We start from the raw sequence: 576,716 nt of genomic DNA on the forward strand, positions 1-576,716 counted from the left end.
AGGATCACCCTTCTTGGAGGAGTTGCTGAATAGGTGTTGCTGCTGCAGAGAAGATTGTAGCAAGAGCTGCCAAGAAGCCAGACCAACCAGCGATGTACCGTGGGTTGATCAACATACAGGTAGGTTCCGGTCTCCTCTCGGTTCTCAGAGCACTTTTTAGCAAAAAACATTTTCTAGCTCCCAAGTTTTCGAGTTATTTATCTGGGCACCTCTAGCAGCACTTCTAAGGGTTCAGGATTGGACGGGCACCATTTTAATGGTCTGGGATCACTCAGACTGGGTCTGGGTGCAGTTTCAGCATGTTGGAGCCTTTTATGTCCCTGAAGCTCTAATCAGAAGGCCAGCCAACTAGCCCATGGAGTTACTCTGGTAATCCTGGGTTCAAGAAGTGACAAGCAGCAGTGCAAGCCTCCGAGAGTTCAAGGCAGGCTTCAGGTAATAGAGCAGTCCTTCCAGGTGCAGCAAATCAGTCTTCTGATTTGCTGAAGTACACAGCAGGCCACAGCAGCAGGCAGTCCTCTGAAAGTCCTTCAGGAGGTTCAGACAGTGAACTGGAGAGTGGGTCTGAGAATCATATAGGAGACTGTGACGGGGTCTTTTATCCCGAGTCGAGGGGATATTGGAAGAAGGTGACAGACGCGGCACTTAAGAGTGTAGTACGTTTATTTTCTTGTTCGTTGGGATTGTAGCACTAGCTTTTCCGCCAAACTGTTATATTCCAAGTCCAAAACTAATATAAATCCCTTTTCTTTTCAGGGTTCCTTGGTGTTCCCGGGACGGCCTGGTCCGGTTCGGAGGGAGAGGTCTTGTTCACCCGGCTCTCATGGTCCCAGGATTTCCCAAAACAAAGAAGGAGAAAGGAACAGGTAAGTGGGGAAAACTATTTATATACGGTTAATTGGGGTTAGTAAGGAGTGAAAGGGGGGGGGGATTCTGTGGAGGTGGAGGAATGCGGGGTTACTTTTCTCTTGTGACTTCCTTTCGTTGTGCCCTTTCTGTGACCCCCTAACAGTTTTATTCACTGGTCTGGGTACGGTCCTGGTGTGATTATTCTTCAGTTAACTGTGGTCCTGTTCAAATTGGCTCCCCTTCCCTACACGACCTCAGCCCTCCCTTCTTAGCCCCCTTAAACCCAGCCAACCACCCAGAACCCCAGTCCCAGCCCCGGTACGCTCGTACCTGACTTGGCCACGCCCCTCCAGGGACGCGGCCGGCTTGTAGGAGATCTCCCGACTTCGTCTCGGCAGGGGCGGGAGGCACCCAAGGGTTTCCGCTCTCCGTCCGTTGTTCCTCGTCCACGGCGGGGTTTCCCTTCTCTCTTGGCGGTCCGTGGCGTTCGTCTCTCCGGCTCTCCCTGACGTCGGCGTCTCTCTCTGGGTCGCGCGGCGCTTCTCCTCCGTCGGTCGTCCTTCCTGTTTTTGTCTGACAGATGACGTTGGACGTCATCACGTCAGAAATCCCTCGGGTGCCCCCGGGGTATCCCCCGGCGGTCGTTCGCTCCGACAAAGAACCGGCGTCCGGAGGCGCCCGGTTACACATCCCCTCACATGAATGGGGCTGATCGAGCCCCACCAGATCCGGAAACCGGGACAAATAGTCAGCCTGACCCATAAGGTCACCAGGGAGGTGGCAAACCTGAAAGGAGAAAGGTTGGAGTTCTATGAACCATCTCAATATACGATTGTTGGTATTCTTGTATCTTGAGAGCCACGTAAGGGGTGCATGGTCCGTATACAGTAGGAAAGGTCTGCCCAAAAGATAGTATTGGAGGCTTTCGATAGCCCACTTAATGGCAAGACATTCCCGCTCTATAATGGGGTATCTTTGCTCCCTGGGAAATAGTTTACGGCTAATAAAGACGACGGGATGGCTCACTCCGTCTTCATCCTTTTGAAAAAGAACGGCCCCTACCCCCACATCGGAGGCATCCGTTTGGAGATGAAAGGGTTTGTCAAACTCAGGACATTTCAATATCGGTTGAGTGGTGAGACACCTTTGCAAGGTATGATAACTATGAAGTTGAGTCGGGTCTAGTTGTGGGATGTTGTTGGGCTGTCCTTTTCTTAAAAGATTGGTTAGGGGGGCAGCCAAACTGGAATAGTGGGGAATGAACCTTCGATAGTACCCCACTAGACCTAAAAAGGAACGAACTCCCTTCTTCGTGGTGGGAGCATTGGTGTGTAGGATGGCTTCGATTTTATTCTTTTGGGGTCGAAGTATACCGTTGCCAATGTGATAACCGAGGTAGGAGATCTCACTAAAAGCCAGTCGGCTCTTGGCGGGGTTGGCTGTCAGTCCAGCCTTCCCTAAAGCCGAGAAGATGTGGTCTATGTGGACCACATGGTCTTCCCAGGTCTCACTGAAAATAACGATGTCATCCAGATAGGCCGCCGCGTATCTGGTATGAGGTCGTAATATGGTGTCAATGAGACGTTGGAAGGTGGCGGGGGCGCCATGTAACCCGAAAGGGAGAACCTTAAAGTGATACAATCCGGAGGGAGTAGCGAAAGCGGTCTTTTCCTTGTCTTCGGGACCCAACTGGATCTGCCAATATCCCTTGGTCAAGTCAAGGGTAGACATGTATTTCGCTTTCCCCAATCTTTCTAAGAGCTCGTCTATCCTTGGAAGGGGATATGTGTCAAACTGTGATATGGAATTGACCTGTCTAAAGTCAATACAAAAACGTATAGACCCATCAGGTTTGGGCACCAATACCACGGGCGAACACCAGGGGCTGTGGGAAGGTTCTATGATGTCTAGATCTAACATCTTTTCGATTTCGTTTTCTACGAGGGTTTTACTAGCTTCAGGGATACGATAAGGTTTTAGTCGTACGGTCTTCCCAGGTGGTGTGAGGATTTGATGATGTACCACTCGTGTCCTACCGGGTATCGAGGAGAACACCCGAACGTGTTTATCAAAGAGATTCTTCAATTGTCTATTTTGTTGAATCGAGATCTCTGTATTAATGATAGGAACCTCCCTCTCGCCAGGGGGATCAGTGGGGCACCACCCTATCTCTAGTTCCTTAACGGTATTAACTAGGCAGCCATGCCTTGGGTCGTTCGGAGGTTCTTCCAATCTTTTTAATAAGTTAACATGGAAGATCTGTGACCTAGGGGGAGTATCGTTAAGCTGAATTTTATAAGTCACGGGGGTTACTAGTCCTGTTACGGTGTAGGGTCCCTGCCACTTGGCCAACAATTTGTTGTCTGAACTGGGAAGGAGAACTAGCACTTTATCTCCTAGGGAAAAGGACCTCAATTGGGTATTCCGATCATAATTCCTTTTCTGCTTGTCTTGGGCCCTCTCCATGTGTTCCCTTACGCTTTCCCATACTGTATGCAGGTGGGTTTTTAACTCACGGGCGTATTTTAGAATGGTTTTTTCCCCGTCTTCTTCTTCCCACATCTCAGCGGCCATATCTAGTAGGGTCCGTGGTTGTCACCCAAACAACAGCTCAAACGGACTATGGCCCGTAGAGGCTTGTTCGTGTGTCCTGATTGCGTATAATACTAAGGGGAGTTTCCTATCCCAGTCCTTACCTGTCTCCGAGATAGCTTTCTTTAGTAGTGTTTTGAGGGTACGGTTGTATCTCTCCACCAAACCATCGGTTTGTGGATGATAGACCGACGTCCTTAACTGTTTAATCCCCAATAGCTGACATATTTGTGTCATCAGGTTGGACATAAATTGGGTACCTTGGTCCGTTAGGATTTCTCGAGGAAACCCAATTCGGGAAAAGAACCCTATCATGGCGTTTTTCAACACTCTTGGTGTTAATACTAGAGAGGGGAATGGCCTCAGGGTATCTCGTGGCGTAATCCACTAATACCAATATATAACGATAGCCTCTCGACGAGGGCAGAAGAGGGCCAACGAGGTCCATCCCTATTCTGGAGAAGGGGACATCAATGATGGGGAGGGGTTGTAAAGGGGCCTTTCTCCGTGAGCCTGGGTCAATCAATTGGCATTTTGGACATTGTTGACAGAACTTCCTAATCTGGGAAAATACCCCCGGCCAGTAAAATTTCCTCAACAAATACTCCTCTGTTTTCTCCCTCCCATAGCTGGCTGTGTGCTAAGTGTAGAACTTGTTGTCTATAAGGTTCTGGAACTATCAACTGTTTCTTTTCGTCTTGGTCTTTGTAAGTGACTCGGTATAATAGGTCCTTAACTATGGTGAACGAGGGACCCTTATCCTGGGGGTTCCGTGGCCGTGCACTTTTCCATGCATGAATTAAACTGGGGTCTTCTCTTTGAGAAGTCCGGAAGCTGGGAAGAGCAGTGAGGGCGAGGACCTTTGTAATTACCCGGGGCCTGCTGGAGTGGTCTTGGGTATAGGCTTTCTTAATTATTCTTTTCTCCTTCCGGGAGAGTTTAGGTCGTACCCTCGGAGGTGATAGAGGCATATTGGAGAAAGGAGCGTCCTTCCACCAGTTGTTAGTTTCTTCGAGCTGTCTAAGGCTGTCTAGGAGTTGCGGGAATTCCGAAAAGTCAGTTCCTATAATAGCTTCTTCAACCAGTTGCTCTACTAAACCCACTCTTATGGGTATTTCTTTTCCTCCCCAGGTGAGGGTTGTCCAGATTAGGGGATATTCTCTGGTTTCTCCATGGATACAACAGATTGATACCGTGAGTCCCGAAGTGTAGTAATGTGCCTCGAACAACCCGGCCCTGACCACAGATTGGCTGCACCCTGAATCGATGAGGGCCACTGTGCTTTTCCCATTGATAATCAGTCTCTTTTTATAAGGGGTGTCTCTTCTCCCTGTATAAAAGACTCTTCCCCTAGTGACCCCTATTTCCATGGGTTCCGGTTTTTCTGTTTTCAGGGGGCAACCTCGAGCTATGTGGCCCCATTCCCCGCAACTGAAACACTGAGGTTGTTGTATAAAGGGCCTATCCAGTCCCCGGGTTTTCCCTATGTCCTCATTGATTCTTCGTCCCACTGTCGAGGATGTTCCCGAACCCAGACGCAGGGGACTAGGTGTTGATCGGGGGGGGTTACTTTGAACTCAAGGGAGCGATGAAAGGCGCAGGCCAACTCGATGGTAGTATTGGTATCCGGGTTTGGATGTTGTTTGATCCAGTTGCGTGTAGACGGAGGCAGAGCGTCTAGGTATTGCTCTAAGAGCACGATCTCAATAATGTCTTCCCGATTTGTCCCTATGGGACCCAACCATTTGAGACCCAGATCTTTGATCCTAAAATATAGGGCCCGGGGATTTTCGTTGGGTCCCCACTTAGCTTTTCTAAACCGGACGCGATAATGTTCAGAATCAAAACCCACCCGTTCTAAGATGCTCTTTTTAATATCCTTATAGGGGGTTATTCCACCGGGGTTTACCGCTTGATAGGCGGCTTGGAGAGTCCCCGTCAATAAGGGGGCGATATATTGGCCCCATCGCTCCTGAGGCCAAGTAGCGGAAGTAGCAACTCGTTCAAAATTGGTGAAAAAGGCATCGGGGTCTTCACCTTCTTGATATCGTTGTAAGACCGAACTGGGCACATTGGGGTGTACGCGGGTAGCAGCGATGGTATCTGTGAGATTCTTAATGGCGGTTTCATGAACCAACTGGTTGTTGGCCATTATGGTGGCCTGACTCTTAAGGGCATTTTGTAGTGCCTCTCTTTCCAATTTGGCCTCTTTTTGTTGCTCTTCCCACACTAATTGTAGGTGTCTTTGTCCGGAGGCCAACTGTTGCATCATATCGGATATGGTACACTTCTCCTCCATGGTTGAGAAGTCTCTGTCGCCTATTCCAATATCCCACTTCTGACACCACTGTGACGGGGTCTTTTATCCTGAGTCGAGGGGATATTGGAAGAAGGTGACAGACGCGGCACTTAAGGGTGTAGTACGTTTATTTTCTTGTTCGTTGGGATTGTAGCACTAGCTTTTCCGCCAAACTGTTATATTCCAAGTCCAAAACTAATATAAATCCCTTTTCTTTTCAGGGTTCCTTGGTGTTCCCGGGACGGCCTGGTCCGGTTCGGAGGGAGAGGTCTTGTTCACCCGGCTCTCATGGTCCCAGGATTTCCCAAAACAAAGAAGGAGAAAGGAACAGGTAAGTGGGGAAAACTATTTATATACGGTTAATTGGTGTTAGTAAGGAGTGAAAGGGGGGGGGGGATTCTGTGGAGGTGGAGGAATGCGGGGTTACTTTTCTCTTGTGACTTCCTTTCGTTTTGCCCTTTCTGTGACCCCCTTACAGTTTTATTCACTGGTCTGGGTACGGTCCTGGTGTGATTATTCTTCAGTTAACTGTGGTCCTGTTCAAATTGGCTCCCCTTCCCTACACGACCTCAGCCCTCCCTTCTTAGTCCCCTTAAACCCAGCCAACCACCCAGAACCCCAGTCCCAGCCCCGGTACGCTCGTACCTGACTTGGCCACGCCCCTCCAGGGACGCGGCCGGCTTGTAGGGGATCTCCCGACTTCGTCTCGGCAGGGGCGGGAGGCGCCCAAGGGTTTCCGCTCTCCGTCCGTTGTTCCTCGTCCACGGCGGGGTTTCCCTTCTCTCTTGGCGGTCCGTGGCGTTCGTCTCTCCGGCTCTCCCTGACGTCGGCGTCTCTCTCTGGGTCGCGCGGCGCTTCTCCTCCGTCGGTCGTCCTTCCTGTTTTTGTCTGACGGATAACGTTGGACGTCATCACGTCAGAAATCCCTCGGGTGCCCCCGGGGTATCCCCCGGCGGTCGTTCGCTCCGACAAAGAACCGGCGTCCGGAGGCGCCCGGTTACAGAGACCTTTTTAGAGATTCCCTTTGAAGTGCTTGGAATTTCCTTCCTTCCTGTCCTGGCTCCAGTCTGGCTGTAAGTACAGTGGTCTAATGTGAAGACCTTTGTGTAAAGACAGGGCACAGTCTATTGGCTTGTAAGTAGGCCTGTGCACAGCACCGCCCTACCACCCTACAAGTGATAGTCCATGCAGGCCCACCCAATTACTCTATTGTGTGGCTATCTGTGAGAAATATACAAAGTGTTAAGGGAAAAATCAAACCCACAGGTCGTTGGCAGTGGGAAATAGGTTTACTTAAAATACGGCCAGAGGACAGTCAGCCCTGTAGGACCGAAGACTGTGTCTATCTGGTACACACAGGCAGCAGTTTATATAGGCACACAAACTGCTGACTTCATACATATTATCTTAGAAGCAATAGCAAGTCACAGAATAGTATGAGTTAATAATATTTTTTCACCACCTGCATCCTTGAACTTCAGTCTTCTCCTCTTGGCTCCCCTTATAGTAATCCTAACATATGTTTGATGAAACATTAACCTTTAACCTCTGAGTGTGTGTTTGTTATGCTTTTCTCAGGTTTTCTTATCTGACTCTGTATATACTCTGACTAAAGTTACCTTTGAGTATATAGAAATAAGTAACTGTTTCAACTAGCAATGGAGATGGAATACATGCTTGTGGGCTGTGATCGTAAACTCTTCAAGTCTTGTTAAACATGTTTTCCAATTTAACTGAAACTTGCTGAGCTTGTGTTCTGCTTTCTGGTGAACTCTCACCTATTTTGTGTCCTTGTGAAAAGCCCAACTGTCAACTACACTCAGCCATGTGATCCAGGCTGTGGGTACCAAATAGGTCAGGAAAATGGCAGCTTTCTTAAAGTGGCATTTTCAAAATTGTGATTTAAAATCCAACTTTCTATCTATCTATCTTTGCAAAATATCCACTCTACTTTATTTATCTCTGCAACTCTGTCAGTCTATCTATCTAGACACTACTCTCCATCTATGCTGTCTCAAAGTATATGCAATTCTGTCTATCTTTGAATTGCAACACTGCCTCTCTCTCTCTCTTTACAACAGTGTCTCTCTCTCACCGCAACCCTATCCTTGTAACGCTATGTAGCTTTGCAATGCTATTGTTGCAACACTAGCTATCTCTGCAAGACTATCTATCTATATAACTCTCACTATTTATCGATCTTTGCAAACCTCTGTAGCTGTTTTTGGAGGCCTCTCTATTTGTAAGAAAGTTTTATAAAAATATTACATAAAACATTATCAAAGGCAAGATGCTGGCAGTCTGTCAGACCAATTGTTTTTTTTGACGTCTGGTGTTATTCAAGACCTTTTGACTTTACTACAGTTACGTGTATAACATAGTTGCTTATAAAGTTTTTCTGCCAGACTTCACCGATTAGTCTATTGTAGTGTCATTGACATTCTAATTCCAGCCCCTACAGCATGCGTCATGGGGCACTGGGTTACCACACTTCAGCCACTGGCTGACGTCACTTTGAGTTACAATATGCTGACCTTTTACAAGGAGGAAATCCACACACAGCGGTCCCCTTCAGCATCGGGGCTACTGTAGTGATGTGTGTTTTTTTTTTAAAAACCAAAGTAATATTTATGCGTTTGACCAATTCTTTTTTTTAGATTGTAAATGGCTGGGCTGCTTCCTCAACTATAAGGTTTCTCACAAATATGGCAGAACAAAGTAGGAACTGCCAGTGCCTGTGTGTCTTTGTAAAAGGTCTGATTCGCTGAATCAGGACTTTTTGTTATGTATGAAACACAAATTATGATTGGGTTTATGACCAAATGCCGAATCAGTGTTTAGAAGAGGCTTGTTAAGAATGTCTCTTCCAAATACTGATTTGGAACGTGAAGTATTAATGTTTTGCGACCAAAATCCGGACAAAAGGGTGTGTGGCTTAACCGCCAGACATGGCAGCCACACATTAGAGATGCTCCTGGAGGTTACAAATCATCCTGCTGCATCCTCCTGCACGAGCCTGAGAAACATCTTGGGTCAACTCCGGGCCGAGTAGCACTCATTAAGGCCCGTATGCAAGGCCGATTGCTGGAGACCAGGAGGTTAGGGGGGGAGGGGAACGCAACTATGATGTGCCCAGCTGGCATCAGCAAGATGGCAGCAGCGGAGTGGTAATGCGACCGGGGGCTGAAGACGCCGCCGCAGCTGTAGGATTAACTTCCTGGTGCAGCACGGAGGACGCCAGTGCCCTGTTCTGGCGAAGTCTTTCCCCCGTTTTTGGTGGCATTGGGACGTGCTGTGGAGCACTCGGATGGCATGTGGGGCCTAGCAGAGCTGCCGGCTTGTGTCTTGTGTGCTGACATATGTTTGCCAATGGAGCTTGGGAGGCCTGAGGCCCCGGTGGGCCCAGCACCCTGCGCTACACCTGGGCAGTGACGGTGCAGGACTTAAGTTGTAGTGAGTGGCGCTGCTGGAGTCCTTGAAGTTGGTGTGTGTGCTGTGGTCTGCTGGCTGGTGTCGGGGTGCCTATGGGATGCCTGATGGTTAGTGAAGGCCTCTAAAGGAAGGGGTCCCCCAAGGTACCCACCCCTATTGTATCCTTCTGCTCTGTTTCCTCTTACATCCTACATCTTACATCTGGGGTAGAGAGCTGTGCTGTTGGCCTCTGTGCTGGTCTGAGGAGTGAGCCCGGCGCGCGCTTCGGTTTTGGCCCAGCAGCCATCGAGGACGTGATGATGGCGACTGCCACGTGGTGACGAAGGTGCCACTCACAGAAACACTGGGCAATTGTTAGTGAGTGGGTTGCTACTTGAATCTACCTACTGAAGATTTGTGTGCTTGGTAACCTCCTCCACAGCAGGATTTTCCACTATAAACATCAACATCTGTGGTGGGGCAGCGCCTGTCGATACCTGAGGGAATCCCATGATTGTGACTTGTCAATTAGATCCCCCCCCCGACCCCACGTGGGATTGGACATTGCACTGCAGCCAACAGACTGCTTGTGCCCCCCCAAGGTTCTCATTGGGGGTCTTGCGGGCTGCACCTGGATGTGGTGGAGCTCATTGTGAATAGAGTTATTGCCCATGGTCCTGTCGTGCAGGTGAGACGGGGCCTTCCGGGCGCAGTGACGGCTGTGGTGGTAGAGGCACTTGGTGGACGCTGGTGACCTGACGCGTGTGCTGCCTGCCTCCCACCAGCTCCTCCAGAATAACTGTTATACCAGGTGGGCTACCCCCACAGAGCATATGCTTAGTACCCAATTGCCTGGCAGACATATTTACGTCCAGGGTGGCTGACCTTTGCGAGTGTGCAGCCAACTGGGCCCACCTCGTCCATTGTGGAACCTGACCCTGCATTACAGACAGATTGCTCATGCCTCCCGGTGTTCCTGCGAGGGTTTGGTGCGTCTTGCACGGGAATGGCAGGATGTGTTACAGACAAATCTCTACCATGACCAAGGATTAACCATCGACCGGCCCAAAACAAAGCACAATGGCTAAATATGCATAGCCCAACAGCATGGCACAAACCACTGGCCCCAGCGATCCATCAATAACTAGTCCTGATAATGCAACACTGCTGGCCACCATCATGCAATCCTGTGATAGGCGGGACCCCAAGATCGGGATGGTTGGTTCGGATGTCACTGTGCTTCATCAGGACCTCCGCAAAGCTGTCGAAGGGATCACCGAGACAAGGGTCTTGGGAGTAGAGGACTCGGTTGGTATCCTTCAAAGCAAAATATAGAAACCTGAACCATTGACTAAAGAGCTGTCCCTGCAAGTCGAAGACGCAAAAGGAAGAGCCCGGTGTAATGAGTTGAGATTTTTCGGCTTCCCCGAAGGATGTGAGGGACGGTCTCTGGACGCATTTTTTATCAAATGGCTCCGCTCTGTAGTACCTGATGGAACCTTACCCTCGTAGCACCCAGGGCACTAACTATGAAACTGCCTCCAGAACCTCACCCACGACCAATCATTACCCGGACCTCGTATGGAAAGGGACCCAATACTTGGATTTAGAAGATTGAAAACCCAAGATCACACACCAGGCACCTACTATCATGATTTTCCCCGATTACATGAAAATGGTTTAGCAGCAGCGTCAGTCGTTCAGTGCAGCCAAACAATGGCTCGGGGAACTTAAACTGCCTTAGTTGCTGCTTTATCAGAGTCGGTTAAGGGTGGTCTTTGAGTCAGGAACACACTTGTTTGACACTCCAGAGGAGGTTTTGCATTGGACTGATGAGAGAGTATCTATAAAACCTCATACCCCACCCGCATGGACTCGGACTCCTCGCAGAGCTCAGAGAGGGCCCAATTCGGAGACCTTTGAAGAAACGATGCAACAGGTCTCGCTCCTCCTGGCGCAGTGGCAAGTGAGATCAGATGACTTGATAAAGTGTATAGGGAGACTTGCGTGGCACACTGTTTCTCTTCCCCCTACTGTGTAGTGATGTCCAAGGGGGCAGTCATAGCTCTGTGTGTTAATAAAGTGTCTTACATGGTGCAGTGAGGATTTGTTACTATGGAATTTAGGGATCCACTGGACACAGGCATTGGATGCCCCCATTGGGGCTTCACTTCTTTGTGTTCCCCGTCAGATACTTCTTGCTAGACAAAGTATATGGGGGGGGGGGATTTGGAGGATTTTTTTTGTTCTTTGTATTTTGTTCACAAGCACGGTCCCGCCTCACACAGCTGATTCCGCCTACATCCTGTCCCCCTCTACATTATTCAACACCCTGGTTGTGGAAAGAACTGAGGCCTCCTTGGGGCAAATTCAAGTCATGTCATGGAATCTGCAGGGAGTACTTGACAGGATAAAAGGTGGGGCTGTCTTGAAATACTCCAGAAGGTGGGACTCACATTCTGATGTTGCAGGAAACTCATCTTAGGGGTACTAAAGCTCCTTGTCTAGCTCGGTAGGAGTACGACTGGGTATATCATTCAGGAGTCACATGGTGGTCCAGGGGCACCAATATTTTAATACAGCGAACAGTACCATTTCAATTAGTGCAGTCTTGGACGGATCATTTATGCAGATATGCAGTTGTGATAGGCACACTCTACGGTGAAACCCTCACTTTAGGCTGCTTACAGACACCCCCTCCGTTAGGACAGACCCTAGTAGACTGTGCCATGCGCATGTGGGGAAACCTCCTGAATTAGCTCACAGTGAATGGAAGGACGTGATGGACCCCCAGATCGAATAATAGATAGATACTGCACATGCAATGAGGCGCCTGGCTCTAGTAAATCTAAATTATCCGTAATGGGAACATACGTGGGATTGACTAACATGAGCAGAGCCCATCACCCAGCAGGACCCGGTTTCACATACCTTTCAGCGGTACACAGCACCCTCTCCTGTATCAACATTTTTTTTGTTCCCCACTACACAGATACATTGAGTCATAAATGTAGTGGTTCTGGCACTAGGACTATCAGACCGCTATTCATTGATTATGGGACTCAAGAGACCCCCTTTCCAATAGCAGTATTTGCCATGGACTCTACAAAATCCTACTTACCAAAAAACTCTTGCGCTGGGCATTGAGGAGTACTTCACAGTTCTCACGGGCACTATATCAAGCGGCACAGGGCTCTGGGAAGCCTTTAAACCTGTCCTGCATGAGATAGACATTCGCTTCTGCGTGGGTGAGAGGAGACGCAAAGTCCAGGACTTGATGGAGCTTAATATGCAAATTAATAATTTTGAGGCTCGTAGTAGCTTGGTGGGCGGGGAGATCTCTCAATGGCAGTTGGGTCTCACACAGTAACAGTATGGGCAGCTCCTCTTAGGCGAGACCAGGCTTGCATGGCAGGAGATGCAGAATTTATCAGTGGGGCGATAAATAAAGTCAACTACTTCTTAGGTAATGTCAGGCAGCAGATCAATCAATAGTCCTCCCATTACTCAAAGATGGATAGGGCGCCCTGGTTACTGATCCTTTGGAAGCTAGCCCTCAGGTTTGCAAAAAATTTTTGTGTGACTTATATAAGGCAGGACACACTGCCACATGATTGCAGATTTTGTATATGTGTTGCCGATGCAAACAATGTGAAATGATGCCCATGCAGGGCTAGATGAGGAATTAACCAAGGCTCACCTTTCGTCAGCTTTGGCATTCTCTGGGCTGGTCGAGCCCAGGCTCAAATGGGCTTCCTAGAGAATTTCTTAAAGTATTTATGTCCAAATTGGGGAAGCACATCTTGCAGGCTGTCCATGCCTCCATAGATGTGGTGGCACTCCCGCCGGATTGGAGTCTTGCAGAGATTGTGTTTTTTCCCACGCCAAGCCCTCTTCCCCCCCCGCGCCCGGAAGATCCCATAGCATATCATCCAATTTCTCTACTAAACATGGAGGCTAAGCTTCTGGCCAAGGTTGTAGCTAATACATTACTCCCGTATATCACAGAACTCACACACCCTGATCAGGCAGGCTTTATGCTGGGGCTTGCGCTACACAACATAATATTATGCATAATATGAGCCTTGAAAGCAATTGCACTCATGGGTCGCCTTGGATGGCCCACCGCTATCCTCTCAGACGATTTAGATAAGCCATTCAACTCAATGAGTTGGGAGTACATGGGTGTGGAATTTAATTAAAATATCTAATGTCTATGGGACAAGTTGCTTCATAAATTTACTTGTCCTGTAAAAAATTCTACTTGTCCTTTTGGTGCCATGTAGTGTGGCAACAAATTATGGCAGCAATCTCATTATGTAAGAGCTCTGATAATAGCCTCTCTGATTATTCAACGGCTAATAATATAATAGTGGTTGAATTCTAGCAATTTCAAGACCTACTATTGCAATTTCCTTGTTTTGCCACCTTTCCACAGATCTACATACTGGGGCAGGAGGGAACAAAGCAGTAGTTCAAGGTCTGGAATGCCTTTGAGTCTTTGCAAACCTACTAAAATGCATGTTTTAAGAATTTTCCCCAGCTCTTCTCTAATCTTTTCCCATACTAAGAAAGGTTGGAAATTTAGCAGAAGTAGAAGTCCTTCCAGGTTTGGGGAAAAAAGTAGTTGGTGGCAGAGTGAACTTGTAAACAATCAATAGATTTTCACATGAGCAAATCAACACATATTTGCTTGTGCTAAAATACAGTTCACAAATATTTTCTAGGAGTACAATTTCCTGATCTACTTCAGTAAATTCTTGTGACTTCACTAAAGCCACTAATGCAAAGACATGTACCATGGGTGCACTTTTGTGACTTTCTTTAAGAATTCTGCAAGATTAAGGGGGTCATTCTGACTCCCGCCGGCCGCGGTAACCGCGGTGTCTGGCGGGAGCCGCCAGAATACCGCTGCGCGGTCAGAAGACCGCTGCGGTTATTCTGTGTTTACCGCTGGGCGGGGGGGCGACCGCCAGAAGGCCGCCCGCCCGCCCAGCGGGAAACCCCTTTCCACGAGGATGCCGGCTCCGAATGGAGCCGGCGGAGTGGAAAGGGTGCGACAGGTGCAGTTGCACCCGTCGCGAATTTCAGTGTCTGCTATGCAGACACTGAAATTCTCAGTGGGGCCCTGTTACGGGGGCCCCTGCAGTGCCCATGCCATTGGCATGGGCACTGCAGGGGCCCCCAGGGGCCCCACGACACCCCATACCGCCATCCTGTTCCTGGCGGCCAAAACCGTGGAGGATTCCCTGGGCAGCGGAAAACCGGCGGTACACCGCCGGTTTTCCGTTTCTGACCGCGGCTGTACCCCCGCGGTCAGAATGCCCAAGGGAGCATCGCCAGCCTGTTGGCGGTGCTCCCGCGGTCCCCGGCGGGTCGGAATCACCGCCTAAGTCTGGCGTTAGCAAATAAAGTTTTTTAAATTAAAATTCTACCTCTCTCTCTATCCATCTATTGGCTTGCTGTGAATGATAGCATTCTGTTCTTTCACAAGGAGCATAAAGGCACACAAAGTAGTTTAGTTTAGTGCCAGGAGCAATTGTGGCAATACGTGTGTAACAGGGTCACAGTAATGGAGGCTCACAGTCGATATTATAATATATGTGGTTTATTGAGTTTTTAGAGGAAAGTACAGTTCTGTAATTCTTTTCCTTGCTCGGTGGTCTTTCTATTTGTTATTCTTTTCTTCTCTGCATTCCCACGCGGTCTTCACTCTCTTTATTCTTCTTTTCCCAGATGGTGACTCAGGAGGCGCATGGAGAGAAAGAAGAATACAAGAACGTTGGTTGGTAGGTAAGTAGTATGACTACTATTTTTCCTCTTTCTCTCCCTTTTTTCCTGTTCTGTCTGGCTCTCCCCTCTTTTTTTTTATTTCCTTTTCCTTTCTTTGTTGACTTTCCTTTTCCCTTTTCTGTGCTATTTTCTCCTTTTGGGTTTTCTTCCTTTTTCTGTCTTGTTATCTTCTTATTTCTTTTGCTAGGTTTTTTCCTCTCTTGTACCCTCTCTTCTCTTTTAATATTTGTTTGCATTTCTCTCTCTCTCTCTCTCTCGTATCTCTGCTCCCACACAAGTAATCTACTCGTTCTTTGTGTGCCCACCCGTGGTAGCCCTGGTCCAATGTGTATCAGAACAAACCCCGCTCGTAACCTGAATTACCAACCAAAATAAACAATAATGGCCTACATGGAACCTAGGGCTCCCTCTATTCTTTTTGTAACAAAACCACAAATAATCAAAAAGGAAAATATCAAATGGAAAACAGAAATATTCCCTCACTCAGCTAACCCCCTCCCCTTCCCACCGATCCCGATCTTAAGACTCCCCCCCCCCCCCCTTTTTGTTGTCGGATCGGGCCTGACTAGGCCACGCTCTTCCCAGAGCGTGGCCGATCTGTGCGCCTTGCCGCCTCCTGCTCGTCCCACCGGGCGTCGTAAAAGTCCTCTCGCTGTTGCCTCCTGTTGCTTCCTGGTTCCGGCGTTGTCTCCTCTGTTCTGCTCCGTTAAGGTCTTTGGCGCGTCGCTCTCAGCAATACCGGAGCATCCGTCCATTCCCGGTCGAGGTCGCAGTGGGTTTAAAAAACCCTCCTTCGGCTGAATGCGCTTCCTCATTGATTGCCAGGGTGTTGTCTTCCGGATCACCTGCTCCCGATCTGGAAATGCCCCCGGGGTATTGCTGGGCCGTATCTCAGATGATCAGTCCGGGGCATTCACTCCCCCTGGACAGTGGCTGTTGGAGCCACGTTCTAGAAGGATATCTAGAAAGGTAATCTGCATTGGATAGAAGGGAGCCTGGCGAATGTTGCACCTGGAAGGAGAAAGATTGGAGGGATGAAAACCAACGGAGTACCCATGCGTTGGTATCCTTATGGTGTGCCAACCAGGCTAAGGGACCATGATCGGTGAGTAATGTGAAGGGACGGCCCGTTAAGTAATATCGTAATGATCCAATAGCCCATTTGATCGCGAGACACTCCTTCTCAAGGGTGGGATACTGTTTCTCACGGGGTAGAAGTTTCCTATTCAGGTATACTATAGGATGATAGAGTCCGTGCTCATCTCTCTGCAACAGAACAGCTCCTATCCCTTGATCAGAGGCATCTTTTTGGACCTGAAAGGGTTTCTGAAAGTCAGGGCAATGCAGTACAGGCTTGGTTGTCAGGAGACGTTTTAATTGCTAGAATCCTGTCTTTTCACAATTTGTGAGATGGGTGATCTGATTGGGTTTGTTCTTTTCCAGTAGGGCAGTGAGGGTGGCTGCGATTTCTGAAAAATGAGGGATAAGTTGTCTGTAATATCCTACCATCCCTAAGAGGGCCCTGACATATTTTTTCCATCCAGGAAGAGGAATTTGCCTGATGGCGTGTACTTTTTCTATCTGGGGTTTCAACATTCCGTGTCCTATCACATACCCTAGGTAATTGATATTATCATGACCTATCTTAAATTATTCAGGGTTCGCCGTGAGGCTTGCTTCTCTAAGGGCTTGTAAAACACTGGTTAAATGTGAGGTATGGTCATCCCAAGTCATACTATAGATAATTATGTCATCTAAGTAAGCAGCTGCATAGTCCTGAAAGGGATGTAGCACCATATCTATCAGTCGTTGAAAGGTAGCAGGTGCCCCATGCAAACCAAATGGAAGGACCGTAAACTGGTATAGTTCCAAGGGGGTGAAAAACACTGTTTTCTCGTTGTCCTCCTCTTTCAGAGGAATTTGCCAATAACCTTTGGTTAAGTCTAGTGTGGTCATATATTTGGCTTTCCCCAACTGCTCAAGTTCATCATCAGTTCTAGGCATAGGATAGGTGTCAAAATGGGAGAGGGCGTTAACTTGTCTAAAGTCAACACAAAACCTGATGGTCCCACCTGGTTTTGGGATTAAAACTATGGGTGGGCACCAAGGACTAGAGAAGGGCTCAATCCCTGCATGTAACATGTCTCTCACCTCCTGTTCTACCATTTTCCGTCTGGCTTCTGGTATCCAGTACAGTCTTTGTCGGGCTACTCGGTCTCCTATTGTTCAGATATGATGTTGTATTAAGTGAGTTCTTCCTGGGGTTTTTGAAAAAACATCAAGGTTAGCACTTACTATATCGGATAACTGGGAATGCTGACTAGGAGAGAGAAAAACACCTAGCTGGGCCATAAGTATCTCTTTGTTTCCCTTGTCTCTGTGGGATATAGAGATCTGTCGTCTACCGCTCCAGTAGAAATATACATATTACTGAGAGGGTCATCTGTATCATGCCACAGCTTTAAAAGGTTGATGTGATATATTTGCTCTCTACCTGACCCGGTAGGTATTTCAATTTTGAATGTTACTGGAGTAACTTGATCAAGGACAGTAAAGGGGCCTTGCCAATGGGCCAGTAGTTTGTTCTTTGTTGTGGGTAACCGCACTAACACTTTTTGACCTACTGCTAAGGTTCTGGGTCTACTGTGTGTATCATAATAGGCTTTTTGTTTTTCCTGGGCTTCTTTTAAACACTTATGATCTTCTTCTCACACGGTGTGTAAGTTTTGTTTTAGGTCCTTAGTGTAGGTTAAAACATCTTTGATTTCTTCCTCTGTCTCTTCCCATTGCTCTGCTAGCATGTCTAATAATGTTCGGGGTTGCCTGCCAAAGAGAAGCTCAAAGGGACTGTGTCCCATGGATGACTGTACATGGGCTAGGAGTAGGTTTTTTTCCCCATTCTTCCCTGATTCATTAATTATTTTTACACAGGAGGTTCTTGATAGTTTTATTATAGCGCTCAACAAGGCCATCAGTTTGTGGATGGTAGACTGATGTCCAAATCTGTTGTACTCCCAGTACCTGACATACTTCAGACATCAATCGGGACATAAAAGGAGTCCCTTGGTCCGTAAGAATCTCTCTGGGGAATCCCACTCTAGAAAAAAACTCTATCATAGCCTGTGCTATAGTCTTTGTGGTCATACTGGCTAAGGGAATAGCCTCAGGATACCGGTTTGCGCAATCTACTAAGACTAAAAGGTATGGATGCCCCTTTACTGATGGGATTAAGGGACCTATCAAATCCATACCTACTGTTGTGAAGGGGACTTCTATTATGGGAAGAGGATGGAGGGGAACATTTCGATTGGTGGAGGGGTTTATCAGTTGGCATTTGGGGCAGGCCTGACAATGCTTCCTAATATCACTGTATACCCCTAACTAATAGAACCTTTTTGTTATAGACTCTTCTGTTTTCTCCCGACCAAGATGTCCTTCACCATTATCACCATGAGCTAAGTGGAGCACTTGTTCCCGATAGCCCTGAGGAATCACCAATGGGGGTTCCCGGTTAGTGGAACTGGGACAGACTCTATACAATTAATCATTAGAGAGCTGGAAAGTCGGACCTACCAAATGGGTTTCAGATGATAATGCTATCTGCCAAGCATTCTTCAGGGTTGGGTCTTCTCTTTGTGACTGTTGGAATTGTCCGGCAATGGACATTATGGTATCCGGAAGCTCCTGCAAAGTTTTTCTGGTTTTAGTAGGGTCATTCGGATACAGTCGCTTGTGTTCTCATTTTTGAGACTTCTTGAGTTTCCTTTTTGGGTTGGTTTCCTCTATGCTGGAGGATACAAAGGGAGCTTCCTTCCACCAAGCCTCTGTAAGGTTATTCTGATTTAGTGTGTCTAGCAGTTCAGGAAATGCTTCATAGTCAGTCCCTACAGTAAGATCTTCCCCTAAATTAGGAATCACACCTACTGAGAGGCACTCCTCTTGTCCCCTCCAATTGATCTCTATGGTGGCGGTTGGGTAGGTTTTCCAGTCTCCATGTACACAATGGACTAATACTTGGTTATTCGGGTCCCATTGATCTGGTCGCACATATGCTTGATTCACTACACTTTTAGTACAACCAGAATCAATGAGTATGAGCCTATTTTCTTTATTCACCAACATAGTGGTGGTATATCTTGCCATGGTTTGTCCCAACCATAAAACCAGTCCTTTCGCCATTCCTATCGCCATTGGTTCCTCCTACTCTCTTTTGAGAGGACAAAGTCTGGCTATGTGCCCCCAGTCGGCACAATGAAAGCATTGGGGCCCCATTGTGAAGTCTTTGGCTGGAGCACAAGGGATACTGGGTTTTTCCATGCTAGGACCTGGTACAGATTTGGTAAGAAGTGGTTTTGGGTTAGGACCCCGAGTGGATATGGGCATAGTTTTAGCATGGGAACTTCTGAACTCCGAAGCTCGGTGGAATGCGCATGCTAGGTCAATAGCGGAGGTATTATTGAGGCTTGGATGTTGCCGGATCCAGTTTCTTGTGGAAGGGGGTAGAGCGTCTCAATACTGTTCTAGTACCACAGTGTCAAACATATCATCTTTGGAGGTTTCCGTGGGATTTAACCATTTTCCCGCCGCATGATGTACTCTATAATAGAGAGTGCGGGGATTCTCCTGGGGGCCCCACTTTGTTTGTCTGAACCTAACCCGATAGCTCTCTTGGTCCAGACCGACTCGTTCAAGAATGGCTTTCTTGATCTCGGTATATGGTGTTACATCCCCGTGGTTTACTGCCTGATAAGCAGCCTGCAGATTAGCAGTTAGTAAAGGCGCAATGTATTGGCCCCATCTATCTGTCTGTAAATTGGCAGAACTAGCAACCCGCTCGAAATTTGTAAAGAAAGAGTCTGGGTCTTCCTTTTCCTGGTATTTTTGCAGGAAACTACTGGGGACATTGGGGTGTACCCTACTGCTTGCCATGGTCTCTGTCAGTTTCCCAAGAGCTGTCTCATGAACCAGCTGATTATTGGCGATGATCGTCGCCTGACTTTAACGCAGTCTGTAGCGCTTCCCGCACCTCCTTGGCCTCTTTTAGTTGTTCCTCTCAAACTAGATGTAGATGTCTCTGTCCTTCCGCTAGTTTGGCAATTGTCAGAGAGTCCAGATCCTCAGGGTCTGTGCACGTTCCCAACATGTCCACCACTAGACAGCTCCTAGACTCTGATAGAATAATCACAGAGACTGAGAGAGTCCAAGCGGGGGAAAAGGGGATTAGGATGGGAACAGCTGGGAAGGAGACCTGTAGGAAACAAAAGGTTAGACACACACAATATCAAGATTATATCACATTAATCTTTACTAGACTATGATTCTAATCATTGTCATGCTGTAACCATGGACAACTTAAGCATAGACAAAATAACTAGGCCTTAAAACGTCTGGGTACCTGGGAAGGAATCAAGAATGAATAATACAACTTCTCAAATGAATCTCTTAATGAAAAATTACACTGGGAACACAAGAACCCTCTAGAATTATGTTTTCAAAATCAAGCATAGTCTTTTTGCATGAGGACAAGGAAATAATCTGAATGTTTTCTGGAACACATTAGGAGTTGTATTAAGGGACTTATTATGCACATATAATGTAACATCTAGAATTCTAACACTTAGTTTTAAATGCAGAAACATGAATTGCGCACATTGCTGATTTCAACAAGAATACGCAAATGCCATTAAATGATCCTGCACACTGCAAGCGATCTGAAACATCAAGTTTTAATTGCGGGATGGAATTGTGTGTCTTGACGATTCGAATGCCACCTTGTAAGTGGCAAGAAATGGTTGCGCACAATGAGCATCCAGAGTTACACACAAGGAATGAATTGCGCGTCTTGCCGATTCGAATGCCTCCATGTAAATGCCATGAGATGGTTGCGCACAATGAGTATCGAGAGTTAAACACAAGGAATGAATCGCGCATCTTGCCGATTCGAATGCCACCATGTAAATGCCAAGAAATGGTTGCGCACAATGAGTATCAAGAGTTAAACCCGAGAAATGAATCGTGCGTCTTGCCGATTCGAATGCCACCATGTAACTGCCAAGAAATGGTAGCGCACAATGAATATCAAGAGTTAAACACGAGAAATGAATCGCACGTCTTGCCGATTCGAATGCCACCATGTAACTGCCAAGAAATGGTAGCGCACAATGAATATCAAGAATTAAACACAAGAAATGAATTGCTCTTCTTGCCGATTCGAATGCCACCTTGTAAATGCCATGAAATGGTAGCGCACAATGAATATCAAGAGTTAAACACAAGAAATGAATCACGCGTTTTGCCAATTTGAATGCCACCATGTAAATGCCATGAAATGGTAGCGCACAATGAATATCAAGAGTTAAACACGAGGAATGAATCGCACGTCTTGCCGATTTGAATATCAACATGTAAATGCCAGAAAAACCAAGCGCACATTCACACACACAAGGTAAAATCTCTCAACATGAAAATTAGGCCCAAGAACTCAAATGCCTTCGAAAACGAGATCGGGGCCCAGCCCGACCTCCGTCTTACCGCCCTGATCAAGGATCACCAATACAATGAAGGGCAAGGCCTGGAAGATCAAAGTAGGCCTCCGGAACAGGAGCTCAGGAAGTTGCTGCTGCTCTGCACCGGGACCTCTGAATAGTGAGCACGTGGAGCTGGGCTGGCTCCCTTACATAGTCTGGCCCAGCCCACAAACCTCACCCAGTCATGGTGCAGGGAAAGCTTCTAGAAGGCCCTGGAAAGGGACCACACCCTGACACACTCTGAAAGCCTGCAGCACTACATTGCAAATGAACAGTATTTATAAGCACCTCTAATATAAGTCTTCAGGATTAAACTCTGCAATGCAAAAGGTTAAACAACAGCATATCAGCATAATGCATGAATTACGTTATCTCATAAGTGCTGGGTTTTTGCATTCCAGTTGCCCGTAGAGCGCGCACTGCCCTGATGTTGACAGCAATCATGTCTGCTAATGTAGGGTTTTCCTCCATTACCTATCCCTGTTTGATACCGGGATTGCCTAAATACCACTTCTGACACCACTGTAACAGGGTCACAGTAATGGAGGCTTACAGTCGATATTATAATATATGTGGTTTATTGAGTTTTTAGAGGAAAGTACAGTTCTGTAATTCTTTTCCTTGCTCTGTGGGCTTTCTATTTGTTATTCTTTTCTTCTCTGCATTCCCACGCGGTCTTCACTCTCATTATTCTTCTTTTCCCAGATGGTGACTCAAGAGGCACATGGAGAGAAAGAATAATACAGGAACGTTGGTTTGTAGGTAAGTTTCTCTACCTTCTTTCCTGTTCTATCGGGCTCCTCCCTCTTTTCTATCATTTCCTTTTCCTTTCTACACTGCCTTTCCTTTTCCCTTTTCTGTGCTATTTTCTCCTTTCGGATTTTCTTCCTTTTTCTGTCTCGTTATCTTCCTATTTCTTTTGCTAGGCTTTTTCCTCTCTTGTGCTCTCCTTTCTCTTTTATTATTTGTTTGTCTCTCTCTCTCTCTCTCTCTCTCTTATTGTTTCTCTGCTCCCACACAAGTAATCTACTCGTTCTTTGTGAGTCCACCGGTGGTAGCCCTGGTCCAATGTGTATCAGAACAAACCCGCTCATAACCTGAATTACCAACCAAGGACAAAAAAAAACAACAAAACAACAAATAATCAAAAAGGAAACTATCAAATGGAAAACAGAAATATTCCCTCACTCAGCCTAACCCCCCCTTCCCACCGATCCCTATCTTAAGACTTCCCCCCACCCCCTTTTTGTTGTCGGATCGTACCTGACTAGGCCACGCTCTTCCCAGAGCGTGGCTGGTCTGTGCGCCTCGCCGCCTCCTGCTCGTCCCACCGGGCGTCGGAAAAGTCCTCTTGCTGTTGCCTCCTGTGGCTTTCTGGTTCCTGCGTCGTCTCCTCTGTTCTGCTCCGTTGCGGTCTTCGGCACGTCGCTGTCAGCAATACCGGGAGAATCTGTCCATTCCGGCTCGAGGTCGCAGTGGGTTTAAAAACCCCTCTATCGGCTGAATGCGCTTCCTCATTGGTTGCCGGGGTGTTGTCTTCCAGATCACCTGCCCCCTATCCGGAAATGCCCCCGGGGTATTGTTAGGCCGTATCTCCGATGATCGGCCCGGCACAATGTGCTTTTGGAGACCAACTTTCTTTTTTTGATTTTTGTCAATGCTTGTTACAATGACGAGGGCCTCGCAGCTCCCACACCAATAACGTTTTACAAAAGCCATGTCAAGAACCACACTGAAAAAAACCTAAACAATCACCAATGTTGGATCAGTTGGCCTTGCCAGTGCTTATTTATATTCATGTTTCCCATAATCTTGTTGAAAGTGGTTACACTAATTTCCCATTATGAATATGTTTTGGGAATACTATTATGCATGAACACAGTTTACTAAATGATGCTTCAAGGAAATACCTAAAATTGTACAGTAATGAAGCAAAATGTTTTTTCCTACTTGCATCGTTTTTCTGAACATTTTATCATGAAAGCAAAGAATCATCAATATTGCTTACAAATTTCTGCAAACATTTGCATCTAATCAGAGAGCATTCTGTGAGCATTATTTGTAGCCTCATATTGTTGAACTTTTCAAACGTGTGCACACATTTTTTACTGGAGGCACTGTCAGTAGTGCAGTGTGACCTTACAACGTTTATTTAAAGTGCTTGCCCTAATATTAAAAGCTTTGATTTAACTAACTATAAATACAACTTTGAAGAGCATTAACATTTGGACACAAATATTACCTCAACTGCAGACAGTTCCCTTCCATGTAAACCGGCAGTCAAAGGGTTTGTGCTGCAGGGGATTGGGCCTATTTGTCCCAAGGACAAAATAAACAAGAAAACGTGATGTCCTTGACCCCAAACAATAAGTCCTGGGTGTCGGGCTATAGGAATTCCACACGCTTGAAAGTATTTGGTGGCCCTCCTATGGAGACTTCACTTCAGACCCAGGTTTACCTCCTATGTACGCCTGCAATACAGTAGTCTGAGAGCAGCAGTCTGCATTGCAGGTCACTTATCGGGGATCTTCCCAATTCAGCGGGGGACATAGAAAGAATGTCCTCCGCTATTATTTGCGCAGGTGATTGAGCCTTTAGCTTTATGGGTCTGAATAGATGCTCAAGTTCAGGGCTTTGAGTGAATTCAAAATGTTCAGGCTGGATAGCATTATATGCAGAAGACATAGGGGCTGATTCTAACCCCGGCGGTCTTTGACCGCCGGGGCGAGGGTCGGCGGGAGCACCGCCGACAGGCCGGCGGTGCCCCGCAGGGCATTCTGACCGCGGCGCTTTGGCCGCGGTCAGAAAGGGTAAACCGGCGGTCTCCCGCCGGTTTACCGCTGCCCTCAGAATCCCCCATGGCGGCGCAGCTTGCTGCGCCGCCATGGGGGATTCTGACCCCCCCTACCGCCATCCTGTTCATGGCGGGAAAGCCGCCATGAACAGGATGGCGGTAGGGGGGGTCGCGGGGCCCCCGTAAGAGGGCCCCGCAAGGTATTTCAGTGTCTGCCTTGCAGACACTGAAATACGCAACGGGTGCTACTGCACCCGTCGCACCTTCCCACTCCGCCGGCTCGATTACGAGCCGGCATCCTCGTGGGAAGGTAGTTTTTCCCTCGGCTGGCGGGCGGTCTTTTGGAGACCGCCCGCCAGCCCAGGGAAAACTCATAATACCCTCCGCGGTCTTCTGACCGCGGAGCGGTATTATGGGGGCGGAATTCTGGCGGGCGGCCTCCGCCGCCCGCCAGAATTAGAATCACCCCCATACTGTTCTTCATAACAGACGCTGAATCTACAGGCCCACACATTCTCCTTATTATGCAGCTTTTCAGCGGAATGTCGGGCCTCTACATAAGTGTCCAAATCCGCCTTATTGCCCTTAAATGGGTACACGGGTCAATTTGAATGGGCACTGGACACCGGTCGCAGGAGAGGGCCTTAAATACTTGGGTGTGTATTTATCCCCTAACAGGGAGTGTTCATGGGCTAGAAACCTTGAACGGTCTATGACCAGAGCACACGACGAAACTAAGACATGGTCGCTCTTTTCTTCATTGTTGATGGGCCGATCCACTATCTTCAAGATAGTCTCTCTTCCTCGATTGTTATTTGAGTTGCAAAACTATCCATATGCCATTCCCCGCAGCCAGTTCCATCACATTAACTCCATCATATTGAGGGTTCCTTTGGAAAGGAGGGGAGGGGGGCACTTGTATTGCTCTTGCCACTTGTTTTCAATCCACCTATAGTGGAGAAACAACCTCCGCTGAAGTATACTGTTAGGGCCCGATTACCAGTTTGGTGGATGGGAAGACCGGTCTGCCAAACTTCAGATGGGGAGGTTGCAGCCTTACTGGCCACCGCCCCGCCGGACCTATGACTATCTTCCTGCTGGGCTTACTGGTGGAAACCAAGGTTTCCGCCGGTCAGCCCAGCCGGAAAGTGGCGGCGGCAATGTCGAGCCAGCGGCAATGCTCCTGCCAGCAGGGGGCACCAGCACCCTCATAATAAGCACTCTGCACAAGAGACTGTGCACATTACGATGGTGCTGGGCAGGGGGACCCCTGCACTGCTCATGCCATGAGCATGGGCAGTACTCCCCACTATAGCCCCCTGCACATGTTGGCTGGTGGGGAATCAGGTTGTAATCAGCAGGGCAGCTCTGACTTCAGTGCCGTCCTGGCTGATTACAACCTTCACCACTGTCAGCCCGTCGGGAACATTGTTCCTGGCAGAGACGACAGTCATTTGGCGGTCCGACTGCCAAACCTGCGCAGACATGACCGCTAGTCTCGCGGTCACTCATAGTGAGGCCCTTATTATGCAGCCTTGCAACTATTGATCATCAATGACTGTTGGTGTTGCCATTATGGCAACTCATCGTACGCGACTGAGAAGTGGGCTATGGGCAACACTCTATCACTCATATGGAGTAAAAACCGATCAGCCCCCCTGTGCAACAAAAGTTGTTATCCACATATGGGTAGGTACACTACAGCGCATGGGCTGGTGGGTTAAGCCCCCCGAGATGAGGCACTTGTGGCATGACACAGTCATGCAACAAGTGACCTAACTGGATGGGTTTGATAAGTGGGAACTGTAGGCATCTCAACCCTGGGTGATGTGATGGACGGCACAGTCCTGAAATTATTCCAGGGACTCCAACAGGACTATCAACTTCATCGCAATCAATTCCATTAGTACCTGTTGCTAACACATGCCATCATTCCATACATCAGAGATCTTGACACACAACCTGAGTTCAGTCCCCTGGAGTGCAAATTCCTGCTCAGTGACTTGTGAGACCACAATATTTCCAAAATATCTCTCTCCCTCATGATCAGTATCACACTCACTCTGGCGATCCTTGGAAACTGACGTTGACAGCTTGGATGACGACGACTGGACTGAGGCAATACGGGCATCACAGGAGGTGGCCATTTCGGCACGCCTTCTGATATCAGCATTCATAGTGGGTTGCATTTTGCAGTCTAGCTCGTTAATATTGATTGGGTACCTCAAATTGCGACCCACTGTGAATCAGGTTTTTGGAAACCGGCCTATCAATTGATAGGTCGCTTCGCCAAAAAGGATGGATTTGGTAAAATTCAGTGTTCAATTTGTGGCCGCTTTTTCAAATCCATTCTTAGTACATGTAGGTTAAAGCTCAGTCAACATTTTATGTGCAACCGTTATCTATCCAATAAGATGGGGTGTGGTGGGACAAGGAAAAGGAAAGTAAGAGGAAAAGGGGAAGAATAGATCTTTAAAAAAATTGGAGAATAAAACAGAATACTGTAGTGCACAAAATACATGAATATAACAATATCACATGTACTTCTATTTTTTTGTATGTTTTAAAAGCCTAATTTTTTAGTGTCTCCCAAAATGTTTGTATTCTCTTGAATGATGCCAAATCCTTTTTACGTTCGCCACACTTAACCCCTTCGCTGCCAGACCTTTTCCCCCCTCAGGTGCCAAGCCTGTTTTTTGGCTATTTGGGGCGGTTTGCTCTTAGGACCTCATAACATTTTGTCCACTTAGGCTGCCCACAACAAATTTGCGTCCTTCTTTTCCAACATCCTAGGAATTCTAGAGGTCTAGAGGACTTTGTGTGTTCCCCTGGAGGAGACCAAGAAATTATCCAACATACAGCTAAAATTTCATTTAAAAAAAAAATGGGAAAAAGGGCTGCAGAAGAAGGCTTGTTTTTTCCCTGAAAATGACATCAACAAAGGGTTTGCGTTGCTAAAATCACCATTTTCCCCCCTTTCAGGAACAGGCTGGCTGGAATCAGAAAATCAAAATTTTCAACACAATTTTGGCGTTTTACTGGGATATACCCCATTTTTACTATTTTTTGTGCTTTTAACCTCCTTCCAGTTAGTGACAGAAATGGGAGTGAAACCAGTAGTGGATCTCGGACAGTAAACATTTCTAAAAAGTAGACAAAATTCTGAATTCAGCAAAGGGTAATTTGTGTAGATCCTACAAGGTTTTCCTACAGAAAATATCAGCTGAAATAAAAACAATATTGAAATAGAGGTGAAAAAAAACAGCCATTTTTCTCCACGTTTTACTCTGTAACGTTTTCCTGCGATGTCAATTTTTTTAAAGCAACATACCGTTACGTCTGCTGGACTCTTCTCGGTGCAGGTATATATAGGGCTTGTAGGTTCATCAATAAATGAGCTGCACCTTGCAATGGGTTTTCATTGTATATCGGGAATTCAGCAATTCATTTGGTGAAATATAAAGAGTGAAAAAATGCATCAAGGAAACCTTTGTATTTCCAAAATGGGAACAAGATAAGGTGTTGAGAAGCAGTGGTTATTTGACCATCTCTGAATTCCGGGGTCCCCATACTAGCATGGGAATTACAGGGCATTTCTGAAATAGATGTATTTTTTACCCACTGTCTTACATTTGGAAGGAAAAAATGTAGAGAAAGACAAGGGGCAAAAACACTGGTTCTTCTATTCTGTGTTTCCCCAAGTCTCCTGATAAACATGGTACCTCACTTGCCAGGGTAGGCCTACTGCCCGTGACAGGAAATGCAACATGGACACATACATTTTTACTTTGAAATCTGAAACTGCCTAGCTATGGATTTTGGCCTCTAGCTCAGCCGATTCCTGGGGATACCTACCAAAGCTGTGCATTTTTCAAAACTAGACACCTAGGGGAATCCAGGATGACTTGTTGGGCTCTCACCAGGTTCTGTTGCCGAGAATCTTTTGCAAACCTCAAAATTAGGTTAAAAAAACACCTTTTCCTCACATTTCAGTGGTAGAAATGTCTGGAATCTGAGAGGAGCCACCAATTTCCTTCCACCCAGCGTTCCCCCAAGTCTCCCGGTAAAAAATGGTACTTCACTTGTGTGGGTAGGCCTAGTGCCCGCGACAGGAAATGCCCAAAACACAACATAGACACATCACATTTTCCCAAAGAAAACAGACCTGTTTTTTGCAAAGTTCCTAGCTGTGGATTTTGGCCTCTAGCTCAGCCGGCACCTAGGGAAACTTACCAAACTGGTGCATTTTTTTAAAACTAGACACCTCAGGGCTTCCAAGATGGGGTGACTTGTGTGGCTCTCACCAGGTTCTGTTACCTAGAATCTTTTGCAGAGCTCAAAATTTGGCAAAAAAATGTTTTCCTCATATTTTGGTGATAGAAAGTTCTGGAATTTGAGAGGAGCCACAAATGTCCTTCCACCCAGCATTCCTCCAAGTCTCCCGATAAAAATGGTACTTCACATTTGTGCGTAGCCCAGGTGCCTGCAACAGGAAAAGGCCAAAAGCGTGTTAGAGATTGCGGGGAGAGCACAGCGAATTGATAAGCACAATTTTTTTTTAATACATTTTTAGGCTGACTCCGCTTTGGGAACCCACACAAATGAAGTATCATTTTACTTGGGAGACTTAGGGGAACGCTGGGTGGTAGGAAATGTGTGGCGGCCCGGTGATCGTCAAAGAGAAGTGTGGAAAATATGCTTTTTTAAGCAAATTTTGAGGTTTGCAGAGGATTCTGGGTAAGAAACTGTTGGGGGATCCACACAAGCCACACCCCTGTGGACTCTTCCCGGTGTCTAGTTTTGAAAAATGTCTGGGTTTGGTAGGTTTCCCTAGATGAAGGCCACACCTGGGACCGAAAACGCAGGTGTACCTCTCCCCCTCTTCCCCCTAGGAAACACAGGTAGTTTTGTAATAGATCCTTTTGATTTGTCCACGTCCTTCTGTGATGTTCCAAACACTAAAATTGCAAAAAGAAACGCACTTAGGTTATGTTAAAAAGACCCCTCACCCACCAACCAAGTTGGTGGCATGCTTCATCATCGGGGTCCACCCGAGAGATCTAGCATGTCACGTGTGTACTGCAACGCCTGATTACAGCAGAACAGTTTTTTTCATTTTTACCACACATACTGGTTGAATTTGGCACGAGGGTGAGTGATGGTTCAGTAGATCAAATAGTATTAACAAGAGATTTCACAAAAATGAAACGCACTGTTAATAACTGAAAGGCCAACAAACTGAACCAATGGCTCACAGCTCGTGAGCTGTGAAGCTGCGACAAGGCGCCAACCGCATTACAGTCCATTCACTCACCTTTCATACATGACACGCACAAGACCATTCATGCCGCCAGCCGCGGGCCCAGCACATTACAACATTTGCATCAAAAGACCGCGCCATTCAATGGCCCATCACTTTTATGCGCCCACATGTCTGACACAGCAAACACACCAGCTGATTGGAGTGTGTGAACTGGCGTTTGGTTAGCAGTGTGCTGCAGTGGACAACAGCAAGTCACTATTTACACTGCCAGCCAAGCGCCACTCCACGCACACCGCCAGCCAAGTACCACTCCACGCACACCGCCAGCGAACCGCCACTCCATGCACACCGCCATCACTTTTTTTTTTAAGCAATAAAGAAACCACTAATTAGAAATAAGTACAAAACTACAAACACAAACACCTAACTAGGTACATGACAGTAATGCCAATCATGAAACTGAAGATATGAAAATATAAAACAGGCAGTTTACGCTCACGGTAGTTCCCAAAAATGTTTGTGAGTGTGGTAACTCCTGAAACAGCCACCCACACACAGCCCAGGCTTTGAAGGACAATCAGGGTAGTACATCCTAGTCTCCTTCCGGATACCACTTCGAGCACAGACTCTACATCTCATAGCAGGAAAGTCGTTTTTGGCCGTGGGAGGAATGTGCTCAGCAATCTTTCATTCTAGCCACATCCTTCACTACTGCTTCTCTAGGAACTCTTGCCTGTTCCAGCTCAACAAGGCTCGCTATGACAGACTCCTGAAATTTCACAAATGTCATCCTTGACTCTGGAGAACTATTCTTGAACACTACAAAAGCATTAAAAGTTGCCAAGTGGAACAGGTGACCCACTAATTTCTTATACCAAACATAAGCCTTACGAGCAGCAGTGGAAGGTTCCAACCTCTGATCTACTCTATCAACACCACCAATGTCCTTATTGTAGTCTAAAATGCACACAGGTTTGCGCACTTCAGCAACTTGACCCCAAACAGCCACAGTTGAAGTACCCTCATCATGGATGGTAGTTAACATGTAGCCATCCCTCCTGTCTACAAATTTCAGAGCTAGCAGCTTATCATTCCACAAGGCACTGCCCTATCCCTTCTCAAGTTTTTTTACAGTCAAGATCTCTTGGATAGCCTTTCCGGTTAGAGCGGATTGTGCCACAAGCAAGTGTCCACTCTGAACAATTCCTTGAACAACTGAACTCCAGTGTAGAAATTATCTACGTACAAATGTTGACCTTTGTTAAACAGTCCAATAGTGGGTAGACAACCAGCGGGATCAATACTGGAATCCCTACCAGTGTAGACCCGGAAATTATAAACATATCTTGTACTACTTTCAGAGAACTTATACAATTAAATTCCATACCTTGCCCTCTTGCTAGGAATGTACTGCTTAAAAACCAAAGGGCCCTTGAACAGGACCAAAGACTCATCTACAGATATTTCTTTGCCTCTGAAAACCAAAATACAAAATGATCAAGGACCGGACAAATCTTAAAAAGACAGTCAGAATCAGGGTGATCTCGTGGCAAGGCTAAAACATTATCAGCAAAATGCAGCATCCAAAGAAGAAGCTCATACCGGTTACAACTCATGGTTGCAGGAAATATAGCAGTTGCCATCAAGGGACTAGTAGACCAATATGAAGACAGTGATGGCTTCCTTATCAGCCCCATCACCAAAGTTAAACCCTAGAACTTTTTTAACTCATCCAGATATGTGGGAATCCACCCGCTAGCTCTAGAGTGTGGCCTAAGTCTGACAGCGTTGTCCCTCAAATACTGCTCTGCATACAAATTAGTCTGCTCAACAATCTCTTCGAAAAATACATCGTCCTTAAACAACTGAAAGAAATTGACAGGCAAAAAGTTTTCCGTATTCACTCTACAACCTGGGAGACCAGTAAAGGCAGGCAACTGTGGCTGTTCCATGTTTGGGGCAACCCAGAGTTCAGGTCTTCCAATGGGAAGCCTTTCGGCCCCTGGCTGCTGCACCATTGACACATCACTGTCCCCTAAAACAGGCACTTCATCAGCACTAAGAGTGGCTTCATCAGACAATTCCTCCCTGACAGAGAAAATTTACTTCCAGAATCTTGCACTTCCTCCTTTGTCTCAGATGCAGAGTCAGTTTTATAATCATGGTCAGAAGACGACTCAAAAAGCACACCAACAACCTGCTGAGCGGTAATCCTATGGCTAGCCGTGATCCTTCCTACGAAAAGTAACTGGACAAATGCACCACGAACAACCAGCACTGTGTAAGATAAATAATAAACAAAGTGTGACTTTAAGTTATAAACCCAAAAACTATAGCACTCACTTGCCTGAAAAAGCAAGAATCACGAGCAACTACTCTGCACAGCCAGAGCAATCACCAATGATATCCCACTAAAAAGAAAAGAAAATTACACATAAGACAACACAAATATCATTGTGCACTAATATAATGACAATTTCACACACAATCCTGCATTTTTTTACACCACTTACAAAATGTCATTCATGCCTGGCAACAATAGTAATTTGGAGTAAATTGTTTTTACTTACCCAAAACATGCAACTACGCAAACCGCCGTTCAACTACTGCCAAAACCGCAGCGAGCCACAGCAAAGGAAGCAAAAACTTTGAACTAGAACACAAAGGAGAAATAAACTGTTATAATCACAAATGCAAACACTTTGCCAGTTGACAAACACCCCGCCACCAAAAATTTAGAAATTTTCCCAGGTGTCTAGTGGTCTCTGCCCCCTCGGTGGCAGATGGGCCTAAAAAATCTAGGCCGATCTGCCCCCTAGGGGGGGCAGAAATAGCCATCAATACTGTGCTGAATCCCTTACCCAAGGGGCTGCCTCCCCTACAAAAAAACAAAACTAAAAAAAAATCCCTTGCACCTTAGTGGCTTCTGCCCCCCTTGGGGGCAGATGGGCCTACAAATAATAGGCTGATCTGTCCTCAAGGAGGGCAGAAATGGTGTAAATAATATTGCCCCCCCACCCCCATTGGGGAGTGACCGTTGCCCAAGGGGCCCCCCACACTCAAAGCACACACACGCACACACACAAGGTCCCTGGCGGTAAGTGGATTCTGCCCCCCTTGGGGGCAGATGGGCCTAAATAAAATAGGCCAATCTGCTTTGTCCCCTTTGAGGGGCGCCCTTGCCAAAGGGGGCGTCCCCTCAACACAAAACAAACCAAAGGGGAAAAAAGAAAAAAAAACTCTGGAGTCTTGGTGGCACAAAAAACACAAAAATTATCCCTGGCTTCCAGTGGCTTCAAACAAATAGGCCGATCTGTCCCCAAGGGGGGCTGAAATGACTTAGAATATATTGTCCCCTTGGGGGGGCAACTCTTGCCCAAGGGCCGCCCCCCCACACAAAACACACACAATATCACTGATGCTAAGTGGCTTCTGCCCACCTTCCCCCACCACCCCTCCCCCCCAGAGGAGAAACACATTTCTTCTTCTGTTGACGCGCAGGAAGCAAATGGCACCCTCTGATGTCAGCGTGCAACGTCACGCTGACGTCATTGGGTGGGGGGTTCGGTGTGGAAGGGGAAGCGATTCCCCTTCCAGCCCTGTCCTGCGGCGGTGTGGGAGAGGCCCTCAAGGGGAGCGCTATCGCTTCCCCCGAGGGTCGTCTCAGGACGTGGCACCTCAGCTCTGCACCAACCGGACGTAACCATTATGTCCATGGCGGCCAAGGGGTTAAAAAGGCCACTCTATCTTTTGGTGGAAAATATTTATTTATTTTTTCCTATGACAAAAAAAGCAAAGTAAATACAAGAGTATTTTAAATAGTGATTACATTTGGCTAATAGTTGTCTGCTAATATAATGGTAGAATCTGGAATAATGTTTATGTGGATTTATATTCATCTCTATAATACTCAGGGCCTCATTACGAATAGACTCGCAGATGGCGGGCGGACCACCGCTAATGCAGCGGTCCGAGTGTCTCATCACAACCGTGGTGGTCCGGCCACCAGAGAACTTCCAGCTCTGCCAGGATTGGAGATCTCAACGGTCTGGAGGTGGCAGCGGTCCTAATGAGACCTACCCTGAGGATTACGACCCCTTTCTTCGCCAGTCGTTACATGGCAGTACCACCGCCATAACAAGGCTTGTAGAGAACGGGTCCGGGGGGCCCTGCACTTGGCATGGGCAGTGCAGGAGCCCCCCTGGCCAGCACCATCTTACTGCTTTGCAGACAGTGAACATTGCGAGGGTGCTGGTGCACCCTGCGCTCTACAACATTGCCACCGGCTAGATTACGAGCCAGAGACAATGCTGTAGGCTGCTTCCCGATAGGCCAGCAGGGAGAAACTCAGGTTTCCGCTCGCTGACCTAGCGGGAAACTCCTAATGGGGCTGGCAAGGAGGTAGCCTGTGTGGCAACAACCTCTGCGACGGATGTTTGGCGGACAGTGTAAACCATCCGCCAAACTCATAATGAGCCCCTCAGTGTGAACAGGCTTCCATTACCCAAAAAGCATTGCACACCTCTGTTTTGCTTTACTGCTGACCGAGCTTAAACACACACACCGAAAAGAATCTCCGGAATGCATCTCTTAGTCTAGAGAAGACATTTATAAAATCACTTTGCAAGGCTCGTAAAGGAAGGTCAGTACAACTGAAAGTGCACGTTTAAAATGTGCGCAATAATGAAATCAAAACATGTACAAAGAATCTTCAATCTATAAGCAGTAATTTTTTTATATATGTGTATAGATGAATATATATTCATACACAATGCAAAGCAAATAATTAGTAAAAAATCTATCACCATGGGGCACAGTTGCTCCTTCATCTCTCAGTAGCATCAAGTCATAGACCCCCAAGAGTGACTGTCAGGAGAATGAGAAACTCCTGCATGTTATGCCTTAGCTCTTGATGAGAAAGAACATGCAGACACTTAGAATAAAAACATGAGCGAAACGTATTGTGCACGGAAAAATACTTGCAGTTTTAACGTGGCGGTGAAGCTAAGGCCAAAATGGAGTCTGTAATTGGTGGCCGCCAATGTGACGGTGGACAAGCTAAGCTAAGTGCAACGTAGTGCAACATGGAGTCAGTGGTCAGAACACAAATATTATTACAACCTCTAATTTAATTTTCTTGGCCAAAACATGTAACATTTCTGACTGCCAAGGATGCTTGCACAGTACAGGCACCGCCTGCTCCTGAATCCCCAGTGTTCAGCAAGCATAGGCAAAGCTAGTAGGCCCCAATTACAGAACAGGCACACTGTCTCATGTCCCCGCAGTACCATGCATTATACGGTCCTATGTACCGATCTATTGGCGTTTACAGTGTTCTTTATTTGCCCTTGATGGCGTTAGTGGTTTTGGCTTTGCCAGTGTTTTTTTTTTTTTAATCGAGAGGCAAGACATGGCCTGAGCTGCAGACCTTGAAACATGGGAAGCAATGTTAAAATTCTGGTTTTGGCTCAACCTTCTGTGATTGTGCACAATCACTTTATCTCCTTGTGTTTAGAAAGGGACAACAATGTGGAATTTGTTTCTGTTGTAAAAGGCTCCAGTGCCCCATAGTTCATGTTTGCCTCATTAAAAAATGGCATCAGAAAATTACTTAACAGTTCCAAAATGGTTGCTTTACATTTGCTGCATCTATGGTAGCCACCATAGAGTTCCTTATGTTTACTTGAAACTCAGTTGCTAGATTTCTAGCAGATACACTGTAAAAAGGGCCGGGCTGGCTGTGAAGTAGACATGGACACTATTAGTCACAGTCCAGCTCTTGGAGACTGCAATTTACATAATGGGCCCGTTTATAGCTTTGTCTGACATAACCAGGCCCAAATCATTTGCTCGTATTCACAGGGATTCAGCATCCTTAACCGTAGAGCTCAACCCTTGCCTCACTGGACACACCACTCGTTTCAAAATATGGAGCAAAATGAAAACACCAGCGCAGTAACGGACAGTGACTACTGAGTCACAGATAAACTTGAATGTTCATAATGTAATATTAAACTATGAAGTCTTGATATTGTTAAGACAGCTTTGGGCTAGGTCTCAAATCTTAATGGTGTCTTTGTCGTCTTCCAGAGAGTGTGGATAGCTACAAGTGATTTGCAGGGTTGCCATCAGTCCGGCTGAGTGGTGTGATGGTCTGACTGCCATTGCCACTGGTCTCAGTGTCCGTACCACTCATTAGTAGGCATCTGATGTCACCAGTAAGGTAAATTCTTGTTTATCAGAACCTTTTTGAAGAGTGGGATGTTCCATTTGTGACTGAGCCAGCTCGTTGGGCTGGACCCTTTCACAGCTGTTCATAGCTGAGATTTAAATGTTTGTTGAACTTGCACACTGGGTTATGCTTTTGAAGCAGTGCAAAACCCGCAATTTCAAACTTTCTATCTTCATTTGGTCTTTTTCTACTTGCTCTGGTATTTGCTTTCTTACATCAATGGCATTGTGGAATACTGTTGCCTCTAAGCTTCCAAACAACACACTTACGGCAACATTTTGGGTGGCAGCATGAGTGTTGCAATATTCTCAAAGCAACTGATAGATGACACATTCTGCTTTTCCATCTCAGATATCCTCATTAATTTGATTATGGTACCCATAAATAATTCAGCCTCCCCATTAATCATTGGGCCCATTGAGGCATTATTTTGAGTGACCACAAATAAGTGTGAAATTCCTGCCCATGAAAAGAAGACCTATTATCAGTTCTTTCTTTCTTGGGCAATTTATGCGTGTCCAGTATCTTTTTGATTTTCAGTATTACGTCTTCGGCAGATGTAGAATTTACCAACTCTGTTTCCGGGTGTTTGCTGAAGTTATCTACCACCACAAAAAATGTCCTCCATCAGGCAGACTTGCAAAGTCTGCAAGGAGGTATTAGAGCCAGCGGCTCTTCGAACATTTTCGAAGGAAGAGGATTAGGAAATCTTGTCAACTGGAATTAAAGGCAACTGGCCATCTTTCAGATCTCAAAATAAGACACCACATAAAAGGGTCACAATGCGTGGCACATGGAGAAAATAGGTAACAGGGCAGTGAAGACTACAGTCATCGAGGACAACAGCTTCCAGGGTCAGGTTCAATACATGCTTCCCTAGCCACCTGAGGACCAGAAACTGTAATGCAGGTCAGAGAGGGCAGAGAACTATAGCTAGATAGAGGATGCAGAAGACAGTGTCTGGCCACGTCAGTTGTTTCAACTCTTTCTTTTGACACTGTAGTTCACGCCTGTATCTCTGATGCCTCACCTTTATTCTTTTTCCTCTCTATTCATTGCCTACTCACTCTACTTACCCTTGTTTTGTGTCTGGGGCTGATCACTGTTTTTCGACTTAGCTACAGATTCCCAGACTCCTGACTTTCCCTATGATTAGGCTGGACTATCCGGAACCTGCTTTTGTACCTTGCTACAGAACTCTCCTTTTTGGTGACCAGAATTTTACCTTCCAGTAGAGCAATGTACATTTAATTTTCAGTTCTCAGGCAAGTTTCTGAGTTTGCATAGAGGATAGTTGTAGCGACGTTACCTCACACAAAGCGTAAGCTTTTCATGCTTCAGACAATATACTTACCTCCTATAACGTTGTGTACCATAACTCAAATACTTACTCTCTTGTTTTTCTTCTACATTGTTGCAACATATATTTATCTGTAACCCGCAGAGTCCAATTCAGGTATTCTAGCAACCATCCTGCTGTAAACCAGGGTCTCTCTCTCTTTCTCTCTCTCCTTTTCTCTCTCTCCCCTCTCTCTCTCTTTTTTTTCCTCGGTCCCATCCCTTAACTCTTGTCATCCCCTTAAGTGAGGATAGGTGCTTCCTACTCTGCTGGATTCTGATGAAGGGAGTGGGACCATCTCTAAGAGGAGATGGTGTAAGGTGCTAGTAACTCATAGATCTTGTGTACAGATATGTCCTTAGGGCTTCTAATCCTTTCTCTAATGCTTTCTCATGGTTAATGATTGTGCTTAGAATATGGACACAATTGTGCATATAATATGGACATCCATCGTGACCGAAATATAATACACTTGCTTTGGAATATCATAAATTTACCTTAGTAGATGTTTGGTATGTTTAATGAAGGAAGGTAATGTTTCTATAGTGGGCACTAAATAGATTGCAATCTAGTCTGCTATACTTTCAGTTCATGATCTGATTCCAGAGATCGTCAGACAGTAAGGTGGGAATTTGCCACTTTGATGAATTTTAGGAAGACAAAAAATGACTGGATTGCATGGAAATTTTACACAGCAATAGTTATACTCATCATCTTCATCTAACATTGTATCATCTACGTAGTTCTTTCATTTGGTCAATAGTTTTTTTTATTAACTTCAGTTTCATTACTGTTTATCCTTTTATAGCCATTAAACATTACCAGTTTTCTTAGCACCTTCTTCTCGTTAATTATTGTAGTTCATTACCCTACACTACCTAATTTGTTCTGGTGTTTTAATGATAATGTTAAACTCATTCTTCAACTCATTTAATCCTTCAATTCCACTCTATGTAAATTGTTGGTATCTCTTGACAATTTTCTCTTCTAACTGTGTTGAACAGCCATTGGGAAAACAAACTTTGTAGTGAATCCTAGTTTGTTTTAATAGGGATACAGGAGTTAGCTTAGCCTGTGGCTTGCAGACTCGTGTCCCCGTCACCCAGTGACCTTTACCCTACTTAGCCTGCGCTGTTTTAGAGCATTTATTTAATTAATTCTTTTAAGATGGCTGCCTTGTTTTGACTTAGGCCCGTGTTCTGATTTACATTATCAGTGCCACCGCGCTAAGGCGTCAATATCAGGCGACAAATACAAACTGTAGGTGTTCACTTTAGGTACTTTCCCTCTTCATGCTGTCTAGGGAATTGTTTATATTAATTACCGTCCGAAGCACGCCTTGTTATCTATTGTTTGGGAACAAACCTACGTCAGGGGTCCAAGTAGATCTGTATAAATACTCACTTTATCAGATAGTCAGAGGGATTCTGACCAGATGCCATCGCTGCTATCGATGCAGCACGTCGCCTTGACACTGACCCAGTCTTCGTGTTCCTGCTCAATCTGAGCTAGAGACCTCATTCCAAGCGAACAAGGGTTGGGGCTCTTCTCATGGACACAGCATTGGCAGATTGAGGTTTAACATACCTAGCTCCCTTCTAGGTTAGGAGTTGGGCCTACATGCTAGGGTATTAGGACATATCACACACCTCAGGTTTTTTCATTATATTGCAAGATGGTCAGGGTCTTTGTATTAATGACTCGTCTTTACCCTATTGAAACTTTACTGCATCTTCTTCTTTGCTTGTGTATGATTGAGACATGTTGTCAATATGAAAAAGGGGTAATCTCCGTTTAACCCTGACGCTCCCTGAGATGTCACACTTTTGAGTCCATGCATAAAGGCTGCCACAAATCTTTGACTGTTTTAGGTTTTTGGTCAGGTACTGCTTGTGAGCCAGGAGGGTTGGGACGACAGTTGCATTTTGTTGTAGGATTGGCATAATCGCTACAAACATAAGTACTGTCATCCTTAAACCAGCAGTCTTGCCTAGAGCAAGAGTCCAACTACGACAACTTCAATCCCATTTTCTGAAGTCAGTGACTGGGTAACGTTTAAATTGTTTTGCATTGCTTTTCAAGTGTGATTCTAATAGTATCTTACTTACAATATTTAACTATTTAACCAGATCTTCAATGTCTTTTACACCATTTTCAGTAAGATTCTAAAGTTAATGGATATCACATAGATCCCCAATCTTAAAAGTAGATATTTTGGATCACACTTGAAACTCCCGTGTGGGAGGGTGGGTGGCTAACCCATGTGGAGACACTGGAGGGCTTCTGGGGCTGAGACAACAAAGAGATCTCACATCTGGGGGACGTGTGGGATGGAGATCACATTAAGACCTTCCAGGACTCCCATGCAGATTTCCAGATGCCCTGCTCCCAATTTTTCTTTAGCTATTGGTGGCAATATTATGGACTAAGCAGATAAGGCTGAAACATCATATGGCTCAACCTCAGGCCGACAATGGCTGCTGTGGAGGGAGGGGGCAAGTATTGAACTATGTTTGTGTTATTTATCCCAATAGAGCACTTTGTTGTAATGCTGGAATAAAAGTAGGTTTTTTTCTCCGGATCTTTGTTTCAAGTTGGTCATTGAGCTTTTTAATTGATTTCCTTGACACTTCATTAAGGCTATGGTCCCATTTTTCAACCTCAAATTCCTCTAATATCTTCCACGCAAGGGAAGATGTTTATTCTCAACCCAGGAGGGACATGATCAACACCTAAATAATTTGTAACTTGGTTGCATCGCATCATTTAGGCAATTCTATTTTTTAATAAATTCTCTAATTTAATAAAAACTAGTCACATAAACTTAAAGGCTGGTTGTGCTTTTTACTACTAGTGTCTGGGTCTTATTTGTACATTGTTGAAAGAGACTTTTAGTTAGATCCTCTCTCTTTTGTAAAATAGACACGTTCTTTATTTTGCAGCAGCTGTATTACTCCCCCTCCCCTCACCCCCAAAATATATTATGGGTCAAAAAATTGGAGTAGTATGTGAGATAATATATGCAGCTCCTGGTGCACTCTCAAATAAAAGTATCCCTCTCCTAGTACAGTTAGAACAAAGAGAGGAATGGGAGGCACTCAGATCCTCATTTCGAGTTTGGCAAACTTGTCGGGTTGGAAGACCGCCAGTTCGTTCTTGCGCCCGCTGGCTGTATTATGAGTTTCCTGTTGGTGCAGCATTGACAGCTGGCGGCAATGTTGCGGTTCTTTCTGGTGCGACAGCAATTCAGGCAGTGAAAAGCGCAATTGGGCTGCCCATGGGGGCCCCTGCACTGCCCATGCCAAGCGCGTGGGCAGTGCAGGGGCCCCCATGGGCCCCGGCATCCCATCGCTACCAACCTTTGCTAGTCTGTGGAACCGCCATGCAAAAGCTGACAGACACAGGAGTTTGAATCCCTCTGTCCTGGCAGATTAAGACCGCCGGCACAGCCATACCATCAGCTGGCATTTGCGGCGGTCTCACCGCCACTACGAGTGTGATGGTCCTAGGACTGCTGAAATAATTGATCTAGCTTTCAGGCAGACTAATGCATCCCAGCCCTCCGGATGTTTCCGTTACAAAGTTTCTTTTATTTAGAGTACTCCAGAATATCCCCATATTTCTAGTATGGCAGGCTTGAACAAGGTTTTCCTACATCTTTTGTTTCATCTCATGTTTCCTGTTTTTAATTGCTAGCTTTCTTCCCCTATCTCTGGGGAGAAGGTTCAGCTCTTTAATCAGGCATTTCTGATGGATACAACTACCTGTGGATTCTTCACCTAATGAATTCTCCCAATGCGCCAACATTTGACGGAAATTTTATTCCCAGCTTTGCATGTCGACGAGGATGTCACTATTGCCCGACTCCCACACGACTCCGTCTGACTTCATTGTGTCAGTAAGAGGACCTCGCCGGTGTGCTGACGTCAGTTCCCTTTTTTCCGTGCCTTCAAAGCATAACGTTTTTTCTCCTGGCTCTTGGGAAGCTACTGTTTCTCAAAGGTGTTACTTTGTTAAAATGTCTCCACCTCCTAAGTCAGCGTTCAAGCCTTCTTGTAGAGAGTGCGGGGGTCGTATGTCGGTGACGGACCCGCATAATGACTGCTTGTGGTGTTTGAGCTCCGAGCACAACGTGGAGGAGTGTGGTTCATGTCAAAAAATGAACCCGAAGGTGCTTAAGGAGCGAGAGAGGCCAAGCTGTTTTTGGCCAAGGCTAAAAAGAAAGAAAAGCATGGACATCGGAGGTCATCTTCTAGGAAGTGTTCGAGGTCACATAAGAGGCGTCGTCGTCATGATTCCCGGCGTCAACATGATTCCCAGCGCCGTTCGGAGAGGGACCGATCCCGGTCGAGGTCACCATCTATTCGGCATTGTCCAAAGTGGGATGTCAGTCCGACGGTGACTCCTCAGCCTCAGAGTCCTCAGGCTTTTCCGGCGCCGCCGGTGTTTGAGGTGCTTCTCCAGAGTCCTGGCTTCTCGTCTGCAGTGCAGTCATTGGTGCCTGATCCAGCGCCGACGCTGCAGGAGTATCCAGCATTCCCGGCACCAGGAGCAGATCCGGCTGCATTCTTGAATGCTGTATTTAGTATCTTTAACACCGTGTCCCCTGGTGGTGCACCTGCTGGTACCTCAGTTCCCTTGGCTTTTGGATTGGGCGTTCTGGCTTCATGCAAGTCAACGCCATTTATGCCCTTCTGTCCAGCAGAGGGTGCTGGTCAGGTGCCGTTGCCGTTGGCGTCGCCGAGGAGACCTTCGACCCTGGTGGCTTCTGTGGATGTGGTGGCACCGATGACTTCGCCACGAATCCAGTTAACGCCGGGGAAGAGAGCTAGTTTATCCATGAAGCCGATGGATTCGGCGTCAGATGAATCTGGAGACCGGGGTTTATCTCCTGGGCCGTGTCAGCCGAGGTCGTCGGCATCGGCCAACTCTATGTCGACGCCGAGGATAGAGGCCAGGCTGCGCTCAAGAAGAAGGGCTCTGAGGCTTTTGGAGGAGCAAGAGTATAGAAGGCAGCTCCTGGAGGAAGGAGAGATCGCTGAGCCCCTGGGAGACTTTCAAGGTTTGGACTCCACGAGTGATCTTGATACTTCCCCTGAGTGGGATTTAGCCTCTCTTGGGGAATTTACTGAGGAGGCTGCCTTGTTCCATACAGTGATAAGGAAGGCGGTGGACTTTCTGGACCTTCCGCTACTAGCAGCTGAGGTAAAGACAAACATTCTAACAGAAGTCTTGCATCCTGCTTCGGCTGCTGCAGAACCACTCCTTCCGTTCAATGAGGCTCCTACAGAACAAATCCTGGAAGTATGGAGGAAGCCTGTATCTTCGACTGCTGTAAGCAGATTGGTGGTGAGAAGATATAGAGTGGCTCCTGGGGACCCAGAATTTCTCTCTCGACATCCGACTCCGGAGAGTCTGGTGGTTCAGGCCTCGTGCTCCTCACGTTCGGCTCCTGGTTCCTTCCCTGGGGCTCCATCGGACAGGGAGTCGAAAAGGATGGAGCAATCTGCCAAGAAGATTTGTTCTTCATGCAGTATGGCCCTTAAGTCTGCAAATGCCACTTGTGTTTTGGGCAGGTATATTCATGCCCTGATGGATGCGGCCAAGGCTGTGCTACCTGATTTGCCTCAGGATATGCGGGGTCTCCTGTCTGATGTGCAAGCGGCAGCGACTCAGGTTATTCTGTCGGTCTGGATACGTCGGACTCGGTGGCCGGGGCAATGGGCACATCTGTGGTCACCAGGAGACATGCATGGTTGAGGTCTTTCAACAGATGTACAGACGACCCTTTTGGACTTGTCGTTTGATGGGGACAAGTTGTTTGGTTTCAAAGCTGATTTTGCCTTAGAGCACTTTAAGGAGAGCAGGGCTACTGCCAAGTCCCTAGGCCTGTAGGCTTCTACGACCACCCCGTTCAGGTCTTTTAGAAGAATCAGGGGGTTAGGAAGAAGAGGAACTTTTGGGGGAGACCCCTATCAGAAGGCCAACAACGGTCTAGTGTTCCCTATAGGTCCTATAGAGGGCGGGGTAGGGTTAGAACTAGAGGAGCCACTCAACAGCACCCTGCCTCTTCCTCCAGGGGTGTGCAACAGGGAAAGCAGCCTTAGTTCTCCATCCATTGCATCCCATGCTTCTCCTGTAGGGGGAAGGTTGTTTCATTTTCTCCGCATGTGGGAGTTGATCACATCGGACTCCTGGGTCCTTAATATTGTGGGGAAAGGTTATGCCCTTCCTTTTCGGGAGTTTCCCCGTCCCATCCCTCCCCACCCATCCTTTTGCGCAGAAGACCATCTCCTGTTGTTGCAGCAGGAAGTTCTATTCCTTTTATCGAAAGGTGCAGTGGAGTTGGTTCCAGAGCAGGAAATGAGTCAGGGTTTCCTGATCCCCAAGAAGGATGGTCGTTTGAGGCCAGTCCTGGAACTGAGGGTTTTGAATTGGTTCCACAAACAGGAGAAATTCAAAATGATGACTCTTGTGCAGGTGCTTCTGGCATTGAACAAAAAAGATTGGATGGTGTCTGTCGATTTGCAGGATGCTTACTTTCATATCCCTATTCTGAAGTCGCTCAGGAAGTATCTCCAGTTTGTGGTAGGGTCGCAACACTACCAGTTTGCAGTCCTTCCTTTTGGTCTTACTTCAGCACCTCGAGTCTTCACAAAGGTGATGGCGGTGGTTGCAGCAGATCTCAGGAGGAAGGGAATATCGGTATCCCCTTACCTGGACAATTGGTTGATCAAAGCCAAGTCTCCGGAGCTCATGCTGCATCACCTGCAAATGACAACCCAGTTGTTGTTCGATCTGGGGTTTTCCGTAAACGTGCCCAAATCTCACCTAGAGCCCTCTCAACCACTCCTGTTCATAGGGGCGGTACTGGGCACAACATTGGATCAGGCCTATCCTATGCCTCAGCGGATTCAGGACATTCAGGCGTTGATTCCAATGTTTCAAAGTGGAGCAGTTGTTCCAGTCCTCAAGGTCCTTCTTCTGCGCAGTCTGTTCGCTTTCTGCATTATGTTGGTCACTCGTGCATGCTGGCATATGAGGACTCTTCAGTGGTGCCTCCGCAGGCAGTGGTTTCAGCACGGAGGGGATCTCGAGGAGTCGATAAAGATCTCCAGAGACACTGCAGCAGATATTCAATGGTGGGCTACGGACGGCAACCTTTTCCAAGGAAGGCCGTTTTCGCTACCACCAGCAGTGGTCAGGGTTATGACGGATGCCTCCACTCTAGGGTGGGGAGCTCAACTGGGGGACCTGGAGGTCAAGGATCATTGGTCTCCAGTGGAACAGATGTTTCATATCAGTCTGTTGGAATTGCGGGCGATGCGCTTGGCTCTCAAGGCTTTCATCCCTTCCCTTTGAGGTCAGTCGGTTCAAGTCCTGACCGACAACACTACCGCGATATGGTACATCAACAAGCAGGGAGGAGTAGGGGCGTACCTTCTTTGCAGAGAGGCTCTGCGGCTCTGGTCCTGGGCACAGGACCATCAGATTTGCATAGTAGCAAACCATCTGGCCGGAGTTCTGAACGTACTTGCGGACAGTCTCAGTCGATACTTTTCGGTCGACCACGAGTTGCGTCTCCATCCAGACCTAGTCCTTCACATCTTCCGGATGTGTGGATTCCCTCAGGTAGACCTCTTTGCCACTCGGGAGAACGCACACTGCCTGTTGTACTGCAGCCTCCAGTATCCGGTGCAAGGAGCGTTAGGGGACGCGTTTCCCCCCATACCCTTGATTCCTAAGGTTCTGAGGAAGATTCGCCAAGACCGGGCCCAAGTCATCTTAATAGCTCCGGATTGGCCAAGAAGGGTGTGGTACTCGGACCTTCTCCAACTCTCACTGTGCCCTACGCTCTGTCTCCCTCACAGGGCAGATCTCCTCTCGCAGTCGCAGGGGCAGCAGGTTCCACAGACCCACCTCCAGAGCTTGCACCTTCATGCCTAGAGATTGAACGGGGCAATCTGAGTTCCTTTTCTCTCCCGCCAGAAGTGGTGGACGTTATTTTATCGGCCAGGCGACACTCCACCAAATCTATCTATGCTGGCAAATTTGTTGCTTGATGTGGAGAGAAGCAAATTGATCCTTTATGGGCCCATTTGTCGGACCTTTTATTATTTGCGTTGTCCTTGGCGCAGAGGGGTTGTGCAGTTGCGACTGTTAAGGACTATCTGTCGGCACTGTTGGCCTTTCTGTGCCTTCCTGATCAACCCTCTTTATTTAAGTGCCCTATAGTTATGAGGTTCTTAAAGGGTCTTACCAATAGGTTTCCTCCCACTCCGTTTATTATGCCTCAGTGGGATTTGAATTTAGTTCTTACATTCCTGATGGGTTTGCCGTTTGAACCTTTACATTCATGTCTGTTAAGGTTGTTGGTATTAAAGACTGTTTTTCTCATAGCCATCACGTCAGCTAGGCGAGTGAGTGAACTTCAAGCGCTTAGCGTTAAACCCCCTTTTACTTCTTTTCATGCAGACAAGGTGGTGCTGAGGACCAGGGTGGCGTTCCTACCAAAGGTTGTTGCACCCTTCCATTTGGGACCATTGATAACGCTCTTGTCTTTCTACCCTCTTCCCCATCCATCAAAAGAGGACGAGAGACCGCATCGGCTTGACCCGAGGAGAGCTTTATGTTTCTACATCGAGAGAACAAGAGAGTTCCAGGTGGACGATCAGCTCTTCATTGGCTACGTGGGGAAGAGGAAAGGCAAGGCTGTCCACAAAAGAACACTGTGCAGGTGGGTGATTCTTTACATAAAAGTATGTTATTCCTTAGCAAAGAAGGTTCCTCCTGTTGGAATTAGACCCCATTCCACCAGGGCTAAGTCGGCCTCTTCAGCCTTGGCTAGAGGTGTTCTGTGGATGAAATTTGTAAGGCTGCGACTTGGGCTTCCCTCCATACTTTTGAAAAGCATTATTGCTTGGTCTTGGAGGTTAGGAGGGATGGCCATTTTGCACGGTCCGTGCTGCAGGATTTCTTGGTGTGACCATTCAGGCACCCGCGACCGAGTGCGGTACTGCTTTGGGACTCTATTCATTAGGTGAGGAATCACAGGTAGTTGTATCCATCAGAAGAACAAGTTACTTACCTTCGGTAACGCCTTTTCTGGTGGATACACTAGCTATCTGTGGATTCCTCACAGTCCCACCCGCCTCCTCGTTGCCTGGTTGGTCATACCAATTTTTCCTAGGGTGAATGTATATTTGATTGTATATGTATATATATGTACATATATGTGGTATATATATATATATATATATATATATATATATATATATATATATATATATATATAGTTTATATTAGCATATTTTGCTGTTTTATTTGATTAAATATTACGTATTATATTTGATGTAGTCATGTCAAGTATGTGATGTCAGGTGATCACCTGTTCGCCTCAACGGCACGTAAAACAAAAATGGTGAAAACTGACGTGGACACGCCAGTGAGGTCCTCTTATTGCCACGATGACGTCAGACAGAGTCGCATGGGAGTCGGGCAATAGTGACGTCCTCGACGACGTGCAGAGCTGGGAAGAAAATTTCCGTCGAATGCAGGCACATTGGGAGAATTCATTAGGTGAGGAATCCCCTGGTAGCTAGTGTATCCACCAGAAAAGGCGTTACCGAAGGTAAGTAACTTGTTCTTTTTAGCACCTTGACATGATTTATCATTACATCTGCCCTGACGCATATTAGATGTTACAGGCACCTTTGATAATATCTCTAATAGAATTATTAATCTTATCCATGGTGTCCATGACCTCAACAGGAGGTGGATTCTCCAGGAAAAATACTCCCAGGAACAAATTGAGGTTACTTTTCACCAGGGTCACAAAAACAGATGTAATCTTGACACAACGCCAACTCACCCTAAGGCCTTAATCCTTGATTGTCATATCCCTAGGACTATGGCAACAGGGGAGCACCTACCCATGGGCAGTTAAAAAGTTAAAAGGAGAGGGTTATGATCACTACACTTCTTCTCCTTCACCCCACCTTGCCGAACAAATTTGACTCATAATCTGTGACACGAAGATATAATCAATAATGGTAGCCGATCCCCTACCCACAAAGGTTGGGGCCTGCCCAGCAGAACTGTTCACCAGTTCAGTGGTATTTATCATCCCTAAATTTAAAAGGGCATTGAGTAATCTACTACCTCTGTGAGCCCCTTGTGAGGCCACAACAGGGACTGATTTCTTAGATTTCCCTGTTAACAGCATTCCAGAATTAGTTGATTAAGATGGGGGAGGTCTAACTGTATCCACATGTGTCAGCGGCAGCCACAAGGTTCTCAGTTGCTGAAGAATTGCCAGAGGTAAGGTTGGTGCATGGGGGGGGTCAGGCCTATAACCTTGACAATCTCCCAGTCTGGATGCCAACAAGGTAACTAATGCTTCTGATGGATACAACTACCTGTGGATTCCTCACCTATTGAATACTCCCATTGCGCCAGCATTCAATGGAAATCTTCTTCCTAGCTTCTGCACGTCGACGAGGACGTCACAATTGCCCACGCGACACCGTCTGACGTCATACAGGCAATAAGAGGTCCTCGCCGACGTCAGTTCCCTTTTTTCTGTGCCATTCGAAACGGTTATCTTCGAGGGAGCTACTGTTGCTGCTCGACATAGTTACAGTGTTTTTTGGCTATTTTTACTTTGAGACATTACAATGTGGCAAAGGAAGTCAGGATTCAAGCCCTGCCGAGAGTGCGGAGGCAAAATGTTGGTAACGGACCCACATTCTGACTGCTTGTGGTGTCTTAGTTCCGACCATGACGTTGACAAGTGCAATTCTTGTCAACGTATGAATCCTAAGGCCTTGAAAGAACGTGAGGCCAAACTTTTTCTTGAGAAGTCAAAGAAGAAGGAGAAAAGACATCACCGAAAGTCGTCTTCACCGAAGTCGCATCGGCGTCATCGCGACTCCCGGCGTCATTGAGAATCTCGACGCCGGTCGAGTAAGGAGAGGTCTCGTTCGAGGTCACCTTCGACTCGACGTCGGAAGACTTAGGAAGTTAGTCCCACTGTCTCTCCCCAGCCGCCGACGCCGTTACCATCTCCGACTTCACCGACTTCACCAATGTCACCGGTTAATCCTCCTTCGGTGTTCGAGGTTCTACAGCCTCAGGTGTTTTCTCCGTCCATGCAGACTTTGGGACCGGCGTCGATGTCGCCTTCGAACCAGGCACCTCAGTACCCGGCTTTCCCGGCCCCTGGAGCCTATAGTACCGCATTCTTGAATGCGATGTTCTCCATCTTCCAACAGATGGCTCCAGTTGGTGGACCGGCTGGTCCGTCAGGCCCGTTGGCCTTCAACATGGGTGCTCCGGCTCCACTACGACCGGCACCCTTTATGCCCTTTCTTCCCTTGGGAAATGTGGGCTCGACGCCGGTATTGGCGGCTGTGGCTTCGGCTCCTGTGGCGTCGGTGTCTCAGCCAGTGACGCCGACTAGACCTCCACCGACTCCAGATCAGTCTTCAATCCGTCTTGCTCCACGTTCGGCACCGAAGAAATCCGTGGCGCCGTTGGATCCGGCGTCTGACGGATCCGAGGATCGGCGTCGAACTTCGACATCTGCTGACGCCATGTCGACACCGAGGATAGAGGAGAGACTGCATTCGAGGAGGCTTGCTCTTCGTCTCCTTGAAGAGCAAGAATACCGCAGACAGGCGTTGGAGGAAGGGGAGATTGATGACTCTCGTGAAAGTCTCCATGGCTTGGACACTGCTAGTGGTCTGGACACCTCTCCTGAATGGGACTTGTCATCACCTGGGGAGTACACAGAGGAGGCAGCGACTTTTCATTCAGTCATTAGAAAGGCGGGTGACTTTTTGGACCTCCCTTTGCCGGTGTCTGAGACCAAGCCGAACATCTTGACAGAAGTGTTGCACCCTGCCTCAAGAACTGCAGAGCCACTTTTGCCTTTTAATGAGGCGCTACTGGACCCCATTATGGAAGTCTGGAAGAAGCCGGTGTCATCTTCGGTGGTGAATAGATCTGTGGCTCTGAGATATCGGGTTGCACCGGCTGACCCAGGCTTTCTTTCCAGGCATCCAACACCTGAAAGCCTAGTGGTTCAGGCTTCTTGCTCAGCCCGATCTGCTCCTGGATCCTTTCCAGCTGTGCCCTCGGATAGAGACTCCAAAAAGATGGACATGGCGTCAAAGAAGGTTTTCTCGTCATGTAGCATGGCTTTGAAGTCCACCAATGCTACGTGCATCTTAGGGAGATACATTTACGCCCTGATGGACGAGATTAAGTCGACGCACACTGAGGTTCCTCAAGAATTATTGAGCCTGGTTTCTGATGCTCAAGCAGCGGCAACCCAGGTTATTCAATCTGGGTTGGATACATCCGACTCTGTTGCTAGAGCTATGGGTACTGCTGTGGCTACGAGGAGGCAGGCCTGGCTTCGTAGCTCTGGTTTTTCCTCTGATGTGCAATCGACCCTTTTGGACCTTTCTTTTGATGGCGACAAGCTTTTCGGCGCCAAGGCGGATTCCGCTTTAGAAAGGTTCAAGGAGAGTAGGGCCACTGCCAAGTCGTTGGGCTTGCAAGCCTCTTCTTCTGCTTCCTCCAAATTTTTTAGGAGGTTTCGGGGATTTGGTCGTGGTTCCTCCTCCTCTTTTCGAGGAAAATTCTAGCAACCCACCTCTGCTCTCTCCTATAGATCTTTCAGAGGGAGGGGTAGGGTTCGCACCGGGGAGCCACTCAGAAGCACTCTGCCTCTTCCTCTTCCTCTGGAGGGGTGCAGCATGGGAAGCAGCCTTAGGCTTCCACCAATTCCTTCTCACTCCACTCTTGTAGGGGGGAGGTTACTGAATTTTCTCCACAAGTGGGAGGTCATAACATCAGACTCCTGGGTTACCAGCATTGTGGGGAAAGGCTATGCCCTACCCTTTCGGGAATTTCCACCCCCCCCCCCCCATCCCGCCCCGTTCCTCCTACTGTTCAGAAGAACACCTCCTGTTACTAGAACAGGAGGTTCAAGTCCTCCTTTCAAAGGGTGCGGTGGAGTTGGCTCCAGAGCAGGAGAGGGGTCAGGGTTGTTACTCCTGATTCCCAAGAAGGATGGTCGGTTGAGGCCAATCTTGGACCTGAGGATCTTGAATTGGTTCCTCAAACAGGAGAAGTTCAAGATGCTGACCCTAGCTCAGGTGCTTTTGGCGCTGAACGATGGAGATTGGATGGTGTCTGTCGACTTGCAGGATGCTTACTTTCATATCCTGATACTCAAGTCGCACAGGAGGTATCTCCGGTTTGTGGTGGGGTCGCAGCACTATCAGTTTGCGGTCCTTCCGTTTGGTCTTACTTCAGCACCTCGAGTCTTCACAAGGGTGATGTCGGTGGTTGCGGCAGAGCTCAGAAGGAAGGGGATAGCAGTATTTCCTGCTGCTGTCTGGACGACTGGTTGATCAAAGCCAAGTCTCCGGAGCTCGTGTTGCATCACCTTCAGTCGACAACCCAGTTGTTGTTCGACCTGGGTTTTTCAGTGAATGTGCCCAAATCTCACCTAGAGCCCTCTCAGCGCCTCCTGTTCATAGGGGCAGTACTGGATACAACATTGAATCGTGCCTTTCCTCCGCCTCAGCGGATTCAGGACATTCAGGCATTGGTTCCAATGTTTCAAAGTGGAGCGGTCGTTCCAGTCCTCAAGGTCCTACGCCTGCTCGGTCTATTTGCTTCTTGCATTCTGCTGGTCACACATGCACGCTGGCACATGAGGGCTCTTCAGTGGTGCCTCCGGAGGCAGTGGTCTCAACACAAAGGGGATCTCGAAGGATCAGTGAGGATCTCTGGTGACGCTGCTGCGGACTTAAAATGGTATATTGCGGACGGCAATCTTTCCCAAGGAAGGCCGTTCTTGCAACCTCCACCGGTGATCACAGTAATAACGGATGCTTCCACTCTAGGGTGGGGAGCTCATCTGGGGGACCTGGAGATCAAAGGTCTTTGGTCTCCAGTAGAACAGATGTTTCATATAAATCTGTTGGAGTTGCGGGCTGTACGTCTTGCACTCAAGGCCTTCCTCCCATCCCTTCGCGGTCAGTCGGTTCAATACTACTGCGATGTGGAACAAGCAAGGAGGGGTAGGGTCGTATCTTCTCTGCAGGGAAGCTCTACGGCTTTGGTCTCGGGCAAAGGACCATCAGATTTGTTTGGTAGCAAATCATCTGGTCGGAGTCTTGAACGTGCGTGCGGATTCTCTCAGTCGCCGTTTCTCGACCGATCACGAGTGGCGTCTCCATCCGGATCAAGTCCGTCTCATCTTCCAGATGTGGGGGTTTCCTCGGATAGATCTGTTTGTCACCCGGGAGAATTTGCACTGCCCGTTATTCTGCAGCCTCCAGTATCCGGTACAAGGAGCGTTGGGGGACGCGTTTCAGATGACCTGGTGCGACCAGTTGCTTTACGCGTTTCCCCCCTATACCCTTAATTCCTCGAGTTCTGAGGAAAATTCGTCAAGACCGGGCCCAAGTCATCTTAATTGCTCCGGATTGGCCAAGGAGGGTGTGGTACTCGGACCTTCTCCAACTCTCACTGTGCCCTCTGCTCCGTCTCCCTCTCAGGGCAGACCTCCTCTCGCAATCTCAGGGGCAGGTTTTACACCCCCACCTCCAGAGCCTGCACCTTCATGCCTGGAGATTGAACGGGGCAACCTGAGTTCCTTTTCTCTCCCGCCTGATGTAGTGGATGTTATCTTATCGGCCAGGCGACACTCCACTAAATCTATCTACGCTAATAGGTGGGCTAAATTTGTGATTTGGTGGGGAGAGAGGCAAATTGATCCCTTACGTGCTCACTCATCAGATATCTTGTCTTTTGCATTGTCTCTGGCACAGAGGAGTTGTGCAGTGGCTACGGTTAAGGGATACTTATCTGCCCTGTCAGCCTTTCTATGTCTTCCAGACCAACCTTCTTTATTCAAATATCCTATAGTACTTAGATTTTTGAAAGGTCTTATTAACAAATTTCCTCCCACTCCTTTCATTATGCCTCAGTGGGATTTAAACTTGGTTCTGACTTTTCTTATGGGTTCCCCGTTGAGCCTATGCATTCTTGCCCCTTGAGGTTATTGGTCCTAAAGACGGTTTTCCTGGTTGCAATTACTTCTGCAAGGAGAGTGAGTGAGCTGCAGGCTCTATCTGTAAAAACCCCTTACACATCTTTTTATGGGGCTAAGGTGGTGTTGAGGACCAAGGCTGCTTTCCTACCGAAGGTTGTTTCTCCCTTTCATATGGCCCAAACGATTACTCTTTCCCCTTTTTATCCTCCGCCTCATCCTTCAAAAGAAGAAGAGAGACTACACTGCTTAGATCCAAGGAGAGCGCTAAGCTTTTATGTGGACAGAACGAAGGATTTCAGGCTGGAGGATCAGCTTTTCATCGGGTACGTGGGAAGGAGGAGAGGAAAGGCAGTCCACAAGAGAACACTCTCTAGGAGGGTCATTCTTTGCATTAAAATGTGTTACTCTTTAGCAAAGAAAGTACCCCCTGATGGTATAAGAGCTCATTCCACCAGGGCTAAGTCGGCCTCTTCGGCCTCGGCTAGGGGTGTTCCTGTGGTCGACATCTGCAAGGCCACAACTTGGTCATCCCTCCACACTTTTGCGAAGCATTACTGCTTGGATTCTGAGGTTAGGAGGGATGGCCATTTTGCATGGTCAGTGGTGCAGGATTTCTTGGTTTGACCACTCAGGCACCCACCACTAAAGTGCGGTACTGCTTTGGGACTCTATTCAATAGGTGAGGAATCCACAGGTAGTTGTATCCATCAGAAGAACGAGTTACTTACCTTCGGTAGCGACTTTTCTGGTGGATACATTAGCTACCTGTGGATTCCTCACGGTCCCACCCGCCTCCCCGTTGCCTATCTGGTCTAACCAAGTTGTTCTTGGGTGTGCTCCTCTTGGTTTTTGAGGACTGGTACATATACTGTATATGTGTGTGTGTGTGTATATATATATATATATATATATATATATATATATATATATATATATATAAATTATTCGTGTATTCATTTAGTTATTTTATTCTAAAAAAAAAAACAAATCTTGAAATTATGTAATTATCTTGGATGTCATTAAATATTGCTATTTGTTCATTTATCTCAATGGCCTACTATTCTCAGGCACGTAAAAAATGTTGGTACGGACGTCGGCACGTCGGCGAGGTCCTCTTATTGCCTGTATGACGTCAGACGGCGTTGCGTGGGAAATTGTGACGTCCTTGTCGACGTGCAGAAGCTAGGAAGAAGATTTCCGTCGAATGCTGGCGCAATGGGAGTATTCAATAGGTGAGGAATCCACAGGTAGCTAATGTATCCACCAGAAAAGTCGCTACCGAAGGTAAGTAACTCGTTCATCCAGGGAACAAAGTTTTCTTTCAGAGGGGCCAAGCATAGCTCCACCAGAGCCATTATCTGCTCTAGAAGATTGTCCACACAAGGTGAGCATTCCCGGATGTTATGTGCCAACGGTCTCATTGAGAGACTCCGAGATAGCACCTTTCCTGCCTGTAACTGGCTTTTTGCAAGTTCTTTTCATTTGTTGATTTCTTTTTAATGGAGGGCTTCCTATCCTGGGAGGCAGATTAGGCAACCTGATAGCACCGTCTGCGGAGCAGTGAGCCACCACACCTAACTGGGAGTCGTCATTCACAGTCGGGGGGCACAATATCCCACCAAAATCTGCAGAAGCATCGGATCGCCCAGAGTCTTCAGTGCAGGAAATGTCTATGTCAGTTAAGAGGGTGAAAGCTCTTTGACACTCATTTAGTTTGAGGGAAAAGCCACCTTTAGGCCAAAACAATCTTCTTGAATACCACTCCTACACCTCTGGCCAGAAAGCAGTCAAGAGTTGTGCTAAGATGCTCCTGACTTGGCCCTTTCGGGTCCTTAATGCCTTTCTGTGTCTCTTCCCCACTCAAGAATCCTATGAACTCCGGGCTCAACAATAAGACTGCCCTATAGGCACAGATAATTACAAACCTAGGACATCATTACAACCCTGGAGGATATCAGACCACCAGGGTGGCGGTCCACATTATGACCGTGGGGGTTGCGCCACGGTCGCACCGCCAGTTTCCCTCCACTGGCGAGACCGGCGATGCTGGTGGTCCTAATCCGCCAGGGCACCGCTGCATGCAACGCTGCCCTAGGGATTACGAGCCCCCTCTCCGCCAGCTCTTACATGGCGGTTGGACCGCTATGTAAAAGCTGGCAGAGATGTGGTGCAGGGGGCACCATGGGGGCCCCTGCAATGTCCATGCACTTGGCACGGGCAGTGCAGGGGCCCCCTTGGACAGCCCCATCACGCTTTTCACTGTCTGAATTGTAAAGCGTGACAGGTTCTGTTGCACCCTATGCACCACAATCTTGCCGCCGGCTCAATGATGAGTTAGCATCAATGTTGCAGGCTGTTCCCCATTGGGCCTGTTTCCATCCGCTGACCCACCGGGGAACTCGTAATGGAGAAGATGGACGCTCTGGGGGCAACCCGACTGCAGCCTTTTTCACCCACCAAACTCACAATGACCCTCCTAATCTAGTTAAGTAAAAGAAAACTCACTCACCAACAGATAGGTGAAAATATGCAGGGACCACAGGAGGTGGCCAAGCTCAGCCTTCAACGGCCGCAGACAGGGGCAGACGGCCCATGATTGTCCCGGTCTTCACTTGGGCATGTCCTGCGCTGCGGCTGACCATGTTTGCTGAAATAGGCATATGCCTCCATGTGTCTGCTCAGAGAGGCGGTCCGGCTGTAGGCTGCTGGGCAATGGAGTCCACACCAGGCAAGTCAGGGTCCTGCACTGTGGGTGAGCGCATTTGCTGAAATAGGCTGGTGCATCCAGGCATCTGCTGAGGGAGATGGTCTGGCTGTAGGCTGCTAGGCAGTGGAGTCCACACCAGGCAAGTCAGGGTCCTGCGCTGTGGGTGAGCTTGTTTGTTGAAATAGGCAGGCGCCTCCAGACGTCCGCTCAGGGAAGTGGTACAGCTGTTTCTGCTGGGCAGTGGAGACCACACCAAGCAAGTCAGGTTACCTGACTTACTAGGTACATTCTGAAAAGAATTCCAGTTGAATAAATGTTCAGGAAGGAATACTTGTTGCATCTGTGGAACAGTAGGTAATCTTGGCAATGGGTTATAATACTCCATCTTAGTGTATGTGTCCACAGCTAATTACTATGCACCCATCAAATACAGGTAATTCTTCAATAAAGTCTGTTGATATACAAGACCCCACATACAAGCAGGAGGCCACAAAATATCCAACATTTCTTTTAAGGGAAGACCAACAAAAGTGCCACATAACCCACTCAATAGCGTTCTTTACTCCTTATTCACCTGAAATAGGTAAATCATGATAACATTTCATAATCTGAATTTATAATTCAGTAGTCGCTACCAAAACCCTCTAGTTAACAAAAGGAAGTCCATTCCTTCCAGTGGATCGGGCAACGATGAAAGTTCTCTTTTTTGCAAAACAACTGCTTCTGTTGTCTGATCAAGAAATGATTCGCTGCCAACCATAAATCAGTGAATTGGTAAAATAGGACATTCATTCTCTTTAGAATGATAAATGTCTTGGTAACACCTAAAGAAAGCATTAGCAATTAAATTATGCTAACCAGAAATATATTTGTGATGTGCAGGTGAAATTATGAGAAGAAAATAAACAGGGTACTCTTTCTGCTATTAATTCAACAGGGTATGTAGAACCTGTGACAATACTTTTGTGCAAGTCTCTTCCATGATTAATGAATACATTTCTAACATAGAATAATTAGTTTCACAAGCAGGTAAACAACGAGAAAAGGAGATTAGGTGGACTCTAAAGTCATCTTGCTGTGTTTGTAATAGCACACACAAGTTACCTTATCTGAAGCATCAGTTTCAAGAATGAATGGATGAAGAGGATTGTGATGTCTTCAAACTTTGGCTGACACAAAGAGCTATTTTAATAGTTTAAAGGCAGTATCTGCAACCTCGTCCTTTGAAAACTTATTACCTTTTTCAGTTTTTTCAGATGTTTTGTAAAAAGAAGAATGAGTTTAGAAATATTCTTAATACATTTCTTACAAACATTTACAAAGCCAAGAAAGCATTGAAACTCCTTGATGTTAGTAGGTGCTGGCCATGCAGTGACTGCTTCTACCCTAAGGCCCATAGAACGGAATCACAACAATCTTAAGATGCAGGGTTTATAAGCAAATGTATAAACATTACAAGGTTCAGTGTCTTCCCTCATTATATACGCACAAGTTCTGAAGGGTTTATTCTTCTGTACTTCCACAGTCCTCTTGGCCATCAGGAGGATAGACGTCCCTCAAAGCAGAAACGTAAACAAACACTTAATAAATTACTTGGTATTCTCTTTTTCTCTGTTGTCACCCAGTGCTCCTGTCACCTTTCAGATCACTGCTTCCCACACCTTCACTCGTTACTCGATCTGATTGTGCTCTTCTTTCTGTAGGGGTGATTTCCACCTGTTCTCCACCAACCCAGCAAACCAAAGACGTTTGTAAATGGCACTTGCCTGTAGCCATGTCCTCCTCCCGGGCCATGGTATCACGGACCTTTAGTGCCTTCTTCGTTATGGCCACCGGGTCTATTAGCATTAAACCTCCCTTCATCCAGTTCTCCTTGCTCGGCTGTCCTCCTCCCTCCACTCTGGTCTGCGATGTACACCCGCCTTGTTTCCTCTGGTTTTGAGGTCAGGGATTCTGTCTGCTCCGGGTGGTTCTCACTATCCACACCTGTTGCATAGTCCCTCGTCTCACTCCGTTCTTCAGCAACTTTGTTATTGAACACACACACACCTCCTTGCCCCTTCTGTCCTGCACTGTTTGACCAGAAGACTAGAATGCTCACTTTCTTTTCCCTGAGTTCCAATACAGCAGCAATGTGGGAATGGTTATCCACTTTGGAAACTTTAAAAATACATTCACAGGTTTGATTACTACTCAGTGGGACCATGTTTCAATAACGCCCTGACTTACAAAATGTAGTGTTTAGGAACAACAACAAAAAAACAGTATATCTTCTTAATTGACAGTGAACGGTTCAGTAGATCGAGGAAAACATCTTCTGTAAACATTTGAAAAACAGCATGGGCATTAGAAAGTCCAAATGGCATCACTGTGTGCTTGTAGGGGAATATGAAATGCTGTCTCTGTCTCTTTCTCCTCTATACTTCTTGGCAAATTATATGACCCCCCCCCCTCCTTAAATCTAACTTGTTAAACATTTTGCACCTTGAACAGCTTGTGCAATATCTCAGATTAGAAGCAGTGGATTCAATTGCAGGGCCTTAACTTGGAGGAGTCCTTCTGTAATGAACAGATCAAGCACAAAATCCTGAAGACAAAATTATTACCCTGGTGGTCCAATTAATAAAATAATTATGGTATCTGAGTCATGGAATTCCTAAAATAATCGGATGATGAGAAGAAGCTTTCAAATAAAAACATTTCTTCATGTTTGCTTATGAACACTTGTAATGGTATAGCTTTCAGTGTCAAAGGACCAGAACGGACCACCTACATTTGGAACTATACCTGAGCTTTCCTTTAGATGTACTCAAATTTGTTGTCTCCACAGACTATCAAGAAGGGAGTGTCAGTCCTGAAAGTTGTAAACCAGTGCAGGGTAGCACATAGCAATAATAAGCAAGAATTGACAGTGAAAGCATTACCAGTGCTTTTAACTATCGAAAGGAGTTATGAATATGAAGTAGCCACACTCATCCCCCTTCCTACAGACGGGTGTTGGAGTTTCCTTGTCTCTTAGGACAAACTGGACAAAAACATACAACATGAACATGGGAGGTGGGAATTAAACAGAACAGCTTTGCCTATGATTTGTCTGAAAGAAATTAAAGTGTTTAATCCTTTGTCAATATTATTAGTCAAAGAGTGTGTCTCAAAGTCAACAGAAAGTTCTCACAATTCTCTTTCTTGATTCCTTTTTTTTTTTTTTTTTTTTTTGCTTCTTCAGGTGTAGAGCTTTGGTACCAGTTCTTCTAACCAGTAGACGCCCCTCAGAAAAAGAACCAACTATGTATTAAAGCAGTGAAACAAATACTCCTTATTTTTCTTCTTTGGTATGTCTGTATTATTAACCTCAGAAACCTCCTGTCTCTTTCCACTTTATTCTTTCTACACTTGTCTCCCTTCTATAACTTTTCTTTAGGCCATTTAAAAAAAAACCTGTCCCTTCAGATTCTAGCCCCAAAATTGTCCTTATACTATTCCTTTGCCTCTCTTCGGCCGACCATTTCTGTTTCCTAATAGATATCATAAAAAACTTAGAAACAAAACAAAACTATAGAACTAAAGGTTTTTTTCATTTCTTTAGCCTAGTAAAGAATGTTCTCCCCAGACAACACCAACTCAAATAAAAGAAGGAAAAAAAATCTGCTGCGGTATTTCGCTTTTTAATCTTAGGGTTTCCTGGCCATCCTTTTCCCCAAATTAAAACCTAGTTGCTTGCCAGCAATATCCACATGGTTTTGCCACAGCACTTCTGGGCTGTGGCAGGAAACACCAGCTTCACAATGGACCGGTTGACCTCTACTCAGTTCATGTCTCGTCCACATTGTCTTATTCCTTCCCCAGGATTTACGGTCCCTGTCAACAGATTCTTCTTGGAGCATATTGGTGTCTGTGGTCCTGCCCTAATTGGGTCCCACCCCACAGTGGTCCTTACTTTTCTTTTGTTCTTCCTCAGGTAGAGGCCCTGTCCTGAAACTTAGTTGCATAGGCTACTCTGTACTCTGAGTTTACTTCTGCAGTCCTAATAATTGAAGTTCACAATAAAGTAAGGCATGCACCTTGTCCACACCTCTTTTGAGACTTTTCTCTGTGATGTGTAAACACATTTCCATTAACTGTTGCAGAGTCTCAAGTCAGGCCACTCTGGTTAACTCATCCCTAATGCTGTCACATTTACCTCAATGGAACAAAGAATAATGTGTCTTTTCTGGGTGTTGGACTTCGCCCTTTCTGCAAGGTCATCCCCAAACGTTTTACCTTCACTCCTCCTATTTTTACTGAATTTTATTTTGTTGGGCTTAAGGCTCTGTGCAGTTTACCACTGCTAACCAGTGCTAAATTATTCACTTCTCTAAACATGGTAACACCGGCTTATAACCAGTTGGCATATTTAATTTACTTAAATCCCTAGTAAAGTGGTACTACATGTATCACGCTGGGACTGTAAACTATTGGCACTGCAGCACTGATTGTGCAACCACTTAAGTAGCACTTTCAACATGTCTCAGGTCTGCCATTGCAGCTTGTGTACGTATGTTGTAGAACTGTCATTTCGACCTGACAAAGTAAACCTTATGCCAGGTTCAAACCTTACTTTTTGATACTCATAAGTCACCCTATGGTAGCCCCTGGACAGCCCAGAGGGTATAATGCAATATGTTTAAAAAGTAGGACATCTACTTTTAAGTTTTACATGTTCTAGTAGTGAAAAACTCTTAAATTTGTTTTCACTACTGAAAGATATACCTCTCCCATACAATAACGTTGTAGTCACCTTATTACATTTTATAAGTGTTATTGCCAAGTGGGAACAGATAATAAGTTCATGTTTGGTGTCTCTGGAATTTGAATTTAAAATCCTATCTTGTGATGAAATTGAATTGAATTTTAAACTTTGAAAATGCCGCTTTGAGAAAGTTTCTTACCTTAGCCATTTGGTGCCGCAGTCTGTCTGTGGATCACATGATGGGGGTAGTTGACATTTGGGCTTTGTATATTCCACCTAGACAGCCACACACAATGGGGAGCTTAGGTGTGACTGGAGGGGGCATTACTGGCAAGATGGGAGAGAGGAGGTAGACCCAGCCCGCTTACTCTTGAATAGGTTGTGTTCTTCCTCCACACAAAGGGTTGCATACCTTGTGTAGTTAGTCTGGAGCTGGGGCAAGGAGGAAAGGGGATCTGTGCACTTCAAAGGGATGCCTCTACAATCTTCTTCCCGCTTCAAAGCATAACTAGGTATAAATGCTGGACATCAGACCCCATCTGTTCAGTACACTTCTAATTATGGATAATCTGCCAGGAAGAATACTGCTGTGCTGCTGAAAAGGCTGCCAATCTGCTTGACTGCTGCTCTGAAGGAACTGTTGACCTGCTGTCCTCTTGCCTAATTTAGAATAGAACTGGACCTGCAACTTCACCCTTGAACATAGGGCACCAAAGTGACTCCAAGGGCTAGCCTGCTGGCCTCCTGATCTGAGCCTCTGGGAAATAAATGGCTCCACAACATCCTGTACAAGCCCCTGGATCTAGCTGCAGTGAGTTCCCGACCACCAACCGGTGCCCCTCAGGTCCTGGACCCTTGGTGTGGCTCAGGGAACTGTATTTAAGCTTTTGAGCTCTTTATGACCCCAAATAGGCCAGTTCGCACTAACGCCTCTATGCTTCCACCACAATTCAATGCAAAGCTCCAGTAGCTGCCTCTTCGTGCAACTGCATTGATGACTAGCGGAGGGCAGCCAACGCAAAGCCCCAGCAATGCCCGCCCACAATGCCTGGCCTTCACTTTTCTGGCAGCCTCCCCCGACTCTGTCCCTGCTTCTCGCAGGCGCCTCCATCACAAACGGATTCTTGGAATGGATTAGAGAGGGTAAACTTCAGCTGGTCCAACCTGGTGACTGTAGCTAAACTGTGCTCCATCATGTCCAGTCTGAAAGTGTGACTTTGACCCAGGCCAGCATGACCAGATAGCTGCAGCTGGTGCTCTGTCCTTTTTGGCGCTTTACATCTTTAGAAAAAATCCAAAGTCCAGTTCTACTGATTGGATCTTTGTTGTTTTGGTCTTGTTTTATTGAATAAATTATTATTTTTTCTAAACTCGTTTGAGATCCTTTTTGTGTAGGGTTTTTACTTTATTACTGTTTGACCAGGGATCACATCCCATTCACCCAAAGACCGAATTTCTCATATTGGGCAACCTACTTCTAAGGCCATCTGTTTAACTTTTAACTGGGTTACACGTGTGAGCATATCTTCAGAACACTGATGAAAATACAAGAGCCTTTCTTCTGTGGAATAAAATGTTTAAGAGCAACCAAACGTCTTTTTGAACAAATAAATAAATGGTGGATTCTTATCCAGAACAGCATCATTGATAGTGTCCAAATTTGTTGCTCAGGTCAAAGCGTTTCTGTAGACATTACTAATCAAAAGTTGAACCTTTGACCTATTGGTACTAAACTGATGGGGTTGAAACATGAATTGAATGGTAGAGGCCTGTAAGACTTGCTGTAGCTGAGGGGACTTCAGCAGGTAGCTCATAGGCTACTGGTAGTTCACCAGTACCCCGGACGTAGCTCATAGAGGTTTAGTCCAGCACTGTATGTAATTGTGAGGGTCTGGGCAGACTGAATTAAGTAGCACTACACATCTATGGAACCTTATAATGGCAAGGGCCACATATTTACACACAAACACACGCTAACAGCCTGCTGGACTTGCAAAATGACCACTTGTCTCCACTCTCAACTTTGGAAAGTTACATGGAGATTTGTCACTTTGCATGATGCACTCTATCAGTAATATAGCCTGTGTGAAAAAGATGAGGTGTTTTTTATTGCTTTTACCCAAAATCAAAAGATCATATTTGATAGACAAATATGCAGTTTGAGAATGAAGTATGCTTATGTTTGAAAACAAAATGATTGAAACTACACAATCTATTCAAAGCTGCTCTTTTCATCGTGTGTTTGGGAGATCAGTAGTGTTAGTATTTCCTTTGTGCGAGTGGCCACTTTTTGCTGTGGCTGTTATTTCATTAGTCATGTGGAGGTATTTTATATTGATAAAGCTTTTCCTGACATTGCTGTTAGCATCCTCGTTGTATGTTTGGGTAGTCAGTGTTCTATCACAATGTTTTTTAATAAGACATGTTATTGATACTCATTAAAAAAACAGATAACCAAACAAAATCAAATACAAGAACATCTTGTCAGGTCCCACCATAATCACAAAGCAAAAGCGGTTCCTCCTCAGTACAGTCATGATCTTGGCTGCATTTGTGACTAATGGTTTGCAGATCTGTAAGTCATTAGATCCGTGTCCACAGACCTGCCACCCATCCCAGTAAGCTGCTTCTGAATTCCCTGATATTAACACTAGTCTTTCCAAATTTTATAGTGTTTCTGCAGACATCTTCGTGCCAGGTAAACGGGCTGTTCAAAGTTCGTACAATTATCTAATCCCCTTCTCTAGCACTTCAGTGAAGGGGGTCCTACTCCCTCCAAACTTTATGTCTCTTTTTGGAAATGAGGAGACTGTGATAAGGGCAGGGGAAGGAAACAACACTTTCCTGGTTGTCTAAGCGGGGATCCTGAGAAGACAGCTGTCGGCCTTCACAGGTACCTCGTTAGGGAAAGTGGCAGGGATAATTTGTAAACAAAACAAATTATCAACCTTGAGAAATGATTACTACACACAGGAAAGACGGAGAATAGCTACTCAGAGAAAAGGTACTATGGAAACCCAGAAGGAGGAAACAGAGAGCAAGAGCCACAAGGAAGACGAGGAGGAACCGGAAAGAACAACAGAAAGGTAAGCAGGTGGTGAAGACGCGTCCTCTGGACTACAAAGCTGGACGGAACGGGAAGAGAGTCGGGCGGACATTGTGAGTGAGGAGATAGAGGAAACAGAAAGCTAATCAGAAGAGTGGTGGTTGGTGCTGGCATCTGTGGACACGCCTGCCACAACTCAGGAGAATTGTGGCTACATGGGTGAGTAAACTGGGCTTAACCGCACACGTAAAGTTGAAAGGAAAGCATATATCTTCATGGGGTTTATAAATAAAGGAATCCTTGCCTGAAAATTAAGAGGACGTTTTTGGGGGGAGGGAGGGAGGGAGGATCAGGTAGAGAGGCACTAGTGGTGATAGTCATAACGTGTGGGAGAGGTGTTCCACTGTTCATCATGCAATTGTAGCCCAGTGGTGTTGGATCAAGTGGAATGATTTGACTTACCAAATTTTTGTGATTCAATTCAGCAAATAGTAGCAGTGCCAAAACCCCATGCCAGACAGACATACAGTAGAGCAGCACTGGGCTGCATGTGGGCCACATTCTGTATGGGGGTATTGGGTGGACTAGGGACCAGAGGAACAATAATGGAGGTATGATGGGTGTAGAGGCACAACAACCACGGAGGGAGGGAAGAGACAATAAAAGACTTCACACAAAAGGCATGATTTGGATCTCAGCGGAGCGGTTACTCCATCGCAACGGTGATGGATATCCCGCCTGCCGAAATCTAAATACCATAGTTTTCTATGGTATCTAGGTTTTGGCAGACAGGATATTCGCCAAGGTTGTGACAGAGTAAACCCTGTTTTGTTTGTGTGTGTTTGTTTTACTTGTAATTCAATAAAACATTAAAATAAAATATGCAAAGTGAGATTTCCAATCCCAAACGCCTAACGCTCAAAGCAAAACTACAAGTTCCAGAATGCAGACTGCAGGTGGCTAAAACCCAACCCAAGATGAAGGCATCACAAATGAAATGGGACCCCTTGACTGTTAGGGCTCATTGAGTATTGGCTTTGATTTTCAGGACTGGCTATGCCCAGCCAACTGGTTCTAATTCACTTATATGCTTGGCTGGATATGTATTTCCAGTTTATTAAAGTTGGAGTGTAGCAAAAAAAAGGTAATGGTTTGCAAATCATTCTCCCACCCATTCTACAACCTATATGGCTCATCCCTGGTTAGCTGTCAGCTGTGGCTCTAGGGCAGGAGTAATCCAACAGGGTCACTTCTGTCTGGTTACTCCCTGGTTACCCTTCTACCTGTGCAAAAAAGCTCTCTAGGCTGCCTATTGAGACCACGGGAAAGTCATGAGTTCAAATCCCTCTAAAGCAGACTCAGCCTTCTATCATTCATTACAACAGCATTGTAAAAAACAAGAAAATATTATAATGTGCAAAGTAAATAACATCCATCCGTGTTCACAAGAACATGCTTGTCATCATATACTGAGTATACCGCAAACATTAAATTATGGCATTTAACAGATTTACAAATTACTACTTTTGCAGCATACATGTGCACCATGTTGTGTTGAGGATCTGTCCGATTTTGCATGTTTATGCATTACCTTAAGTCAAAAAACATGCTTGAGTACTGCTCAGACATCACTGCCTGCCTTAAGGTGTGGATTGTCCTTACATCTGTGGAGGAGTGTTAACCTTTTCTGATACTCAGACAAAATTATGAAGAACTACTTAGAAGACAAAGACTAGATTTGCGCCAACCTGTCATTAGGAAACATTAAGAAACAAGTTGGTGTGTCGTTAGTCTGGGCTCCGAGCCAAAAGCTTCCCTGGAAAAAAATTGAAACCCAATGCAGTAGTGCCGGTTGCAGTAAACCACAACCAGCGGGAGAGGCTTTTTGAAGATGCAGCAATGACCCTGAGCCTTCAAAAAGTGACCTCCAACTGCTCCCGCTTGCAGCGAAAATGCCTTATGGGTTAAATGGCTAGTCTGGCCCTGAGTATCATGTTTTTAACCACCTGACTAAAAGGGCTAAGCCTGTTTTTGAAAGATTGGGGTAGCTCACGCTTAAACCTTCATGATTTTATTTTTCACAAAAGGTATCCTGGCTAAATTTGCATCCCTTTTTTACAACATCTTGAGGCTTCTAAAGGTATCTATGGTTTGTAGATTGTCCTGGAAGGAACCGAGAGCATAGCCAAAATATAGGTAGATTGTTGGGGGGGGTTTGGACGAATAATGGGAAAACAAGAGCTCTACAAGAATGTCTGTTTTTTTTCTAATAAAGACAACAGTGAAAGGATTGCTGTACTAGGATCACAATTTTACTAGCTTTCAGGAACAAGCAGTTGTATCAAAACATTTTTATGATAGTATTTTTGCATTTTTTGAAGAGGTAGTCCATTTGTTTCTCATTTTTGTGGTTTTATCTGACAATGCAGTTTGTGCTGGAAAAGCATGTGAAATCCATGTGAAATCTATAAATTCCTTAAAAATAGACTAGCGGGCTCATTATGAGTTTGGCAGTCATACAACTGTATATGATATAGAGCGTATCCTGGGAAAGGGTGGAAACGACTCCTGTGAAACCTCTTTAAGCACTATTAAGTCTAAAAACCCTTCTTCCCTTTCCCTCGCAACCTTCAGATGACACACTGAGTGGTGAGTATGGGTTCCGGGAACATTACAATTTAAAAAGAGAAGAAAGGAAGGACAAAACACATGAAGTATTTCCTCTGAGGCTACTGACTGGAAGATTAAAATGTCTTTCCCTAACAACTTTTGTTACTATATTATAAGAAACAAGCCTTATAAATAAACATCTCACTAAAGTAAACTCCTCTGTTTCTGGACTTATGTGAAGATCTGATAAATACGTAGATCCATTCGAGACAGTGAGTAAGATATCAGATTCAGAGTCAGTTGCATTGACAAAAACTGCGTGAACTGGAGACAGGTGAATATGGAGACACCATGGACCTGACATATGTTTGATGCACATATGGCAGCAGTAACAGTGATAGGGCCCCAGATGTGATGATGAGGAGTCACAGAGCCTCACAAAGTGACCTATGCAACATCATTAGCTGAAACAATTCACAGCGATCCACTGGATACAGAACGTGTTGTTTTAACAAGATATTTAGAATGATAGCAAATATGGCACTGAAAGAAAGATCTTGAGGTAGATGGTAGAAGATTTTGAACATTTAGATTGCTGTTCCCACTCAAGCTGGAAAGCAAGTCTACCCCCTGGTAGAAAGCCATAGCATGACAACAGTGTTACACAGACATATTCATTAATTAATACTCACAGAACAACACCTGCAATAAATAAAGCAGTTTAAAAAACATTGAATATTGTAGTTAAGTAGGAATCCAAAAATGCAGGTAAACTTCCAAATACACTTAAAGCACATTAAACATTTTGAGTTAATCGCCTTGCAAACATTAACAAAACCAATTGTACTAAAAGCATGAAATCATAAAACGCAATACCCATCAGATCAGTGAAATTATTTTAAAACCGAGTGCTCAGAAGATACTGTATCAGCCATAAAAGGAAGATGTGGTGATAGGCAGAGAACTATTCACATCGTCATCCAGATTAAATAGTTTACCGTCTATCTGCTGAATCGAGAGAAGATCAAAGCATGGTTGTTGTTTGAGAACAACTTCTAATGTGGAATGAGATTACAAAATGCAAAAAAAGCAGTTTAATAAGGAGATGCCACAGCAGTCTGTGAGATTTAGGTATTTGAGTGTGCCCTTTCTCTAATTAAATGTAAGGTAGAAGACATGATTGAGGAGATAATATATATATATGTGATTAGATAGAGTTTGATATATACTTCCTTACCCATTGATCTTCCTTAGTAGATTATTTTGCAAAGCAGACTGCATTTTATTGTATTACACCATAAATAACACAAATAAAGCTCTTTTTCTTTGTACAGGAGCTAGATATAGAAGAAAGTAAGCTAAATTAATGTCTTTATGTATTTGAACAAATGCATTTTCACAGAATTAAGGGTTGATCGTGATATACACATTTGACAAAGTTTTTTAATACCGTACATAGTAACTGTAAGAGGTAAATATGTAGGATCTGGTTCTGGTTACAGTTAAGAACCTAAGTGTATTTTGGTCTGTATCTACCAGCTGTATAGCTAATCCATTCGAAGCATAAGATGACAAATATAAATGTACCATTTTGAAATAATTAATTTCAACATCAGACAAAACCCTTCCCCATTTCAAAACTGGATTTTGTGTGTAATTATTGTAGGAGATATAGGGTTGTATCTGCTAGAGGCTTCTAGTTGTAGATTTCTTGCCTTTAGAGTTTCCAGACGTCAGCGCGCGCGCCATCAGGTGGCGTTGTTCGGATCCATGTGGCGTTGGTGGCGTCGCTGGAGCCATCTGTGACGTCACAGTGTCCTATAAAGGCACCACCCTGGCACGTGTACGTCAGTTCTTTTCCTTCCACGCCGGTTAAGAGCAGATCCTGAACAAAGCTATCCCACTGTCTTTTTTTATCTGATAGAGACTTCTAGCTGCAGATTCCTTATCTGTAGACTTTCCAGGCATCCGCCTGAAATCTATAACTTTGCTGAGCAATACCCTTGTGCGCGTCTTCGGGCTGCATCGTTCAGATCCGCGTGGCGTCGTAGGAGCCATTTGCAAGGCACCATCGCCTATAAAGGCCCCACCCAAGCATACTGTGATCGGGTGATCCCGAACCCTTCCTCGGCGCTGGACATTACCGACGTGTCGGATAGTTCCGACACGTCATTTCCGCGTTGCCGTGGGAACGCTCGATGACGGAGGACGGCGTCCCCTGGTTACCGCGGAAACCCAGGAGGGCTTCCGGGCCGCGGCTGTGAAGAGGCGGGTAGCCACAGTGTCGGGGTCGAGGAGAGAGAAGGAGAAGGCGCAAGGAGAGAGACGGAGAACGGAGGGACCACAACAGAGGAACGAGAAAGGACCGACACGACTACAACTCCGGACGAGGCCCTGGAGAAGGAGAACGTTACCGAGGAACCGCTGCTGACGGGACACCCCAGCGCCAGCCACGACCCAGGAGGGTTGTGGCTTGCTAAGGTACGGTCTCTGTGGGACACCAGAGGGAATATACCGGTTAGGAGGGCACTGGGGAAGGGACCTGAGAAGGAGTGAAGGGAGGGCTGGGAGGGATCTTAAAGAGCACATATTTAGACACGAGTGAACCACATGAACGTGCACTTTAAGTCTATTAATCATTTTGCCCTAACTCACTACCAGCACCAAACCCCCTCACCCTTTTAACCCTTCCCCTTTAGTTGTACAAACCATAAAACCAGATTTAGCGCGCCACTTACAGTGGCGTTTTCTTTTTCCGGTACATCCTCGCTGGAGCCAACCGAGAGACAGAGGGGAAGCCAACTAAGAGACAAAGGAGAAAGAAGAAGGAAAAACCCCAATCAGAAGATTAGAAGACGACGTCTAGAGACCTTAACCAACCCGCCCCCGTAACCCTAAGAAAAAACTATAGACAAGCAAAACTCTTAAATAAACCACTTACCTGATCACCGCAATTTCTCTCTGTTGTATTTATACCGTTCCGCCTGCCACAGTGGGGTCAGAAGTGGGATCTGGAAAGGAAACAGCCCAGGGCAACCGAACGGTATAAACAATGAGTGAAAGTCCGTCTCTAGAGGATATAATAAAACAACTGGCGGAAGGCCAACGCCATTTGCAGTTGGTATGGGAAGCCCACCAACGAGAGCCGAAAGAGGAAAGGGAGTCCTTGCAGTCGGCATTGAAAAGCCAAGCTACAATATTAGCAAACAACCAACTTGTACACGAATCAGCCATGAAAAAGTTAACAGAGACAATAGCCGCCAGTAAAGTCCACCCCAATGTCCCCAGTTCGGTGTTACAAAAATATCAGGAGGGAGAAGACCCAGAATCATTCTTTACTAACTTTGAAAGAGTTGCTTCTTCTGCCCAATGGCCGAAGAAAGGTGGGGACAATACATCGCGCCCTTGCTTACTGGACTCTTGCAAGCCGCGTATCAAGCAGCGAATCCCGGGGGAACAACACCCTACAAAGACATAAAGAACAGTATCTTAGAACGGGTAGGACACGATACAGAGTACTATTGAGTTAAATTCCGGAAAGTAAAGTGGGGACCCAATGAAGACCCCCGAACCTTTTATTTCCGCGTTAAAGATTTGGCCCTGAAATGGTTGGGTCCTATCGGGAACAGCCGGGAGGAGGTCATACAAACAGTTGTCCTCAAACAATATTTGGACTCTTTACCTACTCCTACCAAAAACTGGATAAGACAACATCCAAAGGTAGATACAGAGATGGCCATTGACTTAGCCTGTGCGTACCATCGATCCACCGATGTGAGAGGCATACAGGCCAGACCCAACCTGAAACCTGTTTTACCCACTCCCAAACCTTTACCGACATTTCCTCTAGAAGACCCGGCCCCCCGTAGGCTGGTAGAAGGCCCTCCCGTGCAGGGACCACAATGTTTCCACTGTGGAGAGTGGGGTCATATAGCTCGTATGTGTCCGCGGAAAGTAGAGGGAAGTTAACTTATGGAGATAGGAGTGACCAGGCGGCGCGTACTCTGTACAGGAGGGGGAGACATTAAATTTAAGCAAACCCTACAAATTACCGGGCGGTCCTTATGTGCTCTCATCGATTCGGGTTGCAGCCAATCCGTGGTTCGCCAAGACTTAATAGGCCCGATAGATAGGGAAACCAGTCAGTGGGTCAATATTTGCTGTATTCACGGCGATAAGGAGCAATACCCCCTGAAAGTAGTCGACATAGAGTGGGGAAACTACAGGGACTTCCTTCCTATGGGGGTTATGTCTCAACTTATCGAGGAATGTATCATTGGTACTGACTATGACCATTTCCAAGAGCTCTTGGATCATGTTCGAAGTCCACCAACTCCCCAGGAGTGGTGGGTTGAGGCTCCTTTTTCAGGAAGCACCATTGAATGTCCTCTAACCCGCAGAAAACTTTCACGTCGAGAAAAACGAGATGGGAGAGTACATTTCCGGACTCATAAAAAGCAGGAGCATCCCCAAGGACTCATAGCAGAAACACATGAAGCACCCCTAAGTTTCCATCACCAACAGCGAGAAGATCCTTCCCTCGCTCAGGCCTGGAGTTCCGCAAAAACGGAAGAAACTGATGAGGTGGGTCCCTACTTCCTGATTAAAAGAAATCTCCTATATAGGGTTACCACTACCCGAGCCGGCGATCGCAAACATCAGCTAATAGTACCTGAAACCTATAGGAATCAAGTTCTGACGCTAGCCCAGAGTCAACCGGGGGGGGCATTTTGGGAGGGAACAAACTGAGGAGTATCTCCTCAGACGGTTCTATTGGCCAGGGGTTTTTGCACACATTAGGCAATATTGCTCCCAATGCCCCAGGTGTCAGCTTACAGAACCAGGTAGGCTTAGGAAAGCACCCCTTATACCCCTTCCCATCATAGATATTCCATTGAGCAGGGTGGGGATGGATTTAATTGGTCCCTTAGTGCCTTCCTCTAAAGGTCATACATATATATTGGTTATCGTCGACTATGCTACCCGATACCCCGAAGCCATCCCACTGACAAGTATGACAACAAAAACAGTCGCACAAGCAATGATAACGGTGTTCGCCCTAATAGGGTTTCCCCGAGAGATACTCACTGACCAAGGGACCCCGTTCATGTCGAATCTCATGAAACAAGTATGTAAGACATTAGGCATTTCCCAACTAAAAACCTCAGCTTATCATCCACAGACAGATGGATTGGTGGAACGCTACAATCGGACCATCAAATCTCTATTAAAGAAAATAGTCCAGGAATCAGGCAGAGATTGGGATCAAAAATTACCATTAGTTCTGTACGCTATCAGAACTCATGAACAGGCCTCAACAGGACATAGTCCATTCGAACTCGTGTTCGGACGGCAACCCCGTTCCCTTCTGGATATGGCCGTAGAAACATGGGAGGAGGAAGCCGAGGGAGAGGGAAGGCCGTTGCTGGAATATGTCCACAACTTGAAGTCCCAGTTACAAGGGTTATGGGAAGAGGTACAGCAAAATATGGAACAGGCCCAAACGATACAAAAGCATTATTATGACAGAGGGAGCAAGTTGAGGATCTTTCAGCCAGAAGACCAGGTATTAATAATGCGTCCCACGTCAGAGCAAAAACTTCTCGCAAGATGGCAGGGTCCTTATCGGGTGGTCCGAGCAGTCTCCCCGGTCACTTATCTCATTGAAATAAATGCCAATCCTAAAAAGACCCAAATTTATCATGTGAACCTCTTAAAGAAATGGGAAGTTGCAGAGAATGCAGGTAATTCAGTAGAAATGGCCCGGTTTTTATGTCCGAGTAAGGAAGCAAACATTGAGTTCTACCCTAAGGAACAGTGTGATAACAAAAAGTTACCCTCTGTCAATAGTTTGTTGACAAGATCAGAAAAGGAGCAGTTATATCTCTTACTGAGCCAATTTCAACAGTTCTTTTCAGAGACCCCCGGAAGAACTTCCTTAATCTGTCATAATATACGAACAACCCCAGGTAAAACAGTCAGATTGAGACCTTACCGTATTCCTGAGGCAAGGAAACAGATCATAGAAGACGAGATACAGAAAATGTTAGCCCTCGGAGTCGTAGAACCTTCCAGTAGCCCCTGGTGCTCCCCAGTACTACTGGTACCGAAACCTGATGGGACCGTCAGATTTTGTATCGACTTCCGAAAACTTAATGAAATATCTATGTTTGACACTTATCCAATTCCTCGAGTAGACGACGTCCTTGAGAAATTAGGAAAAGCAAAATATATGTCCACAATAGACCTAACTAAGGGGTATTGGCAGATTCCCCTGGCACCCGATGATAAAGAAAAAACAGCCTTCTCGAGACAATCCGGTCTTTATCACTTTACAGTGTTACCCTTTGGTCTACATGGGGCTCCGGCTACATTCCAGAGATTGATGGACAGGTTACTAAAGCCCTTTCACACATTTTCGGCAGCCTATTTGGATGATGTCGTTATTTTTAGCGAGACGAGGGGGGATCATTTATACCATCTTCAACAAATATTCCATACCCTGGCAACGGCTGTCAGGTGCTAGCCGGCGCCTACAGGACCGATCGGGAGATTGTAGTCATTAAGGACTACACTTCCCATGAAGCCCAGCGCGGTAGAGATCGCGTAAAAGTCGGCGCACCCTGGAAAGGGTGTGCGTTATTTGTGCTAATGAGGCAGGTCGGAGCCTCAACGAAGTAGGAGCGGACGGCGTTCCCCAAGGGGGAATTCATCGGCGGCCCGAAAGGAGGAATGAGATTCAGCATGGCCCCCTCCTGGAAACTGACCTTTTACCCGCAGAAAGAGTTCCGAGCTGCTCCTCTTTTCGAATTCCGAGTACTAAGAAGGTGGTAGGAGGCAAGCTTGCTACTTGTCGGAGGCTATCGCCTTTCTTTATTTCTGCATTCCTTACGGCCAGGTTGGGGGTGACTGTCATAAATTGGAGCACTTTACTTTTGAGGTACCATAATAAAGGAACGGCGATCTTATGAGACATATTCTTTTGGCTTTTTGTTGGCGGCGATTCAGAATAAGATTTACTGTTTGCAGGATTCCAAACAGCCGGGACAAATAATTCTTGTCAACATTCACTGAGATATGAACGAAGTACTTCTTCAAATATACGTGACATTAACGAAAGGCTTAGTGAGTTAACTGAATCATAGGAAGAAGTACAAAATAGATTTTCTTCGCCTTATTCTTTCTCCTCATGTTCGTTTCGTTATACGTTCTGTAGTATTGTTTAGGAGGAAGGGCGGTGAGACCCTTAGGTGATTATTAGTGGCCGTAGGAGGCTTGGGGCATCCATTGGTGATGCTGATGGAACATAGTCAGGCTTTGGACTAGTTCTGCCCTTATGAGTTATGGGCAGTCCAGGTCGTTTTGGTTTTAGTGAGACCTTATGAGAATAGACAGACAATGTGATAATTAACACTGTGTATTTTTCTTTACAGTTATCCCGTCCCTGCTGATCCTTCCCCTTCCTTCCCTCGCTTGATTACTCCAATGCACTGTGGTTTTTTATCAGTGACTTGGTGGTGTCAGGAGGTGGACCTTGTTTGCATCACACCGAGTCTGAGGAGTACCTACACCGTGACAGAATAACGCACCCACGAATAATACTCCTCCTGCTCGGTGTAATGCAAAGATGGCATCCATGGATGATGTCTTACAGGCGTTAGTGTTAGTGCAGCAAGAGTTGGCAGATTCGAGGGTGGAGGCAGCGGCACTAAGGGACAAGGTAGAAAGGCTTACTAGGAATCCCTTCGATGCCTCAGCATCTACACCGCAGATAACCGTGAACGTCTCCCCTCCAATTCCTTTGGCCAGTCCGGAACGGTTTTCAGGGGACCCCAGGAAAGTTCAGGCTTTTTTAACGCAGTTGTCTCTCCAATTCTCATGTAGACCGGCGTCTTTTCCCTCTAACCTTTCCAGGGTAATGTTCGCTATTTCTTATCTCTCGGGAGATGCAGCCAATTGGGCAGTGCCGTTAGTTAGAAACGATGACCCATTATTATCGGATTGGAATGCCTTTCGGTCGGCCTTTGAGAAGGTGTTTGATCACAGAACAACCACCTTTAGTGCTGATAGAGAACTGCTGGAACTGAGACAGGGGAGGTCTGACCTGGTTACTTATCTTACCACCTTCAATAGACTGGTAGCGGAATCAGAGTGGCCAGAGGAGAAGAGAATGTCTCTCTATTATCAAGGATTAAGAGACGACATGAAGGATATCCTAGCCCAAATAGATCCACAGCCTTCCACGTGTACTGAACTTGTGAATCTTACCTTGAGATTGAATCATCGGCTAGCAGAGAGAAGGGGAGAGCGTAGAGCGGGTGATAGGCGGCCGGTCATTCCAGAAAGAGAGGGGCGACCAGTTCCTAATTCCCCTGATTTATGCGGGGAACCTATGGAAGTGGGAGCCGTTAGGGCACCTCTGTCAAAGGCCGAAAAAGAGAGTAGGAGGGTACAGGGGTTGTGCATGTATTGCGGCAGGAAGGGTCATTATGTGAGAGAATGTCCCCAAAAACCAAGAAAAAGGTTCTCCTACTCCCCCACTCAAAAGGCCGCGGTGACGTCAGGGAAGATATCAGAGAAAGAGGATTTGCCCTTTATAGAACCCCTATCAGGGTTCCGGTTGACTTCTTTAACCCTCTTGCCACCAGAAGAAAAGGCGTCACACCTGTTGTTATCCGTAGAGCTGGTGTCCCAAGATCGAAACCATCCTGTATGGGCAATGATAGACTCAGGAGCCACGGGAAATTTCATAGATGAAGGGGTGGTTAAGAGACTGGGACTTCTGAGAATTCCAAGAAAGAACCCCGAAATTGTGTTGGCAGTTGACGGTACACCACTGAAGTCTGGACCCCTTACTGAACAAACTGAGGATGTGGGGTTGGTTTTCAGTGGAGTATCTCCGGCACGCAGAGAAATAATCAGGCTAGATATAATAGAGGCTCCTCAGTATGAAATAATTTTGGGAATGCCCTGGCTAAGAAAGAGCAATCCTGTTATCGATTGGCAAGCCAAGACGGTTAGTTTTCAGTCCGTGAGGAGTGAGAAAGTCGGTTCCTTATATGATAACCCCCCCGCGTTAGCGTTGGCTCAAGGGTTACAGTTGGCCACAGTGGTGGAGAAAGCGGTGATATTGCCCTCTGTTTACGCCAAGTTCAAGGATTTGTTCGACGAAGGTCAGGCGGAGACATTGCCACCCCATCGTATATACGATTGCAAGATAGATTTGATTCCGGGAGCACTCCTTCCTTCTTGTAGGGTATATGCTCTATCAGACCCAGAAACCAAACATTTGCGAAGATATCTGGACCGTTTCCTGGAAATCGGGTTCATTAGACCATCTTGTTCTCCGGCAGCTTCTCCACTCTTTTTCATAGCTAAAGCGAATAAAGAGTTGAGAACCTGCATCGATTATAGAATGCTGAACAAGAACACGATAAGGAATAGATACCCTCTTCCCCTCATTCCTGTGTTATTGGAACAGGTGAAAGAGGCAACTATCTATACAAGGTTAGATCTGAAGGGGGCTTACCATCTGGTCAGAATCCGTGAAGGGGATGAATGGAAGACGGCGTTTAAGACCCGTTATGGCCTGTTTGAATACTTGGTAATGCCGTTCGGGTTGTGTAACGCCCCGGCGGCTTTCCAATACTTTCTGAACGATGTTCTCAAAGAATACGTAGACCACTTTGTGATCGTTTATATAGATGACATATTGGTGTATTCTACCTCCTTAGAGCGGCACATGGAACATGTTTCCCTAGTACTCCAAGCATTGCAACAGCACCATCTTTATTGCAAACTGAGCAAATGCGAGTTCCATGTACAGAAGGTTGAGTTCTTGGGGGTGGATTTAAGCCCGGAAGGGTTCTGCATGTCGACAAGAAAAATACAGGCGGTTCAAGAGTGGCCAGTGCCCACTAGTGTGAGAGACGTGCAATGCTTCCTGGGGTTTTCTAATTACTATAGAAGATTCATCTGTCATTTTTCCCACATTGTGTCACCTATAACAAGGTTGCTAAGAAAGGGAGTGTCTTTTGTTTGGTCAGAGGAGGCAGAGGAGGCCTTCTGCTTCTTAAAACAGGCCTTCTGCTCAGCGCCTATACTCCAGCATCCACAGCCAGAAGTACCTTTTATAGTAGAAGCAGATGCCTCGGATATAGCCATTGGGGCTGTGTTATCCCAAAGAAACAAGACCTCAGGACAGCTTCATCCGGTGGCGTTTTTATCTAAGAAGCTATCTGCTGCGGAACTCAATTATACGGTGGCAGAAAAAGAATTACTAGCCATCAAGAAGGCATTTCAGGAATGGAGACACTATCTCTGGGGGGCCCAACACCCGGTTACGGTATATACTGATCACCGAAACCTGCAGTATATGAAGGAGGCTAGACAGCTTACCCAGCGGCAAATGAGGTGGATGCTGTTCTTTTCAGAATATGAGTTTGTAGTAACCTTCCGTCCTGGGGTCGACAATCGCAAGGCAGATTCACTGTCTAGACAAAGGGACGCGAGGAACGTCACTTCAAGACCTGATGAAGCAATCATCCAACCGGAAAAGGTGCTTTGTGCCCTTCATATATCTCACTTCCTAGAAAAGGTCTCTAAGCATAAGTCTGCTGCTCAGTGGAAGGAGTGGGCCGAAGTAAGTCAGGACCGTACCCTTAAGCACGGAATACCGTTGCAAGGTAATCGTTTGTATTTACCAACACCTGAACTTCGAATGCAAGCCTTCAATTGGTGTCATGATGCGGTAACAGCTGGTCATCCGGGGTACACAAAAACTGCGCAAATAGTGCAACGACATTTCAGGTGGAAAGGTTGGGCTAAGGACGTTGCGACATGGGTAGCTCGGTGTGAGATATGTGCTCGATCCAAGGGAGAAAATGCGAAGAGCCAGGGCAAGCTGATGCCTTTGCCCACTCCGGAAAAACCATGGCAAATCATCAGCGTGGATTTTGTGGTAGGATTGCCAATGGATCAGGGGTACAATGCTATCATGGTGGTAATTGATAGTCTTACCAAGATGGGTCACTTTCTCCCTTGTAGAAATCTACCTACAGCAAGTCAGACCGCCCATTTAATTCTGTCTCAAGTGGTGCGGTTACATGGTTTACCAAGAACCATTATTTCGGACAGAGGCCCCCAGTTCGTTGCTAGGTTTTGGCGCATGTGGTGCAAGGTTCTGCGCATTGAATCCGCCCTATCCACCAGTTTTCACCCACAAACCGATGGCCAGACGGAGCGTCTCAACCAAACCCTGAAGAAATATCTGAGGTGCTATGCAAAAGACGCGCAGGAATCGTGGGTGTCATTGCTATGGCTGGCCGAACTATCGTACAACAATGCTTGGCATAGCTCGATAAGGGAGTCTCCTTTTCGTGCTAACACAGGGTACCACGCGGAGATGTTGCCCATAATCATACCTCGGGAAGTCACGGATCAACCTACTGTCCATGCTATGGTTAAGAACCTACAATCCATGCAAAAGAAAATACGATTTAATTTGGATAAAGCCAAGGAACAGTATAAGAAATGGGGTGATGTACATCGGCGTGAGGGGCCGGTGTACCAGCCAGGGGACCGAGTGTGGCTTTCCACCAAGTATATACGTTTTAAGATGCGTAGCATCTTTCATCCTCGTTACATTGGTCCTTATGAGGTGGTACGCAAGATAAACCCTGTGGCTTACCGTCTCAACTTACCTGCTTCCTTAAGAATCCATCCGGTGTTTCATTGCAGCCTTTTAAAGCCAGCTCTGTCCGCGACCCGGCGGGCGGTGCCTCCGGTGGTTAGAGACGGACAGCTGGAGTATGAGGTGTGCAAAGTGTTGGATTCCAAACTACGGGGGGGTAAGTTATGGTACTTGGTGTCGTGGAAAGGGTATGAGGCCGAGGAGGATTCATGGGAGCCGGAAGGCAATGTTCATGCCCCTAGGGCGGTGCAACGGTTTCATGCTTGTCATCCCACTAAACCTGGCCCTAGGAGGCGCTTTGGAGGTGGGCGTACTGTCAGGTGCTAGCCGGCGCCTACAGGACCGATCGGGAGATTGTAGTCATTAAGGACTACACTTCCCATGAAGCCCAGCGCGGTAGAGATCGCGTAAAAGTCGGCGCACCCTGGAAAGGGTGTGCGTTATTTGTGCTAATGAGGCAGGTCGGAGCCTCAACGAAGTAGGAGCGGACGGCGTTCCCCAAGGGGGAATTCATCGGCGGCCCGAAAGGAGGAATGAGATTCAGCATGGCCCCCTCCTGGAAACTGACCTTTTACCCGCAGAAAGAGTTCCGAGCTGCTCCTCTTTTCGAATTCCGAGTACTAAGAAGGTGGTAGGAGGCAAGCTTGCTACTTGTCGGAGGCTATCGCCTTTCTTTATTTCTGCATTCCTTACGGCCAGGTTGGGGGTGACTGTCATAAATTGGAGCACTTTACTTTTGAGGTACCATAATAAAGGAACGGCGATCTTATGAGACATATTCTTTTGGCTTTTTGTTGGCGGCGATTCAGAATAAGATTTACTGTTTGCAGGATTCCAAACAGCCGGGACAAATAATTCTTGTCAACATTCACTGAGATATGAACGAAGTACTTCTTCAAATATACGTGACATTAACGAAAGGCTTAGTGAGTTAACTGAATCATAGGAAGAAGTACAAAATAGATTTTCTTCGCCTTATTCTTTCTCCTCATGTTCGTTTCGTTATACGTTCTGTAGTATTGTTTAGGAGGAAGGGCGGTGAGACCCTTAGGTGATTATTAGTGGCCGTAGGAGGCTTGGGGCATCCATTGGTGATGCTGATGGAACATAGTCAGGCTTTGGACTAGTTCTGCCCTTATGAGTTATGGGCAGTCCAGGTCGTTTTGGTTTTAGTGAGACCTTATGAGAATAGACAGACAATGTGATAATTAACACTGTGTATTTTTCTTTACAGTTATCCCGTCCCTGCTGATCCTTCCCCTTCCTTCCCTCGCTTGATTACTCCAATGCACTGTGGTTTTTTATCAGTGACTTGGTGGTGTCAGGAGGTGGACCTTGTTTGCATCACACCGAGTCTGAGGAGTACCTACACCGTGACAACGGCAGGATTAACAGCTAATCCCAAAAATGCATTTTAGGGAAAAAGGACATATCCTACCTCGGATACAATATTAGCCAGGGTACCCTACATCCACAAACCACAAAAGTGGAAGCCATAAAAAATGCCCCTACCCCTAAAACAAAGAAAGACTTCCGCTCTTTCCTGGGATTAGTAGGTTATTACCGAAGGTTCATACCAGGATATTCCACCCTTGCAGCTCCCTTCACAGACCTCCTGTCCAAATCCCACCCTAACCAGTTATTACCATTTTCAGACCTTCAAATGAATAGTTTTGAGAGATTAAAATCCTATCTGACTAAGGAACCGGTATTAAAATGTCCAGACTTCTCTAAACCGTTTCATCTGTATACAGATGCCTCTGATGTGGGACTAGGAGCGGTTCTATCTCAGCCTGACGAGGGCGGCAGGGATCATCCTATAGTGTTTATCAGTAGGAAGCTCTTCCCCCGGGAACGCCATTATCCCATCATCGAAAGAGAGTGTTTAGCTATTAAATGGGCGGTGGACAATTTGCAGTATTATCTCTTGGGACGGCCGTTTGTTCTATATACAGATCACGCTCCCCTTACCTGGATGGCCACTCATAAGGATACTAACTCCCGGATTTTACGATGGTTCCTTGAACTACAGCCTTTTTCCTTTCAGGTCTGCCACATCCCTGGGTCTCAACAGGGTCCTACAGATTATTTATCTCGTTTTCCTTGCTCTTCTTCGGTCCTAGACCAGGACCGTTCTTGGGATGGGGTGTGTGATCGGGTGATCCCGAACCCTTCCTCGGCGCTGGACATTACCGACGTGTCTGATAGTTCCGACACGTCATTTCCGCGTTGCCACGTTGCCGTGGGAACGCTCGATGACGGAGGACGGCGTCCCCTGGTTACCGCGGAAACCCAGGAGGGCTTCCGGGCCGCGGCTGTGAAGAGGCGGGGTAGCCACAGTGTCGGGGTCGAGGAGAGAGAAGGAGAAGGCGCAAGGAGAGAGACGGAGAACGGAGGGACCACAACAGAGGAACGAGAAAGGACCTCGTAGATTTCTTGCCTTTAGAGTTTCCAGACGTCAGCGCGCGCGCCATCAGGTGGCGTTGTTCGGATCCATGTGGCGTTGGTTGCGTCGCTGGAGCCATCTGTGACGTCACAGTCTCCTATAAAGGCACCACCCTGGCACGTGTACGTCAGTTCTTTTCCTTCCACGCCGGTTAAGAGCAGATCCGGAACAAAGCTATCCCACTGTCTTTTTTTATCTGATAGAGACTTCTAGCTGCAGATTCCTTATCTGTAGACTTTCCAGGCATCTGCCTGAAATCTATAACTTCGCTGAGCAATACCCTTGTGCGCGACTTCGGGCTGCATCGTTCAGATCCGCGTGGCGTCGTAGGAGCCATTTGCAAGGCACCATCGCCTATAAAGGCCCCACCCAAGCATACTGTGATCGGGTGATCCCGAACCCTTCCTCGGCGCTGGACATTACCGACGTGTCGGATAGTTCCGACACGTCATTTCCGCGTTGCCATGTTGCCGTGGGAACGCTCGATGACGGAGGACGGCGTCCCCTGGTTACCGCGGAAACCCAGGAGGGCTTCCGGGCCGCGGCTGTGAAGAGGCGGGGTAGCCACCGTGTCGGGGTCGAGGAGAGAGAAGGAGAAGGCGCAAGGAGAGAGACGGAGAACGGAGGGACCACAACAGAGGAACGAGAAAGGACCGACACGACTACAACTCCGGACGAGGCCCTGGAGAAGGAGAACGTTACCGAGGAACCGCTGCTGACGGGACACCCCAGCGCCAGCCACGACCCAGGAGGGTCGTGGCTTGCTAAGGTACGGTCTCTGTGGGACACCAGAGGGAATATACCGGTTAGGAGGGCACTGGGGAAGGGACCTGAGAAGGAGTGAAGGGAGGGCTGGGAGGGATCTTAAAGAGCACATATTTAGACACGAGTGAACCACATGAACGTGCACTTTAAGTCTATTAATCACTTTGCCCTAACTCACTACCAGCACCAAACCCCCACACCCTTTTAACCCTTCCCCTTTAGTTGTACAAACCATAAAACCAGATTTAGCGCCCCACTTACCGTGGTGTTTTCTTTTTCCGGTACATCCTCTCTGGAGCCAACTGAGAGACAGAGGGGAAGCCAACTAAGAGACAAAGGAGAAAGAAGAAGGAAAAACCCCAATCAGAAGATTAGAAGACGACGTCTAGAGACCTTAACTAACCCGCCCCCGTAACCCTAAGAAAAAACTATAGACAAGCAAAACTCTTAAATAAACCACTTACCTGATCACCGCAATTTCTCTCTGTTGTATTTATACCGTTCCGCCTGCCACACATACGTACGTCAGTTCTTTTCCTTCTGCGCCAGTTAAGCACAGATCTGTAATAAAGCTACCCCATTGTCTTTTTTGACAGGCCTTTTTTCAACCTTTTTGTCGAGTGTTTTTCATCTGTACGAAAGGTGACTTCGAGGAAGACTGGATTTAAACTGTGTGGCGCCTGCCATTGCACCGTGTCAGTGACGGATCCTCATCAGGTATGCCTTTGGTGTCTTGAGCGCGACCACGACTCGAAGACATGCTCGGACTGCCGGCCCATGGCTCCGAAAGCATTGAGGGAGCGATTCATAAAGCTAGTGGTGGCCTGGCAGTCGACATTGGCGTGGTCACATTCCAGGTCATGGAGAAGGTCGCAGCCCGCTTCAGGAACGCCAAATCCTCTTCATCCCACTCTGTTCCCTGAGTGCCTGGAGGACCTAGACACAAGAAGAAGAAGTCCAGGCAGACTTCGACTTTGCCTTGCCCGCCGGCTGATGAGGCAGCTCAGGAACGTCAATGTTCCAGGCATGGTTCTGCAAGATCGTTGATAAGATTGACTCAGCACCTTCCTCCCCTTCTGGAAGCCAGAGCGATCCCCGCTCAATTAAAATAATCTTACGAGGCCCTGCGCCTTGTATTTGAGCGGGCTGGCCCCGCCAGAGTGCCTTCTGGCCCCGTGGCATTGGTGGAGGCCCCATCATGTTCAACGCCTGCGGCTTCTGCTTCGATGGGGTCTCGAGTATCTGATACTGGATTCAGAATAGCATCGGCTTCACACAGTCAACCTTCTCTGGCGCTGCTCCAGACATTGACACTCCCGGCGTCACTGGTAGCTTCGCACGACAATATATACCTTGCGCTGACATGTTACCTGAGAACCCAACCAGATTTCAGTGTTTCTAGTGTCACTTTGTACAATATCTATTGCAGTTGAGACAATGTTGTTTAAAGTGTATATGCGGTTGGACAAGGTGTTAATCCCATTATCTACAATGGCCAAAGCCTTCTGCACATTTTTCCGATCTATTTGCCTTAACCGGGCAGCAGCTTCTGGTTCAGAAAGTTTCCAAATTTATTGTAGACTGCATGTAAAAAGCACTTTTTACGTTGTCATCTGGGGCCTAACAGGAAATCCTGCAAGTCTGTGCTATTAGGCAGGAGATTGAGGTGTTCTTTAACAGCATCTAATGAGGAACTTTTTAACCATTGCTGGCATAACTTCCCTAGACTGTATGTTGTTACTATACCAGAATGTTCTGATGAAACATATCGAGGGTCTGGTCCATTTGTTCTAAAACCCCCCCAGTGGTGTTTACAAAACGTGTATTTCAACCATTTGTTTCCACTGTCCACAGTAACCACCCGTAAAAAGTGATGTGTTAAATGTTCCATGTTCCATTTTGGATCCACCCATCAAGCTGATCTTCAGTTGCATTAAAGTATCTTTAACATTTATAAAATTTAGCCGGGGCAGGGTTACCAGGCACATTCAAATCATTCATTTTTGCCAAGCCTAAACAACTTGTCCGTTGTCCTGTTTCATTTAAAAATATCATTTGAACAGATGTCGGGCATGCTCTAAATAAAGGTTCCTTATCCCTTGCCAATTCTTAGTTCCCCATTCACTTTTTAAATCAACCGACTTCAGCCAATATACATAGCCTTCTATAGCCAACCAGGTACCAAAGGAATCAGAATAAATCAATTTTTTATCAGTTAATAAGATATGTTGTATTTCCATGAATAACAATTTAAAATAAGATGACTCAGTAGGCATTATTGGTTGATCCCTTATTCCCAAGGAGACGGCTCTGGCAGATGCGTTGTCGTCATGGAACTGTTGCAAGTCCTGCAAGACAGTGAGACGTTCATTTATGTCAAAAGGTTTATCTGCTGCCTCTGCACCAGAACCATCCAGCTCTGGAACATATATTTGTGTTCCAAACAGACGTTCACATGGGGTACGCCCTCCCAGGGTCCTTCTGAGCAGATTATTAAGGGCTGTCAGGACTGCATACAGGTGATCAAGCCAACTACGAAACATGCCTAATACTCTAGCTGTTAAGGATTGCTTTAAATTACGGTTTCTTCGCTCCACAACAATGTTTCCCTTGGGATGATATGGAGACGAAAAATACAGTTGGACACTTAACAAAGCCATGGTGTCCCCGAATGCCCTTGAAGCGAAAGTTGGGCCCTGGTTCGAATGGAAAGCTGCGACTGCATATGTGCCATCAACCGAGCATTGTAGCCCTACCCATAGAAATCTGGAGCATGAGTCAGCAGCGACTAAGATGTATTTGTATGCTCCATCAGGTGCTAGGGGACCACAGTGGTCCAGATACACACATTGTGAAGGTTTGTTGAAAATTAGGAATGGTGTCTGCTGTGGGTGTTTAACAGTGGACCCTTTTATATGGTGACAGATTTCATAGCAAAGGAAATACTGCTTGGTCTCTTTGTATAGACCTGGCCATCAATAAGGTTCTTGTATCAGTGAAATCGTAACCACCACACCAACATGGGCAGAAACAACTCCCTCATGGGCTGCTTTAATCAACTCAGGTCTTTGATCTTGGTTGGAGACCACACGATCACCCACCCCTGGTATTGTTACTAGGGTAGTATTTAGGCTAGATATGCAGTGGGCCTATTTGGCAGGGTATGCCTTTGGCATGGGCTTGGCTTCAGCTGAAGCTTTCACAGCAGCAACAATCTCGTTTGTGAACTAGTTATTGCAGCAACAGAAGCCATAGACTCTGCTGACTTGGCTGCTTTATCAGCCAAGGTATTCTTGGTAACGTGTATTTCAACATGTTGACGTCCCAATGTATCAACTACATGGACATTGGATAGTGTTTCTTTCAGACTCGCTAGTTTCCCCCACAGTAATTTGTGTTTAATGCTGTTTCCTTTTGACTCCCTAAACCCATTCTGGTGCCAGTAGTGCAGATATTCATTGAAGGACTGGACACAGTAATACGAATCGCAGACGATTAATGTTAACTATCCTGGATCTGTCTGTTCCAGTGCCATCAACAGAACCTTGAGCTCTGCTAGTTCTGCAGGGCAGTCCCCTAAGGTCTGCGTGTAAGTGTGTTGTGAATGTAATTCACCAACCACTCACAACGGCACTAGCGGCAGAGTATTGATGTTTAGTGCCTACCGCAGGTTGGGCAGAGCCATAAGTGTACATAATTATTTGATATTATTCAATAGGCAGTGTGATTGCTGGAACTGAGTACTGAAGTTCATATTGGAGACATTCATGTTTGTAATTTTGGGTCAAAAACATAGTCAACATCAGTTACCGTCAGAGACGTTGCCCAGTGAATCCAACATGGATGTAGTGCTTTAGCATTAGGAACGCTGGCTTTAGTGACAGCCTTGAGGGCCGGGATCGGAGATACAACAATGATGCATTTCCCCTAGGCCAGAGATCACTCTTTATTGACAGCCATCTAAACAGCGGTCAGGATTTTTTCTGTGGGAGCAAAGCATTGTTCAACAGCGGAATACAAATGTGATTTGTATGCAATAGGGACTGCGTCACCCTCATTGAACGTTACTTAGGTGAAACCAATGGCACCAGCAATTACTCAGATGACTAGATGTGTTTGTTGTTTATTGTTTGAAACTGTTTAGCTGAAAGTATGTCTTGTTGCAATGCTCTGAGAATGTGTGTGTGTTCGACTGTCCAATATTTGCTTGAAAAGTCAGGAGATAATAAGTCATATAATTGTTTAATGCATTGTGCAGAATCTGGAATTGAAGTTCTGCCAATGTTTAAAAAGTCCAACAATGACTAGAGCTTTTTGATAGTGTTTGGTGGTTGCAATTGTGTGCATTTTTCTAAAAACTGGGATGCTAGGCTCTTGCCTTCATCTGATTGTTCGTATTCCAAAATTAGGTCACTAAGGCAGGCTATTTTTGTTTAATTTCATTTAATTTATAGCCTAATTCAGCAAATCCCACAACAATGCGACCCACGTATCTTACATGTTGAACAAGATCATCATCCGTAAAATAGATATCATCTAAGAAGGACAATGCCTCAGGGTCAATGTTGTGTAAAATTGAAGTAACAGCAACTGAAAACAATCTTGGACTGTTTTTATACCCTTGTTTTTCTTTGAGCTTAAGTTGCTAAAACTTGTTAAATCCCTACTTTCAGGTGCTAGATTTTGGTAGGAAAAAACTTTGGAAATATCCAAGGTTGTTTTGTATTTTTGTGTACTTTATTGTTAATAAGTGCTGTGCTGTGTGCATTTTGGCGAATGTTCGTGTGTGACTATTTAAATGTCTGTAGTCTAAGACCATTCTGTATGAATGATCTGGTTTAGCTACGGGGAACAACGGGTTGTTCATCGGTGAGACTGAGGGGGTTATTACAACTTTGGAGGAGGTGTTAATCCGTCCCAAAAGTGACGGTAAAGTGACGGATATACCACCAGCCGTATTACGAGTTCCATAGGATATAATGGACTTGTAATACGGCTGGTGGTATATCCGTCACTTTACCGTCACTTTTGGGACGGATTAACACCTCCTCCAAAGTTGTAATAACCCCCTTAGTGTTCAATTACACCCTGGTACTCTAGCTGTGTGAGGATTTCCCTCACGGGTACTCTAGCTTCATGCTTTATTGGATATTGGGGTTGTGGTTGTGGTTGGGATCTAATTGGTATTTTATGATAGGGGGAATCTTTATCCCACCCTTCATGGTTGTGATATAATTCGGGTGCTTGCACCTTCGCCCAATCAATGGCGGAGCCCTGTATTCATCTTGATTTTTTTTTTTTACAATTCTGGAAGATTGACTTGTGGAATCACATTTTACAGTTCTTAGGTATGCTATGCCTGGTGGCCCCTGTGATACACAATGACAATCTCTGCACAGGCCTATCATTAAGTAAAGAGGCCTACAAATGTAATTCGCTACTGCTAGGAACGCATTATGTTGCAAGGCTTGCTCTCTGAACAGCCATCATGAAATATCATCGTCATTGCATGCTAGCTGAAGCAATCTCCCTTCTGGAAAGTACCAGTCTGAGTACGTGATGTTCTCAAGTTCTGTCACAAGATGGACTATGTGATATTAGGCACGTAGGCCACCTTGTGTAAAATCCTTTTCTATGCTTTTTGTTACTATATATGGTGTGATAGGAAAAACTACCTTCAGCCATAATGGAGAAATAGTCATACGTCAATGCCAAAGAACCAATAAAACTTTGAATTATGTTTGTGGTTTAATACTATAAAAGATCGTGTATTACTTCCTTGTATTGGGCTGTTCGTGTACAACTAGTACCGAGCATCCTCCATGTACAGGTCTTTCTATCTCTAATAAATTCTTTATGTTTACCTAGAAGAGCTGGCTAACGGTCGTTTGTATCCTGGATGGGTGCTGAATAATTAGGCTTCTACATGTGGTGAAGAATGCGGTGTCATTCAGCGGATGACTCCCTTCAGCCCAGCTCCTGCTTTGGTCGGGCCTACTACTGAACAATCAATTGGACAAGGCCCCTCCTGTGAAGCAGGCTTGGGCTGTCGTGAGTATCTATTGCTGCCTCGTGATCCTGCTCTCACTGTTTGCTTTCTTGTATATTAAGTGTAAATATCACGAGACGGGAAGGTAACTGAGTTGTTTCGTTAATGTGTTTCCTGCATAGTGTTGGTGATGGATTTATGGTTAATATATACTGTATATATATATATATATATATATATATACACCATACCCCTTAGCCTGCTCTTCTTCCTCATTGCATTTGTTCTCTGTCTCCAGTGGCATGCCAAGGGCATTTCTTCCTCTATTGCGGGGTCCTTTAAAACACCTTGTGAAAACATTCAGATGGTTAACTATAGCCGTCCGCTGGCTGCTAGCATTCTGTGTTAATTCAGTCCTTCCATTGTATTACACCATTTCCTTCCTCCCTGCGCTGCAGCTGTATAATTAGATTGGCTTCCTGTATTTCATGTAGCTTGTTATTGTTAAAAACGAAGTCCGAGGAATAGAGGCAACTAGCGGTGTTGCTTCAGAACACAGCGCGAGTCGCTGTTTGCAGTCCCCAGCCGGAGGGGCTGGGGCGGATAACTCTGGCCAGAGAGGGTGTTGTAGGCGCCAAGCCAACCCCAGGTTAAAAGGGCGTTGCCCAGATGTGGAATGGTAGTGGTCCATTCTAGAACAACTGGCAGGTGGTGCCAGGGTCTATGTGTCTATGTGTATGAGAATGGTAGTAGTCCATTTAAGAGGAACTGGCAGGTGTTGTCAGCGTCCGTGTATATCGGGATGATAGTGGTTCATTCCAGTGGAGCAGGCAGGTGGTGCCAGGCTCTGTTTGTCGTGTTAGCCAATTGTTATGTTATCTTTTTCCTGTGATATTGCAACTCTTTGAACTATGCAAGTACACCAGATATATACACAACAAATGGCAAAAGACCTGCCCGCAGAACACCATTGGGACACCTCGCGAATGAGCTTTACTAATGAGGAACTTCAAGGGTGGGAGAATGAAAAATTGTACGAAATATTACAAAATGCTATACTAAAGTTACAAAATTGGGACACACTGCTACAAGGGCTAAATACAGCGCAGATACTACAAGAATTAGAGGAACAGAAAAAGATAGTGCATCAGATGCCTCTGAGAGAGGTGCCCACAGCTACAATAGGGGAGGAAGGCCACGTAAAAACATACGTCTACGTACCATGGCTTTGCAGTGACATGTATGCCTTCACCAAGGACTACCCAAAACTACGTGAAGATCCACAGAAATGGTACACAGAGTTGAACAGGATAGTGGCAATGGGGGAATTTCTGTGGAAGGATTTAAACATGCTGTTCAGCATAATAATACCACGGGATCTCTGGGAGGATTTTAAGAAAGTGGTACAATGGCCAACAGAGGAACCAGAAAGGGGTAAAGGAGGGGCACCAGTAAAAGCAGTGGAGAAAGCAAGAGAGAGGGTAAATAAATACATCAAAGAAAAGGTACCAGAAGAAAAGACAGACTGGTCAAAAATAATACATACAAAACAAGAAAAGAATGAAAGTGTAACAAGTTAATATGACCGGTTACTCCAGGTGTACCAACAGAGCAGTGGGATGAAGAACCCACTAGGAGAGGCGATGCCAGCATTTGTAACTAACTTTGTGTATGGATTACAGCAACCCATACAGAGTCACTTACAAACTTTACTTGTGTGCTGGCAACAAGAACCAATTGACAAAGCAGCTAGGTACTGCGCTGATTACCAGGAAAACATGCAAAAAACAGAGGAAGAAAAGGTAAAAAAGGATAAGGTGAAACTTATGGTGTCATAGGAGAGGTTTTACAACAACAGCCAGGGAAGGGGTAGAGGAAGAGGAAGGGGCAGGGGATGAGGGGAAAGGGTACCTTTCACGCCCCCGCCAGGCACTACCTGTTTCCACTGCAACCAACAAGGACACTGGAAAGCAGATTGCCCACGGCTAGCTGGAGGACAAGGGGGCAGAGGGCAACAGAGGCAGCAGCAGGAAATAGCACTACCACCCCCACCCTACACCAACAACGTATACGATGCCTACCCCTATGAACAGGCATGCGCTGGGTGGGGCACGCATCAAGACACACCACAAGTACCACAAAGAGGACACGGGTTTCCTCCTCCTCCCCCAGAGGCAAACTTCATGGGACCGGTATTATCAGTAGATCAAGCCGGCCCCTACGTGGAGGGGATGGTGATGAGCAAAACAGTGCCATTCCTAGTAGATACGGGGGCCACTAGATCAATGCTGAGAGCCTCCGATATACCAAATGCACCACTTTCAGAAGAACAAATTACAGCAGTGGGGATGACAGGGCAACCCATGGACGAATTCCTTACACAGCCATTAACACTCACGGTAGGTCCTATCACCGTTAACCACCAATTCATCTTCACTAGATACTGCCCTGTAAATTTGCTAGGTAGGGACCTCCTATGCAAGCTACAGTGTACCATTAGATGCTCACCGGAAGGCATCTTCCTGGAAAGTAAGGAGAATGGGATAACATTACAGGCATTCACCCATTGCACCACAGTCAAGCAGGAGCAGTCACACACTCTTCCCCCTGAACTACAAGAAGTGGTCCCCAATGAGGTATGGGCGAAGGTGCCAAATGATGTAGGAAGAATTCTGGACTACCCACCAGTAAAAGTGTTGCTGCGCACTGGTGCAAAGTTACCACAGGTACTACAATACAAATTGGCAAAGGAAGGAGAGGAGGGTATAGCTCCAGTAATAGAAGATCTCTTGAGACAAGGAATATTGTGGGAAACTAGAAGTAACCCATGCAACACTCCGATACTCCCTGTGAAAAAGGCAGCAACAGGGCCCAATGGAGCCCCGATATACAGGTTTACTCAGGACCTTAGAGAACTTAACAAGGGAGTAGTACCATCAATCCCAGTAGTTCCAAACCCAGCAACCATATTGTCAAATATTCCAAGTACAGCCACCCACTTCACCGTCCTGGATCTCAGCAATGCGTTCTTCTCAGTGCCTCCACACGAGGATTCCCAAGATCTTTTTGCGTTCTCATTCAGATCGAGTAGACTCAAGTGCCGCACCAGCACTAGGTCTCTCTGACTACCCCAAGGACTTTCACTTGTTCTGTCATGAAAAGGGGGGCTGCTCACTAGGGGTCCTAGAACAGAAACACAGTACCTACTACCGCCCGGTGGCTTATTATTCAGCCACCCTAGATCCAGTGGCAGCAGGCCTTCCCCCATGTTTAAGAGCGGTAGCAGCAGCGGCCCTTGCAGTAGAACAATCAGAGAACATTAACTTAGCACACACATTAATATTACACGTTCCCCATGCAGTGGACACGTTACTTACCACCACCAAGACGCAGCACCTGACAAACGCCCGCCTCTCATGCTTTGAGCTAACACTGCTTGCGCCACATATTAAAATAAAGAGGTGCACTACTCTGAACCCCTCCTGCCTGCTACCAACTGAAAGAGATCCCGATGACACAACAATAGACAATTCCTTCCATGATTGTGTTGCAGCAACAGAGAGACATACCAAAGTTAGGCCAGATTTGAGAGACACCCCATCTATTTGTCGATGGTTCATGCATCAGAGACCACACTGGAACAGTACAGGCCGCCTATGCTGTAGGAACGGCTAGGAGGTTACTAAAAGGAGGGAGGTTACCATCAGTAACAAGCGCTCAAGCGGCAGAACTGATAGCACTGACTAGAGCATGCAGATTGGCAGCGGGACGGACAACAAACATCTACACAGACAGTCAATATGCGTTTGGTGTCACACATGACTTTGGTCAGCTGTGGGCAATGAGGGGGTTCCTCACCTCAGCAGGCCAACGGATACAACATGCATCACTGATAGTTGACTTGCTACAAGCTTTACTGATGCCCAAGAAAGTGGCGATTGTAAAATGCGCAGTACACACCTCATCAAAGGATTACATTTCAATGGGAAACGCATTTATTGACAAGGAAGTACGAAAAATTGCACTTAGTGGGTGTGAATAAGAAATGGTTCAGGTAGTGTTGGTGTACCATGTGCGGTAGTATAGAGCATGGCATGTACCGCGCCCCAAGTATTGCAGTTATCAACTGTGAGAACCATCCCAAATGGCAAGCACGTAGTGAGAATTCTATGTTTATTCTGAGGTCCTGTATGGGGAAAAACTGCTTTCAGTGCATTTATTTTTTGAGCTAACCAAAACTGAATTTCTTCTCGTTTGGCAAGTACCTTACCCATGATTGAATGTGCAGTCGCAGGCTTAATGACTGTTGTGACTGCATGTGGTTGTGCTGGGGCAGCTCGTGCTGGGTTAGAATTTAATGTTTGCATTACAAACTGTACTAATAGTCTATATATCGCTGTAAGCTCAAAATACAAGCGCTGAACCTCCGCTACCGCCAAGGTGGCCGCATCAGGACGTGGTGTATATGTGGTCAATAAAGACCAGGTAGGGCCATCACTGCTCAGAGGACCTAATGTGTAGTACTGTGTGGGATGGGGCGCCATCAAGCCAGTTATTATGGTCTTGAAAGGATACAGGTATCTCTAAGTATGTATAAGCTCTATATTGTGCAGGCATGTTAGCAGGGGTATAGTAATGAAATGTATTAGTGTTCCCATCGACTGCTGGAAAAGTGACCCAAGAGTAGAATATTTCTGTTCTGTAGGCTGGATGAGCTTCAACTACAAATGTTACAGGACCCCCCTGGGCTGTGAGGCCATTTGATAGCAAATGTGCGGTGAGGGGAGGTTGCATGTTTACTGCAGTTGCTACCCGCTGCGAGGTCGCCATGGTAAATATACCTGTTCAGAGATAGGGACACCAACTGGTGATTGATCCTTTTAAGGTTCAAGCTTGAACAACCTACCACATTGGATAGGTACTACCTACCTAGCTGAGGAGATCCCCAATACTACGGACGTCTCCGTATATAGTATTGAGGTGCCTTTAGCACATAGTGATACAGAGATATTCAGGAGGATCCAAAAATCCGTGCCCGACCGAACGTAAGCAGCGCCATGTCACATAGACTCTCATCCTGATGAGGCTGCTGGATTCGGGCGGCAGAATCACATAAATTGTGGGGAACTGAGTCCATTCCCACACCATGTGACAACTGTCAGCCTAATCTGTTTCCGGACAGCTAGAAGCACCTCATCTCTGCCCAAGAGCATGGATGATTTGTGGCAACCGGGCATATGACATAATGACTTCTCAGGAAAATCGTGGTGGATCAGATCTCATCCTTTTCGATTAGTTACATTAGTCTTACACATGCAAAGACAAACAGAGGCAGAAAATGGTTCAATAAGATTTATTGAATCCGCTGCATCTTGAATGAAATGCAATAATGAGATTGATAAAACATACTTGAAGTAAAAAGGTGACAAAGAAAGTGAAACACAGGAAAAGTCCCACCATACTGTCACTATACTATATGCGATTCCTACCTAAGCTATGTTAGAGCACAGCAGGTTAAGCTTTAATCTGCTATTTAGGATTCCATCCAGGTAGGCCAGGGAATTGATATTGTCAGCAAGCAGCTGTAACAAAGTCAATCAGCATGCGTTGTGGTCATCTGGTTGGAACCTCCCTCCAATGTGTATGGGACAGGGAAAATGTTTTATAATAAAACAGCTGATGTTCCTATAAATGCCCCTATGTAAGGATACGTGTGTTTCTGTTAATGTTAGAGACTCAGTATACCACTTGTGCCAACAATCCAGTATTGCTGCAACTTTGAGGAAAGCACAGAGTGAAAAGAATATTGTGGTAAGAAATGTAATGCTGTCCTAGGCGAGAGGACAACTAGATAAAGAAAATAAAACACCACCACAAATGTGGCCGATTCTGAAATAATAAAATCAAGCAAAATAAAATTTTACTAGGCTAAAGGGCACAAGCAGCAGGCCCAGTTGCTAAAATAACCTGCCCAGAGAGATCACTAAAATGACAATATAATAGGTTCAGAACTCGGAGGAAACTGCAAAAAACCTGCAGTGGTGGTTGAAGAACGGCGATTGGGTCAGAGGCAGACTACTCTCCCTCCCCCTTCCAGATTTCACAGTAGTGACAGATGCATCACTTCTGGGATGGGGCGGCCATCTGGGAGAGGACGGGATCTCTGGTCTCCGGCGGATTCCGGACTCCATATCAACTTACTGGAGCTCCGGGTGATCCGGCTTGCATTGAAGGCATTTCTTCCAATTGTCAAAGGAAGGACAGTCCAGGTGTTCACAGACAATACCACAGCAGTGTGGCACTGCAAAAAGCAGGACGATGTGGGGTGGCTGGAGCTACATAACCCTGGTGATTCAACACCTGGCAGGGTCTCTGAACGCCAGGGCGGATTAAACCAGCCGTCGATGCCTAGCAGATTACGAATGGTGTCTCCAGCCGGAGGTGGCACTAGGACTCTTTCAGCAGTGGGAAGAGCCTTGGTTAGATCTGTTTACCTCTGAAGAGAACAAGTAATGTCAGCAGTATTGCACATTGGAGTTTCCAATGCGGCACTCGCTCAGCGAGGCTTTTCTTCGCGAGTGGAGCTCAGGCCTACTGTATGCTTTTCCACCCATACCACTTCTGGCCAGAGTTCTCAAGACGATCAGGAATGACCGGGTCCAAGTATTCCTGGTCGCCCCAGACTTGGCGCAGAGAATCTGGTATCCCGAGCTTCTAAAAATGAGCATCGATCCTCCAATCAGACTGCCCCTTCGGGAAGATCTTCTGTCACAGGAGCAGGGGAAGGTTCGCCATCCAAACCTGTCTACTCTGCATCTTCATGCATGGAGATTGAGCGGCAGCAGTTGACAGCATTCTACAGTCCACCCAAAGTCTGTAAAGTTATTTTGGCAGCCAGGCATCTCTCCACCAAGACGGTATAGGCCTGCTGTTGGAAACACTTTCTATATTATTGGACAGAAAGATCTATTGATCCTCTTTCTGCTTCTCTCTCTCTGATATCCTTTTCTTAGTTTTGTCCCTTGCCCAGCAGGGCTTTGCACTGGGCACAATCAAGGGGTATCTTTCTGCCTTATTGGCTTTTCTCCGGCTGCACGACCAGCCTTCTTTATTCAAATCTCATATTGTAAATAGATTCCTTAAAGGGCTTGTACATATGTTTCCTCCTACGCCCTTTATCATGCCTCAGTAGGATTTACATTTGGTTCTCACTTTTCTCATGTGTGCTCCCTTTGAGCCTTTGCACAATTGTCCCCTCCAGCTGCTCACCAATAATACAGCCTTCTCAGTGGCAATACCATCTGCTAGGAGGGTGAGTCAGATGCAGGCTCTCTCTCATTCAAACATCCGTATCTCACCATGTTTTCGGACAAAGTAGTGCTTTGCACTATTGCCTCTTTTCTCCCTAAGGTTGTGACCCAATTTCACCTGGGTCAGAAAATCACACTGCCCACTTGATTTGCTCCCCCACATCCGTCCCAGGAAGAGGAGCGACTCCATCAACTGGACCAAAAAAGAGAATTGTCGTTTTACCTTGACCGCACAAAAGAGTTCTGGGTGGATGACCAACTCTTTGTTGGGTATGTGGGAGCAAAGAAATGTCGCGCAGTGCAGAAACGAACCATTTTGCGCTTCAGCATAAAAATTTGCTACACTCTAGCCAAAAAGGAGCCTCCTGAGGGCTTCAGAGCTCATTCCACCAGGGACAAAGCTGCTTCCACTGCGCTAGCAAGAGGTGGTACAAGTCCTAAACATCTGTCAGGCTGCAACATGGGTGTCTCTGCATACACTACTGCTTGGACAATCAGGACTGCAGAGACAGGCATTTTGTCCGTTCAGTCCTGCACGACTTTTTAGTTTGAGGTATGGCTTGGGTATCTATTCTAAAGGTAAGGAATCTGTAGCTAGAAGTCCCTATCAGATGAACAAGTTACTTACCTTCTGTAACCCATTATCTGGTAGAGAGACTATCTAGCTGCAGATTCCTTACACTCACCCAGGTCTCCCCTCTCTTTCTGATTTATTTACTAGGGTGAAGGATTGACCCTTTCAAGGCCCTAATTTTTGGCATAGACAAAACTGTCCGTTGTTTCCATGGCTCTGTGCTTCTGGCATGGAAGTTTGTAGAAAAGTACTGATGTACACATACCTGGGTGGTGCCTTTATAGGTGACCGTGACATCACAGATGGCTCCACCAACACCGACGATGCCACGCGGATCTGAACTACGCCACCTTACGGCGTGCTCATGGGTATTGCTCAGCACAAATTCCGGATTCCAAGCTGATGCCTGGAAATTTTAAAGGTAAGGAATCTACAGCTAGATAGTCTCTACCAGATCTGTGTACCGAAGGTACGTAACTTGTTTGTTATACCTTTCGTTCAAGCAAAACCCAGAGAAGTAGTTTATTGAAAACTTTCATTGGGAAAAAAACTCTCTTGGATACAGACATACTGGAATAGTGCATTGCATCAAATCCTTTCATTTGCTATGACTGTGCACCCCAAATGTGTTTTTTTTTTTAATAGTAGTTTGCAAATAAGTATAACTGCTCTAAAAAGAACTGAATGAATTCAAGAGAACATATGGCTTTATGTCTTGTGAGTAAAGCTTTTGACAACAAGGCAAGATCGTTTTAATAAAACTGAGCAGACAAATCAGATCTTCTCTAGATGTCAAAGTAGACAGAACATTCATGAAATCTCGAAGACTGTGAGCCAAAGCTATATTTTACATTGGCTTCCTGATTTGTAAATGTAATGGTGCCCATAATGATGAAAACAAAACTATTTTTTATAATTTGCTGCATTCAAATATGGAGCAACATTGTCTAATGAAGCATAGGAATTAAGATAATTTAGAAGTTGCTTGACTACTATACTGTCCCAAGGACTTGCAAATGGACCTGGCATAACAATGTCTTCCAGTAATATACGTAGAATTATTATGAGGTTCCTACTTTGGTAATAGGACTGCATGTTTAGGACAACAGAATGCAAAATATGTGAGACTGAGTGTATCCACGCAGGCAGTAACTGCCAACCTAACTCCTGGCTAGCTAACAGCACCTCACCAACCTCCTAACCCACCGGAGTAAAGGTGATTATAGCAACCTGAACATGACACTCCGACTCCTTGGGGAAGTAGTTGAAACAGATCTTACCCCTCTTGTGATGTTAGTCAGATATACCAAGGTGAGATAAAAATATGCAAGATAAGCTTTCAAAACATTTATTGAAACAAATGCAATCTAGCATATAAAGAGTGAGCTGTGATAGGAAGATGAAACAGAGCAAGGTAATCAGCATTATGACATGGTAAAGAAGATTAACAATCATAATATAACATGATGTATGTGGTTCTAGGAGGTTCCTAACTAACCCTATGTCTACACTAAGAGCATAGTAGTTGCAACCCTTTGCCTGGCCCGATCTAAGCGATTAGCCCCATCCCCATACCTGGAAATATTTTCAGGAATCAGCCTGTGGTGTAGATGAAAACCTCTCAGGAAACTGGCAGATCATTGCCAGCCGAGCTGCATGTCACACAGCATACATCTCAATATAGTTGTTGCAGGAATGCCATCTGCCCTCCTTGGGTCAGTACACTGTTTACATAATAACATACACCACATTGGAAGTACAGTTCCAACACATTGCAGATTCTAGGTGAAAGAAGCTGTCTTCTGAACAGGCAACACAAGCTAGCATATCGTGTATCCCGTTCCAAAGCCTTGAACAGAAAGTACTAATTATATGTTATGCAAAGGCTAACTAAACGAGCAGCATGTTCCTCGCTTTCTTAGAACAAAAACAAACTAATAAAATGTGTAAAAGCCATCGCTAAAAACAGCATTACTAAAATAAATTAAAATGTGGATATAAAATGAACTGTAAAACTAAGCTAAAACAGGGGTGACCAGCTCTGGTCCTAGAGTCTCTCATGACAGAATGTGTGGTATTTGTACCATTTCTGTAGGGCCCAATATTTGATATGGCCCCTTCTGCCATAGAAACAAGTTACAAATACACAGCAGTTGGGGATGGTAGAGGATATTCAGGAAGAGAGTGATCATTTACAATAGTAGTCAACATTGTAATGCAAAAAAAGAAATGAATGATGAATGTGGCAAAAATCCAAATGTAAAACAATGCTGGGCTGATATACCTGTCACAGCCCAGCAACAGGTACGCATCCATCAGTGCTGCGGCTGATTTCAGATTTTTGTGTTTCCCAGGGAAATGGAAGAAAGACAACCCTTATTTCTTCATGACTAGGCTTGTCTCCTGACAGTGCAACTTCATGCAAAGGAATGTACATTTGTTTAGTAGTGCAAATGTAGTCAGTGTTGCGTTAAATTATTTTGTTGCTTCACCACATTAATATTCAATGGGATTAAAGCTGGAGGTTCAACAGTACCTTGAATAGGAGCAGTGATTTCAGTTTGGCTTACCTCTTCTTGGGTCAACATCTGAATAAAGGGAGAACAAATGAACTAATCTAGAGCCCCTTTGTTAATGGTGGTGAGTTGGTGAACAGAAACATACACATGATGCTTCTTGATGATTGATTGACACTAGTAGTTTGTATTGGCACCAGGCAATGGTGGCAGGATTATGTTGTGAGTACCTTCTACTCTGAAAAACTGGAGAGGTGGTCTGTATGACAGTTCAGTGAGTTCTTTCTCAGGATTCGGTTCCTGGGCTAATTCTGCCAGTTTTTGGAGTCACCCGTTAGCAACTTTACCTTCAGAGGTGGCGTTAGGAGACTCTTCTTTGTGAGTTTCTCTCTCAAGCCTTGGAGATTCTGCAACAGATAAACACTTGAATCTGGTGAATCAAATTGTTATGCCACATTTCCAGAGAGTCTTGAATTTAAACAATACGTGTGTATCCTGAATAACATTTCATACAGCGTGTACCCATATAGTGTCTTCCAGAAAAAAAATTGGAGTACTTGCTGAGCCCGATACAGCTCATGGTACCACGAAAATCCCATTTGTGTATTCTTGCAGTCAAGGGCTATCTAATCGAACCGTTGGCTTGTCCGACAACTATGTTTGATTCAAATGGAATGAATGTGAGAATAACAAAACATAGAGCAGATACTGCAGCACTGTTGTGACAAATGTCAGGTCGTTGTCTGAATGAAACGTATACACAAGACTCATCCCTATAAGGCACTCCAGATCTTTTATGTCCAGCAAGCAGTAGCAGTCTTTTATGGCTGTGCCCACAGAAATCGAGAGCACAAATTGACTAAACCAATATGGCCTTGGAACAATATAGTACATTTCTGTACACCTATATTTCTATTGTTCATTGTTATGCAGATATGACCACCAATACTGAAGCTGTAGCATCGCTATGGTAGCGCTGATACAATCCCACATGACCTGCTTTTATGAGGTCTAACCTACCTGCTCCATTATGGAGGTGTCTGCCCCCAGTCCCGGTATAAAAATGATCGGAACATTACCTTTTGTGAGACAATTGGAATAATTAGAAGGAAAACATTAAGGGACTTTACCCCTTTTTATTGTTGCTTATATAACAACTACAATATCTATAAAGATCTTGGTTTCAGGTTGAGTCATAGCCTCAGCCTTACAGGTTTGCCTTGCCTTCACTTTCATGGACAATTGCATATCTGACCCGTTTTAATTTTACATCCAGGTTTTTAGGTTTCTTATCTGTGACATTTAGGGCGCTTTGTTTGACACTTTTGTGGCAATTTGAGATAAATGTACGAAATGCCTCCTTTTGGGCGTTATAATGTCTGTGAATGACGTTAATCTTGTAACAGTGCTCCTAAAGTGACTACTTCATTACCCTACTTCCTTGAATGCAAAGTGCTCATGTATAAAAAGCCACTCTGGCTGAAGGTGTCAGCCACTACTTAATTTGTAAGAGAAGTGCCGGCCCAATGGTTTCTTTTTCATTTTATCATGAAGCTGAAAACTTCTCGATAATACACAGATGTGAACGTGATAAATAACAGCCACGGACATAGCTGAAAACGAATAAAAAGCTTTCCTCTTACCTTTGAAATATGTGCTCTAAATGCACAACCCCGAAGGAACTATATTTGTCACTCCAATACCCTAAAAGCTCAGCACCGCGACCTGCACAAAGAAATGAGGAACTCTAAGCTCCCTCAAGACCAGCCTGCCTCCTCATGAAGGATCAATGTTTTATGAAAAGCCTAAAAAAAAATATGGAAAGGAAAATGGGCTCAGAAAGATCAAGACTGAATCGAGTAAATACAGGTATGCAAAAATCAAAGGGCTTTTTGGTATTTCATTAACTGGAATGAGGTAATGGCGCTGCAATAGGCAACAATGTCACCCAAAAGGATGGGTGGAAAGCATAGGAGCTGAGGTGTGCATCCCATGTCTTCGTCTCTGTTTTCATCCCCTGAAGTACCATTGCTAAGAAGTAGAGGAGGAAATTCAGAAAACCAGAGGAGACGGCGCTCAGGGGAGAAATGAGCTGCCAGCGTCCATTTTGGTAATAGGAGTTGAAGTTTTGGAAAGAAGGACTTTTCATCGGATTTAACTATTGTCTAGCCACAGAAAACAGCGGGGCTCTTTGTGGGTTGAGGGGAGTGGTGTTAAAAACTCCATATCTAGTTTATAAAGAAGCCCTGTATTCAAATCCGTACATTTTCCACGGACTCAAAATATTTTGCCAGCCTACTGCTAAAGAACTTGAGAGAATGGGCTGAAAGAACATTAAAACTCTTAATAAAATCAGATTCAGGATCATCTAGGGGCACTTTCTATAGAAATTGGAAAAACCCTAAATAAAAAACACAACTGTTATTCACCTGCTTTATTGATTTTACAAAAACATTTTCAACCACTCTCACAGGAACAGTCTTTTAACAAAACTAGCGCCTGGAATATTCCTCCAAACTGGTTAACCTAATTCAACTTTTATATATGGATACATGGGCGCATAAAAAATTAGGAGCAAACCGGTCGCTGTCGCCGAAGGTGCTGTCGCCGAAGGTGCTGGCACTGAGGGACCTTAGGCGAGGGTCCGCGCTCACTCTAACACTTTTCTTACTCTCCAAAACCGCCGCTCGATATAACCTGTTTACAATATGCCAACAAGGTTATTCTTCTAAGCTTAAGTGGAATAGGTCTGCAGAGGCTCTTAACTATTCTGAATAAACACTGCACAGAGAAAAACAACTTATTTACTTACTTACTGCACTTTGATAAAACAGAAGTAGTTATTTTGGGGAAAAATTACCCAGAAGAGACAACTGGCATTTAAGGGGAACACCAATCATGTTAACCAACAACTACAAGTACGTGGGGCATGGCTGCAAGATTGTGGAGTCCACCTTTCACACTTGCACGCTTTAAAACCGAAGGTGGCATCCTGAATAGCTGCCTTTCAGGCACTTTAATTCAAGACGTCATTTAGTTGCAATATTTATTTTTTAATCATGTCCAATGGTACAGCTTCATGTAGAGGGTTTTCATCATACATTTGTTCTAAGTATATGGAAGTGTTAATGATTTTAATTAACTGAAATAAAGGAATCTAGTATCTTAGTTTCGGTGCCCCAAAATGAATGCCACTGGGCCCCACCTGCCACAACTGGCTGAAATTAAGCACTTGTGTCAGTAATATCAGACATGTCCACTTGGCAGCTAAATCGTGTACTTAGCACTTTCAAATAATGATTGATTGTATATGTGCAATGGAGTATAAACACAGACTGAATAATGTTTCCTATGTTTGGAGATAAAAATATCAAATATTGCAAATTGTTTTGCCTGGTCAGTCAGAATTTAAAGCCATGAGTGAAGACATTCTCTATCAGTTTAAAGTTAAATTATTTAAACATAGACTCAGAGAACCAGTCAGCTTCCCTCTTGATGTCTTTCAGAGGAGTTCCAATTAAAATGTCGTTGAGGCCATAACAATCTGGTGGAGTGAGCATCAAATAGCAACACATCAATACTAGCCTCCTGGATAACCCATCCCAACTATCTTGCAACAGTTTGTAGATGACAACGGTTTGCCAGGTTTCCTAATTGTGATTAAGAGTTGTTGTTGCACCCTCGTGGCTTTAAATGCTGCTGCCACAGCCCCATAATCTTTGACATGCTGAACAACGCACAGTTTTGAGGAATCCTTGAATTCTGGCTAGGAGACAATCTTAGTATTACCTTTAGCCCACCTCCTAATGGTGAAAGTAACTTCATGAAGTGTAAACATCCTTCCTGTGATGTCTAAGGCTCTCACATCAAACACCCATTTGCAGGATATCAAGCACAGGAGCATGCCAAGCCCACCTGCTAGTTCCTTCCCAGAAAGAAGCTTGTTATGTTGCCTTAAAGGAAAGAAATTCAAGACCTGGTTCAAATCCCAGAGCCCTAAGTACCTAGGGGAAGGGGGAATCAACATTCTAACAGCGTTAAGCAGACTGCAAACCTTTGAATGTTCTACCTCAGCTATCCTGTCTATCGGGTTGTGCCCTGCTGATATAGCTAATCTCAAAGAGATTACGGCCTGTACACTCTTCCTTGGTATGTCAGTTCCAAAAAGAAATTTAGGATATGGAGAATTTCTGTCCCCACCGGATTTAAATCCCGTTCCAGACAGCAAGTTGACCATCTCATCCAAGCTGTTATGTACTGTTTGACCATGCTGTCTGCCAAGGCGTGCCTAATAAGTGATTCAGCCTGTCTGGAAAGGCTTGGGATAGACTGTTGTCCCCTGTAATCCTCCAGAGCATTAGCTTCAGTGAACCCTCTTTCACAAGGTGGTGATATTGACCTAACAGATCTAGTAGAGTATTTAGAAGGAGGTGGGGTTGGATTGAGAAATCGCCAAAAAGTTCCATCAGAACTGGGAATCATACCTGAGATCTGGAAAACAAATTCATGAGATTCATGGTTGCTTTCTGTCTACTTAGTGGACCACTACTCAAGTGATCATTGCAAATGGAAGGAAAACGTAATACATCTCTCTGCTCCACTCCTAAAAGCAGGCGCCTGTCCCCGCTGCTTCCGCATCTGGTCTCCAACTGAAGTAACCAGGAAGTTGGTGGTCCAATTGGGATACAAATAGGTCTGTGTGGCATGGACCCTACTGCCTCATGAGTGCCTGAAAGATCATCAGTAAAAGCCTCCATATGCTAGAATCCTTGAACTGTCTGGGCTGCCAACCCATTCTCATGGTCTGCTTGCCCAACAGAAACTCTGCTGTCACTGCAGACTTTGACTTTGTTCCCTCTAAGTGGTCTATGTAGCGTACTGCTGACAGTGTCAATTTGAGGAGTAAACAACACTGTACTTTGTCCTTCGTCCAACATTTCATTGCGAAGGATCCTGCCAGGAGTTCGAAGCAGTTGATGTGCAGTGTTAACTCTTCAATGACCCATTGTCCTTCTGTAGAGAGTGGTCCACATCTGGATCCCCAGACAGATAGCTGGCATTTCACTCTGTGACGATGTCCGGGGTTGAATGATTTGAATATCTCTCTCCTGTTCTATGCCTCCATGTGGTTAAGCCACCACAGGATTTGTCCTTGACTTCCTGAGATAGGTCAGTGAGTTGTGAATAGGTAAGTTCTTTCTTCAAGTGATGCTTTTTGAATCTCTCTAGAGTCTGATAGGGCAACGAGCATGGGAAAATTGCCTGTAATGATGAGGAATGAAGCCGCACCAGGCGGGCCAGATGTCGCAAAGAGATCTTGGATTTGCTGAGTCTCTTCCTCAGCTCCTTCATGATACTGTTCATCTTCTTATTCTGAGGTTTCCGACCCGCTTGGACCAAATCGATAATAATAAAGTCCAGGAAGGGCATTGGTTGTGTTGATTGAAGTTGTGACTTCTCCCCATTGATTATGAAACCCTGATCCTGTAGGAGATCTACAGTTGTCTGCCAATGTAGGTTTAACCTCTGTGCTGACTGTTCCATGATGGGGATGTCATTGAGGTAGATGAGTCTCATTCATCGAGGCATGAGGGATTTTGCTACCGGTCTTAATATCTTTATAAAAACAAAATGGTGCCGAAGATAAGCCAAAGGGAAGTGATGTGAACTTGTACGCCTGGCCAAACCAATTGTCAATTCAAAAATTGTCAAAAAATAATAAAGGAGCATTGATTGCTTAGCCTCAAGTGACAAGTTCATATGTGACGTGAGGAGGAGACTGTTTGCAGAGATTGTGGCGTGGCGGAAGCAAGCCACTTAGAGCTGCAAGGATAGGACTTCTGCCCTCCGCGTCCCTTAGCCTGCTTGATCTCTGCTCCTTGCCCTTTGCTTTTGTTTGGCTCACAGCTTGGGGCCAGTGGTTCTGCAATGGGACAGGGTCATGCGGCTGGAATCAGCAGCAGGCTGGTAGCCGACGGCAGCACTGGCTTAGTGCCTCAGGGCGGTTGGAGCACGCTAGCTGTAGCCTGGGCAGAACCAGACGGAACCAGGCAGATCAGGGGAGCCATTGAGTGGCAAGGAGCTGCAAGGAGGGATAGATTGTGAGGTGAGGCTCAGAGCCATGGGTCCTCTTGGTGTGGGGGGAAGCAGCTGGCAGTAGGCCAAGGCAGCTTGCCCCCAAGAGGGGGGCCCGCTTCCAACTGCTTCCATTTGCCCCTATCCACCATCATAGTGGGTGCTCACGAAGTGAAGATCCATTGAACTTAGAGCACATTTAATGCATGCACCTTCACTTTCTCTCTTCACTTGCTTTAGTAGTTGTCTCTAATGTAGGCACAGAGGGAACTATAACAATTTATTTGTCCCTTGCCTCAGGCCATTCCTTCAAAATAGCTGTATGTATAGAAGTGAAAATGATTTCAAATTAAGTGAATTGTTAGTCTGCGGCTCATTGTATGTGACATAAGTGTTTCATGAAGTGCTGGGAACAACCTTGATATCTATTTTTTTCCTATTATTCTGTGCTTGGAGATACTTACTTTCTAACATGATGCTTGCAGTCTGTGTCAGACAACTGCACATATATCCATCCATTTATATTCAGGAAAAGATGGGCATCATTAAATTGTGTAGTGGCTTCACTCACTCAGCATAGTGTAGCAAGTTAACTCTTCCAAAATTCAAGAATCCCATAAGGGTTTGAAGGGTTTGTTTTTTCCTCAATGTGTATGGGGGCTCTAAGGTGGCACATATCTTTAAGAGAGGCATAAGTGTTTGCCTTTACTAGATAATTAATTTCTCAAAAAGATTACATTAAGAAACACATTTTTAGATTTATGTACGTTTATTTTAGAGAAACATTTTTTTTTATTTAACCCCTTAGCTGCTGGGCATTCTTCCCCTCCCACCTCTCCTCCCCCCCCCCCCCCCCCCCCAATTTCTAAGAACCTTTTTTTGGCTGTTCGGGGTAGTTCACGCTTAGGCCTTCATAACTTTTGTCCACATAAGCTATCCACACCAAATTTGCATCCTTCTTTTGCCACATCCTAGGGATTCCAAAGGTACCTCTGAGTTGGTGGGTTCCCCTTGAGGAGACCAAGAAATTAGTCAAAATACAGCAAAAAGTTTGTTTTTTTCAGGAAAATTGGAAAAAGAGATGCAGAAGAAAGCAAGTGTTTTGTTCCCTGAAAAAAAGGCATTAACAAAGGGATTGTGGTTCTAAAATCACCATCTTCCCAGCTTTCAGGAACAAGCCGACTTGGATCATAAAACCACATTTTTCAACATAATTTTGACATTTTACTGGGACAAACCCCATTTTTACTATTTTTTGTGCTTTCAGCCTCCTTCCAGTTAGTGACAGAAATGGGTGTGAAACCAATGCTGGATCCCGGACAGCTAAACATTTCTGAAAAGTAGACAACATTCTGAATTCAGCAAGGGTTCATTTGTGTAGATCCTTCAAAGTTTTCCTACAGAAAATAACAGCTGAAATAAAAAAATATTGAAATTGAGGTGAAAAAAGAGCCTTTCTGTCCACGTTTCCTTCTATAACCTTTTCCAGCTTTGGCAGATTTTTGAAAGCAATATACCATTACGCCTGCTGGACTCTTCTGGTTGCGGGGATATATAGGGCTTGTAGGCTCATCAAGAACCCTAGCTATCCAGAGCCAATAAATGAGCTGCACCTAGCAGTGGGTTTTCATTCTATTCCGGGTATACAGCAATTAATTTGGTGAAATATAAAGAGTGAAAAATAGGTACCAAGGAAACCTTTGCATTTCCAAAATGGGCACAAGATAAGGTGTTGAGAAGCAGTGGTTATTTGCCCATCTCTGAATTCCGGGGTCCGCATACCAGCATGTGAATTACAGGGCATTTCTCAAATAGATATATTTTTTTACACAGTGTCTTACATGTGGAAGGAAAAAATGTACAGAAAGACATGGGGCAATAACACGTGTTCTTCTATTCTGGGTTCCCCCAAGTCTCCCAATAAAAATGGTACCTCATTTTGGTGGGTAGGCCTAGTGCCCGCGACAGGAAACGGAACATGGACACATCACATTTTTACATTGAAATCTGATGTGTTTTTTGGGAAAATGCCTAGCTATGGATTTTGGCCTTTAGCTCAGTCAGCACCTAGGAAAACTTAGCAAACCTGGACACTTCTGAAAACTAAACACCTAGGGGAACCCAGGATCCGGTCACTTGTAGCGCTCTCACCAGGTTCTGTTGCCCAAAATCCTTTCCAAACCTCAAAAGTTGGCCACAAAACACTTTTTTCCTCACATTTCGGTGATAGAAAGTTCTGGAATCTGAGAGGAGCCACAAATTTCTTCCACACAGCTTTCCCCTAAGTCTCTTGATAAAAATAGTACCTCTCTTGTGTGGGTAGGCCTAGCGCCCGCAACAGGAAATGCCCCAAAACACAACATGGACACATCACCTTTTCCCAAAGAAAACTGACCTGATTTTCGCAAAGTGCCTAGCTGTGGATTTTCGCCTCTAGCTCAGCCAGCACCTAGGAAAACCTAGCAAACCTGGACATTTCTGAAAACTAGATTCCTAGGGAAACCCTGAAGGGGGTAGCTTGTGGCACTCTCACCAGGTTCTGTTACCCAGAATCCTTGGCACACCTCAAAATTTGGCAAAAAAACACCTTTTCCTTACATTTCGGTGTTAGAAAGTTCTGGAATGTGAGAGGAGCCACAAATTTCCTTCCACCCAGCACTCCCCCAAGTCTCCTGATAAAAATGGGACCTCACTTGTGTAGGTAGGCCTAATGCCTGTGTCAGGAATAGATCAACGGTCAATGTTAGCCTTTCTATGAGGGCAACTGTTACTGTGGGGTGATCCGTTCCTGATGCAGGCACTAGGTACTGGCACTCAGGTGGGGTTGCGTTTTTATCAGGACAGGTGGGGAAACACTGGGTGGTAGGAATTAGGTGGATCCAAGCATATTCCTGTAGTTTGTGTAACAGAAATGCAAGAAGAAATTGAGTTTTTATTCAACATTTCACCTTTGCAGGTATTCTGGGTAAGAAAACTTTGGGGAATCCACACAAACTACACCTCTGTGGACTCCCTTGGGTGTCTAGTTTCCAGAAATGTCTGGGTTTGGTAGGTTTCCCCTATATGGCCGCTGAGCCCAGGACCAAAAATGCAGGTGCCTGCTTTACAAAACCAGGTTGTTTTGTGATAGATAATTTTGATCTCTCCACAATACGATTTGGGCGGTGGAATTTGGGGCTGAACTAAATTGGGGAGCTCCCAAGAGATCACTCTCTCTGTGCTTGGGCCAAAATAGTCACTCTTCATCGATATTCTACAACACATCAGGATCATGCTACAGGATTTCAATTATTATTGCTGTAAATATCCCTGGATATTTTCTAGCCTTCTGATAATCTTGTGTTCGATGGCATGTGTAGCTGCAGATACACATGTTGTGCATAGCCCGCCATCTGGTGTTGGGTCAGAGTGTTACAAGTTGTTTTTCTTCGAAGAAGTCTTTCGAGTCACGAGACCGAGGGACTCCTCCTCTTTGCTTCCATTGCGCATGGGCGTCGACTCCATCTTCGATTGTTTTCTTTCCGCCATCGGGTTCGGACGTGTTCCTTTTTGCTCCGGGTTTCGGGACGGAAAGATAGTTAAAACTTCGGAAAATTACGTCGGTATTGTTGCGTTCGGGATCAGGTTAGATAGAATCGACACCGAATCGAATCGTGAAGAGCTCCGGTAGCCCTTCGGGGTAATCTCGATCCCCCGTCGGGGCCTGGTCGGCCCGACCGCGTGTACATCGAGGCTGATGGAACGGACCCGTTCCAATTCTGTCCTAAATGCCACAACAAATACCCATATACAGACCAACATTTGGTCTGTAACCTGTGCCTGTCGCCGGAGCACAAGGAAGAAACTTGTGAGGCCTGTCGTGCGTTTCGATCCCGAAAAACGCTCCGTGACCGGCGAGCCAGAAGATTACAGATGGCGTCCACGCCGACAGGACACCGAGAGTTCGAGGAACAAGGAGAAGAAGAGGAAGCCTTCTCTATCCATGAATCGGACTCGGAGGAATTCGACGTCAAACAAACCGTGAGTAAGACGTCGAAACCAGCACATAAGAAAACAGACAAGGCCCAGGGGACGAGACTGCCAACAGGCCATGGCTCAACCCATAAAGTCGGTGACCGCCCATCGGCACTGAAAAAGGCCGAACTAGTGCCTAGGTCGTCCGACTCGGGTCGAGACACAGGCACGCAGCAATCTCGGGACCGAGAAAGTGCTGCCGAAAAAGATCGACGCTGAGACAGCGGAGCCGAAGCTGCTCGACGCAGAGACAGCGGCACCGAGGAAGATCGACGCCGAGAAATTTCGACTCCAAAAAAGAGGAAAGTCGCCTCGGAGCCGAAAACGAGTAAGGACATAGTTTCGGTGCCGAAACGACCGGCAACCGAGCCAACTACCAGCTCATATTCAGAGGAGCAATCACTGTCCTCTCAAATGCGCAAACATAGATTCGAGGAAGAGTTACAGACCACTGAAGTAGACCACACTCAAAAGCGGATCTTCATACAGAGTGGAACAGGGAAGATCAGCACCCTTCCCCCTATTAGGAGAAAAAGGAGACTTGAGTTCCAAACACAGGAACAAGCACCACAAACAAAAGTGGTGAAGAAGGTAACTCCGCCACCCTCTCCTCCACCTGTAACTCACATATCACCGGCACAGACTCCGTCACACTCACCGGCTCACACCACCATGAGCCAAGATGACCAGGACGCTTGGTACCTATACGACGCCCCAGTGTCAGACAACAGTCCGGAGGCGTATCCTACCAAGCCCTCACCACCAGAGGACAGCACAGCATATGCACAGGTGGTAGCTAGGGCAGCAGAGTTCCATAACGTGTCGCTACACTCGGAACCTGTCGAGGATGACTTCCTTTTCAACACCCTCTCCTCCACCCATAGCACCTACCAGAGCCTGCCTATGCTCCCAGGAATGCTAAGGCACGCAAAGCAAATCTTCAAAGAGCCTGTCAAGAGTAGAGCAATAACACCAAGGGTAGAAAAAAAATATAAAGCACCGCCCACGGACCCTGCTTTCATCATCTCACAACTGCCACCAGATTCAGTTGTAGTAGGGGCAGCTCGCAAGAGAGCCAACTCTCACACATCAGGTGATGCACCACCTCCGGATAAAGAAAGCCGCAAGTTCGACGCAGCCGGAAAAAGGGTCGCAGTACAAGCTGCAAACCAGTGGCGCATCGCTAACTCTCAAGCGCTCCTAGCACGATATGACAGAGCCCATTGGGACGAGATGCAGCACCTCATCGAGCATCTACCCAAAGATTTACAAAAAAGGGCGAAACAAGTGGTTGAGGAGGGACAAAACATCTCCAATAACCAAATACGCTCCTCTATGGATGCAGCGGACACAGCTGCAAGAACAATTAACACAGCAGTAACCATAAGAAGGCACGCGTGGTTACGAACATCTGGCTTTAAACCGGAGATACAGCAAGCGGTGCTCAATATGCCATTCAATGAGCAACAATTGTTCGGACCTGAAGTGGACATGGCAATTGAGAAGCTAAAAAAGGACACTGACACAGCCAAGGCCATGGGCGCACTCTATTCCCCGCAGGGCAGAGGCACTTTCGGAACCTTCTGCAAAACAACCTTCAGAGGGGGGTTTCGGGGCCAGGCCACACAAGCCAGTACCTCACATTCAACACCGTCTACCTACCAGGGACAGTACCAAAGGGGAGGCTTTCGGGGCCAGTACAGAGGAGGACAATTCCCTAGAAACAGGGGAAAATTTCAAAGCCCAAAAACACCAGCAACCAAACAGTGACTCACAGGTCACTCATCCCCTCCACACAACACCAGTGGGGGGAAGAATAAGTCAGTATTACCAATCTTGGGAGGAAATAACAACAGACACTTGGGTCTTAGCAATTATCCAACATGGTTATTGCATAGAATTTCTCCAAATCCCTCCAAATATACCACCAAAAACACAGAATATATCAAAACAGCATTCAGACCTCCTGGAAATAGAAGTTCAAGCATTACTGCAAAAGAACGCAATAGAACTGGTACCATGTACACAAATAAACACAGGAGTTTACTCACTGTACTTTCTAATACCAAAAAAGGACAAAACACTGAGACCAATCCTAGATCTCAGAACACTAAACACCTACATCAAATCAGAACACTTTCACATGGTCACGCTACAAGAAGTGTTACCATTGCTAAAGCAACAAGACTACATGACAACATTAGATCTCAAAGACGCGTATTTCCACATACCGATACATCCCTCGCACAGGAAATACCTAAGGTTCGTATTCAAAGGAATACATTACCAATTCAAAGTATTGCCGTTCGGTATAACAACCGCACCAAGAGTCTTTACAAAATGCCTAGCAGTGGTAGCTGCACACATCAGAAGGCAGCAAATACACGTATTCCCGTATCTAGACGATTGGCTAATCAAGACCAACTCACTGACAAAGTGTTCACACCACACAGATCATGTCATACAAACCCTCTACAAACTCGGTTTCTCCGTCAACTATGCAAAATCACACATTCTGCCGTGCAAAGTACAGCAATACCTAGGAGCGACAATAGACACAACAAGGGGAATAGCCACTCCAAGTCCACAAAGGGTTCAAAATTTCCTAAAAGTTATACAAACCATGTATCCAACACAAAAAATACAGGCAAAGATGGTATTACAACTCCTAGGCATGATGTCCTCATGCATAGCCATTGTCCCGAACGCAAGACTGCACATGAGGCCCTTACAACAGTGCCTAGCATCACAATGGTCACAAGCACAGGGTCATCTTCTAGATCTGGTGTTGATAGACCGCCAAACATACATCTCGCTTCTATGGTGGAACAGTATAAATTTAAACAAGGGGCGGCCTTTCCAAGACCCAGTGCCACAATACGTAATAACAACAGATGCTTCCATGACAGGGTGGGGAGCACACCTCAATCAACACAGCATCCAAGGACAATGGGATGTACATCAAACAAAGCTGCATATAAATCACCTCGAACTGCTAGCAGTTTTCCTAGCGTTAAAAGCATTCCAACCCATCATAACCCACAAGTACATTCTTGTCAAAACAGACAACATGACAACAATGTATTATCTAAACAAACAGGGGGGGACACGCTCGACACAGCTGTGCCTCCTGGCACAAAGAATATGGCAATGGGCAATTCACAACCACATTCGCCTAATAGCACAGTTTATTCCAGGGATCCAGAATCAACTTGCAGACAATCTCTCTCGAGATCACCAACAAGTCCACGAATGGGAAATTCACCCCCAAATTCTAAACACTTACTTCAAAATTTCTGGAACACCTCAAATAGACTTATTTGCAACAAAGGAGAACGCAAAATGCCAAAACTTCGCATCCAGGTACCCACACAGGCAGTCTCAAGGCAATGCCCTATGGATGAACTGGTCAGGGATATTTGCGTACGCTTTTCCCCCTCTGCCTCTCCTTCCATATCTAGTAAACAAATTGAGTCAAAACAAACTCAAACTCATTCTGATAGCACCAACATGGGCAAGGCAACCTTGGTACACAACACTGCTAGACCTATCAGTAGTACCCCACGTCAAGTTACCCAACAGGCCAGATCTGTTAACACAACACAAACAACAGATCAGGCATCCAAACCCAGCATCGCTGAATCTAGCAATCTGGCTCCTGAAATCCTAGAATTCGGACACTTAAACCTCACCCAAGAATGTATGGAAGTCATAAAGCAAGCTAGAAGACCATCCACTAGACACTGCTATGCAAGCAAATGGAAAAGGTTTGTTTGCTACTGCCATAATAATCAAATTCAACCATTACACGCATCTCCGAAGGATGTAGTGGGTTACTTACTACACTTACAAAAATCGAATCTGGCCTTCTCTTCCATTAAAATACACCTCGCAGCAATTTCTGCATACCTGCAGATTACCCATTCAACTTCACTATTTAGGATACCTGTCATTAAAGCGTTTATGGAAGGCCTCAAAAGAATTATACCACCAAGGACACCACCCGTTCCTTCATGGAACCTCAACATCGTCTTAACAAGACTCATGGGTCCACCTTTTGAACCCATGCATTCTTGCGAAATACAATTCCTAACCTGGAAAGTTGCATTTCTCATCGCCATCACATCTCTAAGAAGAGTAAGTGAAATTCAGGCGTTTACAATACAAGAACCTTTTATCCAAATACACAAAAATAAGGTAGTCCTAAGAACCAATCCTAAATTTCTACCAAAGGTTATTTCACCGTTCCACTTAAATCAAACGGTAGAACTACCAGTGTTCTTCCCACAGCCAGACTCCGTAGCTGAAAGGGCACTACATACATTAGACATCAGAAGAGCACTAATGTACTACATTGACAGAACAAAAGAAATCAGAAAAACAAAACAACTGTTTATTGCATTTCAAAAACCTCATACAGGAAACCCAATATCAAAACAGGGTAAATGTAAATTAAAATGTAAATGTAAAATGTATCCATCTGGGTATAGCCAGATGGATAGTTAAATGCATCCAAATCTGCTACCTTAAAGCAAAAAGGGAGCTGCCCATTACACCAAGGGCACACTCAACCAGAAAGAAAGGCGCTAGCATGGCCTTCCTAGGGAATATTCCAATGCACGAGATATGTAAGGCAGCCACATGGTCTACGCCTCACACATTTACTAAGCACTACTGTGTAGACGTGCTATCCGCACAACAAGCCACAGTAGGTCAAGCCGTACTAAGAACTTTATTTCAGACTACTTCCACTCCTACAGGCTGATCCACCGCTTTTGGGGAGATAACTGCTTATTAATCTATGCACAACATGTGTATCTGCAGCTACACATGCCATCGAACTGAAAATGTCACTTACCCAGTGTACATCTGTTCGTGGCATTAGTCGCTGCAGATTCACATGTGCCCACCCGCCTCCCCGGGAGCCTGTAGCCGTTTGGAAGTTATCTTCAACTTTGTACATTTGTAAATATATTACTTAAACCTTAATTGGTACATACTTATTCACTCCATTGCATGGGCACTATTACTAACACACACAACTCCTACCTCACCCTCTGCGGGGAAAACAATAGAAGATGGAGTCGACGCCCATGCGCAATGGAAGCAAAGAGGAGGAGTCCCTCGGCCTCGTGACTCGGAAGACTTCTTCGAAGAAAAACAACTTGTAACACTCCGACCCAACACCAGATGGCGGGCTATGCACAACATGTGAATCTGCAGCGACTAATGCAACGAACAGATGTACACTGGGTAAGTGACATTTTCAATATGCTTACTGGGTACCACCAAATGTAAACGTTGTTAGATATTCTGATTCAGGTGCTATATTTAGATTAAAGAAACCATTAGTGATGTCTAAATTTGTTTTCTATTTTTTCCAAAGTAAATTTGTCTTCAGTCTTTCACTCTGAGCATTTTATACCGATGTGTGTTTGGAGTTTATATTTCTATAGCTCAGTAGAATTCTGCGTGAATTTTCTGTTTTAATTAATAGAAAAAGGGGAGTGTTTATAGTTGAGTGACAAAGCACTATAGATCTTGGATTCTATAACTGTGTTAGAATTGTTCTTATATTCTACATTGCTTCTGGCTTCAGTGGATGTTGAGCCTTCACTTGTCGCTCACCCTGCATAGGAACTGCACGTGGAACAGTTTTGTTTTATCCTATCCCTTTTTAATTTTTTATACAATTCTGGAGTGAGTCTGTTTCAAACCCACATATGTGCATATTTGTCCCTTAAGTACTTAGACACTAAGGAGGAAAATGCTCCTAGTATTACATCTTCCTCACGAGGTGTGCGTCCCACATAAAAGACAGAAGTCAATGATCCTCAGCTAGACTGATTTCATAGGCATCCTACACATGCCTCCAGACAAGAACTTTTATAGAGTGCAGTTTATCACTCTCTCTCTGAGGTTCTACGGTATAAACTCTGTGATGGGCATTTACATAACTATCTGATATTTCTTAGTGAATATGTAATTCTTAGTATTAGTTTTACCCAGACACCTCTTGAGATTCTGGCAAATATGTGTTAGTTCCACTATACTGTCTAGAATTGCTACTGCCTATGTACCGTTCCAAGGAAGTACTTGCATTTTCTTAGGCATGTTTCTTCTTTTTTGAAAAAACAGCACCTTTTTTTCTTTTTATAATTAGCTTTTCAGTCCAAAGCTTTCTCTTGCTTCTTTACGGTATGCTGAGTAAACCAGGATTGCCCTTCTTCAGCTTTCTGGTTTGTGTATTTGTGTCTTTTGCTCCTTTCATCTTTTTCCGAGTGTCTACTATTTCCAGAGTGCTGCGAAGAACTGGAAGAGCGGCTATCACTGTACTGATCGCAATTATTTTATTTTTTCATGGTCCCTCAAATTATAACCACCACCTCTGCACTTGCTGTGTTGTGTAAATCCAAACCTGGATTTCTTTTTAACTTTTTGCTACCTTTTTATGTCAGCAACTTTATTTCTTGACATTCAGTCTACCTCGGACTTGGGCTTGAGTTGCGGCTTTGCAGGACAAGAACCCGAGTATCTCAACATATATATGTTTACAAAATAATTTTAGGCTGTTCACTCCTATTTAAAGGCTCAGTAGTGAGACACTGGACATTACCAAAAAAACAGTCTGTCTCTGAACGTTACTAAGAAGTATCGAAGAGACAGCATCAAAGTTATCCATTAGATTCATGCCACCGGAGTAGCCCCATGTTTGTTGTGAATTAATCTTAAACCATCTGGTGATACTTCCATAGACGATGTACCCTGGTAGTGATATTTATACTAGCAAAAATTCTTCCATACATGGTACATTCCTCTACAGGTGGTAGCATTTCCGGGGGTAAGGCAGTGAGTATTCTACACTTATCTTTTGGGTGTTGTAGAAAAAAAGATTGCTTCCAAATGGATTAGTTTTGCAAGCAATCCAGAAGAGAATTTCATCTCGCTTCGTGGATACTTTGCCCATTTATCCATTAATATTCTGAGAGCACATTATTTGTGTAGGAATGACTTTTGATTCTGGAGTCCCAATATTAGTCCCTATTGTCTTTAATATGTATTTTTCTGAGTCATCTAGATACAGTCAATAATTCTAATAGTAGTTGTTGTACTTAATCTGTTAATTTTGTGTATTTGGGTACAGTGTATAACCAGCTAATATGGTTTAGGTAGCTCATGGAAGACTCAAGGCACTGATTATGATTTGCTCCACTACATGTGCTAATTCCCCATTGAACCATAACATATTCTCGATAGGCAAGGTGTATCATAAGCTGTATATCGTGCCGGAGGCAGTGCTTGCTTATATTTGGCAATATGTCTAGTGGCAGCCTTAATTGGCTGAAATAGTACCTACATGAGTAAAAAAATATTTCAAACATACAAGTCGGGCTATATATGCCAACCAAAATGAGTTCACCCCTTCTGACAGGAAACACTAGTGAGGTGAAATCATTAGTCAGTGGACCTCTGACATTTGTCCTTATCTGTGCAGTCCCATCCATAATTCACATTGTAACTCAAAACCCAATAAAACAATAGGAAAATCCTTTTAACAGTTCAGCTTAACAAATCCTTCAACATTATAGGGGATTCATCTCTGAAATGTGGGCGGAAATATCAAAATGACACAGATGTCTCTGTATTAGTAATCAGTGATAATGTGTTGCTCCCCCCCCCCGCCAAGAGTATTCAAAATCCCATCTTTGCGCTGGGTGCCATAATACATTTTCACAGATTCTTTTGTGAACGTGGCCTGGCAGATCCTTCCTAGCACTTAGGCAAGCACAGTTATTCACCAACTTACTAGCTCGAGCACAAGGAACAGGCTGTGACTCACACATCCCCCTGACCTTAATTGGAGGTGATGCGTATTGGGTAAGCAATCAAATCCTGCCAGAGTCAGGAATGTAATTAATATTTCTTAAAATGTTGTTAGTAGTCTTTGCCCCAAGAGCTGCACACAGACATGCTTCAAATTGTTACTTTGAAAAGGATTTATTAATATATTTAAGACCAGTTTTTTTTGCAGAGTATATGTAAAAGCGTGATTGCAGATATAGTCATTGTAGTGATTAATATAAAGTCGCAACGTGTAAATATTTTGAAAATAGCATACAAATTAGCAGTATTTTATGGAACCTCTCCTTTTAGTCTTGAATGTCTAAGTTAGCAACACAATATTTCCATAAACAAGAGTTTTCTAGATGGCACTTTGTACCAGAACATCTTTCATGATATTCTAATCGGCAGCCTGCTGCCCTTGTAGTCAAGGTTGGTATTTACCACTGTTATGGCGCGCTCATAAAGAAATATGAAGAAATAAGATATGGAAGGGCTTTCCCGCAGACTATGGCCCTCATTACAACCCTGGCGGTAAATCCCGCTTTCCTCCGTGCAGAAGACCGCCAACATACTGTTGCGGCAGTAGAATTCCGCTACAGGTATTACGATTCACAGCTCGGAATCCGCCACAATACAGACACCCACACAAGTCCGCCACACCAAAGGTCATTGATAAACTGGCAATACCAAAACCTACACCGTCACGCCAACAGGAATACGCCCACAGTATCACGACCCACGAATCAACACGGCGTTCTTTCGACCGCGGTATTCCATTGGCGGTACACACCGCCGCGCTCAAAATACACACACATTTACAAAATACAACCACATTGGACAATTCAAAATACACACACCTGACACACATACACACACCACACCCACACACCCAATCCAATATAAAGCACACACCCACATCACCCACAAACCCTTACAACCAAAATTCTGAAAGAAGGCCAGAGAGAAAGAGACTACCTAACACAACACCAGCATCCACAGACACACAACACCATCACTCATACAACATCCACGCACCTCAAAGAACACACACCAACACATCCCCTCACAAATCACAACAGACACCACCTCACACATCAACCACATCACATCATGGCACCTCAAAGACACCCCAGGCTCTCTGAGGAGGAGCTCAGGGTCATGGTGGAGGAAATCGTCCGGGTATAGCCACAGCTATTCGGATCACAGGTGCAGCAGACCTCCATTGCAAGGAAGATGGAGCTATGGCAGAGAATTGTCGACAGGGTCAACGCAGTGGGACAGCATCCAAGAACACGGGATGACATCAGAAAGAGGTGGAACGACCTACGGGGGAAGGTACGTTCCGTGGTATCCAGACAGCAGATTGCTGTACAGAGGACTGGCAGTGGACCCCCACCTCCTCCCCCACAACTAACAACATGGGAAGAGCAAGTCTTGGCGATCATGCATCCTGAGGGCCTCGCAGGAGTAGCAGGAGGACTGGACTCTGGTAAGGCAAATCTTTACTACTTCATTCCCCCCACCCCACCTGCATGCCATCACATACTCCCACCCTCACCCTCACACCCATCACCCCAACAACCCACAGATACCCCACTAACACAACCCACACATCCCAAAATCAAGCCCTGCATGTAACATAAATGCATGGGCATCCATCACCAAAGCATGTCCAGTAGAGAGACTCACTCATGCCCCAAAATCACCAATCACCCAAGGGCCATGGAAGTAATGCGAGCACAGGAGTAGAGGGTAACTCACCCATTGCACAAGATGGCACACACAGATACAATAACTATGCATTTACACCCCAACAGGACCCATACCCAACGTCACCGGACAGGAGGTGCCAGACATATCCAGTCCCCCTACAGAAGAGGCCCATAGTGACAACAGCATCTCTGCACGCCTGGATCAAGATGACCAGCCCGGCTCATCAGGGACCTCGGCACAGTCGGTTCCCCTGATACAGCCACAAACCACCACTGAACCTCCCCTCTCAGGATAAACCACCACAGCACCCACCCAGCGGGCCCATCCCTCTGTCCCCAGGACACGTCAATCAGCAGTGTGTCCACCACTACAGGGAACCTATGCAACCCCACTAACACAGGACGATCAGGGACCTGGGGGCAGTGGCAATGGGCACACGGTTCAGGGGACAGAGGCACAGGATAACAGGGAAGCTGGGAGGACTGCTGTGCGACTGGGGAAGGACAGGCCCAGGGAACCCACTCTCCACAAGGCACTCTCCAACATCATGGGAGCTTACCACCATTCCCAGGAGACCATGGGCACGGTACTGGCCGAGTTTCAGGAGACCCAGCGGCTGCAGGAGGAACACTACCTGGGGATCAAGGAGGACTTGAAGCCCATCAACACCACCCTGGTCACAATTACAGGGGGGCTGGCAGACCTTCTCAACACCAGGAGGGACACAGTGGCACACCAACGGGCCCCTGACACTAACCTGGACGATGAACAGCCCTACACCTCCACTGGCGCTAGTGGACAGGAGGCACCGCCACAGGAACAACAGGCCACCAGCACCCCACCCCCTGCAGATGGAGAACCACCCCGCAAACGGTCCCTGAGATCCAGGAACAAGACAGAGAACATTGCCAAGAGCCCCGCCAGGAAATAAAGCCCCCCTGAATGTCACCCTTCTGTCCCACTTTGTCATCCTGTCCACCTTAAACTGCCATTGGTTTACTTCCTATGCCCCATTGGACAATGCAACTGTGAAACAAATAGACTGGACTCTCCCATGGACATTCCTCCACCATCACCCCAGCCCATTTCACACACCCCTCCACTTGTTTGCACAGAAATAAACACACTTGAATCACAAAACAATCTGGAGTCTGTGCTTTCACTAAAGTGTAATTGCAAAACCACTGGAAGATAGCAATGTCAATGTACTTGTTCATATACCAATATAATACTGCTGTAGGCCAGCAGTAAACATAGCAGAGGGCACAAAGTGGGACCCAGATCTGTGAAATGGAAAGGCAAAGTAACAAGTCAGGGTCCATACACTGAGTGAAAATGACAGACTTATGCTAGCTCCAACAATAGTATGAGATGTGGGAAGCAGTTACATCTTCTTACCTGTGTCTCACTGGAAATATTGCATGATGATGTTGTTTCGGTTGTCGACATCTTCTTTTTCTGCCTCCTCTTCTTCACTGTCCACAGGCTCCACAGCTAACACAAGACCACCATCTGGCCCATCCTCCTGCAGAAAAGGCACCTGGCGTCGCAAAGCCAGGTTGTGCAGCATACAGCAGGCCACGATGATCTGGCACACCTTCTTTGGTGAGTAGTATAGGGAGCCACCTATCAGATTGAGTCACCGGAATCTGGCCTTCAGGAGGCCAAAAGTGCGAAGTTCCCCCATATGCCTCATTGTAGCATTCCTCTGCCCTTGTCCTGGGATTCCTCACTGGGGTCAGTAGCCATGACCGGTTGGGGTAACCAGAGTCACCTGCAAATGTCGAGGGACCACTGTTAGACACACACTAACCCTTAAGGACAACCCCATACCCAGACACCTATGTCAACTGTGTTGGGACCTTGTCCTCACCTATTAGCCACACCCAGTGCCTCAGGAGTTGCCCCATCACATAAGGGATGCTGCTATTCCTCAAAATGTAAGTGTCATGCACAGAGCCAGGATACTTGGCATTCACATGGGAGATGTACTGGTCTGCCAAGCACACAATCTGCACATTCATCGAATGGTAGCTTTTCTGGTTTCTGTACACCTGTACATTCCTGCGGGCGGACAAATGCCACATGTGTACCATCAATGGCACCAATGATGTTGGGGATATGTCCCAGGGCATAGAAGTCACATTTCACTGTGGGCAAATCCTCCACTTGAGGGAAAACGATGTAGCTGCGCATGTGTTTCCACAGGGCAGATAACACTCTGGACAACACGTTAGAGAACATTGGCTGGGACATTCCTGATGCCATGGCCACTGTTGTTTGAAATGACCCACTGGCCAGGAAATGGAGTACAGACAGAACCTGCACTAGAGGGGGGATTCCTGTGGGATGGCAGATAGCTGAAATCAGGTCTGGCTCCAACTGGGCACACAGTTCCATGATTGTTGCACGATAAAGTCTGTATGTGATAATGATGTGTCTCTCCTCCATTGTCGACAGGTCCACCGGGGTCTGTACACCGGAGGATGCCGCCATCTCATCACCTGCCCCAGTAGACGTGCCCTATGGAGGAGAACAGCGAGCAGAGGGTCATCCAACACTTGGGTATCACAATGGGGGTCATTACGACGTAATGTGGCGTCCGTACCGCCAACAGGCTGGCGGTACGGAGAACCGTATTACGCCGCGGTCGCACCGCCGGGGCCGGCGGTTTCCCGCCGTTTTAGCCCCGGCAGTGATAATCTGCCAGGGCAGCACTGCAAGCAGCGCTGCCCTGGGGATTATGACCCCCCTACCGCCAGCCTGTTTCTGGCGGTTTGCACCGCCAGGAAGAGGCTGGCGGTAAGGGGAGTCCTGGGGCCCCCTAACAGGGCCCTGTGCAGCTTTTCACTGTCTGCAGAGCAGACAGTGAAAAGCGCGACGGGTGCAACTGCACCCGTCGCACGGCCGCAACACCGCCGGCTTCATTAGGAGCCGGCTCCTATGTTGCGGCCTTATCCCCGCTGGGCCGGCGGGCGTAAACTAGGTTTGCGCCCACCGGCCCAGCGGGGATGTTGTAATGGGCACAGCGGGAATGCAGCCGCATTGGCGGCCGCATGGCGGTTCCAATGTTGTAATGACCCCCAATGTATTATTTCATAAACGTTGGCAGATCGCAATGTGCCGGTATCTGTCTGTATTCCAGGCCTAGATAGGTGTGACGCAGTTTTTTTCCATCCCATGTGGCCCCCTGAAATGGCAGCTGCCTGACCTATAAGGTGGGACAAGGGGAAATGAGGTAACTGCGCTGGCGAAGACCGCTGCGCAATTCAGCATTGGTTAACATTTGGCCCTATGGGTCCCAGGAGCCAATGACGATGTACATTGGCGGTGACGGTACGCACCGCCGCGGACGTGACCGCCATTTTCTTACTGTTCACTCACTTGATACCTGACTTTCAACAGGAGAGGACCTACACTGCAAGTGCTGCTGTGACCTGTGTCTGGAAGCGACAATGGCTACAGTGTCTGGGGAGAGGGCCCCTGCCTTCACTTCGGAGGAGTTGGAGAAACTGGTGGATGGGGTCCTCCCCCAGTACACGCAATTGTACGGTCCACCAGACAAACAGGTGATTACACTGTGAGCATGGTGGAAGGCACCTGAGTGTATGGAGTGTCGTGGATGGAAGCGGGTGGGGAGGGGGTCAGGCCAGCATGTCAGGATTGTGTGTGTATGTATGGCAGCGCCAGTGTGGGAGGTGTTTGGCAATGCGTGTGATGAAATGTACGGGCTAGAAACATCCATTTTTACTTCACTTTTCCTCTAGGTCAGCGCCCACCAGAAGAAGGCTATTTGGCGTGCCATCGCCAAGGACGTCCGGACCCTGGGGGTCTACCATAGACGGAGCACCCACTGCTGTAAAAGATGGGAGGACCTGTGCCGCTGGAGCAAGAAGACGGCGGAGGCCCAGCTGGGGAAGGCCTCCCAGTGTGGAAGGGGTACCCGTCGCACCATGACCCCCCTGATGTACCGGATCCTGGTGGTGGCCTATCTGGAGTTGGATGGGCGCTTGAGGGCATCACAGCAGCCACAAGGGGGTGAGTACACTCTAATTCAGCTGACTCTGTGCGCATTACGAGGTGTCTGGGTGGGGTAGGTGGGCTGTTGGTTCCGCTAGGCCAGGCGAACTTGGTAGGCAAGGTCCCTTGTTAGGCAGGCTCTGTGGCACCCCAACCACACTACTGGTAATAGCCATCTACACCTAGTCAGGCTCCTGTGACTTCCAGGTGTGCAGCAATTGGGCTTAGGCCTCATCCCCCATGGGCATGTGAATTTGCTAGGAACTGTTAGTGCATGGCTTAGTGTAGAGGGCTGCTCCCTGTGTGTTGTGTCCGCCAGCGGTAGTGGTGTTGTATGCACTGAACATGTGTTTCTTCTGTCTCCCCCCCCCTTTTTTGTTTTGTCTCCCTGTGGTGATGGGCGTGCTGGTGATGGTGGTAGTGGCTGAGGATGTAGTGCATGCAGGTGTGAGTGCTTGAGGGATGTGTGGTGCTTGTTTGCCATGTCCACTTGTGTGTTGATGAGTGTGCATGCTGGTCTGATGGTGTGCTTGGGATAGGCTGAGGTACAGGGGATTGGGTCTGGGTGGAGGAAAGTGGAGGGGGGAGGCTGGACACAGGGACAATGGGTGCCATTAGTGCTGAGGCCAGAGCCTGAAACGCTCTCAGTTGGGCCGCCTGCGGAGAATGAATTCCCTCCAGGTATGCATTTGTTTGTTGCTCAACACCCTGGATGGCATTCAAAATGGTAGATTGCTCAACAGTGAGTGATCTCAGGAGGTCAATAGCCTCCTCACTGAGGGCAGCAGGGCTGACTGGGGCAGGGCCTAAGGTGCCTGGGGTGAAGGAGATGCCCACCCTACTGGGTGAGCGGGCACGGGACACACACTGAGGCGCTGCTGGGAGGGCAGTGCTGGTAGGGGGGGTGGCGGCTGTACCTGTAGATGCGGGGGCACAGATGTTGCCGCCACCACAAGGGAGCTCCCATCAGAGGATGAGTCTGTGTCGCTGGTCTCAGCTCCTGTCCCCGCCGTGGAGCTTCCCTCGTCCTCCATCACACTAGTGAATTCAGACTCCGTAGTGTCGCCCTCCAGGGCCATGTGGGATGCAGCTCCCTCGTGCTCCGGTGCCACTGCTCCTCCGCCTGATGATGCTAATGCACACAAAAACAGGGAGACCACAAAAAGGGGGGGACGACAGAAGAAAGACATGTTGAGTGCATGGATTACCGCTACCGTTGGCGGACACGACAGACACAGAAGCCCCGTTCACTACGCCGCGCTCTTGGCCTTCACTGTTCAATTCCTGGGAAATGGCCTACAAGGCTATGGCCGACATCTGCACACTTAGATGACACAGGGGCATGAATAGCTGTACTTTGCACTCTACAGAGGTGGGGTGGGGTGCCACATGGCCTGCCTTACGGAGGGGCCTTGCCTACGGAATTCGCCCTGGCCTAGGGAAACCCACAGCCCTCCTCCCCCACCCACACACCTCCACTGCACGAAAAGTCAGCAGAATGAGAGTGTACTCACCCCCTTGTGTCTGCTGTGATGCCCTCAAGCGCCCATCCAACTCCGGGTAGGCCACCGCCAGGATCCTGATCATCAGTGGGGTCATGGTGCGATGGGCACCCCTCCCACGTTGGGAGGCCATCCCCAGCTGAGCCTCCTCTGTCTTCTTGCTCCAGTGGCGAATGTCCTCCCATCTTTTCCGGCAGTGGGTGCTCCGTCTGTGGTAGACCCCCAGGGTCCGGACGTCCTTGGCGATGGCACGCCAAATATCTTTCTTCTGGTGGGCGCTGACCTACATGAAATGTACAGGAGAAAAAGAGAAGTCATTACCAACTGCACAGTCAAAGTGATTGGCCCCCATCCCTACCCTTGCCATGTGGCACACGCATTCACCGTCTTTCATGCACGCAGCACTCTGCCCCCTTCCTTCTTACATCCAGCCCTCTCCACACAGGCATAGCCCATACAACATGCTCCCTTTGTTCTTACCTGTTTGTCTGGAGGACTGTAGAGTAGGTTCTACTGGGGTAGGACCCCGTCCACGAGTTTCTCCAACTCCGACGATGTGAAGACAGGGGCCCTTTCCCTAGACGCACGAGCCATTGTCTCTTCCAGACCGAGGTCACAGCAGCACTTGCAGTGTAGGTCCTCTCCTGTCGAAGATCAGGTATCAAGTGATTGAACAGATAGAAAATGGCAGTCACGTCCGCGGCGGTGCGTACCGTCACCGCCGGCGTACATCGTCATTGGTTCCTGGGACCCATAGGGTCCAATGTTAACCAATGCAGCATTGCGCTGCGGTCTTCGACCGCCTACCGCGACGGTGTACAACGCCAGGGCAGTTACCTCACATCCCATTGTCCCACTTAAGAGGTCAGACAGCCGCCATTTCAGGGGCCCACATGGCTTCATTTTCAACTGCGTCTCATATACCTAATCTAGGCCCAGACTCAACACACATACAGGCCACCTTTTGTGTATGGATGGTGTTCTGTGTAAACTGTGGGTACGTACCTCTGAGTTGGTTGACGCTGTGCTCACTGTTGTCCTTCATAGGCACCGTCCGCTGGGACATATGAGGAGATGGCAGCATCCTCCGGTGTACCGACTGTTGGTGGAGCTGTCGACAATGGAAGAGCGACATTTGATTATCACCTACAGACTTGACTGTGCCACAATCCAGGAACTGTGTACCCAGTTGTAGCCAGACCTGATGTCAGCAATCCGCCATCCCACAGGAATCCCCACTCAAGTGCAGGTGCTGTCAGTGCTCCATTTCCTCGCAAGTGGCTCTTTTCAAACAACTGTGGCCATGGCATCAGGGATGTCCAAGCCTATGTTTTCCAACGTATTGTCCAGAGTGTTGTCTGCCCTTCTGAAACACATGCGGAGCTACATAGTTTTCCCTCAGGTGGAGGATTTGCCTACAGTGAAAGGTGATTTATATGCCCAGGGACGTATCCCCAACATTATAGGTGCCATTGATGGGACCCATGTGGCTTTGGTCCCCCCCCACAGGAGTGAACAGGTGTACAGACACCGGAAGAGTTATAATTCTATGAATGTACAGATGGAATGTTTGGCAGACCAGTACATCTCCCATGTGAATGCCATGTTCCCTGGCTCAGTGCATGACGCCTATATCCTGCGGAATAGCAGCATCCCTTATTTGATGGGTCAACTCCAGAGGCACTGTGTGTGGCTATTAGGTGAGCACCTGGAAGCAAGTCATTGGGAATGGTTGTCTGGGTCTGGGGTTATCCCTACAGGTTAGTGTGTGTCTAACAGTTGTCCCTCGCCATTTGCAGGTGACTCTGGTTACCCCAACCTGTCATGGCTACTGACCCCAGTGAGGAATCCCAGGACAAGCTAATACACTATTTTGAAATCACAGACAGACTCCAGATCGTTTTGTGCTTTAGGTGTGTTTATTTAAATGCTCAATATTGGAGGGAGTAGTGAAATGGTGAGGGGGGATTGCGGAGGAGTGTCCATGGCAGAGTCCAGTCTATTAGTCTCACAGGTGCATTGCCCATATGGGCATAGGAAGTTGAGCTGGGGCAGTTTCAATATGGACAGGGTGACAAAGTGGGACAGTAGGATGACAATCAGGGTGGTCTCATTTCTTGGCGGGGGACTTGGCATCGTGCTCTGTCTTTGTCCTGGATCTCAGGGACCGTTTGCGGGGTGGTTCTCCCTCTGCAGGGGGTGGGGTGCTGGTGTGGTGGTCCTGTGGCGGGCGTCCTGACCACTAGCGCCGGCGGAGGTGGTGGGCAGTTCATCGTCCATGCTAGTGTCAGGGCCCCTTGTAGTGCCACAGTGTCCCTCCTGGTGTTGAGTACTTCCTTCAGCACCCCTACGATGGTGCCCAGGGTGGAGCTGATGGTTCTGAGTTCCTCCCTGAAGCCCATATACTATTCCTCCTGCATGTGCTGGGTCTCCTGAAACTTGGCCAGTACCGTTGCCATCGTCTCCTGGGAGTGGTGGTAGGCTCCCATGATGGAGGAGAGGGCCTCGTGGAGAGTGGGTTCCCTTGGCCTGTCCCCCCCCTGTCGCACAGCAGCCCTCCCAGTTCCCCTGTGTTCCTGGGCCTCTGTCCCCTGGACCGTGTGCCCACTACCACTGCCCCCAGGTCCCTGTTGTTGGGGTGGTGGGTTATCCTGGGATCCCTGTAGTGGTGGACACACTGCTGATTGACGTGTCCTGGGACGGAGGTATGGGCCCGCTGGGTGGGTGCTGTGCTGGTGTTTCCAGAGGGGGGAAGGTATGTGGTGGCCTGTGCCTGTGTGAGGGGAACCAACTGTCCAGAGGTCCCTGATGGTCCGGGCTGGTCATCTAGATCCAGTTGGACAGAGCTGCTGTCATCACTGTGGGCCTCTTCTGTTGGTGGTGTGGACATGTGTGGACCCTCCTGTCCGGTGACGTTGGGTAGGGGTCCTGCAGGGGTATAAAAGGATGTTTATTAAATCTGTGTGTAATGGTGTGCAAAGGGTGGGTGACTGTGTACCCCAGTGCTAGCATTCCTGTGTGGGAGCTTGTGTGAGGATGGTTTAGGGGGGTGTATGGGTATGTGCAGTGGGCATGCTTTGGTGATGGGCGTCCATGCTTTGTTGTTGCATGCAGGGCTTGGTGTTGGGATGTGTGGTTTGTGATGTTTTGGACATATGTGAGGAGTTGGGGTTTTGGGGGTGAGGGTGAGGGTGGGGGTTTGTGATAGCATGCAGGTAGGGTGGGGGATGTAATAGTAAAGCTTTGACTTACCAGAGTCCATTCCTCCACCTACTTCTGCGAGGCCCTCAGGATGCAGAATCGCCAAGACCCGCTCCTCCCATGTTGTTAGTTGTGGGTGAGGAGGTGGGGGTCTGCCGCCAGTCCGCTGAACGGCCAGGTGGTGTCTTGAGACCACGGAACGCACCTTCCCCCGTAGGTCGTTCCACCTCTTCCTGATGGCCTCCCGATTTCTTGGGTGCTGTCCCACTGCGTTGACCCTGTCCACTATTCTTCGCCATAGCTCCATCTTCCTAGCTTTGGAGGTGTGCTGCACCTGCGATCCGAATAGCTGTGGCTCTACCCGGACGATTTCCTCCAACATGACCCTGAGCTCCTCCTCCGAGAACCTGGGGTGTCTTTGCAGTGCCATGGGGTGTCTTTGCCGTGCCATGGGGTGGTGTAGGTGATGTGTGGGGTGGAGTGTGTGGTGAGAAGTGTGGTGATATGTAGTGGTGTGTTGTGTGAGGTGCGTGGAAGTTGTGTGGGTGATGGTGTTGTGTGTCTGTGGATGCTGTTGTTCTTGCTGGTGATGTCTCTCTCTGGCCTTCTTTCGGAATTTTTTGTCGTGGGGGTTTGTGGGTGATGTGGGTGTGTGTTTTATATTGTATTGGGTGTGTGGGAGTGGTGTGTGTGTATGTGTATCAGGTGTGTGTATTTGGAATTGTCCAATGTGGCTGTGTTTTGTAAGAGTGTGTGTATTTTGAGAGCGGCGGTGTGTACCGCCAATGAAAGACCGCCGCGTGGATTCATGTGTCGTGATAGTGTGGGCGTATTTCTGTTGGCGTGATGGTGGAGGTTTTGTTTTCACCAGTTTATCACTGACCTTTGGTGTGGCGGACTTGTGTGGGTGTCTGACTTTTGGCAGATTCCGAGATGTGGGTCATAATAGCTGTGGCCGATTTCTGCAGCCGCGGCAGTGTGTTGGCGGTCTTCTGCACGGCGGTAAGCGGCTTTTATCGGCAATGTTGTAATGACCGCCTTAATCTCTTTAAGAAGGACTCCTTGTGTGGTGAAATTCGACGCACAGCCTGTCAGAAACAACACACAGTCTGCACTGCAGTGAAAATTTCACTGCACTCCGAACTGGACCAACACAGCCTGACTTTGCAACAAGAAGATTGACGCAGCACCAGTGTAGTGACCGGAAATTTGACGCTCTGCCCACTGGATCAACGCATAGCCGGGTTGGAACGACGCAGCCCGACTTCCAGAGAGGAATCGACGCATCGCCTGCCGTGCGGTACAGAAATCGACACAGCTCCTGTGACTTCGTCCTGCCAGTGCAGGAAATCGACGCACCATCCCCGGGGCATCTGAAAACCCCGCAACCCGAAGAGGATCCACAACTGAGCACCAGAAATCGACGCACAGCCGTCCCTGCGTGGAAACTAAACGACTCATCGCCGTGTGCGGCCAGAAAAATTGACATACACCTTTGTTTCCATGCTTCTCCTCCTCTATGGCCCTTTGCGGAGATTATTCATGCTAACCAGGTACTTTGTACCTAAAAGAGACTATGGGGGTCATTCTGACCCTGGCGGCCGGTGACCGCCAGGGTCATCGACCACGGGAGCACCGCCAACAGGCTGGCGGTGCTCCCTCGAGCATTCTGACCGCGGCGGTTCAGCCGCGGTCAGAAGCGGAAAGTCGGCGGTCTTCCGCCGACTTTCCGCAGCTCGGGGGAATCCTCCATGGCGGCGGAGCGCGCTCCGCCGCCATGGGGATTCTGACACCCCCTACCGCCATCCAGACCCGCCAGGAACAGGATGGCGGTAGGGGGTGCCGCGGGGCCCCTGGGGGCCCCTGCAGTGCCCATGCCAGTGGCATGGGCACTGCAGGGGCCCCCGTAAGAGGGCCCCGCATAGTATTTCAGTGTCTGCAAAGCAGACACTGAAATACGCGACGGGTGCAGCTGCACCCGTCGCACCCCTGCAACTCCGCCGGCTCCATTCGGAGCCGGCATCCTCGTTGCAGGGGCATTTCCGCTGGGCCGGCGGGCGCTCTTTTGGAGAGCGCCCGCCGGCCCAGCGGAAATGTGAGAATGGCCGCCGCGGTCTTTTGACCGCGGTGCGGTCATTTGTCGGCGGGACTGTGGCGGGCGGCCTCCGCCACCCGCCACAGTCCGAATCAGCCCCTTTGTTTGCTTTTAAAAGACTTAAGACACTTTATATCACTTTTCAGTGATATCTCTACATTTACTTATTGCATCTTTGATCGTTTTGACCTGCATTTAACCAGATAAATATTATATATTTTTCTAAACACTATGTGGTGTATTTGTTGTGGTGCTATATTGTGTTATTGTATGATTTCTTGCACAAATACTTTACACATTGCCTTCTAAGTTAAGCCTGACAGCTCAGTGCCAAGCTACCAGAGGATGGGCACAGAATACTTTGGATTGTGTGTGACTTACCCTGACTAGAGTGAGGGTCCTTGCTTGGACAGGAGGTAACCTGACTGCCAACCAAAGATCCCATTTCTAACAGGGAAGAAAAGACAGTAAGAGAACAAAGGCGAAGAGGATGATAGATAAAATAAGCAGCGGAAAGAGTGGGCGAAAGTATAAGATTCCAACCATAGCAAAGAGGCATGAGAGCTATTAAATGTAGCAATACTAGGGTGGCACCCAGAGAGAGATGGAAGAGGAAACACAACAAGGACAAAGAACAACTTCAGAAATAGAGACAAGGCTTACGAGGAAACAGAGAAGAGATGTCAGGGGAAAAAGCTTTGGATACAAGAAGGAGGGCCTGGAGGGACCAGATTCTTCTGTCTATAAAGAAGGCTGTATGCACAGCAGGCAAATAGTTTATAAATTAAAAGGGAGAAGTGGCAGAGAAAGAAGAATGGGCGAGGGCAGGGCAGCAGTTTACAATGAACGCAGGACACCTGCAAGTAGTCACATGCTGGGCAGAGCAAACTTTAATTATTTTCAAAGTTAGACTGCAGCAGAATCTTCAATAAAACATGACTGATGCATATTGTCTGGTCTTCAGCAGTCACTCCTTACTACGAGGAACTCAGCTTCTGCTAGATCCAATTCATCAGTGTCCAAGAAGGGTTAATCAGCCACTATTCATTGGTACCCGCCAGTTGAAGCCTTAGTTGGGTACAATCCAATAACCAGCTTGAGAGCAGAGCTCTTGGAGTGACTTTAGAAACCATGCTCGAATAGTAACAAAGGCTTCCATTAACAAACTTTGAGATTGATCTGTAGCTTCCTACTCTGCTTGCTACCTATCTGGCGTCTCTAATTTCTGTCCTCCCCTGAGCTAATGTACATGCTGGCTAATGGCTCTATATTACAAGCATTGACAAAGCTAACCGGTACATTATTGTAGGACACATTGCAGGTAGCCAGCAGGAGCTAGCAGAGAGGGCTATAAATGTAATATAGCCCCCACAGGTAGTTCATTCAAGCACTTGCGCGGGCCGAAGGAAACATTTAAACAGCAAATAGCATTTGGTGAGAGATAAGTGCTCCACTAGGTCGGGCCAAAACATGACTCACAAAGTTCCAAGCCTCTTCCTGAAAGATGCTGGCTCAAGTAAGCCAATGGTTAAAAGCAGGAGACTCAGAGCCATCTCTGTGTATATAATTAGTAATAATTGGTCACTTTGCTAGTTGTGGTGTCAAAACCTAGACCTAAAACGGAGGGTAAAGTGTGACAGTCAACCACTGTACTAACCCTGATGCAAACAAGGACACACAGGGAACATTACAGGTCCTGCTTCTGAAATGAAGCCAGAGCAGCTTGTCACACTCACACTTACCCAGGAGGAATAGAGGTCATGCAACTGAGTAGTATGTGTGTTCAAGATTATAGGTGTAGCATTTATGTTGTGATTTAATGCTTACTGTTTCGCTGTATTTCTTCAAACTTACCTTTTGTACTGTTTTTATAGGTCTCATGTTCTAGACAATGGAATTCTCTTACCGATGGCTTGATTCAAATATACCATCAGAGCAGTCAATCCTGAGTTCTGACGTTGGATGATCCCATGTGGTTTTGGGCTGTGTTAACGCTGAATAATTCTTGGTAAACCATCACTGTTTCAATAGCATTCCTTCAACTCAACATTTGCCGATGAATGTTTTTTGCAGCCCACCAACATTTTTGCACAAAATTATCATTTTAAGGCTTGTCAAAAATTTCAGAGCAACGTGAAGAGCTTGTGAAGTACTTCAACAGCTGGGACTTTTCATTTGCCTTTAAGATTGTTTATAATTATTTGCTGCTCTTCCTTATCCAGCATTGCTGCCATTGATTTCATTTACTATTTATCAGCGTGCTCACTTATCCTCTGGCATACCAAAGCATTCAGCGTTGCATCACATTGCGCTGTAGACCTATCAACAAAGCCTTCATCAATTTGAATGTAGATGCACCAAGGGAAGCATAGTTACTGCATGTAAATGTTAGGCCTTACTCAACTGTAACACACATGCTCAAAGCTAAGGGTGTCACTGTATGCAGATGCAAAAGGACATGCATTATAAATCTGGCAGCCATCTTGTGGCATTCGATATTTCCATGACAACATCGACCCGTACGAGCTAGTTGCACCCATAGAGCTACCCCTCTCTTCTATCACGCTGCATTCAATACAATAAAAACTATTCACCTTCCAGTTTCCCGGCACATCTCAGCACATGAAGGTACTTACATTAATTAAAACTGAAGGACAATAATTTTCCCTTCATTACTTTTATGTTTGACTTTACTATATATTTATTTTGAAATTCTTGACGAGTTGAGAGTAGCGTAATAAGTGGCATAGGTACTGTGTTAGGATACACATTTCTTCAGTAATCACTACAAACTCATTTCTAGTATTCAGCTATCAGTCAAGCCTACACCTTTCTACACCTGTTAGGGAAACCACCTATTAAATGGATGTTCTGGTTGCGCTTGTTTGAAAATTATTTGGTGGCTACTGATTCCACTAAAATACATCTATTTTATTTTCTCCCTTGGGGCATGCTGGGCAGCAAGCCTTTGATAATCTTCAGGAAATTGACCCCCACCCATTAACGCAGTTAGGGGAATACAATAATTATGTTGAAGCCCATGCAAGGCAATATGCAGAGGGACCTACCGTTTTATTGGAAAGCTATTGTTTCAAAATACAACAAAATCAGAAGAGAATATAGAAGCGTTATGTAGCACCCGTGATGATTCTTGCATCCACATGTGACTTTGAGAACTGTATTGACATTCATATCAGGAACAAGTTTGTTGTGATGCATACAAATACCTGTGGATTCCTCACCTTATGAATTCTTCCAGTGTGCCAGCATTAGACTGAAACTTTCTTCCGAGCTCTTCACGTCGACGAGGATGTCACAATTGCATGGCTCCGCACGCGACTCCACCTGACGTCATCATGGCAACAATCGGTCCTCGCTTGACGTCAGTTCCCTTTTTTCTGTGCCTTCAACGCTAAAGTTTTTTTCCTGGCTCTCGAACAGCTATTGTTTTAAAGGTGTCTTGTTGTACTTGTTACAATGTCTCCACCAAATAAATCAGGTTTTAAGCCTTGTCATGAGTGCGGGGTCGTATGTCAGTCACAGACCCTCATGAAGACTGTTTGTGGTGTGTAAGTTCGGACCACGACGTGGAAGGGTGTGTGTCTTGCTAGAGGATGAACCCAAAGTCTTTAAAAGAAAGAGAGGGTAAACTCTTTTTAGCAGAAGCTAAGAGAGGACACAAGGGTCATCGGAGATCTAAGACAAGGGACTCTTCTTCTCATAAGTCATTGAGATCTCATAAGAAGCAGCACCGGCACGATTCTCAATGCCGTTCTTCCAGAGATCGGTCTCAGTCCCCTTCGAGACGACGTCGTACGGCGTGGGAGGTCAGTCCGACTGTTACTCCCTAGCCTCAGAGTCCTCAGGCTTCTCTGACGCCATCACTGATCGAGGTCGTCAAGTACCCGGCGAGTCCTCCGACTCACTTTTCTGTGTTGGTTCAGGAGCCGGTCCACAAGTTTCGGATCTGACCCTAGCGCCAGAAGATGAACAGAGGTTTCCTGCCTTCCCAACTCCTGGAGCGGATCCGGCGGCTTTCCTAAATGCTATGTTTAACATTTTAACAAAGCTATGGCCCCTGCTGGTGCTCCGGCTGGTCCCACGGGTCCATTAGCGTTCTCCTTGGGTTCGCTGGCGCCGTACAAGTCGGCTCCGTTTGTGCCCTTCTATCAGACTAAGGGTGTTGGTTCAGCACCGATGACGTTGTCGCCTCAAATAATGCAGATGAAGTCAATACCGGTGCCAGATGGGTCCCAGTTGGGATGCAGTGTATCTCCACCATCTCCTCTGCCACGTCAATCTGCTTTGAAGCAGGCATCGTCGACGTCGGCTAAATCTCTGTTGATGCCGAGATTGGAGGCCGGATTGAGATCGAGGAGGAGAGCATTGAGGCTTTTGGAGAAGCAGGAATACCAGCAACAGTTGGTAAAGTAAGGAGAGATTTCTGAGCGTATGGTAGAGTTTCAGGGTCTGGACTCCGCTAGTGGACTGGCTACCTCCCATGAGTGGGATCTTTCATCCCCAGGTGAATTTACAGTGGAGGCAGCATCCTATCACACTGTCATAAAGAAGGCTGCAGAATTTTTGGCACTTCCGTTACCAGCTTTGGAAGTAAAGACAAACATTTTGACCGAGGTGTTGCATCGTTCCTCTACTTCTGCGGAGCCCCTACTCCCTTTCAATGATGCTCTTACTGAGCCTATTTTGGACATTTGGAGAACTCCTGTTAGGTCTCCAACGGTGTCCAGGACTGTAGCAAGGAGGTACAGGGTTGCTCCTGGGGATCCTGGATTTTTATCCCAACATCTGACTCATGAGAGCTTAGTGGTCCAAGCTTCTTGTTCTGCTCGATCTGCACCTGGCTCGTTTCCTGCTACTCCATCAGACAGGGAGTCCAAGAGAATGGAGCAAGCACCCAAGAAGAGTTTCTCCTCTTGTAGTTTGGCCCCAAAATCGGTCAATGCTACCTGTGTGCTGGTGAGGTATGTTCATGCCCTGATGGACATGGCAAGAGTTGTGGTGCCTAACTTGCCTCAAAATATGCATGGGCAGTTTGATGAGCTCCTTTTGGACACTCAGTTGGTGGCCAAGCGGATTGTCTGGTCTGGATACAGCAGACTCAGTAGCCAGGGCAGTGGGTACTTCGGGGGCCACCAGGAGGCATGCGTGGCTTAGGTTTTCTGGACTTTGTTGGACCTTCCGTTTGATGGCGAAAAGGTGTTTGGGTCCAAGGCTGACTCTGCTTTCGAACATTAAAGACAGCAGGGCTACTGCAAGATCCTTGGGGCTACATGCATGTGCATCTACTCCTTTTAGGTCCTTTCGGAGGTTGAAGGGGTTTGGCCGTGGATCCTCTTATCATGGAAGGCCGCAGTCCAGCACTCAACAGCCTGCCAAACCTCTCTATAGATCTTTTAGAGGGTGGGGGAGGGTTAGGACTCGAGGAACCACCCAGCAGCACCCTGCCTCATCCTCTTCCTCTGGGGGAACACAACAAGGAAAGCAGCCCTAGTTTGTTATCCATCTTAGGTCATGCTTCTCCCATAGGGGGCAGGATATTTCATTTTCTCCATGAATGGGAGTTAGTCACATCGGACCCTTAGGTACTAAGTACTGTGAGGAAAGGTTATGCTCTTCCTTTTCGGGAGTTTCCTCCTCCCTTCCCTCCCCGTCATTCGTTTTGTTCAGAAAATCATCTCCTGTTACTGCAGCAGGAGGTTCAAGTCCTTTTATCAAAGATGCATTGGAGTTGGTTCCAGAGCAGGAAAGGGGTCAGGGATGCTATTTGAGATATTTCCTCAAACAGGAGAAATTGAAAATGCTGACTCTAGCACAGGTGCTTCTGGCGTTAAACAAGGAAAATTGGATGGTGTCTGTCTACTTGCAGGATGCTTATTTTCATATCCCCATTCTGAAGTCGCACAGGAACTATCTCCAGTTCGTAGTAGGGTCGCAACACTACCAGTTTGCGGCCCTTCCTTTTGGCTTTACTTCTGCACCTCGGGTCTTCATGAAGGTGATGGCGGTGGTTGCAGCAGACCTCAGAAGGAAGGAACTATCTGTATTTCCTCACCTGGACGATTGACTGATAAAAGCCAAGTCCCTAGAGCTTGTGCTGCATAACTTGCAAGTGACAACCAGGTGGTTGTTCAAACTGGGCTTTTCGGTGAACGTGCCCAAGTCTCACCTGGAGCCCTCTTAGCGCCTCCTGTTCATGGGACACTACTGGATACTACATTGAATCAGGCCTACCCTCCGCCTCAGCGGATTCAGGACATTCAGGCGTTGATTCCAATGTTTCAAAATGGAGCAGTTCTTCCAGTCCTCAAGGTCCTACGTCTGCTCAATCTGTTCACTTCTTGCATGCCGTTGGTCACTCACGCACGTTGACACATGAGGGCTCTCCAGTGGTGCCTCCGCAAGCAGTGGTTTCAACACAAAGGGGATCTCAAAGAGTCGAAAACGATCTCCAGAGACGCTACATTGGATCTACGATGGTAGGCTGTGGACGGCAAACTTTCCCAAGAAAGGCCGTTTTGTCTACCACCTCCAGTGGCCACGGTCATAACGGATACTTCCGCTTTTGGATGGGGAGCTCTTCTGGGGGACCAGGAGGTCAAAGGTCATTGGTCTCCAGCAGAACAGATGTTTCACATCAATCTGTTAGAATTGCGGGCGATACATCTGGCTCTCAAGGCCTTCCTCCCGTCCCTTCGCGGTCAGTCAGTTCAAGTCTTGATGGACAACACTACCGCAATGTGGTACATCAACAACCAGGGAGGAGTAGGGTCGTACCTTCTCTGCAGAGAGACTCTGCGGCTCTGGTCCTGGGCACAGGACCATCAGATGTGCATAGTAGCAAACCATCTGGCCGGGGTTCTGAACATACTTGTGGACAGTCTCAGTCGGCATTTCTGGGTCGAGCACGAGTGGCATCTTCATCCAGACCTGGTTCTTCACATCTTCCAGAAATTGGGTTTTCCACAGATAGACCTGTTTGCCGCTCGGGAGAACGTGCATTGCCGGCCGTTCTGCAGCCTACAGTATACGGTACTAGGAGCATTGAGGGAAGCTTTTCAGATGTCGGTGTGGCAGGTTACTTTAAGTGTTTCCCCCCCATACCCTTGATTCCTCATGTTCTGAGGAAGATTCGCCAAGACCGGGCTCAAGTCATTTTAATAGCTCCAGATTGGCCAAGAAGGGTGTGGTACTCAGACCTTCTGCAACTCTCACTGTGCCCTCCGCACCTTCTTCCTCACAGGGCAGGCCTCCTCTTGCAGCCGCAGGGGCAAGTTCTACACACACCCCCAAGAGCCTGCACCTACATGACTGGATTGAACGGGGCAATCTGAGTTCTTTTTCTCTCCCTCCAGAAGTGGTGGATGTTACTTTATCGGCCAGGCGACACGCCACCAAACTGTCTATGCCAACAGATGGGCAAAATGTGTTACTTTGTGTGGAGAGGGGCAAAGTGATCCCTTAAAGGCCCATGTGTCTGATGTTTTGCTTTTTGCCCTTTCCTTAGCACAGAAGGGTTGTGCAGTTGCGACTGTGAAGAGTTATTTATTGGCGCTGTCAGCTTTCCTGTGCCTTCCTGATTAGCCTTCCTTGTTTAAGTCTCCTATAGTTATTAGGTTCTTCAGAGGCCTGTCTAACAAGTTTCCTCCCACTCCGTTTCTCATGCCTCGGTGGGATTTGAATTTGTCTCTTACTTTTTTAATGGGTTCACTGTTTGATCCTATGCATTCTTGTTTGTTGAGGCTTTTAGTTTTGAAAACAGTCTTTCTCACAGCTATCATGTCTGCTAGGCGTGTGAGTGAGCTCCAGGCTCTTAGTGTGAAACCTCCCTTTATATCCTTTCATGCTGACAAGGTGGTGCTGACACCAGGGCGGCTTTCCTTCCTACGGTTGTCATTTCCTTCCATATGGGGCAATCTATAACACTCTCATCCTTTTACCCTCCTCCCCATCCTTCAAAGGAGGAAAAAAGACTTCATCGCCTAGATCCGAGAAGGGCTCCGAGTTTTTATATTGAAAGGACAAAAGACTTTTGTATTGATGATCAACTCTTCGTTGGATATGTGGGCAAGATGAAGGGCAAGGCCTCCCACAAGCGAACCCTTTCCAGGTGGGTCATTCTTTGCATAAAGATTTGTTATTCACTGGCAAAGAAGGTTCCTCCTGGTAATAGGGCCCATTCCACAAGGGCTAAGTCTGCCACTTCGGCCTTGGCTAGAGGTGTCATAGTTGCTGAAATTTGTAAAGCCGCAACTTGGGCTTCCCTCTATACTTTTGTGAAGCATTATTGTTTGGACTCGGAAGTTAGGAGGGACGGCCATTTTGCACGTCCTGTGGTGCAGGATTTCTTGGTGTGACCGGTCAGGCACCTACCTCTGAGAGCTGGACTGTTTTCGGATTCTACAGTAAGAGAAAAACCATGGCACATCACAGGTTCATAATTGTATCTTTTAATCCTCCATGATAAGTCTGATAAACGATCAACCAAACGTGTCCCCAGCAAGTAGGTAGCTGAGAAAGATGTCATTAAGCCAATACAGTTCTTGTGTTCACAAACATCAACAGCCGACACGTGTTTGGTCAGTAATGACTTTTTCAAGGCTATGATACGTACATTGAGTGAATGGTATGTTGAAGTTAAGCGAAAAAATTTCAATTTCGACGTCGATCAATATCCTTCTTTATTTTATATTTGCAAAACTCCATAAGACTCTAGGAGTGTGGTGAAGTAATGGCCGAAAATATATCTATATATATATTTTTTTTTTCCCTTTTCAAAGGACCATGATAAGTCCAGGGGTTGGTAACATACAGGTCCTAACGGAGCAGCATCTGTGCAGCTAACACACAGACACAAAAAAGAGATCTTAGAACGATGCTCCAGCTACCTACTATACAAGGACATTACAGAAGTTGTAGATGTCTGGCATGCCAGTACACAAGTATTCTAAAGAGGTGACAATAAATGGAAATGTGCATCTTCAAAGAGATTTTTCAAATTGTAACACTAAGAATGGTATTTATTGCATTATGTGTCCATGTGAAAAAATATATATCGGCCAAACTTCCCAGCTGGTCAAGACCCGCATACTGCGACACAGATCAAGGATAAAGTGCTCAACAAGAGGAGCACCACTGGTGGAACATTTCACAGAACTGAAACATACAGCAGAGGACATCCGTTGGACAGTGTTGGTGGTTGTACAAACCAAGACAGATGGACAATCTACAAGTGATAAATTACTGAGATTGGAAGCATGGCTAATTGTAAAATATCAAACTGCCCGTCAAGGACTAAATTACATTGATGAAATCTGGGCACTAATCTAAAAGACTGTACTTGGTTGTTCTCTCTTTCCTCTTTGTTTTTTCCCTATAATTGTGCGTTTGGACATTTAGGTGACACTGTATTTTTGCAGGTGCCCCCACTTTTGTAGGCAGCAATGTGTGGACACAGCCGGTTCCACACCTGGTTTTGCCCCTATATTGACTTTGCCTCATTCTGCTGTAGGGGCTGGTCCACAATAGATTCCAGAGCTTGGGCACTGGAATCAATTTGTTTTGTGATGAGTCAATTACCATTGTGTTCTCGCCAGTACATTACCAGGTCTGTCAGCTGTTTTCTTCAGCAAATAGTAAGTTGCATTGTCAGGCAATAGACGCACTGAAGGAGTAGTCTTTTTTACATTTCCGCATGTCCCGCTGCTCCTTCCCTCTTCCCTTTTTTAGTAGTGCACAATCTTTTTTAGTATTGCACAATCTTTAGAAATATAGGATTACGTTACCTGATTAAATTTGGTCTTCCGCCCGCCCTCCCTAGCCACCTAGTGTCACTCTAAGATGGCCAATCCTTTGGGGATAATCTGCCCCTTCTTGCCTACATGGTGAAGAGCCGACGTATCGGCTCCTTAAGTACAGAGCCTCACAGTTCCGCCGAGCAATGTATTTTCCGAGGACCGCCGGCCGTGTAATGACTCCCCGATTCCCCAAAAAGGAATGAGATGATACTCGAGTACTGGGTAGAGGCTCCCCACATTATTGAGGCGCGAGACGGCCACATGACCTTGCATATTTAATGTGCACAGTAAGTGTAACAGCCCTTTCAGCTTTTCTCCGTTACCACTCAACCTTGCCCTTTTAGTGGGTTAGTGCGACGCTAGTTATAACTTGGCTTATTCCTGTATATAGGTTCTCTTTGAACGAGGAACCCCCTGACTGCTACAAGTCTGATGAATAGTCAAGGTAATTACTCCCTATTTTAGTATCACACTTAACATAAATTGTACTTTCTGCCACAATGGGAATCTTCACAAGGGTGTTACACGAGTCGTTTCAGCCAGAGCTTTGTTTTTTATAAGTACTACGAAATCAGTATGATGTCACAGACTGCCACGTTGGGATATTAAGACTCGTTTTGGCCACATAGCCTGCACCGGGTGTTTAATTGTTTAGCACTTTTTTTCGTTTTAAAGTGTTTTTAGCTTATATTGTCTTTTTCGGTTTCATTATTAGGCAATGTTGTCCCTCTATAGTCCTGATGAGGCCCAGAATTGAAGGGGCCGAAACGCGTCAACACCTTTGTTGGTTGTGGCGAGGTTGGGATAAAAGTGGACTTGTTTCTTTAAAATTACATCACACAGTGCCAGGAACCCTAAGAAGAAATTGTTAAGGGTCTAGCACTTGTGGGTACAGTTACCCACAACCATCGCTCTCTAGTGGATTACGACTTTAAGCGATTCTCGTACCACCACCTCTTCTGGAGGAGATTTATTTGGGACAATTGTCAAATGATGTATTCTTTGCACTTTCGTGACTATTCTTTATATGTTCCATATTTGTGGATTTTGTGTAAATGTTGTTTGAGGTACTATATTTCGGTTTAAATGGGATATTTTGGCTTCGTGTATGGTTTCTTCGTCCTGTTAAATCACATATTAATAAATTTCGAAAATAAATTATTTTTCAAAGAGAATATTGATCACTTCTTTTTAGAGAAAAGAGGGCAATTTATCCCGACCTTATGACCAATTTTGTGTTATAACATTTTTGCTGAATCAGCAGCGAAACATAACAAGATTTTATTGCAAGTGTTGACCTTATTTAGCCCCTTCCCGCCGTGGGCGTAACCATTAAGTCCAGGTACCGGCCCTCTGCGGAAGCGCTAGCGCTCCCCGATGGCCGCCTAAACCCCCACCAGGTCAGGGTTGAAAGGAGAATCACTTCCCCTTCCACCCCTCCCCACCCTCCCCACCACCCCAATGATGTAACCGCGTGATCGCTCGCTGACATCATCAAAGGGAGTAAGATGCGCTGGAAGCCATTTGCTTCCAGTGCATCTACAGAGGAGGAGGTGAGTTTTTCCTCTGGAAGGGGAGGGATTGCACAAAAAGAGGGCAGATTGGCCTTATATTTTTAAGCCACTAGAAACAAGGGATTGTTTTTGTGGCTGTTTTTTGTGTGTTTGGTGGCGGCCCCTTGGGCAAAGGTCACCCCCTAGGGGCAAAAAGCACTATTGGGCAGTTATCGGACTATTTTGTTTAGGCCCATCTGCCCCAAGGGGGGCGGAGTCCACTTAGCTCCAGGGAGAGAGAGATAGAGAGAGATAGAGAGAGTGAGTGAGTGAGTGAGTGAGTGAGTGAGTGAGTGAGTGAGTGAGTGAGTGAGTGTGTGTGTGTGTGTGTGTGTGCGCGCGCTTTGTCGTATATTTTCTTTTAGGCCCATCTGCCCCCAAGCAGAGTACACTAGACACCAGGGAAAATTTATAAACGGTTGGTCGCAGGGTTTTTGTTAAATGGCGAAGTATTTGTATTTGTGATTATTTCTCCTTTATGTTCTAGTTCAAAGCTTTTGCTCCATTTGCTGTGGCTTGTTGCGGTTTTGGCAGTGGTTGTCCTGCGGTTTGCATAGTTGCATGTCTTAGGTAAGTAACTAAATTTACTCCAAAGGAGTATTGTTGCCAGGGATGAATGACGTGTTTGTAAGTGGTTGTAAGGAAATGCCTCCTTAGCATGGTTACCCCCTAACATTTTGCCTTTGCTGATGCTAAGTTATGATTTGAAAGTGTGCTGGGACCCTACTAACCAGGCCCCAGCACCAGTGTCCTTTCCCTAAAATGTACCTTTGTCTCCACAATTGGCACAACCCTGGCACTCAGGTAAGTCCCTTGTAACTGGTACCTCTGGTACCAAGGGCCCTGATTCCAGGGAAGGTCTCTAAGGGCTGCAGCATGTCTTATGCCACCCTGGGGACCCCTCACTCAGCACTTGCACACTGCCTCACAGCTTGTGTGTGCTGGTGGGGAGAAAATGACTAACTGGACATGGCACTCCCCTCAGAGTGCCATGCCAACCTCACACTGCCTGTGGCATAGGTAAGTCACCTCTCTAGCAGGCCTTACAGCCCTAAGGCAGGGTGCGCTATACCACAGGTGAGGGCATATGTGCATGAGCACTATGCCCCTACAGTGTCTAAGCAAAACCTTAGACATTGTAAGTGCAGGGTAGCCATAAGAGTATATGGACTGGGAGCTTGACAGACACGAACTCCACAGTTCCATAATGGCTACAATGAAAACTGGGAAGTTTGGTATCAAACATCTCAGCACAATAAGTGCACACTGATGCCAGTGTGCAATTTATTGTAACATACACCCAGAGGGCATCTTAGAGATGCCCCCTGAATACCTACCCGACTTCTAGTGTAGGCTGACCAGTTTCTGCCAGCCTGCCACACACCAGACATGTTGCTGGCCACATTGGGAGAGTGCCTTTGTCACTCTGTGGCCAGGAACAAAACCTGTACTGGGTGAAGGTGCTTCTCACCTCTTCCTGCAGGAACTGTAACACCTGGCGGTGAGCCTCAAAGGCTCACCCCTTTTGTTACAGCACCCCAGGGCATTCCAGCTAGTGGAAATGCCCGGCCACTGCCCCCACTTTTGGCGGCAAGGCTGGAGGAGATAATGAGAAAAACAAGGAGGAGTCACCCACCAGTCAGGACAGCCCCTAAGGTGTCCTGAGCTGAGGTGACCCCTGCCTTCAGAAATCCTCCATCTTGAGTTTGGAGGATTCCCCCAATAGAATTAGGGATGCGCCCCCCTTCCCACAGGGAGGAGGCACAAGGAGGGTGTAGCTACCCTCAAGGACAGTAGCCAGTGGCTACTGCCCCCCCAGACCTAAATACCCCCCCTAAATTGAGTATTTAGGGGTGACCCTAAACCCACGAAAGGAGATTCCTGCAACCAGAAGAAACAAGAAGGACTGCTGACCTACAAGCCTGCAGAGAAGGAGGAAGACGACAACTGCTTTGGCCCCAGCCCTACCCGCCTGTCTCCAACTTCGAAAGCCTGCAACCAGTGACGCATCTGACAGGGACCAGCCACCTCTGAAGCCTCAGAGGACTGCCCTGGACTAAAGGACCAAGAAACTCCAGTGAACAGCGGCCCTGTTCAAAACCAGCTACTTCTTTGAAACAAAGAAGCAACTTCCAAAGACTGCACGTTTCCCGCCAGAAGCGTGAGACTTCTCACTCTGCACCCGACGCCCCCGGCTCGAGATTCAGAGAACCAACACCTCAGGGAGGACTCCCCGGCAACTGCGAGCCCGTGAGTAACCAGAGACGACCCCCCTGAGCCCCCACAGCAACGCCTGCAGAGAGAATCCAGAGGCTCCCCCTGACCGCGACTGCCTGTGACAAGGGACCTGACGCCTGGAACCAGCACTGCACCAACAGCCCCCAGGACCTGAAGGAACTGAACCTCATCGCAGGAGTGACACCCAGGCGACTCTCTGCCTAGCCCAGGTGGTGGCTGTCCCAAGAAGCCCCCTCCTGTGCCTGCCGCACCCCTGCATTGTTTCCTATCTAAAACCCGACGCCTGCTTTGCACACTGCACCCGGCCGTCCCTGTGCCGCTGAGGGTGTGTTTTGTGTGCCTACTTGTGTCCCCCCCCAGTGCTCTACAAAACCCCCCTGGTCTGCCCCCTTAGGACGCAGGTACTTACCAGCTGTCAGACTGGAACCGGAGCACCCCTGTTCCTCATAGGTGCCTATGTGTTTTGGGCACCTCTTTGACCTCTGCACCTGACCGGCCCTGAGCTGCTGGGGTGGTATATTTGGAGTTGCCTTGAACCCCCAACGGTGGGCTGCCTATGCCCCAAAACTGAGACTTGTAAGTGTTTTACTTATCTCCTAATCTAACCTTTACTTACCTCCCCCAGTAACTGTTGATTTTTGCACTGTTCCCACTTTGAAAATAGCTTATTGCCATTTTTACAAAGACTGTATATGGTATTGCTTTTATTCAAAGTGAAGAACCTTACATTTAAAGTGTTTAATGTAAACCTTGAACCTGTGGTTCTTAAAATAAACTAAGAAAATATATTTTTCAATATAAAAACCTATTGGCCTGGAGTAAGTCTTTGAGTGTGTGTTCCTCATTTATTGCCTGTGTGTGTACAAAAAATGCTTAACACTACCCTCTGATAAGCCTACTGCTCGACCACACTACCACAAAATAGAGTATTAGAATTATCTACTTTTGTATGGGCACCAGAAGGATTTCCTTTTTTCCCAAAACAGGCTTGGGATCTGGGAAATGACGATCGGCGTGCTGACACCCTTTCACTGAAAACATAAGTGAAAGCTGATGGGCCCATTTCACTTTCACTGACTCAGTACTCCGGGAGCTATCTCAGCCCCACCGCGCACTAAGGCAGATGGAGAGGTATCATTGGAAAGGGGAGAATCTCCCCTTTCCAGTGGTACTCCTCCCTATTGGATGCTTGCTCGGGTTTTGGTCAGGGACAGCGATCCCTGAGCAGTGATTCACCCACTAGACATCAGGGAGGCAGGAGCAGCCCTTTGGGCAAGAGCTTTAGCTCCCTCTTAATTTTGTAGCATAATCAGTCCTCTACACCCAGGGAATAATTTTTGTTTTATATATAGGGGTGGGGGCTGCCCAAAATGGGCATGCCAGTGCCCCTACCCACCCCCAAAATAAAAATAGAAACAGTATTACCCCTGATATGCCCACTTGGGGGAGGGGCAGAAAGCCTGCTAGGCACCAGGGATTTTTTTTTTAAATAAAGGAAGTTTGGGGGCTGTCCACTATGGGCATTGCTATGTCCCCACATATATGGGGCCCAAAGTCTGTTTGCCCCCCCGGGGGATAGCTAGGGTAATTACCACTGATTTGCCCCTTGGGCGGTAGAAAGCCCACTAGATTTCAGGGAATATATATATATATACATACACATATACACATACATATATATATATTGTTCTTTTTTTTTTTAAGTGGTGGGGGCTGCCTGCCATGGGTATGGTCATGCCCATGCTCCAAATAAATGGTGATGCAGTCTTTCTGCCCCTTGGAGGAGGGCAGATGCAGGTAATTACCTCTGATAAACCCCCCTGGGGGTAAGCAGACAGCCCACCAGATGGCAGGAAATTTTAAAAAAAAATAGAGAGGTGGTGGCTTCCCACCACCATGGGCACAGTTATCTCCCCACCTCAACTGAAGGAGGCAACCGTCTTTCTGCCCTCCCCTGCGGACTAAAGCATCTCATCCCAATGGAAAGCAAAAGGACATTTGGCTCTTCTGGATTTTGATTTTACCTATGGGTCAAGAGAGCTTGGCTAATACCCAGTACCTTCCAACTTGCAGTCGTGAGCTGCTGCACTTTTTGGACTTGGGTACGCTGTCACCTGGGAAAACCTACCAGACCCAGACCATAAACATCTGGGGGAATCCATGGTGCTATGCTTCACATGCACCTCACACCATTTTCTTACTCACGATGCCCTGCAAACCTCTAACTTTGCCTGAAATCACACATTTTCCTATATTTCTGTGATGGAAACTTCCAGAATGCACAGGAATCCAGAAAATTCCTACCACCCAGCCTAGCCCCATCTGTACTGCTAAAAAGTCTGTCTCACTTGTGTGGGTGCCCAAAGCAGAGTCAGACTAAAAGCATATGAAAAAAACTGCCCTTATGGCCCATGTTGGTTCCCCCTCAGTTTCTAAACATTTTTGGCCCTTTCCTGTCACAGGCACTTGGCCCTCCTACACAAGTGAGATATCATTTTTATTGAGAGACCATGAGGAACGCTGGGTGGTAGGAAATTTGTCCCGGCACTGTAATCCGACACAGAAATGTGAGGAAAATGTAATTTTTTTAGCTAAATTTGAGGTTTGCAGTGGATTCTGGATGAGAAACCTTTAGAGGATCTATGCAAGCCACACCTCCTTAGACTTCCCTGGGTGTTTAGCTTTCAGAAATGTCTGGGTTTGATAGGTTTCCCTAGATGCCCGCCGAGTCCAGAACCAAAAATGCAGGTGACCCATTTGTAGAAACAGGTCATTTTGTCATAGATAACTTTGATGTGTCCACAATATGTTTTGGGCTCTTCCTTGTTGCAGGCATTTGGCCCACCCACACAAGTGGGGTAGCATTATCATCGGGAGACCTGGGGGGAACGCTGGGTGAAGGAAATTTGTGGCTACCCTCAGAACTTTCCACCACAGAAATGTCAGGAATATGTGTTTTCTAGACACATTTTAAGGTTTGCAAAAGATTCTGTGTAACAGAACCTGGTGAGAGCCACAGCTGTCACCCCGCCTGCCTCGGGATTCCCCAGGGTGTCTAGTTTTCAAAAATGTACAAGTTTGCTAAGTTTCCCTAGATTCCAGCAGATCTAGGGCCCACAATCCACAGCAAGGCACATAGCAAAAAAAATGGGTCAGTTTTAGATGGAAATATTTGATGTGTCCATGTTTGCATTTTGGGTCATTTGCTGTTGTGGGCAATAGACCTAACCACACAAGTAAGGTACCATTGTTATCAGGATAATTGGGGCAATGGTGGGTGGAAGGAAGCATTGTGGCTCCCCTCAGCTTCCAGAACTTTCCATCACAGAAACATGAGGCAAATGTGTTTTTTAGACAAATTATGGGGTTTGCAAGGGATGCTGGTTAACAGAACCTGGTAGAACCCACACAAGTCATCCGATCCAGGATTTCCCTGGGTGTGTAGTTTTCAGAAATGTTTTGGTTTGCTAGGTTTCCCTAGGTGCTGGTTGAGCTAGAGCCCAAAATCCACATCTAAGCACATTACAAAAAATTGGTCCTTTTTCAGTGGAAAAATGTGATGCATCCATGTTGCGTTTTAGGCAGTTTACTGTTGCAGGCACTAGACCTTCTCACATAAGTGAGGTACCATTTTTATCAGGAGACATAGGGGAACACAGAATAGTGTTATTACCAATTGTCTTTCTCTGCATTTGCGCCTTCCAAATGTAAGACAGTGTGTAAGAAAGAAGTCGTTTTGAGAAATGCTTTTAAATTCACATGCTAGCATGGGTACCCACAAATTCAGAGATGTGCAGTGCAAACAACCACTGCTTCTAAACTCCATATCTTGTGCCCATTTCATAAATACATAGGTTTCCTTGATACCTATTTATCATTCTTTATATTTTACCAAATTAATTTCTGTATATAAGGTGCAGCTCCTTGATTGGCTCCAGGTACCCAGGGTTCTGGGTGAACCTATAAGCCCTGTACATCCCCACAACCAGAACAGTCCAGCAGATGTAACAGTATATTGCTTTTGAAAATCTGCCATAGTTAGAAGAAGGTACAGGTAAAAACGTGGACACAAATTTCAATATTGTTTTAGTTCAACTGTTACTTCCTATAGAAAAACCTTAAACAATCTACATAAATGATCCCTTGCTGAATTCAGAAATGTGTCTACTTTTTAGAAATGTATAGCTTTCCAGGATCCACCATCAGTTTCACTCCCATTGTTACCTCTAACTGGACAGAGGTTTAAGGCACACAACATAGGAAAAATGGGCTATCTCACAGTAAAATGGCAAAACTGTGTTGAAAATGTTGATTTTGTGTATCAAGTCTGCCTGTTCCTGAAAGCTAGGGCAATGGTAATTGTAGCACTGAAACCCTTTGTTGATGCCATTTGCAGGACAAAAAACAGACGCTTTATTCTGCAGCACTTTTTTCCCATTTTTCCCCCCAAAAAATACCCAAATATAGCTAGATTTTGGCAAATTTCTCGGTCTTCTCCAAGGGAATCCACAAAACCTGGATAGCTTTGGAATCCCCAGTATGTTGGAAAAAAAGGACACAAATTTGGCATGGATACCTTACATGTACAAAATGTTATAGGGCTTAAGTGCAAACTACCCCAAATAGCCGAAAAAGGGCTCTGGGAGGGAGGGGGAATCCACGGAGGCATTTGGCTTAGCATCGAAAGGGTTAAGATTATACTTGTATAATGGGTGTTGTGTTTTAATGCTTACTGTGTCACTGCATTTCTTCAAACATAACTTGTTTAATGTGGTTATGTGTTCTGTGTTTTGAACCATGGAATCCTTCTGCTAAAGGCTTGGTTCAGCTTTAACATCAAAGCAGATGATCCTGAGTTCTGAAGCTGGGGATCCTGTGTCTTCATGGGATCTGTTAAGGTGGAATAAAACTTGGAAAAGAATCACTGTTTCAGGAGCAGCCCTTCAACTCAGCAAGCTGCGGAGGTTCAAGAGTAAGTCCTAAAAAGTTTCTGTGCTAAAAGAGCGATTGCACCACTGAACTCCACTCCACCTCCTCCATAAAGCTGTCCTGTAGCTCCAGGTCCACCACTGTTCTGTTCTGTGATGTTAATAATTCACTGCAACACATTAAAAACTATCCAAAATTGAGCTACAGGCTCTCTGCAAAGGCAATGGGGGACTTGTTTACCTGGCAGGAGCAGCACACAAAGGTCACATGTTTTTCTCTGCTGAAGGAGAAGGGCTTCCAAGTGGTAAGATACAGCAACAGCTGCCATCTTACAGAGTAACGTCTACACTTCCAAGTTTGAATGTGGAAAAGAGCGACTACTCAAAAGGAGCTTAAAGTGACAAGAAGGAGTTTTTGCTGGCTCTCTCTATGGTGCAGTAAAAAGAATTACACCCTGCAGAAAGTCCACTGGATCCCCAATTGATTTGCAGAGGCAACAATAGATAGGACTAATGCTCTATTTTGTTGTAGTGTGGGCGAGCAGTTAGGCTTCTTAGAGGGTAGTGCTAAGAATTAGCTGTACTCACAGAGGCAATAAATGAGACACACGCCAAAAGAATAAATCCGAGACCAATTTAGAAAAATAACACTTTTTTTATATATACTTTAAACCCAGCAACTTAGTTATAAGCTAAGTACGTTTTCAAGCATAAATACTTTTAGTTTAAAAAAATCGGCAGTGCAATTTCAGAGTTCTTCAATGTTAACTTATGGGAGGAAAACACAGTCAGTAAATAAGCATTTATTGACGACTCGCGGGATTAGTCTTGTAGACTTAAGGTACAGACTGGGCAAGAATTAGGACCACACCAACAGGTCACTCCGGGCAGCAATGGGGCAGCAGTGTGCAGAGGAGCAGTATGCGCTGAGTGCTGAGTGTATATCAATGGGGATTGGTCTCTGTGGATTTAGGTTGCAGGCTCTGGCTGGGGGGCCAGTCGGGGGCTACTTATAGGTAGATCACAAACGTGGGGTGCTTGAGATGTAGATGCACCTTTGGTCCTCTTCTTCACGGTCCAGGAGCGACAGATGCACTAGTGTCCTTTGGGATCCGGTTTCCTTGTCCGGGAGCACTCACGGTTGGGGGGATCCTGTGGTCTGAGGCTGCAGGCTTCATCATGAAGTCCAGGTGGGATGAAACCAAATTGGACTTGAGATCATGGCAGCCGGGGGTGTCGTTGACCCCGGGGGTCCAGTTCAACTCAGGCTGGTGATGTGCAGTGGTTGCTTTAGGTGTCGGGTTCTCTCACTGAAATCGCTGGAGGAGAAGCAGGCCTGTGTGCAGAAGCTGCAGGCGACTTCAGGGAGTCCCAGAGGGGTGAAACAACAATGGACACGGACTATGGACAGCTGGGGGACCTTGCTGGCATGGGAGGCCCTCTCCTACTTGGGTCGGTGACAGTGGGTGCAGTGGTGACTTTCAGGCATCGTGTCTTTGTAGTTTCAGAGGCTGCAGAGTCTTTTATTAGAGTTAGTTGGAGAGCAGGTCCGCTGCTCACCGGAGACTTGAGTCTTTTTTTAAGGTGGACAGTCCTTCCGGCCATTGGGCTAACCACCTTTAGGGTGACCACACCTTTTCTATGACCACTTCTGCTGGGAAGTGGGCACATCCCTAACCCTAGCGGCCTAATTCCTTCCAAACAAAGATTGAGGAATTTAGAAAGTGGTGTCCACGTCAGCATATCCACGTTAGGGGTGAGACTGGTGTGAAGTGGGTACACCTCCTAATCTGCCTAATTTCCCCACCTGTTCTGCCACATGTGCCAAAAGTGGGGCAGGACAGGGGGGTCTGTCATCTCCACCATCTAGAGAGACCTGGGTTGTATTACAAAGGCGGCTATGCCTTTGAAGCTTCTCACCCTGGAATGCCCATCCTGCCAGGGTGAAGTGCTAACATTCCCTTCCAGTGCAGGCTTTTATCTCTGGCCCTCAAGAGCGCTGGATTTCACCTTGGGGGCTTGGGAACATGGCTAAGGTGGCTGAACTGGTGTCTAAAATCCATGCTCTATAGAGGTAGCTGTGGTTGAGCAGCCAAGGCTTATCTAGGAGACATGCAAAGCTCAAGCAAATACCACTGTAGTCACACAGCACTTATACACATGAAAGAAAACACTCTGTGTTACAAAAATAAAGGTGCTTTATTTTGGTGACACAATCCCAAAAGTACTAGCGAGGCAACTCTCCAATAGGAGGTAAGTAATACACTAGCAATCAGCAACAGGCATAGAAAGTGATAGAAAACATTGCAAACGCAGATAGACAATAGTGACCCTACCTGGAGTCCAACCATATACTAAATAAATGGAATGCGAACATAGGACCCCCACCTAGGTAAGTGGAATGTGTAGAGGGGAGCTGGGTGTACTAGGAAACCCCAAACGTAAGTACCTCAGTGCCCCCCAGCGACCAGGAAGAAAGGAGTAAGTTACTGGATTTTGTGCAAACCACCCAAAAGGAAGAAAATGAAGAAAAAGGAACACCCAGACAAGACTGCAAGAACCCAGAAGTGGATTCCTGAAGAGGAAGACCTATGGAAGAAGGGGACCAAGTTCAGAAGTCACAGAGGAGTCCAGGAGGAGAAGGAGCTACTACCCACCTAGCTGTGGATGCAGGAGTTGGTCGACAGTAGGACAAAGACGGTCGAGAATGCAGCCCTGAAGCAGGTGAAGAGTTCCTAGAGGATGCAGTCGATGTCCTACACCAATAGATGATTGCAGTCAGTCAGTGGCGTGGAAAAGCCACCAACAAGCCTGGGCAAAGGTAGGAGTCACTGTGAAGCAAGAGTGGAGCTGCTGGGGACCATCAAGCTCCAGGAGGACTCAGCCCATGAGAGCAGTCCTACGGGGACCTTCAGCAAGGGAGAGAGTCCACAGAAGAAGAGACAGCCCCTACAGGAGACCCACTGGATGAGGAACTAGGAGTCATTTGGAGTCCCCCAAGGATCCTCACTGAGTCCCACACTGTTCAACGTATACATGGCCCTTCTTGCTGCCATCATCAGAAGCCACGGTATGAATATCGTGTCATATGCCGATGACACAAAACTCATCATTTCCCTCACTGAAGACCCGGACACGCCAAAAGGAAATTTCACTCAGGAATGGAAGCTGTTGCCACCTGGATGAGAGAAAGCTGCCTCAAGCTCAACTCTGACAAGACAGAGCTCGTCATCTTCGGAAACACCACCTCAGATTTGGATAACTGCTGGTGGCCCACATCTCTCAGCACCCCCTGCACTGACCGAGCATGCCCGCAGCTTAGGAATCATCCTCAAATCCTCCCTATCCATGACCAACCAGGTAAACTCTGTTGCCTCCTCCTGCTGGCACACACTCCACAAACTTCAAAAGATCTTCAGATGGATCCCAGCAGACTGTCGCAGGACAGTCACCCACGCCTTAGTCACTAGCAAGCTTGACTACGGCAACGCTCTCTACACCGGCACCTCAACTAGGAAGATCAAAAAACTTCAACTGATCCTGAAAGTCACTGTCAGACTCATTCTGGGCCTCCCTCACCGATAACACATCTCCCAACACCTGAGGACCCTCCACTGGCTACCGGTTGAGAAGTGAATCACCTTCAAGCTTCTCACCCACACGTACAAGGCCATACACAATGCAGGACCAGCCTACTTTAACCACCATGTCTCCTTCCACACCCCCGCCAGATCCCTCTGCTCCGCCCAGATGGCCCTGGCCACCATCCCTTGCATCCGCAAAACCACAGCCGGAGGACGATCTTTCACCTACGCTGCAGCAAAGAGCTGGAACAACCTCCCCCTGCACCTCAGACAAAGACCGGCACTCACCATCTTCAGGAAGAACCTCAAGACGTGGCTCTTCGGATGAGGCCCTTCCCTCCCCAGCACCTTGACACCCTCACGGGTGAGTAAGCACGCTTTACAACTGACTGATTGATTGATTGAGTCGCAGAAGAGCCCACGCAGCACAACCAGAGCTTCAAGATCCCTCGGAGGAGATGCAAACAAGCCTTGGTAGCTGCAAGAGACATGGTGCACGAGGGTACTGTCCTGCATGGGAAGGCAATGGCTTACCTCCACCTAAGTTGGACAGCTGCAGAGAGGACCAAGAGGGCTACTCCGGGCCACCACCCTAGATGCAGGATCCTTGCAGCTCAGATGAGAGGAGATCCACACAGCCGTTTGTCCTTGCAGATGGTGCCTGCGGATGCATGGGAGTGACTGCTTCACTCCAAAGGAGATTCATTCTTTCTTGCCGTGCAGACTGAAGACTTGCCGCCCTCTGAAAATGCACAGCCAGGGAAATGTTGCAGAAGCTGGAAGGAGCCATGGAAACAATGTTGCAAGCAGATTCTTTGTCATGGATGCAGCTTGTCGGTTTCTGGAGGGTCCAGTCGCGGTTCCAGTGGCTTGAAGTCAAAGTAAGGTTGCAGATGAGTCCTGCTGGAATCTTGAAAGCTGAATCTGAGGACCCACCCAAGAGAGAGGCCCTAAATAGCCCTGAAAGGGGTATTGGTCACCTAGCCAGGTGCCCATTTTTCGGGAGTGGGCTTTGACGTCACCTGCCTGACCTGGCCACTCAGATGCTCCCAGAGGTCCCTGCCAACCTTGAATTCAAGATGGCAGGACCCAGGGACCTTCTGGAGGAGCTCTGGGCACCACCCCTGGGATGGTGATGGACATGGGAGTGGTCACTCCCCTTTCCATTGTTCAGTTTCACGTCAGAGCAGGGACTGGAGGTCCCTGAACCGGTGTAGACGGGTTTATGCACAGAGGGCACCAAATGTGCCCTTCAAAGCATACCAGTGGCTTAGGGAGGCTACCCCTCCCAAGCCATGTAACACCTATTTCCAAAGGGAGAGGGTGTTACCCCCCCTCCTTCAAAGGAAATGCTTTGTTCTGCCTTTCTGGGCTTGAGCTGTTCAAGCAGCAGGAGGGCAGTAACCTGTCTGAGGGGTGGCAGCAGTTTGGGCTGCCAGGAAAAACCCAGAAGGCTGGTAGGAGCAATACTGGGTGTCCTCTAAGGATCCCCAAGGGTGCATGGAATCATACTTCCAATACTGGCAACAGTATTGGGGTATGATTCCGACATGTTTGATACCAACAATGCCTAGGTTCGGAGTTACCATTATGTAGCTGGATAGCTGGACATAGGTGGTGACCTATGTCCAGTACATGCGTACAATGGCGTCCCTGCACTCACGAAGTCCATGAAAATGGAACTGGAGTTTGTGGTGGCACCTTTTCTGGTGCAGGGGTGCCCTCACACACAGGTACTTGCACCTTGCCCTCTGGGTTAGGAGGGCCTGCCTTGGTAGTGACTTACAGTGACCTGGTGCAGTGACCTGTAATGAAAAAGGTGCATGCACCCTTTCATGCAGGCTGCAATGGCAGGCCTGCAGAACACTTTGAATGGGCTCCCTATGGGTGGCATAATACATGCTGCAGCCCAAGGGGATCCCCTGGTACCCCAATGCCCTCGGTACCTAGGTGCCATATACTAGGGACTTGTATGGTGGCACCAGTATGGCAAATGTGGGGTGAAAATGACTAAGTTACCAAGTTAGAAGGGAGAGAGCATAATCACTGGAGTCCTGGTTAGAAGGATCCCAGTTGACAACAGGCAGAAAATGGGGTAACCATACCAAGAAATAGGGTACTTTCCTACAATCCCTCTATGGAATCAGTGAGGGTTTATTATTCTGAGATGTTTGATACCAAACATCCCTGGGTCCAGAGAAGCCATCATGTAGCTGGGAGACTCATAGTGACCAGTGTCCAGCACATGTATTTAAAGTAGCTTCCCTGTTCACTTACTATGTCTAAGAATCAACAGAGACACTGCAGGAGCATACCTGCTCATGCATATATGTGCCTCACATGTGCCTTGATGCACCCTGCCTTAGAGGTGACTTACACCTAGCACAGGGGTTTGTGACAGGTCGTATTTTCAAATTTACCTGCACCAACACATGCAGTCTGCAAAGACAGCACTGTGTGGGCTTGGTGAGGGGTCGCAGGGGGTGGCACAGCTGGTGCTGCAGGCCTTAGGGACCTTTCTTAGTACACTAGGTATCAGGGGTCCCATTTACTTGGTACTTGCAGAGGATGCTAAAGAGTGTGCTAATTGTGGAGAACAACTGTGCAATTTTGGGAAAGAGCTCTGGCACTGGGTACCTGGTTAGGAGTGACCCAGTGCACCTTTAGGTGAAATCACATCAGATACCAGGCAAAAAGTATGGGCTAACCATGCAAAAAGGGTGCTTTCCTACACCAACCATGCAAATGAAAACCCATGTTGAATGTGTTTTGAGAGAACATTTCAAGTTCACAGTTGAAGTATATTTACTGGCGTTATTATTGCTGCATCATCCTTGAATAATAGCAGCATGATTTGAAAAATCCAGAAAATGGACAGTAAGAAATGTAATCTTACTATGCTTTCATGGTGTTAGTGTAAGTTGAATGCAGACCCTTTTCAAGATTGCTTATACGGGTGCATATTTATGATTATGCCTCGATCTGAGGAACTGTCAACGGGGAGCAGTGTCAGACTGGCTTGTCAAGCACTCTGTCACTGCCTGATGGGCAGGCTGGAAATGGCCAGTCAGTGGCCTTGGGAACATAAAAATGGACCTCACACTGCCCCTTACCATGTGGCTTATCTGGCAGTGCCAGAGTGCCCAACAAGGTAGTTCACACTGATAAGATAAGATATTCTTCATACATGTCTGTGCATGCACAGCAGCTACTTTGGAATAGTTATGATTTGGCAATGTGTGTGATGCAATTCAACAGGCATTAGCAAAGCTACAAGGTACCGGTCCACTTCTAATGGAGAGGGGTACCGCAACTCCTACTGGGGGGTTGGGGGCTGAGGGGCACAGGGGACTATTTAAAACTCTAGATAACATTCCAGGAAATGCCATGGCTTTAAGGGCAGCTCTCTTAGCCATTCTGAACTCAAAAAAACATGCCAACAACTAATATCTGAAGGGGCTGACAAAAATGTCAGTCTATTTATATATATATATATGTGTGTTTGTGTGTGTGTGTGTGTGTATGTACTGTCATCCTCCTGCTTCAACACTCTCCGCATGCTACGCAAGACTTTCAAATGGATTCCTTTAGAAACAAGAAGAACGGTCACCCATGCCCTCATAAGTAGCAGACTGGACTACGGCAACGCCGTCTACGCAGGGACCACAGCCAAGTTTCAGAGAAAACTCCAGTGCATCCAGAACGCAGCCGCACGTCTCATCCTCAACCTACCTCACCACAAACACATCTCCGCCCACCTCAGATCCCTACACTTTGCTGCCCATCAACAAAAGGATCATTTTCAAAATCCTTGTCCACGCTCACAAAGCCCACCACGACAACAGACCAGCCTACCTCAGCGAACGAATCAACTTCCACAACCCAACTCGACAGCTCTGCTCCGCCGCACTTGCCCTTGAAACCGTCCCACGCATCCAACGCACCACCTCCGGCGGCAGATCCTTCTCCTACCTCACCGCCAAAACCTGGATCTCCCTCCCCACCATCCTACGCAAGACCCAGGACCTCCTAACTTTCAGAAAGCACCTCAAAACATGGCTGTTATAGCAGTAACCACCCTCCACCCTCAGCGCCTTGAGACCCTACCGGGTGAGTAGTGCGCTTAAGAAATTTGATTGATTGATTGATTGATTGACTGATGTTGTACTGTACTTGTACGCTGAAGCCTCCAGCAGAGAGTTATTGTCTGTAAGGAAGATTTTTAAAAGGGATTTGTGTCTTAATTATTTTCAGCAAGAGTGACAATAATCAGGAGTTCTTTCCTGCCAACTCTTTATGTAGCACTTCAAGACTTTTAGGCCCTCATTATGAGTGATCTGGTAAGGGAGCCAGTATTGACCCAGCACCAGAGCTACTAATACCGGTGGCACTGCTAACTTGGAGTGGGACGAATCCAGCCTGTTACAAGTTGGACCCTGAGAGTCCACTAAAATGTTTGGAATTACTTGGGAAATTAGAAACTCTGGATTCAATTCCTCTGGTAATTCTTGATTTTATCACAAACTTTTATCCTGTTATTTTGTTTGTTTTCAGCAGGTGAAATCTCTGGGTGAAAGTAAAGGAAACCCCCAAAAGTGTTTCCATGAATCTCATAATTCTGATGAGCTCTGTGACTACCTTGACCAGCCTCTTTGAATTTAGGTGGCCAATTGTAATGAACCGTGTCTGCTAACATTCAAAACGGTGCTGAAATTCAGCCTGTTCCATTGGCACTTTGAATGTAGTCATGAATCATTTCTAGTATTCTAATTTCTATTTCTGAGTTTCCTTAATTATCTACACTGGACCTTTTGAATGTGTTTTCTAATTGGCTTCCCCATCCTTTCACTGCTCCTTCCCACAGCTGGCCTATTCTTTACCTGTGCATTTACACTAAGAAAGTTGTACTCTGATATGTTTTTGATTTGTTATTGGTTATCTTCCCTGTACTGAGGTGAAGTGATTAGTGTTCCCATTTACTTTTGATGTATAATTATTGTAATTGTTTGCATTATATTACTAGCTTTGTTAATTTTTTTAGTTTTTGATAGGTTACACTTGACAACATGTATGTTTCAATGCACAGTGCTCTAATACCCTGAAACCATGATTGCACTACATAAAACCTCACCAATAAATGAAAATAAATATAGGACTAATAAAACATTTTGCAATAATGATTTGAACATATATAACTATTTTAGAGAATTTGGAGGAGCTTGTACTACAAGCATTAATTTAAAGAGATAAATAAGTGCCAATATTTACTTGACTAAAATCATCTGTTTTCCTTCATTAGGTCCAAGTCATAGGGCCTGATTACGACTTCGGCGGAGGGAATTACCCTGTCCCAAATGTGACAGATATCCCGCCTGCTGTTTTAGGAGTTCCATAGGATACAATGGACTCATAATTCGGCATTCGGGATATCCGTCACATTTGGGACGGAGTAATCCCCTCCCAGCGAAGTCGTAATAAGGCCCTTAATGTTGGAAAGCAATGAAAGATGTGGATACTAGACCTCAGGAGCCATTGTATAACAAACATTAGAACCCTCATTACAACCCTGGCAGTCGGTGTTAAAGCGGCGGTAACACCGCCAACAGGCCGGTGGTAAAAAAAAATGGGATCACGACCACGGCGGAAACCGCCAACATAGACAGCCACTTTAACACTCCGACCGCCACAGCAGTAGCAACAAACACTGCAGTGGTCACCGCCAACACACAGGCGGAGGACAATGTACCACCCAGCCTATTTTGAGAGGCCAATCCGCCAGCTTTTCCGGGGCAGTACCAACGACATCAAAACCATGGCAGAAACAGTACATCGAAGGGGAACCACTCACCTTTCGACACTCCACGAAGAACCAGGACGCCATGGAGCCCGAACTGCATATGCTCTCCATGTTGGTGTATCTTCTCATATTCTCATACACCAGGAAGTCGAAAGAAGGCAGCCGCGGCGACGATGGTGAGTACTGCACCTAGCACACGGGGGGAGGGAAAAGAGAGTGACACACACACACACAGCACGCAACACCCCCACCCTCACCAACATACACCCTAACACATCCAACAACATTACTGATACACCCCGTAACCCCCTGGAAGAACGCAAGGACAAAAGGAAATTAGTCTAACCAGTGTTATATTGGAACATTCAGATAAAGCAATAGAATTTTAAATAATCAGTATATACAAAATGTTAAGTTATATTCACAAGGCCGTACACTGTCCCTTGTAAATGTCCGTGGACCAGTGGTCCCAAAAAGCATGGGCGAAGCCCACATATGACACCTGCCTCAAAACGGAGAGAACACCGCAGGGGCATCAGGTCGAAAACAAAACAGGCACTTCATGGGGAAGGGGAGGGGGGTGCACCTCAGCCGGAAGATGGTACAACGCCACTGCTCCTCGACGGGGCTCCATGCCCACTGGCTGGTCCCGGGGTGTGCAAAGCCACAGTCTCTTAAGTGGGTGGTTTGCCCACTGCTTGGTCCTGGGGAGTGCAAAGCCACAGTCTCTCAAGTGTGTGTATTGCCCACTGCTTGGTCCTGGGGAGTGCAAAGCCACAGTCTCTCAAGTGGGTGGGTTGCCCACTGCTTGGTCCTGGGGAGTGCAAAGCCACAGTCACTCAAGTGGGTGGTTTGCCCACTGCTTGGTCCTGGGGAGTGCAGAGCCACAGTCTCTCAAGTGGGTGGTTTGCCCACTGCTTAGTCCTGGGGAGTGCAAAGCAACATTCTCTCAAGTGGGTGATTTGCCCACTGCTTGCGCCTGGGGAGTGCAAAGCAACAGTCTCTCAAGTGGGTGGCGTCTTCCACTAGTTCTGGAGGGGGCATTGTGCCCAGAGTGCTTCATCCTGCCAGGGATAGGGGGAGTGGATGCATTTCTGCATTTCTCCACTGGTTCTGGGGGGGGCATTGTGCCCAGAGTGCTTCATCCTGCCAAGGATTGGTGGAGTGGATGCATTTCTCCACTGGTTCTGGAGGGGGCATTGTGCCCAGTGATACTGCACCTGGGGTGTGGCAGTTAACATCCACTCACCTGGGTGTCTGAGCCACAAAATGTACATGGAACAGGTAGCATGATACTCCATGGAGGCAGAGCCACACTCCATCCTGCGTTGACTTAGGCTGCAAACTGCTGGTAGTGCCAGTACTGGTGGTGGTGCCTCAAGTGGGGTGTCCAGGGTGTCACCTGCAGCCTCGGACGGCTGCCCACTGGGGATGCTGCTGACGTCCGATATAGTGGCACCGGCTGGGCACGTGGCGGTGCAGATGGTGGTGCTGCGGCGGAGATGCTTCCGGTGCTGCCCGTGGTGTAGGTGTCTGTAGTGGTGGAGGGAGACACCAGACCCTCCCCGGCAGCCTCGAATGGCTGATCCTTGGGGAGGGTGCTTCAGACAGGCGGTGCAGGCAGCGGTGCAGGTGGCGGTCGTTGTGGCGCTGGTGACCATGGTACAGATCGCTGCAATCTCTGAGGAAATGGTGGTCACCAGCCCCTCACCAGGAGGCATCGTGCCCTGAGGTGACTTTCCCTTTGTCTTGTGTCCCTTCCCCACCTTGGCAGTCGCTGCTGGGCCCTTGGCACTGTCCTCTTTGTGTTTAGATGAGGCCTTGCCGGGTGGGTGGTGCGACTTTCCCCTGCTGGATGCCGGCCCCTTCTTGACCTTGGCAGGTGGCGGAATCGGGTAGTCCTTCACATCTGTAGGTGGCACACTGGCAGCTCTGACGGGTGCCCCCTTCGATCCACCTGGACTTGCAGGGATCACAGCAAACGCAGATTTGGTGGCTGAGGTGCTGGGCTGGGATCTAGACATCCTGGCCCTAGGGGAGGGACGGGGGGGAGGTGTAGGGAAGAGGTGAATGTTAGCTAGGAAAAGTTTTTTAGACACACTGGGACGGGAAGATGGAGGGGGTGTGGGAGTGGAGGAAGAGGTAGTGTTTGTCGGAGGTGTACGTCTGCTGAGTTTGGGTGAAGGTGCATGGACTGGAGGCTGTTGTGAGGTGGATGGCTGTTGAGTAGGTGTGTGCCTGCGTTTGTGTACTTTGGGAGGAGGGCTCACAGACACACTGGGAGAGGACACGGGACGTGTGAATGATAGTAGGGGTTGTGATTGCTCGTGAGCGGTGTGTTGTGATGGGCGTGCTGGTGATGGAGGCAGTGGCTGATGATGTAGTGCATGCAGGTGTGAGTGGAGACGAGACTGGGAAAGAGGTGGAGGAAGGGGACACAGTGGAGGAAGTGGATGTTGGTATGTGTGCATGGGTATGGTGCTTGTGTGAGTGCCTGTGTGATGATGTGTGGTGCTTATGTTTTCCTGAGCCACTTTTCTGTGTTGATGTGTGTGCCTGCTGGTCTAAAGGTGTGCTTGGGATAAGCTGAGGTGGAGGAGATTGGGTCTGGGTAGTGGAAGATGGAGGGGGAGGCTGGACACAGGGACAATGGCTGCCATCAGTGCTGAGGCAAGAGCCTGAAATGCTCTCTGTTGGGCTGCCACGCCAGAATGAATGCCGTCCAGGTATGCCTTTGTTTGCTGCAAATGCCTCTCGACACCCTGGATGGCATTCAGAATGGTTGACTGCCCAGCAGTGAGGGATCTCAGGAGGTCAATAGCCTCCTCACTGAGGGCAGCAGGCCGACTGGGGCAGGACCTGATGTGCCTGGGGCGAAGGAGATGCCCACCCTCATGGGTGAACGGGCACGGGAAACACGCTGAGGGGCTGCTGGGAGGGTGGCGCTGGGGGGGGTGGCTGCTGTACCTGTTGTTGGGGTGGGCACAGAGGTGTCCACCACTGCCAGGGAGCTTCCATCAGAGGAGGAGTCGCTGTCACTGGTATCCCCCTCCTGTCCCCGTCGTGGAGCACCCCTCGCCCTCCGTCCCACTGGTGCCTTCCCCCTCCGTGGATACACCATCATGGGCCATGTGGGATGCAGCTCCCTCGGTCACCGGTGCCTCACCTGCTTACCTGACACCCACAGGACCCTGCACACTAGTAGCTGCCCAATTGTACCATTTCCCCCTGAAAACATACCCGACTTCCAGTGTAGGCTGACTAGTTTCTGCCAGCCTGCCACACACCAGACATGTTGCTGGCCACATGGGGAGAGTGCCTTTGTCACTCTGTGGCCAGGAACAAAGCCTGTACTGGGTGGAGGTGCTTCTCACCTCCCCCTGCAGGAACTGTAACACCTGGTGGTGACCCTCAAAGGCTCACCCCTTTTGTTACAGCGCCACAGGGCATCCCAACTAGTGGAGATGCCCACCCCTCCGGCCACTGCCCCCACTTTTGGCGGCAAGGCTGGAGGAGATAATTAGAAAAACAAGGAGGAGTCACCCACCAGTCAGGACAGCCCTTAAGGTGTCCTGAGCTGAGGTGACCCTTACTTTTAGAAATCCTCCATCTTGTGGATGGAGGATTCCCCCAATAGGATTAGGGATGTGCCCTCCTCCCCACAGGGAGGAGGCACAAAGAGGGTGTAGCAACCCTCAAGGGCAGTAGCCATTGGCTACTGCCCCCAGACCTAAACACACCCCTAAATTTAGTATTTAGGGGCTCCTCAGAACCTAGTAAACTAGATTCCTGCAACCTTAACAAGAAGAAGGACTGCTGACATGAAGCCCTGCAGTGAAGATGGAGACGACAGGCTTGACTCCCAACTTTGAAGAAAACTGCAACAGCGACGCATCCAACAGGGACCAGCGACCTCTGAAGCCTCAGACGACTGCCCTACAACCAAGGACCAAGAAACTCCAGTGAGCAGTGGCCCTGTTCAACAACCTGCAAAGTTCTTGCAACAAAGAAACAACTTTAAAGACTTCCTGTTTCCCTCCGGAAGCGTGAGACTTTCCACTCTGCACCCGACGCCCCCGGCTCTACCTGCGGAAAACCAACACTACATGAAGGACTCCCCAGTGACTGGGAGCCCATGATTAGCCAGAGACGACCCCCTTTAGCCCCACAGCGACACCTGCAGAGGAAATCCAGAGGCTCCCCCTGACCGCGACTGCCTGTAACAAGGGACCCAACGCCTGGAACCAACACTGCACCCGCAGCCCCCAGGACCTGAAGGAACCGAACTCCAGTGCAGGAGCGACCTCCAGGCGACCCTCTGCCTAGCCCAGGTGGTAGCTACCCCAAGGACCCCCACCTGTGCCTGCCTGCATCGCTGAAGTGACCCCTGGGTCCCTCCATTACTTCCTATCTAAAACCCGACGCCTGTTTGCGCACTGCACCCGGCCGCCCCTGTGCCGCTGAGGATGTACTTTCTGTGCCTGCTTGTGTCCCCCCCGGTGCCCTACAAAACCCCCCTGGTCTGCCCCCTGAGGACGCGGGTACTTACCTGCTGGCAGACTGGAACCGGGGCACCCTTGTTCTCCATTGAAGCCTATGTGTTTTTGGCACCTCTTTGACCTCTGCACCTGACCGGCCCTGAGCTACTGGTGTGGTAACTTTGGGGTTGCCTTGAACCGCCAACGATGGGCTACCTTGGACCCAACTTTGAGACTTGCAAACGTAACCTTTACTTACCTCCCCTAGGAACTATTGATTTTTGCACTGTGTCCACTTTTAAAATAGCTTATTGCCATTTTTACAAATACTGTACATGCTATTGTGATTATTCAAAGTTCCTAGAGTACCTAAGTGAAATACCTTTCATTTGAAGTATTACTTGTAAATCTTGAACCTGTGGTTCTTAAAATAAACTAAGAAAATATATTTTTCTATACTGTATAAAAACCTATTGGCCTGGAGTAAGTCTTTGAGTGTGTGTTCCTCATTTATTGCCTGTGTGTGTACAACAAATGCTTAACTCTAGCCTCTGATAAGCCTACTGCTTGACCACACTACCCAAAATAGAGCATTAGAATTATCTCTTTTAGCCACTATCTTACTTCTAAGGGGAACCCTTGGACTCTGTGCACACTATTTCTTACTTTGAAATAGTATATACAGAGCCAACTTAATACAGTATTTTAGAGTGGTATGATTGTGAGGGTGTGGTGTGTGTATGTGTGTCAAGTGTGTATATTTTGGATTGTCCAATGTGGTGGTGTTTTGTAAGTGTGTGTCTTTTTTGAGCGCGGCGGTGTGTACTGCCAATGGTCTACCGTGTTTGAAAGACAGCCGCGTTGATTCGTGGGTCGTGATACTGTGGGCGTATTCCTGTTGGCATGACAGTGTGGGTTTTGCTATCGCCAGTTTATCACTGACCTTTGGTGTGGCGGACTTGTGTGGGTGTCTGTATAGTGGTGGATTTCTCAGTGTGGGTCATAATACCTGTAGCGGAATACCGCCGCGGTCACGGTATGTTTGCGGCCGTCGGCACGGCGGCAATCAGGATTTACCACCAGGGTTGTAATGAGGGCCTAAGTCTATTACAATTAAGGCCCTGATTATGAGTCGAGTGGAACAAAATTCTCATGTGGAACACAGTATACCAGGGGGAAATCCACATGGCAAAACCGTGCTCTCACAGTTTCCAGTCCATGAGGAATAATTCACAATTCCAGGAGTTGTAGGAGATGATTCTAGTCTTCCCTAATCTTGCATACAATTCCCCCTGGCTTGTAATTGGGCCTAGGTGTTCAGTAACATTGGCGAGAACCAGAGCTCCATGGAGGCTCACTTAGAGGGTATGACTACAGTTGAGTTGAGAGTAGCCTTTAGAGCCAGGCAGTACTTGACATACATTAATTTGCATAAGGCAGGGGTGGCGAAAATAGTTTGATATCAAGATGTCCACACTGAGACCCTTGTTGAGACGTGTGTGTGTAGGTTCATGAGAAAGCATTCACTCTCAGTTTTTGTTCTAAAATATGTTTTTTAATATATGATAGAACCATAATTATTACAAAGATATCTGTAAGAATTTTTTTTTAATTGTTTATTTATGCATAAGATAAACACATACCACTATGTACTACGTCATAGCATAGTGCTTTAGGGGTGGAATAACAGTCCAATCGCACATTCTATGCCAATAACAGTTTAAAGACTCCAGATCCAAGTCCTCACATCTGCTCTGTCTGAGCGTGCATAAAGAGATAAGGCATCAGTGATATTAGATTAGGGCGACCCAACCAACATGACTTCCACAAGCAGACCGATAGAGCAGTGCCCACCCCAACAGAGACAGTGCAGTACATTGTAACACATTAACCAACAACAGTACACTGTAAGTATAGTAAGCATCGACAGACCAGTGGATAGCGCTACTAATGATGTCATTCATCCAGTGCAACAGGCACATACGGCTGGGGGGCACCCGCGGAGGGATCACAGCAGCATCCCAGAATGACACAGTAGCCAGGGGGAGCTAGCGGGGGGGGAGAGGAACTCACAGCGATTCCCCTTGCATAGCAAGACTGGAACACGCCCTCCCTTGATCACCAAAACACACATACATGCCTCAGGAACCCTTGAACCCAGTACTTCAAGGCTTGACCATGACCAGGGCTCAACAAGCCGACGCATCAGTCAAAGGACCCTCTCCCTCATTCTCCTGCATGCCAGTCAACTCATTAATCATGGCACGTCAGAGCTCCAAATCCCGGTCAGCATGCTCATCCAATCGAACCCTCAGCAAGCAGCATTCCTCCGCGGTAGCCCATTCAGCTAAAACACTCAGCCAGGTAACATGCAGCGGGGCCCAACGGACCGCAATGCGTCTTTTCGCCAATATAAGCCCCAACTGTGCAAATCTATATGCCATATTACGACCCTTTTTAGGGACTGGGATCAGGCCCAGCAGGCAGTGCTTCATAGTCACCTGCACTCTTACAGCCGTCACCTCCCTCAGCGTCTTCACCACTTGATGCCAATAAGGTTGGACAGAGGCGCAGACCCATGCCATGTGATCAAATGAAGCCAACGGCTCTCCACAATGGTTACAGCTGTCCGGTTTTAGGGGAAATATTATATTTAAGCGTTGAGGTGTCAGGTATGCTCTGTGTAAGTAATAGAAGTGCGTCAAGTTAAAACTAGCATTGCTAGTCGCATCTCGCACCAGAGAACAGGCCCTACTCCATTCCCCATCTGTGAGCGCCGTTCCGAGATTAGTGCCCCATCGGTCTCTAATCCCCTGAGTGCCAGTCAGTCTGTCATCCTTGAGAGCTTTGTAAGTTCAGGATAGCAGACCACAGTCACCTCCAGGATCAAGTATTGATGCCAGGAGGTGAGATTCAGCTGGCTCCTCCGGAAAAGACGTCCAAATACCTCTGACCGTCTGCGAGACATTCGCATATAGTAAGAACTGCCTTGGGCCTATTCCAAACAAGGATTTTGCCTCATCCCTCGTAATGAACGTTCCATTATGAAATAAGTCACCAGCATTATTGCAACTCCCTTCACGCCACTGTGCAAAATCCATTACCTCAGCAGCCTTAGCAAAAGGTCGGACCCACCACAGGGGAAGCAGGCGAGCATATGGGGCCTTGCACAGGACCCGCACCACCGCCCTCTCCCAAGCTCTCGACACCTGCTCCACCAGATAGGGGGTGCCTTGCGGAACCCCAGAGCCACCCATTAGCATATGCAGGAGGCGCTCAACACCGACAGAACCAGCTAACAAATCCTTTTCCCAATTGGGTGCATCCTCACACCACCGGGCTGCATACTGTAGCAACCCGGCTAAGTAGTATAAGTATAAGTCTGGCAGTCCCAAGCCACCATCAGCCAGGTCCAATTTCAAAACTTCTATGCGGACTCAACATCTTTTGCCCGCCCAGACTAAGGATAAGGCAGTTTATCAAGCTGTTGAATATCGAAAGAGGGAGCTCACAGAGTGAATTCTGCATAACATATAGGCAGCGGGCAGCAAGATCATTTTGCTGAGTGCAATTCTACCCATAACCGATAGTGGGAGAGAGGTCCAAAACTGAACAGAGGCTCGGAGGCCCTCCAGTACTCTTCCCATGTTCAAATTGAATTGCAATCGCGGCGAGTGCGCAACCCGGATGCCTAAATATGAAAAGGACTCAGTCTCCCAGGATAGGCCCAATTGGGGCAACTCCGATGCCTCTATCACCGACAGACCTGCCATTGGGAATAACACAGTTTTGTTTCTGTTAACGAGGAGGCCCGACACCTGCACAAAAATAATCCATCATTCCCAACAAGAGGAGGACCGCCCATTTAGGTTCTGTAACATACAGTAGAGCATCATCTGCATACAATGAAATTATGTGCGTTCTCGTCCCCACACAGATGCCCCATCTATCCAAGCCAGTCCGTAATTGAATAGCTAGAGGCTCCATGGCCAACGCGAACAGCAGTGGCGACAAGGGGCAACCCTACCTTGTGTTGCGTTAGATAATAAAGGAATCTGACACAATCACCCCCGTACGCACTCTCGCCTGGGGCGCTGAGTACAAACGACGAACCCAGGATAAGAAGACAGGACCAATGCCCATCCTGCGCATCACCTCCCATAGGTAGTCCCAGGACATGATGTCAAATGCTTTCTCTATATCTAGTGCCACTAGTACTGCGGGAAATGCAGAGCCATGAGTCTCGTGAAGTATATGCGATAAGCGCTGTATATTCATAGGAGTCCCCCTCCCCGGCATAAAACCGCATTGATCTCCCTGCACTAAATGCGTCACCACTCAACCCAAACGAGAGGCCAAAACTTTAGCTAGTAGTTTAACATCAACATTCAGCATGGATAACGGCCTATACGAGCCCAGGTCGTCAACCTCCTTTCCTGGCTTTAGTATCATAACTATCAAAGCTTCTCGCATATGCTCCGGTAGCAGACCCTCACTTCGCGCCTCATAGAGTATTTCCAACAATCGTGGAAGAAGCACAGCAGTATATGTACAATAAAATTTGACTGGTAGCCCGTCCGGACCAGGCGCTTTCCCAGTCACCATATCACTCAACGCCCCCTCCCAGGACGTTCCAATGAAAGCTCTTCCTCCAATTCCTCCACCTGCGCTGCCGTAAGGCGAGGCAACCGGAGACCATCCAAGTACTCCTGAATCTGGGTCTCGCCCACTCTCCATGGTGAGGTATAGATAACTTGCAAGTGCTCATGCAGGTGCGCATTCACCCTCAACTGCCCTAAAATCCTTTCCCCAGAAGAGCCGCAGAGCATCTGGATAATGGGGATGGGCCTCTCTCACCGGAGGAGCCAAGCCAGCATACACCTGGAGCGGTTTCCTTCCCGGAGTAGCCTCTGCCTATAATTCTGGCAGACATAATTCTCTAGTATATCCCACAGGTCCACAATTCTACCTCGCACCTCAAGGCAATCCGCCTCCAAAGCATCGTGACTATCAACTTGGCGCTGTATGGCTGCCAACACTTCCTCCTGCAGTGTGAGCTCCCGGTCAAAACGCTGCCTGATTCCATATGTTTTACTAAGGCTTTTCCCTCTAATAACTACTTTCAGTGCCTCCCATTCTAAGCCTCGAGTCCCTGCCGTACCCCAATTTGTATGAAAGTATCCAACTATCACATCCTGGAGATCTTTTTTGTATTCCGGATCGCCTAGTAAGTCTGCATGCAACCGCCACAGGGGGATTGCAGGTCTGGGCATGTGCGTTTCACATTCCAGAAGGAGTGGGGCATGGTCCGACAAAAAACGGGCCTGGTAGACAACTCGGCAAACATCCAGGGAGCCATCATTGGCTAGGAGGAATCTATCCAAACGGCTGTAAGCCCCATGGATGGGCGTGTCACACGAAAATACTCTAGACGAAGGGCACATTTCTCTCCACACATCTACAAAGTGGAGATTCCTCATAACATTCTGCGGTTTGGCAGTCATATGCGTTTTCGTATTCATCTTTGGGGGTTCCCTATCTAGCACTCCATCGAGGACACAATTAAAGTCACCAGCCCACAGGATAGGTATCCCAATATAAGATATTAATTCCTGTTGGAGCTGATGATAGAACCCTGCATCATCAGTGTTAGGGGGCGTAGATATTCAACAGATAGATCTCATGGCTATCTAGTGTGCCATGCAGAAATATGTAATGCCCCTGCACATCTGCTTTTAGGCTTTGTAATATAAAGGGAGGCCCAGGGACCACCCAGACAGAAACAATTCTAGCGTAGGAGGAATAGGCTGCCGAATATAGCTGCCCCCTCCACTTTTTCTGCACTTTTTGAGCTTCATTCTCAACCAAATGAGTCTCCTGTAGGAGAGCAATATTTACGACAAGCCGCCTAAGATACGTATGTACTCTGTAGCGATTCACAAAGGAGTTTAACCCCCTAACGCAGTGTTTCCCAAACTTTTTTGACCTGTGGCTCCCTTGACCTATTGGCTGTGAGCTGTGGCTCCCCATTATGTTACTTTTTTTTTCATGGGTGGGGGGATGTATGCACGGCCTCGGGGGTACTCCTATTTTTTTCGCTGGAAATAATACTAAGCACTTGACTCCTTGTGCAGAGCGATAAATGATATTTGGGTTCTTTACTAGAAAGGCCTTAATCAGGCTTCACTAAGATCTGAGCACGGCCTACTAATGCTGAGGGATTACTATACAGGTCTGTAAAATCTGTGCTCTCTTTATGCTCCCCACTAGTATACGTTACGTAGGCAGCTCACCAAGATTTAGGCTCCCTCCTACTGAGGCATCATATAGGTGTCGATTTGCTAAGTCACTTCTACAAAAAAAAACGTAACACCTAGCAATTCATGGTACCGAAGAGATAAGTGAAAGAGGTAGGGATCATTTGATGAGAAGAGCACCCACATTCTCACGAGTAGATTGAGCTGTCTCCTCTCCTTCCTCCTCTCCTACAGCAACTTGACAAATATCTGATAGATATTTGTCCGGTTTTCTTCATCGTGAGGTAATTTCATATATTACACAATAATGATTGCCATACCATACATGCCAACATTGTAGAACTGAAAGTGGTAAATTTTAAGAACAAAATCGGGCAAATGTATTTTCTTCAATGACATATTTAAGGTGAGAGCAATTTCAGACAGGAGACAGCTAAAAATAGTTAATTTTGCTTTTAAATTTGGGAGTATCTCATCAAAATCGGGTTGGCATGTATGCAACAAATATTATATTTGTTATCTTTGGTTCAGTGGTTTGTAAATGTCTCAATAGTTTAAAAGTGGAATATCATCACCTGAAAAACAGAGCAGATTCTAAAAAAACATATTTAAAAGGCACCTCGTTATTTGCCCACAGAATGATTAAATTATTCAAATCAAAAGGACCTCAGATCCCTGTAAGATGATGCATTAGTGCAGTACGTGCAGCTGGTGCACAGGGATACTAGGGGGACTGTACCCCAAGCATGGTTATTTTAAGTAACCAACAGGGAGGAAAAGGGATTCCCATTGTCTTGTTCGCATTAGGGCTAATTACACCTTTGCTAGGCCACTGCTTTTATTTAAATTTACATTGATTGAGCCAGTGTTCTGAATTAGCAGCCCAGAGAAGTGAAGCACACCAGGACTATAGGTGACAGTTCATGGCCACTAGAGGGCGCTGCAGGATTTACTAAATAGGAGACAGTGCGTATATCCACCACAAACTAGTTTTCATTATTTAGGTCCGAATCATAAAATGGAAAATCAACAGAATGCAGATTAAACGATTTTGTTTTAGTGCTCTAAATCGAGCGAGCCTTCCTTAGTGGCTATGCCCCTTGCAGGCTGCTGATACTGATCTTCCACTGATACGTATTTTTTTTATTATTGTCATTTAACTCAATGTGGAGGGCAATATAGCATTGGTTTCCAAACTGTGTGCGGCGCCCCTGGCTAGTTTTGACGGCGCACAGGGGAGCCGCGGCGCACAGATTGGGAACCACTGCCCTAACGTTCCACGTAACTATGCGTGTCAAGGTACCCACTATGGTCTAATCCATCCCACACAACCCACCACATCTCCGGGCCGTCCCCCCCACCCACATGCAGCCCCCAAAACACAATCCACCCGGTTCGGCGCATGCGCAACCAAGTACGTCGATGCCCCCTAAGCAGAAGAACACCCACAGTGCTTACAGTGCCAAATACAGAACTCCAACTCAAACAAGAACTCACATAAAAGTTCCCCATCACATCCCGAGTAAACACCTCCCACAACTAGTGTCTGCCCAATCGTATGTGTACCCTGCTATCACTTCTATAGTCCAGAAGTGGGAGGCAATCGCTGTTCTCGCTCGATAGCTAGATTCAGGTCCAGGCTGCGCGCTGACACTCTGCAACACGCCAATCGTCTGGCCCGCACACACACTGTACCCACAAATATAACCAACAATAACAAGGGGTTAGCTCAGTTCCACCACTCCACAGCAACTCCCAGAACAGTCATCGACCCGGACCCTCATCACTTCTCACCCAAAGGCAGCAGCAAAGAGGAGAGGGGAGGGTCAGAGAGAGAAGGAGGATTCAACAGTGGGAAGACCTCAAAGAATCATCCAAAACCAAAGTACGTGGCTCCAACCACAACAGAAGGGCCAATGAAGTATTAGGTGTCGTCAGGTCCCATTTCCAGAGACAGCCTGCCTGCAACACAGGAGGACGTGGAGTGAGAGGACGCCTTCGACATGACAGTTTGAACCAACAGTTTAGCCTCCTCTTGCTCCTGTCTCCGACATTCAAGACTCAGGTTGCTGTCCGAACGAACAATCACTCAGATTCCTCGTCCAGCGAGGTAGCGTTGGGTGCTCCTGCAGGCTGCAGGATGCACCTCTGCTGTCCCTCGGGGTCCCCTTTCACTCTCTCCAACCAGGGAGTCCAGCGTTCCCGCCACATCGTTCCGCTCCAACCAGTCTCAAGCTGCTTCAGGAGATTGAAAGAAATGCGAGCGACCCATATGGAGAACTTTCCACTTGGCTGGATACAGCCGCATATAAGTATAGCCCAGTTCATTTAGCTTACGTTTAACACCAGTAAACAATTGTCTCTGGAGCTGCACCATCCTGGTATAGTAAGGGAAAAAATGGATGGTGTGATTTTCAAATGTAGGATCTCCATGTTTGCGCACCTGCAAAATGACATCACGGTCTCTATAGTTAAGGACCTTGGCTATCATCTTTTGTAGAGGGGATTCCGGCGGCGGCTGCGCTGCTACGGCCCTGTGCGCACGTTCCACCACAAATACAGCCAATAAGGGGGCTTCAGGCAATGTTTTACAGATCCAGTCTTCCAGGAAAGCCTCAACATTCGCCCCCTCCACCCCTTCAGGAAAGCCCACTATACGGAGGTTACACTGCCTTGCCTACCTTCCGCATCTTCGACCTTCGTTTCCAGTTTGTGTGTTTTAGCTTCAAGGATGGCCACTGAGGCCTTCAAAGTGTCCATCTGAGACTGCAGGCACGTCATTTGTTTCTCAGTGGCCACCGAGTGTTCCGCCACCACTCTTAGATTTGCTCGTAGCAGGTTGACATCAACCGCTATGGCCGCAATCTGAGTTTGCATTGCATGCCATGAATACTCAATGGCAGCCAGGATTTGCGCTCCGGTGGGTTCCGCTCCCTTTTCCAAGGGATTTGGGGGATCTTTTTGTAGACTCGCACCCGAACTTTGCGCCTTGTATTGGTCCATCCGAGTTTGCTTCGTACCCTTATGCGTTCTATCCATGCCCATGGTATCCACTTGATGAAGCAGCAGTTACGAAGAAACACACCTAATGCCAGGCTCAATCCTTCCAGGCGCAAGGCAGGAAGTCGTGCTGCGTATCCTCGCCACCCAACACTGCTCAGTCTCTAATCCCCTAGCCCCCACAGGAGTGGGGTGCCTGCACATGTAGGAGCAGCGCAAGTGTCGCATTCGATCCAACGTATCCAATTCACAGCTTGCCAATCTCGCACTCCAGAGCTGGACAACCCAGGATCACTAGTCAGATCTCCATCACAGGGGAATGCCTCCTCAAAAACCAGTCCAGCGACGACTCCAGTTGCCACTGTATGCCCAATGCAGCGCTGTAAGCCCCAAATGTCCAAGGCCTCAGTGCCCCCCGCAGGAGGCAAGCAACCGCACTCCACCACTGCCCCAATCACCGCATGGACCTCCAATTCAACCTTCCAACTCCAGCTCTGCATCCACTCTCTTTAAGGGGGGGCACGGTGCCAAAATCCAATCAACACCTCACCTGGAGGGGGCCCCCCTTCAGGATCATCCTCATCAAAATTGCGCTGCTCCACTGCCTCATACGGCCGATTTTTGCTGCATTTCAGATCGGGCCCGCGATCACAGCTGCCATCTTGGGGTCAGGCGCTCTTCCCACACGCTCCCCTGATGCCCGATTTCGTCATCTGGCTCCTTTTTATTTTTTTCCCCCCGCTGCTCTCCGCGTCCTCTCCTCGGCTCCAGAGGACTCCAGGACCCACCCGCCTGGTCCGCTGGGGTCCGGGGTGACAGGATCATGTAGGATTAATTAGCCGGAGTCGGGAGCACTCGTCTAGTGCTGCCGATCGGCCATCTTGCCGGCCACGCCCCCCCATCTGTAAGAAAATTAGAGAAAAAATACATTAATAAGAAAAATGAAGTTAAGTCATTATAAAATAAGCATTACTGACAAACATGTTACTACATTTAACCAGATGTCAGTTTAACTAGTTGTAAAAAAAAAAAAAAAACATAAGTATTTTGATAATAATAATAAGAATCATCATCGTCAGTGAGGCCAAATCTGTTCAAACAAATTCATTAAAAAATAACCCAGTTTCCTATATCAATACATTTAACATTATTTTCAATAGTTACCTTTTTACAAATATGCCTTTCCTCTTTTTGATGGGAATATTGTATTTAAACATAGGGAAAACTACCGCTGCTGAAATGTTTAGCTCAAATAACAGTGCATGTCTTGTACTGCAGCTTGAATTCCGCCTTTTATGAGACGACTAAAATGTAGACAATTAAAAGCAAGACCTTCCAGTCCCATCTGCCATCGGAACATTTAGGGGTGCAAAATAAAAATATAGGCCAGACCAGCTTTGCCAGGCACCATCTTGCCTATGAACCCAACAACGAATACTGTCCAGTACCCAATGTAACTGAACCCCAAAGAAAAGTCGGCAGAATCTCCAATCTTCCCTTAGTCCCTTATCTGAAAACATTGAGCATGTTTAGATAATATCTCAGTTCAGGTACAGAATGCTGTAAAAAACAACACTGGCTAAGCGCCATACTAGGTGGGTAATTGACATGTGGCAGCCGGCAGAGAATACCACCAGACCAGTAGAGGTACTCTCATACACTTAAGATCTGTTCCTTACTTTAACACTTAATGTTGGTGATAAAATGTGAGAAGGCCCCTTTCCTGGGGCTGTCTAATTTTGTTATTATTCAGAAGGTGAAGGACATAAATATAGAGCCCCGAAGAGCTCTTTTTTAATGTCTATTTATTTTCCTTGCCAGGGCAGTCCCTGGCCCACTGGGACTTGCCTGCACACATGCATAAACATATTGGGGGCTCCGTGCCGTTCAATCCAAAAGAGAAAATTGAGATAGCCTAGTCATGACAGACAATCAAATAGTTTTCATGTTATGTGCCTGTGTGTTTGCTTTATTACATGCTGGACCATATTGCCTCACAGGCTAGCATGAAACTTAATTAAAACATTTGTTTTCCTAACCCCTGCCTTTCCAAGATCCCACCAACTTCTGCCTAACTGCACAGCCAATTTTCGGGTTCTGCTTTAGTACCCTTTCAGTCCTCAACACTCAGTCCCTGACCCCTTCTACAGACTCCTCCTCCTGATCACTCCGATGGACCTCTGTTTTCCAAATCTATCAAGACCTAACGGTCTACAAGTACAAGAACATACTGCCTTCCCTCCTAAAACTTCTTAAACATTTACCTTTAGTGAAGAAGTTCCTATATTTTGTAACTGTGTCCACAGACACTGCTCAGACAGCTTACTCTTTACATCCTTGCCACATACTTTCTGATGGATACAACTACCAGTGGATTCCTCACCTAATGAATTCCTCACCTAATGAATTCTCCCAATGCGCCAGCATTCAATGGAAATTTTCTTCCCAGCTCTGCATGTCGACAAGGACGTCACAATTGCCCAACTCCCACGTGACGCCGTCTGACGTCATTGAGGCAATAAGAGGTCCTTGCCGTCGTGCTGACAGTTCCCTTTTTTCTGTGCCTTTGAAGTAAAGTTTTTTTCTCCTGGCTCTTGGGAAGCTACTGTTTCTCGGAGGTGATACTTTGTAGAAAAAATGTCTCCACCACGGAAGTCTGGCTTCAAGCCTTGTAGGGATTGCGGGGGCCGTATGTCGGTGACGGACCTGCATAATGACTGTTTTTGGTGCTTGAGCTCCGAGCACGACATGGAGGAGTGTGGTTCGTGCCAACAGATTAACCCAAAGGCGCTCAAAGAGCGTGAAGCCAAGCTGTTTTTGGCTAAATCAAAAAAGAAGGAAAAGCACCGACATCGGAGGTCGTCCTCGAAATCTTCAAGGTCGTGGAGAAAGACCGATCCCGTTCGAGATCGCCATCTGCTCGGCGTCGTACAACGTCCACGTTATTTCACAGCCATTTTACACTGCACTTAAGTAACTTATAAGTCACCTATATGTCTAACCCTCACTTAGTGACGGTTAGGTGCAAAGTTACTAAGTGTGAGGGCACTCTGGCACTGGCCAAGGTGCCCCCACATTGTTCAGGGCGATTTCCCCAGACTTTGTGAATGCGGGGACACCATTACACGCGTGATCTACATATAGGTCAATACCTATGTGTAGCTTCACAATGGTAACTCCGTACATGGCCATGTAACATGTCTAAGATCATGGAATTGTCCCCCCAAGCCAAATCTGGTATTGGGGTGGCAATCCCATGCATCCCTGGGGCTCCAGCATGGACCCCGGGTACTGCCAAACTAGCTCTCTGGGATTTTCTCTGCAGCCACCGCTGCTGCCAACCCTCAGACAGGTTTCTGTCCTCCTGGGGTGTGGGCAGCCCAGTCTCAGGAAGGCAGAACAAAGGATTTCCTCTGAGAGAGGGTGTTACACCCTCTCCCTTTGGAAATAGGTGTTAAGGGCTGGGGAGGAATAGCCTCCCCCAGCCTCTGGAAATGCTTTGAAGGGCACAGATGGTGCCCTCCTTGCATAAGCCAGCCTACACCAGTTCAGGGATCCCCCAGCCCCTGCTCTGGTGCGAAACTGGACAAAGGAAAAGTGACCACTCCCCTGTCCATCACCACCCCAGGGGTGGTGCTGGAGCTCCTCCAGTGTGTTCCAGACCTCTGCCATCTTGAATGCAGAGGTGTGAGGGCACAATGGAGACCTCTGAGTGGCCAGTGCTAGCAGGTGACCATGCCACTAGGTACCCTGAAGCAATCCCCTTAAGGACCACTACAAATCCTGAAGTGGCAAAGGCCCTCCTGGGAATCTTTTCCAGAGTGGGCTTCCCTAAGGAAGTGGTATCAGACAGAGATAGTAACTTTATGTCTGCATACCTCAGAGCAATGTGGAAGGAGTGTGGTGTAACATACAGGTTCACTACTCCTTACCGTCCACAAACAAATGGTCTGGTTGAGAGGTTTAATAAATCTCTCAAAGGTATGATAATGGGACTCCCTGAAAAACTCAGAAGGAGATGGGATGTCCTGTTACCTTGCCTCCTTTTTGAGGTACCCCAAAAAAGGAGTGGGCTTTAGCCCCTTTGAACTCCTCTTTGGGTACCCTGTGAGAGGTCCCCTTGCACTTAAGGAGGGTTGGGAACAACCTTTAAAAGCTCCTAAGTGGACTATGTACTTGGCCTAAGATGAAGAATGGCTGAGTACATGAAAAAGGCCAGTAAAAACCTTCAGGCCAGCCAGGATCTGCAAAAGCAATGGCATGACCAGAAGGCTGTCCTGACCCAGTACCACCCAGGACAGAAGGTGTGAGTATTGGAGCCTGTGACCCCCAGAGCACTCCAGGACAAATGGAGTGGACCCCATCTAATTGTTGAGAAAAAGGGTGAGGTTACCTACTTGGTAGACCTGGGCATTGCCAGGAGTCCCCTTAGGGTGCTCCATGCCAACCGCCTAAAACCCTACTATGACAGGGCTAATCTCACCCTGCTCATGGCAACTGATGAGGGACAGGAAGAAAGAGAGTGACCCTTTCCCTGATCTCTTCTCCACCACTGAAGCTGATCGCTTAGTGGGGGGAGTAGTACTTGCAGATTGCCTTACTGCTGAGCAAAAAGACAAGTATGTAAATCTCTTAAGTCAGTTTTCTGAACTCTTCTCACTAATACCAGGTACCACTACTTGGTGTGAACATACAATCAATACTGGAGACAGTTTACCTGTCAAAAGTAAGATGTATATGCAGCCTGACCATGTCAGGGACTGCATTAAACAAGAGGTGCAGAAAATGTTAGACTTAGGAGTGATTGAGCCTTCAGAAAGCCCATGGGCGAGCCCACTGGTGCTTGTCCCAAAACCTCACAAGTAAGGATGGTAAAAGAGAGATGAGGTTTTGTGTTGCCTATAGAGGGCTCAGCCAAGTAACCAAGACAAATGCTCACCCTGTACCCAGGGCAGATGAGCTGATAGATACACTGGCTTCTGCCAAGTATCTAAGCACTTTTGATTTAACTGCAGGGTATTGGCAGATTAAATTATCAGAAGATGCTAACCCCAAAACTGCATTTTCAACCATTGGAGGGCACTATCAGTTGACTGTGATGCCCTTTGGTCTGAAGAATGCACCTGCCACTTTTCAAAGGTTGGTGAACACAGTCCTGCAAGGGTTGGAAGCTTTTAGTACAGCATTATTAGATGATATAGCTGTCTTTAGCTCCACCTGGGATGATCACCTGGTCCACCTGTGGAAGGTTTTGTAGGCCCTGCAAAAGGCAGGCCTCACTATCAAGGCTTCAAAGTGCCAGATAGGGCAGGGGAAAGTGGTTTATCTGGGACACCTGGTAGGTGGAAAACAGATTGCACCACTTCAGGGGAAAATCCAAACTATTATAGATTGGGTTCCCTCTACAACTCAGACTCAGGTGAGAGCCTTTTTAGGCCTCACTGGGTATTACAGGAGGTTCATAAAGAACTATGGCTCCATTGCAGTCCCTCTTAATGATCTCACATCTAAGAAGGTATTATGGACAGCAAACTGTCAGAAAGCTTTTGAGGAGCTGAAGCAGGCCATGTGCTCTGCACCTGTCCTAAAAAGCCCCTGTTACTCCAAAACATTCATTGTCCAAACTGATGCATCTGAATTAGGGGTAGGGGCAGTCTTATCACAACTTAATTCTGAGGGCCAGGATCAACCTGTTGCTTTTATCAGCAGGAAGTTGACCCCTAGAGAAAAGTGTTGGTCTGCCATAGAGAGGGAGGCCTTTACTGTGGTCTGAGCACTGAAAATGTTGAGACCATACCTGTTTGGTACTCACTTTATTGTTCAGACAGACCACAAACCTCTACTTTGGCTAAAACAAATGAAAGTTGAAAACCCTAAATTGTTGAGGTGGTCCATCCCCCTACAGGGAATGGACTATACAGTGGAACATAGACCTGGGAGTACCCACTCCAATGCAGATGGACTCTCCAGATATTTCCACTTAGACAATGAAGACTGATCTGGGCAAGGTTAGCCTTATTGTCCCTCGTTTGGGGAAGGGTTGTGTAGGAAAGTACCATCTTGCCTGGCATGTTACCCCCATTTTTACTTGTGTGTGAGTTTGTGTTTGCCTGTGTCACTGGGATCCTGCTAGCTAGGACCCCAGTGCTCATAATTTGTGGCCTATATGTGTTCGCTGTGTGGTGCCTAACTGTATCACTGAGGCTATGCTAACCAGAACCTCAGTGTTAATGCTTTCTCTGCTTTTAAAATTGTCACTGTAGGCTAGTGACCATTTTCACCAATTCTGATTGCCACACTGGAACACCCTTATAATTCCCTAGTATATGGTACCCAGGTACCCAGGGTATTGGGGTTCCAGGAGATCCCTATGGGCTGCAGCATTTCTTTTGCCAACCATAGGCAGCTCAGACAATTCTTACTAGCCATGGTGCCCCCACATTGTTCAGGGCAATTTCCCCGGACTTTGTGAGTGCAGGGACACCATTACAAGTGTGAACTACATATAGGTCAATACCCATGTGTAGCTTCACAATGGTAACTCCGAACATGGCTAACATGTCTAAGATCATGGAATTGTCCCCACCAAGCCAAATCTGGTATTGGGGTGCCAATCCCATGCATCCCTGGGGCTCCAGCATGGACCCCGGGTACTGCCAAACTGGCTCTCTGGGGTTTTCTCTGCAGCTACCGCTGCTGCCAACCTCAGACAGGTTTCTGCCCTCCTGGGGTCTGGGCAGCCCAGTCCCAGGAAGGCAGAACAAAGGATTTCCTCTGAGAGAGGGTGTTACACCCTCTTCCTTTGGAAATAGGTGTTAAGGGCTGGGGAGGAGTAGCCTCACCCAGCCTCTGGAAATGCTTTGAAGGGCACAGATGGTGCCCTCCTTGAATAAGCCAGTCTACACTGGTTCAGGGATCCCCCAGCCCCTGCTCTGGTGTGAAACTGGACAAAGGAAAGGGGAGTGACCACTCCCCTGTCCATCACCACCCCAGGGGTGGTGCCCAGAGCTCCTCCAGTGTGTCCCAGACCTCTACCATCTTGAATGCAGAGGTGTGAGGGCACAATGGAGACCTCTGAGTGGCCAGTGCCAGCAGGTGACGTCAGAGACCCCTCCTGATAGGTTCTTACCTGGTTAGGTAGCCAATCCTCCTCTGAGGGCTATTTAGGGTCTCTCCTGTGGGTTTCTCTTCAGATAACGAATGTAAGAGCTCACCAGAGTTCCTCTGTATCTCCCTCTTCGACTTCTGCAAAGGATCGACCTCTGACTGCTCCAGGACACCTGCAAAACTGCAGCAAAGTAGCAATACGACTACCAGCAACATTGTAGCGCCTGACGGCTTTCTCAACTGTTTCCTGGTGGTGCATGCTCTGAAGGCTGTCTGCCTTCACCCTGCTCTGGAATCCAAGAAGAAATCTCCTTTGGGTCGACGGAATCTTCCCCCTGCTAACGCAGGCACCAAACTTCTGCATCACCGGTCCTCTGGGTCCCCTCTCATCTTGACGAGTGTGGTCCTTGGAACACAGGAGCTGGATCCAAGTGACCCCGACAGTCCAGTGGTCCTTCTGTCCACATTTGGTGGAGGTAAGTCCTTGCCTCCCCAAGCCAGACAGTAATCCTGTGTACTGCGTGATCTGCAGCTGCTAGGGCTTCTGTGCACTTTTGCAAGGATTCCTTCGTGCACAGCACAACCCAGGTCCCCAGCACTCCGTCCTGCATTGCTCAACTCGCTAAGTTGACCACCGGCTTTGTGGGACCCTCTTTAGTTGTGTTGAGATGACCGCTGTGCTCAGATTTTATGAACGCCTGTTCAAGTGCTTCTGCGGGTGCTGCCTGCTTTTGCATGGGCTCTCTCTTTTGCTGAGCACCCCCTCTGTCTCCTCCTCCAAGGGGCGACCTCCTGGTCCTTCCTGGGCCCGGGCAGCACACATTATCTTCAACTGCGACTCTTGCAGCTAGCAAGGCTTGTTTGCCGTCTTTCTGCATGAAAACAACTCTGCATCCTCCAGCATACCGTGGGACATCTTCTAACCAAATGAGAAATTCCTGGCACCTCCCACTGTTGCAGAATCTTTGGCTTCTTCCACCCGGAGGAAGTCCTTTTGCACCTTCATCCGGGTTTAGAGGGCTCCTGCCCCCCCGGACACTTGCATGACTCTTGGACTTGGTCCCCTTCCTTTGCAGGTCCTCAGGTCCAAGAATCCTTCTTCAGTGCTTTGCAGTCAGTTGTTGCCTTTGTAGAATCCCCTATCTCGACTTTACTGTCTTTCTGGGGTAGTAGGGTAACTTTACTCCTACTTTTCAGGGTCTTGGGGTGGGGTATCTTGGACACCGTTAGTGTTCTCTTACACTCACAGCGAACCTCTACACACTACACTAGGCCTGGGGTCCATTTGTGGTTCGCATTCCACTTTTGGAGTATATGGTTTGTGTTGACCCTAGGCCTATTGTGTCCTATTGCATTCTATTGTGTTCTACAGTGTTTGCACTACTTTTTAACTGTTTACTTACCTGATTTTGGTTTGTATGTATATTTTGTGTATTTTACTTACCTCCTAAGGGAGTATATCCTCTGAGATACTTTTGGCATATTGCCACTGAAATAAAGTACCTTTATTTTTAGTAACTCTGAGTATTGTGTTTATTATGATGTAGTGCTATATGATATAAGTGGTCTAGTAGGAGCTTTGCATGTCTCCTAGTTCAGCCTAAGCTGCGAGAACACTACTAATCTACTAATAAGGGATAACTGGACCTGGCACAAGTTGTAAGTACCACAAGGTACCCACTATAAGCCAAGCCAGCCTCCTACACTCAGGTCATTCAGTCAGGGTAAGATACCGTGGATTCGGTGGCCAGAGCGATGGGAACGTCCATTGCAACCAGGAGACATGCTTGGTCGAGATTGTCTGGTTTTTCATCTGATGTGCAAAGTAACTTGTTCTTCTAGCTCAGTCCTAAAACTCTAGTGCTGGACAACAACTAACCAATGTTACCATCAGTATCCCAGCCATAAAAATACTATTTCTTTCTATTTCAATGTTCATGTTCTTTCCTTTGTGAAATTGATCCTCCAAGGGTAAGGTTAGGAGTGTGTGAAATTTATATAATTTGTTTTTTTTTAATTTTGAAAAAGTAGGGAAAAATTACACAAAATGCACACCCATTTTAAGTGCTATATTTTAATCCAAAAATGCGTCCTTGGGTCAGTTTTCGATGGGAGGACGCATTTGCACTTAAAAAATACTTCACAAAATACAATTGTTGCGAAAACAGTTACTCGTGTTCTGGTTGTTTGTGTTGTGTCCACTTTGCCAAGCTAAAATTTGGCCACAGACTGTAGTATTATTATGCAACGTATCATAGTGGCGTAGTTCCAGGAATGTAGTGTAGTGAGAAAGTCTCAAAATTACGCAAATCACACCGGTGTAATTTACATTTTGCCTGGGTCTAGTAACATGAGACTGTTTCAGAAACTGTCAACTCATGAATTTATTCTACGAGTATTACTTTATTACTTCCCTTATAAAACGTTTTTACTTACGCTTGTTAAGCTGGACTCCTTTTATTTTCTTCCCTTTTACCTCACTCTTAAAGCCGTGAGCTCCAGGGAGATGTCCGTGCCATCTGCGCCATATGAAACAGTAATACAGAGAAATGCACATGAGCTAAGGGACACAGAGCAGGGTCTCGGTCTGGGGTGCCTCTGGTGCATGGGGATCTCCATTTATAAACAATACTCCTCTCAGTTATTGAGATACAGGCTTATGCTTTTTTCTGTTTAAGAAGAGCAGCCTTTTGTTGTTTATACTTTGTATTAAGGTGTAGGTTATCGTAGGAAGCCTCACTTTAAATGTAAGTCCCTTTCTTTCACAGCACATTTGATTTGTTTGCTGTGTTAACGCAGTATTTTTGTTCTTTGTTCCAAACTGACTGTGTGGGCTGGGTAGAGAGACCTCCAGAACTTTCCCCCTAGCGTTTTTTGGGCAGGTGTACTACGGGGCGATGTTTAGGTGACAGTCAGGTGTCAAGGACATCTTTGCCTGTTTCCTCTGATGCTGAGGTCCTGGTTATGGCCGATTTTGTGACTGATGTGAGTGGTGATATCACTATTAGAGTGGAGCCCAAAGTTCTAAGGGAGTCCCTGCACACTTTACTTGATACTAGCCGTCAGCAGTGCTTTATATGGAGGTATAGAAAGGCAGGTACTCACTATTTAGAAGACCTGTCTGCTCCTGAGAAGTGCAGGTACTCCCCCATTAAATGTATTGCACCAAGCCTCAGAAATGCAAGTACTCGCTCTCTCAAATTAAAGAAGCGCAGGGTCTCAGTACCGGACAGTACCTGCCCATTTAAAGCACTGGGCAGCAGGAATTATCAAAGCCAGGAGTTCTTTCCCAGTAGAGGGCAGGTCTAGAGAGGCCAAAAAAGGAAGTGTGGTTGGTGTAGCAGGCATAATATTGGCCTATTCCCCACTGTGAAGTGATGGAGCAATAGGCTAATCTCTTACCATACTTTATGTAACTTCTCTTTGTCAACACGAGATTTGAAGGGATGTAGCATCATGTAGGATTAATTAGCCGGAGTCGGGAGCACTCGTCTAGTGCTGCCGATCGGCCATCTTGCCGGCCACGCCCCCCCATCTGTAAGAAAATTAGAGAAAAAATACATTAATAAGAAAAATGAAGTTAAGTCATTATAAAATAAGCATTACTGACAAACATGTTACTACATTTAACCAGATGTCAGTTTAACTAGTTGTAAAAAAAAAAAAAAAACATAAGTATTTTGATAATAATAATAAGAATCATCATCGTCAGTGAGGCCAAATCTGTTCAAACAAATTCATTAAAAAATAACCCAGTTTCCTATATCAATACATTTAACATTATTTTCAATAGTTACCTTTTTACAAATATGCCTTTCCTCTTTTTGATGGGAATATTGTATTTAAACATAGGGAAAACTACCGCTGCTGAAATGTTTAGCTCAAATAACAGTGCATGTCTTGTACTGCAGCTTGAATTCCGCCTTTTATGAGACGACTAAAATGTAGACAATTAAAAGCAAGACCTTCCAGTCCCATCTGCCATCGGAACATTTAGGGGTGCAAAATAAAAATATAGGCCAGACCAGCTTTGCCAGGCACCATCTTGCCTATGAACCCAACAACGAATACTGTCCAGTACCCAATGTAACTGAACCCCAAAGAAAAGTCGGCAGAATCTCCAATCTTCCCTTAGTCCCTTATCTGAAAACATTGAGCATGTTTAGATAATATCTCAGTTCAGGTACAGAATGCTGTAAAAAACAACACTGGCTAAGCGCCATACTAGGTGGGTAATTGACATGTGGCAGCCGGCAGAGAATACCACCAGACCAGTAGAGGTACTCTCATACACTTAAGATCTGTTCCTTACTTTAACACTTAATGTTGGTGATAAAATGTGAGAAGGCCCCTTTCCTGGGGCTGTCTAATTTTGTTATTATTCAGAAGGTGAAGGACATAAATATAGAGCCCCGAAGAGCTCTTTTTTAATGTCTATTTATTTTCCTTGCCAGGGCAGTCCCTGGCCCACTGGGACTTGCCTGCACACATGCATAAACATATTGGGGGCTCCGTGCCGTTCAATCCAAAAGAGAAAATTGAGATAGCCTAGTCATGACAGACAATCAAATAGTTTTCATGTTATGTGCCTGTGTGTTTGCTTTATTACATGCTGGACCATATTGCCTCACAGGCTAGCATGAAACTTAATTAAAACATTTGTTTTCCTAACCCCTGCCTTTCCAAGATCCCACCAACTTCTGCCTAACTGCACAGCCAATTTTCGGGTTCTGCTTTAGTACCCTTTCAGTCCTCAACACTCAGTCCCTGACCCCTTCTACAGACTCCTCCTCCTGATCACTCCGATGGACCTCTGTTTTCCAAATCTATCAAGACCTAACGGTCTACAAGTACAAGAACATACTGCCTTCCCTCCTAAAACTTCTTAAACATTTACCTTTAGTGAAGAAGTTCCTATATTTTGTAACTGTGTCCACAGACACTGCTCAGACAGCTTACTCTTTACATCCTTGCCACATACTTTCTGATGGATACAACTACCAGTGGATTCCTCACCTAATGAATTCCTCACCTAATGAATTCTCCCAATGCGCCAGCATTCAATGGAAATTTTCTTCCCAGCTCTGCATGTCGACAAGGACGTCACAATTGCCCAACTCCCACGTGACGCCGTCTGACGTCATTGAGGCAATAAGAGGTCCTTGCCGTCGTGCTGACAGTTCCCTTTTTTCTGTGCCTTTGAAGTAAAGTTTTTTTCTCCTGGCTCTTGGGAAGCTACTGTTTCTCGGAGGTGATACTTTGTAGAAAAAATGTCTCCACCACGGAAGTCTGGCTTCAAGCCTTGTAGGGATTGCGGGGGCCGTATGTCGGTGACGGACCTGCATAATGACTGTTTTTGGTGCTTGAGCTCCGAGCACGACATGGAGGAGTGTGGTTCGTGCCAACAGATTAACCCAAAGGCGCTCAAAGAGCGTGAAGCCAAGCTGTTTTTGGCTAAATCAAAAAAGAAGGAAAAGCACCGACATCGGAGGTCGTCCTCGAAATCTTCAAGGTCGTGGAGAAAGACCGATCCCGTTCGAGATCGCCATCTGCTCGGCGTCGTACAACGTCCACGTTATTTCACAGCCATTTTACACTGCACTTAAGTAACTTATAAGTCACCTATATGTCTAACCCTCACTTAGTGACGGTTAGGTGCAAAGTTACTAAGTGTGAGGGCACTCTGGCACTGGCCAAGGTGCCCCCACATTGTTCAGGGCGATTTCCCCAGACTTTGTGAATGCGGGGACACCATTACACGCGTGATCTACATATAGGTCAATACCTATGTGTAGCTTCACAATGGTAACTCCGTACATGGCCATGTAACATGTCTAAGATCATGGAATTGTCCCCCCAAGCCAAATCTGGTATTGGGGTGGCAATCCCATGCATCCCTGGGGCTCCAGCATGGACCCCGGGTACTGCCAAACTAGCTCTCTGGGATTTTCTCTGCAGCCACCGCTGCTGCCAACCCTCAGACAGGTTTCTGTCCTCCTGGGGTGTGGGCAGCCCAGTCTCAGGAAGGCAGAACAAAGGATTTCCTCTGAGAGAGGGTGTTACACCCTCTCCCTTTGGAAATAGGTGTTAAGGGCTGGGGAGGAATAGCCTCCCCCAGCCTCTGGAAATGCTTTGAAGGGCACAGATGGTGCCCTCCTTGCATAAGCCAGCCTACACCAGTTCAGGGATCCCCCAGCCCCTGCTCTGGTGCGAAACTGGACAAAGGAAAAGTGACCACTCCCCTGTCCATCACCACCCCAGGGGTGGTGCTGGAGCTCCTCCAGTGTGTTCCAGACCTCTGCCATCTTGAATGCAGAGGTGTGAGGGCACAATGGAGACCTCTGAGTGGCCAGTGCTAGCAGGTGACCATGCCACTAGGTACCCTGAAGCAATCCCCTTAAGGACCACTACAAATCCTGAAGTGGCAAAGGCCCTCCTGGGAATCTTTTCCAGAGTGGGCTTCCCTAAGGAAGTGGTATCAGACAGAGATAGTAACTTTATGTCTGCATACCTCAGAGCAATGTGGAAGGAGTGTGGTGTAACATACAGGTTCACTACTCCTTACCGTCCACAAACAAATGGTCTGGTTGAGAGGTTTAATAAATCTCTCAAAGGTATGATAATGGGACTCCCTGAAAAACTCAGAAGGAGATGGGATGTCCTGTTACCTTGCCTCCTTTTTGAGGTACCCCAAAAAAGGAGTGGGCTTTAGCCCCTTTGAACTCCTCTTTGGGTACCCTGTGAGAGGTCCCCTTGCACTTAAGGAGGGTTGGGAACAACCTTTAAAAGCTCCTAAGTGGACTATGTACTTGGCCTAAGATGAAGAATGGCTGAGTACATGAAAAAGGCCAGTAAAAACCTTCAGGCCAGCCAGGATCTGCAAAAGCAATGGCATGACCAGAAGGCTGTCCTGACCCAGTACCACCCAGGACAGAAGGTGTGAGTATTGGAGCCTGTGACCCCCAGAGCACTCCAGGACAAATGGAGTGGACCCCATCTAATTGTTGAGAAAAAGGGTGAGGTTACCTACTTGGTAGACCTGGGCATTGCCAGGAGTCCCCTTAGGGTGCTCCATGCCAACCGCCTAAAACCCTACTATGACAGGGCTAATCTCACCCTGCTCATGGCAACTGATGAGGGACAGGAAGAAAGAGAGTGACCCTTTCCCTGATCTCTTCTCCACCACTGAAGCTGATCGCTTAGTGGGGGGAGTAGTACTTGCAGATTGCCTTACTGCTGAGCAAAAAGACAAGTATGTAAATCTCTTAAGTCAGTTTTCTGAACTCTTCTCACTAATACCAGGTACCACTACTTGGTGTGAACATACAATCAATACTGGAGACAGTTTACCTGTCAAAAGTAAGATGTATATGCAGCCTGACCATGTCAGGGACTGCATTAAACAAGAGGTGCAGAAAATGTTAGACTTAGGAGTGATTGAGCCTTCAGAAAGCCCATGGGCGAGCCCACTGGTGCTTGTCCCAAAACCTCACAAGTAAGGATGGTAAAAGAGAGATGAGGTTTTGTGTTGCCTATAGAGGGCTCAGCCAAGTAACCAAGACAAATGCTCACCCTGTACCCAGGGCAGATGAGCTGATAGATACACTGGCTTCTGCCAAGTATCTAAGCACTTTTGATTTAACTGCAGGGTATTGGCAGATTAAATTATCAGAAGATGCTAACCCCAAAACTGCATTTTCAACCATTGGAGGGCACTATCAGTTGACTGTGATGCCCTTTGGTCTGAAGAATGCACCTGCCACTTTTCAAAGGTTGGTGAACACAGTCCTGCAAGGGTTGGAAGCTTTTAGTACAGCATTATTAGATGATATAGCTGTCTTTAGCTCCACCTGGGATGATCACCTGGTCCACCTGTGGAAGGTTTTGTAGGCCCTGCAAAAGGCAGGCCTCACTATCAAGGCTTCAAAGTGCCAGATAGGGCAGGGGAAAGTGGTTTATCTGGGACACCTGGTAGGTGGAAAACAGATTGCACCACTTCAGGGGAAAATCCAAACTATTATAGATTGGGTTCCCTCTACAACTCAGACTCAGGTGAGAGCCTTTTTAGGCCTCACTGGGTATTACAGGAGGTTCATAAAGAACTATGGCTCCATTGCAGTCCCTCTTAATGATCTCACATCTAAGAAGGTATTATGGACAGCAAACTGTCAGAAAGCTTTTGAGGAGCTGAAGCAGGCCATGTGCTCTGCACCTGTCCTAAAAAGCCCCTGTTACTCCAAAACATTCATTGTCCAAACTGATGCATCTGAATTAGGGGTAGGGGCAGTCTTATCACAACTTAATTCTGAGGGCCAGGATCAACCTGTTGCTTTTATCAGCAGGAAGTTGACCCCTAGAGAAAAGTGTTGGTCTGCCATAGAGAGGGAGGCCTTTACTGTGGTCTGAGCACTGAAAATGTTGAGACCATACCTGTTTGGTACTCACTTTATTGTTCAGACAGACCACAAACCTCTACTTTGGCTAAAACAAATGAAAGTTGAAAACCCTAAATTGTTGAGGTGGTCCATCCCCCTACAGGGAATGGACTATACAGTGGAACATAGACCTGGGAGTACCCACTCCAATGCAGATGGACTCTCCAGATATTTCCACTTAGACAATGAAGACTGATCTGGGCAAGGTTAGCCTTATTGTCCCTCGTTTGGGGAAGGGTTGTGTAGGAAAGTACCATCTTGCCTGGCATGTTACCCCCATTTTTACTTGTGTGTGAGTTTGTGTTTGCCTGTGTCACTGGGATCCTGCTAGCTAGGACCCCAGTGCTCATAATTTGTGGCCTATATGTGTTCGCTGTGTGGTGCCTAACTGTATCACTGAGGCTATGCTAACCAGAACCTCAGTGTTAATGCTTTCTCTGCTTTTAAAATTGTCACTGTAGGCTAGTGACCATTTTCACCAATTCTGATTGCCACACTGGAACACCCTTATAATTCCCTAGTATATGGTACCCAGGTACCCAGGGTATTGGGGTTCCAGGAGATCCCTATGGGCTGCAGCATTTCTTTTGCCAACCATAGGCAGCTCAGACAATTCTTACTAGCCATGGTGCCCCCACATTGTTCAGGGCAATTTCCCCGGACTTTGTGAGTGCAGGGACACCATTACAAGTGTGAACTACATATAGGTCAATACCCATGTGTAGCTTCACAATGGTAACTCCGAACATGGCTAACATGTCTAAGATCATGGAATTGTCCCCACCAAGCCAAATCTGGTATTGGGGTGCCAATCCCATGCATCCCTGGGGCTCCAGCATGGACCCCGGGTACTGCCAAACTGGCTCTCTGGGGTTTTCTCTGCAGCTACCGCTGCTGCCAACCTCAGACAGGTTTCTGCCCTCCTGGGGTCTGGGCAGCCCAGTCCCAGGAAGGCAGAACAAAGGATTTCCTCTGAGAGAGGGTGTTACACCCTCTTCCTTTGGAAATAGGTGTTAAGGGCTGGGGAGGAGTAGCCTCACCCAGCCTCTGGAAATGCTTTGAAGGGCACAGATGGTGCCCTCCTTGAATAAGCCAGTCTACACTGGTTCAGGGATCCCCCAGCCCCTGCTCTGGTGTGAAACTGGACAAAGGAAAGGGGAGTGACCACTCCCCTGTCCATCACCACCCCAGGGGTGGTGCCCAGAGCTCCTCCAGTGTGTCCCAGACCTCTACCATCTTGAATGCAGAGGTGTGAGGGCACAATGGAGACCTCTGAGTGGCCAGTGCCAGCAGGTGACGTCAGAGACCCCTCCTGATAGGTTCTTACCTGGTTAGGTAGCCAATCCTCCTCTGAGGGCTATTTAGGGTCTCTCCTGTGGGTTTCTCTTCAGATAACGAATGTAAGAGCTCACCAGAGTTCCTCTGTATCTCCCTCTTCGACTTCTGCAAAGGATCGACCTCTGACTGCTCCAGGACACCTGCAAAACTGCAGCAAAGTAGCAATACGACTACCAGCAACATTGTAGCGCCTGACGGCTTTCTCAACTGTTTCCTGGTGGTGCATGCTCTGAAGGCTGTCTGCCTTCACCCTGCTCTGGAATCCAAGAAGAAATCTCCTTTGGGTCGACGGAATCTTCCCCCTGCTAACGCAGGCACCAAACTTCTGCATCACCGGTCCTCTGGGTCCCCTCTCATCTTGACGAGTGTGGTCCTTGGAACACAGGAGCTGGATCCAAGTGACCCCGACAGTCCAGTGGTCCTTCTGTCCACATTTGGTGGAGGTAAGTCCTTGCCTCCCCAAGCCAGACAGTAATCCTGTGTACTGCGTGATCTGCAGCTGCTAGGGCTTCTGTGCACTTTTGCAAGGATTCCTTCGTGCACAGCACAACCCAGGTCCCCAGCACTCCGTCCTGCATTGCTCAACTCGCTAAGTTGACCACCGGCTTTGTGGGACCCTCTTTAGTTGTGTTGAGATGACCGCTGTGCTCAGATTTTATGAACGCCTGTTCAAGTGCTTCTGCGGGTGCTGCCTGCTTTTGCATGGGCTCTCTCTTTTGCTGAGCACCCCCTCTGTCTCCTCCTCCAAGGGGCGACCTCCTGGTCCTTCCTGGGCCCGGGCAGCACACATTATCTTCAACTGCGACTCTTGCAGCTAGCAAGGCTTGTTTGCCGTCTTTCTGCATGAAAACAACTCTGCATCCTCCAGCATACCGTGGGACATCTTCTAACCAAATGAGAAATTCCTGGCACCTCCCACTGTTGCAGAATCTTTGGCTTCTTCCACCCGGAGGAAGTCCTTTTGCACCTTCATCCGGGTTTAGAGGGCTCCTGCCCCCCCGGACACTTGCATGACTCTTGGACTTGGTCCCCTTCCTTTGCAGGTCCTCAGGTCCAAGAATCCTTCTTCAGTGCTTTGCAGTCAGTTGTTGCCTTTGTAGAATCCCCTATCTCGACTTTACTGTCTTTCTGGGGTAGTAGGGTAACTTTACTCCTACTTTTCAGGGTCTTGGGGTGGGGTATCTTGGACACCGTTAGTGTTCTCTTACACTCACAGCGAACCTCTACACACTACACTAGGCCTGGGGTCCATTTGTGGTTCGCATTCCACTTTTGGAGTATATGGTTTGTGTTGACCCTAGGCCTATTGTGTCCTATTGCATTCTATTGTGTTCTACAGTGTTTGCACTACTTTTTAACTGTTTACTTACCTGATTTTGGTTTGTATGTATATTTTGTGTATTTTACTTACCTCCTAAGGGAGTATATCCTCTGAGATACTTTTGGCATATTGCCACTGAAATAAAGTACCTTTATTTTTAGTAACTCTGAGTATTGTGTTTATTATGATGTAGTGCTATATGATATAAGTGGTCTAGTAGGAGCTTTGCATGTCTCCTAGTTCAGCCTAAGCTGCGAGAACACTACTAATCTACTAATAAGGGATAACTGGACCTGGCACAAGTTGTAAGTACCACAAGGTACCCACTATAAGCCAAGCCAGCCTCCTACACTCAGGTCATTCAGTCAGGGTAAGATACCGTGGATTCGGTGGCCAGAGCGATGGGAACGTCCATTGCAACCAGGAGACATGCTTGGTCGAGATTGTCTGGTTTTTCATCTGATGTGCAAAGTAACTTGTTCTTCTAGCTCAGTCCTAAAACTCTAGTGCTGGACAACAACTAACCAATGTTACCATCAGTATCCCAGCCATAAAAATACTATTTCTTTCTATTTCAATGTTCATGTTCTTTCCTTTGTGAAATTGATCCTCCAAGGGTAAGGTTAGGAGTGTGTGAAATTTATATAATTTGTTTTTTTTTAATTTTGAAAAAGTAGGGAAAAATTACACAAAATGCACACCCATTTTAAGTGCTATATTTTAATCCAAAAATGCGTCCTTGGGTCAGTTTTCGATGGGAGGACGCATTTGCACTTAAAAAATACTTCACAAAATACAATTGTTGCGAAAACAGTTACTCGTGTTCTGGTTGTTTGTGTTGTGTCCACTTTGCCAAGCTAAAATTTGGCCACAGACTGTAGTATTATTATGCAACGTATCATAGTGGCGTAGTTCCAGGAATGTAGTGTAGTGAGAAAGTCTCAAAATTACGCAAATCACACCGGTGTAATTTACATTTTGCCTGGGTCTAGTAACATGAGACTGTTTCAGAAACTGTCAACTCATGAATTTATTCTACGAGTATTACTTTATTACTTCCCTTATAAAACGTTTTTACTTACGCTTGTTAAGCTGGACTCCTTTTATTTTCTTCCCTTTTACCTCACTCTTAAAGCCGTGAGCTCCAGGGAGATGTCCGTGCCATCTGCGCCATATGAAACAGTAATACAGAGAAATGCACATGAGCTAAGGGACACAGAGCAGGGTCTCGGTCTGGGGTGCCTCTGGTGCATGGGGATCTCCATTTATAAACAATACTCCTCTCAGTTATTGAGATACAGGCTTATGCTTTTTTCTGTTTAAGAAGAGCAGCCTTTTGTTGTTTATACTTTGTATTAAGGTGTAGGTTATCGTAGGAAGCCTCACTTTAAATGTAAGTCCCTTTCTTTCACAGCACATTTGATTTGTTTGCTGTGTTAACGCAGTATTTTTGTTCTTTGTTCCAAACTGACTGTGTGGGCTGGGTAGAGAGACCTCCAGAACTTTCCCCCTAGCGTTTTTTGGGCAGGTGTACTACGGGGCGATGTTTAGGTGACAGTCAGGTGTCAAGGACATCTTTGCCTGTTTCCTCTGATGCTGAGGTCCTGGTTATGGCCGATTTTGTGACTGATGTGAGTGGTGATATCACTATTAGAGTGGAGCCCAAAGTTCTAAGGGAGTCCCTGCACACTTTACTTGATACTAGCCGTCAGCAGTGCTTTATATGGAGGTATAGAAAGGCAGGTACTCACTATTTAGAAGACCTGTCTGCTCCTGAGAAGTGCAGGTACTCCCCCATTAAATGTATTGCACCAAGCCTCAGAAATGCAAGTACTCGCTCTCTCAAATTAAAGAAGCGCAGGGTCTCAGTACCGGACAGTACCTGCCCATTTAAAGCACTGGGCAGCAGGAATTATCAAAGCCAGGAGTTCTTTCCCAGTAGAGGGCAGGTCTAGAGAGGCCAAAAAAGGAAGTGTGGTTGGTGTAGCAGGCATAATATTGGCCTATTCCCCACTGTGAAGTGATGGAGCAATAGGCTAATCTCTTACCATACTTTATGTAACTTCTCTTTGTCAACACGAGATTTGAAGGGATGTAGCATCAGTGCCTTCATTCCAATTAACAGTGCAATCCATTTGGCTACACAATGTGGCCCAGGAATCAGGAATAAAGTTAAGGTGTTTTATTACAAGTTAAGTCAGGTTAATATAAATAAATCTCAAAGCCATGCTTCAAAGATACAAGATAACAACAGGATAACCAAACCTCCTGAAGAAGTTTAGGCGACTCAGCATGAGACAAACCAGAAGTTCAGTTACAGCAATACAGAAAATATTCAATAAAATCTGGTGCTCAGAGAAGAGTCTCCAATCCTTTCTCCTAAATATGAGTAACGTCTAAAGTAATCTAATTTAGGATCTTGATTAATCAAAATAATTAAATCTAAATAAGGATTTCAAAAAGCCAGGAAATTGCAGAAAAAGGAGAAAAAAGAAAAATATGTTATATATATATATATATATATATATATATATATATATATATGTTCATTGAAAAAAACAAAGGTTACTGGGATGTTATAATTAGGAAATAGAATTAAAAAGAAACATAGAAATTCACTTAAAAAACAAAGGTTACAGGGACGTTTTAGTTAAGTCGCGTCTCCGCCATGCAGTTTTTTCTTCAATAATTTGACTGCTAATGTTTTTCACTGACGTTATAAAAGTTGTCATGAGTGCTGTAAAATCTGGGGGAATTAGCAGTGCATGGAAATGGCGCAGGTTATAGTTACCTTAGGGTGTGAGTTATAGCAACTTGAAATAACTCTGACTAGAACTGCTTAATTTCTATGGTTTTGTGTGAGTAAATTCAGAACATAACTTTAAAGTCCTTGTAACCTTTGCTTTTTTAAGGGAATATATATGCACATGTATATAGGGGATGTATCATTGTTTCAGAAGTTTAGTCAGGAGTCTTCTAGAGTTAGAGAATTAAGTGTTAGCATAGCCACATTCAGCAAAGGGACAGCATAGAGGTCTGCACCTCTCAAAGTCCAAAGGAAAAGTGGCTCATATCATCCTGTAAGAACACTAGTTAATACCACACAAATCTTCCAAGCAACACCCCTCGTTCACATCAGGGGTTCCGTTGTCCTTTTCATTCCCACATTGTGAGCTGCAACATTTATAGATTCCCCAGACCAGTCCTGAGAATTATGTCAACCTTGGGTATGTGCAACTCCTCCATACAATACTCAATAGGAGCTGTCAGTTACAGCTTTGTCTCCCCATGTTTTTTGTCAAGGTCCTCTTCTCAGAGTCTCTATCACTAGTATAGTGCTGCATCTATTCTCAAACTAACAATCCATGTGAACGTACCTGCAAAGAAAGACATTCAAGCAGAAATGGAAAAAATATGTTATGTCAAAAGAAATACAGGCCTGGTCATGTCAAATTTAAACATATAATTCAGTAGTGCACATTTAATGCTTGTCATTTGTGCAAGCTACAAATAAATGAGAATGTCACTACATATTGAACTCAAATTTCAGGTCAGGTAAATTCAACTTTAAATACATGAGTATAAATGTAACTAAGACCTACATTACAAATTCAAATGTGAAAACATTGGTGCACACCTTTACATAAATTATTCTGGTTTCTAAAGTAGATACATTTCAATAGTGTATGGACAATCTTATTTAGTCCCTAAAGACTACTGTTTATTGGATAAGGTTAAGGCACACACAATATATGAATTTATAGTTCTACAGTGAAAACTCCAGTACTAAGCTCAACGATTTATAATATTAATGTTAGAACACACAAAGTGTGTAGTGCTAAGTGCACACACATATATTGCATATTTGGTGAAGTGTTAGGGTGGAGTCAAAATGATGCTGCTCCATAGCATGCAGTAAGACCCTGTTAGCAGCAGTCATGTGGCTGATCAAGGGTTAAGGCTGGAGGTAGCAGGGCGGGAAGGGCTCACCTGGCTCGGAAGAGGGAATCCCCCTTTGGAGCCATGGTCGCTGGACGGGCTGCCAGGGGAGACTGAGCCAGGCATCCGTGCCGCTACAAGTGAAGAGGACATCAGTTGAGGCCCGCAGCATCATAGTCAGCTGTATGAAGCAGGCCCAGAAGGGGGAGGGGACAAGTCAAGTCAGCATCAGCAAGAGGAGGATGCAGGTGCTGCTCTGCAGACAGCGCTGAAAAGTGCGCTGGTCAGCTGAGTAACTAAAGCAACAGGCCTGCAAAATACTGGACTAGCTATCTACTCCTGTAACAAGTATTGACAAAGACAATAAATCTCTCCTATGCAAGCGCTATTGGCTTAGACAATGTCTTATAACCATGTATAGGAAAGTGGCTGTGAAGTATGGCTAAAAGTTAGATAAAATACCATTACGTGGTTAGTCCTGGCCATGTCATAGCCCTTTGCTTTTTCTTATGGTGTGTGTAGTGGGCAGCACAGAAAATGTGAGGGAGGGTGGGAAGGAAGAAGAAACATGGGCAATGGGAGGATAAAAAAGTACTATGATACGGCCAGCGCTGTCTTGGTCATTGTGCTATATTTCTTATGGCAGGTAGAGGAAGCGCAAGACAGACAACAGGAGGGAGTGTGAGAGGCAACACAGGCAATGGGAGGGTGGGAGCGAAGAAGCAACACTGACATCAGGAGGTTAGGAGGCCAGAAGCAACATAGAAAATGGGAGGGTGGGAGGCAAGAAGCAATACAGACAACTAAGAAGCAACACAAACAACTGGTGGGTAGGAGAGAACAAGCAATACCTACTATAGGAAAGAACAAGCACATGAACAACAAGCGGATGGGAGGATTCAAGCAGCACAGACAATGAAGACATGGGAAGAAAAAAATAGTACCTCAATCACAGTGCCAGCGGTGAAAGGACAATAATCAAAACAAAGCAATCAGTACATGGTCCATGCTCCGAATTAAAGAAGGGGAAGTGAAACTGGCCCTCTGTTTTGCTTTCACTAATGACCGAGCTGACAAAAATCTCTGGAATGCACTTCTTAGTTTAAAGAAGACATTTATTATTATTTCACCACGAGGTGCGTGAGAAAGGAGATTAGTAGGTCGGAGGCACACGTTTAAAAATAGTCACAGCAATGAAAGGAAAATATATCAAAGTGATTCTCAACTGCAATTTACACAGCAAATATATGTGATTATAGTGTAGCCTAATTGCAAAGCAAAGAATAAAGTCAAAATTCATCACTGTAGGGCCTGCCAATGCTCTTCATCTTTCTTATGCCACCAAGTTGATGACCCCTGTTCAACTGCGAGAGAGATATCCACCCTCACAGGACAACTGTCTGTGTCAGGCATATGACGTCCAATCCTGACCGAAGTATCGGATAATTCCCCCTCGCTGCTGCCCAGGGACACCTTTTATAGCTTAAATAATCATGGAAAAAAGCCTTCTGAAAGGCCCTTCCCTCTCGGATGGGAATTATTAAAAAATGCTGGCTTGTTTAGGAAAAACCTTGACAGGAATGTGTCGAAAGCTGGCCATCATTCCGAGACACGCCTTTCAGGGTCAAACTGTTCTCTGCACTAAAGAAAAACACAAAATATGTGCTTCCTTATCATGCTATCGTGTTCGGTAAGAGAAAATACGAAAAACACAAGCTTAGTTTACCATGTAGAAAAACACAGCTCATCTACAACGTCTCAACTGCAATGTCTAACGCCATGATAAAGCCAATAGGCAGCTAAACTGAATACAAAATGTAATGTCTTAACGCCACGATAAAGCCAATAGGTAGCTAAACTGAATACAAAATGTAATCTGCAACTGGTGAACATTGAACAACTAATATGCACAGTGGTGAAACACAAAGTCAGTGGTCAAACCTACATATTTTCACTACACCCTCTCTGGCCAATTAGGAGGCAGCAAATATGAATGCTAATGCATCCAATGAATAGTGAGCAAGGGGCAGACTGTAAGCCCTTTGTTGTATATGCTACCTCTGTCAAGCAACAGCATGCACTGTCGCAGACGATACCTACATAGGAGGTTGCTGCTCAACAAAAGAGCTGTAGAAGGGGAAGAGTTGCACACTACAAAAGCAATAGAGGGAACAACAGAAACATGCAGGTGATCCTGTCTGCGGTGTTAGGTGGTGGGAGGGGAAATATGCTTTTGAATGAGCAGGTCATACTTGCTAAGCCATATGTAAAGAAGTAAAGAAGCACAAAGTTCCAGAAGAAATAAAGAGAAGGCAACTACTGTTGTATTACCAGTGCCAAAAACCTTTTTGGAGCACTCTACAGACAGGAGTTGGGAAGGTTTGAGGGCTCTAAGTGAGTGGGTGTGGATCCCAGTGGAGGACAGCACCACAGGAGAGAAACTAAGTGCACCTAAGGCTTCCACCAGGGCCACAGCCACCTCAGGTTGGAGCAATCTGAGGGATAACGTAGGGACAAGCATGGTAAATGAAACATGCTGGGGTATTAGGACATATTTCACACTTAATGTAATCTCATGTTATTGCAAGATGGTGGGGGTTTTTGTATTAATGACTCTTGTCTTTACCATTCTGTTTCTTGCACTGTTCATTATCCTAGTCATTGCAGCCCAGGCAACTTATCGCAGAATGCAGTTTTGCTAAATAAAACCTATTGAAACTTTACTGCATCTTCTTCCTTGCCTGTGTTTGATTGAGACATGTTGTTCATGTGAGAAAGAGGTAATCTCCATTCAACCACACACTCCCTGAGATGTCACACTCTTGAGTCCATGCTTAAAGGCTGCCACAAATCACCTTTTACTGTTATGGGTTTTGGTGAGGTACTGCTGTGAGCCATAAGGGTTGGGATAACAGTTGCGACTTGTTGTACAAACTGTACTGTCATCCTTAATCCAGCAGTCGTGCCTAGAGCAAGAGTCCAACTACGACAGTGCAGAGAGTAGTATCAGTTCAGGTCTCAGGCAACCTGGGAGCACTGGCCGAAAGAGAGGGAGTGGCTTCGGATGACCAATTTCAGAGTTGATTGATTGGGTTAAGTATGATGATGATGATAGTGGTGGAGATCGCCAAACGCAAGTGGCTGTAATGATAAGATGTGGTTTCATGAGAGGAGTACCTTGAATTGCATTATGGAGAAGAGGGGTAGGAGATGGAGGACAGAGTAGGGTACAGTGGCATTGGAGAAAGAAGAGAACTAGGAGGGGAAGCAAATGAGGAGGCTGGCTAATGGTAAGAAAATGCCTTATGCCTTATGTCTTACAGGCAACTAACCCGGTTTCAAGGGCATGGCGAAAGGGGAGAAGCAAGACAAGAAGAGGCAGGTGGTTGAAAAGTGGTCAAGGGACACTGTAAGGGAGGCAGGATTGGTCAAAGTGGCAGAAGTGTTAGGATGAGGAGGGTTCAGGTGGACAGGGGTGTCAAAATGTATGGGGCGGGTGGCAGTGTTTATCCTTAGACAATCACACAGGCAAAGGATGTCAAGACACATTGTAAATGAGGTGGAGAGTACAGGGGATTAGCCTGTGGGGGACGTCAGTCAACAATAATGGGATAAGTTACCATCAGGAGTCGTGGGGCTTGAAAGTGGCCATTAAAATTTGGTCAAGATAGGGGACAAAGACATGGAGAGCTGTAAAAATAAAAAGAAACTGAGAAAAAAAAAAAATGAAGGGGAGAATGAATGTGTGGAACAGATTACTGTACATAGGGCCATGCTGCTGGGGGTACATTTATCTAATGCAACCAAAGAGAAAATATTGAAGGGGGTGTGATAGGGCGCCAGGGCCCGAGCTGGGAGAGGAGTACCCCGGGGGGACTACGCGATGGCCGGCAGCTAAAGAAGAGAAGGTGGGGCGTTTTTCAAGCATCCCATGCCGCGAAACAGAGAGCGTCAGCACAACGGAAGAGTTTGGTAGCAAAAAGGAAGGAGGAGGCAGAGATCTAGGGAGGAACTCGCAGCAAGGACAACGGAGGCAAGAGGAAGCGGCATCCCCAAGAGACACAGAGTCGCTGGCTCAAAAAGAAGAGTTACATTGGGGTCGCGATTAGACGCGTCCGTGCCGAACAGAAGACGACAGAGAGAGAAGAAGCGCTGGAGCTAGACGCGGCCGTGCCGAACAGAAGACGACAGAGGGAGAAGAAGCGCTGGAGCCGGCCACGTTCTAGGAAGAACGTGGCCAGAGCAGGTATGGGATGTATACTGGAGAATGAGAGGAAAGAAGGGGGAACTCACTTACAAACCCTGAGTTCACGGGATAAATAATTGGGGGAAAAGGAAAGAAAGAACTAAAAGAAAAGATGCACAAATAAAACCCAGGAAGGCACAGGTGAAGGAGCAGCACCTACTAATCTCAGAAAAATACAAACTTATATATATCATACAAGGACAGTATTGAACCAAGAGATAAAAAGGAAAAGACGAAGAGTCACTTAAGGAGAGAGAGAAAAGAAAAAGAACGTCACTAACAACACGGGGAAAGCAAAAAGGGAAAGTAAGGAGGAGTTAGATGGTAGAAGAAGAAAAGAAAACAAGACAGGAGAATAGGACTGTAAGTTACTTACTTACCTTCTGAAATACGGCTCCTTATTTGTCTCCCTTCGGTGACGTCGTTGGTCGGAGTCCATGATAGGTGCCTGAAGGAAAGAAGCCCCCGTTAGGACACACTAAAGAAGCCCTACCAAGACTACCCAGAAATAAAGAAAAAAATGAAAACCTGTGAACAAAGAGACAGAGACATACGTTCTAGGAAGAAAGTCTACAGAAAATTAAAATAAAAAGATCACATATCACAACCTACTACGCCTTCTGGTCTCCATTAACACTTACCTGCCACACGGCGATTCCTGGATGTTTGCAAGTTAGTTCAAGTTCATAGAGAGATCCAGGGGAAAGAGGGATCCTAAGAAGAGTTTTGAGAATTAGCCAGGAGACTGAGTGCACCTGTCACTATAGATACCTGGACAGCATCCTTTCTTATATATATGCTAGTATGTATTGCAAAATATACTTGGTTATTTCCAATATATTGATATACTTAAATAGACACACATGTATTTTGGTGCTTTAGCCTGGTTGAGTTATGATGAGGAATTTCGGACCAGGCTTACCTGTGCACTGTAGACCCTATCTTGAGCTTCCTATATTGATTGAGGAGGAAAGGGGAGTTGAGGCTAGAGTCAGTTCAGGGCATGTTGGAGTTTTAACAAAAATCCATGCAGATACAAACATACATGTTTGAGGTGCAGAGGTAAGCAGCCTATAAAGCAATGCTTGGGGGAATCACGAATGTTCTAACTAATTCCGAAAAGGTGGGTAAGGGGGTTGCAATGTCTGTTCATAAACCGGAGCTTTTACACCAATTGAAATACAGACGTTAGAATCATAGTTGGCTTACTACATGAACAGGGAAGCTCTGGTGAGGTTGGGGTGGGATTTTAAAGGGAGTTTTTGTCAGGGATATCAATGTTTTAGGATTAGGAGATTCACTAACAAACTGTAGCCTGCTAGAGCAATGACACTTATTGTAAGGCAGAAATTACAGAAGGAGGTGAAGAAGGCAGAATGACTGAGCCCTTTCAAAATTGACCAATGGAGGACATAAGAGTTTCCCCTGTTGGGTTGGGTCCTAATTGTTCTTGCTGGAGGGGCAATCAGTTAACCAATTCATTTCCAAAGAAAATTGAAATGTGTCGGAAATCTGCCTTCCTGTGTGGTAACCCTGGATGTGCTGGACACTGAATTTTTGCTGGCTTTATTGTTTTTTGCATGTCATCCCTGCTATCTAGTGGTAAAGCGCCTGCTCCTCTTTCAAACATGGTTGAATTGGCGTATTCTTGTTTGGCACAGTTGACTTGCCTGTAAGTCCCTAGTTTATGGCGTAAAAGGTGTACACAAGGGCCTGGAAGTTAAATGCTACTAGTTGACTGTGGCAACTATAGTGTCATCCAAGTGGAAGCTCAAACATGGTAGCCCAACTGTGACAGTGCAAAGCATGCACTGTGGCCTGCCAAAATAAACTCTTTTTGACTGGCAAAAACCTCCCTTTCAAATATTAGTAAGTCACCCCTCAGTGGGCCTTGTAGCACACATGGCAGGATGCATGGTATTTAAAAGTGGGAAATGTAGAATTCTAATGTTACCATGTGTCTACAGTGGCAAACCTCTAAAAGCTAGTTTCACTGTGGCAGGACTAGCTGTCCTATGTAGAAAACCTGAGTACAAATTAAAATACTAATAATGATAAAAGGGGAAAGGGAACAGCTTGAAAAATAATTAAACAATTACTTTTTAAAATCTAGTTTAATTATGAAGTTGAATTTTTGATAAATCCTTTACAGATACCCTTAGTTAATCCAGTCTTCCCTGTGCCATGGCTACCAGAATGTTGCACTCAGGGTATTTAGTGACGTTTAGGGTTTACCCTGGCAAGGGTTGTGATTATTTCCTGAGGTGGGTAGTCACCCTCTCCCCCAAATAATAATCCAAATTCATACCCGATGATTCAGTTTTTCTCACTGGATGTGGCTTTTAGCTTGATTAAGAAATGTGAAGGAGTGGGAGAACTGGCAAAATGTGACATTACGTTGGCCTTCAGGTTGGTACTGGTTCACCCTATTGATTTTTCATTGCTTGACATTCATTTTAAAGGTGTGTGTTTTTTATGGCCAAGGTGTTGCCAGTGACCTGTGCAATATCTTGCAGATTGTTTAAAACGTTCAGTTCCTTTTTGCATTGGTGTTTTGACTTAGATCAGGTCATGAAATTGTTAGGCATTATCTGGGTGATTTTTTTTAGAGAATCCAACGGGGTATTGTGGTAAAGTGTTAGAGGCATTTGAATCTATGAAAGAAGAACTGGGGGTACCACCAGCCCCTGAGAAGACAGAAGGGCCAAAGACAACCCCTACTTTTCTAGGAATTTTATTGGATACGAAGGCTATGGAAGCGATATTTCTAAACAGTAAAGCAGCAGATTTGTTTATTTTTTTGCCGGAAGCAGTGGTTTTCCAAAAGTAGGAGTTGAGGAAGGGGCAGAAATAAGTGGATCATCTCCGTTTTGCATGCTGAGTGGTCAGGGTGGGGGAGGTCCTTTTGTAGGCACCTAGGTATTGGTTTATTAGGAGCAACACTTTCTCAAAACAATTTGAGAGCAACAGCAAGGTCTGAGTTGAAGGTGTTGTTGATGGTAAGAAAACATTTCAATGGACTGATGATGTGGTCAGTGGGGTCAGAGGAAGCAGGCTTTTTGCAGGTTCAGCTCCCCTCCTGTCCCCCCCAATTGTTTGCCCCTATTTGGACTACTAGATGCTGGTTTTCAACTCTGAAAGTGCACTGGAGCCTGCTAACCAGGGCCCAGTGCCAGTGCTCTCCCTCAAACATATACATGTAAATTGGTAACCTCAATCGGTAAGAACTTTAACCCTCTTATAAGTCCCTGGTAAATGGCACCAGTGGTACCCACGGCATGGGAGTTAAAGGGGTCACCAGGGCCTGAAGCACTGATTGTGCCACCTTGATTGACCCAGGTAAACAGATGACAGCAGTCCTGACTGACAGCCTACAAGCTGCTGCCACCAAGACAGGAATCTGACTCCCTGCCAGGAGGTGTGAACACTCCCAGAAGTCAGAAACAAAGACCTGCCTGGGTGGGAGGTGTCACCTCCCTCCCTGGCAGGATGACTAGTGAATTGGCACATCAAGGCAGTGAGCTTAAAAGCCCACACTGCCTCTGATATACAAGCAGGTAGCCTCCCAAGGGACGACAGAGCCACCCTCTACCCAAGGCACATTTAAAACTCAGGGATCTGGAAAAATGAGTTAGTCAGGAGCTGTACACCCCCAGAAGGCTAGCCACAGTGGTGAGACACCTGGTCCGTACAGCCGAAGATCCGTTCTATCATTTTTAAAAGTGATAGAGTAGAGGCTACTGGGTGGAAAAAGGTGCCACTCCCAACAGGAAATGATCACCTCCAGGACGGATTAACCTCTGTTGCTAGCAAGCCCATTGGCTACCAGCACTGACACCTCTAATGCCCCTAAATATAGGATTTAAGGAGCTCCCCTGGAACCAGAACCTCATATCTGCCAAACTTACAACAAAGGACTAGGAAGAGAAGTGTGACTGCGACTTCGGGACCTGCACAAAGCAAAGGCAACCATCCTGCAACTACATGACCATGACTCCCCCAGGGCCAGAGACCATCTCCAAAGGAAAGAGGAACCTCTCTGCAAGCCAGGGGCAGCTCCATAACTCGCTTGGACTAGAGGTACTAGTCCCCTGCAGTCCAGAGGCAGGTCACATTCCCTGTACCAAAGAATCACTGGCCTTCAGGTCCACAGAGGGATCACCCAAAAGGAAATGGTCCAGTGCATTGTGGGAAACGTAGTGCTGACCTTGACGGTTTCAGGCAGCTACTGTTTACCCTGGACTCCATAATGTTGAAGTAACCAAAAGATATATTTGATACCACCAGGGCTTGTAGCTGACCTTTCAGGCTATTACTATCTTTGTTGGACACTATGCCTCGAGGGAACCCTGCAGCATTTTCAATCTGGCACTACAGTGGTCCGATTGTCAAGATTTTGCATCCCCCTCCTCATCAGCACCATCCCAGCAGCTAATCCAGCACCAGCGGCTCCCATGTTCAGCAGCAGTTCTTGCCAGGACAACTCTGCACCTGTGCTTTATGGACCAGGTAAAATTATATTAACTGTCAGACCCCGGTCCTAGGACCCACCTCACCATCCAGTGGTTCCCATGGAACTCGACCTGCAAATGATCGTGTGTCATTAGTGTAATTTCTCATTGACCCCAATGGTAACATATTACAAGAGTGAAATGAACTGATTTATTTTACCTTTAAAGATCCATAACTCTGGATATACTCATCCTGTTAGCTTTATTTTGGTGTCTAAATGTATGTAAAATTTTACATGTTTATAAATTGGTGTTGGATTCATTTTGGGTTGTGTAAATTACTTATTGTACATGTTGGTACTCTGAAATATTTAACACATGATCCTCTAGTAAAGCCTGACTGCTCTGTGCTACATTACCAGGACTGAGCTAGTGCTTTATTAGTGTGAATCCAAAGGACCTACATTTCTTTTTCTTTTATCCATTCACCAATGCAACAACTGTCTGGTGATCAACACTGAACACAACGGTTTTTGTTCACCAACTCTTTTACCCACAACGCCAAAGCAACTAGCAAAGGAAAAAAACTCCAGGAAGATTAATGCTTTGCCCTTCTCCAAGACGTTTGTGGTGCCAATATTCAGAACACCACGTGCCATCGCAAAACAGACTAAAGCCAGCTGCTCCTGCTGCATCTTAAAAATATCTGAATTTGCCAGTGTAGGAAAGTAGGGTATTATGCAGTGTGGCTGGGCAATACTTTCACATTACTCCCAGTAGGTCCTTTGGATTCACACTAATAAAGCACTAGCTCAGTCCTGGTAATGTAGCACAGAGCAGTCAGGCTTTACTAGAGGATCATGTGTCAAAAGTATCTACGGTAATTTCGTGTTCACCACCACAACCTCAAGAATGCTTTGTTGCTTACGAGGCTGAACAGGCCTTTAGTTCCATCAGGCAGTTCGCCAGTGGCTGGAGCCCCCAGAGGATTTTTTCGAAAAGCAGAGGGCTGCTATTGGTGCCTCTGTCACTTGGTCCAGATTCCAGAAATGCTTCGAGAGAAAGAGGGAGGGAGGTGGATGCCACAGAAAAAACGATCAAAGAGGAAAGAAGAAGAGAGTAAAAATGAGAAGATAGAGGGAGAGAGAGATTACATGCTGAGACAAAGGAAGCAGGGCCCGGTGGAGTATTTTTGAAATGCCACTGCTGCTTTTAATTCCCCTATCTGGCCTTGGTTGTTTTGCATTGCGGCCAGTGCTTAATTGGAACCAATGGCTGCAGGTGGGGCCTAACAACACTTATTTTTGTGGACTAGCATTTATTGTTCATGAAAAGATTTTAATCGAAAGTGTGATGGTTTTTACTGTTGATATCCCTGATTTTACCACCAGCATTGCCTGTAGCAAGCATAATTACATGCAGTCTCCCATACTTTGCAAAATACGGATACACCTTGTCTCTGCAAGTTCAAAAGTGGCCCGGTTTTCAAATGTGGACCACTTTTGTGAGCTATCTGGTTTGCTAATGGAGGCTGTTTTTATTTTGTTGCCTGGGCCTATATTTTGTCCCAGCCCAAACCTGCAAAGCACGGAATGAACAAGAAACTGCAACAATGGATAAGGAGGCAGGCAGTGTAAGGTGGTGGATTAAAGAGGCATGAGCACAGTCATTGCAATTATGCGAGTGTTGGACTGCAGTGTTTTCCGCATAAGTACAGATTTCTCACATTTGTCCATTCATTTATTATCTGCTGCATAATCTGCAGATTTTAACCTAAAAGATATTTTTAGCTCATGCAAGTCAAAAGTTACTAAAAATGGAGCAACACGTGTTGCCGCGCAGTGGAAGCCCTTTGCAAAGGTGGATTGGTCGCCTCGCTGTAGTTTATTGCTATATTTGGGTGTTAGACTGGTACTGATGCAACTAATGCCCACAGAGTGCTAACAAGTGCAACAAGAATTTGCAATGCAACGGGTCTCGCATTTGCTTGAGTTAGAACAATTGGCTTTGTAAATTCCTAACTGGACTTTTCTTGCCACATGAATTGAAAATGAAGTGTAAAACAGTTGACAGAAGCAAGCCAATTCAAAGCACCATGGCCGCCCTAAGCGCATGAGTTATTAGCTCCCTGTCTGATTATATAGAAAAGATCTAGGCTGGGATGCAGGTGAAACTGAAACCGGAGGAGGGGCCATTACACGCTGTAAAAGGAGGAAGCCCGACGTAGTGCGATGGCCAACACAAATATTCAGGAATGTTCATTAGTTAATACGCCATGGGAGTGAACTCAGCACACAAAGGAGGGACAGCACAAAATGCACCAATAAAAATGAAGCATTTTAGACAAGCACAACAACAAATGGATAGCAAGAGTTGGCGTGGTTAAAAGCCCACAGAAAGATTACAACAGGCTCTAGAGCGCTTATGAGCTCGACCCTAAAAGTGACAAAATAATGAAGTAATACTATCACAAAATGTGCTGCATTACCCCGCATAATTTACCTTTTTTTGCTGCATAATTTACTCATACCTACTGCATAATTTGGCCCTCCCGCTGTCCCATAATTTCAGTGACCCTGCGCATGAGATGGAATCAAGACCAGGCAGCCTTGTTGTTCAGCACCTCTACCTTCTACAGCACTGGGCACAGGCTTCTGAGCAAAACTTTGCCCTACCACCGATTCTCTTACATATTAAGCACTAAGGTGCTGACGCTCCACAAAGCCGGACCTAAAACTGGACAATGGAGACAAATGGACAGGAACATAATGACACAGGAATAAGCTTTAGGTAACCTGACAACAGAGACGCGCAGACTCCGGAAATAGGAAAAAGAGCACCTGCAAATCAGACTCGTCTACAAGAAACTAGGATGACCACCCATCCATAATTTTCACTGACTACCCGTAATTTCAGCCTGCTGTCCGTTGTCAGTGATGAAAGGCTTAACGGACAGCATTTGTCCGTAATTTCAGCCTTTCACCTAAAGGATAAAATATAATTAGGACAGATCAGTTTCCCCAGCTGGATTGAAAGGCAGGTAGTCTCCTGTGCTCTAAGGGAGGGAGGGGCAGACAGAGAAGAAAAGGCCTTTTTGCCAGGGTGTCTCCTTCCCTGAAGAAATGCAAATGTGTGCAGCTGGTTAATCTGCAAATGCAAAGGGGCTTGGAAACCTGCATTGACTTTAATCAAAGGAGTCACTTGAAGTTTTCTGATGACATCTGAAGATCTTTTCATTTAGAGAGACACTGTAATGGTATTCCAAGGTGAGCTGTGGAGAGTGTGGTTTTAATGGACTGTTATAAAAATTGTAAGTACTACGTTTACAATCTATATATTTTTCAATTCTGTATTTTAGAAGGCCTTTTTTTATTTCATTGAAATGTAGAGCAGAGTGGCACAGAACAGTGGCATAGAATACAGTGGTGCAGAGTAGAGGGCAGTGGCCTACAGTGCAGCTGTTTAGAGTGTTTGTCATAGAGTGCAGTGGCATAGAGAGGCACGGGGCAGAGTGGAGTGGAGTGGCATACAATAGGGGGGCAGAGAGTGCAGTAGTACAGAGTGGTGCAGTGGCATAGAGTACAGAGTAGAGTTGTGTGGCATAGAGTGCAGTGGTGCAGAGTGGAGTAGTATAGAGTGGTGCAGTGCAGAATATAGTGCTGTAGAGTGCAGTGGCATAGACTGGAGTGATGCAGAGTAGAGTGGCATAGAGTGCAGTGGAGTAGAATGCAGTAGTACAGAGTACTGTGGTGTAGAGTACAGTTGTGGAGAGTGCAATTTTGCAGAGTAGAGTGTCAGTGCAGTGGTGTAGTGGAGTAGAGTGGTACAGAGAGCAGTGGCATAGAGTACATTGTTGCAGAGTAAAGGGCTGTGGTGTGCAGTGCAGTTGTTTAGAGTGCATTGGCGTAGAGTAGAGTGGCACAGAGTGGCATGCGGCAGAGTAGAGTGGCATAGAGTGCAGTGGAGTAGAGTGTCGCACAACAGAATAGAGTGACAGAGAGTGCAGTAGTGTAGGGTCATGCAGTGGCATAGAGTGCGGAGTAGACTCGATTGGCACAGAATGCACTGGGTTAAACTGGTGCAGAGTGGAGTAGTGTAGAGTAGTGCAGAGCAGAGTATACTGCTGTAAAGTGCAGTGACGTGGAGTTATGCAGAGTGGTATAGAGTGCAGTGGAATAGAGTGTATTGTGCAGAATGCAGTAGTGCAGAGTAGAGTGGTGTAGAGTATAGTGGTGGACAGGGCAGTGTTGCTGAGTAGAGTGTCAATGTGTAGTGGTGTATAGTGCAGTCGTTTAGAGTGCATTGGTGTAGAGTGCAATGGTTTAGAGTGCAATGGGGCAGAGTGGCGTAGAGTGCAGTGGCACAGAATAGATTGTTTCAGAGTAGACATGGAGAGGTGCAGTGGCATAGAATGCAGTGGCACAGAGTGCAGTCGCGTAAACTGGATTGTTTCACAGTAGAGTGAAGTGGCGTAGAGTGGAGGGGTGCAGGGTAGAGTGGAGTTGCATAGTGGCATAGAGTTTCATGGCATAGGTTAAAGTGATATAGAATGCCGTGACATAGAATGCAGTGTATTAGAGTGATGTACAGTGTATTGATGTAGAGTGCAGGGACATAGAGTTGGGTGTTACAGAGTAAAGTGCACTAGCATAGAGTGCTTAGTGGCATACAGCACATTGTTGCAGAGTGGCATAGAGAGGAGTTGTGCGGACTAGATTGGTGTTACCTAGACTGGAGTGGTATAGCATGCAGAGGTGCAGAAGGTAGTGGTATAGAGAGGCATAAAGTGCATTAGCATAGATTAGAGAGGTACTGAGTAGGGCAGAGTGGCGTAGTGGGAAGTAACAGAGTGCAGTGACATAGAGTGGAGAAGAGTACAGTGGCATGGATTGGTGTAAAGTGGAGTGATGCAGATGCAATGGTGTTGAGTGGTGCAGAGCAAAGTGGAGTGGAGTATGCATTGTGTGGTAGCACACTGCCATTACAGACAACACGTTTTTGTTTGAAATGGCCATTACATTTCCGCAGTCATACAGTTTTTCAAATAAAACAATACAGTGCACAGACAATGTGTGGAAATTGCATCACCTAATGCAGTGATTTGTTTTAATCATATAAAGGTATTTGTTTCCAGCATGGTTCAGAATTAACAAAAATATGCTTCATTTGTACTCCCAATTCTGATATATTCTGAAGTTTATTTAAATGTTGTCATGTGATAGAAAAAACTATTTCCTAACCACAGTACCCAGCAAGATTGTCGCATAAATCCTATCACTTTGAAAGTCAGAGAAAGAAAAGTAACCAATACGTTCTCACCGAAGACAGAGCCTGACATTTGACCTTGTTCTTTGAATGCACAGCAAATGTGATGAGATAAGAACAAGATTTACAGGCCTGTTTACAGAAACAGAGCACTCGGAAGGATACTGTAAATAAGCTTTGGGCAAAGGAAGGGACGAACTCAAGCTGCATATACTCAAATAAATAAAGCCAGAAAATTGAAATGTATTCCCAAGGAAGTCCTATGAATGTACTTAAGTGACAGCCGTGGGATACTTTGTGGGGAAAGTCCAGTATTTTAGTCCAGTCCGTATCTTGCAGAGGTTTGGCCACATGAATCACCCTTGCAGTATGATGAGAAGACCTGGAATGGTCTCCATGTTGCAGAAAAGGTCTGTACACTCATTCTATCAGTTTGCTACCAGTCCCTATGGCGTAGAGCTTCTGGCACACCTCATGTAGGATTAGTGTTAGGTGGTCGACATGAAATAGGGCATTTAATGATTGTTTAAGCTGGTTGTAAGTAAGGACTTGACCGGGTGAAGATGGTAGTCTGCCAAAAGGGTTTGGAAATTGAGTAGCTCGCCGTCCCAAAACAAATCCCCCAATTTTAAGACACCAGCAGCATGCCACTGATGGAGTTGCTCTGAGCACAACCGTCCTGTGCGAGTGGGAAGGCTTAGCAAAGGTAGTACAGGACCACAGGGTTTTTTCATGTCAGTGAGTTTACAGATTGTAGCAAGGCAAGAGAAATCTGTGCATGATAATCCCAGATGGTGATCCGTAGAATGGTCAGTAGGAAACCATGAGCATGGCAGTAAGCCCTCCTTAAAAGTCTTTACGGATAAACCCCATCTCATACAGGGGGTGGGCAGAAAGCCAGCGAGTCACCCATTGGACCTGTGCAGCTGAATAATAGCGTTCTAAGTCCAGAAGACCTAATCTACCCACAGTCACGGGTAGCTTTAGAGTGGAAAGAGCTACTCAACGGCACCCCAGCGACCAAATCAGATGTGTGGCATGTCTGAAGAAGGAATGAAGGACGAGCAGGGGAAGGTTTGTAAAAATAATACTATTATCGGGGTGGCTCACTACAGAAAGCCGAAGAGAAGACCAAAAAGCAAACTGGGCTCGGAGGGACCATGACGCTCTGCAGAGATTTCCATCCTGCAAATCAGTGGGAAACAGTGCCCGTGTTAAAGAAACACTAATTACATTTTAAAATGTTTACATTTTGTTTGTGCAATTTACATCCCAAATCGTTTGAAGATTGTATGTGTATTTGACACTTAGGGATAACCCAGATCACTTGTTTGTCTTTTGCTCAATTTCACAACCATTTTCAGACATGGACAAAGCGAGTAATTGCACTGCACAACTTTGCAAGGGGTCTGGCTCCTGCTCACCCTTCAGAAGCACCAATAGCAGACCACTGCACCAGAAAAGTTTGCCAAGATGGGTAGATGCTGATTGTTCAACCACCTGACAGTGCCTCTTCTGTTGCTCTCCTGTCTGCAGAGACAACTCTCCAGGTACCCAATGCCTTCCGATAGTCTTGTGGACTCATCTTGTCTGATTTAAGGAATTGTCCCCCCTTGTTCTTCTCTTCCTTATTTATGCAGTTCTTAGCAACAACCCTTTGAATCAGTTGCCATGGATCTCCCATTTGATCTCGATTTCATCCTCCTCTTTTATTATGTTTGATTGGTAGTCCTGGCTCCCAATTCTGAGATAAATGTACAGTCCCAGACATACACTCTAGTCCCGTGAGACTACAGAAAAGTTTTGGGTACCTCACATCCTGACATTAGGTGTGAGACTGTGGCCTACACCATCTGCCCTAACTCATTACATTTTTTTTTAGGTTGAAAGCCCTTGGGCAGTTGGGGTGAGCCAAATGTTTTTAGTCAATTTGTTTAAACTTGCATAAGGTTAATTACCTTAATGTTTCCCAAACTGTTTGCCAGGGGTTTTAAAATATTCAGAAACATAATCAAAATGTTGCAATTACTTTCTCTTTAAGAAAGATTGAGTAGATTTGGGTAGGGGTGATGGCCTTGACACAGTTCTGAAGGGCGTTAATTTACCACTGAACAAGGACGTAATGTGACACCTGAATGTAGCATACCATGAGGCAAGTACAAAAATTCCACAGTGAATAAATAGTGCTATGTTAAAAAAGAGTAAATACATGCACTGGTAACATAGGGCCATATGTACGAACACTTTTTCCCATAGACACAGAATGGGTAAAAACCTTTGCTACATCTGGCCCATAGTGAGGTAATGCCTCTCTTGGGTGTGTCTGTAAAATTGACATTTGTTAATGAATTTTTGTCATGAATTTTGACCCTTTATCCTGAATTTTTTACAATCCTGTCCAGAATTTGCCTCAATGCCAGGTGGTCACCCTACAAGAAACCCTACATCCAAACACACCCTCTAGACATCCCATGACTCCATGTCAATGGGGGAAACATTTGTAACATACATTTTTCTGGAGTAATCCACTTTCACACATTATATTCACTTCCATGGTGAAAAAATAGCCCTAGACTCTAAGCTCACTCATCACCAAATCTTGTTAATGTCCGCCACCTTGTGGCAGAAACGAAAAGTGCGTAATTGAGGTCAGGAAAACGGAAGGAATTATATATGTTTTAAGAATCAACTCTCTCTAACGACTGTCGTTGTCACAATTGTTACTGCTATTATAGGTTTTGTGTTGTTATATTGAGAAACTTGCATTCAACTGTGGTAAAGGAAGTCTCCACAGTCAAGACGCTATGGTAAGTGGAGAAGAAAAACAACTTTATCCTGAAATACTGCTGGAACCCTCGGAGAAAAAGAAATACATCAGCTGACAAGTGTCCAACAGACCAACGAGCAAAATGACGCATGAGAACCAGGACCACTCTGAGACCAAAAGGCCACGTAATCAGAATAGGTCTGCAGCTGGATTCCAAAAACATTACCTTCTGCACCTCTGCATGCTATACCACTCCAGTCTAGGTAACACCAATCTAGTCCGCACAACTCCTCTCTATGCCACTCTGCAACAATGTGCTGTATGCCACTAAGCACTCTATGCTAGTGCACTTTACTCTGTAACACCCAACTCTATGTCCCTGCACTCTACATCAATACACTGTACATCACTCTAATACACTGCATTCTATGTCACGGCATTCTATATCACTTTAACCTATGCCATGAAACTCTATGCCACTATGCAACTCCACTCTACCCTGCACCCCTCCACTCTACGCCACTTCACTCTACTGTGAAACAATCCAGTTTACGCGACTGCACTCTGTGCCACTGCATTCTACGCCACTCCACCTCTCCATGTCACTGCACTCTACTCTGAAACAATCTATTCTGTGCCACTGCACTCTACGCCACTCTGCCCCATTGCACTCTAAACCATTGCACTCTACACCAATGCACTCTAAATGACTGCACTATACACCACTACACATTGACACTCTACTCAGCAACACTGCCCTGTCCACCACTATACTCTACACCACTCTACTCTGCACTACTGCATTCTGCACAATACACTCTATTCCACTGCACTCTATACCACTCTGCATAACTCCACGTCACTGCACTTTACAGCAGTATACTCTGCTCTGCAATACTCTACACTACTCCACTCTGCACCAGTTTACCCCAGTGCATTCTGTGCCAATCGAGTCTACTCCGCACTCTATGCCACTGCATGACCCTACACTACTGCACTCTCTGTCACTCTATTCTGTTGTGTGACACTCTACTCCACTGCACTCTATGCCACTCTACTCTGCCGCATGCCACTCTGTGCCACTCTACTCTACGCCAATGCACTCTAAACAACTGCACTGCACACCACAGCCCTTTACTCTGCAACAATGTACTCTATGCCACTGCTCTCTGTACCACTCTACTCCACTACACCACTGCACTGACACTCTACTCTGCAAAATTGCACTCTCCACAACTGTACTCTACACCACAGTACTCTGTACTACTGCATTCTACTCCACTGCACTCTATGCCACTCTACTCTGCATCACTCCAGTCTATGCCACTGCACTCTACAGCACTATATTCTGCACTGCACCACTCTATACTACTCCACTCTGCACCACTCCACTCTATGCCACACAACTCTACTCTGTACTCTATGCCACTGCACCACTCTGTACTACTGCACTCTCTGCCCCCCTATTGTATGCCACTCCACTCCACTCTGCCCCGTGCCTCTCTATGCCACTGCACTCTATGACAAACACTCTAAACAGCTGCACTGTAGGCCACTGCCCTCTACTCTGCACCACTGTATTCTATGCCACTGTTCTGTGCCACTCGGCTCTACATTTCAATGAAATAAAAAAAGGCCTTCTAAAATACAGAATTGAAAAATATATAGATTGTAAACGTAGTACTTACAATTTTTATAACAGTCCATTAAAACCACACTCTCCACAGCTCACCTTGGAATACCATTACAGTGTCTCTCTAAATGAAAAGATCTTCAGATGTCATCAGAAAACTTCAAGTGACTCCTTTGATTAAAGTCAATGCAGGTTTCCAAGCCCCTTTGCATTTGCAGATTAACCAGCTGCACACATTTGCATTTCTTCAGGGAAGGAGACACCCTGGCAAAAAGGCCTTTTCTTCTCTGTCTGCCCCTCCCTCCCTTAGAGCACAGGAGACTACCTGCCTTTCAATCCAGCTGGGGAAACTGATCTGTCCTAATTATATTTTATCCTTTAGGTGAAAGGCTGAATTACGGACAAATGCTGTCCGTTAAGCCTTTCATCACTGACAACGGACAGCAGGCTGAAATTACGGGTAGTCAGTGAAAATTATGGATGGGTGGTCATCCTAGTTTCTTGTAGACGAGTCTGATTTGCAGGTGCTCTTTTTCCTATTTCCGGAGTCTGCGCGTCTCTGTTGTCAGGTTACCTAAAGCTTATTCCTGTGTCAATATGTTCCTGTCCATTTGTCTCCATTGTCCAGTTTTAGGTCCGGCTTTGTGGAGCGTCAGCACCTTAGTGCTTAATATGTAAGAGAATCAGTGGTAGGGCAAAGTTTTGCTCAGAAGCCTGTGCCCAGTGCTGTAGAAGGTAGAGGTGCTGAACAACAAGGCTGCCTGGTCTTGATTCCATCTCATGCGCAGGGTCACTGAAATTATGAGACAGCGGGAGGGCCAAATTATGCAGTAGGTATGAGTAAATTATGCAGCAAAAAAAGGTAAATTATGCGGGGTAATGCAGCACATTTTGTGATAGTATTACTTCATTATTTTGTCACTTTTAGGGTCGCGCTCATAAGCGCTCTAGAGCCTGTTGTAATCTTTCTGTGGGCTTTTAACCACGCCAACTCTTGCTATCCATTTGTTGTTGTGCTTGTCTAAAATGCTTCATTTTTATTGGTGCATTTTGTGAAATGTCCCTCCTTTGTGTGCTGAGTTCACTCCCATGGCGTATTAACTAATGAACATTCCTGAATATTTGTGTTGGCCATCGCACTACGTCGGGCTTCCTCCTTTTACAGCGTGTAATGGCCCCTCCTCCGGTTTCAGTTTCACCTGCATCCCAGCCTAGATCTTTTCTATATAATCAGGCAGGGAGCTAATAACTCTTGCGCTTAGGGCGGCCATGGTGCTTTGAATTGGCTTGCTTCTGTCAACTGTTTTACACTTCATTTTCAATTCATGTGGCAAGAAAAGTCCAGTTAGGAATTTACAAAGCCAATTGTTCTAACTCAAGCAAATGCGAGACCCGTTGCATTGCAAATTCTTGTTGCACTTGTTAGCACTCTGTGGGCATTAGTTGCATCAGTACCAGTCTAACACCCAAATATAGCAATAAACTACAGCGAGGCGACCAATCCACCTTTGCAAAGGGCTTCCACTGCGCGGCAACACGTGTTGCTCCATTTTTAGTAACTTTTGACTTGCATGAGCTAAAAATATCTTTTAGGTTAAAATCTGCAGATTATGCAGCAGATAATAATTTAATGGACAAATGTGAGAAATCTGTACTTATGCGGAAAACACTGCAGTCACACACTCGCATAATTGCAATGACTGTGCTCATGCCTCTTTAATCCACCACCTTACACTGCCTGCCTCCTTATCCATTGTTGCAGTTTCTTGTTCATTCCGTGCTTTGCAGGTTTGGGCTGGGACAAAATATAGGCCCAGGCAACAAAATAAAAACAGCCTCCATTAGCAAACCAGATAGCTCACAAAAGTGGTCCACATTTGAAAACCGGGCCACTTTTGAACTTGCAGAGAAAAGGTGTATCCGTATTTTGCAAAGTATGGGAGACGGCATGTAATTATGCTTGCTACAGGCAATGCTGGTGGTAAAATCAGGGATATCAACAGTAAAAACCATCACACTTTCGATTAAAATCTTTTCATGAACAATAAATGCTAGTCCGCAAAAATAAGTGTTGGTAGGCCCCACCTGCAGCCATTGGGTCCAATTAAGCACTTGCCGCAATGCAAAACAACCAAGGCCAGATAGGGGAATTAAAAGCAGCAGTGGCATTTCAAAAATACTCCACCGGGCCCTGCTTCCTTTGTCTCAGCATGTAATCTCTCTCTCCCTCTATCTTGTCATTTTTACTCTCTTCTTCTTTCCTCTTTGATAAATTTTTCTGTGGCATCCACCTCCCTCCCTCTTTCTCTCGAAGCATTTCTGGAATCTGGACCAAGTGACAGAGGCACCAATAGCAGCCCTCTGCTTTTCGAAAAAATCCTCTGGGGGCTCCAGCCACTGGCGAACTGCCTGATGGAACTAAAGGCCTGTTCAGCCTCGTAAGCAACAAAGCATTCTTGAGCTTGTGGTGGTGAACACAAAATTACCGTAGATACTCTTGGAATTCACAACTGGGGCCCTATTACACATAGGACACACTTTCTCTGTTTGTGGCATGGTGCACCTTAAAACAGGTGCACTATATTGAATGGGTGCTCCCAGGGCAGCCACGAACTCGCACTGCCCCAAGGGCAGTGCATTCAGGTGAAAAACAGAGCTGCTCCGTCTTTCACTGTGCAGGCGATAACCTGCCTGCAGTTTTAAGGGTGATTAGAGATCCTGTTGCCGGTGGGCGCAGTGAGTGACTGCACCTGCCTGCAAGGGGTTGTCTGGGTGGGTCCATAGCACCCTTCTTCCCCCCTCCAGAGGACAGCCGTCAGGGGGCGCATATCAGTATGCGTCCTGGCAGCTTCTTTGCCTCAGGGCCTGTGTTCATAACATGGCGTGGGTGCAGAGGCAAAGGGATTCGCTCATGTGCATGTCCCCACGCCTCTGTGCAAATTAGGGAACATCCTCTGATAAATGCGTTGGGGCTATATGTGTGCCAATGATATCTGTATTACATAAAGGGCCGCACAAGCGTCTGTGACCCTTTATGTAATACCAAAGTGCCCTGGCTCAAAGTGGGCGCACATGGCCACTGCGCTCCTGGGGCACTTTCCATTAATACAACCCCTGTTCGATTGGTGTCTGTTGTCTGTTTTGAGGACCTGCTACAGGCTACATTCTGCACGTATATTTTCCATTTGTTGCTTAGTATGCTTGAAAGCTATGGTGTCTGCCACGGAGTACTTTGAGCATTCATCAATTGGGACCAGCAGTTTCTAACCATCTGGCAGGATGCACACATCAGTGCTTACCGGTTGCTATGGTGCCTTAAAGGCCTCTTTAGTGATGGCACAAATTGAAGCATCTTATGAGGCCTTCTATGACTGAATCCATTTGTGGAAACCACACTTTTTCTCAGAGTCTAGCTTTTGTCTTGATCATTCCTTGACGGCCCGGATTAATCACTCAGTCCTGCAAGGACTTTGGGATTGCCAGTTTATCTCCCCTTACCTTAGGACGAGTTTCCATAAGTAACACTAAGGTAAGGGAAGATAAACTGGTGATGTAGTCTTTGTCATTGCCAGTGCTCGGTAAGATGGAAAATAGTGTGTATATTTCTTCATCTGCATAGTTTAGATCAGTCTCTCTTATGGGCACAAAATAATTATTCGAACGACCCATCCAAGTTGCCCAGCATGGAGTAGCTGTTGCTGGAGAGGAAGGCTGCTGAATGATGGCCGAGTGCAAGTCATGTTTCGTACATAATTGAAGGAAATGGCAGCAGCCTCCCATGGAGGAGGAGGCAGAGGAGAAGCTAGGGCATGCACATCCTGCAGAGGTGCAGGCACGGGGGCCGATGCGGGCACAATGACTTGAGATGCATTATCACCAGGTGCACCACCATCTATATTACCATGCCTTGTGGGCAGACTCTGTCAATAGAACTGGGAATTCCCAGTTCCCCCCTGTCCAGTGTATGTTGTTGGCAGGCTTGATCTAGTTGGTGACAGTTTAAACATGGGGCTAGAGTTCTCAGCCCACCTGTGTGAGTGGTTTACACCGTAGAAAGTATGTGAGGCTGTGGTCACCCCTAGTGCTGTCTTGAGTCTGAGTTTCCCCCTCTTATTTTAGTTTCTCCATGTTTCCCGTGTGCATGTATTTTTCTTTTGAACTTGTCTCTTCAAGTTGGGAGGTTCAGTTCTCTGTCTCCAGGTTGTTCTGGTGGGGGGGGCACAGGATATCTGGTGGGGGGTAACAGTCCATTTGTCCTGGAGTGCTCTTGGGGCCACAGGCTCCAATACCCACACCTTCTGTCCTGGTTGGTACTGGATCAGAACAGCCTTCTGGCCATGCCATTGCTTCTGGAGCTCTTGGCTGGCCTGAAGGTTTTTACTGGCCTTTTTCATGTACTCAGCCATTCTGGATCTTAGGCCAAGTACATAGTCCACTATGTCCTGTTTGGGAGCTTTTAAAGGTTGTTCCCAACCCTCCTTCACAAGTGTTAGTGGACCTCTTACAGGGTGTCCAACGAGGAGTTCAAATGGGCTGAAGCCCACTCCTTTCTGGGGTACCTCCCTGTAAGCAAAAAGGAGGCAAGGTAACAGGACATCCCATCTCCTCCTGAGTTTTTCAGGGAGTCCCATTATCATTCCTTTGAGAGTTTTATTAAACCTCTCTACCAGTCCATTAGTCTGTGGATGATAAGGTGTGGTGAATTTGTAGGTTACACCACATTCCTTCCACATAGCTTTCAAGTATGCAGACATAAAGTTGCTACCTCTGTCTGATACAACCTCTTTTGGGAAGCCCACTCTGGAAAAGATTCCCAGGAGGGCCTTTGCCACTGCAGGTGCTGTAGTGGTCCTTAGAGGAATTGCTTCAGGATATCTTGTGGCATGGTCCACAACCACCAAGATAAACCTATTGCCTGAAGCAGTAGGAGGGTCAAGGGGGCCAACTGGCTTGGCAGGTCACACAAACTATGTCAACCCTTACCATTTCAAAGGGGACCCCCACCACAGGTAGTGGAATAAGGGGAGCCTTTGGTGTGCCACCAGTCTTGCCACTGGCTTGGCAGGTCACACAAGACTTACAAAAATATTTTGTGTCCTCTGACATCCTAGGCCGGTGAAATAGGGGGACAAGCCTTTCCCATGTTTTGATCTGGCCCAAAAGCCCAGCCAAAGGAATGTCATGTGCCAGAGTTAGGAGGGACTCTCTGTACTGCAGGGGAATTACCAATCTCCTGGCTGCTCCAGGTTTTGGGTCCCTTGCCTCTGTGTACAAGAGGTTGTCCTCCGAGTAAACTCTATGTGAGTCACTGACATCCCCATTTTGCTGCTTGACAGCTTGCTGTCTGAGACCCTCTAATGTGGGACAGGATTGCTGTGCCACACTCAGCTCTTCCCTGGCAGGCCCCCCTCCACCCAAAAGCTCATCAGTGTCTGCTGCCAGCTCATCTGGTGAAGGTTCTGCACAAGGAGGAAATTCTTCTCCTCAGAAGGAGAATCATCTGTAGAGGGAGGGATAGTGGGTAGGGATTTACCCTTGCTACCCCTAGCTTTAGGGAGCACTTGGTCCATTGTTCCAGGATCCAAGTTACCCTGTCCTTTTTGCTTTTTGGCCTGAGCCCTTGTCAAAGCAAAAATATGCCCAGGAATGCCCAGCATTGCTGCATGAGCCTCCAACTCCACTTCGCCCAAGCTGATGTCTCTAAATCATTCCCTAGTAGACAGTCTACAGGTAAATCTGAGGCAACCACAACTTTCTTTGGACCAGTAACCCCCCCCGGTTGAGATTCACAACAACCATGGGGTGGCTAAGAGTATTGTTATGAGCGTCTGTCACTTGGTACTTGTGACCAAGTAGGTGTTGTTCAGGGTGTACCAGTTTCTCTATTACCATGGTAACACTGGCACCTGTGTCCCTGTAGGCCTGAACCTCAACACCATTTATTAGGGGAAGTTGCTTGTACTTATCCATATTAAGGGGACAAGCAACCAAGGTGGCCAAATCAATGGCACCTTCAGAGACTAACACATCCTCTGTGGTCTCCCTAACAAGACCAACCCCAACTAAATTACCAAAAGTGAGCCCAGCTACTCCCTTGGATTGGCTATTAGTAGTTTTGCTCCCACCACCACTGCTATTACTAGGGGCACTAGAGTTTGCAATAGGGGTTGTGGTAGTGGGAGGTTTGGTGTTTTTCTTTGGACAACTGGCATCAGTTGTCCAATGGCCTTTGACTTTACACAAATAACACCAAGGATTTTTAACTTGATTTGAAGAGGATTTGGACCCACCACCCCGACCACTCAGTTTTACTTTTGTCCCCACCCTTGTCAGAAGACTTAGCATCCTTCTTCTTGCCATCCTTGTCACCCCCTGTATGAACTTTTCTGTTCACTCTTGTTCTGACCCATTTGTCTGCCTTCTTTCCCAATTCTTGGGGAGAGGTCAGATCTGAGTCCACTAGATATTGGTGTAACAAGTCAGACACACAGTTATTCAGAATATGCTCTCACAGAATAAGAGTATACAGGCTTTCATAGTCAGAAACTTTACTGCCATGTAACCACCCCTCCAAGGCCTTCACTGAACAGTCAACAAAGTCTATCCAGTCTTGTGAGGACTCTTTTCTGGTGTCTATGAACCTAATCCTGTATTGTTCAGTGGTTAAGCCAAATCCATCGAAGAGTGCATCCTTCAAAACTGCAAAATTGTTAGCATCACTTTCTCTAACAGTAAGGAGCCTATCCATACCCTTTCCATTGAAAGATAGCCACAATATAGCAACCCACTGCCTTTGAGGGACCCCTGTACCATACAGGCCCTCTCAAGTGCAGCAAACCACGTGTTGATGTCATCCCCCTCCTTGTAAGGGGGGACTATCTTGTGCAGATTCCTGGAATCATGCTCTCTAACAGGATTACTATCAGGAATACTGCTATTGCTGCCACCATGGGGTCCAAACCCCAATCTCTGTCTCTCCTTCTCCAGGTCTAGGGAGTCCCTGTCTAGAGCCAGCTGTTGCTGTTTAAGCTTCAATCTGGTCTCTTCCACTCTCAACTTTTTGAGTTCCCTTTCTAACATGTTGTCTTCAGGGTGGGTGGGTTGGGAATGCTTGGACACAGAGGATAAATTGGAAACAACAGAGGGAGATCTGTCCCTAACTGAATGGACTCCAACAACCTGGCCTCCAGGAATAAAAACATCCCTTCTATGATGGGAGCTCCTATTACTACCAGCATTGCTAGGTGGTCTGCTAAGGGGAAGATTTGGAACAGAACCCTCCCCACCTCCCTCAAGGTTATCCCCTGAGTCAGAATGGGAGCCATCTATTAACTTCTCACTTGAAGTGCCTACTTGGGACTCATCATTCACAATAAGCATGTTATATAGAAACTCTTTTGTGGGGTTCTTTCCTATCACTAAACCTCTATATAAGCAGAGACTCCTTAGGCTCTTGTAATTCAAATTGTCATAGGTAGTATTGACCATTTTAAGAGCAGACTCTACATCAGACATGATAAGAGAAGGTTTAGAGACAGTGAGAAGAGAGAAAAAGTTTCAGAACTTTTTAAAGGACAAAGAAAAAACTTTTTCAAACTTTTAGAAGTTTTAGAGTACTTTTCAGCACTTAGTAGAAAGTGTAAGAGGAGAAAAGCAAAACTTTTTGGTTAGGTGTACATACACTGAACTTGTTTTGTATATTATTCTCTTATGAAAAGTACACAATGACAAAGTGGTAAGTAGTTACAAGTACTTATCCCACCGCTGCACAACCAATGTAGGAGGCTGGCCTGGCTTGTAGTGGGTACCAGAGGTACTTACACCTTGTGCCAGGTCCAGTTATCCCTTATTAGTGAAGAAGAGGTGTTTCTAGCAGCTTAGGCTGATAGAAGGTAGCTATGGAAAAGTAGCTTAGGCTGAACTAGGAGACATGTAAAGCTCCTACTATACCACTGGTGTCATATGCACAATATCATAGGAAAACACCATACACAGATATACTAAAAATAAAGGTACTTTAGTTTTATGACAATATGCCAAAAGTATCTCAGTGAGTACCCTCAGTATGAGGATGAGAAATATACACAAGATATATGTACACAAACCAAAATTATGCAGGAAATAGCAAAAGGAAGTAATGAAAGCAATGTAAAGTTACAGTAGATTGCAATAGGAGCACATAGGTATAGGGGCAACACAAACCATATACTCCAAAAGTGGAATGCAAACCACAAATGGACCCCAAACCTATGTGAGCTTGTAGAGGGTTGCTGGGACTGTAAGAAAACAGTGAGGGTTAGAAAAATAGCCCACCCCAAGACCCTGAAAGGTAGGTGTAAAGTGCACCTACTACCTCAAGAGAGCACAGAAGTTGTGATAGGGGGATTCTGCAGGAAGAACAAACACCAGCAATGCAACAACAGTAGATTTCCAGACCTGAGTACCTGTAAGACAAGGGGACCAAGTCCAAGAGTCGCGACAGTGTCGAGAGTGGGTAGGAGCCCAAGAAATGCCAGCTGAGGGTGCAAGGAAGCTGCCACCTGTTGGAAGAAGCTTGGTGTTCTGCAAGAACAAAGAGGGCTAGGAACTTCCCCTTTGGAGGATGGATGTCCCACGTCGTTAAGAAGCTTGCAGAGGTGTTCCCACGCAGAAAGACCGCAAACAAGCCTTGCTAGCTGCAAGGGTCATGGTTTTTGGATGCTGCTGTGGCTCAGGAGGGACCAGGATGTCGCCACTTGGATGAGGAGACAGAGGGGGAGCCCAGCAACGTAGGGAACCCTCAGAGAAGCAGGCAGCACCTGCAGAAGTACCTGAACAGGCACTTAGAATAAAAGTGAACTGGCGTCCACCCGAAGTCACAAAAGGGAGTCCCACGACGCCGGAGGACAACTCAGAAGGTTGTGCACTGCAGGTTAGAGTGTCGGGGACGCAGACTTGGCTGTGCACGAAGCAAATCCTGGAAGAGTGCACAGGAGCCGGAGCAGCTGCAAATCACGCGGTACCCAGCAATGCAGTCTAGCGTGGGGAGGCAAGGACTTACCTCCACCAAACTTGGACTGAAGAGTCACTGGACTGTGAGAGTCACTTGGACAGAGTTGCTGAGTTCCAGGGACCACGCTCGTCGTGCTGAGAGGGGACCCAGAGGACAGGTGATGCAGTCTTTTGTTGCCTGCGGTTGCAGGGGGAAGATTCCGTTGACCCACAGGAGATTTCTTCAGAGCTCCTGGTGCAGAGAGGAGGCAGGCTACCCCCAGAGCATGCACCACCTGGAAACAGTTGAGAAAGCTGGCAGGATGAAGCGATACAAGGTTGCTAGTAGTCGTCTTGCTATTTTGTTGCGGTTTTGCAGGCGTCCTGAGCAGTCAGCAGTCGATCCTTTGGCAGAAGGTGAAGAGGGAGATGCAGAGGAACTCTGGTGAGCTCTTGCATTCGTTATCTGGTGAGATCCCCAAAGCAGAGACCCTAAATAGCCAGAAAAGGAGGTTTGGCTACCTAGGAAGGAGGATTGCCTACCAAGAGAGGTAAGAGCCTATCAGAAGGAGCCTCTGACATCACCTGCTGGCACTGGCCACTCAGAGCAGTCCAGTGTGCCACAGACACCTCTGTTTCCAAGATGGCAGAGGTCTGGGACACACTGGAGGAGCTCTGGGCACCTCCCCTGGGAGGTGCAGGTAAGGGGAGTGGTCACTCCCCTTTCCTTTGTCCAGTTTCGCGCCAGAGCAGGTCTGGGGGATCCCTGAACCGGTGTAGACTGGCTTATGCAGAGATGGGCACCATCTGTGCCCATCAAAGCATTTCCAGAGGCTGGGGGAGGCTACTCCTCCCCAGCCTTCACACCTATTTCCAAAGGGAGAGGGTGTTACACCCTCTCTCAGAGGAAGTCCTTTGTTCTGCCTTCCTGGGCCAGGGCTGCCTGGACCCCAGGAGGGCAGAAACCTGTCTGAGGGGTTGGCAGCAGCAGCAGCTGCAGTGGAGACCCCGGAAAGGCAGTTTGGCAGTACCCGGGTTCTGTGCTAGAGACCCGGGGGATCATGGAATTGTCCCCCCAATGCCAGAATGGTAATTGTCTGTGGTAAATGGCTGTGAAATAACGTGGAGCTCCCTATGGGTGGCAAAAGAAATGCTGCAACCCATAGGTATCTCCTGGAACCCCAATAACCTGGGTACCTCAGTACCATATACTAGGGAATTATATAGGTGTACCAGTATGCCAATGTAAATTGGTAAATTTAGTCACTAGCCTGTTAGTGACAAATTTGGAAAGCAGAGAGAGCATAACCACTGAGGTTCTGGTTAGCAGAGCCTCAGTGAGACAGTTAGGCATCACACAGGGAACACATACAGGGCACATACGTATGAGCACTGGGGCCCTGCCTGGCAGGGTCCCAGTGACACATAGACTAAAACAACATATATACAGTGAAATATGGGGGTAACATGCCAGGCAAGATGGTACTTTCCTACACAACCCCCACTCAAACGAAGGACAATAAGACTAGCCATGACCTGATGAGTCTTCATTGTCTAAGTGGAAATATCTGGAGAGTCCATCTGCATTGGAGTGGGTACTCCCAGGTCTATGTTCCACTGCATGGTCCATTCCATGTAGAGATATGGACCACCTCAACAATTTAGGGTTTTCACCTTTCATTTGTTTTAGCCAAAGTAGAGGTTTGTGGTCTGTATGAACAATAAAGTGAGTGCCAAACAGGTATGGCCTCAACTTCTTCAGTGCCCAGACCACAGCAAAGGCCTCCCTCTCTATGGCAGACCAACGCTTTTCTCTAGGGGTCAACCTTCTGCTGATAAAAGCAACTGGTTGATCCTGGCCCTCAGAATTCAGTTGTGATAAGATTGCCCCTACCCCTAATTCAGATGCATCAGTTTGAACAATGAATTTCTTGGAGTAACATGGGCTTTTTAGAACAGGGGCAGAGCACATGGCCTGTTTGAGCTCCTCAAAAGCTTTCTGACAGCTAGCTGTCCACAATACCTTTTTAGGCATCTTTGTACTGGTGAGATCATTAAGTAGGGCTGCAAGGGAGCCATAGTTTTTAATGAATCTCCTGTAATACCCAGTGAGGCCTAGGAAGGCTCTCACCTGGGTCTGAGTTGTAGGGGAAACCCAATCCATGATTGTCTGGATTTTCCCCTGCAGTGGTGCAATGAGTTCTCCACCTACCAGGTGTCCCAGATAAACCACCTTTCCCTGCCCTATCGGGCACTTTGAGGCCTTGATAGTGAGGCCTGCCTTTTGCAGGGCCTCCAAAACTTTCCAAAGGTGGACCAGGTGCTCATCCCAGGTGGAGCTAAAGACAGCTATATCATCAAGATATGCTGCACTAAAAGCCTCCAACCCTTGCAGGACTGCGTTCACCAACCTCTGAAAAGTGGCAGGTGCATTTTTCAAACCAAAGGGCATCACTGTAGTGTAAATTGGTAGTGCCCTCCTATAGTTGAAAATGCAGTTTTAGGTTTAGCATCCTCAGCCAATTTGATCTGCCAATACCCTGCAGTCAAATCAAAGGTGCTTAGATACTTGGCAGATGCCAGTGTATCTATGAGCTCATCTGCCCTGGGTATACGGTGAGCATCAGTTTTTGTTACCTGGTTGAGACCTCTGTAGTCTACACAAAACCTCATCTCCCTTTTTCCATCTTTTGAGTGAGGCTTTGGTACAAGCACCACAGGACTCGCCCATGGGCTTTCAGAAGGTTCAACCACTCCTAGATCAAGCATTTTCTGAACCTCTTGTTTTATGCAGTCCCTGACATGGTCAGGCTGCCTATAGATTATACTTTTGACAGGCATGCTGTCTCCAGTATCAATTGTGTGTTCACACCAAGATGTGGTGACTGGCACAGTTGAAAAGAGTTCAGAAAACTGTCCAAGGAGATTTATGCAGTTGTCTTTCTGTTCTGCAGTCAGACAGTCTGCTAAAACTACTCCCTCCACTAGAGCATCCTCTTCAGTGGAGGAGAAGAGATCAGGGAGAGGGTCACTCTCTTCTTCCTGTCCTTCATCTGTTGCCATGAGCATGGAGAGATCAGCCCTGTCATAGTAGGGTTTTTGGCGGTTGACATGAATCACCCTAAGGGGACTCCTGGCAGTGCCCAGGTCAACCAAGTAGGTGACCTCGCCCTTTTTTTCAACAATTAGATGGGGTCCACTCCATTTGTCCTGGAGTGCTCTTGGGGGCCACAGGCTCCAATACCCACACCTTCTGTCCTGGTTGGTACTGGATCAGAACAGCCTTCTGGCCATTCCATTGCTTCTGGAGCTCTTCGCTAGCCTGAAGGTTTTTACTGGCCTTTTTCGTGTACTCAGCCATTCTTGATCTTAGGCCAAGTACATAGTCCACTATGTCCTGTTTGGGAGCTTTTAAAGGTTGTTCCCAACCCTCCTTCACAAGTGTTAGTGGACCTCTTACAGGGTGTCCAAAGAGGAGTTCAAAGGGGCTGAAGCCCACTCCTTTCTGGGGTACCTCCCTGTAAGCAAAAAGGAGGCAAGGTAACAGGACATCCCATCTCCTCCTGAGTTTTTCAGGGAGTCCCATTATCATTCCTTTGAGAGTTTTATTAAAACTCTCTACCAGTCCATTAGTCTGTGGATGATAAGGTGTGGTGAATTTGTACGTTACACCACATTCCTTCCACATAGCTTTCAAGTATGCAGACATACAGTTGCTATCCCTGTCTGATACAACCTCTTTTGGGAAACCCACCCTGGAAAAGATTCCCAGTAGAGCCTTTGCCACTGCAGGTGCTGTAGTGGTCCTTAGAGGAATTGCTTCAGGATATCTTGTGGCATGGTCCACAACCACCAAGATAAACCTATTGCCTGAAGCAGTTGGATGGTCAAGGGGGCCAACTATGTCAACCCTTACCATTTCAAAGGGGACCCCCACCACAGGTAGTGGAATAAGGGGAGCCTTTGGTGTGCCACCAGTCTTGCCACTGGCTTGGCAGGTCACACAAGACTTACAAAAATATTTTGTGTCCTCTGACATCCTAGGCCGGTGAAACAGGGGGACAAGCCTTTCCCATGTTTTGATCTGGCCCAAAAGCCCAGCCAAAGGAATGTCATGTGCCAGAGTTAGGAGGGACTCTCTGTACTGCAGGGGAATTACCAATCTCCTGGCTGCTCCAGGTTTTGGGTCCCTTGCCTCTGTGTACAAGAGGTTGTCCTCCGAGTAAACTCTATGTGAGTCACTGACATCCCCATTTTGCTGCTTGACAGCTTGCTGTCTGAGACCCTCTAATGTGGGACAGGATTGCTGTGCCACACTCAGCTCTTCCCTGGCAGGCCCCCCTCTACCCAAAAGCTCAGCAGTGTCTGCTGCCAGCTCATCTGGTGAAGGTTCCGCACAGGGAGGAAATTCTTCTTCCTCTGATGGAGAATCATCTGTAGAGGGACGGATAGTGGGTAGGGATTTACCCTTGCTACCCCTAGCTTTAGGGAGCACTTGGTCCATTGTTCCAGGATCCAAGTTACCCTGTCCTTTTTGCTTTTTGGCCTGAGCCCTTGTCAAAGCAAAAATATGCCCAGGAATGCCCAGCATTGCAGTATGAGCCTCCAACTCCACTTCTGCCCAAGCTGATGTCTCTAAATCATTCCCTAGTAGACAGTCTACAGGTAAATCTGAGGCAACCACAACTTTCTTTGGACCAGTAACCTCTCCCAGTTGAGATTCACAACAGCCATGGGGTGGCTAAGTTTTTAACTTGATTTGAAGAGGATTTGGACCCACCACCCCCACCACTCAGTTTTACTTTTGTCCCCACCCTTGTCAGAAGACTTAGCATCCTTCTTCTTGCCATCCTTGTCACCCCCTGCATGAACTTTTCTGTTCACTCTTGTTCTGACCCATTTGTCTGCCTTCTTTCCCAATTCTTGAGGAGAGGTCAGATCTGAGTCCACTAGAAATTGGTGTAACAAGTCAGACACACAGGGGGTCATTCTGACCTCGGCGGTAAAAGGCCCTTACCACCGGTCAGAAGTCCGCCATTCTACCGCCGCGGCCACGGTAAACCGCCACGGTCATTCTGACCACCAACTGTGAAACCGCCAAAAACCCGACATCCAAGGAAGGCCGCCTCATCAGCGGGCCGCGGAAAACTGGAGATGACCAAACCTCCACCGCCACGCCAACACAAACACGCCCATGCCATTCTGACCCACGAATACACGCGGCGGTCTTTCAACCGTGGTATTCCATTGGCGGTACACACCGCTGCGGTCAAAATACACACACCATTACAAAACACAGCCACATTGGACAATTTGAAATACACACACCTGACACACATACAAACAACACTCCCACACATCCAATCAACTATAAAACACACACCCACATCACCCACAAACCCCCACTAGTTGGAAATCGGAGAGAAGGCGATAGAGATAGAGAGAGCGAGCACAGCAATAGAAAACCCCAACACACACAGGAACCCAACCTCATCAACCACACCACATTCACGCACACATCACCACATATCACCACGCACATCACCACAAACACCACCCCACACCTCATCCACACCGCCCCATGGCACCACAAAGACACCCCAGGTTCTCGGACCAAGAACTCAGGGTCATGGTGGAGGAAATTATAAGGGTTGAGCCCCAGCTCTTCGGCACACAGGTGCAGCACACCACTATAGCAAGGAAGGCTGAGCTATGGCAAAGGATCGTAGACAGGGTCAACGCTGTGGGACAGCATCCCAGAAATCGGGAAGATATCAGAAAGCGATGGAACGACCTACGGGGGAAGGTGCGCTCGATGGTGTTGCGACACAACATCGCTGTGCAGAAGACTGGCGGCGGACCCCCACCCACTCCACCCCAATTCACAGCATGGGAGCAAGAGGTAGTAAACATCCTGCATCCTGATGGCCTCGCTGGAGTAGGCAGAGGAATGGACTCTGGTAAGTCGAATCTCAACTACTTCACCCCCCCCAACCACCAGCATGCCAACCCCCCCCCTCACCCCCAATCTCAACCCCCCAGCACACAACCTCCCTGCCAATGTCTCACCAGCACAACCCACCCTAAACAACACCAACCCCTGAATGCCAACACAAACCATAGACACCCATCACCTATGCATGACCATTGCACATACCCATACCCCCCCCCCCCCCAACCACCCTCACAACACCTCCCACAAGGGAATGCCAGCACTGGGGGACAAGGGCACTCAAAATGCACGCCATGGCACACACAAAAACAATAACCATACTCCTTTACCCCTGCAGGGCCCGAACGCCAACACACCGCCACGGAGGGTCCAGATTTGTCCATCCCACCCCCAGAACAGGCCCCCAGCGAGGACAGCAGCTCTGTCGACCTAGAACCTGATGACCAGCCCGGAGCATCGGGGACCTCTGGACAGTCGGTTCCCCACACACAGACACAGGCCACAGCAGACCCAACCCCCTCTGGGAACACTAGCACAGCTCCCACCCAGCGGGCCCATGCCTCTGTCTCCAGGACGCGTCAATCAGCGGTGTGTCCGCCACTACAGGGCACCCAGGCTGACCCAACACCCCAACAACAACAGGGACCTGGGGGCAGTGGTAGTGGGCACACCGTCCAGGGGACAGAGGCCCGGGGAAACAGGGCAACTGGGAGGGCTGCTGTGTGACAGGGGGGGGGGGGGAGGACAGGCCCAGGGAACCCACTCTCCAAGAGGCCCTCACCACCATCATGGGAGCATACCATCACTCCCAGGAGACGATGGCGACGGTACTGGCCAGGTTCACCGAGATCCAGGAACAGCAGGAGGAACGCTACATGGGGTTCAGTAATGAACTCAGGACCATTGCTACCGCTATGGGGACCATAGTCCAGGCCCTCAACCGGATAGAAACCACATTGCGGGACCATGTGGCACCACAAAGGGCCCCTGACACTAGCCAGGAACAGCCTACCACCTCCGCCGGCGCTAGTGGTCAGGAGGCCCCCACAGAACGACAGGCCACCAGAACCCCACCTCCTGCTGAAGATCAACCACCCCGCAAGAGGAACCTGAGATCACAAAGGAAGACAGAGTAGGATGCCAAGACCCCCGCCAGTATAAGATACCCCCTGATGTCATCCCACTGTCCCACAGTGTCACCCTGTCCAACCTTGAACTGCCCCTGCTCCATCCTTCCACAGGCATATGGAATAAGCACCTGTGAAAATGAGAACTGGGCTCTGCCATGGACATAACTCCACCCTCATCCATCACCGTTTTAATATCATGTACCAATATCTAGCACTAAAAATAAATCACTTATTGCACTGAAATCATTCAGGAGTCAGCCTGTATTATTTACAAATGTATAACACATGACTGAGCAATAATGTTCTGTAATTTTTGTGATGACAACATACCGATGTCAATAAGCCTTAGTCCATGGGCTAACCAAGCAGAAGTCACGCAGTGGGTCATACAGCACTGAAAAGGGAAGGGAAAATCAAACATCAGTTTAAAAGAACTGGGGGGAAATACACAAAGTAAAGATGCAGGGGGCTTTCAGTAAATGTTAAATGGCGTGGGTGATTCTTACCTGTGTGCTACTGAAAATACTGTTGGATAACTCTGTCCCTGTTGTCTGGGTCGTCCTCTTCGTCTTCCTCCTCTTCACTCTCCGCAGGCTCCACAGCTGCTTCAACACCACCATCTGGACCATCCTCCTGCAGGAAAGGCACCTGACGTCGCAATGCCAGATTGTGAAGCATACAGCAGGCCACGATGATCTGGCACACCTTCTTTGGTGAGTACATCAGGGATCCCCCTGTCATATGCAGGCACCTAAACCTGGCCTTCAGGAGGCCAAAGGTTCTTTCTATGATCCTCCTAGTTCGCCCATGGGCCTCATTGTACCGTTCCTCTGCCCTGGTCCGGGGATTCCTCACTGGGGTCAATAGCCAAGGCAGGTTGGGGTAACCAGAGTCACCTATTAGCCACACACGTTGTCTCTGTAGCTGTTCCATCACATAAGGGATGCTGCTATTACGCATCACATACGCGTCATGCACTGACCCAGGGAACTTGGCATTCACATGGGAGATGTACTGGTCAGCCAAACAGACCACCTGGACGTTCATAGAATGGTAATTTTTCCTGTTTCTGTACACCTGCTCATCGTCTTTTGGGGGTACTAAGGCCACATGGGTCCCATCAATGGCACCAATGATGTTGGGGATATGTCCAAGGGCATAAAAATCACCCTTCACAGTGGCCAAATCAACCTCCTCAGGGAATACAATGTAACTCCGCATGTGTTTCGTCAGGGCAGACAACACTCTAGACAAAATTTTTGAAAACATAGGCTGAGACATTCCAGATGACATGGCCACTGTTGTCTGGAATGAGCCACTTGCCAAAAAATGGAGGACTGACAGAACCTGCACTAGAGGGGGAATTCCTGTGGGTTGGCGGATGGGGGACATCAGGGCTGGCTCCAGCTGGGCACACAGTTCATGGATAGTGGCACGGTCAAGTCGGTATCGTAGTATGATGTGGCGTTCTTCCATTGTCGACAGGTCCACCAGCGGTCGGTACACGCGAGGATTCATCCTTCTCCTCGCAAGTCCCAGCGGACGGTGCCTAGGAAGGACAACATGGAGCACAGAGTCAAGCTAATCACAGGTACGTTCACCACAGCTTGCATAGCACACGGTTATCTATGTATTGAAAGGCGTGTATGTGTGGCAATGCAAGGCCTAGGCCTGTGTGACGCAGTACAAATTATGCCATGTGGGCCCTTGAAATGGCGGCTGCCTGACCTGGGAAGTGGGACAATGGGATGTGAGGTCAATGCGCTGGCGGGGCACACCGTGGCGGTAGGCGGTCGAAGACCGCTATACGAAGCCGCATTGGTTAACATTGAAGCCTATGGGTTTCAGGAGCCAATGACGATGTGCGCCGGCGGTCGCGGTACGCACCGCCGCGGGCGTGACCGCCATTTTCTATCTGCTTAATCACTCGAGACCTGATCATCCACAGGAGAGGACCTATACTGCAAGTGCTGCTGTGACCTCGGTCTGGAAGTGACAATGGCTGCTGCGACTGGGGAAAGGGCCCCTGCCTTCAGTTCCGAAGAGTTGGAGAAGCTCGTGGATGGGGTCCTCCCCCAGTATGCATTACTCTACGGTCCTCCAGACCAACAGGTGAGTACACCGGGTGCACATGGAATGGGCGATGCCTGTGTGGAGTGGGGTGGATGTAAGTTGGTGGGGTGGGGGGCGAATGAGGAGTGCAACGCACGACAGATGAGAGCATGTGCCATATGGCAAGGTTGGGGAGGGGGGGCCAATCACATCTAACATGCAGTAAATTGATGAATGTTTCCTTCCCACCCTGTACATGTCAAATAGGTCAGCGCCCATCAGAAAGTTGACATTTGGCGTGCCATCGCCAAGGAAGTCCGGGCCCTGGGGGTCCACGTCAGACGGGGCACCCACTGCCGCAAGAGGTGGGAGGACATCCGCCGCGGGACCAGGAAGACCGCCGAGTCACTGCTGGGGATGGCCTCCCAACGTAGGAGGGGTGCCAGTCGTACCCTGACCCCCCTGATGTCCCGGATCCTGGCGGTGGCCTACCCTGATTTGGATGGGCGCTTGAGGACATCACAGCAGACACAAGGGGGTGAGTATCAGCACATTCTGCTATCTTTCTGCGCAGTGGAGGCGTCTGGGTGGGGGAGGAGGGTTGTGGGTGACATTAGGCCAGGGCGCTTTCTGTAGTGTAGTCCTCTCCTTTAGGCATGGCCCTGTGCTCCCGGCCCCCACCTCTGTAGGGTGACAAGTACAGCTATCGATGGTCCAACATCACACATGTGCGCGTTTGTCGTCTCTAGACCTGTTGTCCTAGTCAGAAGTACTGAGTAGTGTACCCCGAATGCGCGGCTTAGTGCATGAGGCTCCTGTGTCTGTCCTCTCCGCCAACGGTGTTGACATTGCATGCACTCAACCTGGGCTTCGTTTTTCTCCCCCCACCCTTCTTCTTCATCTTCTTGTGCATGTGTGCATTAGCATCATCAGCCGAGATCTTTTCTATATATTCAGGTAGGGAGCTAATAACTCTTGCGCTCAGGGCGGCCATGGTGCTTTGAATTGGCTTGCTTCTGTCAACTGTTTTACACTTCATTTTCAATTCATGTGGCAAGAAAAGTCCAGTTAGGAATTTACAAAGCCAATTGTTCTAACTCAAGCAAATGCGAGACCCGTTGGATTGCAAATTCTTGTTGCACTTGTTAGCACTCTGTGGGCATTAGTTGCATCAGTACCAGTCTAACACCCAAATATAGCAATAAACTACAGAGAGGTCACCAATCTACCTTTGCAACGGGCTTCCACTGCGTGGCAACACGTGTTGCTCCATTTTTAGTAACTTTTGACTTGCATGAGCTAAAAATATCTTTTAGGTTAAAATCTGCAGATTATGCAGCAGATAATAAATTGATGGACAAATGTGAGAAATCTGAACTTATGCGGAAAACACTGCAGTCACACACTCGCATAATTGCAATGACTGTGCTCATGCCTCTTTAATCCACCACCTTACACTGCTTGCCTCTTTATCCATGTTGCAGTTTCTTGTCCTTTCCGTGCTTTGCAGGTTTGGGCTGGGACAAGATATAGGCCCAGGCAACAAAATAAAAACAGCCTCCATTAGCAAACCAGATAGCTCACAAAAGTGGTCCACATTTGAAAACCGGGCGACTTTTGAACTTGCAGAGACGGGGTGTATCCGTATTTTGCAAGGTATGGGAGACTGCATGTAATTATGCTTGCTACAGGCAATGCTGGTGGTAAAATCTGGGATATCAACAGTAAAAACCATCACACTTTCGATTAAAATCTTTTCATGAACAATAAATGCTAGTCCACAAAAATAAGTGTTGGTAGGCCCCACCTGCAGCCATTGGTTCCAATTAAGCACTGGTCGCAATGCAAAACAACCAAGGCCAGATAGGGGAATTAAAAGCAGCAGTGGCATTTCAAAAATACTCCACCGGGCCCTGCTTCCTTTGTCTCAGCATGTAATCTCTCTCTCCCTCTATCTTCTCATTTTTACTCTCTTCTTCTTTCCTCTTTGATTGTTTTTTCTCTGGCATCCTTCTCACTCCCTCTTTCTCTCGAAGCATCGCTGGAAGCTGGACCAAGTGACAGAGGTACCAATAGCAGCCCTCTGCTTTTCAAATAAATCCTCTGGGGGCTCCAGCCACTGGGGAACTGCCTGATGGAACTAAAGGCCTGTTCAGCCTCGTAGGCAACAAAGCATTCTTGAGCTTGTGGTGGTGAACATGAAATTACCATAGATACTCTTGGAATTCACAACTGGGGCCCTATTACACATAGAACACACTTTCTCTGTTTGTGGCATGGTGCACCTTAAAACAGGTGCACTACATTGAATGGGGTGCTCCCAGGGCAGCCACGAGCTCGCACTGCCCCCAGGGCAGTGAATTCAGGTGAAAAACAGAGCTGCTCCGTCTTTCACTGTGCAGGCGATAACCTGCCTGCACTTTTAAGGGTGATTAGAGATCCTGTTGCCGGTGGGCGCAGTGAGTGACTGCACCTGCCAGCAAGGGGTTGTCTGGGTGGGTCCATAGCACCCTTCTTCCCCTATCCAGAAGACAGCCATCAGGGGGTGCACTGTCAGTATGCGTCCTGCCAGCTTCTTTGCCTCAGGGCCTGTGTTCATAATACGGCGTAGGTGCAGAGGCAAAGGGATTTGCTCATGTGCGTGTCCCCACGCCTCTGTGCAAATTAGGGAACATCCTCTGATGAATGCGTTGGGGCTATCTGTGTGCCAACGATATCTGTATTACATAAAGGCCGCACAAGCGTCTGTGACCCTTTATGTAATACCAAAGTGCCCTGGCTCAAAGTGGGCGCACATGGCCGCTGCGCTCCTGGGGCACTTTCCATAACCACACTTTTTCTCAGAGTCTAGCTTTTGTCTTGATCATTCCTTGACGGCCCGGATTAATCACTCAGTCCTGCAAGGACTTTGGGATTGCCAGTTTATCGCCCCTTACCTTAGGACGAGTGTCCATAAGTAACACTAAGGTAAGGGAAGATAGACTGGTGATGTAGTCTTTGTCATTGCCAGTGCTCGGTAAGTTGGAAAATAGTGTGTATATTTCTTCACCTGCATAGTGTAGATCTGTTGACTCGTGGATCAGTCTCTCTTGTGGCCACAAAATAATTATTCGTACGACCCATCCAAGTTGCCCAGAATGGAGCAGCTGTTGCTGGAGAGGAAGGCTGCTGAATGATGGCCGAGTCCAAGTCATGTTTCGTACATAATTGAAGGGAGTGGCAGCAGCCTCCTATGGAGAAGGAGGAGGAGGAGGAGGAGGCAGAGGAGAAGCTAGGGCATGCACATCCTGCAGAGGTGCACGCACTGGGGCCGATGCGGGCACAATGACTTGAGATGCATTATCACCAGGTGCACCACCATCCATATTACCATGTCTTGTGGGCAGACTGTCAATAGAACTGGGAATTCCCAGTTCCCCCCAGTCCAGTGTATGTTGTTGGCAGGCTTGATCTAGTTAGTGACAGTTTAAACATGGGGCTAGAGTTCTCAGCCCACCTGTGTGAGTGGTTTACACCATAGAAAGTATGTGAGGCTGTGGTCACTCCTAGTGCTGTCTTGAGTCTGAGTTTACCCCCTCTTATTTTAGTTTCTCCATGTATCCCGTGTGCATGTATTTTCTTTTGAACTTGTCTCTTCAAGTTGGGAGGTTCAGTTCACTGTCTCCAAGTTGTTCTGGTGGGGGGGGGCACAGGATATCTGGTGGGGGCGTGACAGCGTCAGGCACAGTGTTGTGAGAATGTCAGTAAGGGGTGTGTGAGTGAACTTAAGAGCTACCCATGTGATTTAAGTGGAGGAGAAATTATGGTGCTCTGTGGCGTGCAGTGCTGTGTGGAGACTGCATAGCACAATAGAGTGGCACTGGATGTGGTGATTGGTCAGTATTCAGGAAGGTGAGCAGTGTAGAACATTCAACCGTGACCAGGGTGGCTGTGGCTGTACACAAATTGGGAGGCCCACTCAGCCTTGTCACTAGTGTGGAGTGCCAATATTACAGTGCACACATGACACAGCATTGGGAGTCAGAAACCTGGCACAAGTGCACTAGCTCCTATTGTCATGTGTGTAATGTGGACTTGGGTGCCGGGTGGCACATTACAGGCCTAATAGCGCTTGTCGCTGGATCTTATGTGATAAGCAGAAAAGCGTCTTTCAGAAGTACTACGAAGATAAAGGCTTAGACTCTGCCTACATTTTGCTTTACTTTAATATGGGGCAGAAGCTGTGTGCTTCCATTGAAAAAGAGTTATTGCATAGCAACTTGTGCTCGGGGGAGAGCTTACGCTCAACACAACAATACAATAGGACTGAGTAGATTATAGTGTCAAGCCAATGATCAAGGCTATGGGCTGGCAGTTGGCCTGATGCAGTTATTGTGAAACACATATGTTAAAACTAGTATGTATTTAACTGTGGATTGTTATTACTCTGTACTAAAGCCAGCAGAGAGGTATTTTGTTAAATAGAGTCACACAGAATACTATAGCACGTAATGGTTTTGGTGTTGGTTTCCCCCTCTGACACACCGTAGGGATGGAAGACTTATTCTTGTTAAGCCATTTATGAGATAGAATATTTTGCTTTGCCAACTATCATTTTGTATATATTTGTGATTCACAATGTGATTGTCTGACACTGTACCTGATGGTTGCCTTGTGGTAAAGTTAATACTCAATACAGTCAGTCTGGGTTGGTTATGGTGACAAGCTAATGATAAAACGGTATACCTGATACTGTTAAAAGACATATTGGCTATCACACTCTTACATGATTTAAATGGGTGCTTTATTACATGTAATTTCAGAGATTACTATAGTAGTTAAGGGTTTTGCTGTTGATTCCCCTCCTCCCGCTGACAAACCCTTAGGGTAGATTTTCAGTGTGATAATACTTGTTAGGACCTTCTGAGTGAGGTACTGCTTTGCTCCCTGAATATTTGTCATTTTATATCTGCAGCATCACATCCGAGCATATGGACACTTCAGTCGCCCTGTGTTGGTTTGGTGTTCAGAAAATGGTAAGGGCTATATGCCTTATTGGTTCACTTTGATAAGTTATCTCAGATTCCATAGGTTTTAATAGGTTTAATCTGTTTATTATGAAATGTTACGATAAAGCCAGTAGTTATTAGGGAAAGCATGAGCTAAAGGCAATATGGTTTTAGGGATGGATTGTTATTCGACTGTGCTGAAGCCTGTAGGCAGGAACTTTGCTACGTGTAATCTCTCAGATTACCAGAGTAGTCAGGGGTTTTGTGTTGGTAACTCACTTGAACAAACCATGGGGATAGATTTGCACTCTGATAATCCTTAATAGGCACTTTTAGAATGGAATTTATATCCTTTTGACAAATGTAATTTTGTGCATATTTGTAATTTTATTATGGATACTGGGTGCTTGTGGTGTGCGAACACCTATGCTTATAACAGTAGGTCTGTTTTTGTTATGAAGATAAGTCAATGATAAACCTATAGACCTCATATGTTCATTGTGAAAGATTATTTCAATTACCATAGGCCTGATCTTTTAACCATTAAAAGTTTTGACAAAGGCTGCCTGATTTATTTATTATGAAATGCATGTTAATGCCACTAAGCCTTTAAGCGTGAATTATTATTGCACCATCTCAAAGCCTACAGATATGCAGTTTGTTAGATGAAATCTCACATATTATGTTTATGGGCAAAGATTTTGGTCTTCATTACCTCTTTGACAAACCTAGGGGCGGGGTAGAAGATTTGCATTGAAATTATTCCTAGTAGAATCTTTGTGGAAGGCCTGACAAGATTAGTTTTCTGCTGAAATCTTGTAATCAAAAAGCAGAACAAATATATACATACTGTGAGAAATTGGGTTTTCAGTAGAGGGGGTGAAACCCTACTCCAGCAACAGCCACAACACTTGTCAGGGTGAGCCACAAAAAGTCACCAAATTAACTTGTGCTTAACCCTCTAGCACCTCAGCATAAAACCATTCAGTTTTAACTTAGAGGCAATGTATAAAGTATTTATGCAGCACTCAAACAGTAATCAAGTGAAAACACCACACAAGAAAAACCTCACACCTCGGAAAATAGAGCCAATTTTAATATATAAAATGATATCTGTGCAACAAAAATCTAAACAGTAGAACAAAAGGTATCCAATTTCAAAGTCTTAAGCAAAAATAGCTCCAAAAAGCACAAATTGCCAACTGGAGTTTTCTGGTCGTGCCGGACAGGGACAAAGTCACAAGTACAAGCTGAGTGCGATAGAACATGGGCTGGGGACAGAACCGGGTTTGGCACACTGGGCAGTGTTGCACGTAGACTGAGATGCGAGGTCCTCCGGTGGGTTGCATCGGTTCTGATGGAGCTGCTGATTAGGTGCTGTGAGGTGCTAAACTGAGATGCGTCACACTGAACCGGTTCCTATAAGGCCACCAATCAGGAGATGCAAGATGCTGCGATGTAAGGTCCTGCATTGAGATGCATCGTGCTACGTAGGTTCTGATGAGGCCACCAATCCGGAAGTGTGATGCGGGGTCCTGCGTTGCATTGTATCAAGATACATTGCGCTGCATCAGTTCTGAGGGAATTCACATTTGGGCCAGCAGGAGTACACTCTGATGGTAGCTCAGGGTTCAGGATCGGTTGTCATTTCTTGGGGATCAGGACTCACTCTAGCAGAGGCAAGCAGCAGTATAGAGGCAGGTACATTTGAGTCTGGGCAGCTAAGCAGATGCACTACAGATCTCTGGAGCTTGTTATGCCACTGTAGCTCAGAAGAGGAGGCCAGTCAGCTAGCCCTTGGAGTCACACTGGTGGTTCTTGGTTCAAGGAGCAGTTCCAGTCTTCCTTCCTCAGGCAGCATGGCAGTCCTTCTCTCAGCAGAGCAGTTCTTGCACCGACGGAGTAGTCCTTCTTCTGCTTCTTCCCCATGTCCAGAAGATGATATAAAGTGTTGGTTTGAGGATCCAATATTTATATGTGATACCAGCTTTGAGGTGGTGGAAACTTATAGACTTCCCCTACACCTGGTTCTGAAATTGTCTTCTTTCCCATGTCCTGGCCCCAGGATGTCTGTAGTCACAAAAGACATGTGTTAAGGTGTGTGTGTGTGTGTGTGTACCACCCAGCCCCCCTTTTGTGACACTTTCTGTGAGGAATATACAAAAGCTAACAGCCAACTACGCTTAGTCATGTGACCCATAGCACAGGCTGTAGTCATCAAATAGGTCAAGAAAATGCCAACTTTCTAAAAATGTCATTTTGAGAATTGTGACTTAAATTTGAACTTTATCATTTAAGATGATCTTAAATTATAATTCTTTAGAGACCAAATAAAACATTCCTGCCTGTTGTCAAGCAAAGGTTATCACTTATTAAATGTAATAATGGAAACCAATGTGATCCTATGGAAGAGGAAGGCTTTGTTGTAGAGAAAAAGGAATTTAAGAGTTTATCACTACCAGCACATGAAAAACCTAGAAGCACATGCCCACCTTTTCAAATACAATGCACCCTGGTTGCCCTCATACCCCTTAGTCTGCATGAGTGTCATTTACATTCTACTTCCATCCTCGACAGCCTACAGCAATGGGTCAGCCCACTTCAGATATTTACTCTCTTGCTGTGTGAGTGAGGGCATTTGCACATCCACCTGAAAGTCAGTGTTCTCTAGTTCCAGGGCTGGTTGTCCTTTCCTGTAGTTTTCCATGTATTCCTTGTACACCTACTATGTATAATGGTATTTGCTATCACAAGCACCTGCCCTGTGTCTCTCTCGCTCACTGTCAATGGCTCATTGTGCCTGTGTTTGCCTACTCCTTTGCCAGTCTGGCTCTCTGCCCTAGTGTTTCCCTGCTTCAGCCTATTTTGGAGTGCTGTTGTACCCGATTACTATGTCTGAACATTCCAACTGATATGCCCGTGAGTACTAGTATGAGTGTGAGTTCCATAAGTGTCATAAGTATCCTTCTTTATATATGTTTTGTGCAGAATGTTCATGCCCTCTACAAATGCACATAACATGTCTCTTGTGCTGGGAGCCAATGAAGAGCTCGCCAATCCTAATGGAGCTACCCTGTATGGCACAGGTCCATATCAAATTAGTGAACAATTCCCCACTTTTTGAAACAAGAATTTTAACATATTTTTATTTACCTTCATATATGTTTTCCCTATATGCTTTCTTTAAGATGATTTATTAACTGATTACCTCTTTAATTCGTTGATGTTATTTGAAAGGGCCATGGTTAGCACCAGTGCATTTAGATGCTGTTGGAGGCGGCACTTTCTGGTTGGCTGAGGAGAGGCCCTAATGAGGCAGGAACTGCCACTCACTTCAGGGGTTGTTAATCACACTCACTGTATGACCTGTGCTCACTCTTGGGAATCTTGGCACTGAGCAGTCAGGCTTATCACAGGGGCAATGTGTAAAGCATTGGCACAGCACTCTCACACAACAAATGTACTGAGTGTCACAAAAGAGACCACACAAGGTGTAGATAAGTAAAGGTTGTATTTAACACACATTAATTAACATAACATGAACCTCATGTATCTCTGGGCATAAATCACATTTGGAAATATCACTAGCAGTACTAGGCCCAACCGAGTTAAAATGACATCAATAATATGTACACTTTGGGAAAGATCCTACTTTACCCCCAGAATCCTCATGGGGTGCAAAACACTGTCAGCACGAGACCCACACAAGCAATTATTCTAATTCAATCCTACACAGTTATAGGGTGCACCCTGGTTCACAACGATAGTGGTAGTTTGTAAAAATGGCTAATTAAAACACTTTTAAATAGCCTCGTGGGCGGGACTCCGTCTGAGTAAAACCAATGTCAAACGTAATACACTCTTTGCAAGAATCAACAAGTAGAGCAATACCGCCGTGCAGTGTTGTTTATCACAGGCAGTTAGTCCCACACACTCACTCAGCACGACAGCCTGTGCTATGGATATCAGCCAGATTTATATGGCCCGCACTCGCACACACACGCACACACAGCACTCTAATGCGGGGCACTGATAGCCGACTGGTCAGTAGATATTGTACTCACAGACTCCTCCGCCCTTCAGCCAACCTCGACTACCCCACCCCTCCACAGATTGAAGTTGAAAGTTAAAGGAAACTGCCCCCTCTACCCCGTCAACTTCCACACCCCAGGGGAATAGTTAGGAGATAGATAACAGGTGGTTTCAGGCAGCAATCGATAAATGGAGGTTAGGCCACCATGCCTAAAGGCACGTGCCTAGTTCTACGAGGCACAAGGGGGTTGGGGGCCACCACATCTTGGGACTTGCTTCCGATCGCTCTCAGAAGCGTTCTGTAGCCCACTCACTTACTCTCACCATTAACAGGGAGTTGTCGGCCCTGCGTGAGGACATAGCAGTTGGTCTGCCACACTGAGGGCATCGAAAGGAGCAATCAGTGAGGTATAGAAGAAGTAAGGGAGCCTCCCGGAAGGAGGAGGCGTCCTGTAGGACACAAGTTGAACAAGTCACACCCAGGGCAATCCTGGCACTCCAGGACACGAGTTTGCTCCCCTGCGCCACCCTGGAAATGAGGCACAATGTTGGGAGCACAATGGTAGAAGTTGCACCAGTCAGGTCTGATCGCTCACAATGCAGAACAACAAATTCGGCACCTCCTTGGAAATGAGGTACAACGTTTGGTGCGAAGCGAGATGAGTCGCACCAGACAAATCTGGTCACACAAACAAAGAGTTATAAATTCCATATCTCCCTGGAAATGAGGCACAACGTCTGGTGCGCAGTGACTTGGGTCACACCAGAAAAATCCGATCACACAAACAAAGAGTTACCAATTCTGTACCACCTACCTGGAAATAAAGCACAACGTCTGGTGCATGGTAACTTGAGTCCCACCAGACAATTCCAGCCACACAAGCGAAGAGTTACCAACTCCGAACCTCCCTGGAAATGAGGGACAACGTCTGGTGAGCAGTGACTTGAGTTGGACCAGACAAATCAGGTCACACACACAGACACAAGTTGAGCAGGGCTACACAAGGTAGAATGCGGCACTGCTATGGGTACACCCCACCTTTGAGGATTGCAGCCTGTAACTTTGGGCACCTCACGCAATGAGCATGCAGTTGGCATGTTGCATGAGAGAAATGCAGCCCCATTGACAAAGTTGGTCATGTGGGATCCTGCAACCGGAGAATCTGCTAACCACCAAGATGTTTATCCGTCTCGAGGCACCACAGTGGAGGGCCACACTCTTTAAATGTGGGCAGTTCCTTCGGGGATCCCACTAAGCAATCCGGTCTCCAGGCACAATACTTGATTCCACACTCACACCGCTTCTACAAGGTGGGCCAGCAGAGGATGTGGGCACTTAAGAGGGCACTGTTCTCCGGGTGTCACAGGTAGAAGGTGTGGGTCTCTCGCAGGAGGTCTTTGATGTTCCTGGAACCTCCGTCAGAGAACAGGGGGCAAGCCAAAAAGCCCTTGGAGAGCACACTTCTGGGTGCCACACAGCAGCACGTAGTCAGCCCAGGCCAGCCACTATTAAGGAAGGGTACGTGGTCCCTCCCAATGGCAGTAATCCTGCTCCTGCACAAGAGATTCCTCTGACCGTGTGCACCACGCAGTCCAATATCTCTGATGCTGGGTCCCACAAGCGTATCTCTCTTTTGCTGAAGTGTGGCACCAGTAGTTATAGTGTAGTGTGCCTTTGAAGTTGGGGGTGGTTCAGAGGGTCCCCCTTTGAACCACATATGTCTCCTCTAAGTGTCAGTCCTGTCTGCCATGGGACCGTGGAATGCAGATTTTAATCTTTAGTGGAGCCGTGATCTGGCTCCCAGATGCCAACTGTCAAAACATCTCCCTCCAAATCTATCTAGCCGAGCCCTCAAATGGCAGAGCTCTGTTGTGCCAGTTGCATGACCATACAGTGTATAGCTGTCTCTGGGGAATGCACAGATGTGCTCCCCCAGCTTCCAATGTGGACTAGAGTCAAATTAAAAGGCACACTTTCTAAAATTGGCATTTCTAAGTTGTTATTGACAAAACAATCTTTACCACAGGAAGGGGTTTGTCAGGACAAATCCAATGATAGGAAACATTATGAGGCTGCATTTCCACTATTGCAGCTTGGAGTAATTGTAAACTTCCCCCATGTTAACCTATGGGCAAAGCAACTCTCATAGGTAGTGAAAATGCACATGGGTATTCTTCACTCCCTGAGCATACGTGCCCTTGCGCACATTTTTAAGAACACCATAGGTGCAAGTGCACGCACACAGGCCTGCTATGACAGGCTGGACACATGTTTAAGAACACTAAAGGTGCAGGTGTGCACACACAGGCCGGCGCCACTTACTAACATATGTAGGAAAGACGCATGCACTTTCACACTGTACTTACAGTGGGCAAGTGCCCATGGCCCTAAAGACACTGGATAGAGATTTAGCAAAACCTATGGGAAGAGCCGATCCCCTAGGTAGGGAAAACGCATGTGGGAGTTCTTCACTACCAAGGAAGGGGGCACACATGTGTACCTGCCCAGCCTTTGGTCTACCACCTGCTTTGCCCTTCAGGGGGTGCTCTAGGAGTAGGGAAGAGCCCACTCAGAATTTGCTATGGAGTTAGATGTGCCAGCCTGAGCACAGGTAAAACTGCGCCTCCACAGGCCTACATTGTCAGGCCAGATACATACTTGATAGGCTATTCTGGTGGGTGGCACGCTCAGTGCAATGTCCCACTAGCAGCCAGGGCAGTACCTGCCCTGGTTATGTGGTGTACCTTTTTACAGGGCACTCCTGGGTGCAGCACCTGAACCAATCACATAAGCTCCCCTTGCTGGGGAAGTACCCAGACTCTTTAGACCATGTAAACAGAGTCAGAAAAAACACAGGAGGAAAAATCAAAAAAGTTTCAGGGAACTCTCCTAAGAAGTGTCATGTCCAACAGATGCTTATCCTTCTTCAACAGTTTCAATCTTTTCAAATGCCTTTTTCTGTAGGTTAATATATCTGTCTTGGAAGAGTCCAGTTTTAGGTGGTTATTTATTATTGACTGATTAACAGCTCAGACGTAGAGGTCTTGCCCGGAGGCATTAAAGACCATGAGGTTGTCTAGATTTAGGATGATCTGGCTGTTGTTAGTGTCAAAGCTAGACTCGAAATCACAACCAGTGACTGGTATGGGGATAAGGGCTCTTAGTTGGATTATTGCAGCACATTCAGCTGTGAAAGCAGCCCCAACAGCTTACCTGGTAAATGCCAGAATGACAGTCCAGCACTGTCTAGCATAGCTGTAGCAGCATAAATTGTAAAGCCGATGAGACTGAGAAATGGCCTGTTGTAGGTGTTGACGAGGAGAGGTAAGATATTCGAGCTTTGACAGCATTTACAAGCTGTGTTTGTTAGGCATGTAAGAGGAAAGCCAGTCTGGAATTGTTCCTTTGATGCTAAGTCTTTCTAACCTCAGTACACGTAGATGGTAGTGCATTGTATTAGATGCTGAGAGCAGATCCAATCGAAGAATAGTAAAAACACCATTTCTGTCCAATGCGGTCTTCAGGTCGTCGTAGGTGGAACTCTTGTACTTCACTGATGACCTGATGGACATATTGAGGCTGGAGAGGTAGGTACCTGAGGTTAACTAGTTGTTGGCAATGGTCCTTTGACAGATGGCAACAGTTATTTAGAATATGATGTCCTTGAAGGGTTGAGAAGAGCAGTGGTCTGTTTACTCTGATCAGTTCATTGAATTCAAAGTCTGCGAATTGGCTGAACGAGTCTAGAGTCCGTTGTATGTCAGTGGTTGTTTTCCTTTACTTTTTGACATGAATGGACATGATGAGAGGTCTCCTGTCCCTAAGCTGATCTAACAGCATTTTTGCCTCTGAAATTAAGTGATCTGCAATACAGTTATGGAAGGCTGGTAAATGGTGTCGGCTGTACGAAGATGTACTCTGTGCTGCTGAATTCTGCTCCTTGGCTGGGCATTTGCATAGGAAATGTGCTTGGAATAGTGACAATAGACACAGTCTGATGTGTTTGCTGTAAGATTTCTTCCATTGATGTTGGAATACAAAAAAAATCAGATTTGATATTTATCTCTTTGTTGAGTAGGTCTCTTTGGCTGATGATATGGGCACATAGATATCTTGAAGAGAATACATATGCCCAAGTCTGTGGGAAGCCTTTGGTAGAGATGATCTGTACCTGGTGTATGATCTGGAGGTGTGATTGCTGGTAGACCGGAGGAGTCGAGTGCTTCAGTGAGTGAGTTTGTTCCACTTTTTATAGATGGCATTGTGGGTTACTGTTCATGTATGGGATGTTTTGTGGGGGTGCTTCAATGCAGGAAATGAGGTGGTGGTCTCTCCAGCTGAGTCCACAGTTTTCTCCTGCTGTGGTGAATCAGGAGGTCTTTGATGGGAAGTTACACACGTGGACATTTTTCTCCAGAGGGGTTCCCTCATGGATCACTTTTAGGTGACATGTCGCCTCCCAGAAGGTTTTAGTGATGAACAACAAGTCTATTTTTTAGTCTGACATCACGTTGTAGATATATGGTTTGCTTTTATTCATCAATCAAGGGTTGATCCTGAGATGGCTCAGAACAAGCGGGTAAAGACCCTAGGTTATAGGAGAAAGAAGAAAGTTGTACAGAAGTGACACTGCAGTGGTGGAGATGTGGCCTGAGGAGAGTGAAAGAGGAGCAGAGATCGAACATGAAAATGGGGGCGGGGGTTATGTTAGTTAGGGCTGAAAGGCCATTACTTATTGAAATACTTTGGCAACAATACTTTATGTGGTGAACTAGTCAGTTGGTGAAGTTGATACGTTCCCCAGTAATGACTACAGACCGTGCTCCTTACTTCCTTCTGTGCTACTGTTCAATGCGCTATTTTCCATACAGTATTATTCAATAAGATATCTTTAGTAATATATTCGTGTAAACACCAAACCTGGACGGAGTTCGAGGAGAATGACAGTCGACCAACACCTAGAGACAGGTGAGTGCGCTTTACACGTGTAAACACGCACTCGAAAATGACAATGTATTAAACAATTCAATATAACAAAAGCCTGCTTTCTTCCTATATATGAAAAGAAAGTACATATCTGAAAGTGTAATGAGGGGCTCACAGTGAACCGCCGGACTACGTGTACCAGAATGCACTGGTGATAGCTGAGCTGGTTGCTGTCTGAAAGGTCCTGGTGCTAGGCGTCTGCTGGGCACTGGTACCGCCTCAGCCAGGGATGCTGGTGACAGCGCCAGGGCCGCTGGCCTCCTCTCTTCCCAGTCGCAGGAGGGGGTTCTAGGACAACCCATGGTAGAAGCTGAAACGGGAATCCCGGGAGCCGGAGGAAACAGCTTGGGCAGCGCCTCCCGAGGGGAGATCCGGCGGCTGAGCTGGGAGCGTGGGGAGGCGGGAGACAGGTCGCTTCGACTTCACCTGCGGACACCGGAGCAGCTGAGCCAGCGAGGGAGGGGCGGAGCCCGACGCAGCGGGAGCTAGGCAGGCAGGGCGTGAGGGAAGGACAGACAGCAGGCACAGCTCCCTGCGCAGCGAAGAACATTAACAGGCGAGCAGCACAAGAGCCACCCGTGACTGGTACAGCCCCCTCTGAGGATAAAGGAGCTGTCAGAGGGCGGGAGAGAGCTGCACAGACCCTCACAGGGGGTGAAAAACTTCTACTGATCCCAGTGCCACCGTGAGAGGGGAGGAAAGACCGACCGACGCAGTGTGGACTCCGACTGAGCCAAGGGCAGCCGTGGGACGGGGCAAAGGACAGACAGACAGACTGACCTGGTACTGAACCTCACCAGAGCGGAGGAGAGGCAGACCGACGGACGGTAAAAGGAACCCCCTGGCGAAGTTCACTAGGCGGGGAGAGGGGCGGCTATCCGAAGGGGTCAGAGCACCTGCTGGTGCCGAGATCGGCAGGGATAGGGCAGGAAGGTGAAACAGTCGGACGCCGTCGACAGAACTACGAGCTGGAATATCTCTGAGCATCTGTGCCCCCAGGAAGAGCAGGTGAGTGCCATGCCTGTTGTCGAGTCCAGAGCACCTCACAGTATCTGGGACTGTTTCAGTGTCTCTTAACTACTCCGTAAAGTATCGTGTATAAGCGACGCGACTGTAGTAGTATGGTGCCTCTTGTGTACTCCTGTTGCTACTGATATCACCCTCAGTGGTGTTACAAAACCTTCGAGGGTCCCCCTGCAAGGAATGCTGAGGGGGGCTCGCACAATGCCCATTCCCACGCAGCTGCCAACCACCCTGTAGAAAGAAGTACACCACCTTAGCCCCCTTCACCCGCCTGACTTTAGCAGGAGTTTCCATGATACGAGAACAGTTATCCTTGTAGAATGAGCATCCTCTGCACACATGCACTCTAAAAAACCAAGTTGTTTTCGTATTTGTTCATTTTAATGTTATTAGTTTTATTAAAACAAAATCAAACCTTAGGGGCTGAGTGAATGTTCCCTCTACTAACGTTTAAATAAGGGAGTAGGTTTGTAAAGGACAAAATAAATCTAGCCATCAAAAGGTGAAGATTAAGTTTATTGTTTGGCACAACAAGTTAATCTACCATAAATTCGCAGAGCTCCCATTCTATGAGCATGGCAGTTCCCTTTTCCATTTAAGAATAAGTTCCGAGGTTTAGCATCAGTTTATTTGTGACTCGTGTGCCCCCTCAAATTCACTTCTAGGCACACCACTGATAGTCTGACTAGTGGTATTTTAAACATTGCATATAATAAAAATACACAGAGAAAACAATGCAGATGAATGTGACGGCCTAGGCAGACATTGGGTAACAAACAGGGCTACTAGAATTATGTGATTCTGCAGCCGCCTCATTTTCCACATTATTATGGATTTGCCACATAACTCATCATATGCTGCATAAGCTACATGCGTTAGCAAAAACATGTTTCCAGCTCAAATGGATCAAAGGTTACTAAAATCTCAGTTAGACATGTTGCTGCGCAGTGGAAGGCCCTATGCAAAGGTTGACTTTGCCCACGTGGTGTTCATGTGTTAAAAATGACAAAATTCTGGATTCATACTATCACAAAATGAGTCACGTAATATGACTTTTTTGCTACATAATTTAAGCAACCCTGCCGCATAATTTCATGCTTTCATGCTGCACATTTCCAGTGGCCCTGGCCACAAATTTAAATTACTCGTTGGGGGGTTCACATTCAGTAAGAGATGCTGTTGCTGGTTCAATGCATCTGCCTGGATTAAAATAAATCACATGTCCTTAGGGAATCCCGTTTGTTAGTTTGCTGCATCTGCAAGGGACACCATGCCTACATTGAACTGTGTCAAACAGGGCTAACATGTTTTAAGTCTGTGTGTGACATTTCATTGTTTGCAGCAGATAATGTGTGACATTTTCAGGCCTCATATGTGACACTCTGAGTGACACCTTAGGGAAAACTTTATCTTTGCAGATAATATTAATGCACCCATAATAGGAATTTTCACTGAGGCACGTTCCAAGACCCATTGATTTCACTTTGGTCTATACAAAAAACACACAATACACTTGTAAATATTACAGTAAAGCTGGTCACGTTCGTTTTTCAATTCTGTGCTTTTATGGTACATACTGCTCAATTATTTTTAAACTGTATGTATTGCATATTGCTTTTAACTTATGCTGGAAGGAAAGAAGAACTCCGGGGTCCCATCCAGATACTTTCATAGAAACATTCACTTACAATGATTAGCATTTGATGTCCTTGCCAGTGTTTTCCCCTAATGAGCACATACTTTAAACAATTCATGTAAAATGAAAATCCTTAAAAATGTGTTCTACAGCAGCCGCAACAACCCTTGACTGGTAACTTAAGTTAACAAAGCCAGGCCATGTTAAAATGAAAACAGGTGATTTCATATAAAGTTCTACTTAAGAATCAAGGGCAGGCCTTTGCAGAATCTGAAAATGTGAAGAGCGGGCAGGCATTCTTCTCTGGGAAAAGTAGCAACCTCAGTGCTTGTAGGAAAGTACCATCTTGCCTGGCATGTTACCCCCATCTTTCACTGTATATATGTTGTTTTAGTTGTATGTGTCACTGGGACCCTGGTAACCCAGGGCCCCAGTGCTCATAAGTGTGCCTGAATGTGTTACCTGTGTAGTGACTAACTGTCTCACTGAGGCTCTGCTAATCAGAACCTCAGTGGTTATGCTCTCTCATTTCTTTCCAAATTGTCACTAACAGGCTAGTGACCATTTTTACCAATTTACATTGGCTTACTGGAACACCCTTATAATTCCCTAGTATATGGTACTAAGGTACCCAGGGTATTGGGGTTCCAGGAGATCCCTATGGGCTGCAGCATTTCTTTTGCCACCCATAGGGAGCTCTGACAATTCTTACACAGGCCTGCCACTGCAGCCTGAGTGAAATAACGTCCACGTTATTTCACAGTCATTTTACACTGCACTTAAGTAACTTATAAGTCACCTATATGTCTAACCTTTACCTGGTAAAGGTTAGGTGCAAAGTTACTTAGTGTGAGGGCACCCTGGCACTAGCCAAGGTGCCCCCACATTGTTCAGAGCCAATTCCCTGGACTTTGTGAGTGCGGGGACACCATTACACGCGTGCACTACATATAGGTCACTACCTATATGTAGCTTCACCATGGTAACTCCGAATATGGCCATGTAACATGTCTATGATCATGGAATTGCCCCCTCTATACCATCCTGGCATAGTTGGCACAATCCCATGATCCCAGTGGTCTGTAGCACAGACCCTGGTACTGCCAAACTGCCCTTCCTGGGGTTTCACTGCAGCTGCTGCTGCTGCCAACCCCTCAGACAGGCAGCTGCCCTCCTGGGGTCCAGCCAGGCCTGGCCCAGGATGGCAGAACAAAGAACTTCCTCTGAGAGAGGGTGTGACACCCTCTCCCTTTGGAAAATGGTGTGAAGGCAGGGGAGGAGTAGCCTCCCCCCAGCCTCTGGAAATGCTTTCTTGGGCACAGATGTGCCCAATTCTGCATAAGCCAGTCTACACCGGTTCAGGGACCCCTTAGCCCCTGCTCTGGCGTGAAACTGGACAAAGGAAAGGGGAGTGACCACTCCCCTGACCTGCACCTCCCCTGGGAGGTGTCCAGAGCTCCTCCAGTGTGCTCCAGACCTCTGCCATCTTGGAAACAGAGGTGCTGCTGGCACACTGGACTGCTCTGAGTGGCCAGTGCCACCAGGTGACGTCAGAGACTCCTGCTGATAGGCTCCTTCAGGTGTTAGTAGCCTATCCTCTCTCCTAGGTAGCCAAACCCTCTTTTCTGGCTATTTAGGGTCTCTGTCTCTGGGGAAACTTTAGATAACGAATGCATGAGCTCAGCCGAGTCCCTCTGCATCTCTCTCTTCACCTTCTGATAAGGAAACGACCGCTGACCGCGCTGGAAGCCTGCAAACCTGCAACATAGTAGCAAAGACGACTACTGCAACTCTGTAACGCTGATCCTGCCGCCTTCTCGACTGTTTTCCTGCTTGTGCATGCTGTGGGGGTAGCCTGCCTCCTCTCTGCACCAGAAGCTCCGAAGAAATCTCCCGTGGGTCGACGGAATCTTCCCCCTGCAACCGCAGGCACCAAAAAGCTGCATTACCGGTCCCTTGGGTCTCCTCTAAGCACGACGAGTGAGGTCCCTCGAATCCAGCGACTCTGTCCAAGTGACCCCCACAGTCCAGTGACTCTTCAGCCCAAGTTTGGTGGAGGTAAGTCCTTGCCTCACCTCGCTGGGCTGCATTGCTGGGAACCGCAACTTTGCAGCTACTCCGGCCCCTGTGCACTTCCGGCGGAAATCCTTTGTGCACAGCCAAGCCTGGGTCCACGGCACTCTAACCTGCATTGCACGACTTTCTAAGTTGGTCTCCGGCGACGTGAGACTCCTTTGTGCAACTTCGGCGAGCACCGTTTCACGCATCCTCGTAGTGCCTGTTTCTGGCACTTCTCCGGGTGCTACCTGCTTCAGTGAGGGCTCTTTGTCTTGCTCGACGTCCCCTCTCTCTGCAGGTCCAATTTGCGACCTCCTGGTCCCTCCTGGGCCCCAGCAGCGTCCAAAAACGCCAAACGTACGATGTGCGTCTAGAAAGGCTTGTTGGCGTCCTTTCGGCGGGAAAACACTTCTGCACGACTCTCCAAGGCGAGAGGGATCCGTCCACCAAAGGGGAAGTCTCTAGCCCTTTTCGTTCCTGCAGAAACCTCAGCTTCTTCTGTCCAGTCGAAGCTTCTTTGCACCCGCAGCTGGCATTTCCTGGGCATCTGCCCATCTCCGACTTGCTTGTGACTTTTGGATTTGGTCCCCTTGTTCCACAGATACCCTAGATTGGAAATCCACAGTTGTTGCATTGCTGGTTTGTGTCTTTCCTGCATTATTCCTCTAACACGACTCTTTTGTCCTTAGGGGAACTTTAGTGCACTTTGCACTCACTTTTCAGGGTCTTGGGGAGGGTTATTTTGCTAACTCTCACTATTTTCTAATAGTCCCAGCGACCCTCTACAAGGTCACATAGGTTTGGGGTCCATTCGTGGTTCGCATTCCACTTTTGGAGTATATGGTTTGTGTTGCCCCTATCCCTATGTTTCCCCATTGCATCCTATTGTAACTATACATTGTTTGCACTGTTTTCTAAGACTATACTGCATATTTTTGCTATTGTGTATATTTCCTATCCTCTCACTGAGGGTACACTCTAAGATACTTTGGCATATTGTCATAAAAGTAAAGTACCTTTATTTTTAGTATAACTGTGTATTGTGTTTTCTTATGATATTGTGCATATGACACTAAGTGGTACTGTAGTAGCTTCACACGTCTCCTAGTTCAGCCTAAGCTGCTCTGCTAAGCTACCATTATCTATCAGCCTAAGCTGCTAGACACCCTATACACTAATAAGGGATAACTGGGCCTGGTGCAAGGTGCAAGTACCCCTTGGTACTCACTACAAGCCAGTCCAGCCTCCTACAGTGCTCTATCAAAGTTGCTGTCTCAGGGGTCTCCACCCACTCTTGTAAGGTGCCTGGCACAGTCGGATTCAGGAGAAACAAATATTTTCTTTGCATTCCTGGGTTAGCGAGGTGTCACCTCAGAGCATGGTGCTCACTGCATCTGCTGGAAAGAAAGACACTTTGCACAGTTAAGCTGGGGAGGTCCCCTTCATGTACAGAATACTGACCCCCCCACCCGCGTATCTCAGGTCTGACAACCCCATAGTGTGTTGGTGCCATTATTAATGCCAAACTGGGCTACGACAAGTGCATTTAACCTATTGATGATCACTAGCTGCTGCGCCTCCCTTCTCCCCACCAAATGCTTGTTAGTGGCCTCAGTTATAAAGTTGAAATCTCCCCTGTGCTGAAAAGCCAATGTGCTCCAGCAGAGTTTAAAACACCATGGCCCTGATTACTAGTGACCCAAGTGGGATGCAGTAACACTCGCATCCGATGAAAATTCAACACCAAGGTGTTTGGAATTTTTCAAATGCAATACTTCTTGTATATTGTGAGTTTTTAGGGGCTCGAATTCAGATTGGGGTCATAATGCACAAAAATCCATGTCACGGTAATGTGCACTTTTCCCCATTCAATTTCTGACAGGTTTGACCTTTCAAAATGTAATGAAGGATAAGGTCTTAATTGCACCAGTAATTACTAGGTGTGGTAAATTCTATTTAACTTGGAATTCCAATATCTGCTTTTTATTTCTGATCCCTGTCTAATTGAACCAAAGTTGACAAAAGCCAATAAGTGTGAATTGTGTATAGTAATTGTGCACAGATACACAATGCCCATGGACACAATGAGTTGTGTTTTCAAATAGCGTCATTTGCATGTCAGCTGTTTCTAAAGCTATATTAGATGCTACTATACCTGATTTATTAGTATTCAATTCACTAATTGCAGGAGGATGGAAGGCTGAGTCGACTTTGCCTGCATTTGAACTTGTGATCTGCAGATCACTGTGAATGTCACTGCGGAGCATTCAGCTCATTGAGCCACACTGATTGCATGACACATACATGAAAATAAGCAGACAGAGCAACACGAGTAGCGATATCCTTGTAAACTCACAGACTAACAAACCCACGGTCACTCACACACAGATCTACAGACACTCACACACAGATCTACAGACAATCAGGCACCTACCCACACACCAGCCTGCATAGACCCATGTACACGGACTGCCTGACATGCTTTGTCCTCCTCACACAGAGCCAAGCAACAGATGTAATTTTATGTCTGGTGCTGGTCTAGCACTCTTTGCCTCTAGAAGGCCCGCTCAAAGCAAGCACTAGATGTGACAGGAGAGCAGAAAGGATGTATCAAGAGTCAGAAAGAGGAAGCTGTCTTGTGAACTGAGTGATCTCCCCCCCAAACTGCTGTAGTCCGTAGTTGACCTGTACCTCTGTTTGGTAAGGAGCTGCTGCTGACAGTAGAGGAAACTAGGGAGAAATAGAGGACAGGAAGTATAAACCAAGAGGTGAGAAGGGTTGTGGAATCTGGCAGTCGTGCGATGCTGCGTGTGTGGGGGGGGGGGAATGGAGTGGGAGTTATTGGGGGGGGGATTAAAATAAAAATAAAAAAAGTACCTGTGTCGCCGCTTTCAGTACTCCACTGCTCCTCTTTTTTCTGCCTGCAGGCACAGGCTCCCAGTCTGCCCTGCGCCAGTCCTGAAGCTGCTTAGAGCAGCGTCGGGATTGGCTGGGAGCCTGTGCAGGCTTTCACAGTTGCTGGGCTGCAGAGAGCCTACAGCGCATGTGTGTTTGGCCGACCTGAGATGGCCGGCCAAACATACATGCACAGTGAGGGGGGTGCCATGCACTTCCCCCTCAGTGCACGTCAGCCCCGTGGCCCCGCCCCGTTTCCTCCAAAACAATAATAAAGTTTATTATCATTTTTGTGGAAAAGGTTTGCCGCTGCAGGCAGGGGGGGCGACGCTCCTCCACCCTTATGGAGGAGTCGCCCCTGGAATCCGGGCCTGTTGGTGGGTTGGGAATCATAGTACATAGTTAATAAAATGATGCCTGAGTCAGCTAGATACCCATGTCCACAAAGCAGCATACTGCTGCTCATACACAGTTGACAAACGTACAGGTATAACTGCAGTCCCACAGCACATTGAGACAGCTTACATGCAGGCACACGTGGACAGACGCACAGGAACAGGGATGGATGTGTGGACAGAGATTTCCTACCCGCTTCATCTTCAGTACTTTTGATCGTGAAATAAAAAATAAGGTAGAGAAATGATTGATGTCAATGTTTATTCAAACTTTGGCATCCCCATTGAGAAATTATTAATTCTACATGATAGAATACTTCATTCTTAATTGCAGTTCAACACTACCCTCTCTTGGAATTACATCTGTTGGTAGAAAAGCAGCAGTCCCTGCTTATCCATTCCAATATTGGCCTTTTTAACATATTCCTAAATAACACCACGTATCCAGGCCTGCAGAAAGCACTTGTTTGGTGAATTAAAGCCCACGATCCAGAATATGGTGCCCGGAACCCATGGAGCTATTTAGTAAGATGTTTATTTTGTTTTCGTTCCTTCCAAACATAAATAATGATTTGTTGCATCTAACAACAAGATGAAAAAACAGAAGAACATGAATGTAATTATTTTGACTTCTTTGACTGTTGCAAACATATATTTGCTGACATAATCCTGCCTTCAAAGAATTCGAATGTTTTTGACATTTTCAATAAAGCAGAAAAATCATCAGGTAGACCTACTATTTTTATTCTTGGTATTGTGTTTAGATACCAGCATCTATTTATTTGTACGTGCAATAAACCGTTGTAATGTGATGGGAGGTTTAACACTGAGACAGCCAATTTGAAATTGCAGATGCTCCTATCAGTAAGTAGTCATCGATATGGGTCAAATACCTTTTACAACAAACGCCCAATACAATATGCTTGCGGTACAGACTGTCCTTTAGTTCGACCAGCAACTGTGGGTCACAAATGAAAACACCAAAAATATCTACTAGCATGTGGGAAATCTAAGCTCCATTCCTGGCCCATGATGCTAGCAGATGTGTATCTCTCAACCAATCTCAAAGTAATTCTACTCTCTAAGTCCTTAGTTAGACCTTATGCTTTATTTGCAGTAATTTGCTGGGAATGGTACATACACCATTAAATCCAACCAAAAAACTCTCTCCGACTTTTAGCACCGGGCCGTACCATGATGCACTTTTCTGCACTGCGCCAGCGCAGACGGTATCTTTGCATTTCTTTTTGGCACCATCAGTGCATGCATTAACTTGAAAAATCTTTGAGTTAATGCATATGTTGCTGACAGCTGAGCTTAAAAACACAGGCAGGCAACTACTGCCTTACGTTAAAGCTCTGCTGTGAGCAAAATATACATTAACTTCAAAATTTGACAAGTTGATATGTGCTATGCGGGTACAAAAAAAAGTGCGCAGACCCTCCCATGTCTGCCATACATGGGTTTGCACCTGTAAGTGACCTAGTTTGCCATGTTTGTATTACAAATGTTGTAAATAAAGAAATGGGTGAAACATAACAGGTCGCTGTGTATTATGGTCCACCTTTGCCATGGAGGCGTTGAGTTAAAATTAAACCACCAGGATGAAGTCTGAGTTGTATGAATAGGAAAAATATTTTTGTTGTTTAGAAAGTAGTGTTTCAGTAAAACTGTTTTGTCATTTTAAGAAACAGTTTTGCAGGCAGAAGGGAAAGTTTTCTTCTCTACGGCCCTTTGCAATGCACACTTAAAAAATCACCTATGTACAGGAGATAGAACTTCAGAACCAGTGTGTTTTGATTATCTAAAGGCCTGTGCTTAATTTGCACCAAAAAAAACATAATTTCCAGGGCCCTCATCGGGAGGCCCCCGCAGTTTACGCCACCCACTGACTCCGCCAACACTGCCAGTGACACTACCAACACAACTACTAACCATCCACTGCAACAAGTGTGACAATTCAGACTGTTCTAGGTCCCCAAACTACCGAATTGGCATGGGCGTCAGTTATTAGTTGTTCTTTAAGATGCATTAAATTAATAAACAACTTTTTTGCTCATCTTTAAACTACACAAACAATACAACCATTTGTTAGCTATTATAATTATCGGGATTGACGGATCAGTGCCTGTGCGAGCACCGGAAACCCCCGGCTCAAATCAAACACTGCTAAAGACACTGTTATGCTCGACGATTTACAGTTCAGTTTAATCTGCGACCACCAATATGCCATTTCCTCTGCTGCCCTGGTGAAGAATAACTATCCCTAATTAGTGATCCGTGCCCTGCAGTACATTTGCTAGTGTGGATGCACTCCGGGCATAAGTGAATGTCAAGTAGGTGCCATATTTTGTTTTTCATCTGCTCCACATTCATTTTAACATTTTGCCTACCAGATAGCACAGGCTGCCTGGTTGTGAAAGACCTTTTGAGGGCATGCAAAAAACGTTTAGGGGAAGGGCTTACAGACCAGCCATTGCTTATTAGTGGCTTTACTGTTCCTCCTTTCTTTGCTTCTTATTCAATCGTTTGCCTCCCTCTTGTGTTTGTTGTCGTCTAACCTCATTGCCATCCTTTTGATTGGCGGGCTTCGACTGCTCACTTTTTGGGAACTAATGCCCTCACCTGGAAACCACCAATCTCTAAATGAGACTCCAGCTGATTTGAAGGAAATCATTTGAGAAACTAATTTCTGGCGGCGCCCATTGGCTGAAACCTGCAATTCATGAAAACTTTACTACTACTTATTGTGGAAAATAACTCCTAGCTGTGCCATCATTCCAGTCTAATATGAATCTTCAAACATGGCTATCTGTGCAATTACAGTAGCTGCCATGTTATACATTTCCGCCTTACTATCCATCACTGTCCAGGGCATCGTGCAGCTCACAGTTCCCATTACTGTACACGTTGCTTTCTTTTGCACATTGCTCAGGTTGCATTCCATGCACGGGCTCCGACACCGGATCATCAGCTCTTTGTGCACCCGCCAGCTCTGGGAAAGTCTCATCATGTATTAATCATCGGCGCTCCGCGTGCAGTGTGAAGCTCGGGCGGATGTTTCCAGTTCAGACTCATCGCGTGCGTGTTGCCAGCACGTGCTCCCCGTCTGGACTGACGCTCCCGCTCGAATTCTCCTTCCTGGCCCGGTAATTCTGGTTCCCTGGCGGATGTTTGCTCCAGGGCTAAGATAAGGGGATAGAGAGCGCCATTCGCGGATCTGAAGCGGTATAATTGCAGATGCCAGTTTTGCACCTGACTCCGAAAACCTGGCAGGGCATAACTATGCACCAGCAGGTGATGGTGCAAAGGAACGGGCTGCAGAGGCACTCCACGCCCACTGTTCTAAAACCACAACCGAGTAGTGGTGCAGCTGGTGTGCCCCGGGCTCTAGTGCAAGGGAGGAAATTGCCCCCTGGCCACTGTGTGAAATGCAGCGATAATCGGCACCACTGCACCCATGGAAGCTACGTCTGAGGTTATTAAAGCAACAAGTGCGAGGGCACCTCTGAAGTCGGCGGGCTTCAGGGACGCGCCGAGTCAGTGTGAAGGCCCACTGCACCTCACTTGTGACATTTTATTTCGAACCTGAAAGTGTGTGGAGGTAGAAGAGGCGATTGGTGCACAAGAAGGCCTTGCCCCGTGAAGATGCCCTGGCAGTGCAGACCCTGTGCACACTGCCTTGGTGCACAGGATTGATAGGCCCAGTGTGCAGGAAGGATAGGTCATGTTGGTAGATTGGGCAGGTCCAATGTCAAGATAGGGATGCACTGGTGCATAGGTACTACATGCATGACCTTTGTCCGCGTCGCACGGGTCTCCTATGGTGGTAGTACAGACCCTGTGTGCGCAGCAGGAACAGGCCCAGTATGCCGTAGAACAGCCCTGTCCACAGGTAGAACAGACCCTGCCTTCCCAGCAGGGTGAACTGACCTTACAGCGAGGGTCTGCTGTCTCAGACAGTATAAATTATCCATCCTACTCTCTGCTTCCTTGGCGGGCATCCGTTGCCCTGGAGCCCACCTCTGCTTTCAATGGCTGGGGGTGAAACGCTCACCCTGGCGCTGAGGTGAGGCAAGCGAACCGGAGAACATGGCAGCCAGGCGCCTGCAGCAGCGACCCTGCCCGCTGTGTGCTGGCACCTGAGGAACAGCTGACGGTGCTCCACAAACCTCTGCCCGAGAGGGGATTCCTGCATGACGCGGGGCCACGTGCGGCCAGATCACCCAGGACGGCCGACCAACATCTTCAACGAGACCACAACTAAAGGCGGCCACGTTGTCGTTCTCCCAAACCATTATAAGAGAAGAATAGAACACGCAGGGCCCGACTCACTAAGGCAAACTTAGACGTTTGGTCCAAACGTAGACCAAACGTCTAAGTTTACCTTTGTGAATCGGGCCCTCACCCCGTGCTATGAAGTGGAAAATAAATGTTTAGCGCTCGCTGTCCGCCACGTTAGAAGTTTGCCCCACCTGTCGTGGAAAAAAGGTTAATGGTTGCTCATCTTTTGCGGGCATGCGTGTAAACAGCAGGAAACAGGCAAGAACTGTTCGGACCCGACATAGCCTTTAAACCTAGCTGGTAAGATAAATGTCTTGAGTTACCATAGTTCTTCTTAATATTTGATATTTAAGAGACGACACAGTCTGTGACGTGTGGTATAAAATAGAACCTGTTTTTGAGTCTGCATCGTGTTTTAATATCCCCTCATTGCTGTTTTATTTTCTTTGGCGTTTTTAGCCCGTAAATACACTTTTAATCAGCACAGACTCACGTGATGACAAAAGTGACCACCCCTTCCATCGTTCTGTAATCGGGGTGTATTTTTGTTTTGAATGTGCCCTGATGGCAACAACAAAGGCAGCACCTTCCATTGGTGCGGCAGGTGCAGGGGCACCGGTGCCAGAGGGGCTCGCCAGACTCTGATTATTTCGAAATATCATAGTTCAGACAGCAGCCAGGGTGGCTATTTCCTTCCTTGCAGTGGGGCCAATAGCACATTGACTGCGCCACTGGCAATAGCCCAGGGGAACTAGGATGACCCAAAATTCACATTGTGTAAACTGTAGAAGCGCTGCATACATGTTCCACATCAGGCGTACATGGATGAATTAAGATGTGAGGCAGTGTTATATCAAGTATCAGAACCTAAAACGCATCTCTCTTGCTCTCTCGCCTGGGTTCTGCAGTCCTTTCTCAGGTTTTCATTTTCGTTTCACTCATCTGATCAGTTGTGGCTGGTGACTGAAAGCAGTGGTGGGGCACACATACAAGACGGAATTGCACCTTGTGAGAGAGCCTCACTACCCACGTATTTCCATTCACATACTCACCCACTGCCTTTGGTCACCTACCCATTTACTCATCCACATTGTCATCCACTGCCATTCACACAACTCTTTTATACACAGACACAGACATTTTCTCAGCCACTCTGTCAAGCCCTGCAAACACATTCAAACAAACACACATTGCCTCACCCATCCAGTATCCAGCAGTTTCAGTGATAAGTTACACGTTTATTTGAGCTGCAGATTACATGTTTAATATGACATATCACGTCATTAGTCTGCAGAAGGAATAAAACAATAACTAGCCATGATAAATTACTGGAACCATTACTGCCTTTGAGAGACGAAATCACCTACAGAGGCAGTGAAAAGAGAGGAGAGCTGAGAGAACAGATTTTGTTCTTTTTGTCTGTAAAAAAGATAGAGCTCCAACTAACTTGTGTGCAGGGTTGTCTTTGGCATATTTATGACTTGATGTCTTCAGGTCACACTCCTGTCTCCCAGAGAGCCCTGCATGGAGTTATTTATTATATTTATTCAAATTCTCTGCCACAGACTTGGGATTTTCTTTGCGCAATGCCACATTCTTTTAATAAAATGTGACTTCTGGTACATAGACCCTTCTGATCACACCCCACCATTTGAGTAAATAGGAAAGGGTGGAGAACAATATCCGAGTGACATGAAGTTTTCAGAAACCCGGGCTGAACAAAAAACGCTCCAGGCTGTTTACAATCAGGGCTTCTGGTGGAGGAGGAGATAAGCCAGGGACCTCACTGCGTTCTGTAAGGGCTTTGCGTGGGCAACCCCTGTCAGCCCTACTGTGCAGCTTTCAGCCACATACTGACAGGCACAGTGGGGCTTTTCAAAGTGCACAACTTTCACTCCGAATGTGTTGTGCAGAAAATGTTTTACTTTCATCATGCAATTAAATATATGCTTCATTAGAGAGGCCAGAAAAGGCTAGGGGCGCAGCCCCTTAGCCCTTGAACACCAGCCGCCCCTGCATCTGATTGTTACATCTCTCAAAGTGCAGTTTGTTCCCATCTACAATTATTAATGGACTCTTGTGATTGTTGTGCATCTACATACTTATGAGTTGTATGATGTGCCTTAAAGCTGTACCCTGGCACTTGTTGCGCTTTACAAATAAAACAAAAAGATCAATAAATTGGAAGTACTTTTTTAATAGTCAACAGAGTGAGTCTCTGTGGGTTGATAAATGGCTATAAATAAATGCATTGATTATTTGCTTGTAATCTTCATTGCGCCTAGTGCTGACGTAACAAGTGGGCTCTGCCACTGAGCCATGAACCCCTGTTGGTAAATTCTGGAAATGCTAATCCAACCCACTAGACTCGGGTACTATTAAAGCAGCGGTCATTCCCAACGATCGTCATATGAATGACCACATCTGCTTTGGAATGCAGCCATTAGCAAGACTCGGTAGAAAGGAAGTGAGGATGCGTAGGACAAGGAATATTCAAAATTAATGCAAGGTAATCAAGAGGTTCCTCTATGTCCCTTACCCTCATCCATTTCTTTATTTATGACGTGTGCCAGAACACTGAGGAGACTTGGAAGAAACACAAGTGAAAGAAAGAAAGGACAGCAAAGGCGAGCCAGGATGAAGAAACATCAGATAATCCTGGTTCCATCCCGTAGGTATAAAATAGTTATTCAATTTGCCACTACAAGGTGGACTTCAAATAGTTGTCCTGGAGAAAGAGATCAGAGCTTCACTACCTCCTGGACTCCACCCAGTCAGGGTTCCGCAGCAACCACAGCATGGAAACTGCCCTCCTGGCAGCAACAGACATCTCGTCCGTCATGGCCAGAGGAGAAACTGCTGCTCTCATCCTGCTCGATCTCTCAGCAGCCTTCAACACTGTCTCCCATGGCACCCTCATCGCCGGACTCCAGAACTCAGGAATCCGAGGGCAAACCCTGAGCTGGATTGTCTCCTTCTTCTCCAACAGGACACAATTGGTCACTCTCCACATTCACCTCCGAACACAAAAAGCTTTTCTGCGGAGTCTCCCAAGGCTCCTCCCTCCAGCCATGTTAAACGTATAGATTGCAACTCCTCTCCACATCATAAGAATCGGAAAACATCAACATTATCTCCTATGCCGACGACATTTAGTTCATCCTCTCCCTCACCAACAGGAACAACAGCACCAGGACCAGTTTCACCCCCTGTGTGTCCAGTGTGGCTAACTGGATGCGAGAGAGCTGCCTCAATCTCAACATGGACAGAACTGAGATCATGATCTTTGGAAGCAATGGGCTCCCCCTGGGACATCACCTGGTGACCAACTGACTTGGGTTCCACGTCCACTCCCACAGACCACACCAGAAACCTTGTCATTATCCTCAATGACAAACTCATGATGAACAAACAGGGCAGTGCTGTCATCGCATCCTGCTGCCAAATCCTCAGAATTCTTCACAGGATTTTAAAATGACTGTCCATGCACACAAGACACATGGTCACTCAGGCCTTCATCATCTGCAGACTCCACTAATGCAATGCACTCTAAGTCAGCATTTCCTACCAGCTTGCTCAAAGACTCCAGACCATCCAAAACACCACCACCAGACTCACCCTTGACTTTTCCTGAAGTGCTCATTTCACTCACTCTCTTACTGAACTGCACTGGCTATCCATTTAGAAATGTTATATTCAAGCTGCTCATCCATTCCTACAAAGCCCTCCACAATACAGGACCACTGTACCTCAATGATCGACTCCAAGTCTACCAAGCCTCCAGACAGCTCACTCTTCCTTCGCACCAATCCCCTGCATCTGCAGAAGCAAGACAGGAGTGTGCACTTTCTCCTTTAAAGCCTCTAAAAACTGGAATGAACTTCCTCAACACATCAGGACTGCTAGTCCATTTCTCAACGTTCACAAGAAATTGGATACAATCTTGCCTATGCTCCTGCTCCAGCACCTTCATACCCTCACTGATGATAAGCCTTGCCATACAAATCTACATGACATAAAATATCATATCATTGTCTTTGCTTCTCAACCAGAGGGTGGGCTGCTGGCCAAGGTTTGTAAAAATGGCATAACTCTGCTCTCATTGCCTTGGGTAAGTGAATAACATTGGATGTTTTACGATCCACAGTATTGAGGGTGAGAGTGGTTGTGGGTGCAGCTTCTTCCTTGAGGGAATGAGTTAATGGTTTGTGCACCCATATAAACTGGAGGTAAGAGAAGGAATTGCCAGGGAGGGCCTGAATATTGGTAGGCAAGAGGTATGGATGCCAGTAGTCAGGATGGTGAGAGCATTATAGTGAGCGAAGAAGTGTAGGAGAAAACATTCAGAGGAGCTTTACTGCTGCCCTTGGGCAACACCTCACTGAGACTCGTTTCCTCACCCCAGGTTAGGACTAGCAGCAAGGTGCCCAAAAGCTGGAGAGCGAGAAGGCACAAGTCCTTCGTAAGCCACTGCCAGATGATAACAGACGGACTGGAGAACCAAAAGCAGGCCTGGAAAAAATGCTTAAACCAGCCCAGCTCCATTCATCTCTGCATGCAGTGTCTCTCTTTCCAACCTTCCATTCACTCTACTCCCCTGCCCACCCCACCTCTCCCCTCTCCTGCAATCCAGTCCTCTTTCTTTCCTTCTTTCTTTCTTCTGTGTAAATGCCAGGTGGAATATAAGGCCTGGCAACCCTTTGGTTGTGTTATGATGTTTCACAGCCACCTGCGTTACTTACTAGACTTTGCGAGCTTCTAAAAACTGCTGCATGTCTGGCTTAGCATACCAAAGCATCTAGTAAGGGCCATCACATCCCATTTAGTAGAAGCATCCTTACATTGAGAGCGAGAGGGGTAGTTCCTTTGGTATCCCAGATGCTCAGACATGGTCACCGTTGACAATTTCCTTTAGCCTTAGCGGTGACTAACAACTAGAAAAGCACACCTTAGGTCTTACGGTAGCCTGGGAGACCATGTAGGAACTGGCGTTCAGGTGAAGCTGAAACACACGTGTCTTGGATATTTTACCATTTTATTTGCAAGTAGATACTTTTACCTCAGATGGATGGGCAGTGTCTTTTTGCTTGGGGCTTCAAAAATGTTTGCACTAGGACTGCTTCGATTTGTATTTGAATTTAGCTCATATTCATAACCGTTGCATGCAACGTGCCTGAAAAGCTATATACTCGGAAACTTGCATGAGGGAAGAAAGAGGAAGATTAAAATAAGATTGGAGACCTAATAGTAAATAAACACAAGCATTTGTAGACCTGGGAATTGCTTTACAGATTCTCGCATTTTTTTTTATACTTTAAGCCTGTTACATGTGTTTAAATATGTGTTATATGCCAAATACAAAATTTAGGGGTAAAGATCCAAACCAATGTGTTTGTCATTTGCTGGATTTTTCTATTCCAATGTTGCTGACTGAATGTTTCGGCAAAGTGGAACATCTTTAGACGTTGTAAATTATTTGGATGAAAATAAAACTTGTGTGATTACAAAATATGTTTGCAGCGTCTCCAACTATTAAAATCACGAACTGCCAAAATTTTACAATGGAATTAAAACATAGCCCACCCATTGATAAAATCGAAAGATTCTTTAGTGTTTCCAATAAGGAATACTCCCTGTGATACATTGTATAATGATCTGTCCTTTTATTGGTAAAATGCCTTCTGTAGAAGGTTTCCAAAGCCCTAATGATTCCTCAATGGATCATAACAATTCAAAAATCATTCCCTCTTTTGTATCCCACCAGTTTAATTGAGACGACTTACAAAGTGGAGCAACTTGGGGAGTAGGTTTTAATATTAAGTAATGAGATTATGTAAAACATACATATGGAATAGTAGTATGGCTTCGAATAAATGTATTTAGCAAATAAAAACTACATTGAAAGTGAAGTCATTTGGTGGGTTTCAGTCCAATAAGGCTTCCCTAAACCCAACACCCACTGTGGTCAACAAAGAGATCACCCATCCACCGACCTCCAAACTTGGGTGAAGAACCTTGTTGTCGGTCTACAAGTAAGAGCCTTTTGCAGAAACCGAAGTAAACCCAGTCATATTTGGTGTCCTGCATCTGTACCAGACTGTAGGTTTTGGACATGCATTTAAATATATTTCTGCTGTTTTTCTAATTTCTAGTGATTTGTGTATCATGCGACAAAAATGTATGCCAAATTAATAATTTCAACAATAATATAAATGTGATGCACTGCATCCCGTGCCATTTCTGACCAGTGGTAGCATCCAACTTCAGAGAATACATACATATGATATACTTAGATCAAGAAACAAACATTGAAAGGACTTAAACTGCACTATTCGTCTCTTGAGAGAGAAAACTTTGGCACACTTCAGAAAACACAACATACTAGTGACCAGCCTATGAAAGATTATTTTCCAAGTTACCCACCAAAGTGTATAGCCTTCTTTGGAACTGGCCTCACACCTTTGTAAAAACACTTCCAGCACGACCTTCACAGCCACCTTCCATCCATCAAAGCTCGTCTGCTAATTATCACATCGTCTGACTGCTCCTGTAGAGGTCAGGGAAGTCTCTTCTTACATGTAACGCATATCTGGAAGTGCCTCGCAGAACAGCTCAGCTATATAACACAACTGCGCGGGCAGCTTTGGGAAGGCAATCGATGAGAGAAAACTTGTACCTAGAAGTGATTCAGTTTACAAAGTCTGAATTACAAATATGGAATTGCCTTATCAAATGCCTTTGGCCCCAGTTTTTTGGGGAATCAAAATAGATGTCTTTGCCTATTGAATTCCCTTCGTCTTCACCTCTAGATATATATGTGTATATCTCTTTTTCTCCTGGAAGTAAAGCTGAAAATACTAATATGTGCTGGAGCCTTGCTTTTTGGATGGATCTGCGTTAGAACGTAATCAAAATCTTCCGCCTGCCTCTGTGCAAAGCGTATTGGTGCCAAAAGATATCATGGAGTTGTCTTTTGCCTTGTTCCCCTATGTGATATAGACATCCGGATTCAAATGTCGTTGGTGGTGCAGTTGTCCTTGTGATTGAGCAGCGCAGAAACTACAGCACTTTTTTAACCTAGAGCTGAGACAGTGGGTAGCAACTACATGGGTGAGAAGAGTTGGCACTGGATTTCTGCTCTATTATTGCATTGTAAGAAAGGTATTTGCAATGATAGTGTCTCAGTGTGAATGTGTAATTAAAGATAGTTTGTATTATGTATGTTCATTTGATTATTCCTAATAATTTAAGGTGAAATAGCTTTATTGTTGATTCTATTATGAAATGCTTGAAATTCCTTTCACATGTTTTAATGTACTTTATATGTGTTAACATAATAACTCTTATTTATATCGGGATTTTTTTAATGTGATCTGAAGGAGTTTTAATTTCAAAGCTATCATTGTTTTTTCTATTTTCTAGTGATTTGTGCCTCATGTGACAAAATTATTTTCAAATTAATAATTTTAATAATAATACGAATATGGTGCACTGCATCCGGTGCCTTTTCTGACCCATGGTAGCGTCCATCCTTTGAGAAAATTGTTTTGCTCACAACCTGTAAAAACAATTTTCGGGAATACTTTTCCATTTTCTGATTCCGATTAGGGAGGCTTCTCCCCTCTTTGCTGTGATCGAGAATACACCATTCAGTAAGCGGACTATAGATTCAAATATTTAAAAGAATCATAAAACATGTAAGGAATGCTGCCCTCCCGCGCGGCCTCTCATCCGCGCTTTTACGTGAAGGGGTGCATAGTTTCTTTTGTTTCCTTTTAACAGTAGGGAATTTAAAAGCATCATTTAACTTTTAACAAAGTGAGAGTGATTTTGAATAGTCTACTGTTTGTGTCTTCAACAAAGAGATCGCCTTTCTTGCCTCTGGGAGTTCTTTGTATGCGAGCCAGATGGAGAAGGGAACTTTTCTTCCGTGTACACACCCAGAGCCAGCCGTGATGTTTATTGAAATTGTCAATCGAAGCACCCAACAGGAATTTCAGAGCATGCAACAGTGAAGAGATGCCTAATCATGTTGGAGTTAATGTACGCAACGAATTAGAAGTTCAAGTCTGTGCAAACTTTTCCCGCTAAGTAGGCAGTTCAAATGTGTTTGGAGATTGTAGGAACCGTCTTGCTGAGTGTTAAGTGAGTGGACGGTGTTCCTCGAATTCCAGCGTGTAAAGCCTCTCTGACAAACACACTGCAGCATCTGGCACGATATAGGCGCTGCTCTTAAGGGTCAAGTAATGTGTATTCTTAATTCATTTAAGAGAGGTCTGTTGGTGGAACTTTGTTTTATGTGAGAAACTCATGCTTTTGCCAACCATTTGGATGGACGGCGAATTCGCTTTTCGGAACCCCAAGTTGTCTCATATGTTACTTAAAAACAGGCAAAAATGTGAGATTTTGTAGTGCTGAGAAACGGTTAATGCAGGATCACTGGAGGATGTCTCAATAACAAGCTTTAGAGCAGGGTTTTCCAATGTTTGGCCTGAATGAGTCAATTAATCCATTAAGATGTACATACATTTATTGTGTAGCAATTCTAAAAATCTGCCATGATAGGCCACTTTTGACAAAGCTTCAGTGCTTTAAATGAGCTGGTACTCACAGTACTGAGTACTGGAATTCGTTGTGTGGGTTATACCGACATGATTGTCCATTTCCTCACAATTGAATGTTTTGAAATTCCTGTTGGATGTTTCAATTGACAATTTCAATAAATGTCAGGGCTGTCTCAGGCTATGTACACATAGGAAAAGGTCCTCCTCTATCAGGCTCGCATAGCTAGGACTCTCAGAGGCAAAAAATGCTTTTTCTTTATTAACTAAGTAAACCTGCTTTACATCTGACCCTTCAATTCTTACTTATTGATGTATCTTTGCTCCTCTTAGTGAAAAGCTTGGTACATATACATCAGACATATGCTGCCTATTTATAAGGTCCCTGCATAGAATATATTCCAGATTGGACAAGATTGAAGCTTGTCTTAATTGGGATTATGTGTGTGGGAGAACACTCCCCCAGCATAACTCTGGAGAGGCTGCCACCCTGCCCTGTGTTCACCACAGAAAGATATAGGGGGTCATTCTGACCCTGGCGGTCATTGACTGCCAGGGTCAACGACCGCGGGAGCACCGCCAACAGGCTGGCAGTGCTCCCAAGGGCATTCTGACTGCAGCGGTATGGCCGCGGTCAGAAACGGAAAACCGGCGGTCTCCTGCCGGTTTTCCGCTGCCCTGAGGAATCCTCCATGGCGGCGCAGCTTGCTGCGCCGCCATGGGGATTCCGACCCCCTCACCGCCATCCTGTTCCTGGCGGGTTTGACCGCCAGGTACAGGATGGCGGTGAGGGGTGTCGTGGGGCCCCTGGGGGCCCCTCCAGTGCCCATGCCAATGGCATGGGCACTGCAGGGGCCCCGTAAGAGGGCCCCTAAAAGATTTTCAGTGTCTGCCATGCAGACACTGAAAATCGCGACGGGTGCTACTGCACCCGTCGCACCCTTCCCACTCCACCGGCTCCATTCGGAGCCGGCTTCCTCGTGGGAAGGGGTTTCCCGCTGGGCTGGCGGGCGGCCTTCTGGCGGTCGCCCACCAGCCCAGCGGGAAACACAGAATAACCGCGGCGGTCTTCTGACCGCGTAGCGGTATTCTGTTGGGGGAACTTTGGCGGGCGGCCTCTGCCGCCCGCCAAGGTTAGAATCACCCCCATAGTGTTTGACCCTCTACGCCCCCACCTCAGTACACAGGACGGTTATGTGCTTGTGCTATGGCCTGAACAGACATAGAATGGTACCCAAAGTGGGGCTTACAGGTTGAGTGTGACTGCTTTTACGTTCTCGGTTGTAAAGGACCGCCAGTGGTTAGTGACACCGATTTTTGTAAGCAGGTCAGGCCTTTTACTTTCCACCTGGTAGGAGAGTGGATATCAGCATATCTTACCTTTTTATCATTTGTAGGGAAATGCCTCCCTTGGCATGGTTCCCCCTAACTATTTGCCTATTATTGATGCCAGTTATGGTTGAAAGTGTGCCAGGACCCTGCTAACCAAGCCCCAGCACCAGTGTTCTTTCCCTAAACTGTACCTTTGTTCCCACAATTGGTACAGCCCTGGCACACAGATAAGTCCCTTGTAAATGGTAGGACGATCATTGACTGTTTTTGCTTTTTGGTGAGTTCTGGCTATTTAATCCCACACCACCTGAGTAAGCCTTGAACTGCACACCCACGCTCTGCTGAGAGTCAAGTGCTAAAGGGGTGAACTTGGTACCTGTCTAGGGTCCAGTAGCATGGTTTAACCCCAGGTCATCGGTGGTTTGTGGCCCTGAATCTCATGATCAGAGCCCAGGAACACTGGCCTGCCCAGGACTCCTGAAAAAGTTCCCACTGTATGGAAGGGCTGCCTAGCTCTGACTCCACCTTATGTCGCTTTCATCTGTCACCCTACGGCCCTATCTCTTTATTACGCTTGTCCTGGTTCTTTTTAATCTCTCCTTTGTGCCTTTGTCACTGTTTTGCTTCCTCCTTCTTTTTCCACCTTTCCCTCTGTTTGCCTCTCTTGCTCTTGGTCAAAGATTGATGATGAAAAATAAGTTTTGGTCTCCAAAAAATGAGTGCTGTGTCACCCACCTGCGCAAATTAAGCACTTGGGGCCAGATGTAGCAAAGGGTTTTACCCATTCTGTCCTTATGGGAAAATGTGTTCGTACATATGGCCCTTAGAGTGCGAGTGGTGAAATCCTCATGTAAAAGCCACTGGTGCACACATTTTAATTAACTTGTTTGTGCTGCTAAAATATTATCCCCACCTACCACTTAATTGTTCTTCTATTCATGACTTTTCTGGTTATTATATCAGCAATGTCTTCTTGCTTACCTTATTTATTGCTAATGTATGGAAACACATAGGCTTCATATGAAGTGCTGGCACACTTTTCTTACAACAAGCGAGGCGTGACATCAGAACCGATATGTTATAAGACAGAGATGCCACAGGTCGCCAGCGATCACTTGGTGCAGTGGAATTGCTCTGCTGGCACACCTACACAGTGTGCTTCCTGCCTCCTCTCACTAGCTGAACACCATGTGAAAGGTATGTGAGGCTGAGCAGCTCTCCCTTTGGGTTCTTGTTCCCCGAGGCAGCAAAGTGTGCAATAAATGATTAATCAGTGCTTAATTTGTAAATAAAAACATGCTGGTGCCTAAAGCTCTCATTTGAAACACGTGGCTGCTGCATTTAAATGTGCTAGCATAGAATGCTAAGGTAGCATAATCCAGAAACCATCTCGGGCCTCTTTAATCCATTTACTGCCTCTCCCTACACTTTCAGCTCCCTCTTACAGCTTTCCGTTTTCTCTCTTTGTGAGGCTTTTCTGTTTTTCTCTTTCCCTGTCTTTCCCGTATGTGTCTTTTGCTCGCAGTAAAGGCTTGAGGCAGAAAAGTAAGTGCCAACCTTCAAAAATAAGTGCCAGTGCCCGCACCGGAAACCACTGGCTCAAATTGAGCACTGTGATCAATGAAACGAGAGATTGCTGTCAGTGTTGAGAAAGATGTGGACAGAGGTGGCCATATTTTTCAAGCTGCAACGAGAAGCATCAGCGAATCTTCGGCCATTATTTAAACATGGAAAAGAAGAAGCTATGCCTTAACTGCAGGACACGACTTCCGGTTCTCTTTTAACCCATAAGGACTCTGTAGAACACAAGCGCTACTTATAGCTGCAATTCTAAGTTAGATTTTTATTTTGAGAGATGCTTACCCATCCTACTTTTCACATCAAGGGGATGTGCTGCATAAATATATTTACCTCTCTACAGTATGTTTTTAATGTAAGTTCATTCTTTTCTGTCTGTACGAGTGTCCATAGGTACTGAGTATTCATACTGCATCTAATAGATGTGCATACAGAAGTGCTTCATATTTTATTTTTGATACTTTTGATTAGTGTAATATCAATGTTCTGTGGTCCATTCTTGGCTCGCAGCGCAAAAAAGGGGTGGGGTGGGTGCGGCACGAGGGGGTGCAGGGGGTACATTTAATTATTTTAAAAACATTAAAAAAATTACCTGATCTGCTGACCCGTGCTGCGCCGCTTTCCTTTCCATTGTCGCTGCAGGCACAGGCTCCCTGCCTGCCCTGTGGCCAATCCTGACGCTGCTCAGAGCAGCGTCAGGATTGTCTGGGAGTACTCAGCCAGGGCTCCAGGCAGACAGGGAGCCTGTGCAGGCTCTCTGCAGCTCGGCAACTTTGTTGCTGGGCTGGAGAGAGCCTGACATGCGTTCTGAGGGGGAGTGCCCTCCCCCTTCCTGCTAGTCACCCCCATGGCCATGCCCCTTTCAGAACGAAAGGACAATAAACATAGTTTATTATCCTTTCGTTCTGAAAGCTTTGCAGCTTCTGCTACTGGTGGGGGAGCGACGCTTCTCCGTCCTGATGGAGGAGCCGCTCCTGTGTGGTACTTCTGGTTACCTGTAAATTAAGTAATTAAGTCATCCTGTACAATTAACATTTTGTGGTACTTCTTCCTACTTTTATATTCAGTATTTAAGGATTTGTGTAATATCGAAGTTCTGTGGTATCTTTCCATATATGCATATTCAGTATTCAATGATGCATGCATTATCGAAGTTCTGTCCTACTTTGTCGCACCTGTAAATAGAGTATTTGAGGATTCAAGTCTTTTTCATGTTCTTTGTTAATTTTGCTTACCTGTACATTCAGTATTTCGGGATTTGGTTACTATCAAAGCCCTGCAGTACTTCTCTGCCCCTGTATTTTCAGTTTTCCAGGATTCATGTATTATCAGTGTTTTATGGTACTTCACCATACTTGTATATTCTGTTTTTAAGGATTCATGTATTATTAAAGTTCTCCCGTACTTTGCTTTACCTGTATGTTCATTATTTGAAAAATCTTGTATTATCAATGTTCTGTGTTACTTCTCTGTACCTGTATTTTCAGTATTTGAGGTCTTGTATATTATTAATGTTGTGTGGTCTTTCTTTTTACCTGTACTTTCAGTATTTGAGGATTCATACATGTTTTATGTTTTCTCTGATACTTCTCCATACCAGTGTATTCAGTATTTGACAATTTGCGTCTTATGTGATTTCATAATTAGCTTAACTATATAGTCAGTATTTGACAAATCGTGTAGTATTGATGCTTCTGGTACTTCTCTGTACCTGTTGGTCTCCTATTGATGTTCTTCTGTACATTTCGTTATCAGCATACTCAGGATCTGCGTGCTATTAATGTTCTATGGACTTTCTGTTTATCTGTATATTTAGCATTTGAGGATTCATATATGTTGGATGTTCTGTTGTCCTTCTCTTTACCTGTATATTCAGCATATGAGGAATCCTGCAATATTGATGCTTTGGCTTTTCTGTATAGTCAGTTTTAGAAGACTCCTGCATTATTGACGCTCTGTGATATTTCTTACCTGCAAAAATCAGTATTTGAGTTCATATGTGTTGGATGCTCTTTGGTACTTCTCTTTTCATGTATTTTGTATCGGAAGAATCCTGTGCTATTGATGTTCACTGGCCTGCATATTGCACAGTGTGACAAGTACATTGTAATTGGATTCCAGGAAGAACCTCTGGGTGGTTCTTGACTGACGACCCAGTATGCACAGGTGCATTAAAGGCCCGCTGGGATATCATAGTGCAGCGTGTGAGAGGGGTCTCGTTATAGGAATAATCCTCAGCCAGCGTCTTTGAACTTTCATAAACAGGGCTGAATGCAGTTGAAGTGAATATTGCGTCTCCAGGCTCATTATCTGGCAGGAACAGCGTTCAATCTTTGTGGCAGAATGAGCTGCGCGATACAATAAAAGCGCAAGATGAATGTGGGGAGGGATTCAAAGCGACTCGCGGAGGAATATTTAATGACCCCTTCCTGTGAGGCGGATGGTGCAGTAAACTGAGCTGAAAATAATTCGCAAAGGCCCCTGAGAAAATAAGTGGACACTCTGTTTTTTGAGAATTGTATCCAGTTAACTTTGTGGCACCACTGTTGTTACTTTGAGCCTAAATATAACCAGAAATGTTAATCCAATTGACCTTCCCTGCTGGGCCTTTTTTTGAAAATGTGTTTGCACGTCATCCTTACTTAGGCCCTATATTAGGGATGACAACCCCTTCCAGCCTTGAGGCCACATATATGTCTATATAGGGAAATATCATTTTATTTACCCTTTTCTGCCTTATAGCTGTATGTTTGTGTCCCGTAAGGAGAAATAATTTTTAATTGTGGCAGTTGCCATAAGCTTAATAACTATACACGGCTAGATCCCACCATATTTCAAGATGGTGCTTGTCTTTAGAACATAGCTTACTTCGGAAGAAGTGGTGGTGTACAACTGTTACCGCGGGGAGGCCAGAGACTAATCCAAAGAACACGGAACCTATGCAAGAAACACTTGACTCGTGCCAGGCTTTGCAAATGGGGTTTCTTTTAGCAATGACACAGGTTCAATGGCAGGAGTTCTTGCCATTAGAACAGAATATCGAAACCTCTTCACCATGGTCTGTGTCCCAGACATGTCCATAGTACCCAGGTGGCTTTACATCAAGGATCCTCCTGCTTCTCCTATGTCATGGCAGTTTGAACAAAGTCAGTTGTTTCTTTTCAATACACAGCTATAGTATAGCATACATAACTTCTAAGCTATTCTTTGATGTATGTGGTTACGTTCTTGCAAACATTTTTTATTACCATTTTTAAGGGAGTGGCATCATGAAACACTCAACAGTGGTAATAAATAGCGTATTATACTCTGCGCATCTGCTTATACTATATATATATTTTCTGATGTGCAGTATGGATCATAATCTTGGCATTACAAATCTGGTTTATGGGAAATGTTTACACATATCTGCTCACTTAGTGTTATGTGGGAGAAATGTGAGGTAAAAGTTTTACATGTTTCTTCCAGTCCTGCCCTTGGGTCCTTGTTTAGAACGCACTATTCTAAGGTAGACATACTGGAAAAAATGTGCCTCAAGTCACACCTGTCTTGTGCAGTTTCTGTCTATGTGTCCCAAGCTAGGTAGGCAAAAGGAGTTGATTCTTGAGCAAAAGCCCGCGGCCCTTCTACACCCCTTTGAAAGTACATGAGACTGAGAACAGAGAAATAGAGATGGTCTTACTGGTGAAGGTATCTGTGGCTGACGAGTCTCATGGGTGATTGTTAGAAATCGGGTCTCTAGTTGGCAGAGGTATACACCTTTGTCCAAGTAGGGACCACAATCCTAGTCAGGGTAAGTCACAACACAATCCAAATTATCCTGTGCCCACCCTCTGGTAGATTGGCATTGAGCAGTCAGGCTTAATTTAGAAGGCAACGTGTAAAGTATTTGTGCAATAACTCATACAGTAATACAGTGAAAACACCACAAAAATACACCACACAGGTTTAGAAAAATAGATAATATTTATCTGAATAAAATAAGGTGAAACGACAAAAATCCAATAAGCATAAGTTGAAATATCAGTTTTTAAAGGTTTAAAAGCATCTCAATCCCTAGGAATCAATGGTTGTATCTTTGTATCACACAGTACCTGGGATGCATCAAAAATAACGATGCACGGGGGCCGCTGAGGAGGAGATGCGTGGGGGAAAAAAGGTGTTGCATCAGATTTTCCAGCACGGCACAGACTATGTGTAGTTTCTTTCCACGCTGCAAGTGGATGCATTGAATTTCAGGCGCACAGCCTTGGTTCCTTACTGCGATGTGATATTCTGATGCCCAGGTATGATGTGTTAAAAATCGTTGATGTGCTGGTAGAAGGAGCAGACGCTGCATCGATCCGGTAGGTGATGCAGGGAAATTTCATCCACGAGGCGGGGGCTGCATCAATCTCCTGTTGCAGGTCCAGCGCTGCGTCATTTTGGTTGGCGATGTGGCGATTCTTCTAGCCGCAAGGCAGGCGTTGCTTCGATTTCTGCAGACGATCAATCCAGCTCAATCCAAGCCCTTGGAGAGCACTTTAGGATGGAGGCAGAGTCCTTCCAGCAGAATCAGGAGCACCAGGCAGCAGGGTAACAAGCAGGAAAGCAGTCCTTCAGCAAAGCTTCCAGACGAGTCCTTTGGGCAGCCAGGCAGCCTCTCTTACAGAGTCCAGGTGTAGGTCCAGAAGTGTCTGATTTTTTGGGGTTAGAGACCCAGTTTATATACCCAAACATGCCTTTGAAGTGGGGGAAACTTCAAAGAGTGGTTTTGAAGTGCATAAGTTCCCTTTTCAGTGGGGGTGGGGGCGTGGAGCGGTTTATAAGTCCTTTGTGCGAGGGCAGGCCACTGGCCTTTGAAGTCTAAGAGGGAACCCCTCCACCCTTCCTGCCCAGGGAGACCCATTCAGTATGCAGATGAATGCAGACGTGACAGAGTGTCCTGTGTTGATGGCTGTCTGGATGGAATGCACAAGGGGAGCTATCAACCCACACAGACCAGACTTGGATTTGAGACAGGCTGTAAGGCACAGATAGTAGTAAGCGTAGAGAAATGCCCACTTTCTATAAGTGGCATTTCTAAAATAGTAATATTAAATCCAACTTCACCAGTAATCATGATTTTCTATTACCAGTCTGGCCATACTAAACATGACAGGGCTACTCCTTCGAGATCAGAATCTACCCCCTTAAAAGTATACGAGGGTAGTTCTAATGCTAGTCTATGAGAGGACTAGGCCTCACAGTAGTGGGAACAAATTGGGGAGTTTTTCACTACCAGGACATGTAAAACACATAAGTACATGTCCTGCCTTTTACCTACATAGCACCCTGCCCTATGGGTTACCTAGGGCCTACCTTAGGGGTGACTTGTATGTAGAAAAAGGGAAGTTTAAGGCTTGTTTTAAATGCTAACTCGAAGTGAAACTGCACACACAGGCCTTACAATAGTAGGCCTGAGACATGGTTACGGGGCTACTTATGTGGGTGGCACAATCAATGCTGCTGGCCCCTTAGTAGCATTTAATTTACAGGCCTTGGGCACATGCAGTGCACTTTACTAGGAACTTACAGGTAAATTAAATATGCCAATTGGGTATGAACCAATGTTACCATGTTTTTAGGGAGAGAGCACATGCACTTTAGCACTGGTTAGCAGTGGTAAAATGTCCAGAGACCTAAAGCCAACAAAAATGAGGTCAGAAAAATCGGAGGAGGAAGGCAAAAAGTTTGGGGTTACCCTTCAGTGAGGGCCATTTTCCAACAGCATTTATACAACAACATCCTAATTGCGTAGATTTATGCTCTGCTTTGCAGTTTACAGTGAGGCTTAAAAATAAGAATTTAAAAGTGGAACTCCTATGTCCTGATGCTGGCACAAACAGGTTGTTTTTGCACCTTGGCTTCTATCACCTCAGACATTCCTTAATGCGGACTGTACAACACAACCACTTGGGGATGGTTCTGCAGGGGCCATGCCAGTAATGAACTTCCTGTCACTTTGTTTTGTTTTGTTTTATCTGGGAACACAGATGCCACAAACTTGAACACCTTTTGAACTTTTAGCCTTGTTGTTTCCTGCAATATTAATATCACTTCAAGAAGTTCATGATACCATCTATGCATAGTTTGTACGACATTCCTATCTTTACAAAACTACCTACCTCCTACGAGCCAAGCACCGAAGAAGTGTTTGTGTTGCAGCCCCTGGGAGTCTTGCTGCCAGCTGGAAGTCTTCCAAAGTATGCAAGGGCTGTCAGTCCTTGGGCTAAGCTGACTCCACGTCCGCCAGATGACTGCCACCAAGAACTTAGTGCTCCGGACATCAACAGCGGCTCCTCCGTTAGGGCGGAGGAGTGTCACCCCACCCGCCAGCAGCAGAAGCTGCAAAACCTTTAACAAACAAAACAATAATACACCATATTTATTATTATTTCGTTTGTTAAAAGGGCGGGGGCACAGGGGTGACGAGCAGTGAGAGGAGTGCACTGTGCACTCCCCTCAGTGAGAATGTATGTTTGGCCGGCCGTCTCGGGCCAGCCAAACACACATGCGCAGTAGGCTGTCTCCAGCCCAGCAACACAATTGCCGGGCTGGGGAGAGCATGCACAGGCTCCAAGTCTGCCTGGGAACGCCCTGGCTGGGCGCTCCCAGCCAATCCTGACGCTGCTCTGAGCAGTGCCAGGATTGGCCGCAGGGCAGGCTGAGAGCCTGTGCGTGCCTGCAGCGATTGGAGAAAGAGGAGCGGCGCATCGCGGCGGGTCAGGTAAGTGTTTATTTTTTTAAATTAAATTTTACCCCCTCTCACCCTCATCCCCCCCCACCACCTCATCCCCCCCCACCACCTCATACCGCACCCACCCCACCCCTTGTGAGTTAAGCGAACCGCTACTGCCGGACAGGGGCTTTTATTGAACAAGCACATGTATTTAGGTAGTTGCAGTGAATATCCTATCACTTTATGATATACATACTAAACTATTGCATCACAAAGTTTTTCTAAATCAAAGCACCAAATGTGCCTTTGGTGATATGGAATCATTTGTTTACAACAAAGTTAGATTTTTTTAAATTTACTCTTTTAAATGTGAGAAGTCCCCAACCTCTCTGTTTTATTGTTTTCATGTCATTGGGTTTAATACAAAATACTTGCAAAACCCTTTGTGCCGTTGGTCAATTCTCCTAGTTTTCCCCTCCACGCTCCTTCTGAGTCCCTTTTACAGACCTGCTTTAACTAAGCACTATTTGCAATATCTGGGGCACATTCTTGTAATTTAACAAGTACTCTAGGATTACTATGAAGTAACTTCAGGGTTGCAAGACAAACCTGCTTTTTAGTGGTCTGACCACCAAGAGCAATTGCACTGGGTAAACCTACCAACCTACAGGGTAATACTTTTTACTGGCCCAGTTAACACTCTAGTTTAGTGTGCACGCTGCGATTTAGGCCTGCCAATGGTAATGCCAGGGTTCAGAACAGGTTCTGTGACCTAGAGGGGTGCACCAACAGTGTTCTTTTTTTGTTGATATGGGACTACTGTCCATATTCAGGGTTTTTGATTTGAAATTCCATCTTCATTGTGGCACCCATACCCTTGCACTGACATTTCCATGTGCATGTTCAGTGCATGCGTACATTATGTAAGTGTGGCACATACATGACAGCAAGACTTTGTGTGAAATGTGAGTATGTTTGCTGGAGCAAGTGGGATCCATTTTGGATGGCTCCTGGTTTCGTATGGCGTAAGATGTAGGTGGGATGTAGCTACTGTAAATAGTGGAATTCTACTTTGCATTCCTGCGGTTGGAAGGCGGAGACCCAAACAGTGAAGTGAAGGGGGGTGGAGACAAGGCTACCCTTAAACATTCTATGAGGACCTTTTAGCAAGGAACTGCTGATTAGATTTTTCTAAGGAGTGCCATTTGATGGATGATATGGGAGAAAGGGTGAGTCAGCACATTCTTTTAAAGATCGGGATGTTTCCAGGTACGGGGTGCCCTTTTGTCTGTATTTGATTGCTACTTCAGGAAGGCTGATGACTGCGAGGTGTCTTCACACTTCATTTTGCCTGTGTTTTGTATACTCCTTCTTGGAGCCAGCACTATCACTGCCTGCTGTGAGAGCCATCACTTCACACAACTTCTGCACTACAGCCAGAAAATTAACATTAAAAAAAAAGCCATCCAAAACAGGTTCAAGGACGTTAAACAGTTGATACACATACCCTGTCTAAAAATGAGTATAAAAGTGGGGTCCAAACCACCACACTTTGCTCAATTCCAAGTTATTCTAGACCACGGAAGGGAGTGCGCCACAGAGTGCTCGCATTGCTGCTGGTTTACCCGGACTAGTGTCTGCAATATTGCCAGTCACCCAGAGAGTGGTGGTCACATCACCTGACTTCCGAAGTCAGCGCAACTTGCTGGAGAAACTGAGGGTGTGTTTAGTTCCTACCTGCCTACTGGCTCAGAGAGGGAAGGAGAATGCCTGGTCTTGCAGGAGGAGAGGATAGTCCAGAAGAAGAAGACCATTGTGTGCCCAGTGTGTGGAACACTCAGAAGTAGCTGACTGCTAGCTGAAGCAAAGCCTGACCCAACTAGAGTCATAATGGAGCTCCCTTTCTCCCAGTGAATTCTATAGTGAACTGCATAAAGAAGCCATCAGTCAGAATTAGTCTGCCACACATCTCCGTTCACTTTGAACCTGAATGCTGGTGCTGCAGATTCCCTATGTGGTTTACCCCTGTGAGAAGGCATTTTCACTGCTAAAGTCTTGTCCTGGGTCATAGGCCACAACAGTCGAAGATGAGCACCCCACCGTAGAAAGGCCAACAGGCTGCAACTGTTAAAGGTGACCAGGAAGCTGCAACTGCTGAAAATAACCCCAGTCTTCACTCAGCCAGAATGCTGTCATTGTCAAAGACAAGCATCCATATGCACCTGGGACAGAGGCTACAACTGCCAAAGATGAGCTCCAGCAGTGCAGGTCTGCCAATCACTTCAACCCCTATTCCCTGGAGAAGAGCGAGGCTGCCGCCCATGACCTAGCATCACCACATCTAGCATCAAATGTGCAAGATTGCCAAATGCACCATAGAACTGTGCATGAGTAATGTCTCCATATGGCAGGTAACATGAGCTGTGAAGTCTCAGAGACTGAACAACTGTTTTAATCCAGCAAAGATTAACTTGTTGTTGTAATGCTAATCTTTACCAATACAAACTCTTTTGGTTTGAAGAACTGTTGAACTGACCTATTGTTAGACCTGGCATAGTGTCCTATGACTTTTTGCCTTCAGACTGCCTGTTTTTACTGGCCTTAGGATTGTGCTCACGTTACCACTGATAATCAGTGCTAAAGTGTTTGTGTTCTCTTCCCCAAAACCTGGTAACATTGGTGTATACCCAATCAGCATATTTAATTTACTTATGAGTCTCTAATAAAGTGCACTACCTGTGCCCATGGTCTGTAAAATTAAATGCTGCTTGTGGGCCTGCAACACTGATTGTGCCACCTTCTGAAGTGGCTCTTTAAACATGTCTCCGGCCAGCCATTGCAGAGTGTGTGCGCAGTTTTGAAATGCTGTTTCAACCTTGCAGATAAATCTTTTGTCAGGCCCAAACCTTCCTTTGTTACGTACCTAAATCACCCATAAGGTGGGCCCATGACAGCCCAGAGAACAGGGGGCAATGAGTTTAAAAATTAGGACATGCACTTTTTAGTTTTACATGTCCTGGTGGTGAAAAACTCTTAAATTTGTTTTTCACCACTGCAAGTCCTATCTCTCCTATAGGTTAACATTGGAGTTGCCTTATTACATCTTATAAGTTTAACTTCCAAATGGGAAGATATGACCCCTTCATGTTTGGTGTCTCTTGAATCTCAGTTTAAAATCCTAACTTATGGTGAAGTTGGATTTTAAATTGCAGTTCTGAAAATACCACTTTTTAGAAAGTTGGCATTTTCTTGCCTTAGCCATTTGGTGCCTGCAGCCTGTCTCTGGTCACATGGCTGTGTGTAGTTGGCAGCTGGATGTTTTGTATTCCTCCTAAACAGCCACACACAATGGGAGCTTAGGTGTGACTTCAGAGGTAATCTTGGGCAGGATGGGAGGGAGGAGCTGGACACAGTCTCACTTACTCCTGAATAGGTTGGCTCCTGCCCACACAGGAAGGGCTTAACAACCCTGTATTGTCACTCCAGCCAGCTTGGAGCCAGGGCAGGGAAGGCAAGGATCCCCTTGCACTTCAAAGCCACTATCAATACATTTATCCCACATTCTGGAGTCGGGGCACCAACTCATAAATACTGGACCTAAGACACCACCACTTTAGTGAACTTCTGGATCTGTGGATACTTTGCCAGGAAGAAGGACTGTTGTGCTGTTTAAGGACTGACAATCTGCTGGACTGCACCCTGCTGGGCTCCTGCTTTGCTGTGCTGGCCTGCTACCCTCTTGCATAGGAGTGAGACGGACTGGACCTGCATCTCTCCAAATCCAGAAACCAGAGTGACTCCAATGGCTAGTTGGCTGACCTCCTGATCTGAAGTCTTAGGGACAGAGAAGACTTCAAACTACCCTGCTTCTGCACCTGGACTCTGCCATCTGTGAGTCTACCCTGCCAAGTGGTGCCACCCCAGTCCTGGAAGCATGAAAGGGCGCCCAAAGTGCCTCCCAGCAGAACTGTTCCATCTCCTGTGGTGAGCGGTGCATCCCCCAGCAGAACCGACACATCTCTTCAGCTGAGCAGGGCATACTTGATCTGAACTGACACATTACCGGCACTGTTTGGATTGGACCCAGAGCAGAAGACTCGCTTTACCGCCACATCATTTATCTTGGGTTTGTTGCGTCACCTTTGAAATCATCACTGCATGACGCTTCCCTGGAGCAGGTACTCTCATCCCTCATCGACGGCAGCCACACCGAGGACCCCAAAGCTCTGCATCGCAGCTCATCAGACCTAACACATTGACTGTGAAACCCATACCCGACACCGGCCTTTGCATCGCAAGTCCCGTCAATGGGATTCTCAACGCTGACGCAATAGGACCTCGCACCACAGCCTTGTCGCATCTCAGAACCAATGCATCACATCGGCTGCGCAACGCATCTTTGCCTCAAATCCATGCAACGCTCTGCAGTCAGGATTTAAGGTACTTATGTTCAATGGCCCTAACTGGGTACCTGTTGCTGGCCTACGCTCCATTGCTTTCAGCCTGAACTTTTGACTTTGTCCCAGTCCGGTGCTACAGATATCCCCAGTTGGCACTTCTTGCTTCTAAGCACTATTCTACAGTTTATTCTTTCAAAATTTATGACTCAACAGATTGGATTTTTGTCGTTTTGATCTTGTTTTATTTATTAAACCTAAAGATTCTGTTTTTCTAACTTGGTGTTTTTGTCTGGTGTTTCCACTGTTTTACTGTTTCAAGTGTTGCACAAATACTTCACACATTGCCTTCAAGTTAAGCCTGACTGCTCTATGCCAAGCTACAAGAGGGTGAGCACATGTTAGGTTTGCTTATGTCTTACCCTGACAAGAATTGTTGTTGCTGTTTGACCAGGGCTCACACCCCAGTGAACCAAAAACCCTATTTCTCACACCCATGAACAATCCAGTGAGATAACCACTAGTGATTTACACCTATGCCTAATTGGTGCTGAGCCTTGTACCTCTCAATAAGATATCATAGACATTGGGGAGCTTCCTATAGATGGGAAGGGATGCTGTACTGGATGTAGAGCTTCACTAGAATCCATAGTTGAAGTCTGAGCTCTGTAACTGTAATTCCATTGAAGTATGTAGTATTTTGTTTTGCTGTGTGATCAAAGGACTTTCATTGTAATTAAAAGATATACATTGGGCCGAACAATAGGTTATTGTGTTTGTTGACTGAATATTGAGTTCTGAGCTTTTATCCACAACACTACATCCCTGAAGCTTGAAGCTTTTGATTTCTCGTACTCGGAGTCAAGCGTTAAAAAGTTGTCCTGGCCCAATCTGCAGAGCCATAGTAGGACTGATTCCAACACCAGAAGTAATCCACTCCAACTATCATGTTGTGGATGTGTAGCGCCTAGCTATCCTGTGCTCTTCCCACTCCCACCAACCCCCAAACAGAGGCAAACAAACAGTCTCACTCATTGCTTGTGAGTCTTGCTTCTTGGAGCACATTGTTGCTCATTGATTATAAGTCTTATTAAAAAATGTAGACACACCCCACTAGTGTGTCCCAAAACTTGAAACTCAGTCATCTCTTGTACATTCCTGATGGTCCCATTGATTTTAACATTGGTATGCAAAATAGTCCAATCGTCAAATCTAAATCCATGTCATCTGGAGTCCAATGTACATGTAATGTTCAATGGGGGAGCCAACTAGCCAACGCAGACCAAATCCATTTGCCACAGGTCATGACTCATTTCCCTTTACACTTAGATATAGATTGTTCCAGATTTAAAACAGCCAATAGAGGCCCAAACCAAAGATGTGTTGTGGTCAGGATCAATATTTTTCCAGAAGATGAGCAAGTGCAATAAAAATAAAATACAATTCATTTAGCTCCCACTCAACGGAACGGTCAAAACCAAGGAGCATCATACTGGGGGTGATTCGGATTTCCCTCCCAAATATCTGAAGGAAATATGACTCAATTCCATTTAAAAGAAGTTGCAGCTTATCGCAACTGAAAAACATATGTAGCATGTCTGCTAGGCCTTCCCCACATCTAGGATACCTATTATCCTCCCTCTTACCACATCTAAGGAGCCTATTGTGAGTGTAATAAAGTCTAAAAGGGGTTGCATAATGCTGTGATTGCAAGCTAGATGAAAGAAGAGCTTCCTGTCCTATCGCTAAAACTGTTTCAATGTCCACGGTTTCTCCCCCCCCCCACTGCTGAATCCAGATACCTTCCTGTTGCTCAAGATCATCAGGTGACGTGTTACTTAGAATCTTATAGATGGACCCAATTCTACAATCTGATCGCAAGATGGCATCCAACAGGGGGATCTTTTCCAGGGAAATAGTCCACTGATTAATCCTATTTAAAAAATCCCTTAATTGCAAATATTTAAAAAGGCCCAGGGATTGAGCTATAAAGCAACTGAAGTTCAGCAAAGAGGAAAGTTGATCTACTGTATAAAGCTCCCCCAATTTATTGAGATTGTTTCCACTGCCTCCCAATAGAATCAAATGAAGTTATTGGGAATAATGGTGAGCACCATGGATGAGTATAAGCGTTATATTGTTTCACACTGAGAATTTTATGGACCCTATACCACATATTCCAGGCCACGGTAACCACCTTAACTCTCACTGTCCGATAATAGCTTGGCTCAATCTGACGTAAAAAGGATCCACACCCTTGAGTACCCAATGCAAGTTTGTAAACAGTGGGGGTGGGGGGAGACCAGTGTATATATGGCTGTGGAAATCATGTTTTGCTGAAAACAAAATATCCATGTGTCGGAGAAGGGCGGCCCAATAATAAAATAAAAAAATTGGGGCGGTCCAACCCCCCCTATCTTGAGGAAGCCAAAGATATTTAAGTCCTCTCCTAGTTTTTTTTATATTGCCAATTAAAGTTTATACATATTGAATCAAGTTTCTTGGGTCAGATCTTATCAATATCGAGAGGTATAGTACAAAATAAATAGAGCACTTTGAGCAAAACCAACATTTAAAGAACATTACACCTCTCTCTCAAGGTGAAATGGAGTCCGTGAATTTGAGGCAGGTCAGACCTGACTTCTTTATGGAGGGGATCAAAGTTATTTTGATAAATGGTATGAGAACTTAATTCCCACATATATAGCAGCTTCTACTATATGAGGGTCTGCTAAATCAGTATTATCTGTACAAATTATTTGGGTTTTATCAAAATTAAGTAGATAACTAGAATTTTTCCAAATTTGCCTGCTAACCTATCAACCTCTAAAAGTGCAGTCTGAGGGCCAAAAGTAATTATTGCAATGTCATTCGCGTAAGCTAATACCTTGGACTCAAATTCTCTCACCCAAACTGGCTTGATAGGCTGACTCTGAGTTATTTGTTGAATAAGTGGGTCAATATAAAGGGAAAAAAGGATTGGAGAACAAAGACACCTCTGTCTTGTGCCTCTTGAATTTGTAATGACACCCGATTCACCTCCCATAATTTGAAGCTTTACATATGGGTAATGATATATTGCCTTAGCTGCCTTAATAAACTGGGGGGCCAAATCCCTTCTGCGCCAGTGAGGACCATAAACAATTCCATGACACCCGGACAAAGGCCTTTTCAGAATCCAGGAGGATTATGGCCATCTGGTCTTTAGTTACATTAATAATGTGGATCAGAGCAATAAACACGCATGACATGGTCTGACGTACCTCTACCCTGGATGAACCCGTGTTGCCAGGGTGAGACCAGATAAGCCATGATCCTCCCTAACTGAACCGCAAAGCAATTTAGAGTTGGAGTTAATGAATATTATTGGTCAGTAAGAGCCAGGATTATCTGGGGCTTTGTACATTTTAAGGAAAATTATGATATTGGTACCCTGCCACGATGGGGAGGAGGAAGGGGGGGGACACCGGTCCTTTGGACCCCAAGGAACAAATCAAAAATAACCAGCACTATCTCTGAGTAAAATAATTTATAAAATTTAAGCAGAATTTTATCGAGGACTGCTGCTTTATCATACGCCTGAGATTTTTCTGTGCTGGTGATTTCTTCTGCAGTGATGTCAGATTCCAATTCTCTACGAATGTCTGCACTGAGACAATGTCCTCCCCCTTACAGTTGGGCCCCTGATGAAGCCCGGTGTACCTCTTCATGTATAATCACTGGTAAAATTCCTCAAAATCCTTTATGATGTTAATTATGTCTGCAACAGCTGACTCGTTCGCTTCTTTTATTACACTTATATGCGCAGTGCTAAATGTCTGCCCGCTGTTTCTCTATACTCATGACAATCCCTTTGATATGTCTGGTATTTCTCTGCAATAACTTTGGTGTGATAACCATTAATCTTAGCTTTAGCAAGGATGACTTCCTGCTGGATTTGAACTGTATCATGTCCCCCACATAATTCCCTTGAAGTGCCTATTCTCTAAAATAGCCAACTGCTCATAAAGTTCTTTAATTCTTGCCTTCTGAGCCTTCTTGACTCTTGCTACATAACTAATGGTTTCTCCGCTTATCCCTGCCTTAAGAGAATCATATACGATCTCACATGAGATACTACATCTATTAAGTTCAAGAAACTCCTTAACCCATTTCACCATATATTCAATATATTGCGGGTTGGTCAACAGCTTCCTAGCGAATGTCAATTTAGCATGTGGGTTTAACACACCTAAACCTAGTATCTCAAGCACTAAAGGACTATGATCAGAAAAAGGCATAGGAAGTTTATGAATATCAATAATGGCCTTAAGGTTAGTGGAAACTAGGAAATAATCTAACCTCACAATTTTTTTTATGTGGACATGAAAAGTAGGTATAGCCTGGCTCTTTAGGATTCCTGTCTCCCCATACATCTATCAACCCATGACAAACCATGAGCAAGGATAATGCCCAAAACACCTGAGGGTTTTTCCCGAAGTACTTGGTTGCCATATTCCAACCCCTATCTAAATGTGAGTTCAGATCCCCGCAAATGATTAGTGGTACAGGCCAAATAGAACATTCTTTTGAGTGAAGAAAGCAGCGCTGGATCATCCAAATTTGATCGATATATTGAAAAGATGGTAAACATGCCCTCAAAAACAGAGCACTCTACTACTACCCCCAGCCCTCATTTATCGGCTAGCATATGGTTTGGTGGTCCAATGTGAGTTTTAGCTAATATGGCCATCACTTTAGTCATGGAGGTCTGTAAAGTACATGCAAGTAATACATAACCTGGCACAACAATCAGGTCCCTTTTGCCCAGGTGTTAGGAAATGCCTCCTTGGCATGGTTACCCCCTGACTTTTTGCGTTTTGCTGATGCCAGCTATGATTGAAAGTGTGCAGGGAGCCTGCTAACCAGGCCCCAGCACCAGTGTTATTTCCCTAAACTGTATCTTTGTTCCCACAATTGGCTAAGCCCTGGCACTCAGATAAGTCCCTTGTAAATGGTACCCCTGGTACCAAGGGCCCTGATGCCAGGGAAGGTCTCAAAGGGCTGCAGCATGTATTATGCCACCCTGGGGACCCCTCACTCAGCACATGCACACTGCCTCACAGATTGTGTGTGCTGGTGGGGAGAAAATAACTAAGTCGACATGGCACTCCCTTCAGAGTGCCATGCCCACCTCACACTGCCTGTGGCATAGGTAAGTCATCCCTCTAGCAGGCCTTACAGCCCTAAGGCAGGGTGCACTATGCCACAGGTGAGGGCATATGTGCAAGAGCACTTTGCCCCTACAGAGTCTAAGCAAAACCTTAGACATTGTAAGTGCAGGGTAGCCATAAAGAGTATGTGGTCTGGGAGTTTGTCAAATACGAACTCTACAGTTCCATAATGGCTACACTGAAATCTGGGAAGTTTGGTATCAAACTTCTCAGCACAATAAATGCACACTGGTGCCAGTTTGGAATTTATTGTGAAATACACCCAGAGGGCATCTTAGAGATGCCCCCCTGAATACCAATCTGAATTCTAGTCTTAGGCTGACCAGTTTCTGCCAGTCTGCCACAACCAGACGAGTTGCTGGCCACATGGAGAGAGTGCCTTTTTCACTCTGCGGCCAAGAACAAAGCCTGTACTGGGTGGAGGTGCTTCTCACCTCCCCCTGCAGGAACTGTAACACATGGCAGTGAGCCTCAAAGGCTCACCCTTTTGTTACAGCTCCACAGGGCATCCCAGCTAGTGGAGATGCCTGCCCCTCTGGCCACTGCCCCGACTTTTGGTGGCAAGGCTGGAAGAGATAATGAGAAAAGACAAGGAGGAGTCACCCACCAGTCAGGACAGCCCCTAAGGTGTCCTGAGCTGAGGTGACCCCTGCCTTTAGAAATCCTCCATCTTGAGATTGGAGGATTCCCCCAATAGGATTAGGGATGTGCCCCCCTCCCCTGAGGGAGGAGGCACAAAGAGGGTGTAGCCACCCTCTAGGACCGTAGCCATTGGCTACTGCCCTCAGACCTAAACACACCCCTACATTTAGTATGTAGGGGCACCCCAGAACCCAAGAAATCAGATTCCTGCAACCTGAAACAAGAAGAAGGACTGCTGACCTGAAAGCCCTGCAGAGACGACAGAGACAACAACTGCTTGGCACCAGCCCTACCGGCCTGTCTCCTGACTTGAAGAAAACTGCAACAGCGACGCATCCAACAGGGACCAACGATCCCTGAAGCCTCAGAGCACTGCCCTGAACCAAAGGACCAAGAAACTCCTGTGAGCAGCGGCTCTGCTCAACAACAGCAACATCTTTTGCAACAAAGAAACAACTTTTAAAGAACTCACTCTTCCTGCCGGAAGCGTGAGACTTCACCATCTGCACCCCACGCCCCGGCTCAAGCTCCAGAGAACCAACACCACAGGGAGGACTCCCAGGCGACTGCAACCTCGTGAGTAGCCCGAGAGGACCCCCCTGGACTCCCACAGCGACTCATGCAGAGAGAATCCAGAGGTTCCCCCTGACCGCGACTGCCTGTTACAAGGAACCCGACGCCTAGACCAGGCACTGCACCCGCAGCCCCCAGGACCAGAAGGAACCGAACTTCAGTGCAGGAGTGACTCCCAGGTGACCCTCTGGCTAGCCAAGTTGGTGTCTGGCCCGAGAAGCCCCCCTGTGCCCAGCCTGCACCGTTAGAGTGACCCCCGGGTCCCTCCATTAAATCCTTTACAAAACCCGATGCGGGTACTTACCTGCTGGCAGACTAGAACCGGAGCACCCCTGTTCTTCATAGGCGCCTATGTGTTTTGGGCACCTCTTTGACCTCTGCACCTGACTGGCCCTGTGCTGCTGGTGTGGTAACTTTGGGGTTGCCTTGAACCCCCAACGGTGGGCTGCCTATGCCCAGGAACTTAGACTTGTAAGTGTCTTACTTACCTGACAAACTAACCATTACTTACCTCCCCCAGGAACTGTTGATTTTTGCACTATGTCCACTTTTAAAATAGCAAAAATGTGTATGCTATTGCTCTAATTCAAAGTTGCGAACTTACCTGTGTGGAGTACCTTGCATTTTATGCACTTACTTCAAATCTTGAACTTGTGGTTTTAAAAAATAAATTAAGAAAATATATTTTTTCTATATAAAAACTATTGGCCTGGAGTTAAGTCTTTGAGTGTGTGTTCCTCATGTATTGCCTGTGTGTGTACAACAAATGCTTAACACTACCCTCTGATAAACCTACTGCTCGACCACACTACCACAAAATAGAGCATTAGAATGATCTAATTTTGCCACTATCTTACCTCTAAGGGGAACCCTTGGACTCTGTGCACACTATCTCTCACTTTGAGATAGTATATACAGAGCCAATGTCCTACACCAGGGGATATGGATTTCCTGTAAACAGATAAAATCTAAGTACCTCTGAGACTTTTTGACTCTTCAATGTATCATTAAGGCCAGCTGCGTTAACTGAGCAAAATGTAAGTTTGCTCATGTAGACAAAAAAATTGTAATCCCAACTACACGCGATAACTACCCTCATTCTGATAGTCTGCATATCTGATCACTCTGAGGTCTATTGATCCTTTATTGCAAATATACATTACAAAAAAATAATGTTTTAACATTACCCAAGGTATTACTAAGCCTCATTAAACTAGATATCAAAACCTCACAGTGGGATATATTTTTTATCATTGACCCCAAACCCCACACTCAACCCCTGGTTCTCCCCTTCCTACTCTCTACACTCTCCCCAACCCTGCCTTGCCACAAACCACCCCCACCCATCCACATCCTCAACCCCCTCATCAGAAGCTAACAGACCAACCTTAGGTCTGGTCCCCTGCCCCACTCGTGCCAAAAAAAAATATCCCCGACCCATCATACTCAAGTATGAACACCAATGACAAGCAATAATGAAAAAAGCTCAGAAGTATAAAAATTCATCAAATACTATCCCAAAATTCCTTTGCTTTAATCTCCAACATAAACATTTGTGTTTTATTGTCCCATAGGCCCTTCAAATGTGCTGGATTCAGCAGAAAGGCCTGTGACCCTTTGTCCTGGAATGGTCCTCAAGTTTCCATGGATGTGAACAAGCTGAGCTTCCTTGCCTCCGCCTGTCCCTTGGCCCCAACCACATCGATTTCTAGTGCTGTTTTCTGGATTTCAAGGTCTGTTAATGGCTCCCCTATAGCTGCATAAGACATGATCATTTTATATATAGCACCTTGTATCTTCCGGGTAGCCTGCTGGGCCCGACAGCTATCGAGCTGTGTTTCTGCTCTATGGGACATAATACTTGCATAAATTGCCTGTAGCGTGGGGGTTTAGTACCAGAAAGTTCACAAGATGTTTCTAGTTTATCTGCTACTAGGTGACCTGGTGCATTATAGTCCCACTTTAAATCCTACCCCTTAACAGGCACCTGACTTTTAACAGCCCTGGAGACACTCATCCAGTTTTCCTGGTCCTCCAGTGCGAGCTGACTACAAGACACAGAAGCCATCACAGAGTCTTAACTCAAGTAAATACACTGTTCCAAAAAGACCACAAGGCAATCCTTGGGTTAGAAGCAGATGCCCTCACACATCCAACTGGATGTCATGCTTCATCACTGGGCCTGCTCCTCGTCAGACCGGCGCTGCAGTGTCTCACGGGCATTCCACACAGGGGGCTCCTTGCCGGAGATCTTTTTACAATGTTATTGTGCCATGGTAAAAAATAATAAACAATGACAACCTTACAGCACACAAAGAATGGATGTGTGAGGGCATCTGCTTCTAACATAAGGATTGCCTTGTGGTCTTTTTGGAACATTCTATTTACTTGAGTTAATATTATATTTGGGAGGCTGTACACTGGACCATTAATCTCCCCGTCCTCTTTTTGTAGCGCCATCACAGAGTCCCCCAATGACCAATCTGACTCATCTGTCATAGAAAAGAAATGCTTGTTGGCCAGGCTTTCTTTCCCTTAGTGACGGGTGGCCTTTTAGCAGACTTGACATGCCTAAGAGAATATGAGGGGGAAAAGGTTTTATGTGCCACATGCAAGCTCCGTTAGCTCTCCCCCTGTTCACAGTACCATATTATCAGCCTCCATACTGTCCTCTATTTATTTATTTTTAATTTCAAAGAGACCTTCACATTTTCACCTGATTTTGTTGCATTATCTAAATACCAACTATTTTCAGGGCTCGGCTCATACATAAGCTCTTATCAGTGCTTAATTTGTAAACAAAGTGTGCCAGTGCCTGAACCTCTGCTCAGAAGCCCGCAGTCGATTACATTTTACATTGGTGCACCTAATACTAAGGCTGATAGTCTTAAATCCATCTCATGCCTCTTTAATTGACTACCAAACACTCCCTACCTGTGGGGACAGAAAAATCCTCTGCATGGTAATGGACGTGCCCCACAACCCTGAGTGCCCAACTGTACTGATGTCTGAATCTCTAATGCACATTTCATGCATATGTGCCATTACATAGGCCTGTCTTATGGAATGCTGTCTTATAGGATCAGGAGGAGTGCCCAAAGGGCTGCCTTTATTGTGGCAGAAGGCTACTGCCTTCGCCAGGATATAAGAAGCTTGAGAGTGGTAGTGGCAGCAACCACATAGTGATCAGAAGAAGTAAATAGGTCCTTTTTAACCTGTGTTGCTGCACTAAGCCTTAAAATTGCACTAATTTTTTAAGATTCCACTGCTGTGTGCTTAACTCACCCTTGGTCTACATCGGTTTGTTGAGAAGTGCTGTGCTTCACAGGAGTGGTGTATCTGCACTGGGTGTATTTGTGCCTGGGAAGGGTACAATCCAGGGATAATGCAGTGCTGTGCAGTGCATGCAGGTTAGATGCATGTGCTGGATATATGTGTGCCTATGAGTGGTTACAATACACAAAGACTATAGTTATGTGCAGTGTGTGCATGGTAAATCCATGTGCTGGATTTATGTGTGCCTGAGTGGTACAGTACATGAAGGATGTAGTGCTTGTAGTGTGTGCATACTGTATACATATACTGGGGTTTTGCGTGCCCTTGAATGTTACAATACATGATGGGCCCTGGGCTTCATTTTGGGAGACCCACCCTTGCATGGTGAAACATGGAGTGATGGTAGTGACATTTCCCGAGACCAATTTGTGTATTGCTCCATTCGGGTTATCGTGGTAGGACACTTATTGGAGAGGGGAGAGCCAGGCTTCCTCTGCACACTTCAAAGGTAACTCTTTGATTTAGTGAGAGATAACAAGAAAAGGGCCTGGATACATGCCAGGAGGGCGATGGGGGTGATAAGAGAATCATAAAGAGTTGGGATGGGGCCTGGGCTAGCATTTGATACACATATCACGGTGCTGACATACAGGTGTGGACTCTGGTCATTCCCACGGCCTGTGTTGTGGGGCTATCAACTTTGGAGTCACTCCTGATGTCACAGACAGCTTTCCAGGGGAAGGTAAGGGCAGAGGAGTGGGCACATCAAACAAAAAGCAGACCCCCAACATAAACTTCAAAGACTTAGACCCTAAATCACATTTGGTGTCTGGAAATGGACTAAAAGAAGGGGAGTCTAAGACCCCAAAAATTGTAATTTGCTAAGCAGCCAGAAAGGCTGTGTGAGGAGATCTGCAAGACTAATGCCTGTGACCAGGATGGTTGCCAAGGACTGCTATTCTCCCTGCTGAGTGAAGGGACTTCACCCAGGGGATCCAACCCACCCTCCCTGTAGCCTACAACACCAGCTCCTGCCTGCTTGCCAAGACCAATGGGCCCTGTGAGGAGGAGGAGGAGGAGGAGAGCATTGGAGGGAGTGCGCTCCAGTAGGGAGCCCTGTCAAGTAGACTCCCTCTGCAAGGTGTGAGGAGACTGGTGAGGCACCAATTGGTGTGTTGCCCGTGTGCAGAACAAAGTCAGTGACCTCACATATGCTAGAGGAAGGCTGCCTTGAATTGAGCCGGGAGTATCACTGCATCAATTGGGCCACAGCATCTGCATAGTGGAAAAGCAGCAAGCAACCCAGTGTGTCAGGAGGGGTGGCTGTGAGAAGGCTGCCATGCGGTAAGGGCTGTTGCCTGAGTGCGGTGGTGGGCCGCATGGCAGGAGGTGCCACTGCCAAGGACTTCACTGTGGCAGTTTGGGCGGAGCACAGTTATTGTGTGGCTACAGTGATCATTTATGGTAGGGGGGTTACCGGGACCAGCAAGTTGTTTGACCTGGTCTGAGTCATTGCTGAGAGCAGTGAAGCCACTGTGGACCCTATGCACCTGCCCGGGACAAAGGATTCACACTAAGAGCTACATACCCTCACCCCCACACCACTCCAGTCATTGGAGGAATGAAAGACTTATTCAATGAAGAGGAACCATCGAGAACCTCTGCACGCTGTGGATGTGCAACCGCGCATAGATACTCTGTGACTGCTGAGTGCTACAACTTGGGGCCACGTGCAGCTAACTCAGCTAAATCGACTGCTGCTCCTCTCGTACCAATTAAATGGGCTCCCTCAGCAACGCTGGTTGCTCCGATCCTGCAAGGTGTAGGTAAGACTGATTTTGGACCAGTAGGCCCCAGGAGAACTTGTTGCTAATTAGCACTACAGCGCTGAAGGGCTGTTTATTTTAAGAATAGAATCTTGGTCGATTCTTGAGACATGGAATAATAGTGGAGCTTACCCTGGATGTTGCCAGTAGAAATTAGGAATAACCACTCTTGCTAATACAAGGGAATGAAATAGGGAACCACCAAGGAAACATTCAAGACCTGACCTCTGGGGGATTGTGTAGTTGTTTGTGAATGTTGTATTTTTCCTTTGTGTGGGTAGCGATAGAAACAAGGTACTTCTCTTGTTTTCATGAGAGTGGCAAGATAATGATTTATTGCTACTGCTGAGTGCATTTTGAGTTGTGAGCCTGTGTTCACTCCACTGTAGCCACACTTTCCACTCAAGGGAGCCTTGGACTGCTCGGACCATGCCTACCCTGAGAGTCAATTGCAAATGGGGGTACTTGGCCCAGTTGCTCAGAATCCATAGTAGATTGGGCCCCAGGGCATTAAGAGTGAAAGGCCTCAACGTCCATGGTTGGGTCCAGTAAACCATGCTTGTCTTGTGGCCCTGTGAAAGCGGTTCTGGCACTGCCCTTTTATCTAACTCTTGCAAGTTGCTGCTTTCTCCCTTTTTGGTGGTTTTTCATTCTTTTTCTTCCTCCATCCTTCCGATTTGTGTGTTGTTTTCCCTCTCTTGCTGTCGGTAAATATGTGATGCTAAAAACTAAGTGCCAGTAGCACCCCAACCTGAAACCACCAGCAAAAATTAAGCAGTGGCATTTAGAGTCTCTCCAGACCCTTGGCTCGGGTGTCTCTATTATTTAGTTTGTGCACCTACCTTTGTTACTCATGCTCACTTATCTCCAGCTATGACGTCTATTAACTTGTGGTATATACTTGATATCCCCGAAGTAATTCCAAGGAGTGTTGTCTTTCCTCATACTATAGCATATGGTTATATGTATTACAGATTCCAAAAAGGTTTAATTTTCAAAATAGCATCCTTCATTGCACTTGCACAGCTAACATTCCCTAAACCCTCTGCCACTTCAGTAATGCTTGTCACACCAACTATTTTAGCTGTATACATGTGGTGGTAGTTGTGAAATCTCAGACTCATTCTCCCTCCTTTGACTAACCATATAATCAGAGCTCTGCCATGCAGCCACATTGTGTTGGCTTACATTCACTGAAGTGCTGACACATAACCAGAGCATGCAGCCACCGCATGCAGTGACACACCCACCTGAGTGCTGACTTATAATGGAGTCATGGTGTACAGCCACAGGGATTAACACATTAGCAAAATTCATGACCATGGTATATTGTAGAACCGGCTCTTGATGTGTTTATAAAGATAAGTAGTCATTAAATAATGTGTATTACGTGTTATACATGTATTAACAACTGATGGCAGAGCACGTGGTGTTTGGTAACCACACAGTGGTGAAAACACCTTGTGTTCGGCACGTAAATCTCTCTAAAGGTGGAGGTTCGATGGACACCTGTAAAGGTCATAACCTAGTCACTGGGGCATAAGTCGTGGGTGGATGTGTGTAAACGGAGCAACCCCCACCCCTTATTGGGGTCGGGTCTTTGACAGCATGCGCAATTGCATGCTTCTTGCAAGATACTGTCATGAACAATAAGGGCTTGGAGCTCACCCGTTGTTTACCATTTGTTGGCTTTCCTGGCACTCTTCTATACAGCCTCGTAATTTGTCACTGTAGGCCTAGCATAATTTCCGTTCCTCTCTGTGGAACAGGGACCAAGCACTGATTAATTAAACATAATCAATGCTCTTCCGCTGTTCCCTACGTGATTGAAGTACTATTTTCTTCTTTTTAACTTTTAGTGCCATGCAAACAGAAGGCGTGTGACCGGCAAAATCATGCTCAGCAGGACAAACAAAATTGCAAAGATGTATTTTCTATAATTTACTTTTTTTTTATTTTGCCAAGTCTTCCTTTGTTATTTGCACTCATATTGTCTTTTATTTTGCTTGTAGGTGCTGTTCTTAAAATATGAGAATTATCTTGTTCTCAATATCACAAAGCAACATTGTTTCTTTCTTATGTGCAGTTTCTGAAAAGATGCTTTTACACATTAGTGTGCAGTACACCACAATTCACCCAACCCCAAACCACACCAGTCCACCCCACTCTAACCAATCCACCCCAGACCAATCTAAACCACTCACCCCAAACCACTGCAATCCACCACACTCCAAACCTCAGAACCCACCCCACTCCAATCTTCGGCACTCCACTTTGCCGGAATTTATTCTAAAACAATCTGCGGCACTCCAATCTGCCTCACTCCAATCCAAAACAATCTGCCCCACTCCAATCATCCCCACATCAATCCAAAACAGTCAGCAGATTGTTTTTGCCGGTGCTTTTTTTTTTTTTTTTTTTTTTAATTAATAGAAAAGGTGGGGAGGCTTCGCCTGAGAGGTTTTTACCTTGTGCCCCGGCACTAAAATTGCTGTCATTCATTTTATTGTGAGGATGGGCCAGAAAGGGGTTATGTTTTAATCTCTTATCTGAGGAATTGAAAACTTCACACCATTAACCCTTTATAGTTGACTGTAAATGTGAAGCACTTTTTGCTTTGAAGCTAGATGGAAAACACCACCAGGAAACAAATGTGGAATGACTACAATTTTAACGTTTTAAGACACACCCAACATATTTGGTCTACTCATGAAAAGCAGTTTAAACATGAAGTTACCAGGTTCTACATGTCTGTTTATAAATATTATCATGTTCAGCTATTTCTACACTCCATTACACTTTGATATGTAGAAAAATACACGTGATACATACAAATGTAATCCTAAAATTGTTATTTTCACTGCTCTCTGTGATGATGGATTTTTTAAATTTTTTGTAACATATGCCGTTGACCTTTTAAGTGGGGATTATTATAAGGGGAAAAAATGACTTCTTGTGTACTCACTTCCTATGACTTATTTGTTAATTGCACATGATAATTAGTCCCCCGTATTTTTCTTAAGACTAGTGCTCTGCTATGCCGGACTTGTTTATCCATTATTCCCAAGGATGCTGTACAAGCCCGTATAGTACACTAGCCCATATGTACACAATACATAAGCGGTTGGTACTTCTGCTTAGACAAGCAGGTGTATCCCGGGAAGTGTCAGGAACACAGACTTCGAGTGCGATTGCCTCGAAACAAACACAGTCTTAACTTCAAGAGAGGTCATCAACATTTTAAAAAACACTTCTCACACTTAACACTACATAGAATGCTAAAAGCTTCACCCGTGTTTTTCATTAAAGTTGTTTTAGTGCAGAAAACCGTGTACGATCGGTATGACCCCAGTCAATCCAGAGAAAACAAATTTATTTTCAGTAAATTCCTGATTCTATGCAGAAGGAGGAGTGGGGAAAACTGGCTGAGGTTACAATTTTTTGTAAATCCCTTCTCTTACCCAAGTATTTTGTGATGTCAGTCAGAAGTATTTTAAGAATTACTCAAAACACCTACATTTTGGTCACACATCCATGGCACGTTTTGTGAGCGTGTTCGTGAATCTGAGACCTAATTTCTCATCAAATAACATTTTTCAAATACTGTTGCATTCCGGGAGGGATTACGTCAGTGCTTAATTTGTGCTTGTTGTTTCCGGTGCTGAGCACCGGCACTTCTTTTTTAGGGCCGGGGTTTATTATTCTGCCTCAAGCATTTGTTGTGAACAAAAGAAACATATGGATCAGACTGAGGAAGGGAAAAACGAAAAAGCGCTATAAGGGGAGAAAGTAGAAAGCTGCAAGAGTGAGATGAAGGGGCAGCGAGTGGCTTTATGTGGATTGAAGGGGCCCGAGATGGCTTGGGGATTACGCTGCCTGATTTCGTGTTCACACATTTAATTGCAGCAGCCGCGAGTTTAAGAGGAGGGCTTTGGGCACCGGCACCTTTTTATTTACAAATTAAGCACTGGATTACGTATGCAAATGACGCAACCATGTTTCTGACTCCAATGTCTTAACAAGTCCTACATTCTAAACTTGGGGTGTTTGCAAATATATCTCCCATTCTGTTCACCCACAACCTCACTGTTTGGACGTCCTTGCAAGCCTAAGAGGCAACCAGAGATGATGGCGTTGCAATGAATTCTGCACAACTGACAGCTGGTCTATAGGTCTGTTGCCGTAATGATATCCTATTCTCTGTCCACCGAAGGTATGCGCCTGCCAGAGAGGGGGAACTGGACTTTGACCAGCAGTTATCGGTGTCTGACATATCGTCCACGTAGTGACACTGTGGCATCTTTCTTCCCCTGGTGATCTACGTAGACACACACCAACCTGCTTAACAGTTCACTCATACACTGCAAGACCTCGCAGATGAGGAGTGAAACTCAGGGAGACCAGCATAAGGTCCCCCAAATGTTCTTGGTGGCTACGCTCGCCAGGGGTGGCTCGATCTCTGTCGTATCGACTCTCCCTCATTCAGTTAATGACTATAAGCAGGGCCACTGGAATAATGCGATTCTGTGGCTTTTTCTTTTTAGCATAATTGTGGATTTGACACACAACTCATTATCTGCTGCATAATCTGCAGATTTTAACAAAAAATGTTTCTAATTTAAACGGATCAAAAGGTTACTAAAAATGTAGCGACGTGTTTCCGTGCAGTGGAAAGCCCTTTGCAAGGACTGACTGCTCACCTTTCAGCTGCTTATTTCTGTATTTGGTTGTTACATTGGCAGTAATGAGTTGAAATATTTGTCTAGACAGTATTACCATGTGAAGAAAAATTACAAAATAATAAAGTAATGATATCAAAATATGTGCCGCATTATGCCGCATAATTTATCTTTTCTAGCTAGCATTATTTAGTGAACCTGTTGCTTAATATGGTGCTTTCCTGCCGCATAATTACAGAGGCCCTGACGATAAGGAATAAGGTTTGGACTCCGAGTACTGGAGATTCCCGGCATGTAAACAGGCCACCCCCTCCCTTTCAGGCAAGCGGCAGACATGGTGCCGAAGTATTTCCTTCGTGTTTCGCACCATGGCACATTTATGTGATCCGCCCATAATGAGTTATTTATTACTAGTGCTCGTATATTCACACGCTAGTAATTACCACTCAAGGTCTGCCTCAGCTGCTCCCCAGTCTGGCACGGACTATAGTTTTAGGCTTGTCAGCACAGCTCGGATCCCAAGTTGTCTGCATGTCGAGATGACAGGCTGTAATCTGGTTTTCCACTACCAAAGTAAACTTGATTTTAAGAAAACGATGCTGGATTTTTATGTTTTGTGTTTTTCAACTGTGTTCTCCAGTGTGGTCACACACGAGCAAAAACTGCATTTTGTCGTCCAATTGTTTGAAAGTGCCCGGAATTAATTTAATACTTAAAATATCTCAGTGGTCTATCTAATTAGTAAAACTGCCTTCTGCACTGGTTGGAATCACAGTGCTTAATTTGTGTTGGTGGTTGCAGGTGGTGGGGACCTGCTCTGATTTTTGGGAAGTGGAACTTACTTTTCATCATCAGATTTTGACCCAGGGCACAGTGAGAAAGGCATAAAGGGAGATAAATGAGTAACAAGAAAAATGGGAAAACAGTGATAGAGGAGAAGTTTTTAAAAGTGCCTGGAAAAGTGAGAAAGTGTCAGGAAAGGTAGGCTGGCAGAAGAAAGACTTTCAGGTGTAGTCAAGACTAGGTAGCCTTGCTATTCGGCCACCTGGCAATTTGGCAGCAAGTTGCTACAATCAAGATAGAGTCCCAAGCACATACTTTCGTTTTTAACTAATTAAACACTCCATAAATATGCAACTATAAATTAAATCAAAGGTAAACAGTCTAAACTACGCGGGCACAGCCAGTGTAGCGGATGGCCGCAAGCTAAACAACGCTTGCCTGAACAATGCATATTTCTTAACTACGCATTTGCGTGGTTGAGGCATGCTGTATATGCGTCGTTCAGGCAGTGGTCTAGCTGTGTGGATGGGCGGGCAAACATGAAGACAGATTGGTCGAGTTAAGTGAGGCTGTGGGAGTTTTTTTTACTTCCAGGGTGTGTTTGTGTGGGATGGGGGGATCAGGGTGGTCGGGGGAGGGGGGTGGTTGGGGTAGATTAAAGGACAGGAGGGCCAGGGGGAGTTGGGGTAGTTTGGTGAATGTCATGGCAGGGAGGGGAGGGGAAGGCAGTGTTAAAGTAGATTAAAAGGGCAGGGTGTGAGGGGGAGGTTTTTAGGGTGTGCTTGTTTTGGGCTCAGGATGGGGGAGGATTGCAAGGCAAGCAGGAAGAAGGATTGGTCGAGGCTGGGGTTGTTTTTTGGGATGAGGGATTTTTATTTTTATTTTAGGGGTGTGTGTGTGAGGGGGGGTTAAGGCTCAGGTCCGGAGGGGTGGGGGTGAGGGGTTTGGGTTAGATTTAAGTGTAGACGGTGCGTGGGGGGTAGTTTGGTTGATTTAGGCCTCAGGGTGTGGGAGGAGGGTTGGGGTAGTTTCAGGAGGGGTGGGTTTTTGGGGTGCATGGGGGAGTTTAGGGCTTAAGGCATGGTAGTTTTTGGAATTTAGGCCTCAGGGCGGGGTGTGGGGATTGGAGTAGTTTGGGGAGGTATTGAGAGGTGCCTGGGGGAGTTTTAGGGCTCTGTGCGTGGGGTTGGGTAGTTTTTGAAATTTAGGGCTCCGGGCCGGGGGGGGGAGTTGGGGTAGATTTGGGGGTGGGGAGGGGTAGGGGTAGTTTTGCGGATTTGGGCCTCAGGGCAGGGGGCAGCCGGTAAGTTTTACGGGCAGGGGCAGGGTGGATGGCTGGTGTCTTCTAGGGCTGAGGGTGGAGGGGGCGGTAGATTTTAAGAGTAGGAGGGCCAGGGGGTCGGGGAAGTTTTGTGGAATTAGGCCTTGGTGTTGTTTTAAGAGCAGGGGAGGGATCAGGGTAGTTTTTTTTTTTTTAGGTTTAGGGCTCAGGGTGGGTGAGGTAGTTTAAAGTACAGGGGCGTGTTAAGGTGCCGGGCAGGGAGTGAATTTACCATGTATACTTCTTTACCACATATGCTTTTACAACAACATTTGTTGTAGAGACAGGGTCATGGTTCTGACCGCGTTGTTCAGGCATGTGTTGTTTTTGTGTGCATGGTTGTGTCATATAACTGAAACCAAAGTGTATGCTTTCTAATTGTTTTTACCGAGTAATAACTGGCATTGCATGTTTTCTCTTGTGCGAAATAAGTCACTCAAAGCTGTCAATATGAAAAAATAAAAAATATCAAAAATTTTAATGTCTAATAAGATATAATTACACATAGTAATCCCTTTTAATATGCAGTGCTTAAAATGAGGACAGTCTTAGCTCCTCAAAATGTGCTCTCTTCAGCATCAGATGATGTGCTCCATTTACAACACTATGCAAAACGAATTTTCAACTTAGTTACAGCTTTGTAAGCCTACAGTTTGTTAGATAGTCTTTATTTTGCAGGAAATGGCTGCCAGTGGCTTCCTAATTACCTGCTTGTATTGTTACCACCTTAAACTCTGATGCATCCGTGTGTCAGTAGAAAATAAATTAATGTCCTTGGCATAGTTACCTGCCCTCTAAATAACCCTTTGTTTTTCTTTCTGCTCTTAAAGTTTAGGATTTTTTTTAAATTGCCTCCTACTCACTCCTCCATCATCATCGCCTGAGGAGAGTGTGGAGGGGTAGCCCAGACGGCAACCTTGGCCTAATTTTTGATCCTTAGAAGAATTCCAGGTGTGCTTTGGGGAACTTGAGGGTCTCTGGAATGGGGGGCTCAATGTTTGGTGGCCTCTTTTAGCGCCATGGATGAGTCTACCTGGGGCTAGATTGTAGGTAGTTCCATTTAACCCCTTCAGAAGCCCTGGAGGTACTGGTCCTGTTTGAGGAATGCTCCTGCAAGGGTTAGCCGATGCAGGTGTGGGCTGAGAATCTCTGAGAGTTGGATCTACATCATGGTGAGGGTGTGGGTATCACACGGCAGTGGCCTACCTTGGCCAGTATGGTTGAGGGGTGATCTTAAAAATTTCCGAACAGTCACGCTGGCACATAATGTTAAAATGCATTATTTGAGAAGCAGAACATGAGGGCCTTGAGGACAGTGGGAAGGGATAGCAGTGTAGATTGGTAGAGTTTCTTAAAAAGACAATATGTAAAACAACCAACCATTGCAAAATAACCAACAGTTTTAAGAACTCGGAACTGAGAGGAGAGTGTTTGTGTGTGTGTGTGTGTGTGTGTGTGTGTGTGTGGGTATGTACGTTTTTTTTCTGTGTGCATGTAAAAATCTTAGGTAAGTTCCAACAGCCACCTCACCATAACTGACCGAAAGCACCTGTACCCAACTATTTACTTGTGAATTATTTTATTAAGGGTGTGTAACACCCCTCTGAAGCCACGCCCCTGCATAGGTATGGATAAATAATTACTGGGTCCATGATTCTCTGCAGTGCCCCTCAAAGCTGTGTGGTTCCAGTGAGACGGAGAGATGCCGCGTTGCACCAATAAGGGGAGGCTGTAGCTCTAAGAAGGAGCGACGTCTACTCGTCGGTAGTGCCACCATGGGCCAGGTTCTCCAAAGTGGAAGGTTGCCAGCTACATACGGAGCTGGCTGGGGTGACAATCACATGCTGTAGTTTAGTGCTTAATTCGTCATTGAGAGAAGAGGAAAAATGAAAATATTATCCTATCCCTTTTACAGTCCACTTCTGAGACTATATCAGCTGTTAGCAAGGATCACTTACTTGTTCATACCCATCCTTGAACCCTAATGGGATTCAGTTAACCAGAATTAAAGCGCTCTAACCAGTTATCAACTAAGGTTGTTCAGTAAAATTCCTGAAGCAGAGCTACTACAAGTTTCTTCCAAGTTCAGGGTCAGCAAGCAAAACAGATGAACATGTTTTTAAAAAAAAATAGTTTATTCCAGTGATAAAGAGATGATGCATATTATCTAAGTCCCTCCGGAGTGCAGCAGTATTTAGCTTCCAGTGCACAAACGAGGAATAGGTTTGGAAAGGGATCGTTGAAATACGTTTCCGCATCCTTAGAGGGGAAGTTCCATGTTTCCATGCACTGTCCAAGTTCAGACTTGCCCCCTCAAGCACAACGCCGAGGGGAGATTTTTCCAAAGATCTCATTATTTCGAGAGCTGGCTGACTGTCAGCCTCTCCTCCTGGCTCAGAGATGGCCTGCCACTCCCCTTGTGAAGTGATACACACCCTTGATAGAGGAAGGCTCACAGGTGGAAAGGAGAGGGTTCTGTTTTTCTCTCAAAGCTACTCCTGTGATCCTAGCTTTGGCAGAGATCTGCCTGTTTCTTAAAGTATATATTTGAATCTGTAAATTGACAAATGGTTGGAAACCGAGTACAATTCTCAAGGAAAAAAGGGCGGTGCTCAAGGTATTTCTTAGGAGCAAAACCAAGGCTTTGTAACTTGATTCCACTCCATGCCTCTGGAGACCACCACCTGCCTGATGTTTGAAACGCAGCATGAGTGCTGGCGTGGTAGAAATTCAATACTGAGGCACAGCTTTGGGCAGGGACTTGGTTGAGGCGCTCTTTTGGTGTATGAAAGGTAAATACCCTGTTTCTGGCAAGGAGAGAATGGTGGAAGAACAGTAGAAAAGTGGGCACGGCAGTGTTGGGAATGGTGGAACAAGAATATTGCTAATGCAGTTACTTGAAGGGATAGTGACCTTCTGCTTGGAAGCCCCTAGCTTTTTGTAGATACTTTCGCTCAACATAATCACAGGAAAATATACACTACTGCTGTTCTCTGGCCCAGAGGAGCTTAGTGCTCGCTTAATAAAAGAAAAAAAATGCCTAAGTGCAGGATGTCCAAAGATTTTTTTTTAATTATTATTATTTTAGAGCTCACTTTGGCGTTGCTGATTTCCAGGTGTGCTGAAAACCAAGGATGATTTGTCTTAATTTAATTTCGGGCTTCTTTCTTGAGATCACAATGCACTTCCTGTCTCTTTATCTTATGCAAGCAAGTTATTTTCCATCTCTCCTTTTGTCCCTCATTTCCTATAGATATGTCCCTTCCACTTTCTTTCTTCCTCTTCCAGTCTTCTCCCTCTTACTCTCAGCCAAAGTCAGGTAATGAGAAAGAGTCTGGGTCCTCAAAAATGGATGCTGATGTCCTCTACCTGCAACCAGTGTTGCCCGATTTTAAAAGCCTTCTAAAGCCCAAATCTGTTGAGCGACCAGCCCAAAGTAAGCCCAAATGAACCAGTCCCAGCCCAAAAAGTAGCCCAATTGTTAAACACTGAAATAATGCAATCGTAGGCTGAAGCAAACATTTCCTACCAAAGGCCAGAATACAGTGACCCAAACTCTGTGAACTTAAACTTAAATTATTGGTAAAGGAGTGTGTTGTGTCAAATGCAAGCAATGGCTACGCTGAGCAGAGCATGACAAGAAGTGATGTAAATAATTTAGGCATTAAGATCACAAACAGAACCATGCATTGAGGCTGAGCACGGACCATGTACCCTCATTTCGCTTAGCTCAGCCAGTGAGACCACATTTGTGCTTGCACTGCCTGCAACTGGAGTGAAATAAATGAATAAATTAGCTGAGCACACAACTCAAAGTGCATTAAAAAAAGTATGGGAACAGTGATGCTGCATGCAATGGGGCGGGGTTAAACGTGTGGCTAAGAAAGCCAAAACATCCTCTTGCAGGTAGCTACATACATAACGCATGCCTTAAACGAAAAAATAGAAAAGTTAAGTTCATCACTGTATATTATGGAACCTCTGTTAATTAATGCACTGAAAGCCACAGAATTTAATCTTCGTTGGTGCGATGGAGAATTGTATGTTCTGCAAATTTAAGTCATTAGGTTAAACTTGCATTACAGGCAGTATAAGATAGACTGCTACCACACGTGCAAAAAGGTTTCAGATAAAATGGTTCAAGTAATACCCAAACTGAATGATTTATTTTTATTTAACTGCCCTGCAAAGCACGCACCGCAGAACTCAGCTGGTAACCCCCTTGCATTACGTGTCGAAAAGAATAACTCTTTGTCATCACCAACCTTCATGTGATTTCATCCAGTGCTTAATTTGTGCTAGTTGTTTCCGGTGCGGTGCACCAGCACTTACTTTTGAGGGACAGCACTTTTTTTTCTGCCTCAAGCATTTACTGCGAGCAAAAGACACATATGGGAAAGACGGAGGAATACAAAAATGAAAAAAGTGTCAGAAAGGGAGAGAGCAGAAAGCTGCAGGAGTGAGGTGAACTGGCAGGGACTGGCTTAAAATGGACTAAAGAGGCCCAACATGGCTTCAGGATTGCACTGCCCTAGTATTCTGTGTTTGCACATTTAATTGCAGCAGCCGCATGTTTAAGAGGAGAGCTTTGGACACCGGCACATTTGTATTTACAAATTAAGCACTGGCTATGCCACCCTGGATGCCACTCACTCTAATTCAATCCTGCCATGCTTTAGATCCAATGCACTCTCAATCCACAATTAGCCCCTGAATATTAAAAATAAGAAATACATCTACTCACAAGGCACAAAGTGAAGCACACTTACCTTGTCTTCCACAGCAGCGCACCAACCGGCCGCACGTCAGTGTAGGTAGGGGCTGTAGGTAGCGCCTACACAAGAGGAAGGGGCCGGGAGGATGTCTCCCCTCTCCCGAGCCCCAATCAGAGACGTGGGGCTGGCGTTAATTCGGAGAACCAAACGCACAACTGAAGAGACTTTCCCGGGGGGGGGGCACCACCACACGTGTGCAGGCTGAGGCTCGCGGTGGGGCCCAAAAGAAGAGCCACCCACACAGACCAGACACCACCACGTGCACAGCCAGTGACCGTGCGCACTTGCATGCGCCCACGCAGCCAGCATTTTAAATAATGCTCCGGGGGCAGGCCAATAATTCTTGTCAGGGCCGTCAATTGGTAGCGCTTTCGCGCGCTACTAGATTGACAGCCCTCTGCCCCAACAACAGTTTCCATCACACGACAACTCACCACACTGACTCTCACTCGTTGTGTGACCCCACACACCCAACAACTTCACTGCGCGCAGCGCTGCCTGCCTGCCTTGCCTGGCTGACACAGGCCACCACCACTGTCTGTGCCACGCTGCCGCACAGACAGGCTCAGTGATGTCAGACTCAGTCATCAGCGTGGCTGCGGTGCGCGGCTGCGCAGGTGCCGCACACTGAGTCTGTCGTGTTGTGACCGTCACAGTGATGGAGTCGTCCTCACTGAAGTGCAAGTTCATGCATCATGGACCATGATGGCATGAACTTGCACTGACTGTGAGTGATGAGTCAGACTCAGCACTTGGAAGCAATGTGAGGCGGTGGAGCCGCCCGAGGTGAAAAAAATCCACACAACATCCAAACAGAAGCCCAAAAAATATCCACCGCCACTTTACTATTTTCTCACACAAATGGGAAAAATGTCGCCCATTTGTGCGGGAAATATCCCAATCTGGCAACACTGCCTGCAACCACTGGCACAAATGAAGCCCTGCCTAAGAGAGAAGTGGGGGCGCTGGGAGGTGGGTGGGATCCCTGATTGGTCAGGCACAAATAAGCCTTGTCAGTGTTCTCCCGCAGGGTAAATGTCCTGGGAGCATTGCATCTCCCGCCCACCGAGTGTACATTACACTGCCCTCTGGTGGGGGCATAGAGTGGGAGACATGCAGCCTGTGGCGATGCATTTTAAAGCTCGCAGGATATGTTGAAGCTAAGATCTGGGCTCAGCGCCGCATCACCTGCTCAAAACTGGCTCCTGGTCTTACTTAGATGTAAAAGAACAACTCGAGAGTTGAGGTGTGAAAATGCAGGCGATGGAAAGTGCCCCTTTCTGATTCTTTTATTTGTGGGCATCTTATTCGTGGATTAAAAAACATAAAGCATACTGAAATACATTATACATCTGTTTCATCACCGTTGTTCGACGACCTTATGTACGTTCAGCCTGCCGCCAGAATTGAAAGGCAGCCTCAGGGCTAAAAGTACCCTTGGACTTGAGATAGGTCAAGGTATCAATAGAGAAGGATCTGCGGATGCAACGAAGAAAGGAAAGCGAATTGTAAAAAAACACGTTTGGTTAACTCTACCGACGTCCTTTCGAATGACTGTTTATCATTTAAAAATTAAGTGGTTGTTGATCCGATTGCTTGACCACGCGTCCCCATCGTTCCCTGGTGCGACGTGCAAACATACATGGGGACAAGAGTGACACCTGTTGGCCAACACCAGATGAGCTCTGAATAAAGTTTCTCTATTTAATTAAATGCTCGCGCATTCAACACTTATCTTCACTTAGGTCTGCTCTCGACCTTCAGGGGAAAACGTCTTAGTTGGAAAGTCACCACTGGTCAAATCTTGTCTGAATCTTAGATGTCATAGTAGTATGGGGTGTTCTGATGGTACTACTCGCCAATTAGGAGATGCCAGAGAGGTAGGATATTCATTTGTGTACAGTTAGGTGGTAAGAACTTGATATACTGGTGGTTTTGTTTGTTGGACTCATTTTTTTCAGACCGATTTATAGAGCCCTGAGGTGAGTAACATGAGTTATCTCTGCTTGTACAATGAAAAGTAATTTAATGTCACTACTGGTCCACATCTGGCCAATTCTTCGCCTCTCAGCAGACAACCGTGGCCGGTCTCTTATTAGAAAAGTTCAGTAAGTGTCTGGTCGGCGCATTAGACACGGTGATGCCTTTTGATACACTGTTCCAAAAACTGGATACAAAACGTAGTCACTCCTGTCTTTAAAAAGCCTGACGGAGACCCTTCTTTTCTTACCACCTTTCAGCCTATCTCACCCCCCTTCCTGCGGAGTGCTTGAATTTGAGTTTAACAGCCAACTCACACTTCATCAAACGTAACACCATCAGTGACCCTGCTCAGTCTGGATTGTACTCCCTACCCTGAGCTGAGACCGCTCTTCTTGCCATCACAGACGATCTTTGTCTTTACCAGGATAAAGGAGGAAAGAACTTCTGATGCTCCTGAACCTCAGTTCCGCCTTTGACACGGTCTCAAATTAAATACTTAACGACCATTTGTTCTAATTAGGCAGACTTAGCCTTACTCTGAGTCACATCCTTTCTCTCAAACCATTCAGTTTCCCTCAGTAGGCCTGTCCTATCTTTTTATGTGAGGAGTTACCCGCCTGACTGCAGAGTCTCTGCACTCTTAAACGTATTATTAAAATGCAGTTTGGTGAGTACTGAAAAAGTGTAAACTTACCCAAATGTGTAAGTTTACCTTTGTAAAACAGCCCCTAAATTATTTTTCTTAACCATGACCCAACCATCTTGACTTCTGCCTGGGGGCCTGTGGAACAGGGCCCAACACCCTCGTCTACTATTTCAGCTCAAAACGTAGGTGTTCTTTTTGACTCTTCACTTTCATTTAAGAATCATGTCAATGAAGTTATATTGCCATGTTTCTTTCATTAAATTACTTAAGAAAACTCTTCCTCTTCTTCCGACCAATCTGTATTAGCAAATGGTCCAATCTCTCTGCTTTCCTGGCTAGGTTAATGTAATTGTTTTCTCCTAGACTCTCCCAACTTTATCCTGAAACATTTTTAATCAGCTTCGGCAGCTCAAGTCATTGTCAATCTTCTGACAAGAACTCCCTTTTCTTATCACTTGGACATTCTTCACTGGTTTCCCATTTGTAAAGATATTCACTTTAGGACCCTCTGCCTTTGTGCTCATCAAAGAATATCCTTCTCATCTTCAGGATAAACCAGTACCTTGCACTGCAAACAAATTGCTGCAATTTAACAAATCTTTTTGTCCTCAACCTTTACATTTCTCGAGCTCGCATGGAAGGACCATCGTTTTCCTATCTGTCCATGATATACTGGAACTCCCTACCTTTTTCTTTGCACTTTATCCGTGATTATGTGACCTCTTGTCATCAAATCAAAACATTTCTGTCTCAATTAGCCATTCATTAACTCTTTCAGAGTTCTGGGAGTAAGATGTGGGCAGTCTTGTTTCACCTGATCCCTTAGCACTGTGACACCTTTTGGAATCAGTGCGAAAGGTATAAAAAATTCAAGATCATCTTCTACCCCTATGCTCCAAGCATCTTGGTGTCTCATTTTGAGGAAGTGCCTATGGTCAAAGAACCTCTCACTGATACATTCTAACTCCCTTCACCACAGTCCCTGCCTAAGACACAATTAGTAGGGCTGTTAGGTCCCTTGTGGTTCTTCTTCTTTGCTTAGGAACTCTTCACTAGAGGATAAATAGATGCCTCAAATATTCCTGAAGGTTACTTAAGGTTCTGTTCCCTGTCTCTGGAAGCATTCTTCATTTACAAAGAAAATGTAAATTTGGATGGAATTCAGACTTTGATGGTGATTGATGCTATAATTACAGTTCCTCAGGTGACTTCTGGAACTGGGATCTATTCCAGCATTTTACTCACGTAGTGACTTGCTGTTTTTAGCCAGTCTAAGACCTCAAGGATTCAAATTAGTTTCCACTTCACCATCCCAGTATTGCTTTCGTTCACCTGAAACATGTTTTGCAGTCATTAATCTTAAGGATGCATATTTATATGTCCCAGTTCCTTAGAATAATTAGCATTTTTCTAATGTTTTCTGTGATCAAATGAGGTTGTTCTGTCGATTGCCAGCAGCTGGGACTTCATCAAAGTACTGGCCCTATTGGTGAGAGTTCAGCATGAAAGGGTACAGGTAATTCTCTTGATAATTTGCTAATTTGTACCCATCTTGTTCTAAAACAAAAGCTGGCACGGAGCTTTTATGCACATCCCTCTTGGAATTTGCCTGTATAACCAACTGTAATCAATCTTATCAACAGCCATGTTAAGAGACCACACATTCATCAGGTCTAAAAGGACTGAGGGCACATGTGCTTACCAACACAGAGTGACCACGCTGTGATCTTACTTGTCTTCCCACCAGGTGAAGTCTGGTACTCAGTCTCGTTAGTGTTTGCACCTACATGGGTACGATGAAATCCCTTACTTGTCACCTTTTTAGCTACTTCTTCCTGTTATGATAACCACGTTTGCCAGCATGAATGGTAAGTGGAGATTCTAGAGTACCAATTTGAACCGAGACTGTGATCCCAGAGAGAGGGGGGCTAGTCTTCAGTAGGAAAACATGAGCACTTATTTTTTTCATTTTTCTTTCCTTTCTTGCATTTGCTTCTCTCCCACAAGCAGTGTTGGTGAGAACTGACTCAACTAGGTAGCCAAGAGATACCTAAATCAGTAGAGAAAATATTTTTTCAAAGTTGGCAGATGTTGCTTACTTGATTGGTCAGTGAGCGAGCATAAACAAACCTTTTTCTTTCTGGTGGTAGCATATCTTCTGGGAAGAGACCATGGACCGGTGGGACTTCCCAGCTGGGTCTTCTGTTTGTTTTGCACCTTCTCTGTTCAGCTAGTGGACATTTGTTTTGGAGCTACTTGGATCCTTCCCAACACTTTTGCTCAGCGCTGTACATTATCAGTTCAGGCCTTAACGTCAATCTATTTCAGCATAGTTTTACAGTAACTGTTGTAAATGTTTTCCTTTAGTAAAGGGGATGGATGTTTGTAGATGACTCTGTTTTTGAAATATTTTTGTTAGCACCGAAGTGTAGCGAATTACAAATGTTGGCCAGTACATCATTATAAAGTAAGGAGTATGACGAAGAAGACTCTGACTAGGTGTTAATGGCCGGAATAGTTCTCATAATCTTCATTCCACCAAGCAGACTTGTCAAACGTTTTTGTGGGGCCTGAGGCAAAAACTTGATACAGGGCCCTAAATGGGTCTGACTGTTTTGCCAGGGAAATAGAAAACAAGGCATCTAGTGCACTATATGGCTACATACTCTGCCTCATTATTAATGAAGATGTCAGGGTTCCCATCATACACCTATCTATAAATACATTTTGTTGGAGGAATGTGGTGTCCTTGATAGAATGGGGATGGAGGTTTAATGCCTCCTCTGCTCAGGTCGCGGCAGTCCTCACATAAAAAGTCCTGGTCTTCTTCATCACAGTCTTTGTTTTCCCTCTGTTTCTCCACCCCTCCACCCACCTCCCAGGGACTCTCCATGATTGTCTTGCCAGATGTATGGTGCCTTGGTATATTGCACTTGATATATTGGTGACTCCTATGGTTTTTATATCCCAAAGATGGGCAGAAAAAGAGAACTCTAAAAAGAGCACTCTGTTCGTTGAATCAAAGTAAAGGGAGGTTATATTTTATTTCAAGGAACTAATGAGTTCCATTCCTCTGGGGTGAAGACTTGCCTTTTTAATTAAGAATTGTGACGTAGGAAACCTGGTCTTTGACTGATGTACATTGTTGGGTTTTGAGCCACATAAATGACATACTGTTCCGCAAGGCACTTACTTTTTTCGCTAGGCTTCAATCAACCACCCAAAATAAACCTTATACTGAACTCCAGGAGAGGTCCTAACTGTTATGGCCAGTATAAAAAGGTGCACTTGGCACTGCAGTATATATGCTGGTGTAGAACATCTTCTGCGCAGTTTTTTCATTATTTAAAAAAAACAAAAAACCTTTGTGTTACTTAAACGCTTAAGATCTTTCTGTATAATTACTTAGGCGTCTCGTATTACATGGAAGCCTGCGATCCCTGTATACAACCTTGTGGGTAATTTTCTTATTACAGAATAGCTGTGACACACCTAGTCACCTATAATAAGGAAATGGCGTGGTTCCGCAAGTACAATTGTGATGTCACAATGCCTGCTGCCAGAATTACAACCGTCATTTAAACAGTGAAAACGAGGACTATATTTTCAGATTTCTGGTCACTTTTTCCAAAAATGAACCATCAATAGCAGAAAGAATGTATTTGTAGTAGTATATTTATTCCTTGCACAGATATAGTTCATGACAGAAAAACAGGCATAGATCTGCCCGTTGACGCACATTATAAATTATAACACTTTTTGAGAATGACGTGCATTAAGCTGCCTGTAATACGTTTTTGCACAACCTGCTGGCCGTATATTGTTTGTTTAGTTTCCCACTACATTTTGTCTAAATACTTGCAGCCACAATCGTGCGAAGGAGCAAGAGGCCAACATTTAGGTTGCTTAGGGAAGGGCAATGGCATGACCTTGTATGCTAAGGAATAAAATACCCTCTGTTGTACTTTACAAGGATATTGCAAGTCACCCTGGGGCTCAAGGACTACATACGCAACTCAGCCTTTGGCCTCTTTTCTGTATATGGTCAAGGAACTCCTCGGAGACTTGCAATGCCCATAAAGTATATGGCAAATGGTATGTTATCACATGTAATAGCTAGAAAATTATGCCACATAGTGTTTTGCGTAACTTGCAGTTACTCTGACATTATACTGCATAATCAGCATTTTCCAATCTGAAGAACTGAGCTAAACCTGCCTCACAATTTTGTTACTAGTTGCTTTATTATTCATGTAGTTCTGCATGCCTTAACACACTCTGCAGTCCACTTTGTGACCTGTGAGTTCTACTGTTGTTCGTTTTAACCGAAAGACCGTTTAGCTAGATGGTAAAACACCTCGTTGCGTCATTTCTTAAAGGACAAAGGAAAGGATGGTCATGGACACACGTGGCATTGGTGTAACCTCTTTAGACCGTGTCCCCCGAGTTCTGTATTGTCCTCCATTTTGTGCAGCCAGTCTGGGACATAGTCCAATAAATGGGCTACCTATTGCAACCCACAGATGTGCATGAGAAACACTACCCATGAGTCAGCCTGTTTCAGAAGTCACTGAAACATCCCTATAGTGCAAGGACAGCCAACTGCAGGATAAAGTTAATGCCCAGCAGAGCTTCTAACATCTGGTTGCAGGATTAAATGAAACTCATCGTTCATCTTGGAACCGTATACTGGAATCCGCTATGTGAGTCCACCTTTGTGGAGAAGAAATCCATTGCCTGGTCCTACGTTGCAACGGTTGGTTCGTATGTTAGGGACCTTCTAGATATGTATTAACAAAAAATATGGTCTGAATTCATTAGCCTTCAGTCGACTCTTCAGAATGTGACCAATATCACTGACCCCAAACCAATATTTTCAAATACAATTTAAGCATACAAGCTAAAGGCACATCCTCAGACCTTAACCTATGAAGCTTTGTCTTCATTCACTTTTCTAACATGATCCATTCTTTTCCCGTGTCACTATGGCCTTTGTTACAGTCTGGTGCCATCAGATGATCCTGTGACAAGTGCAGCGAACTTTGAACTGAACATGTTCAAGAAGGTACTCTCATGGCTTCACTCTGTCCGAAATTTACTAGATCGCACTTCGTGGAATTCTTGGATTATTGAAATATCAGGAATATGGTCCTACTGAAAGACTAGAAGGTTGCAAAGAATATAAAACCAGGCAGTCAGAATGCCCTTCAACATGAAACAACCATTACGTGTAACGCTTTCTTGGAAATCACTTGACTGGCTCCCAGCAGAGTATGGTTAGCACTAATACCTCAGTGCATCAGGCACAAATTCTTGTGTACCAAGGGTACAACCAAACTTGAAGGAATTCACTTCCCCATCATTAAAATCTTCAACAACTAGATGCAGGACCCTATATTGGGCCTGACTATTTTTGTCAGGGAAATAGAAGACAAAGCATTTGCGCCATCATTATTAATGAAGATGCCAGGGTTCCTATCACATGCATATCTATAAATACATTTTGTTGAAGGAGAGTGGTGTCCTTCACCGCATGGGGCTGGAGGTTTAATGCCTCCTCTGCCTCAGATTGTGACAGTCCTGACACCAAGTCCTGGTCTTCTTTATCACAGTCTTTGTTTTCCCTCTATTTCTCCACCTCCTCCACCCACCTCCCAGGGACTCTCTGTGATTTTCTTACCACACGTATGGTGCCTTGGTATATTGCACAGGACATCTTGGTGAGCACCTATGGTATTTATATCCTAAAAATGGGCAGAAAATCCTAAATAAAGAGAACTCTGTTCGTTGAATCAAAGTAAAGGGAGGTCATGTTTTATTTGAAGGATCTGATGAGCTCCATGCCTCTGGGATGAAGACTTTCCTTTTTAATTACGAATTGTGACGTAGGAAATATGGTCTTTGACTGATGTACATTGGTGGGTTTTGAGCCACATACGTGTCATACAGTTCCACAGGGCATTTACCTATTAGATGGGCTTCAATCAACCACCCAAAATAAACATAATACTGAACTCCAGGAGAGGTTCTAACTGTCATGGCCAGTATAAACACAACAAACCCTTCGTCAGCATCCTTCAGATGCAGGACTCTGGAATGTTGTAATTTCTTTGTTGAGTGCACACCAGAGTCCCATAGTCCTCATGAAGAGCCTGAAAGTGTATGTTTTCAGATCAGCTTTCAGACTATTTGAAGTTGCAACTGTATACTGCATGCTCCTGCTGATAGGACTCCGACATGGAAAAAGTATTCAGCAATACGCGATACCCCGTCCAAAAACAATAACAAACTCCTCTGTCCCCCTTTAAGGCAGCCAATAAGGAACCTGTTCCAACATCTTTTTGGCGGTCTGATGTCCGATATGGTCTTTACTGTTATACCTGTTGCTGTCTGGTTGGTTTATACCTGCTCAGTATCTCTCTAGTTGTAAAGTGCCCTGAGTTGTCCATTCAAGGATACGATGAGGCTCTGTGTAAGCTAAACAAATAAATAAATGAACTTTGTCGAAGGTGTTGGATACACCTTGACTGCCTCCTCCGGTCCCCCCCAGGGATGTCAGCCACCGGCACCCGAATCATCCGTACGAAAGTGCTAGGATGGACTTCCCTGTTCCTGCAAGCGATCTTCCAAACTCTGGCTAACGCTTTGGGATGGTCCTGATTGGACTATGGTAATTGGCCTCTGAAGATAGCGTGGAACAGCTGCATGTCATTGGAAACAAGCCGACTAGAATGAACTCAATTACTGGCATCAGGTCAAGGCACTCCCATTCCCCCCGTGAGTCAACTGGCTCACGGTGAAGGAAGTAATGAAGCTAATAATGCTAGGATGTGCTTGCTCCAATCTGAGGAATGAATCATGCAGTGGGCCTACACCTTCTTTACACAAGGCCAAATCTCTGTTTTCCGAGTGACCACACTGCTCCAAACTTCTATGATATAAATGATGGCAATGCCTAGGGTTCAGTCTAGGACACATATGGAGGTTACACTTCTATGTAGGCACCTCCTGGATCCCCTTGGCCTCTTCCCGACAAACTTCCTTTATTTTACTTTTTCAGAAGGTACTCGCCGACCCTGCCATTTCTTCCAGGCTTGGAACCCAGCTGTTTGCATTTATTCTGCCTAGGTACTCATGGCTTTTTTTTATCTCAGTCTGCAAATGCTCCTGTGGCTAATGTACCACACGTATGTGCAGAAAAATACAATGCACAATATATTTACTTGATACAGAGGAATGGATAAGCTTGAAAACGTTTTCTTATCCTGCAGTGGCAGATTGTTGCATTCCTTGAGAAACAATACCACAGGTTTGCTGTTGAAAGAGCATCGCTTTGGATATGTTTGGTACAACCACTAGGGGCAGGTTTAGTGAGTGAAATACTATAGAATTGGTATAAGACTCGATTCACAAAGCTGGGCATGGCTTTGTCAGAAACCTACACAGGTTTGGAGTAGAAGGTTGTCTTTTTGGTTAGTCTCAGGAATAGTTTTATAAATCTATGTCCGTTATAGACTGTCAAGAGTACACCTGTTTACCAAAGTTTATTCGTGGAGATTTTCTACTATACACATTCAAAACTTGTGTGGAAAGTGCGTTTGCATATTTAACTTTTTCCATAGGAAATACATCTTCCTTCTGTAGAAACCAGGGAAATATGGGAAGTGTTCCGCCTCTCTTGCCATTCACACCCTAGAACGGCACCTACACTTGCCTTAAAAGGTTTTTGGGTGAGACAGCACATTCCAGTGACTACTGACACCATAAGTGGATGAAAAAGGCTGCTTTAATGAGACAGGTGCGCATCACATTATTATAAATCCCTGGCAAAGGCCATACAAACTAAACTTGACATTCTCACTAGTACATCATATTCCTGAACGTCCCTCACGCCTTAAGCTCCCCTAAAAATCTCCTTTTTGTCTTATTCAGCTGACCTCCCACGGTCATCTTTTCTATTTGTCGTTCTCAAAATCTTCTGGTCAACGTGACATTTGCTTGGGAACAACTGTAAACTCAATGACTCAAGGTTATCTGCTCGTACCACAGTGAAACCAACCCTGTTTCTATCGTTCCTTACAGTGCACAGCCTGCCAGTACCTACTCATAAGCAACAAACTTCTCCAACCATTGAAATCAACAAAAAATTCCCTTGTCTGTTGCAGCCGCACCATTTGCACCTCACCAAGAAAACCAATGTTTTAACCAATCCAAAATCCTTCTCACCAGGTAGACGGCCTGCACAAATTATTGCCCACACCCTGTCAAGTTCCTGTGGCCAGTGTGCACTCACCCAAAGAGGAACACATCCTAACTGCCTAAAGCCTGTCAAGCCCTGCAGCACTTGACCTCTGTCCTTCACCACTAGCCAGAAAACACTGGAAGTGGGGGCAAGGCTCTTAGTAGCCTGCTCGTCCCAAAGACCAATAGTTTTACCTGGATTTCGAGAATATGTAACTACATGCAAACATGTGACACCACACAAGAGACCCAGTTTGCACAGGCGCCCTGAAACACATACACCCCTGCCTCTTTCCTGTCCCTAGCCCTAAACTCAAACTGATGGGTGCACTTTAGACTTCGGAATTATGCTCCTTGGGCAGTAGCTCGATCCCATTCTGTGTGGTGCTGCAAAATTCAGAAACACATGACATACCTTTTCATTTCAGTTATCGCTCCAGTTTGTTCTTTTAAGGAGTTTGTCTCCTCCGACAGTCTACTTCCCCCTCACCCCCTTTCATGTTCTATTATGGCAAAAAAGAAGAATGCCCTTCTAACACAGGACCCCACCTCCCTACCAAATGTCCTGCTTTAACTTTGCTGTCCTACAGCCTATGCTGGCAGTCCGGAGAATGCCAGCTTCCAACTTTTACGTTACTCGTGGAAGATATGAGGAAGCGCTTGCGGTGCAGGAGGTCTCCCCGAGCAGAGTACTCTCCCTTGCTTGCCACAGTGGTGCGAAGTGAGGTGGGAGCAACAATTAAGGGACAGAAAGGCTTCCTCTGCGGTGCGGAACAGCTTAATCAAAGAGATTGCCAGAGCAGAAGAGAATTCTGTCCAATAGGAGCAGTTTGTTTTTTAGGGACCTACATGACCGCTATGGACCATTTATCTTCCTCTGGACTCTTATTACCTCTCTAGAACTATGGAGGGCAGATGAGATTCTAAGAAAAGGCATATGGATTTGTCTTCTTTTGAGGAAGAGGAAGATGCTGCAGCAAGTAGGTCCCCCAGTAGGGGATATGTATGCTCAACAAATTCAGATAAGGCTTACAGCATCTCAAGTTGAGAGACCAGTCAAAAGGTTGTGGAAGAAGAAGCCCTAGCATCTGTTAAAGCTAAGAACACAAAAAGCAGGGTTACACAAGGGGGTGATACTTCTTTGTCTCTTTCCTCTTTTCCTACACCAAGCCCCTCTGTTAAGGGTAAATAAGTCAGAATAGAGGAAGTGGAGAAAATTCTGGCTCCCATAAGGAGCAATTTGGATTTTTAATTTATTGAGCCCAATGATCAGAATATATCCAACCTGTTTCGCTAAGGTGACGAAAAATCTGGACTGACTTTAACTTTGCATGATAAGGTGACATTGTTAATTCTGAGAAGGTGGAAAGACCGCCTGACCATTTATGCACAAACTATATCTCCTACAACATGGTCTCTACTTGCCCTATACTGTCAAGCTAGATGCAGTGTTAGCTACATTCTCAGGGATAAAGTCTGTGCGTGCATAAAAGTCTTTCCCCTCTAACGTGTTTGATAAACAGACAGAGATTGTACTGACTCAGCCATAAACCTTGCTATGTGAGATGAGATCTGGAATATATTTAGATTAGATAGTCTAGTTGATGGTCAAAGACATTGAAACTCAAGTCACAAATAATGCAGGAAGGAGGGAATTATTTAGAGCTTTTAGTTGGCATGGACCAACAATCCAGATTTCTTTGCGATGTCTTGTGTGATGGTTTTAAGAAATCCTAATTCGCAGTCAGAGTGGCATTTGTACCCAGCAGCCACTATGGTTTAAAGGGTGGAAAGTGGAAAGTTTGGAAAAAGCTGCTGTGTTGAAAATTGTATTTTCAGGAGCAAAATAATTTAGCGAGCAGTTGGAGGCTGTGGTGACCAAAGCTTTGAGAGACAGGAAGCGAACCTTTCTTTCTAACTGGAAGAATGAACAGATCGTCTTTCTCCTCTCTGCTGACAACGCAGAAGGGTCAGGGCTCCAGACTGTATGTCAGTATAGATGTTAGAAGGTCATTATGGTGCAGGGGGGGTGCAGCGGGGGGGCATATCCAAGGCTCTCTTCACACATGGAAGGCAGATCTGGTGTATCTTTGAGTTTTGAAAGTAGTACATCAAGTTTATACGATTGAATTCACATTGAGGCCTCCAGATCCATATTTCATCTTTATTTCGTCCTTAAGCTAGTTCCAAGGCATCAAAGCAAGGTAGACTCTTTGTGGCAAAATATTACAGATGTTTTAGGAAAGAAGGCTATTGTTGCAGTCCCAGAACACTCTGCATGATAAGGAACTTACTGCATTATTTTCCAAGGGGAAACGACTTCTGACTGGTTTCGTCCCATATACTGGTGAAAGATCTAGAGTTTACTGGGGATTTCACCCAAAAAAAGGAATAGTGTCTCTTCCGGACAACAGAGTCCACGAGATCCAAGAACATGTTTGAGCTATACTGATCTAAAAGTCTCCATTAGCCAAGACTTGGTTACCGGTACAAGGGGGCATAGCAGCAACTGTAGCTCTAGTTCCATGGGCAAGATTTCATTTGTGAATCTTAGTTTGCCATCTCCTTGCTCAATGGGATCCAAAATGTTTGCATCTTCAATAACCACCTCTGTTAACCCCGGAAATGAAAGAAGAGCTTGGTTGGTAGTTAATCTGAACTCAAATAACAGCAAGCATTTGCAATGCAATGGGTCTCACATTTGTTCGAGTTACAGCTATTAGTGTTGTAAAGCCCTAACTGGACTTTTCTTGCCACATAAATTGAAAATGAAAAAGTAATACCGTTTTACATAAGCAAGCTGATTTAAAAAGCCACGCCATGAGCATGAGTGTGAAGGAGCACACAAAAGGAAACAGAAGTTATGCAATTATCCATGTAACAGGGTCGATGTCATGCAAAGTGCTCGACTACTGCCCAGCGAGATCGTGCTGCAGGAAATAAAAAGGAAAAGTAGTCCGGAAGCCATTTAGAAAACACAGGGCCACGTATGTTTTCAGTAGTTGACCGGTGTGCTCGAGGTGGGCTAAACACCCAAAAAGGCATGACATATGCATGCTTTACACAAATGAAATCATGCAAATTTTAAAATGCAAGCCCAGGAACCAATGAAACTGATGGGCATGACGTGCATGGTTAAAAGCCCACAGAGAGATTACAACAGGGGCCAGAGTGTTTGCGTGCTCAACCCTAAAAAGTGTACTCCTCTTCCTCCCTTTATTAAGGTTAATCACCACAGACTCCATTGATTTTTGTGTGTCAGTCTGTAATGGATTCAGAAGAAGTTCATAGCAATTGGTCACCTGTGGACAAGCGTCATTCTTCAAACTGAAAACAGCTGGATGTGGCTCGGATTAGCCCTTCTTCGTTTGCAGACATAATCCAGGTGGCATCAGTCATTATCAGAACAGACAGCATAGTGACCAAGAGTTATTTAAACAAGCAAAGGGGCACTTGCTCTCAGTCCCTAGCAGCCCTAGCAAGTCGGATACCTAAGGGGGAAGAACAGAATCTCTGGTCTTTGATTACAATTCATATTAGGAGAGCTGAGAGAAAGTGTTGACAGACAGGCTTCTTGGGTGGAAAGTCAGGGAGTTTCAATTGGGAAATTTGTAGAGCATCAACATGGTGTCTGTGATCTACATTTGTGAATACAATTCACTGTGATAGTGATAGCTAAGAGTTTTTTTTTAACCAAAAGCACTTTCACCAGCAATATAGTTGTAATGGTTTCTATTACTCTGAAAATGAATACACTTTCCTGAGCATCAGTGATGGGTATGATGTGCTATTATGACGTGAAAAGGCAGAGTACTGGGTATGCCTCCCAATTTTTTTTTCACCATGTCCGATATTCACAAATATTCTTGAATATTCTCAAATAATTTGTAACTATTGTGCATGGTGAAAAAAACATTTTAAACCCATAATTTGATCCTAAAACACAATGCTGGGGTGAGGGTACCTCCACCCTGACCCATTATGATACTTTTCATTTTGTTTTTCAGCCCCAGGAACCGTGTCACAAGACATTAAAATGGCAGCTGCAACTTTCTTTTCAGATTGTGGCCAGCCTATTACAGCACCTTTATTTGCCCACCCATTCGCGAATATTTGCGAACCCTTCGCACCTATAGATAACTATCTTTTTTTTTTTTTACTATCACAAAAACTACTAATTACACCAAACAAGAAAAGGGCTTCTTTCTGGACCAAAAGCTACCTAAATTTGGTGTAATTCTGTTCAGCAGTTTTGGCTTCTGGTGTCGGTTGAACATTTGAGATCTAAGAGATCTGTATATTCATTATGTCTTATACGTTCATGTTGTCTTTGTCTTGTATATTATATTATGTTTGTTATAAGTGTATATGATTGTTAATATTTTTATTCTTTATATTGATGTATTAAAAATGTTTAGTTTTATATTAATATATTTGCGTTTTGTGGTTTAGAACAATAGAGGAATGAACACCTTTTCTTGTTTTTTGTTTTCTTGACTAATCATCCCACTAATAGTGGATTAATTTATGTTATTTATTCAAATTTAAAATACTTAATTTGACACAAGTTACATGTGCTCTATACTTTATATGGTGTGCTCCACTATTTTGTAAACAAAGGCATATTCGTGGTTAAGGCTTGTGTTGTAAAGGCAACACGTGGTAATGGATGCGTGGTAAAGGCATTACATTGCAATGCCCACGTTGTAAAGACTGTTTCTCAGTAGCTCGGATATTACAGAATATTTATTTAGGCCCATGGGCCCTTTACTGGGAGAACATACTATTCCTTGCCATAATAGAAAACGAAAGGGGATGATGGGGAAGTAGTTTGTCGTCGGAGATGAGCTCATCAAACATAAGGACCGGAGCTGGGAAGAAATAAGTCGGAGTAATTAAATTGCTAGTAAGTAATTAGAACAGTAATTGCCTCCGAGTTTCCGAGCTGCACTGTCTGCAGCATGTGCATTCACTTGGAGACTTTAAGAGCTAAAGTATTTGCAGGAAATGTGGAAAATGAAATGCACAGAAAGACCCTCGTTCCACGTTAGAAGAGGATCATGAACGAGTCGTGTGTAAAACGTTATTAATAAGGCCCAACGTCGCTTGATAAAATGCACTTCTTGTTATTCAATAAAAGTGGAATGTTCGTGTCTGTGGGAGGTTGTCTGACCGCATCAATGGCCATTCATATTTCTCCTCACTACAGTCAGACCATCCAACATTTAGCGATTTTGAAAATCGCCAGTTAAGTGCAAAATAGTTAAAGGGCTGCAGTGCTTGCAATTTCCAACTAATTGGCCGTAACAAACGTTAACTGTCTTCCCTTAAAGTATGTCTACTTTTCTTGAAACTAATGCCTGACTATTGGCTCTGCACGCCACAGTTAGAAAGTGCTTGTGTTTGCCACCTGTGTTAACGGAGCAATTTTAAGAAAAGCAAGTGAGGAAAAAGACCTTCATAAAGACAATTACCACGAGAAGCCTCTGTACATTTTTAAGTTGCAGCCTACCAGACAGTGCAGCAGTTTAGTTTGCTAAAGAGATCTTGGGGACTTTCAGAAAGTTGACCTATGAATGTATTCCGCTCGTTGAGTACCACTGACTTTGTAGTTTGTAACTCACACTTACTGGCTTTCAGTTTGCTAGCTTTATTTGCTTTAGTCTTGTTAGGTTCAGTTCGTCCTTCCCATTGCCTAAAGCGTGTTTACTGTATTTTTCCACAAACTCGCTTTCTGTTAACAGGCCTTTAAATCTTGTTCTTATCTCATCACATTTGCTGTGCATTCAAACACCAAGGTCAAATGTCAAGCACTGTCTTCTAAGGATGCTTGTTTACTTTGCTTTCTCTGATTTAAAAGTGAGAAGATTTATGTGACAATCTTACTGGCTACTGGGTGTAGGAAAGAGTTTTTTTCTAGCACACAACAACATTTAAATGAACTGTGTAAGTATTTCAGAATATATCAGAATTATGAATGCACAAATGAAGCACATTTGTTGTTATTTTTGAAGTATGTTGGAAACAAATACTTTAATATGATAAAAATTAATCATTCAACTAGGTCATGCAGTTTCCACACTTTTCGTCTGTGCAATGTATAGTTTTATTAGTAAAGCTGTTTGTCAATGGACATGCAATGGTCATTTCTATTTAAAAATGTGTTGTCTGTAATGGCAGTGTGCTGTCACACTATGAATACTCCACTCTACACCACTCCACTCTACTCTGCACCACTTTACTCTGCACCACTCTACACCACTGAACTCTACTCTCCACCACTCCACTTTACTCCACTCCACTCCACTCCATGCCACTGCACCACCCCACTCTATGCCACCCCACTCTATGCCACCCCACTCTATGCCACCCCACTCTATGCCACTGCAGTCTACGCCACTTCAGGCTACGCCTCTCAACTGTACCCTGTTCCAGTCTACTCTATGCCAGTGCACTCTTCATCACTCCACTCTAAACCACTACACTCTGCACCACTCCAGTCTAGGCCACACGAGTCTACTCTACACAACTTCATTCTACACTACTGTGCTCTATGCCCATGCACTCTATGCCAACACATTGTACGCCAATGCAATTTACACTGTAACATTCACCTTTATGGCCCTGAACTCTACACCAATCCACTGTACACCACTCCAATCTACTCTACACCACTGCACTCTACACCACTTTACTCAGTACCATTACACTCTGTGCCACTCTACGCAAATACACTCTACCTCCACCACTCCACTTCACTCTACTCTAATACAATCTACTCTACCCCATTGCACTCTATGCCACACTACTCCACTCTGCGCCCCTCCACTCTATGCCACTGCACTCTACGCCACTCTACTCCTCACCATAGCACTCTATGGCAATGCACTCTACATAACTGCACTGTGTCACTGCACTGTACAACACTGCACTTTATTCTGCATAACTTTACTTTGTGTCTTTGCTCTCTACACCACTCTACTCTACACCACTGCACTCAGACACTCTACTCTGCAACAGTGCACCCTGCAACACTGCATTCTCCACCACTGAATGCTATATCACTCTAATCTGCACTACTCCACTCTACGCCACTGCACTCTATGGCACTATAATCTATTCTGCACCACTAAATGCTACTCTACACCACTCTATGCCATTGCACTCCACTTTACTCTGCACTCTGCACCACTGCACTCTGACATTTGACTGTACTCTGTGCCACTGTCCTCTGTATCCCTCAACCCTACACCAGTACATTCTGCACCACTGTACTCTATGCCACTGCACTCTATGCCACACTACTCTACACTGTGCCACTCGGCACCGCAGCAGTCTACTATGCACTATTCTAATCTACGCCACTGCATTCTATGATGCTGCATTTTATGCCGCTGAATTTAATGTCACTGCACTCAATGCAACTGCATTCTATGCCACTATTCTCTGCAGCACTCTACGCAAATGTACTCTTCATTAGTCTGCTTTACTCTATGCCACCCCAGTGTATGCCACTCTACGCAACTCCACACTATGCGACTCCAATACACACCACTTCACTCTACAACACTCTCCTCCATTCTTCTTCTTTCCACTCTACAACACTCCACACCACTCTCCTCTATCCCACTAACATTTAGCCATGCTGATCAGCAGCCACGCTGGTAAACAGCATGGCTAAAACACATTGGCAAAGCTATAGCTCTTGCATAGTTAAAGCCTATTGACTTTACCAATGCTTGTTTTCTTTTGCAGTCCATGTTTTTAAGTACATGTGCTTAAACGGCTTGAAATGCTTACAGGCAGTTCCACAATACCTGAAAGGGAATTTTACCATTACTTTGCAATTTTCTACTTCATGGAACTTTACATCGCAGAAAAGTACAACAGGGTCTTTACATTGCATTTAGGTTTTTCAGTACTTTACTTTTCAGTTAGCATCTCACAGAAGGGTAAAGTGTTACCTCGCCTTAGCAGAAAGCCACTCTGGGTGTTAGCCCAAAAGGCGAACTTCAAAGGGGAAGCCGCCATTAGGGGACAAATGTCAATAACACACCCAAAAGGGCGCTGTTAGAAATTGGGTCTTTAGTTGGCAGTGGTTTGCACCTCGTCCAAGAAGGGAACCCTCACTCTAGTCAGGGTAAGGGAGCCACACAGCTAAAATAGCCCCTGCTCACCCCCTTGGTAGCTTGGCTCAAGCAGTTAGGCTTATCTCAGAGGCAATGTGTACAGTAACCACCACCACCGCCCTCCCCGCTACTGGGGAGGTGCGGCATTGGTGCCTTTTTGCTATGCAGGGTGTTGATTCCTTATGTTTGCAGGGGAGGTGATACAGCATAGGTTGCAAGGAATCGGTTCCTTACGAAGACACAAGGCCAAGACACGTGACATCGGCTGGGCGGTGTCGTGCTCACACCAAGGGGCCACAGGTGCTGCAGCGGAGTCGGAGTTGGGTACCATGGACATTGGTGACTGACACTCTGGACTCACGCTGTGGTGGGACTTCGGCGGTGCTGCGGCATCTGGCCTGTGTTGCAAGTCACGGTTGTTGCACTCAGTGGGGACCACGACTCCGGTGCAGGCAGCAGTGTGGAGACAGAGTGCAGTGCCGGTTCCGAAGTTGCTCTGGAGTGGATGTGTTAAGTTTCTTCTTAGCTGCACCAGTCACTTCCAGGGGCCCAGGAACTGGATGTGGCACCACTTGACAAGTCAAGACTCTCACCAAGAGACCCATGTGCTGGCAGGTGAAATCTTGAGACTTCTTAACAGGAGGCAAGCTCAGTTCAAGCCCCTGGAGAACTTTGGAAAGCAGGATGTAGAAAGCAAAATCCAGTCCTTTCACTCCCAGGACTGATGCAGCAAGCAGCAGGCCAGCACAACAAAGCAACAGGCAGAGTGGCAGTCCCTCCTACATCATCAAGCTCTTCTTCCTGGCACAATGTCCTCAGTCCAGAAGTGTTCTAACTCTGGTGTCAGAGGTCCAGTCTGCCTGCCCATTTCTGCCTTTGAAGTAGGCAGACTTCAAAGAGAAGTCTTTGTAGTGCACAAGACCCTGCCTTTCGGTGCTCTGGCCCCAGACATGCTCCAGGAGGTTGGAGACTGATTTGTGTAAGGACAGTCACAGCCCTATTCTATTGCAAGTGTCGGCTCCTCCAACCACTCTAGCTCAGGAAGACCCATCAGCCTGGTGATGGGTCATCAGGATATGCAGGGCACACCTCAGCCCCCTTTCTGTGACTGTCTAGAGTGAATGCACAAACAGCCCAACTGTCCTCCTCACCCAAACGTATGTTTAGCAGACAAGCAGAGGCACAGGATAGTTAAGCAAGAAAATTTTCAAACTTACAAATCAAAAACCAACTTCACCAAAAGATGTATTTTTAAATTGTGAGTTCAGAGACCCCCAAACTCCAGACCTCTATCTCCTCCCAATGGGAAACTACACTTTCACTGTAATTCCTATGTTATCCTATGGGAGAGATAGTTCTTGCAATAGTGAAAAAACAAATTTAGCAGTATTTCACTACCAGGACATGTAAAACACACAAGTATGTGTCCTACATCTTAAATACACTAAACCTGCCCATTGGGCTGCCTCCGGCCTACTTTAGGGGTGACTTGCTTGTAGTACAAGGGAAGGTTTGGGCCTGGCAAGTGGGTGCACTTGCCAGGTTGAAATGGTAGTTTAAAACTGCACACACAGACACTGCAATGGCAGGCCTGAGACTTGTTTGCAGGGCTACTCATGTGGGTGGCACAAGCAGTGCTGCAGGCCCAATGGTAGCATATGGTTTACAGGCTCCTGACACACCTAGTGCACTATACTAGGGCCTTATTAGTAAATCAAGTATGCCAATCATGGATAAACCAATCACCAATACAATTTAGATGGGGAGCACTTGCAGTTTAGCACTGGTCAACAGTGGTAAAGTGCCCAGAGTCCTAAAGCCAACAAAAACAGGTCAGAAAAAATAGGAGGAAGAAGGCAAAAAGTTTGGGGATAACCCTGCAAAAATGGCCAGGTCCAACAGCCGCCCTTTGTATAGGTAGACAGGCTGGAGACAGGGCCAAAGAGGGAAAACCTGTGCCCAACTCGGTTTTCCCATGGGTGAGATACTCCAGGGAGCCACACCACTAGGGTGGCCTACCAAGCTCATCACAGTCAAGGGAAGGATCACACATCTTGTGGGTGGCTAGAATAGTGCACCCTGGATTTGCCAGGTGTCACACTTTGCCGTACATTCCTCACCTAGAAGGAGAGGACCTAGTAGGCCATTGGCTAGTAACTGACTGGTCCCCTCAGGGCACTTTTCTGGGATAAATATGGAACCCTTGGCACCCTGAATCTCAGATCACACTGGAACTGGAACAAAGGCTGAAGAAGGACTTCCCTGCTGTTCTTGGACCCCCACAAAGAGAGGCTGTACTGTCTGCTGGACTGCACCTGCTGCACTTTGGGGGTAGCAAAGCTGGGACTGAACCTATGATTCCTGCCATGGGGACAAGTTGTGTCCAGCCCCAGACCACAGCAGCGACTCCAATGATCAGTTGGCTGATCCCTTAGACTTATCTCCAGGGACAAAAGAGCCGAAGAAGCTCAAACTGGTAATTTGGTAGCCACCGCAGAAGATTGCAGCTACCAGCCACAAGGTGCCCCAAGAGACTGATCCGCGATGGCCACAAGCTGCACCCGAGTCAGCCGGATCCGGGAATGCTGTCAGAGTCTAGATTGGTCTCCCAAGAGGGACATCAGCCTCCACCAAAGGTTTTCGCTCCAAGCGCTGTGTCTGGAAACCAGTAGCGCAGCAACAGCTGTCTTTCTACTGTCTCAGAGAGGACTTTGTGGGATCCTAACCTCTATAGCCAAGATCATCTCACATCACCTGTGGACCGAGGAAGCACCACAAAAGCACCCCTGTTGACCGCACAGCAACCAGATCATCCTTGAGCATCTTTTCATCCTGTATGCCCAGCATCAGGATCACTCCATTATAGTCTATGGCAGTCATGCTCTAAAGTTTGGAACTAGACTGAAAAACCGCTGTAGTGGCCACATAACTGTCCATATCTACCCCATTGGCCTCCAGACTTTCATCCTATCGGATTTGGTTGTCAAAACCGAGCGGGAGTAGCCACACTAACTTTCACAAACTTTTTGATGAACCAATGCTTATTTGTGTTGGGTTAAAAAGTGATAATATCTTTAAAAATCTGTGTCTCCGGAAACCCTCTGGTGGATTTTGCTCATCAAGGTCTCTGAATATTTATAAAAATATAATATATTTTTAAAAATTGGTGTCCTGGGTCTTTCATGTTGTTTGACTCTCTTATTCTGTTGTTAAATGCTTTACAGCTTTACACTAAGTTCCTTTGTGCAAGCCTTGCTGCAAGGAGGTCTACAAGGTGTTTCTAGTCGTATGACTCCCATAGTGGGAGGCAGTATATTTTATGAGTGCTTAGTCCACCGAAGCAGAAACTCAGAGGCTTAAAATGTAGACCATAGTTGGGACTGGCTTTACTAATAAGAATTTATTTCTACCCAAATTAACATTTTTTTAGAAACATTAGAATAAAGAAAGACTGGGGTAGAAAAAATAGCATCCTAACCTATACCTTGCAGTTTGCATGCAGCTCTTTAGTGACACTTCATAGGTCACTGTGCTGTAATAGGATTGTAACTTATAAACGGCAAGTAACAAAAGGATCTCTGTGACAAAAGTAATACCCTACTGACCTATTTACATGTGTTACTTTATGATGTGTCAAAACTGCTACCATACAAAACACTCTCTTCAGCAAGTATATTAATCACCACAGTTATCCTGATATTTTTATTGTCTGGAAATTGCTGGACACACAAGTAAAGCTGCAGCATTTTCACTTAAAACCATATTTCAAATCACAGCACCCTGAGCTTGGTGCCCAGTGTGGTTGCACCAGTCGCACCACCCTAAAGATGGCCCTGGATGACGCCCTGATTGGAGCACATCAATCACATTCACACAAAGCACAATCTGATGATTGGGTTCCACACCTCCACCTTAAGTCAGGGCTGGCAATACCGACTTCAGCATTTTGTCTGATGTCTGACATTAGTTGTTTGAAACGTGTCACGTTTCAAGATGATCAGAGAAGTCATGCACAGGTTATATTATTTTTGTCCAGTGGTAATGAGACCTTGCTTGGGGGCAGTTGGGGTTAGGCACAGTAAAAAAAAAAATAATAAAGCACAGGCATACTCCTGCGGCTCCTCTGTTAGGGGGTTGAGGAGCATCGCCCCCCGCCAGCAACAGAAGCTGCAAACCTTTCACCACGAAGGGATAATAAACTAAGTTTATTATCCCTTTGTGGCGGAAGGGGCGGGTCCTCGGGGGTGACGAGCACCGAGGGGAATGCACTGTGCACTGTGCACTCCCCTCAGAGCGCATGTGTGTTTGGCCGGCCGTCTCGGGCTGGCCAAACGTACATGTGCTCTAGGCTCTCTCTGGCTGAACAGAGCCTGCAGAGGCTCCCAGTCTGCCTGGGAGCGCCCAGCCAGGGCGCTCCCAGCCAATTCTGACGCTGCTCTGGCATGCCCTTCTGGGTACGACAGTGCATGTGTAGTGGACAACTTAGCTGCTTCCTTCCATCTCCGCAGCCCCAGCGTGAGCACCAGGGTAACTGTTTACATTTTTCTAAAATGGCACAGCATCTCAGGAGAGGAAAGGTATTTAGTGTGTCCATACACTGGGAAGAAGCTGTTTTATGTATGACGATTCAAACCATTCCTCCCAGCAGGGTCTAGCTACATGCCACATCAGGGAAATAGCTCCCTGGGGGTCAGGCAGTGGAGGCCGACCTAGCAGGGATAGTCCAAGTCTTTTCATATGCTTTCTCCAATTACATTGAGGCTGCGGGAGTCTGGTGCAATATGTACTTGCAATAAACTATTTTTTTTAACAAGCCTCCCCTTCAGTGTTAACTACTTGTGTCACATTTCTAAGTCGCAGGTTCATGCCTCGTATGTCCGACACGTATTAGTAACTGAGTCCGCTCTTAACAGAACAGAGTTTATTTGCCCTTCCACTCTCTCCTTCCCAGTCGCTATGTACCACGATGGCCCAGAAAATAACACCCCTGGATTAATAACTACATTTCTATTGCTAAAGGTAAATCACAAGACGGAACTATGCAAAAAGAAACTGGCAATATAATAATATGAATCAAAGTGCTGCAAAAAACGGAGATTTTTGCCGAAAAAGGTACATTTTGATGTTGCAGAATTTCCGAATCCATGCCGCATCATGCTGTGGTTGGTGTACAGCGAGACTACGCTGCCTGTTTGCTACATGTACTACGTCTCTTGAAATTAGCGCCGAATATAATAATTTATTCTCCAGAAGCTGTTGCCTCCGGCTCGCGCTGAGAACGGGAAGAGAGTTGGTCTCCGAGTTTGACCGTGTGGAAGTAGAGTATTAATTGCACGTTTCCTCTCTGCTCCATTGATTAAGCCGGTGATTTGTGGCTGACTGAGGCCTGTGACGCGCTGTGGCTCAGCCTCCGGCCTGTACTCTCTCGTCAGAGCGTCCCGCTCCCAGCATCCCAAACCATCTTAATCTTCAGTATTGCAGGAGAGGCTGCTTTGAAATTACAAGCACTGCCCAGTGCAGTGGGCTAGTAACCTCATGCGCTGCCCAAATAATGCGGCAAAATCCCAGCATTGTATTTTATAGCATTATACTTACATTTGTATAGTGCCTCATAACCCGTTCCAAGGAGCTACTGCACATCTTCTACTAATAGTCCTCACTGTAAAATTCGATGAGCTTCTCTGTCCCACTTTTAGGGTCGAGCGCAAAGCGCTCTGTCCCTGGTGTAATCTCTCTCACGCCCATCAGTTTGTTTGGTTCGTGGGCTTCCCTTTTACAATTCGCTTGATTTCATTAGTGAAAGGCATTCGTACGTCATGCCTTTTCTGGTGTTTAGCCCTCCTAGAGCGCACTAGTCAACTACTGTAAACATTCGAGGCTCCATGGTTTCTGTATGGTTTCTGGACTACTTTTTCTCTTTATTTCGCAGGCAGCGCTATCTCGCTGGGCAGTAGTCGAGCGCTTTGCATGACATCGACCCTGTTACATGGCTAATTGCACTTTTGCCGATTACATGGATAATTGCACTTTTGCCGGTTACATGGATAAGTGCACTTTTGCTGATACGTATTACTGCAAGTGAGCTTCTGTTTCCTTTTGTGTGTCTCCTTCACACTTGATGGTGGCTGTGGGCTCCCTTATGTGAAACTGTTTTACTTTTCAGTTTATGTGGCAAGAAAAGCTCGGTTACGAGTTTTAAAACGCAAACAGCTCTAACTCGAGCAAACACGAGACCCGCTGCATTGCAAATGCTTGTTTTAAAAGTACAGCCCCACTCCTCCACATAGTGATGCAGTTCCGCATCCTTTGTGTTTTCTGCATAAGCATGGATTTACCATGTAATCCACCATCTGCTGCATGGTTGGTACATTTCAACAACAGCAAGCATTGGCAAAGCCAATAGGTCTAGTGTTGACAAACTCTGTGATAGTTCTTTTTTTTTTTATTGACAGAATTTTTTTTTTTTTATTGACAGCATATACCACAAAAAGAAAAAAAATAACACCTAAACAAGGCTGCCATATATGCTTGTAGTAATAATTAAGTTACATTTTAAAATCTCTAACTGATGTGGCCATTTTACCATTGATATTTTTAAGTAACAAGCACTTCAGTTGTTCCAAGCATTTTATTATTATTATTATGAAGAAGGAAAGAATATATCGCCACTTACCAAGCACTCAAAGCCCAGCCAGCTACAATGTTACTTAAACAATGACTAATTTTAAAAATAAATTAATCACCATCTAACTGGGCACCCAAAGTGCAGGCATTATTTAAATGACTGGTACTTAAAGCTAATACAAAGACTAAGTTAAAGAAACACATCTTAAACAATACTAGTAACTGAAGAGAAAGGTGCTACTTTTAGGTAGAAGTGTATAATATGCATGTGCTGACTCGTTGCTCCATGCTGTATGCTACGGTGGGTGGAACCAAAATGTGATTGGCCATTTGACAAACCACTGGATGAACACCGCTGAAAACACATCTACGTGTGTGTATATTACGCCTGTTTATTTATTTTTTCAAACAATAGCCTGCTGGCATGGATAAAGCTGTCTCGAGGCCAGACCTAAAGACATGTTTATTCTAGTGCAAATGTATCAAAAGTTATTGAAAATTGCACCTCATGTTGTGCTATGCAGTGGCTGGCTCAGCACAAAGGGTATTTGGTCATCTTTAGTTGCTGATCAGGTGAAACCTTGGCCAAGATGGTATTAATGTCTTAAAATTCAAAAATAGTGAAACTGACTGACACACAATTTTTCTCATGATACAGAATAATTTGCCTTTTTGGCGAGATAATTTGCCCTGCAAACCCTGCCACATAATTTGGTCTTGAAATGTTTCAAATGTCAGTGGTCCTACAGTCTACATGGCAGATCTGGGAAGAGGAGCCGAGGAAGCAAGCAGGACCATTAATCTGCAGTTTGTATTAATTTTGGTCAAGAGTAGAATTGTGCAATTCTATCCTCATGGTTTAAATAGAAATGTAGCACTAGTACATCACAGATGCTTTTCATCTTATTGGTGCGTTAGCCATTTGGTTAGAGGGATCCAGTGATTAAGCAAGACATATTTCTTGTGTTATGTGGAGATCCCTTAGCACTGTGTTTTCTGCTGTTGCCGGTCTTAACACATTAGCCAACTTCTATAAGAAGGTGCTAGTCGAGACTTGAGACTTCCAGGAAATGGAAGTCGTCGTCCTTGCCAGGGCAAGGCCTGCGTCTGTAAAGTTGTGTAGTTTTTAAGATCACTTTCTTTGTTGTGTATGAGATACAGTGCAGTTGGTTGTATTGATAACGTATCTATGACTTTAGCTTGATAAACTCTCACCACCGCACATATCCACACCATGTGAAGAAATCCGCTTTATCAGACCATCTTGGGCAATAGAGAGAGAGACAGCACTTTTCATCTTGTATAGTACTAGGGTATCTTTTAGGTTTGGGCAGGACCGATTTTTATAGTTTTAACAACAAATACTTATATCCGGCACTGTTTGTGATTGTCTGTGTATAAGTGGATAATGTCTTTTTCTTCAGCACCCCTTCTCCATGGTTGCCTATCATAAATTCCCAAGATTATCTAGATCTGATAACCAACTGCAGCCATCGAGGTGTATAGTGAGATGATTGGACTACCTGCATGTCCAAGGTCTACTAATGTACAGAAGAAATAGGTAACTTGTGCCCAGCAATATTTCTGTCTCATGTCTTTAACAACTTTAAACACCCTGCAATACCACATCATTTAATCAGCCAATATTAAGTGATTCTGTTTGACCTGCTTAAAAGGCGCCATCCTTTGACCATTATATGTTGCTTGCTGAATCCAATACTATCTCATGAGCAGCTTATCACACTTTAGGCTGCATTTGTGGGGTGTCTCTTATCTGATGATTTTGGAAGAAACATTTAACACAACCTCCTCCAATGGCAATCTCTCGCACATTACACTAGTTGCCTCTTCCACTCCCCTTCTCTCCAAATTATCTACAAAGGTGCTCGTGTCTTGCCTTTGCCAGTTATGTCTCCAGCTCAACCTTCAGCTTTTTAATGCATATGCCCTGACCAACTTTGCATGCCTGTGTCTATCTTTAGTACATTTTAATTGTCATTTTATGAGTCTTTTATATTTTTTGCTCCACTGGGAGAGCATGTCAGAGTGCCAAGTGTGAATGGAAGAAACAGGGCAGAGAAAATGAAGGAGGAAGGTGGGTGGGTGGGTTTGAGAGCCTAGGATCCATAAACCGAGTAGAACAAGTAGGTAGGTAGTTGGCACTCTTCCTGACGTCATGTGAACAAGTTTGGAGGATCTAGTGTAGGAAAGAGTTCTAGAAGGAGGAGCCTGGATCGTGGCGGAGTGTGTCCAAAAGCTACTTACTTTGGCTGTCAAGGGCAAGCAGAACGCTGGAGAACCATTCGGACCGATGATCAGACTGGGGACATAATTATGGGTCCGCAGTTCATTCTTAAGAAGTTTGGTGGCTAGTCTATGGTAAATTCCTTTGAATGATCAAGAAATGGCATGATGAACGGGAAGAATAATGCAATCCTTTAAGGCATTTTTCAGGAGCATCTTGTGGTAAAGCACTGTCTGTATCCAGGTTAACTTGCTGCACAAACAGCAGGTCAGCAAGGAAGGAGAGTTGCACGATATGGAATAGAGGCATAGTTTTGAGGGTACTCACTGAATGATAGGTGCAGTAGGAGCAGGGATAACCTCTGAGTGGTAGGCCAGAAAGGTAAGCTGCCAAGATGCATGGTCCAAGGGCAAGACCTTTAGGTTGGGCCACGTCCAGGCATAGGCAATTGGATAGTATTAACACCTGCATATGAACTAGGCAATCATCTGCCATTTGAAGACCATCCTGCTCTCCTGAAAATTATGATGTATGCTGGATGTCATCAATGTACATTTGGACTCCATTGTCATAGCTGTTGAAAATGGTGGACAAGAGGCCATATATCTGACTGCCTATAGCATTAATCCTGCCGTGGAATCGGGCAACCCTGGAAGTTGAAGACAGAACAAGAATTACCCAGTTGTGCTCAGTGGATGCGACTGGAGAGAAATAGGGCTAACTGTAGTAGAGTATGGCGACCATTATTATCGAAACGCAAGATGAATTTCACATAAATTGCTGTTTCTGTGGTTTTAGTCATGCATGGAAGGTCTGATATAGATCTGAGGTTTGCTCGGGTCCTAATTAGCACTGGGTTTGTTTTAGTGGTGGGTTAAAATACTATATTTTTGATCTTACGTGGAACATACCCTTGGCTGAGAAGCATGTTGATGAGCTACGCTCTGCAGTATCATAGAGATTAATATTGGCATCGCTGGATTTATTGATATCATAGGTTTGAGACGAGAATTTGAATAACTTCAGTGTCTTGGCAGCTTACCTCTCCATGGGAGAGGTGGGATCTTTTTTTTGCATTGTGGTGGTGTTTGCAGGGTAGGTCCATTTCACACTGGCACGTCCATTCTCACTTACTCACTCTCTTGCACTCAACTTTTTTACTCACTCCCTCATTAGCACTCAATTCCTGTCACTCACACTCTTATGTGTTCTCAATCATGCACACTCATTTGCACTTATTCTCACTCACTGTCACTTTCTTGCTTATTCTCTTTGACTCAGTTACACTGTCACTCACTGTCATTGATACTCATTGTCATACACCCTTACTTTCACTCATTCACATGCCAGCATGCTTCTTATTCATTGCTACTGACTTTCAGTCACGCTTATTCACGGATTCTCAAGTCTGACTCACTCATACTCAGTCACTGCCAATCGCACTTTCTCACTCACTCTGTTACTCACTTCCTCTGTTACTCATCTGTCACAAACAGACACACATGCTCACACATACACAAACACACATTCACATGCTCTCTCACACAGCAACAGAGACCTGCATCATGCACACAACATACATTTGAATTCATATATATGTTTTTACTTGCCTCCGCTAGGCCTTGTTCCAGCTCCTGGTGCTTCAGTGTGTCCCTTACGGCAGACACACAACTGAAGCAGGAAACTGAAATCCTGAACCTGAACAGTCACAGATTCAAGGTTTTGCCCACTTGCCTTTTCACCACACCCTTTTATGACTGACGCGTTTGAAAAAGGTGCAGTGGCAGGTGTGTAGCCCCTTTCACTGCACAACGTAAACCAAAATCACCCATGGCTACCTTTCCCAGTGATGCTCCATATTACTACAAATTTGAAGGACCTAAAGCATGGCAGGCCCGTGAGGCCAGGTCTGAGACTTCCCCATCGCTGGACAATCTGTTGTACGGCTGTTGAAGGCGCCTCTATGTGCCTGTGCGAGTCATCAAATAGATGCAACTGCCTGTCATAGGCTTCTTAACTCTCTCTGTTCTAATAGGGAATAATAAATGCTTTCTTAGATCAGTGGTAGTCAAGTTATGCTCAGCAATGTTTGTGTCGGGTTTGCGTTTGAAGTGCCCAAGTATCCCGTCCCCTCATCAAACGCCATGGTAGGGCAAGGACCAGAGAATTCAAAGGGCTCATTTGACACAAATTTACACTGATGGTCTACATGTATTCACTGCAGAGAAACCATTATCAATTAAAAAAATGCTTCTCAAACTTTTCTCCTGCGATTCAAAATGTTTCCTCAAAGGCTTGTGGACATACAGTGCAAAATATTCGTGCTGTTATGGGAAAGTGGTGAGTAGGGGAAAGATCAGTGATACCCTACTTAGAAGCCCTTTTGTTTTTGGAGAGGGAGACAGAGGGATGTAGTGCAACCGCAGGAATGAGGTACATATGTGTCCAAGAGCCCTTGCATCCAGTACATACCTTTTAGGTCTCGCCGAAGTCAGCACATGCGCTGTCGCTTGTGAGACATTTTGTTAGCTTAAAGTGGGTTTAGAGCCCACCATTGCTTACCATTGATTGGCTTTATCTTCACTCTTATTTGCTTTCGATTTGTTAACATTTGCAGAATTCATGTCATCTTCTGATGGACCGTCCCCTGGATCATCGCCAAAGTTGTTGTGCCCTTGTACTGTTGGTACTTATGCTTGGGGTGCTTCTTTTTTCTTTTTGTTCAAGCACTCAGTGAAAGTGCACATCTTTTTGTCGGTCGCCCCTTCTGTCCTTCCATATCCACGTCCTTTCTATCTCTTGTCCCATCCCTCTCCTCCATGCCCACTTCCTTCCCATTGCTTGCCCCCTCCAGCTATCCGTGTTGTTGTTTGCCCTCCCACTGTCTGTGTTGTTACTTGCTCCTTCCCACCCTTCTTGTGCTGTACAAGTTGTTGCATGCCCCCTCCCTCTGCCATGTCCTTGCTTGCCCCTTCCAGCTGTCTGTGTTGCCGCTTGCCCCCTTCCACCCTCCTCCCCCTATCTGTGTTGTTGATTTTCCTACCCTCTGTGTTGTTGCTTCCTCCTACCCTCAGTCCACGTTGTTGCTTGTCCCTAACTACTGTCCATGCTGTGGTTGCTTGCCCACTCCCTCAGTCCATGTTGTTGCTTGCCCCCTTCCACCTTAATCTTCCTGTCCATGTTGTTGCTTGCCCTCTCCTGCTCTCCATATTGTTGCCTGCCACTTCCTAGCCTCTGTTGTTGCTTGCCCCTTCCTGCCTTCTGTTGTTGCTAGGTTCCTCACACAACCACTGTGTTGTTGCTTGCAACCTATTTTTGTTTTTGCATGTCCCCTCAGTCCCGTTCCCTCCCTGTGTGTTACTTGCCCCACACCCCTGCCTGTGGTACCTCACCCACCAACACACTTTATTGAAAACAATGTGCTATGATGTGGTCAGCGCTGGTCGCGTAGAAGCACTTTTTCTAAACGTTTATACATACTCCTGCCCTCCCTTCTCGATGTTGTCATTGCATTTCCCCACAACGCCATTTGTTGTTTGTTGTCCTCACTTACCTGTCATAACAAAAAAAGTGTTAGGAAGTGGTCAAACCTGGCCAGGTTATCGTACCTTCTTCCTTAAACCCTCTGTGTTGTACACCCTTCCTCCGTGATGCGGACCAGCAGTAAAAAAAAAAAAGCACTATGATGCGGTTAGTGCTGAACGTGCCATATAGCACTTTTTTATTTTCAGTCATTCTTTACAACATGATTAACACTGAAAAAGTTATTAGCTCTGTTGTAGGATATCTATTGTTTTTGCCAATGCTTGTTCTCAGCTCCTGTTTACCTGCAGTGTTGCAGACTCTAAGCACTTTGTAGGCCAGTGAAATTGCACCAGTAAGCTGCAAAGTCAACAAACTCACCAAGTACAGAAAAAGAGGGGATAGAGAGGATGCAGGGAGAGAAAAGGAACAGTAGGTCGGTAGGGAAGAAATAAAGGAATTAAAGTTCGTAAGCTTATTGGTCAAGTTGCGGGTAGAGTCCTCCTTGTGTATATATGGATCTCCATTTAGATCACCTTCTTCTCCTTCTTCAGTAAAAGCAGGGGTGCATAGAATCAAGGGACAATGTATGGAGGTGTGGCTTGGTCATTGAAACCCAGGAAGTGTGAATCTCAAATTTCCCAAATTATAAAAGAGGGTGGAGGGGTGAGATGACCAAGGTTTGGGATGGACTGTTCCCATGAGGAACAGGGCAGTACTGATTTGCATTAGGTAGGCCTCTGTCTAGATTGGCACAGTGGTTGACAAATGATTGCTTTGAATTTTACCTCGAGCGATTGCCATTGGATAGGCTTCCAAACATTCATCCCCTCAACTTTTGGGTGTTTAATTGTTTGATTGCCAGTAATATGCATGGAACCTTGAGACTTACACAGCTTTCCTAGTCTACTACTGCCAATATTTGTCAATTCCAAAAGGTGACAAGCACCCACTTACCATGAACAGTTGCTGTTGTTGCTGCCCCCAAGCCCTGCTCCCTATGAAGGTTTCATGGAGCTGGTGGGGTGTGCAGCAGATAGGGCACAGAGTACGCCCCCTGCTGGAGAACTGTGCATCTCTGTTCTCTATCTGGAATGAAGAGATGGTTGAGAAATGCAAGGAGAAACTACTATACCATAGTTTACAAGGAACCAAGTTGATCACAATTGAGATGAGACTTGAGAACTTTCCTCTCTAGATTCTTAGACAAGTAATAGTTGCTAAGCCGTTAGACATCTTGTTGTAGTAATCACCAAATAAAAGTCAATTATATTCAGAATAATTATCATAATAATAGTGAATGGTGTATGTGTATCATTAACATAGATATGAAAGTTGGATCCAATGGACTGGATAAGGTTGGCCAAAGGCTCAACATAGATGGTAATGATACTGAGGGAGAATGAAGAATCCCTAGCTACTCCTCAAATCAGCTTTTTTTGGCGGAAGGAAAAAACAGTGCATGGAGATTGTTTGGTTCCTTCAGATTAAAAAAAAAAAAAGTTCTTCTGCTGAAAGTTGGGGTTACCGGAAACTAAGGTCAGCTAGCCTGGGCTCCACCTCATACTTCTTTCTTCCACCGCTTCCTGTATCTTTATCTCACTGTTGTACGGTCGTTCTCAGAACTGTCGTCTCCCTTCCACTGCTTAATTTGAGCCGGTGGTTGCCGATGGGGAGGCACTGGCACTTATTTTTGAGGCCCTGCATTTATTATTCTGCATCAGTCATTTACTGCGAGCAAACGACGGAGGAACGAAGGATGGAAAAAGCGTCACAAAAGGAGAAAGCAGAAAGCTGCAAGATTGAGCTGAAGGGGCAGGGAGTGGCTTTAAATGAATTGAAGAGGCCCTAGATGGCTTCAGGATTACGCTGCCTCAGTATTCCATGCTCGCACATTTCAATGCAGCAGCTGCATGTTTCAGAGGAGAGCTTTGGGCACCTGCACATTTTTATGTCTGTCTCTCTCTTGATCTGCGTCAAAGTCTGATAAAAATTAAGCGCTAGGCCCTAAACATGAGTCATTGCCCCCACCAGCAGCCACTGGCTGAAGTTAAGCATTAGAGATGGAAGTTTGCACCGCTGTTAAGGACACCTTTCCTGTACTTGCAGTATTCCTGGCCTTACTGTGCTTAATCAGTCTCTTTGTGAGAAGCTTGGAGAAAACCTTTCATTACACAAATAAAGCAAACAGTTGTCTATGTCAATAGTTATTTTATCATGTCTCAGACTGAGGTTTGCTTAGTGATATGCCTTTTCTGTTTGCCAATTGGTCGGTATGTTCGAATAAAATCCCTTCTCAGAAGCTCGTGCCATTTTGGTTCTAGTTGCCTTTGAAGCCACCTAACTCTAATGTTCTAATATCTTAACTATTATGCGTGAGTTTTACTTCCAGTACAGCATTATATACTTCATAGAAATCTGCACAATTGGACAATGTGGGGGCGTAGTCTTTATAAGACAAATGGGTAGCTGAGTAAATAAAAACAGAACATCGAGTAACTAACTGATTCATTCTGATCTGTCCCAAGTTGCCTGGCGAATCCTTGGCAAGAACATACCTTTTCCAGTTAATTGTGTCTGTGGGTGGGGAGATTGGAAGTGAGCCGGTGACATCACATTCTTGCTGTCATGGGGGTGGCTGTAGTTAGTGGTGCAAACAACACACAACATAATGCCCGACTGGCTATGCACTTACAGCAAACCATAAACAAGCACCTTGACTTTAATTGTTTCTTAAGATTTCTCTAGTCCACTCCTCTAAAGAAGATGAAGGGATTTAGTATACAAGATTATGCAAATGAATGTTTGCATTTTCAGATGCCCACACAGCGTGCTGCTGAGTACAAGAGATGACGGAAAACAGTTCTCTAATGGGTAACCGCCTTTAGCGACTGTCTCTATATCCTTCGCTCCCTCGGTGTAACCAAAAAGAAGTTCCCTCTCAAGTCTGGTGTTTGGAGGCTTATAGTATGAATTCGATTGACTGATTCTACTCTGGATTTAGCACTTCCTCCACAAATTGGAGAATTGTCCCTTCCCACCCTCCTCTACATCAGGCCCTTAATGTCCAGTGTGTTAGAGGTCGCACAACATCTGTGTGTAGGAGCCTCACGTACTCTGTTGGGCAGGTCTGATGCACTATGCAGAATAAACATATAACTATGGTTGTCTGTTTAGAGAGTGCAATTTTAAGATTGACACACTCAACCGGAGTTTGACGATAACTTCAAAATGTATGGTAACTACTCCTACAGCACATATCGGAATTATACGATTTGCAATAAAAATCTCCCACTTAATAAATTTGTTGAGGGAAAAATGCCCAGTAAATAAAAGTGATGCTAAAAGTGCCCAAAACTTCATGTTATTCCCATTTTAGAGGATACACTCATAGTAGGAGCTGTAACATACCCCACAGTATCATTATTTATCAGCTGTGATAAATATTTCACCTAACACAGGGCCAGTCACAATGAGAGCATAGGTGTCCTTTTGTTAATAGACGTTTGTGGGTCAAGACCTGGACGGGAAGTGCCAAAACACCAGCTCCTTTCCTCGACTGCCCCTGCAGTGCACATTTGAAGGCTTGATGGAGATGTTACCAAATGGAAGAACTGTGCATCCAGAACAGCAAAAATATACCAAATGGAGTATCCAAGCCTATTTTAGGCTTGTCATCAGCCTCCTTACGTTTACGAATATTTTGTCCAAACTACTGTGGGATGGAGGATGCATAGCAGTACCTGTGTGTCAAGAAACAAGACACTGAACATAGTGCTGCCGACCAGCAGAACAAAGTTAAAAAGTTTAGCTACAACTTGTAGCTGTGACAGCAACCTCAATGCTAGGATGGCCTGCAAACCCCACAATGTTTTTATGTTCTCATCTGCAACAGCGCGTGTGTTCTAGCTTGTAAGACATATTGTATACAAAAAGGGCTTTGCAGCTTGCACATTGCCTAACATTTGTGTCTTCGTTGCCACTCTTATGTGCTATGTTCTAATTGACTGGTGCTTGCTGGCTTCATTTTCTCTTCTTTCGGCTCGAGCCTGGACAAGTACTGATTGTTTTAGCTTGATTGCTGTCCTTCAGCTGGTCATGCTGTGATTGAGGTATTACTTTTATGTTTAATTCACTGTTGTCCTTGGTAAACCTCTTGCCATTTATAGCTACGTTTTAATGTGCCACACATGCTCCGAAAAAGCCCTTTTCTCTTTTGAAATAGATGGTTGTGACAACAGATGCTATCTGTTTTATTGGGCAACAGATGTTATCTGTTTACAAATGTTTTGTCATTAAGATATGGGTGCAATTGTTTTCTTTATGTGATAGGATGTTTTGCCAAATGTCAGACTTTTTTTCTTTTTCACACATGGGGAGATTACCTGATTTCCTCAGAATCACAGGGCTGTTGTCCAGAGGCCTAACAAGCATTGGCAAAGCCAACAGATCTCGCTTTACAGCATGGGCATACATATAGTGGTAGTGCATTTTTAAAATTTATTTAAAAAACACATTTACCTTGGCTGCATCATAGTTCTTTTTAAAATTAGTTTTAGCCACTCTACAAAGCATCAGTGCTCATACAGCATGGCTACAAAACATTGCCAAAGCCAATAGCTCTCTTAGGCAAGACATATTGGCGTTGCCAATGCTTGTCATTGAATGGGGGTAACTGAACATACACACTACACACACTGTGGTCCCAGTACCTCACAAACATAATATCTACCAATAAACATCATACTACACATGATGGCCATATAGTCCTTACCTCTTTTCTGACTTACTTATACCTTTTGTAATGACCTCAAAGTCAGATTCCTAACCAGGTAATAGTTGACCTCCTCATTGCCTTCGCGCCTTTCCTTTTAACCAGAAACTTTTAATCTGACAAAAAATCTAACTCTAGTTCTCCTTCCTGGACAGATTCTTTCTGTCTGTGACAGCCAGCCATCTCAACATTGGAACATTTTTAAGGTTTCCCTTGCATACACACACCTTTGCCTAAACTATGCCTGTATCATACTGTACCCTGGCAATCACTCATAAAAGGAGGGTGTATGACCCTGTATCTCACGAGACTTTACTTCAGCCAATCGTGAGAGGCAATCCCTCGCCGAGTGGGAAAACAAGGGAGAAGCAAGAGGTATGTTACTGTATTTAAAAATCATAATGACTTCTCGGCAAACAATGAATGCTAGAAAACATAGGTGAGATGGGGTGATAAAATTCTGGTCATTCAGTGCGGTCATTCGAAGATAAGGGCTTATATAGAATTGGTCCTTGAGCTTCGCATCTACCACAACCAAAGTACCTTCACCTCACTCATTCTAATTGTAGAACTGCTGTGGCTGCACTCCTATTGTGAAGGAATGAGTGATGTGAACCTTCAGAACTCCCTTAATCTCTTCAGAAAATGTATATAGGATTATTACCCCAAAAAAGGGTGTCCTGCAGCTGCCAATACCTTTATGTTGCACCTTTCATAAGTTGGAAGCGCACTGTGCTGTCCCTGGGTTTCATTTCTAGCAGTTCCTACAGGGCCATGGCCAACACAAATCCTTGTGCCTTACTTCATGGTCCGATTTAGATGCCTTATGCATTCTTTGTACAGTCTGGCTTGTGTCCCACCTCTCTCCATCTATAGGCTCTTATACACAGACCCATTTATCCTGACAGGTATTCTATCTAAGTTGGCAATAATGATTGATTAAGTCAGCCAGTCAAAGGTGGCACAGGCAGGAATCTTTGTATCAGTCCCACTTGGAGCTGAGCTCAAGGCTTTCTAGAGCAGGATGAAGGGGGCATTCCTGCAAACAAAAGTTTGAACAATTTTAAAGCACATTTTTAAGTAAGATATTTAAAACAACATGGGGTTTTCTATTGGTTTTATTGTAGAACTGATGTTGTGCCAACCTCCTCTAGTGGCCCAGTGGCCCAGCCCATGAGCATTATTTCTTAATAGTAGCAAAGCATTCTTGTGTTGACAAGGAAACTGCTTTTCTCATCCACCCACTGGTTGAAACACACAAGCTACTTTTGTGCCAAAGGCGAAACAATGCCCCTCTGATATGCTGTACCTCACTGGAAAGAACAAGGCCTTCCTCTGGTGTGCCTCTTTGAGCTACACAACTGGTTCCTAACGTTTTGACTTCTGTGGACCCCCAGATTATCATTACTGGAACCTGGCGGACCCCCACTGAATCATTATTCAAATCCGAGGAAAACACCCCTCCCCACGAGTCATTACTGGACGCCTGGGGCCCCGGCCTAAATATTGTCGGTGATCTGAAACGCAAAACATTGCACATAAAATACAGATCAAGCATTCGTCAAACACATACACAAACTATAACCTGTTTTATTTACTTTGCAAACAAATATAAATATATTAAAAAATTGTTTTAATAGGAAGGTTGGAGCTTTTCTAAATTCAGTTGCAGCCACACATCGTCCATACTATATTCTGTATGATGCACCGGCACTGCTCCTACTAATCAATCTGAAGATACTGAGTTCATTTTTAGCCTCCTAGAGATTTCCAGTATGTTTTAAACAGTTGTACACTTAGTCATTTTATTTATATACACTTTATTAATCTGTTAATATTATTTAATGTTCTAAGCAGTCGTGGAGCCCCGGAGAAGGCTTTGCCGACCCCCAGAGGTCCCCGGACCACAAGCTGGGAACCACTAAGCTGCACTTTAGACTTCAATCGCAGCACCCATTGGACAGTCTTATGGCCCTGGACGTCAATTCATCAAAGTGCCAGGGGTAGCGGAAGTGACATCACATGTCTCTTGACCTTTACTTTCGCTCAGACACACATGCTTCACGTACACATACACTCACTGTCTCTCACACAAACACACTCTCCCCCACAGCTGACGGTCATATTCCGGCTATTGTACTCCGGTTTTATTACACTAATATAATATTATTCACTATTAGTAATTTAAAAAATGACAAAAACAAGGAAAGTGAAGCCCCAAAGGACATCCATAAGGACGACCTTACCCCTGTGTTCCTGGCACTGATTTTGCCACCTCTGAGGCTAGGGGTCACAAAGGTAGTGCCAGACGCAAGGAGCAAGCCAGGGTTCTCAGCTCCGACCTCTAAATGACTTTCATGGTAAGGGCTTCCCAAATGCGCATCTTTCTTCTTCTTGCACCGAGCGCTGGTTTTCCAGTATTTGAAATATCCACAACATTCTCTTAATGCACATCGGTTCCGACCTACACCAGCAACATTTTCCACCACAGACACCCACAGTCCTCTCACAAGTAGGCTCTCGCCGCAGTTCCTGAAAGTTACATTCCATCTGACTTCCTACATCACTCCCCCGGTCTATAAAGTTCTCCAACTTAAGATATTTTGCTCTGATTAGGGCCTTTCCTCAGCACACCGGAACTTCTCTGTACACAGTAATGCTCTCCAAGTCAGTTGCACAAAACAGAATGTTTTCGATCTCTATCTGCCTCTGATACACATGTGCATGCGTGAGTTTGTGCCACTTTGAGATCTTGCAGGCAGAAGGTTAATTAACCCCGCAAGTGCACGTGAAGACTGGGTATCTACCCCACACCTACCAGGCAAGTAATAGAGCACTTTCAGGTGGGATCTCAGCCTCGGATCCACGTTTTAACAAAACAAGCAAGCTACACGGAAGCTCCTCGAATCTGCTGTTAGCGGTACAGGCATGCAAGGCATTGGGATCTTTCCTCTCTTTTTGAGGGTTAGATAGGGCCTGTTCATTCAACCAGTAGAAACCGCCTTCAACCGGCTGAGGAATGATGCAGTGATATCCACAGGTTCAATTGTGATATGGTTGATTTCATCACTGATGTGATCTGTCTCCACCTGGTCTCAGAGCCAGTCTTGACCCAGACATCAGTCCTATTGAAGGCCGAGCCTCCCGAGACCTCACCCCTGGTTGAATGAATCACTTATAACTGCAGCAATCATGTCAGTGGCTATTTGTGTAGACTTTGGAAACGAGGACTGTGCAGTCAGTAGATTCATCAAATCTTTTGAAGGGGGTTTGTATCAAAAAAAGGTACTGTTTCACCATCTCCAGAAACATGGGAGCAAAATATCATTCCTCCATAACTACCATCTCATGTCTATTTATTGTGGCAAATTAGACAAAACCATCTCCACCCAGGAGAAGAGTTGACTTCAGCTGGTTGTCTTTTATTATGACACAGCCTGCTTTAAGAGATAGAGTTCTTCCCCACTCTACTTAAGTCGAATGGATTATGCAGTTTTTCTGTGGAGCCTGCCGCATGTGCCAGGGATAATGTGATAATCATGCATCAGGGGTCCTTATTCCTGAAAGGCGGGGGCACCTCAGGTGTCACCTGTGTAAGAGACCTCTTTGGGCCTTCTTTGTAGTATGTATGTCTAAGGCATTGCACATGCTGTTCTACAGGCATCCTTAAATGCTATCAGTCTGCTGATGTCACCAGTGTTCATGGGAACACAGAGAAAGCCATTTGGATCATAACTTCATCAGAGTACCAGGCTGGATAGAGACGCGTTGGACGAAGCTCTGCCAAGCTGGGCTAGATCTGATTTTTGCAAGACCATAGAGTTGTCTTTAAAAGGGGAGTGTGGAGCATGAGTTGCTTCTAACTGTTGTGATCCACTCCCGTAGACACTTGGGAAAACCTGCATCCCATTTTGGCCAGTGACCAGCCTGCCAAACATTAGAGGGTTTCTCCTCTCTTCTGGTGACACTGGACCTAGAACCATTGGGTCATGCCATGTATTATCTGTCTGAGAATGCCCTATAGAACGGACAGTAAAGGCCATTGCAATTATACAGCACGGGTTGGCCAAATGACGTTTTTGGGCCGATTTAAATTATGCATCGAAGACAGACAAAGTAAACTGCATCCTACTAGATTGAAGGTACATAATGTGAACGTTCTATGATACCATTTAGTCATTTTGCCTTCTGGGCACATGCAGGCATTGATAGATAAAGGATCCCAGCACTACTGAAACTGCAGCGTTTTCCCAAGGAGAGAGGTTCTACTAAGTTAGTTATTTCATTACTTTCTAAGTTCTTAAGAAAGAAAAATGCACATTCAGCTGAATCTATGTAAATATAATTCACCAGCAGTTAATGAACTTATCCTGCAGAGCAGAAAGCTATTTTTAATCAGTGTGGCTTTCATCTCACAGAGTGTTGCACTCGGTTACAACCTCCTGCAGGTTGATATATGTTGTTTCAGCCCCATCTGTTGCTATTTTATAGAACGTTAAGCATTAACCGCCGTTTTTTTGATGTAGGTATTACACGGGTCGTTGCCGGTTGATTTAGGTATTAACAAGAGACTAGAAATCTGCAAGATTTAGCAGCTGTTAGTGTCACAAGAGTTTATGTTGCGTAGTATAATAATCTATGCAGTAATGTAACGAACCATAATTAATTACAATACTCCAATAAATTAATGTGGTAATCAAGAAGCTGGAGGGTTTAAATATGCCCTGCACTTTAAATGAGGCCTTATGTCTTACAATTTTAAGAAGTCAGCAGTCTATTTGTATCAAATGTACTACTTGGTCAATCCAGAGTACAGAAAGTTATCTGTACGATTGTGATTTCTATCTGCGGAAGACGTATTGTGGATAAAGGTAACTCTGTCTGTTACAATACCTAGTCCAATAGCTCATTTAAGGTAGTGATTCTCGTTGGGCTTGGCAGGCTAGTTTGTACTGCTACTCTACTGGCGAGGTATGTCATCTTTCATCAGGATGCTGCATTTAGAGGGGGGTGATCTGTTCTATAGGCCTCAGAGTACCACAATACTTGATGTGGACATCCAGAGGATGTGCTCTGCGTGGGCCCATGGGAAACTAATATTGTATTAGACCAAGCTGTACTTGAGTAGAGAACACCAGAAGTGATGGTATACAGTGCCCGTAGGAGATGAAAATATTCAAAAGAATATAGGCTGTTGTCAGTGTTATGGTTTCATTAAAACATCACCTATGCCAGTGAACAGTGACTCTTTCTGAATCTCTTTGATTAGGTTCAAGAGCTGTATGCCTCCTTCCTGTAGTCTCTGTAGAAAATTCCATTATTACCCTATTAAAGAATCTGAGCCTTTCTCTAACTGACTTTGCAACTGATTTGTTCCTGGAATTCTGGAGGAGCCTTGTTCCTATGACCCTATTGCCCTGTGACCTATTCTCGCACATTGTCCCGTATCCTGTGCGCTGGCCTCTCTTCAGCCTCTTGAATATTCCATAGACTACTCCTAAAGCTCCTGTGACAGACTGTAAGACTCGAGCATTGCAGTCATTACTATGATTGGTCTCTCCTCACATGAGATATTTCAATCAAGTGTCTTGAGAAGCCTTTGGCATATTCAGATCTTGTCTGATCTGGCTCGTCCACATTTGCATATGTAAATGCTTATGCTGAAATCCATGCATAGGCCGGTCACTTCTCCATGCAAGATTCTTGTAACATGATCTTTTCCTTGCTTGATGCTTTGAGATCTTCTGATGCAAATGAGGAAAGGAGGATGAAGGATGAAAGTTCCTTCAAGCTCTGCTCTGAAGCAATCCAAGCATGAGGTTTAGGTCCGGTCCGGGGTATGCAAATCTCATTTGTGTGGGATTTATGAGCCTACCAGTTCCTTAGGAATGTATGACTGCAGTGTCAAAACCAGGGGAATACTTACGCGAGAGCAGAATGCAACCACTCGTTGAAAGCCCTTTGGTTGCAGCCGCAATGGACAGGACCATGTGGTGAACTGGCCAAAACCCAAAGAGTGGGGAAGGGGGTTGGGTTGCGGACACTGGGGAGGGCAGAGACTAAGGGGGACGCTGGGAAAAAGATCCAGTTGAAGATGAAGACCAACTAGATCAGTGCCACATAGTGATTCAGAGCCTCTTTAAGATAGGTGCGTTTAAGTATAGTCTCATTCCTTGCCTGTGGCATTGGATCTCGAAGATCGACAGCAGAGCATCCTCTGCTCTTTTTCCAGTGTGATGGAAGAAGGATTGGTATTGTTTCGGATTATGTTGAACTTGACTGCTTCTTCCGGTTTGTAAAAGACCGATGGTCAAGTTACATTTACACACTATAACATATAAAATAAACAATTAACATTTCTGATAAGTGCATAAGAATCCAATCATCTCAAATTTCAAAAGCATACCTGATTTATATATTTCTGATGGTTCCTCACCTTGTGAATTTTCCCAATGCGCCAGCATTCTGCGAAAATTTTTTCTTCCCAGCTCTCCACATCGATGAGGACATCACAATTGCTCGGCTCCGCACGCAACTCCGTCTGACGTCACTGTGGCAATAAGAGGTCCTCCCCGGCGTGCTGACGTCAGTTTCCTTTTTTCCGTGCTTTCGACGGTAACAGTTTTCTCTTAGCTCTTGAGATGCTACTGTTTCAAAGGTGTCTTATTGTACTCTGTTACAATGTCTCCTCCTAAAAAGTCAGGGTTTAAACCTTGTTGGGAGTGTGGGGGTAGTATGGGCCTGATTCTAACTTTGGAGGACGGTGTTAAACCGTCCCAAAAGTGGCGGATATACCACCTACCGTATTACGAGTCCATTATATCCTATGGAACTCGTAATACGGTAGGTGGTATATCCGCCACTTTTGGGACGGTTTAACACCGTCCTCCAAAGTTAGAATCAGGCCCTATGTCTGTCACAGACCCTCACAAGGATTGCTTATGGTGTCTCAGTCGGGACCACGATGTAGGAGAGTGCCTGTCCTGCCAAAGGATGAATCCGAAGGCGCTGAAGGAAAGAGAGGCTAAACTCTTTTTAGCTAAGGCGAAGAAAGGACACAGAAGTCATCGGAGGTCTAAGACTAGAGACTTGTCGTCCCATAAGTCTCATAAGAAGAGGCGCTGACACGACTCTCGATGTCGTTCTTCTAGAGGTCAAGCTCGGTCTCCATCCAGACTGCGTTGTACGATGTGGGAGGTTAGTCTCACTGTAACTCCCCAGCCTCAAAGTCCTCAGGCTTCATCAGTGCCATTGCTCATTGAGGGGGTTGAGTCTCCAGCGGGTCCTCACTTTTCACCTGGGGCTCAAGAGTCGGTGCCACAGGTTCCAGATCCGACCCAGGCACTGCATTAAAATTTAAGGTTTCCTGCCTTCCCGACTCCGGGTGCGGATCCAGCGGCATTTCTGAATGCCATGTTCACAATCTTTAATAAGACTATGGCCACTGCTGGTGCACCGGCTAGTCCCACGGGTCCTTTGGCATTCTCCTTGGGCTCTCCGGCTTCATACAAGTTGGCTCCATTCATGCCTTTTTATAAGGCTGAGGATGCCAGTTTGGAGCCGGTGACATCACCTCATAGGCCTCCGGCGCCGATGACATCTCCTTATAGGCCTCTGGTGCCGATGACATCACCGCTTAGGTAGAAACCGCCGATGACAGCATCTCATATGTCGACGGCGCCGATGGAGTCAACTCCAGAGCCGGTTGGATCCCAGTCGGGACAAAGTGCATCTCCTTCTTCTCCCGATCCTTGCCCATCGGTTTTCAAGCTGGCGTTGTCTATAACGACTAACTCCATATCAATGCCTAGGTTGGCGGCCAGGTTGAGGTCGCGGAGGAGAGCGCTGAGGCTCTTGGAAGAGCAAGAGTACCAGAGACAATTGTCGGAGGAAGGAGAGATTGCTGAGCCCTTGGGAGACTTTCAGGGCCTAGACTCAGCTAGTTGGCTGGACACTTCCCCTGAGTGGGCTCTTTCATCTCCAGGGGAGTTTGCAGAAGAGGCGGCTTCCTTCCACTCTGTTATCAAGAAAGCTGCAGAATTTTTGGACCTCCCATTGCCAGCTGCTGAAGTCAAAACTAACATTTTGACTAAAGTCTTACATGCTTCTTCTACTTCAGCTGGGCCCTTGCTCCCATTCAATGATGCTCTTACGGAGCCTATCTTCGAGATCTAGAGAAAACCTGTTACATACCAGCTGTGTCCAAAACTGCTGCAAAAAGGTACAGGGTTGCTCCAGGAGAACTGGGATTTTTGTCACAACATTCGACTCAAGAGAGCTTGGTGGTCCAGGCTTCTTGTTCGGCTCGCTCTGCACCAGGCTCCTTTCCTGTTACTCCATCGGACAGGGAGTCCAGGAGGATGGGGGCAGACGGCTAAAAATACTTTTTCATCCTACCTTTGTGTGGGGTAGATCTGTGCACGCCCTGATAGACACGGCTTGAGCTGTAGTGCCTAACTTGCCGCAGGATATGCAGGGACAGTTCCATGAACTCCTGTCAAACAGCCAAGCTGCGGCCAAACAGATCATCCTTTCTGGTCTGGATACTGCAGACTCAGTGGCCAGGGTGATGGGTACGTCAGTCGTCACTAGGAGACATGCGTGGCTGAGGTCTTCTGGGTTTTCAACGGATGTCCAGGCAACTTTATTAGACCTTCCTTTCGACAGAGAAATTTTGTTTGGGGCCAAAGCGGACTCTGCCTTAGAGCACTTTAAAGATAGTAGGGCCACGCCAAAGTCTTTGGGACTGCAGGCTTCCACATCTACTCCTTTCAGGTCCTTTCAGAGGTTTAGGGGGGGTTTGGCCGTGGAGCCGCTTATCGTGGGAGGCCTCAATCCACGACTGAACAGTCTGCCAACCTTTCATATAGGTCCTTTAGAGGACTGGGGAGGGTTAGAACGCGAGGAGCCACCCAGCCGCACCCTGCCTCATCTTCTTCCTCTGGTGGAGCACAACAAGGACAACAGCCCTAGTTTGCCATCCATTTTAAGACATGCTTCTCCCATAGGGGGAAGGTTATTTCACTTTCTCCACGAGTGGGAGTTAGTCACATCGGACTCCTGGGTACTGAATATTGTGGGGAAAGGGTATGCCCTTCACTTTCGGGAGTTTCCCGCTTCCATACCTCCCATACCTCCCCATCCTTCTTTTTGTTCAGAGGATCATCTCCTGTTGCTTCAGCAGGAGGTTCAGGTCCTTTTATCAAAAGGTGTAGTGGAGTTGGTTCCAGAGCAGGGAAGGGGTCATGGATGATATTTGAGATATTTCCTGATTCCCAAGAAGGATGGTCAATTGAGACCTATCCTGGATCTGAGGATTTTTTAATTGGTTCCTCAAACATGAGAAATTCAAGATGCTGAGTCTAGCGCAGGCGCTTTTGGCATTGAACAAAGAGGATTTGATGGTGTCGGAAGACTTGCAGGATGCTTACTTTCATATCCTGATACTCAAGTCACACAGGAAGTATTTCTGGTTTGTGGTGAGGTCCCAACACTACCAGTTTACGGTCCTTCCTTTTGGTCTTACATCCGCACCTCGAGTCTTCACAAAGGTGATGGCGGTGGTTGCAGCGGATCTCAGAAGGAAGGGAATATTGGTATTCCCTTACCTGGACGACTGGCTGATCAAAGCCAAGTCTCCATAGCTTGTGCTGCTCACCTCCAAATGACAACGCAGTTGTTGTTCAGTCTGGGTTTTACAGTAAACATGCCCAAGTCTCACCTGGAGCCCTCTCAACGCTTCCTGTTCATAGGGGCAGTACTGGATACAACATTGAATCAGGCCTATCCTCCGCCTTAGCGGATCCAGGACATTCAGGCGTTGATTCCAATGTTTCAAAAGGGAACGGTTGTTCCAGTCCTCTAGGTCCTTTGTCTACTCGGTCTGTTTGCTTCTTACATTCTGTTGGTCACTCATGCACGTTGGCACATGGGGGCTCTCCAACGGTGCCTCCGCAAGCAGTGGTTTCAACACAAAGGGGATCCCGAAAAGTCAATAACAATCTCCAGAGACGCTGCAGTGGATCTACGATGGTGGGCTGTGGACTGCAACCTTTACCACCTCCAGTGGCCATGGTCATAACAGATGCTTCCACTCTAGGGTTGGGTGCTCATCTGGGGGATCTGGAGGTCAAAGGTCTTTGGTCTCCAGTGGAAACAGAATTTTCACATCAATCTGTTAGAATTGTGGGCGATACGTCTGGCTCTTAAGGCCTTCCTCCGGTCCCTTCGCAGTCAGTCAGTTCAAGTCTCGATGGACAACACTACCGTGATGTGGTACATCAACAAGCAAGGAAGAGTAGGTTTGTACCTCCTCTGCAGAAAGGCTCTGTGGCTCTGGTCCTGGGTACAGGCCCCTCAGATTTGCATAGTAGCAAACCATCTTGGCGGAGTTCTCAACGTACGTCCGGATGGTCTCAGTCGGCATTTCTGCACCCACCACGAGTGGCGTCTCCATCCAGATCTGATTTTTCACATCTTCAGGGTGTGGGGTTCTCCACAGATAGACCTGTTTGCACTTGGGACAACGCGCACTGCCCATTGTTTTGCAGCCTCCAGTATCGGGTGCAAGGAGCATTGAGGACGCGTTTCAGATGTCTTGGTGTGGCCAGTTAATTTATGCATTTCCCCCCATACCCTTGATTCCATGGGTTCTGAGGAAGATTAGCCAGGATTGGGCTCAAGTAATTTTAATAGCTCCGGATTGGTCAAGAAGGGTGTGGTACACGGACCTTCTCCAACTCTCACTGTGCCCTCCGCTCCGTTTCCCTCTCAGGGCAGATCTCCTCTTGCAATTGCAGGGGCAGGTTCTACACCCCCACCTCCAGAGCCTGCACCTACATCCGTGGAGACTGAACGGGGCAATCTGAGTTCTTTTTCTATCCTGCCAGAAGTGGCGGATGTTAACTTATCGGCCAGGCGACACTCTGCTAAGACTATTTCTGCCGGCAGATGGACAAAATTTGTGGCTTGGTGTGGAGAGAAACAAATTGATCCCTTGAAAGCCCATTTGTTTGATGTTCTGTTGTTTGCCTTTACTTTAGCACAGAAGGGTTGTGCAGTTGCGACTGTCAAGGGCTATTTGTCGGCGCTGTAAGCTTTTCTTTGCCTTCCGGATCAACCTTCCTTGTTCAAATCACCTATAGTTAGGTTCTTGAAAGGCCTATCTAATAAATTTCCTCCCACTCCGTTTCTCATGCCTCAGCGGGACTTAAATTGGGTTTGGACTTTAGTGGGTTCACCGTTTGAACCTGTGCATTCTTGTTCTTTAAGGTTGCTAGTCTTAAGGACAGTTTTTCTTGTTGCTATTACGTCCGCTAGGCGTGTGAGTGAGCTTCAGGCTCTTAGTGTCAAACCTCCCTTTACGTCATTCTATGCTGACAGATTGGTGCTGAGAACCAGGGCGGCTTTCCTTCCTAAGGTTGTCACTCCATTCCATATGGGGCGGTCTATCACTCTTTCATCCTTCTATCCTCCTCCTCACCCTTCAAAGGAGGAAGAAAGACTCCATTGCTTAGACCCGAGAAGAGCTCTCAGTTTCTATGCTGATAGAACAAAAGACTTTTGTTTGGATTACCAACTCTTCGTTGGATATGTGGGCAAGATGAAAGGCAGAGCTGTCCATAAAAGAACCATATCCAGGTGGGTCATTCTTTGCATTAAGAGCTGTTATGTATTAGCAAAGAAGGTTCCTTCTCAGGGTTTTAGAGCTCATTCTACCAGGGCTAAGTCTGCCACTTCAGCTTTGGCTAGAGGTGTTCCTGTAGTAGATATTTGCAAAGGAGCAACTTGGGCTTCCCTCCATACTTTCGCGAAGCATTATTGCCTGGATTCGGAAGTTAGGAGGGAAGTCCATTTTGCACGTTCTGGGTGTCAGGATTTCTTGGTGTGACTAGTTAGGCACCCACCTCCAAGTGCAGTACTGCTTTAGGACTCTATTCACAAGGTGATGAATCCACAGGTAGTTGTATCCATCAGAAGAACAAGTTACTTACCTTCGGTAGCGCCTTTTCTGGTGGATACACTAGCTACCTGTGGATTCCTCGACATCCGACCCGCCTCCCTGTTGCCTGTCTGGTCATACCAAGGCTTATTTATTATAAGTGTATATGTGTTTAGATTATTTTTTATATAAATAAATGTTGTACTTATATTACATCCGTATGGCTATATGTATGTATATATGTGCTATTGTGAGGTTGTTTTTCACCTGTTCGCCTCAAAGGCACGTAAAAGAGAGTGAAACTGACGTCAGCACGCCGGTGAGGACCTCTTATTGCCATATTGACATCAGACGGAGTCGCGTGCGGAGCTGTACAATTGTGACGTCCTCGTCGACGTGGAGAGATGGGAAAAAAAATTGCCGTAGAATGCTGGTGCATTGGGAGAATTCATAAGGTGAGCAATCCACAGGTGGCTAGTGTATTCACCAGAAAAGCGCTACCGAAGGTAAGTAACTTGTTCTTTCCTTGCCTAAACTGAGTGCCTTGGTTTCCCTTAGAGTTTTATAATTCAAGTTCAGCGTCCTCTCTCTCTCTTACACTCTGACACATTTTTTCCTTTCTTTCAGAATGCACTCTTAATGCTTGGCTAGACTCCCTTTAATTAGGGTTTTCTGCATAACAAGAAGTTTCTTCGGTTTTCTGATGTGGCTCTCGGGTTAATCTTTCTGATAAAATCCTCTCTCTCTGAAATCTCATGCAAACAAAAACGTCTCTCTTAAAATTAGTTTTACGGTCTTGATAACACAAAACTTAAATAAAACATGACAACACTGGCAACGATTATAGTCTCAAATTCACTGTTGGGTCCGGTATGGTGTGATCAGATATTCATTTAGATGCTGAGGCTTTGGGGTTCTCTTTTTCTGCTTGCTTGGTTCAGCTGCTTTCTTTGAGGGAGACTTGACAATTGAAGGTTGGCGCGAGGTGTTGCATCCTTTTATGGATGCACCCTGCCCAACTCGCGCCTGATCCCACAAGGCCACCCAGAATCCTAAATGGCAGCCAGGGCCCGTGTAGCAGGGCAGAAATTAATACACCCTCTTCCTCATCCTCGGTGCCAACCCCTCAGCCTGGGATGACTCCTGGTGGCCAACCGCTCTAGAAGCAGCACCCACCGACCCCGCACGCAACCTGGGTGTCATCCTCGACTCAACACTCTCCATGACCAAGCAAGTCAGCGTCATCTCCTCATCCTGCTTCAAACCCCTCCACATGCTCCGCAAGATCTACAGATGGATCCCCACAGATACAAGAAGAGCAGTCACCCGAGCCCTCGTCGGCATCAAACTTCACTACGGAAACACCCTCTATGCAGGAGCCCCGGCCAAGCTCCTCAAACGACTGCAATGCATACAAAACGCCTCCGCACGCCTGATCCTCAATGCCGCCCACCACAACCACATCACTCCCCATCTGAGAGACCTACACTGGGCTCCCCATCAATAAAAAGATTACCATCAAGCTCCTCACCCACGCACACAAGGCGCTCCACAGCACCGGTCCAGCCTACCTCAACAGATGACTCACCTTCTACACCCTGTCCCGCCAACTCCGCTCAGCCGACCTCGTTCTTGCCACCGAAGAGCGACCACCGGAGGCAGATCCTTCTCCCACCTCGCTGTCAAGACCTTGAACACCCTTCCCTTGCCCCTACGACAGACCGAAGACCTGCTGACTTTCAGGAAGCACCTCAAAGCCTGGCTATCCGAGCAGTAGCAGCACCCCCCCCCCCCCCCCCCCCCCCCTGGCTCAGCGCCTTGATACCCTTAAGGGTGGGTAGTGCGCTCTACAAATACACCGATTGATTGATTGATTGATTGATAATGTTTTAACCCACACCTTGGCCTAAAGCAAAGGCACCACAGTGGGAGTTGTCTTTGCTTGCAGGTAGTTTCAGACAACGTTCAGACCTTACAGGGAGTCATTGGTGGATTCTGCACAGTGTGGTTGATGTAAGGGACCATTCCCTAATATGCAGGAATGTCCAACCTTGAGGTTGAGTTTGTGGTCCTCATGTGCAGCCACAGATGGCTTTGTGTGTTGACTTTGAAAATAAGGAGCAGTTGTAAGTCTGATGCGTTACTTTCTGTATTCCAAAGGGCAGTACAGGAGAGTCGCTTCCCTTTCCTTCCCTGGAGTTATATGGTGGACGGTGTTAGCTGACTATGTGGGGGTCTCCTCTATCACAGTTGGCTGGAGAATGGTCAAGTAGAGCTAGATAAAACAGCAGCATAGATATGAGACAATACAGCTGCGCAGTACTAAGGTGAAGAACAAGTGTCAGACAGGCAGGATGCTCATCACAGAATGACAACTTCAAATAAAGAAAAAACGATTTCTTTGAAAATATCAGTAGTCGGATTAGTCGGATAAAAAATGATGAAGAAGAGTAGGAAAACATTGTGGGATTAGAAAAAAAACTTTTTAAATGAGGGAAATCGAGGAGCTAAAGGGTAACACGGATGCCAAACATGGGTAAGGAAGTTAGTGCAGCCCCGGCCTCATCAGAGGAGCAGGCTCTGTGGACACTTTGACTTCACAGCCTATAGTACTAAGAGTTGTCAGGGGATGCATTTATTTATCTGAAGTGAATAGCTTGTATTTGATAGCATTATGTGTGTTTTGAGAACTAACATGTATGTGCCTGTTGGTAAAAGAATTGCATTTCAAAATATAATTAAACTTTGTATTTGAGTGATAAGTCATGCTTCGTTTGAGTAACATATTGCTGATGTCGTTTCCTTGATGCCTAAGGGCAGTTCCTCCTTTTGCAGTTACTTCCTGATTTATGTGTAGGCATGTATTCGTCTATATTTTATATATATATCCTTTTTGGTATTAACAGTACTGCTATATGAGTCCAAAGCCTTAAAACCTTTGGGCTTTGCCTGCCGTCCTATCCTACGTGGGTTCCGGGACCTCAGCGATAGCAGCACCTATCTATACAGTATATGAAACTGTAATATCTGTCTAGCTCTGTTGCCTATAGCCTGAGCAGGGACCTCGCTTGGTCTGCAAGACTGTACCTAGCATGTAAAATAATCATGTTTTAAGACCTTCAAAACAGGGGCATAAATATGTGTGTATATTTTTTTTATGCATGAGTATTTAACAATCCTAAGTGAAATCCAAAAGACACCTTACCAAACCCGACTTGAAGCTCCTGTACCCAACTATTTATTAAATATACATTTATGAGGGGGTGTAAAACCCCAAACACCCCCTGAAACTACGGTCCTCGGCCTGAGGATGTGAGAGCTAAGTAACAACTTTATTTTTTCACCTTGTCACTTCGATGTAGATCCCCATTCATAACATTTAACTGAGAATTTATTTGGAAGGAGGGTATGGAGATATTAAGGGAAATGCAATTTAGCAATGCCTTGTAAAACAATAGGTTGTCTGAAATTACATAGACATATTTTTTCTACAGACTGTAATAGATTATTTTTTGGAGTTTTCCTGTGATGGGGTGAACCCACATCAGCCCTGGCTGGGTGTCACTCTTACTTGGCAAAGCATAAAAATATTTCATAAATGTCCTTTCAGAATCTCTGAGGTGTTGGCAATATGAAACTTGAGCTGTAAAGTGCATGTTTAGGTATGCCCCGTAGACAAACTTGGAGATGTATGTTGTGGAAGACATATTGTAGACTTATTCAATAGCTTTCCCTCCTTTTCTTGTCATTTTCCTCACTATAGCATAGCCTTTTTGCCAACCTTGTGTTTGGGTAACATGTAACATTTCACTACATTTTTCTTTGAATCCTCCATGGGAGTAAGTATGTATTCTTGCTCTCTCCCTTGTGTGTTGCTTCCCCTCTTAAACACCAAATCTGCATGTTCTGTTAGACTCCCCACCCAATCTTATTTGATGCTTCCATCACCAGGTGCTCCGATCCTGCTGTAATCTCTCTTTGGGCCTCTAACTACGCCCATGTTACGTTAGCCTTTTTCGTTGGTTCGTGGGCTTGCTTTTAAAATCCGCTTGCTTTCATTAGTGAAAGGCATGCATACGTCATGCCTTTTCCAGTGTTTAGCCCTCCTCGAGCGCACCGACAAACTACTGACAACATACGAGGCTCTGTTTTTTCCATATGGTTTCTGGACTACTTTTTCTCTTTATTTTGCAGCGCGATCGCGCTGGGTTTTACACAACGTGATCGCGCTAGTTTTTTCTTCTTCCAATTAATGTGGCAAGAAAAGTCCGGTTAGGAGTTTACACTGCTAATAGCTCTATCTCGACAAAATGTGAGACCCGTTGCATTGTAAATGCTTGTTATTGTTTAATTTTCTCCCTCTGGCTTTGTTTCTCCCTGCCACTCCCACTGCATTGCACAAAAAATTTAAATTGCTTTTGGGGGGCCCTACAACTGCAATTTCCTGGTCTGGGCTTCTCCTTTTACATAATGAGCTTTCACACTTGATTTTCTTTCTGTGCTCCAAGATTGGTGTCTGCCATCTTGGAACAGTAAATAAGAAATGAAACAAAGTTGTGGCCATGTGATGAAGCATGCATACCTCATTAATCTGTGCTGCTGTAGTGTCATGATGCACATGTGCAATCGTGCTATTGCCTGTCCCCTGTCCCCTTACACATCAAAACACTTTCTTTTAAGATAATGCCAGCATAGGCAAAACGCATTTCTTTTTGCCAATGCTGAACAGCATTGGTAAAAAGCATTGGAAAGGCAATAGGGCTATATTTGAGCCAAAGGCCAGGCCTGTTAACTTTTCCAATGCTTGCTTTAAAATTCTTCTCAGGATGCAAATCCAACCACACAGAGATGTCATTTAAGGGTTGCCGGGGGACGTACCTTTGACCCCTGGCTGTCCCCTTGCAGCCGAGGTACTGCCTTTGGGATTCCTTGCCTCCGTGGTGCCAAAATCTGGGGCACTTTGGGTGTCACGGTTGCACCCTCCCTTTTTCCTGTCCATTGTCTACCATACTTATAATGAATAATAAATAGTCTATTATTCACAATTAGTGTAATGCAAAATAGATCAGGAGGAGCTTTAACTGGACATCCCCTAGCGGTTGATGTGCGAGAAAAACAATGCTTTTAAATGTGTGTTAAGTGCATGGGTGCAGGTGGGAGTGTCTGTGTGAGAGAAAGCATGTGTATGTGATAATGTGATTCTGTGAGTGAAAGTGAATGAGAGTGAGTGACAGGTAATGATTGGAATGAATGAGATTGACTGTCAGTAAATGAGCATAAGTGAGTTCAAGAGTAACTTCAATTGAGTGAGAATGTATGAGAAAAAATGAGTGAGGGAGCATTGGAAAGTGAAAATGATTGTGAGTGACCGTGAGTAACTAAATGAGAATAAGTGATTAAGAGCCAGTGAGAAATGAAAAAGAGTGAGAGTAGGACTGAGTGCAACTGAGTGTGATTGAGTGATTCAGATGTATAAGGAGTGCAAGCAAGTGAGAAGAAATAAAAGTAATAGCAAGTGCAGGAGAGTGAGAATGAATGAATGAGTGGTGCAAGTGTGTGAAATTGAATAAGTCTGCATAAGTGAGGAAGAGTAAGTGAAGCTAAGTGAGAATCTGGAATTATGCTTGTGAGTCTGCTGTTGTTTCTGGCATCCTGAAATTAAATATTGGCTTACAGAGGCAACCATAGCACAATGCTGGTGCAGGCATGTTGGAGGCAATTCTCAGCATGACAGACTCCTATAACAAAACACTGGCATATTAGGGGTAGTACTTCATACTGGCATACTATAGATAATACTTGCCAAATGTGTCACCAATGGCAAAATGCTGCTACTGGCATACTGGAGGAAATTCGTCGTATGGGACACAGGTGGTAAAATGCTTGCATTGGCACATTGGAGGTATATGTTTGCATAAAAGAGGACAGCCATGCTGTATGGGAAGGGGCAACTAAGATAAAATCCTTGCTCTGACATACTAGGGTGATTTGTGACATAACGTTTGCCGATGGTGTATGGACAGAACTTATGGCAACGTTTTGGCACTGGTATATTGTAGGTTTCAGCCTAAGAGGACACCCATAACTTTTGGGGCACACCCATGACAAAAGCTGACCCTGGCACAATGGTGGTAATTTTGGGCATTTAGGGGCACTCGTCTCACATTTTGAAAAAATGGGATCAACTCCTAGGGAACATAAAGTTTCATTGGCTTGATAAACCATAAAAGCAGTTGATTACTCCCCTTTTAGAGCGTATGCCTTTTCAGCACATTTATGTGAACAAAGCACTGTAAAATGCATTATTTGACCCCATATTTTTTCCAAACTTTTCTCAGGGTGAGACACCCTCAGCGCCGTCCTAAAAGAGGTCAGGGACACTCACTTTGTTCGCCCACTACAGTTCAGAGCAAGTATTACACTCCACCAGTCTCAAAGATCACCTCCAGCCACTGCGAAAACAGAAGGTAAATAGTATCTTGATTAGGACTGCTTGTTTTCTGCATCTTCCACTATGATGGAGAGATTAAAGTATTGGTTTTGTAAAATAAATTCAGTAGTCAAATGCACACTCTTCTGATTCAATACAAAAATAAACTGAAAACATACACATTTTTAAATAGGTTGTGGCAATGTTCCATTATTGTGAATACAGTTACAGCCTGCCCTGCTGCTTGAGCCCTTTTTAATCTCTTGAACCCAGGACTACCATATTGTCTTCAAGGGTTAGTTGGCTGGCCTCCTGATCAAAGCTCAGGGACAGAAAAGGATGCAATCATCTTGATCCCGCACCTAGGCCAAGCCTGAGTGAGTCCCAACCCTCCAAGTGGTGCCTCTCCAGTCCTAGATCCTTAGAAGTGGTTCTAAAGGTGCCCTGACAGCCAAAATGTAAAAGTTTGGACTTAAATCTTTTAGCAAAAAACTGCTCTGAGAACGGAGAGTAGACTGGGACAAACCTGCTTGTCTGTCCCCCCAAAGTGTATCGCCGTTCGCCTAACTTCACAAGAGCTCCCGCTACGTTCTTCTCCGCAGTAGCAAATCCAGTTCGTTGTCCTTTGCAGAACGGATATCTGGCCTCGTTGAGTCTGTTGGCTACAGCCTCCAGCCTTGTCACGCTGGAGATTTTTGACTTCCAAAAAAGAGACTAAGGGCCTGATTATCACCTTGGCGGAGGAGATTACTCCATCACAAAATGTGACGGATATCCCACCTGCCATATTACAAGTTCATTGTATCCTATGGAACCTGTAATACAACAGACGGGATATCCTTCACAGTGATGGAGTAATCCACTCCGCCAAGGTCGTAATCAGGCCCTTAATCTGACCATGGAAATCTTTGCTGCAACTTTGTCCAACAACTCCCCGACGAAGGTGCTCCCAGATACTTTGTCCCACTGAACCTCTACCTTCTCAGAACATTTTTGTTGTAATTTCTTCTAAGTCTAAAGGTAAGCGCTAACCAGACCCAATCCACGACTGGCGCGACTAGATGTCCATGGTTTGCGTTTTAAACTTTTATATGCTAGTTTTTAACTTAAACTTTAAACATTCAAACTTCGGTTTTACTAATTGTATTTTTGTCAAATAATTTATTACAATTTACTTTGTTTTACCAATTGTTGTGGGCTTTTTCTTGTGTTTTCTATTCACTTTATTGCTATTTGTGTGCTGTATAAATACTTCACACTTTGCGTCTAAGATAAGCCTGACTGGTTTTGTTCCCAGCTACCAGAGAGTTAGGCACAGTTAATTTAGTGACTTGTGTAGTTCTCCCAGACAAGAATTGTTGCTGTTGCTTCAGCGCATTGAGTATTATTTTTTTTTTAAGTGATATGTTTCAGGAAGGAATTTAGAAACATTCATTGTTCCCCACCTCACAATGCCAATAGTGAACTAAGAGGCAAGTCATTCATTATGTGCACCTTTTGGGTAGCCTGGGTTGCTCTTAAGCATGGACAACAACATTAAAGTCTATTGAATCAAATATGAGAGGTCTTGTACAGCACACTTCGTGACGTCATGTATTTTGTGGTCCTCTTACATGTGATAATGAAGAAAAAGGATGGAAAGTGAAATAAAGTAGTTGCCTAGGATCACACAATTAGTTCAAGTTGGGAAGCCAGGATTGATACCAGGTTTTCTGGTTTCACGTTGTCCAACTCAGCCAATTGATGAGTATGCTTCGCTTCCTCTATGCTGACGTACACTTCCGACCACAATGCTGAGGCCCATGGTCACACCACAGGCCAAACATTTTGGCCCCTGGGAAAATGTTTGAGAGTGCCCATGGTATATATTGTATAGATTTAAGTCTATACCAATTAATACAAGTGGCATAACTAGTATTGTATTTTTAATCTCTTGTTTTTTCCCTCTCCCTGTGATTTATCAATACATTATTCTTGTGATGTACACTAGAGTAACTACTAAATCATGGCCATTTGTGGTATAAGTGTTTTAGGTTCCCAGTGCTGTTCGATGTTTTGTGGCACTATATCCTTTTCAGACAGTCACATAATTTGTAATACAATGCAAAGAGAAGCGAGTTATGGTCCCCTTGTACGTCATGCAAGGACCCTAATATAGATGACACCTAAAGTTAAGTTGTTTTATCCCTGCAGTTATTAGGTAATGTAAGCAGTGCCAATTATTGTGAGGTCATCAGGATTAAGGTCATGTCACATCGCTACCTGGGAAGTCTTAGGGTCAAAGGTTATACTGTGTCACTTCCTGTGATGTCATTAAATCATAGGGTGTGTGATGCCATTTCCTAGCATTTTGCTGAATCGATGTCCATGCAACTACAGGCTTTTCTTGACCGCTTGGTGCAATTTACAGTTGCCATTTACACCTTTCCCCTCCACAGACAAACACTATTAAAGTTCACTGATTGCCACCAAGGACGAGCCCCACTGGGATTGTCTTCTACAATGAGTTTTGCTTATTTTCTTTGCCTAGTACTAGACCTGCAAAAGAGTAAATGTTCATTTACTACACTGTTTTTGGGATCATGTGACCCTCATTTTGATGTAACTGCAAAGGGGAGGCATCCTTAAATATTCCAGTTCCTTACCATGAGCAATCCCCTGTTTCAGAAGGCCCTCCCTGATTCTTCTGTAATGATAGAACCGCAGGGTCTGTAAGAACAAGCATGCATCTGTTACTGGAAGTGCCGACTTCACTCCTGTAACTGGGTAACCAGTGCTCAATTGGTAAAATAAGTGCTGGTGCCTAAAGTTTTTCTCAGAAGGCGACAACCGATACTGACGCTGTCTGGAATGCTGAATACCAAGGCTGCTAGTCTTCACTCCACCCAATGCCTTTACCTCCCGCCACCACACATTCTCTGCCCATTTACCTCACTCTTGCAGGCAAGGCCGGCTTTAGCACTTGTGGTGCCCGGTGCAACAGTGTTTGTTGGCGCCCTTCTGTGACCACCTCCTCCACAGATTCCCTCACTACCACCCTTTAACAGTGCTCCTCAAGCCTCTATGACCACTCTCTCTCTGATACATTTAATTAGTTTTGGAGCACCACTCACATCAATGTATGTTGTCAGATACACAAAGACAATCATCATGCATGCGTAAATCAGTGTAAAGGAAATGTTACATGAGACAGCGGGCTACAAGGTTAAGGGGTCACATTTCATCCATCCTGATAGGTAGTATATCTTAAGAATTCTTGGTCTGGGGAAGCACAAACTCAGAATTTAAAATGTACCACAGTGGTTGGGGATTCTCTTTAAAAATAAGAATTGATTTCTCCTCAAATTAACCCTTTTTGCAACATTAGGGTAATACACGTTTGGGGAAAAACTAATCTATACCTTGTTGTTTGCATGCAGCTTTTTGATGCTCACTGTTCTATATTAGGTTTTAAACTCAGAAACTGCAAGTAACAAAAGTATCTCTCTGACAAATCAGTAACCCACTGACCTACTTACTTTATATGCACTTTGTTATCTGCATGGTACAGGTTCTTTGCAGCAGACTTATTAACCCTCTGTGTTAGCCTTATGATGAGTCAAAACTTTTACTAGACAGTACTCCAGTCTATCTCCAGAGAGAACATTAATCACCAGAGTTATGCTGAAATTTTTATTGTTGCCTGAAAACTGGTGGAGACGAACTCAGCAACAGGGGCTTTTAAAAGCAAATATACTTACAATCACGGCGCCCCCACCCGAAGTCAGCACCCAGTATGGTGGCAGTGGTCGCACTGCCCTATCATCAGCCCTGCTTGCAGGTTCTCTTTCACCTTTGTTGCTGTTTACCATCTTCCTCCTGATTCCTACTTTAGTGTTCACTCTGTCTTGCTCTGGATCAAAGTCTGATGACAGAGCCAATAGGCCACACTTATGCAGAAGCTGTTGGCTTTGCCGATCTGCTTTAGCCATGTTGTCACCAGCGTTGCTTCTGTTCAGCATGGCTAAAAGTTAATGGGGTAAAAGAGAGTGCTGTGGAGGGGAGTATCATAGAATGGAGTATTATGGAGTGGTGTGGAGTGAAGTGGAGTGGCGTGGAGTAGTGTGGAGGGTTGTGGAGTGTCATAGAGGGAGTAGAGTGTTGTAGAGTGCAAGGGTATAGAGTGGAGTAGAGTTGAGTGGAGTAGAGTGTCTTAGAGCAGAGTGGCATTGAGTGTTGTGGAGTGGTATAGAGAAGAATGGAGGGGTATAGAGGGTGTTGTGTAGAGTGGAGTAGAGTGTTGTACAGTAGAGTGGCCTAGAGCAGAGGAGATTGTCTTAGATTGGAGTGGCATAGAGTGGAGTAGTGTAGGAGAGTAAAATGTCAGAGTGGAGTGGCATAGGGTGTCATAGAGTGAAGTGGCGCAGAGTGGAGTAGGGGTGTGGAGTAGTATTTAGTAGAATAGAGAAGAGTGAAGTGCATGGAATGGCCTAGAGGGAGTTATGTAGAGCACTGTAGAGTAGAGGTGTGTTATAGAGTGGAGTAGATTGTTGCAGAGTGGAGTGTCATAGAATGGAGTAAAGCTTAATGGAGTAGAGCTGCATAGAGTTGAGTACGGTAGAGTGCAATGTCAGAGAGTGGAGAAGAGTGAAGTGGTGTAATGTACAGTAGTGCAGGGTAGACTGGGGTACAGTGCATTGGCGTAGAGTTTATTGGTTTTGAGTAAAGTGGTGTAGAGTGCATTGGCGTTGAGATAAGTGGCGGGGAATGCAATAGTTTAGAATAGAGTAGGGTGGAGTGGCGCGGGGTAGATTGCAGTGACGTAGATTGGAGTGGCATAGAGTGAAATAGCGTAGAGTCGAGTAAAGTAGTGTAGATTGTTTCGGAGTAGTGTAGTGATGTAGAGTGTAGTGTCACAGAGTGTAGTAGTGCAGTGTAGATTATAGTGGCTTAGGGCAGAGTGGCATTGAGTGCAGTGGCATTGAGTAGAGGGATGCAAAGTAGAGTGGGGTAGAGGGTGGTGGTGTACAGTGCATTGGCATAGAGTGGTGCAAAGTAGAGCGCAGTGGCATAGAGTGCAGTTGTGCAAAGAAGAGTGGCATAGAGTTCAGTAATGAAGAGTGCAGTGTTGCAGAGTACAGTGGCATAGAGTCGAGTGGTGTAGGGTAGAGTGCAAGAGTAATGAAGTCTAGTGCCATACAGAAGAGTAGCAGAGAATGCAGTGTTCAGAATATAATGTTATAGAGCGCAGTGGTGTATAGTAGAGTGACATGGAATGAAGTGGCGTAGAGTGGTGCAGAGTAGAGTGGCATAGAGATCAGTGGCATAGAGCGGTGCAGTGTAGAGTGGCATTGAGTCCAGTAGTGTATTGTGGTGCCGAGTAGAACATAGTGGCAAAGAGTGCAGTAACGTGGAATACAATGGCGTAGAGGGCAGTGGCCTAGGGCAGTGACGTAAAGTATTGCAGTGTAGAGTGTAGTGGTGTAGACTGCATTGGTGCAGAGTAGATTAGCATAGAGTGCAGTGGAATAGAGTGCATTGGTTTTGAGTAAAGTGGTGTAGAGTTTAGTGACACACAGTAGACTGTAGTGGGACAGAGTAAAGTGCAGTGGTGCAGAGTAGAATGGAGGTACACAGAGTGAAGTAGCGCCAGGCGCAGTGGCTCTGAATGCTGTGGCATAGATTGATTCAGAGTAGAATGGGGTGGTGAACTGTAGAGTACAGTGATGTAGAGTGCAGAGTAGATTACAGTGGCGTAAAGTGGATTGGCTTAGAGTGCATTGGCGTATAGCGATGTGGTAGAGTAGAGACGGGGTTGATCTGCGGCATCAATCACAATACATCCGCACAAACTAGTGCTGCCATGCAAAGCATGCGCTACACTGTTCCTTTGTCTGTGAACTCTTCCTTGGAATTATTAGACAATACCTCCCACAGCCATTGACAAAGCGGCATCACCGGGTGCGTGATGACATCACATTGGGTGTCCGCCTCTCAATCTCCCACATTCCTGCCCTGCTCGCGGTCTCGAGTGGAATGTGGCTCCCCTTCATTCCGTAGGCGGCTGTTCTGCAGATGACAGCAGACTTTATCACCAAGATTTATAAACTGACCTGAACTCCAGAGAATTTGCTCATTACTGCCGCATATTTTCGCTGGGGTTTAATTGCAATCCCAAAATAAAACGGTTCACACTTGTATTGGTTTTATGTTAAATTTCATTGTAGTTCCTTTATTAACTTCTTGCTTTTTTGAAGTGTAGAATGAACTTGCAGTAACTTTGGGTGGTACACGGAGCAGTTCATTTATTTAGCTTCTGTAGCTTCTCCAGCTTTAGAACTACAACACAGTCCCAGATTATTTCATACCGCCCCGGCAGTATGAGCTGGGAGTGCCAGGGAACTTAAAGTGGACGAAAGGAGAGAAGAAATGTGAAACATAAAGGGCAATGGCAACCTTAGACAGTCACTGATACCTGTTATCACCCTTGGTGTTTTTCCACAGTGGCATTTATTGACCATAGAGCAGAGTGGCATACAGTCCAGTGGTGTAAAGTATAGTGGTGCAGAGTAGTTGCATAGAGTGCAGTAACGTAGAATACAATGGTGTAGAGAGCAGTGGCCTAAAGTGTTGCAGAGTAGAGTGTAGTGGTGTAGACTGCAGTGGTGCAGAGTATATTAGCATAGAGTGCATTGGTTTTGAGTAAAGTGGTGTAAAGTACAGTGACGGAGAGTAGACTGCAGTGGTACACAGGAAAGTGCAGTGGTACAGAGCAGAGTGGAGGTACAGTAGATTGTTTCAGAGTAGAGTGGATCTGATCCGGAAGACCTATGACACGTTAGAGGTTCATGGGTTTCCCCTTCGTCACTTCTGGGTGTATCCTTGGAGTATGTATCCAGGCGACTAGTGAGCACCCCAGCCAGGGTGCTCCCAGCCAATCCTGATGCTGCTTTGGGCAGCGTCCGGATTGGCTGCAGGGCAGGCTGGGAGCCTGTTCCTGTGCAGCCAGAAAGGAAGAGGAGCGGAGCGGCACGGGACCGCGCTGAAAAAGGTAAGTGTTGTTTTTTAAAATTCTATTTAATTTTAGGTGCCTTTCCACCCCCCTGGCCTCCCCCCCCCGCACCCCACAAGCCGCTACTGAAGGGTAGGCTTGTAGGACTAGATAGAATTTAGATATTTTTTAAACAAAATAAATATATCAAGTTCCAAACTAAGAAGGCTGTGGCCCAGTGCCCCAATCTTAAATATAACAATCACCCCTGTTGAGCCCATCAAGTAGCAGAGTAGGCAAAACCCAAGAATTGCTATGCAGTATTGTCTCTTAGGGAGGTAGGATGATCCCGTGCCCCCTGCAATCTCCATGGTCCTCTCTTGTGTCCCCATCAATGGAGTGCCACTAAGGTGCTATCCTTCCTGTATTTTGCATATTTGTCCCACGGTCGTGGCTCCTGTCCTGCTGCTGCACAGAGGCACTGCAGGATGCCTATTCTCACTCTTTCAGCCTGATTCGAGCTCTAAAAGAGCCACCTGTCGGTGGCTGGGAAAGTGGAGCTGCAACGCAGGCTAGTCCTGCATTAACTTCAGGGAACATTCAAGTACAGAAATGTAAATATAGCCACCAGACCTTAAACAGCTGTGAATGAAAATCATGCTGGGGCTCTCTCCTGGAATATACCTTTGGTTCTTTATTTCTTCCACTACGCCTGTTTCAAGGTGCTCACATATTGAATGATTAATGGACAGAGGAACAGGGAGAGTATGATTAGGTAGATGACAAAGCACACTGAAAAGGACACTGTAACATAGGGCCTGTTTTGGAGTTTGGTGGAGGGGGATACACCGTCACAAACCTGACGGGTATCCCATCCCTATAATGATCCCATATTAGTCAATGGGAATCGTAATTCGGCGGGTGAGAAATACATCACGTTGTGACGTATTAACCCGTCCGCCAATCTCTTAATCAGGCCCATAGTGTGTCGACCATGGTATAAAACCTCAGCATGATATTATGAACAGCTGATTTCACTCTCAAATAATGTACCTAATATGGGAACTTTGGTACAGGGTCACCCCACTGCCTGTGCAACGAAAAAACATAAGGTGTCTTTCTCTCTCAAGGACACCCACTATACAAGTTAAATATAAGGTCCACAGGCGGTACTCTATATGTCATAAATGAAAGTTAGAACAACAAGTAGCAGTAATGTTGGGACTAATCAACACTTATACTGCACTTAGTGTAAACAAAAGCGAAGAGGGGATTACCAGGTGCCTTCTTCTGTGTACTCATGTTGCATGCTCTGAAACACCGCTCAAGCTGTCTCTAGCCAGACCTAAATAAAGTGAAGAACGATGCCTGATACTTATGTAAATGGAGTGGATATTGTATTTTGATAGCAAGAGGAGACAGACTGCTAGGGACAAGGTCCTGAAAACAAAAGCAACAGCTAGCAATTTGCAGAAATTTAGAGTAGCATTAATTATTTTATGCCAAATCTGCGTTTTTTAAGCTGTGGCCCGTCCACTCAGTGGGGTCTGTGACTCTTTAGAAAATTATATAAATTTAGCAGATTAACAAAGTATCTACACATAACAAAGAAAAATGTAAAACGTAAAATGTTAAAATGCTCTTAAAATGTGAAGGAATTTGAAACTAAAGGCTAAAAAATAAGTTAGTATCCTTGGCGTGATTCGTGGGAGCTGCACAAGTACAGCAAACATTAGGATTAAAGATTGGTGGCATCAGTACTAGTATGTTCCCCTAAAAAGTGTGGATATATTAAGAGCAAAAAAAAGTACAGCGATATTCTAAGGGTCTAGTATATCGCTTTGTCCCTGCGCCTGGGCCTACATTTCTGCAGTATTATGGGTACTGGTAATTTTAAGGTGTAGGTGTGAAATAATGGGGAATGAGTGTCAATTTGTGGAAATGTGAAATTGGGATTTACCAAGGGATTTACTGGATCACTGGCCGTAATAAAATGGGAATACCACAATTTGGAGCACCTCTACTATATTTCACTGGCCAACAAGCTAAGATACACATTCTTTAAACAGTTTTACGCACCTCAAAACAAACTTTGCTCACGATCTGCGCACACTCTCTGCAGGCACGCACACATTGCAGATGTCCCTCACGCAGTCCAGTCACAACCTAGGTTCTAGACGTATTCTACATAATTGCCTACAAATTACACAGAACACATTCTTGCAAACGTTTGCATATAGGTTTGTAGCAAGCACTGGGCGCAGTTTGTGGTAAATTATTCTCTCAAGTTACACACAGCAGGCCCACAGCGTGCACTCAAGCTTTGCAGGCAAGCTGTACTGAAAATGTGCACTCTGCAGACAACTTGCACACAAACCTTAGGAAACGTCTACATAATTTCTACACCTACCGTGCAATCAGCATTTTAGGGTCTGCTCATTTAATCTATATACAAGGTCTGCATAGGTAACTTGCGTAGACTTGATGCACATCGTATGCACACAACCTCTTCTTCACGTGCTGCGCATGTAACTTGTATTTTAGAGGTGCACACAACATACTCAAAAATTCTGCAGCCACGTTGCATATGGTCTACATTTCCCCCAATTATTTTTTTCTAAGGCGTGGATAAAAAGTGAGTGTGCTGTGTGTGACAGCTTGCTAAACCCTGCATGTGTAGAGGGCTTCAAGGATGTCAATAGGGCATTCTTTTGGCACCCTTTTCAAATACTCTTGCCACCTGGACGCCTCTGAGCCTAGCTTTAATATTCCAGCAATATTCATGATTTTATATAGAGCATGTGTCTTGTGGCCTGTAATCAGAGTTGCTCATATTCTAGTACTCGATGGTACCCATTTAAGTGTGCTGAAGGTGGGATTCAGATCAGTGGCTTTCAGGGGTTCCAGGGGTCTCTGCAGCAGGTACAACTCCAATCAAGCTACCTCACTTCTAGACTTGTTTAACTCTTCCTGATATCCAAGGAGCTCACCCTGCCCTGTGTGACCTGCAACATCATTTCATGGACACCTTAGCTTGTGCAATCAGCATGTCTCGTAAATCAACCGAAGTAGAGTATGAAAGAGCAGCAGAACGTCCAATTATACTCTCACATAATACAGCAAAGAACAATATCTTTCACAGCACAAGAAACCTTCTCTACCACTGTATTTAGAGGAAGCCTGAGAAAAACTGTCTAACTTCAAGGTTAACATTGACCACGGGGTGATGTGCTGGACCTCAGAAGAGTGGATGGTTACAGTCCGCAATCCTTCAACATGAGAGAAGTAACGAGGGTGCTAGGAGGTGTGTGTGAGTGTGTCAGTGTCTGAAAACCCTCCTTGGGTGGTGAAGTGTCCATGTACATAAGGGCATGGTTCTCCCTGCTGCCACACCACTTTATTTCTCCTAATATTCTCTGGATAAAGGTTCTCAGACATTACATAGAGCAGGGGTCTTCAATCTTTTCTGTAATAAGAGCTATTAAAGTTTAATGAAAATCATCACATGCTACAATTATTGTTAGTGTTGTAATAATGAGCCTAACAGACAAGATTACATAAGTGACCACAATATTCAAAATTACTAGCAGTTTTTACCGCAGTTCATCAGTCATAGTTGCCAGTGGTAATGTTAAACAGGTGTTGACAATACTGAATGCCTCTACGTGGGTAATACATAACATGATAGCTGAAATGCCCCAAGTACTATGGTAATGGTAATGATAATAATACGTCTCCCCAAAGCCACATGATTTACCTCTTATTATTTTTTTATGTTTTTGGGAAAATCAACTTTTTTTCCCGAAATGTCAGATTACGAGTTCTGAAAATACACACATTTAGGTCTCAAATATATGCATTTAAATTTTACTATACATCTGGTAATGTAATCAAGCAAAAGCTAATTTAGTACCCTGGTGGGCTGCTCAGAGGATAGCTACTTATGAGTAGCTGAGGAGATGTCAGAAGCTTGTGAGCTACTCGCTGGAAAAGCCTGACATATTTAGTGTGTACACCCACCCCATACTACTGGGTCTTTCAAACCATCTAGTTTTCTTCAATGACTCGGAAATGTAAAATAACCAGTACACACTCTGGCGATCCTACCTTTTCGCTGCTGTTTTATTCTATTTCATGCTGCTGTTTAGTGCAGCACCTGCTGTCCGGGATGCCCCCAGATTAGGCAGGTATTGGGAAGGCATCTGACATTCAAGCTCACTCATAAATGGCTATAATAGAGGCATCAACAGTGCATCTTTCCCAGATGCTCTGAGAAGGTGTATGCCAGGCATCCTCAGTACATGCTTCCTTAACACACAGCACGTACAGATGCAAGCTTCTTTCATACACAAGCAGATATAGCACGCAGACACTTGTCCTGAAGACAAGCATCTGCTGTGCCAGCCACCCCCACACACAGTGCAGGCTACCATTTCTCAGACTCTGTAGCACTGGTGACAGTAGTGCAAGCTCCCTTCATATACAGAGCAGGCACTGTGAAAGAATTTGCAGCACAAGCTTCCCTTAGCTCAAACGCAGAACATGCACAGCAAGGGCATTATTGCAAGCTTCCATTATGCAAAGAGCAAGGCTACAGCTCTCATAAATGAAGTATCAAGGGTCACTCACACAGATCAAATACAATACAAGCACCTGTACTGCAAACTTGCAATGCAAATGTCTCTATCAAAAGGCAGTTCTTCTAGCAATTTTTTGTTCATACAGAAAGCCTTTACATTGCAAGTTTCATTCACACAGAGCAGGTACGTGGCCCAGATTTTTGCCTAGCAGAAGGCATCTGCAGTGCAAGCTTCCCTCACGCGCAGACCAAGTACTAAGGGGCAAGCTTCAAGTTTTGCACTGGCACAGTTTGTGCAGCATATACATGCAGAAAACAATTGTAGATACTGGGTACAGCGGTGGTAAACGGCGAACAGCTACAGTGCAGGCATGTATAGTGCAAGCTTCACTCGCATACATAACCGGTGCAGCAAGAGCAGCAGTGCAAGGTTCAAATCACATTGTTAAAACTGATATTGCATTGGAGGCAGCAACACAACTTGTCCTCACAGAAAGGGTACCGCACTAGCTGGGCATCAATGTCTCTCTTTCTAGGTCTCTCTCAGATTCCCGTGCACTTCTTCTCCAGAAACGCCAAACAGCCTCCACTCTTGGGATTCAACCCCACAGCCACTTTCTGCCCCTGAATAAAAGGAGTATGAGAGCTGCCATCTTTCAATCACTGTTGGACCCAGCCCAGAAGTAAATCCGAGCAGCTTACGGAGGCCAGAAATGTGGCCAACAAGCATCAAATGATACTTTGTCACTGCAAGGTACTATTGCCATACCCGTCTTCTAACACAATAGACATCTAGGAACAGTGAAGCAATGGAAATGTAAGCCAGAAGCATTCAAATATGGCTTCTTCTTGTGCTTGTGTAAGCATAGCTGGTGATCTTTGACTCGTCAAGCAGCTCTTATTATTGGTTTATCGTTTGAAGATAACTCATTGATAAGTAACACACTGGGTATCCTCGGATGGCGAATATGGCTCCTCTTGCCTGCCAAAGCATTGGCCATACTTATAATTTTGCCAATTTTTAGCACACTGATGGCCGGGTCTGTTGACTTCATCAATGCTTATTTTTTGGTAGTAGTTTTCTTTGGTACATATAAAATGTATTATATTGTTTAAAAAGATTTACAATAGTTACAATATTTACAGTAGTTAAAACCTGTAAGTACTGCTATCCATGACACAGAAACATAATAAAAAATGAGTTTTGAAGACAGCTGGTCCTTACATTACAAATGCTAAAAACTTCGGTTAGTCACAGAAGTCTCAGCCAAAGTGCAACAAAAACATGTTTGATAGACTTTAGTGTACAGGCTTCAAAAGTAGTCCGCTAATCCTCCTTAATTAAGTTCAATCTTTGCTCTGTTCGGTAAACCACGTTATGCATGTACTTTATTAAACAATCAATGGCTTTTAAAGTGTGCTTAAAATGTTGCGTCAATGATCCTGCAGACAATTCCCTCAAATGAAAGTCCAAAGTCTTTTGTAAAATACTTAAGCATGTTAGCCATTTACTGAGTTGAATAACGCCTTGAAGCTCTATTTAGATCAACCCTGTGGCAGATTTTAAGCTCTCAGAGTTGCCATTTCCAAGTGTGAGTAGCTTATCCAGTCCAGGATTTTTCTTTACACTCTGGAACTTGTAGCCAGGTTTATCCCCTTATAAAAAGAAGGGCTGCAGCATCAGAATAAAAATTCGACTGGGTTAGGTACTCGGCATGAATCTTGGAAACTTAACCGTTCTGGGGTGTAATTACTAGACCCTGGGAGAGGGGTTGCAGATAAGGGATGGGTTTGTTGCCACTGGGTCCTGGGAGTGGGTGCAGCTGTTTCAGAATCTCTTTGAACATTGACGTTTTCTGGAGCCCTCACTAGGCCTTGTGTTGTTGAATAGTAGTTACTCTGTCAGGATCTACACTGGTGCTCATGAGTTGGATGATCCATGTATATCCACCTCCTTGGCAGCTTCTCTTGGTCATATGAGCACTGAAATAGTGTTTGGCTGTACACTGAATTGTATCAGCTTTTTAAATTCAAATATGAAAAGGAGGACCATCCACATAGACTGTGTTCTTGGAGGAGCATCTTCTAGTTTGCATAGGAGACAGTCCAGAGGTGAACTGCATCATAACTCTGTGCCTCAATGAAGGTGATAACAGAGCATATCTTTCCTAGAAAAGGACTTGTAAATTATCACCAATAAATTCTAGCAATATGTAATCACATACTCTGGGACACTGTTTACAGTCCTGGACTTTTGTGTGATAGTCTAATGCATTCTGGATTTTGTCTCCCTACAATCAGTGAAGGCCCCCTTAACATGGATAACAAATGGCTCCCTATGGGCCTACTATCTTTACCTTACTAGTCTCTACTGATTGGATGGTCATACCTAGATTAGACTGTTGATATGTGTTACACCTATTTATTGTTGCTCAACCGCCTAAACTTTTTTTCGATTGTTCTTCGTCGTTTGATATATACTCAATGCTTCCTATTTAATGTAAAGCGCTCGTATACTTAACAGTGCATGAGTGTTATATAAAACTGTTAAATAAACTAAATGTGAAATACATAATACATAGCTGTATTGTGTATTGGTTCTTTTGTTTGCCTTTCGCATGCCACCAAACACCTCCAAGTCCTACATCCCAGTCAGGGTGGGTGCATGGATTTTTGTCACCCCAACCCCATCTCCCCCCGCCTCTCTGGTTTACGCGTTATGTTACCTACTTGTAATGCAGTTGGCGTGTCATGCTCATGACATCCTCTACTCTTAGGGTTACTACTATGTTTACTAACTCGCTGACAGGGGTGTGAGACTATGTGATGTCTGGCTCTCTGTTTCAAGGGACTCTTGGTTCAACACTAGACAACTCAGAGGTGCGAAGCCCTAGTTGCGGATATTCACATTATAAATTATAAAACTGGGGTCCGGATCATTTCATCTTTTCCAAAACCCATCATTTAAGCGACAAAAGCCTGGCTTACGGTCCTTTGGGGCTAGGATCCAAGAGACTGCAACACCCTTAGCCCTCGATTATGAGCTGAAACTTGTGTCTTCAATCCAGAGGATGTCTGAAAATCAAGTCACTCAGATTGGCTTAGAGTAAGCTTCATCTTCAGCGAGGGCAGCAACTGTAGAATGCAGGACCCAAGATTATTCTACTTATCCAGCTTGGCTCTACCCCCTTATGTCAGTCTCAATAAACTATGATGTTTGCTTCTGCCCTAGTATAGTGCTCCGAAACAGCCTAGGCATTGTGTAGCACTATACAGAATTACTGAAAAGATGATCATCTAGAACTCCTTTACCCTAGGCTGGTTGACAGTCCTATTTTGTAGACATATAAAGGTCAGCCTGGAAGCACACCATGCCAACCCCCTACTCGATTATTTAAAAAAAGCTTTCTTAAACATCTAAAACATTACGCTGTATGTCATTGAAGTTCCAAGATACACAGGGAACATGGACTCTGTGTGAAGAACTTCACGCTACATGCCTGGCATGCAACAGGACTTGGCATGTAGCCTGCAAAGGCCTGGCATTTCAAAATGTCAGCCCTTGATGTCAGCTCTGTTGTAGGCGCGGGGAGCCAACCATGTCACTATCTATAAAAAGTGACAAAGGACTCCTACAGAGCTGGGTGCTGGAGGATGAAGGTCACCAACCATTGACAGGCCCTGCAGGCGGGATCTCTTCTTGACACAAAGAGGGGATTGAGGAAGTGGACCAGGCCGTAAAGTTTCCGGACGTGGGAAAAGCGGCAGCCCATTCTGCAAAGGTTTCCTCCTAACAGGCGCTTGTTGTCAGTGCTCAGCACCCCACGGAAAAGATACTTTCAGCCATTTTTCTGCTGTTGACTTGGTGACCAGGGGAGCGGCCGCCCCGAGAATAACTGGCAATAACATGAATGGCTTCTGTAGACAAAGGGGGGTTCTCTCCTCTGCTTGGCGAAAGGGCTATAGAATAGGGGAAAGTCTGAGGGTATTTAAAGTAACAGTGCCACATTCATGAAATGTTGCAGTGGATGTAGGCGCCTCCCCGCCGTTTCCCACGCTCCATGGAAACACCAGACCCATGAACTGAATACATCTATGTACTGTCTGTTTGGACGGGTCCTAGTGCAGCACCCACCTAGCACATCCCTCTCAAGGCACCCTCATGTGGAGGGTGTCACCCTCCGTGCCCTCATCTTCATCCTCCAAACAGACAAAGTGCCTCCCTTGCGCCATCTGCCCTTGAAATCTTACTTACCTTTCCTAATAAAACCCATGTTTATTGATTTCAGTGGGATCACCCTCCTGGTCACTTAATCTCATTCTCTTTGGAGACTCAAATGTTGAGAGCTATACTGTGTAGAGAACAGCAGAATGCATGATGTATCGAAAGAATGCGTACATGTACAGTGCCAACCTGACTAGTGAGCAACATAATGCATGTATGGACAATGTATGTGTACTCGTACAGCAACATCCTAGCTAGTGACCAACAGAATCCATGTATGTAGAGTGTGCGTGTACTTGTACAAAGAACATGCTTAGAGAGCAACAGAATGCATGTTTGTACAGTGTACATGTGTTCTCGTATGGTGCTGACCTACTTAAAAACACACAGAATCCATGTCGTTAAAGAGTGCATGTGTACTCGTATAGTGCTGTCATAGTTAGAGAGCAACAGAATGCATGTATGTACAATGTGTGTTTACTCGTATAGTGCAAACCTAGATAGTGAGCAACAGAATGCATTCATGTACCGTGTGTATGTGTACTCGTATACTGCGAACCTAGCTAGAGAAAACAGAATGCAAGCATGTATGTACAGTGTGTAGTTGTGCAGTGTGAACCTAGCTAGAGAGCTACAGAATGCATGTAGGTGCAGTGTGTATGTGTATTTATACTGTGTGAACCTAGCTGGGAAGCAACAGAATGCATGCATATACAGTGTGTATATGTACTTGTGTACTGCTAACCTAGCGAGAGAGCAACTAAAAGCATGTATGTACAGTGTGTTTTTTCTTCTACAGTACAAACCTAGCTAGAGAGCAATATCATTAATCCATGTACAGTATGCATCCTGCCAACTTAGCTAGAGAGTAACAGAATGCATGTATGTAGTGAATGACTGTGTGCTTGTACGGCACTGATCTTGCTAGAGAGCAACATAATGCATGTTTGTACAGTATGTATGTACTCATACTTATGTATGTACTCTTGTACTCAACCTAGGTCGAGAGCAACAGAATGTATGTATGTACAGAGTGTATGTGTACTTGTATGGTGCAAACCTAGCTAGAGAGCAACAGAATGCATATATGTACAGAATATATGTGTACTTGTATACTGCCAACTAATGTGCACTTGTACAGCACTAATCTTGCTAGAGAACAACAAAGTGCATTTTTGTACCAAATGTATGTGTACTTCTACATTCATAACTTAGCTGTATGTGTGTGTGTGTGTATTTATGTATTTGTATATATATATATATATATATATATATATATATATATATATATTATATATATATATATATATATATATTATATATAATATGTTTTTGATTGGCTAGGGTATGCACTTAAGCCAGGCAGATCCCACCCACTCTAGTCACAGTGAGGAAGTTACACACCAAAGAGAACTCCTGCTCACCCCCTTGGCAGCTTGGCACGAGCAGTCAGGCCTATCCCAGAGGCAATGTGTAAAGTGATTCCACAACACCTGTGGCGCACTATAACCACCACAAAAGCAATACAAAACCAAGTTATTTAAAATTAAACTGTGTTGTACACAACATCATTAGACCAAATACAACATGTTCGCAAAACCCTGCTACCCAAGCAGTTGTCAGAAGATTACACAGTACTATTACTCTATAGAAGCCAGCAGTAGTCACATACAACTTATGGGTTACTGGCTATTTTGCAACACAAGCAGTAGTTTGGTAAATATTTTCAAAATGCATATATCATGGTAAAAGCACATGTCACCAGAAAGACATAAGGTCACAGTAAACACGTAACTAAAAATGCGCATGTCCTAGTAAATATACACCCTAAGTGCTCATAAAAGGAACATCAGGGAACACATGGGCAAGTCTTGAAAACATATCACCATAAATGCGTGGGTTGTAGAGAACACATTACCAGTAATGTACATGTCCTAGTAAACACATTGCCAAGAATGACAGGACATCATTGTGAATGTCTTCTCACCGTCATCACACAAATGAGGCAGTAAACCCCAGCCCGATAGATGTCATGCAGTAGTGCACACACTCCTGTAGTCAGGATCCGGTAAATGCGGCGATGCAGGGTAACTTTTGGGCAGGCTGGAGACCTCCATCGAGGGTCACCAAGTCGGCCTGCAATATGCCACAAAACACAAGGATCTGGCACGATTAAGGGGCGTGCCCTGCCTAATGCACTTGAGGAGACCACGCGCCTCATACTATAAGGGTCATTCACCTCCCCCCCTTCATGGGGGCCTGGTTCTTCTCCTCTGCAGGGGGCCTTAGCTTCTGGGTCCCCATGAAAGGCAGCACACTGTCCGCAGCCGCCCGCGTCCTCAAGGTGGCTGCATAAACAAACAGTTCCCTTAGTGAGCTTTGCTCCTCCTGGAGACTGTGGCTGGTACCTCACCGGGCCTCCCGCGTCCTCAGGCTGGCCCTTTCCTCTTCTCTCCTCTGTCCTGCCCGATTGGCAGGTGAGCTTGCCTTCTCCCCGGGTCGCGGCGGTGAGAGCACCAAAGCGGGTGCCCGCCTGTGCCCTGGGGGCACTCTCCACCATGTTCTTCACCCCAGGGGCACTCAGAGGAGCACGATTGTTCCTGGGTTTGCCTCCCTGTGCCCCGGGGTTGCTCTGAGATGTGTGTTTTAAAATGCACTTGATCCTGGCAACCCGCCCAGGCTGCAGTGGTGATTTCTCCCTCTGGGGTACGCGGAGGGCCCTCCAATGCGCAAAACAAATAAAGTGAAGCAATGCTCAAGCGCTAAGCTCCATTATAGGAGCATTCAAGTCTAGTGCTGTCCTCACGCTGGGAACAAGTAGTTGCAGGGGGGCAGGGGCCACAGCACCCAGCTCCTATGGCCACTAGTGGAAGCACAAGGCTGTAGGGCCCAACAAGCAGACCAGCACAAGGTATTGCAATTAGGCAGTTCCTCCTAGTGACCCCACAGGTCAGCACAACAGAAGCAGTCTAAGGTGGCTCCTGGTGAGTCCCTCCAGCAACATTCTGTGTCCAAAAGTGTCTCTTCTTGTTTCAGGGAGTCTCTTTAACATCGGGAAAATCCCCTGTACTTATACTCAGTTTTGCACAACACTTACAAAGAGGGGGAGAAGATATTCCAACCAGTTACAGCTGGTTCTAGGAGTGTCCCCTCTCTCCTCCAGCACAGGTTCCAGACATCAGTTGGGGGTAAACAAGCCCTTTGTGTGAGACCAGGGCACAGCCTTTACAAATGCAGGTGTGCCCCACCTCCCTTTCTGTCAGCCCAAGAAGACCAAGCTGCAAAACACCAGAGATATATGCACAGAGAAATGCTCACTTTCTAGAAGTGGCATTTCTATAATGGTAATAAAAAATCCACCTACACTTGGAAGCAGCATATCGCACTACCATTACAGCCATACCAAACATGTCTATGCTACTCCTCATAAATCAGACAATACCCCCTAGACATAAGTCAGGGCATTTCCAATGCAATCCTATGAGCAGGGCAGAACTCACAGCAGTGTGAAACCAAATAGGCTGTTTGTCACTAACAGGACAGGCCACACAACCAGGCACATGTCCTGCCTCTTACATACATAGCACCCTGCCCATAGGGCTAGCTAGGGCCTCCCTTAGGGGTGATTTATATGTAGTAAAAGGGGAGTTTCAGGCCTGGCAAGTAAATTTAGATGCCAGGGCCCTGTGGCGGTAAACTGTGCAAGCAGTCCCTGCACTAGCAGGCTGAGCCAGGTTTGAAAGGCTACGTTAGTGGGTGGCACAAGCACCGCTGCAGGTCCACTAGTAACATTTAATTTACAGGCCCTGGGTATGGAGTAAGTAAAACTTCATTCGGTATGAAAAAATTCATCCATTAAAACAAATAATCACCAATACATTTGTAAATATAACAATAAAACCATATATAATAAGAACACCCATCAAAAATATAAACATATAAAACCTCATAGATAAAAATAATAAATAAAAGAATTCATTCTAAAAACTCTACATTTTTACGCCAAGTAATAGCTCCCTTCAGGAATGATCCCAGGCCCTTCCACACCAATACATCTGAGGCCATTTGCAGCCACATAAAAGCAGGACGATATTGCACGAAACCCTTGGGCCTTAGGAGGGGTAATAGAAATTGAGTTCTAAACTGTGCATAAAAAACACAACACAATGTAAAATGAGACAAGGTCTGTTGGGACACCCCATCACAGGGGCAGGGTCTAATAGATTTTTGCCCATACTGACCTAGTGGGAAACACTTCTAATGAGCCCCAAACGGAATCGAGTTATAAGAGACCTTTCCCTCACATCCTTTATCTGTAAGAGATAACGCTCAGGACCCACCCACATCTTTAGCATGATATAGTCCCTGATCGATTTTTTTCCCTAGGACCTCCCCCTCCCTCATGGTCTCCTGGATTCTCAGAAAGTTATCCTTAGCCCATTTCTTATCACAACTAGTCAGGCTCTCAGGATAATCAACCAATTCAGGCCGCCCCAGATCATGGGCCATCTTCCTTATGTGCGCCAGCCAGGGAATATTCTTTGCATTGTCACAAGCCAAACAGTCCCTTAAGATGTCCCTATTAAGAGTGGCATGTTCGTTACTCCAGATTGAGATCCATAACAGAAGGGGAGCCAACTGGATAGTGTCCTGCACAAACTCAAGCTCCAGTTCCAGATGAAGGCAAAAACCAGGGATATTTTGTCCAACTCCCAATAGCCTTTTACAGAACCGATTTTCTTCCACCGTAAGGGCTTGGGTATCCCTATACCCCCAAAGTGCTGCACCATACAGCAGGACAGGGAGGCATTTCCACCTATAGATTTCAAGCAAAGGCTTGATAGGTTTACTACCTACCCTTACAGCAAAGTCAAAAGTCGCACCAACTGTTGCATGAAAAAGCACACCCCTTCTGGCAATACAGGGTTTCCGAGATCCTTTCTCATCAAAAATAACCCCTAAATATGGGAACTCATGGACCCTGATAATAGTTTGATCCTCCACCCTTAGCTCCCCCACCCTACTCAAGGGTCTTCCGCAAACCATAAAATGTGATTTCTTAAAATTGACCTCTAAACCCAAAGCTGACATAAAGGAGACATAGGCTCTAACTATTTCCCATAGACCATTCATAGTGCCGGCCATGAGGACTGCGTCATCCGCGTACTTCAGCACAGGGATATCAATACCATTCACCTTTGGGACATCCCTACAATGTTCCATCAAAAAATCAGACAATCCATTTGTATATAGAAGGAACAAAGTAGGGGCCAGAACACACCCCTGGCGCACACCCCTTGAAAGCTTAAAGGCCTCTGAGCATTCCCCATTTGGCCCCACCCTCACATTTGCAACCGTTCCAGAATGGAGATACCGGAGCAGCTCTACAATATTAGGATCCAACCCTAGCTGATTTAACCTCTCCCACAATATAGACCGGTTCACCTTATTGAAGGCACAACTAAGGTCCATAAAAGCAAGATAGAGGGTACCTTTCCTGGCCTGCGTGTATTTACTGATCATCATCAATAAGTTAAGATATTGTTCTCGCGTACCGAGGCCTTCCCTAAAACCATACTGGTCCTGGCTTAAAATATCATTTCCTATCATCCAGGCCTCCAGACGCCTTAAAATAATCCGTCCCAGAATCTTCGCAGAAGAGTCCAGGAGAGAAATAGGGCGATAAGACTTAGGATCATTTCGATCGCCCTTTTTAAACACTGGGACAATGCAGGCCAATCTCCAAGAGGCAGGAATGCCCACAGTAACTGCTGCATTGAGAACATTTAAGAGAATAGGTGCCCATAACTGGGGGTTAGATTTATACAAATCAATAGGGATCGAATCCGGGCCCGGAGCTTTATTACTAGCGCTACTCTGTATCGCATCCATAACCTCCTGGAGCGAAAACCTAATTGCTAGGTTAGGAGCCATGTCATATCCCGATTATTTCTTAGCGGAGTGCCCTCAAAAATTCTACAAAAGTGAATTACCCAGGCCTCCGGGCGATGTTACAGCCAAGGCCCTCAGATGTTTCTGTTCCAAAGGAGCCTCTATTTACCACCTTCCAAAACAGACCAGGATCCTTCAGAGCTATAGCACGCTGTAACTCTTCCCAGGCTTCATCTTCATGTTTTAGCTTGCTATCCCTCAGGGCCCTTTTATACTTCAATCTGTCTTCTTTTACGAGGACCCAATCTCTAGGATGTTTCTTAGTGGCCATCTTCAGGTTTGCCCTTGCATCATAGCAGGCCTTGTCAAACCAACCACATTTGCGTTTACTGGGGTGGCTGCCTACTGAAAATAGACAGTCTCTCACTGCTGCATTTACTACTGTTATTGCATCCATAACAGTTTTAGGATTAGGAGCCTCTGTCAAGAGTGTTTCCATAAATAAGTGTAGATTTTCCCCCACCACCCTTCCTACAACTTTTTGGGAATCTACTTGTTTCCACCCAAGCCGCCTACCCTGGTCCTTTATCTCCACTGCTACAGGCCTACCTCGTTCCACTTTACGTAGGGCCCTAGGGAGTTTAAAGGACACTATAAGGGGATTATGATGGCTGAAACATTCCCCAGCACCTCACCCCCAATCACCAGATCTTTCATAGGTGGAGACACAAAAATATAGTCAATAGTGGTTCCAGACCCTCTTCCCACATAGGTTGGGAGTTGGTGAGTGCCTACTGCTTCTATATCACAAAAAAACAGAAGGCCCATCTTCCTAAGTTCCTTAATTAGAACCCTGCCTCTGGAGTCCTGCAGACCATCCACTAAATAATCCTCGCAATCACACATAAAGGGATTAACCACAGTACTAAGCCTTCCCAATTTAGCATTAAAATCTCCAGAGACAATAGCACAGAATTCCAGCCCCACCTCCTCCATTCTATATTTCAGAACCTGAATAACGGAGAACAGTGCCCCAATTTGGCACCCCACATCCCACACAGCATTATAAAAGTTTACCAGCAAAATATTAAAGTTATTGGAGAAAATTACCCATACCAGCAATATACCTTGGTGGTTGCAGTTAATTTGAAAAGCACCCACTATCGAATTAGGGTAACCAGGCCACCTTTCGAGCGGCCACCAAAAGACTGCACCGCTGGAATTGCAAATCTGTCATACCCATCCCACACAGACAACCCCTCCGACCAGGTTTCCTGAAGCATGATAACATCATAGTTAACCACACACCCAACCCACGCCTGATCAGATAACTTAGCATCATACCCCGCAATATTCCATGAAATAAGATTACACTGTGGAGGCACCTCTTCCTGCGTGGTCAGGGTCTCAGCGCATTGTCAGTCCACCCCTTCCAAACATAAATTACTGTTGGTGACAATTCTTCTGCTAGTTGCCTGCAGGCTATTCTGACCTAGGGGGGGGATTCCTGCCAAAGCCAAGAGAAATCCCAACACTCAGTCACATGTGGTCATAAAAATAACCCAAAGGGACCATACCTATTGTACCTGCTCTAAGAACAGCAGGACGATAAGTAGAAAGGAGCCTATGAGTCAGGGCAGGATATCTAACATTTATAATAATACATTCTCCATTCCCCACCTTATTTTTGGGCCCCACCCAGCCAATTCTTCTGGCAAAGAGAATATCCTTAAAATCCTTACATGAAAAATCACAGTTCTTACTCAACCAGTATCCAACCTTATTTGTGAGTTGGGCCGTAGACTCAGTTACCCCAGGAGCAAGAGCAGGTACATTCATCAACACAACCACGTAGGGGGCACAAGCTGGGGGGAGATCCAAACAAGTCAATGGAGGCCTGGCCGTCGGCGGATTTAGATTATCGTTCCCATCCAGCTGTTGGCCGACCCCCCCCCAACTGCCACAGATTCAGGATCAAGCTGCCTACTACAACTAAACCTATTGACAGTCCTGTCCGCCCTTAATAGGGAAGTCGGTGCAGCCGGAGCAATCTCAATGCGAGCACCCTGACCCCCAGAATTTACAGGATTAACCAATAGCTGAGATGTTTTTCCCTGAGGCCCCAACGACCCTGCAGCTTCTTCCGGCAGGAACAACTCCTCACTGGAATGGGATCGCCTGGTCGGGGCCACACATCCACCTACACAGTGCCTCCCTTGGCTTCCTTGCATACATATCAGAGAGACTGCTTTTTCTATGGCCGATAATTTCGCCACAATGGGGGACAAAATCTCCTGGATCATTTCCTGAAATTTTGACAATAAAATAGTTACATCACCGCCCAGATGCTGGCAAGGTGCAGGGTCACTGCTCATACCCTTAGGGAGCTCCAAGAGAGGTGTTTTCGACTTGGGCATCATTTTCTTTAAGACCTTTTTTTTCCTCGGGGGAGGGCTACATTTATCCATGGGGCAGGCCGGGGGAGAAGATAATAAGTCTTTTACTTCTTCTGGAGGGGCCTTGGCCACCAGAACCCTCTATTGTCTCTGTTGACTCAGCCTGAACAGGCTCAGCAGCAGCCATAACAGCACCTTACCCCCCCCCCCCCCCCCCCTGGAAAAGCCACCTCCACATCCACGACCTCCCAAGGGCCACTATCTGTTGGGGCCTGACGCCAGTCCTCCAGTTCCATGGATAACCTCCTCTCTGCCAAATCGATTTCCTTTGTTACAACCCCGACAGCTCTTGCGAGGAAGGAGTCCAATGTGGTGGTGCCACTTCCCTGTCTACTACCGCCACCACCACCCCGAAATGGACCAGTTAACGGACCTCTTTTCCTGCCCATTTTTACAGTAAAAAAGTTTCAACAAACAAACAACAAGCAAACCAAACTAATAAGTAAAAGTTAAAAAGCTATTAAAAACCCACTATAAAACTCCAAAATATACTACAAATATTAGCAGATATATATAGTCACCCTCCACTGGAAACGAAAGAGGGGTGGCCCAGCCCAGCCTCTTACGGGCGATGACGGGCGCAAGACGGGCCTGCCCGAGTCCCGCGGGAGCGCGAAGTCAATTTTAAAGGGCTCCTGCCCTTGAACAAAAAGACGCTGCCTCCTCCTGCTTCCAAACGCGCTTCCCGAGGTAGTGGGAGCGCGAAGTCAATTTTAAAGGTCTCCTGCCCTTGACCAAACAGATGCCGCTGCCTCCTGCTTCCAAACGCGCGCTTCCCTGGGTATGGAGATACCACTGTACAAGGGACTTACAGGTAAATTAAATGTGCCAATTAGGTGTAAGCCAATCATACCAACTTTAGAAGGGAGAGCACCTACACTTTAGCACTGATCAGCAGTGATAAAGTGCTCAGTGTCCTAGAGACAACAAGAGGTCAGAAATAATAGGAGGAAGGAGGCAAAAAGTTTGGGGATGACACTGCAAAAAGGGCTAGTTTCTCACACACACACACACACACACACACACACACACACACTCACACACACTCACTCTATATACAGTATGAATGTTCTTGTATAGTGCTAGCCTGGCTAGAGAGCAACAGAGCACTTTACAAAGGGGGCTGGGGTACGATCAAGAATCCTTGACCAGGCAGCAGCATAATCCTGAGTGTTGCATAGGAACAAGGGACAGTGGTCTCTGGAACGCCGCTACTATCCATTGTAGTTCCCGATGCTCTAGTGGGGAGGGAGAGAAGGCGCTCAGAAGATGGGTCATGAGAAAGGCTATTATCGAAGATTCCAGCCAAGGGTAAACTGGGAGACCCTCAGAGAATGTTGCATCTCGGCAACCGCCACTGTGTAAAGTTGAGCCAGGTCTGTTGTGCACATGATTGTTCAATTGTTAGAAATAGTTTAGGCCATTTATGGGCCTGTCCAGTCTCCTGGAATTTGAGAGGCTACAGCGGGATGCTTTGGCTGAGGTTTTTGGCTCACCTTTACGTATCACGTGAAGCTGCAAGCGCTCATTTAAAGCGGGTCTCAGCCACAGTTTTGGGCTGACATGTCTTAAATAGTTGGAGAGCTGGAGCTGCACTATTTTACCACTTTAAACAATGGTAAATGGTTGCTTGTCACGAGAACTTTAAAGGCACGTGCTGGTTTTCGCTGGAAATGTAGCTGCGTTTATTGATATATAATGAAAACAGACTATAACAACATACACTAAACAACATCACAAAACAGTTGACAGGCACAACAAAACAATCAAAAACATTAAAAACAGAAACCAACACACTAACCACAGTAAACACTATATCACATTGCAGTAACGCAGAACTCCGTAGCACAATCTGCAGTAGAACACTGCACCATCCGAACAAAATGCCACACAGCAAATATGAACATGTTTTGATCACACATTACCACTCCCAGAGACAATTTTTTATAAAACGGTGGTAAAAGATGTTTGTACCAATCATTGCTTTAATTTGCCAACAACGCCACGAAAGAGCACAAGCCTAAAACTTATTAGGTGTGTAAATGAAAATAGTTTTGGATGTGCAGGCTCTTTTCATTTCCAGATTAATATGTAAATAAATTATTGAGAAATGTGCCGTGTTTAATCTTTTATTTAATGGTGCCTGTTGGCATAGATCCCAAGATCCTTTGACTTTTGTGACCAGATAAGGTTTTGCCTGTTCTTTATTACCGAATCTATATAGGATAAAATACCCCACCCTACATTATAAGGATATTGGAAGTTACTAGGAGTAAAGTGATCATACAGAGTTCCTTTATAAGGTGGTGGAACTAGGTTAGGGAAGCCTTGCTTTATAATTGTATGATCTCTAAGATTTTTTTTTTGTTTACGTTTTTACAAATCCCTATCATCCTGTGCTCTGCTTGGTCCTTTCAGCTTCCGTCCCCATGATGTGTGAGACGGGGCAGCTCTCGCCAGAATCCATCAGCCCCACTCACTTCTATGGTGAGTCCTCGGACACCTACTTCCACGTGGACCGATGGCAGAAGCTCAGGACCGCTGTCAGGAAGCTGGAATTCTGGGAGAGCTTCAGCTCTGAATTGATCGGGAGCGGCTTTTTCTCCTCAGTTTATAAGGTAAATTTGAGAATTATCCAGTAACAATGAAACCATCAAATCAGATGAGACATTAGAGTACTTATCCCTAAGAATGGAACCGGCTGCTTTGTTGCGTTTGCAGGTTACAATGCTTCCACTGCACATCTCTAAGGATCCAGAGATGCAGGTAAACTGTATCATCTTGTGTTGTAAGTCATTTCACACCATTGGCATGTACTCCCCCAAGGCAAAGGCCAAATGGCGAGGGAGAGTTGCTACAGCACAGCTCTGTCAGGCCTGGCATTAAATTGAATGATGTCCAGATTAGGGTGACCACCTGGCATTGAGGCAAATTCTGGACAGGACTGTAAAAAATTCAGGACAAAGGGTCAAAATTCAGGACAAAAATTCAGGACAAAGGGTCGTAATTCAGGACAGAAATTCAAGAACAAACGTCAGTTTTACAGACACACGCAAGAGAGGCCATGCCTCACTATGTTGTCAGTGCATTTATTTACTCTTTTTTAACATAGCACTATTTATTCATTGTGGCCTTTTTGTGATTGCCTCCTGGTATGCTACATTCAGGTGTCACGTTACGTCTTTGTTCAGTAGTAAATTAATGCCCTTCAGTACTGCGGCAAGGCCATCACCCCTACCGAAATCTACCCGATCTTTCCTGAAGAGAAAGTAACAGCAAAATTTGGTTTATGTTTCTGAACATTTTAAAACCCCTGGCAAACAGTTTGGGAAACAATAAGGTAATTAACCTTATGCTAGTTTAAACAAATTGAACAAAAACATCTGGCTTACCCCAACCGCCCATGGACTTTCAACTTAACGAGGCAGGGCAGATGGTGTGGGCGACAGTCTCACACCTAATGTCAGGATGTGATGTACCCATAACTTGTCTGTGGTCTCACAGCACTAGAGTGTATGTCTGGGACTCTACATTTATCTCAGAAATGGGAGCCCGGACTACCAATCAAAGATAATAAAAGAGGAGGATGAAATCGAGAGCAAATGGGAGATCCACGGCAAGTAATTCAAAGGGTTGTTGCCAAGAACTGGGTAAATAAGGAAGAGAAGTACAAGGTGGGACAATTCCTAAAATCAGACAAGATGGGTCCACCAAGACTATTCGAAGGTATTGGGAACCTGGGGAGTTGTCTCTGCACACAGGAGCGAAACAGAAGGGACATTGTCAAGTGGTTGAACAAGCAACACCCATCCACCTTGGCAAACTCTTCTGGTGCAGTGGTCTGCTGTTAGTGCTTTTGTAGGGTGAGCAGGGGCCAGACCCCTTGCAAGGTTGTGCAAGGCAATTGCCCGCTTTGTCCATGTATTTATATGGTTTTGAAATTGAGCAAAAGCCAAACTAGAGATCTGGGTTATCCCTAAGTGTCAAGTACACATAGAATCTTCAAAATATTTGGGATGTAAATTGCACAAACACAATTTACAAATTTAAAACTTTAATTAGTGTTTCTTTGACATATGGCACTGTTTTTGCCTTTATATACATTTAGATCTCAGATTGAACTGGGAACCAGTTACCTTTTGATACCTAATGATTAATATCTACTATTCTTACACTGATTTCCAGGAAGAAAATCTCGGCAGAGCGAACGGTCCCTCCAAGCCCAGTTTGCTTTTTGGTCTTCTCTTCTGCTTTCTGTAGTGGGCCACGTGGCACTAGTGAAGATGGTGTGCTACCCCAATGATAGTATTATTTTGCAAACCTTCCCCTGCTTGTTTTTCATTCCTTCTTCAGACAGGCCACACATCTGATTTGGTCGCCGTCGGGCAGTTCTTTCCACTCTAAAGCTAACTGTGACTGCGGGTGGATTAGGTCTTCTGGACTTAGAATGCTATAGTCAGCTGCACAGGTCCAATGGGTGGCTCGCTGGCTTTCTGCCCACCTCCCTGCATGAGATGGGGTTTACCAGTAAAGACTTTTAAGAAAGGCTTAATGCACTGCTCATTGTTTCCTACTGACCATTCTACGGATCACCATTCAGGGTTATCATGCACAGCTTTCTCTTGCCTTGCCAGAACCTGTACACCACTGCACTGACACTCTACTTTGCAACTCTGCACTCTACACCACTCTACTCTATGCCACTGCACTCTAGGCACTATACTCTACTCTACACCACTCTACAATACTCCACTCTGCACCACTCTACACCACTGCACTCTATGCCACACGAGTCTACTCTGCACTCTAACACTGCACCACTCTGCATTACTGCACTCTCTGCTACTCTCTTGTATGCCACACTAATCCACTGCACTCTATGTAACTCTACCCCATGCCACTCTATGCCACTGCACTCTGCGCCAATGCACTCTAAACAACTGCACTGTACGCCACTGCCCTCTACTCTGTACCACTGTACTCTATGCCACTGCTCTCTGTGCCACTCTACTCCACTCTACATCACTGCACTGACACTCTACTCTGCAGCGTTCCACTCTCCACCACTGTACTATACACCAATGTACTACTGCATTCTATGCCACTGCACTCTATGCCACTCTACTCTGCATCACTCCACTCTACAGCACTTTGCCCTCCCTGCAAAGTCAGTCTACTCTGCAATCTATGCCACTGCACCACTCTACACTACTGCTCTCTCTGCTACTTCATTGTATGCCACTCTACTCCACTGCACTCTATGCCACTCGACTCTGTCCCACGCCACTCCATGCCACTTTAAACCATTGCACTCTACGCTAACACACTCTAATCAACTGCACTGTACCCCACTGCACTGTACTTTGCACCACTAGGCTCTACACCACTGCTCCTATGCCACTCTACTCCACTCCACACAACTATGCCACTAATTTTAAGCCATGCTGAACAGCAGCTACTCTGGTGTACAACATTGCTAATGGCTAAAACACATTAGCAAATAACTATTTCGTAGATGAGACCTATTGGCTTTGCCAATATTTGTTAGTACTATGAGGTACCGAGGTACCTGAAAGAACTGTGAAAAATACAATTACATCATAATAAAGGCTGCTACAAAATGTGCAAATACATTTCGGTTAAATAAAAAAAAAGTGCTTCTCAAATACAGATTTGAATAATATACAGTTTATACCTAGTACTAAAACATTTTATAACACTCCGTTAAAACCACACACCCCACAGCTCACTTTGGAACACCATTACAATACCTCTCTAAAAGAAGTATCTTTGCCACCAGAAAACTTCAAGTGACTCCTTTTAGTAAAGTCAGTGCAGGTTTTCAAGCCCCTTTGTATTTGCAGATTTACCAGTTGGGCACATTTGCATGTCTTTAGGGAAGGAGACCCCCTGGCAAGAAGGTCTGATTCTTATCTGTCTGCCCATCCCTCAGAGCCCAGGAGACTCCCAGCCTTTCAGCCCAGCTGGGGAGACTGATCTGCCCGTAATTTCGCCCTGCCTCCTTTGTCCTTTAGGTGAAAGGCTAAAATTACGGACAAATGCTGTCCGTGAAGACTTTCATCACGGACAACCGACAGCAGGGCGAAATTACGGACAGTCCGTGAAATTTACGGACGGGTGGTCACCCTAGGAGTGATTTGTCTGCGGGTGCCGATACGTTTATGGTCCACCTGGCAAAAGCCAGTCCTTAGAATACTTGTGAGGCAAGGCGTAGTAGGAGGGTTTGCCACAACTGAATGATTTCCGTTCCTTTCTGTAATAAGCTGAACCCTCAGCCGAGAAGAGGACAACACATTGCACAATTTATCAAGATAGGGATTCTATGGTGACAGCTTTGCCTAAAGATTTTGTCAACAACTACCTCCTTCTTCTGGGAGCTTCGATCTTGTTGAATAAACACATGTGGAGCATTATTTCCCCCAAAACAAGCAAACAACCTAATTTTAACAGCAGGAATTGACACGCCAATCTATATAAGAAAGCTGAATTTGACAGAAGGTCACGACCCCCTGCCCCATCTGGTCAGCCCTCACGACCACTGTGCGGTTGTTCATGATCTTCATTTCTTACTCTGCTCTTTCACTACTATTGTCCCCAGGTTCTTTCCCTGGAAAGCTTTACTTGTCATTGAATCTGTTACTCTCTGACTCAATTATTGCATCTAATTGGGAAGTTGTTCCCTGCATCCACACCCTTTCCTAATGCACATTTTTGTGTTTGGTTTTCTACCTACCCATGTCAGCTTCATACTGTGATTTGTGGTTCATGGGATATTGTCTGCTTGAATTTGCCTGTCTCTTGTGCCGGAATTATGAAGTTCGGCTGTCTGCTCTCGTAAGAGGTGTAGTACTTACCTACGGAATCCTCTATGAATGATTTTTCACGCAAAGGCAGGTGAGTTGGTTGGACGTGGCATGATTGACAGGGTCACTATTCCTACTAGCAAGTGCTATTATCGGGGATCATCGTAGGTGCCCCCTGAAACGAGGTAGTCCCCACTGTCTGCGGTGTTCCTTCCACCGATTGGCTAAGGATTTTTAGGTGATCTGACCGCATCAAATCTGATGTGGAATGATGTATGATGGGGACTTTTTTGTTTTAGGCAGAGGAACAGGCATCCGCCAGTCAAAGGTTGAATTTCATTGCCACAGTGGAAGAGTTTGTTAGAACAACTGTAGAGACGTTCCCCATGGGACCCACAGAATGGAATTCTGACAGCTCCACCCAGCCGCCTATCCTTCCAAAGCTGATCAACCGAGTGCATATATACTGTGTATTACTAACACCTTTAATTTACAGCACTTCATAGCGACATTGCTCGCGTTCTGTGGTTCTTCACTGAAGAAGCATCATTATTTCCTGACTGGATGTTCTGCAGGAGGCGGCCAATGGAATGCTCACTTTATACGAAGGGAGAGAGTTCTCTAGAGACTGCTGTTGTGGGGTTTCAGGGAGGGGAGAAGGGCTGCTCTATTGGAAGGGGCATCCAGGTCTGCCAGCATGGATCGAAGCCTACCCAGAGGGGGTGTATGCCTTGTTTCTAGGTGAGAACCCAAGGAAGGCAAAGCCTCTGCCTTGTTAGAGGCATGGCACTGAGGCTGCTGGAGCAAAGCACAAGATCCCTGTTCAAGTGAGTGATCCTGTTATTAAGAAAGTCTAGCCATCTAGGTCATTCCTTTTTGTTCTTTGTTGTCCTTCACGTGTTAACTTTCATTTGTGTTTTTAGTGCTATAAGAGAGTTCTTGGAATAGGATCCCTTCTGTGGTTTCACTCATAAGTCTTATAACGATTTCGTGCCTTTCTCGTGTGCAACCCCAGATGTGTCAGCCTCATAAGCATACACACTTTCTCAAAAATAGTGTAATAGGTTATCTCAGATCATGCCACCAGACGAGAGTTCCCTGAGCTACATCTTGCCTGCATTCTTACTTTTTTGCCTATCAGATACCGTAAACCCTGCACCCCCTTCTTGATTGTATTCCAAAGCTGATCTGCAGCGGTGTACCTGTGCTCCAGCCTTGCTAGATCGCACCTTGTAGTTTTCAACTCTTATGATTTAGTCATCCCATGACAGATGTTGGTGTCAGGTGACAGCCTTTATCACTAAACTTAACAGTTGTGCTCTAGTACTGTTACAGGGAATGCCGTGAAGAAGACCATGAAATGCAGAAATCACTTCAGGCTCATCATGGTGCCATGAGGTCTCAGTGGAAACATTTTTAATAATATTCAGAAGAATAATCCAGTATCTCATTCACTGGACACCTTAAAACCTCCCTTTCTAAGCAGGATTTACAAAACTGGTAGATGGGGAAATATTACTCGGACATCCATCGTGCCCTTTGCAGATCTTACAAGGGGGTATAGTCACTTACACCTGGACCTGCCTACGAGCTATGTTATGCTTTTAACTTTGTTGATGCTGACACCATGAGAAGCAAATTCTGACTCAGTCCCACCACTCCCCGCTAATCTATGGATCTGGAACACCTTAAGCATGTTAATAACATGGGTTAAGCTAATTGGTGCAAACATCCTCTTAAAAAAAGAAAAGTAAAACAGGTGCTTAAAGCTACTAATCTGCGAGGCAAAAGCTAAAAAGAAGTTTCGGATTACCGCAATTACCACAATGCGGTAAAAACACTTTTGAAGTAATCCAGGCCCTTATGAGCTCTTCATGCCCCTCCTCTCCTGCCCACTCTGGAGCCCTTGAAGGTGGTCTATAGGACTTTGGGCTTGCTGTGATGTATACTTAGGCTCTCTTGTCTAATATGTTGTTCGCACAACTTGCTCCTAAATCAAGTTTCTGGACTACGTTTTACTCTTGTCCATGCCTTCCCAGGTGGCATTGTCATTCTAAAAAAAAAACTCTTCAACTCTCTGATTTATTTTATACTATATTAGAGAATACGGATTTTTGTATAGGAATCGTTATTGCTGTAGTGATTAGAAACGATTTCACCTAAGGGATGGTACCCTCCAGGTGCAAAGGGGTGAGAATCTCCCTGCCCTTTTTTAAAAAGTCCTACCTTTATCCTTCAATTGTAGTTACATTTTGTCCCCACAGTGGGATTCCTGTGGTAGCCAATAGTAGGGACAATATTGTGGCATGAAATATCCAACTGAATATTGAACCTGGCTGCTGTACCTTCCCTTTCAGTTTACAGGATCTAGATTTCCATTTTGGTTTTGAGTCAAAACTCTCGGGTGGTTTCGTAATTTTTTTAAGTTCTGCTGGTTTTGCTGTATCTCTCAGTTGACTGAGTATCGTAATCGCTAGATTGTCTGGGGTTGTGGAACCCTCTATTACAACTATTGCCTGGTTTCACTCCTTTGACTCCTTGTGTGTGTGTCTTTCTCTTTCTGCATCTGCTACAGTGGCATGCTAGTTCCTCTCCCCTGCTTCTTTTACTATCTCCCTCGCCAGCGTACCTGTATCTTTAGGCAAACCTTCAGTCTTATGTAGTTTTTAATGCCAATGACACGCTGTCCGGTTTATGTCTGACCCACGAGTCTTTCTGCCCATTCTCTCCAGTTTAGTTAATGTAAAAGCTTGATGTCATCTAACTCCTTGCAGCTCATTATCTTTGGCCTGAAAGCATATTTCCCATTTATAATTTGCGCCATCAACTGGCTTTTAGGGTATGTGGACTTGCTGCCCAATTAAAAAATCTAAAGGTCTTGTTTAACTTTGCCTGCACCAGTACGGTCCGCTCTAGGGAGCCAATTCTCTCAAACAGCTAAGCTTTGGCCCATCATTCCTCTCCTGGAACATGTGCACTGATAGAAGGCACTGTCATCCACTCATGTATTGATTATTGTAATGGTTTTTACTTTTGTTTACCCAGGATTCTTATTCGGAAAATGTAGCTGGCACGCCACGATAGATTCCGATTAATCTTGCATCTGAGGAATAATTACCACGTCTCTGGGGAGAGGAAATGTCTCCACTGACTTCTGTTTGTAGCCAGAATCAGATTCAAATTTGATTTTCTAGCTTTCAAGTGCTTTCGTTAGGCACTCTTGTCTGCCCAGGTACATAAATATTTAGGGGGTCATTACGACCCCGGGGGTCGGTGCTATAGTGGAGATATTACCGCCAACAGGCTGGTGGTACGTATCGCCACTACTATGACATTGGCGGTTTGGCCAAAGCCAAACCGCCAAGTCAACACACCGACTGCCCATGGCATTTTGACTCTGCTCACCGCCACGGTTTCCGTGGTTTCTGTACCGCCACGGAAACCATGGCGGTAGGCACTATCTGTGCCAGGGAATTCCTTCCCTGCCACTGATAGGGGTCTCCCACACCTCCCTCCCCTCCCCAGAGTCCTCCCTCCCACTCCCGACCCCCTTATATACACACATACACGCACATACATACACACACGCATACACACATTCCCCCATGCATGCATACATTCATACACACTCACAGCAACACTCACAAACATACATCCAGGCACACAGGCAAGCACACAACATGCACATACACACCCACCCACTCATGCTCACACACACGCAAGCACGCATGCACGCATTCACACACAGTCACACATACCCCCACACACGCACACAACACCCCCACCCCCCTCTCTTCTCTCCTGTCGGAGAACCCGACTTACCTGCTTGCAGGGGGTCCTCCGGCAGGAGACGGGATGTGGCGATGCTGCCAGCAGCAGCGTCTGCCAGCAAAACACCACCAGGCCGTATCCTGGAACATAATACGGTAGGCGGTGTTTTGCCTGCATGGCGCTACCTTACTGCTGTTCGCCGCCATGACCATAGCCGGAATTCCGCCAGCCCTCTGGCGGAATTCCGGCTATGGTCCTTATGGCATGGAAGGTCGGTAGCCACGGCAACGGTATGTTGCCGGCTGTCACTGTGGCGGTAGGCAGCATTTGCCGCCAAGGCCTTAATGAGGGCCTTATTAAAATTTTCACAGCCGTTTTTGCTTTCTGCCAACGTCTTTTTTATTTTTTTAACCTCTAAACATCTCTCAACCAAAGGTGGGTAGAGATTACCAATTTAAGCTGGGTGCACTTGGATTAGTTTTTTAAAATAATTTATGGAAACAGCCTCCATTGCTGTGGCTGCTTGGATGTTGTCTACTTAATAGGGTTGACTTAAGCAGAACTGGCTAAGTTGTTGACTGCAAGCAATGACAGATCAGTGCTACGTCTCCACTGTGGAGGTAACCAGTCAGTATGTGCTTCCCATACATGCAAACTGAATGTGGAGAAATCTTAGACCGCTGAAAAGCTCTAGACTGGTCACCCAGCAGTAAGAGAACAGGTATGATGCATAATGCTTGTAGCTTACTCTGGACAATTCTGGATATTTGAGTTGAAGATGAAGGTAATGTTCATTGTAATTCAAAGCAGTCAGAATTTGTCTGTAGATAGCACATCAAAGGGACTTCCAGATGTTGCGTCTAGTTGTTACAAGAAATATCAGTTGCAGATGTCAATTGTTTGATAATCAATTGGAATACAATCTTTAGACCATGACACCTTTAATTCAAGCACAAGGATTCATTTCATGGACAAGTTTCAAGAAAAATGCCTGGCTCACCAGGGGGTGAAATAATTAGCTGTTTTCATATTCTGCCATATTCTGTAGTCCAGGGCGCGGCTTCATGTATGTTTGTTGAGGCTCCCAGCCTGCTCAGGAACAACTGCAGAAAAAGATTGGCTTCAATTTTCTATTTCTACTGCAAGACTATACATTAGTAGTTGGTAAATCTATTGCAAAGCTTCCAAACTATTAAGGAAAGATGGCAATATTTGGTTTGATTTAGAGACAGACACCGATTGCTTCACAGAGTAGTAGCAATCACTGGGAAGGCACAGCCTCTATGAACTACAGGGAGTGCAGAATTATTAGGCAAATGAGTATTTTGACCACATCATCCTCTTTATGCATGTTGTCTTACTCCAAGCTGTATAGGCTCGAAAGCCTACTACCAATTAAGCATATTAGGTGATGTGCATCTCTGTAATGAGAAGGGGTGTGGTCTAATGACATCAACACCCTATATCAGGTGTGCATAATTATTAGGCAACTTCCTTTCCTTTGGCAAAATGGGTCAAAAGAAGGACTTGACAGGCTCAGAAAAGTAAAAAATAGTGAGATATCTTGCAGAGGGATGCAGCACTCTTAAAATTGCAAAGCTTCTGAAGCGTGATCATCGAACAATCAAGCGTTTCATTCAAAATAGTCAACAGGGTCGCAAGAAGCGTGTGGAAAAACCAAGGTGCAAAATAACTGCCCATGAACTGAGAAAAGTCAAGCGTGCAGCTGCCACGATGCCACTTGCCACCAGTTTGGCCATATTTCAGAGCTGCAACATCACTGGAGTGCCCAAAAGCACAAGGTGTGCAATACTCAGAGACATGGCCAAGGTAAGAAAGGCTGAAAGACGACCACCACTGAACAAGACACACAAGCTGAAACGTCAAGACTGGGCCAAGAAATATCTCAAGACTGATTTTTCTAAGGTTTTATTGACTGATGAAATGAGAGTGAGTCTTGATGGGCCAGATGGATGGGCCCGTGGCTGGATTGGTAAAGGGCAGAGAGCTCCAGTCCGACTCAGACGCCAGCAAGGTGGAGGTGGAGTACTGGTTTGGGCTGGTATCATCAAAGATGAGCTTGTGGGTCCTTTTCGGGTTGAGGATGGAGTCAAGCTCAACTCCCAGTCCTACTGCCAGTTCCTGGAAGACACCTTCTTCAAGCAGTGGTACAGGAAGAAGTCTGAATCCTTCAAGAAAAACATGATTTTCATGCAGGACAATGCTCCATCACACGCGTCCAAGTACTCCACAGCGTGGCTGGCAAGAAAGGGTATAAAAGAAGGAAATCTAATGACATGGCCTCCTTGTTCACCTGATCTGAACCCCATTGAGAACCTGTGGTCCATCATAAAATGTGAGATTTACAAGGAGGGAAAACAGTACACCTCTCTGAACAGTGTCTGGGAGGCTGTGGTTGCTGCTGCACGCAATGTTGATTGTGAACAGATCAAAACACTGACAGAATCCATGGATGGCAGGCTTTTGAGTGTCCTTGCAAAGAAAGGTGGCTATATTGGTCACTGATTTGTTTTTGTTTTGTTTTTGAATGTCAGAAATGTATATTTGTGAATGTTGAGATGTTATATTGGTTTCACTGGTAATGATAAATAATTGAAATGGGTATATATTTTTTTTTTGTTAAGTTGCCTAATAATTATGCACAGTGATAGTCACCTGCACACACAGATATCCCCCTAACATAGCTAAAACTAAAAACAAACTAAAAACTACTTCCAAAAATATTCAGTTTTGATATTAATGAGTTTTTTGGGTTCATTGAGAACATGGTTGTTGTTCAATAATAAAATTAATCCTCAAAAATACAACTTGCCTAATAATTCTGCACTCCCTGTATTAGAAAATAGACAGCCTCTAGGAACTATTAGTAGATTTTGTTGAGAGGTGATTTGCTCTAGAGATACCACCTCGGTTAGTTTTGTCCTTGAGGTGAAATGTGAATAAAGTAGATAAACTTTACAGGGTTACTTCACATATAGACTTAGTTAGGTGGGGAACTAATGCAAGGCTCTCATGGGAAGAAACGTTTCAATTCTTGTCAGGAAATGGCTGTAGCATTCTGGTTCATCTCTAACTGAGCCAGAAGATATTTAGGGGGAATACCCAAGTTAGAGGCCTTGAATCCCATCCAAACATAGTGTTGTGATGAAGGCAGCACGCGTGAGGTTGCTTAAGATGGATAAAGTAGATTGATTAAACCTTCTTGATTAGATTAACACAAGTCTCAAAGATGAATTCTCAACCAGTTTGCCAAGCGCAGGCTGTTTTATCATTTGATTTGAATCAACAGATGGACACAGGAACCTCAAAAGCTTACCACTACCATAAAACCCATCATGAACCTTTGAGATTTTGGAGGCCATGATACTCAAATCTCTCCCTAGTTTCAGTAGGGCATGTGTGTTGTAGGAGCCTTATGCCAGGTCCAGTTATCCCTTATTAGTGGAATGTAGGCAGTGTTCTAGCAGCTTGGACTTTCTAGGGGTAGCTATAGCAGAGCAGCCAAGGCTGAACTAGGAGACATGCAAAGCTCCTGCAACACCACTATAGTTACACATTATGTATCCACAATAAAAGACAATACTCGGTGTTACCAAAAATAAAGGTACTTTATTTTAGTGACACTAGGCCAAAAATATCTTAGAGGCAATACTCCTTCTGGAGGTAAGTATTATACACAATATATACACTATTATCCAAAATCAGCTAAGTAAACAGTCATATAATAGTGCAAACAGTAGACAATACAATAGATTGCAAAGGGCCTGGGGCAACACAAACCGTAGACTAAAATAGTGGAATGCGAATGTTGAATTCCCCCTACGCAAGTGTAGTTTGTAGAGGGGCACCAGGAGTGTAAGAAAACACCAAAGGTAAGTAAATTACCCCACCCCAGAGCCCAGGAAAGCAGGAGTAAAGTACAGCAAGATTCCTCAGAACACACTACAAGTTGTGATGAAGAATTATGCAAGAACCAAGCAAGACTGCAAGCAACAATGGATTCCTGGAACGTATGAGCTGTGGGGAGAGGAGACCAAGTCCAGAAGTCAAAGAAGGGTCCAGGAAAAACAGGAGCACCTGCCAACCTGGAAGAAGGTACAAAAGGGGATTCTCCGGTTGGAAGAAAAGTACAGAAATGCTCCAAAGAATATAGCTGCGGGTTCCTGTTTTGTGCAGGAGATGTCCCACGTCGAGTTGTTGGATGCAGGCTGTTTGCTTTGCTGGATTCTGCCAGCAAGCCTTGGTTCAAGCAAATACGCAGTTTGCATCAAAGAGGAGCTGCCTGGACCCAGTAGGGGCCTGGGGGTCTCAACTCTGGCTGAGGAGACAGAGGGGGCCCTCAGCACTTCAGAGAGCCCTCAGAAGACCAGGCAACACCCACGGGAGTCCCAGAACATGGGGGCAAAGAAGATGCAAAGTGCGGTCATCGCAGTACTACACTGGAGGATCCCACGCCACCGTAGAACAATTCAGAGAGGTGTGCATCGCAGGATAGAGTGCTGGGGACCTGGGCTACGCTGTGCATGAAAAGCTTTTGTAAGAAGTGCACAGAAGCTCAAGGAGCTGCAGAAGACTCTGTGCACAGGGGTCGCAACACGTGAGGCAAGCTCTTACCTCCACCAAATATGGACAGTCTGGACCTTTGGACAGTCTGGGTCACTTCGGTCCACCACCTGCGTTCCAGGGATCATGCTCGTCAACAGGAGAGGAGTCCCAGAGAAACGGTTGTCATCGCAGCGAGGTGCCTGCTGAAGTAGGGAAGTGATTTCATCACTCCACGGGAGATTCCTTTGGTTCTTCTGGTGCAGGGTGAAGGCAGGCAGTCCTCAGAGCGTGTGCACCTTGGAAACTGTTGCAAAGGCTGGCTGGTGGTTAAGTTGCAGGTCACAGGAGTCTTCCTGGATACTTTGTTGCAGTTACAGCATTTCCTGGAGCGGTCTGTGGTTGATCCGACGGTCAGATGCTGAAGCAGAGGATGCAGAGGAGTCCTGGAGGAATCTTGCAAATGGAATCTGAGGAAACACCCAGAGGAGAGACCCTAAATAGCCCTGAGAGGGGTTTGGCTACCTACCCAGGTATGCACCTATCAGGAGGGGTCTCTGACGTCACCTGCTGGCACTGGCCACTCAGAGGTCTCAAGAGGGTCCCCACACCTTGGAATCCAAGATGGCTAACACCAGGGACACCCTGGAGGAGCTCTGGACACCCCCTCTGGGGTGGTGATCGACGGGGGAGTGGTCACTTCCCTTTCCTTAGTCCAGTTTCACGCCAGAGCAAGGACAGGGTGTCCCTGAACCGGTGTAGACTGGATTATGCAAGGAGAGCACTGTTTGTGCCCTTCAAAGCATTTCCAGAGGCTCTGGGAGGATACCCCTCCCATGCCTGTAACACCTATTTCCAATGGGAGAGGGTGTAACATCCCTCTCCTAAAGGAAATGCATTGTTCTGCCTTCCTGGGATTCAGCTGCTCAATCCCCAGGAGTGCAGAAACCTGTCTGTGAGGTGGCAGCAGCTGGGGCTGCAGTGGAAACATCAGAGCTGGTTTGAAAATGCTGGGGGTCCATGGTGGAGCCCCCAGGGTGCATGGGATTGGCCCCTAATACCAGATATGGATTGGGGGGTCAATTCCATGACCGTAGATACCTCACATGTCCATATTCGGAGTTACCATTGTGATGCTACATATATGTCTTAACATATATGTAGTGTACATGTATAATGGTGTCCCCGCACTCATGAAGTCCGGGGTATTGGCCCTGGACAATGTGGGGGCACCTTTGCTAGTGCAAGGGTGCCCTCACACAGAGTAACTTTGTACCTAGTCTTCAGTAAATGAGGGTTAGATATATAGGTGACTTATACATTACCTGGTGCAGTGAAAAATGGCTGTGAAATAGTGTGTGCACTATTTCACTCAGGCTGCAGTGGCAGTCCTGATGAAAGGTTTGTATGAGCTCCTTATGGGTGGCAAAAGAAATGCTGCAGCCCATAAGGATCTCCTGGAACCCCAATGCCCTGGGTACCAAAGTACTATATACTCGGGACTTATAAGGGGTCCAGTGTGCCAATCAGAATTGGAATATGAAGTCACTAAACTATAGTGACATTTGGTAAGTAGAGAGAGCATAAGCACTGGAGTTCTGGTTAGCAGAACTTCAGTGACACAGCCAAGCATACGGACAACACATATAGGCCACAAACTGCGAGCACTGGGGTCCTGGCTTGCAGGATCCCAGTGAGACTGGCCATACACACTGACAAACGGGCAGAAATTGGGGGTAACATGCCAAGAAAGATGGTACTTTCCTATGGGTGTCACCTCCATACAAGTGACATTTAAAACTGTGGGATGTGATTGTTCTTGCATCTTGCAGTAGACGTATTAGGATATCATAGTTGACCGTGTTGCAAGTAGTGGCAGAAGAGGCACTTTAGAGGTAGTATCAGCATCCTGTCCTGATGTAATTTTAGCCCTTTACAAAGTTATCATAGGAAGCCTGCCTAATCGGTGGCATCTGAGGACTGCATCTATATTGAGAAATGAAATGTAACCATTCTCCTGACTATGGGTAGACCAAAGCGGGCTGAAGCTGCCTCTTGTACCAAGGACTTTAGATTGCTTCTTCCTGGGCATACCTGAAAGTGGTTGAGGCATCTGCCAGCTATGATGGAAAACAATCCTCATTACTTCAGCCACAGAAACTAGAGAACATTCAAGTGCAGGAGGGCTTACTTGGAAGTGTTATAGTTGTAGAAACGTTTAGCCTCTGGAAGGTAGCCAGACTTCTGGGCCTTACCTGGAGATATGCATGGACAAAAAAAGAGGTCTGATTGCTCTGCATTGCTCTTTGGAGAGAGGTAGTCTAGAGACATTTCAAAATTCTTCCAGAACAGAAGAGGAACACTCCACCTTAAAGTCAGGTATTTGGTTGACCACACTGTTATTTTCCAGTCAGGAAGATGCAAATGGTGTGGTGTGCAAATCCACATTAAATTGAACATCTCTGTTGGAACTCTATGCCCTTCTTGAAAGTCATACTTGAAGAGAGGAAGTTATATGAGGACCCTTCTGCCAGTGGTTCTCTCTTGTCTCTTACTAAAGTGAAGACCTGAAGAGGGCTGCTGTTAACTGTGCCTGCAAAGCCTGGGTAGATATCTTCCAATGCAGCAGCCCAGATGATTTTCTGGTGGTCTATTTCTCCATGCAGCAATGCCACTCAGTGTTGGGAACACGGAGACCACTTATTTGCCTTGTGAATGTGTTCCAGCTGCACTCTCCGACCCTGCTCTCATTAGAGATCTGAGGCTGCAATCTTCTGGACATATGACATTTCTGTTGTATTTAGATATGTGTATGCACTCATAGACGTGGAACAGATTTATGTTTAGAGTATATTGCAAGACTTATTTGAAATGTACAAAATAAAGAAGGGATCAGGAGGAATTATGGTCCAGTGTATATCCTCCGAATGGAAACATCAAAAATAAGTAATACACTGTTCCAACCATGTAAAATAGAAAGACGTGACCGGGGTCCTAATTTCTAGGAGCAAAAGGCCTCACACACCCATAAGGTGTCATGCTTCATCATAGGCCATGCTCCTCGTCAGACGGGCGCTGCAATGTCTGACGGGCACCACCCCTAATGGGGGGGCTCTTTGCCGGAGATCTTTTTTTATAGTGGTGCCGTGACCCCAAAAGAGATTAAAGTGTCAACGGAGATTAGAGAGAACTGTGATTTAAAATTGACTCTCAAAACCGCCACTAAGCCAGTAGATTTTATTGGACCAGATGGACAGTCAGGGCCAAGGTTAAAAAATATAATCAGAAGAGTGAATCAAGAAACTAGGATCAATCACTCTTATAGTAAAACAGGTGTATAAATCAAAAAGAGAAGTCTGGAGATTATCCAAAATCTACCCTTTCATGGGTCAACATGTTTCGCATCCTGGTGGTCCAAACGGATCCAGTGATGCTTCATCAGGACCATATATTGCTATGTGTATCTCCTAAATCATAATAAGGGCCACATATATTTCTTAACAAGGTATACAAATTATTATGAGCCAACAATTGGTTGGGGGGAGTAATAATCACTCACATGAATAGGGAACTATTTGTTCCTGGTTCATGCCCTGCGAAAAGAAGTACAAAGGTTATACCCAAGTAAGCATAAGACATGACTCATATATATACTCTGGGGAAGGAGGGCGACCGTGCTGTATAGTGAAGGTGTCAACTCGTGGACAACACACGTGCAAATGCTCGTGAAAACAAGCTTACCGTCCCAAGCTTGAAGACGAGCATCCTAGGAATACACAGACCAATGGTCCAGCGCTAACTGACGTCTAAGCAGGGGATATGAAACACAAAATTAAAAGGTAGGTAGAATATCCACTCAAGTATTTCAAATGTCTAGTAGCTTATAAGTCTGGAATAAGAATAATGATGGGTTCTCAATTAGGATTATTAAGACAAACGTGAAAAATCCAAACGTGAATACTGAGAGCAATAAAAGCTGGATTGTAGTCAGATTGCTCATGGTTAGTAATGCAGGACAGAAAGACCATAAAAAGTATACAGCACAACTGTACAGACTGAGGTTCCGCACCTAGTCAAACATAGGTTAAACAACAAGGACTTTCAGGGCTGATATAACGTATTTATGTTAACTATGAGGGCTAAATAGTATGTGCTAACCCTCAAGTAGATATCGGTAAAGACAGAGGGGGGCAGGGGGGGTGGGAGTCTCCTAAATCACTGTGCGATCTCGCAGTTAGGGACTACAAGGGGAGGGGCCGGGGAGAATATACAGAGCTCTGCCTCTCACGGAGAGCGCAACGAACGAACAACAAAACGAAACCCGAAAAAGTAAACGGGAATCGGAAATCGTAGGTAGAAGGCGGCGAGGCACTTACTTTGTTCGGTGGCACTGTCCAGGCGGTCACCTACCCCGGTCTGTGGTTCCTGAAAAGTGAAGGAACCCAGCATGGGGCGTATGAAAAACGCAACGGGCCGGAAGGGGGAGGGAAATGTTTCCGGCAGAGTCAGGCAGTCAGGCAACGCGGAAGCGTTGGTCTGAGAAAGCTAGATAGTGACGAAAGACTACAACCAAGGCCGGGGACAAACAAAGGGAAATGGATAGATAAATAAAATGCACGTATGAATCAGAACACGTCGCTCCTCCTCCCTGACCAGCGTAAATTCACCTTCATAAGTCTCCCATACATTCTTCAGGATGTCATTCAGGTAGGGCTAGCATTTCTTTTAACTTAGTCAAGTAATCATCCCATTGCTCCATTAAGTTACACCTCTGGCTCGTACTACCTCAGCCCCTATTGAGAGTTCTGATGAGGCCCACCAGCCTACGGCCCTCTACTATGCTGAGAGTAAGGGGATGGTTGCTGCTTTCCAGCAAATTGCGATGCAACGTTTTGCAAGGGCAGATGCGAGACCCTGGAAGCTCATCACTTGTTTTGTCTGTTTCGTTACCACACCTGTTTTGAGGAAGCAACAAGCTGGGTCACAGGGTAGAATGTAATTTAGGATACCAGAAATACACAAGGTCACCGAGTGCCAGTAATCTGTGATCATTGGGCATACCCACACCATGTGGAGAAAGTCTGCTCTGGCTTCTGGGAAATTGTGTGCTCCCGCTGAGGTACATCTAACCTATTCTGCCCGTGGTAAGGTATGTATGATGTAAATAGTTAAATTGCATAACGTGGAACTGAACGTTTCTCATGATTGATTTGATGGACCCCGTACATCTCTGCCAGGCTGCGCCTGTCAGTTCCATGGACAATTCATCCTGCCACCATTCCCGGAGAGGCTGGAAGCAGGGAGTGAAGTGATCCCAATTCAGAGTCCAGTAAATAACTGATATTGCCTGTTTCAAGGTTGTTGTAGTCAGCATCAATTCTGTGCACTGCATGGTCTTCTGAGGGCTCTCTGAGTTGCTGAGCTCCCCATCTGTTTCCCCCTCCTGGGTAGAGTCAACCTGGTCCTTCCTGGCCCGGGTAGTGCCATTTTCCATGAACCGCGAGATTTGTATTTACCAAGGCTTGTTTGCGGAATCCAGTGACGAAAACCAGACTGCATTCATCCATCCGGCGTGGCACATCTTCTGCACCAACAAGGAACCTGCATCTATCTTCTTTGGTGCAATACTGACTTTGTCTTCCCACCTGTGGTTCTTCTTTTGCACCTTCATCCGTGTTAGCAGGGGCTCCTGTTCTCCCTGGACTCTTCAGTGCTTCTTCGATTTGGTCCCCTTCTTGCACAGGTCTTCAGGTCCAGGAATCCATTGTTGGTGTCTTGTAGTCTCTTCTGGTTCTTGCACTGTCTTCTATCACGACTTCTAGTGTGTTTTAGGAAACTTGCTGTGTTTTACTCCTGCTTTCCTGGGCTCTAGGGTGGGGTATTTTACTTACCTTTGGTGTTTTCCTACACTCCCAGCACCCCTCTACACACTACACTTACCTAGGTGGCAAACCGACTTTTGCATTCCACTATTTTAGTATTTGGTTTGTGTTCCCCCTAGGCCCATTGCAACCTATTGTGATTTTCACTGTTAGCACTATTTTCTGACTATTTACGTGCCTGTCTTTGGTTATTAGTGTATGTATTGTGTAATGTAGCTACCTCCTAAGGGAGTATAGTCCCCAAAGTATGTATGGCATTGTGTCACTAAAATAAAGTACCTTTATTTTTGGTAACACTGAGTATTGCCTTTCATGTGTGTGAGTACTGGGTGACTACACTGGTATTGCAAGAGCATGTCTCCTAGTTCAGCCTTGGCTCTCTGCCTACAGCTACCTCTAGAGAGCCTGGCTTCTAGACACTGACTTCATTCCACTTATAAGGGATAACTGGACCTGGTATGAGTTGTAAGTACCTTTGGCGCCCACTACAAACCAGGCCAGCCTCCTACTGGCACTATGAGCTCATGAAGACCTTGGCAGGGTGGAATAGGCAAACTGATTCTGTAGGCTTCTGTGTCTCAGAGTGAGAGTACAGAACAGCTGCAAGCATTGGCAAAGCCAAAGTGTCTTATCTTTTGGCCTTGTCATTGCTTTTTTGCTGATGCTGTTCAGCACTGGCAGAAAGAAAGAAATGGTTCTTGCTGATGCTTTACAGCATCTTTACAGCATCAGTAAAAGAAAACAATCACTGGGAAGCCTGTATGTCTCGCCTTAGAGACCTATTGGCTATGCCAAAGTTGTTTCTTCATGCTGTACAACATGACAACAGATGCTCTACGGGCATGAAGGAAAGAGATGTAAAAACCCAATAATAACATAATAAACACGATGATCGTGTCATATTGTAGGTGCGTTAAACATGTGCGCTGACATGTTAGTTTTACTCACTGCACTACTTTTAAAGGCACACGCTTACATCTTAGTAGTACTCACTTTACTGCTATTAAAAACGTATTTATGGTGTAGAATTTGGGGAAGTGATATGGGACTGTATTAGATGCACTCTGGATTCTCGGGAGATTCGTTTCTGGAGCCTGATCGGGAGTAAATCTACTGTCTGTAAAATCAAGAAACCCAGCATTCATCCCACTTCACGATGACGTCAGCCTACAGATAGACTTACTCCCACTTCAGATATTGGATAAGGTTTTTTTGTGGGGCGGGTTCTTCACATGGAGATTACTTATCGGTACTGCCCTTAGAGGGACATATTTGCAGATTTAACAGGATTACCCTGCTTTGTAATGACTGGTCAGCTGCTACGTTCCTTAATTTATGGAGCAACAAAAAACACTGTTTCTTTTCATAATACTCTGGTTGCCAGAGCCGCAATCAGATTTGGCACACCGTGCATGATTCCGGCCAGTCACAGATACAAACATCCAGTGTTCTTTTATCGAGGTATATCTTGCACAGTATTATTCTCTGTGCACCGTCAGTAACGGAAATGTGTGCGTAAAACTGCGCAGCGGCAGTGCAATATCGCTAATCCGATGGAAGAGGTTCAAATTTGTTAAGTTACACTAAGTGATGTTTATTTATTATATTTTTCTCACCCTGTGGCGTGCCTATGAAAAGAACATTAGTTTTCAGGTTTACTAAATATCTGGTCATCATTTACTGTATAATACACATCACAGACTCATAATTCCTGGTGAATGATGTGTAACGTATCCCAGAAAGTAGTCCGGCAGGAATGCCAACACGTGCGAAAAGCATAAAGACAATATAAACTTAATTTCAAACAGCCAGAAGACGCTGTACCCAGAGTGCATCACTACACAGACTGAGTGGGTTGAGTGCCTGCTGCATCAGGTGCAATCGTCAGAGCCCAGAATCGGGGTCCAGCATGCAGGGGTGGCTCCTCCATAAGGGTGGAGGAGCGTTGCCCTCCGTCAGCAGCAACTGCTGCAAATCCTTTCACAAGGAATGGATAATAACCTGTGTTTATTATCCCACCCTTCGGAAAGGGGTGGGGCATTGGGGGTGATGAGCAGAGTGGAGTGCACTATGCACTCCCCTCAGAGCGCTTGTGTGTTTGACTGGCCGTCTCTATACCGCCAAACACTCATGTGCATAGGGCGCTCCCAGCCACTCCTGATGCTGTTTTGAGCAACTTCAGGATTGGCTGCAGGGCAGGCTGGGGACCTGTGCCTGTGTGCAGCGATGACGCAGGAGAGAGAAGCAGTGCTGCAACGGAGGAGGTAAGTTTTATTTTATCTTATTTTATTAAAAGTGATTATTCCACAAACCACCCACTCCTGCGCGCCACGCTGCCCCCAGGAATCCCCGTGAGCAGCGACTGCCAGCATGACTGAGTCCTCCATTCAAGCTTCTAACGGTTGAAGAAAGGGGTACCACAGCCAGTTGAAAACACCCATAACTTGGTGTGCTGTCATTGCTTCTAAAAATAAACCCTTCAAATTACATGGAAGTTCAGTTTCACTACTGAAGATTATAAAATAATAAGCCTTTCAAATGGAAACTCATTCCAGCCAGTGAACAGCTTCAGTATCGCCATATTTGTAGAAAATGACCCTAAAGACATAGTGCATATTAAAAATATCAACATGTATTATGCACATTTAAAGGAGAAAGAGTTTTCAGTGCTGCAAACCAAAAAAACAGTTTGTACCAGCAAATTCTGCATGTTATGCCCAGTGGCTTTTCCAAACCTCTGAATGACTCTTGCAGCATTTAATGAACAAGCCCTTTTAGCTTTTTAGGGTCAAACTTGCAAAAGCATGCACTAACTCATGCGTCTCTCTTGCAAGACACTGTAGTTAACAAAAAGGGCTTGAACCCCACACGTTGCTTACCATTTGTTGGCTTGTGTGGCACTCTTCCTTACAGCCTTGTAATTGGTCACTGCAGGCCTAGCATAATTTACGTTCCTTTCAGTGAAGCAGGGACCAATCAGTGATTGAATCAACTAAATCAGTGCTGTCCGCTGTTCCCGATGTCATTGAAGTACTTTATAGTTCTTTCTAACTTTTAGTGCCCTGCAAACAGAAGGCTCGTGATTGTCAAAATAATGCCTAACAGGTCAAACAAAATTGCAATTTTTTTTTTTTAATAGTTAACTTTCTTTTATTTTGCTAAGTCTTCTTTTCTCACTTTGCACTCATGTTTTGTTTCTTTCTCATGTGTAATTTCCAAAATTATGCTTTAACACATAATCGTTTAGTGCGCCTCAATTCACCCCAATCTAATCCAGGCATCCTCATCCCACACAGTCCACCCCACTCACTCCAATCCACCCCAGATCAAACCAGTCCACCCAACTCCAGTCTGCACCATTCCAATACAAACCACTCACCCCAATCCAATCCACCACACTCTAATCCTCCCAACCCACCCCACTCTGCCCCACTCCAATCCACCCCACGCCAATCCTAAACATTCTGCCCAGTCCAATCCAAAACAATCTGCCCCACTCCAATCCAAAACAATCACCTGCTCCAATCTGCCCTACTCCAGTCTGTCCCATTCCAATCCAGAACAATTGTCCCACTTCAATCTGCCCAACTCAATCCAAAACAATCTGCCTCACTCCAATCCAAATAAATCTTCTATATTGCAGTCCGCCCTACTTTAATCCAAAACAATTGACCCCACTCCAATCCAAAATAATCTGCCCCACTCCAGAACAAAACAGTATGCCCCACTCCAATCCAAAACAATTTGCCCCTCTGACATCTGCCACACTCCAATCTGCCCTACTCCAATCCGCTCCACTCCAATTCAAAACAATCTGCCCAGGCTAATCTGCCCCATTCCAATCTGCCCCCTCCAATCCAAAGCAATCTGCCCCACTCCATTCTGCCCCAGTCCAGTCCAAAGCATTTTGCCCCACTCCATTCCAAAACAAACTGCCCACTCCAACCTACCGCTCTCCAATCTGCCCCATTCTAATCTGCCCCACTCCAACTCAAAAGTCTGTTTTACTCCAATCTGCCCCACTTCAATCCATCCCACCATAATAAGCCCCACTCCAGTCTGCCCCACTCCAATCCAAAACAATCTGCCTCACGTCAGTCTGCCTTCTTGCAACCCAAAACAATCATCCCCACTCCAATCCAAATCAATCTGCCCCACTCCAACCTACCACACTCCAATCCAAAACAATTGGCTCCACTCCAGTCTGCCCCCTCCAGTCCAAAACAATCTGCCCCACTCCAGTCTGCCCCACTTGAATCCGCCTCACTCTGCCCTACTCCAATCAGTCCAAAACCATCTGCCCCATTCAATCCACCCACTCCAATCCACTCCAAACCAATCCACCTCACCTAACCCTAATCCAGTCCACCCCATCCCAATCCAAATCCATCCCTCTCCAGTCCAGCACAATCCACCCCTCTCCAGTCCATTCCACCCCACTACAAACCAACCCACCCCACTCCAATCTAACCATCCCCTGCAGCCCAATTCAATCCACCCCACTCCAATCTAACCATCTCCTGCAGCCCAATTCAATCCACCCCACTCCAGTCCAGCCTAATCCACCACACTACACCCCACTCCAATTCACCCCGCTTTAAACCACCCCACTTGAATCGAGTTCATCCCACCCCAATCCAATCCACCCAGCCTTGATATTCAAATCCAGTCCACCTACCCCACTCCAATCCAATCCACCCCAAGCAAATCCACCTCACCCCATTTCAAACCAATGCACTCCAATTCAATACACCCCACTGTAGCCCAAGCCAATCCACCCCACTCCACTCCAGTCCAATCTAATTCACCAGACTCCATTCCATCCTAGTCCATCTCACCCCATTTCAATCCTCCCCACTCCAGTCCGTTCCACCCCATCCAGTCTACCCACTCCACTCAATCCACCCCACTCTACCCCAATCCAATCCGCCCCACTGTACTCCAATCCAATTCACCCTATTACCTCAATCCATTCCATCCCACTCCACTCTACACTACTCCACTGAATGCCACTCTACTCTTCGACACTGTGCCACTGAACTCTACTCCCCTCTATGACACTCTACTCCCCCTACTCCACTCTACTCCAACAAATCCACTCTATGCCTCTCTACTCCCCCACTCCACCCTACAACACTGCACACCACTAACTTTTAGCCATGCTGAACTGCAGCCACACTGGTGTACAGCATGGCAAAAACACACTGCTAAAGACAATAGCTTTTGTATAGGCTAGACCAGTTGGCTTTGCCAATGCTTGTTTTATTTTAGGTGTTACAGCTGGTTCAAGCCCTAGTGCATGCATTGGTTACTTAAACCACATTTTTTTTTCGTTGTTATTTTTTTGTGGAACCAGACACCCTCACTTGGAATTAAGGTCCACTGTGACCAGTGCAATAAACATTAGTGAGCACAGCAGTTCACTCACTGTGTCCGCACAGCAATCCCTTGACAGCAGCCTGCCACTCAAAGATGGAGAAAAAAAAAACATTGACTCTCTCACACACATAAACACACTCACCCACAAGCAAGCACACAACATAAGTGTTTTGTTACTTACGTCAGCTACCAAAGAGGTTCATATTCCAGCTAACTGTACTCCTCTTTTCTTACACTAATAGTGAGTAATATGTTATTCACTATTACTGTAATAAAAAACTGATAGAAAGCAAGGAAGTGGGGCCCCCCAAGCAACGTCCATAAGAACGAGCTGCCCCTGTGTTCCTGGAACTGATTTGTGACCTCTGAGGCCAGGGGTCGCAGAGGCAGTCCCAGGGGTCGCAAGAGTCAAGCTGGAAGTCGCAATGACGTCCATGGTAGGGCAGGGCGCCCCTTCGACCTCTGCTTTTAAACCCAGCCTCCATCAGTGTCACCAAGAAGAATTATTTAAATGGAATTTGTGTTCTTTTTGGTGTTTGACACACTTCTTAAAACAGTGAGTCATTTCTGAAGATGTGGAGGTCTAAGGCACCTTGCCAGAGGTTGACAAAGAAGTGAAATTGAAATGATGCTCGTTTTACCAGGAAAGACAGCGTGGCTAAGGAGGCGGCAAGTTTGTATAATTATATTTTGACAAATTGATCACAAAACATTTAGCACACCGGTGTTTGGCTGATTATTATATAGGTCTGTGGCCACTGTGTCGCCATGCGTGCACTAGCATGGAGTGCATCAATAAAAGGAAAAAGTAGCGCCCCACAATGTAAGCAGTGGAAGGACACTCGCAAAGGAAATAGTATTTGGCCGTGCTTCAGCGGAGGGACACAATCACAGGACTAAATTCTGAAATTCCGACTCCTATCCAAAACTTGGCTACAAAGACATCAACGTTATAAGTTATGTGATAATTATCACACTGGTGCAGTTTTCCCCTGACAAATTCCAGCAGGTGAAACATGCCGACATTTATTGGGGGATAAGACCCAGTAAAAAGGCAAAACATGCGGAATTTGCTGTTTTTACAAATAAATCCTGCATGTTTGCCTCTTTTTCCTGTTGATAACTCGGAATAACAAGGTATATTTAACGTTTAAGAGGTGTAGACATTCTGTTTAAAACAACTAAAAATGACAGAGAAAAACATACTATTAGCATTTTTAAATTCGTCAATCTTTCTGAGTACCTTCTCTCCAAGTTAGAAATTATTTGTATCTCTTCCTTTTGTTGAATAGGTGGGCGGAATGACAGAGCTGGCTCTTTAGTTTTCCATGCATTCCATTGTTATAAAGGTTATTTGTCAAACCCCTTAATTGAAAATCATATCTCCAGAATAGAGTTCTTTTCATACCATGTTAAATTACCTTCCTTGACTATACAGGGAGTGCAGAATTATTAGGCAAGTTGTATTTTTGAGGATTAATTTTATTATTGAACAACAACCATGTTCTCAATGAACCCAAAAAACTCATTAATATCAAAGCTGAATATATTTGGAAGTAGTTTTTAGTTTGTTTTTAGTTTTAGCTATGTTAGGGGGATATCTGTGTGTGCAGGTGACTATTACTGCAACTTAACAAAAAAAAATATATACCCATTTCAATTATTTATTATTACCAGTGAAACCAATATAACATCTCAACATTCACAAATATACATTTCTGACATTCAAAAACAAAACAAAAACAAATCAGTGACCAATATAGCCACCTTTCTTTGCAAGGACACTCAAAAGCCTGCCATCCATGGATTCTGTCAGTGTTTTGATCTGTTCACCATCAACATTGCGTGCAGCAGCAACCACAGCCTCCCAGACACTGTTCAGAGAGGTGTACTGTTTTCCCTCCTTGTAAATCTCACATTTGATGATGGACCACAGGTTCTCAATGGGGTTCAGATCAGGTGAACAAGGAGGCCATGTCATTAGATTTCCTTCTTTTATACCCTTTCTTGCCAGCCACGCTGTGGAGTACTTGGACGCGTGTGATGGAGCATTGTCCTGCATGAAAATCATGTTTTTCTTGAAGGATGCAGACTTCTTCCTGTACCACTGCTTGAAGAAGGTGTCTTCCAGGAACTGGCAGTAGGACTGGGAGTTGAGCTTGACTCCATCCTCAACCCGAAAAGGCCCCACAAGCTCATCTTTGATGATACCAGCCCAAACCAGTACTCCACCTCCACCTTGCTGGCGTCTGAGTCGGACTGGAGCTCTCTGCCCTTTACCAATCCAGCCACGGGCCCATCCATCTGGCCCATCAAGACTCACTCTCATTTCATCAGTCCATAAAACCTTAGAAAAATCAGTCTTGAGATATTTCTTGGCCCAGTCTTGACGTTTCAGCTTGTGTGTCTTGTTCAGTGGTGGTCGTCTTTCAGCCTTTCTTACCTTGGCCATGTCTCTGAGTATTGCACACCTTGTGCTTTTGGGCACTCCAGTGATGTTGCAGCTCTGAAATATGGCCAAACTGGTGGCAAGTGGCATCGTGGCAGCTGCACGCTTGACTTTTCTCAGTTCATGGGCAGTTATTTTGCGCCTTGGTTTTTCCACACGCTTCTTGCGACCCTGTTGACTATTTTGAATGAAACGCTTGATTGTTCGATGATCACGCTTCAGAAGCTTTGCAATTTTAAGAGTGCTGCATCCCTCTGCAAGATATCTCACTATTTTTGACTTTTCTGAGCCTGTCAAGTCCTTCTTTTGACCCATTTTGCCAAAGGAAAGGAAGTTGCCTAATAATTATGCACACCTGATATAGGGTGTTGATGTCATTAGACCACACCCCTTCTCATTACAGAGATGCACATCACCTAATATGCTTAATTGGTAGTAGGCTTTCGAGCCTATACAGCTTGGAGTAAGACAACATGCATAAAGAGGATGATGTGGTCAAAATACTCATTTGCCTAATAATTCTGCACTCCCTGTATGAATGTGCACCAAATGTGCGTAGGAGTCATTTACAACAACCCTGAACGCAGATGCCGGATGAGCGTGTTCCATCAGTCCCTAATCATCAGTGCTATTCTCTCATCGTCTGCATCCTTCTGGCCCTTCCAATGATCAGTATTATCTCATCACGGAGCAAGCAATCAGTTAACCTTCCGTTTCACTTGAGAAGCCCAAGGATTGTCACTGGAGAGAACCAGGAAGGAGCAATCCCCATCACTCGTGTCTCATTGACGCGTAGAACTGAGCCCTCGATGTCACCTGGATGTGTCAGGTGTGATGTTTTCTAGCTCGACACAGTTAACGTGCCTACTTCTATTACACAACGCATGACCTCTTACATCCCCAGTAGTATAGAGGAGACCTTTGCATGCGCAGGTTCATTGTGCCCTTTCATAAACCCTTGTGTGCCTTTTTCCCCATCATTTAGCCTTTCTGGTCTCCCTGTCTGGATTCATGAAGCCACCCCACCATCTCCGCCCCCCATGCATAAATTGTGCTTATTGTTTCCTGTGCTTATCACCGGCACTTATTTTTGAGGGCCGGCGTTTATTCTTCTACCTCAAGCATTTGCTGCGAGCAAAAGACACATATGAGAAAAAAGACGGAGGAAGAGAAATACGAAAAAAGCGTCACAAAGGTAGAAAAGCAGAAAGCTGCAAGAGTGAGCTGAAGGGGCAGGGAGTGGCTGTAAATGGATTGAAGAGGCCCCAGATGGCTTCAGGATTATGCTGCCTCAGTATTCCGTGCTCGCACATTTAAATGCAGCAGCCGCGTGTTTAAGAGGAGGGCTTTGGGCATCGGCACGTTTTTATTTACAAAATAATCACTGGCCCCGCTATTTCTCTCCTGGTGCCCATTCTCCTGATTCACAGCCTTACCCACTGAGAGCCCCGACCCTGGCGTACCCTCTATACCCACTCTGCCACTTTCCCAGCCCTTCCCCTTTTCCCCACCTGGCTGCCTTTATCCAAGATATCACCCTGGGCGGCTCTGATATTGCACTGCCAGACTGCCTGCTTTGAACTGTGGCGCAGTAGCAGTCAGGGTAAAGTTGAGACAGTACTGATGGCACACTCCGATTTTAAGGAGTCTGCATGTCCACGTTCACTTATAACAACCGTGACGTTCAGGCAGATGGCTGATCACCGACTGCTCACTTCACCTCTTGTGGAATCTGTGACAAGCACGGGCAAATACAATGGAACTGTTGTTTTTATTAGGCGCTATGTTTATTAATAGTTAGGCGATTTTGTGTATTTTTTTGTTTTTGCTGTTATATATTGCATGGCCGTAGGGCATAAGAGCTAAGTGCATGAGCACCAACTACATTACACATTTTTTACAACAGGAGATCAAGTCATTGACCCAGAATCCGGCGATTGAGCCAAGGGTGGGACTGGAAGCTGACCCCCCAGTTCCAAGGTCGAACACTGGCAGTTAGGCTACATCTCCTCCACCAGCTTTTCTTAGAAAGTAAGGGCCAGATGTAGCAAAGGTTTTTACCTATTCTGTGTCTATGGGAAAAAGTGTTCCTACATATGGCCCTGAATCACTTGTATGTTAGGAGAATGACTCAGAAATTGAAGCTTGGATTTTTAGTGGTGAATTTAAAAAGGGAAATGCTGCAAAATATGAAGCAGGTTAGTTAGACAGTTTAGAGAAGCTAGCACTATTTTTGTTGCAGCTTTAAGAAAGTATATGCGGACACTTCCTTACTTTGTGAACAAAAAAGGCATGACAGCAAAGTAAAACAAATCAACTTGTGAGAGCAATTTGCGACTAGCACAGTATCTTAATGACAGTCTATGGCATACAAACAGCAAGACCTTCCTAAACAAAAATAGCAATAAATTAGCAATTCAAATTAGTTGCTCATCACAATTAATACATCAGACCCCAGCCTCTTTCTTACACGCTACCCATCATGTTACATTTTCACTCTGACTGCTTGAAACCACAGTAACAAAATCTAATGGCAACAAAAACGGGACAATGTGACCATCTATGAAAATGCCTTGACATTGGTAAACAATTTAGCCAAACAATTGCATAGTATAAACATACTTGGAATCCGATGGCTGAATGGGCTGACCCTATACCTCTTCCTAGTGCACCACACTGTCTGTTAGTTCTTGAAGAACTAACATACAATGTTAAGTGTGTGTATATATATATATATATATATATATATGTGTGTGTGTGTGTATATATATATATATATATATATATATATATATATATATATATATATACACATTCTCTTCTCCTAGTCATATAAAATCTCTAACCCCACCATCTCATAAGGAAAAACAAAGTGAAGAGCTAAGTCCATTGAATTATAGAAGCATAACTAACCCGCATCTTTTCAACCTCCAAAATGGTTGTGTTATACATAAAACCAGTCATTCTCTGTTATGTACTCCAATAGGCATTGCAAGATAAGTGTGAAGCGTCCCCTATATTTCACCCTAATACACCAATTCGGTGTTGTATTATCTTTGCCCACCAGATCATGTCCCTCCTCCATCTACCTGCTCATCTACAACCGACTGCTTACTAAATGGATACTTCAGGGACTCGTTATTTAGTCATAATCTAGGGTGGTATTCGATTGGTAACTGTGTGTTTCTTTATTAATGTCCTCTAGACTTTCTGGAATTGTGACATTTTGTCATTTACTTTATAGACTATTCTCTCATAGGATGCCATTTTATACATTTCCTCTCACCAGTCCCTGTATATTGTCAATGAGGTAAATTTCCAGTGGCGTGTAGCATCCCTACTTTAGCGACTGCCAGTGCTGTGGCCACCAGTCACTGAGTGTGGTGTGGTAATATTTACCAGTTTTATATTGCCATTGAGTTCCGAAGTCATTGTTATCCATAGGAATGTCCAACATCTGGTTTCCCACATTTCCAGTAATTCGATTTGGGAGTAATTTTTGCATAAAGCAATCTCGGCAGGGACTAATGTCAGTGATGAGGAATTTTAAAGTAGTTTAATTGTAGCCTTGCTTCCTTCAAGATTTTTGCAAGTTGGTCCATCTGCACTTTCAATTCTCTACCTGCAAATTCAGTGATCAGTTGATTTTCATGCTACCTACATAGACAGTTGAGTGTTTTTATCAGAAAAAATGTTTCGTATTAGGACCGAATATAAACCAGACACAGTTCCTCTAAATTCTTTCCACATCAACAAAAGCTGAAGTTTGGGGGATTTTGGTGGAGTGAATTGAACTTCTTGCAGGAATGACTTAATACAGTAGGAGAATTGCAGATACCTCAAGTTTTGGGACTGCGACTGTCCAAACTCTTTTTGCCTTCTGAAATAAGACCCGCCAAGGCCTGCATCCCTTTCTGCCTCCACAGCAACCAGTCAATCTCTTTCCCATCAATTAGTAGTCCCCTATTTTGCCATATAGGTGCCTTCCAATGTAACTATGGGGACACTGCATTCAACTTATGTACCCTTTACCAAGTGTACCGAGAGGAATGCATTATTAGATTTTTCTTGCGTTGATCAGTATAGGCCACCATCAAGTCTCCCATTGAATTCAAGATATGGTTTTCTATATGGACCACATCGGGGTTTCTCTGTAAGGTTTCACTATCTACATGGCATACACTAATTGGCGAGTTATCCAATAAGATTCCATGTGTGGGAGACTTATTCCTCAGCTCTTGTATCAATCAGCTTGTAGTTTTGAACTCTTCAACATGGACCTACAACCCTTGATATGAAAATGTTTATTTCTTTTTCAATTATCTTCATTAACTCTCATGGTGATTTCAGTGACAGTAGGCTAAGCATATAATTGAACCTGGGGTGATATTCACTTTTCTAATTTATTCTTTGCCCCACAAGGATGGTTGTAATTTAGACCTTTTGAAGAATCCAGTTTTTGTGTTATCGATCAATGTTGGTAGGTTCTTTCGAGTCCCCTATTAATATGCATACCTAGGTATTTCAAATTTGAATGGATCCACCTAAAAGGCCACCTTTTGAGTACAAATTGCCAATGGTAATGCTTCACCAATGCTAGACCAGTTCTTCTTATAGTTGAAGAACATTGCAAACTAAGGATATCCCAGCTGTAATAGATCCTGCCAGAGCAGAGAGAGTCACTACAATATCAGCTGCATAACAGAATGGTTTTTGTTGACCAATCCCTCTGTCTCTCGTCGTGTCGGTCCTCTTATTTTCTTGTTCTTGCGTATAGCAATGGCAAAATGAGTCTAGGCTGGGGTGGTGGGGTACTTGGGTATATAATTATAGCTTAATTCTTTGTGCAGTCCTTTATTGTGGGGTTTCATACACATAACAGCTATATCTCCCTGTTTCCTGTGCCTATAGGACTGTATGTGGAGTTAGTGTAAATGCCATTATCCCTTCAGTAAAAGTGGTATGGAAGCTGTGGACAAATCCCTGATGTAAATTTGATCTATTTCTTCCAGGGTCTCTCTGATTATCATCCAAAGTAGGGGCATGTCTGATTCTCCGTAAGTGGAGTTTATGTCAAAAAGTGGAGGGTGGGAGGTATATAGGGAAAAAGTAAGAGGCCTGAAATACCAAAGCCTCCACAGGCCCCGGCCGAACTCTGCAGTTATGTCCCCCATTAGATTACCCCCAAATTGTGCAGCAAGGCTGCATCCCATCCTCTCCCTTTCCCCCAACTATGAGACAGTTTCACATGTAGTTTACTCTCTGGTAGGCTTTATCCAGTAGATATTTCTACACATGCTGCAATTTATTGCCAGCCATATGTGGAGTTCGTCTCTGGCACTTTTGATTAGTTGGCTTTAGGTGGGGCACCTCTTGGTTCCCTTATCCTCTTTGAGTAATCCCCCTGGGTTTATTTCTAGGTATGTTTTGATTCATAGGCCTTTCATCAGTCATCTGCCCAGGCTTGCATCAATCTTTCCAGTCTCGCTGTTTCCTCACTATCTCATTCTGTTAAACTACACCCTCCTTAAGGAACAGTTGTTTGCAGCATAGAGTCAGGCTTGGAGATTATCATGTCAACTGCATTAAAGACCGGTCAAGCAGACCATATCTGATTTCATATTTACATAGCCATGTGCTAAGGAAAATACATTTCCTCATTTTAGCGTAGGGATCTTGCGAGTAGTCTGCCGAGATGATGATCTGCTAGTTTCTAAAAGTGTAGGAGCCATGTTTCTTCAACTCTTCAGTGATTTGTTGTATATGTTGGTGAATCAGAAAGCAGTCCAAGATCTGTCATGAATTAGAAGGGTTGTCTTTGTGCATTGACTTCATTCACCATGTGCCCTCACTGGGACTTCAGCAGGAGTGCAAAGGTGATTTTCCAGAGGTTTGTCAGGAAATCCCCTCAAAAGACCTCTGTCTTCCTTTTAAAGGTTTTTTGGGGACTCCAGGAATTACGTACCTTGTTCCTTCCACTTTTGCCTTCCAGATCTATAATTCTCTTGTGCATGACCCGCATTTATGGTCTCCATTCAGAGAGTTTGTCAAGTCTCTTTTTCGCTTCTGCTAGTCTTGCTTTAGATGTCACCAATCTGTGTTGAAGTGCTATCACCTCAGTATTCAATGATTGTACTTCTTGTGTTATCTGATTTACTGCCCTGTCAACGTATCTGAGGAACTGGAAGATGTCGCTGTCTCAATAGAAGGACATCAATTATGGCTGTGGGCAGTGGAAGCATATCTCTCTTAACCTTACAGTCTTGTTCGCCTTTTGAGGTCTTGGTGATGGCCTCTGAGTGTAGAAGTTGCCTGATGTGTTTAGCCACGGTCATTGACCCTTCAGTTTAATATGTTTTCCTTTTTCACATATGTTACCTCCACTCTTTATACCAATGACATAGTGGTTTATTGATGTTTGCCTTATTAATGCTACACAAGGAGATATAGAGCTGGAGCACTTTGGGATAAATATATGTCTTCTGGAGATATTCATGAAAATAGCACTGGGAGGTTATGTAATAGGCATCCAGTCATTGGAAAATGTGTTTTATCAAGTCTCCTATCAATAGGCCTACGGAAGGAGGTTCTATAGTGACATTCTCCATTAGTTCAGTAACGGTGGAGCGAGCTTTATACCATTATCGTGGGTTCTCTGCAGTCAATGCTCTGACGCCTTTCATACTATGTGGCCACTGTGTCCAGTCCTTTTCATATTGCCACAGAGGCTACCAAGTTGTACTCCCATTCCACTGACCTCTGTATTTACTTTGCTGCCCCTATCAAATTGTTCCCTATTGCTCTGGATATCATCTGCAAACCTCTTTGTTCCCAGACACCTCTTCACTCATGCTGTTGCCCTCAACTATCTGGTGTTCTCAATTCAGTTGTCATTGGCAGTACCCTGCCTCTGCTCATTTCTTGAAGCTCAGTCTGACACCTGTCAGTGTTTAAAACAGCAAGTTTTTTTTGGGGGGGAGCTGGTTCTTCATTCTTAGTCACCTGCAGAAGATGTGTATTATGTCTCGGAATGGGTCAGTGTGCACGCAGTCTGCAATGATTGGGATCCTCAATACTGTAGACATTACCATTTTAAGTCTCTCACAAATCAATATTGGGGTGTTCAGAAGGTTGACAACAATATTTGATGGCCAGTTCAAGTAGTTGCTATATGAGGCAGAGTCCTGCTTTTGTCCAGTAGCTCTGTTAAAGTGCGTCCTTGCTCCTCGGTACCCGGCTCCACCCCTTCTGTGCTATTTTGAAGAATTGATGGCAAGACATCTGAAGCAAGACAAAAAACTAAGTCAACTACAAAGGCCTCTGCTATACCACATACGCTCTGTTTCTATAAGCTCAGAACATAGACTAGAGCATGGCCTATTTACAAACCCACTGTATACAGAGGAACCATTTAGTATGGCATACTTGATTCAGTGGGTACAATGAATTCGGAAACAGGAGTTGAGTGCAGACCTTCGCACTGTCTGAGACCCAATCCTCCACAGGAATACTGTGCCAGGAATAATTGCCCTGCAGCACAGAATGAGACAAAACCTACTGGGAATACCCTTTCCCTGCACAGGAGTGGCTGATCACAGGCCTAGAGTTTTGAGCAGAATATACCAGTTTCCTTGTTAACATACTAGATAAACCCAGATAGATGATACGTGGTTCCTTCAGGGTGCTGCAGCTCCAGTATTAGACCATGTGTCAAAATGTTACCTCAACTAAAATGCATTTTCTATTTTTGAAAGTTTATAGATTTTCAAATTGGAGACTTCCACAATCAAGATATTGAAATTCTTTTTAGCCTAATTGGACCACCTGTGCATTAGTTTTTGTGGAAAAAAACACACTGACAGAATTTTCCTCTAACCACAAAAGGACTGTGAGCTAGACAAGGCTGCTTTACCTCATCCAAGATTTATAAAAACCTGTCCAGATGTTTTTGCTATAGTGCACCAGTTTTACATCAACACCTTGCAGCTCTTAAAAAGGCTTCAGGTGCAATTTAGTGTGGGTGATTCAAACTTAGGAACATTTTGTGTAGTTTTATCAACTGCACAAACATGGCTAAATGTTAAGAAAATGCATTTGCTAAAGGTAGTATACTGTAAATATAACATTGTTCTTACTACAGAGCATAGCCCTATTAACAAATGCAAATTAACACATGCCAATTAACTCACATGTAAATGTACTCTTGCTCTTTGTATTAACGTTACTACTTCTAGCTGTTCACCGTTTCAGAATGTAAAGTTTAGACTTGAATGTCCCCATCCCTTGATACCAGGGGAAAGATCACAATTTACAAATGTAAAGTTACTGCTAATAAAATTTTACACGTAAGAAGATGTCTCTGGCACAACTGTTGAGATCTCCCTATGGTAAAGTAAAGGAAAAAGTATAAATGTTTCATAAACTTAAAAAATGTACAAGTATTTTAAAGTTAAATGTCAATGGAAAATAATTGATATGCTTGCTTTAACCTAGAATAAATACAAAAAGTTACAGCACCATTATTTTTAAAGTGTATTAAACATTAGTATAAGTATTTTAATTATTACACAATTGTGAGTAAAATGATTTTACTAAAAAATTATGCTAAATTTATTTTAACTACAATTTCAGCTATCTGGTGCTCTCTCTTAGTTGTCATTCCGTGGTACCACACCTCCGCTCAGTTCTCGCACATCGCAATTTAAGTGAAAAAAAAAAGTTAAAGCATTATTATTTTAAAAGTGTATTAAACATTATTAATGTATAATTGGTTACAGAATTAGTTTAAAAAAACACCTACAGTTAAATGTTTATTTTTATCGAATGTGTATTATAATACTAAATTAATTTTGATTAATTTAAATAGTTTTTTCAATTTTTTTTTATTTTTTCATGTTTAACCAGTTAATTAAAAAAAAATATAATAACATTTTTATATTTTACTTATGTATACTTTTTTGACATTAAATCAAACTTAAATATATTTTTTAAACATTGAAATAACTGAAATTATATTAACGTTATTTTTTATGGAGTACATTTATGACTTATAGTAACTTTAGAAGTACAGTATATCAATGGGCTAACTCTTTTGGGGCTGGGTGATTATTCCGATTGAACCCACCCTGAACCACGCCTTACAGCTCTTTAAACCCCTCCTATTTTGTAGTCCACATTTTTCCGGCACTCTCCCCTGCCCCTCCCACATTTACTACAATCATGTTGATGTACTTGTGCAGAGATGTCAACAGTGGCAGAAATCTCCCCATTGAAAAGATAGGAGAGTCAGTGTCCGCATCCAGGTTAGTGAGTAGCATTTTGTAGTACATTAATAGTGCTACTAAATGTACTGCAAAGTGCAGCTTGTGAACAAGGCGCTACATATTTTGGAGCACAATTCTCTCTATAATGCATAGGCTTTGGCCTGATGGCTATGGTGAAGACTTATTCACGTTATTTCAGGATTTCATAGGAGTAAGTTTTGTTTAAAACATTGTGCCAGTTTTTTTTTTTTAAAGAATTGCCATTAAAGTCTGTTTCATTAATTTGTAAAAACAAATAGTTAAATGGAAAATAAGTATTCATAACTTGAAACTTTTAACTGTGCACAGTTTAAAAATGTTGTCTATTATATTGTTTGTTTTGTACAAACTATCCTTCTATCTTGAGCTACGCATTAATGAATACATGTTCTACAATTTCATATTGGTCATTATCGTTGCACCATAACACATTTAACAGAGAACAAAAGTGGTACAAAGTTAGTCCCTTACTTTCCTCTCTTCTGGTCGTCCTGCCCCTGAGAGATTTTCAGTGCCTTTAGCGTCCATGAAGTACTATACAAACAGTTAACATAACAAAGCTTGCTGTTCCTACAATGTCATATGGCACAGAACATCAGAAAATCTAATTGACTATCCGTACACACCATGACTTGCTCAGGATATAACAGAACATGTGCAAGGTGGTGTCATGGCACTATCTATAAAGGCTCCCATGTGCATTGCATTATTTAAAGCATGACCAAGCCTCTGTTTGTGTACCAGCCATACACCTCGGCATGCAGGGAGAATAGATATTATAAGGTCATTTGTTATAGGTCATGCACAAACTACCTTCAGTCTAGAAATTTAGAGTCCCCTGTTGAGACTGTGAGCACACACATGATAACACACATATGCATGCACACACACACACCCTCTTTCACCATACTGTTTAATGTTGAAGTTAAGATATTACAACTGCAAGGCTGCATTATGGAGCAATAAACAATCAATAAAGTCACAAATGCAGTTCTAACACACCTTTTATAATCAATTCCACATCGCAGTACATGACACAGCATGTTCAGGGCGAAATAAGTTTGCTTTTTGCATTTATTTTGTGTGTAAGATTGCATCTACATAGTTTCTAATAGAAGAATAATGGCATCTCTCCTATAGGTGACTAACAGTTCAACCTCCAAACCAATGGTAGTGAAAATTTACAAGAATGATGTGGATCAAGAGGTGATTGTGCGGGAGATCACCCTGCTGCAGAAACTGTCGCACCCCAACATCGTCAGGTGAGCTTCCAACTGATAGACCGACAGTGGAGCGGAGCCCTGGTTCTGCCTTATGCTCACCTGTACTCAGGGTACAAGGGGAAACAAGCTCGGGCAGGTTTCAGCATCAATTTCTCCTTGATTAAGATTACTGATATTTCATTTAGTGGACTTTTTCCAAAAGATAACCCCCATTTCATTATTTTGAGACATTTTGAATCAAATTAGACAATTATGAAAATCAATCAATCAGATATTTGTTAAGCGCACTACTCACCCAGAGGGTCTCAAGGCGCTGGGGGGTGCTACTGTTGGAAGAGCCAGGTCTTGAGGCGCTTCCTAAAGGTAAGGATGTCCTGGGTCGTACATAGGTTGACGGGGAGGGAGTTCCAGGTTTTGGCGGCATGGTGGGAAGAAGGATCTGCCACCGGTTGTGGTGCGGTGAATGCGGGGGACGGATGCAAAGGCAATGGATGGCGGAGCAGAGCTAGCGTGTCGGGCGTGGAAGTGGAGGCGCTCATTGAGGTAGGCTGGTCGGTCATCGTGGAGAGCTTTGTGGGCGTGGATTAGGAGTTTAAAGACGATCCTTTTGTTGACGGGTAGCTAGTGGAGGTCTTTGAGGTGGGCTGAGATGTGTTTGTGGCGAGGGAAGCCTCGCCGGGGGGGCGTATGCACATATAAAATTTATTGTGATCCATGAAGAGTCCCCGTGGCCACTACGAATCTGCCCTGTGGGTCGGCCTGCGTGGCTGTGATCACCACAGGCAGGGAGCGGTGAAGTAAACTGGCTACCCCCCTAGAGCCCCTAGAGAAGCCCGCGTGGTATACTCTGTCGTATCCTCCTCGTGCAAGCATGGGGGACCTAGACCCAAGGAGGTGAGTTTCCTGGAAGAGGACTACTGAGGGGGAATATCTGCGGAGAGTGTTAAATACTGCTGACCTCTTAATCTTATCCAACAGGCCATTTACGTTCCAGGAGAGGACCTGAGTTAATGAGTGCCAGGCATGAGTTGCATAGGTGTTACATAGGGCTGAGTGTCAGGCTGTGGACCCAGATACGACCGTTTCAAACGTAACAGTGAAATATTAAAGAAACTAACCAACTTATTACTTTCTAGGCTAACTTCAAACGCCCATCCCACCAACCACCCCCCTCCCCATACTCCCACCCCGGAAGCATCTGTCGCCCAAGTACCAACCAAAACCAGACAGCCAGCGGGACTGTCCTTGGGGTGGAGTGGTGGACCCCTCCATATAGTCGGATCAATTACAATTAGTGGTCACATGCCAAGTTCCGGGCGCCATATAGTAGGGAGGTTTGACGCCTTCTGTGGTGACCCATGTAAGGTTTGCATAAGTGAGTCGGACATCTCAGGTCCTTTGGGCTCCCATCAGCGGGTACCAAGTATATCATATTAACTGAGGGCCGGGGACTGGCTCAAGCAGTTGTCATCTGTCGTTTGGCTTGAGGTCTGAGGTCCAGAAGGGTCCGCGGGTTTCCTCTCTGTTTGTGAGCCAGAGTCTCGGATTGCCTCATTACTTGCCGGAGTGTTTGTGTCCTTTGGTCTCCTTCTCCGGGATCTGGTGCTCCTCCGGGGGCCCCCCGGGATGGGGGGTCCGACACGAGGGGCCCTCTCCGTGTGTCCCAAGGGCCCCCCTCGGGCTCCGACGCCCTCCTCCGTTAGTCAGTCCCAGCCTTTTCGGTGTTTCAAAAAAATTTGCTCGCCCGGCCAATAGGACCTTGAGACGCACGGGGAAGAGGAGCATGTATGAAAGTTGCATTGCTCTAAGTTTCTGTTTAACGTGTTCGTACGACCGGTGGCGGATCTGGACCTCACGGGTGTAGTCTGGGAAAATTAAGATTTTATGGTTATCCCATTGGAGGTCTTCGATCTCCTAGCCTCTTTAAGGATATTGTCTCTATCTTTAAAGTTAAAGAAGCGCGCAATCATCAGGCGTTTTGGGCCGCCTGGTGGGGGGCGTGGGGCCAATGCCCTGTGGGCTCTTTCGATCGCAAACCAGGGCGAAAGGGACTGGTCCGGCATCCAGGTTTTGATCCACATCTCTAGAAACTCAGAGGCCCCGCCATCCTTTATGCCCTCCGGGAATACGATGAAGCGCAGGTTATTACGTCTTGACCGGTTTTCTGCATCTTCTGCACGACGGTGCAGCTCGCCGGTTCGAGTCTGCAGCTGGGCCACTTTACTTCTGAGGTCGGCTAGATCATTTTCAGTTTGGGAGACTCTAGTTTCAACCTCGGTGATTCGGTTCACCGCGTTTCTGAGGTCCTGCCGAACAAGACCCATGTCTTCTCGTACTTCCCCGATCTTAGTCTCTACAGCAGACTGTGATGATTGAATGGCTTGAAGGATGGCATTCACTCCGTCTGGTGCAGGGCCTCCGCTAGCTGTGTCTCCCTCTCCTCGCTGGCCCGCCGGCGTTGTGAACTGGTCAATCTTTTGCTGAGAGGGTGGGGGTTGTTTGTTCGCCTTGTCTCTCCCCATCACGATATCGGAGACGGGAGTCAAATAACTCGCTTCTTGCAGTCTTTCAGATCAAGTCTAGGTCCCTTGCACGTTTGTTGTTACCATGGATACAAAGAGGGCACGGGGAGAGGCACACAGGCCCCAGTTCTGGTCCTCTCCACCCCTGGGATCCGGTGACTCAACGATGAGTCCAGCTCTGCCACGGCCCAGCTGCTAACTGTGTTGCACTATCATCGCCATGGGGTAATTCACGGCTGCCGCCCTCCGTCAGGTCAGATCGCGTTTATTTATTTTTATTTTTTCCCGGGCGTGGCCGTGGTCTACGGCGGGCCCGCTCAGGTCAAGGACTCCTAGAGGGTGGATCCAAGCCTCTCCTTTCAATTGTTAGGTTTTAAATGTTGAGGGGGGTCGGACTTCTTCCCTTCCTAACTCCCTTCCCCTCCCCCTCCTTGTCCTTAAGTCGCGCCGGTACCTTCAACGGCCCTGGTGCTGATTGCGCTGCATTGTCGATGCCTCCGTCAGGTCAGATCGTGGTTAGTTCCCCGGTGTGGCCGCGGTCCGCGGTGGGCCTGTTCAGATCAGGGGTTCAGAGAGGATGGATCCACGCCTCTCCTTTCAGTTGTTGGTAATTAAATGTTAAGGGGGGGTAGGACTTCTTCCTTTCCCAACACCCTTCCTCTCCCCCTCCTCGTTCTCCAGTCGCGCCGGTATCTTCAGTATGGCCTCGTCCGGCCCCGGTGGCACTCCGTGCACCTTCAGTATGCCTCTGTCGTCACTCGGCACACCGGGGGGTCCCTCGCCGCTACCGCCCATCCGCCACTCCAGCCCCGGCCAGCGGAGTCCCGCTCCGACGCAGCGCAGCCGTTCAGCTCCCTCCGGCCGGCGCCCCCGAGCCGGCGTGCAGCCGCGGCTTCGTTCACTCGGCGTCCTATCCCCCTGGGTGTAGAAGCGCCGCTCCCACAGGCTGCGAGGTCTGCGTATGGAGCGCGGCCTCAACCCCCTCCAGGGTTCTCTCCTTACCCCGTCACACTTCCGGTCCAGCGCGGCCGCGCTAGGAGGGACCGCCGGTCCGGCATCGGCTCAGCCGCGGGAGCCAGCCCCGGTCGCCATTTTTTTTTCAGGGACCGGACGGGCGCAGCACAGGAACGGGGGCCGCTTTCCTTAATTGCTCACCGCCACAGACTCCCCGGGGTGCAAGGGTCACAAGGACTGCTGGGGCGACGTCCTCTGCTCGGTCAGACCATGCTAACTACGGGCGGATGACGGAGGGGTCCAGAGCACTCTGAGTGCGACCGCCATCTTGACGCCCTTGAGACCCTTTTTAAAATTATTTTTGATGAGATAGTTTCACAAGAAAGGCCACACAAAAAAGTCGGCAATAAAAGGATAGTCTGATTTTGCAAAGATAGGAAAATGAACTTAAAAAAATAAAAATAAATCTCTGTAGACCATGTTTATGCTGTTTAGGACAGGGATGCTCAAGGTAGGGAACCTGGGTAGCTTGAAGCCCTCCTGATTTTTACCTGTGGCCTGGTAGTGAACAGCAGCACAGCTGTTTACTTGTCTGAGCACTAACATTCAGAAATATGTTAAACAAACGAGCATGCATTTATTTACACATTACCTGAAGAAAAGTAAAAGCAAACAGCATGTCCTGCACAGCTTATCTTTAGGAGCAAATTTATTTTCAAAGCCATCTTGCAACAAAAATGCCAAAGTATGATAACATCTCTTCAAACTTTAAAAAGTCTGTTTCATTTATATACAGAAGCCTTTCACCTTAATATGTCACATTATATCACTGCATTGAAAGAGATTTATTAAAAGTGATAGTTTTAAAACATGAACTTAAAAATAAACATGCCTTCACCCACCCTTAAAGCTATGCCATTAGTGAGTCACGAGGCATGTCTTTTGCCATGTTCACCCTCCGAGTGACATAGGTTGTTATTATACATTGAACAAACTTATAGTTTATTAAATCAAACACAAAAGGTTTTGTAGAGTGCACATCCTGAGCTCTTGTATTTCAAGGTCCTCTTGGTTGTGTTAATGAAGGAAAAGGAGGCAAGTGAAAAAAAACAATTCACTGGGATCCCATAGTTTGGTTGATTGGGGAACCTTGGATTGACCCCAAGTTTTCTGGCTTCACATTGTGCAGCTCAGTCAGTAGATGATTGTCTCTTTCCTTGCCTTTTTCCATCAAAAGCGAATGCTTTATCTTTAATTCTTAGCACGTGAGATTAGAGCCACAAAAGACTCCGATCATTTTGTGCTCAAGGATACAAGAGACCCTCAAGTTGAAGTTGAGCCATAGCCTGGCATCCATCACATAATGTCACTTAATGAGACAAAGGCAGGGGAAGCAAATGAGTTGACCATCATCAAACAACTTGATGATGTGGGAGTGCCACCACCAAAGTGCAGGACTCCTTGTTCCAAAATTCATACCTTTCTCACGACACCATATTTTAGTGATTGGACTATGAGACTCAATGTTCTCTCCTTACTCAAATTATTGTTGGGTTACAGGCGTGTTTTCTTATCACATACTTACTGCTAGTGTTTAGTTCAGCTAAGTTTTTTTCTTATCTCCTTTTAAAAAGAAGGAAGTAAACAAATATGTTCAGAAATTGGTTACTCAAAAGTACAGTAAAAGAGATTTGTAAAAAAAAAAAAAAGGTTCCATAGTTTCCATCTTGCTTGCTCCACGACAACTGAGGTTGTGGGTGGTTCCGATGGTGATGGTGAGACTGAGGGACTACTCTCACCAAAAAAATACCACTGTGCTGTGGAGTCTGCTCAGATTTTAAATGAAAAGTTCACATATAGCAAATTTTTGCAGAGTGGTAAATCTGGGATTAAATGTCAAATCTCCTAGTGCCATAGCTAAAACTTCCCCACTGTCCATATCTAGCAGTGGAGGGTGGGTGTTTGTGTCTGCCCACCTCAGTGAATTTCACACCTTGTTGGCGGCTCTTTGACAAGGATATTTTATAGCACTTGCTGTCCTAACAGCTTGTTTCTAAGCACCAGTAATCTTTACAGATAAGAGACTGAATGATTAAGAAGACTGACAGGCGTATGATTCAGTTTTTTTTCCACTTTAATAACTCATTACTTCCTATGCACAATTGACTAGTCGAAGGTAGCGATTCAAGCAGAGAAGACTTACCCAAGGCGTGGTACAGCCACAGAGAATTAGATACCGAATAACACAGTATTGTTATTGTTAAATCTTTGACATTAGGGCTTAGTTGAGAGAGCAGAATGAAATGAAACCCTCAAAATAACTCTGACTCACTTTCTACACCATGTACATGCTTTTGTCTACCCTACACTCCCCCGCCCCTCATACTGCTGGCAACAATGCACACCTCGGTCTCACCACAGATCACTGGGAACATTTCTGCAAGTACACCTGATCTCAGAGAAAAGACACAAAAGGGGAAACAAAAAAAATGAATACTTGTGTTCCAATGCCCTGGGGGGGACTCTATCAGCATCAGTCCTCGTGTGCCACCACAAATGCACCAATGACCAAATTAGGTATCCTATACCCAGGGCACCCCACTTCCCATGAACCTACACACTAGAGTCAACTGATTCCCCATCGCCTTTGAATTTAGTGCAGAAATGTCTAGGTTGACTCAACATGAGTAAATTGATTCTTCTTCCCGCCATGCTCTAACCTGTTTTTCAGTGATGTATGTGAATTAATGGAAAAACGAAAACTGAGAAATCACATTGGAGGAAAGCCACTTTAAGGAAAGACAGTTTTAAGGAAATAGAAATAACTCAAAAAGGAAAGATTTTAAAGGGAAGATAATTTTAAGGAACAATTCAAAATTACATTAAACTTGGATGGTCTTTAAGAATAGTGATTGTATTTTGGATTCAGAAATTGCTAAAAACGTGTAATCATCCCTAAAGATTACCAGTCAAGAATGGGTAAAGTCCAGGCATAGAAAGAGATTTTTAGGTTTTAGGGATGGATGAGTTTCGAGTGGTGAGGGTTTTTTAGGTATATTGAATGGTTGCAGTGTAGAGGTGTGAGGGATATTTAGGGCTTATGGGTCAATGTAGTGCTCAGTGATGGGAGGCATGTAGGGGTATTGAAGAGATTTTGGCTTCATGGATGGATGAAGTTTAGGGCCAGCAAGCATTTTTAAGATTCAATGATCGGTAGAGGCTAAGAGGGGTGAAAGATTTTTAGGGTTCAGGATTGGGTGCAGTTTAGGGTGGTGATGGGTTTTAAGGACATTTACTAAATTTGTTGGGTGTATAAACATTAAAGTCAAAAATTGTTACTTTCTGTTTTTCCTTTTATTCCTAACATATCATAGTGCAAATATTTTCACATATACAATTAGACGATTGTCTTGAGTATTTCCATAAGGTCATGTCAAAACAAAGCAAATAACTAACTAAACATCATTGTATTCTAAAATAGCTTGATAATTTTCAGCCAATATGTGTTTCAAAGCATATTACGCTGCTTCTTCAGGGCTTCTAGAGCACAAATTATGAGCATGGATCAATAGTAGGACCATGTGAGTTATCAAACCTAATCTTCATCAATACGATCCAGAGAACATTATAAATACCAATTATAACTGGTGTTCCCCACATGTCAAATCTCTAAATACATCCCTCCATCACATTTCATCGGTTAGGTTAGAAGAGGCGTTTTAGTACTGCAGGAAGATCCCACGCTGCATGTCTGTACCAATCCAGTGGGTTTTAAGGATTCAGGGATTTGTGAAGGTTAGAAGTAGAAAGGGGATTTTTATAGTTCAGGGGTGGGTAGAGATTAGTGGTGGTGAACGATTTCAGATGTCATGGATGGAAGGTGTTTTTACAGGTTGGGAGTTTTTTTTTTTATAGTTCAGGGATGGACGGAGTTTGGGTATGGTGAGGGGTTTTAAGGCATCAGAGGTGGTGGGGTAGGCGTAGAAAGGGATTTTTAGGGTTCCGGAATGGGTCAAATTTAGAGGTAGCGAGGAGTTTAATGGTTCAGGGGTGGGTGGAGTCCGGGAATGTAGAAAGGGCTTTTAGGGTTCAGGGATGCGTAAAACCATTGTGTTTACACTTTAACAATGAGCATGCCAAAGACAATGTTGAACAAAAAGACATTCTATGAATTGGTTTCTATGAAATGGTAAATGCCATTCATTCTGAACATTTCCATTAAAGCGTTTAGATGAAATGGTTTTTCAATAATGGTATTCCATTAAAATGTTTTTCTAAGAAATCGCATACAACCCAGTTTGGTCTCCTGACCTTCAAAAAGCCCTCTTGATATTGAGACAGGAGATCTGTCATAGGGATTAACGCCCAGTCATTCTCAGACCTCAGCCCGAGACAGTGAAGCAAAAGAGAGCCCTCTTGGAATAAAAAAAAAATGAAACAACCTAAGCATTGTTGCACTGGGTTACCCTCTTAATGTCGTATATGGTCTGAGGATGGCAGTAGCGGTAATCCCAATGACATATCTCCTGCCTCACTATCAAGAGGGGTTTTACAAAGTCAGGAGACCAAACTGATGGTCCAGGACGCTCCGCAGTTATCCATTTGATGCTCAGGTAGTTGCTACCATAAAAATGGTTTGTTGCTAATGTAGAGGGATGCAATTAAAATAAAAAATGAAACGCAAAATACTGAAAAGTTTTTAAAAAATCGTATTTTAGGAACTGAAGTGACTTAAATAAATTTGTATCTTCCCTTTGCTGTGGGGAACTGGTGCATTGTTCTGGTATTTGGGATGAGAGTACATCCTCTTCTCGAGATTCTTTAAAATGCTTATCTCGTTTAAGGGGACCATGTGTCCTATTATTATAGTAAAATGCTGTGCTGCTGAAGACCCTCCTTGTCAACATGGTTTCTTAGCAAATGGTTTGCTCAGCTAGTCACACCCTGGTTGTACTTTTGACTGACTTTAATGCAGTACAACGGCGATAAATTTGGACTGTGCAGTGTAAAAATAAAACTAATTACATATATGTTTTTTCTTTAGGTACCTTGGAATATGTGTTAAAGATGAGAAACTGTACCCAATTCTGGAGGTAAATTCCTGTCTTAATTCGAGGACATATTACTTTCTTTCTTGTTGTGTAGCTATCAGCAAGATGGCGCAATCAAGTTTTTAGAACAATATAGTAACTGTTGGTTGATTTATTGGAATCATTTAACTGTCAAATCTTTCTAAATGGCACCAGTAGGTACCGGTTTTTTGCAGGGTGGTGTGCTTCCTAAGGCAAATTTAATAATCCTTCTTTCCTCTTCCTATGGATTTGCTCAATTCCAAACCGGTTCAACATGTCAACCAAGATGACTAACTTCTCGACTCAGCCGCTGGAAGATTTCTAATGCACTAAACTCCCGAACTTCAAGAAAAGCCTTTCCTTGTCCAGTGTTGCCATTTTGAGTCAATCTGCGAACTAGGAAATGTGTGAAATGTTTTTCCTTGTGGTCTCCATGATTTTCTCGCAAAAAAAGTTTGTAAAATGTTAAAAGCTTGCAAAGTTCTACTTGATTTGGTCTTTCGTATCAAAGCCTGAACTTTTGCAAAACTTTTATAATGTACATTTGCAACTTTCAACATTTTGTACGTGAGTGTCATTTGACGTACGTGAGTGTACTGGAACGTACCTTTCCTCTCAAGATTGTTGAGTCACCTGCGAGGAAAATGTGCGCAAGGTAGAGACACTCTCGCGAAGTTACAAGAGGAACGCACTGTGATCGCAGAAAAAGGCACATCTAGCTTCAGCAGAAGCTCACACTCAACCTCGGGCACAAGCGAAGGGAAATTTGGAAACTATGGGAACCCTTTACAGGTTAGTAATTCGGAACTATGAAAAGCTTTGCTCCGGTAATAAAAACTTTGTCTATCCCTGTTCTAACCTCCCACCTCTCTTCACGTGCTACCTCCTTAGATTAATTTTGCAAGGATTTGAAAACGTACTCATGTTATTGTTGGCGCAGTTTAGGTGGTTTACTTTGAGGCACTGGGTCATTTGATCTCCATTTACGTTTTAGTGTTTGTAAAATTGTGTGTCCTTAGTTTTGCACAATATTTACAGATGTGCAGTAGCCTCCTTTTTATGGAAACCAATATTTTCTTAGCTCTTTTCGAAAAATTTGTTAACCTTAAAAAAAGAAAAAACAGACCAAACAGGCCAGAATATGAATCTTACCCAATAAACTGAAAGATAAGAATTTATCGAACTCGTGTTATGCACTTTTCACACTGGCACTAAAAAATGTACGCATGGCGGCCAGTAAATCAGAGGTCTGGAATCATTGTTCAACGAATTGGTTCCTTAATTAATAAGCTGTACGTGAGTCAACACAATTGGTAGTCGTATTATTTATCTATGAAATGTTATATAATTTATGGACTGTAATTCAACAGGGTAGCAGAAAGCGTAGAAGGAGCAGTCGTGTACAATTACACAGTAATAAAACATGAGCTTTAGTACTGGAGGAGCACGAACAGGCATGTAGAGGTCAGTCTCCTTACAGGAAGTCTTAGCTCCTGAGGAGCAAGAATACACATGTTGCAGTCAGTCCCCTCATAGCAAGCCATAGTGCCTGAGGAGCAAGAATACACATGTAGAAGCCAGTCCCATCAAAGAGGGGCGTACAGCCTGAGGAGCAGGAATACACATGTAGAGGTCAGTCCCCTCACAGAAAGCCGTAGTGCCTGAGGAGCACAAATACACATGGGTAAGTCAGTTCCCTCCTAGAACGCTGTAGTGCCTGAGGAGGAAGAATACACATGTATAATTCAGTCCCCTCAGAGAAAGCCATAGTGCCTGAGGAGCAAGAATACACATGTGTAAGTCAGACCCCTCATAGAGAGCCGTAGTGCCTGTGGAGCAAGATTACACATGCGAAAGTCAGTCCCTTCATCAAGAGCCGTAGTGCCTGAGGAGCAAGAATACACATGTGGAAGGCAGTCCCCTCCTAGAACGCTGTAGTGCCTGAGGAGCAAGAATACACATGTATAATTCAGTCCCCTCAGAGAAAGCCATAGTGCCTGAGGAGCAAGAATACACATGTGTAAGTCAGACCCCTCATAGAGAGCCGTAGTGCCTGTGGAGCAAGATTACACATGCGAAAGTCAGTCCCTTCATCGAGAGCCGTAGTGCCTGTGGAGCAAGATTACACATGCGAAAGTCAGTCCCTTCATAGAGAGCCGTAGTGCCTGAGGAGCAAGGATACACATGTGGAAGTCAGTCCCCTCATAGAGAGCCGTAGTGCCTGTAGAGCAAGAATACACATGTGAAAATCAGTCCCTTCATCGAGAGCCGTAGTGCCTGAGGAGCAAGAATACACATGTGGAAGTCAGTTCCTTCATCGAGAGCCGTAGTGCCTGAGGAGCAAGAATACACATGTGGAAGTCAGTCCCCTTATAAAGAACTGTAGTGCCCATGGAGCAAGAATACAGAGGTGAAAGTCAGTCCCCTCACAGACAGCTGTAGTGCCTGACAAGCAAGAATACACAGGTGGAATTCAGTCCCCTCAAAGAGGGGCGTACAGCCTGAGGAGCAGGAATACACATGTGTAAGTCAGGCCCCTTATAGAGAGCCATAGTGCCCGAGGAGCAAGAATACACAGGTGGAAGTCAGGCCCCTTATAGAGAGCCTTAGTGCCCGAGGAGCAAGAGTACACATGTGTAAGTCAGGCCCCTCATAGAGAGTCGTAGTGCCTGAGGAGCAAGAATTCACATTGAGAAGTCAGTCACCTAGGAGCACAAATACACACATAGAAGGTCGTCTCCCCGTAGGGATATTTAGAGCCTAAACAAGAAGAATACACATGTAAATCAGTCTCCTCCCATTGCCTGGGGAGCCTGAATTCACATGTAGAAGTCAGTCCCCCTACAGGGAGCCTTAGTGCTTGAGTATCATGAACACACATGTAGAAGTCAGTCACCTTCCAGTGAGTCATTGTGCCTATGGAGTTAGGCATGCAGAGGTAGAAAAACACAAAGGTCTAGAGTATCATACATCCACATAGAAATAAAACATATAAAGATCAGTCTCCTTGCATTAAATGTTTGTGCTTGAGGAGCAAGAACATATATGTAGAGGCCAGTCTCTGTAAGGAATCGTAATCTTCGGAGGAAAGAATATGCAACTGTAGTAACATCTCTGTTAAATGAGAAATATATTATTTGATTGGGGTTGTCGTTTGGTTGTGACTTGGATATTATTTGAGTAATGGTCCTAACGAGTGGTAATTAGTCCCACTATGGAAAACATGATGTAGGTGGAAAGATCAACAACTGTGTGAGGTAAGCTCCCTGCTGGAGTGAGGTTCTGGGTGGAAAGCTCAAGGCCTTCTGGGTGTATGTTAGGTACTGGTTGGCTCTAGGTGCCTGTTTAACAGGTGTGGATTTTTGTCAGGAAATGCTTAAGCGTAGAGATGCACGGGGCCAATCTGATCTCTGAAGGTAGTGAGGTCCAGATTTTACGGGATTTACCTGAGAAAGCTATGTCGTGGGTGGAAGTTTTCCTGAAACAAGAGACTTCTAGTCTGAGGATTTGTTTACTAATCTAGAGCTAAAATTGTCAGCTGGGGCCTATTTGAGGGAGAATTTTATGCCAGGCATGCTATTTTGAAGGAATATCTTGTTCTTTGTGGGAAATATCTTAGTGATACAAGTAGCTGAATGTTCTTTGCGAACTTCCTTTTGTTTGTGGATAGAGGTGACACTGTCCCTTACAGGTGTCATTAATTTTAGGGAGACTGTTTGAGTCTCTCTTCACTTTTTCTTGATAGTACTAAAAATTGGACTACATGTGAGATGGCGTCACCTGTATCAACCAACAAATTCAAATTCGACAGGACACTCAGCCGCTCGCATCATTCAGATATTTCCCATGATGAACAAGTTGTTCCTTCACAATAGCATCTCCGACATAAAAATCCCCCACCAGGTTAGCCCCCAGCTGCCAGTCTAAGCCGTGTATTAGTAAACAAAACTTCAGTTTAAAAGTTCCTTGGTTTATCAGGCCCTCTTTTGTACTGAATGATTTACAGTGCCTGTGTGGCTTTGGTTTCTGTTGACTCACCTAAATAGCTTTCTGAGCGCTATTCCAGCTTATACTTTGTACAACATTAAGCCAAGTGGCATTTAGCAAGGATTCATGGATACACTTTGGTGTCTGTTTGGGTTTCAGTTTTGAACTTCAGAGAGGAGTTTAATCAAAAATCTAGGGTCTGAGGCTTGGATAATTTGGATGTACATTTTGGTTTATTGTATGAGATTTATATCCAGAACTTTCATGTTCATGTCCAGTGGTTGAATAGATGTATGGAAGAATAAGGCTGCCAGTCGAGATCCATGGGGAACTCCACCTTATACGTGTTTGCCTAAAGGAGGACGTGTTATTTTTCACACATAGTAATGTATTTGAAAGGTCCGATGTAAGCTATTTTAGAGCAGTTCCATCTATGCCTGTTCTTCCTTTGAGGCTGTGAATGAGGATGTCATCCTTCATGGTGACTAAAGTGAATAACAAGTCCAAAAGTAGCAAGTGGGAGCTTCTAATTTTGTCTTACATGCCTATGTATTTTTTTAGGTGAGAGGTTTTATGAGACTTGTCTTTAGGATAACATAACCTATTTTTTTAGGAAGGTTTGTGATCTTCATCCAGGTAAGGGTCAGTGAGAGTCTAATGTTTTGTATCAACATGGAGTGGTTGGGCTCTCTAAGTGGAGCAAAGCCTGAACTGAACTAAAATAATCTCCAGAGTAGACCCTTGTGGGAAACCGGAAAAGGGTTTCATGCGTGATAGGAGGATCCACCCTGTTCCCACAAGCAACCACTGTGTTCGAATTTGGAACGCAGGTTTCAAATAAGAAAGTGCGCATTTTGTCTGCCATGCTGACCATGGGAAGAAGTTTCCACCCCCACCCAAAAAAATATCCGAAAATAGCATCTTTCAAAGCTCACACCTCCAATATTGTGTGGGCTGTGGGCCATAATGCTTTAATGGTTACAACCTCTGATATTAAGGCTTGCATAATTCACTGTTCCGTAGTAAACGCCTGTAACCGTTCTTGAGACCTTACACATATGAAACAAGTGTTTCAACTATCCAGTGGTAGGCCTGACCAGAACCCTTCGAGAGGCTTCTGAGAACTTTTCATGCCAGACAGTGTATTCAACATCAGACCATTAGTTCATAACTGCATTGGCCTCCTGGGCAAAACTACCCATATGAAAATCCTCCCAGCAGGTTTACAATAGCGTAATAAGAAAGGTTATTTTTTTTTGTAGGATGATGTCAAGAAAAATGTTGCTGGAAAAAGATGACAGGCTTGTTTGGGTCAATTTTTTCCTTAAAATCAGGATGGTCACTACGGCTGAAGAGAAGAAGAGACTGGGATAAAAGAGGCAACTTCATCAAAGAGTGTAGTGAGACCCTGGACAAACCACTATTGTGTTCTTAGTGGAGGCCAGTCTCAGACCCGCCTGATATTAGACCATGATTTATTTTTACATCCTCCTGGTCTCAGGAACACCATTTCCCTTTTTTCATGTTCAGCCTCATTTGTGAGCCAACAAGTGGGTGAGGGCCCAATGTGGTCCTTCTGAGTGGGATCCTGAATAGTCAGGTTCACACACTGCCCTATCTTTCGTCGTGAATGGAAATGCTTATGCCTCGTGTGCCTCTACTGGTCCAGTGTGCTCTTCAGTACTGTTCGAGGACAGGACACAGCTCCAAGTACCAAGGGCATCCCCGTGCAGCTTTCAGTGCTCAGTCGACGACACCAGTCATGACAATCTGCCAGCTGCTCTCCCCTCTTACGTGTGACGCTGCCTCCATCTCTTGTAGATGATTCACCCTCCACCTCCGTGAGCCCTGGTGCTCTACCGACACCTTCCACCCAGGGTGCCAGGCCTCTGAATCTGTTCTTCAGCGTACTCACTTATCTGGCGCGCGTGGAAGCAGACCACTGCCCCCAGGCAGCAATGGTCATGTCCATCCTTCCAGGCTTGCTCACTCTACCCTATACCCGGGAGGGAATGCCAAGTTCCGGCTGCCATACTCGAAACTGATTTACTGACCTTCGCTGAGCACAGAAAGAGCCGGGTCACTTCAGACGAACCTGGTGAACTTTATTAGTGCACTGCCCTACGGCTGCTTCTTCCCTTGCAAGCAGCACATACTCTAGCCAATGGATAGACTTAAACTGGTGCCATGGAAAACGCATTAGATAAACCAGGCCAGCGCCCACACTCGTGAATTAGCAGTTCCAACCTGGGCCCTGCGTCTTTGCAGTTGATCCTCACTTTGTGTGATCCCTGGTTTAGCACCTCCTTTGGACTGACTCCAGTTGTCCTGTCCGTGGATGCCCAGTCAAGTCAAATGCCAACAGCATGCCCCTCAAAGCCTCAGAACAACCAGTGCCTGCAGCGCTACCCACTGGACTCACAGTAACGGGCCTAGTGCAAGTGGCAACAAAGTCCTGGTCCCACTAGAAAACACATCCTTCCGGTAACGGGCAAAGCCAGGACGTGGGTTAGTGGAAGCCTGTTTATGGCCTCACCCTCTTTATTAAAGTGTCTGTTATTGAGAGATAAAAAGTCAAAGGAGTCTGACTAATGAGGTAGGCGGTGGGCCCACCTAAAAGCGTAGGAGCTGTGGCGAGGAAGGGGTGAGGAGGTAGTGAGCGCTATCGTAAATCTTGAGGTCAGGTTATATGATGAGTGAGACAATTATCTGAAACGTCTCCTCTGATTGCACATATCTTTCATTTGGACGCAGTGATATTTGAATGATTTGCTGTCATCAATTGAGCAAAAAAAAAACTCTGCTCTCTGGCTCGATACCGGACCAATTAACATGTGATTTCAGACGGTTAATAAAGTGCATGGGACTCGCACAGCGCTGCCCATCGCCACTTAGCCTGAGTTTAGTTAAAACCTCTGTGCTGCTGGGTTCAAACGAGACAAGGTCACTGCAGCTCAGCATCACCGAAAGTGCTTAGTAAGGCCTCCGGGGTCATTTTCAACACATTGCTCTTTCCCGTCTCATTGCAGATGCTCTGACTAAAGTTAAAAAAAAAAAAGATGCATCAAATTTCTCCAGGCAGCAGAATGTTCCTGCATCGTCACCACTTTCTAAGAAATCACGGATTGTGGATAATCGATGCGTGTCAAGCCCTCTTCACAGAAATGCTTCAGAGAGGGACCATGGATACATCTGATTGAGGGGTTCCTGTAAAGGGCCGGCTTTGGCGCTGGAAGCGCCCAGTGCGACCATCTTTTTTGGTGCTCCCCATGACTACCTCCTCGGATACCCTAACTATCACTCGGCAAAGGAGCCCCCTCTTCTCTCCATAGCCCCTCTCTCACATAGATTTCGTTTGTTTTAAAGCGCTTGTAAAGGCTGGCTTTACTAATCCACTCAAGCTATCCACATAAAACACAGATCTGTGCTGTGCAGCTGCATATTATCCCTCTGAGCTACTTTCCGGCGAGTCAATACTGGAGGCAAAACTTCAATCTCTCTTTCTAGCAGGCACACTGATCACGAGAGTTATCCTGACATTTTTGTTGCTACCTGAAAGCTGGGCCACAAGGAACTATGTAGCAGGTGATTTTAAATCGTAAGTTATTGCTAAACACAGCGCCTCCCACTGAGGCCAAACAGTGCCCCGCCCCCTCCGCCAGGTCAATACCCGGTGGGGCCGCACCGGTTGCACCGCACTGAAGCAGACCCTGTGCTATGTTTGCAGGCTCCCACAGGCTGGATGCCTCAAGGCAATAATCAGTCTGCCCCCGAGCCTGGTGTGTGAATGAAGACTCGGGGCGGGGACAGCGGGGAGGAAATACAAGTATTCCTTAATGTAATCAAGTCCGGAACCTTCAATTGATTTATGCTTATTTACCCGCATCCTCCTTCCTGCCATCGGCTTCTGCAGTGACCGCCAGCCTCTGCCCCTGTTGTAAACTCTCATCCTTCAAACTGATGCCCTGTCTGGGCCATCTGACTGTATCAACTTTACAGATACTTTCACAGATTTAAAGGTGGACATTTTTTAATATATTAGCTTATCAAGATTTCTTTTTTTCTGCTTGGCGCTCTCACGTCAGTGTGGGCCCAATGATGAAACAGGCATGGGCAATAACAAACAGGTCTCGCAATTGCGAGAGTTAGAGCTATTGGCATTGTAAATGACAATATCTATTATCTATGTGTTTTGGTTTGGAGTGAATGTATGTGGTACGGAGTGGAATTATGTGGGTTGAATTGGAATTCTAATTTGTGGAATTGTGTGAGGAGGAACTGTGTGATGTCTAGTGTATGTGTGTTTTAAATATGTGACATGGTGAACAGATAGGGGTGAGAGCTGCACAGAATATAAGGAAGATAGAGAGGGATGGGTAGTTTCTGCAGTGGTGACTGAATTCTAGATAGAGGAACAGAAAGAGAATGTGGGAAAGAAGGGGAGAGAAGGCTGCAGAGGTAGCGCCTGTGTATGCAGAAGAGACCCTAAGAAGAGGAGGACAGAGTGAGTTTGATGGACGGAAATGTTGAAAAGGCACGGGAAAGAAATTGTGCTTCAAGACCTGAAGTGAACTAATAGGAGAATGTCAGGAAGAGTGTGTGAGAGCGAGAGAGGAGTGAGAGAGAGTATGTTAGGGAGAGCAAGAGGGACGAGTAGGAGGGGCACCTAGAGGGTGGAGTGGGGGGTGAGAGGTGGACTTTTGCACAGCGCAGTGGTACAGGAAGGTAGCATGTGTGAGCAGGCAGTACATAGGGGAGACGGAGTGTGAGGGAGGGATGAGAGGGGGTAGTGGAATTGTGAAATGAGAGGGAGTTCACTTAGTATTCCCCAGTGCCATCCAGTCTCTGCCGTTTTACAACCCAGCAATCCATACAAAGGTTCAGCGCCCTAATTACCATGGGATTCGTACCTAGTTAGCAATATTGGATACTCGGCTATAGTTATCAAGCAGTATTCTGCAGTTTGTATCCTTGAGACTAATAAACAGTATTGAAGTAGTACTTTACAGCACCAATCTGTACCTGCAGAAAAATATTTACAATAACTAATGTTTGGAGCCCACAATTCGATACTCAAAACAATCAGTACTCTTAAAACACCTGAAAATCAGTAACTACATACATCTGCATCCAACGAGCAGCAGAACTTTTCAGAGATTTTTTTTTTATTGCAATATGTGCATCTCGGTACCTGGGATGATCAAGAGGTGTGGAGGCTTGTTGGGTTAAAGAAAGCAGGATGTCACGGATGCAAACATTTATTTAGGGCAATACAGTTAACTTTTCCATAATTACACGTCAGAGAAGGAGAGAGAGCAATTTTCTGCAAGTAACACTTTTTTTGTTTGTGTCACCGTTGGGATAGGAACCAGGTTTCCACATCCTGAGTTGAGCAAATCTGAGAGCACCACCAGTGAAGGAGTACCAGGGTACACTGCTGTGAGTACTCTGTCAGAGAGAGCAGGTTGTGACCACTCACACACACCGCATTCAGTGCCCCGCAGTTGTTCCCTGCTCACTGCACGGATCTAGAGCCCTGCTATTCGTAGATTATGTGCACCTATTCACTCTCCAAGAGTCCAAACTTCAAAGCCATGGTAAAGCCAGTCCGTGTGTCAACATAGCTGGCATCTACATCTTTACAACCTCATCGTTTGTTGGGCTTGTATTCCCAGCTTCCACCTGGCAATGCCTAACTCATACAAGCAGGCAGTGTCCGCTTACCCTTAGGTCCAGGACATCAGCCAGAAAGAAGGAAGTATGCTGCATTCTGGAGGCAATCACTTTCCAACAAGGTCTGAGAGGGAAAAAAAAAACCAAAAGGCTTTTTTATCCTAAATGCTGCCAGACAACTACATAAACGTCATGCCGGCAGGAGATTTCATACCATCCTTATGAGCAGAAAGAAAAAAATTGCACAAACCGTTATGTTCTGTACACTACTGAAAATATTTTTGAAAAACATCCCAGTTCTGCATTTCTGCACAAACGATTCAGCGTATTCTATGGAGAACCACTCAAGTCCAGAGGCGTGTCCGCCTTTTACATTGTGAAGTCACCACCGTTTCGTTTCATTTTCTAGAATAATGAAACTGGCAGTTAAAAATCGCCTACGATCAAGGTAAAAAACATAAGCTGCAGGCTACAGCTTTAAATCTAGCACTGCTCTCACTGCTACGTTCCTTTTCAGGAATTTCTGTCCCAGTGCGGCTCTGCTTACAACCCAAAGTGTACAACAGTACTGGGTGCGCTCACAGAGCGCATGTCCGTTTGCACGAGGATGCAAGTGGGTGCAACTGCATGAGTTCAGAATTGCATTGCTAAGCTACCAAGCTGCGGCGTGCAGAACAAAGGAAAGGTGGACGGCTGCCATATTTAATGATAAAGCACGGCGTGCCTGCTGATCAAGGGATAGAGCGTGATGCAGCACCAATCAAGGGCGGCATGCTATGCTTTATCTCTATTCAAGGGAAAGCAATCATAGAAGTTCACACACAGGCCTTAGGCTAACCTGTAATGACATGAGGATGCTACTGCTGGTAACGTGATCACTAAGATTTCAACAGTCTTATTTTTTAAAGTACCGGACGCAATAAAGTCAGTCGTGAACACTGACTCATAAAGGAGATAAGTCACAAAATAGTTAAAAGTCAGTTTCATTTTACATAAATATTTTGTTTACCTGATTGCGAGTACGGGGACCATAACGGGAATGGCAGCTTCACCATGTAAAACAAACTGGAAGTTACTGTGGAAAACAAGACGAAGAGCGCGAGGACGGTTTCAAGGGACCCGTTTAGAGAGGCAATGCCAGTTATATCCTTGTGGGGCCCAGAGCTGCTGTCACAGTTTTTTTGTGTATGTTTTTGTGCCTGTTTCTCGTTTTTCACAGGAAATATTTGTCTAAATAAATGGAGTATCATTTTCAGTGTTGATTTTAAATGCAGGCTCGTAGGGTCATGCTGATTCACACCTGCAGTCACTAAGCAGCCAAGTACCACCATCAAAGCAGCTCCGACCCGAGCACAGTAGTTGGTCTTTTCTGGGTACAGCCTGGACAAGGAAATTAAAGGGGGCAGAGTTAATGCCGCAAGAATTAACTGCTCTCCATTGCAAGCTGAACATTAGCGTTTCCTTCGGGATGAATACAAAAGAATGTCAGAAACATAGGAGGAATTGGGAGGAATGAATGCTGCAATAAAATGGAAGCAGCTACGGGTCTGAGCACCCACAGTGTAACACGAGCTGGAAAAAATAAAAAAATAGTCCCTCCATGAACAGATGAACATACCCAAGTGTAATGATGTACTTAGTCCATGCTTGGTGGGAGAACCAAAGAGAAAAAGGAGGGACAAAGTGGCAGGACTGACCACTAGCAGGCAAGGATTTTTAAAGGACACTAAAACAAACAAATGAGAAGCAGAGGGATGGCTTAAAGTCTATATATATATATATATATATATATATATATATATATATATATACACTAAAGTATACATGAGGTCGTACGCTTACGCTTGACTTAAAAAGTATACATATGTTCCTTCATTTAAGAGTCACAAAAAATCTGGAGAACGTGCTAGGTTTCCAGGGTTGTTATTGTTTCTCGTAATTTAGCACCTACTGTCTGCGTGTTTAGTGTTAGAGCAAATGTTCATTCACTCACCACCCCATTTCTCTGCTGCTTATGGAAAACATTTTCAAATTTTGTTTATTGAGGAGTTTTATAAAATTGCAGTCTAAGCCCTTTTGGTTACTTCAGAGTGCTTGACAGGTGGAATATACTACATGCTGATAGGGGTAGGTTGGAGTCCACTTGTATGGTTATGCAAATCATTTCGGTAATTCTTTGCTTGTGACCTCTCTCCTGTGTTGAGCTCATAAATGATCTTTATGACTAGTTTATTCTTCAGAACTTTCTTGAACTGTGTTGGGTTCACTTCTCAAGTGCTTTTACAGGCGTTCCCTAGCCTAGGTCCTTCACACGAGTGATCTGCATCTGTGTTTCATCCTTTTCTAGGATGCTTGGTTAAACTGGTGTGAAGAGCGATGAGTGAAAGATGAGAGTTGAATCTTGGGGAGATGCCAGTTCCTGCGGGTTCTTAGGGACTTTGTCCATGTATGATTTTTGGGTGGTGCACAAAACCTTGAATTTAATCTTAGCTTTGACTGGGAGCCAAAGGAGGGTTTAGGGGTAGGTTTGTTGTGGTCCTCAAATGAAGGTTAAGACACCTTCTGGCTCTGTATTCTTTGGAGCATGGTACAGTGTTGTTTATGGAGGCCCAAGTAGGTGATATTACAGTACTTGAGATGTTGAGGGACAAGGGCTTCTATCAGTGCCACTCCTTGGTCTATGTGTAATCTATGATATCCATGATACACACCTGAGAGAATGCACATAATCACACTGCTGAGATACATTCTATCCACACGTAGGGAACACAAGCACTCACAGAGATGATTGACCATCTAGACATAAAGACAGCACCGCCACAGAAGAGACACAAAGACAAAATGCTCAATCAGGTGCCATCTAGTTGTCTGGTGGTGTTGCAGTGGTGATTCTGTGGTTGTTATAGTGAAGACTAATGGTTCAGGGACAGCAGGGTGCAGGTAAGCTCCGGAGGGCTTAACAGCCAGTGCAGTTCTCGAAGAACTGATATCAGTTAATGGATCATCCTTATTTGAGGGTAATTGCTTCATACAATAGAATTGCTTAAACATAGCGGATTATGGCCTCATTATGAGTGGCCTTCTCTGTTCTAAATTATATGTTGTGCTGTCATTAAGTCAACACCTGCATTTTTGCCTGGTATATTTTAGCAGGTAAAACCTCCTGAAATATATAGGTTGAAAAATGCCAGTTAAGTCCTGCATGTCATTCCTTATTTTCAATGGGGCATTTCAGAATTAGGGGTATGCATTGTACCAGGTAAATTCTGAGCCCTAGCTTATCAGATTTCCCCTTGTGTGATAAATACCTCAGCATCAGTACAGGCACTTGTAATTAGGGCCAGGGTTCTTTTTATGTTCCTGAAAGGACACTGGACTGCAAGAGGTGGGCGGCACTCACGGAATTTGACTCAGTGGAATTCTGTAGAGTTACATAAAAACTCAGATTCTGCAGAGTACAGCCAACAGGTGGAAATATGCACGTCATGCTGCTCTTTCTGTGATGTAGTGCTGGTAGCATGTTCTGCACTGAAAAATCAGCACTACCTGCACCACGTGGTGCATCAGAGGGTGCAGCTGCTAGAATTGATTTTGCTGCAGCTCGAGCAGATTTTCTACTTGAGCAGCAGTCTTCTGAACATGAACGCTCACGACAACCTGTAATAGAAAAATCTTACCGGATGAACTCCAGCGATCTGAAATTTTATCTCGAAATGCCAAATCTGACTCTCCTATTTACTGTTCTGGAGCCTTGTGCAAGAAAAAATTCCACCATGTGCAATTGGCATAATTTGGTCAGATCTCTGCGTTACATGAATAATGCTGAGTTGCCGAATTCCACTAGTTTTGTGGGCACAAGAGAATATTCGAGCCACCCCTAACTGCAGTCTCGACCTAATACTTTGCCTGGCCCGCTCCCCTAATGCTCCTGCCCCATACAGTCATGCATCCCAATATTGAAATTGCATATTGAGGTTTGAAAGTTTATACATATTGTATAAACAAAGAAATAAAAAAGTTAGCAATAGGATCATCATATTTACTGACAGGCACTAGACAGGTAACATTAATCTGAATGGACGCATCTGCATGAAGTGACTGACTTAACCCAACCCTTGCCGTCTTTTTAAGGTGCCAGCATTTCGACGTATGCCCTGCTTACCCTGTTGCTGGCGTATGGCGTATAACAGACTAGGTTCAGCCCCTTTCATTTTCCTGAGACATTGTCAGGTCAGAAAAATTTCTAATGCAACTAGATAGCTATTATTTGTGAGACATCAGCCTCTCAAGAAATCTCTTAATTCTTCCGAGTTAAAGCATGAATTTTAGACAGCACAAGCCAGAAAGAGGCAAATCCTGCTCATTGTTTTCGATTTGTGCAATCTGCGTTTCATTCATTAAGTCAGAGAAATTCCAGGAAATATGTATGAACGTCTGACACCTCAAATACAAAAAAAACAGGTGCTCAGCTTGTTGAGCCCGCACAGCTCTTCTTGTTACACTCCTAACTTTAGGCAACATTTTTTTTAATTCTGGAACTATTTTAGCAATCTATAGGCAAATAATTCCCAGCTTGCAATGGGCTACTGCCTTAAAAACTCGGACTAGTACAAGGCGTCACACACGATATGTTGTCAATTGTGAAATATCCTGATTTCCCTGTAAGGAAGTTCGCCTCTTCAGGGTTCCCTCAACCGGAAGCAGAATCCCTGCCGATCTTCCTGTATAAACGTTCCAAGGTAGCTTTAGGAAAGAGGAGCCTTGAACCAAGGAAATACCCAGTTCCATGGGCTGCCAAGACGCCGGGATGTAGGGGAAGAGGCCTCGACCTTACGCCGTCTTCTCTCACTAAGAAATCCCAGATGCTGACGCCGTGTCATCTTTGGCAGTTCTCAGTATTCCTGTTTATATATGTGCTGTTTGTCTTTCTGCGAAACGTGCTGATTTCCCCTGGGGTGCGTGTGTTGTACTTTAAAAATAACACATTCAATGACATAGGCCAGCTTAGCTACAAGAGGTCTGTCATGTACTTGTATGGCCCCATCACCATACAGAATAATAACTGATACACCTATGTGATATAGCGCATTGTATGAACTGAATATCTCTCGGCACTGATCGCAGGTGTTATTGCCCAGATCAATGGCATTCATTGTATCGATCTCGGAAGGATGAGTGGTTGAGATCGTCCAGTAGGATTTGAATGTATATCCTTCAGGTCACACACTTATGTCTAGAGCAGGGGCGGCTTCGCAGTGGTGAAGGAACGTCGCCCTCCTGGCTAAGCCAGCAGCAGAAAACTTAAACGGTAGTTTACTATCCTTCTATTTTTCAGCTGCTGGCTCAGCCAGCAGCATGTGCAGGGAAGGGCAGGGCCGGGCTGGGCCACGGGAGGGGGGAGAGAGAATGGGGAGTGGAGTGCACTTTAGTGCACGTGTGTATTTGGCCAACCTTCTAAGGCCGGCCAAACACACATGCACACTTAAGTTTCTCCAAGGTTGGAGAAACTGCACAGACTCCCATGTAGTGTCGGAGTGGCAGACCAAGCTGCTCAGACCAATCCTGGTGCTGCTCTCATGCTAGGTTTAGCATGAGAGCAGCGCCAGCATTGCATGAGGAGCCTGTGCTGATGTCCGAGGTACTGCTGAGACACCACACATTTGAGGGGGAACAGGAGCGAGGTCTTCTTCTTCTCCTTTCCTCCTTCTCCTTTTCACACCCCACTGTCGTCGTCCCCACCCAACTCTATCCTTGGGTTTTGCAGCCGCCGCCCCTTGTCTGTAGCACCAGCATAAAATCAAATGTGCACATATGTAAACACCAGCATTCACAAGTGACATGAAGGCACATGTGTACCTCCATTGATGCCAGCAGCTGAGATTTTCATTTATATATATATATAAATATACAGGGAGTGCAGAATTATTAGGCAAATGAGTATTTTGACCACATCATCCTCTTTATGCATGTTGTCTTACTCCAAGCTGTATAGGCTCGAAAGCCTACTACCAATTAAGCATATTAGGTGATGTGCATCTCTGTAATGAGAAGGGGTGTGGTCTAATGACATCAACACCCTATATCAGGTGTGCATAATTATTAGGCAACTTCCTTTCCTTTGGCAAAATGGGTCAAAAGAAGGACTTGACAGGCTCAGAAAAGTCAAAAATAGTGAGATATCTTGCAGAGGGATGCAGCACTCTTAAAATTGCAAAGCTTCTGAAGCGTGATCATCGAACAATCAAGCGTTTCATTCAAAATAGTCAACAGGGTCGCAAGAAGCGTGTGGAAAAACCAAGGCGCAAAATAACTGCCCATGAACTGAGAAAAGTCAAGCGTGCAGCTGCCACAATGCCACTTGCCACCAGTTTGGCCATATTTCAGAGCTGCAACATCACTGGAGTGCCCAAAAGCACAAGGTGTGCAATACTCAGAGACATGGCCAAGGTAAGAAAGGCTGAAAGACGACCACCACTGAACAAGACACACAAGCTGAAACGTCAAGACTGGGCCAAGAAATATCTCAAGACTGATTTTTCTAAGGTTTTATGGACTGATGAAATGAGAGTGAGTCTTGATGGGCCAGATGGATGGGCCCGTGGCTGGATTGGTAAAGGGCAGAGAGCTCCAGTCCGACTCAGACACCAGCAAGGTGGAGGTGGAGTACTGGTTTGGGCTGGTATCATCAAAGATGAGCTTGTGGGGCCTTTTCGGGTTGAGGATGGAGTCAAGCTCAACTCCCAGTCCTACTGCCAGTTCCTGGAAGACACCTTCTTCAAGCAGTGGTACAGGAAGAAGTCTGCATCCTTCAAGAAAAACATGATTTTCATGCAGGACAATGCTCCATCACACGCGTCCAAGTACTCCACAGCGTGGCTGGCAAGAAAGGGTATAAAAGAAGGAAATCTAATGACATGGCCTCCTTGTTCACCTGATCTGAACCCCATAGAGAACCTGTGGTCCATCATCAAATGTGAGATTTACAAGGAGGGAAAACAGTACACCTCTCTGAACAGTGTCTGGGAGGCTGTGGTTGCTGCTGCACGCAATGTTGATGGTGAACAGATCAAAACACTGACAGAATCCATGGATGGCAGGCTTTTGAGTGTCCTTGCAAAGAAAGGTGGCTATATTGGTCACTGATTTGTTTTTGTTTTGTTTTTGAATGTCAGAAATGTATATTTGTGAATGTTGAGATGTTATATTGGTTTCACTGGTAATAATAAATAATTGAAATGGGTATATATTCTTTTTTGTTAAGTTGCCTAATAATTATGCACAGTAATAGTCACCTGCACACACAGATATCCCCCTAACATAGCTAAAACTAAAAACAAACTAAAAACTACTTCCAAATATATTCAGCTTTGATATTAATGAGTTTTTTGGGTTCATTGAGAACATGGTTGTTGTTCAATAATAAAATTAATCCTCAAAAATACAACTTGCCTAATAATTCTGCACTCCCTGTATATATATCCAGAAAAATTACCCGACTTATCGAGGCTCAATACTGGCGGTCTTGATATGGGATCGGGAATCCCATAAAATATTTGCAAATTATTTCACCCAGTTGGACAAAAATCAAGACACCAGACAGACAGTTCAAAATATATTAAAGAAAGTTGAAAATGTTCTTCCACCCATATACTGATAAAAAGACAACTACAACCATCAAATTCAGAGTATTATTGGCTGAAGCACAGAACTCGATGAGGTCTTGCACATTCCTTGAGATAAGTGGTGGCTGTGAGATTCCTGTATGCACTTATCAAAGGACTGTTTGCAAAATGAACATACATGTGGACTTTAAGAGATTAAGAATTTGACTTTTTCGTGTACGCTTTTAATGACTGACTATGTTTATGATCATGTAGTAATTATGAAATACAGTTCAAACTTGCTGCTTTTTTTCTGTCCTACAGTCTCAACAAACAGGTGTGTACATATAAGCATTTGTTTAAATAAGAATTGGCTGCCTTGCGTTATAATGCAATGACTCTTTGTAATAGCACATAATGTTGCACGTTAGTGTGAGCCAGCCCAATGAATGTTACTGAAACACACACGAGAATCTACAGCATTTACATCTCCCATGCTCCTTTGCACCACCTATGCTGATGACATTCACCTGCTGGACCATCTCAGCAGCATCCAGGCAGACTCTCCTGCATCCTTTTGGACTCGATCTCTGCCAATACATTAAATCCCAACTATGATAAGATGTCGGCGCTTGTCTATGGTGGCTTCCTCCTGCATCTTAACCATCACTTCACGGCTAATTCAAAGAGGCTCCTTGCTACGCTGCCCTCAACATAGGTGTCCTGATTGACTCATCCTTTCCCTTTACCTCCTTTCAATAAATTGACTTCGACTTGTTATGTCCTTCTCAGTTCTCTGTGAAAAATTCTCAGCTAGAGGGATTTCATCTTGTCATCAACCCGTCATTTCTTTTAGGCTTGATTATGACCCCCCCCCCCCCCATATATATCTATGCCTGCCCAAACATCTTCACAGACGCCAAGTTGTCCAGAATGTGGTGGCTTGTCTTCTCCTTGGCCTGAGGAAATTGGTCCTGGTGTCCTCTTGCCTTGCTAATTTCCATTGGCTAACTACATCGAAAGGATTTTTGTGAACCACTTTGCATGGTACGCTTTAGCAATCCTCCTTACCTCCACTGCAAATTCATGTACAATCTGTTTGGTCTCCCTCTAAAGCACTTCTGCCAATTCCCCACTTTAGACATATCTGTACTGGTGGACATTCTTTCCAATACTATGCTACTTTTCTATTGAATTTCCTCCCCGAAGCTTCAGTTCACTTAAAGCCATCTTCGTTCCCCATGGAACATGGGGCCAAGCTTATTATTGCACCGTTTGTGAAAAGTGGTCGCAATTTGTAACCATGTGGAATTTTGCAAAGTAGCCTATATGCTAATAGGACAGTGGAAAAAAATCGAAATCAGACTGAGTCCCAAATCAACCTACCTAATTCATATTCCTTTGATAGGACACAAATTCCTAATCAAACTCTTTGGTCATAATCGCGGGAATAATGGCCTGCAAGGGTCGGCAGACACCATGTCTGTTATTATTTTTAATAAAGTATATTTTTTAAAGAAGCCTGTTTTCCTTAAGGTAAACAAGGCTGCTTTTAAATATGTATATAGCTATATATTTTTGAAACGTTTCTCTGAGAGTTGGCAGTGGCCCCTTTTCATGTAATCTGTTTACTGTCACACTACCATATTTATTCAAGGTTTATGCATCACTTTCAAGATGCCTGGCAGCCTGTTTAGCTGACTGGGGAGCTGCACATTTCTGGGGTCAAAGGATACCACCTTGGCAAATTCTGAGGTTAGCTGTTCCTAAAATGTGCTGCTCACAGACCTCTGCCCCAGCTTGTTCAGCAGTGGCACGTCTGTGGACTAGGATTGTCCTTGCCACTTACATCTGTGTTTGCTCTACACCTTTGAAGTATGCGAGGGTGCAAAAGGCATATTTGGTAGGCTCACGTGGCTTATTCTTTAGTTTGTGTGTGAGATATCAGTGCTAGCCTTTAAGAGATGGAACATTTTTGAAGTTTCTTTTTACTACTGTGAAATGCCCCGTTCTTCACTTCTTTATATTGTACAGTGCCCAATTGCCCTTTGGTGTAAAGGGTGTGGCCTATAAGCGTATTTACTGTTTGGTTTCTTCTCCACAGTACGTGAATGGTGGTTGCATGGAAGAACTCCTGGCAAGTAAAGAAGTTGTATTGAGCTGGAAGGATAAAGTTGACCTGGCATCAGACATCACAAGAGGGATGATCTATCTCCATTCGAAGAACATTTACCATCGTGATCTCAACTCGAAGGTATAATTCAGAAATACAGACAGATGGGGCTGGCAGGGTAATAACAGTCGGAGACAATGCCGAAAACGTTTAGTATGAAGAGCAGTTTGTGTGAAACTAACTTATACCACCTCCGCAGGTGCTTAGCATTTGTTGCTTGCATTGCAAATTTGGTAACCAGTCATGGCTTCGTACCGGGTTGCAGCCTCATATTGCCTTCAGGGCTGGCTTCCTATTAAGGTGATTGTAGACAGCCTTCAAAGATGCCACCAGAAGATGTTATAATGCAGCACCAGGTTATAGCAAGTGGTCCAACATGGTCTTGTTTAGAGAGGAGGGACAGCGAAAAAACAACATAAGTAATTTTGCCTGAGGTTCTAGAAAGTGGTGCACTGAAGTTTATTGCCTTGCGCTACAAACAGGCCTTAAGTTAAAGGAATGAGAAAGAGCAATTCAGTAATGAGGCTGTTTGGACAGGATGCCACTATTGTGTAGTGAAATGTTTCTAGTCGTTGCTTAGCTCAGCAGTCAGACCAACGTAGCTTTAACAGTGGCCGATTGCAATGTTATTTCCCCTGCTTCTGACCTCTGGTCACTTCCATCTCTGAAGATGCTGCTTGCCAGAGTGCACGTAAATCCTTTTTCCTACAGTTTTTACCAAACCAAAAGTGTGGGTGGCTGGTGGGGAGCTGCTGAAGAGGGCAATGTGCGTGTCCACTGTGCATAGGAGGCAATGTAAAGCATCATTGGCAAATTCAGTAAGTCTGGTTTGAATCTGCTTACTCGTGCAAACATCATTTCTGCAAGCCTGTATTTTCATTTATTAGTACATTAAAGCCGAACCTGTTATCTTTGCAAATAGTAAGAGTATCATACAACAGATCTGATCTTTTAAATTGATTTTAAATGACATTTGGTAGCTATATTAGTGAATATAAACTTAGCACTGAATAAAGTGTTAAAGTGGAGCCATAAAAGCAATGATTCATTATTGTTGTGCCTCAAGAAGGGCCCAAGTATGTTACAAGAGCAGCGATAGTAATTGGACAAAACCAAATATAAAGCCTTTTTTTTTTTTATCCCCCCAAAAAAAATTACAAACTAATATTCGTAGAAGGAGGTGCATCTGCACCCGGTAAAACCATAGATGAAGCGAGGCAAGAGCTACAGACACAGCCTGGTCCACGGTCCTGCCCTCCGGCACCACGGTTGAGCTGACAACATTTCCCTCAGTAAAGCCAAAGACTCCCCTCAGACGTCCTCCATACCCACTGTCTGACCCACACAGGCCACCTCACCATAGCCAGACGAAAAACGGCCCAGGCACTGACCTGTTAGACCAGCCCTTTTGGCACTGGCACATTGCCCAATGGGCCAGTCCGGTCCAGGGTTAGGAGTTAAAGTGTCTCTGAGGTGAGGGAAAGGGATCGAGTTATTTATATGCGTAAGCTAGGGATGGGTGTTGGTCATTGTGTAATGCAGTGGTGTGGTTGTGGTACATAAAGGGCATGGAGTAAGTGATGAGATTAGTGTCAAGGTTGGGGTGGCAGTTAGGGGTACCTTAAAGCATGGACGAGTGATTATATATATTGTTTTTTTACATATATATATATATATATATATATTTTTTAACAAATATACTCATTTTGGCATTTAAAGTACATTTCCAATTACTCAAATTGTATTAAATGTATTATAATTTTTCAACCTTTTGGTTTAAACTCTTCGTTTTTGTAATTTGAAATTTCAACATTCAGCATACATGCATGTTAGTGAAGTTGTCTGTAGAGTGAGGGGGTTTCCTGTTTTTGTAGGAGGAACTGAACTTGAAACTATTCACCAAAAACTTTGTGAACGAGAGTTATGGGTTATGCCATGGTATATCCTTGCAAGAGGCTCTGCTGAGGGAGTGTGGTTTGGGTACAGCTCTCCACCTGAACCACATCAGCTAGGGCAGTGTCGCCGTTTACAGGCGATTGATGAGTATTATGAATTATAGATTGTCTGATGAGTGCTTCTAACCACAGATTTGTCACCCTAGAATACTCTTCAGGTGCCAGATTGGATCTGGAAACTCTTTCATAGCAGTGCTCCGGCGTGCTGTTAGGTGGCATCATGTGACTCTGTTTAACGCCCCACCATTGTGGAAGTGATTGAGTGAAGCCGCATATTAGCACCATCCCTGCACGCTGATGTCAGTTCCTTTCTTTTCATGCCTACTGACATGGATTTAAAGCTCTGCTCCCAAATTTGTTGGCTTTCTGTCGACTTTTCAAATGATTTCACCCGTTTGCTAGGGAATGAACGACAGGTTTCAAGCCATTCTGTGACTGCAGGACCCAGATGTTGTTCATGGATCTGCAAAAGGTGTGTCTTTAGTGCCTGGGCACGATTCAAAGCAATAAGCATGCCCTATTCCACCTGAAGGAAATCTGAGATTAGGATGCAAAGCTGTTTGTCTCTGAACACAGGAAAGAAGTCATGGTGTTCAAGTGTTCAAGTGAGTCCTGCTCAAGTGAGTCACAGACAAACACCTGGTCCTGAGGTCATTGCTGTGACCAATTGACTTAGCAACACAAACTCTGCTTTGGAATGTTTTAAGGGCAGTGGAGCTATGGAACGCTTTTTGTGACTGTTGAACCTTGTCTAAGAGTTTCCACATTAGTTCAGGAAGTACTAAGGCCATTCCAGAGGGCTGGTGTATAGACAGAGACAATCTTCTCAACCTGTGCAGTAGACACACCCCTATCCTTTCAAGGCCGTGGACATGGGTCTGAAAGGCACTGTGTGGGCCAGCAGTGCATCAGTTTTACCATTCTTCTTTTACTGCTACAACAGTCACCAATCCACTTCAGTTTGCCCTGAGACACACATGCCCAACTGGTGGGTAGCAAGATGGTGACCCATTATGTCGAACAAAGTGATCATACAGATAATTCACAATGTATATGCCCTACAGTTTCTTTCTGCCCCACCTGCTATTCCTTCCACATCAGAGCAGATTTCAGATGAGCACCTTTCCATTTTAATTTGAGGAGGTGTTGTTGCTCTCCAATGGTGCACTGGAGAGGGTTCTGGACTTGGAGAGAGGAGGTGGTTGCTACTCTCACTATCTCTTATTTTTGAAGGAGGACTAAGGCCCCAGGAGTATCCTGGACCTTGAACGTCTGAATGCCTTTCTGCTTTGGACTGGGGCAACTGGATGGTGTCCTTGGACTTGCATGACTTGTATTGTTATGTACCTCTTCTGCAGTCCCACACATGTTATCTGTGGTTCAAGGTAGGCCAGGAGCATTTTCAGTATGCGATGCTGCCTCATGACTTCACCAGCACTTCTTTGGTGTTCAGGAAAGTGATTGCAATGGTTGCAACCAATCTTCGGAGATCAAAGATACCAATAGTCCTGTTCCTTGAAGTCTGGCTGTCAGTGCAAACCTCTTAGCATTATAGGGGTTCACTATCAACGAGCTGAAGACCCACCTGACTCCTTTGCAAAGGCTTCCATTCACTGGAGCAGATCTGAATACAGTGGAGTTCAGGGATTTCCCTCTGCAGCAAAGAGTTTGGGACATTTGGCCTATGATGCTGATGTTTCCTGATCAATCTTGGGTATGGGTGAGAGCGGCTCTAAAGCATGTTGGCCACTTAGCCCTATCCTTCCTCCTGGTCTGCTATACCACGTGGCACATGCAGGCCTCAGTTTCTGCAAGAACACTCTTTAGAAAGTGTATTCCGCCTGGAATGAAACATGGGACTCCTGTACCCCTTCACACAGTTGCCTTTCCTGCTTTCATTAGGGGCCAATGCACTTCTGCAATACCACTGGGATAGTTGGTGGCCATAAGAAATTTCAGCACAGATTTTCATCATAATGCTCTTTATGTTTCAATGCAAAAAAATTCTTAAACTGTCTTTTTTTTTTTATTCAGCTGCAGTTTACCACGGACACTGGGAAAAGTAATGAGTGAACCTCTCTCTTCAAACATGTTTCCACCAGCTTAGAAAGACTGTTTTTGCCAAAATATTGTTCACATGTTGAACCGTACTGCAAACATTACCCAGCTCTATTCAGCTGACTTTTAGCCCCTCGGTCAGCACCCCGCACAGACTCACGAATGGCTCTCCATTTAATGCAAGGTTCATGACTCACCATGAAATGATGTGCTCAGAAGTCATGAGCTGAGCAGTCCCCTTGCTGCTGTTTGGTGCTCCTCAGTGGAAAGTGTTGCTAGGGGAGTTACTTCCTGTCAGATCTCTTCTTCAGCAACCCTCACTGTGCTGCATTGACAGACAACATTTAAAAATAGACAGTACATCTCTGGAGGTGTCTACTTCATTTGCCAATTGCAATTATGTCAGTGTTTTTAATGTGAGTTGTTGGAAGATTGAAAGGTTGCATCAGCAGCAGTACGTTCCTTCCATGTTGGCAGGGGACTCTGCAAGGGGAGCGGGTAGGAGCCGGTTCACAACCATGAAATCATTTTTTATCTTGGGATATAGTAAGAAACACGCAAAAAAAATCTTGTTTCGAGATTTCTGTTTGCTATCTAGTCTTACGTAAGGGAGCAATTGATCTACGCAGAGTCCGCCTGCTCTGGTGGGAATGTTAAAGGTAATCCCAAATAAATATCCGTTCTTATGCTGTCTGTATCTCATGCATTAATTCAGAAATGTAGCGAGTTATATATTTTAACTTTAGACACCTCAAATGCTAAAAACACAGGTGCACAACTCTTCACGGAGGCAGTGCAACTCGTCGTGATACAGCCCCTGGTGCTAACTTTCACTAACCTTCATGACTGATAGCTCTCCAGTGTGAACAGTATAACTATTAGCTTGCCTCTTCTATCCTAAGAGTGTTGCTCCGCAAACTAAGAAAGTGCACAAAGGCAGATGTCGTCTCCTGTGGGGTTCATTGTTTGGCTTGCTGCTGCTCGGCATGAGTGATCAGTAGTCCGGTCCTTCCATAGCAGAATGTGCATTGCTCTTAAACATCACAGACATGTGAGCAGGACTGTATCTTCAGGTAACAATCGGAGAAGTGGCGACCAGGTCACGCTGAATTCTTGCTCAATCCCTGATCTGGTGTGCAAGATTTTCTAGCATCAGTCCTAGCATCAGTCATAGCTTGATACCAATCCAACATCTTAGAGGAGTCCAACATTCTCAATCTTTCCAACAGTATCTGCTTGGTGCCTAGAGCAATAGATTAGTCAACTTCTGTGTCCCCTTAGTGGCCCCAAGTCAACTCCCACCGCAGCAGGATGCTCGATGGCTGATCAGGGTATCCCACTCCCATGGTCTGGTATGTTTTATTGAGGACTGTGATACAAAAGTCTCTCATCTTTGGGAATTGCCATATGGTGTGAGATAGTGTATCCTTTGCTACACAATCTCTTCAAGGGGCAACCAGCTGGTCCAGGGCAAAATAATGTAGCTTTGCCAGGGGGATGTACCATCTAAATAGGATTTTCTGGTTGGTCTCATTCTCCTCTACACCAGTTGCCCCTTAGTTTAGTTGCTTTATAATGTGTCCCAGACCTCAGAATGGAATTTCCACATAGGATTCCTGTCCAACCTAAAAATTCCACTGTGGCAGGGTTTCCGCCATGTGGAGGATTCGGTACATTTTGAACACAAGGTGACGGTCTCCTCTGTCTGGAAAATGGTCTCAATCCGCATACGGCTTCTGGGTGCCCCGGTCTCACTGTACCTTTATTTTTTCCTTTGCTAAACAGGCTTTCGGCACATTTTTAAAGGTTTTTGCACCACGCAAATTTAATACCTGTTAGTAATGGAAAAAACAGTTTCTTTAACAATATTTTTTCAATTATGAAACACGAATATGTGTGTGTTGTAAGGTAGCTAAAATGTGTTGTCCAGATCACAAATATTGACTGTCTCTGCAACGTCACCACCTTTATCACAAAGTGTATCGCGCTATCCAAGATCCACATCACACAACATTAAGTGTTATGCTGTAGTGATGCACCCTTTGGTTATTTATTCCTCTAGGTCACTTACTGCCCAGTGTGCTTCGTTGCTTTCTCGGTGATGTCATGTTTACAGATATAACAATACCCGTATGTAGTGGCAGAAGTGTATGAGTGGTATTATAATTATTCAACAAAACATTAAGGTGGAAGTGTTGGCGAAAGAGGGAGGCATCCCTTAGAAATAACAACTCCCTACAGCTCCGGACGGGGAACCAAAAGCAGCACTGGCAAAAATGTTCAAACCAGCCCCACTTCCTTCCTCTCCTCTCTATGTCACTTTCCATCTGTTTACTCTCTCTGTCTTCTCTCTCTCTCTCCTTTGGTCGCTCGCTCTGCTGTCACTTTTTCTCTCTCTTAAAGCCCCCTATGTCTGCAGCACTGCTTAATTTGTAAATAAAAACGTGCCGTGCCCAAAGACCTCCTCTTAAACACGCGGCTGCTGCAATTAAATGTGCAGACACAGAACACTGAGGCAGCCTAATCCTGAAGCCATCTCGAGCCTCTTGAATCCATTCAAAGCCACTCACTGCCCCTTCTGCTCACTTTTACAGCTTTGTACCATTGTGACGCTTTTTCGTTTTTTATTTCCTCCATCTTTCCCATATGTGCAATAAATGCTTGGGGCAGAAGAATAAGCGCCGGCCCTCCAAAATAAGTGCCGGTGCTCAGCGCCGGAAACAAGCACAAATTAAGCACTGGTCTGCAGCAGTAAAACTTGGGAGTTTGGTGGAAAGTGAGAGAGGCAGCAGGATCAGCTTTCAAAACAGGTTTCAAATGGTTCCAGCCCACCGGGGAAATGCCCGGTGGAATAAAAGGCCTGTCCTGGGTCTGCACTGGCTCACCACGCTGCAGTGGCACTTAATTTGTACCTAAGCAAAATGAACAACTTGAACTAACTCCAGGGGCCAACAGTGCCCCATCATTCGCTGTATTGGGGACGGTCAGATCCGGGGTTCTTGTTGCATAGCCCCAGACAAACAAGTCAGATCAAACATCGGTTTTCTTTATAAGCCAGAGGCAAAGACTGTCTTTTAACCCGGGTGTAGTCAGTATGTGGGTTCCGTTTCCCTATCACGTTTGCACATTTGACTTTCAAAATCCAAATTTTGTTTGGAAGCAGTCAAACAAGGACTAACAACCCCAAGTGTCAGAGAACAGAGTGACGGCTTTTCAATTATTTAATTACATTTATATTTGCAGAGCTTTATCTATGCTGCTGAAACAAAACGCCCCAAACCGTCTGCAACGAACAGGTTGGAGCAAGCGCTCCTGCTGACAAAATCAGATAAAGTCAGTTTGTAAAGCCAGAGGGTGTGTCCAGATTTCACACCTTGCAAATACTCCACTAATGCGGACTCCTTTAAATCAAATAAAGTAATCACCAGTACTAAAATATATTGTCTGTTTACTCGATGGGATGATGGGATCGAACACCTTAAATCAGTGCTTCCTGCATTTTTTTTAGAACCACACCCAATTTTTAGAACAATAAACGTTTACCACTCACCTAGCTTAACGGACAGTAGGTGGGCTCATTTTTATTGTAATTAAAGCATAGTTTGGCAGTACACTGTCATTTACAGGCAGAACATTTTCTATTGAGATGGCCACTACATTTTCACAGGAATACAGTTTTCCTGATAAAACTATATAGCACACAAATGGTAATATGTGGAAATCTGGTTTCAGTAAATATGTATCATCTGTGCACCACTAAGTAAAGCATCTTGGTGTGTTTCCATCTTATTGAAATCTTTGTTTCCATCACACTTCAAAATTACAAAAAAAAAAGTGCTTAAGTTGTGCTTTCCTAACTACTTTATCTGTATAGCTCATTTACAGGTACTTATACATTTTGTTGTGTGTTACCCAAAAATGAAATCCTGTGGCCTTTCTGTTGACACTCCCTGTAACCCAGCAAGATGTCACATAATTATCTTTAGTTTTCTTTCTCTAATTGCAAAGGGGCTGGGTGTTGGATATATATGAAGACTCTACGGAAGGGAACAGGAGTGGATGTGTCCACTACAGATACCATGGTTAGAGTTCAGAGAATATTTTGTGTGTGCACCAATACAGTTATAAGTCAGTCGGTGTCCACCATGACTGTCCACATAGTCTGTAGTTTGAAATGGGCCATCCCTTCCAGACCTCTGAATATAAATATCTGATTGGTAAATTCTGAACTGTTTTCTCTTGAAATGGGATTCGTGCTATGGGAAATCCATTTAATTGTTGTAAGGCTATTGGTGTAGCTCATGAGTATGAGTAAAGTATTATGAATGGGGGCACATGACGGTGGGACTACTAACATCTCATTACAATTAAGTGAGTTTTACAAAGTGTGCAATTTAAAGCGGATGGTCCAGGCTCCACTACAGAGTTGAAGATAATGTAGTTAAAGAAGTGCCCCTTTGTCTGCCCAAGCTTACTCTTCATCCTAAGCTGAACAGGAAAGGAATCGATCACAAAACATTTTTTTATGGTGCTAATTTTTATCCTTGGTTAATAACAAAAGCTTGGCCCATACTCCTTTTACCACCGTATTATGAAAGCAGATTATAGATGTGGTAGTGTGTGACAAGAATACATGTGTATATTTGCTTTGCATTTTGTTGTTGTGGTGGTGATATGTTGTGTTGTTTTTTGTGCTGTTGTGTTTTTGTCCTGCATTATTGCATTGTGTTATTGGTGAGTAGAGCGATGGTTGTTGTGTTGAGCTTTTACATGTTTTGTTGTGTTTATGCCCTGTTATATTTTTTTGTGTTCTTTTGTTTTTTCTTATGTTTTGTGTATTTTTGCTCTCTGTGATTACTCTAGAAATGTCAACACACGCTGCTACATTCCCAGTCTAAAGTAGCACATGCCTTTAAAGTTCCAGTGACAAACCACCATTTCTATGATTTATTCATCAGTCCCCCCCAATAGAGTGTCCAGGAGTGTTTCCTAAATTAGCACAGTCAGTGCTCATTTTATGTTGTTGTGCCCTTGATGTACATATGTTCAGATGGTGATTTCAATACCCAAGCTTGTAGCGTCTCTTGGCTCTGGTGAGGTGTCTGACAACAGGACATTGTGCAATGACCAGTGATGGTACAAGGGTTGAGTAGTAATGAGTAGGGCACTTACCGGTAGTACCCTTGAAGCAGTGCATTCTGTTCCCATGAAAGAGTGATCAGGTGTTGTGAGGGGGTAGCGTCTGCTACCCCTGACTACCATTTGCTACCCCTTGCTCTGTGATTGCATCCCTTTTCTCAAGAGTTCGAAGACCTTGGCATCTAAAGTAAGCCGGGCACAAAATCCCATGTCTATTGGATATGGTCGCCATTATTTGCTTTTTCCCAAGTGCCTAAACTACAAATAAACTGCTATACAAGAGCTATGTGTGTGATATGGTCTCAACCTTGTGATGTCATCAGCAGTCAAAAGGTGATTGACGTCACTTCCCCTAAGCATTTTCCTGAATTACCTCCACGACAGCCATATTTTGATCTGGTATCCTTGATGATTCAAGACCAGTTTCGAATTTGCAGTGCAGCCAAGCCTTAGCTCTGTTTTTGCCATCCCTGTTTGCTGAAGGGCGCCTCTGCTTCCGGAGCAGGTGCACGACATCAAACACTCGCCAGCTCGCGCCGATAAGTGGGGCGGCATTAATGCCACGATTGCTGTCACTGCGAGTTCTCGCCTGAATGACAATGTCAACCAGGACACGAGAGCGAGTGGAATCTGATTTCCTACCATATAAGCGATCGCTTTTTATCATCACGACTAAAAGGTTCTCGGAGGCTGTAAAATATTTGATCTTCCGCTTCTGACGTCATGGCGCAGGGCTGCGTGCGCAGACAGGTCACCTTGGCTTTCCACGGTCTTGGTAACCTTTGCATCCGACGTTCAAAACTTATGTTTGTACAGTTGATTTGTTTTAATCACAAACTACGATGCTGTTTGCACGCCGAGCTTGTTCACTCAGAATTCTATCTTTGTTGTCCCTGTACTTTTTCCTCTGCTGATTGCTCCAGATACAGCCCTTCAGGGGGGGCCAATTCTGGCCCAATGTTAACGAATATCGGCAAGGCATGGGAGTCTCAGGGTCCCCCTTCACATTCTGCAGAGGAGCCCCGTCATTTCACGTTAAACCACTGTTTAGAGTGCCATCCAACCCCCCAAGGGCGGCCTTCTGTCTACATCACTATCTTTGAACCTAAGGCCAAGGTCTTGTTTGCGAAAATTCCAGAGTATGAGCTACTCACACCATAGTTGTTCGTTGGGCTTTAAAGTAATGAGTGGAGAAATGAGATGCTATGATAAACATAGGAAAGGCAAAGACAAACATTGAGTCCTGAAGACCTCAGGGAACCGTTTGTTTTCAGGCAGAGGAGAAACTGAGGCTCATTTTAAGAAAGGAACCAAGTACAGAATTAGCTTAAAGTTGACATCAGTCTAGGCTTCGATTTAGACCCTGGCAAAAGAAGTCAGTAGCCGTCATCTGGCAAAGGTCTTCCATCCAACCCGAACACGAATATTAAAAGACAGGCGCAGAGGTGACTATTCTACTGGTTGGGTATCAGAAAGTCCCCTCTGCCAGCAGCTTGACATACTTCTGGCATCATGGAACTGGTTGGTGGTTCTCTCTGGGCAGTTTCAACAAAGCCACGTGGTGGGGCAGAATGGCAGTGGCGTGGCACCTGTGACCCCTGAGACGGTGGCAGCATCCTGTGTCTTCAGGGTATCGCAGAACTTGTCCCTGGTCACCCGTAGATGCGTGGCAGGCTGGGGGACAATCCTTAACCCCGAGGAGGAGGACACAGGCCCCAGGTCTCCTGAGTAAGATTTAGGATTACCCTTCCTAGGTTGCGCAAGTAGCACATTTTAAAATGGAAATCTTTAAATAGTTTAAAACATGGAGATCGTTAGCATTCTCTTATTGTGGGGGTAGATTTGCACTCAGGGAACATAAGCCTAGTGACCCCCGGTCTCTGGGATTTCCCTGGTCCCAGCAGTGTGAAGGCAGTCTCTCTTAGCGATGGCTATCAGCCATGAAAGTCTTGTGCGGTATGCAAAATGCTGGAATTTGGTCTATATCTTTTCCGCCCTTGGCTCGGAATTGAGACTGATCTACTGCTTCCTTGGTGATCAAAATAAGCACAAAGCCAAAAGCACATTTGCTTTTAGAAGCACAGCGAGAGGCTGGGCAATGCTAACTGCAGTCATCATGAAGGTAATTACATTACCCTTGCACCTGGCAGAGCACTTCAGAGCAACTTCCCCAGCAGGGAAATCTGCATCCCACACCAACCTGCTCTGCAGGGTTTCCCTGGTGCTCTAGCAGGCGGGCATCTCACACGGGCACCCCTGCTTGGAAAGCTGCTATGAAGAGTGCCGTGAAGGCTACTCAGTGTAGTTAACTTAATGTAAGTATCAATAGGGTCATTTGTCTGGCCACCCACAGTACTGGATGGCACAATAATGGTTCGTTCTGTGCATTCCTCACTGGGCGGCACAAAGAATTCTTGTTCTGCCAGGCGTTTATCAGTCTGGTGCAGGCGGATGTGGCACGGTGGAATTGCCAGATGTTTTGCATCCACTTACTGCAGATATATATATTTTTTAAAGAAACGTTGTTGCCACCCCTCATCAACTGCGTGTTGTGCCAGTTTGCCTTAGAGGACATCCATCCCCCAAACATTCTCCCTCCCCTGTTTGGATGCCTGTGGTTGAGGGGTAATCTAGCAAGCACGCATAGCAGAAGGATGGCTCTCAGTGGTAGAGTTCAGTTTGAGTGGATTCTTTGCCTCTAAAGATGGATTGCATACTTCTAGATTTGCTGCATTTGCCACATCGTCCATCATCTGCTAAATAATATGCAGTATTTAACAAAAAAAAATTCTACCTTGGTCAGATCAAAAGTTACAAAAACTATGGCGACTTAGCTTCCTGTGCAGTGGAAGGCTTTTCACAAAAGCTGACCTGTCATCTTTCAGTTGCTTGTTCCTGTGTTTGGGTGTTAAATTGTTACTAATTAAGGTGAACTATTTTCTCAGGAACTGTTACCTGATGCAAAAATGACAAAATAATGAACTAATACCATCACAACCTGGTACAGTGCACCACATAATTTGACTTTTCTTGCTGCATAGTTTAGTCAATCCTGCTGCATAATTTGGTCTGCCTCTGCCACATAATTCCAGTGACCTTGACTATGACCAAGGTCCTCATCATAAGCGAAAGCAAATGCTCTTTGACCGTTCAGCAGACTGAAGGTGGATTGGCATAACTTTGGCGCCCTCTACTGGGGACTTCAACATGTGTTTCTTAACTGGTGAGAGTCCATGATACCTGTGAGTTTAACAGATTGCTAGATGAAAGATGTTTTGGGTAGAATCTGCTGAATGTACATAGTTTTCTTGTTTAAAAAACCTTTCTATTTTCATTGACATTAGGACCCTTTTTTATCATCGTGTGCTAAATGGCTACACTAGTTAGATGATAATGGTACCGAATGTGCCAAATAATTTGCATTTCCTCCTTGCTCAATTGACACTTCATCTGCCACATAATTTATTCAGCCATGCCTCATAATTTGGTCTCCCACTACATCGCAATTTTAGTGGCCCTGAATATACAGGCACATATATGTTGTAAAGTAAATGCAGTTGCATTGTTTGCTTTTTAAATGTAAATTATGGACACTAATCAAATGTGAATTCTGATTTTGGCAAGGGATGCTTTAAAAAAATAATACATTAATTACTTTATAGAACTCTTTTACGTTGTTTGTTATTCATCTAAGGGACTCTTTTCCCTTTATTCACAGAATTGCCTCATTCGGGAGTCACAGAGGGGGCGAGAGGCACTAGTGACAGATTTTGGCCTGGCCCGAGAAGTGGTTGAAGTGCCCGTCAAGGATGCAGAGCGGAAACTATCACTTGTGGGTTCTGCCTTCTGGATGGCACCAGAGATGCTGAGGGGCGAGCCGTATGACCGAAAGGTATATATTTGCACTCTGTTGATCAGAGGGTGCTGAGGAAAAGTGTAATGGATCTGAACCCCAACTAGTAGTTCGACTAGATCATCCTTTCCAGATAAGTGGTAAACCTTTTAGCTAAACTACTCTGTCAATGAGTTCTGCCCTTTAAAATGTAGCACTTTTTCTCCCTTGCCTTGGTTCTACCCAAAACAGAGCCCTTAGAAGACTCCCCGAGTCTCTCCTGCCTCCCCAGAAGATATGCAATCTTAGTGGTCAAGAAGAAAGAAATTAAAGTGGAGGTTCTCGTAGTCAAAGAGGTAACTGATTCCTTTCTGGTTCACCGCCCGTAGTGTCAAAGTTCGGCATCGTAGGGAGTTATAGGGACGCAGTTGCTCTATAACCTGCCCAGTGCAATATCATTTCTTATTCCCTTGCGTTATCAAAGGCAAGAGTCGGTGGCTGCGGTATTGCCAGAGAGTGTGGAAGCAAAAACAGTACCCCAATTTTTAGGACACCCTAAAATTCTGGTATCAGGGAAAGTTCATGGAAAATTCTGTTTCACAACAGTTTAAATAAACCAATACACCAGCTTGATTTCACTCTGCAAAGCTTGAGAGGAAAGAAGATCCACAGGGGTACATGATGGGAGTGAAAAGTTCCAGGAGTGAGTGAATGACAGAGACAGCATCCATCTTGTCCAAGATGAAGTTTTCCAAAAAATGTGTCATAACTAAATTACATTAATAAACACACTTCTGCATATCATATTAAGCTTGTTTCAGCTGTAATAATATTCACCCATCACATGCATACTGAATCCGCCATAAAAATCATTATTATGTATTATTATTTATTGCACAAAAATATAAATTGAAAAAAACCTACCACAAGAGAAAAACAACCCTGTGTTCTACTCCTGTAATCTTATGTTCAAGGGTATGGTTTAAGACGATGTATGAATATGTATGGTATTTGTATAACGTGAACTAGAAGCAAAAGTAGCGCTGTATAGGATAAAATAGGTTAAAAAGCAAGTATACAATGAATTGATGCTAGGAACAGGAGCTGGTTATTGGAATTGTTGTTGCATTGTGCTCTTTAAAGCGGGGAGTCTTCATCTCTCCCCTAAATTGGAGCAGTCTTGGGGTGGTCCTGATGGATACATGGATGTTGTTCTAGTTCCTGAGGCATAGATGGTAAAGACCCGTTGGCTTTCTTTTTTTTAACACATTGTTTGTTCTGCAGTCTGATGTACTAGTTGCAGACGTGCCAAGAATAACCAGCGATGGTGAGCTTGTCAACAAGATAAGTGAGGTGTTAGCCTTGATGGCTTTGTAAATGAAGCAGCTTGTTGTGAAGATGGAGCCTGAACTACCCCCTAAATAAGACTTTATGTAAAATATAAAGAATTTATTTTTACATGGCAGTTCTGCCTCTGTTTACTTTAATTATCAGTCACAACTCATTTAGTCAGCTCTCAAATACATTTCAAGTGATTGAAATGTATTCAAAAAAAGTAAACGTAAGACAAACAGGTGAAAAAACTTTTTTTTGACTGATTACAACTTTTTTTCCAGTCTTGACATAACTCTACTGGTCATGCCATTAAAATACAAGTGGCAACCCTAATGTCCAGTGCAAGCTACCTTCTTGTTATGTTCTTCGCCTTACCACACCAAGCTCACATCTCCTCTTTCCTCCTATTCTAAGCTTTTCCCAACCGAATCAGGCCTTTTTGACTCCCTTAAGCCCCACTCAGACAGATAATGACATACTACCTGCGTTGGATGGGCCATAGGAGAGGTGAGACTCTGCACGTTTCACGCCATGCTGACCCAGGCCATGGCCCTGACAAATATTTCTTAAAAACAAACATTGGCAAAGCCAATAGGTGTTGCCTGTGCCGGATCTATTGGGTTTGCCAATGTTTTCTTTACATGTTGGATAGCAGTTGAGATCCTGTACAACATAGCTTAAAGTAAGAAAAAAATCGCTATGATGCAGTAAAAAAAAAAACATTATGCCACAGCCAGATTTGACCTCTTATTAGTGTTTTTTTTACTTTAAGTAATGTTGCAAAACCTAAAAAGACAACATATGAAAGTTTGACAACCCACACAGTATCCACCCAAAGCATATCAATGGAAAGTGCAGCATGGACTACCATCTCAACATCAGAGGAACAAATGAAAACTTGTAAATGCTCTCAGAGCTGGAAAGTGCCCCACGTCCAGAAAGCACCACACCCCCTCAGCAACCAGGTCCGAGGTGGTGTCATTCAGTTCCACCACCTTGATGCTTGATCCTTCCCAAGTAAGTCGCTGACCTGTGCCCTGACCACAGCCCTTGGTATCTTCTATGGATGCAAGTGTCTAGCATGACACAAACGGGTATCTTCCACTCCCAGATCTAGGCCAGATCTAATGATGCAGCCTACCCCAGGGAGTTGTTAGGAAAGTGCTGCTAATGGATGCCAAGTGTAAACACCAGTAGACCAATTATGACTTGCACACACTCTGCCATCCCACGCTCCCTGCGAGCTTGGCAAGCTTGTATGGACAAAGAGAAGACACCTCCAGAAAGAGCCAGGAAATGTAGTATTTTTTAAATTGAGACACCCATTAGCGACAATAACGAGTAAATATTGTGAACAGGCCTGGCTCCTGAACTACAGCTCCTGGAATGCCCAATACTGTGAAGCGTGCCATCCCAAAATGCGAGTGAGGACAAGTACAATAATATAAGTTTACAGTAAAATAGCTGTGCGCAGCAAATGTGTTCAAATGTACAGACCATTGGATGGGGGCATTGAAGTGGGTGGTTAGGAGATCACGGACAGCACAGGGGTATGCATAACAAAAACAACAAAGTGGGAGGGGGGCAGGGGTATAGATGGAATGCTCGTTTGTATATAAAAAAGTACCTGCATAGTGAAGTAGCCAGTGGAAGGACACTGGCCAGTAATCATTGGCCAGTGACAGGAAGCGCTGTGCAGGTGAAACCTAACAAAGTTGCTCAGTTCCTCCCAACATATTTGGAGGCAATGAGCGCTGGCGATTTACAGCCACCCCAGTGCAGTGGATTCTAAATTTGGTTATGTGCCAACAAATTAAATATCGAAGTGGAACTGTATCTAATCTAAAAAAGAAAACACAAGGGTTTGGAGCAAAGGGGTAAAACTATCAACAGCAGGATACTTCACAGAGCTGAATAGGACTATGATAATTTAGAGGAGGCAGAGGAAGATTGCTGTTGGCAGGTTTAAAGCTCCAATAAATGGTTGGTCAGCTACAGTTACATATTTCAATGCTGTGTTAAAGGCACACAGTTTGTTATAACACCCTGAGATATTCTCAAGTGCCTTATGTGCAGCTATTGCAACTCAATCTCAAAGTAAATATAATGGGAATATAATTAAGTCTTAGAATATGGACAAGGACAGAGGGACAGCTGATGACACAGACTAGCTTTTAAAAGGCATGGAATCTTTATCTATTAATTTGGTAGACAAAAAAATGAAATTGTCAGTAGACTGGTAACAGCTTTCACATTTCTGCAAGATCAAAAGTTGACATAATGTACAAGCCTCTAACTTCCATTCACAGTTCTTGGCCTTGTCCTTCCTTACAGCGGAGGTTAAAACACCATATTAATCTGCTTCCCCTTGGAAGGGGTCTCTCTTGTGGGACTCATCAGGGGGCACAAAACATTTGTCCTCTTTACCATTTTACCACAAAAAAACAGTTAAACTCCGTTCCCTTGTCAAGGTGGACACCCTTCTCAAGGTCTTTTGCAGCATCTTCAACACTAACACGCAAAATAAGGTTACTTTGCCAATCACCCAGGGAAACTTGTAGCCCAGACTAACTACAGAAATGCTGTAAAGAAAAGATAAGTAGGAAATATTCACTGAGAATATGCCAGCTCCCCTCCCCCAGTACCAGATTAGCCCCTTCTCTTCTGCAATTTAAGAAGGAGTTGAACTACCTATGCAGAAAATTCCATCCCCAGAAAGTTCCACTGTCAGAAAATTCCATTGCTAACCCATCTGGAACTGCCAGGCCCAAAAGAATAACTCTTGGATCTTAATCTGTCAGCATACCAAGGAGAAGTGCTACCTGTTTCATTTATCAATTGTTGGTTTACCTTTCAGCATTGCCCAAGGAAGGATTTATCTGGTACCTTCTAATTTATTTTCTTCATAACACATCATTCCCCATAATCACCCCACTCAGGACTGTGTTTAGAAGGAATACATTTTCCATGTGCATTCATGGAATTATTTTGTGACCATCTTACTATGGAGATTCTTCTGAGGTTTGTTGGATCTTTGCTGTATCATCAATCAAAGCATTTGTAAAGTGCACTACTCACACATGAGGGTCTTAAGGCACGGGGGGTTCTGCTACTGCTTGAACAGCCAAGTCTTGAGGTGTCTCCTGAAAGTAAGTAGGTCCTGTGTCTGTCTCAGGTGGATGGGAAGAGTGTTCCACTTCTTGGGGGCGAGGTGGGAGAATGATCTGTCACTGACGGTCGTTCTGTGGATGTGTGGGATGGTGGTGAGGGCAAGGTCAGCAGAGCGAAGCTGTCGGGTCGGGGTGTAGAAGGAGAGCCGTCTATTGAGGTATGCTGTTGTGCAGTGCCTTGTGAGCGTGGGTGAGGAGTTTGAACGTGATTCTCTTGTTGACAGGGAGCCAGTGCAGGTCTCTCAGGTGGGCTATGATGGGGCTGTGGCAGGGGATGTCCAGGATGAGGCGTGCAGAGGCTTTTTGTATGCGTTGCAGTCTTTTCTGGAGTTTGGTCGTGGTTCCTGCGTAGAGGGCATTGCATCGTCCAGTCTGCTGCCTAGGAGGGCTTGGGTGACCCTCCTTCTGGTTCCATTGGGGATCCATTTGTAGATCTTCCAAAGCATGCAGAGGGTGTTGAAGTAGGAGGAAGAGATGCATTGACTTGCTGGGTCATTGAAAGCGATGAGTCCAGGATGAATCCCATGTTGCGTGCGTGGTCGCTGGGTGTGAGAGCGATTCCCAGTGTGGCAGGCGACCAGGAGTCATCCCACGGTGGAGCCGAGGTTGAGGACCTCCATTTTGTCAGAATTCAGTTTCAGGCAGCTGTTCTTCATCCATTCGGCAATGGCCTTCATTCCTCCGTGGAGGTTGGTTTTGGCGGTGATGAGGTCCATGGTGAGGGAGAGGATCAGCTGGGTGTCCTCAGCGTATGAGACGATGTTGAGGTTGTGAGATCGGACGATGTTTGCGAGCGGAGCCATGTAGACGTTAAAGAGAGTCAGGCTTGGGGACGATCCCTGGGGTACGCCGCAGATCTTGGTGGCTACAGAGCGGAATGGAGGGAGGCGGGCTCTCTGGGTTCTGCAGGTAAGGAAGTAGGTAATCCAGTCCAGGGCTCTGTCACGGACCCCTGCGTTGTTGAGGGGCGTGCGTGGGGTGTGGTGGCAGATGGTGTTGAACGCGGCCGAGAGGTCCAGGAGGATGAGGGCTGTGGATTTGCCGTTGTCAAGTATGGCCCTGATATCGTCGGTGGCGGTGATGAGGGCTGTTTCAGTGCTGTGGTTGTTGCAGAATTCGGATTGGGACGGGTCCAGAGTGTTTTTCTCCTCGAGGAAGCGGGTCAGTTGTTTGTTGACAATGTTGTCTATGACTTTTGCCAGAAAAGGGAACAGGGAGATGGGCAGGAAGTTCTTGAGGTCCTTTGGGTCTGCCTTGGATTTCTTGAGGAGGGCGTTGATCTCGGCGTGTTTCCAGCTCTCTCGGAAGGTGGCGGTCACAAAGGAACTGTTGATGATCTTCCAGAGTTGGGGTGCCATGACAGAGTTCGCTTTGTTGAAGATGTGGTGAGGGCAAGGGCCGGATGGTGAGCCGGAGTGGATGGTGTTCATGGTTTTGATGGTGTTGTAGTCGTTGACGTGGTTCCAGGAGAGCAGGAGGCTGGTGTGGCTGGGGGGCGGTGAGTCTGTGATGTTGGTGGTTGACGGGGGGTCTGGGTATTGAAGCTGTCATGGATGTCTGTGATCTTGCGGTAGAAGAAGGTTGCTAGGGAGTCACAGAGGTCTTGTGATGGCGGGATGTCATTGATGTTGGAGCTGGGGTTGAAGAGTTCCTTCACGATGTTGAAGAGCTCCTTGTAGTTTTGTGCGTTGTTATTGATGCGTTCTTTGAAAGTGTTTTTTTTGGCGGTTTTGATGAGTTGTTGGTGTCTGCGGATGGCGATCTTGAAGGCTGTGTAGTTGTCCGGTGTCTGTTCTTGGTGTAAAATTTTCTCCAATCTTCGGCATGTTGGCTTGGAGGTCAGTGGTGAACCAGAAGGCCTTTCTGTCAGTGCATCTGTAAGAAGGTTTCTTGATCAGGTTGAGAGTGTTGGCACAGTCATTGATCCATTGCCTGAGGTATCGGGCTGCTGTGTCGGTGTTGATAGGTGGGTTCCGGGAGAGGGTAGTGATCAGCTAGTCTTCGGTGACCTTGTTCAAACTGCGGTGGGGAACCCACGGCGGGTGATGGTGTGTTGTGGGTTTCTCGAGGGAGAAGTGGATGCAGAGGGGGTCGGTCCAGTGGAGTTCGGTGGTGTGGCTGAAGGAGACGTGTTTGCCAATGGAGAAGATGGGGTCGAGGGTGTGTCCTGCTGAGTGGGTGGGCATCGTGATGAGCTGCTTGAGGCCAAGGTTGGCGAGGTTGTAGAGCGGGGTGGTGGTGGTGTTGTTGTCGTTGGTGTTCTAGAGGTGGAAGTTCAGGTCCCTGAGGAGTATGTAGTCTGTGGATGCGAGGGCGTGCGTGCTGATGATGTCGGAGATGGAGTCGCTGAACTGCTGTCGGAGTCCGGTGAGTCTGTAAACAAGGGTTCCTCTGAGGGTGGTGTTTGGATTGGTGTGGATCTGGAAGTGCAGGTGTTCGGCCGCGCTGAGGGTGTCTTCGGTGCTGGTAGTGATTCTGAGGGTATTCCTGTGGACTATGGTGATGCCTCCTCCTGGTCTGTTGATGCTGTCCCTACGGGTGATCTTGTAGCTGTCTGGGATGGCTATGGCGATGTCGGGTGCTGAGGAGGGGTTCATCCAGGTCTCGGTCAGGAAGGCGACGTCTGGGGAGGCTGAGTCGAGTAGGTTCCAGAGTTCGATGGCGACATCATGGCGACACCATCTTAGGGACCGTTTCCAAGTCAGTCTCCCTTTGATTTTTATTGATTCACATGGGATGGGCTTAAGATCTCTGAACTGAACCTGTGGGTGCTGTTTGTGCACTACTGTCTCTTAATATAGATGCAATCGTTTTGTGAGTCAGCCATTAAGTGTGTACTCTCATGGAGACTTCAAAACTCAAAACCATGTGTAGACAAACAGATATGCATCAGCTATCTATAAAAACTGTAAGAAAAAATAGCTGCACACCAAATACACAGATGAAATTATGATCTTGGTGTAGGCTGTAGCATTAATCCAACCCTTGTTGGTGGACGGAAGAGTAAAAGAACAGGATTTAGGCAGCCAATGGTTATGAGTTACCAGGCTCTGTCCCTCAAACACTCAAATGACATCAGTGCCAAACGTCAACTGAATAACTTATTAGGTGAATTTGGAACTAATCTAGAGCAGCCTTGGGGTGGTCCTGATGGATAAGGGCATGTTGTTCCAGATCCTGAGTGCAAAAATGAAAAAGGCCTGTTGTCTTGCAGTTTTCTGTTTTACACTTCTTAGTCTGCATTCTGAGGCTCTCCTGGTGGCTGGTATGCTGAGAATGACCAAAAAGGGTGAGCTTGCCTGCAAGATAAAGGGGTGCTACTGGTTTTGATGGCTTTGTAAATAATGCAGCTACTGGCAAGGGGAGCCAATGCAGTTCAATTTTATGTGATTGTATTTCATCAGGCCCTGACAGGGATGTGCTGTAGTGTGTGGGATCCCCCTATGGGATGCCTGAATTCATGGTATAGGGCATTACCATTATCCAGATGCAAGAGCTCAAGAATGATTCTAGAAAGTGTAGCAACAAAAAATACTTTCAAACACGAGCACTCAAATGGAGCACAACTGTATAAATACTGTTCTTAAACACTCAAATAAAATAATATTAAAATGACAGTATAAAATGGCTAACCACTGTAAACTGTCTTATCACGATTTGGTCATTCCTTTAGAGGATTGCTTTAAATGTATTGCTTTGTCTGTTTATATTGTGTTTTCAGCCTTATTAAAGGAGAGTGGATGTATGCATTAAAAGGCAGGACCTCTAGAATGTGCATTCATTAGTTATTCCCTTCTGATCACTGAATAAGCCCAGCACTAACTCCCTTATTCTTCCCTTCCTACAGGTTGATGTCTTCTCCTTTGGAATAGTCCTCTGTGAAATACTCGGCCGAATCCCGGCTGATCCAGAGGTTCTGCCCAGGACTAAGGTGAGTGAAAGTCTGGTCTAGTAATCAATTTCTTGAACTCCCTACCTCTACTCATTTGACAGGAGACTTGTTAGCCCCCCACTTGTCTTCTAAAATCTCTTATGGGCAGATGACATTGTTTACTACTTTCAATATTATACCATTGTCCAGGCCTGATCTGTCTAAACCCTAGGTACAAACTTGGCCATGCATGTGGCATGAGTGTAATGTAGAGAGAGAGAGGAATGTAGTTTTCTTCCTTTCTTCTTCTAATGAGAGCACCAGCTTGGTTCTGCCAGCTATAATGTTGATGGCACACTGAGTAACAATGGTTGTTCACTCTGATGAGCCTGTTAGAAAATTAAATTTACAAAGAAAGCCTTTGTTGCTCAAATAACTGAACACTCGAGGTGATCAGTGCTGAATGCAAAGCCTCAATTCTTTGTCTCTTTACAAGAGGCGTTTTTGATACCTACCAAATTACAGTTCTTCCGTGCCCTGACGAAGATTGCAGATGAAGAAAGACTCCAATAGCCCATCAATAAACCACTCACTCCGAAAGACTTCAGCAGCCGAACAATTAACCACTCATTCCTTCCCAGTGGTTACGTTTGAAGCTTTGTGATTTTAGAAGATCACTGAATGATGCATCACTTCTCATGGCTCACTCCAACCTCAGATCTACTCCATCTGCATGGTCTGTTGAATTCACCATACCTAGCATTGAAAATATTTGACACTGTATTCCAAAACACAGAAAGAACAGTTCCACAAATCATTGCATTTTGAGTAAGTTAGTTGGGTCTTCTGCCTAGCACACGTGTAAACTACATTGTCTCTTGGTGCTGAATGTGAACTTAGAGCTTCAGGGCCTGCAGATGGTAGATTGACCTGCCAACACTTGTTGACTATTTTTATTGAAAAGTTAAATAAAAGCAAGGTCTCTTAACATCTAGTAATATCTGGCGTGCCTTCTTAATAGTAGTTAATAGTTTTCTCCTCTTGAGGCACGACAAGAACACTGATGCTTCTCTGCCTCCTTTCTTACAGGGTACCACATTCCTGTTGCCACATTCTTCTTAGCATGCATTCAGAGTCGTGTCTCAGAAACGGACATCTTGGGCTCGATGTCCGTTGACCTTTTCTAAGTATAGACATTACCATATAGGAAGAGCAGTCTGCGGTTACTTGGTAGAATTTTATTCCTTTGCCTCTATGAAAAAAGATCTTGCTGAGGTGTCGGAACACTTTTGCAACTTGGCTTCCTCTGAACTAACATAGAAACATTTAGTAATCAGCATCGGAAACACTGTTTTCAACAGTACTAAGAAGCCCCTGGCTGAAAGATATATCTTTATAAATACCTGCAAATGCAAGTATTCCGTTTTGGCGCTCAGGGACCACCATAGTTAGTGGGAATCTCGACCTAAAGTCATCATTGTGTCCTTCACAGAAGAACAAGAAACTACTTTGAAGACACGAACATATTCACAAATGTATACATAGCTTTTAAGAAGTCTTAAACATTGCCCAAGCAAAAAAGAGCCATTCCTATAGGTAAAGCAAAAAATGTGCACTTCTGCACGGGCCCTTCTGTTCAATAGGCGTGATCTACATTTATGACATTATCTTACAAGTGTCTTCATCGTGCATTTGCAGAATCCGAAATATTCGGCTGCCTAGCAACGATGCTTGTTTCCCACTGCTTCCTGCTGGAGTTGTAGAATCTGTTCGTGACGATTTGCCTGTTACAGTTGCTTTTCAATTCTGCTGTGTTTCTTGAAAATGTGAAAAATCCACGCTTAGCTTTGAAGAAATATAAAGCACCGTTTGGAACATATTTACTGATAAACATGTCCCATTGCACTCTGGGACTTAAAATCCACTGGCATTACCCCTCTCTGGATCAAGTACTCACCCAGCTTGGTTGTCTACCCAATACAATAAACTGTCCAGGTGCCTTTCCGCTTGGAATTTCTGAACTCACTTTAGAAATTATACAATTTAATTCAGATCTCATCTTCCTGGGCAGATGTCATACGTAAGTTGCTGCATGTGCAGATGTTCAGCTGGCTCTGCTGCTCATGCGCCTGTGTGTACAGACAACGTTGGGTATTGTGCAGCCGTCCATACCAGAAGCAGAAAACTAGTGTGACCCCAGTATTGCTGTTATTAGGCCGGTCAAGGTTTTCTAGCTCTTCAGCTAGGAAAATCTTTGTTGTTGCCCCTCAATGGAGCTTGTACAGACCCAGCAAAACCTTCAACTTAAAATGAACTGAATAACTTTCTTCAAAGTAAGGATGAGGTGGGGAGTCCTGTAGGGATATAAAGTTGTTGTCTTCTTCATGTGATGCTGACACTTAGGTACAAAGTGGGTTGGTTGATCAAATAGTATCTGAGGTCAGTTCTGCAATTCTGTTGCAGTTATTTAGGATTTTCATCCATTACACAGAAGTTTGGAACAATGGAGTCTGAGGAATGATATGTAGTTCTCATTAGACCCTAATAGCAAGGCTTTTCCACTCAGGGTAAACCATCCAAGGATAGGACATGTGGACAGGAGAATCAATTAGTAGCATTCAAAGAGGACTCAGTTGGATCACCACAGCTCCGGACTGCCTACTTTGTCACTTTTGTCCCTCTTACTCCTTCACAAATGTCATGTATCCCTTCCCCGAACTGCTCCTTATTCTTCCAGGCCACAGGCCTGTGGATCGTTCTTCTAGGCAATCACTTACTATAGGGATATCAACAATACTCCTTTCCTCTGAGCGATATCTCCTTCCTCCCAAGCAGTGCTTGTAGCAGCATAGTTACAGGACTTTAGCTCTGTTCCTGGCGTGGGAAGGGAGCTGGCTGCCAAAGACAACTGCCCTGCAACACAGAAAGCTTCTCCAGGATCCTGTACTAGGGTGCCTGGACGCCAGTCAGTGAGACGTAGCTAGAAAACTGATCTAGGGAATCCGCCTCATATTTATACTTGGCTAGCAGGCGAGTGAGTTGCAGATTTCTACTCCGCTCTGGGGCCTCTCCAAACTCGTGGGGTGGACATCTCTTTGCAGGTACTGCTCAACCATACAAATTTAGATTTTGTGGTCTGGCAAACAGAAGGGGAGAGCAGAGTGAGTCCTGAGTCCAAGACAGAGAACAAAAGATGCAGCCCTTCCCTGCTTAACCACTACACATCACTGTCTGCCTTAACCTGCACATCAAAAGACCATTTGGACTTCTTTCAGTGGAGCCCGATCCACTTCAAAGTGACCTCAGGAGTCTTCTGATGGACTGCCTCCACTACATAATACAGGCTGGCAAGACTCCGCTCTGAACATCTACCCCACACATGTAAAGTACACGCACCCACAGTCGCCATCCATGACCAACATGGGTCTAGAAAAGGACTTGGCTGAAAAGTCATTGGCAGACCAAATTTAAAGACCGAGGCTAGTAAGCACTTTTCCACATAAGATAACAGCAAAAAGACACCCCTTCCACTTATGATAAAAACTGCTGCTACCTCTGCCAGATTTTCCTAAGATGGAGAGAGGACAGAAGCCCATCTCCAAATAGGAGGATGCCCTCGAGGTTTCCCTCTGGATCACAGAGCTCTGTTCTTCATTTCAAGCCATGTTGCACTTTTTGTGGAATTGTTAAGCATGCAGATGGGATATTTTATTGTATTTTAGTCCCTGGCCATGATTTAGTCATGCATATTATTTGTATCATGCCAAACGTGTTGCCTTCCTAGTCACTTCTTGTGATCGTCTCACAAACATTAATTTTGAGCGTTTCCATCATTTTGCTCCCAGAAGGCTTCTAAAACCAATCCTTATCCAAAACGTCGAAATTAGTTACATGGTTTGGAGTTCTGGTTGATGATTAGAGCTATCACGTGGCAATCCAAGGACATTTTAGTTAGGGAAATTACCTCCTTTCTGAATAATACGTGATTCAACCTCTTTAGAAATGACACATTTTATTTAAAAAAACATGCTTAAGAATTAAGTTCTGCCTTCCTTTCGATGTTTGATGTCATGTTCTAAATGTTCACTGTCCTCTGGGTGCTTCTCATTTTTCGTGTGCCTCAGTTAACAACTTTGTAAAAAAATCAACTAAAAATATGTAAACATATGAAATATAAACGTTTAGCCATTCAAAACCGTTGACACTTCTGTTACAGTTTATTTGTCTTTTCAGGATTATGGACTGGATGTGGTTGCTTTTCGTGCAATGATTGGAGAATGCCCAATAAAGATCTTGGATTTGGCGGCCAGCTGTTGCAGGGTGAGTTGCTATAGTCTTTCTTTACAGGCCTAGTCCTTTGTTATAAAATCAAGCATTGGTTAACTCTCTAGGTCGGTAGGTGTGCCAAATGATTAAAATTAGTGCAGACTGTCACCTTCTTGGCGTATATCGTATTGTCATCACAAGTAGTGACTTGAAAAGACAAGCATTGGCAATGCCAATCGTTTCTGCTTTTATGCAGAGAAAAGTTGCAAGGTCCACAGGCAGCAGCAGTGGACACAGCACAAGGCATCAACAGCAGCAGTGTAAGCTTTCCTCACTTACAGAGACAAGGTACAGCACACACTGCAGCAGCAGTGCAAGATTTAATCACATAGAGAGACCAAGCACAGCATGCCAGTGCTTAATTTGTAAATACAAAGGTGCCGGTGCCCAAAGCCCTCCTCTTGAACTCGCGGCTGTTGTAATTAAATGTGTGAACATGGAATACTGAGCCGGCATAATACTGAAGCCATCTCGGGCCTCTTTAATCCATTTAAAGCCACGCGCTGCCACTTCAGCTCACTCTTGCATCTTTTTACTTTCTCCCTTTGTGATGCTTTTTCGCTTTTCCCTTCATCCGTCTTTCCTTTATGTGTCTTTTGCTCCAGCAAATGCTTGAGGCATAAGAATAAGCCCCGGCCCTCAAAAATAAGTGTCAGTGCTCAGCACCGGAAACAACAAACACAAATTAAGCACTGCAGCATGCACAGCAGCCGTGCAAGCTTTCATCACATAAAGAGACCAGGTACAACATGCCCAGCAGCAGCAGTTCAAGATTTCATTAGATAGACCGATCAGTAACGGCACGCACAGCAGCCGTGCAAGCTTTCATCATATACAGAGGCCAGGTACAGAATGCACAGCAGCAGCAGTTCTAGCTTTCCTCACATACAGAGGCCAGGTACAGAATGCACAGCAGCAGCAGTGCAAGCTTTCCTCCCATACAGAGACCAGGTACAGAATGCACAACAGTAGCAGATCAAGCTTTCATCACGTAGAGAGACCGGGCACAGCATGCACAGCAGCAGTGCAAGCTTTCATCACATACAAAGGCCAGGTACAGAATGCACAGCAGCAGCAGTGCATGCTTTCCTCACATACAGAGACCAGGTACATAATGCACAACAGCCCGAGTGCAAGCTTTCATCACATATAGATTCCATGTACACAATGCACAGCAGCAGAAGTGCAAGCATTCATCACATACAGAGACCAGGTATGGAATGCAAAGCAGCAGTCATAAAAGCTTTCCTAACATACAGAGACCAGGTACAGAATGCACAGCAGTAGCAGATCAAGCTTTCATCACGTAGAGAGACCGGGCACAGCATGCACAGCAGCAGTGCAAGCTTTCATCACATACAAAGGCCAGGTACAGAATGCACAGCAGCAGCAGCAGTGCATGCTTTCCTCACATACAGAGACCAGGTACATAATGCACAACAGCCCGAGTGCAAGCTTTCATCACATATAGATTCCATGTACACAATGCACAGCAGCAGAAGTGCAAGCATTCATCACATACAGAGACCAGGTATGGAATGCAAAGCAGCAGTCATAAAAGCTTTCCTAACATACAGAGACCAGGTACAGAATGCACAGCAGTAGCAGAGCAAGCTTTCTTCACGTAGAGAGATCAGGCACAGCATGCACACAGCAGTACAAGCTTTCACCATCTATAGAGACCAGATACAACATGCCCAGCAGCCACAGTGCAAGCTTTCATCACATATATATTCCAGGTACAGAATGCACAGCAGCAGAAGTGCAAGCATTTATCACATACAGAGACCAGGTATGGAATTCAAAGCAGCAATCATACAAGCTTTCCTTACATACAGAGACTAGGTACAGAATGCACAGCAGCAGCAGAAGTGCAAGCATTTATCACATACAGAGACCAGGTATGGAATGCAAAGCAGCAATCATACAAGCTTTCCTTACATACAGAGACTAGGTACAGAATGCACAGCAGCAGCAGTGCAAGCATTTATCGCATACATAGACCAGGTACAGAATCCACAGCAGCAGCAGTGCAAGTTTTTATCACATACAGAGACTAGGTACAGCATGAACAGCAGTGGTGAAAGCTTTTCTTGCATTGAGAGACCATATACAGCATGCCCAGCAGCACCTGTGCAAACTTTCATCACATACAGAGACTAGATACAGAATGTGCAGATGCAGCAGTACAAGCTTTCATCAAATAGAGATACCAATCTCAGCATACCGAGCATCAGTAGTGCAAGTTTTCCCTGCATAGAGAGACATTATACTGCATGCATAGCAGCAACAGTGCAGGCTTTCATCGCATAGAGTGAGCAAGGACAGCAGGCTCAGCAGCACTGCAAAAGTTTATTGTATAGAAAGACCACACACAGCATGCCCAGCAGCAGAAGTGCAAGCTTTTGTTGCATAGAGAGACCTTGTACAGCATACCCTGCAGCAGCAGCAGTGCACACTTTCATCACATAGAAAGACCTAGTACAACATGCACAGCAGCTGAAGTGGAAACTTTTCTCTGGCGAGACCAAGTACAGCATATCCATCAGCAGCAGTGGAAACTTTCATCGCATAAAGAGAGACCAGGTACAGCATGCACAGTGGTAGAAATGCAAGCTTCCATTACATAGAGAGAGCAGGTACAGCATTCACAGTGGCAATAGTGCAAGCATCCATTAAATAGAGAGACCAGGTAAAGCATGCACAGTGGCAGAAGTGCAAGCTTCCATTACATAGAGAGAGCAGGTACAGCATGCACAGTGGCAGAAGTGCAAGCTTCCATTACATAGAGAGAGCAGGTACAGCATGCACAGTGGCAGAAGTGCAAGCTTCCATTACATAGAGAGACCAGGTAAAGCATGCACAGTGGCATAAGTGCAAGCTTCCATCACATAGAGAGCCCAGGTAAAGCATGCACAGTGGCAGAAGTGCAAGCTTCCATCACATAGAGGGACCAGGTACAGTGGGGGTATGCACAGTTGCAGAAGTGTGAATATTCCTTACATGCACCCAGGAGTTAAAGCCCTAGACAAAAAACAACCCATTGTACTTTAGTTAAAACACCCGCAGCAGCAAAGTAAACCTCCCTCACACCCACCAGTTAGAGAACAAACTCAAAGCCAGCGAAGTACACTGTTAATAACACAGTCATTGTATCAGCGTAGAGAGCTGGGTGTGGAGCAACACAATGCTTGTGTGCTGGATGTGAGCTGTGCACGGTGTGTTACCAAGGCTAAGACTTGTATTAGGTACACGTGTAACCAGAAAGTGTAGCTCAGCTGATAACCTCTGTACATTACATTAAAAAAGGCTTTGATTAAGCCAGTCTCCCCCTGTCCTGGGCTCTGCCAGGCCTGCGAGCCATGGCCACCCTCTGAGACACGTCACCTGCCAGGAACAGATGCTGCATCTTCAGATAGTGCAGTGAAGCACAAGATGCCTGTGAGTGGGAACGAAGTCTATAGGACCTCTAATAGCTAAGGGGGTTAAAGCTAGAAGCTATAAACCGAGAGGGTGTGATTGTGTATTTGGAATTGCCGGCTGGTGCCGCCACAAGAGTAGGCATTCAGATGGGTGGCTGGCGTTTCCAACCGCTTCAATGAACTAGCGGGCCCATGACGCTGCTCTTTAGATTACAACGTTTTTCAGAAAGTGTCCCAGCCTGGACTACAGTTTACCATACTCACCCAGTATCAGTGCTGTCCAGGAGGCGGCCTCATGAACTTACAGTAGGTTATTATACCCGTTTAAAAGCAATGCAAGCACAAGAATGATCGAATGAATGAATGAATGTTTGAATAAACAAATAGGTGAGTGAATGCTTGAATAAACAAGTTGATGTTATATAGTTAACATCAACTTCTCAGGCACCAGTCAAGAGGTGTCACAGCTCCATTCTTAGAGTGATTGGATGCTGTGCGTTCCACTACGCAAAGAAGTATGTTGTCCGATTGTACCCTTTGTATTGAGGTTCTCTTTCTTGTTTAGGGATGGTTCACCCAATATGGGGTGTCACTTGGGTGACCTAGTGAGTCTGTGCAGCAGGTATGAGAAGCTCAGGCATATCTCTCTCTGGCAGTGGTCTCTCAGTGCCTCCCACTAGAGGGCGCAGTACTCTAGCAAGAGCGAGCACCCATCTTACTTGCACACTGTGGAGGCTGACATTGGGGTAGAGTAGAGGTGGGCAAACCAGATAATTCATGGGAAGAGAACCAGGCCAGAGCCGAGCTAGTCGTCTAGCTGGGATCTAAACGCCGAAGCATGAGCTGAGCCAGAAAAAAAAACCTTGTAAATCTTCAAATTTACCGCAAAGAAAAGTGTTTAACCCTACATAAAAAGGTGTTGGTCTGAACCTGAAAAGTTATGTAACCATCATGGGAAGGCCACAGAAACAGAAGGCATTATTGTATTTATCTGAAAGTGACGGCCCCTTTTGTAAACCATACACAAAAAGGACAAAGGTGGTCTATTTCCTTATGTTCATCCATGTACCAGCTGCTTTTCTATGACCTTTCTGCGCGGTGGTTTGGGAAGACTCAATAGGGCGCTGTCCATCCATCTGGCCACAGGGTTCGTATACCTGGCTGTTGTTGATGCTGGTGTCTCTGCTGGTGTTGATGTTGCTGTGATTGACATTTTGCTCTGATTGCTTTCTGTTCTTTTCCAGCTTGAGGCCTTCAAGAGGCCATCTTTCTCGGAGCTGCTCGATGACCTGGAAGATCTTGCAGACAGTTTGGACTCTCAAACGGACGAGCAGAGTTCGGACTGATTCTACCTCTGAAGCCCGCCCATCAGAGGCAACCTGTAAATAATCTGTACAGAGGAACCATAAAAAAACCTACAATAGCTATACCCTGATATTTATTGAACTATTTTTTGATGGTGTAATTCCTAGTCAGGAAAATATATAAGAACACTTTTGCTATTACATATTTTTTGTAGTAGAACTTTTTAACATATTTCACTCTCTATTAAAAATTAAGGATGAATTATAATCTACAGTAAAAATAGCGATTATTGTAAAGCGAACTTTAGGAGAAGAATTTCCAAAACATCTGCAGTTTCCATCAGGGACAGACGATTTCACACAGCAGCTGGCTATGAGCTCCTCCATTTACTGATTCCTATCAATGCGATAGCCCATACTGCCCAGCTGGGACCACAGAAGAAAAACCTGGATTTGGAAGATCACAAGGGATGGGGGAAACGCAGACTATTCCTGCCTGATGTGAAATTTCTATTTTGAAAACTGAGAAGTCCTGTTAATTTCTGTATGGTGTAAAAATGCACGTGGCTATTGACTCTTGCAGAATGACCCAGCTTTGAAGCAGTCACTGAAATGAAATCAAAGCAGAACATTACTGCCTTGATCTCTTCCGTCCTTGAAATAGAACATTTTCAACGAAAAAAATTTATTTTGGATTAGTTATATTACCAGGGTCTTGTAGCATATGTGGCCCATTACCAATGTCTAACATAAACTACAGGGTTACCTGCCTGACACAAAGGAGTGTGAAACTGTGGTGTGGATATTTGTTTGCAAGTGCGTTTGGAAGACCGTGATTTTGAAAGCTTTTATTTATTGCAGTTTTTATAAATTGCGTCGTTGTTGACCGGAAAAACGTTCTGTAGTTGTACCTCCAAATGAGAAACAAATCGTGATTTTTTTGTTTTTTTGTTTAGTAGTTTCTAGTTTTTAGTAGAGTGATCTTGTCTGGTAATGGTGTGGGATCCATTTTGCACTTTGGATGAGACTTGACTTGGTCCATTGTTTGACTGGGAGGCTATTTGGGTGTTTAGTTAAGAGATCATATACTCTTTTTTTTTAAAGCCAATTTCTAGTCATTTTGCTCCATGGTGAAGGGCATCTTGTTTTTCTAAGCGTGAAACTCTTGTGCCTTTAAGCAGTATATTGCCATTATGTTTTTTTTCTGGTCATTATAATGTGAGAGCCTGTATTTCTGACAAGAAATAAATAGGCTTGTTTTTTTATAGCATTGACTGGATGATTGGCACGGATGAGATCATAAAGTTGATATGAGTTTTAGTGTGGTGTGGATGTCGTATTTAATTTTAGTTTGGACTCCGTGTTGTTTGTTCTGAGGAAAAAAGTTTTTGTTGTTTTTTCAGTATTAGTTTAGTCTCATTGTGTTTTCAGAGTATTGAGAATCTTTAGAAGGTGTTCTTATCCCACTTTCTCTTTGCTAGAAGAGAAGTTGGTCCATCCAGGGAGATCAATGCCCCAGGACGATTTCCACTAAACTTGATGTTCCAAGAGTGATTTAAAAATGTCTGTTTAATTTCGTGCAGGTTTGTTAAATGGTGCTAAACTATACAGGGAGTGCAGAATTATTAGGCAAATGAGTATTTTGACCACATCATCCTCTTTATGCATGTTGTCTTACTCCAAGCTGTATAGGCTCGAAAGCCTACTACCAATTAAGCATATTAGGTGATGTGCATCTCTGTAATGAGAAGGGGTGTGGTCTAATGACATCAACACCCTATATCAGGTGTGCATAATTATTAGGCAACTTCCTTTCCTTTGGCAAAATGGGTCAAAAGAAGGACTTGACAGGCTCAGAAAAGTCAAAAATAGTGAGATATCTTGCAGAGGGATGCAGCACTCTTAAAATTGCAAAGCTTCTGAAGCGTGATCATCGAACAATCAAGCGTTTCATTCAAAATAGTCAACAGGGTCGCAAGAAGCGTGTGGAAAAACCAAGGCGCAAAATAACTGCCCATGAACTGAGAAAAGTCAAGCGTGCAGCTGCCACGATGCCACTTGCCACCAGTTTGGCCATATTTCAGAGCTGCAACATCACTGGAGTGCCCAAAAGCACAAGGTGTGCAATACTCAGAGACATGGCCAAGGTAAGAAAGGCTGAAAGACGACCACCACTGAACAAGACACACAAGCTGAAACGTCAAGACTGGGCCAAGAAATATCTCAAGACTGATTTTTCTAAGGTTTTATGGACTGATGAAATGAGAGTGAGTCTTGATGGGCCAGATGGATGGGCCCGTGGCTGGATTGGTAAAGGGCAGAGAGCTCCAGTCCGACTCAGACGCCAGCAAGGTGGAGGTGGAGTACTGGTTTGGGCTGGTATCATCAAAGATGAGCTTGTGGGGCCTTTTCCGGTTGAGGATGGAGTCAAGCTCAACTCCCAGTCCTACTGCCAGTTCCTGGAAGACACCTTCTTCAAGCAGTGGTACAGGAAGAAGTCTGCATCCTTCAAGAAAAACATGATTTTCATGCAGGACAATGCTCCATCACACGCGTCCAAGTACTCCACAGCGTGGCTGGCAAGAAAGGGTATAAAAGAAGGAAATCTAATGACATGGCCTCCTTGTTCACCTGATCTGAACCCCATTGAGAACCTGTGGTCCATCATCAAATGTGAGATTTACAAGGAGGGAAAACAGTACACCTCTCTGAACAGTGTCTGGGAGGCTGTGGTTGCTGCTGCACGCAATGTTGATGGTGAACAGATCAAAATACTGACAGAATCCATGGATGGCAGGCTTTTGAGTGTCCTTGCAAAGAAAGGTGGCTATATTGGTCACTGATTTGTTTTTGTTTTGTTTTTGAATGTCAGAAATGTATATTTGTGAATGTTGAGATGTTATATTGGTTTCACTGGTAATAATAAATAATTGAAATGGGTATATATTTTTTTTTGTTAAGTTGCCTAATAATTATGCACAGTGATAGTCACCTGCACACACAGATATCCCCCTACACAGCTAAAACTAAAAACAAACTAAAAACTACTTCCAAAAATATTCAGCTTTGAAATTAATGAGTTTTTTGGGTTCATTGAGAACATGGTTGTTGTTCAATAATAAAATTAATCCTCAAAAATACAACTTGCCTAATAATTCTGCACTCCCTGTAAGCAAACCAAAAGATGCCCTTTTCTGTGAAGATATATATAAAGTTAACTCTGTGCAACTCGCCTGGTACCGTTTCATAAAGGAAATATCTAAAAAAAGAATGACTGGAACTACTTAACCCTTTGCATTTTGTCCAAGAGTTATTTTACTGAGGGATTCTGTTGGCATGCATGCATTTAGTTCTCATGAGCTTTGCCATAAAGCAATCTGAATGCTCTCAGGTGCTTCCTTCCTTCCCGTCTGCTGTAAGATATTTGTCACCATGGACCAGCAGAATATGCTGTACGAAGGCCCAGCAACTTTTTGGGATATCGTGCATTAGCAACAAACCAGGATTTGTAGGGGAGAGGACTGCTGACCTGCAGAAATCATTGTGGTGATACTACTGCAGGACACCCTGCAGCCATTTTATTCAACCGGATGAACTTGAATGGCATCATGGGCAAGGCTGGGCTTGGAAACTGAACTAGCCCTGGAAAAAAAATGTCCAAACCAGCCCCACTCCCTTCTTCCTCTTTCATCTCTCTCCCTCCTTTTCTCTCTCCTATCTTTCTCCCCTCTCCGTCACCTAAAGCACCCTCTGCGCCTTCTGTAATTACATGGGGCAACTGGGGAAAGTTGCCGAGGCTTCCAATAGCTCCATTCCATAGGGGGAATGCCCAGTGGAATAAATCGGGAGTCCGGCCCTGATCATAGGTTGAGCTGGAGCAACATTCTGCCCGACTTCATTCTGCCCGGTGCAACATTTTTCAGAGGTGAGCCTGAAACTGAATTGAATTAGTTTTTTTGTAATCATCAGCAAGAAGTCAAAAGATGTGTCTTTGTCACTGCAGAAGATTTACTCTACAGCCTGCAGATTTCTCCTGGAAATGAATCCATTACTTTTCATTTTTTAAATCATCTTTGAGTTTTATTTATTTCCAAAAATGACACATTTTTCAGTGACCTGCTGGCCAATCTCAGATGATTGTAATGTGGAGAAGCATTTTGGTCTAAACGTCATTAGCAAGAACCAGTCATTCATATTTACTAACATACTAAAACGTGAAGCATGCTAGACAACCTGTTACAGCAAAATGCATCGTAAACATAAGAAAAACAGATTAACATCAAAGAGCACACATTAGAAGTGTATGAAGCACAAGGTTACTTTGATCAGGATATAGCAGCTCTACTTTTGAAACAACTAAGTTTGCAGAAAGCTAACCTATAAGAATAGTCCCTCTTGATTAAGGTTAGCAAACATCTTCTAATTAGAGTTCGTGAATAACCCATTGCATCTTAGGGTACCAGACCGTACTCAGGTGGGACCTTAGTTGCTGTCTGGAATAGTCTCAAATCGTGTTTTGAAGTGTATCTACCATTTCGCCTCATTGCCAGGCGACAGGGTATTTGCTAAGCCCTCCAGATTCTTCCCTGTGGAGGGATGCACTTTCAGCTTCTGACCTTAGTAAAAAAACATTGAGCCAGCTACTTGCTGTAGGAGGGTTTTTGCCTTTCTATTTCATTGTGATGGTCCTTTTATTTAATTGCAGGATAGTCGAAGAACATATCTTTTGATTTATGGGCTTTAGAGTGCTTTAAAAAAAACAAAGATACTGGCCTCAAAGAGGTTGAGGTCTACCTGTCCTGTTTCTACCTTCAGTCTCTTCTGGATCCCTAACCAGGTTCTATTGATGTGGACGCAGACCCACGTCATATGTTTAAAACAGGCCTGGAATGTCTGAGAGGACACAGCTGTCATTGGTCACCGAGAACATTCAGTTGACTTTGCTTGGATTGACGTAGACTATGTGCAATGATGTGTTGAATTGAATAAATCTGAATATCCCCTTACGGGATACTTTAATGAGTAAGCCAAGATCCTGTCCCATCCATTATCATGTACAGCTCGGTTTGATTTAAAGTCCAGTGTCTCTCTAAGCTTTAACAGGGAAACATTCATGTGTGTTTGCAATGCCCTGTTTAATCAATGAACTAATCTTCTACCCATTTCCATGGAGTGCAGGTCCGGAATCAATGCATGTGTTTGCAGTTCTTCGGACGTTAGTTTTGAGGCGTTTTCTTATCCTGTCACAGGAGCCTATGATGTAGAAGTTGCCTCTCATCCAGATCAACCTTCAGCCAGGGTGTTGAATGTGCTCGGAGTGCCCTCCTGGAACAAATTACCCAAAGCCATGATTCCTGCAACTATCATGTGGGTTAGATACCTGCCAGTGAAGCAGTGGTCTTCTTTAATGCTGTAAAACCCTGGTGTAAAAAATAAAAAACAAAAATCAGACCCCTCCAGCAAATTTTTCATAATTATTCTATTAAATTGGTATTGCTTAAATATGTCTAAACCTATTTAAACATTGTAGTTAAGTTATGTTACCCGTTTTAAACATGCAATAAAATACATGATTGCCAAACATACTGTTGTGGTCAGAGAGATCTTACTAAAGGGCAAAAGTATCCACAGTGTGATTATCAGAAATGAGGGGGAGGGGGATAGGGAGAAGTTTGAGGAATATTTAGATACTCTTCCTCTTTGACACCAACTCCCAGCCAGGATATACATGACAAAAGATGTTAGTAATTGCCCATTACAGAGTGGCTTACTGCAACAATTTTTTTCACTTAAAACAAAGTACTGTTATCTGCATGATGCTTTTCTTGGCCAGGGACTGGCAACCCCCACCCCCAAGATCAATTAAGTCACCCCCAAGGTGGCCCGCCCCCCATTTTGAAGACCTCTGCAGTAAAGTGACCACTTCTTTTAGGTACCCTTCATGAAGAGGATTGATGGAGCTTGCAGGGTTAACTTATATAGTGACTTATAACACTCACCCATAACATCCCGAGGCTACTCGTATCAAACAGGGAAGCTTTCGACCAGTGTGACCAGGTGGGCTGAACAAGGCATTATGGTTGTTCAGTCGATAGCTGTGTTTTTAACACTGATTTCAGAAATATATTGACCAGCTAGCCAATGAATAACCCATTGATGTTTGGCAGCCAATTGTTAATGCTTAAAGTTAGATGCACTAAGAACCCCTGCCTCTGCCAGTAGCCACAGATTGGCCAGAGACATTCTGCACCTGGCCGAAGCCCAGAATAGGTCTTGCAACATCACACCCATTTTGGGAAATAAGCTTTTAAGTAGCATCAAGGAGGGGTTTACAAAGTAATAAAGTAAACTGGGAAGCATGATCATTTTTGCCAGTGCAATCCTGCCCATGACCGACAAAATAAGCATCCTCCAGAACGCAATCTGGGATCTTAATATAGTCACTGCTTTTGTCAGATTACCATCTAGCAGAAACTTGTTCAGACTGATCTATCTTAACTACAAGTATCAAAAGGTGTTAGTTTCTCCTTTTATGAAGCCACCTTCCATGCATATTTGCCTGTGGTGCTTGCTGGAGCATAGTAAGAAGGTTTTGGACCAATTAACTCCAAGTCCTGAGACATACTTAACAGTTTGTAGAGTTTGAGTTATGGCAGAAGCGGCCTCCTATATATGTTTTCTGTATAAGTGCATATTGTCAGCGTAAAGGGCCACCTCATGGAGGCTGTCACTCAACAGGATGTCTCAGTTTGACTTTCCATGCACTTTTTTTCACACTACAAAGCAAGCTAAAATAATAGGGGGGATAATGGACACTCAAGTCAGATTCCCCTTATGATCTTTAGAGATGCCAAAAGTACTTTGCCTTCACTCAATCTCACAGTCAGTTCAGCACATAGCAATCTGATCCACCATACTATTTGTTCATCAAACCCACATTAAGCTAAAATGGAGAACATGTATTTTTTCCCACAGTGTCAAATGCTATCTTTAGATTAAAGACGGGGCAGCTGGCTTGTGGCCATGTGTAAGCGGCTATTTGTAATATTTTGAACAGTCTCAGAAGAGATGTAATTCAAGACGCTGATCCACACCTACAAAGCCCTTCACAATCAAGGAGCAGCAACCACTGCCTGAACTTTCACCAACCCTGAAGACCCCTGTGCTTCGCCTCCCTCTCCCTCTCGCACACCTCCTCGTATCCACTGGAGTAACAGTAGAGGATCCTCCTTCTCCCACCTCACAGCAAAATCCTGGACTGACCTCCCCCTTCACTTCATGACCTCATCCTCTCTTCTGGAGTCCAGGAAAGGGCTCAAGACCTGACTGTTTAACTGACCTCCTGAGCAGCTATGCTCTCAGCACCTGGATACCCTTGTGGGTGATTAGCCACGCTCTATAAATCCTTTATTGATTGATTGATTTAAAGTTCAAAGAGCTACTTCTTCACTAAACCTATTGATCAGAATAGTTTGGATCATTTTTTTCTCCTTTTTTTGCATAATATTTAGCAATTTTAATGTATCTCTAGAGGCCTATATGACGATAATTCGAATTGATTATTTCACGGCTTGGGTAGAAATACAGCCAGGACTTCCCTTAAGGGGGGAGAGGTTCGAGCGAGATATTTCCACTCTCTACAGCCTCTGCTTACAATGCTTTTAACCGCAGCATTAGTTACTCTGCATATGAGCTATACAATTCTGTCAGTAGCTCAATGGACCAAGTGTTCCATCTGCCATCAGCTCCTGCAATGCATTATTATTCTGTAGTGCAGACATAGGGTTGTCCACTCGTGCTTATTGCTCAGGGAGGACCTGTGGTAACCTCAAGTCTGCCAGGAAGTGGTCAATGTCATCAATCGAGTAATCCTTTTCTCCTTTTCTGTTTTTTACAAACTGCTATAGTACCCTTAAAAGCCACTGTGCATGTTATGCTGGATGTAAACAGTAGTACTTGGAGCAAACTATATTACCTCTATCGGTGTGTGTGGGTGTGAATATACGTCAGAACAACGAATGTTGGAACCATGCAGGCCTAAACAATGTGGTCGCAACAACGACTGTGTTGTTACCACGAATGCCTTTACCACAAATGCCTTTACCACGAATGCCTTAACAACAATTTTTTGTTGTAAAGGCATTCCTGGTAAAGGCATGCGTGGTTCCAGCATGCAACACCACCCCTACCCCTAAAAAAATCATATCCAACCCCCCACCCCCAGCCCTAAAAACAATTGTACCCCTACCCGACCCCACCCCTAAAACTACTGCAACCCTCCACCCCCTCAAACTAAATATATCCCGGCCCCCCCACTCCCACCCCTAAAACTACCCTGACCCCTGACCCCCCACCCCCCAAACCTAAACTACCCCGACCGCCCATCCCACCCCTAAAAACTAAAAATACCCCGACCCCCCCACCTTGCCCCTAAAACTACTGCAACCCCCACCCCCTAAAACCTAAGCTACCCCACCACACTAAAAACAAAAAATACCCCAACTCCCAGACCCTGCCCCTAAAACTACCATGACCCCCACTACCTTAAAACCTAAAATACCCCAACCCCCCACCCCTAAAAAACTAAAAGGTCCCCTGCCCCTAAAACTACCCCCCAGCCCTGCCCCAGCCCCACTTACCTGACTACCGCAACCCCCACCCCCTCTAAAACTTAAACTAGCCCAACCACCACCCCTAAAAACTAAAAATACCCTGGCCCCCCACCCCTGCCCCTAAAACAATCACGACCCAACCACACCCCTAAAACCTAAACTACCCCAACCCCCCACCCCTGAACGCCCACCCCCCAAAACCTAAACTACTCGACCTCCCACCCCTAAAAATGTAAATTACCTCGACCCCACCCCGCCCCTAAAAACTAAAAATACCCCCACCCCTAAAACGGCCCCAGCCCCACTTACCTGACCGCATCCTCCACCGAAGCCGACGGCCTTCTTCTGTGCCTTAACCACGCATGTGCGTTATTCAGCACATGCGTGGTTAAGGCACAGAAGAACGAAGTCGTGGGTAACCAAAGCGTTGTTCCGCTTTCGTTGTTCACGACTTCGTTCTTACGGAGTCGTGGTTCGGGTTGTTTCTCCTGTGTGCATATTTTAATCCAAGGCCCAAAGCATTCTTTTCACTACATTAAATAAGTGCTGAACTGCCAGCCCGGAAATTCCGAAACTTTGCTAATATGGGGCTAGGCGGCAAAAGGGAGATGGTTGTTAAGGTGCCACCTCTTCAGCCTGCTACTTTTAGATGAACAATGTTTTTTTATATATTTCCGGTACTCTAGCATGTCCACATGTGTACATTGCTCGACTTATGTTTGTTTTGAGCGCGACCTTCTAGGTATCCAACTCATTCTGATAACTCTTATAGTTGTTTGCATATGTCTAGAGTGTGTTATTGAGGGTCTTGCACACCAATTTCGTTGTGGCTCACACAGTCATATAGCATGCATTTGTCTAACCTGAAGTTCAAGACTATTATTACCAAATCTTTTTTTAATTTCTAAGGCACAACGTGTCTGTGTTATTGTTTCCCGGCTTGTCTCGAGTTCATCGAGCGAATCTACAGCACATAGACAAGGCCCATTTTCTTTACTCGAAAGGTTAATTTTTGGTGGTGGAAATATGTAACATTATCTTATTGGTTGTAGATTTTCCCATTGCAGAAACAATTGTGCGTTGGACTGTGCTACAGATCAGGGATGTTGCCAATAAGAAAACTTCATTGTTTAGGACACCTCTCAGTTGTGTTAGGTTGTGGCAAAGCGGTGTTGTCTGGCTTCAAGATCCAAGTGGAGAGCTGGCTTGAGACCTCACTCTTTGAGAAATCAGTAGGATGACCGTGGCATTGTTTGACCTCACTGTCTCGGCTGTTCTGGTACCCATGACACGGAGGAGCTGTGTTGCTTGTGTCTCACTGTGCATGAGGTAGCTTTGGCACCAAACAGCACAAAGATTCAGGAGTCACAGTGCCCCCGCAGTCAAGGATGCCCAATACACTCTGCTCTGCAATGGTGCAACCCGAGGCCCCAAGGACACTTGGCTTGTCTAGGCACATGGCCTTCCACATGGCTCTCTCATGTCACATCAAAATGAATATTACGATGACAAAAGCAGAAATCATGGGAATCCGACAGTCCACCACCTTAAAACCCAGGGCCCAGGAGGTGTTGTGGCTTCGGCTCCCAGTTTTAGATCCCATCTTGACCACAATTATACGTCACTCGGGCAAATGGCATAATTTGACACCACTTATTAAAAGCATTTAGAATTAAGTCCCAGAAATTGTACAGATAGGTAAATGTGAATTTTGGTCTCCTTATTTAGAAGGAACTCTAGAATGGCAAACGTTTATTGGTTTTAGTTAATATAATTCATTTCAACCAAAAGTTGACTATATACAGCGACACAGAAAGTATATAATTTGGGGACTATAGTGTTGTAGGAAGTTGGCTCTGTATGTACTATTCAAAGTAAGAAATAGCATGCACAGAGTCCAAGGGTTCCCCTTAGAGGTAAGATAGTGGCAAAAAGAGATAATTCTAATGCTCTATTTTGTGGTAGTGTGGTCGAGCAGTAGGCTTATCAGAGGGTAGTGTTAAGCACTTGTTGTACACACACAGGCAATAAATGAGGAACCCACACTCAAAGACAATTCCAGGCCAATAGGTATTATATAGAAAAATATATTTTCTTAGTTTATTTTAAGAACCACAGGTTCAAGTTTTACAAACAATACTTCAAATGAAAGGTATTTCACTCAGGTATCTTAGGAACTTTGAATCATGACAATAGCATGTACAGTTTTGGCAAAAATGGCAATAAGCTATTTTAAAAATGGACACTGCAAAAATCAACAGTTCCTGGGGGAGGTAAGTATTTGTTAGGTTCACAGGTAAGTAAAGCACTTACAGGGTTCAAAGTTGGGTCCAAGGTAGCCCACCGCTGGGGGTTCAGGGCAACCCCAAAGTTACCACACCAGCAGCTCAGGGCCGGTCAGGTGCAGAGGTCAAAGTGGTGCCCAAAACACACAGGCTTCAATGGAAATAGGGGTGCCTCGTTTCCGGTATGCCAGCAGGTAAGTACCCATGACTTCGGAGGGCAGACCAGGGGGGTTTTGTAGGGCACCGGGGGGGACACAAGCAGGCACAGAAAGTACACACTCAGCGGCACAGGGGCGGCCGGGTGCAGAGTGCAAAATGGCGTCTGGTTCGCAATAGGTTTCAATGGAAGACCCAGGGGTCTCTTCAGCGATGCAGGCAAGGGGGGGGGGGGGCGGCTCCTCGGGGTAGCCACCACCTGGGCTAGGAAGAGGGCCGCCTGGGGGTCGCTCCTGCACTGGAGGTCGGATCCTTCATGTCCTGGGGGTTGCGGTTGCAGTGGGTTTACCAGGCATCGTGTTCTTTGAAGCAGGCAGTCGTGGTCAGGGGGAGCCTCTGGATTCCCTCTACCGGCGTCGCTGTGGGGGCTCAGGGGGGTCAACTCTGGCTACTCACGGGCTCGAAGTCGCCGGGGAGTCCTCCGTGTAGTGTTGGTTTTCCGCAGGTCGAGCCGGGGGCGTCGGGTGCAGAGTGGACAGTCTCACGCTTCCGGCGGGAAACGTGTGGTCTTTAAAAGTTGCTTCTTTGTCGCAAAGTTGCATTTTCTTTGAAACAGGGCCGCTGTCCTCCGGAGTTCTTGGTCCTTTTAGATGCAGGGTAGTCCTCTGAGGCTTTAGAGGTCGCTGGACCCTGGGGGATGCGTCGCTTTTTTTCTTGAAGTGGGGAGACAGGCCGGTAGGGCTGGGGCCAAAGCAGTTGGTGTCTCCGTCTTCTCTGCAGGGCTTCAGGTCAGCAGTCCCTCTTCGTCTTCAGGTTGCAGGAATCTGATTTCCTGGGTTCTGGGGTGCCCCTAAATACTGAATTTAGGGGTGTGTTTAGGTCTGGGAGGGCAGTAGCCAATAGCTACTGTCCTTGAAGGTGGCTACACCCTCTTTGTGCCTCCTCCCTGTGGGGAGGGGGGCACATCCCTATGCCTATTGGGGGAATCCTCCAAAACCAAGATGGAGGATTTCTAAAGGCAGGGGTCACCCCAGCTCAGGACACCTTAGGGGCTGTCCTGACTGGTGGGTGACTCCTCCTTGTTTTTCTCATTATCTCCTCTGGACTTGCTGCCAAAAGTGGGGGCTGTGTCCAGGGGGCGGGCATCTCCACTAGCTGTAGTGCCGTGGGGCATTGTAACACGAAGCCTGAGCCTTTGAGGCTCACTGCTAGGTGTTACAGTTCCTGCAGGGGGGAGGTGTGATGCACCTCCACCCAGAGCAGGCTTTTGTTTCTGTCCTCAGAGAGCACAAAGGCCCTCACCACATTGGGTCAGAAACTCGTCTCTCAGCAGCAGGCTGGCACAGACCAGTCAGTCCTGCACTGAACAATTGGGTAAAATACAGGGGGCATCTCTAAGATGCCCTCTGTGTGCATTTTTTAATAAATCCGACACTGGCATCAGTGTGGGTTTATTATTCTGAGAAGTTTGATACCAAACTTCCCAGTATTCAGTGTAGCCATTATGGAGCTGTGGAGTTCGATTTTGACAAACTCCCAGACCATATACTTAATATGGCCACAACTGTACTTACAATGTCTAAGAATAGACTTAGACACTGTAGGGGCATTTTGCTCATGCAGCTATGCCCTCACCTGTGGTATAGTGCACCCTGCCTTAGGGCTGTAAGGCCTGCTAGAGGGGTGACTTACCTATGCCACAGGCAGTATTTTGTGTGCATGGCATCCTGAGGGGGATGCCATGTCGACTTTGCCTTTTCTCCCCACCAACACACACAATCTGCAATGGCAGTGTGCATGTGTTAGGTGAGGGGTCCCTTAGGGTGGCACAACATATGCTGCAGCCCTTAGGGACCTTCCCTGGTCAAAGGGCCCTTGGTACCACTGGTACCTTTTACAAGGGACTTATCTGTGTGCCAATTGTGGAAACAATGGTACATTTTAGGTGAAAGAACACTGGTGCTGGGGCCTGATTAGCAGGGTCCCAGTACACTTCTTAGTCAAGTCAGCATCGGTATCAGGCAAAAAGTGGGGGGTAACTGGAACAGGGAGCCATTTCCTTACAAGTGTGTTCTGAATATTTGTGTGTTTGCCACACGTGACACTTCTTACAGCATCTGCTGAGTGACTTACAGTTTTTAGCAAAAAATTTTACTAACTGAAACAGAAAAGCTACTAAACCGCTGCACTTGGGTGACAACAAAAGCTTCTTTCACTTTGGAAAAGATACTCGCTCCCATTAATTCCTTGAGTGCATTAATCAGGTGTTAAGAGAGAATTTTGCCCACGCGTTAATACTGTCTACAGCTGCTATGGTCAGGGCCGGCTTTAGGACAGGTGGCGCCCTTTGCGACAGTTTACTGTGGTGCCCCCCACCCCATTACCTCTTCCTCGGTTTCACTCACTACCACCCGGCAAATGTGCCCCGCATCGCCTCACCGGTTGATTACAATGGGCCTCTGGGTGCTTTGCAGGATTAGCGTCAATATTTTTTACGCTAATCCTGCAAAGCGCTGGACTAGTGTAAAAAATTCTGACACTAGTTCCCTAACTACTGCCATGTTGCGCCATATTTTAATACAGATCACACATGGTGGTGTTAGGGGGGTGCTAAAGGGCGCAAGAAAAGTGGCACTGTACTGTGTGCAGCTTCACTTTTTTCAAATATGCCCCATAGAGCAGTGCTTAATTTGTAAATAAAAAGGTGCCGGTGCCCAAAGCCCTCCTCTTAAGCACATGGCTGCTGCAATTAAATGTGTGAACATGGAATACAGAGGCAAGGTAATCCTGAAGCCATCTTGGGCCTCTTCAATCCATTTACAGGCACTCCCTGCCCCTTCAGCTCACTCTTGCAGATTTCTGCTTTTTCCCGTTGTGACGCTTCTTCGTTTATCTCTTCCTCCATCTTTTCCATATGTGTCTTTTTCTCACAGTAAATGCATGAGGCAGAAAAATAAGCTCAGGCCCTCAAAAATAACAACAAGCACAAATTAAGCACTGCCATAGAGGCATATTTAAGAGCCCCTAGTGCTATTCTAATCCCACATTAGTGTCATATTTTTACACTAATGTGGCGTTGGAAGGCCAAAAACGCTGTGCCATATTTACAAAGAGGCGCAATGCATGCATTGAGCCACTTTGTAACCCTGTGTGCTACATTATGCCTGCGACAGGCATAATGTATACAAAGGGGGCATTCCCCCCGTTAGGACAAAAAAATTATGCAAAGAAATCTGTTGGATTTCTTTGCCTCATTTTAATCCGGCACTTTTAATGCCTGCTCAGAGCAGGCATTAAAATGAGGCTTCCATTGGTTACAAGGTGCCTCCGGGTGCTTTGCAAGATTAGTGTCAACATTTTTTACGCTAATCCTGCAAAGCATAAAAAATTCTGATGCTAGTCCCCTAACTACCGCCATGGTGCACCATATTTTAAATATTACGCACGCATGGTGGTGTTAGGGGGGGGGCGCTAAGGGGTGCAAGAAAAGTGGCGCTGCACTGTGCCACTTTTTTTAAATATGCCCCATAGTTCTGTTTTTTGCAGCCGGTATATTAACCCTCTATGCCACTTTATGTTAAGTCAAAGCTGCCACTATGCAAAGCTCCGGTCTCTCTCTCTAGCAGGAACATTAATCACAAGAGGTATCTTGACATTTTAATTGTTTCTTGAAGACTAAACACACAAGGAACTTTTCAGCAGGCGCTTTTAAATCGCAAGTTTCGGAAGTTATTGCAAAACACAGCGCCCCCCTGAGGTCAGTGCCCGGTGGGGTCGCACCACCCAAAAGCCGGCCCTGGCTATCGTAGGCCTTTTGTCTGCAGCGAGAAACAGGCACCCTACATATTTAAATAAAACTGAAACAGGCTGGTAAAATGGTGCTGTGCAGGTCATACAAATAGTTTCCTTTACTAACATATAGCAACTTATATTTGATATAATTGTGCTCAAAGCAGCAGTTACATATTTTCAAGAGGGAACCTAGAGTTCAGACAAATCCAAAGCATTTTGTATGTCTTTTTAGGGACTGATGTCTGGAACTTTAAAATGACTCTCATTGATGTACTCAGATAATAAATATGTAATGCTCAATATGGTTCTGCATTGCTGTTTCCAAGTGTGTCCAGAGGCAACAAACAGAAAGCACCCCTAAGCCTGAACATAGCTTGGATGCCCAGAATTGTAGAGGGACAGTTTTTAGTAGCTGGAATATGTTTATGTAGGTTTGTTTTCTGCTGAGTACAACGTTGCATATGTTTTACATACATTATATTTTGTGAGTTAGGAAGGGCAGTGGTAATAAAATGGTGTTCCTGTACAGTCAGGCAATGCAATCTCAATAATTGTTGCATCATAATACTTTGAAAAAGATTAGCCAGAGTGTGTTCAGTTTTCCTTTTTAGGAAAACGACCTATATTCCAAAGTATTAGGATGCATTTCTGTACAATCCCTGGAAGTTTCAGAAAAGCTCGATAATAATTCTACAGATTGTGCTGCATAATTTCTTTAATCTCATAATATGCATGCAATTTGCATTTCCAAAAATGTTTTTTCCTAATGTAGCTTACCATGCCACAGATTTTGGACCTCCATCGCCACATGACATATTTCCAGTAGCCTTGGGTATATATATCAGCTCTTGAAGGAAAACTGTGTTAACATTATAGCTTACAGAACACAGAAATCCAACATACAGTTTTCAGGTCGAATTCTTTACAGTTATTTGTATATCTTTTCCTGCTGAGCTTAATTGCCTTAGAGGCATCTTGATCGCAGTGACATTTGGAGGCCACAGGCTAATCTTTCAGATAGTGGGGCTATTCCACTCGTTACACACACGTCAGCCTTATTGCAGCAAACCTGTCATGCAGGTTAAAGACATTACAGGCCAAGATCTCACACTGAAGATGTATTCATCATGTTACACAGATCTCACAGGCTCAGGATCCAGGTTGGAAAACTATGCCTAGTGCTATACATTTTAGCAGACTCGGGCAGTAATCCCTCAGGTAGCACATATACCATAGGTTCATTGTTGTTCATTTGAGTACAGGAATTGCACTGCCTCAGATTTCAGATAACAAAGGAGACAGCAGTGCAATTACAGAGATTCTAGACTATGGGTAATAAGCCTATTTCTAAGGTTACAGTCATCTTACAGCTTCAAACTTTGGAGAGCTAAATTATCGCCTATATTGCCCATGTTTTACAGGCTTAGGCATATGATTGATAAAGTCTATCAGTCAGGTCACATCTGCAGTCTGCAAACATCAGATCCATCCTTCTAATTGCATATCAATTATAGGCCCATTTGACAGCAGAACTGTGACTCCATTGAGCCTGTTACAAGTTAAGATATATGACAGAAGAGACTTTAGTCAAGTTACATGGAATTCACGTGCACAAATCTGTCATATGAATCTTAACTTGTCAAAAAGTGTCAGGAAACCTACAGGCTCAGGCATCTGAGAAAAGCTATCATTCAAGTTATATGGATTATTCAGGTTCATACCTCTCACAGCAGAGCAAATCTCTTAGGTTAGAAAGCTATAATATAGCAGAGCTATCACTAAATGTAGATAGCTCTTTCAGTCTCACACCTTTGACAGTAAAACTATCCCAGAGGTAACATATAAGTAAAGACATTCAACATCATAGTACACAGAAACTTTACAAGCAAAGCCCTAAGGTTGAAGAAGTATACATCAGGTTGCAAATATCCTACAGTTTTGGGTTTAAGACAAACAAGTTATCTCTTTAGTTGCACGTATCTTGAAGTATCAGACAGAAGGAAGCGGAGCAGTTCTTGACTTACATAGACTTTAAAGACTCCAGTTTCTGAGGGTAAATCTATCTCTTAATTTACGCAAGCATATTGAATAGAGTTCTCTTCCAGGTTATTAATCCATGAAATAAACTGCTCTCCTAAGCCAGTGATTTTTAACCTTTTGACATCTGTGGACCTCTGTTGGACTTGGCCCTTTTTGCAGGGTCATCCCCAATCTTTTTGCCTCCTGCCTCCTATTTTTTCCTGACCTGTTTTTGTTGGTTTTTAGGACCTCTGGGCACTTTACAACTACTAACTAGTGCTAAAGTGCATATGCTGTCTGTGTAAACTGTATTGTTGATTGGCTTTCCATGATTGGCATATTTGATTTACTAATAAGTCCCTAGTAAAATGCACTAGAGTTGCCTAGGTCCTGTAAATCAAATGCTACTAGTGGGCCTGCAGCACTGGTTGTGCCACCCACATTAGTAGCCCTGTAAACATGTCTCAGACCTGCCACTGCAGTGTCTGTGTGTGTGCAGTTTAAACTGCCAATTCGACTTGGCAAGTGTACCCACTTGCCAGGCCTAAACCTTTCCTTTTTATACATGCCTGGCACCCCTAAGATAGGCAGCTTGGTAGCCCCATGGGCAGGGTGCAGTGTATGTTAAAGGTGGGACATGTACTGGTGTGTTTTACATGTCCTAACAGTGAAATACTGCTGAATTCAGTTTTCACTGTTGCAAGGCCTCTCTCTCTCATAGGTTAACATGGGGGCTGCCTTTAAATATCTTTAACGCACACATTCCCTTTGGTTGGAGATAGAAATATAGATTTTAGGGTCTCTGAACTCACAATTTAAAAATACATCTTTTGGTAAAAGTTGTTTTTAGATTGTGTGTTTGAAAATGCCACTTATAGAAAGTAGGCATTTTCTTGCTTAAACCATTCTGTGACTCTGCCTGTTTGTGGATTCCCTGTCAGGGTCAGTTTGACAGTTCGGCTGTTTGCAACTTTCTCCTAGACAGTGACACAAAGGGAGCTGGGGTGTAACCTGCATACCCTGATGGGCCATCTGGGCTGGAGGGAGGAAAGTGGTCACTTACACCTGAAAGGGTTGTGCCTGCTCCACACAATGCAGTCTCCAACCCCCTGGTGTGTGTCTGATGCCTGGCCTGGGCAAGGCAGGATCTTGAAAACAACAGAGACTTCTCTTTGAAGTAGGCTTACTTCAAAGGCAGAAAGGGGTATAAGAAGAGGACCCAAAACCCCTGAAAGTCAGATTACTTCTGGAACCAAGAGGAACCTCTGCACAGGAGAAGAGCTGGAGAGGCTGGAGGAGGAGTACTGCCCCTTTGCCTGTGACTGTGCTTTGCTGGGTTGACCTGCAGTAGCTGCTTCTGCCCTATAGAGGACAAAGAATTACTTTTGTGTGACTTCCCACTGGTGAAGAATCTCCAAGGGCTTGAACTGAGCTTACCTCCTGTTGTTGAAGTCTCAGGGACAACAAAGACTTCTCTCTGCCAGCACCTGCGCTTTCTGCTAAGAGTCGTGCCTGCCAAGTGGTGCCCTAACCTGTCTCTGGGCCCTTGAAAGGTGAAGCTGGGGTAAAAGGACAGAAATCCACGCAAAGACCGCCGTGCGGGAAAACTTTTGACGCACCACCTGCAACGTGGCTGATAAACAATGCTCTGCTGGCCTCACAGCTAAAATCAATGCTCCACCTGCATTACAGCTGGGGGATTGAGGCAATGCAGCTAGAGAATAGACGGACAACACCCCAAGCGACTGCTATTGATGCAAGCCCCGACGCATCGCGGTTTCTTGACACCGTGCGACCAGATTTCAATGCAGCATCGCTGGGTGTGGAAAATCAATGCAAAGCCTGCCTGGATCCGAGGTGCCCGTCCGGGATCAATGCATCGCTCTCTTGCGGGAGAGAAGAAACGACGCACACGGAGCCAACCGGAGGAGGTCTCGCTTGCAAGTGAGAAATCGACACATCGCTGGCCTTTTTTGACGCACGCTCACCCGTGGGGCTTTATTTTGACGCTACTAGTTACTTTTGAGCAATAACAGCATTCTCACTGTATTCTAAGGATTAAGACTCTTATTCTTTTTAAAATTCATATCTTGACTTGTGTATGATGGATGTTTGTTGTTTTGGTCTTGTTTTGTTTAGATAAATATTACCTATTCTTTTAATCATGTGTTGTGTCATTTTGTAGTGTTTTCACTGTGTTACTGTGTGTTTGGTACAAATACTTTACACTTTGCTTCTGAAGTTAAGCCTGCCTGCTCGTGCCAAGCTTACCAAGGGGCTGAGCGGGGTTTAACTTGAGTGTGATTCTTCTTTACAATGACTACAGTGAGGGTCCTTGCTTAGACAGGGGGCAACCTGACTGACAACAAAAGACCCCATTTCTAACAACCCCCAATTATTACTTTATTTCAGGGACCCCCACTAAATCATTATTGAAATCTGGGGACCCCCAATGAATTACTGGAATCCAAGGACTACCACTCAGTCAGTGCTTGAAGCTTGGGTCCCCGTTGTAAGAAATTTCGATGATTTGAATTGCAAAACAAAACACAACAATACAAACACAAGCATTCATCAAACAGGAGCACAAATGATTAAATATTTTATTTAATTCACAAACAAATTTTAAAAAATGTACGTTTTAATGGGAAGATTGGAGCATTTGTAAGTTTAATTGAGGCTACCAATTGTTCATATTCTACTCTGTTTTAATGCACCTGCACTGCTCCCACCAATTAATCTGGCAATACCACTTAATTTTTTGTTAGCAATATCAAAGTCTTTCATGGAACATTTTAAAATGTTTAATTTTATATTTTTGTGCTTTAATCATATATGCTATATTCATATGTTAATATTATTTCATTTTCTAAACAGTCACAGGACCACAGGTTAAGAGCCAATGTCCTAAGCAATCTATTTTTAAGACTAGGTTGTGCCAGATCCTTTTGTACAGCAAGTTTCCAAAATGCCCCTCTAAAGAAATTATATTCCTGCCAAGTATCACGCATTAGGGGTTAGAATAAGATATTTTAGTGCTGGTTTCCGCATCGCTGCACTAAAAAGAATTAGTCACGCATATAATCACTCCAGGGACCACCCGATATAAAGTGGCGCTTCTGCCCATCCTCTGACAAATGACATAGATTTGAGCCAGACTCTGCTCCGAGAGGTGGACGCTGGCATCTTCATGTTGTTTTGCATTACAATAAGCCCAGATCAGGACTTGTGATCAATCAAGCCCTCTGTTGGGGCTGCCCCACAAGCTTTCCGGGTGAACCGCATGGTCTTTAACGTGTGGTCAGATGAAAGAGAACAACATCCGAGTCATAAATAATTCCAACAGGGTACTGGCTCCAACACTTAGCAGCTCTGATGGTGCCTCGCCTACTGCTTTAAATTCTGACAAGGCACCCAGACAGTGACTACTATGTAGTGCAGAAGATGATTCAAGGCGGAAACAGGCAGTTTGGTACTTCTTACTGAGTTGCCATTCCCCCACCACTTAAGTGGCGCTGGCAGGATGTTTTTTTCACCCTGCGTCACAGTTTCTGATGGGCCCCTTGGCAGTCAGCGGAGCCCGCCCTCCCCGTCCCCCAGACACAGTTTTGGTCCCAGATGGCCAGGCTGACTGTAGAATTACAATAAACCAAGGGTGTTGCCCCCCTAAGCCAGGAGCGGAAAAATAAAACAATATTTCTTTATTGTTTTATGTTTCAGCTCCTGGCTTAGCCAGCAGCATGTGAAGGGAGGGGTAGGGCTGGGCCACAGGAGAGGGGGCAGGGAAGGGGAGGAGAAGGGAGTGCACCTAAGTGTGTATGTGTGTTTGGCCAGCCGTCTTAGGTCGGCCAAACACACATGCACACTTAGGTTTCTCCAAACCGGCTGTGTTGAATGGCCAGGCTGGAGAAACTGCACAGACCGCAGGGTAGTGTCTGAGCGGCAGGCTAAGCTGCTCAGACCAATACGGACACTGCTTTCATGCTATGCTTAGCATGAAAGCAGTGCCAGGATTGCTGGGGAGCCTGTGCTGGTGTCCCAGTGAATGCTGGGACATCAGAAGAAGAGCAGAGGAGCGAGGCAGCAGGAGGCAGCAGCGATGGGAAGAGCTGTTTTTTTTCCCCCCCCCCGTCCCCAACACTCCCCACCTGCCTGCCCCTCCCCTTGAGATTTGCAGCAGCTGCCACTGCCAACAACTGCCTCTAAGTAGCAAAGCAAGACTAGGAGAGCAGATTGTTGTGCAGCAAAACCTGCAGGGCGGTCACTGTGACTGGTAAGACGTTGAAGTTCCCAAGGAGTGAAGAACGTTTTCTCAAGAATGACTAAAACCCTAAAGGTAATTCATGTTATTGATGCAGCTCCTGTTTACACTTCACATGCTTTACTTGGTATTGCATTCTTGAAGAGTATTTGCTTTTACCAGTTGTTATGTTTCTGTAGAGTTTGACTGCAAGATTGCATTCTGTGACCATACAGTCTCTGAGTTTGTGAGTGAGATCGCGTTATGGTGAGTGTTAACGTTAGGGCACAATTGTGAGCTCCATGCAGTGTGAGTTTCTCACTTTGCTGACCAGTGGATCGCAATAGCATTCAGACTACCTGCTTGCTTAGTCCTTTGTCTCTGCACAGCGCGCAAAGCAATTATCACACATGTGGTAATTGTAAAAGCGTGTGAAGGAGGTACAAAGCTATTAAAATGTTGACAACTTCAAAGGAAATAAAAATTTATTTGCAGATGAGTAGAGAGTGTGTGTGTGTATTTTAGCTGAGAACATGGAGAAGGGGCACGACATAAGGAAGTACCAGCAGAAGGACAAAGTATAAAGACAGTCATGAAGAGGAAGGAGATGACGTGATGTGCATATGGACAATTTCAGAGAGAAGTTGGAAGAGAAAGAATGAAAGTGTATAAAGAGTGGGACACTGCAGAGGACAGTATGAATGGGAGAATGCAAATAAAAAACTCTGAAGACCGCGTCTTTTCCACACACTTTAGTAACCGTGACGGCCGCGGCAAATCTCAGAGGGGATGGGGGGTGGTGGAAATAATTTTTTAAAACGTACCTGTCCCGCGGCAGTCCTCCTTGCTCCTCTTCTCTCCAACTCCTGATGGTTTCCCAGCAGTGCCTGGGACACCAGCACAGGCCCCCCCCCCATGCAATCCTGGCACTGCTCTCATACTACCCCTAGCATGAGAGCAGCACTAGGATTGGTCTGAGTGGCTTGGTCTGCTGCTCAGTCTGTGCATGGGAGTCTGTGCTGTTGCTCCAACCCAGCAGTGCAACACAGCTGGGCTGGAGAAACCTAAGTGCGCATGTCAGTTTGGCCGGCCTAAGACGGCCGGCCAAACTGACATGCGCACTATTAAGTGCACTCTCCTCTCCCCTTCCCATGGTCCAACCCCGCCTCTTCATGCACATGCTACTGGCTGAGCCAGCAGCTGAAAAATAAAACAACAGTAAAATATTATTTAATTTTTCGTCTGCTGGCTCTTAGTCAGTGGGGCGACGCTCCGCCGCCGCTTAGTAATGCAACATTTTATGCTCTAATTCACAACTAAATATTTTTAATTACTCATTCATCAGATACTGCTAACAAGTATTAGTTACACCAACAGATTTAACTTGTTTTAGTGTATGTTGATTATTGTGTAGTATATCTGGTTACGGTAATAGAAAACTCATAGGCACGCAAATCATAATCGTCATTGCTTTGATGTACTTACGAGAAAGTGTCACTCAAAGTGTCACACATTCAGTAGTAGAACCACTCATTCACACAATGAAACCATATAAATGTCACACAAAAGCAATCCAAAACCTGGTAGCCATGGTGTACAAAATACAAAAAGTGCTCAATAATTTGAAGCATCATATGTTTGAGGCGCATATGTCTGGCTTGAGCCCAAACGTGATTAAAGCATTCTGAAGACCGCGTCCCTTCCACACACCTTAGTAACCGTGGCGGCTGCCGCAAATCTCAAAGAGGAGATGTGGGGGGTGGTGGAAATAATTTTTAAAAAGTACCTGTCCCGCGGCCGTCCTCCTTGCTTCTCTTCTCTCCAACACCTGATGGTGTCCCAGCAGTGCCTGGGACACCAGCAAAGGCTCCCCATGCAATCCTGGCACTGCTCTCATGCTACACCTACTATGAGAGCAGCGCTAGTATTGGTCTGAGTGGGTCGGCGTGTACATGGGCGTCTGTGCTGTTTCTCTAACCAAGCAGTGCAACACAGATGGGTTGGAGAAACCTAAGTGCGCCTATTTAGTTTGGCAGGCCTTAGACGGCCTGCCAAACTGACATACGCACTATTAATTGCATTTTCCCTTCCTCTTCCCATGGCCCAGCCCCACCCCTTCATGCACATGCTACTGGCTGAGCCAGCAGCTGAAAAATAAAACAACAGTAAAATATTGTTTTATTTTTCAGCTGCTGGCTCTTAGTCAGTGGGGTGACGCTCCGCCATTGCGGAGGAGCCGCTGCTGCTTAGTAATGCAACATTTTATGCTCTAATTCACAACTGGCTATTTTTAATTACTCATTCATCCGATACTGGTAACAAGTATTAGTTAAACCAACAGGTTTAGCTTCTTTTAGTGTGTTGCATATCTGGTTACAGTAATAGAAAACTCACGGGCACGCAAATCATAATCGTCATTGCTTTGATGTACTTACGACAAAATGTCACTCAGTGTCACGCATTCAGTAGTAGAACGCCACTCATTCACACAATGAAACCATATAAATGTCGCACATAAGCAATCCAAAAACCTGGTAGCCATGGTGTACAAAATGCAAAAGGTGCTCAATACATTTGAAGCATCATATATTTGAGGCGCACATGTCTGGCTTGGGCCCAAAGTGCCGTGTTGAATCTGTCCACGCTCGGGTCGAGACCAGCCTGATGCTGACCTGTCAAGCCTTTGGATCACCAAGGGTCGTGACCTTCATTCTTGCTGGCTCCCATTTCTGTAAGAGACCCGTTAGCTGAATACCTCTGTGCCTGGTTACCACTCTTCCCACACGGGTGTGTGGGTCGGACTTCATATCTTTCCTTGATAGAAAACCTCACTCGGATTGAAAAACCATGAACTTTAGCATTTACGTGCGCCTATAGACAAGCCACGCCTCCACAAGAGCTCCTCCAATCAGGCGACTGTGTAAACTGCCTCCCTTGGGTCCTGACCGTCTGCATGCAGCGCCACCTGCCTACACACCGGGTCGCTGCGCTCCTAGGCATGATTACAACTTGAGGCATTGTTTTAATTCATCTGAGCAGTCATCAATAGCATCAGGCCACTCCGTCTGTTTCTGGGGTTAACTACTCTACCTATTTCTTCAAGGGTCACTTTAGCAGCATACACCTCTGGCCACATCAGAGACCACGCATCCTTTAATATATTCTAATAGTCATCCCACTCCAAATCCCATACCACCGTTCGCCTCTGGGTACAATTGCTGTTTATTTGCATACACAACATTGTTTTCACAGCATCAAAGGGTTTCTCTCAGTCACGCTACAGTATTTCAGCAGTGGGAGTGATTTTCTAAAGTGCACACACACACATAAAAGAATACATTAAAGCAAATAATAAAAGATGCATAGGAGAAATATCACACACGGTCCTGTTTGTTTGTTTTCTCGGTTAAAGAAAATTGCGCATCTAACTCAGAAGTGCATTAGCTTGTGAGGAAAATTATGCAGTCAGTAGTACTGACCAGACCGACATATATAGGCAAAACACGTGCTCGGCGGTAACCTGGTTCTCAAGATCTGTTGCTTTATTGGCTTCTCCAGCATTAATATGGCCCATGATGACGGACGCGCTTGACTTTACTGCCATCCAGTGGCGTAAACTGTGATAACTGTTCTATATATAAAATGGAAAGATCTCCAACTGAAGTACACTCTGAAAGCTGTTTATAATGTAAAATAGAAACACATCCCGAGTTGAACGGTAAACACTATCGCCTAGGATCTGGGGGATATTTGAGGTTCGATTCAGTAGTTTTGGAGTTGTGGGTTAGACCAGGGCTGTAGCTATCAATAGCAGTCGAGTGCGCAAAGTGGTGGGGCAGGGGCAGGGGGAACAAAATAATAAAAAGTATTTTTTTTTAAAGTACCTGAAGCACACCGTCGTTCTCCAAGCACCAGGGGCAGGGATAACAAAATAATACAAAATATTTTCAAAAAAGTATCTTAAGCACACTGCTGTTCTCCAAGCACAGGCTCTCAGCCTGCCCTGCAGCTAATCATGATGCTGCCCAGAGCAGCGTTATGATTGGCTGGAGTGCCATGGCTGGGCACTCCAAAGCAGAGTGGGAGCCTGTGTCTGCTCTCCAACCCAGCAACATAGTGCCGGGTTGGAGAGAGCCCTGTGCACATGTGTGTGGCCAGCCAGACATACATGCACACTGATGGAAGTGCTCTGTGAAATCCCCTCCATTGCTGTCATTTCCCCAGGGTCCCGCTCCTTTAAAAATAAAACAATAATAAACATCATTTATTATCATTTTATTTTTAAAGGTTTGCAGCTGCTGCTGGCAGGTTGGGGGGGAAGCGGGGATGCTCCTCTGCCATAGCGGAGGAGCATCCCCTGACCAACAGTGCAGCAGGTGCAGTGGCACTGGGACCCAGGGGTCTGAGCGGCCCTCTGCACCATAATGATGCCTCTATGTCAGTACCTAACCAAGGGTGGCCAGGAATTTTGTTTGCTTGCTTTAGGGGCATTGCATCCTTTCTACACCTTTTGGGCAGACCAGTGCCTCACAAGCTTTTTAGAAGATGGTGCAATTTTTAGACAAAAGTTTGCAATGACCTACCTTTAACAGGCATGAGGAGAGGTGATTTTTTAAATGTAACTAAAACATCGTGTGGTGCTGCAGTGTCATTTACAGAGCGCACATCTCACATTGAAATGTCCACTAAATCTGCATAGAGCATTTTATTAATAAAACTATAATGTGTGGAACTCAGGTTTTTGGGAATATCATTTGTGCATCACCAAGTAAAGTGTTTTGATTTTTTCGATCCTATTAAAATCTATCTTTGCAGCACACATCGGAATTATAAAAAATAATGTGCTCTTTTTTTTGCTTTTCTAACTGCGGAATTTATATATTTCATTACCTACCCTTTCAGCTTCCCTCGCCACAGTCCTTACATCATGAGTACTGATAGAGCGTTCCGTACTAATAAATTACCTGTATTTGGACGCTCTTGGGTCGATGAATCTTTTGACCAAGTGGGGCTCTCTTCACCCGAGATTAGTCAATTTAATCAAATCAATAATCAATAACGAACATAAGCAATGCCCTGATCAACATAACACTTCACAACTAATCCAGAAAACATTTCGGCGAACCATGACCTTTCGGCCATGAATAACCACACCAGTTCATTCAAAGTTAATGAATTTATTTCCCTATATTAACAAAGCTAGCACAATATAAATGTGTCTCAACACCAAATGATATATGTAAATGAACATTAATAGCTGTCCATAACGGCAATCTATGCAGCATTTGAATAACAATGCATTCGATAATAGCAACGCAAACCACTAAAACTATAATCTGTAATGGGCTAATTGCATACATTAGTCAGCATAACAAGGTCTCAAATTGCATCGTGCAACAAATGAATCCTCATCTAACCTCAAATTAGCATCTGCATGTGGGACTTCATGCAAAAACAATTTAGCAACATTGATTTGGAAAACTCCTAACTAGGGCTCTTATCAAAAATCAGCAGTTGGTTACCTAAAAAGAAACACAATGCAATTGTACATTTTCCTTTCATATTTACCAAATTCAATCAGCATTCAAGGAAGTCTTCGTCTCACAGGTACCGGTTTCGATCAGCATGGGACGGGGCAAAGGGGCAGGGTGGACGGGGCATTTGCCTCACAGCGGCAAGATAAAAGGACAAAACTACTACTTCATGCAAAGGGGCAAATCGAAGTTAAAGTCTCTAGGGCGAGAATTTCTTAAAGTCTCTTTCTCTCGATTAGAGAAAGCATCAAAGTCTCATTCAAAAGGGCGTCGAACATCAATTGGCATCGTAGAAGATGGCAAAATGACGAGGTCGGCAAGATGGGCCATAATGGCTGCAATGTCCTGCAAATGGCAGGTAATGGCGCATGGATAATGGCTAAATGGCGAATGGCTGGTAATGGCTGCTTTCTTCTTGTGCACCAGGTTTAAATAAACAACAGTTCAAATCCAGTAGGGTCTTCCATTGGAGGGTTCATAGGTTGGCTTCAAATTGTCCAATCAAAAACAACAATTCACAAGCTTCTACCTAGGCATACATTATCCTTGGAGTCGGGAACGTAAGTTGCAACATATTTTACCAATTAACTCACTTTCAGAGCTTCCATTGTCTGCACCTGCAGATTGACCTTGGAGCAAAGAAGAAGATGCCAGGCTGGCACGAAACCTTAAAGATAAGCATGTGAACCGATCTCACTGGAAAAGTACAGCTTCAAGCAAGAATACACGTTTTATTAGCACGTTAGAAAAACACGAGCATCTAAACCGTGAGACAAGGCAACTAGGCCGAAGCCTCCACTAAAGTTATGCTAAGTTAAAACATTTCAAACAAGCAAATCATGGCACACGTTTACGGTTATGTCAGATTAGTACAATTCTAATACATCACGTTATATAAAGCACGCTTATAAACGTTGGCGAACTACTCTGAGGGCACATTTGTCCCCGTACAATCTTTATTAGTTCGGTTAAAGTCACACTTGATTATTGCGGCACTACGTTTATGCGCTAATAAATGTAAAACCTTCGTTTCTGCGTCATCAATCCCTCCTCTGATGACTATTTGTCATCACACAAAACCATTCCCACAAATGTTATTCCATTAAAATTCTGTCAGTTCTCTTTGCTTTTTAGTTCCCCTTGTTCTTGCCTTGTATTCTTCTGCCATTCTTTTCATCATTTTCTCTTCCTTCCTTCTTTTAATTCTTGCCATGATCATTAGTATTCCCCTCTTTAATCCCCAAATCCCAAAGATGCAAATTAGTACTATTAGTATTCCCTGTATTATTTTTAGTAATATTCCATTCCAAATGCCACCAAGCCAATTTCCCACTGAAGCTATTCCCTTTCCAACCTTCTCCCAAACTCCTGGTTCTTTCAATTCCTTCAAGTCTGCACTCTCTTTTGTTAGATTTGCAAGCATTGTTTTAATTTTCACACTGTTGTCTGGTATATACGTGCAACAGTGACGCGCACCAAGCATTTTGCAAACGCCGCCATCCTTTGCTAAAAGAATGTCTAGGGCAAGCCTGTTTTGAAGAGTCATAGCCCTTTCTGCTGCAAGTTCAGCATCCATCAGGATTATAGCACCTGAAAACTTTGTCAACATGTTATCCACTATAGTAGACAACTTTCTTATTTTGATGGAATTCAACACAACTCCCAATGAAGGAATCATGGCTCCAAATATATCTCCTACCACAGCAGCTGCGGTCTCTCTTTTCTGGATACGATGAGATCCAGGCGTCTTTGGAATCACCGATAGGTCATCCAGTTGATAAACCTTTGGGAACACTATACCCAAATAACATCTCCCCCACCATCCCTTTGGAAGACGATAATAGGCATTATGCCCACAAATGTAATATACACCCGGTATGACAGGGTCAAGTCCGTTCAGCATGAATGTCCATTTGGCCTTAAAGATAAACGTGTGTTTACATTCACTCGCTCCCACGAAAATGTTATCATAATAAGATTCACCACGATATATACAAAATTTCCCTACATGCCAAGCATCTAAAGCTATTTTCCCTTGTGTCTTTATTGCGGCAAAAGCATAATTATCTACTGAAGTCCTCTTACTTAGCTCTTTTTCTAATTTCGCATTCATTTGTGCCCTTCTATCATCTGTGCGATCTAAAAAGCTTATTTCTACTGCAGAGAGCGAGCAGGTAAGGTTTTCCCTATGAGCGTGAGCTGTTTCAAAAGGTTGCATTGGCTCGAAAAATTCCCTCATTATTTTTGCATCCCAATCTTTAGCAATCTGGCTTAGCTGCGTTATTATAGGAACATATGCAAATGTAACATCATAATTTGAGTAAAAATACTGTATGTTAGTTTGACCATAAAATCTAGAAGTTACTAAACTACATGTAATCCCATATGTAAGAGGCATGTGGTGATAAGTCACCCCTTCCGTTACCGATGTCGGTATCTGTGTACACACATAACAATCTTTCGCATCCATAGTCTCGACATATTCTGTTAGTAGGCGATAGAAAACATTATACGAAAGTTCCTTTTTATCATGCAAGTGTCTCTCATCTAATTCTAGTCTTTTCAATGCGGTTAGTTCAGTGACAGTAACAGGAGCAGAAGTAGAAGCATCAATTTTCTCATTCTCACCCTTACCACGCGTTGCAAGCACTATTGCCATTATTATTAGTACACATGCAGTTATCAAGCCTATACACGCATATTTACAATATTTCACTCTACTGTTTTGTGTCATGATCTGTATAGAATCAGAGAGCTAGAAGCACTTATAAAGAAACGATTTAGCAATTAGTTACAAAGCTGAACGAGCGCAATGTTCACACAGTTTTCTTCAGGAGCCCAGTCACTTATCGGTTAGCAGCATTTGTCTCAATTCGGCAATAACTCAGTCTTTTATCAGTTAGCAACGTTGTCTCAAATCGGGTTTAAGAGTCAATCAGGTTATCAAAGTCTTATCAAGTTAGCAAATGTCTCATCCGGTTTAGCAATGTCTCAGCTGGTTGTATCACGTTAGATTATAGCAAGCAATGTCATTTATCAGTTTTTTTTTTTTTTTTTTTTTCAGTCAATAGTGTCCATAAAACTTTTCTTTTCTATTGGTATCTCTTCTTCTTCGTTCTCGAGGCTAAGAGATACAAATTCGTCGGTCCAATCGTCATTGACTACATATGCCCATTCTGGACCGGAATATCTCCTGTTTGGTATCCTTTTCCTTTTCAATTTTGCATCTCTCTTCGATTCTGCCTCTCTGGTACTTTCCTCTTTGGCCAAGTCTTTTTCTTCACTTGATTTTGATATCACGACAGACACTTCCTTTCTTTTCTCTTTCACTCTTGGCCCTTCACCGTCGTTCAACGTTTCTCTAGTCCTTACTTTTACTGGTGATATACTTGGTCTTCTCTTTGCACTGTGTCCACTTGATGGACCTGCGATCTCTTCTGAAGAAGTTTGAACAGTTTTGTTCTGTTCTGCCTTGTCCCCTCCTTCTGGGGAGTCAATCAGGTTTTCCTTTTCTTTTTCTGTACCGTCTGCTTCTGGGAAAGCCCTCCTCTGATCAGGCTCTCCTGCTTCTTCACCTCTTTCGAGCCCTTTGTCACCGTTACTTTCTTAAGGCTCTTTGTCACTTTCAGCTGCTTCAGGCTCTTTGTTACCTTCAGCTGCTTCAGGCTCTTTGTTACCTTCAGCTGCTTCAGGCTCTTTGTTACCTTCAGCTGCTTCGTCGCTGTCTGAGGTTTCTCCTTGGTCTTCCCCAAGTGAATCGGTTGCTTCGTCCTCAGAGAATATTTCTCTCTCCTCTATTTCTGCCTGTTCGCTTCTAGTTCTGTTTTGCTTTGTCTCAGCGCTTGGCACTTTGTTATCAGGTACTGGCAGTTTCAGCGCTTCAACTTCCTCATCTGTGGGACACAACACTTTCTTTGTATGACTGGCGTGAATCCAGTTGGGAACTCCCGCACACTTCACAGCGGTAGTGGTCGTCAGGATCACTTGGAAAGGGCCTTTCCAACGGGGTTCCAGACACGACTTCCTCACGTGCTTCTTTATCACGACCCAGTCACCTGCTTTCAGTGTGTGTCCTGGACCTTGGATCGGTGACAAGGTGGTTGCTTCCACCTGGTGAGAGAAAGAGCGAACCACGTCAGCCAGACCTTTGCAGTAGTCTAACACCATATCATCTGTAATATTCAAAAGCGCGTTTGCGGGAACTGCAGGAAGTCTCATGGCCCTGCCCATGAGAATTTCGTGCGGGGACAATCCAGTCTTTCTGTCAGGGGTGTTTCTCATTGACATTAACACCAAAGGCAATGCGTCAGGCCATTTCAAATTTGTCGATGCACATATTTTCGCCATTCTTGATTTCAGTGTACCATTCATTTGTTCCACCAGTCCTGAGGCTTCAGGGCGATAGCTATAATGCAGTTTTTGCTCAATGTTCAGCGCTGCGCAAAGTAACTTTATCACCTCGTTATTGAAGTGACTTCCTCTATCTGATTCTAAAGAGATCGGGAATCCGAAACGTGGTATCAACTCCCTCAACAATAGTTTTGCAACTGTAAGGCTGTCATTTCTACGTGTGGGGTATGCTTCAATCCAGTGACTAAAAATGCACACAATCACCAACACATACTTCAGACCTCCATGCACAGGCATCTCAATAAAGTCCATCTGCATTCTGCTGAACGGGCCACCCGCCCTGCCAATGTGGCTCACGTTCACAACCGTTCCCTTTCCTGGGTTCATCTGTTGACAAATGACACAACAATGGCAAACTGCTTCTGCAACTTGACGGAATCTGGGGTTAAACCAATCAGTTTTGAACAATCTTATCATGGCATCTCTCCCTAGGTGAGCCTGCCCATGATAGAACCGCGCTAGCTGCGATAAGAGACTATTTGGTAAAACAAATTTTCCCTCATTTGAAACCCATAACTCATCTGGTCTCTTTGTACATTGTGACTTAATCCAGGAAACTCTTTCATCCTCCCTGACGCTATTCTGTAATGCTTTTAGCTCATCCATTGTATCCACGACCTTCAAGGCAAATGCTTCAGCTGGTTCGAGTTCTGGTTCATTTATCAAATTCCATTCATCCCTGAGCAATATACAGTTCAAGGCACAAAATCTTGCGACTTGATCCGCATATGCATTTCCCAGGGAAACATAGTCCTGTCCTTTTGTATGAGCACTACACTTTACCACTGCAATTTCGGCTGGCATCTGAATGGCGTGTAACAATTCCCTTATTCTCTCCCCGTTTTTCACTGGGGACCCTGAAGAGGTCAGGAAACCTCTCTGTGACCATAGTTGCCCAAAGTCGTGCACAATTCCAAACCCGTACTGACTATCAGTGTAAACGGTAACCTTCATCAATGTAGACAGTTGGCATGCTCTTGTAAGGGCTACATCCTCTGCTATACGTGTGGAATAGACTCCTTGAAGCCAGGACGCTTCCAAGACACCTGTTACAGTACATACAGTATATCCTGCTTTCAATATTCCCAATGCATCTCTTAAACATGACCCATCAACAAAAACAATTTGGTCATTTTCATCAAGCTTAGTATCCTTAATGTCAGGTCGGGGTTTTGTGCAAAATTCAGTCACCTGAAGGCAGTCGTGCTCGACGTCTTCAGCGTTCTCAATTTCAGCATTTTCACCGGGAAGCAAGGTTGCTGGATTCAACGTAGTGCACCTTTTCAGCAGCACATTCGGTGAGCCCAGAATTATTGTTTCATACCTTGTGAGTCTTGCTCCAGTCATGTGTTGCGTTCGGGAGCGGGTCAAAAGTATCTCAACTGAGTGAGGGACCATGACTGTTAATGGGTGTCCCATCACTATTCCTTCACTCTGAGTGAGGCTGATACCAACTGCTGCTACGGCGCGCAAACACCCAGGCAGTGCTGCTGCGACCGGATCCAAAGTAGCTGAAAAATACGCTACTGGTCTGTTTATGCCACCATGGGCTTGGGTCAAGACAGACAAAGAACATGCATCACGTTCATGACAAAACAATGTGAAAGGCTTTGTGTAATCAGGCATACCTAAAGCTGGAGCCCTGCACATGCATTCTTTCAATTCAATAAAAGCATCCATCTCATCTCCTTTCAGCTCAATTTCATCCAAGGCATCCTTCTGGGTCAGTTTCAGTAAAGGCTTTGCTAGAGTTGAGAAGTTGGGAATCCACTGGCGGCAGTAGCTCACCATCCCCAAAAACTTCCTCACCTCCCTCCTCGTCTTTGGTGGACTCATTTGAAGTACACTTGTTATTCTTTCCTTCATTATTCTCCGTGACCCTTTCTCTATTTGATGACCCAAGTATTTCACTTTCTTCTGACAGAACTGCAACTTTGAAGGAGACACCTTGGGGGTGATTCTAACCCCGGCGGTCTTAGACCGCCGGGGCCAGGGTCGGCGGGAGCACCGCCGACAGACCGGCGGTGCCCCGCAGGGCATTCTGACCGCGGCGCTTTGGCCGCGGTCAGTGCAGGAAAACCGGCGGGTTCCCGCCGGTTTTCCGCTGCCCCTTGGAATCCTCCAAGGCGGCGCAGCTTGCTGCGCCGCCGAGGGGATTCCGACCCCCCCTACCGCCATCCAGTTCCCGGCGGTCCGCCCGCCGGGAACCGGATGGCGGTAGGGGGGGTCGCGGGGCCCCCGTAAGAGGGCCCCTAAATGTATTTCACTGTCTGCTGCGCAGACAGTGTAATACGCGACGGGTGCAACTGCACCCGTCGCACAGCTTCCACTCCGCCGGCTCGATTCCGAGCCGGCTTCATCGTGGAAGCCTCTTTCCCGCTGGGCTGGCGGGCGGCCTGAAGGCGGCCGCCCGCCAGCCCAGCGGGAATGTCAGAATTACCGCCGCGGTCTTTCGACCGCGGAACGGTAACCTGACGGCGGGACTTTGGCGGGCGGCCTCCGCCGCCCGCCAAGGTCAGGATGAGGGCCCTTGTGTCCATTCCTTCCCAAATGGTTCAATAGAGCAATGGTGTCGGCTGTGCAGCCACTTTCTGTCTTAGATGCAATCAGTAAGTCATCGATGTACTGTACTAGGGTTGACTCGAATGGCAATTCTAACGCTTCCAAGTCTTTCTTTAGAATCTGATTGAAAATTGACGGTGACTCAGAAAACCCTTGAGGAATTCGACACCAACTGTAAACTCTGTCTAAGAATTTGAAACAAAAGAGAAATTGGCTGTCCTCATGAAGAGGCACCGAAAAGAATGCTTGTGACAAGTCGATGACTGAGAACCACTCGGCATCGCAAGGGATTTGAAACATTATCACAGCTGGATTCGGTACTACAGGGCAGCATTTAATTATGATGTCATTTATTTTCCTCAAGTCCTGCACAATTCGGACCTTTCCACTCGGCTTTATTAGTCCCATGATTGGTGAATTACATGGACTGCTTAACACTTCTTTCAATACTCCCTGTTTTACAAACTCGTCAATGAGTTGGGCGACTTTCATGAGGGTGTCTTGTGCCATGTGGTATTGTGGGGTCTGGGGAAAGGTTACATTGGGTTTTACGGTCACTTTCACTGGTTCCACTCCTTTCACCAATCCCACCTCTTTTCCTGTCATATCCCACACTTCCTTTCCGACTGTTTCCCGTAATTCAGCTGGAATATCTTCTTCAGTTATCATCGGAAAAAGGTTAATCAGAGGATATTCTTCATCGACAGTTTCCATCTCATCCCCTTCTACACTGTCCTCTTCTTCCCCATCACTGCTCGTCTGAATTCTAATTCCATCGTTCGAACACATAATCGAACATCCCAATTTGCACAATAGGTCTCTCCCTAACAGTGCTATCGGGCTTGAGTCACATACCACAAAATTATGTAACCCTTGATAGTTACCAATTCTGACTTGTACTGGATCTGTGATTGGGTTCGTCAGGTGCCTGTTTGCTACTCCCACTACTTGAACTGTTCTCCCTGAGAGTGGCAAATTTGGTACTTCAATGCTCCTAACAGTTGAACGTGTGGCTCCTGTGTCAACCAAGAATGAAACACGATGACCCATAACTCTTCCCTCCACATATGGACCCTTTTGATCAACTTCCAAGGATGCTGCAAGCACACAATTTCCCTCCTCATCTGAACTTTCACTCTCCCATACATTGTTTATTCCATTCTCACTGTGTAATGGGAACTGTTGTACTGTGCCATTTGTACTCATCACCTGACCCGAGACCTGTGGAGGAACCATCACTTGCTGCTGACTCACTGGTGCCAAGGGTATTTGCATTTGCTGATTAGGTACCATGGGAAACTGCTGTTGCATTGGCTGCATTTGCGTCATCTGCATACGGGGCATCTGCATCTGCTGCGGCTGCATGGGCTGTAATCCCTGCAGCTGATTTATGGTCTGAAAATTTGGGTTTGGACCTCTCATTTTCGGTCCCCTCATTGTCTGGAATGCATTGACATCATTGTTTTGCTGACCAACACCTGCACCTTCCTGCACCACCATCGGGCACTCGCGTTTCCAATGTCCGACGATTCCGCACACGTGACACGGCATCACCCTTTTCATTGCCTGCACACCATTCGGAATTGCAACAGTGTTCAAATCCGGACCATTACTCCCAAAGCCTCCTCTGCCTCTACCTCGCGCCTGTGGCTGAAACACCATATTTCCCTGCGGCTGCGGCTGAGGTATCTGCTGTTGGAACCCTTGCAACCCTTGCAAACCTGTCTGAGCTGCTTTAAGTTGCATCACCATCACTTTCTCTTTCAACCTTTTCTGTTTCACTTCAATTTCGTCGCTACAGTATTTCGCATAATTCAACACCTCATCAATAGGTTTCGACTGCCAACAAATCAAATGCGTCTTTATCATCTGACTTATCTCTGGTCTCAGCCCTTCCACAAATCTAAACACAAAATGAAGCATGTCCTTCGCCTCTATTGTTTCCGTGCCACTGTAGTTCTTGAACGCCTTCAACAACCTCTCATAGTAACCATGAATCGACTCTTTAGCCTCTTGGGCAGTTCGATCAATCTTCTGCCAATCCACATTTTTCGCGGCAACCTTCGTCTTCAAATGCTCAATCACCTTATAGTACAAGCTCATTACCATAGGCGATGGTGCACCCGTATCCCTGTCTCTCTCTGGTTCACTTGTCGGCCAACCTACAGCCCTTTTGCAGTCTTCCCACAAATCTGCCGGAACCACAATCTCAAAGAGGGTGTTCAGGTCTTCCCAAAGACATTTTGCAAGCTTCACAAACCTATCAGTCTGTTGATACCATTCAATCGGTTTCTCTCTCAGTTTGGGAAAATCATCCGTAAAAGACTGAATGTCGCTTCTGTGCCACGGTACATGTATTAATTTTCCCCCTGCTGTCTCCCTCATTGGTAACATAGTTATTGCATCACTACTCTGTGATCTTTTCTCGTTGTGCTCTGGGACACTGTCTTTCCTCTTTTCCTTTTTCTTTGCCCACCTGCTTTCCCATTTGTCTAAGCACCTCCACACTTGTGCACTCTGCAGCAATTCTCTAAGGTGCGTTTTCATGCCTGCTGACCTCATGTGTTCAAAGTCTGTGGTCCTGAAATCCAATCTATAGCTCCTGCTCAAGTGTTTTGTCTTGTCTATCTCAACCCCGTTTTTGTCAGCTATTTATTGCAACCTTCTATGTACCTTGTTCACTTCTCTCGTAATCCTGGGACATAGATACCTCAGCTCTTCTTCCGAGTAGGACTCTAACCTATTCAAACCCATAGTCCCTTCCACCAATTCTTCTGCTTCCATGTTCAACCTTACCCTATTCAGATAGTCTTCTCCCTTCCCACTGGCTGAGCTTTGTGTGGAATTCAGACTGTTGAACCACTGTGTTAGCTGTTGCGCATTCAACCCCATCAGTGTAGCATTCACATCGACTGCCATTGATGGTTGCGGCAGCTTTTCAGTGTTCGATGATAGCGGTATCATCAGTGGGGGACTCGACCTCACCACTGTTGACTGAGCACATATGGGACTAAACTCCATCAAGGACCCAGATCCAGTTGGCTGAGCCGCTATCGGAGTTATCTCTGGAGTGTTGTCTGTGCACCTCCTTTCCGTCCCATTCTGCACCATTGATCCTTGACCGCTCATACCTGAGTTAGGCTGAATGTACAAAGGTACCGGTGGTCCTACAGTAATGGGTAGGGATATCGCATCCGGGTTCTGTCCATTCCCCAGGTTCTGAGGCATGTTCATTCCCACACTATGGGTCATCATTGCCGGCATGCCCGTCTGACTCCCCGTCATCTGAGCATGTGCGGTTCCCCCCTGCATCTGCTTTTGAGGCATCAAAAACTGGGTTGATTCAGCTTGTGCCAATGTTGGGTTGCGACCATTCTGTACTCCCATTACGGTTGGATCTAGAATCATTCCCGTACTGTTGTCACTGCTGTAGTACCTTGGGACCTGCAGCTGATAATTTTCTGCTGTTTTCAATATAGGCACATCTGGATATATTCTCCTAACCTGCGGTATCTGCGGGGTGAACAGTAAACTCGGGTCCTTAGATCCCGATGGCGTTTCTGAATTCGGAGTTTCATTATTCTGTACCGGTGCCGGAGGGGCAGAACTGGTACTTGGACCTTGTTCACTCTCTACATAAGGTGGTGGACGGTCGTTCAGCAATTGCATGATGAACTCCTCATCCTCTGACTCGTCTTCTCTCCTTAACTTTTCCTCGTCCTCTCTATCTTTGGAACACCTCCTGTTTGTCTTACAGGTAGCTTTCTTGCCTGTCGCCTCTTCTTCCTTAGCAATTGCGGGAAACAATTTTATCCCCTGCAATATATCTGACCTCCACACCTTCTGTGCATTATCCCACCTAGCGTCCGCTAGTGTCTTTTCTGCCTTTCTTATCCTGGTCTCGAACTTCTTTTGCTGTTGCTGTCTAGCCATTAGTTCCCAAACCGCTAGAGCCTCAAACTGTGCTGGCCTTGGAGGTACCTTCATGTCGTACATCGCGAATCTCAAATTCTCTAAGATCCTTATATTGAATGTCCCATGGATCGGGAACGCTACGCTCCCATGTTTCTCTGTCAGCTTGTGCCATTGCTTTAGCCAAAGGCACGGAGCTACCCCCCTTTCCTCCATTACAATGTAAGCTGGTGTACCTTCGGGTGGCGTCTCCTCTCCTACGCTCGCTTTAATGTAAGACTCCCCCTTCATCGCACTCTTTAATGCTTTCAAAAATTTCATTTTCTCGTCTTTTATTTCACAAAATTTGTAATCAATAAGTGACTTTAATTCCCGGAATACTCTTCGCTTGCCTTTCCCCTTCCAATCGAGCCCCACGGACTGCGTCCAATCTGTGCGCGACCCTTCTCTGCAACCAACCTATCCAAGCGCGGCTCCTAGTGACGTCACACTCACACACTCTGCGGCTGACAAAGCCTCGCGGCTAGTCCTCCTTCACTCAGCTCCTCTCGTAACAACTTCTGGCATGTATCGCGAGCAACCAAATAATAATAAAACAGATCTGTCGGTTTACTACAGGAAGGGTAACACAATCGCTTCAGGACCTTAGGGATTTTTCACTAGCCTCAGCAGTTATTCCATCTTTCTCGGTCCCCACTTTCGCAAGCAAATCTGACCCGCAGATTCTGCTCTCAACTTGTCAGTGATCTATTCTAGTGCACTTAGAATTTGTCAAAGCCCGAAGTCGAAGTTTTTGTTCACTCCCTTAACACACGTACAGACTCGTTGACCACGCCCGGTCAACCTATTAAACCGACCAGACCACAACATAAAACAAGTGTCTCATACACTTTTCAACATACTCCGGAGTCTCTTGACCTCGCAGGGCCCGTCTCAACAACAACAACCACGTGGACCTTTTTCTGCACAAAGCGCCACATGCACATGAAGTTCGACGACTTCCCTACTCTCACACTCGGAGTCGCACCTCCGCTATTCTCTAAAATCCTCGCAACCTTTTCAAACAATCTGCGGCAATAAGCTGTGCAAGCGCAAAACCCTGACTTCACTCATACCGTCACTAGTACCGCCAACGCCGATTTCACACCTCCATTCTCTCCATTCGCAAGCTCCGAGATCCCGGGAAAGTCGCGGGGGACTTAGGGCATCATCATTCTCTCAATCTGTTTTACCCAAGAAAATCTAATTCAACACCATATACCTCTCGAGTAGGGTCTCAAAGAGCGAAACCGTTACCTCTCGAGTGGGGTCCCAAAGGGCGAAACTGTTACCTCTCGAGTGGGGTCCCAAAGGGCGAAACCGTTACCTCTCGGGTGGGGTCCCAAAGGGCGAAACCATCCTCTGCTACCATCTACTGATAGAGCGTTCCGTACTAATAAATTACCTGTATTTGGACGCTCTTGGGTCGATGAATCTTTTGACCAAGTGGGGCTCTCTTCACCCGAGATTAGTCAATTTAATCAAATCAATAATCAATAACGAACATAAGCAATGCCCTGATCAACATAACACTTCACAATTAATCCAGAAAACATTTCGGCGAACCATGACCTTTCGGCCATGAATAACCACACCAGTTCATTCAAAGTTAATGAATTTATTTCCCTATATTAACAAAGCTAGCACGATATAAATGTGTCTCAACACCAAATGATATATGTAAATGAACATTAATAGCTGTCCATAACGGCGAAAAAGATGCAATCTATGCAGCATTTGAATAACAATGCATTCGATAATAGCAACGCAAACCACTAAAACTATAATCTGTAATGGGCTAATTGCATACATTAGTCAGCATAACAAGGTCTCAAATTGCATCGTGCAACAAATGAATCCTCATCTAACCTCAAATTAGCATCTGCATGTGGGACTTCATGCAAAAACAATTTAGCAACATTGATTTGGAAAACTCCTAACTAGGGCTCTTATCAAAAATCAGCAGTTGGTTACCAAAAAAGAAACACAATGCAATTGTACATTTTCCTTTCATATTTACCAAATTCAATCAGCATTCAAGGAAGTCTTCGTCTCACAGGTACCGGTTTCGATCAGCATGGGACGGGGCAAAGGGGCAGGGTGGACGGGGCATTTGCCTCACAGCGGCAAGATAAAAGGACAAAACTACTACTTCATGCAAAGGGGCAAATCGAAGTTAAAGTCTCTCGGGCGAGAATTTCTTAAAGTCTCTTTCTCTCGATTAGAGAAAGCATCAAAGTCTCATTCAAAAGGGCGTCGAACATCAATTGGCATCGTAGAAGATGGCAAAATGACGAGGTCGGCAAGATGGGCCATAATGGCTGCAATGTCCTGCAAATGGCGGGTAATGGCGCATGGATAATGGCTAAATGGCGAATGGCTGGTAATGGCTGCTTTCTTCTTGTGCACCAGGTTTAAATAAACAACAGTTCAAATCCAGTAGGGTCTTCCATTGGAGGGTTCATAGGTTGGCTTCAAATTGTCCAATCAAAAACAACAATTCACAAGCTTCTACCTAGGCATACATTATCCTTGGAGTCGGGAACGTAAGTTGCAACATATTTTACCAATTAACTCACTTTCAGAGCTTCCATTGTCTGCACCTGCAGATTGACCTTGGAGCAAAGAAGAAGATGCCAGGCTGGCACGAAACCTTAAAGATAAGCATGTGAACCGATCTCACTGGAAAAGTACAGCTTCAAGCAAGAATACACGTTTTATTAGCACGTTAGAAAAACACGAGCATCTAAACCGTGAGACAAGGCAACTAGGCCGAAGCCTCCACTAAAGTTATGCTAAGTTAAAACATTTCAAACAAGCAAATCATGGCACACGTTTACGGTTATGTCAGATTAGTACAATTCTAATACATCACGTTATATAAAGCACGCTTATAAACGTTGGCGAACTACTCTGAGGGCACATTTGTCCCCGTACAATCTTTATTAGTTCGGTTAAAGTCACACTTGATTATTGCGGCACTACGTTTATGCGCTAATAAATGTAAAACCTTCGTTTCTGCGTCATCAGTACTTTGTTGCTTGTGTACAGCATTGATCCATAAACATTAAAAAATATTACTTTAATTCACACACCAAAATGGCCCCCACAAGAAGTTTATTAAACCTGCATGCTGCTCACTTGAGCTAGAAGTTTCCCTCCTCAATCTCCTGACCTCAGTTATTTCAGCAGATAGCAGTTCACTTCAGAACCTTTGCCTCCTCACAGGATGACCTTCTCCTCCTATTTTCTACCCTTCTCATGTCAGGAGTCCCGGGGTGTGAATCCAATGAGTTGCACATGCCCCAGCGGTCTCCTCCATGCCTTCTCTCCCTTTCCACCAATCAGCAGGATTCTGTCAAAGATTAGATTCGGGAGGAGGGGCCAGAAGTCATGCTGGTGGTCCCATGCTGGAGAAGACAGCATTGGCTTCTGTAGCTGCTACAAATTGCAGTTCAGCCCCCCATGACGTTTTGCAATTGTTCTGTCTCCTCTGAGGTTCCAGTTGCCAAAGTCCTCTCTTTGCTGCCTTTCTCTGGGGTCTGGACAATGAAAGACGGCAATTAGAATCCTTAGGCTGTCCTTCAGATATTGCGCCCTCTATCCAGAACTCTAGGACAGGAAGTACAATCAAGGTCTATGAGAGACACTAGTCCAATTTTTCAAAGTGGTTTTCGATCAATGGGTGTATTCCTACCTCATGTTAGGGGAGTAAGGTGCTCAAATTTCTTAGAGACTGATTTTTATTAGGGTTGGCTGTATCCACTCTGTGGAGTCAGCGGACATCGATCAAAGCAATTTCAATTCTGGGCCCCTCCCAGTATCTTGTTGACCCTTTAGCTGGCCACATCCCAGAAGTCCTGTGGTTCATTCCTCAGTTCATTGCATTCATTAGTGCTCTCTGCCTTACAGAAATCTCTTTTTGAAACCCTTCCCTCAATTTCTTTTAGATTTTTAACTTTGAAAGTTTTCTTAATTGTTGCCATTACATCAGAGCATAGATTGGGTATAATTGGGTCTCTACTTTGCTATGAGCCGTATTTAACTTTCTTTCCAGATAAGGTGGTGCTGAGACCTGACCCTACCTTTCTCCTTAAGGTTTTGTGTTCTTTGCATGTCTCTTAGAATTTAATTCTCCCATCTTTTTCCCTGTACTCGCTTCAGATAAGGAAATTGCTTGATGCTCTTTGGGTCTGGTTAGAGTTCTCACAATCTGTATGCAAATAACTGCCTCCTTTCAGGTTGTGGATTCTTTGTTTCTCACCATTTGGGTTTGGATCTATAGTGTAGTTTCCACTCTCTGCAGGTGGGTTAAAACTGAGATTGCTTTGGCTTAGCAAAAGATGGGCATTTCTATTCCCATCTCAGGTCCAGGGATGTTCCACAAGGGCTGTCTCTTTTTCCAGGCGAGCTTTTAAGATGACTTTTTCTAAAAGATATTTGCACAGCAGCTACATGGTCTGAACATAATACTTTAACTTCCTGTTATTAATTGAGAATGAGTGAGGTTTTTCCTCCACGTGGTTCAGCTGTGCCTTCAGCAGCAGAGTGATTTATTTATTTGGAGTTTTATATAGCTCTAGCTAGACTGAAAAGTATCAGAGCGCTTTACATGTTATGTGCATAAATCTACTAGAAGTACATGTGGGGATTTAAAAGTCACAAATAGTCAGAGGAAAAAGTATACAAACAATACAGCATTAAGGTGGTCAGAATAGTCGCAAACAGCATATAACAATATTGCATTAAGGTAATTCCATTGGAGACAGAATAGAGATTGAAAGAGTCAGGCAGCTGTCTTGATGGATGCTGTGAATGTGGATTGGATGTTTGGGAAACACAGTCCAGGTTGTGCCCATGCTGAGGTAGTAGTTAAGCAGTAGAGATTTGAGGTTCTGTTTGAAACAAGAAAAAGAGGGGTGGGAGCGGAGATGCTTAGGGGGTAAGTTCCAGATCCTAGGGGCATTTTCTGAGAAAGATCATGCCTGGGATTATTTTTCCTTCGGATTAGGAGATATGAGAAGAAAAGAGTTGGAGCTTCTCAGTGCCCGAGCTTTTCCTGATCTTGACAGTTTGTTTTCTAGGTATTTGGAGTTCTTTGTGTGAAGGGCTTTGAGAGTAATACAAGCGGTCTTGAAGATGCATATTCCTTCAATGGGAAGTCAGTTGACTCTATTGAGGGCAGGTGAGATGGGATCAAACTGTTTAATTCCTGTGAGGAGCCTGGCAGCCACTTGAGAACTGCTCTTAGGGGCGCAAGGTGACTTTTCAGCTTCCCAGTGAAGATGGCGTTGCTGTAGTCAAGTTTTGAGTGAACTAGTGATTGCACTTCTGTCTTATGATCATCAGAGGGGATAAGCGGTTTGAATTTCTTGAGATGTTTTAGTGTGTAGAGCGCTCCCTTGGCTGAGTTGTTGATGTGCTCGTTCATTTACATGTTTTTGTCCAGACTGACACCCAAGGACTTTACAGAGTTAGAAAGTGAAAGAGAAGAGTTTTGGGCATCCACATTCTTGAACCATTCTTGGATAGATAAAGGTTTATTTTTTGGGGAAAGAACTACTAGTTCAGTGTTGTTGGTGTTCAGCTTAAGGTGGTTGGTGTTCAGCCATGTTTGTATCTTAATTAGTATGGCATTAAGGCTCAGGATGTCATTGGGTGATTTTATTTTGTATTAAAGTTGAGTGACGTTGGCATAAGGGTGATATTTGATCCCTGCTTGGTTCAAAATTACTGTGAGGGAAGAGATGAAGAGATTAAATAGGGCCCGGAAAGAGGACTGAGCCTTAGGGTGCACCTTGTGAAACTGGAGCAGGTTTCTAGAGACTGTTGATTTGAATTTGTTGAAAGCAATGCTGCAGGGAGGACGTAAGCCATCTCAGGGCTGTGCCATTGACACCGGTACAGTTCTTGAATGTCTCAAGTAAAGCTGGATGATTTACTGTATTAAATGCTGCTGATAAATCAAGCAGGATTAGGAGGCAGGTGGACACCTACATCTAAGGATCTGTCAATGTTATCTGATATATAATTAGCATAGCAGTTTCTGTGCTACAGCCTTTCCTGAATCCTGATTGGAATGTGTCATTGGGGTTGAACTCCTCTATGTGTTGGTTGAGTAGTAAGAAGACTCACTTCTCAATTGTTTTAGATAGGAAAGGGAGGTTGGTGATAGGTCTGAGGTTATTGAGTTCATTAGGGTCCCCCATATTTTTTGGGGGAATGTGTGTGATTTGACCTAGTTGAAGGGAGTCAGGAACACAGCCTTATGACAGAGCGGCGCTGATGATTTTAGTCCAATACATGGAGATGATATGGTTGAGGTTCTGTACTAGGGTAGAGGGGAGGGGATCGACCATGTGGGGTGTGGGCTTCAAGGTAGCCATTATTTTGAAGATTTTTTCTTCTGCCATGCATCTGAAGTCTTTCCTCTTACCACTGTTTTTCAGTTGTAGGGGATCGTTATTGTTTTTAGTTTTTCTTGTCTCACTTTGGATTTAAGTTAGGTCTTGGGGATAATTTCAGTAGAGGCTTGTTTATTTCTTTCTGAATGTGATGTTTTAACTAAACACTGGGTGTTAACCCGGTTACTTACCAGTAATCTTTATTACTCGGAGCGATATTCTTCCTAGCCACAGTCCTGCATTCTCTGTCTCCCTCTCTGGGGGAACGGGAATTTTTTTTTGTTTGTTTTAAGTGTTTGCTCTTTGGTAATACAGGAAATATTCTGCCTTGGCCCCGCCTATATGTCCCCAGGTTTACTGAACTTCCTGTGAGGGCCATATTGGTGTGGACATTAAAGATTTGTTTTCATTAGGGAATGCTGCGCACCTACCACAAAGTGCTCATGAAGTAAGGGCTGTGGCGAGGAAGACTACGACTTGGAGTAATGAAGATTACCGGTATGTAACCAAGTAATTTATTGATATTTACATTTTGTTGAATGATGCACAAAAAATCCTACAGCCTATCCATTCACACTTCTTGTAATCCAGTAATATTGTCACATAATTCACTTTAAAAACTTCTCTCACTTTGTATTCAGAGAAAGAAAAGTAAACATCAATATTTAAAAAATAGGCAGCAACTTGGGAAAAGACGTAGCCTGACATTTGACCTCTGGTTTTGAAGCACCGGGTGACAAGATGTTGGGATGGAAAAGTCCTCTGCATGGTGATGGACGTGCACACCTGTCCTGAGTTCCCCAGCTGTATTGCTGTCTGGATTTCTAATGCTAATTTTTGGTGTTATAGGCAAACACGGATCATGCAGTGCTTAATTTGAGCTGGTTGTTGCCGGTGGCAGTCACCAGCCCTTATTTTTGGGGACTGGCATCTATTTTTCCCACAAGATACTTATAGAGTTCAAGAGAGAGAAAACACACAGATCAAAAAGATGGAGGAAGGGAAAAATGGAAAAACCTTCACAAAGGGAGAAAGCAGGAACTTGCAAAGGTGAGATAAAGAGGCAGTGAGTGTCTGGTACTGGATTGAAGAGGCATGAGGTGGATTTAAGACAATCCGCCTTGGTATTCGGTGTGCTGACATTTAATTGCACAAGCCACGGGCTTCTGAGCATAGCTTCGGGCACCGGCATTCTTTCTTTCACAAATTAAGTGCTGGGATCATGCATGTGTTCCATGAAATATGACTGTCTTATGGTTTGCAGTCTAGTTAGACCGTGAGGGGTGCTAAAAGTTCTACCCTCATAGTGGTGGAAAACTACTTCCTTTCCCAGGAGTTTATCAACATGAACGCGGTGGTGGCAGCATATTTTGTAGTGATCAGTAGGAGTGAACAAGCCCTTTTTAATCTGTTTCACTGGAGTGAGGCTTAACTCGCCACATGTGTGCCTGGGGAGGGTACAATACATGGACAATGCAGTACTAAGCACTGAGTGCACAGTGAATGTATGTGCTGGATGTATGTGTGTCTATGAGAGGTACGATACATAAAGGATGTAGTGCTGTGCAGTGTATGCATGGTACATGCATGTGTTAGATGTATTTGTGCCTATGAATGGTACACCACATCAAGGACCCAATACTGTGCAGTGTATGTATTCTGTAAACATGCACTGGGTGTATGTTTGCATGCTAATGGTACAATACATGGAGGACCCTGGTGTTTCCATTTTGGGAGACCCACACCTGCATGGTGAAACATGAGTAGGTAGAGGTGTTGTTGCATTTCTGTTAGCTGGGTGGGACACACACTGGAGAGGGGAGAGCCAGTCTTCTCCCTGAACAATTTAAAATGGGCTCTTTGAATCAGTGAAAGGTCACAAGAAAGGGACCTGTGAACATCTCAGGAATGGGGCTGATAAGAGAATCATAAAGAGAAGGTCTGGGGCCCTGGGCTAACAGTTTGATACACATATCACTGTGGCTGACATCCAGGTGTGAACTCTAGTCACTCCAATGGTCTGTGTTGAGGGGCTATCAACCTTTCAGTTGCTAATGCTCTTACACACGACTTTGAAGAAAAATAAAACTTTAGAGGCGTGGGCACTTCAAAAGAAACAGACTCCCAACAAGAGGCATATTTACAAGCCCCTTAGCGTTATTTTAGCATCATTTTTTTTACGCTGAGGCAGTGCTAATGTGGCTTTTTCCACATGCCATATTTACAAAGTGGTGCAATGCATGCATGTATTGCGCCACTTTGTAAATCCTTGTACCCCATTACACCTGTGCCAGGTATAATGTATGCAAGGGAGGCGCCCTGGCGCAGGGAAGCCTGAAAAAATGGTGCAGTAAAATGTACAAGTTTTCACTGTGTCATTTTTTCCGTCATTTTTAACACCTGCTCATAGCAGGCGTTAAAATGATGCACCCATTGAAATGAATGGGCCTCTCTGTGCTTTGTGCAGTACCGACAACATTTTTTACGCTAGTGCAGCAAAGCACCACAGTAGCGCCAAAAAGTTGACACTATTGTGCTAACGGCCATCATGGTCCTCCATATTGTAAATATGGCTCAACTATGGTGTTGTTAGGTGCAGGTAGGGAGGGTGCTAGGAAAGTGACACATCATAGCTGATGCACCACTTTCTAGTAAATATACCCCTAACTATGCCTTGATTCCCATTGTTTGCTTTTGTAATCATGACAGGTATTTGTATTCAACTATGAATCAATGTGCCTACATTTATTAAGATGTTTATTACAATTGGCCCTGACAGATGCAATGGGTGGCAAAAAGGTCTGCATGTCCTGTGGTTTTGTCAGAAAAGTTCTGTCTCATATTATGTGACCTCTGTAGAATTACTGGACAGTAGTATAAAGTTCTTAAGATACCACTGGACCAAGAGTGGTGCCCAGACCCGTGAGAAGGTTGTTATGCTGTGCATAAAAGGCAAAGATATGCACCTCGCATGAGCAGTCGTTTATGGACCTAATTACAGTATGTCTTTCAATGGGTTAATTAGCTTATATTTAGTGATTATGTATTTTTTTGCAGGCACTTCCTGTTTTTTTCTTAATCGTGTAATTTTAGAAGATTTTTTGTATGTATTACTAAACTATGTAATAATTATAAGTTATTATAAATCAATACATGATGAATTATTATAAATCACATTATACAATAAATCTAAACTGAACTGAACTGAGGGAATCCTCAATATAGATAAGTCTGGTAGCGCCGGAAATGTCAGGAAGTCAAATAACAGCTTACCCTGATAATAGGCCCAGAAATAGTCCAAATGTTATGTCTGTTAACCTGCTGTTTGGGTTTTGCTTGAATCCCCATGTAAGGCCCTCGACAGACAGCATCAGGCGATGGACAGCACTAGGCGATGCAGACCTGATTGCATTTTCAGGTACACATCACGGAGGGCAGCAGTGAGAAACTCTTGCAGATTTGCTCTCGCAAACATGCCTGCACAATTTGCTCCTCAAAAGACAGCGTTTTAGGATAGACAGGGCATTAGAGTCCACATTTAATTAATCACTTGGGCGAGTGGGGGCCTTCTTAAATATCTGCCAGTTAAACCCAAGAAGTCATAGCTGGCAAGTTTTCAGATTGCTATATGTGACATTTTCATAATTTCAGTGTACATATGAGTAACATTTCAACCACTATGAGTGACACTTTCTCGCAAGCAAAACACAGCTGCCATGTTTTCAGATTGCTTATGTGTGACATTTGCATGGTTTCAGTGTAATTATGAGTGACACTGTACACTGTGCCAAATGTGTGACAGTTCGAGTCACACTTATACTGCTTGTAATGCAATTTTAAAATGGTGACTTTCATATTGGTAGTGTCTTCTCTGCTGCAGGCTGGGACCTTGTAGCACTATAAGTATACAGGTAACTATTCCTCACTGCGTATATCAGAATTTTGCTCTGTTTCTCTTTGTTTACACAGGGTCATGCTAAACCTTGCTGTCAGTGAATCAGTCTCTGTCCTGCAATGTTGCTTATACCTTGCATGAGCCTGGCAGCTTCACCTCAGTACACAGGTACTCTCCTTGGCCAAGTGGAAGATCTGGTACTTGGGGTGGGTGTAGGGGGGGATTCAAAAGTGCTGGCACTCAATAACCGTGAGTAGGGGGATATTAAACACATGAATCTGAGACTGAACACTTCACAAAACCACAAAGGCCTAAATGGTGCCTCTGGGCATAAAATTAGTGGGGCCCAAATGCCAAGGCCCATATTTATACTTTTTTTTCACTGCATTTGCGTCATTTTATTTTTACGCAAATGCGGCACAAACTTAACTCCATATTTATATTTTGACGCTAGGCACGTCTAGCGTAAAAATACTGGAGTTTGCACCATTTTTTGGATGCATGAACCTACTTTGCGTCTATGAGATGTAAAGTAGGCGCTCCCCATCCAAAAAATGGCACTATCCCCATAGCGCCATATTTACCCCCGTGCAAAAATGATGCACAGGTGGGCCTAAATAATGGTGTGACGCTTGTTTAGTGCCATTATTTCACACCTGAGTCTGACCAGGCCTTAAGGTACCTTGGACCCATTTTCATGGTTAAGCACCATGGAATGGATCCACAGGTGCCCTGCCCAAGCCCCAGGAACACCCTCACCAGAGGGACACCGGAGGATGGGGGACCCAATCCCAGGTAAGTCCAGGTAAGTATTCTTAATTGTTTTTTTGTTTTTTTTTTACCATTGGGGGCCCTAACCTGTGGCCCCCTGCATGGCACAGGGTGCTATAGCCAGGCCATTGGGGTGGTGGGCATGACTACTGTCTTTCCTAAGACAGGAGTCATGTTTTTAGTGGTGGTGCACCAGGAAATGGTGCTAGTTTGGTTAGCTGCATTTATTTTGCCTCTAACCAGGCTAGCGTAATTTTTTTACGCACAACCCCCTCCTTCCCTACCCCCACCCTCACCCGGCTTGCGTCGTTTTTCTGAATACTAGCCAGGATTTACCGCCAGCTTGCACCATACTATAAATATGACCCCTGACATGCGTCTGAGAATGACGCAAGCCGGCGGTAAAGCTTTTGATGCAGTTTTGCACCAAAATCTATAAATATGGGCCCAAGTGTCTACAACATCAAAGTAAAAAAAAAAAGCATTGCACAGAGTTGGAGTTTTGTTCTCGAGTTTTATGTTGTTAACCATAGAAATCCTTAACTAATTAACACTGAAGGAATTTGGTGAATTTTCTCTGATGCCACTGGATGGCAGTGTCTAATTCCAAACACTAAAAATGATCATTTAAATGTTTAAATGGTGCGTGATGATAGCGAGTCTTAGAACCTCTTACACAAAAATGAAATGGTGCCGATTGCCCCGAAGCATGTGCAAGGCCAATTTTTGTGGCTAATATATTGCTGCAGCTGTGGAGCCTCTCATTATCCCGACTGTATCCAGCAGTTCTGTAAATGTGTGACTAATCCATTTTAGTGCGGTTCTGCAAACACCAGCACTAAAATGCATTAGTCTGACTTGTGTTACGTGGTGCTTGGCAGGGCTGTTAAGCGTGGAGTATTTATAATTGAACTCCTTTTTTTCAGAAACTAGACTGACAGTATCGACTCACTTCTTTTCGGCTTTCAGATTATCTGGACGCTAGCCAACATAAACATGCTACTTGAAGAGGTCCTCAAAGGGAAATGTTTCAGTCCAATCTCCTCTACAGGCATTACCAACTGCTAGTCCCAGAACTGTGCAGGTCCCTGCAAGTCTCAACAAGCATTTGCAATGCAACGGGTCTCGCGTTTGCTCATGTTAGAGCAGATAGCGTTGTAAACTCCTAACCCGACTTTTCACCTAACGGCAAAAATGTATTTATGCACGTAACCGAAAAAGTGCAATTAACTGAGTAAAGCGCTCGACTTCTGCCAAGCGAAATCGCGCTAATAAAATAGAGAAAAAGTAGTCCACCAGCCGGACAAAAAACAGCGAGCCTCGCATGTTTTCTGTACTTGGTCGATGCGCTCAAGGAGGGCTAGCCACTGGAAAAGGCATGACGTATGCATGCCTTCGACTAATGAAAGAAAGCGGATTTTAATAGGCAAGCCCACGAACCAATAGAAAACACTGACGTGATGTCGACAGGGCTCTGAGCCCTTTTCTAATAACTAAAACGTCTCGCTGTGATACGCATGCGCGAGCGCATGCAACGCAGGCACGACTCTAAAAAAGGGCACTACTGCACATGAGACTTGCTCACCTAAAATTGCATGGGTCTGAAATCCAGCGCCCGCCTCGCTACCAAAGGGAGCACTAAGATGGGTGCCTGCTTTGGCACCAGGGGGACTGGTGAGTGCCATAACCAAAGCAGATGAACACAGTACTTGGGCCTCGAGATACTGATAACAGCAAACACACGATGAACAAGCATTGGTAAATGTAAGAAAATAGTTTGACAGCCAATAGAAGCAGAGGAAAAGTAAGTGGCAAGCACAGGAACCAATTAAAGCAAGGAAAGCATTATCTACAATAGATTTCACAAGCACAGCGTAAGTGCTGTGCAGGCGAAAACTACAAATGATACAGAGCAGTCAAGACTCATCTCACTTTTCTCCGAGTTCAGCCTCAATAATTATGGCTCATCCAAGGGGTGACTTTCTGCAAGCAAGAGCTGCAAGCTTTTCAAATATGAACCTCATCAGGTTGAGGGTGCACATTTATTATCAATTGTGTGTCATCCTAGGAATGGTAATGCATGAAGCCATGTTCCTTGATTAGGTGAGCAAGCTCCATCAAATAAAGATTAAAGAGTGTGACACTTAAATCTGAGCCCAAGGCAATCCTTTAATTTTGGAGAGAAACGATGAATGAGGAAGCCCTAATATGGACTCTGCCTCTTACTCCAAACTTCCATAACCTCTGTAAGAGAGTGAGCTGAGGGACAGTGCCACAGAAAGCTGATAAAGCCCAAAGGATTCAAATTGCTAATCCCCGTGAATCTAGTCTATAGTCCAAGTCATCCAGGGCAGTGACCAAAACTGACTCTGTGCCACGCGTCTGGCAGAAACATTGAGGATGGCTGATATGAGGGAATATGTTTCTTAAACATCTGACAGGGCAAGGGTCTGAAGGAGATCTTGAAGTGATTGGTTGTAGTTTAGATAAGATTAGATTAGCAGTGGACTGCTTACATGTAGATACTGTTGCTGCTTGGGACTCCCTAGGTATGTGTTCTCCTGAAACTTCAGGATTCAGGGAGCTAGTCTGACGTGACAAAAACACAGACAGTCTTGCATTTCGTAGGAAAAAATCATAGAGATTTTCACAAAGATTCTGTGATGAGGGACTCTGAGAGGAAGCCGGAGTAGAGGGTTTAGAGACAATCTTGAATGTTGTCTTTGTGCAATTGGAGAATAGTATTGCATGTGAAGTTTACAGACAGCTCAGTTGTAAGTATTATGTCTGGGTGTACTCATCACTGTTCATTCTGCTCAGGTCTGAGACTAAAATATTTATGCCAGAGAAATGAAGTAAGCTAGAAATAGGTGAAAACACGTAGAGCGAGGGAGAGGGATGGAATACAAAGAGTGGTGAGGTACAAAGAGAGATGAGGTGGAAAGAGTGGTAAGTTAGAGTGGTAAAGACAAAGACAGAATGGTAAAGGTAGTCCACGAAACATGAAGAGATGCAAGGTATAGCGAGGTACGAGGTAGAGAGAAGTGCCAAAAGATAAGGGGTATAGAAAGGCAGGTCAAGTCAAGAGAGTATTGAGGCATACAGAAAGGCAGAGAGAGAGGGAGACATGATGAGAAGAAAGAAACAGGAAGTGTAGAGTGGAGTGAGATAGATGATGGGATAGAGAGAGGATTGTGAGGTACAGCTGCACAGAGACAGGTGAAGCAGAGAGAGGTAGAGAGAGATAGGTGAGCAAAAGAGCATAAGTTGAAATGGAGAGTGATGTCCAGACAGACGTTTATGTCTGTGTATGAGAGAGAGAAAGTGAGCTAATCAGGTAACAAGAAAGGAGTACGATAGGGACTAGAGGTGATGTAGAGAGCACAGAGGTAGAGAGGGGAGTTTAAAGGATGAGGTAGCAAATTAATAGGAAGGTAAATTGTGAAGTTAGGTAGAGAGAGAAAAGAAACAGTACGGAGTAGAGAGTAATGAGGTAATGAGATAAATGTGAGGTAGGTAAAGAAGTAACACAGTAATGATTTGAGATTGTGAGTGTTGTGCTACAGAGAGGACTGACATAAGTAGATAAAGGTAGGGTATAGAGAGATGGATAAGAACAGCAAGGTGAGGTAAGGGCTGAGTTGATTTAGAAAGAGTTTGAAGTATGTAAAAAAGAGTAAGCAAAATGAGATGGAAATAAAGCAGTGAAGTGCAGAGAGAGGGGTAAGGTAGAGAGAGAGTTGAGGTAGAGGGGGCAGAGAGGAAGAAATATAGAGTTAGGCACAGAGGAACTAAAAGTGGTGAGGCCATGAGAGAAGAAGAGAGGGATGGAGTACAGGTAGTTGGAATAGCAAGAGGAACAAGGTAGATACATCAAGATGTAGTGATAGGTAGAGAGAGATTTTGCAAGTATTTGCAATGCAATAGATCTCATATTTGCTTGAGTTAGAGCTATTGGTGTTGTAAATTCATAACTGGACTTTTCTTGCAACATAAATTGGTCAACCCTGACTCATAATATGGTCTTTTCCTGCCACATAATTCAAGTGGACCTGCATATAACTAAAGCACTTCCATTTACCTTCTTCCTCTATCTGCAGCCAAAAATGAAAATGTTGTCATTTAGCATCCTAATTTAAATTTGCCATGCTAATGACAATAGAATACCACTTTCAACACCCCACCATCACAGTTGCTGCTGGCTAACACAATTTCCAAAAAAAGCCACAAGACAGCCAAAAAGGAGAAATAAACTTGAAGGGTCACCCAAACATATCAAGAGTGTTCAAACAGTCATAGTGTAATAAAGATTTTAAGATGGACTGAATTATGGTAATAATTGCAATAAGGAGAGATTAATAAAATATATATGATTATCCTGTAAACCCAATAAAACATTTTTCAGAAAAAACTTTTGGCATTATACTGTAGATCAGCCCCTAGGGGACACCACAATGAAAACAGCATTTGTAAGAAATATGGGGGGTCATTACGACCTCGGCAGTCTTGTAAAAAGACCGCCGAGGCCGCGGGAGACAGAATACCGCCATTGCCGGCGGTATTCCTGGCTCCCTATTATGACATTTCCACTGGGCCAGCGGACGGTAACAGTGTTACCGTCCGCTGGCCCAGCGGAAATGTCACATCAACATTGCTACCGGCTCGTAATAGAGCCGGCGACAATGCTGATGTGCAGCGGGTGCAGTAGCACCCGTCGCGCATTTCACTGCCCGAAATTCGGGCAGTGAAATGCACGACGTGGCTATGCCTGGGGGCCCCTGCACTGCCCATGGCAAGTGCATGGGCAGGTCAGGGGACCCCAGGGGCACCCCAAGTCCCCTTACCGCCAGCCTTTCAAAGGCGGTGTTTACCGCCATGGACAGGCTGGCGGTCGGGGACTCATAATCCCCAGGGCAGCGGTGCAAGCACTGCTGCCCTGGGGATTATGACCGCCAGGCGGAATACTGGCGGGATATTGGAGGGGCCGGCGGTATGGCCGTGGCAATTCCGCCACGGTCATAATTGCTGGCGGAACACCGCCAGCCTGTTGGCGGTGTTACCGCCACCTTACCGCCGGCCGCCAGGGTCGTAATTACCCCCATGGTCATTTAAGCATATAGGTAGCCCCTAGAGGGCATAACCACATGAATAAAAAATGTCAGAAGGTAATGCACTGTAACCATATTTTTAGCCCTTAGAGAGCATAGCATTTTACACATTTTTAGGGCTAGCAGGCCTACTGCAATGAAATACAAAGTAGGCCATTAAAACACAAACTACCCCCACCTGTAAAACAAAAGTTACAACCATGAGATTTTAAAAAGCTACTGAATGGTGGGAGGGGTTACTATTTGGGGGTTCCCACCAACCTAGGATGGGGCCCAGAGATTATGTAGACAGAAAGAGTATGTTGTGGTGAATGTTTTGAAGGTGGTTCCATTGCCCTAGGACCACCAAAGGCGGAGTTATGAGTAAAAATGTTATGTAGACGTAGTGCCCTTCAAAGTGTTATGGGGCAAGTTTCTGTGCCACAAATGTTGTACTATGTTGAAATGTTGACTGTAATGCTTAAAACGGCCACAATGAAAATAGAATTTGTAAGATACATGGTCATGTAACAATATAGTTAGCCCTCAAAGAGCATAACCACATAAAAAGAAAATGGCAGAAAGTAATGCACTGTAACTATATATTTAGCCCCTAGAGGGCATAGTGCCTTACACATTTTCTGAGCAAACTGGCCTACTGCAATGATATTACAAACAAGGCCCTTAAAACAGAAACTACTCCCAGCTGTAAAACAAAAGTTCCAGCCATGAGAGAGCTTAAAAAGCGACAATGATGAGAGGGGTTATTATTGTGGAGTCCTCACTAACCTAGTGGATCCAGAGATGATGTAGACATAAAGAGCATGTTGCCGAGAACGTTTTGGTGGTGATTCCATTGCCCTTGGACCACTACAAGCTGAATTATGAGCAAAAATGTTTTCTAAAGGTAATGGCCTGCGAAACATTTTGGAGTGAGTTCCCCGTGAGTTTCCAGAGTGCAGTGAATATTGTAGTATCAGCACTACCCTGTGTCAGGACAGCCGCTTCGTGGATTTCTGTGTTCTTTTTAGGTGAAGCATTTGTCAATTACAAGTGTTTTTGTGAAAGCTATGGAGCGTGAAGGGGAGAGCCAAAAGAAATGACTCTGATTAGGTAACAGTGTGAACAATGTGACCAGTGCTTCAATATCACCAATGGAGTTTGCGGTGTGAGTGTCAGGGCTGCCATTGAGCACGAAGGGAAGAGACAAAAAAAAATAGTTTACTCAAGCTGAAGTATATTGGCAACTATGCAATAATCCATGTAACAGGGAAAATATGCAAGGGGTTAACAAATCCACCCCAGGGCGGGACAAACATAAAGCATTTACCAGTGACATCAAGGGACTTTTGAAAGACAAGCCCACGAACAAGTGAAGGTGATGGGTGTGAGATGTGTGTGGTTAAGCCCACAGAATACTTACAATGTTGAGAAGCGTTTGCACGCTTGACCTAAAAAAATCAAGACAGAAGTGGCAAAACAGAGAGACGGAACAACGATAGACAGAAATGACATTGCAGGTTGGAAAGAGCCCTAGGTCTTGGTCGGGGGACTGTGAGGAAGGTGCCCAAGCACCATCTACAAGACAGGTTCAGGTAGTCATGCAGGAGACAAATAACCTCTTTCTATAGTTCGTCCATGCTGGTGTTGCCATTAAGAAGGCTTCTGGGAGTGGAAGGGACTAGCATCACAAGTGGCACAGTAGCAGGAAGTGGTAAGGGGGGGAAGCAGAGAGGGACACGCGGCAGGACAACAGCTGGAAAAATGAGGGAGGAGCACAGGGAAACTAAAGTGGCAAAGAGAGTGACCGAAGTGGCAGAAAGAAAGATGTAAATAGCAGAGAGACAGAAATGGCAAAAGGAAAGACAAAAGGCATAAAGAGAGACAAAAGTGACAAAAAGAAATACAGAAGTAGGAAAAGGAGGGAGAGAAATGACAAAAAGGGAGAGAGAAAAAGGAGAGACAGAAGTGGTTTTGCGGATCCAAAAAGGCCCTTGTTCCTTGTTGGAGGACCAAGACAGGAGATGTGGATGGTGCTGGAGCACCAGCCGGGGGAAGAACTGCAGTCAGGCAGTCGCCAAACTGCCACTTTCAATGGTTGGTCAGTGCTGTGGCTGCCATTAAGAAGGCTTCTGGGAGGGTGGAGGAGCATGCAGTAGGTAGGGCGAGCTGTGCTAGTGGCACTGAATTGGAACTGCAGGCAGAAGTAAGGATTGGAAACAGATTGGGAAACATAGGGGAAAAAGAGAGGCACAAGGGAGGAAGCAGTGCAGAAGAGAGACAGCTGTGGCAAAAAGAGAGACAGAAGTGACAAAAAAAGAGAAAGAAAAAAGTGATGTTGCAGGTCCAAAAGGACAGGGAAAGGTGTCAGAGCACCACTGAGGAGGAATGATTGGCCAGTCAAGCAGGTGCCAGGCAGCCATGACTTACGTGTGGAGCAACATAATTTAGTGTTCCATACATTTATACATTAGTCATACTCATTGTGCAATAACAGTATTTACCTGGGTGCATTGTATAAAATCAAAGTGCTAATAGGTGACTTCATTTACCTGTAGTGAGAGTCACATATATACAGAATTATAATCTATGTATTTACTTGTGCTAAATGTATCCGGATGGTTGTCATTTTTTTTTCTCTTTAGTGGTAGACATGACTTGTGAATAGGCCTGATCTATTTAAATAATTTCTTTATAAACTACATTGCAAGTTAAGTTTCATGTTCTCTCCTGTGCAGGTTTATTATCCAGGGGCGTTTAGTAGTTAGAATAGGTCCTTGTTTACTGTTGGGTACTGTCAGTTTATATATCTAATTAAAACTTGGCCATGGCCATGTAGGGGTATTTTTACAAGCCCCTTGCACCTCCTTGTGCCACCCTGGTGTTATTTTCTTTTACGATAAGAAGGCCCCTACCATGCGCCATATTTACAAAGCGGCGCAATGCATGCATTGCACCACTTTGTAACCTCTTGCGCCACATTATACCTGCGCCAGATATAATGTATGCAAGGTTGGTGTTCCCACGCAGGGAGGTCCAAATAAATGGTGCAGTGAAATTTACAAGATTTCACTGCACTATTTTTTCTGTCATTTTCAACACCTGCTCAGGGCAGGCGTTAAAGTGAGACTCCCATAATAACTCATGGGCCTCCCAATGCTTTGCTGGACTAGCGCCATGATTTATGGCACTGATCCAGAAAAGTGCCGTGATCCTATCATAAATTATGACGCTACTGTGCTAACGTTCGCCATGAAGTGCTGTATAGTAAATACAGTGCTGCCATGGTGATGTTAGGGGGGATGCAGGGTGATTCAAGAAAAGTGGCACATCAGAGCTGATGCACCACTTTCTTGTAAATATGCCCTGTAGATCCTAGGGACGGGAGAGAGCCTCTTCTCCAACAAAGGCAAACCGGGCGTGCTAACTTCAGGGCCATACAGCTGCACTTTTCTTTGTCAACACAAACCTTAATTTTGTTCTATAATAGGATGTATTTTCTCCTAGATACATTATTGAAATATACATTTGCAGGACCGACTTGCAGCAGATGTGCACAGTGCATCGTAGAGTGGCGAGTTATAGTTAATGTAGTGTGGCGAGAGAGGTGACAACACTGTGTACAGAAGTGTGTAAATTGTAGTAATTTGAAGGTGGTGTATAAATGATAAATGTAACTTATAACTTTACTTTAGAATTCCTAATGTTTGTGTAGTTTAACTTGGATTTTTTTTCATAAAGTTTTCATGAATATATATATATATTTCTACAAAGAGACGTTGCACTCCTGAAAGGCTTGTTGATTCCATATATTTATTACGTAAAATGTATCCACATCTCTCCAACCATCACTTGCGCTCTTTTTAAAGTTCATCAATTTATACTAATTAACATTAAGAAGCATTATGGGAGTTGCAGTCCAATCTGCATATGGCCATGCAGACAATTATTCCATACCCATAATTAACACGGATTTAGACCAACCTCATGTCTCCATACTGCAAGGCATAGTCTTTAACGTTCCAATTGATTACTGGTTTGTCAATTTGTAAATGTTCATCGCCAGTTCAATAAACAGGTAGCACTCCCAGGCCCATTCATGCAGGGCTGCAATGATCCAAGCAATTAACATTCCAGGACATGTGCTCACCTTCATTCTGATCTTTGTCACAGAGTCCCCCCAAGGCATGTTCACAGGCGCAGACACCATGTTTCCTTTTTCAAAAGTAGTTTATTTATCTTACATCTTCCAATAACGCAAGAGTTATTTCAAGTAACTATAACCCGTGCCCTAAAGTAGCTATAACTCGCGGCCCCTCCATGCACAGTTTTCTCTTCAATAATTTTACTGCAAAGGTTACAATGATGTTAAGAATGATGTCATAGGAGATGTTATGAGTGATGTGATACCTGGGGTAATTTGCAGTGCATGGCGTAAGCGCTAGTTGTAGTTTCCTTAGCGCACGAACATTTAGTAATGATCCAACTGCATGTGGCAATTGTGGCCATAGCGTTTATTCATCAGGCAGACTCGTTTCAGCATACAAGCCTTTTTCAATGTTGGTGATTACCAAGATATCACAAGAGGGATCTTTAAATGCTGCAAAGTTCACTCCTATTGGAGAGCAGGCCACAATTAGCATATAGCATAAGAAGAGTGTCCTTTTTCATGTATCTTGAGTAGATGTTATTCCACATTGGTTACAGGCCTCCAAAATTTATAACACGCTTTAGATTGCAGTCACATTTTCCAACCAGTGACATCCCCTGCACATAAAAAATCACATTCGGCATTTCCTCGTTCAGCGGCCAGTGCCCTAAATTAAGTCATGTCCCTGTGGGTACTCATTTCGTAACATCCATATAGGTGCTCATCCATATCATAATGTTCGGACTGCATGTCTGCGGTTATGACATTACTTACAGGCTGCGATGGTACAAACAGTCCATATTACACCACTTTACCAATTGCCACTGATTACTGCTGAACTCTATTTCAGAATGAGTGCTTCCGTTAGCCATGCCCATTCTTCTTTTACCAATCTACGTGCCATGGCCTTTAATGGATGTGTCTCTTATATAGTTTCAAAATGGTGGGTGTTTGACTTCTACTTTATCGTATCTGTGTTGCTTTACACACTATTTAACACAGGTCGCTGCTGCCTCTAGCTGAGATTGGCCCTTTGGTTTTAGAGCTATAGGGCCCGATTCACAAAGGCACTCTTAGACCCGAAGTTTAAGTTTAGAGCTGAAGTCTAAGGGATTCAACTAATGGGGTGTATTAATGAGCGAATCCGGCGCTCTGGATTCAAGTCTACCCTTATATATTGCTAAACGGGGCACTCTCATAAGGGAAACACCCAACCCTTGAAGGTTTAAGATAAACCCCACAAAATGAGAAAAACAATATGAGGCCCCCCACACTTTAAAATTGATATGTGTGTAAAGTAGATTAAATATCAGTTCATTCCACATCAAACAGAATTCCAAAAACGTCCGGTGCAATCCAGTAATTTATTGAATTGAATCTTCACACCAAGCAGCCAATGATCCAAAGAAAATTGCAATTCCAGCCTTCACACCAAGCAGCCATTGATCCAAAGAAAATTGCAATTCCAGCCAACACGTGTTTCGTCTTGGGAACTATTGCATCCCAAACGACTTCTTCAGGGCTTATCTATCCATTAATATTCAACGTAAATGAGTATTTTTGTCCATCCAGATGTATCCGTTATCACACTGCGTTATATACCAATCAGATTATCCACATCCCGTTTGAAAGGCTTGTGCCAGAAGGGAGACGGCGTCTTCGTGTTAGGACGCCAATGTGCGAGTGACCCACTATGACTAGACGTACGTTACAGTTTATGCCTTTGGCAATCCTTGACTGCTCTGTAATTTATTGTTGATATTGGATTTTTAGGATTTTTGGGACACTACTGTTTATATATGGAAGACCATTTTGCTGTCAAAATCTATTTGAGTAATGGTTTTCTATGTTTATTACAGTGTTCATACTTAATGCTATGTATACATGTATTATAAAACTATGGTGACAGGATGAACTTTATGACACTTAATATGAGGATGCTGATCGCTTTTCTTACACAAATCAGTATCTTCTTCATATAGTGTGTCTAATTTTCCTATATAGACAAAAGCAGTCCTATGCATCCCTCATATATTCATAAAGGAAGGGTCATTGATCCAGTTCAGGCCCTATTGTTCTTTAATTCTGTGAAATACTTGTTAACAAGGCTCAACAAGACTGGAATCAGCCAATAAATCTAAGTTCACGTTGCCCAGATTTCGAGAGAATTATGTCTCACTTATCTTTGTCGCTCTGCTTAAGACCTTTCGCTTGTTTTCTTGTCAAAGTACCCTTGCATTCCCCTTTATAAATTTGTTTTAATTGGTGTTTGTCAGTGGTTAATTTGTAAATAAAAACGTGCTGGTGCCCGAAGCTTCCCTTCTGACACGCGACTGCTGCAATTGTGCGCGCATGGAATCCTGAGGCAGCATAATCCTAAACCATCTCGGGCATCTTTAACGCCACTCCCTGCCCCTTCAACTCACTCTTACAGCTTTCTGTTTTCTCCCTAGGTGACGCTTGTCCGTCTTCCTTTTCCGCCGCCTTTCTCATAAGGTTCTTTTGCTCGCAGTAAATGCCTCATGCAGAAAACTAAGGCCCTGATTTATACTTTTTTGCGCCGCATTACCCTCATTTTTTTACGCAAATGCGGCGCAAACTAACAAATGCAATTGTATTTTGTAAGTTTGTGCCGCTTTTGCGTCAATAAATGAGGGTAATGCGGCGCAAAAAAAGTATAAATCAGGGCCTAAGTGCCTGTCCTAAAAAATAAGTGCCAGTGCCCCGCACTCGAAACCACTGGCTCAAATTAGGCACTGGTGTTTGTATATTTTGTATGTGCTATGATGAAAACTAAACATTTGTGTAAATTTGAATTGGTTTAATCTATTTACAGCCCTGAAAAATCTCCTTACGATTCTGGAACGAACTGTGTTGGCTGTCTTTTTGAATATATATATATTGGTTAATAGTGTGCTCTCCTCAATTTTGTTTAATGGACTTCTCTGAATCGATTTGCAGCAGTACGTGGTGCAGCTTAGTACTGAATGAGGATAATCCTTTCAGCTCTTAAAGGACAAATGAAGAGCGAGAGAGAGATGTCCCCATCTGTTTACTCAACGTACTTCCATCTTCTCAGTTGCTTAACAGCTCCTTAATTTTAAAATAGTGAAATTTTTGTAGATTGTATAAATATATGTGTGTGTGTATATATGTGACTATAAATATACATTCACATATATGTATATATATATATATATATATATATATATATATAACCACCTGCCTGTAGGAAAGTACCATCTTTCTTGGCATGTTACCCTCAATTTCTTCCTGTTTGTTAGTGTATTTTGCTTGTCTCACTGGGATCCTGCTAGCCAGGACCCCAGTGCTCATTGTTTGTGGCCCATATGTGCTGTCAGTATGCTTGACTGTGTCAGTGAAGTTCTGCTAATCAGAACTCCAGTGCTTATGCTCTCTCTACTTACCAAATTTGTCACTACAGTTTAGTGACTCCATATTCCAATTCATTTTGGCACACTGGACCCCCCTTATACGTCCCTAGTATATGGTACCTAGGTACCTGGGGTGTTGGGGTTCCAGGAGATCCTTATGGGCTGCAGCATTTCTTTTGCCGTCCATAAGGAGCTCATACAAACCTTTCTTCAGGACTGCCACTGCAGCCTGAGTGAAATAGTGCACACACTATTTCACAGCCATTTTCAACGCACTAAAGTAACTTATAAGTCACCTATATGTCTAACCCCTTCATTTACTGAAGGCTAGGAGCAAAGTTACTGTGTGTGAGGGCACCCTTGCACTAGCAAAGGTGCCCCCACATTGTCCAGGGCCAATTTCCCAGACTTCATGAGTGCGGGGATACCATTATAAGTGTGCACTATATATATGTCCATACATATATGTAGCTTCACAATAGTAACTCCGAATATGGCCTTATGAGGTGTCTAAGATCATGGAATTGACCCCCAATCCAAATCTGGTGTTGGGGGGCCAATACCATATACCCTGGGGGCTCCACCATGGACCCCCAGAACTGCCAAACAGCTCTCTCAGGTTTCCACTGCAGCCCCAGCTGCTGCCACCTCACAGACAGGTGTCTGCCCTCCTGGGGATTGAGCAGCTCAATCCCAGGAGGAAGAACAATGCATTTCCTTTAGGAGAGGAGTGCTACACCCTCTCCCATTGGAAATCGGTGCTACAGACATGGGAGGGGTATCCTCCCAGAGCCTCTGGAAATGCTTTGAAGGGCACAAACTGTGCCCTCCTTGCATAATCCAGTCCACACCGTTTCAGGGACCCCCAGTCCCTGCTCTGGCATGAAACTGGGCAAAGGAAAGAGGAGTAACCAATCCCCTGTCCATCACCACCCCAGGGGTTGTGCCCAGAGCAGTGTGTCCCCGTGTTAGTCATCTTGGATTCCAAGGTGCGGGGACCCTCTGGAGACCTCTGAGTGGCCAGTGCCAGCAGGTGACATCAGAGACCCCTCCTGATAGGTGCATACCTAAGTAGGTAGCCAATCCCCCTCTCAGGGCTATTTAGGGTCTCTCCTCTGGGTGTTTCCTCAGCTTCGGTTTGCAAGACTCCTCCAGGACTCCCCTGCATCCTCTGCTTCAGCTTCTGACCGTTGGATCAACCGCAGGCTGCTCCAGGAACCGCTGTAACTGCAACCAAGTATCCAGGAAGGCTACTGTGACCTGCAACTTCAGCTCCAGCCAGCAATTGCAACAGTTTCCAAGGTGTGCACACTCTGAGGACTGCCTGTCTCCAACCTGCACCGGAAGAACCGAAGGAATCTCCTGTGGAGTGACAGAGACACTGCCCTGCTTCAGCAGGCACATTTCTGCGATGACAGCCGGTACTCTGACACTCCTCTCCTGTCGACGAGCGTGATCCCTTGAACACGGGTGGTGGACTGAAGTGACCCAGACTGTCCAAAGGTCCAGCTGTCCAAATTTGGAGGAGGTAAGAGCTTGCCTCCCCATGCTGCAACAGTACCCCTGAGCACCGCGTCTTCTGAAGCTCCTTGGGCTTCTGTGCACTTCTTTGAAAAGTCCTTTGTCCACAGTGTAGTGCAGGTCCCACGATGCACAGCTCTCTGAGTTGTTCTTCAGCAGCTTTGGATCCTCCAGTGTAGAGCTGCGATGACCACACTTTGCATCTCCTTTGTCCCTGTGTTCTGGGACTCCTGTGGGTGGTGCTTGGTCTTCTGAGGGCTCTCTGAAGTGCTGTGAGCCCCCTCTGTCTCCTCAGTCCAAGTTGAGACCACCAGGTCCTTCCTGGGTCCGGGCAGCTCCTCTTTGACACAAACTGCAAATTTGCTTGAACCAAGGCTTGTTGGTGGAATCCAGTGATGCAAACAGCCTGCATCCAACAACTTGACGTGGAACATCTCCTGTACCAAGCAGGAACCCGCAGGTATCTTTTTTGGTCCATTTCTGTACTTTTCTTCCAACTGCAGAATCCTCTTTTGCACCTTCTTCCAGGTTGGCAATGGCTCCTGTTCTTCCTGGACTCTTCTTTGGCTTCTGGACTTGACCTCCTCTCTCCATAGGTCTTCAGGTTCAGGAATCCATCGTTGGTTGCTTGCAGTCTTGCTTGGTTCTTGCATAATTCTTCATCACGACTTGTAGTGTGTCCTGAGGAAAGTTGCTGTACTTTACTCCTGTTTTCCTGGGCTCTGGGGTGGGGTATTTTACTTACCTTTGGTGTTTTATTACATTCCCAGCGCCCCTCTACACACTATACTTGCCTAGGGGGGAATTTGTTATTTGCATTCCACTATTTTAGTATATGATTTGTGTTGCCCCTAGACCTATTGCAATCTATTGTTTTTCACTATTTCCACTATTTTCTGACGATGCACTTACCTGATTTTGGTTACTAGTGTGTATATTGGGTATAATACTTACCTCCAGAAGGAGTATTGCCTCTAAGATATTGTTGGCCTTGTGTCACTAAAATAAAGTACCTTTTTTTTGGTAACACTGAGTATTGTTTTTTATTGTGTATAAGTACTGTGTAACTATAGTGGTATTGCAGGAGCTTCGCATATCTCCTAGTTCAGCCATGGTTGCTCTTCTACAGCTACCTCTAGACAGCCTAAGCTGCTAGAACACTGCCTACATTTCACTAATAAGGGATAACTGAACCTGGTATAAGGTGTAAGTACCCTAGGTACCCACTACAAATCAGGCCAGCCGTTCGCCATGAGGTGGTTATAGTTGCGACATAGTTTCCATATAAAAAGCAGTTTTTTTTTATACTTGCCTATATCTTTGGTGCCACTTGACGAATCTTCACAAAACTTTTTTTTAAACTGCCAGTCACATCAGCTGCTGTCTGGAAAGTTTTGGGGTGATACGTCTAGGAGAGCCAAGGAAAAGGCGGGGTCCCAAAACACTTTTTCCCCATTCATTTTTCCATAGGGATTTTGAACCGCGATAGCGCTGAAACTACTGGACGGAATTACACCAAATTTGGCAGTAGGGTAGGTCCTAGTCCAGAAAGCAACATTTTTGTGTTTTGCTGTGAATCTGTTCAATGTTTTTTTGGTAATTAACAGGGAAAAGTTTTTTATATATAGGTATGTGGATCCGTCGCGTATCTGACGTGGACCGCTGTGAATCCGTGAGCCACATGTAGGAGTGTGATTGGCTGGGTGCAAGCTGTGCAGAAAGTCACAGCCAGCATTTTATCGACCGGCAACGGTCTTGGGGGAAGGATTTTCTTTGAGAAATGGGCAGAAGGGGTCAGGGTACAGGTACTTTTACCCCAGGAGGATAATGTATGTGTTTGTGAGGAATGAATTATGAGTTTAAAAAGTTTAAGACCTCCTTTTTTTTTCACGATCGTGGATCCGGGACTCTGTCACGGTGCTCAGCACGGATCCCCGAGTAACGTCGCAACAGAGTCACAAACCCTGAAGATGACTGAAAAAAGTATATATTTAAACATAGTGTCACACACACTGTTACACCCACTCACAGACCCACTTAGACACACACCCACTTACAGCCCCAGTTAGACACACTCACACCAAGTCACAGACCCACGCACAGACTGACACACCCTTGTCTCGGACCTACTCAAACACTTATGCACCCACTCACAGACCCACTCAGACGCTAATTTACCCACTTACAGACCCACTCAGACCCTCAGGCACTCACTCAGAGACCCACTCAGACACTGACACGTCCACTCACAGACACACTGAAACACTGACGCACCCACTCATAGACCCACTCAGACTCTCACACACCCACATGCACCCATTCACAGACCCGAGTACCCACTGACACACCCACTAAAACACTGATGTATGCACTCTCACACCCAGACAGACACTCTTATAGCCACTCTCAACTCCCAGGTAACCCTCTCACACTTATTCTCACACCCAGAGAGGCCTCAGCCAACTCCCGCCGTGCACGGCCAAAGGGCTGTGTGCAGTGTGGGGTTGGGTGATTAGGTGGGGTTGGCCCCCGGGTCTGACAGCAGGCCAGGCCTTGCAGGCAGCCTACTCTGGCCACGGACGAAGGCCACCCACAATGCAAGGTTGGGTGCTTATAGGGGGTTGGCCTCAGAGCCTGGCTATTCCCAACCACCGCTTCGCAGTGCAAAAGACCATGTGTGGCAGTGGTCGGATTAACGTATAGTAATGGAAATGACTATACGTTTAAAAAAAACATAGAAATTCACTGAAAAAAACAAAGGTTACAGGAATGTTATAGTTAGGAAATATATTTTTTAAAAACATGGATATTTACTGAAAAAAATAAAACTTACAGGGACATTATAGTTATGCTCAAATGTTAAACATACAAGACCAGAGAAATTCATCAATTATAGTTAGAGTTATCTCAAGTAACTAAAACTGGTGCCCTAAGGTAACTATTACTCAAGCCCTTGTCATGCACTGCTATTTACCCCACAAATTACGGCACTCATGACATCTTTGATAACATCACTGATAATATCACTGTAATATTTGCAGAAATATTATTGATAAGAAAACAGTGCAAGGCTGGGGCGTGAGTGGTGAATTTCTATGGTTTCGGTCGTTTAAAATGTGAGCCTAACTATAACATCCCTGTAACCTTTGTTTTTTTCAGTGAAAAAAATAAATAAAATATATGTATATTGCAACTGGTCTGTGAATTACACAGTGGCTGTCACCACAGTGTCTTTTCAGTTAGATTTAATAGGCTAGTAAGTTTGGCGCCGTTTGATGAATCTTCACCAAACTTCCCAAAAAATACTTCATCTACCTAAGGTCCTTCCCAGAAAGTTTCGCACTAATCAGTTATGCAGGGGTTGAGAAATATAGGGGCTCCAATATGCAATTTCACCATACAATTCCCATAGGGAATTTTAAACAACGATACAGAAAAAAACAGCTGAACAGATTTACATTAAATGCAGCAGAAATCTAGATCTTTACAGAAAAAGCCTGCTTTTTGTGATTTTGTGCAAATCTGATCAACTGTTTTTTGAGCAGTTAAATTTCAAATAGTTGAGATATCTGGCTGGGATATGTCCAGATACGCTTGAATTGGCAATTTCTGGTCAATCCTGATCGGTTGGTCACAACATAAACAATATGTTGTGGCAGCCACTACAGGACTCTGGGACATGATCCCCATCGATATGCATAGTAGAAAGCTTTGACGCATAAAACAGTACATATAAAGGGAGATGATAGATGTTAGTGACATTATAAATTGGTACCATATCAAATTCAGGATTTGTGTTTTATTGCATGGTAATTCTACCCTGAGTAAAATGCTAATCCTCCGTCAGGATTTGATGAACCATGTTTGCGAGAAAAAAGTTTTCTCTAATGATTTTCTGGTAGAGGTTTTGGAAGGTGTTCCAGAAGCAAAAATGAGAGCATGTTTTCTGTAAATTCATACTATCTCCTTCAGCCATGTGAACATGACATCTATAAAGAAAAGTAGAACGTACTCACAACAGCAGCAGCTGTGCTCTACTGCAGCTATTTCAGTATTCTAATTAGAGTGCTAACATTCCTATTCATGACAAAAGGGTGGCACAGCTGAAACTATTTTGATTGAATCAAAGCTCTAAAACGTAAAATATTTAATTTAGAAAATAACAGTACGAGGGAATGATGTCATTTTACTTAGAAATTATAGTTAGTGCTGTCGAAAGCAAAATTAGGACACATTTTCTATGAGTTCACAATTAATGATAAAGGGTTTTTAAACTAGTCGCTGTTTTTTTGTTTGGGGCAGTGGCAGGGGCAACGAGCCGACCATGCAGGTGGGAGGTGCAGTGGCAGCACAATAGACCATGTAGGGTAAGTTGGAGGAGGGTTTCAGTACAGCAGAGAACAGAGGACAGAAGAGAGGGGCAGTGGTAATACAATGGACAATGGAGGACAAGTGGGAGGACATAGAAAGAAAGCTGATAACATGCGAAAGGCTGGACTGGCTGTGGCAGCACAACAAACCATAGAGAGCTAAAGGGAGGGGGCAGGGGCATGTACACCGGCAAAAGAGGTCAGGGTGGACAGAGGCAAGGGCAGCAAGCTGATCATGCACAGCAGGCAGGAGAGGCAGTGGCAGTGCAACTGACCATTGAGGGCAGAAGGGAGAGGACTGGAAATAGCACATGAACCATGGAGGGTATGCAGGAAGGGGACAGGTGCAGAAGCAGCACATTAATCATGCAGGGTATGTATGAGGGGCAGTGGAAGAACAATGGAGCATGCAGGGCTCATAGGAGGGGCAGTAAAAACCCAACAGACCATGGAGAACAGGAGGGATGAGGCACTCACATGGACAATGGAGTGTAAGGGCAGCAAGCTGAGCACACAGGGCAGGCAGGAGGGGCAGACGCAGGCCCTCGGACAATTGAGGGCAGGAGGCAAGGGTCCACACATGGACAACATGGACAACAGAGGGATGTGGAGAGAGAACTGGCAGCAGAAGCAGCTAGCTGATCATACACGGCAGGTAGGAACGGTGATGTTAGCACAAAGTACAATGGAGCCCAGGAGGGAGGCAATAAGGGCATTCATATGGATAGTGGAGGGAACTCCAACTATCGCCCCATCTCCCTCCTCCCTTTCCCTGCCAAGGTTGCTGAGAAACTAGTCAACGCTCGCCTATCCCACTTCCTCGAAGAAAACAACACTCTTGACCCCTCACAATCCAGGTTCCGCAAAAACCACAGCACGGAAACCACCCTCATCGCATGCACTGACGACATCAGGACCAAAATCGACAAAGGCGAGACCATCGCACTCATCCTCCTAGACCTCTCCGCAGCCTTTGACACTGTCTGCCACCACACACTCCGCACACGCCTCCACAACATAGGAATTTGCCACAAAACCTTAGACTGGCTCACCTCCTTCCTCACCGACCGGATCCAGAGAGTCCACCATCCTCCTTTCCACTTCACCGCTACCAAGATCATCTGCGGAGTCCCACAAGGGTCAGCCCTCAGCCCCACACTCTTCAACATTTACATGATCCCCCTAGCCAACATCCTCCGATCACACAGAATCACTATCCTCTCCTACGCAGATGACACCCAACTCATCCTCTCCCTCACCCACAACCGCCAAACCCAACCTACACGCTGCTCTCCTCGACACCGCCAACTGGATGTGAAATAACCACCTCAAGCTTAACTCCAACAAAACCGAGATCATCATCTTCGGCCCCAACATAACCATATGGGACGACTCCTGGTGGCCCACCGCCCTAGGCCCCGCACCCACCCCCGCAAACCACGCACGCAACCTAGGCATCATCCTGGACCCCTCCCTCTCCATGACACAGCAAATCAATGCTCTAACCACCTCCTGCTTTCACACACTCCGCACTCTAAAAAAATCCTTCAAATGGATTTCCGCAGAGACCAGGAAGACAGTCACCCGTGCACTCTTCAGCAGCAGACTAGACTACGGTAACGCCCTCTACGCCGGCACCACACTCAAACTCAAGCGCAAACTCCAGAGAAACCCGAACACAGCCGCACGCCTTGTCCTTGGCCTCCCCCGCCACAAACTAATCTCACCACACCTCAAATCCCTTCACTGGCTCCCCGTAGACAAGAGAATCACATTCAAGATCCTCATCCACGCACACAAATCCCTCCACAACACCGGCCCAACCTACCTCAACAACAGAGTGAACTTCCACACTCCCACTCGTAACCTCCGGTCAGCCGACCTCACCCTAGCCACAGTCCCCCGCATCCAACGCACCACCACAGGAGGCAGATCCTCCCCACCAACCTCCGCAAAACCAAAGACCTCCTGTTCTTCAGAAAGAACCTCAAGACATGGTAGTTCAAACAGTGACCCTCCCTGCCCTCCTTTAACCCCCTAGAGCCTTGAGACCCTCACGGGTGAGTAGCGCACTCTATAAATTTTTTGATTGATTGATTGAACATAGGGGGTCAGGGGAATGGAGGGCTTAAGGTAGGGAGCAGGGGCTTGACTCAGACAACAGAGTGAGTAGATAGAGACGAAGAGCAGGGGCATGAAGCTGAACCTGCAGGCCTCTTTTGAAACTGCCCTCAAGTTCTGATCTCCCATGCAGGACTGGTGCCACTCTAGGATGGAGAGAACCCGTTAATTAACTATCTTAGTCCATGCCCAATAAAGAGCCAGGAAGGATGCACTCTGGTGCAACTGGTGTGTTTATTGTGAATCGGCTGGAAAACGTGTTTCAGCTCTACCTGAGATTTGTTCACTACAAATGACAACAAACAATCAGTCATTTGTTTAAGTGATTGTGCTATAAAGATATTTAATGGACTACCTCAATAAATCCAATGCATGATAGCCATAGAAGAGTTCAGAGAATGCAATATAACCAAAGCCACAGACCTATGGAGTCCAATGACACCCTGATGGGTAGACAGTAATGTTCACATTGTCGTTCAAACAGTGTCCAAATAGATCAAAACTCGATTAAACCAATTTCAAATTTGTAGAGGGAAATCATACAGTGCAAACGCAGTTTCAGTCCCATCGGTCACTTTCTAATTAACAATCAAACCATCTGCAACCCTATTGGGGAAGTTAGAGTAGTTCCCATCATACATTCCTCCTTGGGTAACAATTATAAATAAGAAATATGTAACAAGGGAAAATGTAACAAACACTGGTGTCACTGAGAATGTACATAAAAACCTTTCTATTTCAAGGCTAGTTCAGTGTCATAACATATGATCCTCTAGTTTCCAAGTGTCTATCTGAAACTCTGTTGTATGCAAAAGTGTCTGAACCTGACTCTCTTGAGAAAAAAAGGACAAATGAGGAAAGAGGGGTGGTTGACTGAGGTGAAACTGTGTTACAGATTTGTGCTTCAAGTTTCTCTTCACGCTTATGTCCATCAGGGACCCTCTGTAGGTCAATGATGCATTTTGAGTCTAATATTCAGAAGCTCTGATCCTGTCACCACTTTGTTCATCCAGTGGAATCCCGAATATGCTGATGAGCTCAATAAATCCCTATTGCTATGATATATTTCTTTGAAATGCCTCTCCACAGGGTGAGTAAGGTCATTATTTACAGCGGTCCATAAATGTTCCAGTGCCCTCGTTTTAAGCAGGTGAATGGTGCTACTCACATATTGTTTTTTTTACAAGGTCAGGTCAAGATGTAGATGATACAGTCAGTACTGCAAGTTATCAGTTTATCAGTCCTCTTGGTCCCACCATCTGAGACTTTGGCCCTCATTATGACATTGGCGGTAAATCCCGCTTACCGCCACACTGACAGCCCCCAACTTAGCGCAGCGGATATCTGTTCACCATATTATGACACACACACACATTAATCTGACAGAATTCAGCCACATACACAAATCCGCCAGCCCAAAGGTCAGTGATAAAGTGGCGGTTTCAAAACCCACACTGTTACGCCAACAGAACAACGCCCACCACATTATGACCCACAAATCACCTCGGTGGACATTTAACGGCGGTAAACCATTGGCGGTACATACTGCCGCTCTCACAATGGACACCCACATACAAAACAACACCACATTGCACAATTCAAACAACACACACCTGACACCCATACACACCCCACACCCACACCACTATAAAACACACACCCACATTACCCACAACCCTTTACGATTACAATTCATTGGCACAAGACTGACACCAAGACCACCTAGCCAACTAGAGCCACACACCACTCTTACCCATACACCACTCATGCACTACACATCACACACCCCAAAACATTACCCAACACACCCTCACCAACACACCTCACATAACACCCATGGCACCACAAAGACACCCCCGTTTCACAGAGGAGGAGTTAAGGGTCATGGTGGAGGAAATTGTCAGAGTAGAGCCACAGCTATTTGGAGCACAGGTGCAGCAGATATCCATTGCAAGGAAGATGGAGCTGTGGTGGAGAATCGTGGACGGGGTCAACGTCGTGGGACAGCACCCAAGAGCAAGGGATGACATCAGGAAGATGTGGAATGACCTATGGGGGAAGGTACTTTTCATAGCAGTAAGACACCAGCTCGCTATCCAGACGACTGGCGGTGGACCCCCATCTCCTCCCACACAACTCACAGCATTGGAGGAGCAAGAATTGGCAATACTGCATCCTGAGGGCCTGTCCAGAGTCGGAGGAGGACTGGACACTGGTAAGTCAGCATTTAACAATTATCACCCCCCCACCCCCCTAACCTGCATGCCATCACATACCCTCACCCTCATCACCCCACTCCATCCCACACACTGCACCATCCCATCTCTTTACTCCCAATGCCAAGCCCTGCATGCTGTACCAATGCATGGACACCCCTCACAGACATGCATGGACACTCTTCACTAAAGCTTGCATAGCAGAGAGAACTAACAACATACACAAGTAAAAGCTGGCAGGGCAACACCAACCATAATGGGGAAGGCAGGGATGTACATTTGTCATACACATAACCATAGCACATCATTTACATCCCCACAGGTACCCCAGCCAATGTCACAGGAGAGGAGGTGCCAGCACTATCCAGTCCCCCAACAGAAGAGACCCACAGTGATGACAGTAACTCTGGTCTTCAGGATCTGGACGATCTACCTGGCCCATCAGGGACCACTGGACAGCCGGTTACCCAAGCCCAGTCACAGACCACCACAGAGCCTCCCCATCAGGAAACAACACCATAGCACCCACCCAGCATCCCCAAACTTCTGTCCCAAGGAAACATCAATCAGCAGTGTCCCACCTGTACAGGGACCCAAGGCTACACTTCGCACCCAAGATAATCAGGGACCTGGGGTCAGTGGCAGTGGGCACACGGTTCAGGGGACAGAGGCACAGGCCACCAGGGACACTGGAAGGACTGCTGTGCGCCAGGGGGGGACAGGCCCAGGGAGCCGACTCTCCAGGAGGCACTCTCTGAGATCCTTGGAGCCTATCAACATTCCCAGGACACTATGGGCCAGATCCTGGACAACGTGCAGGAGAACAGGCGGCTGCAGGAGGGACAGTACCAGGGGATCAGGGGGGACTTGCAGGCCATCAACAACACCCTGATCTCCATAGCAGGGGTGCTGGCAGTCATGGCCAACATTATGAGGGAGGCAGTCTCACACCAGGGGTCCCCTGCCACTAGCCAGTCATCTGAACAGCCTTCCACTTCCGCTGCCGCTAGTGGCCAGGACGCCCCGCCTCAGGACTCACAGCCACCAGCACCTCTCCCCCTGCAAAAAATGAACCACCCCGCAAACGTTCCCTGCGATCCAGACAGAAGCCAGAGACACTTACCAAGACCCCCACCAGGAAATTAGACTCTCCTGATTGCCCCCCTTGTCCACACAGTCACCCTGTCCACCTTGAACTGCCATTGCTCCCCTTCTTATGTCCCCTTGGACAATGCACCTGTGCTACAAACAGACTGGAACAATACCCTGGACTATCCTCCATCATCACCCCATCCCATTGCACGTTCCCCCTATATGTTACCACTTCAATAAACACCCTTTGATAAAAATCGATTTTGAGTATGTCATTGATCAGTATAGGGAAAGGTGCAGAAGACATTGTGACGCGAAGGGTTAATTAGCTTGAGCAGTGTAGATGAGCGTGATGCCTGCTGAAACCCCCGAACAACGTGGAAAAGTTCATGATGTTATTTTCAAGCTTTTTTGTGTAGGAAACTCCGTCTCAACCTTGAGAACGAGAGTGCAGGGAGAAGATGGAATGAAAACAAAGGCTGGGGAAGGGCAGAGCAGCCAAGAGACAAGTGCTGATAACATAGCTAGAAACTGCCAGAAAGAGATAGAATCCAAGCTTCGAGTTATTTAAGCACTGAAGTGCGGGTGAGGGATTTGAAGCTCGCAGATGGGGTTGTGAAAGCTGCCATGGCCCAGCGATGCCTCCCTGTTTTGCTGTTCAGAGACCGTGATGCTTGAGGGGGAGAGAGGTCCAAGCAGGCGGTAGAGGGCTTCCCAGCATTTCGTGGCCTAAGTTAAGTTCCACACAGGAATGAAAGGCCTTTGTTTCTCTGCTCTATTATTATGATTGATTATTATGCTTGCACTGTGTCTATAATCTGAAGTATTCAGCTCGTTTATATTTTGCTTTCTGAACATCGTAGTGTGAGCTTGCTGCAGTAATTGAAACATGCATTTTGGTGTGCAGTAAATCAAAGCTTATCTGAAGAATTCAGCTTGTTTATATTTTGCTTTCTGAACATCATAGTGTGAGCCTGTTGCAGTAATTGAAACATGCATTTTGGTGTGCAGTAAATCAAAGCTTATCTGAAGTATTCAACTCATTTATATTTTGCTTCCTGAACATTGTAGTGTGATGCATTTTGGTATACAGTTAATCAAAGCTTATATCTGTCAATGAACTCTTTGCTTATATATATGCATAGATGCTCTTTGTAGTGTACTTATATATAAATAGATGCTTTTCATTGCTATTCTTATTCTACTATTGTTAATGTGCTAAATGCCTACATTTACCTGAAATTCTAGTAAAGCTAAATTGTGTTCATAATTGGCGTGTGGTCCTTCATTGAGCGTCCTTATTGACTTATACCGAACAGGTGTCAACCAGTCACCTGGATAAGACATTTTGGTACCAGAAGTGGGACATAAGTCAATAATGCCTCTTTGGGGATGTAATAAAAATGGGGCAGAGAGCGGAAGGCAGCATGGGGCAGAAGCCAGATCCATTCCCCGGTAGTTAGCAACTGACCCGTTCTCTGGTGGGCCAGTGGGCAGTGCCGGTTTTATGGGAAGCTCTAGATGAGAAAGTGACTCCTCTCTTAGTGGAAGATGCAGTTGAGAGTGTGAAACTAAGAGGGGCGAAGTTGGAGCTGAAAGAGGCAGGGCAAGTGGGATGGCTTTTCCTGTCTGCGCTCCGTATGGTATGCAGGAGGACAAAACTGCGGGATGAGGTTGCAGCCTTGCAGGAAAGGCAGTTACTTATGAAAGAGACCATAGAAAGTGCAGTGACTCGGTGATCAAATGGAGGTAAGGTGCACCGCATTAGCAGTACGAGTAGCAAAACAGAACAGTAGGCAGAAGCCTAAAATGCCCTCAACTGTGCAAGTGAGGGCACTGGTACACAAACAGAAGAGTAGGCAGAAGCCTAAAATACCCTCAACTGTGCAAGTGAGGGCATTGGTACGCAAAGAAAATTGGGATCCATATACTTGGGATGGAACAGTCTCAGAAAATGATGACTGGAATTGGGAGGATGAGGTGGAAGTATGTGTAACAGAACTAGGTGGAGTTGAAAGTGGAGAAGTAAGTGTATGTGAAGTTGAAGGTGGAAGAGGAAGTGTAATGGAGGTTCACCCACTGGTGCAAAACAAATCAAAGGTAGTGAATGGTGGGTGTTGGACTTTTGGCCATACGCATGGTCATCCCTAGTCTTTTTGCCTCCTTCCTCCTGGTTTTTCTGACCTTTCGCTGTTGGCTCTAGGACTCTGAGCACTTTATCACTGCTGACCAGTGTTAAAGTGCAGGTGCTCTCCCATCTAAAGTTGGTATGATTGGCTTATACCTGATTGGCATATTTAATTTACCTATAAGTCCCTTGTACAGTGGTATCTCTATACCCAGGGCCTGTAAATTAAATACTACTAGTGGGCCTGCAGCGCTGCTTGCGCCACCCACTGAAGTAGACTTTCAAACCTGTCTCAGGCCTGCTAGCGCAGGGCCTGTGTGCGCAGTTTTCTGCCACAGGGACCTGGCATCTAAATTTACTTGCCAGGCCCAGGACTCCCCTTTTACTACATGTAAGTCACCCCTAAAGTACGCCCTGTGGGCAGGGTGCCATGTATGTAGAAAGGCAGGACATGTGCCATATTGCATGGCCTGTCCTGGTAGTGACAAACAGCCTAACTTGGTGTCTCACTGCTGTGAGTGCTGCCTTCTCATAGGATTGCATTAGAAATGCCCTGCCTTATGTATAGGGGTATTGTCTGATTTATGAGGGCTAGCGTAGGCGTGTTTGGTATGGTTGTGATGGTGATAATAAATACTGCTTACTGGTGTGGGTGTATTTTTTTTTACTATCACAGAAATGCCACTTCTAGAAAGTGCGCATTTATCTGTGCTTATAATTCTGGTGTTTTGCAGCTTGACTCCAATCCACGTCTGGGCAGAGTGACAGTTGGGGCTTTGTGCATACTTTTCAGACAGCCTGTACACAGGGAGGGTGGAGGTGTCACTGAGGTGCATCTGCATACTGAATAGTCTTCCTGGGCTGAGAGAAGGGAGAGGCGGGGCACACCTGCATTTGTAAAGACTGTGCCCTGGCCTCACACAATAGGGTCGTTAACCCCCCACTGATGTTTGGAGCCTGTGCTGAAAGGAGAGAGGGGGCACTCCCAGAACCAGTTGTAACTGGCTGGAACCTCCTCTCCCTACCATTGTAAAACACTGTAAGAACTGACTATAAGTACAGGGGAATTTTCCCCACAATTTGAACATTCTTGGAACTTGGAACTGGACACAGAACGCTGATGAATGGACTCACCAGGAAACCGCCATGGACTGCTGCTGTTGTGCTGACCTGTGACCTGCCTGGTCACTAGGAGGAACTGCCACCATCTGCACCCTTTGTGCTGGCCTGTAGCTGAGCCCACCAGCCCTGTGCTCCTTTTTGCTTAAGTTGTTCCCAGGGGCAGGGTGCTGTGGCCCCTGACCCCTGCAACGATCCTTTAAACCTTTGCGCAGAATGCTTTAACCAAGAACAAGGCATTCTTGTAATTGCTGAGGCTGCTGAGGTGCCATTGCGCTTTGAAAGCGCTTTTCATTTGCTGAAAGAAATCACCGCCGCAGCCCAGGCTGCATTTGTCTTAGCGCTGTGGAAAGCGCTTGAAAGAAATCACCGCCGCAGCCCAGGCTGCATTTGTCTTAGCGCTGTGGAAAGCGCTTGAGAGAAATCACCGCCGCGGCCCGGGCGCCGCATTGAGAACGGTCGCAAGGACCGCGCTGCTCATTGTGCCCCCGGGGCACTTGCCGGAGTTGCAGATAGGAGCAGGGCCGCTCCTGTCGTGCTCCCGGGTGACGCGCGCTCTGCGGAGCGCCCCCGGGGCACACGCCGGCACCCGCTCCTGAAACTGCCTCCCTCGTGGACGAGGGACGGCAGGGAAGCGGTTCGTGCACCAGGCCGGGTGCAGCTGCCGCAGGAAGCCGGCGAGGGACCTCAACGGAGGTCCCTGCCTCTGCTACTTCCTTTTGGGGCAGCCGCACCGCGGACAAGGGCGGCTGCCCCCTGGCACGCAGGACACGGGGAGGAACGGGAGTTCCCTTCTCCCCGGTCACTGCCCTAGGGGCGCGATCGCCCCCTCCATCCTTTAAACCTTTTTGGGCGACCTGGGCCCCCCTCAGGAGGGCCGGTGGAGGTCCAGGGGGGGCCCCAGTGATCACGGGTCCCAGAAGGGGCCCGTCAAGAAGTCAGAGAGGGTGCGTGCCGCCCCTCTCGGACTGCCATGATCAGGGAGGCCCCCGTTTTGCGCAGAAGAGCGCCGGGGGCCCCATTATTCGTTTCAGGAACGGAGGGTGCCTCTTCCCTCTACCAGGTACTGTTAAATGGACCAATATGCTGATAATTTAAAGTTCTTTCTACAGACTTTATTCATTCTGTTATATTGCCTACCTGTTCTTTGATGTGTTGACATATGTGTGCACATGTTCCTTTTATGGGCATGACTTGCTAATATGTTTGCTTAACTTGCCATAGATTTTCTAATGTTCCTAGTATGGGCGTTTTATGATATTCTTATGACAAGTGTGCTAATGTGATAACGTGTTTCCTGACTACTGCTTATGTTGCAGAATACTGAGTAACCTGTGTGTTATGTGTGACTACTGCTAGTTTGCAGAGTAACTAATGTGTAACGTTCTGACAACTGCTAAGGTAGCAGGATAGTACTGTTATGTGATGTTGGTCTGATAATTACGTTGTGTACAATACAGTGTATTTTTTATATAATCTGGTGTTGTGTTTCCTTTGTGGTGGAGATATTGCGTCACATGTATGTGTGTGTTGTGCAAACGCTTTACGCATTGCCTCCGGGTTAAGCCTGACTGCTCGTGCCAAGCTACCAAGGGGGTGAGCAGGGGTTATCTTGGACGTGTAACTCCCTTGCCCTGACTAGAGTGGGTAAGTTCTGCCTGGCTGAGGTGCATACCCTAGCCAACCAGAAACCCCATTTCTAACATTGGAAGTCAGCGGTGAGGATAGGACTTGCGCTTGCACAATACCATTGTGACTCATTATTTCACTACAAGGATTGCGTTTAGACCATCACATGTTTGGCTTCTCTTAACTTTCTCTCTTTGGTCATTTTTCCTGTTTTCAGTTCTCACGCTTGGGTATTGTGGTTGTCACAGTTGAGTTATTTGTACCTTTTCAAGATGGGGCTTACCTTTGATTTAGAGGACCTGCCGTTTTACACGCAGGGGGAATTAGAGGGGTTCTGTAGAGAGAGAGGGCTGCCTGTAGAAGGGGACCTCAGGAGATCTCTGAATTTCTTTGAAAGGTTTGTGACATTTACCCAGGGAGGGAGTGTGCGTAGGGGGCACCCAGAGGATCCTGAGTGTAGCGAGGGTTCCCAATGGGAGGGCTCCCAGACCTCATCCCTAGAGAGTGGTAGAGAGACTGATCAGGAGGGTGAGAATGACCGGTTGGGGACGCCAGTTGACAGGGAAGGCCCCAGTGATAGGGAGTCCCTTGCTGGGTCCAGTGTAAGAAGCAGGGCTACCTCTCATTCCTTGACGCCTGATGAGCTAAGAGATAGGCGGGAAGAGAGGGACCTGAAGTTGCAGTTAGCGCGCCTAGCTGTTGAGGAGAGAAGGGCTGAGGTAGAGAAGGCCTTAGTACAGGAGAGAATGGCAGAGGCAGAGAGGGCCTTTGCCAGAGAAAGACTCGCTCTAGAGCGCAGTCTGAAGGTTCTGGACTCACCAGCGCTGCAGGTGGAGTCCAGTGGTGGCAGCAATGTACAGTGCTGTAGCAAAGATGTTCCTCACATACCCATAGATCTGGTACCTAGGTTCCAAGAGGGGGGTGACATACGTCAGTGGTTAAAGGAATATGAGAGGGCTCTGGTAGAGCGCAGGATCCCTGAGAAGGATTGGGGAACTGGCCTAGGGAGTTTTATTCCTGAGGAGGGGAGGGATGCCCTACTGACTCTAGAAGAGAGTGACAGGGAGGGGTACTCCGCTGTGAAGAACGCACTGATTGTGAAGTATGGTTTTTCCCCTGAGGAATACAGAAAAAGGTTTAGGGGTGGTAAGAAACTGTCCCACCAGTCTTGGGAGGAGTTTGTGGAGGATTGCTGCATTGCACTCGATGGATGGGTGAAGGGTAGCACAGTAAACAATTTTGAAGGGCTGTTTAATCTGATTCTCAGAGAGCACCTGTTTCGTTGTTGTTTTTCAGAGTTACGCCAACACTTGTCAGTGTGTGAGCTCTCTGACTCCAGGGAGCTTGCAAAGGAGGCAGACTTCTGGTTGCGTACCAGAGGGTCTGGTGTGACATTAGGGGGTGTTCCTAATGAGAGTGGTCTAGGTGTTTCCCAACAAGGTGTGGTGGGAAAGGAATGGAGTGTCCCAGGTAGGTCCCAGTGGACTGGGATGGGTGAGGGACCCCATGTCCCGTCTCTGAGGAGAGGGAATGGGGCTGGGCTGAGGCCCAAGGTGCCCAAGATACCGTCCCAGGCCCCTGAAGGTTCCATGAGTGAACGCCAGGAGGTGAGCCTAGCCTGTGCCGTAGGGCCAGCTGTTCAGAAGGATCCCATTTTGTCATTAGGACTTGGGCGGGTGGCTGGTGATAGCGTTCCGCCGGTCCTGGTGTCTGGTAGTCTCGCTCGACAGCGGAGGAGGCAGAAATCCAGGCATAGGGTTGAGAGGGGGCTGCGGGCCCCAGTGGAGAACCTGGAGGGTCAGGGGTCAGCTCTGAGTGCAGAGCCCCCCAGGAATGACCTTGGTGAGACCATTTCTGGGCTGGGGGGAATCCAGACTCTGTCAGATGGGCAGAGGTCAGGAGACCTGCGCCAGCCAGACTCTTGTATGGCCCTTGGGGAAAGTGTTTCCCTGGTGGGGGGTAGGTGTGCCCCCCAGGAAGTCCTGGTGCGCCAGGCAATGATTCAACCGCAGGGTGGTGACTCTGGGTTGGATGATCAGGTTCAGGGGGTAAACTCTGACCTGATGGGGAGTACGTGTGCTCCCAAGGAAGTCCTGGTGCGCCAGGCAGTGGTTCAACCGCAGGGTAGTGACTCTGGGTTGGATTGCCAGATTCAGGGGGTAAGCTCTGATCTGGTAGGGGGTAGGTGTGCTCCCAAGGAAGTCCTGGTTCGCTGGGCAATGGTCCAGTCTAAGGGTGTCGTCCCTGGACTAGATAGACAGGTTCAGGGGGTAAACTCTGACCTGGTTGGGGGGGCGGTTAGTGTGCTCACCCCCCTGTGTGAAACTTCTGGTGGCTTCTCCCGAGGTGGGGAGACGCAGGACTCTGGAAGTGGGGTTCAGGGAGGGGGAAGCCCGCCCCGGACCCCGGTGCAACCCAAGGGTGTCGTCCCTGGGTTGGGTGGTCAGTCGCCAGGTAGTGATCCTGGGCTGGCGAGAAAGTTGTGCAGGGCTGCTGTACCCAGCACCCTGGCAAGTGTGGATTCTGGTGATACCCCTCCTAGGAGAGGAGGGCGGGATCCTAGAAGGAGAGGTAGAGGGAGGAGAGCCTCGCCTCTAGCCCCTATAGAACCTATGGGTGCGGACCCTAGGTTGGTGGATCAGTGGCAGGGTAGAGCCCCTGAACTGATCAAAAATGGAGTGGAGACAGGTTGCTTTGCACCTGGGGCTACCGCCCCCCACTCATTATGGTTTCAGAGACCAGAGGCTCCTAGATGGCCTGGGGCCTGGTTCTGGCCATTGGCAGCTAGAGAATCCCCGTGGGTTGGTCTAGGCTGCCTGGGACGCATTGACAGAGAGATCCCAGTGGAGTCAGGAAGGCGTAGAACTGGAACATGCCCCTGCTGTTGTGGGCCTGGGTCCTTGTTCTATCGCCCCAATCAGGAAAGTACATCAAGGTATTGATTGTTCTCCCCTGGATTTTGGCTGGTAGGGGGTTGTGTTGGACTTTTGGCCATACGCATGGTCATCCCTAGTCTTTTTGCCTCCTTCCTCCTGGTTTTTCTGACCTTTCGCTGTTGGCTCTAGGACTCTGAGCACTTTATCACTGCTGACCAGTGTTAAAGTGCAGGTGCTCTCCCATCTAAAGTTGGTATGATTGGCTTATACCTGATTGGCATATTTAATTTACCTATAAGTCCCTTGTACAGTGGTATCTCTATACCCAGGGCCTGTAAATTAAATACTACTAGTGGGCCTGCAGCGCTGCTTGCGCCACCCACTGAAGTAGACTTTCAAACCTGTCTCAGGCCTGCTAGCGCAGGGCCTGTGTGCGCAGTTTTCTGCCACAGGGACCTGGCATCTAAATTTACTTGCCAGGCCCAGGACTCCCCTTTTACTACATGTAAGTCACCCCTAAAGTACGCCCTGTGGGCAGGGTGCCATGTATGTAGAAAGGCAGGACATGTGCCATATTGCATGGCCTGTCCTGGTAGTGACAAACAGCCTAACTTGGTGTCTCACTGCTGTGAGTGCTGCCTTCTCATAGGATTGCATTAGAAATGCCCTGCCTTATGTGTAGGGGTATTGTCTGATTTATGAGGGCTAGCGTAGGCGTGTTTGGTATGGTTGTGATGGTGATAATAAATACTGCTTACTGGTGTGGGTGTATTTTTTTTTACTATCACAGAAATGCCACTTCTAGAAAGTGCGCATTTATCTGTGCTTATAATTCTGGTGTTTTGCAGCTTGACTCCAATCCACGTCTGGGCAGAGTGACAGTTGGGGCTTTGTGCATACTTTTCAGACAGCCTGTACACAGGGAGGGTGGAGGTGTCACTGAGGTGCATCTGCATACTGAATAGTCTTCCTGGGCTGAGAGAAGGGAGAGGCGGGGCACACCTGCATTTGTAAAGACTGTGCCCTGGCCTCACACAATAGGGTCGTTAACCCCCCACTGATGTTTGGAGCCTGTGCTGAAAGGAGAGAGGGGGCACTCCCAGAACCAGTTGTAACTGGCTGGAACCTCCTCTCCCTACCATTGTAAAACACTGTAAGAACTGACTATAAGTACAGGGGAATTTTCCCCACAATTTGAACATTCTTGGAACTTGGAACTGGACACAGAACGCTGATGAATGGACTCACCAGGAAACCGCCATGGACTGCTGCTGTTGTGCTGACCTGTGACCTGCCTGGTCACTAGGAGGAACTGCCACCATCTGCACCCTTTGTGCTGGCCTGTAGCTGAGCCCACCAGCCCTGTGCTCCTTTTTGCTTAAGTTGTTCCCAGGGGCAGGGTGCTGTGGCCCCTGACCCCTGCAACGATCCTTTAAACCTTTGCGCAGAATGCTTTAACCAAGAACAAGGCATTCTTGTAATTGCTGAGGCTGCTGAGGTGCCATTGCGCTTTGAAAGCGCTTTTCATTTGCTGAAAGAAATCACCGCCGCAGCCCAGGCTGCATTTGTCTTAGCGCTGTGGAAAGCGCTTGAAAGAAATCACCGCCGCAGCCCAGGCTGCATTTGTCTTAGCGCTGTGGAAAGCGCTTGAGAGAAATCACCGCCGCGGCCCGGGCGCCGCATTGAGAACGGTCGCAAGGACCGCGCTGCTCATTGTGCCCCCGGGGCACTTGCCGGAGTTGCAGATAGGAGCAGGGCCGCTCCTGTCGTGCTCCCGGGTGACGCGCGCTCTGCGGAGTGCCCCCGGGGCACACGCCGGCACCCGCTCCTGAAACTGCCTCCCTCGTGGACGAGGGACGGCAGGGAAGCGGTTCGTGCACCAGGCCGGGTGCAGCTGCCGCAGGAAGCCGGCGAGGGACCTCAACGGAGGTCCCTGCCTCTGCTACTTCCTTTTGGGGCAGCCGCACCGCGGACAAGGGCGGCTGCCCCCTGGCACGCAGGACACGGGGAGGAACGGGAGTTCCCTTCTCCCCGGTCACTGCCCTAGGGGCGCGATCGCCCCCTCCATCCTTTAAACCTTTTTGGGCGACCTGGGCCCCCCTCAGGAGGGCCGGTGGAGGTCCAGGGGGGGCCCCAGTGATCACGGGTCCCAGAAGGGGCCCGTCAAGAAGTCAGAGAGGGTGCGTGCCGCCCCTCTCGGACTGCCATGATCAGGGAGGCCCCCGTTTTGCGCAGAAGAGCGCCGGGGGCCCCATTATTCGTTTCAGGAACGGAGGGTGCCTCTTCCCTCTACCAGGTACTGTTAAATGGACCAATATGCTGATAATTTAAAGTTCTTTCTACAGACTTTATTCATTCTGTTATATTGCCTACCTGTTCTTTGATGTGTTGACATATGTGTGCACATGTTCCTTTTATGGGCATGACTTGCTAATATGTTTGCTTAACTTGCCATAGATTTTCTAATGTTCCTAGTATGGGCGTTTTATGATATTCTTATGACAAGTGTGCTAATGTGATAACGTGTTTCCTGACTACTGCTTATGTTGCAGAATACTGAGTAACCTGTGTGTTATGTGTGACTACTGCTAGTTTGCAGAGTAACTAATGTGTAACGTTCTGACAACTGCTAAGGTAGCAGGATAGTACTGTTATGTGATGTTGGTCTGATAATTACGTTGTGTACAATACAGTGTATTTTTTATATAATCTGGTGTTGTGTTTCCTTTGTGGTGGAGATATTGCGTCACATGTATGTGTGTGTTGTGCAAACGCTTTACGCATTGCCTCCGGGTTAAGCCTGACTGCTCGTGCCAAGCTACCAAGGGGGTGAGCAGGGGTTATCTTGGACGTGTAACTCCCTTGCCCTGACTAGAGTGGGTAAGTTCTGCCTGGCTGAGGTGCATACCCTAGCCAACCAGAAACCCCATTTCTAACAGTGGGCAAATACAGAATTCTCGTTTGGTGAGAGATTATACGCAGAGTGAGTTGTTGGAGATAACCTGTATGTTTAGGCAGATGCCTGCAGAGCCTTTGTTTAAATGGTTGATGAGATGTGGGACACTGGAGCAAAAGATGCATTACAGAATCCTTTTACGTTAGGTCCCATCACAGAAGGAGACCCGTTTGAGCTGGAAATGACAGTACAGGATGATGTCGATGATGTAGTGATGTGGAGCCTATGGCAGAGGCAGGGAAAATAGAGGGTCCCCTTACTAGGTTGGACGAGAGAAGGAGGGGTTGGCACTAAAGTAGGCAGAGTGCAGGAGTTTACCATTGTGAAGTGGAAATGGTATCTGCAGCAGAGGGCAAAGCCGGGACCAGCAGGAGTGTCGAAGTTACAAGAAGATACGCTAGGGGCAGTGGACTTTCAGGCAATGGCCCCTGCGCCAGAGCCCTCTGAAATGGAACCCTCACCATTTAAGACAGCCCCGCCTTTTGAACGACTCACTGAAGAAGAACAGCAAAATGCATGGTTCACAGATGGTACCGCTCTTTACTATCAAGGAAAAAGACAATGGCAAACAGTCGCATTCCAGCTTGCCACAGTAACGATGTTGCTGCAAAGAGGGGATAATGAATCAAGCCAGCTTGCAGAGCTGCAGGGGGTAGCAGCAGTGATCGAACAAGCCCCCATCGAAGAGAAAACATTTGTGTACACTGACAGTTGGGCCACTTACCAAGGACTAATAAGCTGGGCCCCGACTTGGTGCAAGGATGGATGGAAAATCAAAGGCACCCCCATTTCGGGAGGCAAGCAGCTATGGGAAGAGATGTGGGAGAAAGGGCAAAAATGCCAAATCTATGTGGGACATGTGGATGCCCATTGCCCATCGGATACCTCACTTGCATCTCTATTCAACAACACCGCAGATCAAATGGCCAAAACACGAGCGGTGGTCATCAAGCTGAAGCTGCTTTAGCAAACAGGGCCCATGCAACATCCGGACATCTAGGAAAGAATGGCACTTATGCATGGGCACAGCAACGACAAATTCCAGTTACTAAAGACCAAGTGAAACAAGCAGTAAAGGAGTGCCCCACATGCAACCAGATTAGACAAATGCCCCTGCAAAAGAAGCCTAGCGGCCATATCAGAAGAGGAACTGCAGCTGCTACGGTGTGGCAATTGGACTATATCTGGCAGCTACCAAAAGAAGGAGGAAAAAGCTACGGATTGACCATGGTGGACACCTACTCTGGCCTTATGTTGGGTATGCCCTGTAAGTCTGCAGACCAAAAGTCCACTTTGCGAGTGCTAAACTACCTGATAAAACATTATGGGGCACCTGATGAGATCCAAACAGATAGGGGCACACACTTTTCAGGGAAAACAGTGCAGGGCTGGGCGCAGGAACAGGGAATTCGGAGGATTTTGTACCTTAGTTATTATCCACAAGCTGTAGGCATGATTGAGAGATATAACGGATTGTCGAAAGAACAGCTAAAAAAGTTATCAGCACATGAAAGACTTGCACAATTGATTTGTGAACAAGCGTACACCCCACACATTGAAGAAAGATCTGCCCCCGATAATACCCAGAGAGGTGAGGGAGGATTTGGAAGCACAGGAAGAAAAGTATGGGTGAACTATCAAGGGAAAAAGCCAGAGGCAGGAGAGATATTGAGTCAAGGGGTGGGAGCACGTATATTGTACTTTTAAAGAACTTTAATGTACCTGTATTTGTGCCTGCAGTGAGACTGCGGGATGAGGTTGCAGCCTTGCAGGAAAGGCAGTTACTTATGAAAGAGACCATAGAAAGTGCAGTGACTCGGTGATCAAATGGAGGTAAGGTGCACCGCATTAGCAGTACGAGTAGCAAAACAGAACAGTAGGCAGAAGCCTAAAATGCCCTCAACTGTGCAAGTGAGGGCACTGGCACACAAACAGAAGAGTAGGCAGAAGCCTAAAATACCCTCAACTGTGCAAGTGAGGGCATTGGTACGCAAAGAAAATTGGGATCCATATACTTGGGATGGAACAGTCTCAGAAAATGATGACTGGAATTGGGAGGATGAGGTGGAAGTATGTGTAACAGAACTAGGTGGAGTTGAAAGTGGAGAAGTAAGTGTATGTGAAGTTGAAGGTGGAAGAGGAAGTGTAATGGAGGTTCGCCCACTGGTGCAACACAAATCAAAGGTAGTGAATGGTGGGCAAATACAGAATTCTCGTTTGGTGAGAGATTATACGCAGAGTGAGTTGTTGGAGATAACCTGTATGTTTAGGCAGATGCCTGCAGAGCCTTTGTTTAAATGGTTGGTGAGATGTGGGACACTGGAGCAAAAGATGCATTACAGAATCCTTTTACGTTAGGTCCCATCACAGAAGGAGACCCGTTTGAGCTGGAAATGACAGTACAGGATGATGTCGATGATGTAGTGATGTGGAGCCTATGGCAGAGGCAGGGAAAATAGAGGGTCCCCTTACTAGGTTGGACGAGAGAAGGAGGGGTTGGCACTAAAGTAGGCAGAGTGCAGGAGTTTACCATTGTGAAGTGGAAATGGTATCTGCAGCAGAGGGCAAAGCCGGGACCAGCAGGAGTGTCGAAGTTACAAGAAGATACGCTAGGGGCAGTGGACTTTCAGGCAATGGCCCCTGCGCCAGAGCCCTCTGAAATGGAACCCTCACCATTTAAGACAGCCCCGCCTTTTGAACGACTCACTGAAGAAGAACAGCAAAATGCATGGTTCACAGATGGTACCGCTCTTTACTATCAAGGAAAAAGACAATGGCAAACAGTCGCATTCCAGCTTGCCACAGTAACGATGTTGCTGCAAAGAGGGGATAATGAATCAAGCCAGCTTGCAGAGCTGCAGGGGGTAGCAGCAGTGATCGAACAAGCCCCCATCGAAGAGAAAACATTTGTGTACACTGACAGTTGGGCCACTTACCAAGGACTAATAAGCTGGGCCCCGACTTGGTGCAAGGATGGATGGAAAATCAAAGGCACCCCCATTTCGGGAGGCAAGCAGCTATGGGAAGAGATGTGGGAGAAAGGGCAAAAATGCCAAATCTATGTGGGACATGTGGATGCCCATTGCCCATCGGATACCTCACTTGCATCTCTATTCAACAACACCGCAGATCAAATGGCCAAAACACGAGCGGTGGTCATCAAGCTGAAGCTGCTTTAGCAAACAGGGCCCATGCAACATCCGGACATCTAGGAAAGAATGGCACTTATGCATGGGCACAGCAACGACAAATTCCAGTTACTAAAGACCAAGTGAAACAAGCAGTAAAGGAGTGCCCCACATGCAACCAGATTAGACAAATGCCCCTGCAAAAGAAGCCTAGCGGCCATATCAGAAGAGGAACCGCAGCTGCTACGGTGTGGCAATTGGACTATATCTGGCAGCTACCAAAAGAAGGAGGAAAAAGCTACGGATTGACCATGGTGGACACCTACTCTGGCCTTATGTTGGGTATGCCCTGTAAGTCTGCAGACCAAAAGTCCACTTTGCGAGTGCTAAACTACCTGATAAAACATTATGGGGCACCTGATGAGATCCAAACAGATAGGGGCACACACTTTTCAGGGAAAACAGTGCAGGGCTGGGCGCAGGAACAGGGAATTCTGAGGATTTTGTACCTTAGTTATTATCCACAAGCTGTAGGCATGATTGAGAGATATAACGGATTGTCGAAAGAACAGCTAAAAAAGTTATCAGCACATGACAGACTTGCACAATTGATTTGTGAACAAGCGTACACCCCACACATTGAAGAAAGATCTGCCCCCGATAATACCCAGAGAGGTGAGGGAGGATTTGGAAGCACAGGAAGAAAAGTATGGGTGAACTATCAAGGGAAAAAGCCAGAGGCAGGAGAGATATTGAGTCAAGGGGTGGGAGCACGTATATTGTACTTTTAAAGAACTTTAATGTACCTGTATTTGTGCCTGCAGTGAGACTTACCCCACGGTCATAAACAATGACATCTGCATCAATGACGTGGTTCCTGTTTGCGGTCAGACCGAATGCAGCAGAGAATGTCGTTACGGACCTTCGTGTCACTTGTGCATCTCAAGCCGCTAACGTAACTGATGACCAGAGAAATGTTTCACTTTGCAACGTGAAGGTACCTGGAGGCAAGTGGATGGCTGCCAAAGCTGTGACCTGGAAGGTAACTGGACAGCAAATCCGACATGCCAACGGACTGAACAAGTTGCGGGGGACGCCAGCAACAGTACAGGCTTTGAATTATACGCTAAACATGATATGTAAATATTGTGATACCATTGTACCTTTTACACCAGCACAGTCATGGCCCTTGCCAAAGTTACGCATTAGAAGAGATCTAGGGTCCTTGATAGCTGGGGCCACCGGAATCGGAGTAGGGGCCCTGAATTCTTTTGATGTTGAAGCCATTAGGATTAAGCTATCTTCTACAGGATATAGTACAGGAGAGGCCATAAAGTAATTTCTCAATGGGGGCCCACACACTCACAAGAAGTATGGAAAGTCCTGTGTGGGTTGTATCGCGATTGGCAATGGCATAATAATTTCACTTATCAACAATTCAGAAAAAGCTTTCAAAACACACAAACAGTGACTAAGGGCATCCAGTGCATACTTTGGCAAAGCATTGTTAATCAACAGTGTGCAGACTTTAAAGCAGAATAGGGACAGCTTCAGAGTGAATATTGGAGACAACAATTGCATTTGCCTGAGGAAATATGGGTAAAGCCCATACAGTTTCACTGTGAGGAAGAAATGGGTTATGCTCTTTTTGATATAGCAAGAAGTGATCTTCCTCCTGACATATGGTGCCCCTTTATATTGCTCCCCGTAGTGATAGGTAAAGAATGGTGGATACCTCACACTGACAAAAAGTGGATTGATCAAACAAATCACACTGTAGATCCCACTAGATGTGCAGATTGGTCTAAGGGGTGGGTATGTACCCACACTGGATGGGTGCTAGATCCATGTCTCCACACAATACCAGGAGAATGTGAATGGTTACCTTATCCTATTAATGGCACAGACTTATATCAGATAGGGACAGAAAGCCTATGTTATGTAACGGATTTATACAAACCACCGGAGAGCAAGTAATGTGTATGTGCAATATTACCAGCATTATTGACATAAGCACTCACATCTTGTACCGACCGACTAAGTTCACCATAACCACATTACAGACGCAAATGCGAGCGCAGTTAGAGTGGAACATCTCGCTTGTTGTTAAGCTACCCAGATTAGAGGCAATCAGGCACTACGCACAGGTTACCTTTGCTAAAATTGATATGGCAGCTAAATACACCAAGGATACAGCCATACAGATGACCATAAACGCTAAACAGCTTATGCACACTGCTTCACGCATCCAGCAAATAACTGAGCATCATTGGCATGACATCTTCTTAGGCTGGGCACTAGGAGCCATGAAGACGCTAAATATAGTGTTACATCCGCTAATTTGGCTATTGATTGTTTGTGTTACGCTAATGACTATACTATGTAGACTATATGTATGCACAAAACAGCTTTATACTAAGATGCAGGCGTTTAGAATAACGCTGACAAATATTCGTAGCAACCTAGCTAGCGGAATGTCAAAGTAAATGATATCTGTTTTGCATGCATCGTGCTCATCTAAGGGGTGGAGTGATCAGTATGGGGAAAGGTGCAGAAGACACTGTGACGCAAAGGGTTAATTAGCTTGAGCAGTGTAGATGAGCGAGATGCCTGATGAAACCCCCGAACAACGTGGAAAAGTTCATGATGTTATTTTCAAGCTTGTTTGTGTAGGAAACTCCGTCTCAACCTTGAGAACGAGAATGCAGGGAGAAGATGGAATGAAAACAAAGGCTGGGGAAGGGCAGAGCAGCCAAGAGACAAGTGCTGATAACATAGCTAGAAACTGCCAGAAAGAGACAGAATCCTAGCTTCGAGTTATTTAAGCATGGAAGTGCGGGTGAGGGATTTGAAGCTCGCAGATGGGGTTGTGAAAGCTGCCATGGCCCAGCGCTGCCTCCCTGTATTGCTGTTCAGAGACTGTGATGCTTGAGGGGAAGAGAGGTCCAAGCAGGCGGTAGAGGGCATCCCAGCATTTCGTGGACTAAGTTAAGTTCCACACAGGAATGAAAGGCCTTTGTTTCTCTGCTCTATTATTATGATTGATTATTATGCTTGCACTGTATTTATAATCTGAAGTATTCAGTTCGTTTATATTTTGCTTTCTGAACATCGTAGTGTGAGCTTGCTGCAGTAATTGAAACATGCATTTTGGTGTGCAGTAAATCAAAGCTTATCTGAAGTATTCAGCTCGTTTATATTTTGCTTTCTGAACATCGTAGTGTGAGCCTGTTGCAGTAATTGAAACATGCATTTTGGTGTGCAGTAAATCAAAGCTTATCTGAAGTATTCAACTCATTTATATTTTGCTTCCTGAACATCGTAGTGTGATGCATTTTGTTATACAGTTAATCAAAGCTTATATCTGTCAATGAACTCTTTGTTTATATATATGCATAGATGCCCTTTGTAGTGTACTTATATATAAATAAATAGATGCTTTTCATTGCTATTCTTATTCTACTATTGTTAATGTGCTAAATGCCTACATTTACCTGAAATTCTAGTAAAGCTAAATTGTGTTCATAATTGGCGTGTGGTCCTTCATTGAGCGTCCTTATTGACTTATACCGAACAGGTGTCAACCAGTCACCTGGATAAGACAGTCATGTATTTCGAATATGTATTGATTGAAACAGGTACAACCAGTGCAAATGAACTGTACATAGAATGAAGATAGAATTAATGACCTATAGTTGGCTGTTGTGATCACACCAGGATTATTTGTCATATCATCAACATCTGCAAAATGAATAGCTAGACGGAACAGTAAGTGGGCATAGAATTGGGAAATACCAACATGCCAATGCCACACAGAATACAACCAAAGTCATTGAAATGTAAAGTTACACTGTCTCACCTGTGTGTCATTGGAAGTACTGACAGATTACAGTTGTTCTGTTGTCCTCATCCTCACCCTCTGCCTCATCATCCTCACTGTGCACAGGGTCAACTGCTGCCACAGGGGCATTTCCAGTCTCCTCCTCCTGCAGAAAAGGGACATGGCGTCTGAGGGCCAGGTTGTGCAACATGCAGCATGCCACTACTATCTGGCAGACCTTCTTAGGTGAATAGCACAGGGATCTACCTGTTAGATGGAGGCACCAGAGCCTGGCCTTCAGGAGGTCAAAGGTTCTCTCAATTATCCTTCTGGTTTGCCCATGTGCCTCATTATAAAGTTCTTCTGCCCTTGTCCTGGCATTCCTCACAGGGGTCAGCAGCCATGATAGGTTTGGGTAACCAGAGTCACCTGCAAATATTGATGGACAACATTTAGCCACACACTATGCTATATGGCCAACACATACCCATACACCAACATATACTGGTTGGGAACCAGGGCTCACCTATTAGCCACACCGTGTGCCTCTGTAGCTGGGCCATCACATTTGGGATGCTGCTATTCCTTAGGACAAAGGCATCATGCACCAATCCGGGATACTTAGCATTGATGTGGGAGATGTACTGGTCCGCCAAGCACACTATCTGCACAATCACTGAGTGGAAACTCTTACTATTCCTGAACACCTGTTCATTCCGGCGGGGGGCACAAATGCCATAAGTGTTCTGTCAATCGCCCAAATTATATTGGGGATATGTCCCATTGCATAAAACTAGGCCTTCACAGTGGCCAAATCCTCCACCTGGGGGAATGCAATGTAGCTGCACATGTTTTTTATCAGGGCAGACAATACTCTTGTCAGCACTATTGAGAACATTGGCTGTGACATTCCTGCTGCCAAGCCCACTGTCACTTGGAGAGAACCACTTGCCAGGAAATGGAGCACTGATAGAACTAGCACAAGAGGGGGGAATCTCAGTGGGGTGGTGGGTAGCAAATATCAGGTCAGGTTCCAATTGGGCACACAGCTCTGTGATTGTGGGCCTGTCCAGTCTATAGGTGAGTATTATGAGCCTGTCCTCCAGTGTAGCCAAGTCCAGCAGGGGCCTGTACATGGGGATATGGCTCCATCTCCTATTCATCCGCAGCGGTAGGAAACTAAGGGACAAAAGAGTGAGGAGCCTGTCACAAACTGAACAATGGAGCCACAACAGTAGTCTGCAATCTGTATACATGAAATGGGTCAGTGTGATCTGTACAGTATGTGCCTATTTCTCCTGTGACGCAGTATTATTCCATATGCCTGTTCTCTCCCCTCTGAAATGGTGTCCGCCGGTCCTGTGTGGAGGGACAGATGGAAGTGAGGTAATGCCGCTGATGTTGTGCAGCATGGTGGGAGGTAGTCAGGAACTGCTGTGCAATTCCTCATTCTTTAATATTGGGCCCTATGGGGTTCAGTGGCCAATGGTGATCTATGCCGGCGGTGACGGTATGCACAGCTGCGGACGTGACCACCATTTTCTATCGCATTCCTCACTTGTTTGCTGACCTTTTGTAGGAGAGGACCTACACTGCATGTGCTGCGGTGACCTGTGTCTGGAACCTACACCGGCCCGTGTGACTGGGGAAAGGGCACCAGCCTTCACTTCGGAGGAGTTGGAGAGACTGGTGCATGGGGTCCTACCCTAGTATAGACTGCTGTATGGGCCTTCAGACCAACAGGTGAGTACACTGTGGGCATGATGCATGTGGCATGCATGTATGGAGGTGTGTGTGAAGGCATTGTGTAAGGGGGAGGGATGTCCTCCTGGCTAGGTACACATTGAGTGCTAGGCTATGTGGGTACCAATAGTGCTGTAAACGGGTATGGTGGGCCATTTGTTTAACTGGCTGTTTGTCTAATGGTGTTCTCCTGTCTGTATTGTCTCTGCAGGTCAGTGCCCATCAAAAGAATTGTATATGCTGCGCCATCACCAAGGAGGTGCGGACCCTGCGGGTCTCGAGCAGGCATAGCACCCACTGTCGCAAACGGTGGGAGGACCTGAGACGCTGGGCACGAAAGACCGCAGAGGCCCAGCTGGGGATGACCTCCCAATGAGGAGGGGGTGCCCGTCGAACCCTGACCCCCCCCTTATGGTCTACATACTGGCGATTGCCTATCCAGAGCTGGATGGGAGCTTGAGGGCAACACAGCAGCCACAAAGGTGTGAGTACAGTGGGTATCATTACAACTTGCACCTGGTGGGGTGGTATCCAGGTGGTGGATGTGTGTCAGTGGGTGCCCCTAGGCCAGGCCAGACATTGCAGCGTAGGTCCTCTGGTGGCTAAGGGTCTGAAGGGGAAATATTGCCTACCTAGCTTGTTAGCATCCACCACTGGCCAGGGCTGCATGGGTCCCAGGTGTGCTGCAGTTGGTGGTGTGTGCTCCTCCTCATGCCTTGGTGGCTAGCAATATCACTGGTAGTGAAATGCCTAGTGTGTAGGCCTGTACACGGGGTGTGAGGGCGCTGTGTATGCCAACGGTGGTGTTGGGGCAGTCATTGACCCAGTGTATCCTTTGTCTCTCTCTCTCTCCCCCTTTCTTGTTTTGTCATCCTGTCCTTATGTGCATTAGCATCATCTGGCGGAGGAGCAGAGGCACCGGCAACGGAGGGAGCTGCATCCCACAAGACCCTGGAGGCAGAATCCACTGACGCTGAGGGCACCAGTGGGACGGAGGGTGAGGGGAGCACCGCAGCGGAGACTGGAGGGGACAATACAGACTCTGGTACCTCTTCTGATGGGAGCTACCTGGTGGTGGCAGACACCTCTGTGACCACCCCAGCTACAGGTACAGCCGCCTCCCCCATACCAGCACCGCCCTCCCAGCAGCCCCCTGATTGAGGAGGCTATTGACCTCCTGAGATCCATCTCTGTAGGGTAATCAACCATTGTGAATGCCATCCAGGGGCTGGCAGCCCAGATGCAACAATCTAATGCATTCCTGGAGGGCATTCACACTGGATTGGCGGCCCAACAGAGATCGATTCAGGCTCTGGCCTCCTCTCTGATGTCAGCCATTGTCCCTGTTTCTACTATCCCCCCTCCAGCTTCCACTTCCCAGTCCCATTCTCCTCAACCCCAACCCATCCCAAGCACACAGCCAGATGAGCAGGCACACAGGACAACACCCAAGAGTGTCACAGGCAAACACAAGCACCACACTTCATCCCACAGGCACTCACACAAACACCATCCAGTTGCAGACCCAACAACATCCACTATTTCCACTATCTCCCCGTCCTCCTCCTCCACCTCCACCTACCACCCAGTTACATCCACACTCACACCTACATGTACTACATCATCATCAACTACCTGCATCATCACCACACCAAGCAGAAAACACACCTCACTGGCACAACATCTATGCACACGTCCCCTGTGCCCTCTCCCACCGTGTCCGCCCGCCCAAGGTACACAAACGCAAGCACTCAGACACCCAACAACCATCCACCTCACAACAGCATACAACCCATCACCTGCACCCAAATGCAGCAAATCCAGCAGACAAACACTTCCAACAACCACTCCCTCATCCTCCTCTCCCATTACTTCTCCCTATTCATGTCCCAATGTCCCTATGTCCCTAAAAAGCTTTTCCTTTCCACCACTGACCTCTTCCCTATCCCCCCGTCCTGCACATACGGCCAGGGTTTCAAGAACCCAGCCAAGCACCTCAGCCAAACAGTCCACGGGCCCAGTTCCATCAGCACCTACTCGTGGTGGAAAGGATTCCAGGCCACAAATACTGAAAGGGAAGGACCCTGCACCAGCCAGCAAGAAGGAAGAGGAGCCTGCACCAGTCAGCAGAACGGGGAAGAAGCCTGCACCAGCAAGCAGTAAGGGGAAGGAGCCTGCACCAGCCAGCAGAAAGGAGAAGGAGCCTGCACCAGCAAGCAAGAAGGGCAAGGAGCCTGCACCAGCAAGCAAGAAGGGGAAGGAGCCTGCAACAGCAGCTGTCACAGAGCCCCCACCGCCAGCCGTGGTTGGGCAGCCATCATTGAGTGCCGGGGCTGAGCAGGAGCCTCCCACTACCACCACCGCAACAGTGCAGCCATTGCAGGGTGCAGGGGCTGAGCCGGAACCTCCCACTACCACCACCACCACAGTGCAGCAATCGCAGGGTGCAGGGACTGAGGAGGAGTTTCCCATTACCACCACCACCACAGTGCAGCCATCGCAGGGTGCAGGGGCTGAGCAGGAGCCTCCCATTACCACCACCAAAACAGTGCAGCCATCACAGGGTGCAGGGGCTGAGCAGGAGCCTCCCACTACCACCACCACCACAGTGCAGCCGTCACCTCCGGCTAACGCCATGTGATCCAGCCTCCATGGGCTGCTGTGCGGCCTGTCCACTCCAGAACCAGTGGGGTATTCACCCACTTGAGAGACTGTGGCTTTGCACTCCCCAGGACCAAGCATAGGGCTTGTTGCCCCCTCCAGAACCAGTGTGGGAGACACCCACTAGTGAGGCTGTGGCATTGCACTCCCCAGGACCAAGCACAGGGCATGTTACCCCCTCCAGAATCAGTGGGCAAGTCACCCACTCCAGAGACTGTGGCCTTGCACTCCCCAGGACCAAGCACAGACCATGCTGCCCCTCTAGAACAAGTGGGAAAGTGACCCACTCCAGAGACTGTGGCCTTGCACCCCCAGGACCAAGCACAGGGCTTTTTTCCCCCCTCCAGAACCAGTGTGGGAGACACCCACTTGAGCGACTGAAGCCTTGCACTTCCCAGGACCAAACACAGGGCATGTTGCCCCCTCCAGAACCAGTGGGCAAGTCACCCACTCCATAGACTGTGGCTTTGCACTCCCCATGACCAAGCACAGGCCATGTTGCCCCCTCCAGAACAGGTGGGCAAGCCACCCACTCCAGAGACTGTGGCCTTGCACCCCCCAGGACCAAGCACAGGGCTGTTTGCCCCCTCTAGAACCAGTGTGGGAGACACCCACTTGAGAGACTGTGGCCTTGCACTCCCCAGGACGAAGCACAGGTCATGTTGCCCCCTCCAGAACCAGTGGTGTTGTGGGCAAGTGACCCACTCCAGAGACTGTGGCCTTGCACTCCCCAGCACCAAGCACAGGCCATGTTGCCCCTCTAGAACAAGTGGGCAAGTGACCCACTCCAGAGACTGTGGCCTTGCACCCCCAGGACCAAGCACAGGGTTTTTTCCCCCTCCAGAACCAGAGTGGGAGACACCCACTTGAGAAACTGTGGCCTTGCACTTCCCAGGACCAAACACAGGGCATGTTGCCCCCTCCAGAACCAGTGGGCAGGTCACCCACTCCATAGACTGTGGCTTTGCATTCCCCAGGACCAAGCACAGGCCATGTTGCCCTCTCCAGAACAGGTGGGCAAGCCACCCACTCCAGAGACTGTGGCCTTGCACCCCCCAGGACCAAGCACAGGGCTTTTTGCCCCCTCCAGAACCAGTGTGGGATACACCTACTTGAGAGACTGTGGCCTTGCACTCCCCAGGACGAAGCACAGGTCATGTTGCCCCCTCGAGAACCAGTGGTGTGGTTTCCGCATCCGTCTGAGGTGCCCCCCGAGGTGCCTGCCTATTTGCCAACTAATGCACCTGCAGTGTTCTCTTCATATTGGTGCAGGTAACAAGTGGTGCCTTGGACTTTGTCCTGGGGCCATGTGGCCCCTGTGGACTGAGGACTGGGCAGTGTCCCTTTTTTGTACACTTGTAAATATATTTGTTGCTTTTGCAAATCGTATTATTAATTTTGTGTTGATCTTATTACAGTCAATTCCTGTTGTCCTTGCATTATTCAGCCGATTTACGGGGACAAGTTGTTTTCTTGTGCAGCTGGTTGTGTGTATGGTGTGTGTGTGGTGCGTGTGTGTGTCACTGTCGTTTTCCTCTCCCCCTCCCTTGTGTGCTAGGCGGCTGTACTCACTGTTGTCGTCTTCGCCGGCGTTGGTGTTCGTGGTGGAGCATAATGTAGAAGATCATCGGAAATACTTGCAGTTCTGGTTCCATGCCTATGGTTCTTCCCTGTGTCTCCAATGGTGAGTCCTTTCACTTCTGTAATATGTTTCCGCCAGGCTTTTGATGGCTTTGGTACCGCTCCGGAAAAGATGGCTTGCGTTGTCATAATATGGTGGCCGGTACTTTGTCTTCTGCGTGGCTGTAGGCGGCTATCGCCATGGTGACTGTTGTTTCTGCCCTGGCGGTCGGTGTGGTACATTGGCTGTCTTTCAGAGATCTACCCGCCAGGGTCATAATTTGGCGGTACTTACCGCCAGCCTGTTGGCAGTATTACCGCCACTTCATCACCGGCCATCAGGGTCTTAATGAGGGCCTTTATATTATTTAACATTGTAGATATTCTTCTTTGCCTTTCATTTTGTGAACATTAACTACAATATTTTTTCTCATTCTCAAGCCAGGTGCCCATTCTTCTCTGTAGCCTTTGTGTATGAGGCGATCTTTTAGTGATGATGCTCTTCTGAGGTTAATAGAGGGTGTTCAGGTAGATGATTCCCTGTAGTAGAACCACGTTTGAGAATGTTCCAAATCTTCTTCATAATAGGCCTAATCGTGGGTGCATTGGTACTAAATGATGCTATAAAGCATGGTACAGTTGCACCCTTATTAGTGTCTTGTATGGCAGTTTAGTCACTAGTCCTTCCCTACTACTGTCACAGTGCGGTCCAGATTTTGCTGATCTGTGTTGTGAAACCTAGCTTAATATTGTTGTATTCATTGCTTTGATGAAGACTATTGGCCCTTCCAAATAAGGAAAATATAATCAATATGATACTGAACTACAATATGATCTGTCCATTGTGCAATTGTTTCTGCCCACACCACTTGCCACTCTCAGCTCACCATGAATAATTTTGCAAAGCTGTGAGTGAATCAGGAACCCTTTGCTGTTCCCTTTTCTGTCTGTAGTACTTTACGCCAAACATGAAAAAGTATTCGATAGGCAAAATTTGAGCATGCTCAGTAGCATGAGTATATTCGTAATACACCAAAGAATGGGTTTGTAGAACATATCTACAAGACCTAATGCTTTCCTCATGTTTGATACATGTGTACAGGCTGTTGATATCTAACTTCATCAGGGGATAGTCCTCCTCCCATCCATTTTCCAGTTCAACTATGAAGTCTTTTGTGCCCTTCATATAAGAGCTTAGTGCATCCACATGTAGGAATAAGTAATGATTGATATAAATTGATATGTTCCCTAGCAAACTTTCCTTTGAAGGCACTATTGAACGACCGGTGTTGGGGTAGAGGGTGGCGGGAGTTGGATCTAGACTTGTATGTACCTTAGGATGATGTAAGGAAGTGGGTACATGGGGGAATCATTGTAGTACTGTATAACAATCACCTATTGCTCCCTAATAATCAGCTCATAACATCTGTTATTCTGCAGTTGTCTCAATGTCTCTGCTTTGTAAGCCCTTTTCTCTCTTACCAACACATTTACACCATTTTCAGAGAGTCTAATGACCATATTCCTGTCCTTTTTGAGTTCAGTAAGAGCTTCCCATTGGGTTTGTGAGGGATGGTGTGCTTTTGGTGTTTTGCATGACCTCTTTTTGCAGTTCTTTGGTTACTACTTTATGGAATGTATTGGTTGTGTCAGGCCTGTCTGGGTAATGAACCTGGATTTCCTACATAGGCCACTCTGCTTACTCTACTCTGTTGGTTATGGCATGACTTTTCCAGGAAGGTAATCATTTCAGTCAGGTTTTCTCTATTGGAAATATTGGAAATGTATGTAGGTGATTCAAATAGTAAGTGATTCAATGTTTGTAGCGTTCCAATTCTTTAAAGAGGGTTCATTTCCCTTGGTTCCTGAGAGGCTTTTCTTAGGTTTCTGGTAAGTGGGAAGTGGAAAGTAACTTTATTAATTTAAACTTCCTGATTAATTTATACAATTTATAACCGCTCTTGGTTTGGGCAGAAAGGGAGCCCCAGTCCCAAAAGGTTTTGTTCTTCCTAGATCAATTTACATTGAGATATATATTTATAGAGGTTTACTAAAACCCATACCTCCCTTAACATTTTAACCTGTTTCCTGCCTTCATTAACATCTCAATTCCCATTTACTTTGTCCTGCTCTTCAGGAAAGGCTTTGAAATCAACAGCTCCTGTACCAATAAAATGGAGTTCTGGAGGTTCCTTACGTTTGTCTTTAATACGAAATGTTAGTTGTACATTAGAACTCTGTGGTGACAGGACCATTGATTACTGGTCAAATAACCAACAGACTACTGTTGGTATTGGCAATACATGTTTCACTTTGCATGCCAGAATGCTTTACTAAAATGGACCTGGAAGACATTGAGAACTCATTGAAAATGTGTCCTCATTTTATCTTTGTAGAGCACTAACCATACTTTTTATGACAAAACAAAATCCCTCATTTAGTTATTGCTAAAGAAAATGCTTTAAGTTTCACAGCTTTGATAACATCAAGATGGTGTTCAGACATGCCACACTACTGTCATAAATACAGAATATGTATGCAATAGCACAGAAAAATGTTGAAGTTGATTTCTAAAACTGATGAGTAAATTTGATATACCCTATATCTTACACATTTTTGAACATATGTTAGTTTTATATTATAAAATTTGCCTAGCTTTTAAATATTGTTTCTCATCACATATAATTCATTTCATGAATGTATATTGTTGTAGAGTCCTCTGCACATTTTTAGTGAAAATCCACTTCACCATTTGATGAAATGTTGGGGCAGCCACTGGAGGTGCTAGAGGAACTGAAGAACTGAGTGACACAGAGGGTGAGGCGCCTGGCACTGAGGATAGCTTATGGTACAGCACCAATACTGAGTCAGATGACTTCGAAGACACTAGCAAACACCTTATAGTATTTGAAGAAATTTTGCGATCTAGGACTGGAGCTGCCTCCAACACACCCATGCTCCAACAATCACTGGAGAGACCCAGCCCCTAGCCAGGAGACATCTAGCTGGGATCTTTGCTCCAGGTACCTCCTCTTCCTGCCTTTGTGTCATGTTCGACAGCTGTAATCAATTTCCTGAGTGGAATGAAATACACCACCATTAACAATTTTGTATATCCGATTATAGGAGGTCATTCAACAATGAAGTCCATAGAAATCATATTCCAGGTTTGATTTATGGCAGGCAGAGTTTGCAGCAAACCAGGCATAGGTAGATGTGAGGTTTTAGCTTGAGTGCATACTGCACAGCACTTGACAAATCCCAATATTGATTTCTTTTGAAGAAGCAACCAAAAATATTGACTGGCCAGTTCTAACATCTTTCTTAGTCCCAGATGCCTTGCTACAGGGCAGGATTAAACCACTCCATTACCATCTCTTTGACTTCTCTGCCGGGTACATATAACCAAGGATGTCATTTAGGGGTCACCAGGGGTCGCAGCTGCGACCCCCAGCTTGCTTCTTGCGACCCCTGGCACTGCCTTTGCGACCCCTGGCCTCAGAGGTTGCAAAATCAGTGCCAGGAACAAAGGGACAGCTTGTCCTTATGGAAGTTGCTTGGGGCTCCACTTCCATGTTTTCAAAGTTTTTTTCATTACATTAAAGATGTATTATTCACTATTAATGTCATAAAAATGGAGTATAGTTAGTTGGAATATGACCTTCCCTGGCAGGTGATGGAAGTAAAGAAAACACATTTAAATGTATGGTGTTTGCATGTTTGCAGGTGAGACTGTGCTTATGGTAAAATACAGTGGGGGTCATTCAGACCTTGGCGGACGGCGGAGGTCGTCCGCCAAGGTACCGCCGACAAATGACTGCACCGCGGTCAAAAAACCGCGGCGGCCATTCAAACATTTCCGCTGGGCCGGCGGGCGCTCTCCAAAAGAGCGCCCGCCGGCCCAGCGGAAATGCCCCTGCAACGAGGACGCCGGCTCAGAATTGAGCCGGCGTAGTTGCAGGGGTGCGACGGGTGCAGTTGCACCCGTCGCGTATTTCAGTGTCTGCAAAGCAGACACTGAAATACTTTGTGGGGCCCTCTTACGGGGGCCCCTGCAGTGCCCATGCCCCGCGGCACCCCCTACCGCCATCCTGTTCATGGCGGGTTTCCCGCCATGAACAGGATGGCGGTAAGTGGTGTCTGAATCCCGCTCCGCCGCCATGGAGGATTCAATGGGGCAGCGGTAAACCGGCGGGAGACCGCCGGTTTACCCTTTCTGACCGCGGCTGAACCGCCGCGGTCAGAATGCCCTTGGGAGCACCGCCAGCCTGTTGGCGGTGCTCCCGTGGTCGGTGACCCTGGCGGTCACTGGCCGCCAGGGTCAGAATGACCCCCAGTGTGTATAAGAATGAATGTGTGTGTATATATAACTCGTGTGTGTGTGAGATTGAAAGTAAAGATGAAATGGCGTGTGATGTCACTTCCGCTTCCACTGACATTTTGATGAATTGACGTCCATGCATATAACGTTTCTCACTGATAGAATAAATTACCTTGTAGATCTTTCCTCTGATTCTTTATATTTCCACTTCTGAGCATTGATCGCTTGCTGTTTCTACTTTATAATATCTAAAAGGTTTAATAGTTTTCTAACTCAATGGCTGGTTGCTGCCTGGATACATAGTGGGCTAGAATGTGTCTCATCCTCCACCATTTGATGTGAGAGAAAATCAGCTTTTTCATGCCGATTTCCTGGATTATAAGTGATTAAATGGTTGAATCAGACGGAAAAGAGAGTCCCTCACATATTTCTGGCATTGGCACACCACATAGA

At 45.6% G+C, this 576,716-nt stretch overlaps 1 protein-coding gene and 1 long non-coding RNA gene across 2 annotated transcripts; both read left to right on the forward strand.

Moving 5' to 3' along the window:
* The first annotated feature begins 756 nt into the window (after positions 1–756).
* On the forward strand, positions 757–15,347 carry LOC138302187 (uncharacterized). The gene is made up of 3 exons (XR_011205326.1): positions 757–866; positions 5,962–6,071; positions 14,888–15,347. It is a non-coding gene; the product is annotated as an uncharacterized lncRNA (long non-coding RNA).
* Positions 15,348–241,779: 226,432 nt separating this feature from the next.
* On the forward strand, positions 241,780–481,256 carry LOC138301219 (dual specificity testis-specific protein kinase 1-like). The gene is made up of 9 exons (XM_069241461.1): positions 241,780–242,296; positions 380,311–380,510; positions 417,203–417,324; positions 425,806–425,854; positions 445,199–445,348; positions 458,138–458,311; positions 466,604–466,687; positions 470,861–470,947; positions 475,620–481,256. The coding sequence occupies exons 2-9, from the start codon at positions 380,322–380,324 to the stop codon at positions 475,719–475,721; spliced, it is 957 nt and encodes a 318-aa protein (XP_069097562.1). The 5' UTR covers positions 241,780–242,296; positions 380,311–380,321; the 3' UTR covers positions 475,722–481,256.
* The last annotated feature ends 95,460 nt before the right edge of the window (positions 481,257–576,716 follow it).

This window comes from Pleurodeles waltl, chromosome 6, assembly GCF_031143425.1.
Source record: "Pleurodeles waltl isolate 20211129_DDA chromosome 6, aPleWal1.hap1.20221129, whole genome shotgun sequence".
NCBI lineage: Eukaryota > Metazoa > Chordata > Amphibia > Caudata > Salamandridae > Pleurodeles > Pleurodeles waltl.

Bases quoted from the DNA above. Each gene is read 5' to 3' on its own strand.
- LOC138301219 (XM_069241461.1), top strand. From the start codon at position 380,322: ATGATGTGTGAGACGGGGCAGCTCTCGCCAGAATCCATCAGCCCCACT. The intron at 380,511-417,202 runs GTAAATTTGAGA...TCTCTCCTATAG, and splicing joins TTTTCTCCTCAGTTTATAAG to GTGACTAACAGTTCAACCTC. The intron at 466,688-470,860 runs GTGAGTGAAAGT...TTGTCTTTTCAG, and splicing joins AGGTTCTGCCCAGGACTAAG to GATTATGGACTGGATGTGGT.